Source organism: Denticeps clupeoides, chromosome 1 (genome assembly GCF_900700375.1).
Source record: "Denticeps clupeoides chromosome 1, fDenClu1.1, whole genome shotgun sequence".
Classification (NCBI taxonomy): Eukaryota; Metazoa; Chordata; class Actinopteri; order Clupeiformes; family Denticipitidae; genus Denticeps; species Denticeps clupeoides.
In genome coordinates this window covers 11,107,722-11,681,342 of record NC_041707.1, presented here as the reverse complement: position 1 = coordinate 11,681,342, position 573,621 = coordinate 11,107,722, and the positions used below count along the sequence as shown (strand labels likewise).

Genomic DNA, 573,621 nt, shown 5'->3' with positions numbered 1-573,621 from the left:
GAAGTCTGGAAAATAATCTGGAACAAAGATACCTGTCACTTGCAAAGAGGCAGCTCTGTTCGCTGGTGCATTCTTAAATGATGCTATGGCCAGATTTGGATTGTGCTATAAATGCCATAGTGCATCATATACCATCATGTCACATGCTCATAACATGACATGCTCACTGTCAACATACACCACTAACCCAGTCTCGTCTGTAGTCATCTCAGGACAGATCCAACAATATGACGCTATGCCTCTGTTACTTGTGCTCATAGTTGCTGATTGGCTACTAATTTGTAGTAGAGATAGATTAGAAAAGAAAAAGAAAGTGAAGTGATTGTGAAGCACCACGAAATGTGTCACCATCACCCTTGGTGAGCAGTGGGCACCCGGGGAGCAGTGTGTGGGAACAGTGCTTTGCTCAGTGGCACCTTGGTGGTTCAGGGTTTGAACAATCAAGCTTCTGATTACAGGTCCACTTCCTTATCCACTTGGCCACCACTGTCAGAATGGCAGGATTCTTTGTATGCTGCTGAAAATCAATAATTAAGGTAACGTTAAACAGTTTGGTTAACAATAATGCCATTACAGTGTGTCATTTGCATAGTGGATGTTTGTATAATGCACACTCATCTGTTGGCTAAGTTGAAGTTTTGAGTGTGTGCCTTCTATTCTACCCCTCTCCACATTTACTTATTTATTTATTTTATCAGGGAATAATGTTTTAAAGCAAGGTCATTTGTTCTTCTGTTTCAATGAGCCTTAATAAAATATTCATTCATTCAGCTATGGTTTCTCTGTCAGTGTTTTGAGGGGATGCAGCATAGAGACAAAAGCAGAATTTCCAATTATACCAGCTTATGTAGTTTCAAAGACACGAGACACGATGATTCTGCAAGGTTAAATACCCACCTCATCATCAGAGAATTTGATTTGAGCTAGACTTCATGTTTCAATTTGAGACCAAATACGAACTTCAGTCAATTCATGCAGTAATCATTCTAATAAGATTAAGAAAATCTGTAAAGCCGGGTGAGATAAGGAACAATGAGGTGACAAATTCTTGTTGTTAACTCTTGTTAAGGACGATAATGTGATAATTATCTTTCCCTGCCCTGATGTCTACAGTAATCATGTGTGATTGGTGCTAGGTATAGAATACATATAACAATATAGAGATTTTTTTAGCATATTAAATATATGATTCTCTCAGTATCTATGGTTTAAAAATACTATTGTGATCATGTGTTTCCATGATTTAATGTTTATTTATTCTAGCAGATATATTATTTCCATAAACATTACACAGTTAACTGATATATACACACACACACACACACACATATACAATACAGGCAAAAAGTTTGGACACACCTTCTCATTCAATGTATTTTCTTTATTTTCTTCACCATTTACATTGGTAGATTCTGACTGAAGGCATCAAAACTATGAATGAACATGTGGAGTGTTGTACTTAACAAAAGGTGGAGACCTGGCCTCCACAGTCACCAGACCTGAACCCAATCGAGATGGTTTGGGGTGATCTGGACCCCAGAGTGAAGGCAAAGGGGTCAACAAGTGCTAAACACCTCTGGGAACTCCTTCAAGACTGTTGGAAAACCATTTCAGGTATCAACCTCTTGAAGCTCATCGAGAGAATGCCAAGAGTGTGAAAAGCAGTAATCAGAGCAAAGGGTGGATATTTTAAAGAAACTAGAATACAAAACATGTTTTCAGTTATTTCACCTTTTTTTGTTAAGTACATAACTCCACATGTGTTCATTCATAGTTTTGATGCCTTCAGTGAGAATCTACCAATGTAAATGGTGATAAAAATAAAGAAAACACATTGAATGAGAGGGCATGTCCAAATTATATATATAATTCAAAACTAAGATGCATTTGTGAAATTATACATGATACTCTGTGGATGCATTATTTAAAAGGTAAATTATATATTTGTCTTAAAATTGCTGGCACATTACAGGGAGTGCAGAATTAATAGCCAAGTTGTATTTTTGAGGAATAATTTTATTATTGAACAACAACCATGTTCTCAATGAACCCAAAAAACTCATTAATATCAAAGCTAAATGTTTTTGGAAGTAGTTTTTAGTTATTTTAGGGGGATATCTGTGTGTGCAGGTGACTATTACTGTGCATAATTATTAGGCAACTTAACAAAAAACAAATATATACCCATTTAAATTATTTATTTTTACCAGTGAAACCAACATAACATCTCCACATTCACAAATATAAATTTTTGACATTCAAAAACAAAACAAAAACAAATCAGCGACCAATATAGCCACCTTTCTTTGCAAGGACACTCAAAAGCCTGCCATCCATGGATTCTGTCAGTGTTTTGATCTGTTCACCATCAACATTGCGTGCAGCAGCAACCAAAGCCTCCCAGACACTGTTCAGAGAGGTGTACTGTTTTACCTCCTTGTAAATCTCACATTTGATGATGGACCACAGGTTCTCAATGGGGTTCAGATCAGGTGAACAAGGAGGCCATGTCATTAGTTTTTCTTCTTTTATACCCTTTCTTGCCAGCCACACTGTGGAGTACTTGGACGCATGTGATGGAGCATTGTCCTGCATGAAAATCATGTTTTTCTTGAAGGATGCAGACTTCTTCCTGTACCACTGCTTGAAGAAAGTGTCTTCCAGAAACTGGCAGTAGGACTGGGAGTTCAGCTGGACTCCATCCTCAACCCAAAAAGGCCCAAACCAGTACTCCACCTCCACCTTGCTGGCGTCTGAGTCGGACTGGAGCTCTCTGCCCATTACCAATCCAGCCACGGGCCCATCCATCTGGCCCATCAAGACTCACTCTCATTTCATCAGTCCATAAAACCTTAGAAAAATCAGTCTTGAGATATTTCTTGGCCCAGTCTTGACGTTTCAGCTTGGGTGTCTTGTTCAGTGGTGGTCGTCTTTCAGCCTTTCTTACCTTGGCCATGTCTCTGAGTATTGCACACCTTGTGCTTTTGGCCACTCCAGTGATGTTGCAGCTCTGAAATATGGCCAAACTGGTGGCAAGTGGCATCTTGGCAGCTGCACGCTTGACTTTTCTCAGTTCATGGGCAGTTATTCTGCACCTTGGTTTTTCCACACGCTTCTTGCGACCCTGTTGACTATTTTGAATGAAACGCTTGATTGTTCGATGATCACGCTTCAGAAGCTTTGCAATTTTAAGAGTGCTGCATCCCTCTGCAAGATATCTCACTATTTTTTACTTTTCTGAGCCTATCAAATCCTTCTTTTGACCCATTTTGCCAAAGAAAAGGAAGTTGCCTAATAATTATGCACACCTGATATAGGGTGTTGATGTCATTAGACCACACCCCTTCTCATTACAGAGATGCACATCACCTAATATGTAGGCTTTCGAGCCTATACAGCTTGGAGTAAGACAACATGCATGAAGAGGATGATGTGGACAAAATACTCATTTGCCTAATAATTCTGCACTCCCTGTAAAACTGTGAGCGAAAACACTAACTGTGTATGATGCAATCAACCGGCAACAAGTTTAACCACAAGATCAAGGCTTCATAAATCTCTTCCTTTTTAATGTGTCACAGTGTCACGGCTCATGCATCTTTCCTCCTTGAGAAGCTGGAGCAACAATTCAATTTATGAGTCTTCCCACTTTAGCCTTTCAATTTACCACTTTCAAATAAATGCAAATATTATGTGTTCTGCCATTAAAATATTGCTTGATTCAGCAAGTATCTGAAAGAGCTTCAACACAATGAATCCAGAGTTGGGATTAGCACATGAATGATTAGATTGAAAGCGAGGCGTGGGTTATGGAGGAAGGAGCGCGGCTGCACAGCTTGCCTCCTTTCTCTCCTGCCCAGGTGAGATTCTCCCGTACAATAGAAGAGACTCAAGCCTGCAGCACGGATACGCACATAAAGCGCGACTGTGCACAAGCCTTAAGCATCTTGAACTATGCTCATGAAAGAAATGCGTTACTGCTGACATTAAACCTCTCTTGGTCTGCTACGCACTACAATGCATGTGGCCTCAGAAGTGTGAAGCTCAGTTGTGTGATGCTGAAAAAAAGGATTGAAAGGAGAAATGAGTTGAGGTGAGCTTTATTGTCATTTCAGCTACATACATGTTAAACAGTACATAGTGAAACAAAGCGTTTCTCCAGAACCTGTAACACCTGTGACACATGTAACATTTAAGCAATTTAACAAAAACACCTTTCGGCACCTTTTTCCGGATGGTCAGAGGGTGAAGAGTGCATGTGAGGGCTGTGCAGAGTCCTTCACAATGCTGGTGGCTCTCTGGATGCAGCGTGTGTGGTAAATGTCAGTTATGGAGGGAAGAGATGATTTTCTCAGTTGTCCTCAGTACCCGCTCTAGGGTCTCGTGGTCCGATGCGGTGCAGTTCCCAAACCAGGCAGTGATGCAGCTGGTTAGAATGCTCTCAGTGGTTCCTCTATAGAAGATGGTGAGGATGGGTGGTAGGAGATGGGCTTTCCTCAGACTCCGCAGGAAGTAGAGACGCTGCTGGGCTTCCTTGGCTGTTGAGCTTGTGTTGAGACCCCAGGAGAGCTTCTCCTTGAGATGAACACAGAGGAACTTTGTGTCCTTGACAATCTCCACACAAGATCCATCAGTGTTCAGTAGGGAGTGTTCCCTCTGTTCTCTTCTGAAGTCAATAATCGTGTTTTTTGTCGATTTTCCATCTTGAAAGTGAAGTGATTGTCATTGTGAAACACTGCAGCACAGCACACGGTGACACAAGGAAAAATGTCCTCTGCTTTTTACCACCACGGTTGTGTCATTAGTAAATTTGATGATGCGTTTGGAGCTGTGCATCTCTGGACAGTCATGGGTCAGCATGGTGAACAGCATTGCACTGCTCAGTGGCGCTGGATCCGGACAGACTGAAGACTCTATGTCAGGAAGTCCAAGATCCTGTTGCAGAGGAGGTGTTCAGGTCCAGCAGGCTCAGCTTCTTGACCAGATGCTGAATGCTGAACTGAAGTCTATGAACAGCATTTGTGGGTGGTAGTAGCCTAGTGGGTAACACACTCGCCTATGAACCAGAAGACCCAGGTTCGAATCCCACTTACTACCATTGTGTCCCTGAGCAAGACACTTAACCCTAAATTGCTCCAGGGAGACTGTCCCTGTAACTACTGATTGTAAGTCGCTCTGGATAAGGGCGTCTGATAAATAATGGAAATGTAAATTTGTGCGTATGTGTCCTTATTGTGCAGGTGGGTGAGGGTCAGATGCAGATTGGTGGTGATGGCATCATCCGTGGGGTGGTTCGGATGATTGCAGTGGGTCCATGGTGGAGGGCTGCAGGGTCTTCATATGTTCCATGACCAGGCTGTCAAAACACTTCACCATGATGGGCGTAAGTGAAATGGGATGGTAGTCATTGAGACACGACACTGAAGACTTCTTTGGCACAGGCACAATGGTGGTGACCTTGACACACATTGGAACAACGGCAGTGCTCAGTGAGATGTTGAAGATGTACATATCTGTGAGAACATTTGCCAGCTGGTCTGGACATTCTCTGAGCATCTTCTGGGGATGTTGTGAGGTCCAGCAGCCTTTCGTGAGTTAACTAGACGCAGCACGTGATCACTGGGAGGAGGGTTGGATTTCCTCACACTCACGTTGTTCTGTGTGTTGAATCGTGCATAGAAGTTATTCAGCGCATCCAGTAAATGTGGGGCAGTGGTGGCCTAGCAGTTAAGGAAGCGGCCCCTTAATCAGAAGGTTACCGGTTCGAATCCCGATCTGCCATGGTGCCACTGAGGTGCCACTGAGCAAAGCACCGTCCCCACATACTGCTCCCCAGGCGCCTGTCATGGCTGCCCACTGCTCACTCAGGGTGATGGGTTAAATGCAGAGGACAAATTTCACTGTGTGCTGTGCTGCGGTGTATCACAAGTGACAATCACTTCACAAATGAGACATTTTGGCAAAAGTACTAAATCAAGTACTAAATCAGTGCAAGTTAACGTTGTTTGTAAGGGTCATACAGACAAAATGTCAGCCTAGGCAATATCATCAAAACAATGCATAAATAAAACTACAATACATGATTCCAAGTAAGTCAAATAATGGCACAGGATGGAGCCCACCTGGGCATTTCACCAGGCCATCCGTTCACTGCATATAATATACGAAAGTCACATTATAATTAACCATATTTAAGTTGGAGCAGCAAGTCCCTCCTTATATGTTTTCCAGTGATCTTTCTCCGTGTTCTTGTCCCCTCATGCCCGTGGAGCAATTAATATGGAAAGGCATCATGCTCCACAAATTCCTGTGAGATAGACCTGCTGGAGCTGTTAAACCCAAGTAGGCGAATTAGTATTCATGCCGGTTTTCCTGTTACAAGTCCCTTTTCCCAGTGGGACTTGGGCTAGATTGGGCAGACAGACAACGTTCATCCTTGATTATGTGAGCAGAATGCCACTGTACCAAAAGAGTGGTAGAGAAATGAAGGAAAATAACGATGCTACATATTCCTTAGACAGCAAATCAATTTCTGTGCTAAATGGAAGAGAGTACATCAGGATTCAGTAACCCTACGCATCAGTACATGAAAATGCAACGATTACGACCTATTATATAGATACGTGGCTTCTGTATCAGTTAATAACCATTTACAGCAAAATTATTCACTATGATACAGCTGCAATGAACAATTGCTTTAATGCACTGGTCATATCTTTATTCTGCCAATTAGCATGATCTCCGAAAAAAGCACCTATTATTCAAAATGTAAATGGCCAGATAAAGAGTTTTTTTTTTTCGCTTTTAGATGCAAAAACATTGCAATGTAAATTGTGAATTGTAAATATTCCGGATTATAATAGCTCCAGTGAATGGCTGTAATTGGGAAGGCCACTGATATGCTGTTACCGATACGATGTACTCAGTGCATGCCTTGGCCCTTCATTTATGGTGGCTTCGTGTTTTGATTTATGCAAGCACTCGCTTTACAGCTTTTATTGGGCTCTGAACCCTTTCCCGGGAATTTATAAAAATAAATCCCAAACAACAATGTTCAGAGTGACATAAAAAAACAGAATATGCTTAAGAAGCAGATCATGCACTACACAATCAATAAGCATGGGGTAAAATAGGAGTTCATGCAGCATGGAGTTCTCTTGTCCCCTCTCCCTGCACACATTAAAACACAGAATGCATCCATGGTTAAACATGGCCACTTGTGAAGAAGCCTAGATCACGAGCTTTCACTTCCTATGGTGTAATTAGTGCTCTCTCCTCTCTTCTCAGTCCCTGGGCCTTATTGCAGCCAGCTCAGCAATCTGATGGGAGGTAATTCACTGCTCAGCACATGCAGGGCACAGAACCGACACCTTATGTTCCATGATTGAAGGCAATCTCCAAGGATGTGCTGAATTTATTCATCATGGCGAGCCGCGGCCGGAGGACAACGCGCCTCTCCGGCTGCCGCACGTCCGCAGATTTGCTGCCGCGCATCTCAGACTGAATGCACAAACAAGAGCAAGCGACACAACCCCCCCCCCCCCCCCCCCCCCCCCCCCCCCCCCCTTGCCCCCCATTCTCCTTTTATTTTCTGGCAGAAGAAGGAAACTCTGTGTTGTTGTTGACCAAAAATGGATCCACAAGCTTTTTGGTCTTCACCCAGACTCCACCTTCACAGCCCCTTCAGTCACCCCTCGCTACTGTAAATAGCCCCTGTTTTACCCTCATTATGTCCGGGTGACATTAACGTTTGTATATTGGGTGGGTGTTGATTCCATCTGGTCAGTGAGAAGTCGCATTACAGTAATCTCTGCATGGATTACGTCTGTTGTTCATGGCCTTGTTAACAAAGGTGATAAAACAAGATTAGCCAAGACGCACAGCATGAGGATTGTAGCGCTCACCCTTATTAGTATGTACTGTGCACTAGAGAGTAGAGTGGGCTCAGTTCTCCTCACAGGGGGGAAAGGTTTCAGCCATTAGCATGAATGGAAAATGCTAATGCAAGGCTTGGGGCACCTGCTCTAGATTATCGTTGATGTGGTTGGTTCAGGCAGAGGCGTCCTCAATGCATCGATCTAATATTTGGCCAAGTGTTATTTGGAACTGCCAAGCGTGGGTGGGGAACGTGAGCGGCTAATTCTTTTCAATAATTAATGTTTGTTAGCCCCAAATACAAAATGAATTGCATTAATCAATTGTAATTGTATTAAAAGAGTTTCCTGACCAAGGATAAAAACAAAAGTAGTAAATAATAGGGTAAGTATAACTAATTATGCTAATTAACCAATCACACGACCAATAAGAAATTAAACATAATTACTGACTGAAGTCATTAGTGTGGATGTTTCCCTTCCGAGTGTAAAATTCTACAATTCATCTATCCCATAACATGTTTCATGCTCAGCCACTGAGGATGTAATTACTGCAAATACTATACTTACTTTAATACTATACTATAAATCTAAAAAAGGTTATAGTTTACTATTTGGTGCAATATAATGTAATCAATTTGCATGAAAATGCTAATATTCTAACATAAGCATTCAAATATTGTGTTAAATCAGCTTCTTACAATTTATAGCAAGGTCTTAATTGAATAAAAACTTTCCTCATGATTTTTTTAAAAGTCCGACATTAAAACATAACCACCATCATTTACACGATTTAAATGGCTGCTCTGCTCTTGGAACACTTGAAAATTCAACAGGCTGAACAACATCGATTCTGGTTCAGAATTTTTGATGTGTTTATTGCCACAAAGAAAACTTTCTATCATTCTTTGACATAAATCTAGTCCTCTTTATCAATTCCACTTTAAAAAAAATTAACTATGGAACATGGTTTGAAACAATCATTTTAGGACTTCTTTAATTATTTCTCTATTTTTTTATATAATTGAATGTCAGAGATCCTCAGTCATGACTACCACTCTTTGTATGCTTATATTTTCATTACGTATTAATGCAGCCTTTCATAAGCTAGTAAGGCTTAATGAGAATAAAACAAGACATCGTGATTTGCAGCTTCTCCATTAGACGTCGCGAATCCAGTACAATGTGAGACTGAATCCTTTTAAACCTTGAAGTCTTGCTTATGCTCTGTCTCTATGCATGTTGTTATTTTAAAAACAGGTTTGAACTCGGTTCATTCGTTATTTATGAAAGGCCCTGCTCTTCTTCCCTTTCTTGCAAAGTATTTATTTAACCCTTTCACCTCAGAGAGAAATTGGCATGCATAAGTTTCCATGTCTAGAGACAGAGATTTATTGCCTTTTAAATCAAATTAAATGTGAACTGCACTCTGAGCTGCTCCCCCTCAGTTGACCAAGTGACTGCATTTTCCCGATCTTACATGGAAAAAAGATTAAAAGCACAAATATTAAATAGGCTATTTCTTTTTCCTTGCTTCTACATGTATTGGGTGGATTCTGGCATGTTGTGGATGGCAGAGTTCTCCAGCATTTGAAGTTGAAGAGTGAGGGATTGAATTCAGTACTTGATAAAAGGGATTGAATTCACTTCTGGATAAAAACAGCCCTGACCCGTCAAGGTGTCAGCTCCACTAGATCTCTGAATGTGTTCTGTTGTATCTGGCACCAAGCTCTCAGTAACAGATCCTTTAAATCCTTTACGTTGTAAGGAGGTGCCTCCATAGATTGAGAACATCCCACAGATCTGGTGACTTTGCAGGCTGAATCAACACCATAAACCTGTTGGTGCTTTTCTCAACTTAGTCTTCAGTGTGGAAGAGTGCATGCACTACCATGAAGGCATACCTTGTCCATGAGTGTGTCACATATTCAATAACAATGTTTCAGTAGGTGGTGCATGACATCCACATGAATGCAGCACCATGCAAAACAGACCGCAATGGTTTGTGTTTGAACACCTTTCTGTCAGAAGCAGCATTAACCATTTAACAGTGGCTCAACGTATAAATATAACATATAAGTTGTCAACATTGACTTAATCTAACTTCCTAGGAGCCACTGCCATCACCAGAACACTGTTAAACTCAACAACATTAAACTTCCAGCCATATGCACCTGATTTTTTTAAATCTCTGCTTTTTTTTTTTGCACATTCCTACACATTTTGCACATGTTATTCTTGTCTACATGATGTTGTCCAGTTATGTCCCGTCCGACCTGTTCATTGTACAGAAAAGGTCTACTTTTCTCTTATAGAGAAATAAATCTGTACAGAATTTAAGCTTTAGTTTAGTTTAGTGTGTATATACATATATATTTTTCTTTTGTAATTGCACACGATCTGTGTGAAACATTATTTCAATACACGGTATGCTGCGTATACTGTTGTACTGACAATAAATCAACCTTCAATCTTGAATTATGAATACTGTAATGCAAATCAATAGTGAATAAGTACATGTCAGTTTTTCAATGTTTTATCAACTCATTCACAGTTTAGAAATTAGACATTTTCTTTCAAAAATGGTTACAGGCAATCTCTAATCACAGAACAATACAACGATTCTGTTCAAGGCTTCTATTGTCAATATTAAATTAAATAACATTTGTAATTGTAAACAATTTGACATGAGAACTGTACACTGTAAATGTAAATGTAGCTGAAAATGTACACTGTGTGGACGCTTTGATTTGCTACAATGAGCAGAAAAACGCTCTGTGTTCAGTCTGCGCTCCCTTGACGCCACAAACACCAGAAAAATGCCTGGATCAGACGTCCTTGGCATCAAGTGAGCGCGGACTGAACACAGACTTTTCTGCTTATTGTAGAACGTAGCGGTCAGCGGGTTCAGCACGAATAAAGTATGCGTGTTTTTCGAAACACATACTGTTGTTGAGATGTCTCCCTGAGCAGTGAACAGATCTGAAAATAAACACTTTTCACAAATATTCATATCAATAAATGCAAAATAAATAGTTCTTACATCCATATTTATGTTAAATTAAATTGTCTATTGTTACACGATACAAGAAAGTTGTTTTATGAGGTGCATTATGCTCTGTCACTGAGAATATTGGGTATGTTGTAGCATAGCAAGAATGCTAGTAGTATAACGCTCTTTTTAAAAAGTTGTTAAGAAAGGGCATTATTTATGTACTTTATTTTCTCAACAACGTCCCTGTAAGTCAGTCAGACATGTTTTTTTTTTCTTTTACCCATTTTTGTTACTTTACTACTGCCTGAGTGATGAAAGTACATTAGCAGTTATGTACATTACCAGTAACCAGTAAGGGCACTAATGTTCACTTCCCAAAGGTACCATTTTTCTGCAGTTAAAAAAAAGAAAGGTTGTAAATTAGCCAGAATTGTGTGTACAGTACAGGGCAAAGGTTTGGACACATCTTGTGTTTTCTTTATTTTCATGACCATTTACATTGGTAGATTCTCACTGAAGGCATCAAAACATCAAAATTATGAATGAACACATGTGGAGTTATGTACTTAACAAAAAAAGGTGAAATAATTAAAAACATGTTTTATATTCTAGTTTCGTCAAAATATCCACCATTTGCTCTGATTACTGCTTTGCACACTCTTGGCATTCTCTCGATGAGCTTCAAGAGGTCGTCACCTGAAATGGTTTTCCAACAGTCTTGAAGGAGTTCCCAGAGGTGTTTAGCACTTGTTGGCCCCTTTGCCTTCACTCTGCGGTCCAGCTCACCCTAAAACCATCTCGATTGGGTTCAGGTCCGGTGACTGTGGAGGCCAGGTCTCCACTTTTTGTTAAGTACATAACTCCACATGTGTTCATTCATAGTTTTGATGCCTTCAGTAAAAATCATCCAATGTATATGAATATCTGAAAAACTTTTAAATTTGTACAAAAAATAAAATCCTGAGATTTTGTTTATTACAAAAATCACAAGCACTTGAGTCCCTACTCATCTTGAATGCTTTGGGTGAAATTAATTTGTCCATAACTGTTTAAACTGACTTTTCATTAGAAATATATTCAACACTCTTGCAAATGCAAAAAAAAAAAATGTCGTTCTGTGCCTGGAAATACACACACACAAAAAGAAAAAAAATCCATAATCTTCCCTGTTGCAGAAGTTGCAGTCCCTGCAACGTTCTATTCATAAGGTTCCTTTCATGTAAATGGTAATGTTCCTTTCATGAAAATAAGAAAACACGTTGAATGAGAAGGTGTGTCCAAACTTTTTGCACTGTACTGTATAAGAGAATTGGGCTTAGCTTCATGTTTAGGGATTTGTTGCTTAACATTTGTCAGGTGGTCAGAAGGTACTGCAAAATTAGCTCTGGTAATATGGACAGAAGAATCAGGAAGGGCAACGCGGTCAATCAAAGGCTACCTTCCGCCTCTCAGCCACGGTGTGGGGTTTTCTTGGTGGTAATTCTCTGATTTGACTTTGATGTGCCAATTTGTGGCTGATGAATAATTGTCTGGTTTGCTGATAACTTGTGGGAGTCAAGTGCGTTCTGGTTGTACTCAATGCAAATGGGGATATTTTGATTCAGCAAATCATGACAGTGTCTCCTGCACGTCTGCCTGCCGTTTCTGAGGATAAACTCAACAATTAGCTGCATTTGAAGAAGCCATTTTTGATTAGCGCAATCAGTAAACAGAATGGCCTCTTCATGATTGTCGCCGTGATTAGATGAGTTGTCACTTGAGAAGTTGTTGGAGATTTTAATTTATGGCCTCATAGTCCTGAAAAGTACAGTAATTACCCGATCCATTTTTCTACAGTTCAACACTCGGATTCAAATTCAATTGCATTGCAAAAGTCTGACCGCCTAATTCTTCTCCCCTGGAGCACCTAAGTAGCATCATTTCTTTCTGCAGAGTGAATGGATGCTTTATGCAGATAGTCAGGGGAGAATATTGATCTGCACAATGCAGACAACTCTGACATTAATGGATAAAATTGAAAAAAATTGCGGTGTGCTGTCAGCTGAAGGTGGACATGAATAATGTGAACATGTGAATGATGATTTGCATAAGAAACATACTTAGATGAGTTTGTATCCTTTTGTCCCACCTTTTATTCATTATTAAGGCTTATAAAATGGGCTTTTTGTTACAAAGTACAGGCCCTCATCTGAATGATCACTTCAGAGCAATTTGTGCAACTAAGCTGCATCGTTTTTGTTCAGTGCGGATTGTGAGCGTCGGTGCAGCACCAATTAACACTCGGGTTGGTATTAATGACGAAGGGAAGCAAGGGAAGACGTATAAAAAAAACCTTTGTTTGAATTTATGTCGACATTTTTGAGTACCACCATTACATACCAAATTTGAACTGGTTGCTATTTTGTTTTTAATTTTCAAAAACAACTTTGCACTTATTTGCATAAATCACTAGATGATATATATCCATTAATATTATATGTAGAACAGAAAATCTATATGGCAATGTAATGTAATTCTCTTTTTGGTGGTACATTGTCAGTGCTATTGCCTCATGTGCAGTGTCGGTATTTAAACCTGCGTGAAGAACCGAAGGCAGTTTTCTCCAGACATACAGTATAGTTATCTATACAGTTATCTTAATTGGAACCGGGTTGTGCACATGCACATGATCTACATATCTGTCATATTTTATACTATGAGGGGATTCCCTGTGATTCTATCTCGTAATACTGACTCCATATCTATAAACAAATCATCCAGTAGTTTCAAATGCAAAGCAATACATCCTTTAAATAACTGAAACTGGTCGATAATATAAAAATACATGCCATTGTTACAATGTGAGCATTTTGCATTTTCTTTATTTACCCCAAAAGTTTGACAAAGTGATCAGATGTCCTTAATGAAATTGTTTATTTAAAATCCATCCATGCAGGAGCTGTAGTCTGTGTGTGCAGTTGTGACTATGGGAGGCAGACAGTGGGATTACACCTGATTAGGGCAGTTTTAATATGCTGTGTTGATTGGGAGCGGGTTTTAGAGGAGGCTGAGAGTCTGGTTGGTAATTAGTAAGTGTGGCTGGACTGGAGATTTTGTTTTGCCGCAACTCATACATGCTCCCTTACGACCCCAGCCTGTCCGGACAAAAGGTTCCGGGGAGGTCATTTTTATTGGATGCCAGACTTAAGGAGCAGGGAATTAGGAGTGAGTTAAGTTTGCCTTTCAGCGTGTCACCACCCCCCATCGGGAGCAGTGAATGTGTCTTTTCCACACAACCAGCTGCTTACATCAGGTCAAGCTAACACTCCATCCAGAAAGTTCTGCGAAATGTGTCCGCCGCCTGTAACCTTTGTCCTATATATGGTTCCCGGTTTCATCATGTTCATCCGTGAAGTGCTTTCATATTTTTACGTGTTCTGATGAGAGTGGCCACTATTAATTAACCCTAATTACACACAGCTTAGAGTGTTTACAGCTTGATGATAGATATATAGAGGGCTGTGCAAAAGTTAGGCCAATACGGTGAAAGCCTGTTTATCTGAAGTGAGCAGATTTTCACAGAATTAAAAAAATGATTTAGAAAAAATTAGCTTTACTCTAGATATTAACTTTGTTTCTGTGAAGACAATTCATTATTATTAAATTATGAACAATCATTTATATGTTTATCCTCATTTTTTTGTAGTGATTAATGACTAAAATATCTGTGGGTTCCGTGCCATGGTAAAGCAAAAAAGAAAGCATTTGACACAACAAACTTACGCTTTATTTTCTTATAGTGATCACCTCTCGTCCGACAGCAGTGTCTCTCGTGCGGCGGTGGAGGGAACGTGGGATTTGGCCTGTAATCCTGTTTGTCCTCTGGTACCGGGCTATTGATTTGAACTTACAGTCTGGAAGTTTATTAAGGAGAACAACAGGCATCTAATTGTAATGCCCCCTTTGAAGTGCAGTGTCCACTGCTGAATGGTGAAGAGGAGACAGGTTGCTGCTGGATGATAATTGGAAAGAAAGTGGGTGGTCCTACCCCTGCTCTCCAGAAGGAAGGCTGCCGCGAGGAGAGATGCTGCAAATGTCAGTTTTTGCTGGAACGCCTTCAGCATCCTTGCTTAATGTTTCCGAAGATTGAAATGTTTTTAATCATTGAAATGGTCTCTTGAGAGTTGTCTTTTTGAGGAGAGCCTTTGTGTGTGTACTGCCTGTCATCTGACAATGGAGGATAAATTTAATACACTGAAAGAGCTGCAAGAATACACAGCATACGGTTCTCCTCAAAGGCTCCACTTGAGTCCACACACACACACACACACACACACACGCACACTCACACATCTCCCTGCCTTTATTTCCACCACTTACTCAGCTGCATAAACCAGCACCGAACACAAACAGGTACATATTTCCTTGGAATTTTTTGCAGATTTTTCAATGCATGTAATACACAGACACACACACACACACACACAGACAGACAGATACACATACATGTATTTTATAGATGTATAATCGGGAAAACGTGATGACACAGGGCTGCTGTCGTTGGTGAGAACTATTAAAAATTTGTTTCTGCGAGGACCATGGAATATCTGAAAAACTTGAAAACTTTTTACATTTAGACATTTGTAAAAAAAAAAAAAAAATGTAGACATTTAAATCCCGAGATGTTTATTACAAAAACCACAAGCACTTGAGTCCCTTCTCATCTTGAATGCTTTGGGTAAAATGAATTCATCCATAACTGTTTAAAGGACTTTTCCTTAGAAATATATTCAAGACTCTTGCTAACGCTGAAAAAAAAAATGCCGTTCTGTGCCTGGAAATACACACACGCACAAATACAAAAAAAAAAAAAAAAAAATCCACAATCTTCCCCATCATTAGACCTCTTCTTTCTTTTTAAAAACATCCCCTGCAACTTCCCATTCATAAGGCTCCTTCCCTGGAACCTTATGGCCGAACCATCCAGGCACACATTTAAAACCGCATTAGATTTTCTTGCCCGGGCTAAACAAATTTCACTTCAATGGTGTTTGCAGAACTTAATGAGGCATAACTAATTGTGCTCTGCCAGTGCAGTGTGTGTGCGCGCCGGCGCTGGCGTGGCAGGACAGGCCCGCCATTGATTCTTGCTTCAGACCTCTTGAGGTACTAATCAGTTTCTTTGGTTCACTATTTCAGGTCCGGCAAAGCCATTGTGGGCCTGTGTCACTCCAGGTCAGTAGTTATTAGCGGCGACTGAACACAGTTTCTTTAACTGCTTGCGAGCGGCCTGAATAAGACGCGTTGGGAAGTTGGAGGGGGGGATTAGCGGCCGGAATGTGACATGGTTCCATAATAAGGGATGCCGTGCTGCACACTACCTGCCTTTCTTCCTTCGGCGGAGGAGAGCCCAACTAACCCAAACTGGTTTGTTCTGGCTCCTATATATATGTTCACGCACTTGCACTCGTACACACGGTTGTGCCGCGGTAAAAGCCGGGGTTTTTACTTTGTTTTATGGAAATCTATTGAAATGAGACTTGCTCTCAGAGTCCCCTGACCTCCTCGAAATGTTTTTGATCTGCCGGAGGAGGGTTGTATGCTTGCACAGTTCCCCGTATCAGTGGGCAGAACGAGACGTGTGTTCGTTTTTCTTCCTAAGCCGGGCGCTACAGCAGTAACACCCCAAAACTCCGGCCGCGTGTACGTCACGTTGGGAAAAGGCTGCGCCGCAGTCGCCCCGAAGGGCCGGGGTATTACACTAATTAAAATCTTTCTCAGCACTTGTCAATTCAAAGCGTCCTTTGCCTGTCCTCTGAAAAGCAGCTCTCTTCCCCCAATCGTGGCGCTCAGGGTGAAACCCTGGAAAAAAAGGGGGGATCGCTGGGAGGAGGGAACCTACCAGGAACGAAAAGTAGTTCTCATTTTTCTTTGTGTGGAATACTTGGGTTCTTTATGAAGCGGAGGGGCAGCGTTGGCCCCCGCAGGACGGTTCTGAGCGTACGAGACGTGCTGGATTGTGTCTCCGAGTAAGTTTTTCATTTCAGGGCAGAACTGCACTGCGGCCGCCATACGTGTTATTTCATCCCACAAGGGCCACATTCGGGCTCCCGCGGAAACTGTACGTTCGACGTCCGTCGGCCATATGCCAATTAGTACCCGCCGGGTTGCTAGGTCACCGTGGTCAATTGAAAGACACATCAATGGAACCTGAAAAGGTTTTTCTGCGATCAGACCTTCTGACATATTAGGCGGAATAATGGGAAGGAGGGGGGGGGGGGGGTGTTCAGGCAAGGCCCTGGCCTGGAATCAAATTACTCGGTGGCAGTAAGAATTCATTTTAAAACCTCAGAGAAATCTTCCCTGTGAATGAAACGTGAAAAATTGTGCTTTTTGAAACCAGTGTTTTTATTCCAAAAAAAAAAAAATACATTAAATAAAAAAAAAGAATACATTTCATTCTGAATTGTGCAACAGATAAGCGTGGGTTTTCTGCGAAAGTTCCTGACGTCCCCTACAAAACAACAGCAAGAAGATGAATGTTTCACTGAGGTGCAACCGATGACATGCTGCCGCCACTAAATGACGGCTGTGAGTAGACCAGTTAAACTGGCTGATGTAGATGTGGAGTCCACTGGCAGAACTTGTCAGGAGTGGCTGCTCCGTGTCCCCAGCAGGGATTCAACGTCGTGGCCAGAGACGGGGGGGGGGGGGGGGGATGTCCTCAGCGCCTGGAGAGGCCATGTTCCGCCATGTTCCGCCATGGCGACCCCAGAATGCTGATGTCCTTTCGTTTGAACACGGACGCTTCCTCTCAACCGAGCTATTTTGACGCAATTTGACAAAAAAATTTTTTTTTAAATAAAATAAAAAAAAAAAAATAATAATAATACATTCGTGTGGCCCAGGCTGGCGGTGTGAAATTACCGGTTGAGCTGAGGGTTCAGATGTCATGCTGGTCATCACCGTCCTCAGACGGCAGCTCGCTCGTAATTACTATGTAACCTTTACTAAAAGCAGCTGAAGAACACTTTTGCCATGTTTGTTCTTGGAGACGTTCAGCCTTGAAGGAACTTGCATGCCCTCTGAGAGCGACTGGGGAATTAATTCTGTAGGCGCCATCGCTCCATTGCTCAGTTCTTTAAGGTGACCTCTAATAAACTGCTCTGAGGAGAGGTCACTCTATTCATTTGATACAGGAGGAACCTTTGCAGGTGGCTGGGCTTCTCAGATGTCTTCAAATGATGGGAAACCCAGAATTCTCATTGTATTCATATTCTGGGGCCTCCAGAAGGAGACCAAGCGTTCACACTGTAAACCTGATTCACACTTCCTTTACTCTCCCTGCTGAACAACTTTTTGGCACGTCATACATTTTGGGGAAAGATAGGAAAACGGAGCAGAAACGTTAGATTTCACGCTCATTCTGTCAAAAACCTGCGATTTTACTCATCTGTAAGTGAATTTAATGTAAACATTAGTTTTTAGGGCGAAATATTGAATTAATTAATTAAAAAATAAAGCAGCTGCATTACATCATAATTTAACGCATGTGTTGTACTTCATATTATCGGAAAAAGTTGCATGACATTTTGTAAAGTATTATTCGCCTACTTTTTTTTCAACTTTCCTATACTGTGATTGATTCATTATCATAAATCTACTGATTAACTGAATCGACTGATCCAAATATTTCTTTATTTCCCGAGAACTGGGCGCAATTTTCGGATCTTGAAAAAGTCAAATGAAAGCTCTCAACATTTAAATAAGACTTATCAAAAATGGAAAAATGCTGAACGGGCAAACACAATTTTTAAGGATCAAACTCGGTACTGAAATAAATCTACTTCTCATTTCAGAAATAATGATTATAGTTCTCAAGGAGCCGCCATATTTACGTTATTCGGTTTAATATACTTCACATGTCAGCAGAGTTCATATTCCTTAATATGTGTACTTTTGTTTTTTTTATTCGATTATCGGTTATTAATTGATGATTAGCTGCCTGCTTCCTTGCCTCGTTGTTGGTGTATTTTTGGTTAGTAATAATAATGATAATAATAACAATAATTCGTGAATAAAATGATTAGTGGCTCCAAAAACGCCCCCCGCCCCCCGCCAGGTGTGTGAGACCCCGTCCTGGGCGAATCGGCGCGCAATGAATCGCCGGAAAAAACCTTCAAGCGCTCCAAGTCGTTTATTGTTAACCGTCAGTGGATTTCGAAACATATACAGCAGCCAGCATTTCCGTATTAACTTACCAAAAAAATGAAGCTGAGCAAGAAAAAAATACCAAAGTAAAACGAAAAAAACAAAAGAAACATTTATATTACAAGTAAATCCCACCTTGTGTGTTAGCCAAATATACAGTTCCTACATTTTCTGTTCTTTCTTTTTTTTTTTTTTTCTTGAGATCTAATTTGAATACATTAGTTTACAATATCCATAAAAAAGAAGTTCGTACCTGATCTCCCACCCAGACCCCCCGGGTGGGCAGCAGCGTTCGATTCTACGTTTTTTTTTTTTTTTTTCGTTTTTTTTTTTCAGGTGAAAACGTCCTTTTTTTTTTTAAACCTGCACTCTGGCGCCTTGTCCGTGGAGGAAAGATTTCGCCCGTGGCCTTTATCCGCATCTCACGGCGCGAGAAGTGTCATTCATAGGCAATATTAGAAATAATAATTTTTCGTTTTTTTTTTTTAAACGAATCTTGCCAGCGGTCCTACCAGGTCCTGCCGTACAGCAGGTTGGACGTGACCATGCTGTTGGTGTAGTCGACCGCCGACGCGTCTATTTGGGCCATGCTGCTGATTTGGCTGTGGAGGGAGGGGGGGCTCGGGGACATGTCCTCCATCTCCTGCGCCTGGACCATGGCGTTCACCTGTGGATTCTGGTGCTGGTGGATGAGGGCGACGCCGGAGCCGTTCTGCTGCTGCTGCTGCTGCTGCTGCTGCTGGCTGGGCGTGGGGGTGCTGGAGCCGTTCTGGCACGGCTTCCCGTCCTTGACCAGAACCGGCACGGCCACGCGTCTCGGGGACTGCTGCTGCTGCTGCTGCTGTGGACAGAGGCCGTTGTTCTCCTGCTGCAGCTGCTGCGTGGCTTTGTCCTTGGCCTGGCGCTTCATTTTGTACCGGTGGTTCTGGAACCAGATCTTGACCTGGGTGGGCGTGAGGTGGATCATGCTGGCCAGGTGCTCCCGTTCGGGCGCCGAGAGGTATTTCTGCTGCTTGAACCTCCGCTCCAGTTCGTACACCTGAGCCTGGGAGAAGAGCACCCTGCGCTTCCGTCGGGGCGCCGCGTGCAGGGCTGGCATGGATTTGGTGGCGTCCGCCATGCCCGTCAGCGTCCCCATCCCGGTCATGTTCATACCTGTGGAAGGTCCCATGAATCTAGAAACTTAAAAATATACATACAGATACGCGCCAATTCAATAGGTGCACTGGGATGGACTGGGTAACTCCTGGACCCATGTAACTACACACACACACACACACACACACACACACACCAAACTACACAATAACAAAACTAATCAATTAAAATTGACCGTTTAGAGGTATATTATGGAAGAAGTGCATTGGGCCGATGTCCGTCGGCGTCTGCGCGCACGTGGAAAGGAACTTTGGCCACGTCGCGCAAGCTTTACGCACGAGCTGTCCACTTTGGAGAGGTGCGGGGTGAGCGGTGTAAAAAAGAAAAAAAAAACACGCGACTTACTTGTCGAGTATCTGGGGTCGGGGTTGGCGCCGTACCAGCCCGTGGCCGCCGCGCTGTTGCGCATAGTCTCTTGGTAGGACGGGAGGTCCCCCATGTTGCCGATGGCGCCGTTGCAGTATCCCCCCATGGCGCCGTGCGGGAACTGGGACACGCCGTGGGGCATGTGGTAGGTGGTGGCCACGGCGGCGTTGTGGCCCATGGAGTGCTGCTGCATGCCGGGCTGCGCCATCTGCGGCTGGCGGTACGCTCCCAGTGGAGAGGCGAGGTTCCCCGCGCTCTCCATGGCGCCGAACTTCTTGTAGGTCTCCTCGATCGGGCTGAGAATGTCGGTGACGGAGAACGGCGTCGTGTGCTTGGGGCTCAACGACATGGTTCGGCGCGCGGGCGGCGTCGGCGCTGCGGATCGGCCGCGTCGTCTCGCGGATGTCGACGTGGGCGAGTGTTCGTGGTGACGCCCGAGATCCGATTGATCGCCTTCGAGGAGGAGGCGAGCCCTGGACGCTCTTATCTCGGGTTTGTTGTAGCCAAGCGCTGGGTTTACGACAAACACCGGGGGCGGAGCAACGTCCCAAACGAGCAAACAATGATCGTTGACATTCGCGCGAGATAATTACGCAAAAAATGTAGTTAGTTTCACATTAAGGCGAGCGTCGATTCACTTTTCCCTGTTGGTGACGTTTTTTTCCTCTCGATCTGATTAGTTAAGATATTGAAATTCCAACATGTGTGTGTGTGTGTGTGTGTGTGTGTGTGTGTGTGTGTGTGTGTGTGTGTGTGTGTTTCACTGTCTACTCAACACAAGGTTTTCGCCAGAGGAAGCTGCTGCTCTCCCTCAATAAGGGAATTCCATACTTTGTCCGAAGTTGGAGAGCACTTTGACGAGACATAAGCGCCTCTGAGCATCGCGACGGGGACAATGAAGGTCCCTCTCTATTGTATGACCTAATTTATTCGTCTTAAGCATCATTTCGCTCCTCCGCCAGAGAGGGGCTCTTCCAAATTATCTCAAGGTAATAAAATCCAGAAAAAGAAGAAAAGGAGGAAGAAAAAAAAACCCAGAAAGATGGCAGCGGGAGAGCACCTTTAAAACGCCGCACCGCGCAGGGAGGCAGAAGGCAGAGCGCGAAGTACACATCCGATACAATAAACCAGCCAATCAGGGCGCATATTACATAGTGTATTAGTGGCGAGTGCGAAACGTTACGTGAAAGGTTCAGGTTGGAATTTACAAAAAAAAAGTCAAATTTTCATCAAACAGGTAAGGAATTGACATTGGACGACATTTAGTATTTTTTTTCTGGGCGATGAAACAAATCGATAGTTTTCCCCTGTTAGCTGCGTTGGTTGTGGGTGATCAGCGTCTGTTGTATTTTTTTTGTAAGTAACCGACTAGAATTCTCACCCGAATGCCCCCTTTCCCCCACGGAATTTACGCGCCAGCGCTTTTTATTCTGCGCCCTGTCCGAATTAACGGTAACACGTTTAAAGTCCACAACGAGACCTCGAGTGTCGGTTTTTGCCGTCAGACTGGACTCAGAAAAAAAGGAGATATTCAAAAAGTTGTGTTCGTGTGAGAGCAAAGCGTAAAGATGAAGGACGGTTTTGTCGTATGTATATATATATGTGTGTGTGTGTGTGTGTGTGTGTGTGTTTGTGTATATATAATTTGATCAATAATATTTTCCGAGATAAGCTAGAAAACTGCGAGAAGTCCTAAAACCGACAAACAGGCCAAGATTCAACATTCGTCATATTTTTGTCTATTATATCAGTAGTATAACTGTAGTACACAGTGCAGACACAGAAAGTGTTTGAATATCAGTTGAATTTGAACGAGAAATTTCTGCATGTTTGCTTTTTTGTATAATTTTTTGTATAGTTTTTTTTTTGTAAATACGACCGGGAAGATCTTCAAAAGTTCTGAGAGGAGAAGATCGTTTCTCCATCGTTTCTCTCGAGCTGGAGGTGACCCCCCACCCCTACCCCACCCCCCCCTTTTTGAAAAAATCCCATAATAACCCGGAGATCGGTCCCATTTTCTCCACGAAGACGCGCGCTCGCGAGCCCCGCGCTCCCGGTTCCGCGCCCGTTCTGGGCCGCGGTTCCCGCGCCGCGTCCATTAGGTAAATGAGCCCCGCCACTCAACCCCGCCGAATATTAAGGCGGGGAGCGCGACCGAGGGCCAGCAGAGACCCCGCTCGGCGGCGCGCCGCGCGCTCCGGGACCCGCCACCGAGTGCCGGAACCGAGTCGGAGGTAAAGTTGGTGTAAAGATCTCAGGTGAAGAGAGTGTTTATGGTGTCTGTGTGTGTGTGTGTGTTTTTTTTTAATCATATTGGCGACCAAATATCCTCTCAGGACATCGGGTCCCCCAGAATGCGGATTTACACCATGTAATAATTAAAATTATTTCCAAGAGTATGCTTGTTAGGCCGTATCTCTTTTGTTTTGTGCCTACTCTGGTTTAGTCCTGCACAGAGGGACTTTTATAGTTCTATGCAATCACAACAGCCAAGACCCAAGAAGGGTCCAAATCAACGGTGTGTGAATGGAAAGGAGGGGATTAAGGGATTTGTTTTATTAAAAAATGAACGTTTCCTTCGCCGCAGTGCTTGATGGCAATTTCAGATACTTTACTGCAGATGATAAATTAGTTTACTGTACGTGTTCTTTTCCCCAAAACCACTATAGTGGGAATGGACGCGCCGACAGTGTAATAACTGGAGATTTTCAGACTGTCCTGACCTCACTGTGGCTCTCAGACGGAGAGATATGTTCTCCACCACACGCCAGACTTCGCTTCAAGGCCAGAAGAGCGAACCTGTTGAATGCGCTTTGTTCGTCCTCAAGTGCGTTTTTTTTATTAGTCTCCACTGCGTAATTGCGCGCAGCTCAGGCGAGTAATTTTTTTTTACTACGCGCTTTCTGTCTTTTCTATTATAATTATTATTATTTCTTGATGTATTGTGGCGAACCTCAGTCTCGGGGAAAGGACCCGTCCGAAGGTTGAGAAGAACCGAAGAGTGGCCGAAACCGGAGCGCGACGCGGAGATTCTCCAGACCCCGCAGCTCGCCTCATCGCGTCCTCTGGGCCGCCCGATCGTGGACGCCTGCCCGTAATTCTCCTCGTTAGAGACGCGCTCCCCCGGAACGCTCGGGTCCTGATGGGAGGACCTTGTTTTAGGGGTAACTCTCCAGCGCGTCGACGCACCCTTTGTTTCGCCCCAAAGGTCATTCGGAGAGGAGCAAGTATCCGGCAGGCCTCTCGAAGACCCCCATTCTTCAGCCGGAGATTTCATTCAGCCAAAATTAATGAAGCTCGATTGGACGTAATGACGCTAATAGATTTGCAGAGGAGCGCGCAGGAGACACGGGCCACGGAGCCGCTGCTAACGAAGTAGATTTTTTTTTCACAATTTCTTCACCAGTGTGAGTCGATTGACATCGACTGCACTTTTTATGACTCTAAATACCCGATTAGAATTCCTGATTCCCGATGCCCCACTTGCACCGAGCGACTGTTGCCAGAATATGCCAGAAAGTTTGGCAGTATTTTATTAAATAATCATACCCCTCCACGTTGCCTGCTTCAGCAAACTCGCCAATGTTAATAAAGTTCAGGCTGAATCGCATGGGGACTAAAACATCAAAAATGACGATACACATGTAATTTATCCATTTTAAAAAGCTCATTGTGACTTTTAACATTTAACTGTCCTCCAACTGAAAATGTAGTTTTTTTACACGCTGGTGCTGCAAACTTGCTGCAAAAGTGCAGAACCATCTACGGCACCCTTACTGAACAACCATCCAGAAGCAGGGATCCCCTAAACAACATTTTCAAACCCTGTAAGCCTGTTTGCATCTTTATGAACTCTAGGTGGGGTCAAGAGGGTCATGGGACTATGACTTCCAACAATACCTTGCATTTGGAAACTAAAATGCTAAAATCAAATATGCTCCATATAAATTACCATTGTTTTTCTTTTTCTTCATGATAACGCTTGATAATTATGTTATTTGAAGTGACTGACATGTCTTAGAACATAGAAAGGGAATTCATGTTGTGGAAATGAACTGTGCAATACCATGTAAATAATTATATATGTTGAAATGTAATATAAAATCACATTAAATTGTCATATGTTTTTTTTTTACTAGAGGTAATTATTGTGGCAATGCAGTAATGTACTTAAAGCAAGACAGAAAAAAAGAAACAGACAGATAACATTGTCACCATCCCAACAAATCTGCAAATCTGATTTAACTGCAGCTCTTTTTCTTTTTTTTTCCTTCCCAGTTGTGCTGGGTGTCTACCCAGAGATGGGCTGTGTTGTTCCAGACAGTCTGAAAAAGTCATCTTCAGTAATTTGGTCATCGTTTGCACATTGTGGACATTCATAAACGTCTAATCATCAGAAATTGGTAACAAGTACGATTCAAGTTGATTTTAATTTTAAGAAACTGCAGCAAACGATGTGTTAATGCAAGTTAAAGTTAATGAGGGCTGTTTGACTGAATTAATTTTTAATTAATTTAATTTTCATTTCATGAAAAATAATAACTTTTGAAATGTGTTTCTGTTATGTTTTAATGTAAATGATCCCTTTGTGGTGAGTAATTTAGCTGAAGATCTGTTTGGTGTTATGGTCGTTCATTTGTTTTATGTTTGAATAAGAATAAGACAAAAAATTGTCAAGCATTGGTTTGTTTTAATGCACGATTTATGAGTCAATGTTAGATAGTACATCACATGCAGCAATTATGGCAAATGTGTGTTTTATAAGTGATTAATTAATTGTTACAATTATTTTTAGAATTTCCAGAATGATGTTCAATGTTCAATGAAAAAAATTCAATCACCGAATGTTTCTGATAGAAAGCATCATTTCTATACAAAATCAGACTGTGCATTATGCAAAACCATTACCATGATTATGCTATGATTATGATAATTAGCCACCATATGTTGGATCTAAACAAGGACAGGATCACTTGAAGCCTAGAGGACGAGTGGATTTATAAATTCTGCCTGTTGTCATCAGTGAAGCACCTATAACAAATGCATGACAATTACCGAGGCTGTACCATTAACAGATGAAACCTATCAATATGAATATAGCAGATCATGCCATTTTTTAAAATCCTGATTCAGTAAAAAACATTTTTAATTCCGTCCAATCAAAACTGGCAATCATGACCGGACATGGTGAGAAGATGCTGTGGTCATGAGGTTGCCTCAAGAATTAAAATTTTATCTTATTTGTCTCTGACATTAGTAACCCCAATGCACCCCATCACCCTTAGCATTATTGTATAATGCAATGTTACATGATACAAAGGGAAGTGGAGGTGTTACCGCCTACAACAATAGGTGAGTAACACAATGCCCCCCAAAACCATTTGTTTCTAAAGAACAAAACATTTTTGCTTAAAAACAAAATATGTATATACACTGTAGTTTATTTTTTACTAATTTGGCCTTTAGCAAGATGTATTTTCACTACAATGCAACTTGATTAATGAACATGAAAAGATCAGAGGAAAATTGAACACAAAAAAAGTTGTTTGTGGCACAAAATTGAAGCAACATACCAGAAATTAGAATGCACAAGTGTGTGCACTGGTGGTATGTTGGTGAGCATCGCTGCATTTGATGCAACTTGATTAATTAAAGCAGTTGACCTGGCTTCGATTCCTGACCAATGCAATCCAACTTGGATTTGGGCAGTGGTGGCCTAGTGGTTAATGAAACGGGCCCGTTATCAGAAGTTGCCACCGAGCAAAGCACCGTCCCCCACACACTGCTCCCCGGGCACCTGTCATGGCTGCCCACTGCTCACCAAGGGTGATGGGTTAAAAGCAGAGGACACATTTCATTGTGTCAGCAAATATTGTTATGTGGACAATATTTGTACAGTTTAACACAGATTATAATATGTTGCTATAGCATAATGCTGTAGCATCTCATGCTATAATCTGCTATAATCAACCTTCCGATAATGGGCTTGTTTCCTTAGCTGTGTATCTAACTGATCTGGTATTAGTTAATAATGACATCACAACAAGCTTGACATAAATGATTTATGTATAAACTAGAACTACACAATTATAGATTATTATTTAGATTTTGTGTCCGCTCCATTTTGCATATCTCCAGCTGAAATAGAAGAGCTGAGAATGAGGCACCAACAGTATATTACTATGTTAAATGAAAAAGTGAGCTTTCATTTAAGTGTGGCCATGTCATCAAATAATCCTGGTCAGGGCTTGGCAGTGCTGTGGAGTCAGAATCGTTTCCATGGGATGTTCTCTGTGTGATTCTACATTAGTTGGTGAGACCCGCAGGCCAAAAACATCAGAAGAAGGTTAAGGTGCTGCCCTTACAGCATTTTCAGGTCATTTAAGCTCCTCCTTGAGGGTGATTTCCAGGGAACTAAATCTCATGACCCTCTCTATGCACTGTACTTCAGACAAAAAAGTTTTTATCAGAAAATCTGAAAAAAGGTCCAATTGAGCAAAATAATAATGATTGTGAACAATAACTAATTTGATCTAAATGCTTAACTCAAACAATTACTTATAATTAATTGTTATGTCAAGCTTGCCAGTCCTAGCTCCAGTATTGGTTCTCAGGAGTGGGTGCAGTTTGGTCCTAAGACAAAGGTGGACAAATCTCAAGGATATGCTCAGAAACCTGTCCAGGACTGACTAAGAATATACTCCATAGGATATGAAGTTTAGGGACAACCACGCAGAGAGGAACCTTCTGTCCATCTATCATCATTTTTATGGTTTCCTTTGGCTTTCACCATGATTGCTGATAAATTATTGTGACTCGGCTCGGTGCCGTGGTGGCCTATCGGGTAAGGAAGTGGACTCAAAATCAAAGGGTTGTGGGTTCAAATCCTGAAATGTCAAGGTGCCACTGAGGTCCCCTTGAACAAGGTACCATCCCCACACACTGCTCCCTGGGTGCTTTATATGGCTGCCCACTGCTCACTATGGGTCATGGGTTAAATGCAGAAGACACATTTCATTGTGTGAACCATGTGCTGTGCATTGTAAAGACAATCTCTTCACTTAAACTTATGAGTATGTATATGATGAAGTGACATTTTGTTATGTTATAGCCTTATTCCAAAAGGGATTAACTAAATTTTTCCCTTCAGAATTCTGCACAAAACATCCCATACACACAACATCATGTGATAAAAGATAACCTGAGGTTTTGGACTTTGTTTATGCACCTTTGGCACCTCCAATTTTTTGAATATGATGCCACAAGCTTGGCAGACCTATACTTGGCCAGTTTGGCCCAATCCTCTCTGCAGCACCTCTCTCCCATTGGTGGGAAGCATCGGTGCACAGTCATTTTAAGATCTCTCCAGAGACATTCAATCGTATTCAAGTCTGGGCTCTGGCTGCACCACTCAAGGACATTCACAGAGTTGTTCTGAAGCCACTCCTTTGATAGCTTGGCTGTGAACTTGGGGTCGTTGTCCTGCTGAAAGATGAACCGTGGCCCCGTTCTGAGTTTGAGAGCACTCTGGAGCAGGTATATTGCTGCAGTCATTTTTTCCTCTATCCTGACTATAAGGGAAATAGTATGCTTCACTGTAGATGGTATTGACCTGGTGATAAGCGGTGCCTGGTTTCCTCCAATCGTGATGCCTGGCATTCACACAAAACAGTTCAATCTCTGTCTCATCAGAACAGAGACTTTAGTTTCTCATTTCGGATACATTTTTGACAAATTCCAGGCGGGTTGACATGTGGAGTGGCATCCGTGTGGCCACTCTACCATACAGGCCTGATAGGAGGATTGATGCAGAGATGGTTGTTCTGCTAGAAGGCTCTCCTCTGTCCACACAGGACCTCTGGAGCTCTTACAGAGTGACCATCAGGTTCTGGGTCACCACCCTGACTAAGGTCCTTCTCCCCTGATCTCTCAGTTCAGGTGGCCAGCCAGCTCCAGGAAGTGTCCACACCAACATTATCAGTAGTGCACACCAATACAGAGTGCGTAAAAGCGGCAGCACTGACCAGCTCTGCACATGCTAGAAGAGTCTCTGTGGGGCTTTGTGTGATGTTTCCAGCTGCAATGTACTGTTCCTCTGCCTGGGCATTTTTAAGAAATGTTATAACATTTGAGTAACTTTAAGCGGAATAAGGGGCTCTGGAAAGTGAGTGAGTGAGGACCATTCTCGGTTCCTGTCCTATTTCCTCTTCCTGTTCTATCATTTTCACTCACTCTCTCTCACATTCCAGAACCACCTCTTGGGACACTGGGTGCAGGGTGGGAACTCACACTGGGTGACACACACACACACACACACACACACACACACAAGCCTTGAAGCTCTGTTTTAATAAGATTTTAATATATTTCAATTGTTTACACAACTTGCAGTTGTGTAAACAATAATTATATATACTCTATAATAAACATTTGGACTTGAATAGCAGGTAAAAACATCCATCAGGAACTGCCTCCAGAAGAGGGGTACTGCGGCTCCGTGATTCAGACTCGAGTTTCGTATTGTCTGTTGTAGTCCTTATTACCCTGATGTTTTGTATGTATAAAAGTTTGCCTTCTGTGCCACGTCCTCCTCTGGTCCTTTACCTGTATGTCTTGTTTTGGTGTGTGCTCGTGTTCTGTGGAATAAACCCCCATTTGTGGCATGCCGTGCAAATGTGTCCATCATTCAACCACATCACTGTGACAACAATATTTAAATTTATAGCATATATCAGACGCCCCTATCCAGAGTGACTTATAATCAGTAGTTACAGGGACAGGCCCCCTGGAGACACTCAGGGTTAAGTGTCTCGCTAAGGAACACAATGGTAGTAAGAGGGGTTTGAACCTGTGATTTTGTGGTCTTCTGGTCAATAAGCGAGTGTGTTACCAACTAGGCTACTACCACCATTGGACAACACTTTACTTGAGTGGTGAACCAAAATGTAAAAAAAAAATAGCTATCAACAGTAACCAGTGTCACAGCCATTAGGCATAGCAAGGCAGGTGATCTGAGATGATGACAATTAAGAAGGACGCATTCGCACGACGTCAAGAGACAGGGGTTTAATCTGTGATGAACAGGACAGGGGAGACATACGGTAACAGGTGAACAGGTAACATGTAACAATGACCCAAGGGTGAACAAACACATACAGGGCAGCTTTATACGATCAGAAACAGGTGAACACGATTGAGGAGACATTAGGAAACAATACACAGGACTAACGTGAAACTCTGGTCCGGATCCCGGACCGGAGTAACCCCTTCCGGACCGGATCCTGACAGTACCCTCTCTCCTAGGCATGACACCCGGCATGCCAGCCAAAGCAGTCCAAGAAAGAGGGAAGGAAGTCCATACACTGAGTCTTTTTGAACATGAGTGGATGATGAGGAGAGATTAGATGAGATGAATGGCTGAAATGAATGGAAAATGACTGATGACTGATCCAGGATTCACGATGGAGGAGCGGTGGTAGTCCTGCTCAGACGTCTTCAGGCCAGTGTGGTACCGGCACCTTGTCCACCATCCGCAGACGCCCGCCATTCAATCTCGAGTTTACCCCGCTGAATGGCCGCTTCTCACCTTCAACACCACCAGACATGGGACTGTGGGGCAGGGTCCTCGACCGTCCGGAAAACTCATCGGGACCCAACTTTGGCCAGGGACAAGGGGGCTGGCGGTGTCCTCCCGGCGAGTCGCTCCTTGGATCTCAGCGGGGCTGCGTCGGATGCATCCAAATGCGGTCGGGTCATTCTGTCACGGCCGTTTGGCATGGCGATGCAGGTGATCTGATATGAGGACAAGACTTGACGATGAAGAAGGACGCATTTGCAGGAGGTCACGGGACAAGGGTTTAATCTGTGATGAACAGGACAGGGGAAACATCCGGTGAACAGGTAATTTTTCACTAGGAAAACTAATTTACTGAATATCCAAAACCCACTTTACTTTTACACTGGATCACCTCACCAAGTACAATTTTCAGTTGGCAGTTTTCCCTTATTACATAGGTTCTGTGTTCTCAGTTCAGATTTCCTAAGCCTCTGGCATAGCATGTTACTTGTACATAGACCAAGCTTCACTTTTTATATGGCTGGGCAGAATGTTAAGGAGAACAGGCTCAGTAGCTGGCATGAAGTTCCAGACCACCCTTCATCCGCCGGCTCTCCAGCAGCATCATGGACCCCGGCACTTTACACATTTACACACCTTCACCCTACCTGTTACACATATTTTATGTTTAAAATACAAAATGGTACTATTTATAAATATGTTTGCAATGTTTGCATATTCTACTTTAATACTTGCAATATTTGCAATATTGAGGTCTATGGCAGTCGCAACAGCATTTCACTGCATATCATACCATGTATGACTGTGTACGTGACAATTAAAATTTGTTCACCTATCCCAGGGCTTGTTTTTCCTTCCACCAGCAGGTAAGGAACAGCGCATGCGCTCAGTGTGCGTATTGTGAAAATCATGTTTAACACACCTTTTATAATTACTATTTGTTATTTGCAGTGTTGTACTGACTGTATTTTTTGGTGTCAGTCTCAAGCATGGGAAAATGTGGAGGGTTATGGCGAACGCTTACAGGAGCCGCCAAAGTAAAGAGGAAGAGGGGGGAAATGTTATTTCTCTCTTAATTGAATGAAAGTGTATGGATACATGTGTTCTGTGTTCTGGATACATGCATGGAAAAGTAAGCATTGAGAAATTGATAATCATCTTGTATATGCGTCCTCCTGATTTGTTTGCCTTAAATGTTGCTATTGCATTGCACTTTATGGAGCCTGGTTTGTCTGTGTCATTCACATGCACTTTATTTCAGTATGTACCTTTGTTTAAATGTAGCTTCTGGTTCTAGAGAAATGTTTTGTACAGTCCAAAATATATGGAGCTAAAATAAAGCTCACATGAACTTTATCTTGGCCACTGGTCCTGCTATTGGTTATACTGTACTACAGATTAATAAGATTTTCTCGTGCATATTACTGCAATTGCCTTTGGACAGAATCTGTAGGTATATGTAATTCATATTTCATTGTGATGTATTTAGTTTACCACTGAAGAGGAATTCAAAGATAAAATCATTGCATTCAGCTCTCATTTACCAGTTTGTAATTTACCAGTTTGTATTTAGTGGTACATTTGTGTCCAGTGTTCTTACATCATTTAGCATCGTGGCCTCACACATCCAAGATCCTGTGTGGAGTTCTTCAAGGAGAGTGAGAATGGAGCAGTGCCGGCCTAGCGGGTAAAGAAGCAGACTCAAAACCGTAGGGTTGCAGGTTCAAATCCTGATTGTATCACTTCACTTTCACAGCAAGACACCTCACTTCCAAGACCACTGTTTCTCAGTAGTACACACAGAGAAATGGAAGTACAACTGTGTACCTATATGGGTACAAATGCTTGTCGCCGGGGAAGTACCTTTCTGAAGACCTGACCTATCCTCGCAGGTACGTTTTGCCACCCTAGTCATCTGTTCCAGTCATGACTGAAATGGACCTAAATACACCATGACCATGCTGGTCTTAGGTACTAATATGTCCTTTTAAGGTACAATCTCAGAACATTTAAGGTGGTACAACTGAAACACATGAACAAACAACAGGTATCTTTAAATATTTTCTTACATTAAATAATCCAGAAACATAAATTCATACATAATCCATAGTGAAGTGAAATGATTGTCATTGTGAAGCACAGCACACAGTTCACACAATGAAATGTGTCCTCTGTATTTAACCCATCGCCCTTGGTGAGCAGAAGGCAGCCATAAAAGGTGCCCGGTGAGCAGTCTGTGGAGAGGTGGCTCCTTGGCAGCTCTGGATTCGAATCAGCAACCTTCCTATTACGGCTCCGCTTCCTTGCCCTTGCCCTCTATGCCAATCAGTGCTCCGTGGTGAACGGAGTTATTAAAAATGCTAGGTTACTCACCAATGTGTAATCATTTTTTGCCTTCCAAAACAGTGTTATCAGCGGGATAAGTTCATCCTTAATGAGCGTGGCTAGGGACATCTTTCAAGTTGGTTCACATTGTCTCACACTGTCCGTGTCAGGCTGTTGCGTTTGCTTGCATGACTGTATGGCCGATTTGGACAGTAACTGCCACCAGCAGCAAGTTCAGACAGCTTAAAATAACCCTCACTGATCAAACCCTGTCACATGGGGAAGGAAACGCAGAGGCAGGACATACTGGGAAACAATGATTTATTTACAGTACAAATGAAAAGGTCCCAGGTGTGTCTCCAGGTGCAGCCAATCCTGACAAAGCCATTAAAATGACATGGAACAGAGAAAAGACATGGACAACAATACTTTCATATTGCATTTTTTAAATGCTGAACCCACTGAGCTACATGCTGCTGTCCTGTACTTTTTGAAGTACAATCAATTGAATGACAGAGTTTAGTTGTTAGGGCAGTGGTGGACTTGCAGTTAATGAAGCGGTCCCGTAATCAGAAGGTTGTGGGTTCCAATCCCGGGCTGCTAAGGTGCCACCAAAGGGGTCTTTCATGGCTGCCGACAACATTTCGTTGTGTCACCGTGTGCTGTTTCACAATGACAATCACTTCACTTTCACTTAATATTATACCGTGTTTGTACCTGTGTGTAATACAAAGAGCAAGAGTAAAGTAATATGACATAGTTACAGGTAAATAAAGAAGAGATGTCTACAGTGCTGAGTGTAGAAGGTTAAGAGCCTAATAGGGGTACGTAAAAAGAATTACTGCACTATTGAAATGGCAGGTGATAAGCAATGCAGATTTTGAAAATGCTCCTTGAGCAGATAATCAGTGTCGAACAGGTCCTTCCAACATGGGTCTCTGGCAGGTGAGTCAAGACTCCTTCACAGCATTCAGAGAACACTTAAAAACCTGTGTGGTGAATGTGCAAGTGTTCACCATTTAAATGGTCTTGCCCTAGTGTATGTGCATAGGATTGTGGAAGTCTTAGCAAAACAGATGTCCCTGAAAAAAAAATTCTGAATGAGGTACCCAGAAGTCTTTGGATCAACTTGCCATTTGCCATTTTTATGTTTTTACTTGATCTAGTGTAACTCGACTTATCATGGTGATGACTGGGGACCACGGAAAAGGAAGAAAAACAGCCAAAAGTCGAAGTTTCACATTCCTTTTTGCTACACGAGGTAAATAAATAAGGCTAGCTTTGGGGTAACACTGGATAAGAATAGAGAGTCACTCCACACCCCAGGATTCACCACTGAACATTTATTCTTTATGTCTCATTTACTATGTTCTATAGTTGCATATATTGTGTTATATTAACGTATTGATTTCAATCTCAAAATCATTCAAAATCAATAAGAAGACTAATCTTAGGGTCATATGGTGGCCCGGCGGTTAGCGGCATGGCCTCACAGGTGTTCGATACCTCTGTGGTGTTTGACAAAGAGCAGCTGATCCAATGGGTACCTCATTCAGAAAATCTTTTTCATGGAATTCTGTTTTGCTACGACTCCCACAATCCTATGGGGCAGAGGTGGCCTAGCGGTCAGAAGGCTTGTAATTCCCGATCCACCAAGGTGCCACTGAGGTGCCACTGAGCAAAGTACCGTCCCCACACACTGCTTCCCGGGCACCTGTAATGACTGCCCATGGCTGCCCATGGCTGCTTAAAAGCAGAGGACACATTTTGTTGTGTACACCGTGTGCTATGCTGTGTATCACAATGACAGTCACTTCACTTTCACTTCACTCATCTCCAAAGTTGTGAGTCCTGGAGTTTGCATGCTCTCTCTGTGTTGGCACCCATTTCCTCAGGGTTCTCCGGTTTCCTCCTTCCGTTCAAAGGCATGCATGCTTTTTTGTTTGTCATCTTCCTCAACTACTCGGCTACCAGCGCTCCAAATGGTTTTACTAAGCATTACAAATCATTACAAGTTGTAAAAGTGTGTGAAACTGTATGTGATATGGTTTAATGATATGGGATTCAGCAGTCTGTACTCATGTAGCAGCTGAATCCAGGACAGAGGGGCTATATACCCAGATCCAGTCTTCTTTTCAGTTCATCCTGGTTCGCAATTATGCCAGAGAATTCTAAAGGAAATCATTAGGACATCTGTCAATGACCTGAACATCAACAGATATTTAATCATGCATCAAAACAACAACATAAAAACACAATTTTACCAAAGAATGGTTAAATAAGCATGTTTTATGTGTTATGTTGGGATATGTCATAAAAGTTAAAGTCTTGAGCTTAATCAAATTTGACCAGAATCGGACAGTTTAAAACCAGATTAAAAACCAAGCAACATTGCAGAATTTTCCTCCAGGCCTATGTGCGGGAAGTGAAGTGATTGGCCAGCACAGCACACAGATGCATTTAACCCACCATTTAACCCATTTAACTGAGCAGAAGGCGCCCCTGGGAGCAGTGTGTGGGGATTCGGGATTCCAACCAGCAACCTTCCGATTATGGGTGCACTTCCTTAACCGCTAGGACTCCACTGGGACTCAACATTTACTGGTCAGACATAGTTCATACTGGTTCAGGTCCTCCCCCATGCTTGATAATAAGAGATGGTGGCACCCTATTTTCTCCAAAATGCATCAGGCTTGTTTAGAAGGGTTGGCAGCGAAGGTTTTCCTCTGCTGGCTCTTCCATGAACGTCATGTTTGTCCAGGTTCTGGGGCACAGGAGTACAGGACACCACCTCCTCAGGTACGTCTGCATCCTCTTGATAGTCTTTTTGCATTCAAATCCATGTTAATATTTGCTTTTTTCTCACAATCCAACAGGCAGCTCTGTCTGAAGGTTTTCTTGCTCGTTGCTGACTCCACAATTCCTGTTAATTGCCATTTCTGAATAACATTAAGAACATTCGGAAATAGCTGATTCTGCTGTATTATTGTATCCCTCTGTTGTTTTGCTAATTTTTCAGTGTGATAAGCAATTGCTTGGAGGAGCCCGAGTCAGAATTTGTATGGCTTTGAAATCTGAATTGCCGGACCTTTCCTAAACTTGCTTGTGAACCAGTGACAGCTCATTAAGTGAACTGAGGTCTTGAACCTCTGGCAAAGTGACAAGTGTCCAAAACAAATATTGCATTAAATTCCAAAAGGAAATGTGCCATTTTCATCCTTATGCCTTTTTACATGAATTTTAGCATGCCACTGATCTGCAGGTGTAGCATTACCAACCCTGCACATAGCCCAAATAAACCTCTCAATAGCATTTTTATGAATTCCATACAGAAGAATAAAAATTTGAGAGAATATCATTACCACAGCATGACAATGCACAGTGGTTTCTCCTGAACATTATTTTTTCTTTTGAATGTCATCTCATGCCGCATTGTAACTATGTAGTACGCAGTATGCAGGGAACCCTGGGTAATGTAGTTTAAATAGGGTCATTGAGAACCAGAGGGTCATTAGAAAAAAGCGGCCTGTGAGACGTTCCAGTATTGAAGAAGAAGTGTGGTTGAGTACCATCCAAGTCCAAGCACCAGCGCGATGTCATGTGATTACCTTTGGGTCCCCCTACTGGACACCCTTAACCATGTCTGGTCATTATCTTGTTTCCCAAGATGTAGATGGCTAAATTTATCCAATGTCTTCCATGTCTTTCTCTTGTGGTTACTCTGAACATTAGACCTTTAGGCATATCAGTCCTATCATAGAAGATACAAAAACACACCATTAATAGGTTTAGCCTAATGTCCTAATTTTTTATATTAAGCAATTGTTTGGTGCATTAAAAAGACATCAAATGGGTCAAAACTCCAGTCCAGACATTGTTCATGTTGTACGTGACTCTGGTTACTAGAAATATCTGTGAATGATGGAGTATCTGCATACATGTTGAGAGGAACAATCAGCAAAAACTTGTCTTGGGTTCTGATGGAATGCTGTGTTCATTAACCTATCAATTTAAAAGATTATTAGAAAGCTGTTTTTCAATAATTGCACAGTTTAAAGAAGCAAAAAAAACTCACATAAGTACAGTATGTATCAGCAAATGTGGGTTCAATGACATAATTATTTCAACCTCTGCCAATGATTTTTTATTGTTCTTTTTGTACCTTTGTCTATTTAAACCTTTTTCATGTTTCTTTTCAATTTCTGAATGATCTTCAACTTTTGAACAGTTGTGTAAATTAAATAGTGACTTTCCACAAAAATTCATAGACAATATGAGCTGTTTTGAGGGTTTAAAATAAACATAAAAAAAATACAAAAAGAGTAGTGTATGGTGTCATGCTGTGATTGTCATTCACCTGTGTAGCTGCTGGTTTGCTTTCCTAGTGCTATAGTGCTGGCACATTTGTCAGTTCACTCATCATCAGTGGAATTATGGATGCCATAGCATCAGCACTGAAGCACCTGTCACCATGCCAACTGCATACCCAAACACACTGATGAAAATGATTGGAAAAAGAGCATTGCACATAGTTCATAATTTGCTGTCAGGAATGTAAACTACTGTCAATGTGGCAATAATTCTCAGCTACAGTCTGTGGTCTGACCTTGATGCCATACTGTTCAGTGTGAAATATGGAGACTGGTCATGTGATGTCTTACGATATTTTGAACATCAACTGTGTCAACCAGCACTTTATGTGCAACCTTTTAGTGGAAAACCCGTTGGATGTCCATTAACCATTTAATTAGCGTATTATTCCACCACTGGCTTAAAATTAAACTGAATGTGGACTGACCAGGAAGGTCATCATCATCATCATCATATATCTGCATGAACGTCTGTCATTTTTCGAGTGGGTTTATTTACCAGGAATCTGTTCTCTCTCATTTGTAAGTGGATACACAATCATCAGCATGAATTCTGTTGTCTGTCTCTGTCGTTGGCGAATGGCGGCGAACCAAAAGAATACCCAGAAACTTCCTGTGAATTTCTACAATGGTATCCATTGTACATTAAATACACAAGGCTTAGTGAAGTGGGTGTTGACCTTCGGAAACGATGGCGCCTGGCAGCCATGTAGATGCTGGTTTGTTTAAAACAGTGTAAAAATGTCACAATAATGGATAATGGCAGTAAAAAGCAAGATTGTGCCAATTTAACTGTAAGCTGCTTCCATGATTAGTGATTAGACGAATGTGCGGAATCCTCTCCTAGGAAACCGTAGACCCTGAGCTCAACACCATTTTTTCAGACGAAGGACATCCAACAGGGCTGAAGATACGCCACTGCTGACCCCGTCTGCTGCAGTTCATTTTCATTATTTTCAACGTGGACCATTCACGCCGAACCAAGAACCCCATTCATCTGGTCTGTGTTCACCATCTTCTGGTCCGTTTCTTCCTATAGTATTTAATTACGCTCATTTCCAGTACGAGTACTGTACTGCACAGCATTCAGCATGTGAGACGTGAAAACAAACTGCCAACGCCCTTACATTAATGTCACATCTTTGGGGTTAGTGACAGATTTTTGGTGATTTTTATTTGCCTGTGTCTTTTGCCCAAACCCCCCCACACTGCTACTGTACCAATGCAGAGGTTTACAGACGAGTCAAGCGTTCCTGTTTGTCCGCCAGTAGTCCTTCTGCGGGCAAAGTGCGCCACCCTGCGGATCTACTGCGCCGAGGGCCGTTCGAAACGTCAACCAAGGCTCATTTTCCTAAAAATTCTACCTCTAGCGTTTCGCACTGCGATCATTATTACGTGATATTTCTAAGCCAAATGTCATCTAACTACATTTTGTCGTAGTTTTTTTTTAATACAGCGTTAAAATAGTAATACAATTTGTAATTAATGTAAATGTAGTGCTTTGCTGCAGAGATCTTTGCATTGTTTTATTTGGCTCTTCCTTTTGAAAGACTCTGCTGCCACCATGTGGCAAAAGGCACCCGCACCCCCGTACCGCGTCTCACAAGCGCCCAGAATCTAATCTCGATCTTACATAAGGCAATAAAAAAAGAGAGATGAGGAGGGGGGGGGGAACTGATTGCTTCCTTTAAATGAAAGTCCCGCGCTGAGATCCTTCGTTTATTTGGAGATGTGCGTGATACGCGGCGATTTATGTCCGGGTTCAAATGGTCACGATTGCAGCGATCCGTGGGACTTTTCCTGAAACGTTCCATTTTCAGGTATGAAATATGATTGTCCACGGGGCTACAGCAGGTGCAATTTGTTGGAACACCCCATCAGAAAAGAAAGCGCCCTGTTTATCGAAATTTGGACCACAGTCACCTCGTCGTCGCATAAAAAAAGTTGCGTTATTTTAATCGAAAACCCGAGGGAAACTGATGTTTCTGTGATTAATATTATCACCCAATTTCTGTACTAGATTTCTACAGATTTCTGCAGATTTATACATCTATTTTCGAAAAAATATATACATTTTCGAAAAAATATATATATATTTATAAGTAAATACATCTAACCAGACAATGTTGTTCACATCATAGGACGTGTTAATTACATTATTTACTCCTTCCATGCAGAAAACGGGATGGTAAATTTAAACTTTTTTTACCGGCTCAGAATAAACGAATGAACAATAATTTTTGAGAAACGAAATTGTCACACAGGATCTTGTCCATTTTTATTTATTGTTTTTTTTTTTTTTTTTACAGATTTTACCCTCGGCGTGAGTTAGACAAAGGTAATGGGGGGTTGGGGGGGGGGGGGGGGGGGTGTTAGAAGGAGCGACTTTCTGCTGAATGGCCCCGCTTCTTCCCGGGACCAGATACCGCGCGAGACTCCGCACCCCGTTTCTCTTCCCGCGAGACAACAATGCGCCGTTTGAGAGGCGGACACAATTCGGGTTTTGTGCGTGGATCCCCTTTCTCTCCGCGCGGGCCCAGCTGCCCATACGGACGACAACATGTACGACAAGGGCCACAATGGCACCAAGTGACAGGCGCAGCGACAATAAAACCAAATCCCGAGGAGGAACGTCTCGGGGACTCGGGGATGCGCTGGAGCAGATAAAGGAGATAACACACACACACACACACACACACACACACACTCATCTCGGATTAAAATGCACGCCTCTAACATCCACAAACAGAGGCCCGACTTTTTCCGTGTCTCGTCCTGTCGTGTCGTGTTGTTTTTTTGCCTGTAAATTATGTCACGATTGACTCAGAGGACATAACAAACTGCAAAAGCTGGACCGTGGGGCGAATGTGGATTTTTCCTGCTGGTTTGGGTCGAGAGCAAAAAAAAAAAAAAAAAAACTTTCTGCTCGACACCCGACGTTTCAAACAACCTTTTAACAACAATTTAACAACCATGGGGGGTTGGAGGGATGAAGGCATGGATGGAGAGATATAGAGATGGATGGAGGGATGGAAAGTTGGATGGAGAGATGGGTGGAAAGATGGATGGAGAGATGGATGAATGGAGGGGTGGATGGTCTCCTGTAAATAATTGGCAGCGCGTGCGAGCCGCCAGGTTTACTCAGCGATAGCGGCCGCGGCTCCAGCATCTGCTCTTTATTAGAAATTAAACTAATACGCACCTTGTTATTAATAACGGCGCGCGTGGCCCTACCGGGTTGCGCCATTAGAAGGTCTCGAGAACCCGGGACCCTGAAAAGAACCTCTCCCCGCCCTCCCCCGATGAAAAAAGTGAAAAGCTGCTAAGCTGCACAAGCCCCCTTATATTAAGTGAGTGGACTTCTTTTTTTTATTGAAGGTAAATTGTATTTTCCCCTCCTCGAAAATAAAGACGTTATTAGACCAAAAAAAGAATGAAAAGGGGGGGGGGGGGGGGGGGGGGGGGGGGCGCCAATAACCTGCCGCCTTTTGCACCGCGATGTTCACTTTAAAGCCGAAAATATTTCTGGAGAGCGATGAAGATTTAAAAAAAGAAATTTCGTGAAAGTGAAATAGTTCAATAAAAAGTGAAATAGTTCAAACCTATTTCGTCAGCATGACACACGCCAAAAACGAAGCGTCGTTTCTGAAACACATTTTTATTAAAATCTTTTATAAAAACGTGGGATTCGGCCCAGCAGTGCGCGCTTTTAGCTGCTATTCACAGGTCGGTGAGGGAGGAACACTGACGTTATTATAATCATCATCATCATCATCATTATTACTATTCATTGTTGGAATATCGGGGGATGTTACGCCCTGAAATGCCAGGTCACCACCAAATATTTACAAAGAACAGAAAACCAGGGAGATGATTTTTAAAAAAAATCCCGTAAAAAACAAAATCCGCCAGTTTTCTTTTTTTTTTCTTTTTTAATTATTATTATTATTATTATTCGTGGCCATAAATATTCCGGTCCATGTAAAAGCTTGAAATAAATCTTTCTTTCTTTCTTTCTTTTTATCTATAATTATAAAGTGTTTTGCACGTGCTTAAAATACGAGGGACAAAACACACAACACACAAACATAGTTTACAAAAATAAAAAAAATTAAAATATAAAATAAGCACAAGAGCATCGACATTGTCAGGGAGGGAGGGGGGAGTTCGGACACGGACGCGGGGCCGAAGCGCGAAAGTCCTCTTTTTCGTGATTTTTTTTTTTTTTTTTTTGCTTCTTTCTTTCTTTCTTTCTTTCTCGGCTCCCCACGCCACGCCTCTCACCACGTCCACTGCTGCGTCTGCACCAGGTGGTGCGCCGCGGGGAAGTGCGCGCCGGCCGCCGCCGCCGCCGCGGCCGCCGCCGCCGCCGCCGCCGCCGCGCCGTAGTGCGCGTTGTACTGCGCGTGCTGCAGCGACTGCGCGCCGTACGCCGAGAACGGGATCCCGGCCGGAAACGTGGCCGCCGCCAGGTCCTGCGCCTTGAGCGCGTGGCACGGCTTGCCGTCCCGCACCAGCACCGGCACGGCCACGCGCCGCGGCGACGGCAGGTGCGCCACGTCCATACCTTTCTCGGCGCGCGCGCGCTTCATCTTGTACCGGTGGTTCTGGAACCAGATCTTGACCTGCGTGGGCGTGAGGCGGATGAGGCTGGCGAGGTGCTCGCGCTCCGGGGCGGAGAGGTAGCGCTGCTGCCGGAAGCGGCGCTCCAGCTCGTACGTCTGCGCCTTGGAGAAGAGGACGCGCCGCTTGCGCTTCTTGCCCGAGTCGCTGCCGGTGCTGGACGTCTCCTTGTCGTTGTCCGGCGACTCGTCGGCGGAGGGTTCGGGCGACTTGGCGGAGGAGTCGTGCGAGTTGGCGGAGAGTCCGTGGACTGGGAGGGGAAGAGGGAGCTCGTTTTTAACATTTCAGATCTAGCTGTACTATTAAGCAATTTCTTCCGGGATTTTAATAAAGTTTTCTTAACCGGGCCAAAGTTCCAAAGTGGATTTAAATAAATCCGATAAGAAGAAAAAAAAAAAAAAAAAAAACTCACGCGAGTACTGGATCCCGTCCGTGGCCGCCAGCCACCGCGTGTACGGGTTGTCGCCGGCGTCGTAGAACGGGCTCTTCAGGGCCAGAGCCGGGACGCCGTCCATCGGACCCTGAGCCGCCGCCGCCGCCGCCGGCGTGTTGGCGGCGTCCGGCCCGTCCGCGTCCTCCTCGGCGCCCGTGATAGATCCGTCCTCGTCGTTCGTGTCCGGCAGGTCCAGAATGTCCTTCACCGAGAAGCCCGTCTTCGTGTTGGTCAGCGACATGTTCTGGTCGAACAACACAAAAAAAAAACCGAAACTTTTTTCTTCTTCTTTTTCTTCTTCTTTCTTCGTTTTCGGAAATCCGCAAGTATATACACACACACACACACACACACACACACACCCGCACACGCACTCACACACACTCGCGCCCTCTCGGCCGGTCGAGACGGTTTTTCGGCGCCGCACCGCTGGCGAGGAGGATCACGGGACTCGGGCGGCGAGCACCGCGCCAGCCGCGGGTTCGGGGAGTCCGGGGTGCGCAGCCGCCGGATGCTGGAGGGAAATAAGCCATTAACCGGCCCGCGCGGCCCATATAAGGTCGGACTCGGCACATGAACCTGCGGCGGGAGGAGAGAGGAGGAAAAAAAAAAAAAAAAAAAAAACACGCGCGTTAAAATAAGCGCGGAAAGGTTGGCCACGCGTGGGCGGGTCCTGGGAGTCAAGTGGATGAAGACAGTGTTTGCAGACGCGAAATTGTGGGTTTTGGGGAGATCCGAGCCTCTACCATTGGTGCTTCAGAGCATGATGAGTGGTGTAACGTGTCAATTAATTACAAAGACGGGGAGGGCCCTTTTTTTTTTTTTTTACTCCCGATTTACATACAAAGGAGGTCCAAGTAGCTTTCTACTCCGCGCACTCGAAAGCGCCTTCCTCTCCTTCCTTCTTCTTCTTTTTTTTTAAAAACGAATTGCTCGGAGAAAAAAAAACGCTTTTGCTCCAAAAATATATATTTTTTAAAGAAACGCGTCGTTTTACGATTTTTTTCCCTCTCGGACGGAGCGGAGCTGCGCGCCGCGACACTCGGACTAATTGATGTAAACCAATATTTTCATTTCAGATTAAGAACGAGGGATCGCGCTGGAAATGAAGACGCGTCACATGGAAGTGATCCGGTTTTTTTTTTTTTTTTACCGATTTGATTGCACGTTTAACCAAAATAATACGAACGTGCGTTATTACTATTAATAATAATTTATTAATGTCATTACATATCATTAGTTTTACTTTAGCATGTTAATAATGGTCGAAGTAGCAATAAAGAGTATTAGAATATTTTCGAAATGAAACACGTTATTTTATGATCTATGATAACGATATGACGCATGGTTGTATACTTTATGATACAGATGTCATAAAAAGTCTGTAAAGTTCGTATATTTAAAAAAATGATCGGACATGAGCTTTTTTATAGCGCGTTCTCGCAGAGTTATCATTCTTCATCTTCATCTCTTTTTCGAAATTTCCTCAGCTTCCCTCTTTCCCGCTCCCTCGCCACCATTCTCCTCTCCTCTCTCCTCGACTCGAATCTTGTATGTGACGTGGGTGACAATGTGTTTTTTTTTTTTTTTTTTGGCTTGGTCCTCTGCTCATCCTGGGTGGTCGGACCCGGGCAAACACAAATACAAACCGATTGCTAAGCTGCAGACAATGGGGGGAAATGTAGACAAATGTCCGGCTCCCGTTGGAAGCCTTTGTCCGCGCGCAGTTTTTGCATTTATTTCAGGCCCCCCGAATAATGGATGATTGACGCGCGCGCACAATGCGCCCTAACTGTTCGGAATAAATCCGAGCTTGTTCCGAGTTGTCATGGCATTCAGCCGCGCTCAATGGACTATCTCTTTATTCATTTCTCCAGGCCGTCCACGATATTAAGGAAAAGTCCTTCATCTTCCCTCTCTCTCTCTCTCTCTCTCTCTCTCTCTCTCACACACACACACACACACCCTCGTGCTCGAGAGCACCGTGTCGCGCGTCTTATCTGGTCCCTTGACGGGACACCGCGGCCAGGGCTGTTGCTAGAAACTTTCACCCCGCGACGAAGACGAGCGGGACCTTTATTACCGGGGACGTTGCGTTATTATCGACCGGCGAGCGTCGTTTTTCGTGCAAGATTCTGTTTTTTTTTTTCCCACGCGCCCGTGGCGCTAATAAATGACCAGGGAGGTAAATTCTTTACCAGGCCGCTATTTGCTGAATATTAATCACGCGGTGACAGCAGCAAGGTTACAACCGGACCTGCCCACTCTTCGACAGGAACGCCTCAGATAATGATAGTAATAATAATTCTAATAAAGGTGACGACAAAAAATGAAATATCTGGCAACAGGTTCGACGGGAGGCGTGTTTGCTCGCACTTATATGTGTGTGTGTGTGTGTGTATATATATATTTTTCTGTAACATGAGGCCTGTGGTGAGGGCGTGGTGGTGTGGTTGTGTGAGGATGGGTGGATGGATGGATGGATGGATGGAGGAGGAGAAGGTAAAATGTGTTCAGTAGAAGTGGCCGCACTTCACTTGAAGAGCTTCTCTGGTGTTTACCTGCTTTACCCACGCAGCCCCCCCCCTCCCCTCATTCACCTGACTTCCATAATAATAATTAATATAACAACACTAAAAACACTAAAGTACATACGACCAGTTATCAGTTATCTATGTTAATTATTACCAACATTATATACCAACAGTACATTATAAAGTTAACGGGTGATGTGAATACAGGGGACCCCCCCCCCCCCTAATGGAGCACGGATTAACACAACCAAGGTCTTGTTATTTAATAAGGATAAGGACTAAATATAATAAAATTCCGGTTAACAAACGTGCGCAAAATCTGCGTAAATAATCGCGTCGACTTTATCCGACCTATTTAAAAAAAAAAAAAAAAAAGTGCATCAGCCCGCCAAACACGATTAACACCGGTCGCCATTATTACTCGCATTATTATTATTTGATAAAAGGAATAATCCGAGCGGCCGTTTGATAGCACGCGCCTTTAATCGCCGAGTTTCAGCGTGTTGCTGCGCCCGCGGCCGCCGGTTAATCCTCGACAGAATACGGACGCATTAAATGACATGAATCGGCGTTTTGCCGCGGGGCGCGTTATAACGCGTGCGTGATTAAAAGCTGTACATCGGGTTAAGACCCCCCCGAGGCCACCAGCTTTATTCGCCGGACGCCGGTCGGGGTGCAGCGGCGACGCTCCGCGACGTTTTTTTTTTTTTTTTATCGTCCCGCCGCGGGCGACGCTCCTCTCCGCGACTCGCCCACCGCGATGAAAGCGAAGAAAGTCGTTAATCAGGCACTCGCCGTCCGGCGTTTAAACGACTTATCGGCCGGAACGAGGCGAAGCGGGGTCCCCGGAGGGTCCCCGGCGGGTCCCCGCGTCCCGATGGCGGCGCTCTAGCGAACTCTGCCGACACGAGCTGAGAAGTGACGAGCTGACTTGCCGCAAAACTTCCCGTCAGGAACCGCTCACCGGCCGGGAAAATATTCCATAATAATAATCATTATAATTATTATAATAAACACATTAACAACTCTCTGAAGTCGTCGCTTTTATATCTGGACGGGAGGGGAGGACGTCTATTCACGTCATGTCGTAGTTGTTAATGTGTGGTCGGGCGAGCTACGTACTGTTCTGGTCGGGAATATGAATCGATCGATCGTTTTAAAAGCGACTGAACGTGAAGAAGAGAAAACGACGCGTCGTCTCGCACACGCACACGCACACGCACACGCACACGCACTGCGCGTCCTGTCGGCTGCATCCCGTTCGGTACGAGGAAAGGCGTCGCGCTCACCTGGAGGAGGAGGAGGATGAGGATGAGGACGAGGAGGAAGAGGGGGGCGCTACGGGGTCTCCCCGGACGCTTAATGAAACATCCTCCACGCGGACGCGGCGAGTGCGCGCGTCGATAAGCCCGGTCCGCGCTTTATATACCCGGAGGGCAAGTGCTCCTCTCCTGATAGCGGCCAAGTGCGTTTGCATAGGCGGCCAAGTGGCTCCGCGCCGCGGCCGCCGCGCGATGTTTGTCCCCAACCCCCCCCCCCCCCCCCCCTCCTCCTCCTCCTCCTCCTCGCGCTATGACGTGTGACGAAATATTGGCCATATGTTCGTCGGCAATAAAAATTGGTCCCGAGAACAAACACCGGCCGCCGGCCGCGCCCTCGGCCCTGTTCCGCCGCGGCTTCTCTCGCCGTTTCCACGTCGGCCGGACAGGATCTGAGGAGGAGAACTCGCTCTTCCTCTCACAGAAACCAAAAAAAGAAAAAAGAAAAAGGAGGATAAGGGAGGGGGTGGGGGGGTCGTCTAATAAATTGCCTGGTAACCACGGGGCCGCGATGCCAGGATGGCAGATGTGACATGTTACGCGGTCGAGCGCACGGTTTACTCAAGATATCCCCTGAAACGGCCCTCACAGGCAAGTGGTCTCTCACCAGGCCAGGGGCATAAATCGAATTACTTACTGGAACGAAACGTCCACAGTCTTCCAATGCGTTTCATTAAATGACATTTATTACGGATGAAGAACAAATGAGGATGGACACAAATCCCAGATAAAAATCTGTGCTTTACATGCACCTCGTTTTTAATACAGAATTCTGTCGCCCTTGAACATAGTGGGCCATAATGGACAAGGTTTTTCTGTTTTTTGGAAAATGTTTCACAAGTTGGAATTATCATTATTATTATTAGTGTTAATTCTTAAATAATATCCATTCGTTTTGTTGCCTTTGAGAATGAAATGAAACTTTGGGGGAAGCGGTGGGAACGCCGCGGGCAGAATTTGTAATGCTAGCGGGGGCAAACGAGGCCCGGGCCCGTTGTGTCGTGAAAAATGTCTGCCCCGCCATTATGGCAACTTGAATCAAGGCACGAGGATTTTTATTGTGCGTGGCTCAGAGTCCTGGCGTGATAATGGTGCCGTTGCCAAGTACTGCGGGAGCGGCCATCAATCAATGGGGAATACATTAGCGGTGGGCTCTGCGGCCCGCCACTTTGCGGATAAAAGACGGAGATTAGCCCCATGCTATCGGGGTGTTCAAGTGCATTGCTGATACGTGGCGAATACAAATAAACAAATTGGCCTCATCGTGGCGTTCGGATTCCACATTAACCTAAAGTAGTCCGGCGGAGTTCCAGCGTATTCATGCGGCTTTCCACTCATCCCCCTTGTGCGAGTCCCCTTGATGAGGACACCGAGGCGCTACGGAATGACCTTCCGGGCGCGGGCGGCGAAGATGGGGCCTGCTGGTCAAGCCATTATCAACGTCCTGGCCTGATGACTGAGACACTTCAGATGAAGCCGACCGCCGCACAAAGACCCCCCCGCCGGCGCCGAATCAATCAGTTCAAGTTTTAACGTATCGGCCACTCGAGGACGGCTGCCCCGAAGAAGCGCCCACAAACGCCAGCTCACTTTTCTCCCGTCCCAAAAGTTCAATTAACTCGCGGTGAGACCTCTCGTGACAATCGGCGATGCCTACGCCCCCCCGTCCCCCCAACCCCCACCCAAAGGACTGGGGGGGCAACACAAAAGGAGGAGGTGGCCCACAACCCCGAGGACACTTAGAGACGCATGGGAACGCTGTCTTTCCACTACGAGTGGGCTTCCGCCGCGTCTCCTTTTCAAATTTGCGCATCGTAGACCCGGCGCATGGACGCGCACCGAGGCCTCGAGGCCCACTCTAGGCCTCGGCGCCGCGCCTCTGCGACCCCGTTCACCTCGCCGAACGTCCTTCTGCTTCCTCCACGCCGCGCGGGCAGGTATCAGTGGTAACCGGCGCGCGACCTCGCCGGGGTCTCGGCCCTCTGCCCGCGGAGACGCAACGCGCGGCGAGACACGCCGTGTACTCTATTATGCCGCTTTCCCCATCTCTTTGTGCGCGACGCTTTTTCCTTCGGTTTGGTTTGCCGGTTCGGGTTACCGCGCTCTTGTTTCCGTTGCGAAGAAAGGAAAGGGAATGATTGGAGCCTCGGAACGGCGTCAGACCTTGAGATTTTAAATGGGTAAATAACCTCTTAACACAAGGCTTCACTGTCACCGGAGCAACAAAAGAATAAAGCGCCATTTTATTTTTTTTTTCCCCAGCACGTCACCTGAGAGAGACAAAAGATGCACGTTCTTTTCCATCAATGGGGCGGAGAACAAAAATGTTCCTTCAGACCTCAGCACAGAACCTTTCTGTCGTCCTGTGGAGGTTCTCGGACGGCATTAAGAGTAAAGCACTTCCACGCCTGGAGTCTGCGGTCTTCTGACCTACGCGCTCCTGTGCCTGTGCGTTTGCTGACAGCGATGAGCAAAAAACAGATCAGAATCCCAAAATACACTAGAAGAGGCGGCAGTCACACCGACTACATGGCAAGTCCATTAAAAGTCCATTAAAAACCGTAACTGACCAGTCGCATGTTTTGCAATGAATTCATTGTGATTTATTATGGAGGTTAGCGGGGGGACGAGGGGGAGATGGCACCTTGCAGACTCTGGCCATAAACAAAATAAGTTAAAGCGAAGTGATTGTCACATGTGATACACAGCAGCACAGCACACGGTGCACACAGTGAAATGTGTCCTCTGCATTTAACCCATCACCCTGAGTGAGCAGTGGGCAGCCATGACCGGCGCCCGGGGAGCAGTGTGTCTGGATGGTTCTTTGCTCAGTGCCACCTCAGTGGCACCTTGGCGGATCGGGATTCAAACCGGCCACCTTCTGATTACGGGGCCGCTTCCTTAACCGCTAGGCCACCCACTGCCCCTAAAATATGCCAGCTGAAAAAAAGACGTGTCTAGATGCGGGCACATCACAGACGCCCCACAAGAGCTTTCTCACATACTCGAGCACCACAGCAGCGGTGTGTCTCTGTTTGAAACCAATGAAATTGGCCCGGAAAGCCCCATTGCTGTCTGTCTGCAACTTTATGTGGGGATCGTCTCTCGCCAGGATTCTGCATCGGTGTCACGGGTCACCACAAGCAAACACATCAGACCTCAGTGTGTCATTAACAGATTAATGACAGCAATTAACTTATACCATAGGTTTACACCTCAGGCACGTACATAAGTAAGCTGGTAGCTGTAGTGTCTTGCTCAGGGACACAATGGTAGTAAGTGGGATTTGAACCTGGGTCTTCTGTTTCATGGGCGAGTGTGTTACCCACTAGGCTACTGGCACCTTGCAAACTCTGACCATAGACAAAATGGACATTTTTATGTACATTTCCTTGGAAATCAATGAGATCTGTCACAATGCAGTAAGCTATGCTGTCCCCAAGTTACCTTCAAGAGATAGTGAGAAAGTACCAAATACTATCCAGAAATTTAAACCGTCAACCCCCCAACCTGCCCGTCCAAACTGCCTAAAGGCATGTGTTATTTTCCCTGGGTAATCATATTTCATATTACAGGGGTCTCTGTAAAGGACACAAGCTCACTTGAAAGCCTCGCCCGAGACCTTCATGGGAGGTGGCCCTCTTCTGTCTAACAGGTTATATTTTAGTTTATTTTTAGGTTCTCTTGATGTTTGCATTTGCTCATGACATATAGTGCCTATATGAAATTTTAGTGATGGTATTAACTGCAGGTTGTAGAAATTATAATAGTATTAGTAATACTGGTAGAAGAGTGACTTCCCTAAGTCAAATGCAAGTGTAACTTGTGAAGCCGTAGTCCACAAAGCCACTGAGTTATTCAAACTTGCAAATACGGGAGCTTTCTATTCAAACAGACTGGTCATGAAAGCTATTTCGATGGGAATTGAGGAAAGTTATATTACATTTTTGTAGCCATAAAATGAAAAGCACATACATTCATCACTTGCACGGCTAGCAACCAAACCAAACATGCTGCGTCAGCATAAGAGAAAGGATACATGTACGTGCGTGTCTAAATGGAATCCAGTCGCACACTCCATTGTTCTATGATGTGGCTCCAACAAAAACAACGCAGATGCTCTTTCCTAAGAACACCCACATTAATGGTTTTCATTCAAGACCAGCGTCCCGAAACTCTGAGCATCCCAGCTGTGGTTCTCCCCACTTCAGTTACCATCTCAGTGTCCCAGTGTCCTTGGTGCTAGAACCATACATAGCTTGCAAAGGACTCTGCACAAGGGCTTGCATTAAGATCTGGTTGGTTTCAAAAGATGGGACTCCCTGGTGCTCGTCCAGCATTTGATGCGGTGAGCCTTCGGAAACCTTTCTTGTGTTTGCCATGTAAATCTCATTGGATTCCAACTACTCCATGTTGTTACTGCAAAAAAAAAAAGTGTAATGGCCCACGGCGAGATGGAGGCGCAAACACTCAACATGTTCAATGTGAAGTTTAATGTACAGAAAAACAAAGACGCGGACGCGGAACAGGATGACACGTTTCCTATATAATGAGATGCTCAGTCACTCTATGTTTCATGGACTTTGACTCATCTCTCATCGGCCGATCCCTCTTACCTGCCTTCCCTGCTCCTGATTGTGGTTCTCTGTCAGTTCTCCATGGTGTTGCAGCAACAAAGAGCTGAAACGTTCGTCCATCAAACCTCAATTTCCCTCAATTGGCTTATACGTCCCTGCCAACATTCTCTCTTTCATCTCGTCTCCGCGTCCAAGCATGACACTAAAGGCACTGTTTATGTATCAGTACCAAGCGGCACACTAAATTGATGATGCTTGTCTGACACATTTGCTGATTGTCTTCACGTCAGAATTCCACTAGTTCTAATTATGTTGTCCTATTCGGAGTCATGGCTGCAACTGTGTCCCACTTTATAATCACTGTTCATTGTGTCTCTGTGAAAACACTTTCTCTTTCAGAGCATGGAATCCTCTGTAATTCTGTGGAGTTTGCACCACCCTGTGGAATGGAATGCGTTGTGAAGAATGTAGATGATTCTGTGGTTGATGTCCTTGACCCTTCTAGCATTGCATACATTAATGGAAGCATTTGGATCACCTCACTCCTTGTGCCATCCTTGACAATATCAAAGCATGGCTTCCACACCACTTGTGTTGGCGGGGGGGAGAAGAAGGCTTGCCTTGCATCCGCATCAAGATCCCTCACAACCCCCCTGATAGAATCAAATCAAGCAAGATGTTTTGTTAAGGGAGACTTCAATGAATATTGAAGGGTGTAGCTTAATTAAGTAAATTGACACATGATGGGGTTGTTACTTAGCTTTTCGGGATGATTCAAACGTTCTGAACTGGGTCATATAACAGCAGTCTCATGCTGGTTGAGACATTGATCCACACCAATGTATCTGTAGACCTAATGAGTGATGCTAATGCTAATGCAAATGTCTGTACATATTGTTTTTCCATAAAATAATAATTTATGGAAAATATTTTCCATAACTAGTTCTATGGAACTAGTGGTAGTCTTCCGAACAATCATTTACATGATCCCTCAAAATCCATATAACTGTCCTCAAATAAAATCAATTGCATCCTGCAGATTATAACAACAAGAGCCGTCTCGTTCTAAGAATGTGCTTTATCTTTAAGCAGCAGAATTATACCTGCAAGTTGGAAGTAAAGTTCGTTGAACTGATCCAAGCCATCACATTGCTGCAGATAGCAAGTTTGCAAACCCAAAGCTATTTCCAAAAAGCCTTTTCCCTCCCGTACCTTTCAGAGGCTCAGTAAAAACACGTACGCAGTTGCTTAGAAAACGTTTCTGGGTGTATAAGCTGGTTAAAACTCCCAACAGTCCACGAAGATGTAGTTACTGCACAAATAAAATAGCTCTCTACAGTTGGACAGAAGTGTGCTCCTTTACAGTAGCAGCAAATGATTTCTTACAGATGTATTTGATCCTGTTGTCATGTCTTGGCTGAGTGTAAATAAAACATGCTTTAGGTCATGTAATTCTAATTGAATATATGTGCATAGTCATGTAAATTAAAGAAGCAAAGCATGCGTTGGATTCTTTGATCAAAACCGGTCCTTAAGTGTCCTGAATGATAATGATAAGCCTAGTTGTTCATATTTTGACCGTGTGACCTGTTCAGTTCATAATAGTATTCATACAAAAAAATAATATTTTGTTGAGAGGTACCACCATGTCTTCTATATTTTAAGTTTATTAAGTTTTTTTTTTTTTTTTTACCAGTGTCAGTCTGTGATTTATTTGATATCCCACCATTTACTGAGCCTGCTCCTCCATGTCAAGGTTGGAGGCTATTAGAGAACATTCTTAAACTTAATGATCTACCTTCTGCACTGGTGTGTTCACTCATGAAAATTAGTCATGTAGCCCATTTGAAATCATCACGCAGCGCTGCAGACGCCCAATGGCACAGGTTAAGTTGGCTTCTTATTGCTTTTCATGCCTTTACGTTTCATACAATATATATATATATATATATATATATTGCCAAAGCTATAATAAAATGATTACACATATAGGCAGGCTTGAGTCCAAGTGGGGATGCCATTTTAATTGAGCAGACAGGTTTTTTGAAATTGAAAGATAATGCTCATGATGAGGAAAGCACTCTTATAAAGTCTTTTCTTTTATCAATTCACCAATTTTCATACCCAGAATATGATTGGCAGTTTGCTTTGCTTTTGCACTGTGCTTCTGGTGCATAGGGGCAGCGGTGGCCTAATGGTTAAGGAAGCAGCCCCATAATCAGAAGGTTGCCGGTTCGAGCCTCAAGCTGCCATTGAGGTGCCACTGAGCAAAGTCCTCACACACTGATCCCCGGGCAAATGCCATGGCTGCCAACTTCTCACCAAGGGTGATGTGTCACAGTGTGCTGTGCTGGATTTCACAATGACAATCACTTCACTTTCACTAATGTGCGACTACTTGCATGTGTTTAAAGATGCAAATGCCACCGACCTTGTCTGTGTCTTTCCCAGAGACGAAATGCCAGTCTTTGGACCTTTTATCCTTTTAATGAGAATTTGATTGAGAATTAATTGATATTTTTTTCCGATCAGAAAAAAGCTAAATTGTCCAACATCAACAAACATTCACACTTACCCAACTTAGCCCGACCTAATGAAAAGCAAATAACTTTATGGGTCAGCGTAGGTTAAGAAGGAGTGTTGTTACGTAGCGAGAGTTACACGATAATAATGCACATGATAAATATTTATTACTATAGTCCTTACAATGGACTAAAAGCAAACCCATGTGTTTGTATGTGTGTTTGTGTGTGTAAATGAGAGAGAGAGAGACAGAGAGACAGTGAGAGAGAGAGAGAGAGAGAGAGAGCAAGAGAGAGGTTTAACTGAAAGGCCCGTTTTAAAAGGTGATGGGGTAAAGTGTTCATCTTGAGTTTATCAGTCGGTGGCATGCTCAAATCTTTCCCTACCATCCCTCTCTCCCGAGATGAGCCTACCCATCACCTCTGAAGGCCCAGAGAAAGGCTGTGGGTGAGGTTTGTATAGACTAGATTGTATAGACTGACTAGAAAAGCCCAGAGGTGCCGATTCAAATAATGGGCAGAAAACACAGACTAAAAGCTGTGTACATGGAGAAGGGCTGCAGTGGGATTTGAACAATAAATAGGGCAGGGCCATAGTATTCATACAAAATACTAATATTTTGTTGAAAGGTGCCACCATGTCTTCTATATAAGTTTCTTCTATTGCCAGCGTCAGTCTGTGATTCATTTGGTGTCCCATCATTTACTGAACCTGCCCCTCCATGTCAAGGTTGCAGGTTATTAGAGAACATTCTTAAAACATTACAAATGTAGTTAAAATAGAAAACAAATAACCTCTATTTTGAAAATGGTTCATAGAGACCATGTTACAGTTAACAAGAATTACATGCTGTGCAACTCGCCCAAAGGCTTAAAGACCAGTGCGTGTGCATCTGTCAGATTCAGACAGAAGGCCCTCTTCCTTGTTTACTGAGTGGTGAGAAAGCGCAGATCTGCTGCAGGTAGAATGGCTATACAATAGAAGTTGACAGGAGGTAATGAGAGGAATGGAGGGCTTACCTTGAACCCCAACTGCAGACAAGAGTTACCCATCTGCACATTGCTAAGGCCATTTAATTAACAACACATCCAAAATAAAGGGAGAAAGGGGAAGGCAATCACAATTTTAAAATCTCAATGCGTCTTCTACAGATGGGCAGCCAAATATCGAAACAATTCATCAGCAAATATAGTCTTTATGTCTTCAATTAGCCTGTTTCGTGGGAAGGTGGAAAGTTTTCTCAAAGGCAGTCAAGATGACAATTTGAAATGAGGAGGTAATGAAATTTGCTCTCTATTCTTCAGTATTGAAAGGGTGCTTTTACCAGGTGGTATCAATTGAAGAATAAAGTGCCAAGGGCAAGCAGGGAACCCTTCTCAGGCAACCTTAATTGGCCGTCTTTAAGATGGCCATAAATACAATCCCTCATTGACGGTACAAATCCAGTCCGAACCTCCAATTTACAGCAATACAAGGATTTCTTTTAATTGTAGTAAAATGATTGTATTGGTTGCATTGCTGAAGTGCTGATGACAGTCCAGGGGACCTGCTTATAGGTTTTGTATGTGATCTAATGACTCATTAAAGTTCATAAGCTCATGCGACGTAGGATTCTGCAGCACTGCACGCAATAACCACTCATGTACTCTGTGAAATTCATGTACTCTGTGAAAACTTTCAAAGCTAAACAACTCTTCATCTGTAATCAGGACAAGTTATGTTTTATGAAATATAAGACCAAAGTAGTAATAACACCAATGCCATCCTTTAAATTCTGTGCGACGCTGTCCACTGGGGACCTGGCGACCTCTCTGTCGCCATCTAGTGGCTGCAGCCCCGGTCAACCGGCCTTGGAGCTCAGGAGAGCCACAGAAATCACAGCAAGCTCTTCTGTCCTCTCAGATAATTATTTCTTTTATCCCGAGGACACAAACAGCTATATTTCCCAATGGATAAACCCTCCCTATCCCTAATGGGGCCATTATTTAAATAAATGGGGGTAACAGCATTGGGGCTGGTGACCCACCTCCCCCCGCCTGAGCGACGGGCCTCTCCATTTCGGCACACCTGCCGAGACAAGGTAACGTTTATAACTGACACCTTCACAGGCAGGGAGATGGGGAAAAACAAAATGGCTGGTGAGGTCAGGGCTGGAGGGGCACATTGGGTTTGTTACACCCTAAACATATCCATTTGCTAAAGCGTTGCTCTTGTGGTTGCCAGGCTACCAACTAATAAAGGTGACGAAGCATGGTATCAGGAGAACAGAAGTAAGATGTTGACTTTGAGATAAGTACCTCTTGAAATTAAACAGAGCCATCACATCACATTCAAAATAACATTTCCAGAGGTGAACTTTAAATACCCCGTCGCTTCTGGGTAGGGGGGTCTGCAACTCTCGAAATCACTGAATTTGCATAGCAGTTAGGTTAGTTAGGAGCAATTAATTATTAATGTTTTAATTGCTGCATTTGGAGAGGATAACATTGTATTTTGCGGCCTGTGTTTTTTTTCCCCCCGAGACACTTTCGGCGCGGTTCTATTGCCGGAACACTCGGATGTCTCCTTATTACAGTAAACAAAAAGATAATTATGCAGTTCTCCTGTCCAAACATTGGTATAATGTGACCTGGGCAGTCATTGCTGAACTGAGCACAGGGGAGGGTGAGGCTCTCAGAGGCTAATGTGATCTACCTCCTGCACTGATGTGTTCGCTCCGATGGTTAACCCTCACAGTTCTGTCTTTTTCTACATGTGGCCAAAGGTCGTGAAAATTTGTCACGCAGCCCGTTTGAAATCGAATCAATAAGAGTCACGCAGCGCAGCAGATGCCCAATGGCTCAGGTTAAAGTATGGATTTGACGGAGCTGCAAGTGGAGCTCTTTGGCTGGCTTCTCATTGCTTTTCATGCCTTTACGTTTCATACAAAAAAATATACTTATTTTTTGCCACTGCTATAATAAAATGATTTCGCATGTAGACAGACATGACCCCAAGTGGTGATGATATTTTAACTGACAGGACGCATTTCTTGAAATTGATCATGTTCATGCTTATGAAGAGGAAGCACTCTTATAAAGTCTATTCTTTCATCAAATTCACCTATTTTCTTTTTTTTTTTTATGCATTCATAACCAAAAAGATATGATTGGCAGTTTGCTTTGCTTTTGCACTGTGTTTCTGGTGCATAATGCGAGACCACTTGCATGTGTTTAAACATGCAAACGCCAACCAACCTTGTGTGTGCCTTTCTCAGAGACGAAATGCCAGTCTATGGACCTTTTATCTTTTTAATGTGTCCATTTTTTTGTAATTGAGAATTTTTTCCAATCAGACAGAAGCAAGATTGTCCAACATTAACAAAATGTCACGCTTTCCCAACTTAGCCCAACTTAGTGAGTAGCAAATGTCATTTCGATTTTAAAAAATATGAATAATAGAGAAGATGTTCCTTCGGTTAGTTATAATAACTTTAGGGGTCAGGTTAGGTCAAAGAGGAGTATTATTACTAAGAGAGTGTTACACTATAATTATGCACATAATAAATATTTATTACTAAGGTCTTTACAATGGAGTAAAAGCAAACCCATGTGTTTGTATGTGTGTGTGTGTGTGTGTGTGTGTGTGTGTAGATGAGAGCGAGAAAGAGCGACTGATAGGAACTTGCCTGAGAGGCCAGTTTTAAAAGGTGATGGGGTAAAGTGTTCATCTTGAGTTCATCAGTCGGTGGCATGCTCAAATCTTTCCCACCATCCCTCTCTCCCGAGATGAGCCTACCCATCACCTCTGAAGGCCCAGAGAAAGGCTGTGGGTGATGTCACTAGATTGTATACATTGACTAGAAAGGCTCAGAGGTGCCGATGCAATTAAGGGCCAGAAAACACACAGAGTAAAAGCTGTGTACATAAAGAAGGGCTGCAGTGGGATTTGAACAATAAACAGGGCAGGGCCTCATTCAGGTCCCTGCTCCTTAAGCGCTGTCCCCGGCCTCTTATCCAAGGGCCAAGGACCCAGGATGGGAGATGGAGAGCTTGCTGGGGGAGGGGGTGGGATTTTTGATGACCAGGCAAGAGGACACTGGGTGTTGCTAGGATGTGACAGAGTGGCTTAAGAGTGGCGAGCCCTCATTGTTCGCCACAATCAAGGTGTTGGGTAATTACAGGCAACCGCATCTCAAGGGCTGCTAGTTAGAGTAACAATGTTGGCCCAATCTGACAGCTAAAACCTACGAAGGGGAAGATTAAGCACAGCAATGGCAAGTCCATTCAGGCTGAGAACAAATCAGCAAATTTATTACGGGTCCCTTTAATGTTCGTGTGCAGCCTTATCCATATTAGGTGAATGCATGCACATGCGCCGCTGCACAGAGCGAGCTATTTCCAGAATAAACGCACTTTCGCAGAATTCTGACGGCTGACATGTGAACCATGGACTAATGTGCTGAGGTTGGTTCAGTGTCGTTACAATCTGCGGGCTTCTCACTGCATCTCTAGATCGGCTCTCTTTCAAAGTCTGAAATCAGCGTGATGCTTCTTGCACCACACTTTTGAACCAACAACAATTGCATGCGCCTCCTGTATGTTGCTTTCAGGATCCCAGTGTGATTAGACATAGCCCCGATGTCAGTCTAATCACACTAGCGGCCCGCTGCAAAGCATTCGAATGCAAGCAGGTCAATCCAACTCCGCTGGCTGTGCTACCAAACCGTGCGCGGTTAACCTTCGGCAAGCCACAATTTCCACCATCTTCGGGGCCACTCAAAAGTCCCCTTCACGTCAGGTGGGGTCACATGCCCCGAAGGTTCCGTCAAACCTTGCTTCAGAGAGCCCGGCGCCGGCACACAATGATACAGCGCTCATCTGAAGCCCAGGTGTCGTGCTAAAAGTGGCTCTCCTCTTGTTTCTTCATCGAATGCCGTCTCATTAGCATTTTCTCATTAGCCCTGACACCTTTATCATTTAAATTGCAGCATTATCGCAGCATCCCTCCACGTATTCAGGTTGCCCTCGACAACAAAGTGGAGGGAAGAGGCATGGTGAAGATGGGCTACAACGCTAGATTCTATAGACATCACGTGGACATCTACCTCAACGTACAAAAGCACTACAGGACTCTTGCATTACTCCTCTGACTGACATTGTCTGCTTCAGCTTGTAGGTCCCAGAAATGCAATTTAAAGTGTCTAAATGCCCAGCCAAAAATGAGTTCATGGCAACAGCTCGTAAGGACCACGTTCAAAGACCTTCTGCGGTTTATGTAATTTCCTTTTAAGCATAGCGTGTTGATATTGGTGTGTTCTTTACATATTACTTGATGGAACCGGGTGGGGTCATCAAATGCACTACAGTTTAATCCCTTAGAAACTATGGTAAATTTGCTCTGTAATGCTTTTCATCTAAATTTTTATTCATCATATTAAACAAGGCAAATGGAAACCGGAAAAGGAAACATCGCCACGATCTGACTCTTGATGAAATTAAGAATCGCACAATTAAAAAATAATACTGGACCTGTTGTTTACGCCTACGTGAACACAAACGGTGCATTTAAAAAAAAAAACGCGGGCTATATTTTATATATTGCTCATTTATTAACCGGCAATAATCACTTCAGAACGAATAGCACATTATTAAGCCTTCTAGTGGCTCTTACGGCGTTTTATCAGAAGTTTGTATCAGCGTGCAATCCATCTCCAGCCATTCTTCACGCTGAATATGTTTTATATGAGGTCCCATTTATCATCGCCTGTCAGCTCTCAAACGCGGCATTATTCGGTGTAGAGTTATAAATTGGAATCATTAAGCAGTTTTTCATTTAATCTGATGCAATAACGTCCCCCCCCCCCCTCCTCTTTATTGGGCTTGTGAAAGAAAATAGTAAATACAATTGTCTGTCAAGATGGGGATAGATAAGGGTCTCTCTCTCTCTCTCTCTCTCTCCTGAAAAGGAGGGCCGACGCGCCGCGGATCGGTGTCACGAGATTCCTCCGCGAATTCCTCAAAGTGGGGTCGAGCGGAAGAAAAGTAGAACCCTTTGAACCCTTCCGCGAGCCCCCCACAGCCCCCGTCCTCTTCCATCTTCTGAGTTACATAAATCACCGGCGTCCTTTCAAATCTCGCAGCCGGATTCCGCGCGCAATTTTACCCCAAAAAAAAAAAAAAAACGTGACACCGGTGAACTCAATTAGACGTTTCCATTTCCTTCCTTCCTTCATCCTCCTCCTCCTCCTCCTCCGAGACTCGCTATTCACGGCGGAGAGCTCGCCTGTAAGTTGCGCCGGAGGTGAAAGGGCGAGGGCTCGTTCTCGGTCAGCCCGGCTCGGTGCGAGCTGTACCGAGTCACCTGTTCCCGAGACGCCCCGCGGTTGGGGGGACCGCTTCACCCCTGTGACCGTCGGGCGCTACTTTCAGACCGGAGCTGCGCGCAAAAAACGCGGGCGCCGGTTGGCAAGGAGCGGCAAGAACGAACAGATAAAAACGCGGAAGAAAAGTGTAAGTAATCCAGAATGGGGATTACTGTTTATTAAAACCAATAATTAAATACCGTGTTCTGGGTTAGACGCCAACAAAATTGTACTTTTAGGGTCTTATTTCTTCAAGAGAGAAACGGCTACCGCCAGTTCCTTCTGGTTTTATCTGCTTATTAAAACCACTAGGATGCCTTTTGGAAGCAGTGCTCATCGTGTCGCTCCCTCTTTCACTTGACATGGTGGAATAAAAATGAGTAAATGAAATTTACCGTTATAGCTATTTGCGTTTTTTTTTTTTTATGTAATATAGTCATCGGTCAGTCGCATGCGTGTCCTTGTGCTTCTGCTTAAATGAATGCTTGGATTTTCTTACCTTGTCAGGCTTCGTGCTGGGCCAATTTTTCTGTTGCAGGACATGGGCAGAGACTGCCACCCTCTGGTACTTCATACCCATCCTCTTTATTCAGGCCTGGAGCATGCAAGAATAGCCCTTTAAGCTCATTTAATACGGCCAATACAAAACAACAGCAGCAATAACAATAATAATATCAATAATCATCACCACATCATTGTTTTTCTTGCTCTTGTGGTAGTTCGGGCACAATAATGGAGCATAATCAGTAGATTCCAGGGGGGGCAGGGCCAATATTTTATACTGTACATTTGCTATACATTTTCCATAAAAACTATATATATATAGTTTTTTTATAGTTTTTATATATATATGCGTTCCCTATATTATCGCTACAAATTGCAGTGTTGTACAGCCTACGAGTTGCAACACTAGAAAAAAAAAGAAGAAAACATTGCTGGCTTTGTAACTGTTGTGTAACTGTCACAGACGGACATGTTTTCCATGACCTTCAGGCATGAATACATTTGTTTGGTGCTTCTTCTGGTCCAATGCTGCTGACTTGTTTCCATGTCAGCCTTTCAGCATTGAATGGTTAACTTTACCCAGGAGCTCTCTACACTAGGCGCACCTCAGATACCATGGCCTTTGTAAACGCTCATTGAGAGAGAGAGAGCATCCCATTTAGTTGCCATCCACCAAGCGGCTTGAAAGTGAAGAACTCAATTACACGTATGGAGTACGGTGTGAAGGTCAGTCAAAGATCAGCAGCTGCATTGAACATCTCTATCAATGTGCTTATCACGAAACAGCCCTCAGACGTCTGGCATGTCCACGCTTTAGCCAACACTGACATCTACTGGCAAGTGGGACAAGTGACGATGGCTGGAAATTAGTGTGACCTTCCGAAATGAGCTCCAGCAGTGCTATTTTCAGCTCAAAGCTGTTCTCACAAATCAGATCTGAAGTGCACAGGTCTTAGAGAATGGATGATGTTGTGCCTTTTAAATGTTTGAGCTTGGATATCTGCTCTTTAGTTTGGACAAATAGCCACCATCTTAAAACAGACACTGTTTTAACTACTAATTTTACAAACCACTTACACATGAAGAGCATTTTTGTTAAAGGCTGATGTAATGGTTGTTGAGTTCATTTTTATGTCAAGACTAAAAACTGAACTACACAGTAAAAAATTAAGTACTGTAAATAAAATATGTTTCATGTCATGTCACACAGGGTTATCAAGTAGAAGTAGAAGAATTTGAGCATTTCATTCAATAAATGAATTCATTTTAATCTATTATGTGAATATAATATGTAGAGTCTAAATAATATATGAGTCTACATATACGTACAGTAGAGGCAAAATATTTGGACACACCTTCTCATTCAATGTGTTTTCTTTATTTTCATGACCATTTACGTTGGTAGATTCTCACTGAAGGCATCTAAACTATGAATGAACACATGTGGAGTTATGTACTTAACAAAAAGTGGAGACCTGGCCTCCACAGTCACAAGACCAGAACTCAATCGAGATGGTTTGGGGTGAGCTGGACCGCAGAGTGAAGTTAAAGGGGCCAACAAGTGCTAAACACCTCTGGGAACTCCTTCAAGACTGTTGGAAAACCATGTCAGGTGACTCTTGAAGCTCATCAAGAGAATGGCAAGAGTGTGCAAAGCAGTAATCAGAGCAAATGGCGGCTATTTTGAAGAAACTAGAATATAAAACATGTTTGCAGTTATTTCACCTTTTTTTGTTAAGTACATAACTCCACATGAGTCCATTCAACTTTTGGCCTGTACTGTATATACATACAATACATCTTCATTGTATTGTGTGGGTGCATGCTTATATTGAGGTACCATGACGCTCCAGAAGGTGGCAGATTTGTTCAAGTTTATTGGACAACTCAGCTTTGTGCTTTAAGGTGAAGATACCAGGTGACCTGGACTCCTGGTCAGTTGTTAAAAGAAGATTATAATCAATTTATCTAATGATGTGACCTCATTTATCGCCATTCAAAATTCCACTGTGGATTGAGTATTGCACAATCAATGAATACTCATTATTTAGATTCTTATGTCCATATGATTATTTTAGATATCATATCATACTCATTTTCTGTTTTTAAACCATGTGTGAAATTAGACAAATTGGTGAAAATAAAGAGTTACTGGAATAAAGGGTCATTGCCTTGACTCAGACTAATGCCTAAGGCAGCTGTCAGGTTCATGTACCAAAAATGCACATTCTGCTAGAAGCCCATTTTTCCACCCATGGTGTGGTTATATTGTTGCCCTTTGTTCTAACAACAAAAAGGTTTTGTGATGCCTTTTTGGAAAATGTAACGCAGCGACTGGTCTCCAGAATATGGACATGAGCAGTAGAGGTTTTTTTTTAATTGCCTACACTGAATTCCAAAAGCCAGAATAAGGAATTCACATGATAGCAATGAGGAGCTATAAATATTGCTCTCATGGTAATACACAAATTGAATTATATAGCACTACAGATGCAGCCTCTGAATTGCATTTACATGCATACATGCTCTGCAAATATTATATGAATGTTTTATTAGTGTTAACATTTTCTTTACTTGCACAGACTAGAAATAATAATTCACCTTGTTCACACGCTGCTGAATTTTGCTTAGTCATATTGCATTATCCACATTTCACATATAAATAGCAATGCCGATATCATGCACGTGTTTATTCCGTATGAATCGCAACGTGAAGACAGGCCTGGCCAATGTTTTTATTGTTTTTTTTTAATCATCAGCTTAAGTTTTCCACCATCAGGCTTGAACAAGCCAGCCCACTGCATGCTACCTGTGAGGCGGCGGCTGAGCCTTTCTCAGACGCCAGGTGACCTTTTTGTGAAAGACGAATCGTCACTCACCCGTGTCCTGCGCCTCGTTTAAGAGCTGATTCTGCAGTCATGTCATCACTTCGCACCGCCTTATCGACAGCATCTCAACTATCTGGATTCTATCCGAGAACTTGATATGTCCTAGAGGGAGGTGTGGGGCCGAGGGGGATGTGTGGTAAGTGGAGGGTGAGACAGGTTGTGGGTTTCGTCGCAGCGGGGCCCAGTTCAAAGGCCTCAAGTCCGTGCCACCCATCCCTCCGTAGATGCACCAGGGCCTGTAAAAGCCGGGAACTGCTGGGACTTTTTAATAGTGCTTCTGCACCCGGAGACCTTTAAAAAGACAGGCACAGATGAAAGCCAAATGAATTCAGTCACTGCTGCATTCCAACAACTGCCTTTCTTTATTACCACATCCTCTAATGAAAGAAATAAATGACGTGACCGACAAATGGTGCAGCCTTTTGTTTTGTTCCCTGAGCGTGCAAAAAACAGTTAAAGTGAACTGATCTGATGTTGTTCCCTCCTGGGCCTGCTTGTGCATGCTGAGACTGCAGTTCAGAAAATAAAGGGCCATGATTGAATGAATCCTCCCCCAGATGCAGAGACAGTGACAAATCCAGTTCTAGCTTCAACTGAAACATTTTAGCTCCAGAATGCTAATAATGTCATGCCTGGTTTGGTTCTAGGGGCCCCTTAAGATGCTGTGTATCGCTTCAAACCTGTTCAGCCGGTTCTTAACAATGTCCCAATGTTTTACAGCCTAATATGTTTTGAATCTGAATCTAAATGATCATGTTTTGGGTTAGGGTTAATATAGGGGCAATATTATTGCATTCTCAATATTTTTTGAGTTAGAAATCAAAAGTATTAAGGGTTAAAACTCTTAATACACATATTTTTGGTATTGTGACATTATTGTTTGGTTTTGACGATACCCATGCAAGGTCGTTGCGCATTTCCACACTGCTCAAAAAAAAAATAAAGGGATCACAAAAATCTGAATGAAGTAAATATTTTGAGCAGACACACGAGCATTTGTGGTTTGCTGGAGGTTATTTTGTTCCTCCTTGCACAAAGGTGGAGGTAGCGGTCCTGCTGCTGGGTTGTTGGGCCTCCTACGTCCTCCTCCACGTCTCCTGATGTACTGGCCTGTCTCCTGGTAGCGCCTCCATGGCTCTGGACACTACGCTGACGGACACAGCAAACCTTCTTGCCACAGCTCGCATTGATGTGACATCCTGGATGAGCTGCACTACCTGAACCACTTGTGCGGGTTGTAGACTCCGTCTCATGTTACCACTAGTGTGAAATCACCGCCAGCATTTGAAAGTGATCAAAACATCAGCCAGAAAGCATAGGAACTGAGAAGTGGTCTGTGTCACCACCTGCAGAACCACGCCTTTATTGGGGACGTCTTGCTAATTGCCTATTATGGCCACATGTTGTCGATTCCATTTGCACAGCAGCATGTGGACAGTTTGATTGACTTTGAGTTACATTGTGATGTTTGAGTGTTCCCTTTACTCTTAAAGCAGTGTATATTTACCTGTCACCTGACCTTGTAGTGAAGGGTTCCACACGTTCCTGTAGGGCTGTGAAGAACAAGAAACAATTGCAATGTTACCTTTGTTAAACCATCAAATTCATTCAAATAGTTTTTTGGGGGGCTGACATAAAATGGACTAAAATGGATTTCCTTTTCATCCTCATGTCATGAGAATTCAAGAGCTTACAGTTTGACCCAAATAGGAATCTGGGTGGTCTGGAGATTCCAAACAATCTCTGCTGCAAAGCCACAATATAGATGTTGTCTTTGAATCACTGTGAAAATGTTCAGGGAGGATTGGACCTTTAACATCTGAGGAATCCAGGGGTTGATTGAGGTTAAAATGTTGACACCACAGTGATATTGATTTTAGCCCATACACCCTAAATGTGTTGAGATTAATTACAATTACATTTTGTATTTAATTAAGTTTTTGGGAGCCGTGACTTCATTTATGTACAGAAAGCGGCAGTTAGTTGATGCTTATGACTATTTTACCTGCAAGAGGCATCTTTCATTTGTGAATATTAATAAACAGTTGGAATACAATTACAAAATACAAATTCTGGGGGAGGTGTGAAGCTGTACTTTTGCCAGATTAAGGTGTTTTGAAATCCCATCATTATCACAAGTGCCTTAATTATGGAAAGTGTACCCCTACTTCAGGGCTGGTTGGTGTTTGGGGAGACCACAATCTTGTTTTTTTCAGAGGTGGTTGAGATTAATGTGCTCTGTCTGGTATAATTTTTACTTTTAATTTTTAACGCATGGTAGACCACTGCTGAATGAGGGTCAACTATCTCAAAGTATGAAATAATAAATGTGGACACCACATTATTCTCCACATTATGTGTTGGCTATAGATGTAACCATTACGGCACAATTCAGACGTATTGAAAATAGGACTTTAATTCCCTGGGTGGAGAACAGATCAGGTGAGGCCCTTCCCCCATCCTCACATCCTGTGAGTAGTGAATTTAGGCCTGAATGGAAACACTTTATATTGCAGCATATTAGTCATATCTGGGCTTTGGTTAGCAGTGGGAGTAAAAGATTCAAGGGTTGAGGTGAGCTACACTTCTGGATTCACGAAAATAATAATATAATATCGCTTCAAAATGCATATGGTTGATATGCATCTATGGTATTTGGGGTCGAGATTACAAACAGTTGGGGCACATTTGAAATGGTATAGAAATTGATTTCAATGAATGAAGCATGATAGATAAAACAATATTCAAAAATATTGACATTTTTGTGTGGGTTGCTCGGGGAGCTGTTTTGTTGTCTACTGTCAATTTTATATGATTACCAGATCCTGGAGATCCCTGAAAGGACATTTTTGAAGATTTTTGCTTTTTTCATGTCTTGTTTGCTCTGGTCTGGTTTGCTTCAGCACAGCAACATGTGTGACGTCTTTTACCACAGAATTCACTTGATTTACCCATTTTCCAGCACCATGGAAACAAATTCACTTACTTCTTTTCATTGTTACAAAGTCTGTGATTTCTTTTTTTTTTTCTAGTTTCACTCTGACCACCCAAAGAAGATTAAACTCAGGCCAGCAAGTCCAGACTGGCCTTCTTCCAAGTCAACGCCGATTCAGTAGAGACCTGCTAAACTCCAGCAGCAGCGCTCAGGTTTACTCAGTCCAAACGTGGCCATTTGTCATTGCGACTGTGGAAATCCCCCCACAGACAAGCCCCGCCTCCCAAACATAGAGGTACTGGGGAAAATCACATGACTTATATTTAATCTGTGCACTTTTTTTTTTTTTTTACTTAAACTCTTTTACTTAAACTTTACTTGCTTTTAGCTAAAAAATATTCAAATTGAAAATCACATCTGAAAACACAAATACATATGAGATTATGTACATGCATATGAATTTTCATGAATACATAAAAAATACTTGTTTCTTGCTTTACTTTATAGATTTATAGATATGCATGCATAGATAAAGATAATTTATAGACTAATTTATTGATTTTGTTGCCAGCTGAAGAGACAAGAGTGAAGTTTGAGGAATCAACGTGTGTCTGCAAACACACGCACACAAACCCACACACACACACGCTCTATCATTATGCAGAAATGCGGCTAAACTTATGCAGCTTTCAACAAATTGTTGGAATGACAGATGACCAGCGGCGTGTGTTTGCATGCATGTCAGGAAGTCTGTGGTCATCTGATGCGCAACAGTCAAGTGAAGCTCTTGCGCGGGGAGCACCCCAAAACAAACCCAATTCTTAGCCCAACCGGCACCTAAACCAGAGCAAAAATAAGGGGTCGTATTTATAAGCATCTGGCATGTCTGGTTGTAGAATGAAGAGAGAGGACTGGACTGCCTGTTAGCATTTCACTTACTTTTGACTGGTTTGATTGGTTTTGAGATATTAAAAAAAAAACCTCCATACTGCCATCTCATGGGTAATTGCCCAGTAACTGGATCTCCACCAAGCTTTCCTAACCTTTACTGTAACCCATTGACTCGTTTGTTCTATTAGATTATTTCCTAAATCCTATAAACATTTTCTAAAACATGGAAGACGCCTTAATTGCATAAAGTGTTGAGAGTTTCTGTTTAATTTCATGGCAGGACAAAACGCTTTTTCGCTAAGGCTTTTGCTGTTAGATAGGTTCTCTGTGACCTCTTTGAAGGCTGTACGTACTTGCGTGGGAAAAAAATGGCTTTTTCTAGCATCCATAATAAGAAACAAAGCCAAGATGGCACTCATAAACAAAGACAAAAAGAAGGAGGGAGACTGAGACGTTTCTGCTGTGTTTTGACATCAATGCTCGCTCTGTCTTTCGGATTCCAGCGTCAGTGCTGTGTTGTTATGCTGGTAACTCTGACGGATATCGAGTTTGGCTTTTGGCGGAAGACAGAAGGTTTTCATAAAGCCATTAATCTTGAAAGGAGCAACTGTCAAAAGCATACACTACCCCTATTCCTGACATAAAAAAGACACGTCCAAGGCCTTGATTTTTGCTTTGGTGGAAAACGATATCACACTGCCGCTTGATAGCAGTCCTTGAGATTCCCAGAGCACCGTCCAGATTCCTGCACCCACCTCCCTCCTAATATATTCCTAATACAGTGTGCATAAAAGGAGAGCAGAACTATGGTATCTACACTTGACACAGTCCTACGCAAAGCAACTCAATGTTGTTCTGAAAGTCATGCAGTAATTAATTAACCAGTTCATTAATCAATCAGAAACAAATCCTTCCACAGATATATTGTTGGCAAACTGTTGGTGTTATAGCACCAGCAGTAGAATTGCTACATAATCCTTGGAATAGATGTTATTCCATAAGACAGGAGGTTAAATTTACTATATGCTGGTCAGAGTGTGGTCTGAATTCAGATCTCTAGCTTATTCCGAAGTTTATTTTTCCTTATAGTTATTGCACACACTGCACTTTGTCTTGGTTGGGATGCAAAAGTTTGGTGATAATGTGGTAGTTTGTTAGACCTTTCATGAAACCGTATGCATCTTAATTTTGAATGTTGCTGTGCAGAACCTCCTATGATGCATGCAAGCATGTGACCGGGTCACCATGCCTATGGTGTCATATGGCTTATCTGCTGGGCATCTGCTGTAGTGTTTGCTATTTTTTGCTACCAATGTGTTATGTTTAGTGTAGTCTGTGTAAAAAAAAAAATAAACAATTGATTTGATATTCTGATTCTGATGGATTTACCACAAATGAGCATATAGAGCATATAGATGTTTTTTTCTGATCCAATAATATCAGAAGATTTATTGCAACCAGGGAACAGTTGGTATTTTGAAATGATGTGCACCATGCTGCGCTCTCAGCCAATGTTTCCTTAACTGGCTGTTGGCTTTTCTTTCATTGGAGGTCGCTGCTTCCATTCAGTCCAGATTTCTGACTGAGCTCTGAGCTATTAAAAGGCCAAACTTTCTCTGGCCAGCGTCGTAATTGCCTATATCCCAGTATGTCCCACCAGGATTTGTGCTTGTGTTAGAGTGCTTTGACACAGTCGCCATGGAGACCGGGATTGCCCCTCCCTCAGCCAACTACCAGAAATCAACAGGAGCCCTGCCAGCAGACCTGTGAGTGGAGGCGTTTCCAAAGCTCTGAGCACACAGCCTTTGATCCCATCTTGATCTGAAGTTACACTGTGTCTATAACACAAACTGTCGAAAGGTGCTGAACCTTACAGGACAGGATTACTGGCAGGAACTGAGAGCAGCTCAGAGCCATCACAGAGGGATGCGCTTTTTCTTAGTACATCTGAAATTCATCTCCCAGTAGGCAAACAGTGCCGTCACAAAAAAGGATATCATGTAAAAACCCGAGGGAGGACCAAAACAAGCAAATTCACCCAAAAAAAAAGTCAAAAGATTTGCCAACTGAAAGGTCTGGAACAAACAAGCAGTGAGGATTTTCTGAACGTCTCTGCTGTACTGATTTCAATCTCTTGGTGACTATTTTTGTCCATCTGGGAAGAGCTTATCATGTTTTTTACATACAGGGTGCTGGTTCCAAACTGGCGCTACACTCTGAGAGTTGGGCTTGTTGGCCAATGCAAGGTCAAAGGCGCCCTCAGGATTTGCGTAAATAAATAGATAAATAAATTGACTCAGTCCTCAGTTTGAAAATACTTCCCATATCCGGTAAATGGAAAATTTATATGTTACGATTGTGTCCAAAATGCCACAATGATCAGCAATAGAATTGTGCATTTGGTGAATCTGTTTTTTTTTTTTGTCGTCATCATAAGATGCATCATCATAAGATGCTTCATAAGATGCTCATTAACCTGAGTGAATCGTAAGAATGTGTTCAGCATAAGTCTTCAGGACTGTTGTCTGTGTGTGTGTGTGTGTGTGTGTGTGTGTGTGTGGATGTGTATCATAATCACATTTTTTTTATTTGCTCAGCATCCATTTGATGACAAAATGACCTTTTGAAGGAGAGCACTTTTGGGTTTTATGTGCGCTTTGCAGCTGCCCCATGCAGGTTTTCCTACATTTCTGCGAGTCTGAGTCTGCAGCAGGCTTTCGTAGACCCTCTGTGCTGCACGCTGACTCGGAGGATACCTCTTGAAAGGGAAAATAGCTCCGCTCAGACACTCTACGATTTTCCTAAATGCCCTTCGCTCAGATAATGAAAGTCAGTCACGGCTGTTTGGCGAAAAACGTCTGAGTTTCAAGGACGGCCTACACTACAATAGCTACAATGTGTGCAGGTACGTCACGCGCAGAGCTAAGATGGGACACTGAATGCAGCGGAGGTATAAAATCAGGTGCTGTTTTATCATTTGAAAACGCGCAAGTCTTGCTTTGGAAAGTTTTTTTTTTCTGTGATTAATGCAGAAAAACACTTTCATGTGTCAGCACAGTTCATGCTGAATGATTCAGAGACACTTTCAACACTCCTGTTTGCTTTTGTCCACGGGGGATAGTCTACTCTGTCTCGCTTGCCTGACAATAGGATGATGAAGTCTTGTGCTGTCACATTTCGCAAGATTAGCAAGAAATGCAACATTTATTTAACATTGACAGCAACTGGCGGCGAGCAAAATCCCGCTGCGTTCCGGCGGAGGCAGGAGCTGCAGGTTCATTTCTGTCATGCCGCACATCCCAACATTTGGTCCTAATTCACCAAGTTTAACAAGTCGACTCTAAACGTGTGCTGCGAGCAGCTCTGCTCATCATTAAACGAGAATATGGAAATGATCATTTGTGATGAAACATCCCCACCAGACCTGCTTTTGGCAAAGTGAGAGGCCTGCTACAAACGTAGCGTGAGAATTCAGGAGGCTGGTCTTGGTGAAAGCGCATTAAAAAAAAAAGTTAGGGAAAAAGAGGTTTTAAAAATGACTGATCAACAAAAAACAGATATTAAGATATATTTAGCCTGTTGATGCTAAAGTTGATGCTAACGTTCATGCAATTGATAACAGGACACCTACTTGCTAGCTTGGTTTTGGTCTGGTCTCGAAATGCTCACCAATGAGCCTACAAGCTGAACCAAAATTTGGACTCGAGACAAACACCATTACCAAACCATTCATAGTTGAACGTATGTATCACCAGGATATCACCGAGATGGTCAGCCCTGACCCCTCCATACCATACCACACCATACCTACACCCAATGCACTTCACCCCATGTTGAGCCCAGATGACTGAACGCATTCGAGCCAGGTCTAATAATTTACATACTAGAGATCACAAAACATGAAATCATTAAAAACGGGGCTATAGATAGATAGATAGATAGATAGATAGATAGATAGATAGATAGATAGATAGATAGATAGATAGATAGATAGATAGATAGATAGATAGATAGATAGATAGACATGATGTGGGGTGTCACATGACCCATTTACATTTACATTTACAGCATTTATCAGACGCCCTTATCCAGAGCCCTTATCAGTAGTTACAGGGACAGTCTCCCTGGAGCAACTTAGGGTTAAGTGTCTTGCTCAGGGACACAATGGTAGTAAGCGGGATTTGAACCCGGGTCTTCTGGTTCATAGGCGAGTGTGTTACCCACTAGGCTACTACCACCCTTATGACCCCTCAATGAAACTGTCTGAAGGAGACAGGACTGGGTAGAAGGGAAGGAGAAATACTTTTCCCAGTCACCACTAAATCATTGATATTCGAAACAACAAATGCAGAGACCATGAAACTATCATATAAATTTCATTGTATGTAGATATACACAAACACATACAAAAGATGTTATTCGTCACATTTACAACAGCATGATTATTATTGTTGTTGTTGTTAGTATTATTACTATCATTCATATTAATATAATACGTGTTGTTTCATATTTATTAAACCATCAGGCCTTTCCAAAGTAAATCAATCTACAAAATCGAATGGTTAATCGCAGGTTTATGCCCCATTATCCACGTGGTTTTAATGCGTCCTGTGGGATCGACCCAAATTGACACATTTATTTAAGAATTATGAGAAGGGAATGGGGCTCGAGTGGAGTCCGAAAAATTCAAAAACTGAGCACAAGGTCCTCTTTTTTTTTATATTCTATATATTCTATATATTTAGAAAATCGTATAGATCTTACGTAATTCTTATAGATAAGAATTACGTAAGAAATTATTTTAGTAGTACATTCCTATTTGAGAAAATATTTCGAATCGTGCAAACGAATTTATATATTTTCTGTTAAATTCCCAGGGGGGTGGTTTTCACGATAAATCTGACACGAGAATCGGGTCGATCGTGTGCCGATTTAAAGCATGATTTTTTTGTCTAGCCCACCTACCGCAGTGACTAGAATAAAAAAAATGCCTCCATGTGTTGGAAATATTAAAAAGTCGTTTCCGTGAGTTCCACGCAGCATAAAAAAAAAGCTCAGCTACGTGATTCGTGGATAAATCAGCATTGAAAATAAATTTTCATGTTGTACCCCACTTATATAAAAATACTGACGGTGTGAAGCGGAAAGGCCGCGGCTGAGCTGCGTTTTAAAAGTCGCATCGTGCTGCCGATTCGTTGCACCATACCGGCTGGAAGGTAGCAGTACGTTTACCAGTAATGGTAAAATATATAGATATATATTAAAAACACACACACGGGTCAGAAATCGTGATAAGTAGTCGGCCAAGACGTCGAAAAACGCACACATATGATTTCAGACCGTGAATTCCTCGTCCTCGACGGTGTGTGCTATTACGCGCGCTTGTGTGTGTGTGTGTGTGTGTGTGTGTGTGTGTGTGTGTGTGTGTGTGTGTGTCCTACCGTCACATGTTCGTAAATGAACGTCGCCGGTCTCCCGCTATTCCGCGGTCACGCAGACGTGACGTCTGCGTACGATAAAAAAAATGGGAAAAAACTAATATTTCATAGGTTTGTACCTGTCGGTCCGTTGTGTTCGGTTGGGTCCGGTCGCGCTCCCAGACTGAAGTGCCGTGATATTTCCCTCCAGAAGGGGGCGTTGGAGGGTCCTGTGAGGGTCCCGGGGACGAGATGAGGGGATTTTCGGCGCGCACCCGACCCCAAAAACCAAATGAATATGAATAATTAGTGAGGGGCTGCCGGACACACCCGTGATGTTTTCCACGTGCCGTGATCTGTGCTGTGGGATGGGGACAGGGGGACAGGGACTCTGCTCCTCGTTACTGTCGGGTCGCCAGTTAAAGTTTCACAAGCGACAGTTTGCAGGCCAGTAAACGGGGGGAAGCGCCGGGTTTTCGGGGGTCCCTTTCAAGTCTGACCTGGAAGACCCTCGGAGACCCCCACCATGCAACCTGCCACCGCAACCTGCGCGCGTAGTAAATCCAAAGTAAACTTTACCACCAAGCACCCCAAACGAGGACAGAAAATCGGCCCACGAAGCGATCCTGCACATTTAATGTTTAATCACGGCGTTCATAGTCAGAGAACATTTATATAAAATATACATTTTTTACAAACTCCACGTTCACGCGCAGAAGGAACCTCAGACGCCAGCTTTTTTTTTTACGATTAACGCATGAACTAGGCTAGTGGTGTGTGTGTGTGTGTGTGTGTGTGTGTGTGTGTGTGTTTCTCCATCTTTGTGCTTAGAGAGGCTATTTTAAAGCTATAAAGCGACACGGGGCAATAAAAGAAATAAACAGTGTTGTGGTTATAATAAATTATTTTGCCCATAAATCAGATCTCGTTTTTTACGCACCTTCCCACCAATTCATCAGTCGATAGCTTCAAGGCTATTGGACGCGCAGTCATCAGTTTGCAAAGTCCACGTGTGCATGTCCAATGACGCGTTTTAACGCTGAAACGAACCGCTGGAGCTGGTATCGATCATCTGACCGAAATGTGTTCATCTCGCGCTGGTCAATATTCACTTGTATTTAGTGTAGTCTTTGATTTTTGTGACATCATATATCGGTCTTAGAAATGAAAACGTATTTACGATTTTTGTCCGTAATATGTAAATGAATGTGATGATTATTGGATATTGGTGTATTGGATTGGATGATTATTGGATATTGGTGTTTGGGAATGTGACGTCTGGGGCCACCGGTCGCTCCCGGTTTGAAGGCTGGGCGTCGCGTACCGGATGGTGACGTGCGGGTCCAGCCTCTCCGGAGACGCGCGGACCAATGAGAGCGCAGCAGCCGCCCGCGGCACATCCCGCGACCCTGACGTGGAGGAATGAATCTCGGCGAAGTCCACGCCGCGCGAGCGACACGCGTGCGTCCTTTAACGCGCGCGGTGGCACCGGAGCGGGAGAGATCGTACACGGGACCGAGTCCCCCGCCTCAGTCGGGGTCCCCGTGTCGAAGGTTCGAGGAGCCGCGGAGAAATGGGTGAGCAGAGATGAAAAAACAAAAACGTAGTTTCGGGAGGCGCGTTGTTTTATTAGAATAAAAAAACGCGTCGGTCGGTCGGTCGGTCGGTCGGTAACGCGGCTCATCGCCATTTTCCGGGGAGCTCGTCGCGAAAACTCACCTTTCTTCTCTCCCCACGCAACCCCGCCACCAGAGCAGACCTACGGGGAGGTGAACCAGCTCGGCGGGGTCTTCGTCAACGGACGCCCCCTGCCCAACGCCATCCGCCTCCGGATCGTGGAGCTGGCCCAGCTGGGCATCCGGCCGTGCGACATCAGCCGCCAGCTCCGCGTCTCCCACGGCTGCGTCAGCAAGATCCTGGCGCGCTACAACGAGACCGGCTCCATCTTGCCCGGCGCGATCGGCGGCAGCAAGCCGCGCGTCACCACGCCGAACGTGGTGAAGAACATTCGGGAATACAAAAAGGGCGACCCGGGCATCTTCGCGTGGGAGATCCGCGACCGGCTGCTCGCGGACGGCGTGTGCGACAAGTACAACGTGCCGTCGGTCAGCTCCATCAGCCGGATTTTACGCAACAAGATCGGGAGCCTGTCCCAGCCGGGCCACTACGAGGGCGGGGGCAAGCAGAACCCGGCGCAGGCCGGCCTGCCCTACAACCCCATCTACCCGTACCCGTACCCGAACGCGGCGTCGCCCGGCGGGACGAAGATGGGCGGCCCGCCGGGCGTGAGCCTGTCGCGGGCCTGGCCGTCCGCGCACACCGTCAGCAACATCCTGGGAATACGGGCCTTCATGGACCCCGCAGGTTCGTGGGCTTCCATAATTATAATAAAGAGAATATTTCGATATCACGTGAGGAAATATTTCTGAATACTTTCGAGATCGGATAGAAAACGTTTTTTTTTTTCTGCGTGTGACCATGTGTACTGTGAACGGAGCGCATTTTGGGGGCGTTTTACTCCGCGCGTAACGTCTCTCTGTCCCCACCCACGCAGCCATCGCCAGCGCGGAGGGGTATCCGCCGAAAATGGAGGACTGGGGCGGCGTGAACCGAGCTCCGTTCCCCACCGGGACGGACAAACCGGGCCTCGACGCGGACCTGAAATACTCGCAGGTAAAAAAATACCCGCTTATACACGTAAAAATACCCACTTACACGGACAAATAGACGCTTACACTGACAAATACCCGCTTACACGTAAAAATACCCACTTACACGGACAAATACCCACTTACACGTAAAAATACCCACTTACACGTAAAAATACCCACTTACACGTAAAAATACCCACTTACACGGACAAATACCCACTTACACGTAGAAATACCCACTTACACGTAGAAATACCCACTTACACAGAAGAATACCTGCTTACACGTAAAAACTCCCACTTACACGGACAAATACCCGATTACACGTAAAAAATACCCACTTACATGGACAAATACCCGCTTACACGTAAAAATACCCACTTACACGACAAATACCCACTTACACGTAAAAATACACGCTTACAATTAAAAGAAATTACCCCTTACACACAAAAATACAGCGCGCGTGCTGCTGGGATAGCATATTTAAGGAATAGAAAAATAATAATAGTGTTTTTCTTTTTGATTAGATAAACAGAGTTTTCAACGTGTGTGTGTGTGTGTGTGTGTGTTCGCAGCAGTCCTCCACGCTTTCCACGTACGCGTGCGCGTACTCCCCCTCCAACCAGTACGGCGTGTACGGCGGCCCGGCGGGCGGCTACGTGACCCCCGGGCACCACTGGCAGACCCAAGGCACCACCCTGCCCCACCCGGGCAACGGCGTGGCGGTGCACGCGGGCGACCTCCACCCTTCCGTGGCGTTCAAGCACGCAGCGCGAGACGGTACGGCGGCGGTGTTCGACGCGGCGATGAAACAGAAAATCGCTGACTGTTTTACCCAGATTTCACTTTAATCACCCACGTACTGCGCCGTTATTACCATTATTATTGTTAATTATACTGCTGTTCTTGTGCTTTTCCACGGTGTTCAATATCAATACACAATAATAACGCATTAGTGCATTTCTCTTACGATACACATTAGTATTTATTACTAATAATATTTTGTTAAGAGACCAAGATGATAAATGTCCTCGTGAAATGACGCGCATTAATATCCACGGTCGCTCGGTCCCCAACGTCGCCTGTAGCTTTAATCGATCACCACGCACATACATACAGTTGGCAGGCAGCAATACCGACTCTGCACAGTTCTACTTCCAATTAATTTTATTCTGCAATTAATCAGTTACTTTTTACATGGCAAAATATAATAAATTCAGTTCAACCGTTGAGGCCAGCACAATGCGACCGAAATGTGATCTATTGCTAATTTTCCGTAATACACACATATAGACAGACAGATAAACAGGCTTTTTAGAAAAAATATGAATTGCGGAAATTTAGTAATAGAAAATATTTTTGTGGTATTGTGTGTGTATATATGTGTGTATGTGTGTGTATATGTATTTTTCACACACACACGCACGCACGCACGCATATATATTGCATGTTATTATATATATATATATATATATATATATATATATATATATATATATATATATATATATATATATATATATATATATATATATATATATATATATAAACACACACACACACACACACACACACACACACACACACACACACACACACACACACACACACATATATATATATATATATATATATATATATATATATATATATATATATATATATAATAACAACACGACAATAATAACGAGCAATAATTAAAATGTATATTGAATAGATTAATAATATCGTGTTTTAAAAAATGTAAAATTCAGTGAAATCCATTTCCCGGCGCCGTGTTCCGCTGAAGGAGAGAATTACGGTTTATTTGCTCTCTAAACACCATCCCCTGTGTGTCCCTCCTCCCAGAAGACCGAAAGCCCCTCAGCCCCCTGAGCAAGCAGCAGCACGCGGCGCTGAGCAGCATCCACGGGCTGGGCCTGCCTACCTCATCCTCGTAACCGCACCGAAATCCACGCACGAATGTAAATCTCGCGTGGGTGTTACTGTAGCGTCTTCCCTCTCTCTCTCTCTCTCTCTCTCCATTCTTCATATTAGATCGTTTCTGTACAATTCTGCACCCGTGGCACCGACAGGATTTTCGTCTTTCTTGGTCAGGAGTCATTTGTAATTTTTTTTTTATGGACTCGGTAGAGATTGTGGCTCAGTGATGTGAACAAAGTGATTCTATTTGTACATGTAAAATATGTGTATAGGCATTAATTATATCTATTTTTATAAATATGTAAATATATGCTTAACTGTTTTTTTTTATAATAATAAAAGTTAAAACCTGCTCAGCTCGCTGTGTCTCGTTGGGGAGATTTTTAAAAAGGCAGAAACTTTTTTTTCGATGCAGAATTTAGACCTGGGTGGAGGTTATTGTGCGCGATAAGAGACCGCCCTCCCTCTCTCCACACGCACACACACACACACACACACACCTCCTTGTCGCTCTCGTTTCTGCTAATGGTGCATCGCTGCTGTTGGCGCCTGGCGTGATGTTATCTCTGTTGATGTTGGACAGACGCCCTCTCTGTGCAGAGCGTCATCTGCATTTAATTCCAAAAAAAAGAAAAAAAAGAAGGAAGGAATGAATGAAAGAAAGAAAGAAAACTCGCCAAGCACCTTGTGTTCTAGCACGAGGCCATAAATGTTCTCCCACCTCCTTGACGAACACACCAACAAACAAACAAAACTTCAAATATTTCAGTTCGACGCTCTTTATAAAAATATTATAAAAAGCTTTTGTCGCAGTTTTATTGGACAGGTCCCGTGTCAGGGCCCCCGAGGGACATTATTTTGCGTGGTATCGTGGCTTGCTCGGGAGAGATATTAATATGGCCATGAGCGTCCATGTGTTTGAACCGATTAATCGATTCATTTGAATTATTTGGCAGTATTTTAAAATTGCAGATATTCCGCGATTACATTCATTTAAAATGAGGATGACGATAATTGCACGAGTTATGCGCGCGCTCATCAGCACGACACGTGACGCGCGGTTTACGCGCCTTTGGCTGCGACACTAAAGCCATGAAGGGACTTGAGCCTGCAGGCCGCTGAATTGGAATTCTGGGAAGTGAACACAGCGTCACACACACTTCTGTCTCGGCCGTGAAACATCGCGACGACTCTCGAACCCTTAGTCTGGCCTGCGGTGGACGTCCAACAATCAGGCCTGCGGGGGTACAGCCACTCCGTACCCCCGTTTCTGACTGCGCGCGCCCTGGCGGCGTTTCATTTCGTTGATATCAAAGTTCCTTCGTGAAGAGTAAAGTAGATTCATGAATATTTTCTGAGATGTAATGACAGAGGAAGGGACAGCAGGTTAAGGGACGATGGCCTGTCACTGTCCATGTGACCCGATAAACCGGCCGCTGCGAGCGTAAAATGGAGACGTTCTCTGGTCCTCTGGCGATCGCCAAACTTCAAATAATACCGAAAAAGAGAAAAGGAATTTATCCTCATGTGCTTGATGTAACAAGCCCATGTTCAGGCCTGTTTTTTTTTTTTTTTTTTTTTTATGAATGTATGTGTGTGTGATATGAAAAAAAATATATAGAAAGGACACGCGACTCGGGGAAATGGTGCTAAAATTGCAAAAGAAATGAAATAAATTGCATAATTGGCTTGAACTTGAACGTGAATTAATGGGCCTGTTAAACATTTATGGTTTTATTTCACTCGGAAATGAATTAATGAAAATGTGCACAAAGACAAAACTTATTTACTTGTTTAATAGTCTTAATATTTAAATGTTGAGCCAAATAATATGGTTCAAATATCTGTTCAGGCCTACAAATATAAATTAACGTTTGGCTATTATTAAATAGAAATCTATGGGAAATTACAGAAAAAAAAGATTGCGTCGTTAATGGCCAATTTCAGACTAATATTAAGAAACAAGAGCAGATCAAGCGAAATCGATGATAATTCAATATGAGCAATATCGGCAGTAAAAAGCGACATTTTTGCATTCGTTTGTTTTTCACGCAGAGCCTGGCGCAGCCATCGTTCATAATTTACGAATTCGCGCAAACTTCAGACGTGTTCTGCGCGCGCTCGCGGCCCGACGTGCGCGCTCCCCGGCCTGCGTCAAAAGAGCGCGAGTGCGCGGGCCAGTCACAATATCATAAGAATTAACGGGCCACAGCTGGTTTGCAGTGGAAATTGGAGTGGAAGTGAAGCTCATTACTTTTTTTTTTTTTTGGTATTATTATCTTTTTTTTTTTTATACCTATAACTGTAATGTGCTGGCAGCGAAACATGAACTAATTGGCCACAGCGTAGAATTGATTTAATTATTATTGTTTGATTGATTTTCAGTTAGCTACTTGTTAATTGTTGTTTGCTTCAAAATATTCACTTATGTCTATGTCTGGTAACAAGGGCCAGCATTTTTTTTTTTTTTAAGAGTTCAATGCCCAGTGGTGCAGAGACTTTTCATCTCTCGTTCCTCTTGTGGTTTGACTAATATCTTGGGTAAAACTATATTATTAAAACATTCTAAAAATACTACCACTAATAATAATAATAACAATATGAACAATATTATTATTGTGTTTCATGTACTTTGTTTCTTGTGGGTGTAGATAAGCCTCCAGGATGTCTTCCTATCACCAGGTAGACTGGTTGTGTGATACCCACTGTCACGCGATGTTTACCCACTGAAGGATTGTGTCAAATGTAAATGACAGATGTCTAATTTGAGTAAGTGGCAATACTCCTGTTTGGCGAATTATGGATAAACTGGAAGTAACGTTGGCGATGCAGTGCAGTGCAACCGTGCAGTGAACTATAGTAAAGCGGTGATTGTACATTAGGCCAGTTTTTGTTTGCAGTTTTTGTTAAACGCTGTCCTTGTGGAACGCTGCCCAGGGTCCAAGCCACCACCGCATTTTGGCATTCTGTATTTTAAGGGTATTTTTGTTGTCCAGTGATTTGTGCGGCAAACAGAATGGCAGTTATTGTCAGTTTGTCTTGTTGTTACAAAGCTACTGAAAATAACAATGGTTAGGAGACGGAAATGTACACCTACTTATAGTCTGTTAGAGTCTATACACAAACTACAATTAAAAGTGATTGTCTTGTGTTATAGTTACCATTTCTTAATATTACATAGTCTAATTCATAGCCCAAAAAAATTATATACAGTCCAGGCCAAAAGTTTGGACACACCTCAATGTGTTTTCTTTATTTTCATAACCATTTACAACCATTTATCACCATTTATATATATATATATATAAACACACACACACACACACACCACAAGGGAAAAGTCAGACTTACGAGTTGCTGCTCAGCTCAATGTAAATTGCTTTTCAGCCATGGACAGAGTTGCGACATGCTCGTTGACGCTATGCCCCCCTTCCCATTGGACGGTTTTGCCACTGCCTTCACAGTGGAATAGCTGCAAGCGCCATTTATTCTCCAGCGCATGTGACCTTTTGTGGAAGGAAGTTTTTTTTCCCTGTTCCTTGGTACATTATCTGCCTTCAAACCACACTGCAGTGGGCCTGTATTGATGTGTAAGGACGTGTGTAACCTCCATCGTTCAAAAAAATGCTCTTTGGATTTGGGGCTCGCCATTGCTGTTTAATATTTGTACAAAAGTGCAACAGCCTAAAAGGGAGGCTGCAAGCATTCCTCCAAAGTGCCGTCATGGTAAGGAATTGCTTATAAAATTATGAATTGGACAGATTTTGTATTCCAAAGTTCCTTTCCTACAAAGCTGCCAAAGGGGTTCATCATTCATCTGAGGCGTTCCTGTGCCACAGGGGGCGCATGCTGCCAAAATATTTATTTTCCTTAATAGTTAGATTTGCACCGGCATGCAAAGAAAAGCCTAACTCCAATAAACATAATCTGCACATTTGTGTCCCTGCAAACGTCTACTTCTTACTAATTACAGGACTTAATCAATTGCAGCCAATGCATATTTTGTTGTGTGATAAATATGTTTAATCACAATAAGATTTAGGGATAAGGTTGTAAGGCAGATTTCTAATTTCTAACATCCTTATTTGGGCAGTGATGCCAACGATGACTGAGATTATGAGGAAGCTACTGCATCAGGTACAACATTGCATTGCATCTTCCAACAAGGTCAAGTTAAGGATGCTGTGAATTCATATGTGACTGAATCTAAAATGGCTATGAGGATGTGGAAGCCATGCAAGACCAGACATAATTAACGCATATCATTAAAAGTCTGACCTGAGACCTTAGAAAGCTTGTTTAGCAACGTCGCATGAACGCTTCGGAATGAGTGGCGATGTCACCAACTTCCAGTCTTACTTGGTATTACAAACTTCATGACAGGTCTTCAATAGGGGCACTGGTGGCCTATAGCAGGTAAGGAGGCGGACCCGTAATCAAAAGGTTGCCGGTTCGAATCCCGATCCGCCAAGGTGCACTTGAGCAAAGCACCGTCCCCACACACTGTTCCTCGGGCACCTGTCATGGCTGCCGGCTGCTCATTCAGGGTGATGGTTAATAGCAGAGGGCACGTTTTGTTGTCCTGTTCTTCACAATGGCAATCATTTTACTTTCAATATTTAGATTTAGATATGATCAGGAGGAACTGATTAACACTGAGATCAACAAAAGAAATCATGGGTACGTTCACGCGCCTCACCGTCAAAGCTCCTCTGCAGCTTGCTTAAATGGAGGGACGATTATGACGTGAAGCTCTTCTGGTAAGAGAAACAGTGGTGTAAAAGACACCTTAACCGAGCTGCAGCCGCGCACCGAGCCTCGTTTCTCCCGAGGTCGGAACCATCTGTCACTGTCTTGACTGTGTATGCTGGGATCAGACGGGCTTTGTGCAGATAAGAAGCCGGGGCACGCTTGTACCTCCTTGCCGGTAGTGGTGGAGAGCTTTTCATATTAGCTAGGCGTTTTGTAGCAACACCACTCCTGGCCGGGAGAGAAAAGAAGCCATTTTATCCATTTCAGAACAGAGAGAAAAAACTTGGCTTCCCGCTGGTGGCACCTGAGGTCAAGTCCCATGTTACATTAGATAGCCTTTCAAACACTTACTGCGTTTCAGCGTGGAGTACTCCAGACTGTACATGAATTATCCACCCAAGTTCCGAGAAGGCCAGACTGAAAAGATAAATGTTACTGAAAGGAAAGTTTGAAGCGTCGGCCTTAGTCCTTCTGTGTCTGTCACGTGGAATGCTGAGCTACTTGTCTGCTAACGTCGCTTATGCAATATGTGGGGATTTGTCACTTCTTTTAATCGGCCTTCTTTTCAGAGCCATCGCATCTGTCCCCTGACCGACTGTGCAGTGAGTTGTATTGTCCATCATGCGGTGGTGTGACGTGTTCTGTAGAGCGACTCTGCATGGTCGGCCTTCCCTGCAGGGTTGCATGCGACCGCCCCGGTGGGGCAGAGGCCAATAAAACCGCTCCCTCCCGTGTTTAAACTTGCCGTGGCAGTTCACCAGGCCGACCAGACGCTGAAAGCCGGAGCGCGCAGACAATGGCGTCGCATTTGTCTTGCGCGAGCGAAACAGCCTTCCACAAACTGCCGCGCTAATCCTTCCGGACTCAACGTCCCGAAGAGAACACGCCGGTTTTGGATGTTGGAGGTGGTCCTGAACCGCTCCTCGTCACTGACACCATAACTGAGTGCATGTGAATACATTCAGACGCTCTTTTACCGCAGACGTGGGGGAGACGGGAGTTCCTTTTTCTAAACGCGTGAAAATGTCGGACCCAGCGAAGCTCTGTCTCTGCTGAAGAGAAGACGTATCCGGGCGGAGAGAGGGAGACACCGCGTGACTGGCTGGGTTCCCCTCTAATTTGTGGAGGCCTGTGGAACAATGTTCTGCGTGAGCGCCCATCTGTGACTTATTTCCGTCCGCCGAAAAAATGCACACCGCGCATTATTCTGCCACATACGCATCTGACGCTACCAGCGAGCCGTGTGGCATTTGGACCTTGGAGAACTTTTACTCCTGGCCCGCGTTCTTATGAGGTGATAATAGGAGGACGATGTCCCTCCGAAAAATGCCTGTGTGGTCAGCCGCCATGTTGCGTGCTGGCGCTCGGTACAAAAAAAAAGACGTGCAGCGTAAATCTGAATCAGCGGGAGGCCAGGGAGACAAAGTTAGGTTGCACAAGACTGGTTAAGAACATTTTCAAGTAGGCAAAATGGTGCAAAGGTTGTGTATGCAGTATAATGAACGACAGATACAGTAGCAACATACTATCACAACTAAATGTTCATAGCATATCAAGCAGGGTTCCATTACAGTCGAAAGCAGGACATGGTCCAATGTCAACAGGAGCCCTGCTGTGAGGTGCAGCACCAGATGGGGGGACATGCATAGTTTCTCAAACATGTCTAATGTTATTTTAAAATTGCACCATGCGATCAGATGCTGCCTTGCTTAGGAATGAGCAGCGACGGACAGCGATTGATTAAAGTACATAATCTAGATCATAATCGAGCCTGATCCAAGCTTCATATGAAATGTGTATCCCACTGCACATATATAGTCAGATACAGTCACAATATACACTGTATACCAACCTAATCATCAGTCATATATACAAATATTTGTGTGCAGTCTTGTTCCGTGTATAAAGTGAATTTGCAGTAAAGTGATTTTATTAAAAAAAAAAATCATATTCTTCAGTGTACAATTCATTCAAATACACAGGCACCTTTCATGAAATGGAGATTCAGTGTATGTGGCGCAACACTGACAATGTTTTCTGGAGAGACTCTGGGCTGAAGAACAATAAAATTCCTCGCCAAGCACATCTTACATGTAATTAAAGAGGAGAATTCAAACCACTCATTTGTGGACTGACAAAGATAATGACATTGTACAATTTCAGAATGGATGAGTGTGTACAGGCAAATTTCTATTTGTGATGAAGACCTGGCCATTTCTGACCGTTTTAAAATTAAATTAACGTCAAGAAGTGGCTCTAAGTGACATTCGGCTGCTTCTGGAGTTTGTTGAATCTGGCCTATAAATATCACAGTTGCTAGCACGATGCAAAGTAGCACAAGGCAATGTTTATTCCTCTTAATTTGAGAGTTTAGCAATCATGCGTGTGTGCCGCTATATAGATTTGCAAAAACTGATGAGGGGTGTTGTAATAATTGTGGTACTTTTCATGCCTAGCGGGTAAGGAAATGCACCTGTTACCAGAAGGTTGACAGTTCGAATCCTGCAACGTGCCACTGAGGTGCCACTGAGCAAAGCTCTGTCCCATGGCTGCCCACTGCTCACCAAGGGTGATGTTAAAAGCAGGGGACACATTTCATTGTGGCATCGTGCGCTGTGCTGCAGTGTAACACAATGACAATCACTTCACTTTCACTAATCTTGAAGTATTATTGATGTCATGTGGTGCTACAGGTCTTATGAGCATTCAAGGCTCAGCAGCACCATGAAGGCACTGCAGATGGGTTCTGCTCAATGGTTTTAAGAACTTGGTCATGTCCATTGGACAGCGAGAATTCCCTTTCTCTGTTCTACAAGCCCCAGCAAATGAGGCCGGTGCGCATTGTCTCTGACCTCCAGAGGTCAGTCTGTAAGATCTTTCTCCTGCTCTTTTGTTCTCACACTTCTATGGGACGCACCTGTTTCTTGCCATATTACATATTTCAGTACATCCCACAAAAACAAGTGTTTCTTGTTCAGCCACACTGGCCCATGCTTTAAGCTGTATTTTGAAAGATGTGGTGAAACCCATATTCATTTGGTTAAATGTGTAGAAATGAGGAGGTATCTCCAGCATCTCACATGACATCACTACCTTAAGTGTGTGTTCATGAGAATTATACCACAGTTTACTCATTAAATATTTTTTAAACTTCTCCTGAAAGCCATACATGTAAATGTTACCTTGTTAGCAAGATTTTTACATTTTTGGAGTGTGTTTATCTGGTATTGCTTAATAATCGAAATCCACTGCAAACAGAATCTAATTCTGCTAAAATCATCATCACAACACTTCAGCTTTTATGAAGAAAAAGTGGAAGTTCAACTTCACATTCGATCTTTTCCTCACCAGACCCTGATGGTTCTGCTGACAGCGTGATGAGAAGTTCAAGCAGATTAAAGGGCAAAGTTAACAAATGACGGTCTTGCTTTTCTAGAATGTCTAGACAGGCAGGGGCTTATGGGTTATCACATTGTGCACTGACAATGGTAACGTCGAGACAAAAAAGGAAGGATTCATTGGGTACAGGTGAAAATGCAAAGGGGATTATGCAATGATGACATGCCTACTATTTCCAAAACAAATAGATGCTGCCGAAGCCTCAGAAACGAAGGCATTAGGGACTATAAGCAAGGGATTTGCAGGTGGTATGACCGTCAGACGTGGGACATGATTGAGCCTTCAGCTTCGGTCATTTGTATTAAAAAAAAAAAAAAGGTAGCATTTGGTGCCGCGATCACCTGGTTGAACCCAGGAAGGAAGTTCTGTAGTGCTGCTGTCTCAGGTAGCACTGTTTGAGATATGCGGAAGTGCCCTCCGTGTCAACCATCGTGATGACATAGCGACTGAACAATGGTCCCCGGAATGAACTCGGCCGCTGTGGAGTCACTTTGACAGACGGAGCAATAAAGGGCCCAAGGCAAATAAAAACAGAGGATCATTAGTCATTTTTTGACAGTAGCCCAGTGCACCAGCATGTGTGATGTGACAGGAGCTCAGCAATAACAGGAAAACCTCCAGCCATTATTTGTTACCTTTTATTACCTCTATAATCATGCGGTGCGAGATAAAGGCTATAAAATGGCATGATGTTTTGTGTTGTAAGTGTGTAAATGTTGATGCATTGATGCCGATGATGAGGGGCTTTTCTCATGAGCTTTTCCAATGAAAATTACGTGACATTATTACATGAAATTAACGCCATATTCCTTTGCACATGTTTTTTTTTAAGTGTCCATCTTTTACCAATGCTTACAAAATAGTATGTCCCCTCCTCCTGCTGGCCTTCGAGAGACTAAGTGAAGTGCTATTTGAGCCGAGAGCAAACACCTCTATTTGCAAAGGCTCATGATCACTTGGACCGGAGCCTTTTTTCGCTCCGTCCCCTCGCCAGAATGTTGGCTTCTTTTTTAAAGTTTGCAGGATTTCATTCTCATTTGATTGACTGGGTGGTTTTGGTGCCAGATAATTTATTTAAAGGGATGCATGGATGATCTGATGCTATACATGGTATTTCACATCTTTACTCATATGCTCATAACAATCATGTCTTCATAACATTTACATTTCCTATATTAACTTAATTGGTAAAAAAAAAGTCTGTGCATGTCTACATGTATGTTCAATTAAATAATATTCTAATAAATGAAGAACATTACAAATGCACACAATCTCTTGTTCACAGCCATTTTCAACACATTATGAGGCCAGGTGTCCAGTGACACTGTTTCACCTTAAACCTTCAACTTCATGGGAAATGCAAATGAGGGAGAGCAGAGCCACTTTTATCTCTGCCTGGGCCGACTCTCTCTCATCCCTTCTCAGGTGAGGACAAAAGCCGATTGTCGGATGTGTTAGGAAAAGCCTCTCACCTCTTCCTGCTCCCCCTGTCACAGATATCTGTCCTTCTTCCATTTCCTGATGAAAAGGTTTCCGATCCTCGGAGCAAATTCAAAGGCTGCTCCCAACTACCCTGAGCACAAAAGCAAATAAACAGAGGGATAAGTCCTGCTCGCTGTTCTACAGTGGCATTGGGTGACCTTAGAAGTAGCTTAAGTGGCTCTTTTATTAAACTAACAAAGTATGCAAGGGTGCCTGTTGATTTCCATTAACAAACAGGCAAATATGATTGAAGACGATGCAGCAAAAGGAATGCAGAGAGGGAATTCTTGAATGAAACTGGCACAAGGCAATTTTTCTCTCAGTTAGCCCAAAATGCAAGGACCTCCAGAGATCTTCGCTCATCTTGAAACCGCGGCTTCTCGTCCTCTCGCCCTCTCCCTCTCTCTCTTGACAGTGGCCTCTTCATTTTCATCACATAAAAGTAATAGAGAGGTCAAGTAAATACTCCCTCTGGTGGGTGTTGATGGCGGGGTTTGCAGGAAGATGGATGTGTCTGCTGTCAACATCGCAGGTGTTTGCTTTTATGACCAGACGCGCTCCACAAGCAGTTTCTCATTTCCCGCTGGAGGAGCCGAAGACTCTCCCACATTTGTACAATGCTCCGACAACTGTGTAATTTAGGAAACTAATTTTAGGGGCGGGCAATTGAGATTTTATTCGAAGCAGACCTGATTCAAACGGAGATTCACCGCACTGCGGTGGAGCTCCAAACCCAACTCGTCATTTGCTCTTTTCATGTCCCGAGTGCTTCAAATCTCTCTGCCACAGAGCATTCCAACAACACTTGACTTAGTTTTTTTTTTTTTTTTTTCCACCTATCAAGCTGTCAAAAATTTTCATGCGTCATTCTGTTAAAAATTTGCAGCAACTAAGTATGCACTCGAGAGCACTGGTTGTTTTAATAATACGAGAATTTTTTAAAATAAAATATTCCAGATATATTTCAGTTTTGGTGCTCGTGACTGCAGTTTTGTAGGCTTTTGCCACAAACTAATCTAAATGCATGCTCACTGTACATCTAAGATAGAAAACCACAGCTGCAGGCCACAGGCCAGTCCTCTCCAGCCAAGATTATGGTTCAGTTTCAGCCTGCAAAGGACTTTTTGATGCATGGGTCTTGACAACAGCCATTGTGTGCTGCACCGAAGGCTGATCCTATAACCACTACGTTTAACCTTAAATATTCCCAGATATCGTATTTATAGACCATGCGAACATAACAATGTGGCGTTTGAATTATTATAGTGTGCGCAGTGCATTTTAAGTTAATTGATGCATTTCACATGGGTCGAGCCGAGATGAATGCTGGGGTGAATTTGATATGTGAAGATCAGAGTGATTTGTTGTGCAGGATTCCACTCTTGTTGTCGGCAGTGCTGGATTGGCTGATTGAAGACGGGGCGGGGCGGTCTGCTGCGTCTCCATCATGGTAAATATTGCCCTGTGCAGAGAGTTGTAAGTGATCTTGAGGATTCAGTGTCAGATGTTTCTTTGCAGAGCCATTGTTTGCCTGTCCCTCTTATTGTCTCTTCAAACAAGACATCAGTGGCTGGTTAAAGCTGCAGGACAATCTACTTTAGCATGTTGACCCAGGAAGTTCTCCTTTAATGCTGTTAATCTCCAATTTCTTTATGAACAATTGACTTAATATTCATTGAGTGTATTATTGGGCATCTTATAAGCAACCATTAAAATGTTCAGCATAATATATCATATTACAGTTAACAATAATACATTTTTCACTCTCTTAGTTGCTGAGAAATATCATCAAAATCTACAACACTTACTGGAATGACACAAGATAAAAATGATTTATTTAAGTGAATCTTGATGTAGATGTTTAATTAGGTCGCCCTAGTCCTTGAAAACATCCTTTTTAAATATAACACATATTTAAAATAAGACACAGCTGCTGAATTCTACCCAGAGAATAAAATATTAAATATTAATAAGTCCCAGAGGAGCACACAATTCCAGAGCTGTCAAAGGCAAGTTGAAACTATATCAGGCAGTCATGGCAAGCAGGCTGCTTTTGTAGAAAAAGTGGCCTTGTGTCAGTTCAGAGTTATCCTGGCTGTCATGAATATTTTCTGCTTACCACAGCTGCTACATTGGTGTCAGAAGTGGGATGCAAGATGGCGGCTGCTTTGGAGGAGATAGGGGAACCGGGGCAGTGGTGGATACGGAAGCGGACTGGTAACCGAAGGGTCGCGGGTTCAAACCCTAAACCATCACGGTGCCACTGGGGTCCCCTTGAGCAAGGTACCATCCCAACACACGGCGACTTTCATGGCTGCTCACAAAAACATCGTTTTTTTGTTTGTGCCTTGAATGCTCTTGTTATTTTTGTGTTCATGTTCTATGAAGCTGTGACCAATAAAAAAAATTGCACAATGACGGTTCAGCACTCGAGCACATTTGACCGCACGTCAGTAGTTTTGCTTCTGATTAATTGAAAAGACTGAATTCATGACCTTACATTTTACATTTGTGTCCTTGGGAGTTTTTCCTTGCAACGATACTCTTTCTATGGCAAATATTTTTACAAACAGTAGTTAAAGGGACAGTCCCCCTGGAGCATCTGAGGCTTAGAAGTGTCTTGCTCTGGGACACAACGCTTTGTGTAAGTGGGATGGGAACCTGTGACTTTGCGGTCGTCTGGTCCATAGGCGAGTGTGTTACAAACATCACCTCGCAGACGGTTTTTGGTGTACGAAGTAACTGCAATTGTGTCAAAACGAGTTGAGGAACAGAGTAGTTTGGAAATTCTACCTGTTGATCTCTCTTCGCCTGCTGCCTCTGAAAACCCCGTCTCACCCCCCACCCACACTTTTTAATCGTTTCTCATGAACGATCTTGAGCTGGAGCGTCGGCCAATAGTAATCACGTGAAAGAGAGCAGGGTTCCTATCTCAAAAACAAATCAGGGCATTCCGTCTTAACCATCTGGATATCTTCCACAATGCCACACACTGTGCGATTGCCCTGTAGTGGACCTACTCCAAAATAAAACTTGGCACCACCCAGGCATTCTTGACTTACTCGCCTCTCTCCTGAACGCGATGCCAGTTGAGCCGCTTTTGTTTGCCGTGTTCTGATCTCAGGTGGCGATAGTGAAAGGAGATTACTTCAGAAAAAGCAGAAAAAGACGAGTTTGGCAAGCGTTGGCACAATTCTCCCAGTGCGAGCAACAAAAACGCACATTTCCAGCAGGCGGTTGAGCCCTTTTGCCACCTCCTGGGAACACCTTATCAGCAGAAAGGGCAAAAAACTGGGGGCAATTAGCAAAATTATCTGCTGATAGCGTAAATGACACTTAATAACTGTGTGTGTAGCTTTTGTGTTACTAAGTCACTGATGCGAACCTCGCCGTCTGCGGCGGAGCTGCAAAAGGCTGACACTTTCCTGGGTCTCTCACCTCTCACACTGGAGGCTTGACAAATTATGTCTGTCATGTCACAGTAATTGTACACCGAGAACAAAGAAAGGATTTATTTCTTGTTGCCGAGGGCATTGAAGAGCCTGTCACAAGCTACTGATGACTGTCAGTGTTTCTGTAGAGATGTTGTGACAAATTAACATGTAGGACATAAACTGTAACTGTAATTACTGCCATTTGTTTTATTGGAGGTGACGTTTTTATTGTGCGGTTGCGTCCATTTAAAAAATGTCACTCGTAAAAAAATTGACGTTTAAAATGCAGGCATGAAATGTGGTTAACAGAATTTATTTAGACAGAGGGATTACCACACACACACATATATATATATGTTATTGTATATCATGACAGAGAACTGAATCTATGGAATGAAGAGCTGAATATATGGGATAAAACATATATATATATATTATATATATTATATATATATAATTTATTTCCTGTTTGTCAAGTGCTAATATACACACACACACACATACTCTCAAATAGAATCCAAGATTAGGAGGGTTTGGTTAAATGTTTGGTTCATACATGTGTGTCCATCGTCTAGACTAAGCATTAGCTGCCATAACACTTAACTAAGTTTAAGGGTTTGGAAGCAATGTGCTGACCTTTAACAAAGAGCACATCAAATGAATGGTGTTGGATAAAGACCAAAGAGGCTTTTAAATTGAATTGGGAACTGTAACAGGAATATGACGACTCTGCCAGGCAGGGTCTAGCTGCAGAAGACGTCCTTAAATGCTCCCTATCTTAAACTAAACTTTGTCTGAGGGCCTCTTGATACTCTATATCTCATTTGTTTACCAAGGGTTAGGATATCACACGACTTGTACTATAGGCACACTGCTCTTCTAAAAGTAATTTTAGTTCCATTTCCCCTGGAGTTTTAGCCAAAACCAGCTTGTCACACAGTCAGTGCCACTGGCGTGAGAATAAGCATAAAGTAGATAAGGAATTCACCAAACTGGAAACATGAGAGGTCAGTCTGTGCTCTAGATTAGCTAAAGGGTTTATTTTTGTAATTTTATAGTTACTTTCTTGAAGTCATTAGTTACACTACTTTACACACAATAGCTCCAAAATAAATGCAGACGTTGTGAAAAACTGTTAAATTGTTGTTTTTCACTAATAAAGCATACTGTACATGACGTATGCATTTTGGGGTGAAAATTAATTCGAATTTACGGACAAATTACAGAAATAGTACATATATATACATGCATTGCATATGAAGTGTAAACATCCACCACAGTGGTTACCCTTTAGTCAGAACAATGCATAAAACTGTCACGGCTAGATGTTCCTGGCCGCTCAGTCTGCACCAATCAGCCTAAGCATCCGTGATTAGGGCCCTGTAATGAGATGGCAGCAGGACTGGGCTGCTGCATTAACGTGGACCTGTACTTTCCTGGAGTTTGTTTTGTGACAGTTGTCACGTGCCTTTGGGTCAGTTTGTGTTCCTTTATTTTTGTTACCTTTTCTGGCCCTCGTGCCTATTTCCTTTATTATTAAAAAATAAATTATTCTTATGACGTACTGCCTCTGCACCTCATTCCTCCTTCAACCCAGAGGCAAATCAAAGAAAATCCAAATAAATGACAAAAACAAAGAAAATCAATATTTCTAAAAGATCTTTAAAAATGTTAGACGTAGTTTGACTGGTAACAGATATAAAGTGGGGCAGCCACCATTTGTGCAAGTTGAGGTCTGAGAGGTCTGTAATTTTCATCACTTCTATGATGAACTGTTAACGCTTGAAATCCAGGATATCGTGATGTTTTAAAGAATATGGTTTTTAAATAATTTATTTTTTGCCCAGCTGTATTTGAATTTTGCATAAAATAAACTGAATCAATATTTCAGCATAACACTGTTAAGAATTTATGAAATTAACTGCCTCAACAAAATGATTGGTTGAGTTCATACAAGATACATTCGCACACTGGTTACAGTAATTTGTAGACGGTCCCTTACTCTGTAGGACTAACAAATAGAGAAACTCTGCTGGTGGGTGTGCTCCACCTTAATCGTGATCCTATCCAAAATATGATGCATGGTTTACTAAAGATTAGTGGCTGTGGTGTAAGTATATAATCAGCCCATCTTGGGCCCCTAAGCCACTTCCTGCTTTGCTTGCCTGGTGGCAATAGCCTAGTACCTTGCACACTGAAACCAATCTAGGATAGATTGCAGTGCTCTCTAGTGTGCACAATATGCACTTGATTCCAAATGTATGCATCTATAAAAACAGAACCTTAACACATGAAATATGTAGTGTGACAGAAATCCATTTTTAGCAGCCATAGTTGAATGTTCTGATGAACTAGAATATTTCATCCTATAGAATGCTGGTGAGCAAAGTGCTGAGTTCTAGAATGCTCTAGATCAGATAATCAGATAATCAGAGAGCCGACCAGTCAAGAAATAAATGTTTTAAACACAGTCACAATATAAAGCACTTTCCATAATCATCTGCTGTGCATTCAAAACACTACCTGAGAAAGATTGTGTAAATTATACCCGACATGTAATCATCGTTTGTACAGCTGCCATGTCATTCCTTGCTCCACAATGTCTGCAAACTGTTTACTTGGTTCAGAAACTGATATATGGATGCAGGGGTGGCATATGTGCACCATAACAGTGACCAGAGAGTGTGAATGGTGGGAAGTATCTTGTCTTAAAATTCTGTTGCAATCTGTATTTTCTGTTAATATGAAGGATAATCTCACTGATTTAGAGATATTACGAAACGGAGATGATGTGGAGCACCCTACAAACTGTTTCCTACCTAAAAATGCTTTTTTGAAACATGCATGGACAGGCATACTGGAATTTATTTTCTTTTAACAATTAAAATCTGTTTGAGGAGGAACGTTTTGTAAGACTCCCAGTTTATCATGTAGGGTTCATTACTCTGAAGGACACAATTACATATGACATCTCATACATCGTATGTTTCTCATCTTCATTGAACACTCATTAAACAATGAGCACATACCAGCCAAAGCCTCACCTTAACCGTAGCCTTTAAACTTAATGCACATTCCAAGGACATTCCCAGCCATGACAGGCGCCCGGGGAGCAGTGTGTGGGGACGGTGCTTTGCTCAGTGGCACCTCAGTGGCACCTTGGCAGGTCGGGATTCGAACCGGCAACCTTCTGAGGACAGGGGTTTAACACAGAATGCACACAACAAGGGAACATCACCAGACAATGACCTGACCGCGAACGTACATGAACAGGATAGCTTTATACAATTATATAAATATACAACAGGTGAACACGATCAGGGAACATTTACACAAGACTAACATGAAACTCCGTTCCGAACTCCGGATCCGGAGTAACCCCTGCCGGACCGGATCATGACAGCCACATTATATTTCATAACTCATGAATATTATAATCCTGCAAATTGGTATTAATTGTAAATTACTAAAATGTATATTGAAACATAAGTTTGGTACATACAGCTGCTTGGAACCTACAAAAACTAAAAATATCAGCATGTTTCATTTTCAAATCAGCCTGATGTCATTTCAACAGATGTATAATATTCTCATTTTAAGATAAGTACTTAGTCAGTACTGGAGAATACATAGATTTCCATATATTTATTCTCCAGTTCACAACTATTTATCAAGCTATTTCTTAATATTTGTTCTTTTCCCTCCTCTTAACTTACCCAGATTGCCCTGATGGTGGTGCTCTGGCAAACAAGTCTGACAGGTCAGGTCAGGCTCCTAAAAATGTGGAAGAGCTCTTTCTGCTCTCACTCATCTTCCATGAAATCCCCCAGGTTTGAATATGCACGAATGGCTTCAAACATCTTTCAGCTGCTGTGCGCTTTTGCTTATCTGAACCTTCATTAGGTGTTGTTACAGCAACTTTACTTTTTGTTACGTCCAAGCAACAAAAACTGGCAGCACGGAATGAGTTTGATTTTCCAATAACATAGAAAATGAATATTTCACCATATGAAATGACAACAACACCCGTTAAACAATACAACAGGCACTTCTTGTTTCTGATGTATTTGAAACTGGGTCAATGGGCAAATGTAATGGTGTGTTACCAAAAGTTAAGATGCATGTGGAGAGTGATGGCTAACCCTATATGCCTAATACTTACTTAATTACTTAATTCTATGATTATTAATAAGGTTAAATGAATCCTATATATGCAACTCAGAATAAAAAAATAGATTAAAAAAAATTCTAAATCCAATGTTTTTCTTATTTGAAAGAATTTACCACCTGTGGCCATTTTATTTTTGTTTTATCTGAAAGTTGTCCAATTCTGCACGCATCATGACATTCGGTGCCATTACTCATCTTGAAAACATTAAATATACACACCTTTAACAAACTAGACCCTCCTTTTAAAAATATATTAAAAAATTTATGAATTATGGGCCTCCCCCTCATTTCATCTACACAGCTTCTCCAATTATACATGTCTGAGAAGGAATTTGTTGTCCTGGGATTCTTATACTAGCCTTGTGAGGAGTTCCTTGGACGCTAGCAGTAGGACTTGTGTGTGCTTCAGCTGGGTATTCTAGCAGATGGATACTCCTTATGAATCAGAGCTAAGTCTTAGCCCAGGCGTGAATGTGTGTGTTGGACTGGACCACACATTTTTGGAGACCACACAAGTTCCAGCAGAATGTCCAAGTCTCCCTGCTGCCCTCCATCTTAGTCTCAACATGTCTCCATGGAGATGAGGTCACAAGTTCAATACCAGTAGGGAACCTGACGCACGTCCAACAAACCCAGAAGGGCTCTGTGCCGATTTCTGAGCGAAAGAGTAAAACGGCTTCTGTGCATTTGTTGCCTTTTTCTGATATGAAAAACACGAGAAGCAGGTGGTGCTTATGGTCTATCGACTGTTTTTTAAAAATTAATGTGTTTTCACAGCTAGTTTCCATCTGTAATCTCTGCTGATGATTGAGAATATGGATGACACGGATCCTTAGTCACTTGTTTCCACTGTAGGACGAGGCTTTGCCACATCGCGTATCCTGTTCAGCAACATGTGCTCCCGCCTTATATTATCTCAAGGCGGTTTTCAGCTGCGGCAGCAGACCTCTGGTCGTGTGTGAAATGACCCCTGCCCTCTTGGCCTCCCAGAGGAGGCCTGATGAGGCTCCCTGGCCTGCTGTATTCCGTACATACAGATAAACAGATGATTTCACTACCTCTGCAGCAGCTGCTGGGGCCAGGACGGGCGAGGGCGCAGGAGAAGGGAGGAAGGCCATGGTGATCTCACCCGACATTCTGAAGCTTCGGCATTATAAATGAGTTTGTTATGCCACCATGGTCGGTCATAAATGACCTCACCAGACGTGGTGCACTAGTAAACTAAACTAATAAGAATGTGCAGGAAGAAAAACAGTGCCTGTGGCGAGCTAGGCTTCGTAGGCAAAGGGACCGGCTGGCAACAGGCACGAACCTCGAGCTGATAAATCTCTGTCGCCCCGACATACGTGGTGACCGGTGGCAGTGCGGGAAAGGCTGGAGACCGCTGCTGTACATGCATGGGTGCGCAGGAGCTGTGTGTGGAAGTGAACGTGGGGGGTTGTCCTCAAAACCAGGACATCCGCAGCCATGAAGGACAGCCCCCTGTGCTGTGAATAGAGACTTCCATATGTACTTGTACTTTCTGCGGCCTTCTAAACCAGAACAGATGTCCACAGTAAATGGCACTGACCCACAAAGGCTTTCCAGTGTGTGACTGAAGACGTTTTTTTTTTGTTGTTGTTTTTTTGGGGGGTAGGGGGTTGTGGCGTGCATGATGTTGCATGGATGAGACCCTTGGCTGGTCAACACCTGACCAAACTGCGAGGTCTAAATAAAGTTCACGCTGCACCAGACAGTGGTTGGTCAGAATCAGCAATCCATTAAGGCCTAATTGGGAAAGGCAACAGCCCTGCTAGCATGTAAGCTGCGAGCTCCCCTGGGATCACACTGTGAGCTGTTACAGGCCGACTCCTGTTACCGTGTCTGGTGCCGGGTTAAGACCTATCAACTTGCTCTAATAATCTCCCTAAGGCGTTTAAAAGAAGACATTTCCTTTTATTTTACAGGCCCATCTCTTTTTCCATCTGGAATTTTTGCAGCCTGTGTTGATTCAGGCATCCCTTTTCACGACGGGCAAGACGGGTAAGGATGTGTTTCATCCAAAAGTAAATATATGACAAGTGTACAAGTGCACATGCATATTTGCATTTGCAATTTGGTAAACAAGAGAACATTTCTTTGAGGGATTGTTTAAATTGGGTCTCGTCCCCCGGTACTTGATAAAGGCCAGTGTCTGATGAACAATTAAAGAAAACAGCCATCACAAATGGTGCATTACAGAGGGAGACAAACAGTCGGAGCCATTGGCGAGCAGAGGGGTGGTCTCCGCAAATCAGCCGTACAAGCAGGGGCAACGGCTTGTTCACATGCTATTAAAAAATATACAGGACAGATAAGTATGTTAATTTACCCAGTATGTAAAATGTTTGTTTTCTAGGGGAAGCTCAAACATGCTAAACCAATATTTGCAGAGCAACTGGAGCCAAACAGCCAGCCTGGTTCCCAGAAACTGTAGCAAATGCCGTTTGTATGTGTGCAAGAGGGGAAAAAACTGTCCACCTTGGCTTGGTGTGTCATATTTGGTGACTAGTTTAATTAAGAAGCTGAAGTTTTACTTTGGTTTCAGGTAGCCACATCAACAGAACATGCGTTGTTGATGGATGTAGGAAATATTGTCACTGTAAATGTCCATAGGAAGACATTCCAGTGCAACGTTACCATTTTGAGCTTTTATCACGTGTCGACGTGCCGCACAGGGAATACAGGGTGCATCAGAAGCCTAGGTGGTCTCATTGTTGGTTACTATTAAATCGCATTATTTTTCTTCCCCTTGACCCCTGGCAACGTCTAGCACGGCAAGATGCCCTCTCCTGGAAGTAGCAGCTGCTCATAGTTAGGCGTGCAGGAAACAGCTGTCAGGGGCAATCTCAGTGCGAGACCCGAACGATGACTCCTGTGTGCGCTTCCTATGTTTGTTTGAAGAGCATGCGTGATAGTAGCTCAGCCATTCCGTAGTCAATGGGCTGGACGAGAACATTGGTCTACCAGCAGATGCTCTGTTATCTCGGGGTGCACTTGAATTCACTTCTGCAGATGATCTTTAAGATTTACAATATTATTTATTATAATAAGAAGTGGATTGTGGGCCTATGAACTGTGCAGAATCATAATTTACAAACATTTAACTAAATGTATTAGTTTAAATTAAAGAATGATGTGAAATAACTTGCATCTTGTACTGACTATATTGTTTAGCAATAATCACAAAAGCTAGATGGAACAAATTTTTAAAAAATAAGGAGCATGCCTAATTTATATATTTATTTAGTATAATTATTATAAATATTGTTTTTAAACTTTATTGTAATGCTAATGATGCAACATTATTAGCCATAATGAAATTGTTATTTCATCACATTTAAAGTGGAATTGCACAGACATAAAATTTAATTTTAAACTAGAAAAATTGTAACATAAATACATACAAAAAAAGAGTGTTCAAAAGAGTGCAATGTGTGTATACAAATATATACATATACACCCTGACACTATATATATATAATTTTTTCATTTTTTGTGTCAGGGTTGCAGCAAACACAGGGTGCACACACGCTTAAACACACACACACATACCATTCACTCACATACTCACACCTATGGTCAATTTAAATCGAGTTGTCAGTTGTACATTCCTTTGAACAGGGGGAGGAAACCAGAGAACCCTGAATAAACCTGCACCAACACAGGGAGAGCATGCAAACTCCAAACACAGGTCCGAGCTGGGACATGTTGATAACCAACAACGTTTTGCCATAATGGGAAACCTAAGAGTGAAAAATGAAACTATTCACTCTAGGTGCAATGCTTTTTCATTTGTAGAATATAGTATTCAATGTATAATAAACAGACAAATAAACATATGTGTCATCACCAATATGCTTATTGAAATTACTCCAGAATTAATGTAACTGTGATACATCCATGATACTGTCCTTAAGATGGGATTTTCACATGGAAACCCCTGAACAATAAAATTCCAGTAGCAGTATTTGAAAACTGTAACAATGTCTTTTAAGGCCGAGTTATTTTCGTGAAGGTTGAAAAAACATATTTGCAGTATAACTTAAAGGTGGCGGCTATGTAGCTAGAGCTAACTAGCTAAATATCACTGGTAAACACACAGCTCCCTCCCATGCTAAAGCTGGCCAAGGAGCTAACTAACCATCCTAATTAACAAATCCCAGGAGATGTACTTTAGCAACCTAATGATAGTACCATTAGTACCGTAGTACCTTTAATAAACTTTGTGATCACTACAAAAGTTTTGTATAGATATATATTTTCTAAAAATTGAAGTATATTAGATTGCAAATTACATATGCACAACACTAATGAAAACGTGATTAATGTGGTAAAATTTAAATAATTTGTTGTGGTTTGTCAACTATATGTATATTCATATATATTTTATTTTCACAAATTCCACAAAACATAGCTGATTAGAAGACTGGCTTCTGGTTGCTGGAAATGTCTTTATTTGCCCTGCAGAGTTCTTAATGAGCACCTACAATCAAGCCACTCTGTAACTGGACACTGTACTGTACACACTAAAGATTCCACCACTGCCCAGCCACCAAGGTCTTCATTACCTGATCAAAAGATGGCGGAGGGTCATAAAAATTCCTTCTCCTACAGTTAAATTTATAGAGGCCCTCATTAGTATAAATAAAACAGATTAATGTAAGTGCAATTAAATATGACCTACAAGTTCAGTCATCAAGTGGACTCTTTTTAAGCATGTCACTCTCATTCATTCTGCCCATATTAAACAATTTGATGAAGCCCCATTTTGATGAAGCCCCATGCCAAAAATGTCATGAAATGACATGTGCATTTATTTGTTTGCCTCAAAGCAATGAAACCTACATCTAATATGAGTATATCATATATACATATATAATGCCAACAAAAGAACATAACAAAATACAGTACATCTTTATTCACAAATGTTAATTAGTTACATATAAAATTATTATTACATGGTGTATGTAAACTGTTCTGTACAGGAAGGTGGTATTAAGCACATGGACTCTTTTAATTGACATAAATTCAGTGAGGTAAGTATTGTAAATACATTTACAGTTTAACACGATATTCATAGCTTTGTGGTTTCCGTCACTTAATTATGTGGTTAATGATGGGAGAGAGTATTTGTATTTCAATGCTCACTGTACCCGTCATCCAGGATCACAGTGATTTTTGGAGCAAAGGAAACAACAGCCTTATTATAGGGCTAATTTTAGTTTCAGGAAAAGACATTTAGGGCGTCCTGGCTCAGGGCCCGAGTGCTGGAGTGCCATTCCCTATTCCCAGTTGTGAAACAGGAGTCATTTGTGTCCTTGACTTAACTCAAAAGAAACGATTTGCAATGTATACAGCACAACTTCAAAAGTGTCTAATCTCCCCAGGCATTAAACATGAGTGATTCCACATGAAATAGCAGCTTAGTATTTACCATAATTAGGGAAATAATTTTTCCATTTGTATTGTATAAATAAATAAAAATGGCCTGAGTCGCAGGGCAGTCATCCAGCCCTTCCATTTCTCCTTCTGACCATAAGTGGCAGTAATAGGAAATATTACTGTAAACAATTTAACATTAAAATGCATAAATTATTGTGGTGCAAATTTTTGTTAACAATAAATTATTCGTTTGGAAAGATTTTTCACAGTCTCCTATTATACAGCAATTTTCTGTTTTTCACAACCTTTTCATCATGCACAAAACATACTCTTAGTTCATTTTAATGTAAGCAGACATTCTGCAACATCACATGTCCTTATACTTCACCAGTGTCTGTCTGTTGGCGGCTGGCAGTTCTGCAAAAAGCAAATGGAATTAAAACCCCGATAACTGCTGAGGGTGAGAACTCTTAAAAATCCGCCGCCGACACAGTGCTCACCATAAACCTGGCAGGAACAGTGGGAGGGAGCAGGGGTAAACCTAGTAAACGTGTATTAAACATGATGGCTGATTGATCTCAGATGAGACAAGTGAAAAGGACACTTAGGCTGAGGGGTAACATGCAAAAGGATCAGAAAGAATTCTCAGGATGTGGCGCCGTGGCTCCTATAAAACTCTGGGGCATTTCTAAAGTCCCGACTAGTGAAAAAAGTATCATGGTATTGCTGGCGACATCCTGCAGGTGGAAGGAAGAAAATGGGATAATGAAAAGATAGAATGTATGTTTAGTTATAGTGACAGGTCACAAGGTAATGCAAAGATTAATATAATCAATGGTAATTTAAAAGCACATTATACAATACAGACTATTAATACAATAGCAATTGCTGTAAAATAAAATAAATAACAATATTGCATACTCCTTGAATAAATAGAGATATTCAGAGTGAATGATTTACATTTTGATTATTTTGATTGAAGCAAACAAACGGTTCCTAAAATAGGAGCGTGAAAGGGAATCTGTGGGAAACTTCCCAAACTGACCTGCAATTTAGACCGATTGAAAAAAGCAACACCAGTTTGTGACCTCATCAGTTAGTTCATTGAAAGGGTGGAGAGGAAAGTGTTTATTGCTCTTTCGTATCATGACGTGTACAGTGCAGCACACATTACATACTGTACACCATAATATATGCCCCCGTGAGTGCTCTGGACCACCCAGTCGTGTCGTGTTGAAACGCAGTCTGCCACAGGCCATTAAACTGTTTCCCCAGGTCACTCGAATCAGACTTGTTAAAACTGTGAGCGGCCGGGCAAATGAGAGAGAGGGAGAGGGAGAGACTCTGGAAGCCCTCCAGAAATTCTCACCCTCACCAGACAAACACTGATTGATACTATTTCTGTTTGGCTGAACTACAGAGACCCCCAGACCCGAGCTCCATCATTCTCTCATCTAGCCAGTGTTGTGATGTTTCTGTTCTGTCTGTGCGATGCGTGTTTGCGTTTTTCCGGAGCATGTGCACATTTCGGATGAGGGTGTCAAACAGAGTGGGTCTTAATAGAAATGAATAGTGGCAGACCTGACATTAATGTGCTCTGGACAAATGGACCCCAGGGAGGAAAAGCTTCACTATTAGGTAACATAAATACATCTATGTCTCCTCCTACCCCACCCACCCGCTGAGACAGAATGCTTCTTTCACCAAGTGCTCTGCTTTTATTTATTTATTTATCACAAAAATTGTGATATTACAAGAATTGAAAAAAAGATGTAGTATTTACATTAAGACGTTCATGCACTGGACTGTTTTCGCATCTGTAATCTCAGAAAGCCCTGCTTTTCCCTTTAAACAAATGTTGCCTTACTGTGCGTCCCATCTGCTTTTCGCCCAAAGGATAAGAGATTTATGCCGCCGCATAATGTATCGTGTAGCACTTTTGGCTCCCCCACCTTCACTCATCTGGTTTACAGTCCCAAGTCCAGACCTGAGGTTCACAGAGAGACTGGTCAAGTTCAGCTCCCATAAATCTTTCTTGCTAAACAGTCTTGTGACTTACAGCGGTTGAGGGAGATATCGCTGCTGGAAGGAAATATTCCAAAATACACTTTATAGCAGAGGTCTGTGTCCGCGGCAAGAGCCAACTGGTCTCTCGGATCGCCGGAGCCAAAAACAGACCCTGACAAACACTGCTTACACATCTGCTAATTTTAAACAAACTGTGGTCCTATTTGGACCTCGATGTTCTCAAAGGTAGGATTTCCACTCCCGGACCCTGCATGTGCAGGGGATTTGTCCTCATTGTTTTGACTGTTGCTGAATTCTGAGCTTGACTAATAGAAATCATTCAGACTACTTGAATGATTCTCACACTGATAGTGAGGGATTGTTTTCATACCAGCGCCCTGCCGTGCCCGTCCACAGGCAGCAGCAGATCCCACAGGTGAGGAGCTCATGACGTCAGGCGATGAGATCTCCGTGCAGGCACACCTAGACGCCAATCTACGTGTGCACACACGTGACAAAGCAATCATATGCTGCACAGCATACACACTTTCTGATTCCCGCAAATCTTCGGGGGGGAAAAGGGACAGTTGAACGGAGTGTTACTATTAAAATGTGTTTGTCCAGGCTCTGTGACTTCCCCTTCAATTGTGTGTGAAATCGGTCGCAAGCCTGTTGACTTTTGTTCCAGCACACACATACTGAGAAAACCACAGAAAACAACTTTTTCACCATGGCACAAACAGAACAGAAAAAACGTACAAAACGTGATGCCCAGCCTTTTAAAATATTACAGAGGCTGGTCTGTGGGTAATAAATAAATAAAGTCATCTTAGAACTGTAACCAAATGTGGAGAAAGTGTTGTTCATACTGGTGCTGAAATGTAAATATTTTGTGATACATAAGACCTCAAAAATGTTTTTTTCAGAGTTAGAATAATCATAGATTTTCAGGGGTGGTTTTGAATAGCAGAAAAACATTGAGGTCGATCAAAATTCAATATAATACAATTTAACATGGCCTAACTGATCTATTCTGTTTACGGTTCTATAAATCATATAAAATAGTCATATTTGCAAAAAAAATCATGTGACATGCATATTGCATAATTTACACACCAGCCTCTGAGCATACAGTATACAGACAACAACAGAATATAGTCTGGTGATCATGCACTGATGTACTTGCCGATTATGAGTTTTTGATCAAAAATGATGCAGGACAGCACAGAAATGACACACATTAAAAAACAAAACAATTGTTTTCTTTTTAGCACATCTATGTTTTATTCAGCCCAGTCTTTCTGGTCTTACTTGGTTGTTTCTGATGTCATCATAGGAACAAGATGAATTGTATTGCATTGCATTCTGAGCTTTGAGTTGGCAGTAGCCTAATCCTTAAATAGGTGACGGTTGCTGTTTGGCTCCTCTCTGTTGGGTAAAATTTGTGGGTGGCTTTGAGGAGCTTCTTTCATTTAAAGCAGCAAAAAAAAAAAAAAAAAACATTTTGGAACAAAACCTCATGTGGTTGCGTTTTTGGTTTCTCCTTTCATTTATAAAAGTGCAGGTTTGCTCTCTCCCTTTTGAAAACCCTTCTTGATATTTTTCAGTTCTATTTATGATAAACATGTGTAGGCTCGGCCGCCTTGTAAGCGTTTAGGCAGCCTGACAAAAACATGGCCAGAATTACTTGATGGTTTTCTTGGTTGTTGTCTTCTTTGATATTTTGATAATGTTAACTTGTATTCACTCAGAAATGTCCTTCAGTGGAATTGAATTAGTTTGTGGAATGTCGCATAAATGTTAGCTTTTAATTATGAAGTCTGGAAAAAAAAATAGCAATGGCCACAACTGGCAACACAATGCAAGCACGTTTGTTTCTTATCCTTTCTTCTGTTTAACTCTTTATTACTTTCCTTGCATTAGTTTATTTCTAATTATCGGTATAGATTTTAGATATATATATGTCAGTGTATGTAATGTATGTAAGTGTGTGCGTGTGTGTGTGTGTGTATATATGCGTGATGCTTGTATTTTAAGTATGTGATTAGTTTTAACAGATCACAGTTTATGCAACCCCTGGAGACGCAAGGTCTAGAAAATATTATCTTAATGTCCAGACATTTTTTGTGTAAAATAAAAAATAAGAGTTGGACTTTACAAATAAGAGATATGGCACCATGTCAGAGAATTTTATGCAATTATGCTGCAAGCTGGAATTTTCATGCGCACAAATTCATAACACAGTATGTATTTCGCAGACTGGCTAGAATATTTAATTTTTGTATCACAGTTATTAATGATGCTAAATATTTAACATTATCAGTAGGATTTTTTTTTCTATATGGTTGGGAAAGATGGAAATCCCCTAAACCCCACAGAACCTCCAAAGAAAACTAGCAGTGTGAAAAAAGACCACAGTGGCTTCTTCATAAATTCCTCAGCTGCCACGTCAATGTTCATCCATATAGGCAAAGAAAATAAAATAAATTCTCTGCCATGGCATCAAGACACAACCCGTAGTGTGGGTCAGTGATAGAGCATCTTCTCTTAGTCTGAGGTGTGAGAAACTGCTACCAGCATTTTGCTCATGTTTGTAAGCTGAGTTCTTGAAGGAGATAGTGAGGCTATGGAGGCTGAGGGCTGATATAAATTGCTTGTCGATGCAAATGATAAACCATGTCAAAACAAATGCCTACTGGCACTGGCCAGAACCTGATATTCTGCCATCTTTGCCAGAGGGGCTTTGTCACATTCACCATCTGGACGTGGCTGACTTGCAGGCAGGAGGAGTCGTGGACATGCTGCACATATTCATTGTGTACCAGTGACAACACTGCATGTAGGGAGGAGCAGCTGCTCACACACTGCAACTATCAAGTTAAACATCTGACTGCCTCTCTAAGTGAGGATCTCACTCGGATCTGCTTGGGACAATGTATGGCTACGCTGGAACAGCAAAAATAGCAACAGTGAAATCTTGGAGTGCCTAGTGTGCATTTTTAAACCAAAACCACTTCTAACTGTGACTTTTTGTTTTTACAGAAAGAAAGAAATATTTTTTTCATAAATGGTTCAGTTATTGTTTCAATGCTCTTTTGTAGCAACATCAGTATATTTTTGATAATTAAAAATGGCACAAAATTGCACTGTATATCGATGTAGATCAATTTTTCTTTAATGTTCCTTTCAGATAATCTTAGATGAATTTAAGAATTATTATATGAAAATACAGCTATTTAAAAACCATTTTTTTTTAAAAATGCAGTTTACACACACTGTCACAGCTGCCATTCCACCACCAGACCCCCAGGGGGTGCATAACCACACCCAGATCCGCCAACCCAAAAGAAAATCGAACCCAGGTCAGGTTGTTGTAAGTCGTTTTTCCTGACTGACCATGACCTGATACCAACTGCCTGTTTCCCAACCTCTCTCTTTCGATTGTCCTACATGTTCTCAATTTTCTCCCAATTACCTCGACCCCTGGCCCATACCATGACTCTCCGATCGTTCAAGTCTCTGATGCTTCTCCTGCTCCCGGCATTGACTGTTTCCACCAGATGCCTCTCCAGCCAGCGACCGTCCATTAAACCAGCTCTGTGGTTATCCTGCTTCCTCTCGTTCTGTCTTCCATCCATCCGTGGACTGATCCAGGAAGTACCAGCACACTGCTGAGCACAGTCACTCACGCTCTCCTTTCCTGCAGTCCGGACGATATCACCGCTAGTGCACTGCCAATCCAGCCTTGTGACAGAATGAGTTTGCCACCACCCGGCACAGCAGTCATGTCACTCATGCAGGAGCCCCTTAATCAGATCCAGTCTCTACTACGCCAGCAGCAGGACACCCAGCAGCACCAACAGCAGACACTCCTACACCACCCAGGAACAAGTGCTGCAGAACCCCTTGGTACCTCACCCCGCACTCGGCGTCACCCCAACTCTGGCAACTCAGAGCAACTCTGAGCTTAACCTCAGGATATTACCCTGAATCCAATGGCCAGACAGAATGTATAAATCAAGAGACTGATATTGTCCATTAAAGTGAAGTGATTGTCATTGTGATACACTGCAGTACAGAACACGGTGCACAAAATAAAATGTGTCCTCTGCTTTTAACCATCACCCTTGGTGAGCAGTGGGCAGCCATGACAGGCACCCGGGGAGTAGTGTGTGGGGACGGTGCTTTGCTCAGTAGCACCTCAGTGATACCTTGGCGGCTCGGGATTCGAATTGGCAATCTTGTGATTACGGGGCAGCTTCTTTAACCGCTAGGCCACCACTGCCCCGTACTGCAGTGACCATGAAGAGACAGGCCGTCCGAAATTAGTGACCAGCCCTTCTGTACCATTCAGGAGATTGAGTGTGGGGCTAAGAAGTTAAGGCTAAGAGGCTAAGAAGTTAAAGCATCAGTACATTAGGCTCTTCTGGGTCCAATGGTGCATCAGCCCTGTGGCTTATCAACTGTATTTTCCTCGGTCCCTCCGAGTGAATCCTCGCCTAGTGGACTGCTGCCAGCAAGGACGCGGCTTCGAATACTTTGTCGACTGGGAGGGGTAAGGTCTTGAAGAGCAGTCCTGGGTTCCGTGTCAGGACATCCTGGATCTGGCCCTCCTGCAGGAGTTCCAGGATGCCCATCTGTTGGCTCCTGGCCTGTCTGGAGTCGGTTTTGGGGGAAGTGCTGTCATGGCTGCTGTTCTCACAACCACACCCAGAACTGCCTACCCAGAAGAAGACCAAACAAGGTCAACAGTGAGTATAAAAAGGTGCTACGAATCTGCTAATAAAACATGCTAAGAATCTGCAAACTCATTGTTGATTAATTTCACCTTGTTGTAAGCCATTTTTCCTGATTGAACAAGACCTGATACCAACAGCCGCCCGACGCCTCTACAGCCAAAGACCTTCCATTACACCAGCCCTATGGTGATCCCACTTCCTCACATTCTGGCTTTCAATCCCTTCTGCCATGGAGTGATCTGGAAAGTTGGTGGCTCGTGCTCACCTTTCCTGCCCCAATCGTCACTGCAGCCTGGGCGACACCGCACCGTAAGTCCCAGTACTTCTTCCCCAACGTCCCACACCGCAGCTAGTTCACCACCAATCCAGCCTTGTGACAAACAAACACATGAAAGGCTAATTTACTCCACATCAGTCATTTCCCAAAACATTTCTTTTAGCATAGCCAGACAGTTAACCACCTAATGACTTTGATAAGAGTGTTTTATCAGGCAAGAGAGAAAGCTTTGAGGATAAGGCTGAACATGGATGCTAATTTAGAAGATACAGTCTGTCAGAGCTTGGAAAGAGAGAGAGAGCGACTTCAAGTTTAATTGCTTAAATCAACCTGATAAGATGGTCTTTTAAATGTCTGTCCCCGCCTGACCAAGCTCCTTGAATGATGAAAAGACATTCCCTGTTTACTTATTTTCCAGCAAACCCTCCATTTAAAATATCAAATTAAGCACAAACATGATCATGAATGGTGAAGATGAATGCATGAGTATGTGATCCAACAGTATGGGATCCACCAGCTTAGCTTATCTATTAGCCTTATTGTAACCTCTTTCCTGTACAGTCTGTTTTGGCAGAAAATTAAGCAAACAGAGTAATCAAATTACCAGGTTTTATTGGATCTTATCTGTACTAAAATGGTATGACCAACTAAACCATTAAAATTGAAAAGCTGGTTGTTTTATGCCTTAATGGTGGTAGCAGGTTTTTCTCATTTGTTTTTCAAATGTACCATTTATAGTGATGCTACTTGAAATGTTATACATGAATATAAACATCATATGGGCTTTTTTGCACCATACCAATCTGCAGCGTTTACCCTTTCCCAGAAAAAAAAGACTGATCAGCCACTGAGGTTGTTTGGGAATGCAGTTTGCATCGATTTATGCAGCCTGAATTGGGGGCATTTTTGCTTTGTGACTGTGTGCTATGAGGTTTGGGAAAGAATAATAATTATTATTATTATATTATTTGTTTTATAAAAAAAAATTTGTAATGCACATTACATTTTAAAGTGCATAGCGACAATACAAATAACATTAGGATAAACTGGGAGTAGTAAAACATTAACACATTTTCTTAAAACATTTCCACATCCTATGGCGCACTCAAATGTGGAGGCAGGACGTTGCACGGTCATGGGGCCATGCTGGAAAATGCTGCAGTGGTGCAGGAGCGGGTCTTAGGAAGGTGTAGAAGGTGGGTGTTGGTAGAACAAAGAGTGCATGAGTGACATTGGAGGGTCAGTATGACACCGCATTACCATGCAGACATTTCAATGTAAGCAGGGAGATTTTGGAAGTGATCCTGGCAGATACTGGCCAGTGTAATGAGCGGAGCACGGGGGTGATGGGCTCATATTTCCTCACTCTCATCAGAATACTGGCCACACTGTTCTGAACATATTGAAGTTCAGTATCATACGCGCAGCAGTGGAATGATACACCATAGCTGCTGATAGTGCCCCCAAATTGTACCATTCATAGATTAAAAAGAAGGGGGTCCAAAACTGATCCCTGAGGGACACCACAGAACAGGATGACTCAGTGATTTAGCATGTCCAATAGCGGCATACTCAGATTAGTCAGTGAGGTATGACTTGAATCAATCCAGTGCGGTGCCATTAAACCCTGCAATGTGTTTTCGGCAGTGGAGGAGGCACATGACCAGACTGGAGAGATTGATTAATAATGACAGTAATAAGGAAGGTCATATGTGCCTTGACAAAGTGGTGGGAAAGGGTCAAGTGGCACCAGTGGTGAGTGTAGTAAGGGCAATAGAGAGAGTAGCAAGTGATGATTAAATTGTCCGGATCTTATTTAAAAAAAAAAAAAAAGATGAATATATTGCAGAGGTCATTAGTGGGGTCAGTGATTGATTTGTCTGCTGAAGGAGATGGAGAAAGGAGAAGTTACCTGGTTATCGGAGATTATGGATTAATAGAAATGTTAATGTGGTTCTTTAAAGGCACTTGCATACAATTTGCAGTGGTCCTGGTAGGCTAGCTTTCCTTTCAAATACACCAAATTTTATTAGCTTTAGTGGAACCCAATACATTTCAGAATTCAATAATGTATTTAGTTTGTGTACAGTTTTACTGTACATTTCAGACCTATTGCTGAAATGTACAGCATGGGACAGAGCAACGTGCATCCATAGGCCTTATACTAATCAAAATTGCCCACTTAATAGAGCAGCTCCAGGCCAGCCTGTATCTCGAAATCATTACCATTACTGATGAAAGTCAAAAGGCCCATTTTGGCTGAATGATAATATCTCTCCTCACCCCCTCAATAACTGCCACATTAAATAATCTAACAATCAGAAACAATCATGGAAAACATTTGATGCCGTTATTATACCAAATCATCTAACTACATCTCAGGCATAAATATGCTTTGGGGCTATTGTGCAAGGCGCCAGACCGCCAACTCTCAGACCAGGGGGTGAGTCCACATCACACACTAGGATACTTCCCCACCCACTGAGAAAGCCTCAAAGGCACCCAGACAGTGTTAGGTTGTTAAAGAATAAAGAAAGTGTATTGTTTTCTAGAAAACAAAATGTGACTGTGTTACAATAGCATTTGATTTATGGGCTCCTTGCAACCACGGTTCAATTATTTAGTGTATGCTGCTTTTCATGTCACAGTAGATAAAAAAATCTAGATCTGTCCTTGATTGTGGTGAAGTTATCTGCAAAAAAAGCAACACACCCAAGTCTAAAACCTTTCACCTAGGTGCTGTATTCCACATTCTGTAATTCTGTTATGTTGAAGTTTCCAGCAGCCGACCTGATACACTCCGATTGCCCCTTCACATAACGGCAGCAGATATTTCTTCAGTTGGTAGAAATTAAAGGAAAAAATAAACAGCGCAACAATTGTCCCATCTAAGATCAACAATGTGCAGGAGTTGAACCGATCTCACTGCTTACCGCAGCCTAATTGAGGGTGAGTAGTTTGCAGGAAATGAGACAGCAGATATTTGGAGCTAGTCTGAGAGAGATATTTCAGCCTTTTGATCGAGGAACAAAGCTTTTTGCTAATCATCCAATCAAGTTGTGACAAGTCCCTTGTTGTTAATGACTGAGCATGCAAACTCTGCTTTAGCTACAACTTTACTAGTTCTAGTTTACTACTTGACATGCCTTTAGATATTATAGGGACAATCCCTCCTTGTAGCAGCGGGAGTTGGGTTTGAATGTAAGACTTTAGTGGTCAGCTGGTTGAGAGTTAAGATAAGCTAACAGGAACAACGTGCATTGTTACCATAAAATACGGACACGATTCTTAACCAGCTAGAGTTGTATAGTACAGGCGTTCCTTGTTGGGTTTTTCATATGGATGGTAGCCCAATAAAAATGCATAATATCCCCTCAAACTGCGCATTGCAGTCGCTTGTGTCATGACCGTTTTGTCTTGGTGCTGGTCCAAAGGCCAGGTATATGGGGAGGGTTGTGTCAGGAAGGGCGTCCATACATAATCAATTGGCTAATCAGTTATGCGGACAACCAGATCAGTTGATCCTCTGTGGCGACCCCTAATGGCAGCAGCCAAAGGGAAACAACAAATATATTTACATAGATTGTTTGCTTGTGCACTATAGGGATTTATGATCCAAATTCAAACAAAGTATTCATTGTGGGTATTAATGTGTATACAGAAATAATAATAAAACAAAAGTATTAACCTTTTAAAAAAAAAGATCCGATTTACCAAGGAACAGTGAGGTGATTCTGAATGCCCTTCTAGCTCTGGCCAGGTCAGGAAGTACACCAGAAGTGTGAAGGAAGTACATGGAACTGCCCTCAGGACTCTTGCAGCCTACTTAACCACAAACAGACCGTACCGGCTCGCTCACAACAGGTCTTGGTAAAGCCAATAGTCGGCGTGAACAGAACGTCTAGCTTAAGTTACCTGAAATGAGAACGTGCTGTAAGAAACCTTTCAAGTTCCCAGTTCAAACACCCGGACTTGCACTTACTGGTGATAGCCGTGAAAACCTGTTTTTCTGATGATGTCATTGCAGTGTAATCTGATTGTTCTCTATGCCACAGGGCACACCCTTTATGACACACAGTTTAACACCACACATATCATAACATCTTCTCAGATATAAATATAAAAATATAAACATATTTTGATCAAATTTCCTTGTGTTTTGCTTTCTTGACGTTAAGAAATTGGTGATTGGCGCTTTATAACGGCCGTGGAAACCACAGGCCTTTAAAACAGAGGGGAGATGAGCAATGACAGGCCTAGTCTCTGCTGACAGCTGAGCCAAGTGAAGCTCTGTCACTGAACCATGCTCACACGTCTTTACAGAGAACTGTTCATCAAGACTATTTTCCATTACTCATTTCAACTCGTTTTGTATGGTGCACGTTTGCCTTGATATTTCTACACAGTTCTACATAGCATTTCAAAACACAAAATAAAATTAAAGGGGTCCAAAGAAATCCTCGGCAAACATTACTGGGTAAATAGAATTTCCATAGAAGCTCATTTAAATGGTTTGATCTTTGCAATTGATTTACTATTTGTATTGATTCACTCTGGTACCACAGTTCCTCCAATTTCACAAATCTGTACTCAGTATAAAGCATATCCTGTGCTAAGGTCATGGTTCCTATTTAAACCAAGTGAAATATACTACATGCAGAAAGGTACAGAGCATTCGGCCCCTGGGTATCCACGCACACCTCTTCCTGTTTAATGCTGAACAGCTTCCTGTGACACGACCTTATGGCATACAGTTGGTCTTCATAATTGTAATTATTTCAGTGATTATTTACATATCATTCTTTTCCCTCTCTCTCTCCATGGGTTGCATTACCCTCTTGGGTGCTTCCTTCCTATTGGAGAACAAAGCGTTTCTCTCTGCCTGTGACAGTCTGAGAGGTCATTTCTGAATTTGCACTGCTTTAAGGCTGAAAATCACATTACAGCTCTGGAGGGGAACGATTGGGATGGATGTTTGTTGTTTGGACCCTGTTCTAAGCTTTTGTGGCAGAAGTGTAACCTAATCTTTCATCTGTAATGAGGGCATATTTCATGGTAAATGCCTGACAACCTAAACAGTTCACCTCGACTTTACTCAAATCACATTTTCCTGACTTGGACAACCGATACCCTTTAGAAATGAACTGCGAGGTTTTGAAGGCCAACAGCTTAACATGATCTATTGCACAAAAAGACAGAAAAAGTTCAGAAAGTCTATCCATTTCTGAGGCGTTGTTTGCAACAGGCCAACGTGATGTGACCATATGGAAATCTTTACAAGCCTGCAGTCCTTCCCTCCACATGCTAACAAGGTGCGACGGTGGCAAAAATGTACATAATAATTTCTGTATCTATGAGCAGTGCTTGAAAGAGAGGAGAAACTGTCCCGGCTTGCGCCAAGCGCACGATCTGGCATTCATTTTGAACATGATACGAGCGGCCAGGCTGGTTTTCATTTACTCAGTGTGTGCACGCCGGTCAGAGTTGGCTTGTTTTATTGGGAACCTTGTTCCTATATTCCCGCCTGGCCCCTTTTGACCTGTGCTGCATCCCAAAGGACTAATGGATAAGTGGAGGAGGCTCGGTAGGACGTGTGCCCTGCCAGAAAGGTGACTCTGCCCAACGCAGTGTTAAATTGCTGGGACGGAGCACGCCCAGATCCTTCCAAAGTTTCGCCGATGCGAAACGAGATTAAGCCTAAACAGAGAAGCACATGCCTGCTATCTCTCGGCTGATCGGAAACCAGCAGTGCCTGCTGGGTTTGACACCAGACAAGGTGCATTGGTTAAATGCATATTGTGCGTGTGCATTATTCAAAGCTGCCTTGCTTTTGATCTTCCGTCACCCAGTATCAGATACAATTCAAGAGGTCAGAGTTTTTACCTTTTTTTTTCACAGATAGGCACACATGCTCTTAGCTGTGCAAGTGTTTAAATGATCTGAAGTTCTAACAAGTCGTCAGGTTAACCTGAAGGAGGTTACCTTAGAGGAAATGTCTGACATTCAGGTGAATGGCTTTGAGCAATTGTGCATGTTGGTATTATATTTTCCAAGGGAAGGAAATCAGATCCCTGACCACTGGTGATGTGATCCACAGACAAGGCTTACAGTCTGGAGGTTATTTTGGCTCTTAATCATAACACATGATTTGAAATAGAGGTCGCTGTCGGGAACAAATAAATTGAGAAATAAAAAACACTTACAGTCAAGTGATTGAAGTGCTACCAGTGCCAAAAGCTCAATAAATAGAAAAAAATATATATTCTGAATTGGCTTTACAAAAAGATAAAGTTGATAAAGAGGAGGTTTTCAAAACAGCCATGTTTTCTTTGGAAAGAGGGCTTTTTAAAAAAGCACAAATTTCAAATCAAAAATTGAAAAAACAGCTTACACAGGAAATAAATATCCCTTTACACATGAGCACTAGTCACATTTTTTTGGTAAATAAAATACATATAAATAATCATAACAGTGATGTATACATGTTGCATGCATTCAAGGTCAATTAATAATCACATAAAAAAAATTTTTTTAATTCTACTGCCCATTTCAGGATTAGCCCATATCAGTATTAATAATAAATAACTTTGTCAGACTTAAGACAGGATAGGCCGAGGTATTACAACTTTGTCGTCTTTAAAACAAGAAGGTCCTTTTCCTTGACATTCTCTAATATTCAGATAAAAGCCAGCATTCTGTTTTGATTTAGGGTAATAATTTTTTTCATCTGGCATCAGCGACTGTCTGGGAAGACCAAAGGAACAGGGTGAGCTTTAAAAAAGAACCTGATATTTCTGGGCCTAATCAGTTTAAGATGAACCTCTTCTTTGTAATAAGCACTGTTCTGTCTGACGAAACATCTCTGCAGCACAGCCATTAATGTGGATATAATCATAGGCTTCCTCAAGAAGATTCCACCCCTTGTGGGAATGCCTCCCTGGCAAAAGCTTGGCCACCCCCTTTAAAGTCCAAGTGTGACTTACAAATTGCTGTCAAATAGTGAGTGACAGATGATTTGAGAGGTGGCCACCATGTCCTCAGTGTGCGCAGCTGTGGAGAGAACATGTACATGGAAATATAACACGATTTAATGAACGGAAATGCAGAGACATCAAAAGAAGATTTTTTTTTTTTTTTTTTACTGAAGCTGCAAATAAACTGGAACCACTTGGACTGGAAGAATTCACAGCAAATCTGCCATCTTGCAAACTGTTCGTGTCTTCCCAGATTCCCTGCAGCGCTTGTTATGCTCTAGTCAGCATCAGGCACCACAAAGTGGGACTTTCAGGACATTTGTGTGAAACCAAGTGCACCTCAGATCAGTGCCAGAGCAAGTTCAGAGTTGCCTGCGGGGGAAAAACACACACACACACACGCGCACACACAATAATGCAACAGCTAATGGGGATCATTTAAACGCTCGGCTGCCTGTCAATGGCTACATTTGCTCTTCTGAGCCCTGAAGATCTGCTCTCCATACCGGCGCCTCACATATTGAGTAACATCAATACAGTCGGGCCAATTAAATGTGTGTCTGTGTGTGTTTGTATGCATATATATTGTGCATTCATTAAAAAATGGCCAAAAAAAAGAATTGAAATGAGCAAACAGTGAAACATTCCTGAAATTATCGGGAATATCAGGATTTTTACAGATGCAGGGGGGCAGCTACCAGCAGATACTCCGTTGACGTGTGCGTGCTGGCTGCTGCCCTGCACGTGCGTTGCGTGGCACGCGTGTATTTGCAAGTGTGTCCACGGACGGGGCCTTCCTCGGCCCCTTGGATACCACAGCGGATAGGTGGCGCTGGGTCCGAATTATCCAGCTTGGTGTGACAGCACTTGCTGAAAGCAGACGGCAAAAAAGAAGATCTGCTGTTCCTGTGCATGGAGCAGGATCGGGTCGTGCCTGGGCCAGGCTTCCCAGGAATGAAAACAAGGCTCCCCAACACTGACACAACGCATTGCTGAACCAGTGTGTGTGCAACAGCTCAAGCAGGATCCTCAGAAGACATGCAAAGCACAAACGCGCACAAAGGCAAGTCTGTTTTTCACAAGACAAGAGTTATCACAAAAGGAATTATACAGGAGCACACGCATAAGTCACAGTCATACAGTAAGAGCACAACCGCGGGTCATGGGCAGTCTCGGCTATGCACAGCTCCAGATTATGATGCTGTGGAATGCGTCCTCTAGATGGTGCCACTCTTAATTGATGTTGTCTTTTCCTCATTGATTTGGAGCTTTGGAGATCTAATGGGGCCACGGAGCTCGCCGTGACCACGGGTCAATTTAACCCCAGTGACCGTCTCTCTCACCTCGCTGCACTTAAATATAAAAGCATGTCAGACATTATAAAATCTTTCCAAATGCATTTTAACTTAAAATAGAAGGTTTATAGTTTATTGAGGAAAACTTTTTTTGTCTGTAGTCTCATTAAAAAATATATATATTAATTATACAATTATTATAATCATACAACTTAAGCTGTTAGCTGCTAGTTTAGTAGTTTTGTTTAATCTATTTTATTTTTTAGAGAAAACACTAAAATACTAAAAAATATATATTGAATTAAATGTACATTTGAAACTCGATTCAAACTTTTGCTTTTTTTTTTTACATTCTTCAGACAGGATGTTATCCTTTTAGCTATTCTTTGACTGTTTTATTTATTTAACTGTAAATGAACCATTTAAATTCACTCAATTGTTTCCAGTTGTGTCTCAGTACAAGTCATTATGTTTGTGATTACAGTAATGACTTGAAAGAAAAAGATCTAGACCTCACGGCACAAGTCGTTTGAACATCAGAAGAAGATGATCTGTTTAAGGACAGCATTTCCTGAGTTACAGTCTCAGATCGTATTTTTTATTGACACCGACTCATGTGTCGCTTCTAAGTTTCACTTCAGTTCGTTTTCTAGCCTGAAGGAAGGCATAGTACTGCAGTTGTGTCAGACAAACTTTCAACAGAGCCACAAAACTGTTAAAATGGACACTATGCAGAGGTGCACACAAAGCCAGAGGACGTTCACGAGTAGCCAATCCAACAGCAACATTGCCACCTACTGGCAGGAGTCTTTTCATCTTGTACAGTAACCTTTGGCAGGTTTTAGGACTTGAATGTGTTAAGATAAGGATTGATCTATACAAGTGTAGACTTTATATATATATATACCATAAACAATGATATCTTGCTTATGGATACAGGACGTTAATGTCACTTTTGTTGCTGACTTGTTGAAATATGATGGTCTTTTTATGCATTTTGAGGCCACCCGATGGAAAGTCATTTGCCATATTTCAGGCATGTCAGAGTGGTGATTTCTTCAGCAGGCTGGAAGATGCAGCCTCTTTGGGTCCAGCATTCTTAAAATACTCATTCCTACCTTTGGACATTATTGCACATTACAGTATAATAATCAGAAATATTAAAGATGCAATGCAATGTAGAGTTAGTACATTTTCTTCTTTGAAAGGTGAACAGACAGACAATAATCTACTGGTGGTAGAAATGGATTTGGAGCAAAGTCCAAAGGCAAATTCTACCATTCAGCCTAAAGCAGATGGTCCCCAAAGAGAACAGCTCACGCCGTCAGCCTGAGCCACTGCACCCCAGTTATCTGCTCAGGTTAGCAACGGCTACCACGGTTACCACGGTGATGGCTGAACGGTGGCCGGAAATAACCCATTTACATTTACAGCATTTATCAGACGCCCTTATCCAGAGCGACTTACAATCAGTAGTTACAGGGACAGTCTCCCTGGAGCAACTTAGGGTTAAGTGTCAGGGACACAATGGCAGTAAGTGGGATTCGAACCCGGGTCTTCTGGTTCATAGGCGAGTGTGTTACCCACTAGGCTACTACCACCCTACCACCCTAACCCGAAAGTAAAGGAGCTTTATTAGATTCTAGTCCATTTCCTAAGGACCACCACTCGTGAGGCTAAACAGCTAGCGGGACACAGGCAGAAGAAGAGGACCAGGCGTAAGTCCATGTTACGTCCGGTCAGACTTTTAATCAGCACACATATCTCCAGCTGTTGGTACACTGTCTGGATTTTGTGGAATGTTTCCCATGCCGTGATCACCAGCAGGAAAGGGAATTCTGTGTAGAAACAAAAGCTCAGGTCAGGTGTATTGTGTTAACATAATGTTCCTGCAAGGCATCTATGCATTTCACAGCACTCCGAAGGGAAGTTATGTTAACAAATGACCTGCGGACGAGGAACAAAAGCACTGAACGTCTTGTGGGGTCTGAACTCGCTCACCAAAGCCTGGGGAGGGACGCAGGGGGAGGGCTGTAAAAATAGATCCAGAAGAAGTACCTGCTTGGCTCTTCCATTTATCCAGATGGACAGGCAGATGCAGATGAACTGGACTAAAATGTTTTACGGCTGGCGATGCTTGAAGTCTCGGTTTGGGTTTTTACGGTCCACATTCGAAATGCCCCAGGATCAGACATAAGCAAAGCAAATGAAATCATCATTTTTTTACTTCTTTTCTTTTTCTGCTCACGCTTTGGTTTGTCGACAGTGTCTCACTTTTTTAAATTCAGATTCCAGCGGTGAGGTTTCTGGATTTGCAGCATAAATAAATAAATAAATAAATACGAATGGGCCGGCTGAGTCTTTGCACAGAAACCAGATGTGGCAACATCCCCTTTCCTGGAGCAGAATGTCGGCTTAGTATGAAATCTCGCTGGTTCACTGAGATGAGAGGACAGGTCTTGGATGGAGACCAGTACATGGGGAACCTCACAAATGCATCTATGGAAATGCGTCCCTCTACCTCAAAGAACTACTCATCCTGCATACTACGCTCCACTCACTCAAACCAGCTCAAACTCGGAAACCAAATCTTTTTGTACTTTGCTAACTTTTTTGAAAACTCTAACTGTATGTAGCCATAAATTTTTTTTCTTTTCTGATTTTCAAACCATCTACCGAGCAGGCAGCTATGTTGCCCCGCTGCAGTTGTAGCCACCATCAGCACCCCAATGAGAGCACTCCGGTCCCCTCGGAGGTCAGCATCAGCACGGCGAGCGTTTACGTAGACAGCATGCATGCCCATGGTGACTTCAAGCAGGCGGCGCACAGCGAGCCTTATTTCCCTGACCCTGCGAATGAAGGGTACAGAGATGCGCTGACATCATTCATACAAAAATACAGGAACCTCCCATTGTATATTTGATTTGGCCGCTGCTGCCGAGAGCTGGGGCCCGTCCAGCACGTCACATGTCCACGGGTACAGCTATTTAATGTAGGAACTCCAAAACTCACAAACGCCTGATGACCAAATGTTCCAGAGACGTACCCATATGCTAAACAGACAACGTGTTGTCTAATGGCTCCGCCCTCTCACCCCTTCTGTCCAAACAGAAATGGGGTTTTCAATTGTTTGATAAATTTGACCCGGGTTTTCCAGCGGGCCTTATTGGAGCTCCTACTGTTTTTCTGCCTGTTGGTGGCCTGGGCCCTAATCACCCACATCTCCCAGGGAGGTCATAAATTACTCAGATGAGATGGCGCTTTGTGTTCCTACTGCTGGGGCGCAGGGGCGAATTCACAGCGGCGTATTTTCACAAGCTGGACCCTAAATCAATGTTTTATGACAGCCGGGAAAACTTCTGCACGTTCACAGCACTGATTTATGTTCATTTGGGTCTGGAGGACACTATAATTTGCAAGTAATGTGAAAACAGATGGATAGGAAGATACCAAAGGGCAGACTGACCTTTACGTTCTCACCGCTGCTAACAAATGGCAGCCATATGCTGCCGGCCGCCATCCAGTAACATCTCCATCTCTCTCTTTCCCTTCCATTACTGTCATTCACTCCGCTGCAGTCCCATACAAATGTGTAGCCTACACTTAAATTTCAATAGAGGTACAACTTCAGTAGTTCAGAAAAATCACAGTGCTGCATGATCAGTTTATGGAAAACTGTGTGTGTGTGTGTGTGTGTGTGTGTATATGTGTTGAACTATTCACAAAATATTGTTAACTATTAATGCATTGCCTATACATTCACACTAGAACAGGTCTTACTGCAAATATGAGAGGGAAAAACACAAAAAAGTTAAATATTAATGAGTGTGGAAAGAAATAACAATAACAAATAATGAAAAGTTCTAACATCCATATGAAAGATTGAAGTAAAAATTAGCATGTATGACTTGAATATTTGAATATTGGCTTGAATTTCAATTTAATTAGCTGGGTGGTAGTAGCCTAGTGGATAACACACTTGCCTATGAACCAGAAGACCCGGGTTCAAATCTGCTTACTACCATTGTGTGTCTGAGCAAGACACTTAACCCTAAATTGCTCCGCGGGGACTGTCCCTGTAATTACTGATTGTAAGTCGCTCTGGATAAGGGTGTCTGATAAATGCCATAAATGTAAATGTAAATGTAAATTTACTGGAGATTAGTACTGGAGGTATTAGTACAGTACTCACTCACTCGAGTCAATGCCCCAGCAGCTGCCCATCCTGGTACAAAGCAGTAGTGACACAGAAGATAAAAGGTATTAATTATACACTAGATATTAGAACATGTAGGTATTAGTCATATTCATATTTCAACCTGGTTTGTGGTCTATGCCACATACATTCCATCACCAATACGTACATTATACATTCCATCCTATGTGAAATGTGGAGAGTGACACATCAGTAATATTCTATTTTAATATGCCTCCAAAAATTTCATTCAAAAACTTGTTTGAGTTTTTGACAGGTTGGTTATGTCATTAAGCCTAAACTCTGTTTTGTTTTTTCTCTTTAAAAATAAGTAGACTGTTCAAACAAGGCAATCAGCAAAATGAACAGCACAAATTGTCTGTTTGCAGGTAGATTTTGTCCCTGAATTTTTTTTAAAAATGTGGACAAATCTCAAAATGGCAAAAATATGAATCACAAAGTATTATAAGTTCTTTAGAGCATGCATTATGTCTTGTCAAACCTAAAATAAAAGTACCTACTTGATGTAGAGAGAAATAAAGGCAGGTGTATGTCAGGTGTGTGTGTGTGTGTTTGTGTGTGTGTGTTTGTCTGACTTGTCTGAAACAGCTGAACCACCTGTTCAAAAGACCAGTCACCATATGAGACCTATTTGAACAGTGTCCAAAAGCAGTCTAGTTGGACTGTTTCTTTCAGATTTATGAAAGAAAGATAAATTACTATCTTAAACCTGAACTCGGCACCAAACTCTCTTTATGAACATGGCAGACCCCCTGAGCCACCTTTTTTGTGTTTCCTTTAGACTTTTAATGAGACATATGCCAAACGTCTGAAAAAAGGGCAGGCTACATAATGTAAGACCACAATTGAGTCTTTCTAATGGGAACAGATCATTTCCATGTGATGACATGAAGTTCGAACGATCACCAACTGAACAATCAGTTAATCATTTCTTCATCTGAAGCCTCAGGCAAAGGTTCCTGTCTCCAGGTGCAGAATCCTTTACCATCCCACCAAATGTTACCAGATTAAAGACAAATACTTTATGATTTGGGCAGTTCCCGCACTTTCATTGGACTTCTGGCAAAAAGAAAAAATCAACATCCTCCGCCCTGACAGTTACTGACAGGTATATGAGGGAGCTCCGTTCTAAGAAATGTGTTTTATTGGCCTTAGATGGTTGTATCTTCCACCCTGACTTCTGCTTTCCAAATGATTTACAGCAGCTTAGTGAGATGAGCTCAGTGAATATGTGTGGTTGGCTGCCAGTGGACCTTTTCTCCCCATTGCTTTTGGACTTTGCAGCTCTGGAGAAGTCTGAAATGTTATAAAGCCATTTAAGTTAAGGCCAAGTAGTATAAAGCTGGAACAAAGCCTGATATCGCTCTAAATACAGCGCCTGTTTCCAAAAATAAGAAAATTTGTGCACGTGTAAGGTTTTAACTTTCACCAGCAGTTTTAACTGCAATGTCCTCAATAGATCAATATCATGTATATCATTATTAGGCATTAGTCACTAATATTTTAATTGCTGTTTTATTTTATGGACATTTTCTCACAACCTTTATATGTTGTTCTAACCAACAGTTACTATTACCAGGATATGCTACTGTATGATAATATTGGGAAAGAAAACATGTGCATTAAATGCCATATGCAAACGAAGGAGTATTTTGCCTTGTATAGGGGCATACTGCCCAATGATTTATCATCACCACAAAATTTTAACATCAAGTGTATGCGATGTGCATCAGAAATGATGAAACAATGTGCAAACAGGTTGCAGTCCAAAGGATCAAGTCATCAGCACAATTAAAAAAAGGAAATGGGAAATTGTTATAGCAAAAGGCATATTCAGTACCTTTGGAAAGATCTTCTTGGTTTGATTTTAGGAGCAGACACACATCTATGACTCTCTGCGGAGAACTATGCTCCTTTCATTTAGCTGATGGGTGTGCTGCTGTTTTTCTATGCAGGGAGAGAGGTTAAGACTTCTAGAGTTCCTCTGGGAACACTGCGCTGATCTGAGACCTGTTGTTCTGGAGCAGCAGTCAGGTCTGTAGAGCATTTGCAGGCATTGAAGATGTAAAAAAAAAAGAAAAGATAACTCACCTTTGGACAACAAGGATCTTTTTTTTTTTATTCTTTGCCTTTAAACATGAGGTTACTGGAGGTGGTTTTTAGAATTTCTTGTGTGTTTTTCTGCCCTCTAGTGGTCCATCTAGGTCTTACATATTCAGTGACTTAGGCCATAAGGAACTTATTACTCTCCACCTGTGGTCAGATCCACCACTGCGACCAAATGTGCACAAGGGGCACAAGGTGAAAGATCTGTGGCAGTGATTCAACTCGTAATTAAATGGGATCCCTCTAAGAGTCTGCATGACCGGCAGCGGGTGATGAGTTGCGTTTGGCATGAAGAGTGCACAGTATACAACAGTGAAGGGGTACGTGACCACAAAGGATTTTATTCCCCATATTCAGGGGGACAAATGCATTCAGACTTAATTGCACAGAGACTTACATTTTTGGAAAGTGCATAGCAGCATTAAAATAGCCTATGAATTAAATTGCAATACTACTAGCCTTTGGTTATAGATAAACAGGTTAATGTGTTTTTGTTTTAACAGAATTACATGTTATGGTTAATTTGCTGCAGTGTTGCATTGGGGGTTTAGTTTGACCGAAAGAAAATAAAAAGGACTCCTGCTGGACCAACAATTTTAGAAGCAAAGTTGTTAGCACTGGGTCAGTCAGTCAAACACAGTGGTGTTCGTCAATGTTTTTGCTGGCCACCCTCTGCCTCTGCGCCGTTATGTCATCTATAATTTTATCTTTCATCAGGAACTCGCCAGATTTTATCCTGCCACCCAGCTCTCTGGACAACAGAACAGATAGCAGTCACATCATGTAAAGCCATTTTGTATCTAGACTTTGTGTTGGTGGCCACCCATGTTTAACTGGGGCCCAGGCCTAACTCCCAATAATGAGTTTTCCAAACTCTCGTCATTGGCTGGCAGGCAGAGCTGAGCTCCACTGTTGGCCCACAAGGCTCAGTCAGCCACCCCACGTGCTTCTTTTTTTTTTTTTTTTTTTAACCCAGTGTTCATGTTTGTTCTTCCTCACCTTAATTCCTGTAAGAGTCAGCCATGTGATGTGTAGGTCAAATGGAAAGGAAATGGCAATCCCAGCTGACAGGGGACATAGCCAGCTAACATTTTCATGTGTGGGAGTTAAAGAATGGAGCCCACTGTAAGTCCTTCCTCTTTCTGGGAGACTGGATTCATCTCCAAAGGCAACAAGGACTGACGGACAGACGAGGCTAGTTGAGAATGCAGGAATTTTTTTTAACCCTGTTAGTAAACTGTGATGCTGGTTATGATGTAATAATCAGAGAATTTTGACTAGAGACTGTATAAAAAAATCTCACAATAGTTATTTAAAATGTCTAAATTATTATGAATAAGTATATATTAGGGAGGTGGTAGTATCCTAGTGGGTGTAACATTTGCCTATGAACCAGAAGACCACAAAGTCACAGGTTCCAATCCCACTTACTACCATTGCGTCCCTGAGCAAGACACTTAACCCTGAATGACATCAGGGGGGACTGTCACTGTAACTACTGATTAAAAAATTGCTCTGGATAAGGGTGTCTGATAATTGTTGTAAATGTTAATTATTTTGCATGCATTATGAACTGTGCTAGTGAGAGGCTAATGAAGCAGCATTTCGAACTGGATACACACTGAGGATTTATGACTATTTAGACAAGTGGCCAGCAGAAAAGCTAGAAGAAATGGAATTTCCGCCTCCATATGAAACGCAGAGCAGTCGTCACATGGTGCCCACTTAATCTGTTGGCAGATGCGCTGAAAGATGAACAGTCATTCCATCGCCAACCACAAGCACGGATATGCAGAGAAGAGTGGAACAAAGACGGTCAAGCTGTTTATTATTAGAGCTGCATAATATGTATTTTTTAAGAGACAGGGTGGTTTCCTAATGAAACTCAGATTATGCACGTACAAAGTATTTGAGCAAAATTAGTTTGGATGAATTTACTAAAACGTACTTCTGGTCGAATGAATTTAAATCAGAAATAATGTGGCATGTACACCAATGTAATGTTGCTAATCATTCAGAGACAAGATTCACCACTATCACTGCCTCTGCTGTCCTCTCTCTGACTCTGACCAGGGGTCAGACAGACGTGGGCATGAATTCTTCAACGCCATACTTTCTCAAAGTAAATAATCAGACTGAGCATCCCCAGTGGCAGACAGCGGCTTATAAATCTTGTGGTGAAAAATAAATATACACAGCAAGTCAAATTGTGCTTTACTGGGAAATGTAAATCATTTAGCTATATATCCACAGGATGATGTGTGTGCTAACAAAATACTGCCGACATGTCACCGCACAGCATGCGTGTAGCACTACATCATTTTGATTGTCATTATAAGTGTTTGTTCATAAAAAAATGAATGTTGTACATAGTGGTGGGCCGTTATCGGTGTTAACGTGCTGCGTTAACGTGAGACTCTTTTCGGGCGATAAAATAAATATCGCCGTTAATGTATTCACAAAGTTGGGTTGGGAGCTGGGTCTATACTACGCAAGCTATTGTGCCGGAGTTAAATGGTTACACTAGATTTATAAGTATATTTCTTCTTTCTTGTGTCTTTTATTTTCTTATTTTCTAAAGACTTTTATTTTGTTTTTGAGACCCGGTTCAGGTCTCTTGGACACATGGCGTGAGTTGTGAGAGGTGCGTGGGGTTTGTGTGCAAAAAGTTATTTGTTTCATTTTAATTTATGTACATATTAGGAATATTTTGCATGTGTGTTATTTTGTGGATATTTTTTTTATGTTCTTTTAATACTGTATATTGTAGAGAGAGGTGCAGAAAGACACGATGTGTGACGCGATGTTCTGACGCGACCTAGCTTTTTGTACAGGAATGCAGTATTGTAAATTATGAATGCTTTATGTTAATGTTCAGTTCTCTTGGACACATGGCGTGAGTTGTGAGAGAGAGAGAGGTGCAGAAAGATGCGATGTGTGACGCAATGTTCTGACGCGACCTTGCTTTTTGTACAGAATACACTTTGCACAGAAAATCTCTTGGGTGTCAGCTCATCATGGTGTCAGCTCATGACGTGGTAACATGGATGCAGCTATTTAACTGAATAAACAGTTGGTAAACACAAGTACATCTTATTGAACATAATTTATTTTCATTAATTAATCTAGATTAATTCCAAGATTACAGTGAAAATTAATCTATACCCACCTCTAGTTGTACAACACACAGATCAATTCTTGGTCCATGTTATGAGCATGTTGTAAATGTAAACAGAAAAGCTGTTTATCTTCTGTATTACTGCATGATTGGGCTAAGATGCTAGACAATTTTAGCTAAAATTGGTCTAAAACCAATGGACACTGCATATGGTGACTGCCTATGTTATACAGGTCCTTAGTGGTATGTTTAAAAGTGTCTTTTACAATGAAAAGTGTATTCAGTATAAAAATGTGTCACGCCATTGAAAGTGAAGTGATTGTCATTGTGAAATACTGCAGCCCATTACACGGCAACACAACAAAATGTGTCCTCTGCTTTTAACCATCACCCTTGGTGAGCAAAGGGCAGTCATGACAGGCGCCTGGGGAGCAGTGTGGGGACAGTGCTTTTGCTCAGTGGCACCTCAGAGGCACCTTGGTATCTTGAGATTCGATCCTGCAACCTTCTGATTATGGGGCCGCCTCCTTATACACCATTGCCCACCGCTGTCTTAAAGTGACTTAAAGGGGACATTAGTTACAGGGTCATTCCCCCTGGAGCAACTTAGGGTTAAGTGTCTTGCTCAGGGACACAATGGTAGTACAAGGGATTTTGGGTCTTCTGGGTTATAGGCGAGTGTCTTACCCACTAGGCTACTACCACCCCAGGATGATAATGGAGATAATGGAGGATGATAATTTGGGTCTTACCATGAAATTGAAAAGTGAAAGTGAAAAGTGACTGTCATTGTGTGATACACAGCACAGCACACGGTACCACAACAAAATGTGTCCTCTGCTTTTTGTCAAGTGAAGGATGAATGGTGTTCAGTCTAGGATCTGGTAGGTAGAGTGACAGACAGCAGTGACCTTTAAACCACAGTTGAATCTGTACAGGAGCACTTCCCATGGCAAAATATTTTTGTGCTTCAGTCACCAAAACTGCATGCAAACAGTTTGTCAGCAAAGTGCGCACTGCATCATGGGATTTGCAGCTCGATCTATATAATTTATAGGAACACTGCAATCTGATTCTCTAATATTTGTTATGTCTAAATAGCAATTATTATGTGTATTATTGTTATGTTTATATACATAAACACTGAAGCAGACATTCAGAAAATCAGGGCTATGTGGGACAAACACAAAAATACGTTTTAGAACATGGATATGGAGCACCACAAAGACACTTAACCACAAGTGTCTCCAGCGCGGTCTGTCACTGTAACAACTGATTGCTGTAGATAAGTGAAAGTGAAGTGATTGTTATTGTGATACACAGCACAGCACACGGTGCACACAATGAAATGTGTCCTCTGCGTTTAGACCATTTAACGGCTGCAGTGGGCAGCCTTGCAGACGCCCGGGGAGCATTGTGTGGGGACGGTGCTTTATTCGGTTGCACCTCAGTGTCACCTTGGTGGATCAGGATTTGAACCAGCAATCTTCTGATTACGAGGCCGCTTCCTTAACCACTAGGCCACCCCTGCCACTGCCAGGCCGTCTGCTAAACATAAATGTTAAAATGTTCAATGCAAACAAAATGAATTTCCTTCTTGGGAAACCTTATGATAATTATAATTATAAGAGTAAAATTATCATAATGCCAGAACAAAATGTATTGGAAAAAAATTAACTGTGCAATGTCTATGCAATACTAATGAGGAATATGTCTGATTTGAAATGCAAAACGGGTTATTAGTGAGCTACTCTGCGCTGGGCCAGCACTGAGGTGCTGGAGCACCTGCCTTTCTTTAATCTTTAATAAGTCTCCTCTCTCGTCTTCTCTACTGACTTTTATTTACTCCCTTTTAAATGATTTCAGTCCTTAGTTGACAAAGATAAATGGGAGGATTAATATATATTGGACTAATCTGTGAGAAGTCTGGGAGAGCATGGAAAAGCTGGATAGCATTTCCCATAGGTAACCAAATGCAGGCTTCCTGGATTAAGGCTCATTTGCCACAAGGCTTAACTGTGATCAGAAGTCATTGTGCAGAACATGTTTTTTTTAGAGCATAAAATAGCAAAAAAGAGGAAAATGTTACTGCCGGCTGCATATTAATCTTCAAAATTGGTCTCCTACTTCTGTTCAACATTATAAATATATATAAAGTATAAAGTCTTTAAAATAGTGTTTGCATAAAGTAAACATATATGCCCCCCACTAAACATTTGGAACTTTAAATGCCATGCTTATATGCACTTTTTTCTGTCTCTAAGCCTGTAAATCTGTAAATATCTCATTCTTCTGGTGAGTATATTTCATAGTCTTTGCTTACACCAACCATAGTCATGGTCTTGCACCAACAAATCCACACTTAAATATCAATATGTGAATTTTAGATATTTAGCCACAACATTAAAACTACATTTTAGTATGGTATAGGTCACTCTTATACTGTCAAAACTGTATATGCATGGACTTCTAGCATAAGAACCCTGAGCATTTTTTCTGAATTCAGCAGTGCCAACTGCACAAAGAAGCTACCAGGCTATCAGAGTGGCCTCCTTCAATAAATGTTAGCTGCCATGGTCCAGCTATGATGCTCATTTAACCTTTGGAGCAGGTTAAAAGAAAATTTAAACCAGTCAAAAAGTTGGGGCAGGGTCATGTTTTGATGTTTAAATTTTCTGGAATCAGAGATCATTCTGCCAGACAAATGTGCAATTAAGCAATTCAGATATAGTCCTTGTAACACTGTTTCCTTCCTCACACTATCAAAACCAGCCCCTGTGATAATTGTGAAATATTCAGAGACACTTTTCCTTTCTGTACTCACATAATTAATGGCGTATTTACAACTTTGTGAAAATAATTCAGTTAAACAATCTATTAAAACCGTAAATGTGAAACTTTTTATTCATTTGTGTGTGTTTTTGTTGTCGTTGTTGTTTTTTACTTTTCATTTAAAGTAAACTCTCATCAGAGGGATGTATCTGTGGCTCATACTAAAAAACAACTGTGAACCTATAGAATGTTCCGCAGCATTTATCCAGAGCAAGTTACAATCAGTAGTTACAGGGACACAATGGTAGTAATTTGGGGATTGAACCTGGGTCTTCTGGTTTATTGGTGGGTGTGTTACCCACTAGGCTACTATCAGACAAGAAAAACAAGAAACAAAGATACTCCACAGTATCTATCTAGCAATATTAAGTGCAATTCTGTTTACTCTGATTTTATAATCTTGAGTGAATGCTCACTCACTCACTATCCATAACCGCTTATTCCTAATCTGTGGCATAGCAGGGCATATTACATATTTATCACAGTTAGGACACATGCATAACACTTGCACTAAAATACACATAAAGCATGGAACAAAATTAAATAATGCTACAATGGTCATTTACCACAAGTCATAATGATGTTTATGACTTGTACAATGTTTAGACACCAGGTGGTGGTATAGATGCATTTGAGTAAGTAGGATGCATTTTGTCTACTGTCTGGGAAAAACACAGTTCCTTTCTGCCCCTGCATATGTTCATGTGTTTAAAATGAATATAAACTTAATATGTAAATTTGTCGAAACTTGTTGAGCACATGAAAAACATAAATGTGGCTACGACCGTGTGGTCAATAATAGTTGAACGTGATAGTGATTGCCATGGTGACACACTTCCTTATCCACTAGGCCACCACTGTTACATGTTGTGGCTTAATATGGCTAAGGTCCTGTGTTCAATAAGACTTGAAAGTAAAAGTGAAAGTGAAGTAATTGTCATTGTTTAACATTGCAGCACAGGACTCGGTCCACACCACGAAATGTGTCCTATGCATTTAACCTATGACTCTTAGTGAGCAGTGAGCAGCCATAAAAGGCGCTCGGGGAGCAGTGTGTGGAAATGGTATCTTGCTCAAGGGGACCTAATTGGCACCTTGGTGGTTTACGGTTACGAGTCCGCTTCCTTACTGGCTAGGTCACCACTGCCCCTGTCAAGCTCATGTAACTAAAAAAATGCAATACTGACAAAATCTAAAATAGAAGTAGCTTCAGACATACAGTGAGTATGAGAAGTATTCAGACCCCCACCCCCCACTTTGTTTCCACTCTTTGTTATATTGCAGCCATTTACTAAAATCACTTAAGTTAATTTTCTTTCCTCATTAATGTACACACAGCACCCCATGTTGGGATAAAAAAACACAGAATTGTTGACATGGTTGAAAATGTATTAAAAACTGAAATATCCTAAGGATTCAGACCCTTTGCTGTAACACTCATATATTTATCTCAGGTGCTGTCCATTTTATCTGATCATCCTTGAGATGATAGGAATGGCAGAGGATTCCAAAATCCAGCTGTGAAAACCTTGTTGCATCTTTCACAAAAAGACTCATGGCTGTATTAGATCAAAATGGACTCACTGTCTGAATAGGTAGGACCATGTGGTATTTCAGTTTTTACTGTCAATATGGGGTGCTGTGGGTACATTAATGAGGACAAATTAACTTAAAGTATTTTGGCAAATGTCTGTAGTATAAAAACAAGTGAAAAATTTTAGGAGGTCTGAATACTTTGCGTACCCACTGTATGCAGCAGAAGGTGGAGAACAGTTTGAAGTCCAGGATTCCTAGTAGAGGATGCACACATTGTTTCCAGTAATTAAACAATGCAATTCCAGCACTAGATGGCGATAGAACACCAAATGAGCCAGTAGTGTCCTCTCCGGTTTACATCAGCTTGTGCTGACATGAGTTGTTTACCAAGGCTGAAAATATATATGTGTAGCATTACTAAAGCAATGATACATTTACAATAAATTGCAAGGACCTTTGTCTATTTGTTCATGTATTAAAATTTAATGCTGATGTCTTGACATGCATTCAAACAGCATGAACCTGCAACAGGTCCCTTGGCTTGTTTTTTTCTGTGCTTCTTGACAGTAAATTTTAGGTATGGTGGCTACCAGGGCACTGCTCAAAGCCTGAACATGATGCATAACTGGTAGATGTTTATTTGAAAGATCTCTGATTCACCACTTTAGATAAAGGGTCTGTCCCTGCATAATATGCATAATGCTGAATCATAATGGCAATTTTTTATATTTACCATGATGGAAACCGATTGAAAAATTATTCAAATAAAATGGAACAATGTATTGGCAAATCGCACTTCTTAAAGGAGCTTTATGATCTTATAAATTGAATTTGAATAAAAGTTAATTATTTCCCATTATTACTGCTGCTAAGAATTACCCTCTTTAAAGCTTACCCTTCAAAATTGCCCATCATCACTTTACATATCTTGGTGTCTGTATCACCACTAAATTTTAGGATCTTTTAAAGGTTCATTTTGTTTCCTTGCTGTCTAAGGTTCCCTGAGGATTGTGAACGGTCGTCTAATCTGTCCCTGACTGCACGTGTTAATAAGGTGAAAATGAATATTCTACCATGTTTTTCTTACTTATTTCAATACATACCAATATTTCTGCCTTAGTCATTTTTTTCAGAATGTTAACTCTGTAATCTCTGAGTTTATCTAGAACAAGAAGGTTCCAAGACTACGCAGACTGTCAGGATTGCCTACAGCTGGGCTCCACACCTGAATCCAATCCTGACGCCCCATAAATGCCGGAAGTTTCCGCCCGTTCTGGGTCTCTGGCATTTTCGTGAACTCTCTGCACGAACTTGACCTGGTTTAGTTTTATGTGTTTTGAGTTCTGGCAATCGCCACATGCCTACGGGTTTGTTTCAGTTCTTTATTTACGTTAAACTGTTTTCGGCCACCGCGCCATTGTTTCTTTGTATTTCGTTATTGTTTGTTATAATTAAACCCCCTTCCCAGTATGTCAAACCTCTGCGCTTCCTTCCCTCGTAAGTCCGTAGTCGTGACACAGACAGTACTTACAAAGACCAAGAAAACTTGGTGGGTTAGCTTTACCACATTTTAGGTTTTTTTATTGGGCATCTAATATTAGAATCCTCAAATACTGGCTTCAGTCTGAAGCATCAGATGCTCAAATGAATTGGTTGGCAATAGAAGCAAATTCGGACAAAAACCGTACCTCTGAAAGCTTTAGTCTCCTATTCTGTCTATTCTTATACCAAGAATCGGATTGTTAAAACTTCTCTCAGAATTTGGGCTCAGTTTAAACATTACTTTGGTTTACAAACTTCTTCCACCTATGCCCCGCTGGCTGCAAATCACCAGTTCCCTCCATCTTTGGTTGATGATCTGTTCACTATGGGGTCAAAAGCTGGCATTCACTGTTTTAAAGGCCTATACATAGACAATATTCGCCTCTTTCTCACAACTGCTTCATAAATATTATCTTCCTCAGTGTGTGTGTGTGTTTTTCTTTTTTTTTGCTTTTTTTTTTTAGATTGGGAATTGTTTGAGCTGTTTTCCTTTGTAACCATTTAAGAGTATTGTTATTGCTCATGCTCTAATTCCAATAAACAAAGTAATTAATAATAATAATTAAGAAGCAGGATGCTCTTTATACATTTTCTTTTATACATCACATTTGTAAAATTCACGTTTATTATTAAAAAGAACTTAATAGTTTTCCTGCAATACCTTTATCACTGAGGGACTTTCTGCATCAACCCATGCCTCACGTGTATTTTTTTTCTATGCCAGTGCGTCTTTTTGAGCACTAGGTGGCGTTGTAGCATCAGTTCTTTCACCACACATGCCACTTTCCAGCAAAATGAAGCCCTTATCATGTCAGAACAAGCATTTTCCCAGTGCGGACAAACAAATCTACCATCTTATTCTAAATAAAAACACACACTCATACACACACACAAACTTTACTACAAACACACACTCACAGAATCAATATTGATGAATAGTCTTGTGATCCACTCTCATATGAGAAAGTGAAGTGATTGTCACTGCGCACGGTGCACACAACAAAATGTGTCCTCTCACCCTTGGTGAGCAGTGGGTAGCCATGACAGGCACCCGGGGAGCAGTGTGTGGGAGTGGTGCTTTGCTCACCCTGGCGGTTCGGGATTTGAACCGACAACATTACGATTACTGGTCCGTTTCCTTACTCGCTAGGCAGTGTTTTTTTTTTTAGGAGGACAAACCTCAACATTAAAAGAATCTTAAGTAAGGTCTGTTATGGTGCAATTGTATTAATGCTTATAATGCTGCACAATAGCTGCACTGAAAATATTTTTTATTGTATTTTGTATGGGAGTTAAGATAAGATTTTATTGAGCAGGGAAAGTCTGACATTCTGTTGAAAGTCCCCTCATGAAAGCAATAAAGTTTTATGTTAGTCGAAATATGCAAATAGCTACAAGAATAACACACACAAACACACCTCACTTCATTGCCTAAATGCACAGTATAAATAAATGTAATATAATTTACATCAAGCTTGGCAGGAAACTGACTTCTTGTGTCTGTGCACCATCGTGTTTAAGAGGGAAGACTGAGGACCAGTGAGCCTTGCCAGAATGAGTGTCAGAGAGAGAGAGAGGAGGGGGCGGGGCCGGGAGCGGACCATAAAATGCTCACCGTGGGATGTTACGGAAAAGAGTAGCAGGTGTGGTGCCTGCTTCCTAACGTCTCCCTGATAGGGGCTCTGAATTATGGCTTTATTGTTACCCTTATACTGCACCAGGCAGCTGACAGCACCTGCCATCGTGACTATATTGGATGAGTGGTTATATTTTCCACGTGGACCGGAATGAAGCCAACAATAACATGTAATAGAATAATTGCTGTATATATTTGCTCCATGTATGTTTTAATCACTTTTGGCACTTTCTATTGTCGTAATGATGCGTGCGCTTGGTTTGAATTAGAAAGACACCTCTGAGAGTCTTCTAGTGCTCATGTTCAGTATTCAATAAGTCTGAAGATCCTTGCGCAAATAGTGTTTTTATGGCAGGGCAAGACTGACGGCTTGAAGCCTCTCTGTCTGGGCTCAACGTAGCTGTTGGCACTGACTTTGTAATGATCCTATTTGCACTAGTAGTGGTTGTAGGTAAAGCAGTCTACCCGTCATAAAGTGTAGTAATGGGTTTGCAAAGCTTGGTTAATACTTCATTTGGGTACCTATTGTCATCATTTTTAAATGTCCTGTCCCCTGAGGGGCCTATTCTGCGCACCTCAGCCACTAATATGCAGTTAAACTTCACACGTTAAGAAACCGAGGACATGGCTGCTCCATCCTCATACCCAGTGCACATAATCTGCACTGTAAATCCCTTCGCTCATTTCTCCATTTTGTCATGCATGTTTGAAATCACACTGCCCACAGGATGCATTGCAACTTTCAGTGATTCAGTCGTTTTGTTCTTTCAAAAATCTTGTTAGAAGGACAATGAAATTCATTGATGATCCTGTTTCTGTAATCGATGGAACAATGCATTTTAGAGAATGTATTTAGGAAGAGCCTTCTGAGTAAGAATTGTGCATTTCTTCTTCAAATTCAAGCAAGCTGATCTTGTGTGTACAGCCAGTCTGCAGGATTGTCTTCTTCTTATCTGTCAGTTGCAGAATTCAGTCAGGGTGTTTCAGTGTCCTATATCTGAAATACTCAAATAGTAGTACATACTTAAAACCCATGATTAATACAGAAATATTTTGTCAAATACTTGTATTTGCCTGTAAAGGCCTTTTTTTGGAATTCTTTCTGGAAGTGATGAATTCCAGAACAGAACTAAAAACATTGCATGAAGATAATGAGTGAATGCTTTAAATACCAACATGATCAAAAGTTTAGAATAATTGGCAAATTAACCAACCTACACTATTTTATGGCTTTGCAAAGTACACTTGGCTTGATAATAGATCTTTGTTGCATGTGTATTATATAATATCAGCCTCCATATTCAATAGATTTGCATCTAAAAAGGCTTTTTTTTTTTTAGAGCAACTGTTTATGTACATCTTCTTGAAGGTGTGAAAAGGGTGACAATCCAGTTCAGCGGTGTTTAATTCTGCATGCCTTGGCAAATAGCTTGACTAGTGATGTGTTTGTGTAAAATCGGGCTCACCTGCCTGACCAAACATGTTAGGTTAGTTGCCTCGCGAGGTGGTGGTGGTGGTAGACGGAGCGGTTCATTGTGTGCTGAAGCTGTGAGTAAGCGTCGAGGCCGTTTCTTTTTTTCCTCTGCAGCGTTCTCAGAAGTAGCTCATTAATCAGCAGATGGGCCCTTTTCAGGGCCTGACACTCGGAGCATTAAGACACTACTGTGTGTTTATTGAGAGGGAGGTGCTAGCTTTAACGCCGAGGCTTTGGTGCCTTTCAGTACTTGGCACGAGCTCCGCTGGCTGCGTCCTCCATCGGCTTTAACTGCACATCCCACCTGTGAAGCACAAAGGAGCGGCATGCTGTTTTCACCAACTGCTCACCTGGACTTATGGCACTTTCACTTGTGTGTTTATCACCCTGAAGACCAGAATTTATTTCTTGATAAGAAATCTGAATAGTTGAAAACCCTCTTATTCAAAAAGTATTTCAGACAAATCTAACACTCACACACGCACATAAAACATTTTTTTTTTTTTTTTGTGCAGTGTGGATGCATGTGCGTGTGTGTGTGTGTCTGTGTATATATATATATATATATATATATGTGTGTGTGTGTGTGTGTGTGTGTGTGTGTGTATATATAATTTTTCTTCATCTAGCACTTACCAATCTCCGAGCATGCTCTTTGCTGACAAGTTAGGCCTTATCAGGGCTCTTAGTTTTTGTAAACTCAATCGAATGAGAATTGCTGGTGTCTTCCTCCTGTGAGTCGCTTTGGATAAAAGCGTCTGCAAAATAAAGTAAGGTAAAGTAAAGTTGACAGCGTGCAAAAATCAATTAGCAGTTAAAGGCAATTAGAGGCACTAGAAAGGTGAAACTACTAAACAAAGGCAAGAACTATACTGAACCAATAATGTAGACCCAAGACACAGTTCACCTGTTTAATTTACTAAATACGTCAATGTATATGTAGGCCAAGCTCAGATGTTTGTCTTTTTTCAAAGCGTATAAATGTATACATCAGCTCTTTTAGCAGAACGTAAGCTCATATTTATCAGAGATATTCTGAAGGTGCATCATGCAACAAAGTAAATTGATCAATGTTAAATTGTACTGTAAAATAATGACATTACATACCACCTAATAGTAAATTTTATTAAACTGAGTTCAATTTCCCACAACCCCCAGCATTTGGAAACCTTTTTTTACTCTTGTTTTTTAGAGAAATTGTCTATTCTCTTTAGCATACAAAAGTGCTTTTTCCTTAAAGAAAAACGAATGTAAGAAGTTGCCTAACAATATAATAATAACAACAATAATACTTACATGCATAGGTTTACTGTGCTGCTTCTTGTCACAGTATTGATGACATCACCATCATTATTCCTCACATCATACCAGCACTCTGAAACAAATTGGAGAAATCAGAAGCTTACAATGAACTACACAAAATGAAATGGAAATACGCAATATGTTTATGGCAGTAGCATTCGAAAAATCTGTGTAGCCTCTGTCAGTGACATCTACGGCTGTGTGGTACGTCTCTACAGAGGCAAGAGAGGAGCTGGAAATGGGATGGAAAACTGGGTTATAGGCCTATTATTATAGTTTTTTTGTGTGTGTGGGCAGGGTGAATGCATGTGTCCCACAATGAGTCTGAATTGCTGTGAATTTGCTGTGTTTTCCTGAATGTTCATTGTAACTTCAAAGTTTACTACATCTTTACAGAATGAACCCTTTGTCCTGTTTGGTTGTGTATATATATATATGTTTATGTGTGTGTGTGTGTGTGTGGGTGTGTGTGTGGGTGTGTAAGGTTGTGTCATGATTGCGAACCAGTAGAAATCCGTGCTGGTGTTTGTGGTTAATTTTTTTGTCTTCTCAGCCAATCAAGGCCTGAGTTTGCTGCTCAAATTAGAGCCATGGCCTGTTGACATTAAATGGACATAAACGGACGTTTTCTTGCTGCCATAAACACTGGTCAAACAAATTAGCAGTCAAATAAGCCTCAACATCTGTGTAATACGTTAACGTAAAATTTTTTTCAAATACCAATTTAGAAAAGATGTAAATGTCATCTTTTCAGTTTCTTTTTTATTAAAAACAGTTTTACTATAATCATGCCCATTGTGACTAAATAGGAAAATAGCATTCAGGAAATCATTATCTATTTCCATATGACATGACAGTAATAATACATGTTTAAGCCATCGCAGATGGTACGGCAGGAAGAGGCAGTTAATGGAGCTTCTCTGCTGAGAACTCATCGAAACAGAAGTAAATCCATTATATATAGGCAAGCTGTTGCCTGCACTAGAGAAATAAAAGCTGCAATTCTCATTAATTCATCAGATAATATTTGAGAAGTGCTCACTAACTATTCACATTGGCAATAACTGCGCACTGAGCATGCGAGTGAATCCTAACTGAGGGGCTCACTGTGAGATTTTAACTTTCCCTTGCATCTGCTGTTTGGAAGTCACATAACAGATGATGGCCCAACGGAATAAAACCACATATGCAACTCTATAGTATTTAAACACACAATCTTTTTTCAGTCTTTGAAGTCGACCTGTCAGGTCTAAAAATTTCAGTGATAATTAAAGTGCTTATTTCTCTACTTTCTGTAAAGATAATTAAATTTTTCAGGAATCTGGCAAATGAGGAAGCAGCCCCGTAATCAGAAGGTTTATAGGTTTTGATGGGTTAAATGCAGAAGACACATTTCGTTGTGTGGCACCGTGTGCTGTGCTGCAGTGTATCACAATGACAATCTTTTCACTTTTTTTTTTCATAGAATCAAGGTAAGTACAGTTGAATAAAGTGCACGAGAAATGTTATATTGTCATTACAGGTATTCATTGGGATGCATTTATGAATTCAGCCTGGGCATTAAAATTCAAACTGTGCTACAGTCTCAGGGGCACACGGTGGCAAATTTACATACTATATTTTTTGTAATGTAAATCCAGTTTCCTATTATGTCAGTGGCACATTACAGGATTGTCAGTTAGTTCTCCGTTGAACAACCATCAAAGGCTCTGTAATCTTCTCAAGCTCTAGCCTGTATTATTCCGTCAGACTTAAAACTGTCTACCAGCTGCAGGACCGCGGCTCGGTTCAGATGTGGTTTCTGTCCTGCAGTTTCCATGGGATGTCACGTTAATTGTGATTTAGCCTTGGAAGTGGCTGACCTTTTGTTGCAGCTAATGTTCTCCTACACAACAGATATATTGGATGCCAGTTTGTTACTTGCTTATTGAGCGAGGCGAATGGCTGAAGAAAGGAAGAATTACGCCACTGAGGTGCATTGCCCAGCAGATGTTCAGGAGTTTGCAAAAGTGCATTAGTCGTCTTTCTTAGGCTGAAGGCATAATGAGGCTTGAATGTGGTCTGAGCCTTTGTATGAGACAGAGACGGTGTAAGAACACCTGGAAACGTCCAGAATCAAGGATTTGGGGGGATTAAACAAACACGCCCGCTTTGGAAATCGACGACATGCAACCCTAACCAAACGTAATAAAACATAATCACATAGTCTCCTCAGAAAAATCACTTTGGGGTTGGACACTTCCTTTCATGCACAGAGGCGAGTTATGATGTGTGATGTGCTATTTGCACCCAGACCCATTGCCCAGATCTATTACGAATAGAGCAAAGCGGTTTTGAGGCATTGTGGGATTGCACATGTTTTTTTTTTGTTTTTTTTGTGAATGCTTGTGAACAAATACACATGACGTGAAATAGTTGAATAATATTGCTTTGCTTTTAATTATTTACCTTTCTGAATCAAGCTGCTTACTCTCAGCCAATGTAGTGCTCACGAGGTTGTGACAAGTAATAAAACGTTTGAAAGAAGAGCTCTGAGGGCTGAGGCGTGCTGAATCCAGGCTGGGTGGAGTCTCCATGTCCTCTGCGTGTCTGTGCATGTTCCCTCCAGGTGCTCTGCTTTTCTCACATGGTCTAAAGCCAGGCCATGCAGTTGAATGGTTAGGAGCTGTGTTCTGTGTTCTAGGGTTCTCCCTGCCCCGTCCGGGGCTAGCAGCTGGCCCACTGTGACCTTCATCCAGATATGTAGTTAAATGAATATGGGGGTGGTGGAGAGATGTGGTTGAAGTCAAAGTGAAATGTAAATTGTAAAGGTAGCGAGTACGTCTGCTGCCTTTGATGAGTGTGAGAACGTTCTGAGTTCCTTTCTGTGAAAGACCGTGGCATGTATGGGTGTGAACAATGCACACCAAGCTATGTGCACTGAAAATGAACTTAAAATAACTTTATTTTGTGCATTTGTGTGTATGTGTGAAACGATGGGGTCAAGGGGAAAACTGAATGAGTGTCTGCTGAGTGAAAAATTAAAAAGCCACTGAAAGGCATGCCATTCATCTGAATCCATTCCGTTTGAGGTTGGGCCGTTAGACATTTCAGAAATGAACTCTTCCTCCTAAAATCTTGATTTGGGATGAAATTCAATTTAGATTTAATTTAGTCACACTGTCATTCTTGAAAGTCCAAAAAAATACAAAATAAAATGGAAAATGACACACCATAAGTGTATTACATTAATTGTGCAGAAAATTGATTAGTGTCTCTCAAGTGAACTTTTTTGGGGGGGGGTCATTTTTTGCAACGACCTGTGGAAGGTCACGTTAAAATGGCATAATCTGAGGAGGAGCAGCCCTGAGAAAGGAATTGAGTGTTCTCCTATTAGCACCGCAGACCTCTTGACAGGACGCTGACAGGCACACAATAGACAAACCTGCAGAGGGCACAGTGAGCCGGGGAAAAAAGTGCATCACTTTAACATGTTAGTCACCAAGATAGTTTGCTTTGATAACTATTGGCATATTGTTGGACTTAATCTATATAGAGGCATGTTTGCAAAGCAAAGAGTCGCAAAGAATGCTTTATTTGCTTATTTCTTACAGTCTGTTTAAATAAATTCATTACATAAACTCTTTCTGAATTTGTTGGTAAACACTGTGGAGAAATTATGCACTAAGCAAATTGACTTTTTAAGCGTGGTCGGAGCCTCGGCTCATTTGAGGACGCGGTGGCGCGGCTTTTGTTAAAGGCCAGTCAGATGGGGCTCATTTATTCATGCGTACTGTGGTTACTTTTTATACTGTGGCTGCGACAAATATTTATATTGTACTTATGATCCAATTAAAAGTAACCGTGTTCTTCTGTAAATAGATTTCGGCTTTCTTTCTATACAGCATACGTGCCCACACGCTCACAAACGCACACACACACACCTGATAAATATGGCCTACAGAAATAAAGCAAATGCAGAAACGTAGTGTTGATGTGGATCATTTTCTGCTTTGGATCTGGTCGGGGTTCGAAACTTTGCCAATTTTGTTTGTTAGTGCTTTGGGGTAAAAGTAAACACGTCATTGTCATTAATAGAAAATTGAAGCAACCAATTAAGTCTTTTCCTAGTTTGAAAATTACATGTATTTACTCTGATGGCCCTACACAAATAACATGCAGGGCCTAGTGGTTAAGGAAATGGCCCCCGTAAGCAGAAGGTTGGCGGTTCAAATCCCGAGCCGCCAAGGTGCCACTGAGGTGCCACTGAGCAAAGCACCGTCTGTCATGGCTGCCCGCTGCTCACCAAGGGTGATGGTTAAAAGCAGAGGACACATTTTGATGTGTGCACATGTGTTTCACAGTTATCACTTTTCACTTTCATTCTTAGAATGGCGGTGCTCGTGTTTGAAAGCAGGAACTCGTGTCACGTCTATGATCATAGGCAGCCTATGATTTTTGGTTTACCTGATTATTTCGCATACAAGAAATAACATGTGCACAGCGCTCAGTGGATTCGCAGTGTTTGTGAAGAGCGGAACATGCGTGGCCTAAAAGAAAGCTACAGTACATCATGCCAGCGGCAGCAGGTCGCCGCCATTGCCAGCCATTCTGGAGACGTGGATTACGAAGCAGCTATCCGTCACTCACTCCTCTGATTGAGCGTGCCACCAAAACCGAGTGGCAGACGGGACAGATCGTAGCTTATCACCGCTAAAGCTGGGGGGTGATCCCAAGTGGGACCAGCATGTCAAGACAGACGAGCAGCCTGGAATGGGATAAAGCTCTTACCCAAGGCTGAGGCTTCCACGAGGCCCGTTGACATCTGCCATCTGACTGTGTCTCAGCCAACATGCCAACCTGGAGTGGGGAGTGCAAGTCACAGCCCTCTCTTTTACTCATTCTCCTTTGTTCTCCACCGTATTTACCTCACCGTTTATTTTCTCCTCAAGTCATGGTGAAGTTGACAATTCAAACCTTTGGAAGCTTTGTGGCACATGATTCATTTCATTTACGGAAATTATTAGAGGCTGTGTCCTTACTGGTGCTTTATGTGACATGCTTGTGATTGAAACAATGTTGATATCAATAGTAATGCAGACATTACATTATGCCAGATTGTTGCTTGGGAAGAAGGCAAAGTTTCCAGTCTTCTAGAAACCTGCCGATACTTTTTGTATCGAACTTTTTTTTTGTTCACGTTGTTATGAAGTTGTATAAATAACCTTAAGCCATTACGTTTAATTGGAAACGAGGATAGTTACAGCATGGATGTCATGTTGAACGACGCTTCATTCGAAGAAGATGTTCGATGTTGGAGTTTGAAGGACAATAAGAATGTAGCACTGCAATTGTGTAAGCTAATGTGTTCTTCGTGACCCAAAACCGACACAAGGGCTTAATGGAAACAAGTGCGTTGAGTGAAAAGGTTTGAGTGAAATGATTGATTGTTTCATGCTAAGAAGAAGTGCTCTCGCTTTCTCACGGGTGGTCTGAGCGTGTCAGTCACGGAAGTTCATGAACTTGTCTATTCAACTGAAGAGTCGGGTGAAGCTGAAATCATGAAGTATTTCACCTGTCACTGCATATGTATATACAACCTTTTTAATACATGCTACACTTTTCTACTCTACATTTTTAGCACTGTCTGCAAAAAAATATCCACAAACTGGATATTTTGTGCTGTGGTGAGATGATGCTTGTATGATTGGAACACGGTAATTGTGGGTTCAGGGGCTTTGGTGCTGTGGGGGTCTGGATAAGAGAAGGAGCTGGCAGCATTGTGCCAAGTGTGGCCATAGATGGCAGTGTTTTGCTTTTTCAGAGGGAGGCGCGAGTGAACAACTCTTCATCTTGTCAGAACCCATTCTCACTTAAGCAGGAAGCATAAATATACCAGATAACATAAATACAGGAGTAGCCCAGTGTATTATTTACCCAACGTATTTTATTAGAATCCTATTTAATATGAAACCATATGGCTATTGAATATTGTAACCCCTTAATAATATATTATATTAATTGTGCTAATCGTATATTCCATTTGATCATACAACACACAAGTGCATTTGTTTAAGCTATATATATTTAAGTAAATTGTAATTTTTAATTAAGATGAACTTGTGTTGTGCGTTTATCTCTTAAAACCAAATTAAACCAATGAAATTTCAATAAAAAATAAAACAATAATAATAAAATGTGTTCTACCAAAAGGCAGCTATATATTCTTTCTGTTTCTTTGCTAAAAACTATTCAGCAATGTGATTAAATATTTCGAACTAAATGCAATTAAAATTTTCCCCACTTCTGTTTGCATGTAAAAATACCCAATAGCAGTAAAATGAGTGAGCGTGGCTTGTGACTCACTGATGCATTTCCATTTGAACAAATTGCTTCCCTTGCCTATTTGTAGGGATATAGAAGAGTTGTTGACAATTTCTACTTGAACAAATTGTGTTTAGACAACAGTACATTTCACACACATCTTTTGCTGTGCCTGGGGCCAAGGTCAGTTTTATATTCTACTGAAATCATAAAATAGCACTCGAGATAAACAGAATGTTTACACGGCCCATGTGAGCCGAGGCTGATATGTAAATTTAGCCTTATTCTTTCATCAAATTTGCATTTGCCCTCTTAACCAAACACTATAGGGCTCCAATTCAAACAACTTTAATGATGGCCGCCCCTTTATGACCGATTGCCGTATCAGAGAAAATAGGAAGAGCAATTTAGATGGGGATGAAAGGAGGAAAGCAGAGAAGCTATTGCCTACTACCTGACAATAATTGGATCAACTTTTCCAAAAATTGGCCGGTTTTTCTGTGCTTAGGTGCAGTGATTGGCCCAAATTTCTTTTATAATTTTTTTTGCCTATTTTTGCCACTTATCAACACCCTTTTATCTTCCCCTAGCAGACCTTACCACGGCCTCCATTCCAGGCCCCACTAATCAAACAACTTTTTAATAAGACTTAAACGACAGCTCCACAGCCTGGGTATGATGGCATGAATATCAATTAAGGGTCCGCCCTCAAAACACATTCAGTCACATACATTTACTTCAACACATTTCAACACGTCTCACTGCACCAGAATGTACCACCCACATATTTAGTCATTTTAGAATTTACACATTTAGTTGGACCCAGAAATGTACTTTAGATCCAATTTCCTGATTTTTTTTTTTTTTTAAATTAGTAAAAAAAAAAGTTATTTTTTACTGATTGCAGTTTTCTTTGTAACTATCATAATATTTTATAGCAGCTTTGTTTATTTAAAATATAATAAATGTGGCGGCACTAATTCCAAGTCTATTTCCAACGAGGAAAATTAATGCTTACTGGGTCTATACGAACTGGGCAGCTGGAAGCATCCTGCCAGCCACTCAGAAATTTGCAAGTTTAAAATGCAAAGGGATGTCACCAAAGGGAGGAGGGCGGGTGCGAGGGGAAGGACTAAAAGTCTGACTTTTTAGTGAGCATCTCTCTCACTTTTTCCTTTCTCCTCCTCTCTCTATCTTTCCTGCCCTAGGTTCATGAAAAAGGAGATCTTGGTGTGGGCCTTGCTAGGTAACTGAAGGTCTGTTGTTGGGAATGCGCACCCCTCCCCTGCCCATTTGATGAATCCGGGCCTCCTGTTTAAAGTCTTGTCCCATATTTTTTTTTTTTACTACATGTATTATCTTTTTTCTGCGTTTCGTATCTCTGGTTTAAAAACTGCACATTTTTAAACTCGATTTCTTGAAGCGGCCGCCTCAGACTTTTCTGTGCGCCTGTCAAATTGCTATCTAATTGTAGCTGGGCAGCGGTGGGGGCGGATATCTGGCTTTCTCTCGCGCTGGCTGCCGGCGGCCCTGCCATTCACAAAGCCCGGGGATGCCACACACATTCTGTTTGTTCTACATGAGCAAACAGATTGTAAACTGGCTGATAATTTTTGTACTGACAATGTCATTTACGGCTGTCAGGCCTTTGTCTGCTCTGTTTGTTTTATTCAAATATGAACCTAGTGGACCTCCCCTCCGCTCCTCTCTTCTGCATTAAAATCACATCAATTCACTTCCATTTCGTCTTATCTGAAATTCATTGGAGGCAATCACTTGGTTGAATGCGCTGGCGTTTCCATGGAGACCAAAGGTCCCGTGTGGACTTCAGAAGGATTAGGAACTTGTAAGATCTAAGTCTTGAAGTACACAGTTTTTTTTGTTGCGTCTCCCTTTGATATCAAGCTGGGAAAATTTGCTTTAAAAAAAAAAAAAAAAAAACACTTAGATTCACATTGGGGGGGAGGGGGGGTGTTTATGCATTCGTATTTGCGAGAAGGATTTATAAATATTCAGCCGCACGCACATATTTGACTTTTTTTTTTTTTTTTTGCACACTGTGCCTACCTATTTAAGACACTATTGCATGTATTAGTCTGACCCTGATTTACATTCATGTGGTGTGTAAAAATTTATGTTTCGTTCCAGCGTGGCAGCTCTGTATTTGTAAGCGTCCATCTTTGTGTCGAAACTATGACAGTCCGGGTGGCATGTGGTGCCTGGGTGCCCTGGTGGCACCTCTTTTTCTCCACCCAAAGCACGGACAATAAATCCCGTTCTCCCGGCCCGCTCCACGGCCGCCTCCAGGGGAGTCCCGCTCTCCCTGCCGAGGCATCTCCCCTTTGTTACCCCCCACCCCATTTGGGGTCAGGGCAACCGAGTGTTATTCACATCCAACTGTCTGTCTGGAAGCGGCTGCAGATGTTACTGTTCTTTCCTTTCATTTCTCCTTTTCCTCTTTCTCTTTCTCTCCTCCTCTTTCGTGGTGCTGCCAGGGCATTTGTCGCGTGAGTTTTTTTTAAAGCGATGAAAGAACGCGGCCTGTGAAAAAAAGCCGCTGGGCTCTGCCTCCTGCTACTGAATTGAGACTCTTTTCTCTTTTCCAGCCAAAAGTACAAAGTAAACATTTGGAAGTAAATGGATTAATTTTTAGTTGCAGCCAGACATTTGTGTGCGGTCGTGAGCCCCTTCTCTTTGTCCCCTTTGCCATCAGCGCTAACATCTATTATCCTTCTTTGTTGGAAGTGACAAGCATTGCTAAGACTTTAATGTTTTGAAATGTTTTCATACAAAGCAGACATATTTTAAACTGTTAATGAACAGATGTGAATTCTATATGAAGCTAGTTGTCTAAATTACACGAGGATGCATGTATTTCTTTCAATATCGTTCACAGAAAATGTAGAGAAATGTTATTATTGTTATTTTACATCCAGGTCAATTAAAAATAATATAGTTAATCTCAGACCCTCAATATGCATTCAGAAGTATTGCCTATATGACAATTCTTTTCTATTGTCTAGAATATTTTTTATTATTATCATTTTATTTGTTGTTATTATTGTAGATTTTTTTTATTTTAAGTACTGGAATGTTCTTAGAAAGGACTCGCAGCTGCTCTGTTTGCAGAGGGTTTATTTTCAGCTCGGGCAGCTCATCAATGTCTCAACCTTTTTTAATGCACCCTCAACATTTTCTGAAATTTGAAGAGTAAACAGCAGTCGCCTCCACTGACGTGCTGCCACCAGGAGCATCTAAACAATCAATGAACATTTGCAACTTGGTATTTACCATAGTGTTTACCAAAAACTGCCACCTTTTGGGTCGTTGCATGATTTCAGATGGCCGATGGCTACGTGGATGAATGGATGGAGTAATATCAACAGTAAAATGCATAAGAATATACATATTTGAATATATATAATTCTTCAGAGATCACAATTAAGGGCCTAATCAGACACTGGGCCAGAACTTATTGCTTTTTATGTGTTTTATATGACAGTGGCCTTAAGTTCCATTCCTCTGGACCCATGTTCAGCTTTTTCTTATGCTGACCTTCTTTCATCTAACCTGTGGTATTTTTTTTATAGGGTGGTAGTGGCCTAGTGGGTAACACACTCGCCAATGAACTAGAAGACCCTGGATCAAATCCCACTTACTACCATTGTGTCCCTGGGACTGTTTCTGTAACTACTGATTGTAAGTCGCTCTGGATAAGGGCGTCTGATAAATGCTGTAAATGTTTTAGGTCTTGAGAAAAGCATGGATGAAGAATAAGTGCACAAGGTAAATTATGTAGTTGTAATGAAAATTTTAATAGAAAGCTTGGAAAATGTTCAAATCTAAAGCTGAGTAGGTTTGAAGTACCGTTACAAATCTTGGTTCCACACTTGCACAGATGATCAAGACTTTTAATCCTGTGTTTCTCCACGGTAGATAGTCCATGCACTTGGCTAAATGTTAGTTACATAGGATCAGAGCAGAAGCTAAAAATAAATACATGTATTTGGGTGTCTGGACTCCTGGTACTTCTTTTAAATTCAGCATGATGTCTAACTGAATTCATGCTAAACTATTAAAAATCCTCCAGTGCTTCAGCACAGAAATGGTTCAGCCGTGAACGTGGCACAGCTCATAAACACTGTGGGAGCTTGGAATGGATCCTGCCCATGCCTGTTGAGACGATATTCTCTTTATGGGAAGAGGATTATTCTGAAATACCGATGCCTGGTTTAACAAAGGCACCTTATGATGGCAAATTAGACCTGGGCCAGTGTGCTGGAGATACAAGACAAAAAATAAGGAGACTTTGCAGACCTGGTGGTCACAAGTTTACAAAAATGGTTTATTCTGTTGTATTCTTGTGGTTAAAATGTCATATCTAAGTGTATGAAGTTGAGGTTGTCTAACATATGCATTTCAGTTCAACAGATTGCTGGAAATATTAGCTCTGTACTCAAGTTGGATTTTACTCTTTAGACCAAGTTAAAACACAAGACAAAAATTTACATGGTCAGTTTCATGTTTTTTTTGTTGTTGTGATATGCTGGTATCCAGTAGCATTTGTCAAATGGTATAACAGAAGGCAATTTTCACAAACAGCAGCTGTCCATCGGTCCCTCTCACTTTCTGGACTTAATAAGACAATTTAGGTCTTTCTTGTCTTTGGCTTGTTCTATGGTGCAGCATAAAGGTGCAGATTTGGAGTAGTAGTAACATCTGTAGTGGTGAGGTTCCAGGCTTGCGGTGAAACCTTCAGTGGACATCAGATGCCAGTAGCATTAGCTTGGTGGTCACTTTAAAACCATAACCTTACATCACTCTGGGGTTTAGGAAACACTAGTGTAATACTATTATAACAGCCGTTATTTTGAGTAGATCTCTTTGATATTCTGGTTTCCGGTATCATTTGTCAAAGGGCCTAACAGAAGGCAATTTCAGAAACAGCAGATGTCCATCAGTCCTGCTCACTTTGAAGGCTATTTGCTAAAATGTGTCTGCAGCATGTTAAAATTGGGTCTCTGGGTAATCTAAAACTTATTAAATTACACTAAATACACATATTTATATGTAAACATAATGTGTCAGAACTGGTAAGGCTGTATCACTTCGCATCAGATAAGTGTCTGACATGAGCAAAACAAGATAATATCAGTGTTATTTAAAAAGATGTCAGGCTGTCAGGTGAATGTGACTCATGCATGTTTCACGTCAGGGTCTGATCTGTGAAGACAGCTGCAGATGAACTACGCTGCTGTTGGTTTTACATCACATACCTGACAGACGAAACCTTCAGGTCCCAAAGCTGTTCTTCCCCCCACCCTCAAGGTATTAAATTATACAATCTCCTCCTATGTAATTAATTGTATGGCATTGCAAGCATTAGTAATTTTTCACATTCACATTCCTCTACACGGTGCACGTTGGAAATAAATACGTATATAACCCTATTGAGCTCAACAGAACGCCATGCACTGTGAAAGAGCAGCTTGTAGTCGAGCGACACCGACACCATCATGCTGTGTTTGAGGATGGGGGAAGGGAGTGAATAAGTAGCAGGATGGAGCCGGCCATTGGTTAGTCAAGAGTCAAAGTGGAATTTTCACAACAATGGAGCTTCCCTTATTGGCAACCACAGAGTCACATTTCTTCTTACTTCAACACACTGCATTTAGGATTGCTGATTTACTCTGTGACACCATGAGAGGACATTATGTATTTCTTCAATTATGCTAAGCTTGTATGTGTTAAAAAAAAAGGGAAATTTTATTGCCATGTTCGTAGCTGCTAAGCTAATTTTGTTAAGGAATGATCTGAAATGGAAGTATGACATGTGGCACGGTCTGTCATCACTTTCTCTTTTCAGGAGAGTCTGCGTGTATCCGCACGGGGTTTGTTAGCACATCTGGACTTTGTTTTGGTAGCTAAAGAGTATCTGAAGGGGAATGAGCGTGTTATTTTTAGGCCTGCGAAGGGCGGCCTGGAGACTCTGGCACATGTAAGGTCATCACTCACTACCCTCAGTGCCTGACACGTCTCCATCATTAGCTAGCGCTTTCTTTGATTTAGATGGAAAAGGTGGTGCGTTGTGATAGGATTAGCTGTAGCCAGGAGCCATGTCTTAGCAGATTTGCTTTACAAAAACCCACGGCGCATTGTGTGTTGCAGAGGAGAGAGTTAGAGGAAGCTGTGACCACCCAGGTGTTAAGATACGCCAAGTTGCTCCACAACTAGAAAGGAAATTGTCACGCCCTGTACAGAATCTTGCATACACAAATGAGTCAGCACTCTTTAATCAGGCCTATGCTGTTTTTCTGAGCACTGCATTGACAGTTGTCATGCCAAATGAAACCAGAAGTATGTCATGAGCACTCCATATATAAAGGGATCAGGGATCACTCACATCGAGCATTGCCTCTCATACCCGAGTCTTATGCCAGGCCTGCTTGTCTGAGCAAGTGTCGGGAAGGACACAGTGCAATGACATCATACCCACAGCAATAATTCTAAATAAAAATAAAAAAAGGGTAGCACTTTAATCCACCTTTGACCCTTGTTTGTCTCTAAAAATCCAGCTAAATCCTCTTTTGCTCGACAGGCTCAGGATAGCAACACAGTGAAGCCCCTCAAAGGCCATGGGTGTCAAGCCAGGTCAGTGAACAACACACCGTGAAGTGGAAACATCAATGTACATGTACATCATGTGGAAGGATCATTCGGTGCATCCATCCAGCCATCCTTAAATCCAGATCTTTCTGTCAATTAATTATTTGATGTAGTTTCACAGTAATGATGTCCCTTTACATTTTTATTTGTATCATATTTAGATAATTATTATTATCTTTGTATTTTTTGTAATTTTTATTAGTGATGTCAAATGATTAAAAAATAAACGAATTAATCACACAATTTGACATTATCTAATCACAATTAATCCTGAAGTCTGAAGAAAAGTGTGTGAAAGAGTCTAAGATGAGGAGTGACAGGGAGATGATCTGGTCTTTCTTTAGTTATTAATTCCCCTGCAGACTCTGAGCTAAATAATTTGATTTCTCAATAATTCAGTTAGACAAATTTTTACTGAAAAATATTCCTGCTAAAGGTTAAGCAGATGACATGGCCAAAACATTGTGAACATCCTGTCATGTGGTAATCTGTGCAAATGAGACAGTATCTGAACTGGCCAAAAAATACGTTTTTATGAAGGGATTGTCTCTGTCTAGGATTAATTTTGCATCCATGCCATATGCCAGTCCCCCCACAAGAAGTGATCAATTCCTAGCTACATTGACTGCATTTTAACATGTAACTGACATATATTAATCATGAACACAATTCAGTAGTGTAGTTTAGTAAGTGTAGTTAACTAAATAGGGATTTGATGTTTTGACCTGATTTTTTTTCAATCTGTAAAAATGTATTATGAATTAATTACAGTGATCAACAAATCCTTATTATTATTGTTGTTGTTATTGTTGTTAATATTATTATTATCGTTATTATTATTAGTAGTATTATTCAATGTGAATACTATCCTAAGATGCAATCACCCATGTTCTATTTTGTCAAGCCTGATAACAAATTACTAAGTGTGGTCCATTAGATTAGGATGTTGATATTTTGACCTGATTAGTGTTGAATGCAGTCTTAACAGATAGCTGAGATGGTGTGTCCCTGGCTTGACAGCCTCATTGTATTGCAGAGCTTTATCTGCAAATGGAAAAGACTAGACATGGAGTCATAATTCTTTTGTATGCACTAGTGGGTCCCTTATCTATCCGGGCTGTAGCTAGCAACAGGAGGGCACGTAGAATCAGCCCTGAGAGACAGGGCATCCTGCTGGGCGGGGCTGTCCCCACTCGGCCACCTTCTTTTTACGCGGCCCAGGCAACATACCGGGGGCCCCAAGCCTGTTTGCTCAAAGAACAATTGCTAATTTGGGAGTTATAGCGGCTATCCCTCTCTGTGATGAATGGAGTCACGCGGGGTTGGGTATCCATAAGGATAACTTGGACTGCGACTGATCTGCAGGGTCTTCGCACAGCGCAGCCCCCTGTGGTGCTGGATGAAGACGGATGAGTTGAAACCCAGAATATCATGAGATTAGAATATGGACCCTGCTGCTTCCGCAGGGATCATCCAATGGAGCTTTTGGAGTTTGGGAATGTGAGATTATGATGTTTGAGCTATTTGAACAAGTTGTTCTCTTTGTCGCATTCATAAGCCCAGTCTGGGAAAAAATGTTTTCGCCCTATTGGCATTGTAATCCAAGTGTCTGAAGACAAAACTGGAAATATTCGTAACTATTGTGTTCTCTTGTATTACCGGGGTGCAGCGTGATGCTGGGACATGACCACCAGCTTTGCTAAAGGCACACAGGCCTGATAATTCCTAGGGTCACAGTTTTATCCCCGCAGGAAATTTCTAATACACGGGTGACACTGGAATGTCAGAATTGACCCATAAATAATTGAAGAGTTATTAGTCCCATTTAAAATGAATCAGAAGCAACAGATATATGGAGAGGAAGAATATGGGTTTTTAAAAAGTATTTTGAAGGCAGAATATTTAGATATATAGTTTCTTTTCACATTGTATATAAACATGACATATCACAGTATTTTTAGACACATTATCTTCTTTTAAAAAAAATATTTAAACTAACTGAAAAATGCATCAGATACAATCAGTTCTTTTTCTGAATCAGTAATTAATATCTTACTCCCCATAAACAATCCTTAAGCATTGGCTTGAAGCTGCAACCAGCATACCAGTGGGAACCCATGCTGTAATCAGAGCTCCCTTTTTTTTTTTGTTCAATCAATATTTTGTGCAAGACTCATAGCCATCATTGTTTGCCCAAGCTGCCTCACAAACTGAGGCCTGGCTGTCTGTTTGACTATGTGACTGTGTAATAAAGGCAGGTAGGAGAGCTAATAGCAACTGCAATATCAGCAGCTTGACCCCATGTTACTGGCACTAATTGGTCTATAGATCAGCATCGGCAGTCCCGCAGTCCCCCATTAGGGGTTGACCTGTCCAGTCAGTCAGCCCAGCTCTATGAAAACCCCTCAGCTAGGAAATGCACTTAATATGTGAACCAAAAAAAAAAGCATTAAAACCATATTATGCTGTCAGAAATAGTCTGTTTAAATTAATAGTGCATTATTGATAAATTCTACCTAATTTCTTTTTTCAAAGATGTTCACATATATCTAATCTGTTTCGGATGACCATAGACATTCATGACAAAACTGTGGAAAACAATTTAAATGTTTGATATCATTATTCACACTTTCACATAGCATTAATGCTAAGTTGATGTCCAGTCAGCTAAAATTGGGCCCAATATGACCCAATGCGCACTGCAGTCTTCTCCTCCATTCCGAGCCTATATGTACACTCCGTGGGGCTATGTAAACTTCCAACATCTCTGTCCTATTTGCTGTTGGCTTTATTGGGTCACGATTAGCTACCCAAGCAAATTTAGAGCAAAAGACAACATTGCTTGGACGTGTAGTACAACAAACCATGCCACAGCATGGCACAGCGTATTTACATGGATCTGGGATTGTTTTACTACAGCTGAAGGTGATGCTTGAGGAAGAGCCTTATGTCTACTGCTTATTTTATTTCAGCAAAAGAGAGGAAAGAAAGATTTCTAGTATGCCTTTTATAGTCCATTCAGTGTTATCAGTGGTATCAGGCTATCTATTGTTAGACAAATATTTCAGTTGGTATTGGCTTACATATGGAGACAAATTTACTTAAGTCAGATGAGTTCTTTGGAAACAGTTTATTTAATTGATGTCATGCTGGTAAGTGCTAAAGAATATAAAAATTAATTTAATGTTTAGGAGCATTGAGGATCATTTGATTTGAGCCAGTGAAGTCTGTCAAAGTCTAATCAAATGGTAACAATTTTACCACATGACTAAAAAATTAATAAAAATACACTGCAGTGAGACACAGATCTAATTCCAATATTCAGTTTTTTGGGGTTTAGTAACTGTGTATTATCCTTGGACATTTTAGCAAATAAAAAAAATTAGAAGTGGAATACAGATTAACCAAACTATGGCACTAATTGTTTTTCTTATTTGATATGATTTTTTAAAAAAAGAATTCAACAGGCTCCTGGGTATGAATATGTTAAGAATCTTTAGGGAATAATACATCCATTGTTTTCAAAATCTAATTTCACAGATTCTGGATTTAGTTTCTGATAATAATTTATTACAAATTGCATGTAGTCCTTCAACAATTCACAATACAACCAAATTCTCTTCTCTTGCATCTTCTGTAGCTGCAATTTGGCCATGTTGCACCCTGCTGTCATAGAAACTGAAGAAGCTTCTGGGCCCGCTGCAATAACGCAGCCGCGATCATCCGGGATTCCTGTATTGACCACACCAGAACAGATTAAACGCCTGTGACATTTCCTAAAGAGAATTTGCAATTTCCACAAATATAGGGGCGGCCGGCACGCGGCATGACAGCACATAAAATCAATACAAATAACCTGAATCCCTAATACCTTGATCCCTGTTAGTAGAGGGATGAATTACAACTAAGACACTGGCAGTGGGAGCAACAGCCCCGGAGCCGATCCCTGATTCCTATCGACTGTCTCCAGGCCAAACACTGCCGCAATAACAATTAGGTGGACAAGTTTGCCAGTTTTCTCCTCCTCCTCATACCCCAGCTCACACCTAGCTGACGGGTTCAAGCACCTTCATACAAATGCCCTCATGTCGCCTTAATGCCCTTTATTTCTTTCCTCATTTTTAAATCAAAATTGGAGCATGACATATTAAGGCCTGAGTGTTGTTCTATCCTAAACGAATGTAATATCAGTCACATTATATCTTGCTGGAATAATTTGGATAAATACACATGATAAATATAATGGAAGAAAACAGGAGCAGAAATGCAATGCCCAAACATATACAACATTTATATATATTTTTAGATGTTATTATTTTGGAGCCAGGTTTGTGTGGTTTACATTTTTTTTGTCATATACTCACTGAAAACTATCTAAATGTTTTAACTTGATTTGCCACTTTAATGTAAAACCTTTCAAAAGTATTATGAACATGAGATTAAAACACAGTACAGGATCTTACACATTCTGAGCATTTCCATGCACACAATAAACCTATTTTATTGCCACTTCTGTGTTTCGTTATAATCAAGACACATAGAATCCCTTTACTTCGCTCCTCACCGATCGTGTGGGTGTGTATGGAGGTTCACGTATACATATTTGATGTTTTCCTTTCTTGCCTTTCTTCACCAAGGGGAAAGGAATCACTGATTGAAATGGGAAATTCTGTCCATCACTAAAGCCTTTCTGTCAAGAGGAATTACAGGGAGGGAGGAGAGTTGGAATGCGAGGGGCCTGATATCCTAATCTGCCTCTTTCAGGTAGAGGAACCTGATGGAGTGGCCAGTATAGCTCTGAGTATGGAGGTGACCCGTGACGCTCTCTCTCTCTCTCTCTCTCTCTCTCTCTCTCTCTGTCTCTCTGTGAGTTTGGTTTTTTTAAAGCCGGGTTTTTAAAGTCGCCATCATCATTACTCTGAGAGGCTGATCTGTACCTGGGTAATGAGTGTGTCCAGTTCCTCGCTCTGTTTGTAGGACCCTCACCAGAAGTGTGCGACCTGTTGACTTCCTCCATATAATATTGTTAGAATTTTTCCTCCAGGGCCCTTTTTGTTTCCAGATTGTTTGTACATTCCTTTGTGCAAGGCGTGTGCTTGTGTGCGTTCCCGTCGGCTCTATGTGTGTTCTCTGCACTTGTACTTTTTACCTCCAACTTTAGAGTGTCATTTTTCCTCAATTTTTCCTCGTCCCTCCCTTTTTGTGTGTGTGTGTGTGGGGGGGGGGGGGGGGGGGGGGGGGGGGGGGGGTTAGGGTCGAAGGTCTTTAGCGGCTGTCCGTCGCCGACCCCCACCTCACCATCTCCATTGGCACCTATTGTGCCGGAGACCCCGACGTGGCCTTGAATACAGGTCACCACAGTTTACTGACAAAGGCCTGTGAAAGGGAGGGGCATTGTGTGTGTCTGAAAGGGGTGATGCGCACCGTTAAAAATCATCCCCCTCCCCAGCCCCGTCGCCACCACTACCCGCGCTCACGTCGCATCGGCGGCCATTAAAAACAGCTGGCCCAGACTCTGCCTCCTTTCACACACGTGAAAGTTGGTTTTTGCCCTTTGTCACCGCAGTGCACTGCTTTGTCGTGGTGTCAGCGCCGGTGTCGTAAAAATTAGTTCATTTTGGATTCACTTCCCTTCAAGCTTTGTGTCGATGTCCATAAATCAGTTCCTGCTCATCACCACACGTGTGTTAGTCACAGCGACAATCAGACAAACAGATTTCTACATCATCACAGCAATTCAATGGGTTATGCAACATGTGCATTTACATCTACCTGGTTGTATGTACGTATATAATACACACATATAATACATGTCATACATGAAAAAGAATCCTGACACTTAATTAAACTATGCCACAAAAAACACAGAAAATTCTCAAAAATTCTCCAGCAAATCTAAAGTGTTGAATGACAAAAACAGACGTGTAGAAGTATTAGATATTGTTCCAGCTAATTGTTCAGAGAAGAGAAATGTAGAACTGCATAAAATACAAAAATTTAAAAATGAAATAAATATATCACAGTAAAAGTAAGAACGTTTTATTCTGTTTTCAGAAACATTGATGAACCGACATGGAAATGGGCATAATTGGTTATAATGGGTATGTCAAACCACTGAAAAATTACACAAATAAAAGTTTTACTTTTTAAAGCCACCAGTGTCCTTACTGCATTAGGAGGCAAAATAACCTTCCAGGTGAGTTTATAAGTGTGTATATATGTACATATCTATATAAACATTTTTCTGTGGCCGTCCCGACACCCTGGACCACCCTGGGTTAGGAACTCCCTGAGATTAATGGGAGGTGGTCAGTCAAATTGTCTCCATAGCACAGCCCACTCTGTTCTCCTCGGATGTTTCCGGAAGCAATTCTTTAGTACGCTTGTTGCCTTTCCTCCTCCTCCCATTGTTCTGTCCTCTCTAGGGCCCCCTTGTGCTTTATCTGGGGCCAATCCCAAGCACGCCCCATCTGAATGTCCTCCTATACGGCTGTTTTATCTTATCGTCAGTGTCATCTCTTTATCGTCTCCATCCCGTCCCCGACCTCTCATTTAACTGCTGCCACCGTTCAAGGCTGCTTGCTTCCATGATTCCCACTCAGTACAGATCTCTAATTCTTCAGTCGTGGCGTTTGCACTGCCATCCCAGTGCGAGGAACAGCTGTAATAAGTGTGGTTAGACAGGCGAGGGGCGCGCCCTTCGCTGCCGGGTAGCTGTACTTTTGTTCCGGCCTGGTCGCGAGAAGCCCCCCCGGGTGTTCCGCTGCACGATTGCTGATGGACTGAGTTGGCTCGCGCACGCCCATCTACACAGCAGGTGATCCTGTTCAGCCGCCACCCGCCCGCCGCTGCCTGCTTCAGACACAGGGACACGGGGACACAGGGACAGGCTCGCTCGCATTTGCGTTACCGCACGCGGACTTGCTGGTATTTGAATCGGGTATTTATTTCCACTAATGATAAGGCACTAATGTTTACGCAGTCCGTTGATTCATTTTTGTGGTGGTATTTTTTTTTTAAGAGCAGCTGTGTGTATGTGTATGTGTGTGTGTGTGTGTGTGAGTGTGTGTGTGAGAGTGTGTGCTTGTGTGAGGCACGCACCCATCATTCACTGGATTTGAAGTGTGTCGATTGAATCAGAGAGGTCGTCTGTCAGCAGCCACAACAAGCCCATTCCCGCCCCCACCCACCCCTCTCCATTTTCAACGGCAGGCGCCCTTTGTCTTAATGCTGTGTGGAAAATGAATGCGCTCTAATGGGCTGCACGCCTTCCTACCACAAGCAGCTGACAGACACGCCGAGGGGAGGAGGGATGGAGGGGCGGGATGATGCACTCACCTCCACCTGCCAGCTTCCTGGATGGAAAGAAAATCAAATGCAGATGGGTACGGGTTGCTGTACGGTGGTACCTTCCGCCATTCATACCGTTACTTTATGAACGACATTTTTTGTAGATTTTACACTTGCAGAGCGTTGGTTCTTTTGCCAGGACACATGCCGCCAGTGTTAAATGTCATGGGTGGAGCACAGTTTAAGGCCCCATCCACACAAGAACGTGAGTACGGAGCACGTGTACCGCAGAGAAGATTTCTTGTAGTTGCTGTATGACACATTTGGGGTTATAGGTCAGCTTGGAGGTTGGGCTAATATGGCAGCGTGTTCACCCAAAACATGCTTTGCGGTCCACATGGATATGCGGAAATAGAAATTCACTCTGGGACCCATTTCAAAAAGCCACCATACTGGGTCCCCTGAAACACCGTCTCTATGTAGATGGCATCTCCAGATAGAAATCCATCAAGAAGACTGTCTTCCCCTATAATGGTCAGGTTGATGGCCAGTCTTTTTTTTTGTATGGTACTTGTGACCAGTAACATGGTGTATTGCAACAGCAATAAAGGGTTTAAGTACAGATCTGAATGGTCTGACCGAATTGCCTAAAAAATTGCCGTAAAGAAAAAAAAAAGCTCTTCGTGGACAGTTACAGCTCTTTCCAGACACGTCGACTGCAGTCAAACTTATCTTCTTAATCTTGACATCTGTCATGAAAGGCAATTTCCATGTCTTTTGAGTATGACTTCACTGTAATTGTGTGTGGGGTCCCAACAAAGGAGCAAAGTTGAATGTGTAGGCAACTTCAGTCAGTATTAATGCCCCACCTCATCACTGGAGACTTTTTTTTGATTGGCTGGGTTTTGCACCACAATGGATGAGACATCTTTTATGGCAGCACAATGGGGCTGGAGGTAAGACCGTTGTCCCAAATCCTCTTGACAACGTTCAACCTTTGCATCATAGTGCTTAGAGGCCAAGCAAAGGCTCACTGGTCGCATCATTGTTTGGTGAAAAATTCCATGTTTCACAAGGATGTATTCCATTAGAGTATGTAAAAAAATAATATATTCTGAATGCTTTTAGAATACCTTTGAGATCATTTTTTTCAAATCCAAAGTGTAACGCGTCTGTGCCGTTATTTGTTTCGGTTGGTGAATTTGTCCATTTCTTCTTGCATATCAGCATCAACTGCCTGTCATGGACCTCCACAGTTTTTGTTTTAAATATTTGTATTCAGAAAGTTATTTTTTCTGTGGTGAATAGATTTTGTCGAGGCATCCCAACCTATCTATGTTTAAGTTATGAATGCAATGACGTCAGGATTTTCTATATTTGTCTGGGTTCAGCACACATTTTGTGTTGAATTTTTAATTAAACTGACCAGCGTGGGACAAGTACAACATTTACACAGTAGTGCCTTTTTTTCCATGTTGCTTATATTTGTCTTTGTCACTCTATCATTTCCTTTCCTGCTGTTATGCATTTGCTGTAAAATTCTTTCTATCATCCTTCAGTTTACTGGGCCTATTAAACCACGGACTGCAGACTGTAGCAACCATGGAACACAAACATTCATATTTGACTAATATGAAGTGTGACCCATGGAGAAAATGAAAAAGCAAACGAACTGTTCCCATAATGAAGGTGTTTGCTGGAAAGGGGGGTAGGGGACGGCTCATATTGGCCCTTTTGTTACCGTTATCACTCCATTCATTTGGGGGCGAACTACGGAAAGAACATGCTGCGATAGTGTATTCATATCTACGGATCCTTTGATTACATTATCACGTCTGAGGCGGGGAGTTAAGCAGAAAGGTTAAGTGCCACTCAGGCTTTGCTTCCTATGACGTTTTGTTTCACAATCTGTGTTGCTCGATCAAAGTAATCTGATCTGTTAATCACATAACTCAAGTAAAATGTGCAAAAATTGGACATTATTAATTTAAACTAATAGGTGGTAACTATAACTGCCAAACGCTCACAGACAGGCTTATGTAAAATGTTGTTGGCCTCAGTGACAGGACGGGGGGGGGGTGGTATTCTGCTGCACTTGAGACGGGGGTCTATCTGCAGGAAACCGGCACGGCGGCAGGGGCGGGATCTCGTTTAGCCAGGCATTGCTGTCCGTGTTTGCGGTTGTCCCTGACAGCATCAGTGACTCCAGTCCAAACACGGCACCTGTGTTTGCTCTCCTGCTTTCACCCCAAAGCGCTGCAGGGAAGGGAGGGAAGAATAAAAAAAAAAAAAAAAAAAACCTCTGAGCTTGTCACATGGCAGCCAGATAGCCCGTGCGCCATGGGAATACAAAAGCTGGGGCTTTTAGAGCGGTTGATCATTAACGGCAGCCTTCCTTTTGTCCCCTCGCTCTGCGTAGCGGATGGGAGTGTTATCTCACTGGCAGCAGAGTCGGGCACGGCCGTGGGCAGGTACAGGTGAGATTTTTTATGCGGAGGGAGCCAGGCGTCTGTGGGGGGGCGAGGTCAGCCCATCCTGTTCACATCTGCAGATGAGAGTGAAAATGTATTTTTCAGGATTAACTCGTATCATTATATAACTGTCATCATCATATCATATTATTATTATCTTCAGCAGTGTCTTATTTATTACATGCTTATAAAATAAACAGGTATATTATTCCCATTTAGTGTGCATTGTGCCTCTTGTCAGGTGAATAGAGTAATACATGACTATTGGTTGAGGAGCAGACAGAAAGCTGCACAGCATTAATGCTGATGAGGAGGAACATCCACGTTGCCTCTTGATTTTCAAAGGTCAGAGAACAGAGGTTTTTTTTTAACTGGATGTTCTTTTCTGTCCCCAGCTCCTCACAAACATGTGTATGGATGTTCTCAGATATCTAATCTATTGAATTATTTTGAATGCCAAGTGACAAGCAAAAATGTCCCTGATATTGTGTTTGTCTTAAAGTGCTTAAGAACTGAAGGTCAATCATTAATGAGAGTCCCAAACAGGTAAAAAAAATAAGTAAAAGTTCAGACGTTTGGTTTGGTTTGGTTTGGTTTGGCAATATGGTTTTGAGGAAAAACACAACTTCAGTTTAAACTAACTCCTGATATGGGGAGTAATTTTCAAATGACATTGAGCCCATCTGCACAATCTGGAACTCTAAATAATTCCATATGTAATTTTATATTAAAATGCAGCAATAAAAGTCACAGATGACCATAATAAAAAAATATTAGTAAATTCATCTTAATGAAAGCGTCTCGTGATAATTAATTTAAGTGTATAGCAAATAGGATAATATTTAATAAAGGTTTATGTTCTACTTTATCAATTTTCAGTGGTATTTCTTAATTCTGTACATTTTGGTAAAAGATTCAATTAAATAAACATTTAATGTTCTTTAGAGTAAAATCCTATTGCAAACATGATGTAAACACTATAAACCATGTTCACTATAAACAACCTATAGTTTGAAAACACCAAGATATATAGCTTTATTTACCTTGCACATGTTTGTTCACTCTGTTGTGTAATGATAAGGACCATTAGAATCACAGGAGTGTAAATCAGAACTCAATTCTGGCATTATGTACCCCATCCCCATGGGCTGCACCCCCACAAAGCGTGATGCATTACCACACTCAGTGTTCAAGAAATAAAAAAGTGGAATTAAGTGGAACCGTAAATCCTTGGCCAATGGGGAAATAAATGGGCTCAAACAGTGGAGTGAGAGGAAGCCTCTAACAACGACACGGTTCAAACAAAGGTTCCTGCTAGCGAAGGGGCAGGTAGAAGATGGATGGCTGGTTAAACATTGCAGGCATACCTGGCCGGTGCCATGAGCCGGTCACAGTGGCAGACAGTGGAGACGCTGTATAGCCAACAGGTCCTCCCCTGCCCCTTCTTAGATGCTGGTCAACAATATGTGTCTGTCAGTGCTTTCCTTTTTATTTAATTTCACAACACTATTTCCTGTCTTTTACAACTCAGTTTTTTTCTGTTTTTTTTTTTTTTTTTTTTTTGAGTCAAACAACATTGAATCAGAATATGGGACAAATATAATTCTTTAATATGTACCTTCAAGATAATACATATTGTGTATGATGTATTAATAGTGTATGTGTGTATAATATGTATGTGTACATAATACTAATTGTTTGTGTGTTTGTATAATATTTATATGTGTATTTATACAGTGCAATTATACAGATATTTCTGGCCAAAATCATCATACATATTTGAATGATTTAGTAAAAGGTCTTTTGGAATATAAAGCCTAATGGAACCTGATGGAAACAAGGAAATGTCTTGAATGCAATGTCTAATGGCCAGTGACTCATTCCAGCGTTCGGTTTAATCACATTTCAGCTGCTGGGTGTCTTAAGCTTGGTCTTTCATCTATAGAGATTTTTGTACATCAGTTTACAGTACATTAAAAAACTAGATGTCAAAAAAATTTCTGGATGCAAAACTGTGTACATTTATTAAAATCAAAAATTTTAACTTAACTAAATGTTTTATTAAATGTTGCAGTTAATTCACATGTTTGTTTGTTTTTTGTTATTCTTTTTTTACATATTAATTTTGATCTATTTTAAATTTAATTTTTTCAACCAGTACTGATTATGTATTTGAGCACATTAAATTCTATGTGTTTACCTTATAATAATGAAGAGTGATATTAAGAAAATGAAATAATTTTATTTATTTTTATTATTATTTGTTGTATTATTTTACATTAATTCAACCTTTTCACAAACTGAAATTGAAACTATTTACAACTATTTGAAATATTTTCAGAAATGCAAAAGAAGGATAATAAGAATAATAAATGTGCCTTAATATGTGCATGTTTACATTCTTAATGGAGCAAAATTCATTGTTAATGAAGCATCAAAACATAAGTGTGTGCAGCAATGCAAGCAGCACAAAAGAATCCACGGATGCTCAACACTATACACAGTTCTCCCTTTATATCCACAGTAATCATGGGGTTCCGTTGGCTTCAGCTCATATGACTCAGGCAGTCTCATTCATGTTAAAGCCCTCAGAGTGTTGATCCTGACTGCAGCATTCATAAATTACACGGCGGTGGCAACTCAAAGAAGCGCAGAAACGCCGTGAGCGGCGCTTTGCTTTAGCATCAATGAAGCGTGAGGCAGCACCACCCCACACACACAGAGGCCAAGAGGAGACAGCGGTGCCCACCCATACTTGACAGCACATCATTCCCAAACATGCAAATACTAAAGCTGCCGATGACAGTCAGCTAGATGCTGTAGCTGAAGGAAAATTACAGCTAAATGCTCATAAATGTGCCTTTTTTTTACTGGATACATGTTTTTGTTTCTGATATACTTAAAAAGGTTTTAGATAATAAGATTCCAAATGAACCCAGTTTCATTTTGTTTATCTATTTTGCACATATTGCTGGTGTCCATGGGTAAAATTGTCTAAACGGTGTAATTTTAAAAATTGTGTCTAATTTTGACGTTCATTACAATGAAGTATTAAATGTTTTCATTTTTAAAAAATTCTGGTATCTTTGTCTCTGTTAACCATTAATCCCACATTCCTTTAACTTCCCTGGCACTGATAGTTCTCTGGTGGCATTTTTTTTTCTGATGCAACCAGATGTTTAGTCTTTAAGGAAAATGCATCTTGAAACAAGGATTTCATACTGACTAAGGATATCGATGTTAAAAGTCATTGTTCTGTGATGTTCTCATTAGAATCTGTATCTATGGAAATGAAGCCCTCATTGATAAGGGGCTGGTGATCCTCCTGTGATCCCGCGCTTTAAAGCTCACTGTGCGCCGAGGCCTTATCCCAGCTCTTTGAAACGTGATACGGTTGTAATGGACCATTCTTACACTCGGCTAATCAGACCGACCCATTGTTTCCTAAAACCTGACTTTAATCACTCTGGCCAAGCCAATTAATTTATGTGGGCAGAGTGTGAATGACCACAGGGCTCGTGGGGGTGCAAGGGGGTGGTTGACAGAACCCCCCCTAATTAGGGTTTGATCCAGAGGTTAGGTTCTAAAAATATGTGATAGATACTAGATAAAACATTTTCTACCAATAAATATACTTTGTTAATCTGCACAATAAACGCTGTTTTTCCTGACAAATTATTTATGTCTGGTCATTAAACACTAATTGTTTTAACTTCACTAGCTGACCGTAATCATTTTCCTTGAGCGTCTATGAAATGACTCTTGTAAACCTTGCACAGTCATCAGAGCCTGTTTGGAGCCGGTTTCTAAATGTCGTTCGTGTATTAAGAGAACGGCACCAGTTCTCTGCTGGTCTGCTGGCAGGGGCTGGGGCAGAGAAAACATGAAATTTGGTGTCCACCACAAAAAAAAGAGCTAAAGTACATGTGTAAAGAGTATTTTTGTTGCGCTGGGTGCTAGCATTACTGGGAAACACGATAATTAAGTAGTACAGGAGTAGTGCTACACCTCAAGACATGATCCAGCGGTTCATGAGCAACATCATTCAGGCAGCAGCCGGTCAGCCGGCTCTTTGACCATGAACAGTGCTCCATGGGACAATGAGATGATTTCTCCCAGCCAACCAAAAGCCTAGAAGACAACTCACTGTAGTGTAGGCAGATGTTTACAGTGTTGCAGATGTTTGGCGGTTCTCAGGTCCATGGTAAAGTTTTTCATAAAAGTAAACGAAGCACCTAGACAGCGTATGGTCCATGTCAACATACTGGCCAGAGTGTCAGTAGTTACTGCTGCCATGGCATTTGTGGCTAGATTTTCTCTTTAATTGTATTTTTTTTTTTTTTTTTTTATTTGTCCATGTCATTTGTCAATAATTACATCCTGTTATCATATTCCTTAACTGGTTCAGCTGGTAAACCCGCTGCCAGCACTTTTTTTTATCTGGAATGAACCACCATGACCTGTGCGAATTCAAATATGAATATTTTACAGACATTTTACAGCATGTTAATTTGCATAGTGCTACTAAGACGTTGATGTGATTTTTATACCTGTTTTCCATACACACACACATATAGATAGATAGATAGATAGATAGATAGATAGATAGATAGATAGATAGATAGATAGATAGATAGATAGATAGATAGATAGATAGATAGATAGATAGATAGATAGATAGATAGATAGATAGATAGATAGATAGATAGATAGATAGATAGATATAAAACAGGTATAAAAATCACAACGACTAATCGAAATGTAGCCTAGAATTGTTAAACAACACTTACTCCTAATGTCGGTGCATTATTCATGCACAATGCATAATTCATAATAAATATTGATATATGCTGTATTTTGAATTGTTTTTAAAAAGCATTTAAACGTGTAGAGATACAGCCATTTATGTTGCCCATGTAGACTGTAGACTGGGGCAGTACTGGATCACAAACAGAGACATGCAGGTTGGATAGGTTTTCATTATTCATTCATGAGTTTTTGTTAACCCATCAGAATGGAATATGCATTGTTGAAAGAAAGTCGGGTCAAGGGTGAGAACTACACCCCCTCGCCCGCACATATGGGCACCCTCACCCTCCCGGACATAGAAGAGGCTGCTCCGGAGCAGTCGACGTGAAGGCAAATGAAAACCGAGCAGCACAAAGGAGCACATGGGTACCGCTCGCAGTGCTGCGTGCCTTTTCACTTTATTTGCACTCTCTCTCTAACTCGTTAGACTGTTGGAGTGGTAAATCACCAGCTTGCTTGTTCACAGCATTCAACCACAGGCCATCAAACGCATCTTTGTTAACATTTCAGGCCGACTTGAATGACTAAATGAACACTTAATGCACAAATGAATGGTAAGGGACGCTCTTGCTCTTACTAATCAGAGTGCCTGGTCTCAGTGTCAGAAAAAGTTGTTTTATGCGCGATGCTGAGGGCTGGAGGCAACAAAAGATGCAACGAAGAGTGAAGAGTTTCTTCAAATTGGCATTTAAAAAACGAAATTGCACTGTCGGAATAAAAGGCAGCCATTATCAGGCTTTATCTGAGCCGAACTCATCGCCCCCCCTCTCCAAGCTCCAGAGAGGTCAGGTACTGATCCCCCACTTGATTTTCTGAATGAGGGATGGCCGCCCTAAACGAGCTCACATGCAAAGGTGAACGCCGGCCACCGCAGATACGAGTGCGATACGTTACACGGGTTTCGGGCGGACAGAATTGTGACACGCCGCGTCCCAGCAGATAAATGAGCATACAGTACCGAGCACAATGGGAATTAAACGCGTAGGGCAGCTGGGTCCTTATCTGGCCCGAGGAAGAAACTGGGCAACAAAGGGAAGCCAAGACTAAGAGGCTTGATGCATGGGAAAGCCATCGGCCGGCCATTGTGGCTGCCCTTCTCCTGAGCAAATAGTCCAAACTGTTCATTCCCCGTCTCCCATTCTCCTGCCGGCACATTGTTTGTGTCCTTGCATTTCATTCGGCGAGGAAGATTGCTCTCAGGGCCAGTGAGCAAACAGTCCAGAAAGGATCTCGCTATCTTCTGCTGTTCCCAGGAGAACTAGCATTTTTATTTCGTCTCCAAGCTGTCAAAGGATTGGAGAGTGGATGTCAGGAGCCTGAATTAATTGCTTTAAGCCGGGGAGGGGAGACGGCCGCGTTTACCACCAAATGTTCACTAAAATGTTGCTTAGCAATCACGTCCAGCTCGAGGGTGCGGACGCGTTCGCTGGTTTTACTTCTTTAGTTTTTAATCTACACGAGATCCAAATGAAGAATTTTTTTATGAATGAAATTAAAGAGATAAAATTCTTGGTCGCGCTTAAAAACTGTTGAGGGAAAGGGAGAGGCGAGAGATTTAAATGAGGGCCGGTAGAGGATAAAAAAACGTAAGCCTCGGTAAATGCAGATATTAAAAGCTCGTGTTGAGGGTTTGATGCCGAATTTGTTCGGAACAGACAGATTCACGTCACACTAACATACGCGGCCATGTCTATTCACGACATAGACATGCTGGCAAACCCAAAATAGCAAATAAACATTTTGTGAGCGTTTTATCCAAAGTGGCCGATCAATTATGAGTTATTGTCCCTTTTTTTTTTTTTTTTTTTTGCACGCCATCCCAGTTACAGAAACGGACACTGGCCCATTTGCATTTTTAAAGCATTTGCAACGTTTTGCCGTGACACACAAGGTTGTGGCATTCGTGCAGATTACCTCTTTAGAAATTGCCTTTCATAAGCACATCCCAAGGCGTCATCAATCTTTCCAGAGGCGGCCGTGAACGATGCGTCCTGCGCAGGCAGGCCGCGGCCAATGCCGCGTTTTGCATGTAAAGATGACTCCCCTGATCATTTGCATTGGTGTAGCGACACAACGGTCCCGTGGAATATTGGCCTTTCCGCAGCTCCTCCTCGGCACACGCTGACACGCACGTCTATTGATCATCACTGAGGCACAGTAGAACGTTACTGGAAGGTCTCATCAGGGAAAGTTGTCCTGCTGCATGACACTGCGCATTTTATGAGCCGTACTAACTGATAGGGTTTGGATTTTTTTTTTTTTTATGATCCGCTTATGCAGTAATTCAGTGGTGTAGAACCTTATTAGAAGGTTCTATTAGGCCCAAACGAGTAGTACTTGTCATCCGTTGAGCCACTGGGGAGTCTTCCGTCGTACAGAAAACGAGTGGAATCCCATCACGACCAGTAAATTTCGCCGCGACCGCCGGCTACTTAATCTGACGGAAGATTCAATTACCCTGACCGCCATGCCGCTGTGTGGCGAACACATGCGGTGTGTTAAATGGCGTGCGCCAGGGGAGCACTTGTGCCGGGAGAGTAATCTGCCGCACCGCGCCCCGTCTTTTTCCAGGGGACACTCTGGGCGTAATAAATGGCATTTATATGGGATTATATTGGGGATTAATTTAATTCGAGTCAGGTTAGGAGAATTCATTTAGAGTCTAAGAAAGGCTGCCCTACATGAAGGGATTTTGGTTTCCAATCCCTCTGAGGACCTTTCAGGACGAGTGTGTCGAGGGGAGGGTGAACACCTTATCGCCTTTTTTTTTTTCTCCTGGGGAGATCACAAATCTGTTAAGTGTCAGTCAAGTAATAAGAAACATCGTCACGACAACGGATAAAATGGATGAATATTTTATTGTGGCATGTGAACAACTCTCACATGCATTTTGCTCACAGTGACCCTTCAGGCGAGAGCTCCTCGCAAATGTTCTGTTATCTTCTAAATACGCTCTCCGGCAGAAGAGAAATTGGGAGCCTCACCCCTGCACAACACAACAAATTGGACAAGGCCCCCCTTCCCCCGGATAACCTTTCGCTTCGGAACGCTTCCCGCAGTGGGAACACATGCCGGACAGAATATTATGCGCTTTTGTCCCTTCCGGGAGCCACGTTGCAGGGCATCTGGGTTTGTTTGTGCTCATGCTGGACGAGGAGATTGGTTTCAGGTCTAAATGAATCGGCCTTTATTAACTTTTAATGAGTTGCGTGTCCTTGTTCGCCGATGGCCTCCGTCGTTCAGTTATGTTCCTGAGCCAGGCCGCATACATTCATCCAGACGGAAATGGGGGGGTGAAAAAGCGGCGATCTCCAATGCCGGAGACCTTCGCAAATGTGAGTTGCTTGTGTTTTCTGAAGACAAAGACAAAAGGACATCCATCACTGCGGAGGATTAGCCGAGTCATGCCGCTGAATTGCTTAGTTTGGGAAATAGCGGAATTTGATGTCGAAGTGCTCAATCATTTCACAGGCCAGCCCACACACACATACACACATATATGGTCTTTCACAACTTTCAGCTATGTTAATGCCTTAATTCTTGCGTTTGGGTTCCAGGGATCACTGTTGCTTTCCCAGACGAAGTAATCTGCCTTAGTCTCGCTCCGAAAGGCCGTCTTCAAAACCTGCGTCTTACAAAACGTGTTTTTCAACCTTGAAAAGAACGGTGGCGAGGGACTGGATCTCGGAACCGATCCCAGATGGGTCACGCCGCTCGACGGCAGCGGTTATTGCCCGGGCTGGAATTTTTCCCATCATGCACTGTGGGCGCCCAGGGCTGACCTTGACCACGATCTCGACACTTTCACTTTTTCCCTGCCTTGTTGTCGCTGGATGTAGCGCTCTAAAATGCTCGTTTATATGCACATATTTAATGTCACAAGGCAAGGAACAGATATGGATTTGAAAGTGGCTCTCTGGTGATGAGCCAGGGCTTCTGACCTTCCTGCGGCTGAGCAAATGACGGCTGCGTCACAGAAAACAGCGAAAGAAAAGTTTTAACAAGCAGGCCGTCTCCCCTTCTGTCACTGTACTTCTCATTCAAATTACAAATATATTTCATAATATATATGAAATTCATATTGTTTATATAACATAAACAATAGAATTATGAATTTTACCAATTTATTTAATCTATAAACGTATGACATGTATTATAGTTTGGAATATGTTTTGAATGTATTTTTTTGTGCAGAGATTATGGAAACTGATTTACAAATTTGATTCAAATCTAAAAAATATATATTAGCCCTTCAAGCCCTTCAAATCCACACAGGGGGAAATAAAATGACCTGAGATCGAAGAAAGATGAAAAGACAGAGATATCTGAGAAAAATTAATAACTGGCTAAAAAATTGGACATTTTTTCAGACCTTATTTTGATTTTATTTATTTAATGTGCTCAAAGCCGTTGTAGCACCGGACCACGCGAAATAAAATTTGAGATGCATTTCAAACCAAGAAAACAATGCAATGCAAATATTTGCATTTTCATCGTTGTCAAACGCTTTTCCACCGATCGCTTCGATGAAAAAATAACTCGATGACAATTAACGAACAAAGTCGCAACAGTTTCCGTGATTCTTGAAAGGAACACGTATTTTCTACTAATATTTCCGCGCTGAATTTGGCTGGTCGTCACGAATTAAAAGGTAATTGTTAAACTGACGTTCTAGCTGAAGAAAAAGATCATCTTATTGAAATAAATCCCGTCCGGGTCTCTTCTTTTTAAGCATTTAAACGCGGGGCGCATCTGGCCGCCCTGGGATGGAGAGGCTTTAATATAGTGCTCGCCGCCGGGATTAGGAGTTTAAATCGGGATGGTCGCGGACGGTCCCACCCCTGCAGCAGGGCTGAAGCGGAATTACAGCTTGTAGGATCGGGATCCCGCGGTCACCCGGGAGACCGCGCGTCTTGGGTGTTCCGGACGCGTCCGACCGGGAACGTTCCCGCAATGTTCCCGGTTGCGCCGGTGAAGTGGAGTTCGTTTTCATCCCGTTAATTCCTCCGCTTCGCATCTGGACCCTCCTCGAGTCTCCATCCTCAGACTCCAGCTCCTCCGGTGATCGATCGATCTATCTATCTATCTATCTATCTATCTATCTATCTATCTGTCTGTCTGTCTGTCTGTCTGTCCAGGATACATTATAAAACCCCATTTACATCCTCGCGTCGTTGAAAAGTTCACTTGATCACCTTCAGATTTAATTTCTCACACCCACGAGCTGCTACAGGTTGCTGCCATATCACGACCGTGGCCATTAATTCTAATAACTGGAACACAATGTATTTTTTTTTGCGTGCCAATATTTAATATTTGTATTAATTGTGTTATAATCATCATTGTGTGTTGGTAATATTGTTAAAACGCATGTAATAATGTAATAAAAATGTCTGATTTTCCAGTGTCAAAATGCCAAAATCTGGACTGAGCTACAGATGTCGTCGGCATATTTATGACATCTACATATACAACAGTCATATGTTATAATGCCTCGGCACCCGACTTCGACGATAATAATTCGTTCGATCTGAGTTTTGTAAAAAAAAATTCAGGGGCCCACGAGCCCGTGGGTGCGACAAAGTGTGGCACCCCGTGGGTGCCCCACAGAAGCCCCCCGAACCCCGAGAAGAAGGGATCCTTACCTCGCCTGCGGCAGGTGTGGCGCCCTGGAGCCTTTCTGCGGCGCGCTGGCGACATTGCGCCATTTATTTGCGCGCAAACTCCGCCGCTGTTGACTTTAGCGCAAAGCAAAGATTTCGCTAGTTAAAAAAAAAAAAAAACGAGATGATTATTTTAACCGAGATATCGATCGGCGCGCTGTAAAAATTCAGCCTATAGCGTTATGTCTAAAACGCCGAGAGCCGAATTTAATATCTGTGCAAATTTGCCGAGTTGTGACGCGCCGCTATTCAAAGTTTACTCTCCCGCAACGCGGCCGCGCAGGTATTAATAGCGCCATTTCCCCGTTTTTACCCCCAGATTCCCGCCATTCCGAGCCAGAGGAGGGACAGGGAGGTTGTGCGTAAAGGCTCATGGGAAGTGTGGCATAAAGTTTTTTAATCAAGAGTAATTATTCGTCATAAAGTGATTGAGTAATAAATAATCCGGGCTCCTGACGGGTGACACTATTGCTGATGATTATAATTATAATGATGATAATACCAGTAATGATTCATGTAATAAGGGTATTTGTATTGTTGCTTTTCGAGCTCGTGACTGGTATTTTCTCATATTCTTCCTGTATAATAACTTTTCTACAGGTGATTACTGTTTGTTATTCGCCTTGTTAATATTATTCTAATTATTTGTATTGGTTCGTGTGGAGTGATTTAAGCTGCGCAATAGGACGAAAATTGGGTTTTCATTGTGAAAATAAATTGAAAATAAATTGAAAATATACCAACGTCCGAATTCTGTGTTTGTGTGTGTGTGCGTCTCTTTCACTGTGTCTGAACCAGAGATTTAATATAAATTCATTTCTGTATATTAAAAAAATCCATGATAAGAATTAATTAATATGTATTGTTTTTTATATTATGAATGTCTGCAGCGTATATAATAATATATAATAATGTCTGGGCTGTATATAATAATAAATAGCCATAATTATAATCATTCATGTTTTGGGTTTTTTTTGTTATTATTATTATATTTGCTGCTTTTAAGTGCTGTCATCTGTTAATTGGTATATATAGAAGTATGTGTTTGCAATAACGCATTAATAAGTAGTAAATGTGTTTTATTATTATTATTATTATTATTATTACCAGCTTTAAGCAGGAGGTTCATTCTCAAAATAAAATTGCACCTTTGACCTCACTGCTACCCCTTAAACACTGAAGGCACCACAACGTGAGAAAAAAATACCAAATACATACACATTTATTTTGAGAAAAACATTGGGAAAGAAAAAAAATTCAAATAACACTTTAATATAGATTCTGTTCTTGTCGCCAAACTACAAGAATACACATTTACAAGCCATAAATAAGGGAGTTTACACGAACGCTGCGGCCGCCGTCGCTTAGGAGGAGTTCATGATGGGTCTGGAGTACACACCTTGGTAGTAAGACGTGTCTGGCGCTAACGGAGAGGAGTCCAAGCCCGTTTTGGCCGCCACGGAGCCCACGGAGAGCGCGCCGGCCATGGGCGAGCCGTAGCCGGTGTAGTGCATCACCTGCTCGTAGGTCTTTAGGTCCATTTTGTGGTGCTGGTGGTGCTGGTGGTGGCTGTGGTGGTGGCTGTGGTGGTGGTTGTGGTGGTGGTGCTGCTGCTCGGAGGACATGAGGTTGTTGATGGAGAACGGGTGGTTGAAGGAGTAGTGGTGCTCCGGCTTCAGGTGCGCGTCGTGCGCCAGGACCGGGTGGTGCTGCGCCATGAGGTGCTGCGTCTGCGACGCGGGCGACGCCGCGTCCCCCGGGCTCGGGCCCTGGCCCGGCTTCGGGTCCGACAGCGGCCTTTTGAGCTCGCCGGGGGACGGGTCGGGGTGGGGGGACTCGTTCCCGGCGCAGCTCTCCGAGCTGCTGTTGGAGCCGCCTTCCGACGTCTTCCTGCCGGACTCCTTGGCGACCTTCCTGTCGACCTTGAAGCGCTTCTGGCGCCGCAGGTAGCAGCCGTTCTCGAACATGTTCCCCGAGTCCGGGTGGAGGGTCCAGAACGAGCCCTTGCCGGGCTTGTCCGGGGACCGGGGCACTTTGAGGAAGCAGTCGTTGAACGACAGCGAGTGGCGGATGGAGTTCTGCCAGCGCTGCTGGTTCTGCCGGTAAAACGGGAAGAGGTCCATGATCCACTGGTAGATCTCGCTGAGGGTCAGCATCTTGCTGGGCGACTGCTGGATGGCCATGGTGATGAGGGAGATGTACGAGTAGGGGGGCTTGGCGTGCGTGTAGCTCCGCCGGTACGTCTTGGGGTCCCGGGAGCGGCCGATGCCGGGCTGGCCGTACATCGGGCTCATGGCGCTGACGTTGGAGTAGGAGGACAGCGGGTTCATGGACGACGACTGCGCCGCCATGGGGCTCATGGCGGGGCTCAGCGCCGCGCCCATGCCCGCCATGCCCGCGCCCATGCCCGCGCCCATGGGGCCCGCGCCCGGGGACATGCCGGTCATGGTGGGGCTCATGCCCGTGTTGACGTAGGACATGTTCATGGTGTTGGCCGTCATGTTGGCCGTGGTGCTCATGCCGGACATGCTCATGTAGGTGTTCATGGAGTTCATTCCCAGTCCCGCGTTCATGTTGCCGACCGAGGTGTAACACTGAAAAAAAGAAGAAGAGGAAAATTAGAAAATTACTATTATTGATTGTTTAATTTTCTTATGGATGTACTATTCGAAATTTGCAAAAAAAATAAAAAATAAAGTATCCGATAAAAATGTCCAATATTTCCCCTTTTCACCTCGGCGAAAAATGGATAAAAGTCCGGACGTGGAGATGGGGGAGGATTTGGAGGCGCAGCAAGTCAATATTTGATCGCAAAGTTAATATTATCTCAGGGCTAATATTGAGTTGTATAGAGGGGGGAAAAACAGATAGGCGAGAGAGAAAGAAAAAAAGAAAGAAAAGAAAAGAACAGAAAAACGCGCCCAGACGCATAGATACGTTAAAGGTGCGAACCTCCGGCTCTCCGTAGTAAGCGCTCCACTCTGCGTGCTCGTGTCCTTCCATCTTGACCGCACCGAGCATCGTGGAGGCGCCGACTGCTCCCCGCGAGAAAAAGAGGCGTCCGGCTCCGTGGCGTGGCGTGGCGTGGCGTGCCCACAGGCGCCGCGAGCTCGAGTGACGTTGCGCGCCGCCTGCGGACGCGGTGATATAGCCTCCGTGCGCCGGGCGAGCCTCCAATCCCCAACTCCTTGGCGTGGCCCCCTATTTGAATAATCTGCTCGCACCTAGGCGCGACTCTCCTCGACTTGGCCCCCTATTGTACACCTGCGCAGCCTGAAAGGAGCGGGCGCGTTTCAAAAGGCGACGTCGTCTTCATCACCACCACCACCATCATCATCATCTTAAAAACACGCATCGAATCCCAAGTTATATTTAATCGTCCCAGAATCCACCAGAGCGCCACGTGCACGTGGACCGTTGTCTTAATTAAAAGCGCATCCGATTTATGGCGCAATTGGCGTAACGCATGTATAGCTTTATATGGTGAAAACTGGCCAACATTTATTCATCTTTATTATTGTTGATGTTATTAATGCGAATGGTTTGCCTGAGCGTGTGAAATAATGGCCCTTGTTTCGTTTGGTGTTGGGAACTCGAGCCCTTGGTCACCAGCGCATTGAATATTATTATTATTGTTGTTGTCGTTTCGTTCCTATTACTGGTGACGGTAAACACTGCGTCTGCTGACCGACTGGAAAATGGCGAGGAGACGTTATTCATCCCGACAAATCGGTAAAAGTTTCGTCTCGTCCCAACACGTCAACGACGAATCGAACGGCCTCGACTCCGGCGGAAGGTTATTGGTTCGAGGGCGCCCCCTTTCGGTTACGAACGGGATCTGCCGAAATCGCGCTAATTCGAGCTCATTAAGAAGGGTATTGGTCTTGCTGGACGGTGTGGACAGGTAGGTGTCCGCCAGGCGCAGGCGCGACAGGAGCGTGACGGGAGAGTGACAGACGTGGCACCAATATTCTTTATTTATTGTCCTGTGATGATTTCCTACACGAACGTTTTTTCATGGGGGAATGAAGGCCCTCGTTGCAGAGGATTTCCGAGAATAAAAGTAGCAACAAAAATTTTTTAAAAACTGTTCTTCATGTTCTTCTTCTGCAATAAGTTGAAGAACGTAAAAATGTGCATTTGCTGCGCAGCACCGTGTTCCAAAAAACTATTTTGCTTCTGGCTAATCATCGACAGCGTTTCCCGTGATTGCAAATGTCCGCTGCCATGAAGGTCACCGTTTTGCATTTGATTAAAGCCCAAAATGACGCCGTCCTTCTGCAAACAGCCTGGGAGCCGTGAGCGTGTTTCCCCTGCCGTTGTCTGCGACGAGACCGAATCACTGTTCCGGTTGCGCGTGGAACTATATTTCATGTAAATCGTGTTATTATCGTCTCGTAATGATTCTTGCTCCTGCCTGTAATTCATTGAACCGGTATTCTGCGCTGGCATCTGCACACAAAACACGCCACCCGGGACGTTGCAAAGAAATTAACGCAAATCCAGTCAACCTCTGTGAAATTTGCATGTCTTTCGAAGTCTATCCTGACTTTCAACAAACATAGCAGACAACAGCATCTGTCACTACCGCCGATCAGACGAAATAACAAAAAAAATTAATTTAAAAAAAAATTTATTTTTTTTTAAATGCGCATGCGCACTAGTGCACAATGACGGATAGTTCGGGAGTTGTAGTTCATTTTCCACTTCCTTTGGCAGAATTTCTTATGGAAATATCCAACTAAGAGATTTTAGATGTTTTATAATGAATTCCAGTGTAGCCTTAATGTTTTATCCACTCTCTGGACATCAGTATACAAGGCACACATGTATCACAGACGCCAAACGCTCTCATTTATCAACAAAAGTGACACATTTATTCTCATTCCAACAACTGCAACAAGTTGTTTCAAAATTATGTCAAACCAGGGAGGGGTTATCTGTTCTCAGTTTTTACTTAAAGTTATACTTTCTCGCTTAATTTCACTACAAGAATACAGTGCAAATTTGTTGTACATAATTTGCAGCAAAATTGGCCATTAAAGTCCCAGAAGTACTAAAAGAATATATACTAAGTTAAGCATACAAAAATTATGTACTAGTAGATCTTTATTGAAACTAAAGAGAAAAATGCAAGAGAATCATCCTCTAATGAAATGAAGCCATTGTTAAGTGCATTTTACTGTATGCAATGGTACCCTTTTTTTGACAGATGTTAAGTTAATTGGATCTGGGCTCTTTACATGACTCAAGTAACACTGCTGCTGGGAATGTGTAACACTGAGCACATTTTTTTCCAACGGCGACCATTCCCCTTACCTAACTACCAACCCGGAAGGCCAAGAGGTTAAGCTTGTGTTTTGTCAGAAATAAAATTCATAACACCCGTCTCTTTCTTCCTAAAAGTTGTGGTAAATGTTTGTGGCAGGCCCGCTTGTTGTGACAGTAAACATTCCAGAGCGAGGAGTGAGTTTGGCTGGACCATTATCCTCCACAGCTGCGACAACGCCTGTTGGCTGCAGGTCTGCGGCCAGCCACAGTGTGTTTACCTGGAAATGAATCTGAAAAGTGATGCGTCAGCGAGGGCACACAAACCAGGATAAATAAAAACCCAAAAAAAAAAAAAAAAAAAGGAGGTGGGGTGCAGGAGATATTATATATAACCCCATTAGGTCTGGGTGTAAATACTGCTGTAAACAGGCTAAGGATTTCCTCAAATACGCACCTTCCAGGAATGCCTTGCCATGGGTTTGGTATGTTCTGTTTCTAGGGACAGGTTTCTTTTGGCAGTACAACTCCCTTGTCATGCAAAGAACACAGACATGCTAGCCTTGTTGACCCCAAATGAGATGGCAATCCACATCAGTGCTGTGACCCCCCTGACACAGGACAAGCCTTCTCAGCCAATTGTGTTTTAAAAAATTACATTCATTATATTGCAAGTCAGATTGACTCTCATTTACATTTACATTTACATCTAAGGCATTTGGCAGACGCCCTTATCCAGAGCGACTTACAACCTGCTTCCATGTTACAATCAATGATGTGATAAATTCTGGTTCACCAGGACCCCCAACTATGAATGCAATCTTTGATTCACTCTGTTGTAGATTCTATACATATGAAAGACAATAAGAAGTTTATAAGTTAATCGAAATATTCTATAAAGAGGAAGGTCTTGATCTGCCGTTTGAAAATACTCAGTGACTGAGCCGTTCCGAGCTCGAGGGCAAGTTCATTCCACCACCGAGGGGCCAAGACGGAGAAGAGTCTAGATTAATGTCTTCCTTTTACCTTCAGGGATGGAGGGACCAGGCGAGCTGTACTGGAGGCTCGGAGTAAACGAGGTGCAGTGCGAGGTGTAATAAGGGCTGTGAGGTAGGATGGTGCTACTCCATGTTTGGCTTTGTAGGCCAGCATCAGTATTCTGAATCTGATGCGTGCAGCTCCTGGGAACCAGTGGCGGGAACGTAGTAGTTGGGTGGTGTGGGAGAATTTGGGAAGGTTGAAGATCAGTCGTGCTGCTGCATTTTGTATTAGTTGTGGAGGTCGGATGGTGCATAGAGGTAGACCAGCTAGAAGGGAGTTACAGTAATCCAGTCGTGAGATTACTAAGGATTACTAAGGACTTTCACATTTTAAACACTGAACACTGAACAAAACTGAGCAAGAAACAAATAAAAACCTCTGAATATAGCATAGATATTTAGACCATAGATACAATAGATATTTGCATGCTTTTAAACGTTTTACACCGGTATTGCATCTTGGTTTTTTTGGTGTGTTTTTGTTCTGTGTTTGTACCCTAGACACTGTATGCCCTTTTTTACACAACCCTCCCCATTTACGGGACGGACGGACACCAAGAATTATACTGTCATGTCCATCCCCAGTGGCAAGGTTATAATGTGTTGAAATTCTCAATATATATCTAAAATGTGTGTATGTGTGTGTGTTTGTGTGGGTGTGTGTGTATCTGATGTGTGAGGGGGCCACTTTTTACAATGAAACACTAAACTGAAAAAGGGTCAGATTGACTCACAACAAAATTGATTAAATTGATATTAATTCTGTGGATAAATTGATTATCATGCACCGCCAGCCTCGTCAAGTGATAACAACTGACAAAAGAGAAATGATTTTAAAAGCTGTTATTTTAATCCACCACGTTTAATGCGGAAAAAAAAAAAAAAAGATTTAATATATTCCAACGGGCCATTGTTATTCATCGGCGGGCGCACGGCAAAGTCAATACACTTTTCAATCAAAAGAGCAAAAGCAATTAAACACGAGGGCTGCACTAATTAAACAGGGGCGCTCTCGTGGGAAGAGCAGTTTATAAATATCACCGCAATCAATCCGGGCCACGAAGCTGGATCTACAACCGTTCACACTCACCTGCCACATTTTTTTTACCCCGCAGCTGTCCTGTCAAAAGGCAACGTGGGGCCGTTCCGGTGGAATTCATTGACAGTGGCCCTTTGGCTACTAACTCTGGGAACATTTGCATTTTACTAAATGTTGATTGGACTGCTTTGATCATGTGGTTTTCCCTCACCTGCGTCGAAGCTGGGATTCCCTGGGAACAGAAATCTTTGGACCGGAGCCCTTTTAAGCCTTTTTTTTTTTAGTATGTTGGGTGGCCTTGTCGGCATTCTGCGGCGAGAAGGAATGGGATTACTGCTGCCACTGCGACTGCTGACCTGCGTCCACCTCACACGTGGTCCTTCAGTCTTCTGCAACTTGCCCCAACACCATCTTCAGATGCTGCGGTCTTGCTTTATATTATAAGGTACCTTTAGTCCTGGCAAGAACTGAAAATAACATTTACATTTACATTTATGGCATTTATCAGACGCCCTTATCCAGAGCGACTTACAATCAGTAGTTACAGGGGACAGTCCCCCCTGGAGCAACTTAGGGTTAAGTGTCTTGCTCAGGGACACAATGGTAGTAAGTGGGATTTGAACCTGGGTCTTCTGGTTCATAGGCGTGTGTGTTACCCTGTAGGCTACTACCACCCTAATTCAGAATTTCTAGTCAGAAAAATTTTGATACAGAATTTCTCTCAATATGCATTAACGACAGCATGCATTTGAGGCCGAAAAAGAAATATTAAAGATATTTTAAGGTTTTCTTTTTATTTGTCACATGCATAGTTATAGCAGTATAGCAGTTATAGCACACAGTGAAATGAATACTGAAGTGCTCTGTTTTTGACTGTGCATAGTTTAAGATACAACGTTATGTAATAGAATAGGGGGTTAAGCAATAAAAAAGTAAGCAAGCTAAAACAGAAGCTAATATTTATGTTCAAAGAGACCATAAGTGCTCCCAGCAGGATTTGAAAATGTTCCAAAGAACGATGCTGTGGGGTTGCTGTTTCTGTCAGTCTGTCAAAAAGGTTACAGGATGTTTCCAAAAGGATGCTAACCTCACTCCAGAATTTTTAAATAAGTGGATAGAGCCCACACAACCCTCGTCTGTAAATGACTTTGGATAAGATGTAATGCAAGGAAATGTGAGGTGATGTAATGTAACGTGAAATAATGTCATCATGTCGTCATACAATGTAATGAAATGTGATGAAATATCCTGCACCGGGTTCCATTCCAGAAAAAGAAGGACCCAAGACATGAATGTTCGGAATCTTCTTCACGTATCTTCCCCTATAATGCAACTGTACTGAAGGCCAAAACGTGACGTTCGGACCTACGCGGTGACTCACACTGCGGGCATTTCCTTCCTGATTTACCTGCGAGCCCATCCATATGCAGACAGCTCATTTGTTCTGTTTGCTGAGAGGTGGTATGGGTGGGGAGGGGGAATGAAAGCAGCTCAAAGGGAGCTCTATAGCATCAGCTCTTCAACATCTCCTTGCAGGCTGCAATGACAGCATAAGTGTCCAATCTGTGTTTGCTTACCCGTGAAACACCCCTGGCGCAAATCTGGGGAGGGAGCTCATAAACCCAGCCCCCTTTAACAGGTCCCTTTGGCTAATAGGCCAGGGTTGCTAGAAAGGGGGCTCCCGTGACGCGGCCGCTCAACAGATTAGCGCCTCATCAGCCTCCCGTGGCTACGGACAAATATAGCCTCGGCTCACATAAAACACAATGGGGCCCGTCGCCGATGAACAGCCCCCCCCCGGCGGGGAGTCCACGCCCTCTCCCCCTCCACCGCCCTGCAAAACTTCCTGGCCTTTCCCCTCTCCCTGCCCCACAGCTGCAGCAGCGCAGCCCCGGCCCACAATTGCAGAGCTGTGTGTATTTCAGGTGAGCAAATATTGCCACTTGCCTGAGAGTTCAATGGACGCTGCCTTTCAGGGCTTGTGTATTGCGCCTGCTCTCAGGAAGGACGTGCGAGGCCACGGGAGCGCGGCCGTCCAATCAACCCAAACGGTCGCTGCAATTTGGAATTTAAAAAAAAAAATTTTTTTTTTGGCCTTCTCAGCCGCTCCCGCCTGTCTTACCACAAGGTCTGGATTTTTCTTTACAGGCAACGTGCAGCCGCCGTGTTCTTCAAACCCCCTCACAGGCCTGCCTGGGCGTAATCATTAAGCTTTTGACGCGAATCGTGTGGGAAGTGTAACATCTCAATCAGTGGCCCGGAATGTGTAATGGAAAATTGTCCTTGTCACCCACTTGCCATTTCTTTCACTCCTTTGTCTGCAATACACATTCATTTTGATGCAAACAGACCATCAAGGCATTACAGTCTCACCTGACCTTTAATGCCGAGGCAGAAATGGGAAAACAAATACAGGTTTTATTCCACAGGACTTTATTCCAGATTAACTTCGGCAGATCAACTTCACATCAACTCACTGAGCCAAAATCAAGTGCGTCAGAACAGTTTGAAGAGGAGGTTAATATTGTGCGTTGTACCATATCTCTTATAAAACCTACAATGTGTTACTGTCATGAGGATTCCATGCAGGAAATAAGGTATATGATGTGCTTGTAGGCTAGTAGGTAACACACTGGCCTATGAACCAGAGTACCACAAAGTCACAGGTTCAAACCCCACTTACTACCATTGTGTCCCTGAGCAAGACACTTAACCCTGAGTGACTCCAGGGGGGGACTGTCCCTGTAACTACTGAGTGTAACTCTGGATAAGAGTGTAACTCTGGATAAGTGCTGTACATGTAAACGGATCACAGGAACTTGTGGACAAAAGTACAGCAGGTGTAAAATCTTCAATAAATATTAAATAATATATTAAGAAATATTTTTTGTCCTCCAAAAGAACACACATGACAGTTGTTGCTGCAGTATTACTACTACTGAGATTTTTAAAAAAGATCATTTCTACTGTTCTCTCCGTAATAAGTACGCTTGTAGTGGTTTATTTTATGCGAAGTGAAAGTGAAATGATTGTCATTGTGATACACTGCAGCACAGCACACGGTGACACAATAAAATGTCCTCTGCATTTAACCCATCACCCTTGGTGAGCAGTGGGCAGCCATGACAGGCGCCCGGGGAGCAGTGTGTGGGGATGGTGCTTTGGTCAGTGGCACCTCAGTGGCACCTTGGCGGATCGGGATACGAACCGGCATTCTTCTGTTTATGGGGCCGCTTCCTTAACCGCTGGGCCACCACTGCCCAAAAAGAGAAAGGGATGGTAAGAGAGGCAGGGATCACTGTTGGGGAATTGCAAAGCCAAGAAAATCCTGGGATTACCAAGCCTCCAGAGCCACCGTCAGATGGCACCTCCACGTGGTCTGTTTTTTGGAAGGTGTACCCCAAAGAGGTACACCAAAAAGGTTATCCACAAATGTGAGCACTTGCCATTCGTAAAACTTTACTACAACTTTCACTAGAACCATACAGAAAAAAATATATGGTAGACGTTCTGTATATGTATGTGAAATGGTTTGAAATGCACATTCAAATTCAACCCTGCATTGGTTAACTGACCACAAAAGCAAAGTTCTGACATGATCATCTCAATCCCTGACAGAATCCAGTTCAGCATCAGTGTTTTGGAGAGATTCTTGAAAGAAGAATGGTTTCAGACGCCTTGCTCGGCACCATCCAGCCTTATAAATGTTTACAAGAAAAGACTGTGTGCTGTTGCCTTGCCAGGGAGGGAGGTGGAAAAACGCTTTGAATGCAGGGAAGCCAACAACTGTGGCCCTCCTCTTGTGGGCGTGTACTTATTTATTTATGCACCCTTACCACAAGCCAATTAAAAATGGGTTATATGCAAATGATTTCAGTATTTTGCTCATGGATATTGTTTCATTGTGTGGATTCTGGTTGTGTCTGTAAACATTGTGTGCAAAAATGTTTCACGTTTATGGGGTGGTAGTAGCCTAGCGGTTAACACACTCGCCTGTGAACCAGAAGACCCGGGTTCAAATCCCACTTACTACCATCGTGTCCCTGAGCAAGACACTTAACCCTAAGTTGCTCCAGGAGAGGACTGTCCCCTGTAACTACTGATTGTAAGTCGCTCTGGATAAGGGCGTCTGGTAAATGCTGTAAATGTACATCCAGGAATGATGGTGTATAGAGTTTACTGTAGTCCAGTTATGTATTATATAAGGGTGGTAGTAGCCTAGTGGGTAACACACTCGCCTATGAACCAGAAGACCCAGGTTCGAATCCCACTTACTACCAGTCTGTCCTTGAGCAAGACACTTAACCCTGAGTTGCTCCAGGGGGGACTGTCCCCTGTAACTACTGATTGTAAGTCGCTCTGGATAAGGGCGTCTGATAAATGCTGTAAATGTGATGCTACAGTCCAGTTCAACCTCTAATAATAATAAATATAACCATTAGGTGAAAGGTTGTGTGGATTCTGTGGATTCAGTGGCACCTTGGCGGATCGGGATACGAACCGGCATTCTTCTGTTTATGGGGCCGCTTCCTTAACCGCTGGGCCACCACTGCCCAAAAAGAGAAAGGGATGGTAAGAGAGGCAGGGATCACTGTTGGGGAATTGCAAAGCCAAGAAAATCCTGGGATTACCAAGCCTCCAGAGCCACCGTCAGATGGCACCTCCACGTGGTCTGTTTTTTGGAAGGTGTACCCCAAAGAGGTACACCAAAAAGGTTATCCACAAATGTGAGCACTTGCCATTCGTAAAACTTTACTACAACTTTCACTAGAACCATACAGAAAAAAATATATGGTAGACGTTCTGTATATGTATGTGAAATGGTTTGAAATGCACATTCAAATTCAACCCTGCATTGGTTAACTGACCACAAAAGCAAAGTTCTGACATGATCATCTCAATCCCTGACAGAATCCAGTTCAGCATCAGTGTTTTGGAGAGATTCTTGAAAGAAGAATGGTTTCAGACGCCTTGCTCGGCACCATCCAGCCTTATAAATGTTTACAAGAAAAGACTGTGTGCTGTTGCCTTGCCAGGGAGGGAGGTGGAAAAACGCTTTGAATGCAGGGAAGCCAACAACTGTGGCCCTCCTCTTGTGGGCGTGTACTTATTTATTTATGCACCCTTACCACAAGCCAATTAAAAATGGGTTATATGCAAATGATTTCAGTATTTTGCTCATGGATATTGTTTCATTGTGTGGATTCTGGTTGTGTCTGTAAACATTGTGTGCAAAAATGTTTCACGTTTATGGGGTGGTAGTAGCCTAGCGGTTAACACACTCGCCTGTGAACCAGAAGACCCGGGTTCAAATCCCACTTACTACCATCGTGTCCCTGAGCAAGACACTTAACCCTAAGTTGCTCCAGGAGAGGACTGTCCCCTGTAACTACTGATTGTAAGTCGCTCTGGATAAGGGCGTCTGGTAAATGCTGTAAATGTACATCCAGGAATGATGGTGTATAGAGTTTACTGTAGTCCAGTTATGTATTATATAAGGGTGGTAGTAGCCTAGTGGGTAACACACTCGCCTATGAACCAGAAGACCCAGGTTCGAATCCCACTTACTACCAGTCTGTCCTTGAGCAAGACACTTAACCCTGAGTTGCTCCAGGGGGGACTGTCCCCTGTAACTACTGATTGTAAGTCGCTCTGGATAAGGGCGTCTGATAAATGCTGTAAATGTGATGCTACAGTCCAGTTCAACCTCTAATAATAATAAATATAACCATTAGGTGAAAGGTCGTGGTGAGTGTGAAATACAAAAAAAAAAGAACAATAATTTTATGGTGACTTAATAACTAGAGTTTTAACTGTAGAGTCCTGGTCTTGGTGAACGACGCTGTAGTTTTACTTCATGAGCACAGCAGCATCTGCTGTCCACACTGCTGCATTGCACATGTCCAGTATCATTTTAATGTGCTTGTGGTAGGAGTTAACATCGTTGTTTTCAATATCTGTTGGATGCCCTCTGTAGTTCGCATTTTCAGTCAAACAATGAATGCAATATTTGTAACATGCAACAAATCAGTATGCAACATGCAACAAATACACAACATGGAAAAAGGTTACATTACCTAACAAAGACCAAAAGAGGGCGCTCATCCACCTATACATCAATCTATATATCTATCTATCTATTAAAGAATGAAGGCGAAATTGAGTCTGATGGCAGTACCTCCAAACTTCAGTATAATGAAGCATAAATAATGAAGTAGCCAAAAAGATAAACTGATAAAGATGTCCATAAAATATGCTAGCTCTTCGCTGGAGTCACAACACTACATCTTGTGCAGGTCTTTATGTCCTTGAGAATACCCAGCAGCCTCCCGAAGGCTTTTTCCACTGCAGCGCAGATGACATTGAGGCAACATCTGGTGTCCATTACACATATTTACACAATATGTGCATTATTAACCTGTTTGATCTTGGCTTTCACTCCAATCTCCCAAATCTTTAATGGACTGCCAAACCTTCACAGATCCCAGATAGGGCTGGATTTGTAGTTATAAATCTTGGATGGAGACCACAGCTTGAGAGACCCATTTTCTGCCTATCCATGGCTGTGGGGTTTACAAAGCCCACTTTTAGTGCGCTCAAGGTCAATAAACATCATCTGAAGCGTTCCCAATTTCTGAGTGGTGGCTAGAAATGCGAAAGGTTGCCATAATCATCATGCTTTCAAAACACAAGCACGGTTACAGCGGTCTTGTGAGAAATCTGTTAGATAAAGCCCTCACTGATGGGAAGAGGAAGGATTTGTCCCTTTAGATGAATTAATAACCACAAGGGTTCATTTCAGTCCCATTCCAGCCCCTCGAATACTCAGGAATTATGAAAAATGACCACAGTGTGTGTGAACTCATCGTTCTTTCATTCACCAGCCAGTAAGCCTAGTCAAAGGCCAAAGATTTACCTCAGTATGCTCTCTGGTGGACTTTGTGGATCCCCAGAACAAAGAAGTTATTATTATGAGTAGGTAATGATTAATGAATACCTATACGAGTGGATGATTGGAAGGGTTTGAAATTGGCACTGCTCCTTCCACAAAGATAAATGCTATACTTTTAATACATTTCCAAGAAAAGAATCCACTCTGAAAGAAACGTTCTATAAAGGGAGGTGGGGGGTTCTGGTGAGGTTGCAGAATTCTTGGTTTATCTTAAAGTATTACGATCTGAAACCTGTTTATTAGACATACTCCTCCATACTGAGCAGAAACAGACCTGTAATCAGAAGGTTGCCGGTTCAAATCCGCCACGGTGCCACTGAGGTGCCACTGAGCAAAGCACCGTCCCCTCACACTGCTCCCCGGGCGCCTGTCATGGCTGCCCACTGCTCACCAAGGGTGATGGACACATTTCGTTGTGTCACCGTGTGCTGTGCCTCAGTGTATCACAATGACAATCACTTCACTTTCACTTTCAAATACACTGACTATGGCTTAACATTAACAAAACACAGCATTTGTGGGGGGAAAAACTCTTTGTAAGCCTGTAAGCGGTCTGATTCCGTTTGTTGAACTCTACTGGTTGGAACATCTAGTAAGCAGGGATCTGATGCGATCTGGTTCTGCTGCTGTACAGTGTCTGGAGGGTGGAAAGATTACATCTGATTTTTCTGCTGCAGTCTCCTCTTTCCTCATTCAGCTGCTGAACCGAACCACATGGGGATGGAGGAAGTGAGAATGGCATCAACCTCGTAGATTGTGGGAGATCTTTTACTGCCTCCAAAAGTAAAGCTCTTGGCTTTGGGTGTGTTTGTAAAGCTCAGACTGTTGTCCCCAACAGCCATTTCGCCACTGAAACTTTTTTTCTGAGCTTTGATGTTATAATGGCAACTATATGCAGACACATCATTCTACTTAAGTATTCTATAGTTTGAAAAAGTAGTAATCATTAGTATATACCGAGAAGAGCAAAGTGGATGGGCCGTGCTACTGAAGGATGTTTGCCAGAGCCACTGCACAAAGGCCTGTTAAAGTTCAACTACAGCTTGTCCATTAACTTGTCCCGAAACGATAAGTAGCTATGGTGAATTATTTCTTTTGTACACATGATTTATTTTTTGAAACCTCCCCCCGCCATGCTCAGGGCGCGGCGGCCATGGAACGACATCCAGCTGCTGCCAATTGGATTTGACATGTGGTACCGCTATTATACCGTGGTTAAGCTGGCCAACACACACCCCCCCTCTCACTCCAGCACACACTTGTTCAGACAAGCACTAACACATGCTAGCACACTCCACACACGCAAACGTCCTCCTGTATACCCCGCCCAGCGGCATTTGGGGCAGGGAATGCCTTTAGTCACAGCATTCAGCTGCACATATCTACTAAGTCCACATTTCATTTTACTTAGACAAGACGGTTTAATTAAGGTGGCACAAAAACAAACGAGGAGTGATGTAATTATCATTCAATTGATACGTCCAAAAATATATAAATCACCTTGCAGTCCAGTGGCAACAGAGGCTATACGACATAATTGCCTTTAAGATCCCAAACTGCAAGTACACCATTGCAAATAATCATAAACTTAAGTCACGCCAACATGAACATACATTGTTTTTTGAGTTATAGGAATGGTATTGAGATACCCCAACACAACAACAGCATCTGGAGTCACAACAGGTTTTCATAAACACCCAACTGCCACCCACGGGGGGAGTGGAGTCCTGGCGGTTAAGGAAGCGGCCCCGTAATCAGAGGGTTGTCGATTTGAATACTGAGCCGCCAAGGTGCCACTGAGGTGCCACTGAGCAAAGCACCATCCCCACGCACTGCTCCCTGGGCGCCTGTCATGGCTGCCCACTGCTCACCAAGAGTGATGGTTAAAAGCAGAGGACAAATTTTATTGTGTCACCATCTGCTGTGCTGTTTCACAATGACAATCACTTCACTTTCAAGGGATGTGATGTGTTGTTCTAATATGATGACTAATATGATCATTGTGGAGTGCAACGTAGGAAAATAAGTTAGATAAGTAGGCTATGGTGGTAGTAAATTATTATAATGACATTCAAGAGTATGTGGTTCATGTTTGTATTTTTTTATATCATTAAGGGAATTCCTGAATTGAACAGATGATAGTTTCTTACTAAATTGTTAATACTATATCAGTGCTCTGTAACTGCTATTTTAATTTGCACTGAACTATTGAACTTAATATAGAATTAATGTTTTAATAAATGCGCTAAAGGTTAAAAGGTATACTCTTGTACCTGATGAAATCAGTTTCCACATAGTTTTCACGTTTTTTTTGTACATTTTGCATATGGACCATGGACATTGAACATTGTAGCTTTAAATGATTTTGCTGCAAATCTTTCCAGGCCCCAGTGAAAGCAACACTATTATTTAGCTGGTGCTGCTATAAATTTCACTAACTGTGCTCCATACAATCCCCACACATTCACCAGCACATGGTTTGTAGAGGTTGATATGTCCCATAAGAGAAATTTGGAATCTGTCTGGAATGGATTAAAGAATAACAAACTTGTGTGACTACACAAGAATGGGACTACATTAAACTATTCAGAATCAGACAGGCACACGGAGAAAGGTGATAAGCCTTCTTAGGGACGAAAAAAGGCCCATCAGGGCTGCATGACATTTGGAAAATCTGGCATCAGAAACCATAGGTTTGTAAGCATCTCTATATATCTCTATAATACTTAGTAGTTCTGGGGATGTAGTTCTTCTGCAGATCAGTCAAAGTGAAAATCTTTGGGATTTTCTCTCATGGTTTCTGTATTTCTGTGTCTGTCAGTCTGCTCTTCCTAGAAGGAAACATTACTATGCAAATCAACCTTTTTTCAAAGAAGGTTTATTAAGACATCTATTGAATCAACATCTAATTGTCCTGAAAATGGGCACTGAATACAGAGCCTCACAAAGCTATACTTTATAGTGACCTTACTCAGTACGAATTAAGTGACTGACCTCAGGTCAGGAGTCCCATTCTGAGATGATGTGAAATGACTGAGTTGGCCTAGATTTGAAGGTCAGAACTTCACATTTTGAGTGCTGTAGTACAAATACTACATCTTTAATTAAAACAAGGTTCACATTTTCTTGGTATCAGACAAAATATACAAAACTGCAGAACTCTGACTCTGATGTAAAGTTACTCCACACAACACATAACAGTCATAAGCTCTTTTATCACAACATTTATTGCTTCAGCAATGCTAAGGTTTTGAAGTGCCTTTGGTCCTTCATAAAAGAAAGCATTTAAGATATCAGCAACCTGGTGTTCCAGTTATAACTCCAAAACTGTCTTTTAAAACTGTCTTTCGAATCAATCCTGCAACAGACATTTTCATGTTAAATTGAAATACACACAACCCACTTTAGCCTATTTCAAACACAATAGCAGGCATTGTTATTATTATTCTTATAATTAGTAGCAGTAATTGTAGTATTGTTTCATATCTGCACTTACCTGCTGTAAAGTAAAAAATTGGTTTAAACAAGCTAGTAAAGAAGCCTGTTAACTCATCCAAACATTTAAAACAGGGAACAAAGGAGTGTCTTTGTGTGAAATGCTACAGATATACCTCGCCAAAAGGGATTTTGTCTACACAAGACATGGTTAAACCTGGCGGTGCACACGGCTGTGTGCTGTAAACGGTGTGGTTCCATCACACGCTTCCCTCAGTGTTACATTCTGCTTTCATCCTCCCCGTCGGCCTCGTCCACCAGTGGGAGGTTCCTCGTAAGGTCCCAAGAAGAGCAGGCCACTGCTTTCACAAAGCTGAGTCCTCTGTGCTGTTAGGGGTCCTCATCCATGTCATCTAAATTGGGGGCCATGATGAAGTGTTTTGGATAGACTAAATTGTGCTCCTCAGCGTACTCCTCCCAGCGAGCATCATCGCTCTCATGGGTGATGTAGCGTTCTCCTCTCCGCGTCTCAAACTCCCTCAGATCCAGCCAGGTCTGGTAGTCCTGAGGAGGGAAGAGCACAAAATAAAAAGAGAAAAAATAAAACACACACACAAAAAATACAAATTGTCAAAATCTTGGAAGAAAAGATGCCAACCTGCAGCCATGGGTGACTGAGGGATTTGTCCACACTGTAGCGCTTCCTCATCTTCACTTGAAGGAGATTGTTGATCAGATCTGTAGCTGTTGTTTAAGGAAATATTAAATGAGTTATAGGGAAGATACTGAAGAGAATTTGGCTGAGGTCCCTCAATTATGTTCCCACAATGATAGCACAACATGAAATAAGTGTAAATAAGTGGAATTGTTCCAAAAAGGAAAATATACATCAGCAGAAATAGTAATCTTTAATGTTAAAAACTAAAAATGGGTTTTAGGTGTAGAAGTCTTGTTAAATAAAGGGAACTACATATTACATGTGTAAGAATGTGTGAACACGGGACTAATGGTTTGGTTTGCAATGAAGGGCAGATCTGAGAGAGACTGTTGTTTTGCTGAAGGTCACAACGAATATTTTTTCATCAAGTATGTGGGTGGGCAGCACCGTCTGAGTCTAACCAACCTTCAGGGTCTGACTATGAGGGAAATCATAAGTATAGTGCAAAAGCCATCTGGGAACAGTGATCAACTGACTTATGAAAAATGAATGAAAGCAGCATTAAACGTGTTACTGTGCTGCCAGAACAGGTTCAGGGCTCAAAAAGTCATCACAGACATCACTCAAAAATCTCCCACAGGGCTGAGATCTGGTAACTAAAGGTAATCTCATATGAACTCATCGACCATTCAGTACTCAGTAAACAGCGAATACTTAAAATATACCTAATAAAAACACACATTTTTGGAGAAAGAAAAAGGGGTTTTATGTTTTTATATATTAGGTGACATGAAATGGTGACATATTTCACAAATCTAAAATCCAAAGTGCCATGAAGTGACCTCATAAAATAAATGGTGAGGGACGGAGTCCGTCTGGAAGGAGAAGGAGTGACATCTTTTTTTGTAACATAACACGCTTTACAGATGTTTCAAAATAGCTTTGAAATATGTAATAAATTTGCATCTAAAAATGCAGTGACACTAGTGTCCTGTGAATGAGGCCAGCTTTATTAGAAGGAGCGTTTAACTCATTTCCTGCTAGTCAAAATGTCTTCTTGGCTTTGAATGTGTGCTGGGTTGTGCAGTGGTCCATTCTGACTCCTACCTTCGGCAGAGATTTCCTTCCAGGGTGCTGGAGGGTACATGAAGGCCGCATTCTGAATCTGGTCATTGATGTCCTCGTCCTCATTGAAGGGGAACGTGCCGCTCAGGCTCACGTACACGATGACTCCCACCGACCACATGTCTAGGGAGCGGTTGTAACCTTTACTTCTCAGGACCTCGGGGGCAAGGTATGCTGGTGTGCCCACCACAGACCGCCGAAAAGACTTCTCACCAATGATCCGGGCAAAACCAAAATCACAGAGCTTCACCTACGGGAATTCATAAACAGGTTTCCTTAACAAGCTGAACCTAGCTTTTCATAGAGCTCTGCTTTTTCAAATCTACGAACGACATGGCTACCTGAGGAAAAGGCTCTGCCGAGGCCAGGAGGACGTTCTCTGGCTTCAAATCACAATGAACTATGTTCTTAAAATGAAGATGCCTCAGGGCCACCAAGATCTGCGATGAAAAAGGTATTTAAACATGCTATTTTCAACAGCCAAGTGCCTGCACACTGACAATTACATACAGATAATACATGCAAAAATGCACAGATTACAATCATCCTCTCGTTGACAGAATAGCCTATTGTTAACTCGTCGATATGGATCTATGATCATATATCTTCAGTAAGCCACATGCGAGCACTTTCTGGAGCCACTAATTGTACACTGTAGATCGATGCATAATGGATGAACTTCTGTTTCCCCCCTTAGGTCCTCTTTAATGGGTCAAAATTAGAGGATGATGGGTGGGGTCTAATCAGCCCACAAAGCCTGCCATTCAGTCAGGGGTCCTAATTCAGTGGGAGGGGCCAAACCATGATAGGATCCAGACTACCGTCTTGTAAACGGAATCCCCTCTCCACAGACCACAAGATAAATGTGCACGTCTGTGACCAGTGACCAGCACGGCATAAATAAAGCGTAAATAAAATATCTGGCCAACAATGATGTGTTTGAAAATGAGATGAACTGGGTGACCCAGCTGGGTTCATGTAGCAGAATAAAAGCAATAACTAGTCTAGAAATGTGAGGAATAGAGAGACACACCTGTGTGACCAAGAACTTGGTGATGCGTTCTGGGAGTTTGCTTTTTTCACTAGACAAAATCATCTCCAGCATGTCACCGTGAAGCTTCTCCATGACAACAAAGACTCTCTCTGGGGTCTCAAACATGCACTCCATGTTGACAATGCCAGGATGATGCAGGTTCTAAAGGGAAGGGGCAACCAGCCATTATCCAAATTTTGCTTTTTGTTACAGCAGTATCATGAGGTTCATTTCATGTTTACCACCCAGATGGGCTGTACCTCCTCCGTACACTTAATTACCTGCAAAATGGCCACCTCGTTTCTCAGCTGGCTTTCTTGCTTGGTGGGAAACCTCATTTTGTCAATGATTTTGATGGCCACATCTCTGCCTGATTTTCTATGTTTCCCTTAAAAAAAAGAGAGATGTAATTTCTTCTTTTAGCTGCGTATAATAACAATTACAATATTAGTGAGTAAATCCGACTTACCCCCATATACAATACCAAACTGCCCAGATCCCAGCACTTCATCAGCAAAGATTTGGTACACTGAACTGATGTCCTGATCATATGGAATGTTTAATACATAAATGTATTTAATATGAAACAGTGGTGTACTGGTACTTTATTTATTAGATGGACAAAAATGCTGTCCATAAAAAAATGGCTGAAGACTCACCACATTCTCCTGGATTTGACTGTTTGACACAGATATGCTGATGGAGAGCTCTTCTGGAGAGAAACACAACATAGAATAGCTTTTAATTATTATAACTGTAATACTTAATTAATTTGTTAACATGTCCCACTATTGGGGTATGGACTCAGACATGTTACAGATATCAGATTTTTTTTTTATAAGATGGTGTGTGGTAGTTTGGATTAAATTTTTTTATCAAGCATATAGCCAGTTTTATAGCCATGTGTTACTAAGTGGAGGAAACGTCTTATTAGATGATGATTAATGATGATGACACATCATGATTAACACATCTTATTCTGAAAAAGTGATCATTTACCCCCCCTATAATAATATAATATCTGTATTATACAAAATATATCAAACAACATTCCCTAAATAATGCAAATCCCTCAGCATCTTATTACTTAACGGCAGTATATTTAAAACACAAAACAAGTCCAAGTACACAGACCAAGCAAACAACAGATCAATACTGAAACTCAAGGCATGATGATTACACAATGAGTTGGGTCTTTACCTATTCTCAGCAGAACATGATGCCTGGACTAGTTTATTTGCTGTTAAGACCTCTGTTCAGATAAAATTCAGTCCGCAATGATTATTTATAAAGCAACAAAAATTCACTATGAAACAACAAGTACGTACTGTGGTCCTTGCCCTGCCCAGCGGTGCTCCCAAGACTCGGCTGAGGTGTGACCGGCATCAGGGCCTGCCGGATGGCTTTCTCCCAACCTTGGGCCACCTCTAGGCCCACGCCAGACGCTGCAAGCGCTGTGTTGTGGAGATGGTGCCCCACTGTGTTCTCCCCTACGTAGTAGACCATGGTGGCGGTGATGATCTCAAAGCAGTGTGGATTCCCTCCCTGGGCCAGGCTGCTGAAGTCCTTGCCTGCTTCCACTTGCAGTATCTCTGAGAGCGGGATCTCCTGCGGGCCGGCAGTGGAGGTCCAGGCAGAGAGAGTTTAGTCAGTCGGGTGGTAAAATCACCTCAGCACCAGAGCAGCGACAGCAGCTGAGTTGTAGTGAAACTGTCTCTGAGTAAGATGACAAAAGTGCTGAGCAGTAAACGGTGCTTCCCAATCATTAAAATTAACTCCCGATCCCATCCACAGTCAGGGTGAAGTATCTCAGAACCTACCAATGATGAGCACCTCTCAAAGTCCTCATAAATTCATTTAAACTCGCAGCTTTCTCTCGTAGAGAGCAGGGATACGCTGTCCTACGCTCCTCCTTACAAACAACAGAGTAAAGCCATCGGAGGAGCCTTTTAAAAGTCCGCCTTCTGCCCCAACCTCAAAAAGTCACAAACCGACAGAGGGAGAAAATGAGAGTTGGCTTTGACCAATGGGAGCCTGTGTACAGCCTGTGGTCTGAGCTGAGTATCAGATGAAGTGCTTGTGGTTAGCCGATGGCACCACGTGACTTAACTCACTGAAGAGCACCATGATTACAAGGCAGCACACCAAAGCCCTAATGCCTGCAAGTCAGTGTGTGTGTGTGTGTGTGTGTGTGTGTGTGTGTGTCACAGCGTGCATGCATGCGCGTGCAGCCTAGCATTTGCCACAGAGACAGTGTGACTGCAGCACTGGGGGTGACCACTTGACAATGAGCGGGTGGGCGGGACAGGAGTCGTTAGCTGGAGACAGACCAGGAGCCCCCCAGCCCCATCAGAGAGAACGCAAAACCACAAGTAGAGGGGTTTCTTTTTCAAACGAGTAAAAATATATATATATATATATATATACACACACACACACACACACACACACACACACACACACACACACACACACACACACACATATATATATATGACTTCCACGTGTATGAGATTGAAGCCATGCGTCGCCATGCCCCTGTCACACGACCGCCAATATAAGTATGTCGGTCAGGGCTATAGCAAAACGAAAGGGAAGAATCTCAGAGACAGCGCGATGCTGCGGAGGTATAGAAAAGCTGGAGATCATAACACACTCCGCTGAAAGCTATCTGGCATGAGGGAAACAGTTCCTCATGAGGTAATGGTAGAAATCTGACACTAGTAATAAAAGATTCAGTGCAGCTACAATTCATAGACTGATAATAAAAAGCCACGGAAATGAAAATATTATATATATATAGTGAGTGTTAATGTGCAGCCTGGTCATGCTACAATATACACTTTCATTGGGAATGCTAGAATTTCACAACGAACGACAAAAAAAAAAAAAAAAGAAAAATCCCAATTTCAAGAAACCCATGATGTCCTAAACCAGGTCCTATTTTGACATTGCTGTAATTACTTGCCCTCACTGCTGATGGTCTAACAAGGAAACCGGCACACAAAAAAAACATATCCGTATAAAGACAAACACTGTATGTATGACCTTTTGTCCCACTATTGTGGAGAAATCTGAAAAATTTTTGGCTTCCCAAAATTTGGTCTAATAAAGCTTTAGCAAGAAAAATAATGGGTCATCAAAGGACTCAAAAGAAAGGATTAAAAGCAAAGCCCGTACACACAAAAAGTAATAAGCTCAAAAACAGTCTATAGTATGTAATTGTGACAAAAATAATATATAAAATAGTTTTAGTTCTGCTCTATAACATGCACTATAGAGGCCTTCAGATGCATAATGTAGTGCAGTTTCCCAAGCAAAATTAGTAGCTACGTCCAAATAAAAATCCATATAAAATATCCCTCAAACACACCCTGAAATGGCACCCAAGAAGCATGTAAAATGAGGGGTTTCCTTGCCTTCTTTTATGGTTTGGAAAATGAAGGGTGTGTCATAGCACAGCCATAAGAACGGATATCCCTAACATACCAGCATTGGGGGGTGGGGGTAGGGGCTACATTTGAAAAAAAAATTGATTTCATAAGATAAGGTTTGTTTTATGTCACATTTTCTGTCAGCAGCTATGTTTCTGTGGTTAATTTCCATAATTGTGCATCATATTCATCATATTTTGGTACTGAATTGTACAGGTTTAGGTATTAGAGTGTTGACATTTCCATAACCCGCATTAAAACACCAATTTCTATTTTTGCAAGAATAGTGTCCTGTTCTGGTGACTTGTGGTTCATCCAATGTTGTCCTTAGTTACTGCTTATTCATCATATCTTGGTAGGTGGCCTAGCGGGTAAGGAAACAGACCCGTAATCAGGAGGTTGCCGGTTTGAGTCCCGAACCGCTAAGGTGCCCCTGAGGTGCCACTAAGCAAAGCACCGTCCCCACACACTGCTCCCCGGGCGCCTGTCATGACTGCCCACTGCTCACCAAGGGTTGAACGTTATGTCACCGTGTGCTGTGCTGCAGTGTTTCACAATGCCAATCACTTCACTTTCACTTATCATCAGTTATCATCTGGCCGACAACCCCTGGCAATATACATAGTGAGAAATAATGTTCTTTTTTTATTTGGTAAAGCGCTATGTGTAACATCCTTAAAAACACTACGAACACACGCTGTACTTTTACGATTATTCTGTACTTAAGATGAAGCAATTAAAGAATGTGAGGGGGGCTTTGACACTTCTGCTTCTTTACATTACATGTACACATGCAACAGCCCACACTGTAATTTCCAAATATCTCCACCAGCTCATGACCCATTTATGGTGGCCCGTCCTGTAACACCATGAATTTGCATGGTTACTTAGTCAGACCACACACACACGGGGGCAGCATGTAAATGTCCTTTTCGTCTCAGTGAGGGGATTTCAGCACCAGTGTCACTAACCACACACAGAACAGCCCCATTCTCTGAAATCATATGAGACTTGAGATGTCTTGCAATGATAACCTTAAATGCCTGGCATGACCTTAAAGCTTAAATTGCAAAACATTTTGAGCTTTTGGAAAGGGTGCAGTTATAGTATATTTCAAATGGAAATCTGAACCTCACTGTGGTTTTTGGGTGTATGTCTTTAAACAGTTGCAATTCATGCATGTTAACACTGATATTTAAAAGTGTAACAATAGTTAAATGCAGTATTTAGGGTGAATTGGGGATGGAGAAGTTGATCATTTGCTATTGCCACCACTGGACCAAACGTCTGGCACAGCCCACGCCGTCTCGTACCTTGTAGAATTTGGCTCCTGACTCATTCTGAAACAAGGCCAGGCTCTTGCTGTCCAGCCTCCAGTAGTGCCTTTTCCTCTGAAAAAGAAGAGGTACTGGTTTGTATGCTGGTTTGCACTGGAGTCCCCAGATGCTGGGTGTGCTCTCACCAGGTTGTCTCTGCTGGTGTAGTGAACCATCCACCCTTCTTTCACCATGGTGGAGCTCCTCCTCTTTGTGTGCTTGATGGACTGCACCACTCGCATCAGAGGGATGTTGGTGCTGGTGGACGGGCTGAGAGACAAACAGATTATAATCAAATGTGCTGATGTGCTGATGTCTTCTGCTTTTCTGAAAAGTTGACAGTTTCAAAAGGTGGTCAGAACTAAAGGAGTTGTTAGTCTGTGGAGTCCTGTTAGTCTCTATAGTATGTATTGTCCAATTTTAGTTTATTTCGATGTCGGTTTGTTGCTATCAAAACTGGTTTAAAAGAAAATTATCAGTTTTGTCATGTATTTGAGAGTCGTCCTCAATAGAGCCTTCAAACACCTTCTTTGAATATAATAACCACCACAACCACTTATACAGGTAATATTACTCCCAAATGGTTGGATTTTCAGACTATCATGATAACAAGACAGTCATAACAAATAAGCGTTACTAAAAGCGTTATAAGCAAATGTTATTACATGAATACTTATCAGAACGTTTTTTTGGGGAATTTTTTTATTTGGTGTTGAAGCAATCAGTTATCTGGCAACACAACATTCACTAGGTACATGCTACATGTTGACAGCCCCAGGCTCAAATTGTACAGAAGGAGGAACTAGCGTGAGTGACAGCTGTCAATAATCGGCATGGCCTTCTACCATTTTAAACTCATAAAACTCATAAGATCATAATTTCACCTTAACAAAAAGTTTGGTTAGATTGTCTTTTCAAGATACAGATAACGAGCAAGCCATTCTTTCTTGTTTTCATAAAAAATATTTAATTTATACAATTCCTGAGGACACCTTTGACCTTACATCAGATTTACAGCATTTGGCAGACACTCTTATCCAGAGTGATTTACATAAGTGATTTACAATGTCCATTATTGAAATCCCTCATTTGGTTCTGTAAAAGCCATTATCTTAATAACTCAGAATCCAGCATTTATTTGTTTATTAAATTATAACAAATAATCTAATCTAATCTTCCAAAAAAGGAAGATCTTAGTTGACTCAGCTGTTTGAACATCTAGTTCATTCCACCACCTAGGAGCCAAGAAAGAGAAGCATCTAAATGAATGCTTTCCTAGTACATTGAGAGACGATGGTACCAGGATCACAGTACCGGAGCAAACAAGCTTCATATAAAATGTCTTGTTCTTCAAAATGACACCCATTTGACAGGTGATACACAGCATACCTGATTGTCTTCACTTGATCGTCATCTTTCTCACGGTCCAGGTCTGGTGAATCGATGAAGAAGATCTTGTCCTCTGGAGTAGTGGGCTCCTCTTCATCCAGCCCCCGGCTGCTGTCACTATTCACATCACTGCTGTCAACCTCCATAGTGACGTCTGATTCTGGACCTGGGCTGGCCGGCTCTGAGAGGTATGAAGGACCTAATCGGGTTACTAATAAAGAAACCTGAACCCAACCAAAGACAAGCACAGATGGTGAAAAACGAAATACGATCATCTTCAGTACCTCCATTGAAGACAACCTCACCCAGGCAGTCTTTTGGTACCTTTGATGCACATCGCTTGTGGCAATTAAATTTACAATCTGAAAAGGACAATTCATTAAACCCACTGACCACAAACAAACTCAAACAAATATGGAACACTTTCAAAATCTTAATCTTTACCTTTGCACTGCATGCCCTGTCGAAAGAGACCCTTGAGCAGTCGTTTGCAGTACTGACAGATAGTGGGCCGGGTGTAGTTGTGGATGACAAAGGTGTGCGGTACTTTGACCCGACCCAGCACCATCTTCTCCATCCAGATGGGTCGACCGCTCCACGACGGTATGCGCTTCCCTGCCTCCTGGTGCGAACGCTGCTGCAGGTTGACCGCACCCAGAACGTACGTACAAATCATTTCATCACGACTCACTGGCAAGGCTGCAACTACCACTGGTCCCGTGGGTTTTTAGTCAACTTTCACTAAACAGTGGCTCAATTAAAACACTGCAAGTTAAACTGCAAACACACAAGCGTTTTTTTTTTTAATAATCACCTATGGTTTGTGAATGGTTTGTGTCAGAAGAGTAAATCTGTGAAGGACACCCTACCTCTTCCAAGGGCACCGTAGCATGCTCAACTGATGGCACTCTGGGGATGGACAGAGAAGGTCCAGGCAGGGACACATTGGACAACCGCCTCTTCCTCACTCCACTACAGTTATTTGGTATTTTAAAAGCACACCGCTTGTGATAGTTCAGTCCACAACCTGTGGACACACATGTAACATCATTTGTTTGAATGAAAATGCATGTAATTACCCCGATCCCCACCAGGGGTCTCCAAAAGAAACAAAAAGGCACTGATTTGAGCCCTGACACTCACAAACGAGAGAAAAAAAGTCATTTAACTTGTTTCCTTTGTGATGATAGAAATATCAGCACTGCACTGCAAATGCACCTCTTAGTGTGTTTAAAGAAGGGAAGCGAGTTCCAGGCAAAAATCTGCAGGTCATTTCCCCAAAAGAGACTCTGAGATCCTTAAGCCTTCCTCTGCCTCTGAACCAGGCCTATCTGTCAGTGCCGCCTTTGAAGATCCAGTCCAACGCTTGGCATCAGTACACTGAGCCTCATTCAAAAAGTCTGAGATTTTGCAGCTTCAAAGCTGCCCTTTCCCAACAGAAGGAAGTGAACAAAAGAAGGACATGGAGACATCCTGCTGCTCAACGTCTGCCGCAGTCCGCCCCGCGGCCAGGGCTCCACGAACAGCCTGTTCAGTTTGTTTTTCGGTGCAGGATCTGCTAAACATTCGCCACCTAGGTTTCGTCTTTTCAGACTCTTCTGACCTTGATGTCAGAATGAGTCAAACATGTGCCCCGCTGAGTCAAGCCCCGGCTCAGCTGAGTTGTGTGTGTGGGTGTATTTGCCCCGGCTCAGCTGAGTTGTGTGTGTGGGTGTATTTGCCCCAACCCAGCTGAGTTGTGTGTGTGGGTGTATTTGCCCCAACCCAGCTGAGTTGTGTGTGTGGGTGTATTTGCCCCAACCCAGCTGAGTTGTGTGTGTGGGTGTATTTGCCCCAACCCAGCTGAGTTGTGTGTGTGGGTGTATTTGCCCCAACCCAGCTGAGTTGTGTGTGTGGGTGTATTTGCCCCAACTCAGCTGAGTTGTGTGTGTGGGTGTATTTGCCCCAACTCAGCTGAGTTGTGTGTGTGGGTGTATTTGCCCCGGCTCAGCTGAGTTGTGTGTGTGGGTGTATTTGCCCCAACCCAGCTGAGTTGTGTGTGTGGGTGTATTTGCCCCGGCTCAGCTGAGTTGTGTGTGTGGGTGTATTTGCCCCAACCCAGCTGAGTTGTGTGTGTGGGTGTATTTGCCCCAACCCAGCTGGGTTGTGTGTGTGGGTGTATTTGCCCCAACTCAGCTGAGTTGTGTGTGTGGGTGTATTTGCCCCAACTCAGCTGAGTTGTGTGTGTGGGTGTATTTGCCCCAACTCAGCTGAGTTGTGTGTGTGGGTGTATTTGCCCCGGCTCAGCTGAGTTGTGTGTGGGTGTATTTGCCCCAACTCAGCCGAGTTGTGTGGGTGAATTTGCCACAACTCAGCTGAGTTGTGTCGGTGCATTTGTGCTTATTTGACCAAATGCTTATTAGCATTTTTTTTTTTTTTACTCCCATCAATGCTTGTGTGTGCCTGTGTACAGAACTGGCGTACCTTCACACTTGAGACCCTGGCGGACGAGACCCCAAAGCATCTCTCCGCAGTAGTCACAGAAGGTTGGGGCCTTGTATGAGTGCACGTAGAGGGCATGCGGCCGGATCTGGAAATCCTCCACTGTAGCTAAGGCTGCAAACCAGACGCAACATAAAAACACAACTCAACAAAAAGGAGAAATCAACAGAAGAAAAGCGACAAAAAGAAACAAGACAAAGGAAAGACGAGGTTCACTTTAAATAAGTATTTCGTAATACACAATCTCATAATTGTAAGTATCATTCATTTATATGTTAAATGACCAAACAAATGCAATATTGCAAAACATAATAGTTATTATTTTAGTACCCAGTTACTGCCAACAAATGAGACAAAGTTCTTTTTACTCAGTGATGTAGTGACTTGATACTTTCACAAGGTGGTGTAATTACAATGGATTTATATCATCCACCCACCCACACACACACACACACACACACTTGCTGCATATGACTTGTTTCTTTGAGTGTCCCGCCCGTTGCCCCGTTCATGAGGGAGAGAGCTGAGGGCAAGGGCCCAGAAAACACAAGCTTCTCCTTATTCCAAACGCAGAGAAAGACACGATTACTCTTGTGACTCAAGATACAGTACAGATAAGCAGTCCAGAGTAGAAAGGATCGTTTGTCGATTCTGAACATTAAAACGAACAGTACCGAACAATACTGCAGGTAAATAATAAATGAACTAAAAATTAAAAAAGAAAATTACATATGCCAGATGATACAGTATGGTCTGATGTCATGATGACGCCCAGCAACAATGTAGCATTTATCCATTTAATTACTGGATGAATTATGAATGCATCTGGTCATACATACAACTTTACTGTAGACCAGGCAAACATGAGATGACCAGTGACATTCAATACATCTTCACCCATCCATCCATCCATCCAGTTTCTAATCACACTTTTACAGGTCAGGCTCCAGAAAGTGGCTCCTGTTTCTGCTATTTTTTTTTTAAAAGAGGTAAAAACCTGTCAATTCAGCACCATTAAAAAAAATTAGGGGGGAAGTCTGGACTGGTAGAGGACATTGGGATGTTTGATGGAAGCACTAATCTGGAGCTAAACGTGTGGGATTTGTGCTAGTGCTCAGGATTTACAAAGGTACATGGCGGTTATCTGTATCTTAAGAGAAGTGAAACTGTTCAACTGCCCTTTTTGTCGATGTGATGTTATTTCTATCACCCAGAACAATTAAGTTAATGATATTATTAATGTTTTAAAATTGATGGAGCCATACTTCCTTATTCTGGATTAATTAAGACCATGCCCATCAATACATAACACAACTATATTTCCACGTGACATCTGGCTTTTGATGTCTGGACCAACACATATCCAACGTATGAGGAAATGAGGACCATTTGACAGGTGGTTTTCACGTGAAACTTCAGTCTCCTTGAACACCGATAAAAGCCCTTCAGATTCTTCACCGTAGAAGACGAATCTAGACAGGACTGCACTCAATATCACTGTGTTCAGCGGTTACTAACTGTACGTGTAAGGCACAGATCTCAGCTGAGAAAAGAGCCTGTGAGAACATCAAAGGGATGAAGTGGAACACTCCAACTGCCAGTGAGTCACATGGCAGCGAGCTGCACACAACAATCTGGCACAAATGCACAAAAGAGGCATTCAGCAAAGTGTTCAAAACACATCTACTCATGGTTATGGCTGAAATTTCATTGCATAAAACAAGCGAAGACACTTATTTCAGCCCACTTTAAGTGTTATCTAAAAAGAATCAACATTCTTCAGTGTTGTGATCCATACCCTGCACGAGGCATAAGTGATCTAAGCATCCACAAGTACCTCACTCCAGCAAGGGGCCCCCAAAAGCACTGGAAATGTCACACGATGAATGTATGTCTTGAGTGAGTCTGATATAGAAGCAGTAAACAAATGACAATGTACGACTTGTTTAATCTAATCTTTTACATTGCTTTTTAACTTGTGGAGAATCCACTATTTAAACAGAAAAAAAGTTCACCACCACGATCCTCAACAAGTCGGACGGGTTGAGTTAAACTGAGTTAAACTGCATCATCATAATTAGATGCTGCTCTGTGGTAGATGCTTTATATCATTTCATTTAATGATTTTTTTTTTTTTAAACGTTACATCGACTTTCGTGTGATTCACCCAAATTAAGCTGACTTCCACTCATCGAGATTCCCGAGCCCACCCCAGATGAAGGGCTCCCAGTGAACCATGCACGACTCAAGCCTTTCAAGAGCCACTCTTCACAATGCTTCCTCCCTGATGCTCACTACATCTAATGACTGCAATGAAAACAAGCCCTGTACTTTGACATGATGCCAACAAAGATCACATTTACCTTGATCATTCCCTCAAAAATTCAAATACGGCAAATATTTAGTATTGTACATTTCTTTAATGTTGGGCTTTTGGTAGTCACTCAGCAATTAGCACTGGGTAATCATGCCTTTCATCCATTAACAACATCCATAAGTCATCCCAGTATAGCTGGTCTAAGTGACCGCTGAGCCGCTGAGGTCAAATGTGACTGTGCATTTCTTGGTGCTGGTCCCAATCCCAGGTAAATGTGGAGGGTTGCGTCAGTCAGGGCATCCAAATCAGTTGTGTGAACAACCAGACCAATTGATCCACTGTGGTGACCCCTAATGGGGGCAGCCGAATGCCGACCACAACTACAAGTCTGAGTGTGCCTGCCATCAAGGGTTATAATAATAAAGACCCTTTATTTAAAAAAAAAGTAGAATTATTTTATTATAAATAAAATCTTGGCAAATTGGGGCTGGGCAATATCCTCTAAGAAAGATGATATTCACGAAACATTCCACTCCATTTATCTTTGATTCAGTTTCCAGAAAGATCTCCAAAAGTAATGTTGACAGCAGAGAATGGGATGTACAGGACTTCACTCTGACCTTGATATTTGACCAGCCAAATTTGTTTTACTAAGCATCATGGAGCACAACAGTGAGTACATATTCAGATGTTATAAGACAGTAAGACCACTGTTTAAACTATGTTGTGATATTTAAATCAATGGCTATCAGATTTTTTTATAAAGACGACAATACAAAATTTCATGGAAATATGACGCAGCACTACGGTAAAATAACCAGACACAAAAACCACAAAAACAAGAGTAAATCAGCCACAAGGGGGATTAAGGAGCAACATGTGCATTGACCCAGAATGGCAGCCACTGACCCACTGTGCCCTCCGCAGAGTGGGGAGGATGTGAGATGCAGGTGTGGTGAAATACTCCCTCCCCCGCGGAGACGGAGTGGAGAGGAAGCTTGCGCCTGATGCAGCTGCAGACTGAACACTGAACAGGATGCAAAAGCCATTCAAGGCAGGAACAAAAGCGGGGTGCAAAACACCTGTAAATTTTAAAGCCTGCGATAAAAGCATTCCACAAAACAGGGGTATGTCACACTTTTATTAGAAAATAAAAAATATACTCATAACCTATATCTCTTTCAATGCCAATTTGATACAAGTAGTACAAGGTGAATATACACTGCAGGAATACCAGATATTTGTATATAAAAATGAATCAAATCCCATAATCCCAGCGAGTCTGACTACATTTGGAAAAAAAACACTACAGCTACTTGTTCATTTCTTGAGACGATGAACTGCTAAAACAGTTGAACAGTTTGTTCAGGGTTAAAAACAGAACTCACCAGAGAGAACAACCTCAATCAGATCCCCCTCATGGATCTCTTCGGCCGAAGTGAGCCGCTGGAGGATGTTCTCTGAATTCAAGTCATGACGAAAGAGCATGATCTTGTCATACAGGCCAAAGAATCCGCACTCTGGGAACTGGAGAGAGCAGAGGAGAAGGTTACTGCATGTGTTAAATTGACCCTTGAAAACAATAAAGATTCAAGTTGTACATATTTCCATATGTTTTGACGGCTGTGCTTGACCCCCACACCATTTTTAAAGCAATACCTGCTGGAAAGAACCAGTCCTGTGACATAATTTTTTATTTTTTTTTGCTTTTATATCGGTCCCCTAATACTGTATCTGAAGTCTCTTTTCTGAAATTCAACCACTTTCAGCCAGACAATGAGATTTTGCCAGGATGCACCGTTTCGGTGTCGGTAGCTTTAAATGCTAATGAGGATGAGAGAGGCGGGACGAGGAGGAGAGCGGTCTATAGAAGTGAGCTGGCATTCGCGGAAGTGACGTCATCAGCACCATTCTCCAACCACAATGTCTGGCGTAGACAGAGTCGTGTCAGCATTTTTCCATAAAAAATATAATGAACCCACTGGTTCTTCAGAGTCTCGCATGACAGAACTAAAAATCATTTTAACATCCAATCGCATGGGAGGGACGGACAAAGCATGAGAAACGTGATGTAACCTTTATCCTTATGATGACATAAGGGGACAAATTCCAGATCCAACCATCTGAGCTGCTGCTCTCTGAACGGTGAAGCAGAATGACCAAAGCACCCTTTACACCGATCGCCATTTCTAGCCACTGCAAGATGAGAGACAGGCAAGGAAATTAATGTTAAATAGTCTCACAATGTGAAATTTTCATTATAGTGGACCTTGATTTAGGTGATAAACAAAAAGACAGGATGTGCAACACACAGCTAATTTGGAATAAACCCTGACCCTGAGCGTCAGCCAAAAGAAAGGAGGGACTAAAAAATTATCATCTTAAATCAACCAGCCATGATAAATGACCCACCACTTCCTTGAAGTTATTTTTTCATTTTGCACTCAATTTCCTATTTAAATGCAATTTAACTGAGAACCATGACAGTTTTGACTTAATATGGAAGTACATGCACGGCATTGCCTCCTGTCCCTCAAAAAGTGATCAAGATCCCTTGATTTGCATTAAAACTGAGAATGACCTGTGTTGAGGCGCTGAGGGATTTTCCAACGTTATCTCCAAGTAGTCGGGGGGGGGAGGGGTCACTCTGAAGGTCCTTTCCAGTAGCACTAAGGTGACAGGGATTACTGGGCCATGTTCCATGTGTGCAGTGTGCGCTGCTAAGGTAATGAGCCAACAGGCAGCCTGAGAGCAAGAGATGAGAGTAAACATCCTGAGAGAGAATCTCAAATCTGCAGTTGGGCTTACCATGTGAAGGGTGACTCACTTCCCCTTCTTTCTGGAATGATAATAAAGCCTCTCTGCGGTCTATAGAGATACTAAGTTTCATCATGAAATGCTGAAAATCACGCTAATTGGGAACAAAATCACACGTACAATTACGTAGGATTAATGTTGCTTCCTTCATCTAGAAATTGATGTCTAAATAAGGTTAGATGGTTCTAAAGTACGTCTTTACGCAATGACAAACTGATTAGTCTAAAGCAGCAGAAATTCTTGGCTGTTCTTTGATCTTTGGTATTTATGGAAAAAAAAAAAAACATAAACATGTTCCATTGTTGCTTTTTTGCCGTTTTTTAAATCATTCATTTTCTGCAGAATATGTATTAAAAAACAATCTGTATCTAATTGGGGCAGTGGTGGCCTAGCGGTTAAGGAAGCGGCCCCGTTATCAGAAGGTTGCCGGTTCGAATCCCGATCCGCAAAGGTGCCACTGAGCACCGTCCCCACACACTGCTCCCCGGGCGCCTGTCATGGCTGCCCACTGCTCACTCAGGGTGATGGGTTAAATGCAGAGGACAAATTTCACTGTGTGCATCGTGTGCTGTGCTCTTGTGTATCACATGTGACAATCACTTCACTTTATCACTTTATCACTTAATTAGTAGTTCAAGTTTATTATCGCCATTTGAAATCAACAGTTGGTTTACATATTTACAGCACAAGAAACATGCATTAGAAATGCATTAGAAATGGTGCCTTCCCAGACAGTATCAGTCTCATGCCAGGTCTTGGCATGAGGGAGCACATTTTCTCCTAAATCCCACTGTAAACATTCGCTTGTAAGCTCCAATGCCATTCGGACTGGCCGCTTGGCCTAATACGTTGTTGGTCCACGTCAGCCTCACCAACCAACTGGAAATCAGGCCTCAAGCCTGCCATGAAAATCATACCACTTATTTTAGGGCGTGCTGCGCTACCTTTCTTCGCTATGCTGAGTGCAGAGGACACGCGCTCCCCTAAACCTCAGATCGCCTGCCAAATGTAAAGCTGTTTTTCTTGACTTATGAATGACATCAGTAGCGAGAGCTGAAGGTGGAAGAGAGAGGCCTGGGTGGACGAAGGGAGTGGGGATCAAAAGGCTGGCCTCCTTTCACACGGAAAAGCAACTCGGGTCGCCACCCTGTGTGTCTGGAAAGTCTATCAGCTATGGCTGTGTCCCCGATGGACCCTGGCACACAATGCGAACAAGAATAACGTCAGCCACAATGCCAGGGCCAATGACACTCACGGGCACTAAGGCTGGCATCATCTCCTCTGCACCTGCAGCCCCCACAACCCCCGTGGCAAAACCTTTCATTGTCCTGCTATAGCTGGGTGCTGACATCAGACAAGGCCACTCATCTGAGGACTGTGCCAGGACAAAGGCCCCACCACATCATGGCTGTAGATGAAGGAGGAAATATGAAGGCATTCTTGTGTGGCAAGAAAGGACAGGAAATATTTACCTACTGACAGTATGAAAGATCATATAAATACTAATATAAAGTCTAATACTAATATATAATAAGTCTAGGCTGTCTTCCTGTTAGGGTGGACCATGCATAGCAAAGACAGACAGATCACCACTGAGATCCTGCTTTTGAGGATCTCAGATTACTCTCCTTAGACTAAAGTTTGTTGGAGGAAAAAGCCCCATTAGGGTGCTTTGTTTTTCTAAATCAAGCTTGCATTTTCACGCTTCACCATCATGGAGCACCAAGAGCTCCAACAGCCTTCTATCTCGCTGAGCATTTCAGGACTAAATTGGTCCCTTTTCACACTGCAGGTCCTGCCATGAATCTGTAAAACAGACCCCTTACACAGACAAACCTGCTGAGTACAAATGCCCTCTTTTATCTTTAAATATCCCCAAAACATGAAAGGCCTGGTATTATCCATCTCCCGTGTATCACAGCTGGTCCATATCTGTAATCTGGATGATGACTATGCATCTCCTACTGGGTGAGAATACCACCTGAGCACAGCAGACCATCTGAGAATGCTCTGAAGGCAAGGGGGCAAACCAACAATAACCACACTGTGAGGATCTTTTGAGGCCCATGCTTTCATCTCACTAAGATTGGCCCAGGGTCTTTTGAGAACATCACTTTTTCAGGCAAATTGGAAACCAATTCCACTCTGAAATAACCAGAAATAGGTGTGTTCTGTTAAAAAAAAATATACAAGCAGACATCGCTTGTATAGTGCAGTCTGAATATTTCTGAATAGCTTAAGCTTAACGCTGATGCACAAGACAAGGGCATGTTTCTACAAAACTAAAAATATGAACATGTAAACATGCTGTCTCACTGGTAGGTCAGGTTTAGGGATGGTTTTCATCTAAATGAGGTCTATATATAAAGTGAGCCAATGTTAAATACACAGGACCAATATCTTAGCTTTCTAATTCATTGACCTTCCATTTTATACATTGTGGACCACAAGTCGGCAATAAAAAATTCACAGTTTCATATGTCAGCTAGGAATGACATCACACAGAGCTCAACTAGTGTTGAGACAGTTTTCAAGATCATAAAAAAAATGTACAGAACAATTTGTACTGTATTTACATGTAAAGACTATAGCCATTAGACATTCAACCTCTCTATCCAAATATCAGTGTTCCAGATGGAATTTCCAAAAACTATTAATTAACTATTGATTAATGTCTATTTATTTATAAATACTTATTCATTAGCTTTGGTCATAACATACCAAAATAGAGTAGAGAAAAATAAGTGCAAAATCAGTGCTGGGGAGTGCCCTGTAATTGTGTCACTTCCAATTTGAAGACTTGCACATATTCTGGTTATGACATCAAGCAGAGGAATGCAACATCCTTCCTGAGCGAGCTGTCATCATGTGGCTTTCCTCTCTTTCCATCCCATACCTTAATCACATGACTTAGCCCATGTGGAGCTCCAGTTTTCCTGCTTCCCAAATGGCAAACTAAACATTCCACTCGTTTCCCTATTCCTGTACAGAAACAGCTGCTAGCTGGTCTCAGCCAGCTCACTGCCAAAAAACACAACCAAGAGGCTGGAGGTGAGGGACCTTAATAGCTATAAGGTAGCATTATAGAATCTATGTAATTCTGATAAGAGGCGTGGAGGCAGGGAAATTATTAAGTTATGAAAAAGTAGAATTATGTATCACTGGGGACCGGAAGAATTCCATACTCTCTGGAATGTTGGGAGTAATGGCCAAAAGCAAAACAGTCTGCCACCAGGATCATGGTTGTATGTAATGAAGGCGAGAAGTGTTGACTTGAATTGCAACTTGTTTTTCATACTAGGTAAGCCTTCAAGATTAGACAGGGCGATTGATAAACCAAATGGTCTCCACTTTGAATGTCTGGACAGGAAGCTAATGGTTTAGTATATTTTTTCACTCTAGCGCACCATTTAGTTTTATATGGAAGAAAACATGTTCCATCTGATTTAGAAATTTTCTTAGTCTTTGAAAGGCCAGAGCGTAACTGGCTGGATGCTGAGTGGAGATGATCGCTGATCAATTGCTTATGCTAAGTTTGCTGGATGATTAAGCAGAATTTCTGACCCTGAATTTCCCAAGCTGAATAATATTCCATGAAAATTTTGTGCTTGAATCTTTTACTGTAAATTTAGTGGCAGTGAAAAATTATGAAATTATTTACAGCAAAATTGTAGAGGAAAAATATTGAGACATTTTGAAATTTGAAATTCAGAGGCAAAAAAAATTTACAAATCAGATGGAAGGGGTTTTCTTCCATAGGTTTAATATACCTGTAGTCAGTGTAACCACTGTGGCTCGAGAATGCCAACCTTCCAGTGATCTCTAGACAAGTAATGTTTAATATAAATAATAATAATTTATTACATGTTTTAAAAAAACAGTGCACGTGACCTGTATTGCATAACAGAGTACATAACATAAACCTTTTTAAAATGCAGATATACCTTGGAGCAGTTATCATAACATATTATTACTTGCAGGTTATTACTCACATTTTATCCTAGTTTTTCTGATAGAGTGATAGTGATATTTGAGCTGCCCACAGCAAGGCTCATCAAAGCAAAGTCTCTGCCTTTGGACGGATGCAACATCACAGATCTCAACTCCTCACAAATCAGTGCGTCAGTAGTGAAATGTCTGATGTTGAAAAGAAAACTGCAGGCATAAGATGGATTAAAGCATGTTTATTACGTGGGCAGGCCATGTGTATCTGGTAAGGCACTGGGGTTAGATGCCAGTGCATCAGTAATATGGATGTATTGCATGATAGGTGTCAATGAAGATTCTGCCAAAAGGGAAGGTGAAAGTAAACCAGAACATTTTCAACCGGGACATTCCAGTGACGGGATGATGATATCGGTGATGAGGAAGATCCTCCCAGAAGTCACTAGTTTATCCTTATTTACAGCATTTGTCAGACGCCCTTATACAAAGCGAATTACAATCAGGAGAGGAGGCGAGTCGGTCTCCTGAGGAGAGTCTGTCTGTGCCCCTGGTTGATTCTCGCTGGTTTGAATACAGATCATCTTGTTAGACGTTCTGACATTTTGTCTAATTAAAAAAAGGATCATTGGTAGGTTCTCACTGAAGGCATCAAAACTATGAATAAACACATGTGGAGTTATGTACTTAACAAAAACATGTTTTATATTCTAGTTCCTTGAAGGAGTTCCCAGAGGTGTTTAGCACTTGTTGGCCCCTTTGCCTTCACTCTGTGGTCCAGCTCACCCCAAACCATCTCGATTGGGTTCAGGTCTGGTGACTGTGGAGGCCAGGTCTCCACTTTTTGTTAAGTACATAACTCCACATGTGTTCATTCAGTTTTGATGCCTTCAGTGAGAATCTACCAATGTAAATGGTCATGAAAATATAGAAAACACATTGAATGAGAAGGCGTGTTCAAACTTTTGGCCTGAACATATGTTATATGACGTCACTGATCATTCACAATGCAAAAGGCATGCATAGGGCAATAATGTGCAGATTGTCTAGGAATAATCAGTCCATTCAAACAATAGCAATTAAACATTACCTCAGCAAAGAAGAGGCTCATAAACTGCAACAAATGACCTGTCCCCCATTCCACTTCTTATGGCATGCAGTCCTGGTTTCAACACCTCAGCTTGATAAACATTACATCTGATTAGGCCAAAAGTTTTTTTGTGTTTGAAGAACAACTTCCACATATTCAGTCATGCTCTCTGAAAACAGTTGATTTGCACAATTTCTGAAGCGTATCTCAAAACAAACAATCAGTTCATTTAGCTTCCGTCATACATGCCTGTGTATGTGTATTTATATTGTAATCATCATTACATTGAAAAGAAAGAAAAGGATGTGCTCCAACATACGGATTTAGCACCAAGGACGAGCAGATCATGCCACTACAATCACGACGCCTGTGTAATCTGAAATGAGAACAGCAATAAGTTTGCATCAGCACTTCACAATGAATTATACCAACACACCCCGAAATAGCAGACAGCCTGAGCACACAAATGAAAATCGTGATTTCATTGTATTTGCTGATGTTTTGTGCTTTGAGAGAAACCTTTTCAACCGACATTAAGTCCCTACAATCAAGGATTTTTGCTATCTGAGTGCTTTTCAGAACTGTTTGTGAATGAGAATGCCATATGTAATATGCCTAGGTATCAATCTCATGAAGATGAAAGGTATATTCATACATTTACCCAGCACCCATCAGACTTTCCGCTCTATGAGTGTAATGTACCTTTCATACTTTTTAAATCCACTGTTAAATTGTGTGACAAGGTAGAAAACCTACTAATAATTATTTTAAAAGGTTTTCAGGTATCCTGAGATGTCACCAAACATCTGAAAACATCTTTTAAACTTTTAAACAATGTTCAGCATATTGGATTATTTTATATGTAGAATAAGCCACTCATATAAAACAGCCTCAATATAAATCATACAGAGACTTTTAGTCTATTCCACTATTTTACGTGTTTTTTTTTTTGCCTCAAGACAGTTTTTGGCGATATAAGAAAGAGGTTTCTGTTATCTTCCACGAGGGCTTACTACTTGTTTAAATGGTGGGTATTGTATTACTCTAAGTTGCCTGAAACTTTTACACACACACACACACACACACACACACACACACACACACACACACAAATGCATGCTTGGGTGAAATGTATGTAAAATGTACATATGTGCTGCATTTACCCAGAACTTAAATATACAGCTTTCCATTAAACACCACCTTCAAACACATCAATGCCAGAAAAGAGTGTGCTGCCATAATGCAATCCTGTAATCTCAGCATGGCCCAGTAACAGCATAACATGTGGCTCATGCCCGGAGGCAAAACACTGACCCCTGTCTCTGCAGTGCATTACATAAAACTATTTGCTCTCCATTCGCAGGCCAGAGCCAAGTCAAACACATCTAAGAGCAAAGCAGCAAGCAGCCAACTGTGCAGCTTCCCTACGGTTCACATTTCATTGGTCCAGAACATCTCGCCAGAGGTTCTCTCTTATTAATAATTTTATTAGTTTATAGTAATTTTTCCATAACAATACAGCTGATGTTGGATATGAAATTCCACTTTAATACCCCAAGGTTATATATACCTTGCTTATGAATGTCATCAGCGAAATGTTAAAGCATATCATAAAAATGAAGCAATAATTTTGTGTTAAACAATATTATATATTGTATAGCCAATACACTGGTGCTTTTTATCTGAGACATATCTTAAGAGGATCTCTTAATGCTTGACAACATCTCAGTTTAGCTTGTAGCAGAGCACATTCATCATTATGTTTAGAATCATACTTTGTCGTAATGACGCGAATGGGAACAGGATCCCAGCTTAATTGATAATGGCTCCAGCTCCAGTGGAGTCTTACACGAAAAAAAATAAAGTAGCTTAGATGTTTTCAACTATTAAATAAATGACAGCTTTCCAATAAATGATAAGGCTTGGGTACAGCCCTTAAATAAAAAAAAAAAAAAGTTAAACATGATAATTCAAGGCTCTGTACTCAACTCAAAATGACGAATCTAAATAAAGTTACTAAGTGAACAATATGGGAAGTATAACTTGATAAAACACTGAACTAAAAAAAATTAAAGTAATTTAGTTTAGGTCAATTTGGTTTAGTTTTCCCAAAACACGTCAACTGATAACATTAGTTGTGCTGAGGAAGGGAACGCGGCAGGCGTTCCATGTGGCTTTCATTGTGTGAACCTGCTGCTATTAACATAATTGGAGGAAATCTCTCCATTTTTTTGAACAGTAACAGGCACTGTATTGTTGTGTCTCTCTGACATCTGGACATTTTGACCACCCTCTTGCTGAAAGAGTTTATGTCATTCAGTTTAAACGGTAAAGAGACACAAAATATAACCCAAGACTGAACTTTTGACTTGTCCATTCCGCACGGGACAATAATGGGTGCAAAAAGCCAAGCATCTGTGCATGGCGTCATGGATTAAATCCTTTAGGTATGGTGTTCAAACCCATCTGCGATTTTACAGCAGGAGGAACTTGAGAACAAGTAGCTGTGTATGTGGGAATGTTGACTGCAAGAGTCAATTGAATTGGGCAGGTTAATCTTTTCCATCTTTAATTCCATGGATGTACTAGATCATAGAGTCAATGGATCATAAAAATCCCTAATGAGCGAGGCAAGCCCTACAAGTACAAATACCTGTTTGGATGTGCAGTTGTACAAATTCTGTCACACTGAATTCCAAACTGACACATGCAGGGTCTTGCACAAGCATCGGATCAGTTTCTTCACACACTCAGTCTGGCTACAGTTCACAACCTAGGGAGTAATCATCTCACTCCTGCATCAAAAATTATGGACTGGACATTGTGAATGTTCTGCCATGTTTTCTATTCGATTGGCAGAATTAAAAAAAAAAAATGTTTTTGAGGCTGTCCCTACTTTTAATCTGTAGTAATATCTAGAAATATGTTAGAAGTATTATTGACTGTACTGTTTGATAAAATAAAGAAATATGTCTGACCAAAATAAAATGGAAAACGCTGCTGAGTGAAAAAATACTGACACAGATGGTAGTAATGGCATTTTAAAAATCAGAAGTAATTAAGTACAATATATAAAGTTTATTAAATGTCGCTTTCAAGTCATCTGCCATTCATTAAACTGAATAAGTAAACCAGAATTTTGGGTAACTGCATATCACTCATGTATGCCACACTGGAGCAATGACTTCCAAAGCAATTTTATGGGTCCAAAGGCACTACAGGAGTTGTTGGAACAGCAAATCCTGGACTATATGAACATAAGGGCACATGAACCCAGGAGTTAAAAGAAAAGTGATTGCAACCATGGTTTTGTCGCCCTTTAAATGTATATTCATCTCTGTAGTCTTTCCACTAAGGCTAGCACTTTGCATGCTGCTAGACTTCCTTAATGGCTTGTCACTGCAGGCCAGCCTGGTGCCGTCTTTGGGTCTGTTTACTCAGGGATCCAGGGCATCGAGGAGAGAGCCTGTTTGGCGGCCTGCTCCCACTTTCCAGCCCTGCCACTCAGGACCACTTACGGCCAGAAAAACCTCCAGGGAATGAGAGAAAGTTCTCTTTCATTCAAGTCCAGCACGAATTTGCATGGAGGGTCCAGGGGACCTGGGGAAATTAGCCAGCAGTTTTCCACTTTGCCTTGCCTGAACTGTGATGTGACAAAGTGGCCTGACTACTTTTCAAGTATCATAATGGGCCTACTTTGATCTGCCAGCAAGAAGCAGAACAAAAAAAAAATTTCACTTTGCACCCCAACACCGACTGAATATGCCAGAGAAGGAGGCACCCACATTCACCCTTTTGTCCCAAATACAGTTGTGGCCACTGCCTTAAACACACTCCCAGTTGCTTTCCACCAAGCAAACCACAGAAAGTCACAGTGCAGATGGTTGATCTTCGGCTCTTCTCTTAACAACAAAAAGACTTGGCAACATGTATCTAGGCATCAGAACTGGGCTCAATCTTTTTTCACACCCCAAAACTGATGTACTAGTATATATATTTCAGATTCAAAAGCCACTGGAGCTAACTGAATTTCTAAAACCTTTACTTTATGGAATCTGGTGATATGATGCATATTACAGCATAAGAGTTATGGTTCAGCATATTAGCACTTTTATTCATTGTGGTTTTTTTTTTAATTCTAGACATACTATGACAGTATAAAGAACACCCCACCATATGCATACAGATTTACAGCACTATTTCCAAACTGGCACTAAGCCCAGGGCTACACGCTAAGCATAGGGCTTGTTTGCTTTTGTTAGGTAGGATTCTCAGGATTTACATAAATAGATAAAACAGGAATCTCTCTATCTCGAACAATAGAAACTTTTCTAATTATTTCAATCAGCCAGAGCACAAAATTTAATTATGTGTTTAATAAAACACCCCTAAAAAATAGGAGGAGCCTGATGACTGATATATCATCTCATTCTGGATGATAAAAACCCACAACCATCTATACATCATAAAAGACTACGTGCATCTGTAAAGTTCTCACAGCGTATCACTTTTTCCATATTTTGTTATGTTACAACCTTATTCCAAAATGGATTAAATTGCTCAGGTGCCTCTTGCTTCCCCTGATCATCCTTGAGATGTTGCTGCACCTGGAAAGGCACACACCAGTCTGTTTAAGGTCCCACAGTTACATTTCATGTCAGCACAAGCCTAGCATGAAGTCAAAGGAATTGTCTGTTGACTGAATAGACAGGATAGTCTTGAGGCACAAATGTTTGGGAAGGTTACAGAAAAATATCTGTTGCTTTGAAGGTCCCAATGAACACAGTAGCCTCCATTATCCATAAATGGAAGAAGTTCAAAACCACAGAGACTCTTCCTAGAGCTGGCAGGCCACCTGAACTGAGCACTCAGGGAAAAAATGGAACTCTTTGGTGTGAACGCCAGGTGTCACATTTGGAGGAAACCAGGCGCTGCTTGACACCAGGCCAATACCATCCCTACAGTGAAGCATGGTGGTGGCAGCATCATGCTGTGATGTTTTTCAGCTGCAGGAACTGTGAACTAGTCAGGACAGAGGGAAAGATGACTGCAGCAATGTACAGAGAAAAAGTGATGTGAATACTGTATGGACTGTATATATGTAAATCCTGCAGATGATTTTGACCTTATATTAGCAAATAAACTTTGCACACAGTGCTGCATTTACTGCCTGTTTGAAAATAGTGGCCTTACTGAAAATGTCATTTAAAAAATTGTATTTATTTGTCAATCCTGTACAAATTTAACATTCATATAGTGATTTGGAAAATAAATACATCATCATTTTTTTCTTACACCCCTAGCTATTGCTATGTTTACAAGAACTAGTAGTGGGATGGCTGCAGGGAGAAACTCCTTGAAATTGCAAGGTTCCTTCAGCAATGCATAATTCTTGAGAGAAAAGAAGCAATCTGGTGTCCTAACAGACGGTTGTCCTCGCAACACAGTTGTAGAGTTGCTGGGTGTTTGGGTTAAAAAGTAATGTGTATTTTCAGGATCATGTGTCATACCCTTAATCTAATAAGGAACAAAAAGTCCCTGGACTTCTGGGATCTCACTAGTGAAAGTGAAGTGATGGTCATTATGATACACAGCAAGCACTGCACACGGTGACCACAGCAAAATGTCCACTGTATTTAACCAGTCAACCTTAGTGAGCAGCGGAAAGCCATGAAAGGGGACCTATGTGGCACCTTGGCGGTTTTAACCTGCAACCTTTCAGTTATATGTCTGCTTCCTTACCTGCTAGGCCACCTGTGCTTCTCTTAGTGCCTATAGTAGAAAAAGTATTTAAAAAGTACTTTGCTTAGAAGAATCTGCTTAATGTCTCTAAGGGTGGCAGGGAATTTTTTTTCCTGTACATTTGGCCAATTGAAACACATCTCACCCCAAATTCCATCTGCTCTTGCCTCCTCAATACTCCTTGACAGTTATTACCATAGTAACCTGTTAGATTTGAGAACCAGCTATCTAACCCCATGAACCCAAAAGAGAATAACGATAAAGTAAAGACCAGTCACAGAGACAATCTGTCCTTTGTTTTGCCTTTTTTTCTGTAGCTGTCAGTGCGTGATAAATCTCTGAGAGGAATTTCCATAGAAATTCAAACGTGAAAGGGTTCATTAATGCTATTAACATGGAGCTTAAAACCCCTCACCACAAGCAAGACATTTGGCCGAGAGCTGGAAAGAATGTTTCCATGGGAGGAGAACACACGTGTTCCTGCTGCAGACCTAAAACGCTGATACCATTTAAAAACAGCCACCTCTTTATATTACAGATGGCTGCTGGCTGAATGCTCAATTCACTACATTGATCAAATAGAACTCAACTGAGTGTATATTCATTATACATTATTTTTGAGCTCATATTGTTTATATTCTCATTATTGAGCTCATTATTGTTTAACAAAATGCTGAAACCATTTTAAATGTCATTATTGAGCTCATTATTGTTTATTGTAAAGACAATATGCTGAAACAGCTTTAAGTGTCATTATTGGGAACACGCCACTGTTACCTACTTGACTAAATACAATGCTCAAAAAAGTAAAAGGGAACACTTTAACAACACAACGTAACTCCAAGTCAATCCAATCCAAGTAATCGAAATCAAACTGTCCACTTAGGAATCAACACTCATTGACAATCAATTTCACTTGCTGCTGTGCAAATGGAATAGACAACATGTGGGAATTATAGGCAATTAGCAGGATGTCCCCAATAAAGGTGTGTTTCTGCAGGTGGTGACACAGACCATTTCTCAGTTCCTATGCTTTCAGGCAGATGTTTTGGTCACTTTTGAACACTGGTGGTGCTTTCACTTCCGTGGTAGCATAAGACGCAGTCTACAACCCACACAAGTGGCTCAGTTAGTGCAGCTCATCCAGGATGGCACACAAATGCGAGCTGTGGCAAGAATGTTTGCTGTGTCTGTCAGCGTAGAGTCCAGAGCCTGGAAGCGCTACCAGGAGACAGGCCAGTACATCAGGAGACGTGGAGGAGGACGTAGGAGGGCAACAACCCAACAACAAGTGCCAGAGCCCTGCAAAATGACATCCAGCAGGCCACATACATGCATGTGTCTGCTCAAACGGTCAGAAACATATTCCATGAGATTCCCGACGTCCATAGGTAGGGGTTATGCTTACAGCCCAACACATTTACATCATTAACATTTACAGCATTTATCAGACGCCCTTATCCAGAACGACTTACAATCGGTAGTTACAGGGACAGTCCCCCCTGGAGGGGGGGGGGTTTCATAGGCGAGTGTGTTAACCACTAGGCTACTACCACCCCATGTCTCGCTCCATCCACCAATGCCACGTTGCACCACAGTCTGTCCAGGAGTTGGCGAATGCTTTAGTCCAGGTCTGGGAGGAGATCCCTCATCACCCTTATCAGACCTCATAACCTCATCAGGAGAATGCTCAGGTCATACAGGTCACAGACACTAACGAGCCTCATTTTGACTTGTTTTAAGGACATTACATCAAAGTTGAGTGTGACTGCAAATCCAGACCTCCACGATATTTTTTTTGTGATTTTGTTGTCAGCCCATTCATCTATGTAAAGAACAAAGTATTTAATTAGAATATTAAATTCATTCAAATTAAGGATGTCTTATTTTTGCGTTTCCTTTAGTTCATATATTTCCCAAAAACAGGGAGTAGCTGCCCTCAGTAGACTGCCTGCTTTGCCACATTTGGCCATGCACATGCACAGCTTCCAGCAGCTGGAATATTCCCCTGAACCATCACGAAGGTAAAATATTCATAAATCTGCCTTTAGAGGGGAAAAAAATGTTTTTTTCCACAGCATTTGCCAAAAAGACTGCAAATTTCCTTCCTCTGCTCTATCTTTATCATCACGACTGACAGCGAGAAAGCGCTGTGAGCACAGAGCTCAAGCTACACTACAGACCTGCTGTTCGCTCTTTCTCAAAGACGTCACCATCTAAAAATGCCTGATTGAGAAATGCCGATTGCATGTCATGAACTTCTGTCCTGAGATTACTCCCTCTAGGCCACATGAGAGGCCAGAGGCAGCACTAAAACAGGAAGTGCTACACTACTGGTGTTTATTCCTCCCTTTATAACGCCCGGGGCCCATCAAACACAATGGCAGGTGTCAGTCATCAGGTTAATTAAAGTGAAGTGATTGTCACAGCAGCACAGCACACAGTGCACACAGTGAAATGTGTCCTCTGCATTTTACCATCACCCTGAGTGAGAAGTAGGCAGCCATGACAGGGGAGCAGTGTGTGGGGACGGTGCTTGGCTCAGTGGCACCTCGGCGGATTGGGATTCGAACCTGCAACCTTCTGATTACAGGGCCGCTTCCTTAACCGCTACGCCACCACTGCCCCCACTAGGACACCACTGCCACCACTTAGTAAAGCTAGACATAACAAATATTCTGAGCAATTTAAGAACATCCATCTTTGTTACTGCTTCTATTGATCTAGGGTCCAGATTTATTTGGCTAGGGTGGTAGTAGTCTAGTGGGTAAGACACTCGCCTATGAACCAGAAGACCCACTTACTACCATTGTGTCCCTGAGCAAGACACTTAACCCTAAATTGCTCCAGGGGGGACTGTCCCTGTAACTACTGATTGTAAGTCGCTCTGGATAAAGGCGTCTGATAACTGCTGCAAATGTAAAGGTAAATGCTAATCCAAAGCATGATACACTATCCGCTGCACAATACGTTTTTTTCTTTTTTTTCTTCCATTTTTTCAGTTGCACACAACAAAAACAATACACAAATCTTGCATAAAATGCCTAAATGTGTAAATGCCTTTTGCTGAATTCACACATATTTAGCATTATGCTTAAACTTTTGCATGCCACTGTCACTGGCCTATTTAAACTGGCCTATAGCACTATGGTGACCAAAGAACTTATGATGCAGGGTAATTTAGCCAAAGCACTTGGCTGCTGGAAAAAGAGGACCGAGGGGCTGAGTGTGCGGAACCGTAGCCAAGTCATGTGGTTTTTACATTCAGCTGTGAAATAAATGGGTCTTATGTGGTGAGCACATTGGTCTCGCATTGTAAATCATTTCAAATTCAGCCATAGGTCGAGCTCTGAACTGAGGTCATTCAGAGCCTTGCGAGAAAAATAAATTAAATGGCAGGAAAGACTCAGTGAAATGCAAAGTAAAATGCATGTGATCTTTAATTACAATAGGCTTTGAACAGTGTTTTGAAAAGGCATGTTGAAAAGATCTGAAATAGACTGTGACCGTGAGATATTTTTCAAAAGTGTCAAGATATAATAATAAAAAAAAAAGAGCCAACTGCATTGAAATCCATGCTACTTCATGCTGACTTTGCTGCTTTGTCAGCACGATTTAAGAAGCACAAAGTAGGATAAGTAGACATTTGTCCAAAATAACGATAAAAAAAACGTAAATGTAACAATGTTACTTTGCAATGGAGTAAAAAAAATATGCCTTAATATTCCACTGAGAAGACACATGTATTTATTGCCAATAGCATGTTTATTCAGCTGAAACAACATGCTCAGCACATTTAAAGGTCTGAGATGTGTGTGTGTGTGTGTGTGTGTGTGTGCCCACACTTCCAATATACCTGGTGAATTGCTTAACGCACGACACTGTTCTCCAAGCCCAGGAAGCGATGGCCCTGGAGGGGAGTAAAGCATACCTAATGAGATATCAGTGCATAAAACACTTTTCCTGTCTGCTCCCTCCTGACTCGGAAGCTGCGGCTTTCGCTGAGCGATGGAATTCGCGCCCTGTGTCCCAAAGCCCCCCCGACGAGAAAGCTGAGCATGCAAAGAGACCTCGGTGGAGATGAGCGAACTATCCTGAGCGCAGCTGTACTCCTTAGCAAACATGCACACAAGGTGACCAGGAGAGCAAGTCATAGTTTCCACCAGATATCAAAGCCACATGTAGCAGCAGGCTCGGCTGCAGCCGGGCTGGGCTGCAGCCGGTGTGGCTTTCGGCTCCTCGCGGTCTGTGCTCCGCACAAGGAGAACATGATTTCTGAAGGTTTTCAAATTCGAACGGCAGCACAGACCTTGCAGGGCCGCATACTGTTTACACTGAAAATGATGCAGAAGAAGAAGGACACCCGTGTCCTCTGCATTTAACCCATCACCTTGTGGGCGGTCACATACAAGGCGTCACTTGTAAAGTCCTTGCCAAAAGTTTTGAGAATTGACACGAACGCTGGTTTTCACAAAGTTTGCTGCTTCCGCGTGTTTAGATTTTTTTTTGCCAGTTGTTTCTGTGGTGTATTGAAGCATAATTACAAAGCCTTTTATTGACAATTACATCAAGTTTATGCAATATTTGCAGTGTTTCCCCCTTTTTTTCCCCCAAGACCTCTGGCATGCTGTCAATCACCCTGGCATGCTGTCAATCAACTTCAGGGCAAAATCCCGACTGTTGTCGACCCATTCCTTCATAATCAGTGCTTGTCCACCCACCTTTTGAGGATTGACCACAAGTTCTCTATTGGATTAAGGTCCGGGGAGTTTCCTGGCCATGGACCCAAAATGTCAATGTTTTGTTCCCCGAGCCACTTAGTTATCACTCTGGCCTTATGGCACGATGCTCCATCATGCTCTAAAAGTCCTTGTTCTTCACCAAACTGTTCTTGGATGGTTGGGAGACGTTGCTGTTGGAGGATGTTTTGGTACCATTTTTTATTCATGGCTGTGTTCTAAGGCAAAATTGTGAGTGAGCCCACTCCCTTGGATGAGAAACAGCCCCACACATGAATGATCTCAGGATGCTTCACTGTTTGCATGAAACAGGACTGATGGTAGCTCTCACCCTTTCTTTTCCGGACAATCGTTTTTTTTTTACAGATGCCAAAAACAATCTGAAAGCAGCTTCATCAGAGAAAATGACGTTACCCCAGTCCTCAGAAGTCCAATCCCTGCACTTTTTGCAGAATATCAGTCTGTCCTTGATGTTGTTCTTGGAGAGAAGTGGCTCTTTTGCTGCCCTTCTTGACACCAGGCCATCCTCCAAAAATCTTCACCTCACTGTACATGCAGATGCACTCACACCTGCCTGCTGCCATTCCTGAGCAAGCACTGCACGGGTGGAACACGTGATTCCTTGCAGGTAACCATGGTTAACAGAGGAAGAACAATGATTTCAAGCATCACCCTCCTCTTAAAGCATCCAGTCTGCTATTCTAACTCGGTCAGCATGACAGAATGATCTCCAGCCTTGTGCCCATCAACACTCACACTTGGGTTAATGAGAGGATCACTGAAATGATCTCAGCAGGTCCTTTAGTGGCAGTATCGAGATGCAGTGGAAATGGTTTTTTGGGGATTAAGCCAATTTTCACGGCAAAGAGGATTTACTTTGAACTTGCAACCCTTCGATTACTAGCCTGCTTCCTTACCCACCACGCCACCACTTCCAAGATTTGACCAAGGTACAAAATAAGGTTTGGAAAATAATGGAATTTTTTATATTGATTGCCATGCATGTGCTTCAATTATTAACTGGATGTGTAAAATAAATATGATGTCGCTTTGACAAAATGAGACCATGCATGTGACTGGATTTAGCAATCAAGCATATCTATTCTGCCACTCAACACTTAAACATACTAATCTCTGATCTCCTTCATCCTCCTTTCTTAGATTCATGTTTTTTTTTTTTGCTCTTTCTGTCACACTAAAACCTTGTGTCCATACCAATGTATTACAAGACCCGAGCAAATATCAATAGCAAATTGGATTTTCCACTCCAGCAAAGCTCCCAGATAGCTAGTTAGAGAGCATCAGCTGACCTCATAAAGAACACAGCATTACGCTGGCCTGGAGGAATGAGGACTTGGCCTTAACTGCACCTAAATAAGTCGGCGTGTTATTAATATAATCTGCTCGGCTGGGTTACAGTCTGGAGCACTCTGGAAGAACGCTTATCAGGCCTGTCAGTTCACAGCCACAAAACAACATTGTCTCTCTAAAGACAATGGTCCATGTAGCTGAGAGGTTTCTTTTTTTTTTTTTTATCCCGCACTCCCCCAACTGCTGCCAAACTGCTTCGCTGTGCTTAAAACACTAAACTATTACCGTTTTTTATTGTAGTTGTTAATATGGCAGTGTTTTAGATTGTCCTAAGTTTGCACTATTCCCTATCTGCACAGTGGGACTGAAACGTAACCCCCGCACACCTGAATCATTCATGGTTTTACATGGAATAATGTAAAATGTTTTTTAATCATTAGAAAACACTCCAGGTCACTCATCCTTTCAGAACGGGCACAAAAAAAAATTGATTTGCCTCATCTATTACATAAGTTAATAATACTGAAAGCAACGTGAACACGGCAGCACTTCATTTACCTGCATTTCTGGGCATTAGATAAGGGGGCCAGAGAGAGCGCGGTTCTGTGTGCGCACACACTGTGTCATCCGCAGCATTAAAACCACCTGCCCGGCGCTGATTCTCCAGCACGGGTGCTCGGCCGACGCCACGAACTGCTTTTTTTTTGCAGTGTAGACCTGGCCGGATGTGGCCTGCAACAAACTTTATGTGGGTAGCGGGTGTCAAAGTAATTCAGGGGCGCAGAACCCAAGTCTTCTCAGTCGGTGGCTGGAGCCACAAAGAAAATAAGCGCCATCTTATTTAGCCGGCTAGTCCTCCTCATTTGTAAGCTATTCTAGATAAGACAGCAATGGAAATGCAAATTCCGTTTCCATAGAAATCTGACAGATAAGAATCCGCTTGCCCTCATCACTCTAAGGCTGCTGGGAATCCTGAAGCAGTGATCAGTGGGGCCGGACAAATTCTTACGCATTCAAAATAATAGCAGTTTCATGAAAAGAAGCTCAGTGAGCTGGTCAAGCTAAATGAGGGGGCATAATATCAAATGATCAATTAATAATCTATTAAATCAATTCGCACATTGTGAATGAGAACCGAATTGTTCCGATTGTCTATTGTAACGGTGCTAATATAAACTTAATCACATGCATGTAATATACAGATTGATAAGTAAAAAAACTCTCCTTGACCTCAAACTGTGCTTTACAGAGTGCTCTGCTGGCCGAGGATTTGCTTTGCACGCCCAGAGCCATCCAGTGGAAGTCATAATAAATAAAACAAATCCCAGTGCAAATAAGCCTCAAGACACAATCAAACAGGCATTACAGCAAAGCAAAAGCAGACTCCGACTCTGACAATGGAGGCACTCAAACCAGTCCAGTCCGGAGCGACCTAAACAACAACTTGCATTTGTGCTCATAAATACCGGCAACTCAGGACAAAAAAAAAAAAAATCAGGCAAGTCTACATATCCCAGAATGCACAAAGAGGGGGTACGGTTATCAGTCGTCCTACTGTAGCCCTGAATAAGACACAATGACAATGTGTCATTATGTCTTATGTTAGTAGCCTAGTGGGTAACAAACTCGCCTATGAACCAGAAGACCCAGGTTCAAACCACGCTTACTACCATTGTGTCCCGAGCAAGACACTTAACCCTACGTTGCTCCAGGGGGACTGTCCCTGTAACTACTGATTTGTAAGTCACTCGGAATAAGGGCGTCTGATAAAATGCTGTAAATGTGACATGTGGACTAAAATCCTTCTTATAAAGCCTTCTGACACCCACAAGTGTCACAGAATGTGGTTATATGTTGATCTTGTGTTGTGTCATAATGCCACAGACTTACATACATTGAATGAAAAGTGGTTCATGTGAAGGTCTCACGAGTCTAGCAGTGGACAAAGGTGAATTGCTGGATCTCTGATGGCAAGTGTTACTTACCACGTGGCACGTTCTGTATGAGCTGACGATGACATATTTACAGATACGATTTACCTGCAGGAAACTGCATTTATATAATGGGTCAGCTCTGGATTTCATTACCTTTTGGTCGACTATGGAACAGACCAGGTCCTTCACAGCAGCCAGGGACAGGTCATGCGCCTCCAGATTAATTGCTTCCCTGGTCAGTCCGATCTGCAGGAGGAACGATACCCCGTGGAAGGAGTTGGTGGTGCTGGAGGCGCTGGCACTGCCGTTCGACAGGCGGCTGTAGAGCAGTGCCGGGGGGCTGGGGGACGGAGAGGGCGACGGCGGCGTGGCTGGATGCTGGAGATGGAGGAAGGACTTGGGGGGGAAGGTGGAGCTGCTGCAGGCAGACATCGGGCAGCCTCCAGTCACTGAGATGATCGGTGGATTGGGGAAAAAAAAAAAAAAAAAAAAAAAAAAAAACGCTGACCTTAGGTCTTAAGTGGATAGCGCATGGAGTCCTCAAGGAAAAGTCACAACTTTTGTGAACAGTCATGAAAAAAAGTCTGCGGCCGCATCTTCCATCTCCCTCCGCTGCTTTTCTACATGCTGCAAGCTTGCAGTGGGAGGCAGAGACGTCTGGGGTTTAGGACCTCTGATGGAAAAAAAAAAAAAATCATAAATCTTTTTTTTTTTTTTTTTTATATTTATATTTTTAAATGTTTTTTAAAATGAAGCAAACGAGTTAAAAACTTAATTTTACACTTTTCTGCTCAATAAGAGGATTTATTTCACTAAAACAAAAAAATCTATTAGATGTTTGTCAGCGACAGTGGTTAGTAATCCTCTGGTGAGCATTTCTAAGATCACGTGAGTCAATATTTTCACTGTAATTCTGACTTGTTTATCTATGCCTGGTCGTCCTGTAGAAGCAACATCTGGAAGCCGGGCTCCCCAAACATCTGGACCCTCCCACTCCCCACTGGATCGCTGGCAGGGAGCCGCACAAGTTCACAAGCGCCAGCCAAACAGGCATTCGGTACGAAAATGCACTGCAAAAAGCAGCTGATCGTTGTGAGTGTTCTTCACCCTTTTTTTTTTTAACTTTTTATCCTAAGTCGGGGACCTCGGCGAGGTGATCCTTTACCTCCGTGCTTTTGTTCGGGCGAAATTCGCGGACTCGCCTCGGCAAGTGGACGGCGGGGACGAGCTCATCGTCGGGAAGGCGGTGATGTTGTTCGCGGGGAAAGTTGACCATCAGCGCTCACATGCACTTGGAAAACCAGGAACGAAAGAAAGGGGGGGGAAAAAGGAAAGAAAAAGTCCCCCCACCGAGTCCTGTTTCGCCGCCGGACAGCCACTTCGTGCGCATCTCGTTGCCCCGCCAGGTGCGCCGGGTTCGGTCGGCGTTCCGTAAAACTCCGGGCGAACTACAATCCCACAGACGCTACGGGGTTTCGGAGGTCCACCCCCCCCGCCACCCTTCATCTTCTCGTCCGAAGTGCGCATGTCTGTTCCGTTATCCGGAGGCGCGTCGGTGCGAAGCGTGTGCGCGCGCGCCCCCTGGCGACGCCTTCCGGTGTGACGCGGCCACGACACTGAGGTCGCGCCTAAAACTTTACTTTACTTTACTTTACTTTACTTAGCAGACGCTTTTATCCAAAGGGAAGGGACTTGCAAGAGGAAGACACCAGCAATTCTCATTCGGTTTCTATGGATTTTGAGTTACAAAAGTAAGAGCCCTGAATTACGGACCGGGCCCTTGGGGTGCAGGGGGCCCGTGGGGCCCCTAGCCCAAAACAATTTGCGACGCAAACAGTTTTTTTTTCCCATTGGAGAACTTGCAATGCGTAAATCATGGGGAAGAGACCCATCTTTTCCCGTGGTAATAACCAGGCTGCTGAATAGAAATGGGGTGATTAGCAAAAGTGCTTTGATTTAGAGCATGAATTGGATGACATTCAAATAATGTTTGTTACGGTACGATCTGGTGGTGCTACGTTGCTACCTGTCTCTTTAAACAGAGACGGGTAACCTGGTGCTAACATTAACGTGAGGTAATGGCATTAGGCTGTACTGATTATGATTTGAGATCCAACTTACTGTATCAATTTAAGCCCCCTTCTTTTCACTTTTTCCGAGGTAAAAAGCAGCAAAAGATTTTGTCAACATCATTCTGCTTTTACAACACGGTACACCGCACCAGTTTGGACCCACAAGTGGCATGGTGACGTAGCGACTAGCCATCCCAGACAATCCTGGCGTTTTTTTTTTTGTTTCGTTTTTTTTTGGGGGGGGGACCCATAATCCATCCCTGGTTGAGTGGCCAAAGATTATTTTAATTATTCTAAATGAGCAGAAAAGACAAACCAGTGTCTCGTTTCACAAATCTTACAATGAAACATGTTTTAAATATTTTTGGTATTTTATTTCATCTTTCTTTCCTGTTTTTTATGACATACATAACACATCATGTGTTGTTGATTATAAAAGGTTTAATAATGAAAAAAAAACTGCACAATGTATTGCATCAGTACTTTGGAAAGGAGGAATCGATCTTCTGAGCCCAGGCCATTAAACCTCCACAGATGTCCTTCACAGTAATGCAGTCCACTTCGGCACCAGACATTGTTTCCAAAACTTGCACCGCCTTCTGGGAATCATTGCCCAATTTACAAACCACATACACTACGAGACAAAAACCGACGCCAAGCTTCTTAATTTCAGGGAAAGGTCACCGTCGCCCTCATGTGAGAATGAGAACCGCTGAGCATACCTGGCACCTGAGATTCAATCTTTGTCTGCTGCTTGAGTTCGCTGACCCTCTCCCTCAGGAGAGCAACATGTTCAGTGTTGCTCGTCTCTAGGCTAGAAAGGGGAATGTCTAGCGCTGATGTAGGAAAATTCGGTTGCACAACATCATAATTTAAAAAAAAAAAAAAAAAAACACAAAAAAAGCAAATTTATAGAGAAGCAGTTAAAAAGATACAAATTATTAAAAAGATACTGAGGGAAAATGGCAGGCTGCAAATATCTATTTCCACTTGAGGGCGAACATCGAGAAGAAGGTGAGGGATTTCCTTATCTACAATACTTTTATATTCCTTAAAAAAAAAAACACAGTTATTGCATTATAAAGGACACCAGTGTTAACCATGACTATATAGTACTATATGAGTGAGTGTGTTAAACAGAATTCCTCCATGTTGGATGTTTTTGAAGGATTTCTGCTAAAATTCTGCATGGTTCAACAGCTACAACAGTGAAATAACAGTATTATCATGGTACAAATACTGTTAACTTAAAATGCCGTACCTCTACAGAAATCCTCTGTTCTTTGTGCAGAAGGTTAAGTCTTCGACACTAACAAACACAGGACAAAATAAGTCTCTACTGCATAAAAAGAGTAAAATTTTTCAAAAAGGGAGAAACATTTTGCACATTTAAGCTTAAACGCTGACCTTGTCCGTAGCAGCAGACCCACAGAAGGACTCGTAGTCCCCTAGCTGAGTCACGGTTGGACTCTCCCCACAAACCGCACAACTGGCCTGTTTGGGTCGCAGCCGAATGCAACGAAAGCGACAGTCCTGAGCATCAAACACCAACAGCTGCTGGCCACAAGAGGCTGCCAGACATGGTTAAGCAAACACTGTATTCTCTTCCTTTTTACAACAGACGGGACAGGACAGGACAAGAAGTTGAAGGATACGTCCTCGACCAGAAGCTATCTTCAGGACCTCTAAGGCTTGAAGGCATCCAATAATCCCGGGCACTAATGAAAGTTAAAGGTTTAAAATGTTATTTTATCGTGTATCATGGGTCTGTAATAATTTACAGCAAGGATCACATTCCTGGCACACTGGTAATAACAACTATAACAACTGGTAATAACATCCCGAACGAGCCCATCACAAACACAAAATTGTGCCATGCTTTTTAGGGGCAGTGGTGGCCTAGCGGTTAAGGAAGCGGCCCCGTAATGTGAAGGTCACTAAGGGTGATGGGTTAAAAGCAGAGGACACATTTCATTGTGTGCACCGTGTGCTGTGCTGCAGTGTTTCACAATGACAAACACTTTACTTTCACTTCGGCTACATTCAGCAATAAATCTAAATCATTAGACACCAAGCTCAAAGGTGAAGGGTGGGGGCAAGGCAGTGGGGTGACACTGAAATATTGTCTGCGTCATTCAACTACAACATAGCCAAAGGCTCCTATGTCATTCTGATAAACCAAGAAAAGATCTCGGAAGCCGGATCCTCACCCACTCCCAGTACGCCGCCATCTGAGCAGTTCGTGACGGTCTCAGGGGGTGGAGGAACCGGGAATAAGCACCTGTAACAGGGACTGCCGTTGTAGTTGTAGACGGTGAGCTGTGTGTGAGAGATGAGATGAACTGGCTCATTAAATTTTTTGTACGTTTAAAAAAAATAAATAAATGAAACACAGGTTCACCTGTCCCTCCATCCGCAATGCGCTGGCAGACACTAATGGCCTGCCAGTCAATACACAGGCATCGTTTACCAGGTACCGGGTTGGAACATTGTCTGAGCAGTCAGCCACAATGTCATACATGAGGCGTGGTGTTAAGGAATTTAATAGAGGGATCTCTATGTCCCCTGACATGAAAATTGCTTTTTTTATATGTCTTAGTGATGCCCTAATACCATATCTTAAGTCTCTTTCTGAAATTCAGCCGTGGTGCAGAATTACAGCCACTTTTAGCCAGTCCCTCAATGACATTTCACCAGGACGCGCCATTTCAGTGTCTGTAGCTTTAATGTGGAGAAGAGGAGGAGAGCGGCCTATAGAAGTGAGCGGGCATTCACGGAAATGATGCCATCAACACCATTCACCAACAACAAGGTTTGGCCGGGACCAAAAAAACAAAAGCAAAAAACATTTTCTGAACAGGGGACCTTTAACTGATCAGCAAGTACGTTTACATTTTTATCGATCAATTTCAATTTAAATCCACTGTTACAGTATACTTGTCTATACTCGATCTGATTAAACATGATGGGCCTTGTATATTGTGATAAAGCAGTAAATGGCAAAAATCAGTCACCTGGCCTTATCACAGAATCATTCATATTCTTTTAAAGTTTAGGGTCATACGTCCTCGTTTTTGATTGGATATATTACAATTGCATTAAATGTGTCAAAACATTCCAGACATGTGGTGGAAAATCTTTATCAGCAACAATTAGCCTTGAGGTCCAGCAGAGCAATTAATACATTATTATAAATCCCTCTTCCATAATTAAGTACAGCTACAAAAAGTTGCACTGAATAATGAAGCAATAAAACTGGCCAAATCCCCACTAGTACATCATCACCGCATCATTATTTCAAACTTAGGAGATGAAAGCGCCATTTTAGGCCTGACTGTAAAAGAGGATACTGCTGAACGAGATGCAGGGCATTCTGGGGTGACAGCTGCATGTAGTAGGGAACGCACTGGACTGAAGAGTTGAGCCTGTTAAAACAAAAGCAAACGTCCGGAGACTGTGCGGCGATGCGACGAGCACGCAGACGCAACGGAGGCCTGTACACCCACCTTTTGATCGCCTGAGCTGCGGACTGAGCTTTGGGCTGGCCCAGGGTCTGTTCCGAGTGAAGGACCTGTCGGTGCAGATTATTCAGCTCCACCTCGTCGTAATCCAGCAGACCAAGACGCCCTGAGGAGTAAAGGGAGGGGTGCAAACGAGTGTGCAGAATGGACGCCGCGAACGCCGGCATGGCCGGGCCTACCTATTCCTGCCGCAGCCAGGTACTGCGCCAGCGGACACCCCAGCCCACCGCAGCCCACCACTAGAACCGAGGTCTTGGAAAAGCCCAGCTGACCTGCAAGCGAAAGAGCCCATCAAGACCTCCAAAAGACCAGCAATAACAGGCATAATTTTCCTCCAGCGGAACAGCAGCCGGGTATCACCTTGCACACCCAGTTCCGGGAGAAGGAGCTGGCGGCTGTAGCGCGCGATGTCTTCCTTGGACAGGGACCTTCCTGCCACGAGGGGCGGGACTTCGGCCACTTCCTTCAGCAGCTCCGGTACGGAACGTTTACTGACTGACAACTGGCCAGCGAGGAAAAGAAACGTGAGGCGGTGGTAGTGGCCTAGTGGGTGTCACACTTGCATATGAACCAGAAGAGCACAGTCACAGGTTCAAAGCCACACACTTAACCCTGAGTGTTGGACTGTCCCTGTAACTACTGTTTGTAAGTCGATCTGGTTGTGAAGAGAAAGTGAAAGCGATTGTCATTGTGAAACACTGCAGCACACCACAAGGTGACACAAACGAAATGTGTCCTCTGCTTTTAACCATCACCCTTGGTGAGCAGTGGGCAGCCATGACAGAAGCCCGGGGAGCAGTGTGTGGGGACGGTGCTTTGCTCAGTGGCACCTCAATTGTACCTTGGCGGATCGGGATTCGAACCGGCAACCTTCTGATTACGGGGGCGCTTCCTTAACCACTAGGCCCCAACCACGTCTGATAAACGCCGAAATGTGAGGTATTTTCAAGTCTCGGCGTGTACCTGCTCGAGCTCGGCAAGTCGCGCCTTCAGCGCGTTCAACTCTCGGTCCTTTTCCTTCAGTCGCTCCTTCAAGCGCGAAACCTCCTCCATCTCCGTCGCCGCGACTCCGCGCACTTCCGGGTTCCGCCGCCGGGACCCACGTGGAACGCGCGTGCAGGGACCCACGTGACCGAAGGACGTCCATTCAGGCATTTTTACTTTAATTGGTTAACCTTCCGGTCGGTTTTACTAATTTGCAATAATTTGAATGGTGGCATGTATTATTATTCGTTTCGTCTGTTTAGTTTTTTTGTAACATTTTACAAAGCGGTCGCCCAAAATGTCTTTTGTTTAGAGATGATGACAGTGCGCATACAGTACAGACCAAAAATTTTGAACACACCTTCTCATTCAATGTGTTTATTTTCATGACCATTTACGTTGGTAGATTCTCACTGAAGGCATCAAAACTATGAATGAACACATGTGGAGTTATGTACTTAACAAAAAAAGGTGAAATAACTGAAAACATGTTTTATATTCTAGTTTCGTCAAAATATCCACCCTTTGCTCTGATTACTGCTTTGCACACTCTTGGCATTCTCTCGATGAGCTTCAAGAGGTCATCACCTGAAATGGTTTTCCAACAGTCTTGAAGGAGTTCCCAGAGGTGTTTAGCACTTGTTGGCCCCTTTGCCTTCACTCTGCGGTCCAGCTCACCCCAAACCATCTCGATTGGGTTCAGGTCCAGTGACTGTGGAGGCCAGGTCTCCAATTTTTGTTAAGTATATAACTCCACATGTGTTCATTCATAGTTTTGATGCCTTCAGTGAGAATCTACCAATGTAAATGTCATGAAAATAAAAAATAAACACATTGAATGAGAAGGTGTGTCCAAACTTTTGGCCTGTACTGTACATAAAATTCAATATTCTTTATTTGTCACATACACCGTTATAAATGTGTGCAATTATTAGGTCAAGTTAGAGAACGTAAACGAGAAAAAAATCAATAATATAAACAAGATTTGTAATTTCAGATAAAATAATTTTTGCTAAATGAGAACTGTTTTTTTTTTTTGCGAACTGTTGTTACTGTCCATAATAAAAACAACCAGCTATTATCAGTGTGATGACTTTTGGGAGCTTTTCTTCTGCAGGGTGGGGGCGGCGGTCTGCGCCCCACGTGACCGCCAGGCTGCCAGGCGAGGAGATCGCCGGAGCCCGTCGAGTCGAGCTGGAAGCATGCAGACTGGTGCCGTGCGAGTGATCGGCGCGTACCTGACGCTCGCCGGCCTCGTCGGCGCCCAGGACGGGTTGGTGCCGTGGACCCAGCTCAAGGTACCCGACCAGACTTATTCTCCCTCGCCTGGGAGCGTGGAAGCGCGCCGCGCTGTCGAGTTGGACTCGTGGTGACTCGTGGATTCTACACGCGTTGTTACGTTATAATAAACGCGTTGGTATTCAGTGCAATTGTACTTTAGCAAAGGCAATATGTGTTTGTTTGTTTCCATTATATTAACAATGTTATAGAATGGTCTATGACTTTTGGAATGTAATGTAATTATAATGATCATTTACTAATGCAGACACTGTAGTGATACCTATAGTGATACAGTACCTACAGATTCATAGAATTACTCATTCTTGGGAGGCCGTGCCACATTTCTCAATCCAGGCAGTTCCCTCGTGACACGGGTAGGAATAATACATAAAAGAGGGTTTTGAAAGAGGATTTCCATAACCTCCGGGGGCCATTTGGGGCTACACAGTAATTACGTCTTAACCGGGTTGCTGTTTGGACGTGCCTGGCCCAGTGCTCCTGTTGTTCGGGTCCTTCTCTTTGCCTTGTTGCTATGATACCGCACTCATCATCATTGATCCACCAATTGTGGATCTTGATATTTATAGATCCAGCGGTTGGCCCTTTAACTCTTTCCCTGTTCAGCAAGAGTTCCGGTATTTGCGGGGAATGTTCTAAGATCAAGCGTAAAAGACTTTCAAAACCCTCTTTTATCTCTCATACGCATCTGCCTTCACAGCACATTATTTAATCAGACAGGACTAATTCATTTCATTTAAAGGAGCATATGGTGGCTCCCTGTTCGGTGTACGTGGGGCATACAGATTAGCATATTTAAACACTATCGACCCATCCAGCCACCCCCGAACTGCATACAAACACTGGAATCATGCATCTGTGTGAGGAGTGGACGGACTTTGAGATCAGACCAAATGTGTATGGGAAATAGTAAACAATTGTTTTACCTTTAACCCCTACATTTCATATTTCCATGCAGAGAGACAATATAAAACATATTTATATATTAATCCTAAAAATCAAGGCAAAATCCTAGAGATGGTACATATATTCTGCTCTGCATATTCACTTTTTATTTTCTTCTTTTTGGGAGAACTGACTCCATGTGTTTGTAATTTCCTGCTGGAATGAGAGGTCTGATATCTGGCAAGGTTTCGCCAGCACTGTTTGGCAACACATGCATGACCGTCTGGAAAATGCAGTTGGCGTGTTCACGTCATGTCTGAGGTGCTCATTAGGGGTCTTTTTTTTTTTTGTATCGTGCTTCTCACTCCAGTGAACCACGGCCACTGATGAGACCAATACGTTATCATCTGGAAAGGCTTCTTAATTGTGGCTTGTTTTCTTTGGCTCATCGAAGATGAGATATTGTCATGGTTCTGCTAGTAAAGAGACCGAGTTGTCCACCTGGCATATGTAGAAATGCCTGACAAGAAGGAAATAGTTTGGATGAGGAGGAATAAAGCACTGTAATATAGTGAGTTTGAGTAGCAAAACACGCTCCTCACTGTGGGTAGTTTCCAACTCTGTGGTTTGTGGGATCAGGGAATGTATAAATATGTTGAAGAAAATCCTTTCCGCCCAGCAAATGTTATGTTCTGTACAAGCAGATGGAAGTTTTATGTGCGCTTGTAAGAGTACATAGTCATTTTCACATTCCTTTTCAGACCATGTCTCATGTTTTTTAAAAAAAACATTAGTCTACTATAAAGTGCATGTTTTAAAAAATGTAATGGAAATTTTTTTTTTGTTTACAGGAGTTGTGTCTTCAAGGGACCGTATTAATGATTAAGGCACCGTGTTAATGATTAAGGGACCATGTACAAACTACTGCAAGCTGTGCACAGTTTACAGAGAACAAGACACATATGATTATCTTCTTCATACACCCAACTAATTAACTGCATCTCAGAAAGACAGAAATACAGAAATATATACTGATACAAAATATTGATTTTGTTAGTTTTCATGCAAAATGTCTGCTGCTAAATAATTCAAATGAATCTAGTCTTCTCTGCCATGACATTTTGTGATGTCAAACCGAGCCTCATATGCCTATATTAATTTCATGCACATTTAAATCAACTAATGTCTTCAATTGCAGTGGTGTCAAGGTAACTACACACAAATAAATATTCCTCAAATAGTAAATCATGGAGCCATGCCTGGTTGGCCTTCAAGGTTTTGTCAGGGCCCCCAAAATGCCTTGAAATGGTCCTGGCTATAACAAAAATACCATATCTTACCTTTCTCTATTTCCACTGGCCTGCACACACACAATGACATATTAATTCAGTGACAATTGTCATACCTTTGAGTAATTGCAAAATGAAATGTATAATACTCACATTTACTTCTTCGTTTACTTTATTTGTCCTCAAAGGGGTCACTGAACACAATTTACCTTAAAAAATGAGTATAATGGAAATAGATGAAAATATATTAACTATTAATGTAAATGTACATTCGGCCATACCTGCGGTTTTGTTTATATGTACAATGTCTCACATCTGTCCTGTCTGTCAGGTCTACCACAAGGCAAGCACTCTGAGCCCCGATGACCTGACCAGGGTGCTGTCTCACACCGATCTGACACGCATGTGGCAGAAGGACCTGAGGCCCCTGCTGGTCACGCGCTACCCTGGCTCAGCTGGCAGTGTGGCAGTGCAGCAGGTTAGTGCTACAATCTCACACAATACAACACAGTACACTCCTATCTCCATCAAATCACTCTCAACCTGTGGCTGATTAACTTCTTTATAAGAGAATTATACATTTGTTGGGTGTCCATACTGCCAGTATCTCATAAACACTTCCTATTTTTGCTTAATTGTGCAATGTGCCTAGAATGGAGACCATTCTGGTAACATGTGACGTTTCATTTCACAATGGAGTTTTCAGCAATGGTGTAAAGAAATATGCGTCATATGTTGGTCACGAGCTGTTTTTTAAGACACGTCTTTCTTGGTTTTCAGGTCATGCGATGATGGTTGATGTGCTTGCAGTGAATCAGTCATGAATCATAAACGCACCACTGTTACTCACAATGGCCTGTTGCTATGAGAGACACAAGCTAGTTGTTGTTTCATTGTTCCAAAGTAGGAACTATAGAATTTAACTTTATTAGCTTTTACGTAAACATACAATAACATGAGATTAACCAAAATATCGTTTGTGTTTACCTCCAGCACATCAAATCCACTTTGGGTGGTCTTAAGGCAGGCTGGGACATAACTGAAGATCAGTTCTCTGAACAGACACCTTACGGGCAAATGCCCTTCAACAACATTATTGCCACTCTCTACCCATCTGCCCGGCGTCACCTAGTACTGGCGTGCCATTTCGACTCCAAGTACTACCCCCCGCAGTGGCACGGTGTGGAGTTTCAGGGAGCCACAGACTCAGCCGTGCCCTGTGCTATGCTACTGGAGCTGGCCCGTGCCCTAGACCCAGAGCTGAAGGTTCTGAAGGTGAGTTTGTTCTCTCAGGTAACAAAATGCAATTGCATTTGGAAGAATCTAACACCATCCTATTTAGGTAGGGATTTTAGAAAGTTGATACATTTTTGAATCAACTTTCAATCATTTTTTTTCGGAGGAAAAGCTGCACTTCAGTTTTTAGATTCCCATGCTTTGGAATCATAGCTGACACTGCAGTAAGCCACACACCCTATTATACATGCAGCTTCTTTAGCCATGTTGAATTCCTTAGGGAGGTTCTGTGATTGGCAGAGGGCACCCTGATGCCAAGTAGGAGGATGTTTGTTTGGCAGGACTGTCGCTGAGGTACACACTAAAGACTGAACACAACACTGAGACACACACAAATGTTCAGAATTGTTTTTTTATTCAGTGCAGATTAACTCCTGTAACTTTATTAATAATTATTTATTTTGGATACATTTTCATGTAATTAATTTTGTGTGATCCTCGACCACCAGAGGGCACTGTTGTATAATTATCGGAAAGTTGCCGGTTCGAATCCCAAGCATCTCACTGAGATGCCACTGAGCAAAGCACCATCCCCACACACTGCTCCCCGGGTGCAGTGGACAGAGGACACATTTTGTTCTGTGCACATGTGCTGTGCTGCAGTGTATCACAATGAAAATCACTTCACTTCAGTTAATAATGACACATGATACATAATGATGAACACAGAACCTGGTGATAGGAATAGGAATAGTGGACTAAAAACATACAGGAACATTTATAACATTATACAGGTGTCACCAAGTCAAAGAGATTAGGCACACAAAAGGAAACCTGGCCTGGAGTGCCAGGTGATGTCCGTATCATGAAAAATACTTATTTGAAAAGCATAACTAGAAAAGGGAAGTTTCTGAACAAACTAATTTTGGCTTGGAAAGCAGTAGAAAGGTAAAAAGATTAGAGGAAGAAAAGATAAAGGGGAAAAGTGAAATCATTAGATTAATTGAAATTGCATAAATGCATGGGGCAGTGGTGGCCTAGCACTTAAGGAAGTGGTGGCCTAGCAGTTAATCAGAAGGTTGCTGGTTCGAATCCTGATCCGCCAAGGTGCCACTGAGCAAAGCACCGTCCCCACACACTGCTCCCCGGGTGCCTGTCATGGCTGCCCACTGCTCACCAAAGGTGATGGGTTAAAAGCAGAGGACACATTTCATTGTGTGCACTGTGTGCTGTGCTGTGTATCACAATGACAATCACTTCACTTTGACTTCACTTCATATCAGCAAAAATGCATATTAGCATTTTAATGCCAGCAGGCAAACATAAAAAATGCTAATGAGTCTGGCCACGATGCGTCACGATAAATTTGGTGACGTTTTGGGACATGTCAATTGAAAATGTGATTATTGTTGCTCTGTTAAAGGAATGGGCTTCAATGGAACGATGGAGGGAAGTAAAGAAGGAGCGGAGGATTGGGGATGAGTTGAAGGGAAAATGTGGTTGAATTGGTTGAATTTGTGAATATGTGAAATATGTGGTGGTTGGAGGTCTGAAAGTGTTATTACTGTTGCCCTGTAAAATGCATGTGTGTGAATGGGAGGATGAAGTGATAAGAAATGATAAAGGAGAAGAGGGGGTGAAAAGGGAAAGAGAAAATTAAGTTGGCTTATGATGAAGAGGTATATCAAGTTTCATATCAATATGTTGCAGCATGAGGAACTGGGCATGGGTTCACATCCCATGTCCAGTCAATGGGGAAAAAAAGAAGAAATGAAAAATTTGTGTCATTTGGAAATACAGTGAATGAGCTCAAAGAGGGGATCATGGAGATGTGGTATAGTGCAATTCAGGTGTCAACAATAAAATTGTCATGATGGGCTGTCGAAAAGTGGTCCCATGTTAAGTCAATGACCATGTATTGTTTAGAAAAGCTTTAACTATAGGCCGGATAAACACGTGAAGTTTGGAGGTTGTCTGATGAAAACTGGAGGAGGAGATGCATTTAGAAAAATGACTGGAGATGAAAAATAATAAGTTGAAGAAGTGGAAGGACAAGATTTTGGCTTTCTAAACCTAAATAATAATCAAGAATCTCTAAATTTCCAGAACCTTAAGCTAATGTCAGTTTTAAATTAACATCAATCAAATTACATTTGTTTACTAAATGAAAAATGAAAATATGGTTTGTAAGTATAGATCTTAAATATATTATGAAGTAAACAGTCTGACATGGAGCCCTCTTTCCGTCTGTTTTGGCTCTCTGTCTTTCTATCAGGAATCCAATCCAGACCTGTCCCTGCAGTTGATCTTCTTTGACGGTGAGGAAGCGCTGTATCAGTGGAGCTCCACAGACTCTCTGTATGGCTCCCGCCACCTGTCCAAGAAAATGGAGGAGACCCCCCATCCACCTGGATCCATGAACTCCAACCAGCTGCACGCTATTGTGCGTTACACAGCAGAGTCCCTCACTCATTCCCAAGTCACATTACTGTGCAGGCTACTGTGACCTACAGATTATTATTTAATATCTCCCAAAAACCAGCACATAATCCAAATCCACACCACCGAGCCGAATTCACAATCAAAGTATTATGTTATCCATAATTACATTAACTCTTTCACTCATTTTATAATAACATTTGCTTTATCGAATAAAAACATTCACTTTCTTCTGAGGACCACGGGAAAGTGAGGAATAAGTGTTTTATCTGATGCCCCTGGATTTCCTTTTCCTGTCTTCAAGGATCTGTTTGTGCTTCTGGACCTGATAGGAGCACCTACTCCTCGCTTTGGGAATCAGTTCCCAAACACGGCCAGGTGGCTTTCCAGGCTGAAGAACATTGGTGAGCTGGCTCTTCTCCTTCTGTTGTTTCATCTGTTCAGTGTCATCTCTGAGGCTGCTAGAGCAGGTTGCTGCGGGTTCTAATCACCTCGTGTTCTCATCTTCCCAGAGCGGCGGCTGCACATAATGGGCCAGCTGGAAGATCACCCCAGTGAAGTCCAGTACTTCTGGCCTGGTCTACCTGTGGGTCCAATCGAGGATGACCACATACCGTTTCTAAATCGAGGTGACTGTTTTATGCACAATCATTATCTCAATGTTTGAGGCATGTACAATAAAATGTATTTGGCACATAAGTGTAAAGAAATGTGTTATTGTTCTGACTGAGTAGTAAATAATACATGGCTGCAGTTGCACAGGGAGATTTGTACTTCTCTGACAGAATTCGTTCCAATTTAGAATTCAAATCAATCGGTTCATAAAAACTAGAGGTGGTCATAGATTAATTTTCTTAATCTAGATTAATCTCACTGTAATCTTGGAATTAATCTAGATTAATCTAGAGTAAGCAAAATTAATCATTTGAATTCTGCTGAAGGCATTCAGAATATGTGTGCTACCCAAATAATGACTAAAAGTAAGTCTTTGAGAACGGGTTTCTCAAACCAGGTGGCGCATTAGACCAGGGGCTCATCTCGTTTGATGTGGTAATTTCACAGTTCGAAGCCTCGTTCTCGCCCCCTACAGTGCAGTTCGGCTAGTTATACATCCGCGCTAAAATATCAAGGTGAAAGTCATCATAGTGTAGCGGTTCTTCTTCTGCATTGTGTAACTTTTTGATTTCGTTTCTTGAACCACAAATGATGAGCTGACACCCAAGAGATTTTCTGTGCAAAGTGTATTCTGTACAAAAAGCAAGGTTGCGTCAGAACATCGCATCTTTCTGCACCTCTCTCTACAATATACAGTATTAAAAGAACATAAAAAATATCCACAAAATAACACACATGCAAAATATTCCTAATATGTACATAAATTAAAATGAAACAAATAACTTTTTGCACACAAACCCCACGCATCTCTCACAACTCACGCCATGTGTTCAAGAGACCTGAACCGGGTCTCAAAAACAAAATAAAAGTCTTAAGGAAATAAGAAACTAAAAGACACAAGAAAGAAGAAATATACTTATAAATCTAGTGTAACCATTTAACTCCGGCACAATAGCTTGCGTAGTATAGACCCAGCTCCCAACCCAACTTTGTGAATAGATAAACGGCGATATTTTTTTTATCGCCCGATAAGAGTCTCACGTTAACGCAGCACGTTAACGCCGATAACGGCCCACCACTAATAAAAACACAAACTCATGTGATGATTGCCAGAACTCAAAAACGACACTCCAGAACAGTTGCAAGGTCCAGAAAAGATTGTCAGGTTCACAAAAATGTCGCAGCCGCTGATTGGCGGAACCACTGGCTAAAAGTGGCTGTAACTTTGTACCACGGCTGAATTTCGGAAAAGAGACTTTGCCTAATGCTTTTAGTATTAGGGGACCACTAAGACATATATATAAAAATAAAAAATATAGTATATATTATATAATATATATTAATAATAGATTATTAGTGTGCAAGCCAACATAGCCACTTCTTCACTTCCCTTCTTTACTTGCTTGTCCTCTAGAGGTCACTAAAGCATTATCTTACCTTCTTATCTTCTTTTTGGTGACAGGGGTGCGAATCCTTCATCTCATCCCCACGCCGTTCCCCTCTGTTTGGCACACGTTTGAAGACAATGAGCAAAACCTGGACCGGGCCACCATCCATAATCTGAACAAGATCATGCAGGTCTTTGTTCTGGAGTATCTCAACATGTAAAAGCAGATGTAACCCCGCCTTCCATCCTTTTACTCCATCCAGATGTCACAGGGTCCCAATGCATCGTTAACTACATAAAGAACTGTCCTAGACTTAGTTCATATGTTATCTATGAAAAGCCAAAAAAAAACTCTCATACTGGCCCTCCAGGACCTGGACAGGGTGCTGTTAGTATACAGGGTCCTCTCTGTGTTTGCTTCAACAGTGCTCTCTTTATGTCCCCACATCCTCTCTCTCCTACAGAGGCATCTTTATGCCAGGAAATCACATGGGAAAATGTGACTCTACAATATTCTACAATTTTGTGCCATTTTCTATATGTTTTTACTATATATATGCATAACCAGGCGTTTGTTGAATTATTGCTGCTTGCTAATCTTGTTAAATACAGTATTTACTGTATATATGTGCTTGTATATACATATTCTTTCATCCTTTTTAAATTATATTTTACTGAATGTTTTATGGTCAACACCTGTTTTATCATTGCTGAACAAGTTACCAATTTAGGTCATGCATCTCAGCAGTGTAAAAATAAACGTTTCATTAAAAATAGCGTGTCACAAAGTCTATTGGCATGCATTGTTTCCCTTGCGAGGGCTGTGTGTTTTTGCTCTGGTCCCACACTGGAATGTCAGGGAGAGTCGGAGGGGAAAGACGTCAACATTGTCTTGCGCGGTGGACTTTTTGGACGCGAGCAAGCAACAGCATTGAGATCCTGCGAGTAAACAGGAAGCAGCGAAAGGGCCATTCTCTGCGTCGTGGCACGCTGCTGAGATAAGCCCTGTGTGAATTGGGTGTTCCCGTTGCACGCAGACACAAACGCATGCCCTGATAGGACCCCAGGACCTTTGACCTTCCTGTAGCCCGTGTAATAACATTCCCATAGATCACCAGGGCTGTGAGGGCCAGGCATTTCAAATCCCAGTGATGCACCAGTGACTGTATTCACATGGATCAGATCATGGTGAGGTACATGCAGCTACCCAGCAGTTGTGCGGTCCACTCTAACCAGTCAAAAAAAGCTGCTCGGATGTCTCAGATATGAAAATATATTGTGCTTTTATTCATAATCTATTGTGAATTAGTAATGTATATCACAAAAAGAAGCACAGACATATAGCATAGGCTTATTTAAGCCATGTTATGTGCAGCACTAACATTGATATTTAATGTATTACGGTATCAATGCCAGTGCCAGCACTATTTTGCACAAAAGAATTTACACATTAGTAAGGGAATTATAGTTGAGGGGTAACAACTGCATTTTCGTAACAATGGGAAGTGCATAGTAAGCGTGTAAGTTAGTAAGTAGTCAGGGTTAAGGTTACACACATTCTTCAAGTCCCTCATCACACTGTGTCATAATCAGCGCCGCCTCGTCGTGCAGGTGCAGATCAGTGTTTACGTCTCTCCCCCCTTTTATCCAACTCCATCTGACTGCTGTCTGCAGCAGACCTTCCCAAAACACAGGTTCAGCAGGGTTTTTAAAACCCTGACCAGCGTTTTCCCAGGCTTTATTATTTCTCGCATTTTAATGGATTTAATTCTTTAATTCATTTAACAATTAACAATAAAATAATAAGGGTCGTGAATGACACCATTGTGCTCTTAACCGGTTTGTTGTAGAACATTTGATCTCAACAGAAACCTTATATGCACAATCCCCCACAAAAAAAAACACAGTGCAGAGGCAGCCCTTCACCTACAGAAATGCAGAAAAAGTGGCACGTTGGAAAGTGCAGTGCAGGACACGAGCAAGAATGTCTTCATATTCTGACACATTATCTTTTCATACCATGTCATTATCTTCCTAATAGTGGATTCATGGTTCCACATCCCTTAGCGCGAATTAGCTTCAAATGAACAACCAACTCCACTGTGTTATTTAGCCCCTATTATTCCTTAAAACATCAGGAACTGGCAACATATGCATTTAGTTATTATATTATTGTTATATTCAGTTATTATCTGGTAACTACATTTTGTAAATGGAGTAACTGCAGCACACAGAAAGACAGAGTATAGTTTTAGTATAGTTTTCTAGATTAATGGATGATTTTCTATGGCTCTTTATCAGTGTGGCAAATATTCCATCAACAAAGGGGAAATGTACAACATTGGGCAACAGGGACGATCAGGTCATCTGCGGGTTAGTGGGGGCGCGGCAAAAAGCAGAAGTGCACGCTGTGCGTCTGTTTCCGGTGTTTTATTGCCCAAATGGATGCGTGCGGAGGGGGTAATAATTGCAGGTGGGTGCCAATTGCACCTCCATCTGTGAAATATGTGTGGCGGGGGGGGTGAACGGTACTGAGCGAGGTGCGTTTCTTCGTGGGTGGAGAGGACGGGTGCGGCCTTTTGTTCCCGAGGCCACCTGTTGTGTGAATGTGTACAGTAGCCCCACCCCCCAGCATAACGGCAAAGCATCTGTACCTGTCCGTACAAGGGCTGACCACACAACCCTTAAACAGCAGCAGCACAGAGCAAAACCACAGGATGGGTGGAGATATTTGCATACTGTCGTTTACCTAGAATCACTTGTTTTCCGGCTTTTTTCCCTATGCAGTTACTAAGACACTAAAAAAAGACATTTCGGCCTGGATTGGGGTCACCAGCATTACTTGACTTGCGGATCACACTGGAGGGCGAGGTCGGACCAAACTCCAAAACACTCTTTTCATCCTCCCCTGGGAAAGTTTGGAAGAGTTATAAAAAGAGATTTGTCTGGCAACACCCAAAACATGAACATGAGCAAAGGGGAGACTGATTCACTGATTATAGCTGTCGCACACGAAAACAATCCGAAAATATTTTGTGAATAGTTTTATCATTCCATCTGACTTTCTGACAGTGCTCATCGTTTATGGACCTCACAGAGCTGGATTACTGTCAGGGCCCTGGAATCTCATTAGGACTTCAGGCCCATGGTCCCTGGACAGGGGTCTGGACTTTCTCCCACAGCGTTGTTTCCTGATTTCCCTGAGAATTTTTCCTGTGTGAAGCTTTATTCAAGTCTCCCCTTGGTGTCCTTCTCTGTGCACCGTCAGCTTTATGCCTGTCTGTGTGACTTTGGCAGTGTGAGTTCTGTGCATTTGAAAATTTGCAATACTATGTCTGTTACAATTGTGTCAATTCAGGTTCCTCCATTGTTTTGCCTGCACAGGACCATTGCAGGGTGGCAGACCCCAATGAAGAGTTAGCTAAAACAGAAGTAAACACAGTAGAAAGAATTACAGACAACAGGGCCAGACATTTGCTCCAAAGTTTTTTTTTCTGGTTTTAGTTATACATTGGTTAATATGTTTATTATATCAATGATACAAGTTTACCATTGATGCCATTATATGTTAGATGTCTCAACATATACTGGGTTCAAATACTATACTATACAATAAATACTACACGTATAAAGTCTATATAGTCGAGTTGTCTTTAACTGAGTGGGTAATTGGCTACTGAGTAGGAAGGTTGGGAATCACTTGACATTATATCGCTCGCCGACAGGGGGCGCCACAGGTGATTTTATTGTTTTCAATCTTGCAAAGTTCATAAATGCTAAGGATTCTTCGCTTGTTCAAAATCAATATATCAAAACCAGGCTTACTTTCTATATATGCGTGTAAAACATAATGTTTACGCAAATAAAACGCGTGTAAAAAAAAAAAATCTTCTGCCTTTCATCAAGGAAAGTGCCATAACTGCGTCCAACGGCAACATTGCGCCAGACCCCCGCGCTGACTGTGTGTGTGTGTGTGTGTGTGTGTGTGTGTGCCGGATCCGGTCGGACGTGTGTGGAGCGCTCGCTCCTCCCCCCGGAACCCGTGCACGGCGGCGGCAACCCGATCCGCCGCCGAGGCGCGGGCGCATGAAAGCGGGCGCGACGGAGCCGAGGGGCCGCCGGGAGTCGCGGCTCGGGCGTGACAGGCGGCGCGAGTATGAGCGCGGCGAGCCTCCTCCACCACCTCTCCCCGCTGGATCCGGAGCTCGAATGAGCCGGAGTATGTTTGTGATGGAGCCGATAACGAAGTGGGCGCCGAAGCAAGTTGTGGACTGGATGAGAGGTGAGTTTCGCGGAAAGTGTGCGGAGCCGTCGGCGCTTCGATCATCCAGCACAGCAGCGGCGTGGCAATCAACGTTATTCTCACGATTTCCCGTCTCGTTGTGTCTCGTTGTATTCAGTAGGTTTTCGCGTCAAAAGGATCGCAGTATTTAAAAGATATCATATGGAGAACAAACTGACATGTGGCTTAAGGTTTATTGATATATATAAGTTTGGACACACCTTCTCATTTTGTGTTTTCTTTATTTTCATGACCATTTACGTTGGTAGATTCTCACTGAAGGCATCAAAACTATGAATGAACACATGTGGAGTTATGTACTTAACAAAAAGTGGAGACCTGGCCTCCACAGTCACCAGACCTGAACCCAATCGAGATGGTTTGGGGTGAGCTGGACCAACAAGTGCTAAACACCTCTGGGAACTCCTTCAAGACTGTTGGAAAACCATTTCAGGTGACGACCTCTTGAAGCTCATCGAGAGAATACCAAGAGTGTACAAAGCAGTAATCTGAGGAAAGGGTGGATATTTTGAAGAAACTAGAATATAAAACATGTTCAGTTATTTCACCTTTTTTTGTTAAGTACATAACTCCACATGTGCTCATTCATAGTTTTGATGCCTTCAGTGAGAATCTACCAACGTAAATGGTCATGAAAATGTAATTGTTTTACAGTATGTGTAAGTTTAAGAGGACCACGGGGCAGTGCTGAAATTGATGAGAATATGATTGTTCACAGTCGTTCTAAATCTGCTGATTTTTTGTAGACGGCAGATCAATATGAACGGTGCGTAATGGAATACTGGAATGTACGGTATTAGGGGGCAGATCAGTCGTGTGAAACGTTGATTTGTTAGTTTTGAATTCCCAGTAACTGAGGTTAGACATTCTTTGTACTTGAATAAACACCAAAGTGTAGCTTCTATGCCGGAGTGTATTGATCGCTGTTACTTTGTAGTTACTCAGTTAGAGCATCTAATAAACATCCATGTGACCTGCTGAACACAACTTGCTCACCAGAGGGCTTAAACTGACCTGAAAACCGCCTTCAGTGCCTGAATGTGAGGAGGATTAGCAAGGTACACAGGCGCTCCGCCTCTTGTGCTGCTGAATCAGCGGAATCAGGAAGAAAATGGGGGTCTTGATCCGGGGTTTTCGGGGGACTCCAAGCAGTGAGCCGGCTCAGAGTGGCATGCGGGCTGTGCAGAAGCGAACCCAGAACAGTTGAATGCCTTAGGCCATTGGGCCAATGGCTGATTGTGAGCAGACACTCTTACAGGAGCCTAAAAAATGACCAATTACATCATTGTCTCTATGTGTGTGTGTGTACGATTTTATACGGGGGGTAAGTTGCTGTATTATGTAATGAAATGTATCTGTATTATTGATTTTTCACATACGTACGCACACACACACTTGCCGTAGGAGCGGAACACCGTTGAGTCATTTTCCAAATATAGTTTCCGGAACCCACGTCTGATATTCCTCTCAGTCGATCCTCTGTGCTATTCGGGGAATGTTTCTAGTTGAAAATCCGGATGAATAGTTTCGCACTTGCAAAAAGTTTCCCCGCTCCCTACGCGTCCGACTCCCACTCGTTCATGAAAGTCGGAAGTGCCTGGCGTGCCTTTCCAAGCCAGCTGGAGTGTTTCGAGCATGCGTACCCATACGGCGGTGTGATGGGAAAGTCTGAGGTGCCCCTGTGAACCGAACCCTTGACTTCCTTCCTTTAATTCCCAAGTGTCTTTCCGCATGAGCAGACATTTGACTCCCGGAGGCCTCGGTCGTAGTGCTTTTGACGGGCGTGAGAAGTTTTGCTCGTGGGTTATTTTTTGAGTGGCGGCTCGTGATCAGAGTGCCGAGCGGGTCATCGGTATTAAACGATCTGAAATAAAGGCCGCGGGTGTGTGTTTGGTCTGCGTGTGCTCCTCTTGGGCCGTCCGGCCAGGGTTTCAGGGTCGAGGAACGGGATGTTACGCCGTCTGCTGCTTTTTCGGGGTGTGTATATGTGCATTGGCTCGAAGAGACACCAGAAACTGTTCAAAGGAGTCGTTTCATTAAGAGGACGTTGACATTTCACTTCCTGTCCCAACAAAGTACCTCATTATTGTACAGTTTGGCCGGATTAATGCGCTTGTGGGGGTGTTGTGTAATAATTGGACAGTGAGCGGGTGAATGAACATCAGTACACAAATTCGGGGTTTTTTTTCTCGGTCATATTTCCCTGCAGGGAAAGGAACCAGTTATGTCATCGAAGGAATCTGTTATGTCATCTAAGTTTTGGATATTTTTTTGATCGAATTCTGATCTCCCTTTAAACAGACTCAAAAATACACGAAATCAGAAAGATTATAAGTCACATAATTTATTTATGTCAAATATATGTTTTATAAAAGGTAGGGGCCTCAATCTTTGTGAGGACCTACTGCACCTACTGACGTGGTGGCAATGTTCTCACGCAGGTCTACGTACGAGTTTTGTTGTGGTAGGCTACAGTTACACATGCATTTACCCTCCCTGTTTGATGGGTGGAATTGTTCAGTTGTGCTCAGTATTATATAGTAAAAAGTCCATTTTTCCCACCGCCTCGGTTCAATTTATCCCTAAGCTCGGCAAGTTGAGCCATTGGACCAGTTTTGGAGAAGTCACATTTGCATTGCCCGTTGTCAAAGATTTACTTTAATGCGGCCCATTGACAGGGGACATCCTGAACTCAAGGTTAATGCTTTAATTTTTACTTTTGTGTCATTTTTCCTTGTCTAGAGGACAGCAAATGTAAAAAAAAAAGGTCTCTTCCCACCGTGTTGGAGCCAGTTGTCGTGCGCGCTCATAAATCAGTGGTTCCTTTTGGGATAGACCGGCGAGGTGAAAAGAGGACAACTGTCAGGCAGCCAATGTGAGCCCGGCATGCTGATGCTCCATTCAGGCCCTCTCCATATCCATTGCAGATCTGGCAGATCATCTGAGCTTAGCGAGGGCGGCGTTGGGGCCCCTGTGTGTTCCCGGACCGCTGGCCATTACAAAAACCCCGAGCTCAGTGCGATGCGGCGGGGGAAAAAGTGCCACCTCAGGTAGTGCGGCGCCTGGGGGTCAGTTCGCGTCCGTGACGGCCTTAATCCTCGGCATGCTCTATAGACGCGCACAAGCGAGGCGTGGCGTGTCTTGCTAATGCTGGTAATGCTAGTCATTGTCGCCGAGGCATCTTATTGGAGGGGAGGGCGCTATCGAAGCCGCATGGACTCGGCACCGTTCACGCGGCCGCCGACTATGACAGGAATGCTGCCTGCTACCAAAGAAAAGCGCTTGCCTCGATGAATCGGGAAGAAGAAAGACATTTGCGGGTGTCCTTCCATGCACTTGTCGCCGCTCGGCCCTCCGTGCAGCTTTCCGAGGGCCTCGAATCGTTGCATGGGCCGCTGCGTGTGATTTAAATGTACTTGTAGCAGAAGACGTGTCCATTGTGGGCTGACAGACGTGTTCGGACATGTCTTTTGCAGGAGATGAAATTGCCTCATGTGCGGTGTGGTGTGTTTTGCGCTGGAATTAAATCCCTCATGTTTTGTGGAATATGATATATGACAAAATATCCTAAAATAGTTTCATGTGTCAATATGTGCTTTTATGTTTCTTTGGTTGATATATACAATACATTAAATACGATAATTGAATATTATTAATGGTGCATATACTGTAAAATGCATTTACATGCGTGCATTCACACTTGAATGTATTGATGTTTCGTTACAACAGCACGTTTATTTTTGTTTCTGTGATGCAGACCGAATTGCAGGGGGACAAAAGGTCCTCTATTGTATGCAAAAGGTCAAAACGTAATGCTTCCTCATCCAGCAGCAACTTGACAAAACAGGGTATGGTGTTACAGCACAAGTACAAAGGGATAGAAACTGGGGAGGGCATTGTTGGACCTCAGTTCTGTTCCTCTTCTTCTTCTCCTAAACAATCAGCATCAATAATATCATAACAATCGATAGGTTTGCTGTTGTGACCCCCCTCTGTCCATTATATCCTGTCTTTGACTGATAAAGACTGTATTAATCCAGCGTCTGAAGTACTCGCGTTGAGAAAAAAATGCAATAGCAACGAATTTTTCTACATTTTGTTGAAGCCATGTGTCCATTTTTCCATGCATTTATGTGTCCATTCATGGGATGCCAGGGTGCAAAAAAATAAAAAGTCAAATACACTTGCAGTTCATTTCACAGGGCACAGGCAATTGTCACTGTGGTACACTGCAGCACAGCACACTGTGCACAGAACAAAATGTGTCCTCTGCTTTTAACCCATCACCCTTGGTGAGCAGTGGTCAGCCATGACAGGCGCCCGGGAAGCCGTGTGCGGGGACGGCGCAAGATTCAAGCGCTGGGCCACGCGGTTGGAAGGTGATGATCGTGTCCCCCGGATGAGCACCCAGCGTTACAACGACAAAGTGACTCAGTTCTTCCCTGTAGCTGTCAGATCTGGTAGTCATGCCACCGCTCATAAATATCAGGATGATTAATGTGATGCATCAGTCATGTTCACAGGCCCCTCAGAACCATCCGTCTTTGCTCGTAAAGCAGTGATTTGCATGAGTCCTGTTGCATCGCTGTTGTGTTAAAATGCAAGTGTAACCGTTAACACCCTTCATTCAACAATTACTAATGTTTTGCTGCGCATTTATGGAATTTTTGCTGTCCTGATCGGATGGGTTTGATGCTCTTGAGTCCCCCGAATTCCCTGGACGGGTCCGAGTGACGGTTCCCTGTCAGTCTGTTTGCCTCTTTTGTCCTCCCTGCGCTTCATCCCACGAAATCTGTAGCCGTAGCTACGAGACTTAGTTGGTTTCTTCCCACTGGAATTTGATCAGAGCTTCTGTGTTGGTCCCCAGGTCTGGCACAAAGCAAAGGGTTTACCGTTAATGCCAGATTTAGCTTAGTAAATGGCATCTGCCAGATAAACAGCCACATCGCCAGATCGTGTGGAGACTGGCAGAAGAACGCTGGATTTAACGTCGGATTGGAGCGAGGAAATCTGCCCACTCATTTTTCAGTCAGAGAAAGCTCATTGTTAATTACTTCTGTCATGTCGGTGTAGACTGCCATTGTATGTCAGGATGAAAAAGTTTTTTCTGTAATTTTCTGTAGCCTACAGAATCATGTCTCTACACATTCCGTTTTTTCTTTTCAGCCACACAGGAGCAAACGCATCCTGCTCTTGTTAATATTTCCCTTTAGAACCTTTTTGCTTAGGGAAACGATATTTTTTTTCAGCTGCTCATGTAATATTTAAGCATTTCCATAGGTTTTTGAGGACATGCCCTGCAGTGCACCCGGTGTAGGCTTGGTTACCATGAGGGTCCCATAGAGATGCAGTATATTTTCTTAATGAGGAACGTATACTTCCAATGTGTGTGTTGTGATGTGGGTTTTACCGGCTTTCATTAACGTTCCGTAACGTTCCTTCTAATGACTCTGTGGGCCATCAAGATCACATAAGACTTTCCATAAGAAACTCAAAGGCATTATTATGAGGTTTTTTTTTTTTATTCTTTATTGTGCAAGGTTTGCCCTAAGCAGTCTATGACAAGGCAGGTGTTCCCACACTCTCTCCTGTATGAAACGTGGGAGTTTCTGTCTCTGAGAATGACTTGTTCCCCTCTGGGAAAAGGGCACTGACTCATGAGTGGTCGATTGGGTGACGTGCAGACAATAGTGAGTCTTCCCTGAAGACGGCTAAAGCTACAGGGATCCTAAAATGGACCCGTAGCATTATAACGAACACGCAATGTACACAGTTACACTGGACTAAAACCTACTCTGCACTGTCCAGTACCCCCAAACATGGACAGATGCTTTTTACTGCACTTTGGACTTTTTCTCCACTACAACTGTAGGACTTCTTCTTGGACAAATCATCACCAACCCTGCGCTGACCCCAATTACAGGCTCCCTCTACCCTGGAAGGGCATCCCTCTCCTTCTCAAGGTTTCATCCTTACTTTTTTCTCTCCTAGAGCTTTTCCCTTGTGTGCAGAAGGGTCAAGTTTTGGGGTGTCAACTGTAAGGCCTGTCAAAGGCCATTGAGATATACTGTGTGTGATTATGGGCTATATAAAAAATAAATGTTGTTGTAATATTTCATTCTGAGATTTAGTTTGATAGAGGATAAAAAAAAATCTTCTTCTTCATGTGACGTTAGAGTTGCTAATTTCATGCTTGTTTATCTGCGTGGCAATGACCAGCAAGTCCAGCCTAGTAGTTGGTAATGAGTGTTTATATGAGGAATTCCATAAACAGTAATGTTACACAATCATAGACTCACTCAGATCTCACAGAAAAAGTCCTACTGGCCTAGAAGCAACGGCCCAGATGGAGAAGGCAAGCTGGATTCCCTAATGAAGGTGTGGGGTGAAAGTGATCCTGGGTGAACCGGTAAGAGAGGTTTCAGCCTCCCTGGGGGTCATCTTTAACATTCCATTCACTGGCCGTTTGAAATTGCCTAATCAGTCACCTTGTGTAAGAGTCTAGATCTGCAACTCACTCTAAGTCGTTGGCGTGCTCTGGTTTTGGTGAGAAGGAGCAAGTGAACTTTCCGGTTGTTCAGCTCTATACGGTGAACTCTGACCCAGTAACCACCCGAGTCCTGCAGTCCTTACGCCACTTCCAGTACATGCTCTGTTCAGTTTCAACTTCAGACATAAATGACATTTTGTTATTTGTATATTATTTTAATAAAGCCTTAAATAAAATTGGAGGAGTCTTGGATATAACATTTCATGTCAAAATTATATAGGCCTATCACAGACAACAACATTTGCATATTCAGATTCAGGAAATTCCATCTAGTGGTGCTTCCTTATATGATTATGATGTAAGCTTTCAAAAAGCCTTTGCAGAGTTAGGGTTTTATGCATTTTTAATGCTTTTATTCAATACAACACATACAGGTAGTTATTAGGCTAAAAGTCACTGTACAGAATTTTATTTATATATCCCCATCCCTGTTGTCTAACTTAAGGTGATTGAGAGAATTAGTATATAAATTAGTATATTCACACTAAAATCTGTAAAACCAAATGATTGTCCCTGTTACACCAATTGGGACGACCAACAACGCTCCTGTTTTCACATTCTGTGCATGTGCCATTACTGAGTCAATGATAAAGCTGTTTAATAATGAATGGGACTGCCCACCCTCACATGGGACATCACTGAGCTCTTGCATAAGTGACCCCTTTATATGTGCCTGCATGGGCTTTGTTTTGCTCTGTGATGTCATCAGTGGAGGGAGAGCTGCGCTCATTCAGAAAAGGCTTTTTTTTTAATTAGAACTTCGAGAAGCGGCTGTCTGTCCAGAAAATGCCATTGTGGACTATTGTCATTTCCACAAGGGATGGTTTCAGGGAACAATGGACATTCCTTCCATCCCCACAGGTTTGCTGGAAGTCTAAATAAAACAGCGTGAGGGAGTTACAGTTGCACCGCTATTGTATACACCGGTTTTCCCACTGCCTGCTCGTGGAGGGGCCAGCCGAGCCCCGGAGGGGGGAAGATGGGCCAGGCATCCCACTGGGAGGCTTGTCTGCTTTTTGTGGGAGATGAAGAAGCTTTCTCATGTAACCAAACCCTGAGAACTTAAGCTTCCCCCACGCTATACATGGCACTTAATTGTGCATTTGATCCTGGCATAAGGAGGTAAAGTGGGGGAAGAAGGGGGCAGGGGGAGGGCATAGTGCCTTTATCCAGATTGTCCAAGGGGGGGGTGCATCAAGGTGCTTCCTGTTAGAACATATGTGCAAGTTGCACCGAAGAAAAAACATCTGAAGGATCTCTCAGTCTCTTGTGAGGAAAAGCTGCTGGGTCATTTATTAGGTTTTTGTTGGGTTTAATGAGGCCATGAGGAACTTGCATTCTATATTAGCGTCTATTTGAATGGTAAGAGGTGAGCATTGTTTTTATATATTTAGGAAGTTTTCAGGAAGTTTTTGCTCATGGTTGGGTTAGATCACAAAAGCTGTTCTGGATGATGAAGACTACTATGGGTCAAGAAGCGAGGATTAGCAGCTTTTGCAAAATAATCACTCTCATCATTCCTTCTGATTGAGTTATTCTGTTATATTTCACTTGTCTTTTTCCACATATCGGTGTTGTATGCAGCAAATAATTTTTTTGCACAGTTAATGTATGTTACAGATCAAACCTTATAAACAACAGCAGGTGTTAGCTAAAACCTTTCCACCCTGTGGGTTTTTGGTCATTCTAGGATTGTTAATTATAGGGTGATGGTAGGCAGGAGGAACAACCTTCCACCATGCAGCAAAAATCAATGGTGCTTTAAAATGGAACTTAGCTTCTCCAGTTCCAGCACAAACACCCAGAGCTGTATGAACATCATTTCTGTCTTTTGTATGTTTTTTTTTTTTTTGGCCTTGGACTGATTGTGTTGCCTGTGGTTAGTAATAGCTGGACTTTCCAAGTCAGGAGCATAAGCAAACAGCTCCATAGGCTGCTGAGGAACTTTGAACACTGCCTCTTGGCTTGAGTGAAGAACAGATTATCAATGAGAATCAAAACATTTGAGAAGGAGCTCACTCCTTCTCAAGTGGTAGATGTTAATCCATATTCCGGGCGAATGATGAATATTAATAAAGCTACGTTTTAAGCCAGTTGGCACATAAATGCAATTCTAAAAAATACTGGTTGCCACTTGAGAAGTTTCATGATAAAAAGTTGCTACAAAATGGAGTTCATGGCAGTGTTAAAGGTAACAAGGTCTTTTGAATGGATTTTCTCATGTGTTGAATAGATCGCTTCTTTGTTTAATTCACACTTACCTGACACTCAATCTTGCAACCATTGTGTTTACTTCTCCATTTGAAACTGATACTCTCTTCACACACACCCTTCAGCCATTGATCTTATTTGGTACAGCGTTGTGAAACGCTGCATCAGGCCTCTGTGGGAAGGTCTTTGCAATGTGATAAAGTGTCGTGTTAACATATTTCCATCAGCATTGAGTGATCAGTTAGTATAGGGGCAGTGGCGGCCTGGCGGTTAAGGAATCAGAAGGTTGCCGGTTCGAATCCCGATCCGCCAAGGTGCCACTGAGCAAAGCACCGTCCCCACACACTGCTCCCCGGGCGGCTGTCATGGCTGCCCACTGCCCGCCAAGGGGGATGGTTAAAGGAAGAGGACACATATCCTTGTGTCACCGCGTGCTGCAGTGTTTCACAATGACAATCACTTCGCTTCTTACCTCTGCATCCCTGCCACATCAACACCATCTGAACAGTTGTTCTCTGCAGCAGGCAACGTGGTTCAAAGAGCGAGCCTGAGCCAGGAGCATGCGGACGTGCTCACATTTTTGCATTGCAATGCAAAGTGTCTGAACAAAGGGAGTGACAGAGAGTAAGTGTGTGTCTGTGTGTGTTTGTCAGTGTGTGCATGTGCGAGTAAGTGCATCTGCAGTGTAGTGTAGAGAACCAGTTGAGACATTCAGACAAATCCTGTTAAATTTTCAAATTTTTATTGTTCTTTATTTTTTAATTATTTATTGTTCTGGCATCTCAGGTGGCACTTAACTTAAAAAAAAAAAGTATTTATATGGCAGATGTAAAGCATACATGTGTTAGTCCATTTTTATTTTATTTTATTATTATTATTATTATAACAGCTCAAGGAGCAACATGTCTGTGCACTTTCTAAAGATTTTAGTTCTGTGTTTGGATAAAGGCATGAATGCTTTTCTTGTTTTAACATTTTCCATATGGCAATGGAATCTTATGGATCTCACAAAATGTCTCATAATAAGGTGTGTATATAACTACACAACTTATAGAGATATGAAAGAGCCATAACTTCGCATTGTTAACATGAATTAAATATATTTGCTTACCCTACTGGTCATTGATGATATATTGATGTTGCCCCATATGTCACCCCAAATGTCTCACTCACTCACTCACTCACTTACTATCCTTAACCGCTTAGTCCTTCTATGCAAGGTCACGGCTGCCAAAGCCCTTTCTGTGTCACTGGGTGCAGGGTGGGGATCACCAAGGCTTGGGCTCCAGAACCCACACATATCATTAAAAAAAAAAGTATCTATAAATTTTGTGTCAGATCAATATCATGGAAAATTCCATAGACTGACATGTTGGACAGGTGCAGCAACAGTTTCCAAGGAGGCAGGAGTTAGCAAATGATCGGTTAAATCCATTAACGCTGCTTGGAGGAAAACGTTTTGAACCCTCCCACTTTTCGAACATCCCATTTATCCGCAGGCTCATCGGGTTGGAGCCGGGGTAAACCTAAAGTTCCAAAGTTTTAATTAAGAGGACTTGGATAAGGGGAGAGGAACACATCAACAGTCAAAACAGCATTTTGTATCGTTGTACAAAGGAGGGAGCCAAAGAAACTCAGAGATGCCCTGCTTGTGCCATGAGCTGCAGTCGTGGTGAAGGGTTCTCATTATCATGCTTAGTGAGATGTTAATTTCAGTGTTGCAGAGCGACATTTTGTGCTGTAATGATGGAAAACCACAAGGAAAGAGCTTGCATGAGCCCTGTAATCACTCACGCGCATTCCGGCTCCCCTCTTCCTGCTCTTTTACCGTCTCCCCCCCAACAACCCCCTTCCAAAGACATAATCTGTAGAAGAATGACACTGTTCCCCTGGAAAGGCCTGCTAGCATCACCAGGCTAAATATGAAAGGAGATACGTTCCTTCCCGTCATTTCCATCTATTTGGGAAACCCAGTGTAGGTCAGATCTTGAGCATTCTGTTTTTCTTGGGCTCCTTTCATTTTTGGTTTTGGGCCTCTCTCACACTTGTGGCGAGACCTCGAAGTGAATTCCACTTGCACTAAACTTCTTCATGCACGGAAAAATCCTCCAAATTTAAACAGGAATTCTTATTAAAACTGATAGAAGGTGGTCCACTAATGAAAAATTGACTGTGTGAGCATGAGTGTGTGTGTTTGTGTGTGTGTATGTCTGCACACACGTGTCTGCTGCACTAGCAGTATATACACAAGGAGCCAAATGCAGGAAAATAGGACTTTGTTTGTAACAGATAAGGCAAGTATTTTCAAAGTTAGCGGGACCTTACCTAGCATCGGTTTGAAAATAGTGAAAGTGATACACAGCAAGTAGCCTAGCGGGTGACACACTCGCCTATGAACCAGAAGACCCAGGTTGAAATCCCACTTACTACCATTGTATCCCTGAGCAAGACACAAGACACTTACAGGGGACTGTCCCTGTAACTACTGATGGTAAGTCGCTCTGGATAAGGGCGTCTGATTAATGCTGTAAATGTAAATGTGTCCTCTGCATGCAACCCATCACCATGTGAGCAGTGGGCAGCCATGAAAGGTGCCCAGGGAGCAGTGTGTGGGGACGCTACCTTGGTCAAAGAGACCTTAGTGTCACCTTGGTGCTTCGGGATTTGAACCCGCGACCCTTTGGTTACGAGTCCGCCTCCTTACCCCGCTAGGCCACCACTGCCCTAATAATGTCCAAAGTGATTATTTTAGATGTGTTTTACAGTATGAAAGCTTCAGTTGTTCCCATCGTCAGGTTGGAAATGGCAATACTGGGGAATTGTTGCGCTGCTCTGAGATCTGTAATCCATACTGAGCCAGCCATTCATGCTGCCCTCCCACAGCCTCTGTCACAGGAGTAGCTCATGGGCATGAAGACGAGGCGCTATGAGCAACACACCTCGCTGGCACGAGCTCGTGGAAGCAGACTGCGCAGCCATTTATTTTTCCCCCCCTGGCGTTATGAGGCGGGAGCCGCCGCTCTCGTCTGGTCGTTGTCTGCACGGGGAGACGGATGGGGCCAGTTAGCAGGGAGCGCCATGGTCCTGCCTCGGCTGACAAGGCGATACACAAGGCTGGGGCGCTGGGCCAGGCCTGCACAGCTGCCCCCTCTCAGTGCTGCCTTTGAACGGGGGGGGGAGACGGCACCCACCCCCACCCACCCCCACCGGGTCATTCTTCACTCCCCTGTCACATCAGAGACGGTCGGGCCCGAATGAGAGGGAGGCTTTGTTTTGCTGTGTGTGTGTCTGTGTGTGTTCTGGGGGATCAGATTTGAGTTCCTGTGTGAGCTGAGCTGAACTTTTCTTATTCATGCCTTTTGTCCTCATTTGCATCGGTTAAAAGGGTAGAGGATGCATGTGCATTACATAACAACCAAGTCGTGATTCTGGGAATGCACAAAAGGTGTCCCTTTCCCGTATTTTACCATCCTCCTTTCTGTAATTAGATTTTAAAAGACTTTTATTATTTGTTAAAGTGGGGTTTTATGTCAGTTCACATTACAGTTGTAATAAGTTAAAGTATCTCGTGTTTCCTTTTGTGTGCATGCTTTAAATAATGGTGACCCTGTGTTTTGGACCCTCTCGGTTTACAGCTTTTAAAAAAAAAGATGCCCGTATTGTTTAAAGAAAAGTTACAAACAGGGCCAGGTGATGGTGCAGCCGTGTTTATGGTGTGGGGTGGTGCCTTCCACACCTGCTGCCTCTGAACAAGGACACTCCACGCTTTCGAATGGAATTCATCCTTGTAGTCCAAGAATGGAGGAAAAGTTATCAGCTGTAAATTAACAAAGCAAATGATTAAAAGTTTAGACTACCATTCAAAAGTTTCGGGTAAATGTCTTTATTAAAATATTGTAACTGTATTAAATAAATATGGTAGCTATTAATAAATGGAATACATGCATAAATGTAGAAAGGCCCATTATGTAATGGATCAGCAACAAATAGTCTCCAATGACAATTCCAATCAAATGCAGCGTTCATTAATGCAAGTCAGTGACTTTTTAGGTTAATTGTTTATTAACATTATCTTAACAAACTGACATCTAGAATGTGAAAAGTCTGCTTTCCGTAAAATAAATTCTTGCAAACTTTGTTGGTGACTGTTTCTGATTAATTTTGTGAGAACAAAATGAACATGGTTTTTATAGAAATCAAGGTAATTTCTAAATGACCCTAACTCTTTGAACAATAGTGCATGTTTCCAAGCATGCACCAGGTAAAAGCAGTCACAGTTCATCAGAGGACTAAAAGATGATTAGAAGATGATTGTAAATTATTTACATTTGTTGACTTAATACGTTGAAAATATGTAGATATTTGTGCAGTTTTGTAAATACTCTCCATTTTCCATAGGCTTGGACGACAGCCTCCAGCAGTATGTCCATAACTTTGAGCGGGAGAAGATCAGTGGAGAGCAGCTGCTGAAGATCTCTCACCAGGACCTTGAAGAGCTTGGGGTCACACGCATCGGACATCAGGAGCTGGTTTTGGAGGCAGTAGACCTGCTTTGTGCTCTGGTTGGTATCACACAGGTCCATTAAAAAAAGTGTTATTGATCATTATCTGTAAACTGTTTTTTATGGTATGTGTATATGCTCTCTCTTTCTTACCCACTCACATACATAAAAGCACAAAAGGACGAGAAGTAGCAATGTTCTCACCGTACTCCTGGTTTCTGGCCATACTCTTTCCCAGAACCTCATGGGGAGAGCCTCCTGATGGTGTGCTAGAATCTGAATGGCTCTCCTACCGTAAAAAAAAAACGGATTTATAGCCAAACTACAGAGCGAGGGAACGAGGCGACAGTTTGAGAAAGAGAATCTGTCCTATCAAGCTGTGTTCTCAAATGTTAACCTCTTCCAGCTCAAGAAAATTCAGACTTTTGAAACATGGAGTGGTAACGTGCAATTAATAAGTAACCGTTATTAATATTATTAATAAAAAAACAGTCTTTGCTTCATTGTCACCTCCATTGCATTTCTTTACAGTAATTTACATTTACATTTACAGCATTTATCAGACGCCCTTATCCAGAGCGACTTACAATCAGTTGTTACAGGGACAGTCCCCCTGGAGCAACTTAGGGTTAAGTGTCTTGCTCAGGGACACAATGGTAGTAAGTGGGATTTGAACCTGGGTCTCCTGGTTCACAGGCGAGTGTGTTACCCACTAGGCTACTACCACGTAATTGTGCAACTGGTTAACTTCCAGCTGGTTTGTCAGGTGGACATGTGTGTGTGGGGTAGACAGCTGAACACACATACAATTGTGTGAGTGTAAGCAGAGCCAATAGTGGGATTTAAGATGATTATACACAAACATACGGCATGATCAGTGACTTTACATTCACCCAGTGGCGTCTGCAAGAGAAGCTAAAGCCTTCTGTATACAACCACAACCCCCGTCCCGGTGTTTTAGAGCCTAGAGCACTATCAATACTGGGAATCTTTTGGAAGTGCTCTGTTCTCAGCCCAGAATATGTTCTGTGGAAGAGATAATTTGCAGGGAGGGAACAAAGGTAAACGGACACATGGAAAAGCTTAAAGAGGGCTTGCTGAATGCATTAGAATATCTGCAATTCATAGCTTAAGAACCATAAAATACACGTGAGAGACCTGATCAGATTTACAGCTGATATGAAAAGTATCATATAAACCCTGATTTAAAGCATTCGGTTTTTAAGAAAAAGATGAAACTAAGATCATGCTTACTTACATCTATTCCTTTGGCAAAGGCTTTTATACCTGATTACAGGATAGATGGATTTACATTCATGAAATTGCACTTACAATGTATGCTGTTACATTAGTCTGTTATTTAATTTACTACAATTATTTAAGTAATGCCCTATAGTGCCCGAGTAAATTCTATTTTATTAGCACAGATTCTGAATTACGTCATCCTAGACCAGACTCTGAGACTAAATGAAATTTCACTTTGAGACCCTTAAGAACACTTGAACTTGAGTTGAGAGCAGGGTTTGTTCTGCGATCCCACAGGACAGGTATGATCTGTTAAATATAATGAGAGAGCTCCTCTAAAGGAGGTCTTTTAAACTGGTGCCTTGTCTTAAAACTTTAAAGGTCCCTTTCTCACCGAAGTGGCCATTAAAGGCGAATAAATGTGGGTTTGCCATTTGGTTTCCTCTGGCTTTTAAAGCAATGGCATTTCAGCTCTGCTTTCCAGACCCGGTAGTTACTCCTAATGTCTAATGCATGACCGATTAGATTAATTATGCTCAAGGTAATGAGATTACAGTGTACAGTGAATATCAAAAGAACAGTGGAAAAACAGCTTTGGTGGGATTGCTTCCGTTTTAAACTGCATCCCCTAAACAGTCCAGAATTTTTTTTTATGAATTGTGTGGAGTTCATAACCCATAATGACTTATGCAGAATCTGTTCCGAAATCCAACACCTCTGTGTTTCCCTTCATAGTCCCTTGTTCCTTTCTAAGGAGAGAAATCTCCATTGTCCAGGAGCCCTGGAATAGACATTGTTGTTGCCATGGATGAGCTGGGACATGGAAAGCTGCAGTGGGATGTGTGTTGCCAGCGCTCCAGAGCTCTCCCGAGACGGAAATGTGGTCCTGTAGTCAATCTGGTGGAGAACAGAAAACAGATGCAGTCTCCCACCTGTCCGAGCGACAAAGATACTGTTCGGCCTGCAGAGCAGGGAAGCCAGTTCCAGTGTGATTCCCGACTGCTTTTCTCTTCAAACTTTCCGACTACCTGTCTTTTGGAATTCCTGCGGTGTTCCTGTGTAGAATATAAAAGGCCCTGCTGCAGCCTGCTTTGTGTCTATTATCTGCGAGGAAGTGTCTGCTGGTCTGCGAGCAATTAGAGAAGCTCTCTAATGAAAATGCCTATAAAAGTGTGTGCGTGTTAGACTTGAACCACATGGTATGGCTCAAAATAAGCTTCAAGGCACAAGCAAGGAATACGTGTCCCGATTTCTGCCCATCCCCCTTATGATGACATGTATCATGAAGATCGCAACAACTACTTTAACAGCTACAATTTAGCGCGCTGATATTCTCAAAGATCTGATATTTGCTTGAACAAGTAGCCCCCTGCAGGTCCAGTGCTCTTGCTCAAACACATTCTTTCCGTGATATTATAAAAGCAGATTGCGCTTGCCAGCTTTCGCATCTAAATTAGGCATCAGGCATTTTGGCCAGCAGTTTCCTTTGGTGCCGCTAAATAGTAACTGCAATAGTGGATCAAGGCAGAATTCCAGCAGAGTCAACCCTGGACATGTCTGTAGTTCTAAACTTCAACACTTTTTCACATGTGGCTTCAGGAGCACCATATATTAGAGTGCATAGCGCTGTAGTGGGAATTTTTCACCATTTCAACCACAAAACAGAATGGTGACAAATGACTTACATTTACATTTATGCCATTTTGTCAGACACCCTTAGGCAGAGCACCTTACAATAAGTAGTTACAGGTCTTGCTCAGGGACATAATGGGGGGGCTTGATCCTAGGACTTTGTGGTCTTCTGGTTCGTAGGCGAGTGTCTTGCCCACTAGACTACTACCACCCCTAGGCTACCATCGCTTACTTACTTACTCACTCACTATTCATTACCGCTTAATCCATCAATGGTTAATGGGTAATGGAGACCATCCCGAGAACATTGGGCTTAGCATGGAGACTCACCCAGGGTGGGGCGCAAGCCCAACGAGTGCTTAACACACCAATCATTCACACACTCACACCCATGCCTGATTTAGAGTTACCGGTTCACCTAATGCGCCATCGTGTAGGCATGGTTTTGGTTTAAATGTTCACTAAGCAGGGTTGGTTAATGTGAGTGGTCAACTTCATCCTATGATGAGACTTGTATTGTCCTGTTGGGAGGGTTATCTTCCAGGATGATACTCCCATCAACAGAAGATAAAATGACCCTCATTCACCATATCGCAACCCAGCCAAACATCTACGGGAATACTAAGTGAGGGAACGGTGTCTTATAGTACGTTAACATAAACGGGAGAATATGGAACAGGAACGCTGTAATTTGTCACCCAAGTGAGCCAGGCAGAGATGCCTCTGTGACTGAAGTTTCGGTGACTGAAGGAATGCATAAGCAGGAAGCGTCCTAAGTGAACAATGTAAACTTGACTGCTTCATGGGAGTCAGGTGATGGCTCACGCATACTTTACTGTTGGAACCGGGCCAGAGGAATGCAGGGGAAATCTTGTCCCTAGACTAGGCGCCAGGCACATTCTCTTTATACTGTGCTCAACTTCATCCGAGACATGGCACACTTTCCATCACTCTACTGGAGGGAGACGCCCATGAGTTTTTAACTCTTTCAGAACTCTTTCCCCCCCTCACTTTTCAGAACTATGGAGTGGAGACAGACAACCTGAAGAATTTGGTTGTGCAGATGAGGGCGGCATCGAACAATCTTCACATGGGGACCGCAGAGCGCCGCAGAGGCCCAGCATACGATGGCAGCAGCTCCCGCAAGCCTCCCAATGAGTTCCTCACCTCTGTGGTGGAGCTCATCGGGGTAGCGAAGAGCCTTTTGGCTTGGCTGGACAGGTACTCTACCGATAATCACTTTACATACTGACAGTGGCCATTGCTGTGGCGGAAAGGGGCATTATCATGACCTGGGGAGGATCGTGTTCTAGATGTCAAAATTGCCGCATGCAGTTGTGAGATGTCAACTTTATCTGAACTCTCAGTCTAAAGGGAAAATGGCAGTTTCTAGAAAATTAGTTCTAAATAAATTATGGCCTTGCTGACTATGCAACAAAACACAAACTCCTAATGACTCAACACAAGGCCAAGCAGAATTTTTCCCTCAGAAGAGTTCAAGGATGGATACGTGTAATCAGATATCCAGCCTGGTCTGTTCCCTCAGCCATGTTCAGTCTGGTCAATGTCCACCACTTCCCATATTAAGCCGAAGCGTCACTCAACCGAAATTTCTGCTCAATAGATTATGTTGAAGTCGTCTCCGTATTTTCTGGAGTGTTTCCATGGTTGTAGGAGTGTCTGACTTGTGCTTGAGTAGGATTGTTGACACATTTCTTAAATGCTGTAATATTTTTATAAAAATTATAACACAAGAGGTTCTCCCACAAGGACGTGAAGCGTGGTTAGCTGCAGGAAGGAATGATGGTGTTTTGGTGGGAGACAGAGTCTTGTGGGAGGTTGCCGTGGAAACTCCTCCACTTTTAACTCTGAATGACCACATACCCCCAGACGCTTTTTTTGGGCTGGGGCCTCCGCTGGTTTTTGGCCTGATGTCACTCGTTCTGTGATTGATGACCCATTGACTGCTGTGATTCCTCACTGCGTGCAGTTAGCATGCAACGCGACGTCTAACTTTATGGGGAAGATAAAAGTAAAAACACACACATTTCTTCCTTCACTGCCTCCTTCAAACTGCTTCCTGCTCTCGTTTTTTTTTTTTTTTTTCAACTTTGTCTTCCTTCCACAGGACACCCCTGACTGGGATCAGTGACTTTACAGCCACTAAGAACAAGATAATCCAGCTGTGCTTGGAGCTCACTACTACAGTTCAACAGGTCAGTTCTCCATCACAGCCAATTCATCAGCCGCTCCTGTGGCGAGTCGGTGACCTTGCACTGCGCCTTTAGGACCTGTGGTCCTTGAGATTGCTTATCTGCAGCACATGTAGGAGCATGCACGTGCTGTATTGGGGTATGAGTCTTCTTTTTTGCTTTGCTAATGGGGCCAACCCTCTTTCTCAGCAAGTTCACCATTTCTTTTTGTCTCTAAAAGCCTCTGGCTGGTCTTTAAAAGTGTCTTGCCAAAATACCTCGCCATCCCCACCACACCAAGAGATGCTCAACAGGAGGTTGGCTTCATGCTGCTTTCATTGCATGAAATGAAACACAAAGGTGGTCTTCAGCTTTACTGTGGCTATAGCAGATGTGCGTTTTCATCTCACCAAGAATAATAAATTCAAGCTCCATGACCTAATGAAAAAATACATTTTAATCCTAAAATATATACTATATGACAGTATGACAATTGAGCATATATAATGTTTACAATAATAATTAAGGAATTATTATAATATTGTATTTTACATTTACAGTGAAATAGAGAAATGTTAGAGAAAACAGCGTGGTTCCCAAACACAGTTTTGAGTAATTATTAGCAGAATTTTAAAGAAATCTGATCAGCTCAGAGAACCCACTCAAAAGAAATTTTAGAGATGAAAAAAAAAAATGGGGAAATGAAAGAAAAAAATGTTCCGGAGGCTATTTGGAGATTTACGTTACATTTCCTTGCCTTTTGTGCTTACTGCTTAGACCAGAAGGCGTTTGCTGTCTAGGATACCCTCAGTAAATTCAAGGCAAAAGGGAAAACACCTGCTCTGGCTGCTGAGATTAGACAAACGTCCTCCGGTTACTCAACCAGCTGGAATTCCAGTATGGCGGAGCCTTACTGAGCTGGGTAGTTCAGTGACTTGGTGAAGGGTGGAGACAGGTCGGCTTGTTCATTTACCACTGTGGCTTATGAAGTCGAAATACTGTCTGGGGATTCAGGCCTTGAACTTGGGCTTGTCAATGCTTAAGATGTAGGTTATTACACATTTATATATACTTTTGAGGTAGTCTGTCCTAGCCAGCATTTACAGAAGATGAATGGGTTTAATTCAGTGGATTACAGCTTGTCCCCTTGTTCATCAAAAAACTGCCCTCAGGCAGTCAGTCACTCCAGAGACTGATGGGACTTCTGTCCTTTCCAACAATAAGGGTCAGGGGTTGATAAGTGTTAAACCACTGTCTGCTGTGAATCCACCCCAGATTTCAAATGTTTGTGGCCTGCGCGAACCCCATGAGCTTTCACAGCCAGTTAATAAAGAATGAGGGTTGGGCGTGACCAATCAGCTTGTGTTCCAGCCATGAATCAGGCTTGTGTGGACCAAGCACATTCAGCAGGCCAGTTTAACCCAAAGGCTGAAGTCTTTTTCATGCATGTGGCTGGTCATTGGGTCCCTCAGAAATAAATGGCGCTGTAGTCAAGACACACGGATGGCTCCTCTGTAGAATTTTGATTTGTGATGGGAATACAGAGTGGCCTTGTCTCATTCGCCTCACCCCCACCCCAGCTGGACCAATTGTTGCAATGGTTAAGTTATTGTGCCAGCAGCTTTCTCTCTTGCTGTTTGTCTGCCACTTCATCGCTTGGCAGGACAAATTGTCTCTGGTTGCAAATCGAAGATGGCAATCTGCTGCATCATCTGATCTCAATCAGCTTGTGCATAAAACGCTTTCTTTAATGTGTCTTTATTTAGGCAGATAAATGCTTTATTTATTTCCTATTTGTCTATTACTATTATTGATATGTTCAAGTTAAGTAAAAGTGGTGGACTTCGAATATTTACTTTTAAATATGTTTAACCAAAAGTGATATTGTTAACAAGGGAAAACATTGCATTTTAAATGTACCACTGATCAGAATACAGACGACTGTTTGTATTGTGTGGATAAGCCTGAATGTGGCCACTTTTTCATGCCATTTAATTTCATTATGTTAGTCTGACTGATGAGATGGCTGACTGTGTTGTGATTTCATACCGGATGAAAGGCGTGAGTGCAGGCCTCTAGCTGTGTCCCTTCAGCTGTAAGTGATCTGTGCCCCCTGTAACTAGTCGGGGGGGCTTGATATGGGTGTGTGTGTTTATAGCGTTCCTTGTCTGGACATTCAATTCCCAGGTGCAGCTGTCTTCCAGTCACACTAATTCCAGCACAGCCAAACCAACGTCAGCTCATCATTACACTAAAGATATTTTATTCATTTATTATTATACACTGGGGCGTTCAAAGATTTTGCTGGTCTGCTGACCTGAAATATGGTGGCTTCTTCCTACTAAATCTCACATTCTGAGTTCAAGCCTTGTTTACTCCTCTGGCCATGTAGTTTTGCATGAACCCACATGGTATTATGCAATTATCTTATCCTGCTGTTGACATGGAGATGTAATTCAAATTAGAAAAACCACTCAGCTATATCTGGATGCCTAATTACACCATATTTACCTGACCATAATATTTTAAAGTTATCACTTTTAAAATTGTAGTAAAGATTTCAGAGAATACTATTCTCAACACCCCCTCTGCATTCCTTTGCAGGACTGCACAGTCTATGATATGGAAGAGAAGATTCTTGAAGTTGTAAGTAAACATTTGTTAATTTATGCAAACATTGTGTCTGTATCGGGGTCTATCAATATGTCTTTATACCAATATACAAAGTATTAATAATATGTGAGATTTTTTACAAAATGAACATATGTTTAATTGCTTTAATGCTTTAACACGTAATAACATTTCTGTTGTGAATAAGGCAGTTTTTCAACCAGTGCCCCATTTTAGTGTAAAGGTATGTAGTGTAGTGTAAAACTGTTACCCAAAATATCACCTGAAATATCTTCAGAAATGTCATGATTGAACATAATCTAGGGTCTGGAGTTTCAGCTGAGAAAAAGCGCCAGAATCCAGTAATGCAGTGGAAGGTCAGAATGGTCGCTCTCTCTCTCTCTGCATTAAATAGTTTGGACGGGACTTGGACGCCAGTCAAACAAGCAGCCGACTCGCACCCTGTAAGCCTTTTAAGTTTTGTGTCTGTGAAATTCACCAGACCCCTGTGCCATGACAGCAGACTTCCTCTTTCCCAGACACACTCGTGAACTCATGACAGGGCCCTCCCCCTCGTTTTTTTTTTTTTTTTTTTTTTTTGTCAGCGTGTCACACAGTGTGACAAATTAAGTTAAATTCTGACTCTGTATTCTACAAAAATAAATAAGTCCTGTATTAGTTCATATTTCCTTGGACATGTTTTTGCGATGATGAAAATATTATGTCTACACTCATCTTCCACAACATGAAAACTACTGACCTGTGAAGTGAATAACATTGATTATCAGGTCACAATGGTGCCTGTCAAGGGATGGATTATATTAAACATCAAGAACATTCAGTAGGAAAAAAATTGGGCAAGAGTGAGGATGTGACTGACTCCAGACCGGATCTTCTGAATGTTTTTCAAAATGAATTAACATGTGTTTTTTAACAGGTATTTCTTAAAAGACATTATCAGGTTGTCCTGTTGTGCTCTACTTTATATGTCTTGCTCATTACATCATCCCTTCTGTTTCATTTGCAGTCAAAGGTGCTGAATGGCATCTGTGACCAGACTGTGAGGACGACCTCTGACCCTCTAATGAGCCAATCGGCTTGCTTGGAGGAGGTGCAACTGACCAATATCAAGCCTGGAGAGGGACTGGTAAGAGATGTCTCACACAAGCTGAGCAAAAAGTTACATAAAGTCTGTCTTGGGTAATGGTATATATAGGCATCTTGCATCACTTCTGTTCAATCACACATGCATCATTGTAAAGCTGTTGTTTTCGTCTTTCTAACGGAGGTTAAACTGAAACACCCAGAAACTTACACCCATCTGCTCTCCTCCTTCAGGGTATGTACATCAAGTCCACCTACGACGGTCTCCACGTCATCACCGGCACCACAGAGCACGTAAGTAAGGCGGCCAGACAGGCAAAGAGGCCCTGAATCACCACCCAGCATCTGCCTCTAAGCCTCCTTTGCAGGGATAAATTTAACCAGAGTGGAGGCACTGTTGTCAAAACGTAGCACACTGAATAATACGAAGAACCACATATACTTTTTTTTTTTAATTGGGAGATTTATTTTTTCATATCTTATGTGAAGTTCTGCATGATGGGTTAAAACACAAAAATCAAAGTATCGTTGTTAAATTCCATTGGCTGATATTTGAATTTTAGCACTTTTGGTTTAAAATTTACAGGAACACTTTGTAAACTTGCAACAAAGATACAGTTCAACAAAAGCAGTCTTAAGTCTTTCGCTTGTCACATTGTGGTAACCCAGTCTAGAAAAACTGCTTTTATGCCATTTAGCAGACACTCTTGTCCAGAACATGCTTTGTACTCCATATCTGATCTGAGACGATCAGCTAAGTTACATATGTTCTACTGTCAGCCTGTAAAGCATCACATTCACACATTTATTTATTTATTCATTCATTTATTCTGCGTGGTCAATTGTAAAGATAGCACCATTTGAAGCATCAACCAAAAACTTAAAAGGTTGGTATCTCAGTTGGAGCCAATAAAGGGTTGTTTTTCCCTCATTGGGAACCACAACATGAATCATCTCCTTTCATCAGCAAAAAATCTGGGGCTTAGCAAATATCATAAAAATAAAATATTGTAGGATTTATCCACAGGGTTTATATAAATATTATTCTTCATTATCTTTAAGGCTATGATAAAATACACATCACTGTGTTCAAGGCATAACTTGTGGTGGTTGTGATAACAGTGGGATGGGTTTTGGCGAGAGTGGAATCATTAGGGTCACTCTCTACATATTTTACTACAGGCAACTTGTGTGACATTTTTTCTGTTTCTCATCATCATCACGGCAAGACCAATGTTGATCGTAAACGTGCAAAGTCTATGAGTGAGAAGAAATACAGCCAGGAAGAGACGGACAGCGATTGGCTCTGCACGTTACGTTCATTTAAGACTGCCAACATAAATGCCTCATATCATCAATAAATTGAAAAAAAATCATAATAATTCACATTTACCAAAGACAAAAAAGTAGGGAAGTTTCCCATGTCTCCAGTCTGGGATTCTTATCAAGTCTGTGACTTAAGACTAATCACTGCAGATTAATCCTGCTGATGTTCAACTGTTCAACATTCTTTCCTTTTCCTTTTATCCTCCATTGCTCCACCCATGGTATTGTTTTGCAGGTTTTCATATAAGAACTGAAAGACAAGCTTGGGTGTGCTTGACTGGTAGCTATTGGTAGCGTGTGGGTCATTTTCCAGTACAAACACAACACAGTGATGGTGACCAGTGGTCACCTCAGCTCGTGTCTTGTCAGAAGTCATGTAAAAAGTATGTAAATGTCAAGTACATGTACTGTAAGTATATTTGTGGCGGAAATTAGGTTCTCTGAAATGGACCCGTGTGCTGATGAGTGAACTGCCCTGTATGCTCTCCTCACTTCACAGTCGCCAGCTGATATGACCCGCAAGATCCATGCAGGAGATGAGGTGGTTCAGGTCAACCAGCAGACAGTGGTAGGAGTTCCTGTGCATCAACACAGCTGTGATAGGTCCACGTATTATTTATTCCCCTGGTCTGGTGTATTTCATTAAATGTTCTCACTGTTCTGATCCAGGTGGGCTGGCAGTTAAAGAACCTGGTAGCTAAGCTGAGGGAGGACCCCAAGGGTGTGTCACTGGTGCTGAAAAAGAGACCAACAGGAAGTTCAGGGTTCACCCCGGCCCCCTTGAAGAACATGCGATGGAAACCTCCTGTGGCTCAGGTATGTCCCTATTTTATTCACACATTTTCACAATTCACCATTAAACAATTCTTTACAGACATTTTAACATACATGGATACACATTTTTACACTAAATATGTAAGCCACATATTATTGGTGGATTTTCATGGTCTGTGCTACATAGTTAAGGTACTTTTTACATGTAAAGGACTTATTCAGAAAAATTCCGTGTCTAGTGATTCATACCCACCCAACTGCTCTGGAAGTGACAGAAACTGTCCTTCCAGAGCAGCCATTCACATGTTCTGGAATTTGTTTAATAGTAATCCTAATCAGAAGCCATGTTTATTGGAGAAATCAAGTGTTCAAAACTGGCTCCTAAATGGGATCCATCATGAACAAAAAGCCCCTGTAATCAAGCAGCACCCTCTGGCACGCAGCCGAGCGTGGTTTCTCGGGTACATGTGTAAACCCTGGGAAGGCAGAATCAGATGGAGCGATCTCAGTAAGCGTTCCAAACAAAGACGCCTCCTATTACAAGGCGACCATTCTCAACTCATCAGCCTGACAGAGTGAATATGGTGTCCGGAGATCAAGGTGCCAAATCTCAGATTCATGTTAAGATGGGTTTTTTTCATAAATAAAAGCAGGAGGCGTCTAGCGCACACTGAGTCATACCAGTGTCTCTGGATGGGGTTTTTCACAGCCTGAAAAGTGGCACAGTGGCATTGTCTGATCACGTACTCATGTCAGTACGTCGGTACCTTGGGATTATTCAAAGTTTAATATACCATATTGACCCAAATATAAGATGTCTGAAAAAAGTGACGTTAACACAATACTGTAACACAATACTGGTAGATGTCACCAAATACAATATTTTGTCATGTTTTAAAAGGGCCTCGAAATAATATGGTTTGTCTTACATTTGGGCCAGTATGATATTTTTTTTTTAGTCTGTTGTCATTATTTAAATGGCCAACACTGATGGTTCCACAATATGGCTCACTTCATGCAAATTTACAGTGAAATATTTGCTGGACATCTCTATAATCTCTCCCAGAGCACACAATCTCCTACCAAAGCACAGTCTCCAGGCAACACATCAGAGCCCAGCAGCAGGAAGGACAAGCCAGCCATCTTGGACTTCTACATCCCTCCACCCCCGTCGGTGCCCTACACGCCACGGTGAGAAAGACCCAGTACATTCCAGCCCAGCTTTGAAGCTTGCTAAATAAGCCTGATCTTCTCTGCTTCTCTTTTCCATTCCCCCATCCTAACATGCCATGGCGCATTCTGTTCCACCTCTTTGCCCTGTCCGAGATACACCGGTTATGCAATATTCCATTTGTTTTGTCTGTGGGAATGCCTTTGTCTCTGAGCTCATTCACTTGGTTACCCTCGGCCTCTCTATTTGAGCTCCTAGCTCTTTAATTCCTTGTTGATAGTTTTCTACGAATGATGGCATGTCGTAGGTTGGAAGATGAAAAAAGAGTTTTTCTAACCCATATCAAGAAGAACCAGGGACGAGAACATTTGCTATCTTAGATGTAATGTATTCCTTAAGAATAATAATATGAAAGTGAGTGAAAGCGAAGTGATTGTCATTGTGAAGCACAGCACAAGGTGACACAACGAAACGTGTCCTCTGCTTATAACCATCACCCTTGGTGAGCAGTGTGTAGCCTTGAAAGGCACCCGGGGAGCAGTTTGTGGGGCCGGTGCTTTGCTCAGTGGGACCTCAGTGGCACGTTGGCGACTCAGGGTTCAACCCGGCAACCTTCCGATTACGGGTCCTGCTAGGCCACCACGGCCCCAAAAAATGACTGCCCCTGTTAGTGACATAAATTAAAGCTACGAATTCTATTCTGTGTAGAAATGGGAGGACAGGTTCGTACACCAGCATCAGCAAGAGACCGCCAGGGTCAGAGTCGCCCAACTCATTCCTGGACCTGGAGAGCCGGCGCCGTTTCACCATTGCAGACTACGATAAGCTGGCCGTCTACCCCGTGGAGGCCAATGTCGTGCAGCCTCGCCTAAGAGAGCGCACCTCCTCATGCAGTGAGTACACCCGACACGCTCTTCCACAAAATTCCTGTATTATTCCCACATATTTTATTTATAAGGGTTGTGTTTTCTACTCAGATAAGCCACGCCCACTTTCCATGCCAGTGGATACCTGCCTAGGTGTGAAGGATCCATATGTCAGGCCCTGGACACAAGACAAAAAAGGTACCAAGCTGGAAAAGAAAGTGCTGGTTTGAAGAAAGTTATTTAATTATATATACTTTTAATTGTACATTTTTGGGTGCCTCCAGGTGACCTCTTATACAGATACCTCAGCAATGAGCAAATTCCCACAATCGCAGAGGAGACACCAGCCAGTGGGTTGTCATACAGATCCACAGGAAATCGGCAGCTGGTTCGTGAGGTTGACCAGGTCCGGAACAACCATTTCCTTGTTAGTGTTGATCTCCACAACAGCGCCACCATGCCTTACCAGGTCCCTATGTCGTCCACCCCAAAACGGCCCCCCGCTGAGCCTTCACTACTGGTCAGTTGGATTACACGGCTAAAGCTACTGACTCACTGATGTCCGTTTCCGTGTCCAAGGCTCCCTGTCTGTTCCCTCAGTGCCTTTGTCTGGCTGTTTGCAGTGTTCTTTAAATCTGTTGCTGTGGGTCATTTCAGATCTCGGGCCTAGATACTTCTCTAAGAAACAAGGATCATTATCCTCATCTAAGATGTACTCTTGTGATCGGTTCACACGAGATGGACGTGTTGGTCTGCTTGATTGTCAAGTTTAGTAGGTCTCCCCTCCCCCAAAAAACAAGACTTAGTTCCTCAGTAGCTTGCTTGACCTTTATTCACAGTCCAAATGTCTGTTTTCCCTCACTTTAACTCTGCCGTGTGTACAAAATGAGGAGAAGTATCTAAAGACCGATCTGAAATCACCTTCTCTGTATTGCTCCCTCTGTCAGCAAATTGTACTGTGCCCCCCTCACAGTCCTCTAACTCTCTAACTTCAATGCCTTTCTTAGACATTTCAAAGTGAAATGGACATATGCACCATGTTCGGTGCCTCACCAGCATGAACTCTTATCACCTTTATGTACACCTTTGGTGCCAGAAGAAGGTGTCAGGTATTTTATAGATTCATGATCCAGGACATTAATAGACTGGCCTCTCTGCAACACACTCTGTATTGATTATTTGTTAAGTTATTTTGTTATGTGTCTTTGATTTTCACTTGCCAAAGTGTACTTTCATGGTATGCGCATTCCTTGTTACCTCAGTAAATAATCAAAAACCTGTGTACGACCTCCACATGCTTTTATTTGAATCATCAATTTGTTGTTATCATACTTTTGCGGAAGTTCAGCTGGGCTTTAAACTCAACCCACTACTTGCACCCCATCTAAAAAAAAGCTATGCATTCAGGAAATGGTTGGTGTGGCCAATAGATGTGGAAGTAACATAAGCTGTAAATGAAATAGGTCACAGTGTGACAAACGTATTTGCTCTGAATTTGAAATAATTTTGCACTGTCCTCGTTGTACTATGTGGCTTTATGTATGGATCCAGGAAACAGCCTCTTGATCTATAATGGCCGCTTACATGCTTGCTCATTATCATAAGGTGTTATCTTGAAGAATCTCATACTTTGCTACTCTTGCAGTCTGAAATCCTGAAAGCTTTTTTAGAGCCATGCTTGTTTCTGCCTGTGCTAGGAGTCCGATAGTAGGAGTTATTATGCACAGTATTAAATACTACGTGTCATTTTTAATAGTCCATTGTACTTTGTCTGCATTTTTTGTAACACTTCAGTAGTTCATTATTAAAAGTGCAGTTCATTCCAATGCTTTACTTGTATTGTCTTTTTTCATTATCATATAATAATCAATAACGTATGCACACTTTCACTTATGATCTATGTGCAGAATTTTTTGATTTCATAAAATTCTAAAAACATATAACTAATATTAACAAATATACTAATAACAGTTTATTGTGAAGCCTACTTACAGACATACCATGTGGTCAAATAAATGATAAATCACATTAAGAATCACTCGATATACAACAGAAACACATAATAGAACTTTGGCCAGATGATAATCATATTTCAGAAATTCCATATTCATACTTAATCTCATGAAAACATATGTTGTATATTTACTTTTTTGGCATCAAATTGGCTGAATATAAGCTCAGCATGATGCACGACATAATGAGTGAACCTTTAACAATGTGTCTGCTGCTTTCTCCAAACTTCTTTTCAACTGTCACTCCTTTCAATGCCCTTTCTGTTCATCGTGCCTCAGCCTGCCTTTACAGGATGTCTAATCGGCACATGCTTTCTGGTTTAATGAACCGAGTGCCTCGTATCTTGTATGCTTTTCCTGTTCTCACTTACAAATGCCAGAGCTGTGTCTGTCTGTCTGTATTTTTTAATGAATGACAGGACGTTTTCAGATTTCCAAGGCTTCATCTGTCACTAACGGTGATTATCAAACTACTAATACAAAAAGTACACCTATAGCATGTACTTGGCTGCCAATATATGTTTTTGTTTTTTTTTGTACATGCATTTTGTACATGCAACTAGGAGGGCTGAAATGTCACCAGGATCATAAATACTACAAATGCTTATCATTATATAAATGCAATGAGTTATAGAAATATTGATTTGAAAGAATGCTGTCTTGATCAACTAATAGATCAGTATAAAGCAATTCACATATATAAAAACATATATAACCTTATTATAGAACATGAAGCTTAAAGATGAACACGGGTTCCCTTGTGTGAGTACTGACTGAGTGCATGTGTAGATGAACACAAGCTATTCTGCTGCTATCTGGGAATATTCTGTTGAGCAGGAATCATCGTACGCCAGAGTGTTGGGAATGTTAACACTTGTTTATGCTCCACCATAGGTGTCTGACTGGAAAGCCAGTGGTGGTTTCATTGAGAGGTGGGTTGACGACTCATGCAGTCCATAAACACACCCAATCACTCCCCCTGTCCGTCACACTCCTCATGGAAGGGAAGATGCAATCCGTAATGTAATTGACAGTGTCACATGCCAGGAATGTGGTGGCTTCCCTAAGCATGGCAGTAGGAGGATGGATGGTTTGGCTTTTCTTTCTGGATTTTATAATAGTCAGAGAAGCTCTGACATCAAGGCACAAGAGCCACAGATGGAATTCCAGCAGCATACTTTGCATGAACGCTAGGTTGGGGGTTTAGGCCTTATCTATGGTTTTGTGTTCCAGTGGGAGCGGCGAAATATCATCCTCCCAAATCACATGCCCCGTATGGCATATCACAAATCACAACCAGCATGTCTCGGTGGTATTTGTCTATCTCTGCCAAACTTGAATTTCATGCAGTGTCTGTGCTGCTCCATTCATCAATAAAGCTCAGCTCTCTGTGTCTGTGATCCTGTCCCTTGGCCTAAGCAGTGTGACTGGCTTCACTGGCCAGACTCACTCCAAATGTGTGCACAGCATACTGTTAACTAACTCGATTTCTAATTGAACGTTGTCGAAGTACATATATTAATTTCCTAGCACTAACCTGCCAACTGTTTGTAGATCCCTGTTTAGTGTCAAGCGTATAATTTATAGCACTACACCATTATGTTGACTTGATGTTAAGTTTATGTATTAGATTAAGAGACTTTAGATTTTTTTTTTGTTGCACAAAACACCTTTAACACCTTTAACACTTTTAAACCCACCTCACAAAAAGCCTCAGACCATAAAGAGGTAAAAACAGAGAAAATCCATCAGTGTATATTTTAGGCCTAGACTGTGTTTGCCCAATTTATCATTACTTAAGACCAAAAACTAAAAAAAGAACTAATATATTAAAGCCCACAAACCCTTTGTATTTTTAGTGTTCCGTGTATAAGCACTGTAAAGGCTCTTATGGGTATATTTCTTTCAAAAAATCCTGCTGTCAAAGCCAATTGATCAAATAAAAAAAAAAAACAAGGCTGCTTCATTCATTGCTTCTATAATATATGCATCATATATAATTATATTTTTTTCTGTTTTCTTTCACAGATATGATCGTCGGTCCTGGTCATTTTCTCAAGCAGTGAGCACTTTTTTCATTATTTGATTTATGTTTAGTAAATATGATATCAATAAGGATTGGATAATAAAAAAAATTGTCATGTAGTCAAAAGGTTGGACATACCCACTCATTTATGGTTCTTGCGTTGTTGATTATAGAAAAAAATGAATATGTGAGGATATGTAATAAAAACAAGAAATAGCAAACATCTCGAGCAACCTTATTTATACTGTCCAGTGTTTTATGATGTTATCAATATTAAACTGTGCCTAAATTAGACCGGTAAGGGATATGTAAACAGCATCAAATGTATGCAAACCTCAAATTTGATTTACCTGTAGAGGTCCATACCTGGCATCAATGCATTTTATCGAGTACAGAGCAAATAAGCAGTCCTCTGACCAATATAGTGAACTGAGAGTCTCCATAAGAATGCAGGGATTTCACAGGGACCCCCCGTCTCATTCACACAAGCCAATCTGTTATTTTCTCTGTGAGTTATGTTTGTGGCTTTATTGGCTCCTCGCTTGCTATAAACCTCTTGCGTGTAGATAAAGGTCCACTGAGCACAGTGCTTCATGAGTAGTGTCACTTTACCCAGCAGTATAAGAGACTTGCAGGCACGTTGTGCCAGATGAAGGGATTGAGTTACCTGACCTCCAGCTGGACGCGGTGCACATGAGCTGCATTGGATCATTTTCCCACAACCCTTCATCTGCAGCCTTGCCCTCACTTGCCAGAGAGCATGAGTTAATGTCGGACCTTGAACAGCGTACATGTAGTGTTTACACATCCAGTATGCCACTCCAAAATGATACGGCCACTACCTCCTCTCACATGAAAGCAGTTGGCACAAATACATATAAATACTTCAGATGTGTTAGTAAGGTGTTGGGCCACAATGAGCCACCAGGAGTGCTTTAGTGAAACGTGGCACAGATTCACCAGTCTCTATTCCTGTACTGGTGGAATAGACACCATAATCCTCTGATGGTGGTGTTGAGCTCGATGCAGGACACAAGTAAAAATCTCATGTACCTGTTGACTTGGGTTGATGTCTGAACACCATATTCACATCATGTCCCCTTTTCAACCATTCAGTGATAGAATTGATATGATCTAAAGTAACCGTAACCAATGGAACCAACAGACATAAATCATCATTCAATCTCTTTCTGAAACCGGTTAGTAATACTCCAGCTGCTGGAGCCCATCCCAGGACACTGGGCACAGGGTGGAGACTCACCCAGGGCGGGGTGCCAGCCCATCACAGGACACACACTCATGGCTACAGGAAAATTTGCCAATCCACATAGTGTGCATGCCTTTGAACAGTGGGAGGAACCCAGAGGGAACACGTTGAAATGGGGGGAGTGCATGCAAACTCCACATAGGTTTAAGACGGAATTCAAACTCACAGCCTTGGGGTGTGAGTCCTCATTGCTAACTGTCATAAACCATGGCAGCAATGTCCCCCTAGAAATTAATTTCTCCTATCATCTTTTCAGATTGTTACATTTACATTTATGGCATTATCCAGAGCGACTTACAATCAGTGGTAGTTACAGGGACAGGGACAGTCATCCTGGAGACACTGTGTCTTGCTCAGGAACACAATGATAGTAGGTGGGGTTTGAACCATAGTGTGTTACCCACTAAGCTACTACCACCCCATTTGCTTATTTGTACATGAGTGTGGGTGATAGGGCTAATCATCTGTAATTTTCCAATATGGTGTGGAGCTGTAGAACTTGACACCATCTCTGGCAAGAATTGGAAGAATGGGCATTTTTATGTCTGAAAGATCCAGAGCTAAGCTCTAGGGGGTTTTTGGTTAAATGGTGTGACAGTTCCCAGCATGGAACACGAAGGGGGATTTAGTCCACAGTGGTCCGATCCGTCAAATTCCCACGGAGCCTGGAGTGGAACAATGTAGTCCCGGTGTTTCATTTCCACAGAGCACTTTTATATGGAACACATGTTCTACTTTTGCATTAGCCAGATTGACATCCTTCAGAAAACCAGAATCTTTTTAATTCAGGAAAACTGCATCGAACTTTAGCCTAAACAGCACTAAATATGGCTTACATCGCGTGCACATATAGGACCACTCACATGGAGTGTGTGAAGGTATGCTGACTATGTTGTGCCTACAGCTGCCTACAGTCCGGGGCAAGAAACCTTTTTTTTTTTTTATTATTATTACCATGCATCATTTAGGACATGTTGGCCAAGAGTCAGTTTTTCCCCTTCCCATCCCCGAATTTAACTTTTTTTTTTTTTTTTTACCCTGGAATTCTGAATTTGGCTTTTTATGTAGCGCAGCTATTCCAACTCTACAAGCTTTTTTTCCCCTGTGATATAATGTTAATGTTTTTTTATTTACTTTTGCCCATTATTCCTGCTTCCACAAATTCAACTTCACTTGCTGCATAACACACATAGTATTATTCTCCATAACAGGCACCAGAGTAAATGGAAAATACACCCTGTTCTTAACCCTGTTGTGGACTTTCTAACCCAAGCGCGCCACCCAGTGGTCACAGCAGGCACCGTCGTTCGCTGCGTTTCCAACTTACTGTTACGGTCTTTTCATTTAGTTCTTACGCGAGCAGTGGTTTTAAACGATTGACCTGCGCCACACTGTGTGGCCTACTAAATGGATCAGAGCGTTGTCATCGGCGTACTACGATTAAACTGCAGAATAAAAGATTGGGGTGGTATGAACCAGAAGACCCAGGTTCAAACCCCACTTACTACCATTGTGTCCCTGAGCAAGACACTTCACCCTGAGTGTCTCCAGGGGGACTGTCCCTGTAACTACTGACTGTAAATCGCTCTGGATAAGGGCGTCTTGTAAATGTAAATGTAAATGTAAATGTAAGGGTTGTCCGCTGCCATCCACGTGCCCGTGAAACCTGTAACTCATAAAGTCTCCACTCCAAGACAGGAAGTACTCGTACGAGGTCCGTAAGGCCACGATTCTGCATGTAGCGATGCTCTCCACGTTTTTGGCGAAGACCCGGGCCTTCTTTGCTCACCACCGGAGCGTTTTGCGCCTCAAAGTGCGCTCCCTGAAGTCATGGTGGCGGGTAAGAGCAAGCGAGTTGCGTGCGTTGTGCTGGGATGCGCGCCGAGGGGTTTGGCTCAAGCCTTTGCTCCGTTTAGATGTAGGTTGTAGTTTTTTTTTGTGAAACTAAGGTGGGATCCGGCGACGGGCCTATTGTGTTCCACGGAGGCTGCGTTTCATTGCACCTGTGCCTGGCTGTGTTGCCAGATCCGCTCCCTCTAAACGTCATAGAGTGTCTGCTTTTCACAGGTGGTTTGTGTTTAGCAGAGCAACAAAAAAGTCATTGTGTACTGCGAGCAATACAGAAAGTTGTGTTTTTGCCTTTTTGTCTGCGTTGTTTCCCATCGGTGCAGAAAATGTCGCCTTGTTTTAGTGGGATTTTGATGAACCGGCGGACGTTTTCGTGTGCTGCGTGTTTCTATCGCCCGATCTGGCAACACGTTTGTCGGCAATTTAGTGTCCAATTTGGTGTCGTTTCCGCACGCTGTTGGTTTTGAGCCTCGGGCTGGGATGTGGAGATGTCCTCGTCTGCAAAAACGAGCGGAAGCTTGACTCAGACCCTGCTTGTGCAACACGTAAGGAGAAGTTGAGCGTAGTGCGATTCAGAGGCGCTGCCCGGAGTCGCTGTCATTAGCGGGATGATCTTGAAAAGCGAGACGTAGGATCTGGTCCTGGCCGGGTTCACCGGTTTAGCAGGTGCGTTGCGGGACCTTTTTTTTTTTTTGGGGGGGGGGGTTGTATATATAAAACACGTTTTCAGTTATTTCACTATTTTCACTGTTGGTTAAGGACATAACTCCACATGTGTTCATTCATAGTTTTGATGCCTTCAGTGAGAAGTGCTTTAGAAATGCTAAATGTCTGGAGGTAGTGGGCATGGTTTTACAGGATTTTTTTTTTAGATGTGTGGATCAGTGTACAGCTGCTTTTATGAAGCATTCTCCCCAGAAAGGAGGAAATGAATTCAGCTGAGGATATGGGGCAATCACTGCCTTCTAATGTATTAGTTAAAAGTTACAGTTGAAAGTTGAATGCATCTTTTATACTCAGTAAGCATCAAATATTTCATGCTTCAATCAATTTAGTTTAGTAACAATGACCTCTTTAACAGTCATTATTCACAGTGCGACCCAGAGCCTTGCGACCACCCCGTCACATGTTATCTTAAATCTAAAACCAGCCAAAAGCAGTAAACGCAGCCTCTGATCATCTCTGATTGCATGGTGGGTTCACACAGAAGCACATTACAGTAGTTTACGGCCAGTTTTTTTTGGACTGGGCTTTTTTCTTGTGGATACATTAACACGCGCAGACGCGCACACAACAAGGATAGTTATTATTACACGGGTGTCATCACGCGAAATGCTGCCAGTCTCATCAAGCCCGAATGGCCCCGTCAACATGTCAGTTTCATTTCCACATCCCCATCAGCCATGCAGCTGTTTGTTTCTGAGCAAAGCTCATTTATGGGAAATTATTTTTAGTAATGTTGGAGCAAAGTCAGCCCCCTTTTTCCCCCCACCTCATTGGTGTCACTTCCGTCAAATGATCTGTGGTAAGAGTGTTTTTACTTGCAGTTTTGGCTCAGTTTGCGGTTTGCTTTCTAGGCCTCTTTCCCCATCTCTCTGGCACCTCCCATGGCGGCAGATGAATACAATCCTGTAAGTGCTGCAATTCTTTCATTTATAGTCAGAATTCAGATTTGTATGCGTAATTGTTGAACCGGTGGCATGTAACTGCTTTGTGATTAGGAATCAAGTTGCTTCATCTGTCAATTCATGAAAGATTGATCTTCCCTCCTTCTTTACCACCAGGTGTCTCTTAGACCAAAGTCAAAGAGGAAAAGTCGAGGAGGTAGGTTTTTCAGATGCAGATAATCATGACATGTAATTTAGCGCTACTTTAATATAGTGATATTTGGGAAGATAACGGAAACATAATCCACCATGAGCTTTATTTATTCTGAATATTTATATATTCATGTATGTCTGTAGGCAATGTAACCATGAGCAGCAGGAGGAGGGTTTCGGTGAAAGAACTGGGCCAGGCTGACCACCAGGGCTGGCTGTACAGAAAAAAGGAGGGGAAGGGCTTCCTCAGCATTAAGTGGAAGAAGTACTGGTTTGTGCTGAAGAAGACTTCTTTGTACTGGTACACCAATGAAGGGGTGAGTCATCCTAACTGATAAGTAATTTTTTCGGGTTCTAATCCGATCCCCCCTCAGCACTCCTGAGGGTCATGTGCACGTAAAAATTTTGGGTTTACATTTACAAAAAAACATATTTATGAATGCAATGCAAAATTGCAGTGCAATTTGTTTCAGGCTGAGAAGGCAGAAGGATATATAAACTTGAAAGACTTCATGATTGACCGGGCATTGGAGTGCAAGAAAAAATTGTAAGAAAGATTTTACAAGCTTTTATTCTTTTTTTTTTTTTTTTTTTCAAGAAATAAATTAGTGTTAATGTTGTTTCATAGAAAATTATATGAATCTTTTTTATATATACATATTAATCCTGCAGTGCATTCAAAGCGTGTCACCCAACAGTGAGGATGTTCTACTTTGCAGCCGAGAGCAATGAAGAAATGAACAGGTGGAAAAACCCACTCACAAATTTGTTCAGCAATATTTGTACAATTTTAAGTAATAGTCATATAATAAAATATTTTTTGCTTTGATTTTGTATTGCAGGTGGTTAAATAAACTTGGATTAGCCTCAATTGAATACGAGCCTACAGAGGGACATGCAGCAGGTGAGATTTTTGGTCTTTTCACAACAAAACGAGTGTTGCACATTTTTGTGCCACTGCTCACACTTAGTATGCTACGTGTTAATATACATATCATCTACAGTGTTTTAGAATCACACAGAGTAGCGATACAGCAGCTATGTTCCGCCATGAGGGCGAACGTATGCACAGACCACAGGCCTAAACCACAACAAAGCACAAAACAATGTTTTGGATGTTTTTCACGAACCGTGTATTTTTGGAGTGAATTGGTAATGAAAAGAGATAACATTGTTTCACTACCTGTATGATTTATAGAAGTTAACAGAACCATGTCATTAAATGAGGTCCCTGTGGTCATGCTGTTTATGGCTGCTCAAAAAATGCCACAGACAGCATTGCAAACCGTACGTGGCTGTACCAATATATATGTGGCTGTACCGATATATATGCATATAAACAAGATTTGTATGCATTTATTTTCAGGCAATAACTGCAACTTTTTGCATCCTAAGATTAGTTTGGCCTACAGCAATTGTCCGGGTAAGCCCTGATTTGCTTCGTGTGTGTTGTTGGAGCCAGAATGTTACAGTGAGGCAAGCGACCATGAAGAGCTGGAGACCACAGAGCTGCCACCACCACCGTACTCTGAGCAGATGACTCTGAACTGTCCACGGCTGGATGGACCACCTGACAGTGGACCACAGGTCAGATTCCAGGAAGATGTTTTCATATTTCACACAGTTATTAATAAATAATGCTGATGATCGGATTAAATAGTCATGAAAATATCATTTTAATTAAAAAAAATATCATTTTAACATAATGATTCCTCAAGGTGGGGAAAAAATGACAATAAAAACACTAATTATCTATATAACTATTTTTACCTTTTAATACGCAATGAAGCCATTTTATAACTGTGACTGTTATTTATCCTTAAAATATTGATGTTAGCGATTTTTATCTTATGACATTAAGGTATGCAGATAACCATCCTTGTTGTTAAACAGGGGACTCTACCACCTCCATATTCATCAGCTCCTCCCAGTGAAGCCACAGGCTCCCTTTCTTCACCTGTTAGTACGATGACGTCACATGGTTCCGTGTCTTTCCTCTCCAAGCACCGCCAGTCCTGGCTGGACCTGGTGTCGCAGACATGCCCCCCAGCCAAAGAGACGTTGATCTGCTCAGCACAGGTCCATGCACAGGATCTACCTGCGGAGGCCTTCTCAAACCCCAGCCAGGACCTTGTTCCCCCTCAGGTTCCTATTACCCTGGCAGACCATGTGGAGCTTTTTACAGAGTCGGTGCTGGAGGAGTCACATGAACATGTATCCAGTGCTGCAGGTGAGGATGTTGATGTAGCATATTCAGTAAGAAAAATAATGAAAATATGTTTGTTTGTTTTTTTTTTGTGAAGTTGATTTCTGTGTGTGGTGAGCCATGTCCTTCATGGCAGTGGTGGCCTAGAGGTTAAGGAAGTGGCCCTATAATCGGAAGGTTGTCACCCAGCAAGGTGTCACTGAGGTGCCACTGAGCAAAGCACCGTCCCCACGCACTGCTTCACTTTCACATTGCTGGATCTTTTTTAAGCAGGTGGAAAATACAGAATATTCATAAATGTATTACATGGAAAAACATTAACTCTAATGAGTTGTTCTGACACTCACAAAACGGATGACCTTTATTAAAAGTGTAGTGAAAAAAGCTGATGCAGATGTGAAATGTAAGAAATAAAGATTGACTGAATGCTGCAGGACGTTATGTAACCCTTCTCAGCCTTGTGATACATTAGATTTATACTGTGTCACCAATTGACTGACTTCTGAAAAAATTCAGTACCTTTGAAAAATGTGTGAAATTGTAGAGCACTTTGTCAGGTTATACAATACATTTTGGTCCCACGGTATGTAACATAGTGGTCCAGCAATGATCTATAATGGCTTGAATTCTGATCTTGCACATGAAGATTGCTATAGGCCAATACACCACTAACCTACATAACTGCATTTAAGAGAAAAAATCTAGAGGCACCTTCATTGTCTAAAGGAATCTGTCATTTTATATATTTTGTCCATGAAAAAGAAACCCAGAATAAACTGAATACATATGGTTTACCTTTACAGCATGTGCAGATGACATTGCTGATGAAATGGAGAGACTCTACGTTCATCTCAAGGAAGCAAGCCTTTCTCCAATAGGTGAACGCAAACCGTCTACCAAAAAAGAGTTCCGAGCATCATTCATCAAACGCTGTAAAAACCCAAAGATCAATGAGAAGTTGCATCTCATCAGAACTCTCAATAGTACTCTGAAGGTGGGTACGCATTAAAATTTCACTTTTCATCATTTATCATCAGTACAAATAAAATAAAGGGAACAGCTAGTTTGCCCAGGGTTGGATAATCAAGGGACAGATGGAAAGGTTCCAAATAATTTGGTCTGCTGAGCAGAAATCTGAGTGGGCTACTCAGAAGATTGAATGGTGATCATTCTTCTCTACTTTGATTAGGCTAAGGAGGCAGACCTGCATAAACTGGACGAGGTGCTTTCTGATGTAACACTTTCAGCCAGTAAATTCAGGGAATGGAAAGAAGCAAATGCAACACTCCTGCAAGACGTTTGTTTGCATCACAACAAACCAGTGGAGACTCAGGATCCTTCGGCTGGGGAACCAGCAGAAGAAGCAGCCACTCCTGAGCCCTTCTCAGAGACCAGCGTATAGACCTGGACTTCTTTCTAAACGGACTCCTTTTTTAAAAATGATTTTACACTTGTTGAACTGTTGTGTATATACTGTTGTTAGATTTTGTGGATGGTGTAGTGTTTTGGAAGACACATTCATCACCCCGTGTTTCAGTTTTGCTACAAAATGATACTGACTAAATTCTGTTTTAGTCACCCCAATATCATTTTAACATAATTGATTTGAGATCTGTTTTGTAATCTGCTATTTTGGATATTTTTAATTTAACATCGCAGGAACTGTGATAAAGTACCTTTTTAAGTATTTATCGCCTAGAAATTATTTTAGCAGGTTAAATATGTTTGATTGTAAATGTGTACATTTGTGTTACATACAATTATGTTTTTAGTTCTTTTCTTATTTGTCTGGAGGTTCTTAATAAACATTTAGTGTTTTAAACTTCATTCTGCTGCTGTGATGCTGTGGGTTCGACACGCCTTGGCGCCCTTGAACAGCGGTCGCGTCTGCCGGCGTAGTACCGACCTGTACCGCACGGGGCCGCTGCCCGGTGCCCAAGAACCGAATTTCGACGAGGCTTCTCGGCGCCCGCCATATTGGCGCTCTCCTCCATCTCGCCGACCGACTCCAGAGCATGCATTCCCCGAGCCGGCGCTACAGCTCGGCCAGAGACGTTTCGACTGAACGGCGCGCTTGAGAGACACCGCCATGGAGGCTGTTAAAGCGTTTAACGGCGAGGTTTGTATATTCGACGCCGAAACAGCCCCGCGGCCTTTGGTTTTTTTGTGTGCTGCTTTTTGTGAACAGAGATTCGTCTGTTTAGTGGAGCTAGCCGGCTAACGCTAGCTGCCGAAGGCCCCTCAGGCCTGGCTTTAATGTGCGGCTGCGGGACGCCTCGATTGTCCCAACTTCTCCGAATTCGCCCGGCGTCGGACACGAGCGAACCGAGAGCGACGCGCACGGCAGCTGAACGCCGCGGCGTCCCGTGTGGCTGGCCGCGGTGGCTCCGGTCTGTTCTCCGGCGTTTAGCCACACTGCGGACGCCGCCAGGCCGGTGCCAGGCCATCTGTCAACCGTCCGCGGCGGCAGCGCAGTTCAGGCTTCGAATTAAAATGCTCCGTAATGAAAAGCAAACGATAAAAACAAACATATTTATTAAGGTGAACCAATGGCTCACCGTGTTTTTATTACGGTGAACCAATGTCTCCGCAATGTCTCCGTTTCGGCCGTCTCGCGCAAAAATAATGAATAGAAAAGCACGCATTTTAAGACGTTTAAGTATTGGTAATTTCGGTAATAATCCATTTAATTGCCAGTGGAGTTGACTAATCGTCTGGATCGTAAACAGGTTTCAGATTCGCAGGGAGCAGCTACGTTTTTAGCAGGTGCCCGATTTAGTGCTGTAGTAAGGCAGTGATGTACACATTGAACAGAAATAAAGAAATGGTTGCAATAATATTTCCAGCATGAGTGGCAATACATAAAATTAACAATGCATAAAATTATCACCAAGGTTTCCTTAAAGTTAAAGGGAAACTAAGTAATCTGGGCACATATTTTAATGATATTGATGATAAGTAGTAGAAAATAAGCATGTTTTTTTGGTTGATGAGGTGGAATTTTTCAACGTGAATATTTTGTGACCTGCTTATCTATTTTAATAAATGTATTTTGTTTTTAATAAATTGAATAAGTAATGTGTGCATATTAACGAAAAGTTAATCCCAAGATAATATTAAAATAACCTTTCCACCATGCACAATTTATTGGTTGAGATGATTCCTGTCAGGGTTCCTTTTTTATACTAAACCTCTATTGTTGTGTTGCGTCTTTCATTTTGTGATATATATTTTTTTCTTTCAGTTGTACTCGCTAAATGAATACAAGCCTCCCATCTCCAAGGCCAAGATGACCCAGATTACAAAGTCTGCCATTAAAGCTATAAAGGTAAATATATGGATCACAATGAGGAAATACAGATACAGTCTACAGATACAGTCTACAGTCTCAGATACAGGCCAATCTTACTTTCTTTCTTTTTTCAGATTCAGATTTTATTTAGTCACAAAAACATACAACATGCAGTGAAATGCTTTTTGCAACATCTAATTAAAAACTTAAATAAAAAGTAAATGGCTCAGTATAATGGTTCTCAAACAATTTCTCAGTCTCAATGTTTTGCTGTGTTCCCTTTACCAATTTTAGACATTTACCGCATTTATCAGGCGCCCTTATTCAGTGCGACTTAGAATCAGTAGTTACAGGGACAGTCCCCCTGGAGACACTCAGGGTTAAGTGTCTTTGCTCAGGGACACAATGGTAATAAATGGGGTTTGAACCTGATTCTTCTGCTTCTTAGTAGAGCGTATTATCCACTAGGCTATCCAGAGGATTGGATTGGGAGTTGTGATTTTTCCCTATTCAGGCCTCAGAACACGTCAGCCAGTAGATAGCTAGCTTCCACTGAGAGGGACTGATAATAATGTTTACTACATCATGAGAAATGCAGAAAAAACAAAACTGGCAAATCTGTCAAAGCATCACAGTTTTGTGACTAGCAACTTCTCTGTCTTGAGAATTGGTTATTCCCAAATATCATCACAGTGTAAATACCAATAAGCCATTCTGTGGGTTTAATGTGACTCACATTATGTAATTCATCCAGGGTGTTGGGCGATTAGTTTAGAATCTAAATCTACATTTACAGCATTTATCAGACTTACAATCAGTAGTTACAGGGACAGTCCCCCTGAGAGACACTCAAGGTTAAGTGTCTTGCTCAGGGACACAATGGTAGTAAGTGGGATTTGAACCTGGGTCTTCTGGATCATAGGCGAGTGTGTTACCCACTGGGCTACTACCACCCTAAATCTAGCATCATGGTAAATCGCAAAGCCCAGACTTGGCCAAGGCCATGCACAAACCAGTCAGTACTCAGATGTACATATTTCATCAGTCACTGAGTCTTGGGTCATATGCTTCTGATGACAGTGTGATCACATTTTTGCAGCCTCCTTTTTTTTGTCAAAAAGATACTTTTTTAAATTTATTTTTTATTTTTTTAAGATGTCACGTTTATCTTCTAAAGGAAATCTATTTGCTCAAAACCTTTTTTTGTTCTTGATTTGACCAGTTAAGACTGTATGCCCATTCATACAGTGGCAGTGGTTTTCATCGTGGTCATTCGAATCAATAGTGTTCTAAAATGCAGCAAAATTTCACTAGATGTCTTCATATATTCCATGAAATATAAAGGCTGAAGGATTACATCCAAATCAAGCTTTTCGATCTCATTGAAGTTACCTATGTACATGCTTAACCTTACAAATGCACAAAACATCAAAAGGTATTTTGCGGCATTTGGAACACAAATTAAATTAAATTTGTGTTCTGATAATTTCACATACAATTGAGTTTAAGGGCCATTAATTAGCCAGAAAGAACATTCAATTATTTTGTGCTCTCACACCTACATTAGTCTGAATGAGAGAAAAGAGCTGCCATTCTGCTTTTCTCTTTCTATTAATAAACCATAAAGGCGTCTCAGATTCCTTCCTCAACAGTAGATAGGGGCAGTGGATGATTGTTTGAGTCTTGTTGAAACTGATAACTTTTTTGGGAATGGAGAAGTAGGGACTTTGCATTTCTTGTGTGAATGCTGTTTCCATAATGTCTCTCCCTTTTAACCACGGGGACATTTGAAAAACATGCAATCCACTATTTCCTTGATTAACAGCCATTCTGTTCTTTGCAAGGAAGTTTGTGTGTCCTGTAGGATATTGAAATCTGTCACATTGCAAGAAATTTCAGCCGAAGTGTTTGGCAATGGAGGCAGCATTTCTCCTCAGTTCTCCTCCGCGGCAAATTAACTGTGTGCTTGGTGATGCTTTACCTTTTGTACAGTGATCTGTGTTGACTTCGAATAACGCCTCTTTCCCCTTCCCTCAGCAGCTCTCCCAGCTCCCCCAAAGCACTGAATGTGAAGCAGGAGGATGGGGCATGAGAGAGTATCAGAGATTTAAGGGAACCGCTTACCAGATTAGGTAGGAGATGGGCTGTTTCAAAAGGAAGGTGGAAGAGGCCACTTGACACTTGACAAGTGCTCGTGTGTACAGAACTGAGGTTCCCCCAAAACCTACATGAAGTGGCTTCATTAATTCCTCAGTGGCTTTTAGAATCGAGTTGCTTTAAATTGTCTGAGTAGCATGGGTGGTTAGTCTTCGTTTTGTTCAGTGTAGATTACTATTATGCTGTACTGTCAGTGCTTCATGTTTGGCATAGACCCCACACTCCTGATCTTTTAATGATTCTTACAACGGCCAGTAATATATTAATGCTAATACTATCTTAAGGCAATTGCAGCATTATTTTTTCTTAGGATGCATATCAACACATAATGACTTAATAATTACTTTCTCTAAACCTTTTTTCACTTTATGTGAGTTATTTCAGTTATGTGCATTCTACGTGGAACAGGCCGCTACCTCAATGCATATGTAATGTATGCATATGTAATTTAATATGTAATAATGTATGGTGTAGTAATGTCTGGAGAAGTACTTGAACTATTTTTTAGAGACCTAAGCACTTCTACACAGCTGGCTTGCCTGATGCTGCAGTGGAATTTTCAAGTCATCTAAAGCTGTTGCTTAAGTTGTTTATTAAGATGCTAGTTACTTATATTTGCTCCATGTCTGACCCCCATTTCAGTGAAGACTTGATATGTCTATGAAGGACATCTCCCATCTCTGTCTAGCATTTAGAACACTAATGGCATATTTATTCAGTGTGTATAGTCAACACTGGCGAACTAGGTGTTGTAGGGTACAGATTATATGGTGAACAAGGCTTTATCACATTTCTCTTGAGAGGCGTAGATTATTATCCTTATTCTTGCTGCTAGATATAAGACGTACACAGTGCACACAACAAAATCTGTCCTATTTTTTTAACCATCACTTGGTGAGCAGTGGGCAGCCATGACAAGCGCCCGGGGAGCAGTGTATGGGGACGGTGCTTTGCTCAGTGGCACCTTGGCAGATTGGGATTCGGACCGGCAACCTTCTGATTACGGGGCCACTTCCTGCTAGGCAACCACTGCCACTTGTAATGCTGGATTATCAGGGCATATCACATCCACTACTAAATAAAGCATGCACTTCTTTCGTCAGAATGTGTTCAATTTAAGCTTTTTGATTAGTGAACCAGTGAATGCGATATTAGTTAACACCATGCATTGTGTTTTGTGCCTCTAAGCCTCCAAACAGCTTTGCCGTGTGGCCTGTGTCCTCATTAACAAAATGTCTCTGCATAATTGATTGTCCATATGATGTTCTATACTTTTTACAGTCTTGGAAGGTTATTGTGTGGTATACATCTAATCTGACTTGAGACAATTCTCCAAATTTAGACACCAGGTGACTTCCCAGGTGTCTTCCCAGGTGTCTTGAGGAGGGAGGGATTTAATGAAAAGTCAGAAAATACATAAAAAAATTGTCAGTATATAGATTTCTGTGCACACATTTAGACTTCGCTGCTGAATTTTTGTGTGGGAGGAAGCCTCTTAGCTTTTCTGTGGAGATCTGATGGCATGGTGCAAACAAAAATGGGTTTATGTTGGGCATGGAGCACCTTTTCTTTGCACAGTTCTGAATTGGTTCATTTTCCAGTAACTCTTGGAAGTGTTTGTTCAGTATGAGTGTATCCTTTGAGACGTTCTTCATACATTTCAGAGAATTTTAGCAAATAGTGGAGAATGTGTTAATCATGTGCATGTGTGTGTGTGTGTGTGTGTTTTATCCACACGGAGATGCAGAGAACAGCCTGAAATCTGTTTCATGTCTACTACTCCTCCAGCCTTGTCTTTTCATTAGACATTTGCATTGTAGAGGAGATTTCTTGTCGTTTCTTTATAAGGTTCTGCACTCGTTGCAGCACAACCATGAAGGGGTTATCTGCTATGGTCATATGTATGACGCGCTTGGGGTTATAGGTCAGGTTTGTGATTGGGCTATAATGTCAGAGATGCAAGGCGGAGCTTACATGGAATAAAAATTTTGCGAAATGGGGTGAACCCAAGAGAGCGAGTGAGTTTTGCGTTTTAACCTGTGAACGCGGGGCAGCAGTAAGTGAACGCGCATGTTAACGCGCAGTTCGCTAGGGTGACATGAAGCAGAGTAGGGAAAAGGGGCGAAGTCGATCGGTCGAACTTTATATATCTTATATGGGTCGAGTTGAGCCTGTGTTGATTTGAATTCAATGACTGAGCGGCGAATCATTGCCTGGCTCTGATTTTATGTTGTGGGAATCCTCTGCTTCCTCCTCCTTCCTCCTTCCCCTGATGAGACACTAATATGACAGTGTTTTCACACAAGAAAAATTGTTTGGTTTGGTAGATGGTAGTAGCCTAGTGGGTAACACACTTGCCTATGAAACAGAAGACCCAGGTTCAAATCCCACTTACTTCCATTCTGTCCCTGAGCAAGACACTTAACCCTGAGTGTGTCTAGGGGGACTGTCCCTGTAACTACTGTTTGTAAGTCGCTCTGGATAAGGGCGTCTGATAAATGTCGTAAATATAAATGATTGTTATTGAACATTTCCTTTAGTAATGTAAGAAATCAAAACGACCAGCAATTAATTACAACTGATTTAACAATGGCTTAATCCAATTGTAGTCATTGTCCTAATGCAGGGGTGCAGGACAGGAGTGGGCAAAAGTTTTGGATTGTTTCTCAATGGATTTACCTTTTGTTTCTCTTTTATTGTGTTTTTTGAAAACTGAACAAAAACTGGCTTTCCACAAATCTGCTTCCCCACTTGTGGTTTCTTACATTTAAAATGGTTTGATTTGTTGTCTAGTTATTATGAGTTTTTCCATTTTGAGGCATTTATCTAATACATTTTTTGACTTTTTACATTCCTGTTCATGGTGCATCCCACAGCACATGGTTCATTTCTGTTTACAATCGTTTTTGTGGACATTATAAGATAAGATGATCCTTTATTAGTCCCACAAGTGGGAAATTTACAATATCATATAAAATGCACTGTTTTCTTTGTTTTCCTGGTGCTGTTCATGCTGGTACCTGTTCAACAATCCAAACAAAGAAAATAATTTTGAATGGGTTTATCTGCACTTTTCACGATGTGCTCCACAAATTGAAGTTGTTACATCAGAGAAATGCACTGTGGCCCATAATCTTTTATTTTTTAATTTTACACCTTTTAGGAAAAGTAACTGCCTAAATACGTTTTTGGTTTCACATTTCTCCTCCTGTTTGGTGTTTCATACGTATAAAGCTAAAATACAGAAACAGATATGCTGAAGGGGGTTTTGTATTAGAGGTTTTGTGACTTAAACATTGGTCGATGCACATATAATGTATAAATATAAATGCTTACTCATCTTAAATAGTCATGCATAGTGAGATGTCCCACGGTCATTTATTTATTTATTGGCTAGAATATTTTCAGTACAACCCAGACTTTTTTCACCTAACAGTTGTTATTAAACTGCAAATCATGATCTGAGCCTGAATTAAGGTGCGGTTGAAATTAAGGATGGAGAACCAGTGTTCTTGGAGGGGGTAAAAGTGCTATAATTGTGGTACAGTTGTGAAAGAAATTAGGCCTAATAGGCATCTCCACACATCATTACACCGATCCTGCATTTTGGTGATCATTGACTCTCAAGACGAACACCAACAAATTTATTCTGGGGTGGTCGTGGGTAGCACATTCGCCTGTGAACCAGAAGACCCAGGTTCAAATCCCACTTACTACCATTGTGTCCCTGCAAGTGCAAGACACTTAACCCTGAGTGTCTTCAGGGGGACTTTCCCTGTAACTACTGATTGTAAGTCGCTCTGGATTGTTAACACTGAAGATGTTGTATGAATGTGTGAATGGAGTGACATGATTCAGTCTACATATGTTCCACTATTTGGAGCAGCATGCAACATCACTCATAGTATCAAACAACCTGTAAGAATATCCTGGAGATATGTGTGTAGGGTTTGTGTGAACACTGCTCAGTCTTTCCTCAACCGCACCGTTGATGGTGGAGAGGATCTGTACTATGTGTTTCATGAACTCATACATCAGTGCCTTGGTCTTCACGACACTTAAGCGTGCAGGGCATTGACCTCCCTTCATTTTTGGTGATGATGCCAACATTGACATCAGTCCATAGTGATGTTGAGGACCAAGAAACCAAGCAGTTGGAGGGTGTAGCATGAGTGCAGGAGAGGGGCCCAAACACACCCCATGGGGCTGACTATGTTGTGCCTACAGCTGCCTACAGTCCGGGGCAAGAAACCTTTTTTTTTTTTATTATTATTACCATGCATCATTTAGGACATGTTGGCCAAGAGTCAGTTTTTCCCCTTCCCATCCCCGAATTTAACTTTTTTTTTTTTTTTTTACCCTGGAATTCTGAATTTGGCTTTTTATGTAGCGCAGCTATTCCAACTCTACAAGCTTTTTTTCCCCTGTGATATAATGTTAATGTTTTTTTATTTACTTTTGCCCATTATTCCTGCTTCCACAAATTCAACTTCACTTGCTGCATAACACACATAGTATTATTCTCCATAACAGGCACCAGAGTAAATGGAAAATACACCCTGTTCTTAACCCTGTTGTGGACTTTCTAACCCAAGCGCGCCACCCAGTGGTCACAGCAGGCACCGTCGTTCGCTGCGTTTCCAACTTACTGTTACGGTCTTTTCATTTAGTTCTTACGCGAGCAGTGGTTTTAAACGATTGACCTGCGCCACACTGTGTGGCCTACTAAATGGATCAGAGCGTTGTCATCGGCGTACTACGATTAAACTGCAGAATAAAAGATTGGGGTGGTATGAACCAGAAGACCCAGGTTCAAACCCCACTTACTACCATTGTGTCCCTGAGCAAGACACTTCACCCTGAGTGTCTCCAGGGGGACTGTCCCTGTAACTACTGACTGTAAATCGCTCTGGATAAGGGCGTCTTGTAAATGTAAATGTAAATGTAAATGTAAGGGTTGTCCGCTGCCATCCACGTGCCCGTGAAACCTGTAACTCATAAAGTCTCCACTCCAAGACAGGAAGTACTCGTACGAGGTCCGTAAGGCCACGATTCTGCATGTAGCGATGCTCTCCACGTTTTTGGCGAAGACCCGGGCCTTCTTTGCTCACCACCGGAGCGTTTTGCGCCTCAAAGTGCGCTCCCTGAAGTCATGGTGGCGGGTAAGAGCAAGCGAGTTGCGTGCGTTGTGCTGGGATGCGCGCCGAGGGGTTTGGCTCAAGCCTTTGCTCCGTTTAGATGTAGGTTGTAGTTTTTTTTTGTGAAACTAAGGTGGGATCCGGCGACGGGCCTATTGTGTTCCACGGAGGCTGCGTTTCATTGCACCTGTGCCTGGCTGTGTTGCCAGATCCGCTCCCTCTAAACGTCATAGAGTGTCTGCTTTTCACAGGTGGTTTGTGTTTAGCAGAGCAACAAAAAAGTCATTGTGTACTGCGAGCAATACAGAAAGTTGTGTTTTTGCCTTTTTGTCTGCGTTGTTTCCCATCGGTGCAGAAAATGTCGCCTTGTTTTAGTGGGATTTTGATGAACCGGCGGACGTTTTCGTGTGCTGCGTGTTTCTATCGCCCGATCTGGCAACACGTTTGTCGGCAATTTAGTGTCCAATTTGGTGTCGTTTCCGCACGCTGTTGGTTTTGAGCCTCGGGCTGGGATGTGGAGATGTCCTCGTCTGCAAAAACGAGCGGAAGCTTGACTCAGACCCTGCTTGTGCAACACGTAAGGAGAAGTTGAGCGTAGTGCGATTCAGAGGCGCTGCCCGGAGTCGCTGTCATTAGCGGGATGATCTTGAAAAGCGAGACGTAGGATCTGGTCCTGGCCGGGTTCACCGGTTTAGCAGGTGCGTTGCGGGACCTTTTTTTTTTTTTGGGGGGGGGGGGTTGTATATATAAAACACGTTTTCAGTTATTTCACTATTTTCACTGTTGGTTAAGGACATAACTCCACATGTGTTCATTCATAGTTTTGATGCCTTCAGTGAGAAGTGCTTTAGAAATGCTAAATGTCTGGAGGTAGTGGGCATGGTTTTACAGGATTTTTTTTTAGATGTGTGGATCAGTGTACAGCTGCTTTTATGAAGCATTCTCCCCAGAAAGGAGGAAATGAATTCAGCTGAGGATATGGGGCAATCACTGCCTTCTAATGTATTAGTTAAAAGTTACAGTTGAAAGTTGAATGCATCTTTTATACTCAGTAAGCATCAAATATTTCATGCTTCAATCAATTTAGTTTAGTAACAATGACCTCTTTAACAGTCATTATTCACAGTGCGACCCAGAGCCTTGCGACCACCCCGTCACATGTTATCTTAAATCTAAAACCAGCCAAAAGCAGTAAACGCAGCCTCTGATCATCTCTGATTGCATGGTGGGTTCACACAGAAGCACATTACAGTAGTTTACGGCCAGTTTTTTTTGGACTGGGCTTTTTTCTTGTGGATACATTAACACGCGCAGACGCGCACACAACAAGGATAGTTATTATTACACGGGTGTCATCACGCGAAATGCTGCCAGTCTCATCAAGCCCGAATGGCCCCGTCAACATGTCAGTTTCATTTCCACATCCCCATCAGCCATGCAGCTGTTTGTTTCTGAGCAAAGCTCATTTATGGGAAATTATTTTTAGTAATGTTGGAGCAAAGTCAGCCCCCTTTTTCCCCCCACCTCATTGGTGTCACTTCCGTCAAATGATCTGTGGTAAGAGTGTTTTTACTTGCAGTTTTGGCTCAGTTTGCGGTTTGCTTTCTAGGCCTCTTTCCCCATCTCTCTGGCACCTCCCATGGCGGCAGATGAATACAATCCTGTAAGTGCTGCAATTCTTTCATTTATAGTCAGAATTCAGATTTGTATGCGTAATTGTTGAACCGGTGGCATGTAACTGCTTTGTGATTAGGAATCAAGTTGCTTCATCTGTCAATTCATGAAAGATTGATCTTCCCTCCTTCTTTACCACCAGGTGTCTCTTAGACCAAAGTCAAAGAGGAAAAGTCGAGGAGGTAGGTTTTTCAGATGCAGATAATCATGACATGTAATTTAGCGCTACTTTAATATAGTGATATTTGGGAAGATAACGGAAACATAATCCACCATGAGCTTTATTTATTCTGAATATTTATATATTCATGTATGTCTGTAGGCAATGTAACCATGAGCAGCAGGAGGAGGGTTTCGGTGAAAGAACTGGGCCAGGCTGACCACCAGGGCTGGCTGTACAGAAAAAAGGAGGGGAAGGGCTTCCTCAGCATTAAGTGGAAGAAGTACTGGTTTGTGCTGAAGAAGACTTCTTTGTACTGGTACACCAATGAAGGGGTGAGTCATCCTAACTGATAAGTAATTTTTTCGGGTTCTAATCCGATCCCCCCTCAGCACTCCTGAGGGTCATGTGCACGTAAAAATTTTGGGTTTACATTTACAAAAAAACATATTTATGAATGCAATGCAAAATTGCAGTGCAATTTGTTTCAGGCTGAGAAGGCAGAAGGATATATAAACTTGAAAGACTTCATGATTGACCGGGCATTGGAGTGCAAGAAAAAATTGTAAGAAAGATTTTACAAGCTTTTATTCTTTTTTTTTTTTTTTTTTTTCAAGAAATAAATTAGTGTTAATGTTGTTTCATAGAAAATTATATGAATCTTTTTTATATATACATATTAATCCTGCAGTGCATTCAAAGCGTGTCACCCAACAGTGAGGATGTTCTACTTTGCAGCCGAGAGCAATGAAGAAATGAACAGGTGGAAAAACCCACTCACAAATTTGTTCAGCAATATTTGTACAATTTTAAGTAATAGTCATATAATAAAATATTTTTTGCTTTGATTTTGTATTGCAGGTGGTTAAATAAACTTGGATTAGCCTCAATTGAATACGAGCCTACAGAGGGACATGCAGCAGGTGAGATTTTTGGTCTTTTCACAACAAAACGAGTGTTGCACATTTTTGTGCCACTGCTCACACTTAGTATGCTACGTGTTAATATACATATCATCTACAGTGTTTTAGAATCACACAGAGTAGCGATACAGCAGCTATGTTCCGCCATGAGGGCGAACGTATGCACAGACCACAGGCCTAAACCACAACAAAGCACAAAACAATGTTTTGGATGTTTTTCACGAACCGTGTATTTTTGGAGTGAATTGGTAATGAAAAGAGATAACATTGTTTCACTACCTGTATGATTTATAGAAGTTAACAGAACCATGTCATTAAATGAGGTCCCTGTGGTCATGCTGTTTATGGCTGCTCAAAAAATGCCACAGACAGCATTGCAAACCGTACGTGGCTGTACCAATATATATGTGGCTGTACCGATATATATGCATATAAACAAGATTTGTATGCATTTATTTTCAGGCAATAACTGCAACTTTTTGCATCCTAAGATTAGTTTGGCCTACAGCAATTGTCCGGGTAAGCCCTGATTTGCTTCGTGTGTGTTGTTGGAGCCAGAATGTTACAGTGAGGCAAGCGACCATGAAGAGCTGGAGACCACAGAGCTGCCACCACCACCGTACTCTGAGCAGATGACTCTGAACTGTCCACGGCTGGATGGACCACCTGACAGTGGACCACAGGTCAGATTCCAGGAAGATGTTTTCATATTTCACACAGTTATTAATAAATAATGCTGATGATCGGATTAAATAGTCATGAAAATATCATTTTAATTAAAAAAATATCATTTTAACATAATGATTCCTCAAGGTGGGGAAAAAATGACAATAAAAACACTAATTATCTATATAACTATTTTTACCTTTTAATACGCAATGAAGCCATTTTATAACTGTGACTGTTATTTATCCTTAAAATATTGATGTTAGCGATTTTTATCTTATGACATTAAGGTATGCAGATAACCATCCTTGTTGTTAAACAGGGGACTCTACCACCTCCATATTCATCAGCTCCTCCCAGTGAAGCCACAGGCTCCCTTTCTTCACCTGTTAGTACGATGACGTCACATGGTTCCGTGTCTTTCCTCTCCAAGCACCGCCAGTCCTGGCTGGACCTGGTGTCGCAGACATGCCCCCCAGCCAAAGAGACGTTGATCTGCTCAGCACAGGTCCATGCACAGGATCTACCTGCGGAGGCCTTCTCAAACCCCAGCCAGGACCTTGTTCCCCCTCAGGTTCCTATTACCCTGGCAGACCATGTGGAGCTTTTTACAGAGTCGGTGCTGGAGGAGTCACATGAACATGTATCCAGTGCTGCAGGTGAGGATGTTGATGTAGCATATTCAGTAAGAAAAATAATGAAAATATGTTTGTTTGTTTTTTTTTTGTGAAGTTGATTTCTGTGTGTGGTGAGCCATGTCCTTCATGGCAGTGGTGGCCTAGAGGTTAAGGAAGTGGCCCTATAATCGGAAGGTTGTCACCCAGCAAGGTGTCACTGAGGTGCCACTGAGCAAAGCACCGTCCCCACGCACTGCTTCACTTTCACATTGCTGGATCTTTTTTAAGCAGGTGGAAAATACAGAATATTCATAAATGTATTACATGGAAAAACATTAACTCTAATGAGTTGTTCTGACACTCACAAAACGGATGACCTTTATTAAAAGTGTAGTGAAAAAAGCTGATGCAGATGTGAAATGTAAGAAATAAAGATTGACTGAATGCTGCAGGACGTTATGTAACCCTTCTCAGCCTTGTGATACATTAGATTTATACTGTGTCACCAATTGACTGACTTCTGAAAAAATTCAGTACCTTTGAAAAATGTGTGAAATTGTAGAGCACTTTGTCAGGTTATACAATACATTTTGGTCCCACGGTATGTAACATAGTGGTCCAGCAATGATCTATAATGGCTTGAATTCTGATCTTGCACATGAAGATTGCTATAGGCCAATACACCACTAACCTACATAACTGCATTTAAGAGAAAAAATCTAGAGGCACCTTCATTGTCTAAAGGAATCTGTCATTTTATATATTTTGTCCATGAAAAAAGAAACCCAGAATAAACTGAATACATATGGTTTACCTTTACAGCATGTGCAGATGACATTGCTGATGAAATGGAGAGACTCTACGTTCATCTCAAGGAAGCAAGCCTTTCTCCAATAGGTGAACGCAAACCGTCTACCAAAAAAGAGTTCCGAGCATCATTCATCAAACGCTGTAAAAACCCAAAGATCAATGAGAAGTTGCATCTCATCAGAACTCTCAATAGTACTCTGAAGGTGGGTACGCATTAAAATTTCACTTTTCATCATTTATCATCAGTACAAATAAAATAAAGGGAACAGCTAGTTTGCCCAGGGTTGGATAATCAAGGGACAGATGGAAAGGTTCCAAATAATTTGGTCTGCTGAGCAGAAATCTGAGTGGGCTACTCAGAAGATTGAATGGTGATCATTCTTCTCTACTTTGATTAGGCTAAGGAGGCAGACCTGCATAAACTGGACGAGGTGCTTTCTGATGTAACACTTTCAGCCAGTAAATTCAGGGAATGGAAAGAAGCAAATGCAACACTCCTGCAAGACGTTTGTTTGCATCACAACAAACCAGTGGAGACTCAGGATCCTTCGGCTGGGGAACCAGCAGAAGAAGCAGCCACTCCTGAGCCCTTCTCAGAGACCAGCGTATAGACCTGGACTTCTTTCTAAACGGACTCCTTTTTTAAAAATGATTTTACACTTGTTGAACTGTTGTGTATATACTGTTGTTAGATTTTGTGGATGGTGTAGTGTTTTGGAAGACACATTCATCACCCCGTGTTTCAGTTTTGCTACAAAATGATACTGACTAAATTCTGTTTTAGTCACCCCAATATCATTTTAACATAATTGATTTGAGATCTGTTTTGTAATCTGCTATTTTGGATATTTTTAATTTAACATCGCAGGAACTGTGATAAAGTACCTTTTTAAGTATTTATCGCCTAGAAATTATTTTAGCAGGTTAAATATGTTTGATTGTAAATGTGTACATTTGTGTTACATACAATTATGTTTTTAGTTCTTTTCTTATTTGTCTGGAGGTTCTTAATAAACATTTAGTGTTTTAAACTTCATTCTGCTGCTGTGATGCTGTGGGTTCGACACGCCTTGGCGCCCTTGAACAGCGGTCGCGTCTGCCGGCGTAGTACCGACCTGTACCGCACGGGGCCGCTGCCCGGTGCCCAAGAACCGAATTTCGACGAGGCTTCTCGGCGCCCGCCATATTGGCGCTCTCCTCCATCTCGCCGACCGACTCCAGAGCATGCATTCCCCGAGCCGGCGCTACAGCTCGGCCAGAGACGTTTCGACTGAACGGCGCGCTTGAGAGACACCGCCATGGAGGCTGTTAAAGCGTTTAACGGCGAGGTTTGTATATTCGACGCCGAAACAGCCCCGCGGCCTTTGGTTTTTTTGTGTGCTGCTTTTTGTGAACAGAGATTCGTCTGTTTAGTGGAGCTAGCCGGCTAACGCTAGCTGCCGAAGGCCCCTCAGGCCTGGCTTTAATGTGCGGCTGCGGGACGCCTCGATTGTCCCAACTTCTCCGAATTCGCCCGGCGTCGGACACGAGCGAACCGAGAGCGACGCGCACGGCAGCTGAACGCCGCGGCGTCCCGTGTGGCTGGCCGCGGTGGCTCCGGTCTGTTCTCCGGCGTTTAGCCACACTGCGGACGCCGCCAGGCCGGTGCCAGGCCATCTGTCAACCGTCCGCGGCGGCAGCGCAGTTCAGGCTTCGAATTAAAATGCTCCGTAATGAAAAGCAAACGATAAAAACAAACATATTTATTAAGGTGAACCAATGGCTCACCGTGTTTTTATTACGGTGAACCAATGTCTCCGCAATGTCTCCGTTTCGGCCGTCTCGCGCAAAAATAATGAATAGAAAAGCACGCATTTTAAGACGTTTAAGTATTGGTAATTTCGGTAATAATCCATTTAATTGCCAGTGGAGTTGACTAATCGTCTGGATCGTAAACAGGTTTCAGATTCGCAGGGAGCAGCTACGTTTTTAGCAGGTGCCCGATTTAGTGCTGTAGTAAGGCAGTGATGTACACATTGAACAGAAATAAAGAAATGGTTGCAATAATATTTCCAGCATGAGTGGCAATACATAAAATTAACAATGCATAAAATTATCACCAAGGTTTCCTTAAAGTTAAAGGGAAACTAAGTAATCTGGGCACATATTTTAATGATATTGATGATAAGTAGTAGAAAATAAGCATGTTTTTTTGGTTGATGAGGTGGAATTTTTCAACGTGAATATTTTGTGACCTGCTTATCTATTTTAATAAATGTATTTTGTTTTTAATAAATTGAATAAGTAATGTGTGCATATTAACGAAAAGTTAATCCCAAGATAATATTAAAATAACCTTTCCACCATGCACAATTTATTGGTTGAGATGATTCCTGTCAGGGTTCCTTTTTTATACTAAACCTCTATTGTTGTGTTGCGTCTTTCATTTTGTGATATATATTTTTTTCTTTCAGTTGTACTCGCTAAATGAATACAAGCCTCCCATCTCCAAGGCCAAGATGACCCAGATTACAAAGTCTGCCATTAAAGCTATAAAGGTAAATATATGGATCACAATGAGGAAATACAGATACAGTCTACAGATACAGTCTACAGTCTCAGATACAGGCCAATCTTACTTTCTTTCTTTTTTCAGATTCAGATTTTATTTAGTCACAAAAACATACAACATGCAGTGAAATGCTTTTTGCAACATCTAATTAAAAACTTAAATAAAAAGTAAATGGCTCAGTATAATGGTTCTCAAACAATTTCTCAGTCTCAATGTTTTGCTGTGTTCCCTTTACCAATTTTAGACATTTACCGCATTTATCAGGCGCCCTTATTCAGTGCGACTTAGAATCAGTAGTTACAGGGACAGTCCCCCTGGAGACACTCAGGGTTAAGTGTCTTTGCTCAGGGACACAATGGTAATAAATGGGGTTTGAACCTGATTCTTCTGCTTCTTAGTAGAGCGTATTATCCACTAGGCTATCCAGAGGATTGGATTGGGAGTTGTGATTTTTCCCTATTCAGGCCTCAGAACACGTCAGCCAGTAGATAGCTAGCTTCCACTGAGAGGGACTGATAATAATGTTTACTACATCATGAGAAATGCAGAAAAACAAAACTGGCAAATCTGTCAAAGCATCACAGTTTTGTGACTAGCAACTTCTCTGTCTTGAGAATTGGTTATTCCCAAATATCATCACAGTGTAAATACCAATAAGCCATTCTGTGGGTTTAATGTGACTCACATTATGTAATTCATCCAGGGTGTTGGGCGATTAGTTTAGAATCTAAATCTACATTTACAGCATTTATCAGACTTACAATCAGTAGTTACAGGGACAGTCCCCCTGAGAGACACTCAAGGTTAAGTGTCTTGCTCAGGGACACAATGGTAGTAAGTGGGATTTGAACCTGGGTCTTCTGGATCATAGGCGAGTGTGTTACCCACTGGGCTACTACCACCCTAAATCTAGCATCATGGTAAATCGCAAAGCCCAGACTTGGCCAAGGCCATGCACAAACCAGTCAGTACTCAGATGTACATATTTCATCAGTCACTGAGTCTTGGGTCATATGCTTCTGATGACAGTGTGATCACATTTTTGCAGCCTCCTTTTTTTTGTCAAAAAGATACTTTTTTTAAATTTATTTTTTATTTTTTTAAGATGTCACGTTTATCTTCTAAAGGAAATCTATTTGCTCAAAACCTTTTTTTGTTCTTGATTTGACCAGTTAAGACTGTATGCCCATTCATACAGTGGCAGTGGTTTTCATCGTGGTCATTCGAATCAATAGTGTTCTAAAATGCAGCAAAATTTCACTAGATGTCTTCATATATTCCATGAAATATAAAGGCTGAAGGATTACATCCAAATCAAGCTTTTCGATCTCATTGAAGTTACCTATGTACATGCTTAACCTTACAAATGCACAAAACATCAAAAGGTATTTTGCGGCATTTGGAACACAAATTAAATTAAATTTGTGTTCTGATAATTTCACATACAATTGAGTTTAAGGGCCATTAATTAGCCAGAAAGAACATTCAATTATTTTGTGCTCTCACACCTACATTAGTCTGAATGAGAGAAAAGAGCTGCCATTCTGCTTTTCTCTTTCTATTAATAAACCATAAAGGCGTCTCAGATTCCTTCCTCAACAGTAGATAGGGGCAGTGGATGATTGTTTGAGTCTTGTTGAAACTGATAACTTTTTTGGGAATGGAGAAGTAGGGACTTTGCATTTCTTGTGTGAATGCTGTTTCCATAATGTCTCTCCCTTTTAACCACGGGGACATTTGAAAAACATGCAATCCACTATTTCCTTGATTAACAGCCATTCTGTTCTTTGCAAGGAAGTTTGTGTGTCCTGTAGGATATTGAAATCTGTCACATTGCAAGAAATTTCAGCCGAAGTGTTTGGCAATGGAGGCAGCATTTCTCCTCAGTTCTCCTCCGCGGCAAATTAACTGTGTGCTTGGTGATGCTTTACCTTTTGTACAGTGATCTGTGTTGACTTCGAATAACGCCTCTTTCCCCTTCCCTCAGCAGCTCTCCCAGCTCCCCCAAAGCACTGAATGTGAAGCAGGAGGATGGGGCATGAGAGAGTATCAGAGATTTAAGGGAACCGCTTACCAGATTAGGTAGGAGATGGGCTGTTTCAAAAGGAAGGTGGAAGAGGCCACTTGACACTTGACAAGTGCTCGTGTGTACAGAACTGAGGTTCCCCCAAAACCTACATGAAGTGGCTTCATTAATTCCTCAGTGGCTTTTAGAATCGAGTTGCTTTAAATTGTCTGAGTAGCATGGGTGGTTAGTCTTCGTTTTGTTCAGTGTAGATTACTATTATGCTGTACTGTCAGTGCTTCATGTTTGGCATAGACCCCACACTCCTGATCTTTTAATGATTCTTACAACGGCCAGTAATATATTAATGCTAATACTATCTTAAGGCAATTGCAGCATTATTTTTTCTTAGGATGCATATCAACACATAATGACTTAATAATTACTTTCTCTAAACCTTTTTTCACTTTATGTGAGTTATTTCAGTTATGTGCATTCTACGTGGAACAGGCCGCTACCTCAATGCATATGTAATGTATGCATATGTAATTTAATATGTAATAATGTATGGTGTAGTAATGTCTGGAGAAGTACTTGAACTATTTTTTAGAGACCTAAGCACTTCTACACAGCTGGCTTGCCTGATGCTGCAGTGGAATTTTCAAGTCATCTAAAGCTGTTGCTTAAGTTGTTTATTAAGATGCTAGTTACTTATATTTGCTCCATGTCTGACCCCCATTTCAGTGAAGACTTGATATGTCTATGAAGGACATCTCCCATCTCTGTCTAGCATTTAGAACACTAATGGCATATTTATTCAGTGTGTATAGTCAACACTGGCGAACTAGGTGTTGTAGGGTACAGATTATATGGTGAACAAGGCTTTATCACATTTCTCTTGAGAGGCGTAGATTATTATCCTTATTCTTGCTGCTAGATATAAGACGTACACAGTGCACACAACAAAATCTGTCCTATTTTTTTAACCATCACTTGGTGAGCAGTGGGCAGCCATGACAAGCGCCCGGGGAGCAGTGTATGGGGACGGTGCTTTGCTCAGTGGCACCTTGGCAGATTGGGATTCGGACCGGCAACCTTCTGATTACGGGGCCACTTCCTGCTAGGCAACCACTGCCACTTGTAATGCTGGATTATCAGGGCATATCACATCCACTACTAAATAAAGCATGCACTTCTTTCGTCAGAATGTGTTCAATTTAAGCTTTTTGATTAGTGAACCAGTGAATGCGATATTAGTTAACACCATGCATTGTGTTTTGTGCCTCTAAGCCTCCAAACAGCTTTGCCGTGTGGCCTGTGTCCTCATTAACAAAATGTCTCTGCATAATTGATTGTCCATATGATGTTCTATACTTTTTACAGTCTTGGAAGGTTATTGTGTGGTATACATCTAATCTGACTTGAGACAATTCTCCAAATTTAGACACCAGGTGACTTCCCAGGTGTCTTCCCAGGTGTCTTGAGGAGGGAGGGATTTAATGAAAAGTCAGAAAATACATAAAAAAATTGTCAGTATATAGATTTCTGTGCACACATTTAGACTTCGCTGCTGAATTTTTGTGTGGGAGGAAGCCTCTTAGCTTTTCTGTGGAGATCTGATGGCATGGTGCAAACAAAAATGGGTTTATGTTGGGCATGGAGCACCTTTTCTTTGCACAGTTCTGAATTGGTTCATTTTCCAGTAACTCTTGGAAGTGTTTGTTCAGTATGAGTGTATCCTTTGAGACGTTCTTCATACATTTCAGAGAATTTTAGCAAATAGTGGAGAATGTGTTAATCATGTGCATGTGTGTGTGTGTGTGTGTGTTTTATCCACACGGAGATGCAGAGAACAGCCTGAAATCTGTTTCATGTCTACTACTCCTCCAGCCTTGTCTTTTCATTAGACATTTGCATTGTAGAGGAGATTTCTTGTCGTTTCTTTATAAGGTTCTGCACTCGTTGCAGCACAACCATGAAGGGGTTATCTGCTATGGTCATATGTATGACGCGCTTGGGGTTATAGGTCAGGTTTGTGATTGGGCTATAATGTCAGAGATGCAAGGCGGAGCTTACATGGAATAAAAATTTTGCGAAATGGGGTGAACCCAAGAGAGCGAGTGAGTTTTGCGTTTTAACCTGTGAACGCGGGGCAGCAGTAAGTGAACGCGCATGTTAACGCGCAGTTCGCTAGGGTGACATGAAGCAGAGTAGGGAAAAGGGGCGAAGTCGATCGGTCGAACTTTATATATCTTATATGGGTCGAGTTGAGCCTGTGTTGATTTGAATTCAATGACTGAGCGGCGAATCATTGCCTGGCTCTGATTTTATGTTGTGGGAATCCTCTGCTTCCTCCTCCTTCCTCCTTCCCCTGATGAGACACTAATATGACAGTGTTTTCACACAAGAAAATTGTTTGGTTTGGTAGATGGTAGTAGCCTAGTGGGTAACACACTTGCCTATGAAACAGAAGACCCAGGTTCAAATCCCACTTACTTCCATTCTGTCCCTGAGCAAGACACTTAACCCTGAGTGTGTCTAGGGGGACTGTCCCTGTAACTACTGTTTGTAAGTCGCTCTGGATAAGGGCGTCTGATAAATGTCGTAAATATAAATGATTGTTATTGAACATTTCCTTTAGTAATGTAAGAAATCAAAACGACCAGCAATTAATTACAACTGATTTAACAATGGCTTAATCCAATTGTAGTCATTGTCCTAATGCAGGGGTGCAGGACAGGAGTGGGCAAAAGTTTTGGATTGTTTCTCAATGGATTTACCTTTTGTTTCTCTTTTATTGTGTTTTTTGAAAACTGAACAAAAACTGGCTTTCCACAAATCTGCTTCCCCACTTGTGGTTTCTTACATTTAAAATGGTTTGATTTGTTGTCTAGTTATTATGAGTTTTTCCATTTTGAGGCATTTATCTAATACATTTTTTGACTTTTTACATTCCTGTTCATGGTGCATCCCACAGCACATGGTTCATTTCTGTTTACAATCGTTTTTGTGGACATTATAAGATAAGATGATCCTTTATTAGTCCCACAAGTGGGAAATTTACAATATCATATAAAATGCACTGTTTTCTTTGTTTTCCTGGTGCTGTTCATGCTGGTACCTGTTCAACAATCCAAACAAAGAAAATAATTTTGAATGGGTTTATCTGCACTTTTCACGATGTGCTCCACAAATTGAAGTTGTTACATCAGAGAAATGCACTGTGGCCCATAATCTTTTATTTTTTAATTTTACACCTTTTAGGAAAAGTAACTGCCTAAATACGTTTTTGGTTTCACATTTCTCCTCCTGTTTGGTGTTTCATACGTATAAAGCTAAAATACAGAAACAGATATGCTGAAGGGGGTTTTGTATTAGAGGTTTTGTGACTTAAACATTGGTCGATGCACATATAATGTATAAATATAAATGCTTACTCATCTTAAATAGTCATGCATAGTGAGATGTCCCACGGTCATTTATTTATTTATTGGCTAGAATATTTTCAGTACAACCCAGACTTTTTTCACCTAACAGTTGTTATTAAACTGCAAATCATGATCTGAGCCTGAATTAAGGTGCGGTTGAAATTAAGGATGGAGAACCAGTGTTCTTGGAGGGGGTAAAAGTGCTATAATTGTGGTACAGTTGTGAAAGAAATTAGGCCTAATAGGCATCTCCACACATCATTACACCGATCCTGCATTTTGGTGATCATTGACTCTCAAGACGAACACCAACAAATTTATTCTGGGGTGGTCGTGGGTAGCACATTCGCCTGTGAACCAGAAGACCCAGGTTCAAATCCCACTTACTACCATTGTGTCCCTGCAAGTGCAAGACACTTAACCCTGAGTGTCTTCAGGGGGACTTTCCCTGTAACTACTGATTGTAAGTCGCTCTGGATTGTTAACACTGAAGATGTTGTATGAATGTGTGAATGGAGTGACATGATTCAGTCTACATATGTTCCACTATTTGGAGCAGCATGCAACATCACTCATAGTATCAAACAACCTGTAAGAATATCCTGGAGATATGTGTGTAGGGTTTGTGTGAACACTGCTCAGTCTTTCCTCAACCGCACCGTTGATGGTGGAGAGGATCTGTACTATGTGTTTCATGAACTCATACATCAGTGCCTTGGTCTTCACGACACTTAAGCGTGCAGGGCATTGACCTCCCTTCATTTTTGGTGATGATGCCAACATTGACATCAGTCCATAGTGATGTTGAGGACCAAGAAACCAAGCAGTTGGAGGGTGTAGCATGAGTGCAGGAGAGGGGCCCAAACACACCCCATGGGGCATCAGTGTCCTAAAGTGGAATGCACAGGAAGACATGCATAACTTCAATCTGTGCATCAAAAAATTATTTATGCATCTATGCAAAAACATTATACAAAATAGGTAAACATTAAGTCTATGGTAGCATACCAAACACTTTTTGCCATGCAAACATTTTGTTTGCATGGTAAACATACGCTGTGCTGCTAAGACCATTGCTTTATTTTATTGATAAGTAATTGGTAATTGATCGCAGTGTCATTAAGATAAGATGATCCTTTATTAGTCCCACAAGTGGGGAATTTACATTATCATAGCCGAAAGTGGACCGTACATAAACTGAATGAGAGTAGTAAAAATATCTGTATATACAGAAATATATTTGTGAATATCTGTGTACATAGAATATATGTAAGTGTACATGTGTTCAGAGTGGATACATGAACACATATTGCCTCATATTATTTAATGTTTATTATTTTAAAGCCGTGCGTATTTTGTGTCAAAGCACTACAGTTATACAGGGTGGGCCATTTATATGGATACACCTTAATAAAATGGGAATGGTTGGTGATATTAACATCCTGTTTGTGGCACATTAGTATTTGTGAGGGGGCAAACTTTTTAAGATTGGTGGTTTCCATAGTGGCCATTTTGAAGTCGGTCATCTTGGATCCAACTTTTGTTTTTTCAATAGGAAGAGGGCCGTGTGACATCAAATTTATTGTTAATTTCACACAAAATAACTTTCTTTCATGAGTAATTTACAAGTTTCTGACCACTTATAAAATGTGTTCAATGTCACCAACCATTCCCATTTTATTAAGGAGTATCCATATAAATGGCCCACCCTGTATTTCGACTACAATGCAATTTGACCATTATATTTATTTATGGCTAAAAAATTTGGATTTCTCTTCATGTATAGAAAATGTGGATTCATTTTGAATGAAAATTACAGCTCTGTAGCCCTGATTGTAGAATATTGAGCTGCCTTTAATATTACATAAAAGCTGAGGTCCATATTTCTATAGTAGAGATTATGATATTCAGTGTAATAGTGTATTTTTAATTGTGGCACACAGTAGTTACCTGTACCTCACTAACACATGGTTTGGACATGCTTTGTATTGTAATTATGCTGTAATTATATTTTCAAGCCTCAGTCCATTTATTTTTAAAAGGATTCTCTTCAGGCTAGAGGAAGTGACAGCTAAAAAAAAGCAGACGTGATTTTTTTTTATGATGACAAATGTCTCTTCTCTCTGTGTATTACATAATGTATGAAAATATTGCTTTTTTTAATTTGCACTTGTAAGAACTCTGAAACTTCATTATTTATTTTGAATCGTTCCCTTTCAACTCCCAATGACTTTGCTCTTGTGTTTCCTAAATGATTGTCAGGATTTTGCAAAGTTTCAGTGTATTTACAGCTACAATGACTGATACATTTTTTTTTACCTTTTTGTTTTTCAGTTTTACAAGCACGTTGTACAGAGTGTTGAGAAATTTATTCAGAAGGTCAGTTTTTCCTCTTTATTCTCTTCATCGCTGTTTCTTTTTTCTGTTAATTGCTTATATTATTTGCCTTATAATTAGCAATTGTTCTTATATTCTTGTCACTAATGCCAGCAAGTTGTACCCCTACCTCATCTTGAATTGTTAAATATTCAACATGCCACATTTTCCCTTTCTGTTCCTCCAGTGCAAGCCTGAGTACAAGGTCCCGGGATTATATGTCATTGACTCGATTGTTCGGCAGTCGCGTCATCAGTTCGGTCAGGAGAAAGATGTGTTTGCACCTCGTTTCAGCAAAAACATCATCACAACTTTCCAGAACCTCTATCGCTGTCCATCTGATGATAAAGTAGGTTTTTTTTTTTTTTTTTTTTTTTTTACCTTTGTTCTGCTTAAATGAGTCGTTTGTGTCATAGACCATGTCTCATCAGAACATGGTCTCATCAGGCTTTCTTAGCTGCCATTAGACTGAATTAATGTTTTGTGGTCTTGGTTTGGATGCACTGTAAATGGTTTATTTCATTACTTGTTTTTGTTTCTGTGTAGAGTAAGATAGTCAGGGTTCTCAACCTGTGGCAAAAAAACAATGTCTTCAAAAGTGACATCATCCAACCTCTGCTGGACATGGCTGCTGGTCTCCCACCACCCAGTGTCACACCAGTGTCCACCAGCAGTGCTGCCCCAGTTAACAACACTACTCCAGGTAATGCATTTATAAACTTGGTATCACACTCTTGCCTAATCCTGAATGTTTTAAATGTTCAACTTGTCATGACACTGGCTCAGATTGTTCTTAATCATTTGTCCTCTTAAAATTCATACATGGTGTGTAACTGTTGACTTTTAACTGAGCACATGGTGGTTTCACAGCGCCATCTTGTGGCTAAGAACTGAATTGTTCCCGTTGTTAAATTCTATTGTTTTAAAGGTGCTGTGACACTTGCATCTCTTTTTAGGTACTCCTGCCACTCCCGCCACCCCAGCCAACATAGTTAATAGTTTACCCGACTGGGCAGCTCAGATCTCCAACACTGACACTGTGGCTGCTGTGGCTCAGATCTTACAGAGCCCACAAGGCCAGCAGGTAGTGATGCAGTTATGCGTAGCAACGAATTTTCGTCATACAAATACGTGTGTATATTTTTGTGCGTTTACATATTTGTTTGTATGTACAGTTGCAGCAGTTGGTACAGAGCCTGCAGATGCAACAGCAGAAGCCACAGCCTTCCCTGCTGCAGGCCCTGGATGCCGGCCTGGTGGTGCAGCTACAGGCCCTCACAGCTCAGCTCACTGCTGCTGCCGCAGCAAACACCCTCAACCCACTGGAGCAGAGGGTTTCATCCTTCAACAAGGTGTGCAGGAGGAACAGGGTGTTTCGTTCATGTTCTGCCTTCTGTTAACGATGGACCTGATTTTATAATGCTTTATCCCTTTTCCAATAGGGCAATGCATTTAGTTTCAACCATAATATTTTCATTTGTCAAGCCAACATATCAACGTCTTGTTTCCCCATTCTAGAAGCTTTTGGGACAGTTTGATTTTGGGAGTGAAAGTGAACGGCAAGAGGACACCAAGAAAGAGCCCACACAAGCGCAGTTGTGAGTGGCAGTTCCCATTTTCCCATTATCCTGCCAGTAAGTAAATATCCTAGTTAACCGCTGCAGTGCCATTGACTGGCTCTTGACCTTGTCTTTAGGCCCATGGTGTCCGAGTCCATCAACAGCTCCATCTTCCATCAGTTGGCAGAGCAGCTGCAGCAGCAGAACCTGGAGCAGTTCCACAAACAGCTGCTGGAGCATCAACAGCATCAGCAGAAGGTGGTAGTGATAAGCTGCTGCATCAATACTGTTTCCCAATTGCACATGGATTCATCTCAGATTTATTTGGTCTTTATTTTCTTTTTTTCAAACAGACACTGACTATCGAGGGGCAGGAGGCCATCTTTGGCACGGAGAACTCCTCAACTCCTACACAGAGCAACAGCCAGGCACTGATTCAGGAGGCTGACACTAAGATGGATGACTCTATTGACAACCAGCAGCAGGCAAGTGATGAGGTTTATGTTTATGACGTTTTACAAAAAATGGGAGTTAGTAACAAAGTCTTTTTACTACCACAGGACATGGAGTTAGATGAAGGGCAGGACACAGTGGACGAAGATATCTTTGAGACAGAGGAGAAGAAAACCAGCGGCTCACGGTCACGTTCTAGATCTCGCTCTAGGTAAGAACAAGTGTACTGGTCATCACTGTCATAGCGTGTCAGTATTTATTTTTTTTATTTATTTTGAATCGTGGGTTGCCTGTGATTTGCTTTCTGCAAATGTCACTCTTTGAACTCTTCTTGATCCAGTGCACTGCTTATCTTTATAACTGCCCAGATCTCCCAGGAAGAGAAGATCACGCTCACGCTCTGGGTCTCGCAAGCGCAAACACCGGAAGCGCTCACGCTCACGTTCCAGAGACCGCAAGAGGAAATCCTCGCGCTCGTACTCCAGCGAGCGTCGTGCTCGTGAACACGAGAAAGAGCGACAGAAAAAAGGATTACCTCCCATTCGTTCCAAAACACTCAGTGGTAAGGACTGCCTTCTGACACTTTACATTCATGTAGTTTTCAATGATCATCTTGACTTGGCCAGCTTTGTTTATTACCACAGGGCCTCTTATTATGCTTTTTGTCAGGTTTTGCCTCCATTCTTTTGCTTTGTGCATCATTTTTCTTTTTTTTTCTTTTTTTTTTTATGTCCCTCCAGTGTGCAGCACTACTCTCTGGGTGGGGCAAGTGGACAAGAAGGCCACCCAGCAAGATCTCACCAACCTGTTTGAGGAGTTTGGCCAAATAGAATCCATCAATGTAAGTTCCTTAGCTCAACCTTTACCCATGGAGCTAAAAGGTTTTTCTGTTTTATTGTAGTACATATTCTCCATCTCCTCTTTGTTTCTCATAGTTTTTCTTCTTCTTTTTTCTTTTTCAGATGATTCCTCCTAGAGGCTGTGCCTACATCTGCATGGTACACAGGCAGGATGCCTACCGGGCCAGACAGAAGCTCAGCACTGGCTCATACAAAATTGGCTCCAAGGTCATCAAGGTAAACGGAACTGATAGCGTCACATCCATCTTACTGAAATCGGGTTATCTAATTGTTGGGGTAACTCTCAGTCTCTGAGGTGCACTGCTCTGAATATTAACAGCCTTTCACCTACTGCTGTCTCTTCTGTGTGACACATGTTTCTTCCATATCATTTCTTTTTCAGATTGCATGGGCCTTGAATAAGGGAGTTAAACAGGAATATAAGCAGTTCTGGGATGTGGACCTGGGAGTCACCTACATTCCTTGGGAGAAGGTTAAACTTGATGACCTAGATGGGTTTGCTGAAGGAGGCATGATTGACCAAGAGACGGTCAATAGTGGTGGGTGTTCACCAAATCAGTATAGCCAAATGAATATGTTTTGATGGGGGGAGTGATGTTTTTTCAAATTGTTTCTGTAGACTGGGACGCCCAGAAAAACGCTGAAGCAGCCAAAGAGACCCAGAGTCAGGCAGTGTCAGTGGAAACCCCTGCCGTTAGCAGCACTCCGAGTGAGGCCTTCACCCCATCTGTCACTATGATGCCAATGCAGGTGTGTGTTTTCCCTTCTGACACTTCTGTGTTGCACTAATTGCTTTTCATGTTCTTTTTCCCATGACGCCAAACTCTCTGTTTCCTGTGCTTAAATATTTGGCAATGGTGCAAAACCCAACAATTGAGATGACATCCTGTCATTAACATCTATTACTGTGCCTAGAGCTTTAGCTAGCTGCTGCATGCGCTTCTCAACAAGAGCAGGAAGTTGTTCTGAGGCCAGTAGGGTGTGTGTGAGTAGCTGCATGTGTAAAACCCCCTGAGAACAGACGCTCATTCACACCTACCCCTGCTGCTGAAGCATCAGTTCTCATTACCCAGCGTCGAAAACAAGCAGCTCCGTCTCAGCGTTTCAGTTTGTTTGTTTCTCTGCTGGTGATTATGCTAATCAAATTAGGTTACCTGCTTTGTATGTCTGTTTAGTGTCCCCCTCTGTTGCATAAATTCTTTTGATCTGATTCCCTGCTGGATGAATGTCATAGAAGAAATTAGGCAATGAAACAGGTAAAGCAAGCTGACTGCTTTGTTCTGTATGTTTCAGATCCCTGTGGCTCAGAGTTCGGTCCCTGCGGTGGGTTTAGTCCCACCCTCATTCCCAGTTACCATGGCAATGCCTCCCCCAGGTTTTGGGCCACCTCCGCCCTTCCTCAGGGCAGGATTTAATGCCTCCCAGCCTCCCCCAGGTAAAGGGAGATTATTTGGTACACTGAAGGAGGGCTTTATTTTGTCTGTCCCACCATGAAGGCCACCATGATTGCCTTATTTTTACGCAGGTTTTATGCCTCCTGGTGTTGCTCAGTCCGCAGTAGGATCTGGCCTCCCCTCTGCACCAACATGTATGTTTACCTCCACACCGCATTACTGTGATTTACTTGTAATTAAAAGTAGGATAATAACAGAAGAATTTGATGGTATTGGGAAAAGCTTTCTCTTACATAAAAAAATGCAAAGTAAATTGATGTCAGATATAACTACATGCAGTAATAACTTGAATAATATTAGATAAATAACCTAAAATATCTGTAGCAGTAGATTGTTATTTAGCTCTTTTGTAGTTTTCCCTTTATTTTTCTAACAATTTTTTTAATATATTACACCGTACCACAATATGAAATTTTCCTACTGTGTAATCCTGACCTTAAGTTAAACAGTTGCTCTTGGAAATGTTTCAGGTGGCAGTGACCAGTGCAAATACATGTGCATGTTTTTTTTTTTTTTATTATTGCATTTTCTTCCCATGCAGCTCTGGTACAGCCCTCCATGTCAACCACCCAGGACAACGGTAAGGACTCTTCCTTCGGGTCCATGGTCCCTCAGGCCAGCACTATTCCCAGCAGCTTCATGCCTCAGGCTGTGCCAGGGGCCGGAGTCTTCAATCCAGTGGGAATGCAGCCTCAGCAGAGTGCTGGAGACAAAACTCCTCAGCCTGGAGATAGCATGGACACATCACCTGCTGAGATTACACTGCAAGGTGAGGGAAACAAATATATAAGTTAAATGTGAGTTTAATGGTCTAAAACTGCTCTAGGACATGTCATGTTTAGTGAAAAACTGATATAATGTATTTTTTATTTATTTTTTGTCTCTTTGGTCCTGTAGGGATGCAGAACGCTGTGCGCAGTGGTATGGGTTTATTAGGCATGCACCCATCTGCGTCCCTCGGTCACCCCCTGTCTGGCCAGAGGATGCCGGGCCTGCTGCCTCTGGAACTGCGGCCCAGCCTCTTGCAAGGCCCCAACGCTCGTTTCCCGCTCCTTGTGCAGCAAGGCCTTTCCCACCCGGTCAACAGCCTGCTGGACTCGTCACTGCAGGCCCGTGCGCGAGCCCCCTTCCATCAGCTGGAGCATTTCAACAGAGCCTCCAACCCACCAGCCGCCAGCGTGGCAGGGAAGGCCGAGGAGGAGTCGTCGCACAGAGCCGAAGCAGCACCCCAGCAAGAGGGAGATCAGGACTACCGCTTCCCGCCGCCAAGTAAAAAGCAGAGCACTGGTCTGTTGAGAACGCCTCCTCCAGAGCTTAGAGAGCCCAGCGTTAGGCCTCCGCTCCTGGAGAGACCACCTCGACCATCACTGCTGGGGGATGGGAGGAAGGAGCCCATGGCTGGAGGGTTCAGGGCTGAGAGCCGCTGGGGACCAGCCAGGGGAGATTTTGATGAGCGAGATGTGAGGGGGATGTCAGTGGGAGCTGCTAAAGGCTTCCAGGATGAGCGGGCCTTGCCCAACTTTCCGAACCGCTTTGAGATGCGGAGTGGTGGAGGTCCGGGTGGGGGGCCTGTCTGGAATAGAGGAGGTGGTGCCTTTAATGCAGACTCGCATCAGGACTTTGATGACCGTCGTCGTCCTTGGGAGAGACAGAGGGACCGCGATGACCGGGACTTTGACTTCCGCAGAGAGATGAACGGGAACCGGCACAGCCGGGAGAGGGAGCGGGAAAGGGAACGCGAAAGGGACAGAGATCGTGGACGGGATCGCAACCGCGAGCGAGACAGAGAGCGTGAGGCTGACCGTGAGAAGGAGCGAGATCGCAGCGGCACATGGGCGCCCCTCGCTCCTCAGTCCCAACCTCAGCCCGAACCCTTACTCCAACCCGAACCCCAGCCTGAAGCCCAGCCTCAGGCGCCCAGCATCCCTGATGAGACTGCTGCAGGTCAGGAGCCTGAGAAATCGCCCTGGCTGAACGGGAAGGACAGTGGCGCTCCTGAAGAACCGTCGCTGGGCCCTGTGGACCAGCCTCCTGACAGTCCCACAACCGTTCCCACCCCGATCATGGACGAGCCCCTAGTCCAGCCTGACTCCCCTGCAAAGCTCACCCCTCCTGTGGACCTAGAAAGTGAGCAGAGTGGGCCGAAGGAGGACGCTGAGAGTCAGCCAGTGCTAGAGAAAACAGACACTGAGGGGACATAATCATCACTCAGTAGGTAAAGATCATTTTGTAAAGTTGTCATCTCTGTACTTAATTTCAGTGGCCACACAGGACATTCGCTAGTCACTCACATACTGTCTGACACCCTAACAAAATGATTTTATTTCACTATACCAGTGTACGTTATAGATGGCTCACAGTAGAGGATTAAATGGTAGGTAAGAGATTTTTTTTTTTGGTTTGTTTTTAGTTCTCGATGCAACCCCACAATTTTAAGAAAATACTTTTTTTTTTTTCTTGAAACTTGCTTGCCAAAATGTTATAGCCTAATTGTAAATGGAGGAAAAAAAAAAACGAGCTTTGACCTTCCTATGGAAGAGTGTGGGGATCCTGAGGACGGGGATACTTGAAAACAGCAGTTGTTGGTCTGTTTCATCATTACTTTTGGAGGGGGAAAAAAAGAAAAGAACAATGCTGCTGCAAAGTTTTTATGAATGCCTTTGTGGTGTCCTATGCTTCTTGTCTCTTAAGCAGAATATACAAACCGCAATTCAGTACGAACAGTGCAAAGTTTTAGTTGCTTTCAAAAACAACCTTAAAAAAAAAAAAAAAGATTAAAATGTAATCCCCATATTAAATGTCTGTGATTTTTATTCAACATAACTGCAGTGATTCAACCACCGTTAATCCAGAAAACGTGGATGTTGGGTGCATTCTGTTTTAGTTTTCAATAAACATGCTATTTGTTAAGAATGCTTTTAGGCCTGTATTTTCTAGAAAGGAGCGACTCCCCATTCGTACTGATGGCTCAAACAATGTATGAAGAGGGCCATTTTTTTGTAGTTTCTATTCATTACTGAATCCGGGTTGTCAGCACCATGTTTGCTCAAGGGCAAGTGGGGTTTGTTTTTGCTGATAAGGGTTCACTGATTTTTTTTTGGCAGTTTCCCTGACTGCTCTGTCTCTTGATACACATTTTATACTTGTGCTCCACCTTCTTAGGCCATAGTCTTTCAAAAATAACAACACACACACACACACACACACACACACACACACACACACACACACGCTTTGTAGCAGGTTTTGATGAAGTAATACTGCAAAGATGGCTGCATGTCAAGTGTGGATATACTAAATTAGTCATATACTGGAACATGAGCTCACAAAGACCATTCAATTTGCGTCCACTTTTGTCTAGAATGCCTACATTTCAGTTGGCCTGTGTTTTATAGGTGCTTCTATTATGCACCACATAAATCTTAGTAATTTTAAGACTTGCAAATGGTCAGTCTCTTCTAGCTATTTAGTTGGCTTTTTCAGCATAACTGAACGTTTTTTTTCTGCCATTTCAGGACATTTCATTGTACAGAAACAAATTATTTTAGTTCTGAGAACAGAGCTATTAAACCACCTGTAATGGGCGCGCTGTACTGAAAGGAATGATTGCATGCTACTTTTACTGTTCTGTGCACCCCAACTTTACCATTTCTATATTATGTATGCTAAAGTCTGTCCCATGCATGACCGTTTCAACCAAAGAACTTCCAGACTTTTTAAGGTGAGTTTCTGTCCCTCGAAATAGCATAGAGGGGCTTTAGGAAGTGCTGAGGATTTCAGATAATTTTCACATAGCCATTTGCCCTATAAGTCAAAAGTAAACATTTAAAAAGGCTAAACCCCTCAGGCAATATCAAAAGTTATAGTGTGTGAACATCATGGGTCTTCAGACCCACTTGACCCACTTCAAATAAAACACTTTTTCCACGCTCGTGTAGATCGGGCATATTGAAGGCAAATCTGAGGATACTAGTCATGGGCCATCTGCCAGTGAACAATGGCCAGGCTGATGCCCGACAGGGTTGGGGTGCCGTCATGCTGTGTGCGTGTTCTGCCAAGGGAGTGCTGAGGATTCGGAAGTGCTGAATAAGCATTATCTTTGGTTAGAAAAGCACAATGCTGACTGAGCCGTTTGACCAGCCCAGTGCTTGGCTACGGCTTCAGCATATGCCATCCACAATCCCGCATACGTGCCCTTTAATTAATGCCTGGAACAGGAGAGGAAAACGCAGAGCCATCACCGCTCTGCATTTTAGACCCGAAACATGTCTGGACTGCAGTGTGTCCATTGGAAGTCAGGCTGTTTTTTTTTTTTTTTTTTTTTTTTTTTTTACGCCACTAAATGTCAGCACTGGCAAAACTGACCTCATGCAATATTCAGGAGGAGCGAATGAAGAACGTGTGTCTCTGGCGGAAAGTAATAGATTCAGACATTGTAGTGAAAGACATGAAGTTGCTCAGTGTAGTGGTGGCCTAGCGGGTAAGGAAGCGGCCCCGTAATCAGAAGGTTGCTGGTTCAAATCCCGATCCGCCGAGGTGCCACTGAGCAAAGCACCGTCCCCACACACTGCTCCCCGGGCGCCTGTCATGGCTGCCCGCTGCTCACTCAGGGTGATGGGTTAAATGCAGAGGACAAATTTCACTGTATGCACCGTGTGCTGTGCTGCTGTGTATCACAAGTGACAATCACTTCACTTTCTTCTACAAACTAGACAAATCAGGAACACAGAAAAATGAGAATGCAGATTAGATAATTATCAAAAAAAACACATGGGCATCAGTTTTTTGGAAAATATTACTACACACTCTCTGCATTTTATTATTTTGAGCGGCTGAGAGGAATACCTGGGAGAATGGCGCTCTACAGAACCTGGCTGATGACAACATGTAGGGAAAATTATTTTGCCCCATTGTGAGATGCTTAACCACTATCTCCAGTGTGGACTCTCTCTTTTGAGAGCATCTGTAACCAAACACGAACACTTCAAGCCCTCAAGGCCCTGGCATCACTCCCACATACCATCATCTTACGGCCTCTGTGGCCAGGTCGGGCTCTTTAGTTGTTGTGCATCAACATTTAAAGAGTCGAGGCCACAAAGATCGCGGCGAAGGTTTAACCACCGCGTAACGAGCTTCTACCCCGAGGCACCATCATTAAATCTTCATTCAGCCTGCTTTCATTTGAATACAGCCCCTGGCAAGAATGATGTCAGCACCACAGGCACATAGATGTTCACCCATCTCATTTTTAACTTTGTAGCAAATAAACAAATTGCAGCTGAACTGACGAAACGAACACTCGGGCTATTTGAATCACGCTTAAGTCCATGAAGCAACCTTAATTAAAATACATTTTTTGCTTCTGTGTCTGGATAGACATAGATTTGATGTAAAAGTAGCATTTTATATTTAATAATAACACAATTTATACCATACACTTCCTGAGGAGTAAACAAATCTAGCAACATGCATTATAATCCAAACACTTGTCCTTTGGCTGGTCATTGGCCATCTGTTCTGGCCCTTTATTCAAGATGCAACCCCTGTTAGAGTTAGCATGCCACCATGTTCATTATTTAGGACTGATAACTGAATTTAGATTTTGTCCTGTTATCACTGTTAGATAATAATGGCCACTTTTTGGGGGCATTTGTTAATCATATTATCATAATCATATTATCATAATCATATTATTTCAGCCGGTCTTTCACGGTTGTCACAGTTCTGTTACTTTAAATTTGTTTCGTCAGGGATTTCTGTTTTCAAGGCATTGAACCCTTCTATGGTCTGTGATTGGGAACAATGAACATCTCACAATATGTATTGTTTCCCGCCTGAAGGAGTTGTAAATTCCTGTTCATTGTCTTTGTATACATCTTTTAGCCAGGGGTTGTATGTGTGATTTATTTTCATGCATCGGTGTAATTTCATATGACTGCATAAGTACTGCAGTTGGCCAGTAGAGGGCACCCTCCCACTGCTGCTGGGTTAAATCTGTGCCGCTGCGTCAGAATGATGGGTGGGGTTTATTAGCTTTCTCTTCACGAGGTGCATCCATGCACTACAGTGCCTGAAATGAGCAGCGCTCGCCCCGGCCGGCATTTAACACTCACTTAGTCTCCAAAGTAACCCGAACACAAACCTGCTGTTGATGGAAGGGCGGCTTTCAGTCAGAGGTGTTCATCATGCCACCTTCTACCAGTGGAAGGAAGCGGTTCTGCTTCAGCTGGGATTACAGTGAAGGGGTATAATCTTTGCAGCAGGGCACGATGCAGTGTACAGATGCAGTGGGGAGGCCTGACCAGAGGACTCCTTTATCAGGCAGGGCAGGCTCTCGTGGGCTTCTTCTGCAGATACTCGAACCTGTCATGATTGATTACGCATTAGGATGGCTTGGTTGAAGCTCACTCTTAAAAACCCTGCCGCCGCCATTGTGTGTCTGAGAAACACTCATAGCCCTTTGTTGTGGAGCTGAACTAGGGCTGTATGGTGTAATATATGGTATTCTATCGAGGTTTAGTGATTAAGGATATGTTACGACCATTCCAAAACACGTTATATATGAAGGGGGCAAAATGAAATACTGGTGTAGGAAGCAGTAACACACATTATACAATAAGTAACATTATAAAAATCCTCTATAAAACTGACTATATATATATATGTGTGTGTGTGTGTGTGTGTGTGTGTGTGTGTATATAAAATTAAGTAAATATATAATTAACATATAACAGCATGGTGGTATCATGGAAAAGTACTTTATTAAGGTATTGGGTTTGTCAATCGCAGTCAATTTATCTTTATTCCAATAACTGTTTGCATATCAATTAGCCATCACAATCAAGTTCAATACAATATACACATTGTGCTATTTTCTACACACGCAGTCTGTCATCGGTCTCTTTTATTTATTTCAAGGACGTGCACATGCTAGAAACTGCTGCAATTTTACACCGAGCGCTCGTATTTAATGAAGCTTGGCAGGTGTGCAAAATGGGCAGATCACACGCCGCCGCCTTTTATCCTCTGAAGCCCTTGCTCGTGTCACGGCATCGTGCCTTTTGTCTAACGCGCGGGGGGAGGAATGGAGGTCAGAGTTCATGTTCTGCCGTTTTGAGTGGGGCAGGGTGTTCCTGGGAGGGGTGTTTTTTGTAGGACTGGTGCCTTTGTGGGGAATGACGATGCGTCCGCTCATGGCGGCACATGCTGACTAACAAGCTGCCCGAGGACATGACAGCTGGTTTAACATCAACGTCAAGGAAAACACTTTCATTGTTTCCACTGGGAAATGGCTGCTCGTCCCACTCAGGAACATCCCCTTTCCACTATGCTTGTTTAAAACAGGTGTAGGCTCCATCCTCTTAGCCCTCTGGACCGCCTGTTTGAGTCGCAGCTCATTAAAATGATGACCCACTGCACACGCAGTTAAAGTCTCAAGGCCGGGGAGGTGTGTGTCGCCACCGAAGGCTTCAATCACCTGCAATTTTGGAAAATGTCCTCACATGATATCGCTCAGGATATGGTCCCATGTGTTTCAACAATTCTTTCAAAGCCAAAGGGTACAAATAGGTTAAATTCAATTCTTTCTTTTTAAAGAAAGGCATGAATATAAAATTGGTCGGTATGATTGGTCAATATTTTACAATGTTATGTTACAATGTTAATTTTTTTTTTTTTTTTAACATAATAATGCAATAATTACAATAATTAAACAAAATTGTTCATTAGAAAACGTTTTTTACCCTACTTTATGTATATTTGATATTAGTGTGCTATCTTAAAGATATTATTAAATATATTACTTTAATATATCAGAAGTATATTCAGTTTACCTTCATTTACTTTTCACTCAGTAAATATGCAAGTGTTACAACAACTATAGTTTATATAATCCAGCCCAAATCTGTATTAAATAATGTATTAGCACTACTTTAGTACATGAAATATACTGATAAAATATACTATAAAAAAGCCTGACAAAAGTAAATATGTGGTCTCAGTGTGTCTGCTTTTCACAAGGGTCATTCTGTTCAAATTCTAAGTTCCATCTGTTCAAGTTCCATTTGATTCACATCAATATAGTGTGAATTAAATGGAACTAGTAGGGGGAAAGTTGGCAGCTCAGGCATTCACACACCCATCATTTAGGGTGACACCTGTGAGCCTGAGTAAACATCTGAGCACCCGTCCTGTCTGTGACTTACAACCCCACTGCACAGCTTCAATCATCCCAGCTCCACCCCCCCGCGGCTCGCTCAATCTGCTCGATGCGCTTCATGTATATTCGTCCACTTATGCCGATCAATTATTCATGATCATGTTTATTAATGACATCGGGCATCTGTATTCCCCGGTGGCCCCCCTCCTTCTCTCTCTCCAGATCAGCTCCATGTCTCCAACTTAAAGCCTGGAAGTGATCGGTATCACTGCTTAACAAGGCCAAGGTTCTGGATGTGTTCATGCGTTAAATAAGAAAATGAGGTCTTTTTCCTGGCCAAACCCCCTCCTAGCTCAGAGGCAAACGCCTCACGGGGGCAAAATCATTACAAACCCCCCCAGTTCTGACATCTGTGACCACGTATCTGCTCCTGTGGCCACAGAAGGATGGCCATTTGGCACACTGTTCATGGCTGCAAAAACAAAGAACAAGAAGTCATACAAGAAATGAATGAACATGTTCTTTAGTAATCATGTGCATAAGCGGAGATCATTTCTCCGGTTTTCCTTACACCTCTGTTTCCTGTGAGTTTCGCCTCCCTCTCTATGCCTTTAGAGAATGTGGCACTCCGGCACATGAGAATAAAATGAGAAATGACTTGTCACGTGAGCGCTGAGGCAGCATAGCTCTCCCGTCTTCATGCGGGCCCTCGCACTGCAATGCACTGTTTATGGACCGATGCGTTGGGTAGGCCACACGACCGGGCACCCTCACAAACCTCCTTATTTATCGATCAGGATGGGAGGAGGCCAGATAGCTCATGCATGAATCAACAAGGCTGTGGTGTGTGTGTGTGTGTGTGTGTGTGTGTGACACACACACATTGCCTGTCCCTGGAGAATGCTGGTGAAAATGAGAAACATGAGAATTCACAGAAATCGTCTCCAGTAAGGCCAAGTGGTGTCTGGGGTTCGCACACATTTGTCAAGCTGCCAGAGACGGCACTGCTGCAGCAAAATGCTCCGTGGCAGTAGGAGGAGGGGACCAAAAAAAACAAACTTTAAATGTGCATCTCTCAGATTCAGACATTTACATTTACAGCATTTATCAGACGCCCTTATCCAAAGCGACTTGCAATCAGTAGTTACAGGGACAGTCCCCCCTGGAGCAACTTAAGGTTAAGTGTCTTGCTCAGGGACACAATGGTAGTGAGCGGGATTTGAACCTGGGTCTTCTGGTTCATAGGCGAGTGTGTTACCCAATAGGCTACTACCACCCTGTCGGCCATAAAATTGGTATATGTGACCTCCCTCTTTTTTTTTTTTTTAGATCCATATTCTGCATCTTCAAAGTCAAAGAAAACGTTATTGTCATCTCAGCTCTGTGCGTTATATGGTGGGACAAGACACAAAGAAAAAGATTTATTATTGGCTTAAATAAAAAAAAATCATTAGGGTCCCTAGCCTGTGTGGTCCTGCAGTTGCTAGAAATTGCGATTGGTGTAAAGAGAGCTTTGGTCACAGAGCCACAGCTCAGAATGTTGGATCTGGAATTTGGCCCCTTCTGATGTCATATGGGGAAAGGTTACCTCCTCTTTCTCGTGCTTTACCTGACCAGAGAATTTCACACCCTAAAAAATGAGCTCCACTTAAAGCTAACACCGATTAGCTCCATTAGTGCAGGGTACCTAGGCTGTAAGCCGGCCACCCCCCACCTCGCCCCGCCTCTCCTCCTCACCATTTAAAGCTACAGACAGAAATGGTGCGTCGGGGAAATCTCATTGTGTGACTGGCTGTGACTAGCTGTATTCTGCACCGAGGCTCAACTTCGGAAAAGGAACTTCAGATACATTATTAGGGGACCACTAAGACCAATACCGGGGCAGTGGTGGCCTAGTGGTTAAGGGTTCGAATCCCGATCCGCCGAGGTGCCACTGAGCAAGGCGCTTGTCACGGCTTGTCAGAGGACAAATTTCAATGTGTGCTGTGCTGACAATCACTTCACTTTATTCAATATAAAAGCTTACAATATCAGCATGTCATGGGACTTTTAAAGAGCTTAAATGAATAACCTTCCGCAGTGGTCTGGGATGTAATATAAACACTAATGTGTTTATGGCATGGACACAAAAGTATAATATGTCACCAGTACATGGTGGGTGTAAAAGTGCAGAACAAGAAGCAGTGATAGTCTCTACATACACATCAGTTCTGGAGGCATTTCTGTTTTCTTAGATAACCCTTGCAAAACAAATGTGGCGGGATATTGCCTGCAAAAATCTCAACACCAGAGATCCGCTGGAGACACATGAAGGTGTCAACGGTGGTGCATCTACTCTGAAGCCCCTGGATGTATTCTAAAGCAACCATAAACAGGAATGCGTTTATAGCAAACTATGATTACAGACAATACCAACACCGTTTATCCTCATTTGAGAGCTAAATTCCGGCTAAATGGTACCCTTCCAGCATCCCAGAGCAGAACGTCTCAGTCTGGTGAAAGGCTGCGCATTGTGCAGCGCATTCATAACTGATGACAATAGAACACTTTTATTCTAGAAGGCAAAGTGAGCTAAATTTACACCAAATCACTATTTGCTTTGTTTGGTGGAAAGGGATATTTACACATGGACCTTTTCACTCCATCCATTCAGAAATCTTCCTTTTTTCTGTTTGCTTCTAGTTGGCAACTGTGGCACTCACAGCATAGCAGAAATCCTTCCGGCCACTTCCACATAAAAGTGTGTTGTGCTTTGAATAGACAGGCCAGATCTGAACCAAACTGGTTCTGACTTTATAAGCAGGCTTGTTCTAGAGTCTCCCTGCATGTGTGGGCCTGTCTGGTGTTAAAGACCTCAGCCAAATGTGCCAAAATATCAATATCGGTTAAAATGGGTAATTCATTTTTAGAGACTGCCCCATCACTACACCACTCTTTCATACGTTGGCCCTACTGAAAAGCTCGTCCTTGTCTCGCGTTGCCTCTTTGTTAGCATTTAGCATGTTAGTCCTCTATAAACACCGTTGCCATGGCCACATTCAGCCGGCCCTATAAATATGGAGACATGTCAGAATGCGACAGTGCTGTTATAGAGCTTCAGGCCTTTCCTCCCGCCCGCCCTCCATCTTTCTGTCTCCCTCCCTCTCTCTCAAAATTAGATGTAGCGTGTCTACGAGTCTCAGGGCTTTGGGGGCTGAGCCATTTATTACTCATTGTTTCGCACCAGCAAGAGGCCTCATTTTCTCCTAATTTCAGATGTTTCCCCTTTTTTCCGGGATATAATGTGGTGTCTGGCATTAATTAGGAAAGCCAAATTAGCAGGGTTACAGTCTATTAGTTTAATAAAGCAACATAACAGGTCCCTGATTTACACACAGAGTATCAGTGGGATTCCTGCAGAATTCATAGTTAAACAAAAATTCTAATTTATTTATTTATTTAAAAATCTATTCTACAAGGGTATTTACTGACATGTTTCTTATGGCAGGACAGGAAATTGGGCCCTGACATGCATTAAAAGTGGCCTTAGATTAATACAGATAAATACAGCATGTTGAATAAACATAAACATTTTCCTTCGGGATTAATATTTTTGGTTTTTCTGATTTATATTTAAATATACATGTACATTTCATCATCCTGTAGAGGACTGTTATGGATATGTTCAGGTTTTTGGAGGCAGTAATCTTCTAATCTTCTAGTCTCTTCAGTGCAAAACTGCTTGTAAATACAGCATTTGCTCTCATGCTTTTTGCATCTCTCTGTTACTAGGCAACTCTAAACAATCATAAGGCTACCCACCATAGCTGACAAGAATTTAGAGCCATGTAGAAATGTTCTGGGCGGGTCAACTAACGCCAATGAAGTATAAAGCAACCCATTTTAACTATTTCTTCTATAGCCTCACTGAAAACACATCAGCATGTAGGCTTCAGTGGGTTCTCATCTCTTGTCATCAGTTAATTTGCAGCAGTAGCTTCCTCTGTCACCATGCCAACAAAAGGCCTTTGTAGCAAATCCTACTTTTGAAAGGCCACCAATTGACTTTCAACTTTACGTCTGACTTCTTCACCATACATTAAGTAGAGGTGCTTCAACATTTTTCATGCTTTCCTTTGCCATTTTTGGGAATGTCTATCCTGCTTATGGTACGCCAGGCCAACATGGACTGATGGAAAGATAAATAGCACACTCCCAACTGGCAAACTTTAAGATGGTCAGTGGTTGGGTCCTCACTCTAATGGACAGTTTAAAAATGTTTTTATAAAGGTGCCGTCCAAAACGTGGTCACCTAAATATAATATCTATAATATTCTTTATTTAACCTGATGTGCCATTATCTGACGTAAATCACAAGTATACATCATTTAAAATGTTGTCCCTTCTTATACGCTTCATCAGCATAGTGTGTCCTTACATGTGTGTGGCTTTCCTAGTATTTATTCAAAATCGTCCTTTAATCCTCGGCTGGCTGCCAAAGGACAAGTCACACTGTCTTTGTAATCCTTGGCAAGAGACGCTGACAGTGGGGACTGTCACTCACTTCTCCAACAATCAACCACAACCCCAGCGCACTTCCCTCCAGCCCCATTTACATGCATGTACTCCCTGCAGACCTGTTATAATGAGGTGAATCCTGCTTTTCCAATTGATTTCTTATTGGCAGTGTCTGTCAAATGCCATGTACGGGACACAAAGGTTGTCCTTTGAAATTATGTGTGATTGCTCTGTAGCTTTACTGTGTCCAAAAGCTGCCATGCTTTTGGGATCCTAGAACCACAGTACCGTTACCATATTTCTATTGAACTGAGCGATTCATTATTATTATAATGCAGCAGCAGTGAAAGGACCCCCATCATGCACGCACAAAAACACACTTTGCCTCAGCACCATCGCTGCACCACTAAAAGCTCTGTCATCTCTCAGCCACCTCTATTCTAACACCACATGATAAATTACCATGGTAATTACCAAGTCTGAAAGACCTCTTCTCGCGGAGAGCAGAGAACAGAGGAGGGTAATAATAGCTGGATCATACTGTTCAATAGCCGCCCATGAGTATTGGGGGGAAGAATCACTTACCAGGGTTTTTCGCTACTTCACAATTACCGTGTCGACCCTATTACTGTATCTCGTTACGCCAGATTAATCCTGTGACGTTGTAGCGGGTATGCTCAGAACAGAGTGAACTATGGGTAGTTTTTCCTCAAAGAAAAGCAAGGTGAGGACAATAAATGTCAGTGATAAGATGGGATAAGGTGTAATGGCCAGCGTGGACATGCCTGGTCTTAACCTACCCAGCCCAGGGTTGTATTGTTTTGGGAAGAACGTTGATGGGGGTGACAGGATGTCAGTCAAAGACAATTATAGATAATTGGATAGTGGCTGGCCGACTTCCCCGGGAGCCGCCAGACAGGAGCTTTCAGAGGCAGCTTAATGACAGTGGCCATACAAGTGTTTTCATTTTGACGTTACCCTTCCATTTAATTAATCAGAAAAGCCATGTACTTGTACATATGTTACAAGGCCGAGAACAACTCCTGCGCCTCTTAATAACCCAAAAGGCTGATTGGATAATAACATTAGCAGTGGAGTTGCTTGTATTGACAATGATATGGAAACAGCGTAGACAACAATAACAATAATGTTAATACAGTACAGGCCAAAAGTTTGGACACAGCTTCTCGTTCAATGTGTTTTCTTTATTTTCATGACCATTTACGTTGGTAGATTCTCACTGAAGGCATCAAAACTATGAATGAACACATGTGGAGTTATGTACTTAAAAAAAAAAAAAGGTGAAATAACTGAACATGTTTTATATTCTAGCTTCTTCAAAATAGCCGCCATTTGCTCTGATTACTGCTTTGCACACTCTTGGCATTCTCTTGAAGAGCTTCAAGAGGTCGTCACCAGAAATGTTTTTCCAACAGTCTTGAAGGAGTTCCCAGAGGTGTTTAGCACTTGTTGGCCCCTTTGCCTTCACTCTGCGGTCCAGCTCACCCCAAACCATCTGGATTGGGTTCAGGTCCGGTGACTGTGGAGTCCAGGTCTCCACTTGTTGTTAAGTACATAACTCCACATGTGTTCATTCATAGTTTTGATGCCTTCAGTGAGAATCTACCAACGTAAATGGTCATGAAAATAAAGAAAACACATTGAATGAGAAGGTCTGTACTGTATATTTTAATAATCCAATGTTTCGTGTTGAGGTACAGCGACCGGCGCGTCTGGGGGGGTGACCACGCCCTGTGGGCGGGGTCCGGGTGTGGCCATACCATGTGGGCGTGGTCTGGCCGGAGCGAGCGGGATTGAGAATCCTGCAGCGGCGACTGTGGCGTTTTTCTACTTGTGTAGAAGCAGCACGTGTTTTCTAGCCTCAGCTTTTCAAAAAGACAGAAAAACAAACAAACAAACCAAAAAACCGCGTTGACGGGCTGCTGTCTCCAGCAGGACGAGGAAAGCAAAAGAACACGCGACGTGATGTGACAAGATTGCTGTTTGTGGTCCGGTAAGTTAAAACGCTTCGAGTCCAAATGAAACGATTTTAAGTTTTAATTCGTTTCTTGTCGGACTGGTTGGTTTTATGGGCTAAAATCCGCGATGCATGCGAGTTTTTTTTTTTTTACTCTCTCCTCTCAGTCGGCACTACGCTGGTAAACTTGAAACGCGCCTGTTGCCCCGAGTTGTACTTTGCACGGCACGCCGTCGCTCGCACGTTTATTAAAAGAAACCCCAAAAAGCAGGAATCCTTCTGTGTTCGGTAATAAGCGGGTTTACTTCACGTGTTTCTGCTCTAATTCGCGTGGAACCTCTCGAGTTTCCCTTAACCCCTCTCTTGTTACGCAGACGCGCTGGTAAGTCGCCACATGCGCCTTTTATAAATGTCACCTTCAATATTAAACAGTTGCCAATTTGGACTTTACCGCGTTGCTTCTGTCCCCAGACTGTCGTTTTATACTCTCCGGTGACACTGACCCGAAGTGCAGCTGGTTGCGTGGCTGGTCTTCATGCATCCCCAGGATTTAATGGACGTTTCGGGTGGGAGGACGTGGGCCGCTTTACTTGCCAGTGAAGGAAATTCAAGTGGCCAGTCTCTGTAGAGGGGATTTGGTCCTGGCCATTGTTGAGGAACAGCCACGTGTTGGGCTGTTGGGGAGGGCAGCTATAACAAAAGGCTTAAACGCTCCCTGATTGCCGGTGGAGGGGCCGGGCGTGCCGTTTGTTAAAAAGACCCCTCTGTTGTGGTCGCTCAACAATGTCTTGGCACCAACCCGGAAAGGCTCTCTGACTCTGAATAAACTACTAGGTCATCTCACTTAGAAACAAAAGCACAGCGCGCATTAATGGTTAACCGTGGAGGGATGAGTGCACGGGCCTGAAATCGCAGTCCTTTAACCAATAATTTTGGTTGAAGGCCCTGCGTTTTGTTTTGACCTGGGTTTTGTTATGGTCCCATGAACATGCCCCGACAGTTGCCAGTAGAAATCATAGGGTTCAAAACGGACCTGAATTCTTCTGAAAAGTCCGCAGGGAACTTTATGGTCCTGTTTGCTCTTCCTTTTTTCCGTTTTCTGGCAGTGCGTGTACGGACTTCGTCAAGTGGTCCCATCCAGTCCTGCAAAACCCATAATGGTGCATGCTTTCCCCAGAACAACCTCGGAAGAATGTGATGAGTTCATGGTGTTATTACGCTTTCGTACCGCATATTGTCGATTAGGCAGCGACAAAGGCAAAAACCACGATCGTCACTCATAGTGTTGGCGAGCAGATATTCACGCCATTTGTTCTGGCTGCTTATCATTACAACATGGGTTAAAATATGGTGCACAAACACATTCTATTGAGGTTTGGTGTGGCTTATGGAGTGTATCTCAGTTATGGGCAGAATATGCTTATTATTTCCATAATTAAAATTTTAATGTGGATTTTTTTTCCCCCCTAGTACATAGGAATTTATGACAATTTATTATTATCTCAGATGTTTGAATACCCAGTTCTCCTTAGCCCCCCTTGTGTCTCTGTGTAGTACTATCTGTCCTTTCTGCACATGTAGAAACTACCAATCAGGCATTACATATTTATATCCACTGTCTGCATTTTCTCCCATACTAGGACATATCTGAGGCATTCAACACCAGAGCCGTCAATCTGGGTTTGACTCCATTGTGAGGACTGTCAGCGTCCTGTTAGTCCGAGTTGCCAGGCAGTGTGCAGACGGCTCTGACCACAGGCCGGCCAGTGATTCACCGTCTCAGCCTCACCATAGAAAAGCGGGTGGAACATCATGGGTGGCTTATTCCTGATTTCGTTCTTGAATTTCCACCTTGAACACACTGGCCCAGCCATCTGTAATGTGTGTGTTCTCCGCTGTATTCCTACATGAAAAGTCTTGACCTCATTAGAGTAAGTGAGCGGATTGGACTCCGTGCTTTATTTGTGTTCGGATTGACACCCTAATTGGCGACAAATTGAAGTCCCCAAAGAGATTAATGCCATAACTCAGACTGAATGATCTCCCTATTCAATATCACATCTGCAGGTTTATCCATGTTGGAAAGAAAATTAAGATTAAACGTGGGCGATGTGTTAAATGAGCTACCGGATTAAAGGTTATTGTGATGAATATGGAACACCGCGAGAACAGACAGTGTGTCTGCATTAATGTAGATTTTATCAATAAAAATGTTTTCATCAGCTCTGGTAACCATAGCGATTTGTCTTTATTCACACATAATCAGCAGATATTTGTGGATGCTGTATAAAACCATGCGACTGTTCCACTACATATGTCATGTAGAATGTATAACTACCATGATGGTTTACACTGGCAAAGCGGCAATATCGATAAAGATTCCAGTCAGTGAATCAGAGCCTGGAGGCAAGCATATACTTTATCATATTTTTTTATGTTTGTGGCATTAATCAGTCGAGCGCATTAATTATAATTCTTATGGACATCTAATATGCATTAGACACATTCACAATACATATTCAACTAACAAACCTTCGTAAGAATATTAACCAGTAACAATGACAACATCGTCAAACTCCGTTAGCGTAGTCCTTGCGCTATGCGGAATTTCAGTGCCAAGCAGGAGGGTGTTGTCAACAGCAGGGGACATCAAAGATATCAAAAAGCTACAGCAAAGACACTCTACACTCTCCCCAGAAAATCTAGGTATCCTCATCATTTTGGAAAATGGTCACATTTGATTTGCTTTTTTTCTTTTTTGATGATATGGACATAAGTTTATATTTCATTCTCCATGTTCAAAGAAAGAAGCAAAGGTTTTGATTGTGTCCATATTAAAGGAAATATTTTATATTGAACCTTAAATATATATACTTAAATAATAAATAAAGTTAAATTAGTTCTGTCCTCATTCTTTTTTTGCTGATCCAAACTGTCACCTTAAAAAGGGGTGTCATTTATCAGCCAACCAAACCAGGGGAGCAGTGTCAGAACCACAAGTTCCTGCAGGTGGAACAATGGTCAGGGGGCAGTGCTTTGTTTTCCTCTCTTAAGTCCATGGATTCGGGTCAGTTCCAGACAGGATTGTTGCCTGGTGAAAGCGGAAGGGAATGGCAGCTGTGCCTCCCTGCATCTCATTTCTGCTCCTTCACCGGAGTGCTACGCTATAACTAATTGAGATTGATTTGACCAGTTTGTGCACAGATACCATGTGGCTGGAGCAGATATCCTTCTGGCATGGGACTGGTGCAGGAAGTGTAAACACAGCTGGCAACGAAGTCTGAGATGGTTAGAAATAGTCGCTCTCGAAGGCAGAATGCAGTGGTTGTAGATATATGTGAAATGTGATCCACAGTAAATAGGAATATGATCATTGCTTACAGAAAGTCTGCACTTGTTATTCATTATTGCTTTTCTGCTTTTTTTTAAGATTGTGATCCACTATCTTACATATGCAGTTTACTTCTGCAGTGCAATGACACGATTCACTATTCAAAGCTGGGGACGAATGCAAGCATTGGCATTGCACATCATAGAAATCCTGCCTGAGAGTAAAATGTCAGATGAGAGAACCAATTTGAGTTTTTACTGAAATGTTGCCCATTTGGCACATGCTTTTCACCTGGAGTGTGCCATGTTAGTTTTTGGCCTATTTGGTGAATTTTCTACCTCATTACCAATCTCCTATTTCCTCTCTTCTATCCAGCACAGAAAATGGCTGATGCCAGTTTAAGATAAGCACTCCGCTTTATTTATGCATGCTCATTCTTTGCATTGCATTTGCATTTCATCTTCTGAAGGAACACAAGGGCGCTGTGGGCTGTTTGTGGAACAAGCGTCAACAAAGTTGTCAAATTTCTTACTGCTGGGACGGCTAAAAAATATATATAAAGGGAACACTTAAACAACACAATGAAACTCCAAGTCTATCAAACTGTCCACTCCTGAGGCAGCACTGATTGACAATCAATTTCACATGCTGCTGTGCACATGGAATAGACAACGGGTGGAATTTATAGGCAATTAGCAAGACGTCCCCAATAAAGGATCCCTCAGGTGCCCATCCGCCAACCTTATCAGGAGCATGTCCAGGTGTTGTAGGCATGTGGAGGCCACACACATTACGTAGCCTCATTTTGACTTATTTTAAGGACATTACATCAAAGATGGATGTGTCTAGTGTGGTTTTCCACTTTAATTTTGACTGTGACTCCAAATCCAGACCTCCATGGGTTGATTAATTTGATTTCCATTGATAATTCTTGTGTTATTTTGTTGTCAGCACATTCAACTATGTATTTAATAAGAATATTTCATTCAGATCTAGGATGTCTTATTTTTCTGTTCCCTTTTTTTCAGCATTGTATATATACATACACACATTTTTTTTCTGCTTTTCAGACTGAGTGTTTACCCACTTCCTGTAGCTTGAGAAAAGCCAATAACCTCTCAACAGGGTCTGGACTTTAGTCCTTTAATAAGTGTAAGGTTTATCAACAGCGATCGACAGGGGTGTGGTGGCCATCCACTTCACACCAGTTATCTTAGGTTCCACCTGTGTTTGTTTTACAACTAGATTACGGACAGTGGCTGAAGAGCGTCCTTCTCATTTTTCACCCAGGCTTAGATGAGTTGAGGAAAGGTGTGTGTGTGTGTGTGTGTGTGTGTGTGTGTGTGTGTGTGTGTGGTGGTTCTGTTTGATTAGACGTGGGCAATTACTTGTGTATCACAAATTCCTGTGCTCTGTCCTCATTTAACGGGGACATGTTTGTGTAGCTAAGATGATTTTTATCTGAAATCTATGAAGTCAGGAAGACTGCTAAGGAGCCATACCTTTAGACCAAATGGCCTGGAGAAATATTGTGGTTGGCAGTCTGTCACATCCTTAGCTACTGCTCGGCAGGGCGCTCTTGTTTTTGGACTTTTGCTCCACTTTGGACAACCATCTAGAGTGTCTTTGGAAGGTTTGTTTTACACCAGGGGGGTAGACCAGCATCCAGAATGTGTACCACTACTGAGCGGATGAGATGCCCAATTAGCATTTGCATTCCATTCTAATCATTTGAAAGCATGAGGCATTAGTTTTATGCCAGACTACACAGCAGGGTTTCTGTGATTCTTAAAAATTCTTTAGTTGGAGTTTCCAAAACACAAGGCCATATATAGCATTAAAAATGACTAGTAATCCTTAAATCTATAATACTACAGACCAAATAAATAATATACTACAATCCTGCAATCTGTCAGTAATCCACCAGTCGCTGCCCACTTCCAAGTGCAACACGTGTGCCAGTGTCCAATCTGAACCACAGCAGGCACGGAACCGATTGGGCAAGTGTTACCTATTGGGTACTAACACAGCACATGGAAATGGAAAAAAAAAGTCATTATGATTTTAAAAATCACATTGGAACCCTGAAGGGACTTCATAATAAAATATGTTATTTAAATATTGTCTGACAATATTTCAATGAAAACTGTACAGAAAATCCAAAAATTGTATATAATCACACAAATACCTGGTGTTTCACTGGCCTTTCAGTAGAAATGCACAGGTATTGTTTTATCGGGTATCCAGTTATGCTATATGTTGATGTATCTGTAAAATGTTTAGTACTTCGTGCTGCAGTGCTTTTGTTATGGACAAAAAACAGTTTTAAAAACAGACAAATTTATATTTACTTATCAAATTATATACCTCAATATATACAGTCTGCCGTCTATGGTTAATGTTATATTGCAATATGAATTTTATGCCATTATGCACAGCCCTAGTATAGATAGTCTCACAGTCAGTCAAAAGTGGATGCAACTACCTTGTTTCTTCTGCTGCTTACATCATCCAATGCTTGGAATTGCAAGTCACTGAGAGAACCTGCTAGGACCAAACAAGACCTGAAGAACAATGCAAACCTATTTAACTCGAACGAGACTGTAGCCAAATGACGCTGTTCATAGCCAGGAACATTATTGATTACAGTAAATAAATATCTGAGTGACAGGAAGGTTTTGACATCTTGGAATCATGCCCAGTGAAGTAGTCTATTCTTGGATGCTGACATTCAGCAGTCATCTGAGAAGCTTTCTCCTAAGCTGTCCAAGCTCTGACTTAATGGTCTTAAAGCTACAAGGGATATAAGTGAGGAGTCCATTTTCAGCCTGAAGACTGCAAGCTATGCATTTTAAATGGAAAATTATTATGATGGATGCATGCCCACCATTGGGCGGTGTGTGAGTCTTTGCTACAAACTATTCCAAGCTGTTCACAATGTTTACAGAAAAGGAATAGCACAAGGCTTTAAAAAATATTTTTTACTGCCTAAGAAGTCAAATAATTCTATTAATCTCTTCAAACATGTAATCAGCTGATGACAGCTATAATACACACAAATGAATCTCCCTTAAATAGCAAGATATATTTCCAGACACGTTTTCGATTGATGTAAGGTCCTCCAGGTCTCTTATGCTTGGTGCCCCCAGTTTAGAGGTAACGTCTGGTTGGGTCCACTGGGCTTTCTGTGTCTGCTTTACCTCCAAGGATTAGTAGTTATGGGTCAGTTGTCTACAATCATGATTTCCTTCAAACTCAAGAGGCCCTTTGTGGGCATCTCCAGATGGGCCACCACAGATGGAACTGAGGGGGGTTGATTCTTCACTTCAGGCCATCTCTCATGGGGAGGAATTTTTGAGTCATGTAATCCGTGGGCGGCGAGACCGACTACTACTGATCTGTGTGTGTGTGTGTGTGTGTGTGTGTGTGTTTCCCCTGATGCCATCTCAAATGGCTATATGATGTTGAACCTGTGCACATCGTACAATAATATTTAAAATTCTAAACTATGAACGACCCAAATAACCCAAATAAGTAATTTGCTGAGTAATAACTCAGACAATTAGTTTGATATGCTGAAATGCAATAAATCTTAAATAGCTTTTGGAAAACGTTTTGTGCCATTTTTTTTTGAACTGCTTCATTTTATTTAGCATGCACCACATCAATCATTATTTCAAAATAGTATCTATGAATGGCCATCTTTTCCTTATTTTTTTTGCAACACGTCATTAAGTATACACTGTATGATTCATTAAATTGCTGTGGAAAAAACCAAGAGTGACTCTAATGTCCCATGCAGTCTGACCAGGAATAGTCCCCTTTTCTGCATGAAGACAGCACATCTGGTGGTCATGAATGAAGTCCAATGTGCCAGTGGAATCAAAACTACCACAGAGGTGGCCCAAATGCAAAGACTCATCATCATGTGTAATTAACATTACCAGCTAATTAATTTAAATATGATATTTCCCATTTTATAAAACAAATTTTCATGATTTGTGAATTAATAGTAAAGTCTGACCATTTAATTCCTTGGATTTCTGAGTGTATTGCTGCAAATAAACGAAAGCTGTGAATGTTTTAGGTACACTGTAGCACAGCCAGAAGCTAAACTCGAACAGCGGGCCACCCTGGTCCAACCAGTCTGTAATAAAGTCGAGGGGTTACCCGCCGGTGTGCGGATGTGCATTTTACGTCTGACGCTAGCTGAGGTAATTGGGCTAACGCGCCGCAAGTATTTCTCACGGAGATCCCCACTCAGGTAATGAAGGCTTTAACTGGCATCCCACCCCACCTCTGTGCCCGCGAGCTGTGTCTCAACTGCCGGCTCAATGTGGGACCGTCCGCAAACAAAAGGTCTGCGTTCAATTACGAAGCATTACACTTCTGTACAGACACACCAACAACACTGAGATGCACACCCCCTGACAGCCAGCAAATGATCTACCCACGCTGCCCCACAACCACACGCAGCTGCCGTGAGTTCCCCAGACTCCCCAGCCATGTGCACTGCTGAGCTGGCGACGTTTTTCTATAACATTTATTTGGCAGTGTTTTCCCCGCCTTTTACTGGCCCACCGTCCCCCTCCTCTGACTTGGTGGCGGAGTGCTGACTCGATAGCAGGACGTGCGGATTTGGAGACAAAGGGTCTGATAGCAGCTCACCGCCAAGGCTCGGCAGCGCCCGCTCCCGGTTATTCTCCTCCACCCCCAGGATCTCTGTGTGGGCGGAGTCCAGCTGCCACCATTCAGACATCGCCGCGACAAACAGAGGCGGTTTTGTGTCCGTCTCACTGTTGCCCCGCAGGCCTGAGTAGAAAGTTGCGTTTCCTCTAGATTTCTCTGCTCTGGTTAAGAATGAGGGAAGTTGAGCACCCCCATCAGTTCTTTTTTTTCTTCAAAAGAGGAGTTTCACCTCCCCCCAACCTCCGTGAAGTGGAGCATCTGTTTGTCCTGTTTCCCATTTTTTCAGGCTTGGGGGAGACTGACAGCCTCAGCAGTCGTCTGTCCCACATTGGAAACCTGATCTCCATGACGCTTTTCAAAGGACCTTATATTGTCAGGAAGCAGCTTTGTCGCCTCTGTAACATCACCAATTTTCTGGATGTGTTTATCTTTTTTTCTTCTTCTTCTACTTCTTAAATGACGTCCCGTGGTGTGGCCCCAGGCCCCCCTGTTCGCCACTGACATTCCCATTCACATTCCTGTGGTTTCTAGGTTGTCTTTGTTAATAAACGTGCTGCGCTTTCCAACATGGTAGCGGCTGGTTGCATCAGTAAGGCTTACTTCTAAACACGGATGAAGTGTCTATCTGTCACTCATTCACATGTGGTTTCCTGAATCAGTAGTCAAATTACCGTGTAGATCTGAGATGCACTATTGCTGCTAATATTTCTATAGCCCAATAAAATAAGTGGTTTTCTAGATTCCAAATTGGCCTGGTACAATCAGATTTTGGCTCTCAGATTCTGCACCATCAAAACATTCACATCAATGGTATTTTTGTATACACCCTTATCCGTCACATTATGCTCTTTGGCTAGTTGGTTTACAGCTGATCTCTGCAGTTGCCACTTATCTCAACGTTAAATCCAGCGCTGAAGTGATATGTGTGTTTGTCTTCATCAGTCGCTTATTCAACTCTGTAAACAGACCCTTGCCAGTCAACCTGGGATACCGGAGATATATCCTAGTAGTTGTGTATTGAGCCAACTGGAAGAACATTGTGGACTAAGTGATGAAAAGGGAAAAAACAACTGATTGTGCCTATTTGTTTTAACGGGGCTCGAGGATTTATTAGAATGACGATTTTATGTCTTTTGGATAGAATATTGTTGCTTGGGTTTTATTGCCAGCATACGGACGTTTACTGGTTTTAGGGCGAGGAACATCTAAACAATCAATAATGTTAATGGTGCTGTTGTGTCATGGGCCTTTTCAGTGATTGATGAACACTATGGGACTATGGCAAATCTCCTCACTCTCACCACAAGGGAGAGTTTGATTTGGTGCTTGGCTGACACCTTGGCAACAGACGGTTGAGTGTGTATTTTAATTAAATAAGCAAGAACAAGTGCACTCGTGATCATCTTTTTTTTTTTCTGTGCTTAGGATGCTCTAGCTCCTGGGGTTTCATTACGTACCACCCAGCAATTTGCTCCTCATGATGGAGGAGATGTTAGGACACATCCTCAAATGCAGGAAAAAACTAGGTATTTCTGTCTAAAAATGTTTAGGGTCACTTTTAAGATGTAAACCTTTGCCATCTGTTAAAGTACACACCTTTGATTTATTAAGGTAATGCATATTAATAGTGTCTTAAAACCTCTTTATTTTAGTACCATGCATTCTTTCTAATCCCAATTTAGTAGTCATAATGGTTTCTTAATCAATCCTGTCTCAATTTGACCTTTCCCCACTGACTCCGTCTGACCCGCTTTGTTCCACTCTGGTCAATTTCTCTGATGGATTAGCACGCAGCCCCCCTAATTTACAGACCCCCCCGCCCCTCCACCATCAGTCTGTAGCGGCTGTATGGCAGCATGTGAGTTCAGCACTTATTTTATTTAATCGCGGTGCTCGCCCTGTGGAAGTGACTGATTGCCCGGCTCCGGGATCAGGGCAGGACGAGTCAAGCTTATTCGATTTTAGAGCACCAAACACCATTTTGTGTAACCCACGTTTGACACTGCTTAATGGATCCAAGAGAGTGGGGGTAGTCAGTCAAACTGTGCTGGAAGATGTGCTCTAGTGTAAGCGCATAGAAATGTTTTTTTAAGAAATGGATGAACGGCCACAGAAGTGCGATAATAAAGGTTATAACAGGAGTGGCAGATATGTGGCCACCATATGAGGAAAGTCTTACTTTTATTTGTCTGTGGTGGTTCGGTCGCCTGCTGTGTTGTCATAATAGATCTTCCCTTCCCTTCAGCTCCTCATAAAATAAAGTGTTAATATTTAACATGGAGAAGTAACTGAGGAATGGGTCATCAGTTGTCCTGTCACCTTATCAACTTCGCAGGGCCTGTTTGTTTGTGTGGCTGTTGTACACCCTGTCTGTGACGGCAGTTTTCACATTCTCAGCATGAAAAGAGCAATAAAATTGAGAGTGACACCCAATAAAATGGGGACTGACATTCCAGAAAGGATTACAGAGAGAGCCTTTAGCAGGACATGACATTGACGTACTTCTTTTCCTTCTTTCCTTTGTCAGAGGAGGTGAAGAGGCTTTTGGGTCATTCCTGGCAGTCCCACTGCTGCTGAAATATCGTGCAGAGTTTCTATCTGACTGGTCCCAAGGAAATTGTCAGAAGCTGTTGATGACCATGTCAGTCTTCACTATGGGTGTAATTCAAATCTGGACCTTAAGAATAAATAGTCTCTCTTGGTGCTACATCGACATCTTTGTGTTGCCTGATAGGAGAAGTGGGCGGGGGATTCAGTGCGGAGAGCCGTGAACGGTGACCCCTGAATTCCAGGATCTCATTGTGGCTGAATTCCACAGGTCTCTTTTTATTATTGTGGCAGTGGGGGCCTAGATAAGGAAGCGACCTGTAATGGGACGTGGGGCTGTGCTATATGGCATAAAATTCGTATTGTAATACAATTTGAACCATAGACGGTAGACGGTCTGCAAGTAGGCGTGGTTTCGAGCAGGAGATGCGATTTAGTGAGTGAATATTTCTGCAGTAGGCCGGTATAATCAACCTTTCCCATTGGCCAAATTTATATTGCATACCGTTTGTACCATGCAGCTCTAATCGGAAGGTTTCACGTTAAAATCCCAAACCTACTTTTTGTACTAGCCTTATACTGCTTTTATTCTATACCCCCCCCCCCTTATTCTGTTTTATTTACTTTAAAACTTAATTCTTTAACTATGCACAGCAAAAACAGCGGTTCAGTATGCATTTCACTGCATGTTGTACTGATGTTACTATGCATGTGAAGTAAAATAAAGAAAATCTTAAAATCAATGTTTCTCGATGTGGTTCACCCCCCACCACCAGACTGTGTACATTCCAATCCACACTGTTTACAATATGCCACGTTTATCATTAACCCCTTATTGATCACCCGAGACTGATTTAAGACTGGGTTCAAATGAACATCGAATAGACAATAGAATTTGAAATCATTGTAGTTGTTGCCAGTTCAGGTGACTTCTGTTGAATATATATTCCTTGTGTATGTGTGTCTATTTGTGTATATAAACATAACGGCCGTTTTAATAAGAAAACAAAGACGCTTGTGTGGCACGATTCAGTCTGCTTGTTGGTGGCTAGTTTTTCTGTTTCCTAAATTGACCGGTTTGAATGAATTTTCTGTTTGGCCTCAAAAGGGGTCGCATTAACAATTGTCTGGTTGCCCTTGGCAACTAGATTTGGGCAGCCGGCAACTACATCAGGCTTCCCAATATGGTACGTTTTGTGTTTTGAAAAAGGATAATTAAAAAAATGGAATAGTTCTACTTCCAACTATATTTGAAATGGGCATTTTTTTTCTGGTTTTAAGATGTACTTGTGGATTTGACTTCCAACCTTTTCCCTTTATCCCTTAATACAATTTCAAGTGGTGGCTTGGGACTGCCCTTTCCTTAGTTAACCCAGCCACGCCTATGCCCCTCCTCCACTCTCTCTCCCTCCTCTGAGGACCAGCCCGGGTGTTCAGTGTGGGGGTGACCAGCGGTATGCACGGTCACACAGAGCCCCACTCATACTGGAGTATTCCCTTCTGCCGCTCGGGCGTTTCTACGCCATCCTGTCTGCCCCTGCTGCCAGCCACAAACGCCCATGGAAAACCACACTGGGCTGAGTCTGGAGTGACGGGGGGGGAAGTTGAGACTCGCGACCTGCCACATGGCCAACGGAAAACGAGGGACAGAGGGGAAAAAGCAAGACGGTAAAACGAGCAAACAAATAGGAGGCTCTGACACACGTCTTCATTTTCCCCTACGTGTGTGTGTGTGTGTGTGTGTGTTCCGTCTCTGTCCGGCTAGCTGGAGGATTAGGAGCCTCGGTGCCGGGGAGGGAGTTTCCACGTGTGCCTGGATGCGCGTCAGTCAGTGTGTGCGCGCGCGAGCACTCACGCCGCTTTAAGAGAACAAGCTCAACTCGCACACTCCACTTTTTAGATCAGAGAACGCTGGATTTCTCCCTCTTTTTCCCCCCCCCCTCTCTCCCCTCTGCTCTTCAAAGAGACCTTAGATTAAAGCTTACGGTGGAGGTAAGAGATTACTCTTTTTGTCTTCCGGTTTTCCTGCTTCTTTGTTGCATCCATTAACAAGATTGGAGGACTCGACAAAGCAGTTTTATTTCGAGCTGCAGGTGTAGAGGCACAGCCAGAATAGCTGTGGTCTGCTTTCTTCACCAACTTTACATGGCATTGTGTCTCCGGCTGCTAAAGTTCTATCCGAACCTCATCCGTAAAGGCAGCGTTGAGCCGCTGCGCTGGCTATGCTGTGTACTTTTCAGCAGCTTGTTTCAGTTCTTCTGCTGGGGACCCGCATTCATCCGCTCTTTTGTTCGATATGTTGAAGGCGTGCTGTTCATATCCGCTTGTATTGTCCATGTGTGCTCGGAATCATTGACTTCGCCTTTCCATTCGGTCCAAGCTGTCACTGTTGGAAATGAACAGGGATTTTGGCATGAAATAAAGTGCCGTGGCAGGATAAAGGCAACGTTTTGAATGCTGCGCTTGCCTTGCGACGAAAAAAGAACTTTGACTTTGATTTGTGTGATTTTTAAAAAAAACGGCAATAAATACAAATTGGCTGTCTAAGTTTATTATTTTTTTAATTTTATGTGGCAGTCCGTAGTGCCTAACTGAAACCATTTGTGAACAGTTTCTCAGACTGGCAGGGTTTGACTCACTCCACTTCACAAAGACTGCCTGCCACCCTTTCTTTCATTCATTCATTCATTCTGTCATCGCCTTCGGGCTTTTCCTGATTTGTGGGTGTGTTTTTCTGGCCGAGAAATCCGCAGATGCTATGAACCAGAGAGCACTGATAAGGGTCAGATTCACAGCCTGGGATTTAACAGAGGAAACTTAGACTGCGGGAGCACCGGGGAGCTAATAATATCAAACTGCGTCATGAGTTTAGGAGTTTAAGTGCGTGGGTCCTGCAAACACAGAGCTGGTTTATAATGTTTTCTACAAGCTTGTTTTGATTATTTATTTAATGCTTAATTTGGGTAAAATGGAAATGCCTAGGCTAAGATTTTGATCGATCTTTCTTTTGCATCCTACAGCAGAGTACATTTTACCTTTAGTCCCATGATTGTTGACTTTGTTCAGTATTGTACTAAACATGTGCATTCATGGTCCTCTGCAAAGGCTTTAAGGCACCAAGTTTATGTTCAAGGGCAGGCACCTCCCCCATGGCTATTCTGTTGCAGCGCTGGGTCTTTGTGTAACCTGAGAAGGTGCGTGGGACAGGGGCATCCTCTGACCAGGATAATGTGCATGGCCCATTCACGCCTGTATACCTGCACATGGGCCCTGGTTTTAACAGAAACACATGAGAGATTCTGGACCCTGTAAAGGATTGTCATTCCGACTTGGAGCATGTGACAACATTCCCGGGTGGATGTGCTAAAATTAACTTTAAAGTTTCAGACCTAATGTCACATATGAGGCCTTAACATGGGTAGGAGTACCTAGAGTAGAGATGTAGTGGGCGGTATGGGGGTTAGCCTAGGGTGGTAGTAGCCTAGTGGGTAACACACTCGCCTATGAACCAGAAGACCCGGGTTCAAATCCCACTTACTACCATTGTGTCCCTGAGCAAGACACTTAACCCTAAGTTGCTCCAGGGGACTGTCCCTTTAACTACTGATTGTAAGTCGCTCTGGATAAGGGCGTATGATAAGTGCTGTAAATGTAAATGTAGCCTCCTGTGAAGCAGGTGGTTGGTATAGAATGGCATGCTCTGCTCCTTTTTCCTTACATTGGCCACATTGACCAGGCACAGTCTGGATTTGCCTCTCTGTAAACTGCCTACTCTTGAGGGTGTGTGAACAGATGTAAATAGGCTCTTCTACAAATAAAGATGGTTCTGCGATTGACGAGGTTATCCTCAGAAAGGTGCCACAATGCGAGTGTTCGGCCCCTGGCAGACGGTGAACATCTGGTGCCCGTGAGGATGTGAGCTTGTCTGTGCCTCTGATTCCTTTCACGGCTGCAGACATCCCCACCCTGAATGGACCCACTGTGCGAGGGCTCTGGTTGCGTCTTAAGCTGCATTGTGCTGATCTTCATAAGGCGACTGTGGCGCCAGCCTCATTCCTCTATAGGTTTTTCCCCCTCCCGTCCTGCTCTGATGCGTGTGAATGGCTGAAGGTTTTCCATCGTTCTGCCACTAATCGGTCCTGATGCTAATCAGAGTCAGGAGGTCAGCCGGGGGAGATGCAGAATAGCGGAAGGGCGGCAGATGTTCCGCAAATCCCACCCCTTCGTTTTCTTATCCCCCACAGCTGAAGGCGGCAGGGAGAGCAAGCGAGTTGCTGGTACTCTGGTGGAGCAGTTTGCCATGGTCATGCGTGCACTTTCTGGGAAAGTGGCCTTAGGCTGGGAACTATTAGTGTATGATGGCTCTTATTTTTTCCCCTGTCGTATATGTTTCTCGTTTTGTCATACTGTCCATGCAGCAAGCGCAATCTACACTGTCACACACAAATTATGTGTTAGTCTTCCCGTCATATCTTATCGCACAGTATTAACTGGAAGCACGTAAATGTCACATGATATTTTTTTTTTTTGAGGCTGTAGAACATGCGTTCATTTGCTGAAAGCTGCCATTTTGTTTGCTCTGACTGAGATCCCTGTGTGCCCTAGTAACGGATGGGTGCTTGTGCCGTTTCCAGAAAGTGAAAGAAAGGTCTGTGCCGGTAGTTGTGGCAATGCTTTTTTAAAAAAAAATTTATTTGAGGGAGGGCATTGCCACCCTGGCTGAGGCTTGATTTTGGTTACTGCTCCAGAGCTGACTTGGCAGTGCAGACCAAAATGAAAGGAGGGGAAAAACAAAAAAAAAAAAGTTCCCAAGAATTCCACTGTTTAAAAATAAACTGCGGCCGAACTGAAGTGTGCTTTTAAAAAATGCTTCAGCCATTTGAACGAGACGTCACCAAGTCGGAAGAATGCAAGTAATGTTTATATTACATTAGGAAATAGTGGTTTTGGTTTTGAAAAGTACATTTTGAATCTGCAGTTGTACAGTCAGACTGGAAGAGCACAAACTGAACTGTTGACCGGGGGTGATTCATTCGATTAGAATGTGAATTCTTAACTATCACAATAAATGTGACTCTTTGCCTTTTATTTCTTGAATATTGTCTTAAAGATTTTAAATTGGTGTTAGACATCATATGGAACTAAAATAACCTAATAATCTATCCCATAACAATTAATTAACATGATGGGGAATTTATTGTCTTGCTAATGGAATGGTTGCCCTGTATTTCGCAGATGAGTGTGACAGAGTGTGATCTGCGATTGCGAAAAGAGAAGAGGACCATGCAAGCCGAACAGATTTAGGCAGCTAAGAAGGGAGACACAAACCAAGTGAGTTCACTGTAACGTCCCCAGTGTTCAGTTTCATTGGGCATGTATGTGGCATTTGTGTGTCATTCTGTTTATGTAAGTTTCAGCTGACGCTTTTGATCATCTTAGGGTTCCATTAGTCTTTGGAATTAGTTTCACTAGAGTGGATATGATGGTTGTCAAGCCGTCCTCACCAGTCTGTGAAAGGATGTCATGTTTAAATTAGCTATTTTGTCAAACACCATGACTGACAAATGATTCCCCGGTGTTTGGAATTTAAACTCCATCCACTGAATTATTCAGTTGGAACATAAACTGAAACTAGTGGAAGATCAAAGCAATGTCATTTTGAAGGGTTTGGAATGCCACTCAGCACACACATGCTGTGATTATCACATTTCTCCTGTCCTTTCCAGGGAGGTCATGGGAAACTCTGAGAGCCAGTATAGCATCCAGAGGCCGAGAGGCACCAGCATCATCTTTCCTGGGAAGCAAAAGCCATTCCTAAAGTTCCACTCGACCAAAGAAGAAACAGTTTCACCTTATGGCTTGTGGAAAGGCAGACCAGGGGCCTCAGTATACAAGTCTAGAGTTGCAAGTCGTGGTGATCTCTCTCAGCAACGAACTATACAGCCTTATGCCTCCCATCACTGTGATTACATCATGCAAGGACCAAATAGTGTTGGTAGTGAAGTGTTATGGAATAGTTCTTCTGGCTGCATGACATCAGGAGCCCACTTGCCCTCAGAAAATGGATACCAGCATGAAGACTCACTGGGAAATGGAAGGATGACTGCTGGCGATGGGTACAAAGAGAATGTGCACAGGACACCAAGGCGAAACACTGCCTTACAGTCCCTGGAAGAGCAAAGCAGTCCAAGGGTGGTCATCAAAAAAGATGGCAGCTTGCGCGTTGAATTTACAAACACGTCCAATACGCTTCTTCTTCTGGACGAGTGTGCCGGGCCTGTTCAGCTGCTGAAGTTCTCCCCGACTTTGGAATCCACAAACAGCCTGTCAGGAGTAACCCACAGATATGAACATCATCTCAGACCTCCGTTGGCCAACAGCTCCACAGCCCAGACCAGTAAGGAGAGCTCGCTGAGCTCCGAGGGCTCTTGGTATGATTCGCCGTGGGGGACTGGTACCGAACTGAACAATACAGACAGCCCCTCCTCCAGTAAAGAACCAGATAACTTAACCGTAAGCCAATTGGGCGAATATGACCAACCAACCGACTCCTTTCCCCAAGTTTACCGTGACCCGGCCATTGCAGTCACATTCAATACCACCAAGGACTTGCCTTTACGTTTTGCTGACAAGATGCCAATTCAGCACCGAGACTCAATTGTTTCTGAACTGGAGGTACCAACTGAGGAAGACTGTCCAGAACCTAGGCAGTACTCGTCCTTCACCCTGCCCTGTCGTAAACCTAGACCAGTCGCAGAGAGCGCCGAAAAGAAGGATTCCATCAGGTTCCGCATGAGACGCCTCAGTGACTGGACAGGCAGCCTGACCCGCAAGAAGAGGAAACTACAGGTAGGCTAGAGCCAGATGGCTCACCTAGACATGGATTGGATGAACTGTTTTGAATATACTATGTCTAAGTTTTTTAGGTTGCTGTACCACTTAGTTATTATGGTGCTTTCACACCTACATGCTTTCGAACCAAAACAGGATCAGAAGAGATCACATGATTTGAGAGCAGGGAATTATGGTTATATTATGCCGTTTAACTTTTTTTTTTTCACAAATCACCTTCAGTGACTCCGCATATTGTTTGAAAGAAATTTTCAAAATGTATGTTTGCTTTAAGTTGTAGATGCATGTAATATAATATAAAATTGCCAGGCCAATAGCCAGCCCGCGTTCCGTCCACAAAAGCAGATTGGCTTCCAGTTTTTACTTTAGTTGTTCCTGCGGGCGACACATCTGACCAGTCAGAAGGTCATCAAAAATGATGCCAGCTTGCGCATTGAATTTACAAACACGCCCAATACGCTTCTTCTTCTGTGCTGGGCCTGTTCAGCTGCTGAAGTTCTCCCCGACTTCTTCTCGCCGTGGGGGACCGGTACCGAACTGAAAAATACAGACAGCCCCTCCTCCAGTAAAGAACGAGATAACTTAACCGTAAGCCAATCGGGCAAATATGACCAACCAAACGACTCCTTTCCGCAGATTTACCGTGACCCGGCCATTGCAGTCACATTCAATACCCCAAAGGACTTGCCTTTACGTTTTTCTGACAAGATGCCAATTCAGCACCGAGACTCAATTGTGGCCAAAGTTGTCTCAGTATTTGAAGTGACGCATTTTGGGTTGCTTTCCTTGTGTGAAAAGGACTGATTTGTACCATAGAAAACAAACTAGGGTGTGAAAGCGTCCTTAATTAGTAGTGCAGAATTGTTAAGTGTACAAATTTGAGCTTAGCCCTTAGAAATGTTGACTTCCACTTTTCTTGGGCCACAGGGTGGCCGTAGGCTATTCTCATACGTGTAAGTGGTCATTAACTTGTCTGAGAGTTGAATTCCGGACTCAGGCAAGGCAACAGCCTCCCACTCCGTGTCTGCAGGGCTTGTTACGGACAGCTTTCGCTCCACGGGGGAAGTTGCAGCCTCATTTCCATGCTCGTTAGGGAGGGTACGTGATACGAGCAACCACCTGACAGAAGCTTGGCCGTCTGCTTTACCTGGGCGACATGCCATTGTGGTCAGTGTAGCCTTGTCAGGAGCGGAACACCGTCCCAGCAATATTTGAAGCTGTGGGCACAAGCTGTCACGGAGAAGGAAATCGCAGGGAAAATCATGACAAGCCGTTCCCAAAAGGGAGGCAGCAAGCAGACTGGGACAATGCTCTGAGTGTTGAGGCGTGGAGGTATAATGAGAAGCGGTTTGGTTTGCTGAAGGCCTGTTGGGATCACTATGGTCAGCACCCTCTTTTTGGCAAAATGGATTTTCTGCACTCTGCAGGATGGAGGTGGAGTTCCAGCCAGCTGGAGATGGTGGTATGTACCATATAGTCACAGTTTTACTTTGCAGAGGGAGTGTTGTAGTGGTGGGAGGTTCGTCGAGTCTCCTTTTCTACAGTGCAAGGTAGTGTTGTTTTTTTTCTTCACACGGAGCAGTACATGTACAGTTCTCTGTCAGTCTGGGGGGTGTTTTTAGGGTTATTGGAGGTTATAAAGTTAGGGTGTGGTCTAATGCCAGTCACTCCATTCCAGTTAGTGATGTGACTGACAGGAGGGGCCGGTGCTTGTTGCACTTTGTCTCAGGGGTATTGGTTCAACACTAGCCGGTTTTAAAGCAGCATGAATAAGCATTGCTTGCTCTTTCCTTGAACTCCTTGTGCCATTGCCATAGCTGGTTATTTATCTCATCTAGCACCAACGATCCTAATGAGGCTGTAATCGGATTATTTTGTTATGCAACAATATGACCATGATCGTATATTTATCATAAGCCTTGTAATCCCTCTATGTCCTAGGTTCCCTTGGCAAAATAAGGCACCACTACACCTGCATTTGGGCATGGTGTGTCATTTCCATTTGTGCATTCAGTGATGCGGGTGCTCTGCAGCGGTCCGTGATTCTGCTGAAAATGGCAGTGATGACTCTGTGTTTATTTATTTATTTTGGGCCATGGTGACCTAGCGGGTAAGGAAGCGGACCCATGATCGGAAGGTTGCATGTTTGCCAAGTTGCCACTGAGCAAAGTAATGTCCCCACACGCTGCTCCTCGGGTGCCCGCTGCAGGCCATAAGGATGCTGAATGAAGACCATCACCAGGACCATTGAATGTTGCTTGCGTTAGAGCTTGCCTACTGTTTTACAAAATTTTACTAGCCATTCCCCCATATTCTATTGAATTTTCTCCTTTATTTTATTTAATTCTATAACTTTTACTTAACTATGCACAGTTTTATACAGTGGTTTAGGATGCATTTCACTGTATGTTGTACTGCTATAAAGGGTGGTAGTAGCCTAGTGGGTAACACACTCGCCTATGAACCAGAAGACCCGGGTTCAAATCCCACTTACTACCATTGTGTCCCTGAGCAAGACACTTAACCCTAAGATGCTCCAGGGAAACTGTCCCTGTAACTATTGATTCTAAGTCGCTCTGGATAAGGGCGTCTGATAAATGCTGTAAAATGTAAATGTAAATGCTATAACTGTGCAAATAAATTCTTGAATCTGGCTCACCAAGGTGATTGGTTAACCTGTTCAGCCCTGGGCCCTTTTTTTAATGGACGTACCCAAAATTAAACATTGAATAGGTTTTTGAAAATATTACATTCCCCATATATGTAAAATATATGTTCCCCATTCAAAAGAAAATGTAAAATAAATAGGAAAATAAAAAGAACAGTATTTATTCATTAGAAATTGCAAAATGAAAAAATATAGCTGTTATGTAAAAATAAACTATGTACAATTCAAACAGTCAATGGAATAAATGAACTATATCTACATCATTGTGTATTATTGCTTGAATCAGTAATGCACAATTGGCACCTGGCACTTTCTGCAGTGCATGTGCATTTTCACCTTATGGATACTAGCACTATTGTCTCCCTTAAATTCTTCTGCGCACAGGAGAAGTTCTGTTGATTCTTCATATGATGACAAACTGCTGTCCTGCACCAGAATATCCTGCACCTTTTTTTTTTAGTTCGGCCTTCTTTCAGAATCTACAGAAACAGTGACGTCTGTCGCATTTAGATTTTTGTGTACCGTTAGTCAATTTTCTCCACGTTCAAACAATATGCAATATGTATGAATTAATACATGTTTATGGGTGTTAGTATTGTGCGCACTGTGCTCCCCCTGGGATGGGGCCTTCATTTTGAATTGGTTAAAAGCAGAGGACACATTTTGTTGTGTGCACTGTGTGCTGTGCTGCGCTGCACTGTTTCCACAATGACAATCACTTTACTTTTTTCACTATTCTGTTGGTCACTGTATTTCCAAGTGGACCACGTGGGTGACCTCTGACTGACCTACAAGGCGTTTGGTTTATCAACAGGTGCACCTTGTTTTTTCAGTTGTGGTTTTGCGGGAGGTGGATTCCACTGAAGTGTCAGTTTGAATAAGCTCTCTTTATCTGTTGTAACTGGGTTCATGTTCCCATACCTATCTGCACAGAAGGGTTAGAAGGGGAATCTTGTTTAAACTACTGAGAAATGACAGGAACAAAGCTTTTGGCAAACATTGTGGCCAAATGATCCGCAACAATGATCAGCAGCTTGGCTTTTTTTCACACCACCAAACTATGTTAATAAATGCATACGTTATGGAATAATGGCTCACATGTGCTCTGTGGTGAAGTACTGCTGAATCACAATATCGAGTTCTTTATGTAACAGTGCAACGTTGTATTTACATGTTGGCTAAACCATTTAGCTTTTAAGTTCTATAGTATTGAATATTAAAATGAATACATTGTACATCTCTATGCAATAAACAGAGTCTTAGTGACTGATTGTTCAATGTGTCAATTAAACCGTGCCCAATGAAGACAAGCATATGGTTACAATCAACACTACCTCTTAGTTCAACACAAAAAAACGATTTGTGTCCAAGGGTGAAAGTGTCCAGCAGCGATATTTCAATGGCTGGTCTCTCCTGCTTAATTCTGAATGATTTAATGGAGGCTGTTTTATGTCCACTTGGGGGCTTTTTGCAATATATGACCCCACAAAACCTGTACCTGTTGGTGCAAGGCTCAGGGCTTTGCCATGTGCAGTTTTCACCGGCCTCTGCACTCCTTGGTTATGGTGTCATTCCTGGGTTGGCTATATATCAGTTTAAAACTCTGGCCTGTTAGGGATAAAATACGCCTTTCAGTTCAGCCCCTGTTGCCTTCCAGCTGGTCTCCAGACCCCATCTATTCCCTCAGAGGTCACTAGGGTCTCTCCGCTGGGGAAGGCCGTACCGTGCCCATTAATAAAAGGCAGCTGTTGGTGCAGCAGACTGATGTAGGGTTTCTGCGAGAGGGCACTTGCGCTCAGTGTGAGATTTTGGAGTGCACTTGTCCGTATGAGCAATGGAGGATCAGCGGTCTAAATTATTATATCACAGGTAGGTAGGCTCTCATTGCTCATAAAGGAGCGCAGTCTCTTGATGTCTCCTGTTGAGCGTTGAAACCGAGTGTCCTCATGAATCGAATGAAATTGGTTCAAGCCCTATTCTAAAGTAGAGAGGTATGTATCTCAGATGAATTGCAACCAAGGATACAATAAACCACTCTATTTTTGATTGTGTATAGATAGATTTGCAAGTTAGAAAATAAATACAATAAATGAAAAAGGGAACAAGTACTAGTTAAAAAATTAAGCATGCTAAATATGAGATTGAATATTTATGTTCAAAGAGAGCAGACGACCCAGACATCACTGGTTGGGGCTGTTGATACAGCACTGACACAGTGTGTTGCTGAATATGAATGTTAAGTAAATATCCAATACAATGTGGGTTACAGTGTAGAGATTGCAACTAAAGTCTCAAGTGGTACAGGCGCTGTTTTTATAATATAATAAAAAATATAAGCTAAATATATTTCCACTTCCTTGAACACTCTCACAGGAGCCAAAATATAAGGACACGAGTGAGGGTTTTGACAGTGGAGTAGATGGCCTCACAGCCGAGACCAGTTCACCCTCCCAGGTTTCCAGCCTCCTGTGGTACCCTAGAGGCTCATCTCAGGCCCGACCCCGATCCCAGGTTCTCTGCTCCCGGAGCGGGTCTGCCGGTGCCTTGCACGTAGGCGCTGACACGCTGCAGCAGGACATTTACGAGAACTTCATGCTTGAGCTGGAAGCAGGCTGCAGTGGAGAAAGGGGGGGTGCCAGAGATAATTGTCGAGAGCCATCCACAGAGGGCACGGACGAGAGCAGCAGCGAGGAGATGCTGGGCTCCCTGGATCAGCTGGACCTGCTTTTCGAGAAAGAACAGGGCGTGGTGCGACGGGCTGGCTGGCTGTCGTTCAAACCTCTGCTCACCCTGCATAAGGACAGGAAGCTGGAGCTGGTGGGCCGCCGCAAGTGGAAACACTACTGGGTTACACTCAAAGGTAAAGTTCCTCTGTTAGTTTCAATATGGCTGTAGATTTTTGGCATGTACGACTATCCTCTTGAATAGTTTTAAATGATTCGTTTGGTGAATATATCAGTGTAGGCCATGTCATAGAAAAAGATGGCAACTGTTGGTGGTGTTTGCTTTAAGTTAACGTTCTGCACTATTTTTTTATTACAGATCTTTGAGAACAGATTTGAACCCAAAGGGTGTAATTTCTCAGATGTTTATTTTATTTAAAAAAAAAAAAAACCCTGTTGAACCCCTGTCTAGGTTGCACACTCCTGTTCTATGAGACCTATGGGAAAAGCTGCCCCGAGCAGGACATGTCTCCATGCTATGCACTGTTGGCTGAAGACAGCATCGTACAGGCTGTGCCTGAACATCCGAAGAGAGAGAATGTGTTTTGTCTCAGCAATACCTACGGGGATGTCTACCTCTTCCAGGTGTGTGTACTTTGTCACTACTAAAGAAGAATTAACTATGGCTAGGCAGTATAAAAATATCAGGATTGTCCATATTTTTCAAAAACCCTTACTCTGTATTTCTGTAGTATTAATCCATTTCTTTTTTTTTTGTGCGTGTATTGTACAAGTTAGAATTGTATTTTATCACCCTGTCCTTCAATGAACCAGAAGTAAACCAGACTATTTTATGTATTTATTTTGGTTTACTTTGTCATACCTCATTCATTATTAGTGTTTGTTGGTCTCTCTGCACATATCATGACGCTATCGCTGTCATACCAAGGAGTATTTATAAACCAGCCCAGAGCCGAGGAGGAGAAGTAGTTACACAATGAGGAATTTTTCTCCCAGGTGCAAAAGATGCTGTGTTTATGCACTCGGCACTCATTTGCTCTGCTACATTTTTTCCCATCTTATTCAGCTATGTGACTTCTGGTTATGTCAAGAACCCTCTAAAACAGATAAAAGCAAGTGGGTGGAGATTTCTCCAGTTCCTTAAGGATAATAGCCTTAGAATTTTCACACAGTTTTTGATAGTGGATTTGCTCGGTGGTACTTTATTTTTCCGAGACATATACCACAGTAGCAATATAAAATGTGAGATTAAATGACTTTTTACTGCTTTGTATGTAGGCCACCAACCAGACAGACCTGGAGAACTGGGTGACAGCCATCCATTCAGCCAGTGCCTCACTGTTTGCTAAACGCCATGGAAAAGAAGACACACTTCGACTGCTGCGGGGTCAGATCCGGGGGTTGCTGCAGAAGATTGACATGGACAGCAAGATGAGGAAGATGGCCGAACTACAGCTATCCATTGTGAACGATCCCAAGAACAGGAAGGCCATCGAAAACCAGGTGACCACTCTTTGTTATGGCAACCTCAGTTGTCTGCACAGCACTATGTTTGAAAAGTATTTTTAAAAGTCATTAGTTTAGCGATATAGTGAGTCACCATGATCTCATTTGTCTATCTATCTGTGTTTGAATATGAGTGAGTATTTGATTTCACACTTAGGATTGTTTGCATGCAAATGTTTGTGTGTTATCTGTCATTAAGACTCTCTCATGTCTGATATATTTTTGGCAATTCCTGGTTGTTATCTTGTGAAATATGAAAGCAACACTAATTGCTTTAGGAGCCATCCACATTATTTACTTGTTTACATCTTCCAACTTAATTCTATTATAGAAATGAGGTGGTCCATTACTTCATTACAGATACTGTAGTTTGATATATTCACATACAGATGCTGACACTTCTGATCAAATCTCTGCCTCAACCTCTCATTCCAAAATAGTTAATAAAGTTGGGTTTATATTAAGATAGAGGATTAAGGTTTCCCACAGAAACCATGCCTTATTCCCTTGGAATGCAAACATTACATGCTCTGACTGGGCTATATATCTAAGGAGCCTTGTTATTATAAGCAGCACCCATTCCCCCAATTTCATGACATGAAGGCTTATCTGTCACATAAATCACTATTATTAAACTAAACGTCATATCCATCTCAGTGCTACCTGTCAAAAGTCAAAATATTACAATGGTGCATATCATGATTAAACGCTCTTTTGGGGAATGAGGCTAGTTGCATATGGTGCGTATATATTAAGCATTCTAATATAAATGAAAGATGACTCACAACTGTTTTGATTTAGCTTTATTCTGACAAATTAAAAAGATTACCTGTGCTACAAGAACTGAAGAACATTATGCAGTCAAAGAAGAAACATTGAAAATGTTGCATGAGTAGTGTCTTTGAGCTGTCCGTGGCATTTTAGCGAGTTCAGCTCATCAGAATGACTGCTGTACACTGTACTGTAAACCTACTGACATTTGACAGCCGACATCCTGCTGTTTTCTTTTAAAAGCCATTCCCGTTGGCCACGGTGCCTGGAGCCGTAGTTGAGGTCAGGGTGGGTGGAAGGACAGGGTTAAATGAATGAGGCACCACGAGACTATAGTCATGCCAGGCGGCTGAGGGTTTAAAACAAGGGACTTTAGATGTTGAGGGGGATGTCAGCTCCTCCTCTTAAACCTTGACTACTTTGATGTCCTTCACTCTGAAATGAGTGCCAGCCAGCCATTTAGAACGTCTCTGTTTTCCCCTGAAGGGAGTAACCATTGTGTCGCAGTTATACATCTGTCCTTTTTAAATGGATTGCAGATGTCTGAACTACACATGAATGGAATGAGATATCGGAAAGCAATAGGCACGTTCCTGAAATGTGACTAAGTAGCTGAATGTTGATTAACATTCAGTACACTATGCATGACCCGGTGCTTAACTGTGCTAACAGCATTGTGTATGTATGTATTTTTTATTTTATTTTTTTCTTCCCCCTCCACCATTGCAGTGGTCTTCTCTAAAACTTTCAGCGTTGGTATTTTTCTGTTGAACTATATTACACATTTCACTTTGCATGCATCTTTGGCAATCAATTATTATCCATTATTTTTCCTCTTTGGCGGTTTCTCATTTTTCAGAACATATTGTGGCACTCAAGGGATGCTTAGCATCGAAGGGCAAATATGGCAGTGCAGCCTTTAATTGTCTGCAGCTAATCAAACTTAATCCTTCGCCCCTTCAGGAGCGAATGGATCCGCCTGTCTGACGCCTTAATGCCAGGCGTCTGATAAAGAACCACTGTCTTCTGGCCTCCCGAAGGAAAGGCCTTTTGTTGAGGTTGCGGAGCTTGACCCATTGTGATGTGCAGGTTCGCTTATTGGATTTAACGCCACACATGGGCTCAGTAAGATCCTTAATGAGGTCCGCACTGGTTCCTGTCAGCTATTTTGCCCTTAGCATGCAGGAGTACAGCTTAATCAATCTAATAACGTATCCGACCATGAATAAGGCTTCAGACATTTGCTGTTTGAGGTTAAGTGAGGAATGTTGCAGTAATTACATTGTTTTTATATGGTCTGAAAACTGCTGTGAGTTTGTGACTTTACAAGATTGAGTCGTGCTGTTTTAGATGACTTTTTAAAAGAAAATTTGAGAAAACTATTCCAAAATTAGGGAACTAATTAAGTATTCTCTCATTAGTTTAACCCTATATAACCCCGCTACCATGTGTACTGATGAGCTGGGGAGTTGGTATGTTACTCATCAATGCCCATAGAGACTTTTATTGCTTGTGATGACTGTGGGGATTAGTTTTTACCCCCAGCCCTTAAATCTCAGGAACTCTTGCATGCCGTCTTATTCCTCTTCCTGCACATCCCCCATGCTGCCCCATCATGCCCTTTTTACATCTTAAAGCAATTATGCCTCTAAGGAATGTGTTGCAGACCCCCCAACCCCCATTACATTGTTGTAAGCTTTTGCAGACACATGCATAAGACCATCATGCTTTATGTGTTGAACAGAATATTACAATTCCAATATTAGAAATAAAACCCATGTATGTTCATTTTGTTCTCCATCAGATCCAGCAATGGGAGCAGAACCTTGAGAGGTTTAACATGGAACTGTTCCGCATGCGCTGCTACTTGGCCAGTCTGCAGGGTGGTGAGTTGCCCAACCCCAAGAGCCTCCTGGCCACAGCCAGCCGCCCATCCAAATCAGCCCTGGGCCGTCTGGGCATCTTCTCTGTGTCCTCCTTCCATGCACTGGTGAGTCAGCTGAACCAAACCTCTGTTCTAAAGGTTCTGGAGGTGTCTTGCTCTAATTCAGACCGTTTCTTCTCTGCAGATCTGCTCGAGGGACGAAGCTACGTTACGAAAACGGTCCCTGTCCCTGTCACAGCGAGGGCGCAGTAAACGCAGCCTGTTCTCTTCACTCAAAGGCCTAGACAACCTGACCAAACGTGGGCGTGAGAAGAGGCCTGCTGCTTCCCAGGTACACAAGCACCTGCCTTTATTTCCTGATACAAACTAAGCCAAATATCACACTCTTCAAACGGGACTGCAAATGGTTATGGTTATTATCGAAGTGTTGGTCAAATTAAAGCTTGGCGTCACCCCACACTTAATAAAGTGCAGAAAAAATTATCTCTGGAGTTCACAGGAAAATTCCAAACGCAGGTGCAAATAACAGGCCTTTTGTGTATCCTCTCCTGCCTGGTAATTACTGCCTTCAGCAAGTCGTTATTTATTTATGTCTCACTCAGCCCCTCTAGTTGGCTTCCACGTATATGCGCACACCATGGGAAAGAAGATATCCTCTGTTTACAGATATACAAAGTGCCTGGTGCCTATGTTCAAAATCCTGGGTCTGCGATGCAATGCATGAGATGCATGCATCTTGGCCTTTCAGTCTTACTGGTCTTTGCATATGGGTGTTAAATGGAAACAGTTCATTGCATCATTAGGGAGTCGACCTGTTCTTGCCTTGAATTGAGTCATTGTGTCCCGTTGAAACAAGCTCATTGTTTGCTTTATGAAAAAGACGTGATGTCTCTGAGTCGGTGAGTTTGTAATGCCACATGCTGTCCCCACCCACCCCCCAACTCAGGTGATAATGTGCCAAACCGTTTCATGTGGCTCCTAACACGGCTCCTGTGAAAACATCTCTTGTCGCGGTGCTTTGTTGACTGCTGTGAGTTTTCAGGCCCTGTGCATTGACCTGTTGCTAACACCAAAAATCCTTTATTTTTTTTGCCCACCAGAGCAACACGTTCTACCCCCATGTTGCCCTGCCCTTAACCAAGACCATATGGCCCTGATGTCCCCACACCCCCCATTGTAGGCTTGCTGCCCCATCTTGGCATGTCACATCATCTGAAATGCAGCCAGATCACCTAACGAGTCCCAATTTCATTTCTCACTCGCTGAGGCCGAGGTGTGGAAGGATAGAAGGGAGTGGAGTGAACACAAGTGCCCTATGAATTATTAAAAGCCATATGTGGTAGATTGCGGTCTGCTGCAGCCTGCCCCGCAGCGACAAACAGATGGTTTGTGTAAGGACCTGCACTAGCTGCTAGATATCAAACGGCCTTTTTTCTTCCCTCTGTCAAAAAAACAACAACAAAAGAACATTTAGGTGCCTTCAGCAGGTATCACATCCCATTGATATTGTGCAATTTTGTTGAATTGGCAATAGAACATAGACCCAAAACCTTGATTGGATGACCATGCCGTCTTGAGCATCTCCTGTCTCCAGCGGTTGCTCAGCACACTGATGACAAGGAATTAACATTTATTTGGTTGCGCTTTGTCCACAGTAATATGAAATACCATTTGCAGCAGATGTTTCAACTAATATAGACAATTATAGACTAAATAGGATATTTTTTGGGGGGGGGTCAGTCAGATTCAGAGCTGTTCTGCACTGCAGGACCTGAGTGAGTCACTTGCATGTGGCTCTGAATGCATTAGCTTTATTAGTGCCCCCCCCACTCTTAGTTACTTAGAGAGTGTTATAGAGCCGGTGGGTAAAAGAGCCGCCACAACAGTCTAGGGTGGAATGAGGGAGGGAGGCAGGGAAACGTTGAAGCCACCTCTCCACCCTCAGCTCTCCCTTTCATCTGAAATTCGGCCTCGCCACACTGCTTATTATTGTCAACGGAGCCTCAAAGCATTGGCTGGGGATGGAAATAGTTTCAAAGCAAGAGACGCGCACACCCAGGTTTTAAATGAATTATAACCTAGCCATTCTGTCAGCCGCCGATGTTTGCCTTCGGTCATTTTCGAGCAGGTGACTAAGGGCTTTATGAGACTGACTGGCTGACTGCGTTCATGTACTTGTTTAGTTAATTAATTATTTATTCATTTCAGATTTTTGAGAGCAACACTGAAGCACACGCCAGCTTCCCCCCTCCCCGTAGCTCTGAGGTAAGTGACATTGAAAGAGCACCTTAAATCACCATATTCTAAACCTGCTAACAAACACAAAGCGCCCCTCTGTATCTCTGTCAAGGTACGAAGGGAAACTAGGCAGAATCACTGCGAACACTTACTGCTTTCTTTTGACTTCAGGCCACTGAATATTTTAGCTTGTTGAGCCAAACCATATTTTTAAAAACTACACTGGAAAACTAGCTTGTTCATCCTTCATTATTCAGGCAGTAGCTGGTCATGTGATGCTGCAACCTTAGACAGCCAAATGAGGTGAAATGATTTTGAAACAGATGCTTCAGAAATAGAGAAGGTCTAATAAACATGTACAGAAAGTGTTCTTACTTATCACAGATAAGCATAGCATTATTCGTAGGAACAGGAAGTCTGTCCTGAAATTTCTCTGTCCTTTCTTTGTTCTCTGTGCTGCTTCTGTCCTTTCACTGCAGTCTGCAGCCTACATTTCACAACACAAATTGTCTTCATTGTATTAAAAGTGGGACAGATAGAACAAAACATAACTTTCTAATTTCTTGTCTAAGTGCTGACAGCACTTCTGGAAGTCATTGGACATTTTGGCAACGTGACTGTACCAATGTATTATCAAGCATAACGTCCTACGCAAATAAGATGCGGGTCGGCCTATCCTGCGTGTCCCACATACAGCTCATACACTGGGCAGTCCTGTTCATCCTCAACCCCTGAGTGTGATTTCAGTTCTGTTATTCAGTTTTTGTGATTAATGATTCGTTTTACTGTATTTTTTGCCTTATTTCCAAATTTACATTAACAACATTTATCAGACGCCTTTATCCAGAGCGATTTAGAATCAGTAGTTACTGATTTTAAGTGCATTAAATTCTGATTGAGCATTCATTCATTCACTAGGTGTTGTATAGTTCAGGAACATTTTCCTCAGTGAGAGGAAAATACGAAATATATGATTTAGTTTTGAGACCGTGTTGCACATTCACTGTATCACACACACACACACGCTCACACAGCAGAGCTCTACAGGCAGCCTTGGCCGCACACGTGGAAAGTAGGGCCGTTAAAACCCTGCGGTCGAATGAATGGCTGCACAGTTGCTCTGCTACTGAAAGCCGTTGGATGGAAGGATTTTTTTTTTTTATTCCCCCTTGCACTTGACTTCATTTCTCTGTACAGGAAATGATGTAATTTTGAATGTTCCCGCTGGAACACAGTTTTTTTTTTTTTTTTCTAAGTGTCACCATGTAATGCAGCCTCAGATGACTGGACATACTGTGGTCATAAGAAAGCATCCTCTGTTCTGTGTTCTCTAAATAGAACACTAGAGTTCTATATTTTAGCACATTATTTTTATTCCCCAGTAAACAAGAATGGGGATTTTTGCCTAAAGTTTTCCACCCACCTTTGTCAAATTTCTAATCTTTTAACACACAACTGAAAGCATCTCTATGTCTTTCAAAGCCTCTCTCTACTTCAACATTAATTTGTTTGTGCACCACGTTGCTTTAACATATTTTTATTGGATACTCAACACCGATTTGGAAATGCATTCAGGCGCTGCTTGCTGTGCCAGGCGCCTGTTAACATAATGAAAAGTTACATCTGTGCAGATGTCCCTCAATACAAACAGGAGCCAATTGCTGTTCAGTCATTATCTGCCTTATATGATCATTATTACCGGCTCAAATAACGTCTCACTGGCCAGCAGTGTGACAACATGTACTACCGGCTGAGGCACTGCCAAGTTTTGCAATTGGGTAATGGATTTTTGCCTCATTTATTTTCTCTCCCGTCAGAGATTGGACGGCCTGGCAAATCTTTACTCCACAGCACCACCTGAAGGAGGCGGTTGGCAGAACAGTGAGGAAATTCAGACAAACGTCCTCATGCCAGACAGCCAGATTGTCTCTGTGCTTTTGAGACGAGATCACATGGTTGCAGACGTCCTGTCTTTAGCCTGCAAGGTATGGTAATGTCATTAAAATGCAATCTGTTTTGATGACCCTCAAACAATGTGTCCCAGTTAACTGATATATAAAAGCAGACAGCAGTCTCAGCATTAAAAGGTGGTAGTCATCTTTAAGGAACAAAGGTATTTAGGTACTGTAGTTTATTGTGTTTTAATGTTCCACCACAGAACCATCTCATAATTGTTTCATACAAACAAAACACTAGAGACCTTCAGAATCATCCTTTTATCTTCTTGTATCACCTTCGGGTAACACAATACTTCAACATGTACACCAAACAATATTGGATCAGAGAACAGCCGGTAGGCCGTGGGTCACTCTGTTTCATTGTGTGTTTGAACATAGACTGCAGGTGGCCTTGACTGACATTTCACTTGTCTCACAGGCAAAACACCTGGAGCCAAGTCGGCATGTTCTGCGTCTGCATAGGTGCATGGGTCAGAGTGTGGAGGTCCACACGCCTTCTCCAGAACAGCTCTTACAGGACCTGGTGAGCGATGCTTTCATGTTATCACCAATTAAGCACCAACCCATCTTCAAGCGTCATAAAACGTAACATGGCATCAGGCTCATTTCTGTGTCAGCTTTTTGCACTGAGATCCCAGGAATATTTTTTACTATACCCATGACATCAATTATGCATGCGTAGATGACATGCAACCCAACATTCAGATTGACTTCTGTTGTGATGCTGTGCTGCATGTTTGTGTTCTGTTATTGGATATTCACTGCATATCACTTTTCTACACAGTCATTTAATGATCTGGAGGTGTGCAATCTCAATATCTTCACTTTGCAGATGACCAGGCCCAGTAGCACTGGAGATTTTGGTGAGTGACCTTTGTTAATGCCCAACCAAACCCAAAATGGCTAGATTTTACAGATAGCAAATGTCTCTTAATTGGTGTTTTGTTTGTGTAATGCATTGAATGTTACAGCTCCAATGCTTTTGCATTTTTGGATACTGATTACAGCTGAAAATAAACCCTTGGTTATAATCTATTTATAACTAGTTTTCTGAATTTTGTTAAAATTGCAACAACAAAGGTGTATGTACTTAGTCTCTGAATTCAAAGTCACCCTCAACAGTGGTGCATCCTTTTATAGATAAATTCCATTATCATGATGTGCCTTATTATTCACTTTACCTTTTTATGCCAGGCTTTGCAGTCACAGGACACATTGATGCTGTGGGGAACAGTCGCATCTTTGTCACTGAAGTCCTGCCAGATGGACCAGCATTTAGTGAAGGTATCATTCAATTTCCTCATTTAACCTTAAATGTCATAGTTCCCCATGTATATGGAATAATGAAATTTCAGTGAATAGTCATCTGCATGTCGTGTCATATTTTTGTGCCCTTTCTGCTCTACGTGTTTGTATGTGCGGTCAGGATTAAGACCCGGAGATGAAATTCTAATTCTGAATGGCCAGAACGTTCTTTCGCTGGACCTGGGCCTGATTCAGAAACTCTTTGGAGAGAAGACGCTCCACCTGACACTCAGACGAGATGCTCCATTTCACACCCGCCTCTCTGACTCGGCACCAAAAGTGTCTCACTTTTTGCAGCGTCCTCACAGAGCGAAGTCATCCTCAGGTTAGCGTGCAGAACACTGCAGAACATTTCCCCATCCTACATGATCCTAGCTCCCATAATGATTTATATTATGGAATTTAGCAGAGTGACTTACAATTAGTAGTTACAGGGACAGTCCCCCTGGAGACACTCAGGATTAAGTGTCTTGCTCAGGTACACAATGGTAGTAAGTCGGGTTTGAACCTGTGACTTTGTGGTCTTCTGTGTGTTGCCCACTAGGCTACTACCACCCTTTTAATCATCTGATGCATGCTCACATTTAATTTTTTGGCGTAATGTGAAGTTTGTGTAAATTTGTGTTGCTTGTCTTTATCCTTAAGTGGGGCTTGTGTACACAAATTAGGACCAGTAAAAGTGGCAGTTTTTTAAAAAAGCACACCCCGTTGACAGCTTATTCTGAGCATTTTACCACAAACTTCCTCTTAGACATGACTGTGGGCTAAAAAGTGTTTGCAAGCTCATCACGGGACCAGAAGAGCGGAAATGAAGTGAGCCAGTGAGGGTTTATTGGTAGCTGTGGATGATGCACACAAACCCAGGGAGATTGGTTTCAGTCTTATGAATTTTTCCCTGCTGGTGGTGTATGAGTTTTGTGATTTTGGATACGTTGTTCAAGATGTACAGAGCAGTCACGGTAGGTACTGGGATCAAAGTGTGATGCCTTATAAGCCTTTTCGATTAAGGTTATGTGACTGCACAGTTCTAAAGGAAATTGTAGACTTGCATGGTATTGTTGGATGAATTATAAAGCTTAGCAAAATAAGCCTAAATACATTCTCTGTGTGACTTTATATTAGATGCCTTTTGAATAGTTGCACAGCATTAATCGCATGGCTGCACCAACAGATGTTCTCTTTGCTTTAAGAACTCTCAAACATGTTTATGGAACTTCGAGATAGCGGCTAGTAGGCAGGGCAGAAACTGCTTCTAATGCACTGGTATAAATTGACTGGTCTGACTACTAGAGGAATTTATCAGACACCCTTATCCAGAGTGACTTACAATCAGTAGTAACAGGGACAGTCTCCCTGGAACAACTCTGGGTCATGTGTCTTGTTCTGGGACACAAAGGTAGCAAATGGGGTTTGAACCTGTGACTTTGTGGACTTTTTTGGCAAATCTTTCCAATTAACGACTACCACCCAGACAACACTGTACTAGCCATGCTGACTTGATTTCTTGCTGCAAGAACATTAAAACCTTTCTAATTTGATCCTGGATTATTAATGCCTTTAATGCTAATTGATGATGTCACTGGTTACTGTATTACTGAGTTACATGCATTCCAAAAAATTGGGTTACATTTTTTGTATTCATCTGCTTATCTGTGTAAAACAAAATTGGTCATTTTTTAACTTTCTAGACATGTTGCAAAAACCTCAAGAGGTAATATGGTGTAAAATATCTGTAGGACTGCTACTGCATGGCTAATTGTAGTAATTTATTCTCCTCTACCTGTCAGTCCTGTCATTGCTTAAGTGCATTTTGGAAAAGTGCCACATAAAAGCCCTGCATATATTCAGCTGCACTGCTTCATCTTTTTAAAAGCACTGTGACGACTGTGACGCCCCTCTGCCTCTAGAGGGTGCCGTGTCAAAGCCCTGCTACAGATTGGCGCTGTTTGGGAGAGGCTCGGGCCCAGTGATCCATGGGGCTGCCAGACTCATTCTCCATGCTGACTCTCCAGCTTGGCTCGGCTGGCAAGCGGCAGCTCTAGCTAATGAAATCACTCCCGCTGCGGGCTCACATTAGCTACAAAAGAATGTGTGATGTGTTCAAAAAGAGCTCCCCTGGGACCGCTCTATTTGTACTATGCTTCCAAAAACATTTTACTTGCTGGTCGGTGCCTTGTGATGGCGTTGTCTACTAGCTGGCTCTTGAGTTTTGGTGGCACTTGAATAACTCTTGTTGTCACCTTAGGAACTACGTTTGGAGACAGAGATACTGTAGCATCTGATTAATTGCCACTTTTTCATCCACTCTGGCCATAAGTCATAATGTAATAAGCTACAGCGCTCCCTACAGCGTAGAACAGTTTAAGAACTGCATAAGGCAAATCGAATGTTCAGTGTTACTTGATGCCTTTTGCTCGATTCCCTGGTGCATGCCTGAATGCCACTGACTTGAATTAAATGGATTCGTATGCAGCCCATGATGTTCATTTAAAAAATGTTTTACCTGGTCAAACCTCACGCTGCATGATTTAATCAGTCTCACATTGTGTTTCCTGATTTATTTTTTGTCTAAAAATGGCACTGACCTGTAAAAGACAGGTTCTCTCATGTCAGCAGTTTGCATTCATCGTAATCCTTTGTGTCTCCCTCTCCTCAGATGTGTCTGCTGGGGTGGATGTTCCTACAGAGGCAGCAGAACCTATTCTAGAGAATGGTCTGCAGCATCATCGGCACAGCCACAGAGCAGTACAGCACAGTAAGGTAAGAAGAAGGCAGGCATCACATGTAAACTCTGGATTGACAGAGGTGTCCGTACAAAATGCTGAAATCTAAAGTGAAATCCTGCTGTGCTTTTAGTCGTTTATTTCCTGTCCAAGTAAAAAAAAAAATGAAATTGGTTGGGACAGAATGCAGGGTAGGATGAAGGGTGATCTTTACACCTCCTGTTCAGATCCTGTTATTGGGAATGAAAGGCTGAGAAAAAGTCCAAATATAGACCAGCAGATCTCAGCCATGTTTCTGGAAACCTGCCATCCTGAATTTTCCCCATTCCAAGCTTCTATGCTTCCAACCTGCCATCTTTATAATCACACTACTAACAATCACTGAATCTGAATTATATAGCCTGGAATGAAACCAGGACAGTATAAAAATGGAAACTCTCATCTAAATAATCAATTTCAAGTTTAAGAGTAATTCAGAGTATTAAAGATTTTCATAGGTTCCCATTTTGTTTTCACATTCATCATTTCTAAATCTAGTCAAAAGGCTTGTCAAAATGAGCTTTATGCTGTCGAAAGCAACGCAAGACTTTTCCAAATTCTGACACAGAAGAATACGTAACAAATAACAGCAAGCTTGTCTGAACATTTATGAGCTATGCAGAAATGTGGTTGATGTGTTATGCCTTTATGCCAGTTCAGTGCGATCAGTTTTAACCTTGTAATCTTTAACACTATCCAAGCTGCACAAAAGTACAAACTGATGCTGTCGAGATTAAAGCTTGAAGTAAATGTTGTCAAGGTTTTGATTTGGGAACTGCTGATCACTCTTAAGAGATTTTGTTTCATGTTGAGTCAGAAGGGGTTTGGAGCAAATCTTTTCCACAGAGTATTCTGTTGCAGCTGGAGGGTGAAAGAAGGCAGGACGGACGAATGGACGGGTGTTTATCTCGCTTGCATAGTTATTAGCCTCCCCGTCTCTCTGAAGTCCTCACCAAGGCTGCTTATTACTGCCACAGAACGTGGAGCATGTAGTCGTTGCGAAGGGCAAACACACCCTGGCACCATGCAGGCTCCTCAGCGCAGCAGCAGTAATCACGCAGATGTGGCTGCCTGGTGGGCACGACTGAAATTGGCGGCTGTTCGTGTGTTTAGGAGGGACACCCCATCCCTAATGGCCAGCAGTGTAACACCGACCTTCCCTGCATCAGAGACCAGACAGACTTACTCTCATCTTACATTTTTTGGTTTGTACATATTTTATTTTGATGTGGGCACCCATCCATTTGGATGGGTAGCTTAATTTTGGATCGGTGTTGGTGTCGTTTTTGTACTTTGCCAAGGACAATATCTGGAGAGCTGCCTGGGTTCTTCTCACTCTGTAGGCGCCCTAATTCCGTCACAGTGAGTATAAGCCAGTCATCCCTTCTGTGCATTGTGATTGCAGGAAGGACTTTCTTCTGAATCCGCCCCTCCCTTCCCTCCTGTAGACTTTTGTGCAGGGACTTTTGATGTGTAAATGGATTAATTAAAGTCGTCCATTTGGATATGGGCCTCACATAGCGACAAGCCATTATCTCATGAAATATATAATGCAGATGAGTCGTCTTTGGGAATTAAGTCCTGTGTTTAGCATTTAGCATGTAGAAGGCACTGATATTGCCTTCCTGGACATTAAACCGCTTAATGCACAATACAAGGAAAAATGTGTGCAAATTACATGCTTTGGAAATCATTTGAAGCAATTTGTTTTATTTAATGCACTTCTCACACGAATACTTTATGTTAGCTCAATGCTGGGTGATAACAAGCATTATTAATAGCATTGTTACCCAAAATTCACATTATAATTTTATAGCCTAAACACTTGCTTTATTGTATAATTATCAGCTATACACGCACTTTGTCTTGCTGAAAAAGCTACAGTCTCCTGGTGACCATTTGATGTGTGTGGCTGTGGATTAGACAGAACAGACTTCAGTCTTTCTATCTGTTTGCCCAGTGACTCCCTCAGCTCTGTTGGCCATGCTGCCCCGTCCCCCATCGCCTCCCGTCTGTTTGCGACATTGCTCGTGATTCACTGGGAGAGAGTGCTGCATGTCTGTGTAAATGGGTGTTTGATATTCAGGGAAGGCAGTACACTCGTCATACTTGCACGTTGCCTTTCAGCACAGCTCCTGGGGAACTGACTTATTTTAGCCATCTCATCTCGGCATGTAATCACTTTTACAGATTTCCTGGTCTGCTACACCCCAATTCATTCACATTACTCCAATGAATGCCATATATTCTCAAAACCAGTGACTAGTTAAGAGCTGGATTGCAGCTAAAATTGTGTAATTAAGCCATTTGCCACAGTCTGGCATGATGGGGCCTGAGGAGGGCATCATGGCCAGCCTTGTGCCCCTCACTTCTTTCTTTGTCTCGCTGTTTCTATAAAGAGGGCCCATTTTCAGCAAGGCTCCATTATCTCATGGGGATTCGGTCTAAATGAGGCTGGAGCTCATTTGTAATGCAAACTATTTGTGAGCTAATCACCTGTGACACAGAAATTGTTGGGGAAGCCTAAAGCCTGCTCGCATATTTTAATTGCTGGCTCCATACTGCTCTCATTTTGTGTTCTTTCTGGGGGAAGAATTACAAATGTTATTTAATTTGGATGGCAAGGGTGCAGGCTGTGGCTTAATTAATTGCATGTGTACATACTAGCTTTGGTCGCACTCTTTTGACCAAAAAGATCAATAATGTACTTGTAGTAAACGAAAGCGTATTGACAGGGTGACTTATCACATTTTCCCCTGGTGACCATGCCATATTAGATATTATGACAGAATAGTATTGTATGACAAGAATCTATATTAAAAATGAATTTTTGTCTTGATCCAATCCAGATGTCAAAGACAACAAGTATTATATACATCCACTGTCCCGGTTTAGCAGACTTCTCATGGGTTTCCACTATAAGATATTGACCAAATGGTGGAACAGATTAAGCTACTTTAGTGCTTCTAAACCTTAACTAATAGCATTTAAAAGGATTTTAAGGCGAACGGTAACCACATCCAACCAGTGGCCACAACTGAAGAGTAATGCTATTTATTTATCTTGTTTTTTAGTCATTGATTCTCTCCTCCTTACTAATTTCACAGACCATTAGTTTTTCATATTTTTAAATTTGCAATTCAGTGCAAAAACATAATGCATATTAAAAACCAGGCAGTGCACTTTATATAATAAAGCGCACCCCCCCTCCCTACAGGTATTTTTCTTGCAAATAGGAGCAGATTTAGCATGCATGTATTTATTTACTTTTTTTGCCTATTCATTAAAAATTGTGGTAATTTTGAGCGCTCACTTAAGTGCTGAGCAACATTTGATCAATGGCTTGTAATGCTTTCGTGATCTACTTCCAGCATCTTTGTTGCCAGTTTACTCCCAGTATCTCATTACTCATCTCTTGCGTAGGTAAAACGATGTTTTTGTCGTACTAGAACACGGGCCAGACGTCTGCTTGTGTGCCAAGAGGGGGGTGGGGAAATGACTAAATCCATCAGTCAGCATATGGTCATGACCACTCTAATAATCTGGGCTAATGCCTTTGGTGCGCGCAAGGCTGCATAGGTAGGGCTGAGCTGTGAAGGGGAACGGTAGAACGTGTACGGGGCGCCAGCCATGGAACCTGTCTGCAGCGATCGCTGAGAGGGGCTCGCCGCTGGCCATGTCCTGGTTCTGGTCCAAGCGCGTGAGGGACGAGAAAGACATTTTTTTGGGCTCGAACCCCACCGTCCTGCGTCTACTGAGAGACAAGTTGGCCTGTCTTCTTGACTACATGGCTGTCTGCGCAGTGCGCGAGAAGGTAGCTGTCTCATTTCTCCGGTAGGCCCGGCTCACTGCCGATTGGACCTGCTGAGATTTTCTTGCTCAAAGAAACGTAGAAGTGTTGTGCCGTGCTGTAGAAGCAGATCTCACCCCACCCTGGGGACAGCTTAGAATGGGTTTTCTAACCCAAGATGTCTTCATTACTTATGCATGGACTTCAAGCTCCACCGAGATCCAGAAGAATAATATTTGTTTTAAAAGTGCACCAAAGAATGTATTGGGAATAGTGCAGACGCTCCAGTGTTGTACTGGTGTTGATTTATGGGTGCACATCTTTATTTATTGAGCTTTGAAAAGAAGATGGCATGGTGGCACAATGGCCCTAACCTGAGGGATGAATCACGTCCCGTCAGCGGTTTACTACAGCATGACAAGACATTTTCCAGTGAGGAATGGGCACAGCACCCTCGAGGGATGTGCCATATTTTACCTGGGCCTCTCGATACAGTTTTCTTTGTATATTTTGAGGTAACAGTAGATTAGATTGTAGTTGTTTAACCTCTGGTGACTTTTTCAATATACATGCACCCACACATAAACACAAATCTTCTAATGTGCTGTTTTTGTGCAATATGGGGGTGCTAATGGAAAATGACATAGGAGCTAGGAGGATAATCTCTATTCTTGGTACAGATGTCAGAGCCGTAAGCCCTTTGCCACCTACGCATTCTCTGGTGACCTCAGACGTTTCACTGCGCCCTCATTTTAAATCAGCTGTATAGTGATGCGGAAAAAGTGGCATTTTGGGAACTGGATGTGGTCTAATGTGTGATAGCGGTAACAGCCAAATCCACTTTAGATTTCAATGTGGGTACTTCTCTTTGGCTCAATAGAAACTGGGAAACTGATTGCATGGATGAAAATTTGTTCTTAAAGTGGTAGGGTACAGTGACAAAAGCCCCTTTTGTACAGAATGTTTTGGTCTGGAATTCTGCAGTACCCATTTGTCTGCATTGAAAGCAGTAACATTGTCACTGGCTGTGTATAAAGGGCAATCTCTGGGACAGAGGATGCCTCTCTTGCAACGTTTATGTCTGTGCCCGACTGCGGGAATGTGATTTATGTGCACGCATCCTCTCAATGCCTGCCTCCCTTGGATACTGCTTCTCGTGGAGCGTCAATTCATCACGAATTTTAGAGGACTGTGTATTGTAGATTTCCGTTGGATGGTCTGAATAGTCTACTCACATATTGATGCACTGACATGTTCATTTATAAGGCTGTTTTACCGTGTATATATAATATAATACCGTATCTCCATACTTACCTCTATCAAAAAAGTTCAGAAAAAAGTTCAGAAAAAAGTTCAGGGCAGTGGTGGCCTAGCGGTTAAGGAAGCGGCCCCGTAATCAGAAGGTTGCCGGTTCGAATCCCGATCCGCCAAGGTACCACTGAGGTGCCACTGAGCAAAGCACCGTCCCCACACACTGCTCCCCGGGCGCCGGTCATGGCTGCCCACTGCTCACTCAGGGTGATGGGTTAAATGCAGAGGACAAATTTCACTGTGTGCACCGTGTGCTGTGCTGCTGTGTATCACATGTGACAATCACTTCACTTTACTTTATGTAATCTTTTGTCCCAGGATATCCTCTTGGTTTTTGTGCAGAAGATCCACACGAGGGTGGGGGAAAACAGTGTTAAAAAACATTAGATTTGTCAAAAATCTTACTAACTTAACCGTAACTGTTATATACTGTATATAAATAAACGCGATTGCATTAGCATAGATAATATCGGAAGTCACATCTCAGGTAGTGTCAGTGGCCTTGGGTCCAGGAGTGTTGTGGAAGGGTGTGTTTGCAGCGTGTGGGACCAGGCGACCTGGCTTTGGAACAGTAAACTGCTTTGTTCCACATGTCCTGTGACCCGGTCACGCTGCACACGACAGGTTAAGGATATTTACTTCGGATGTGCTGGTGAGGTCTTTGTTTTTGTATGCCCATGCTTTGAGGGGACAGAAAAACCGGGTACTGAGTGTTTCAACTAATTTGATTTGAACACCTTCTGGCACCGGTGACACCGCCTGCTGTTGTCCAGGTCCCCTTTTGTCCTTTTCCCTGTTTTAATCCACGGTCTGAATTGCGGCAGAATCCCCCGCCGCGTTGGTGGGTGGCAGCGGGACGAGTGTGACCAGAAGCGTCGTTATTGTAGCGAGTGAAAGGCCGGGCGTTCGGCAGCGCTCGACGCGTCCGGCCCCCGTCATTCATCTCGCTCTGGAATCTGTGGCAGGTCATGTGAGGCAGGGTCAGCTCCCGTTACGCCCCATGTCCCCCCTCCCAGGATGAGCGGCTCTTTTAGTCCGGCCTGATTGATATGCAGATTTTGGTGGGAAGCAGCAGTTTTCTTTTGCCCAGTGCCTACGTGTACAGAAGCGGCCCGGCAATCGATGTGTACATTCAAACGGTCCCCCGGAGGCAGAGCTCCGGCTCCTGAAGGATTCCTGACCGCAGAACACGGTGGCAGCGCAGGAGGACGGAGTATTTGTAGAGAGGAGGGCAGGAGGCCGGAACAGGAGGCATGCCGGCGTCCGGGCCGGGCCGGCTGCGTAGAAAAGGCCGCTCGCTGGCCCATCGGACCCAGAGACACGCCACTGCAGCATGGAGGCTCCTATACAGGCTGCTCTTCATGGTGAGGGCCAGCTGACGGCTCGGAAACGCGAGGCGTTACACAAGCGACCGCGACTCTGTGATGTAACTCGGAGAAGGAAGTTCTGTTTATCTGCTGCTTCACAGTGCATGTACGGCTAGAAAGCCACATCAGTAGAACTGTTCTAGATAAGGAAGATAAGGAGGGGGGAGGGGGGGGGTTTACTCACCTCTCTATCACCCCCTGCTTCTCTCTCTTCTCGTCTGTTCATTTTCTGTCTGGGTTACCTGTTGCGTGTATGTATATATTCGATGTGTAGGCGTAGTAACCCGTGTGTTGCAGGATGCTCCCTCACGTCACACGTCTGCTGTGGCAAAGCTAATCCGAGAGGTTTAACACTAGCGCGGCGCGTGCTCGGAGAATCCTCGTTGTTGCCCGTCCCGAGAGAGACTCGTGCATTTGCTCGCAGCATTTGAACTCATGCGTGTATGACTGCCAGAGTTGGCAAATTCACGGGCAGAGCCGCCAAGAGAGCACGACGCAGGCCCACTCGCGAGCGAAGCTTTTCCGGCAACTTCAGCGGGTCTCTCCTTCACTCCGCACTGCAGTGCTTCGCTTTTCTAATTATACCAGACGAAGCTGCATGTGCGGTGCTTTTTATACAGAATATTCCCCACTGAGGAATATTGCCGGTTTATACTTGTTTTTTTTTTGTGATTACCGTGCCTGGGATTGGTCGGTCCCCTTGGTACCACAGCAGGTCACATTCACTAATTCACCTGGCACTGGGGACAGAAGCGCTCTGCATGCGCGTATCGCCTCTCTCAGCTTGTGTGGTGCCGTGAGCTCAGCGCTTTTCATGGCGGGCGGTTTGAAGGTGGAATGATGCAGCGGACGGCTGGTTTTCAGCAATGCCCGCTGGCTGAGTGGAAAGCAGTAGTTTTGGCATAAGCCTGCTGTGAAATGTTTTCTGTTATAATAAGTTGTGGGTGGCGTAACACAGACGACTGCAGTGCGAAAATCTTTTCAGCAACTCAGCGGTGCAACGTCACATTATCCTGCAGGTTCTATCACGTCGCCTCTGTTATTTTCACTTGTGTAAGAATGACGTGCTCTCTCTGGTAATGGCCTGTGAACCAGAAGACCACAGAGTCACAAGTTCAAACCCCACTTACTACCATTGTGTCCCTCTGCAAGACACTTAACCCTGAGTGTCTCCAAGGGGGACTGTCCCTGGAACTACTGATCTGGATAACATTTACATTTACAGCATTTATCAGACGCCCTTATCCAGAGCGACTTACAATCAGTAGTTACAGGGACAGTCCCCCCCTGGAGACACCGTGTCTTGCTCAGGGACACAATGGTATTAAGTGGGATTTGAACCTGGGTCTTCTGGTTCAAAGGCGAGTGTGTTACCCACTAGGCTACTTCCACCCTGGATAAGGGCGTCTGAGGAAAATATGCTGTTAATCGGTCTTCGTTGCTTTGGTGCGATGTTCCTTTGCTAAAATACAGACCCACTCCTTGTAGACTGTTGATCACATGAATGAATGAAATGTTTTGTCTGTGATTGCAGAGTGTGGACACGGTGTGCACGCTGTATCACTCCTTCCAGGACGGCTCCAGCGGTCTGATGGAGGGGCAGAAGGAAGCCCCTGGGCCGGAGACCACCCTGCTGAGACCCTGCCCCCGCCACATGTCCGCAACAGAGAGGCTGCGCAAGGTCATCCAGGAGCTGGTGGACACAGAGAAATCTTACGTCAAGGTCGGGGGCTTTTCTTCACATGCTGTCACCACTGGCAATCAAATGTTTCCTCTGTAACTTCATTCTTTTGGAAGAATCAGACATGTAGGGCATTCGCTGTTGAAAACGCAGATATGCTTGATGGATGGGTGGATGCTCTGCTGAAGCTCAAGGGGGTAATTAATTATCTCATCTGCTGAGTGAAAGGAACAGAAATCCATTCACTCTATTCATCAGCAACCTTCCGCGGTTAAGCGATAACTGTTCAGGGTTAAAAAAGGAATTTGAGTTTAACCAGCATCATTCTTTCATTGCCTCATGCAGTTTCATGTTAGTGAGGAACCTGAGGAAAAAACACTGTAGACGTCAAGTGGTGATCTCTTAATCCAGTTTTAATGTACACGTGAATAAATGACTGATCCACATGTCATATAATGATGTGTGTGTGCGTGTTGATGGTTATGGAGTGTGTGTCTCGGCCTTTCGCGTCTTCCTCTCCTGCACCAGAAGTCATTTTTCTGCAGTGTGCTGTGCATGCATACTTGTTGGGCACCCATAAATCAGGCTAATGAGAACGTCCACTCTGATGCCCCCAGCAGACTGTGTTACAGCACAGTGACTGAGCGTGGTTGGTTGTGTGTCCCGGCGGGCTCTCTCAGTGTGTGGTCTGTGGTCTGGTCCACCACATTTTATTCAAACCCACCCATATGTGGGAAAAAAATGCCTGGAAACTGACTGCGTGTTTTATTTCCTGATGCTTAGGACCTGAGCTGCCTGTTTGAGATCTACTTGAAGCCCCTGCAGAAGGAGACCTTCCTCACAATGGACGAGGTAACGCTAAACGCTAAAGAACAGGCCGTAGCCAGCGCCTGTGCTGTAGGGCGGACCGATTCGGCAGCAGTAACTCCCGGCAAAAAGGATTTTTTCCGCTCATTACCCTCGGTGGGACTTAGCGAGCACGTGCCAGCTCTTCTCCACCAGCTTATGAGGCTCTCCAGCGGCCAGCGAGGTTGCACGGCGTTCCCGCGCACCGGTCCCGCCGAACTGGCTCTGACCTCTACGCGGCTCAGGACGCCGCTGAGCAGAGATCAGTCAATACCAGCTAAGCGGCGAGGCAAATTAAAGCGCCATTAGGTGCCATTAAGATGTGGGTTCGCGCTGAGCAGACATGCTGTTTAAACGTTTCAAGATCAAACGACACTACACATTACGTGCAGCGTCCAACTCGCTGTTGTTCAGTAGTCCCACGGCCTCACTCCCCTGGTCTACTTGTCTCCAGATGGAGAGTCTCTTCGGGAGTTTGCCGGAGATGCTGGAGTTCCAGAAGGTGTTTCTGCAGACCCTTGAGGAAAGGATCGCCTCCTCTCCCAATTTCAGTACCCTGGAGACCCCGGTACAATTCAAGGTAGGGCGTCCACGTCCTTTTATGTTATGTTATAAAAGCATGAACGATGCATTTCATTTAAACCATCTACTGCTCCGGCCTGGGCGTCAACACGTCTTGTCTTCTGGTTACAGAAACTGCTCTTCTCCCTCGGTGGCTCCTTTCTCTACTATGCAGATCACTTTAAGCTCTACAGTGGCTTTTGTGCCAACCACATCAAAGTCCAAAAGGTTCTGGAGCGAGGTACTTCCTGCCGCCCCCCCGGCTTCCTCGTTCCCCTCTCCCGTTGCACCCTCATTGCATCACCGTGTGCTCTGGGGCTAATCAGACTATTGTTTGCATCTCCCACTTAGTTATGAATGTGTAATATGGTTCACGTAACGCCACCGTGGTACGGTAGCATTAGAATTTGCTTCAACTGTAGCCCATCTGGGGCCATTGCTGGCCTGTCAGCCGACATGGGAAAAAAGTCTGGTTTGTAAACAGGGGGGGGGGGTCATTAAAAGCATACAGTGCGGGCTAATCATTACGAGACTTTCAGTATATGCCCGAATATAAACGTTGCAGTGAATTTATGCCTGCAACATTGGCCTGATTTCGTGCATTGGGCAGGCTGCCCAGCTCAAAGTGAATGAAAATGACCGGGTGCTCCGCCTGCAAACACGGGCCGAGATTGAACCCCCGCGCCTCTTTAATTTCTGGCATTACAAGGTCCAAGCAACGTTTCTGGAAGTAGGAATTACGTTTTAATGGCAGCGGGGAGGGAGGAAGGAACGCTGGCACGCAGCTCTGGTCGTTCTGCAGGGGGATTTGTGTGTGTTCGTGTGAAAGGGAGTTGACCCGGGGCTTAGGTTGAGATGGCGAGCAGCGTGCGTGTGTCAGCAGTCCTCCCATAATTACACATCCTCGCGTTGCGTTTTACAGTGCCAAATTTCTCAGCTCGTGCTGTGATGGGGACCCCCCCCCCCCCCCCCCCCCCTTCCTCTATGTTTATGTGTTAATTGCTCGTCAATTACTGTGAAGTAATACTCTAGACTACTGAAGTGTCAAAGCGCCTGCCCATCGGCGCCTTCAAGCGCCTCATCTTTAGCCCTAATGGTGGTTCTTGATCTTTTTGATGCAAATGTGGCTGTCTGCGCTGACTCAGTCAGTTGTGTATGGGTGGGAAGACGAGTAGACGCGTGTGGGACGGGTTGGCAGCTGTATCTGCAGCGGGTCCGTTTTGCTGCAGTGGTCATAAAAGGACGTGTGTAGCGCATACTGCCCCCATGTGGACATGTAAAAATGCAGATTCATCGCCTTAGCCCCCCTTCCCTCCTCCATACCTGCAGTCCGCCTGTGGTCCTTGGGGACTCTCTCCATCTGTAGTGAAGCTGAGAGAACAGTGCAACGCAGAAAGATGCTTCATGTGTGTTTGGCCTCTGTCTCAATGTGCGTCTGTATATTATGAAATTAGGGGTAAATCGTTATACGAGTAGATCATCACACGAACAATCATGGCTCAGGTCAGTAAAACAGGTACTCTACTCATTAATGAAATGAAGTAATCTTGCTGAGGAGTTGCCCGATAAATGCTGCATTGCAGCACACAAAAACAAAGGGCTGTAGAAAGTTCCCCTGCAGATCAGCTTGTGTGTGTGCATTCAGGCTGTGCTGTTGTCTCTGTGTTGCCAGATTGTTACCCATCACTACTATTAAGTTTGGTCTTAAGTAATCATGACTGTTAAATTACTGAATTAAATTGTTTTTGTGCATGACACAATCAGCTATATCAGGGTTTTTTCCCTTTAAGGATTATGGCATTTTTTCTGTCCTATCATTTATGGAACAATTATGGAGTAATAATTTGAAATTGCTTATCAACATCATATTTTAAACGATAATCTTGGTGAAGTTTTTCTTGCAGTGTGACTTGCACATCTGCTGCATAGACATCATGTCCTAATGCCTGTGTGTGGTCATCCTTTGTCCCAGCCAAGACAGACTGGGCCTTCAAGGAGTTCCTTGATGCGAGGAACCCAACCAAACAACACTCGACAACCCTGGAGTCTTATCTGATCAAACCGGTGCAGCGAGTGCTCAAGTACCCACTGCTGCTGCGAGAGCTGGTGTCGCTTACTGACACGGACAGTGAAGAGCACTACCACCTAACAGGTACCAACACATCGCCCTGCTTAATAAATGTATGCGGTAATGTTGAAATGTCTGATGCGTATCGCATCTGCTGAAGCCTTCCTCCTTATTAAAATGTGGTATGTTTTACGAACACGATTAGGTTGATATTGAACTTTATGAATGATATCAGCGTAGAGATGAACAGTATTCTGATGGTTTTGTCTCTGCCCACAGAGGCACTGAAGGCCATGGAGATGGTGGCAAGTCACATCAACGAGATGCAGAAGATCTATGAGGACTATGGCAGTGTGTTTGACCAGCTAGTGGCTGAACAAAGTGGCACAGAGAAGGAGGTGCTACAGCACACCGAGCCTTCACAATATTTTACTGTTAACGTGGATCCCTGAAGATCCGGCGGATTGGGTTTAACGCACCTCCCTCTTTCACTGCCTCTCAGGTCACAGAGATTTCTATGGGAGAATTTCAGATGCATTCCACGGTCATCTGGCTCAACCCCTTCCCCTCGCTAGGTCGCATGAGAAAGGACCCGGAGCTGACCGTATTTGGTGAGTGCCGAGCTGAGACGTGACTGTCATATCCCAGAATACTTTTCAGTCCCTTGGGCTGATGTGAAATGCCATGTCCTTACTTCAGGCAGCATGTTATATGTGATATTCTCCAGAAAGGGTGCTAAAATATTCCAGTGTGTAGATACATTACATGAAACTATTAGATGCAGTAGAGGAAAAAAAAAAACTTTCATTAAATATTTCGTTATGCTAACATAATGGTCTTTTCTGCCTTTAGTGTTTAAGAAAGCGGTCATTCTCGTCTGCCGTGAGAACAAACCAAAGAAGAAAATGGTGAGTCTTTCAGACAGAATTCACTCGCCAACCCTGGTCTCATATCAAAACTGAGTCTGTACAAGATATTTGCCACCACCTAGTAGTTTTAACACACTTGCATATGTGTCCCTGAGCAAGACACCCTGAGTGTCTCTGGGCGGACTGTCCCTGTAACTACTGATCATAAGTCGCTCTGGACAAGGGCGCCTGCTAAATGCCGTAACTGATATTGATATCAGCTTTAATGTACTTTTCTCATGAGCAGCGGCGATATGAAACCAGAGGGCTTAGAATGTCGGAGTGTACACTCATGAATAAAAACACAAAGGCTTCCTAACTCATGCGCCATTGCTGTTTCATCGCTTTTTTTCCCCTCTTGTAATGTTAGAGAACGTGAAGAGCGATGCATGATCTGTATAATGTGGAGGCAGGGTCTGAATTTTAGTTGTCTGAAGCACTGTTTATGGTTCAAATGCAGAATGCCCCACGTCCTGGTAACTCCCATGCAGACCTGGACCCCTTTAAGTTCCGCTGGCTCGTTCCATTATCCCAGGTTCGACTGGGGAATTCTGCCGGTGAGATGCTTCGAACTATTAAAACATTCCCCAACAACTGAAAGGGGAACGAAATGGGACATTCCTAAACAGATCTTTTCCCTCCCAGGCACAGAGACAAACTGCATCTGGGAACTCGTTCACACCAAATCTGAAACAGAGGGACGGCCGGAGACGATCTTCCAGCTCTGCAGCAGGTAAATGGAACTTCCTGTAGAGCTGGATGATGACGTGGGTGTTGATGGAGTCCCATCCTTAATGAAAGATCCCTTCTCATGCAGTGTGCCTGAGTCCAAAGTCAAAATCATCAAAACCATCCGCTCCATCGTGAGGGAGAACGTGAGGAAGAACATGCGCAGTGATCTCCCAACTGAGAGAGTTGGCCAGGAACAGCTCGCACCACTCCGCAGAACCCTGCCTTCCTCTGCGCGGATTGGTCAGTTCTTTAATCCGTTACTGCTTTATATGCATCATTACCCGTCTGAATGAATTTAGGGGATGGTTTACTCTGCTTTGTAGTTTATTATGACATGTCAGTACTCATTCTGCAACTGTATTTGCACTCTTATGTTCTTACTTTGAGCTTGAACATGGTCTTCAAGAAGACTCCCCCTGAACTATGGAAGAATTTTTTTTTTATTAAAGACTGGAGTATTGGAGAAAATAATTTAGCTCCAGGGTCTGTGCATCACTTGCTGCTTTGTTTTCTGTCTCAGCATTAAAACCCCTTTACTAAAACCTGAAATTTTGGAAATTTGAAGCAATCAAGGATAATGGCTAATGAAGAATGTTCTCGTCTGCTGCAGGTTCCTCAAGGGCATCCTGGCTCTGTAAACGAGAGTCCCTGGCCGTCCCCCACACTGACGCGCTGAGACCACGACAGTCTGATTCAGACGAGGCCAGTCTGAGCAGTGGGACGCCCAGCAGTGGCTGCCCACCCACAGAGAGCCCCCTGCAGGAGCTCCCAGCTCCAGGCAGGGTGACCATCGTCTGGCAGAGGAGCGCCAACCTCAACAGCCCTGCTGGTCCAGCGAAAGAGTCCGACATTCTGAGCGATGAGGATGAAGAGTTCGGTGATCGTGACTCTTCTCTCAGCACCGTTGAGGATCAGCTCAAACAGTTGAGTCTGACTGAGGGGGAGGTGAACGAGGACGCGCCGGAATGGGCGTCGGCCCCCCGCGTACAGCCCGAGGGAGCCGAGGAGGAGGGTGACACACGCACATCCGAGAAGCAGCCTGCCCGGCTCCAACGCAATTTCAGCGCCGTGAAGAGGAAAAGTCGTGGAGGGAGTCTCCGTCGCAGCCAGGTGGCGCTGCTGAGCGCGAGGGAGTACAGTCACTCTCTGGACGGCCAGTCTGAGATGGCGGCCTCGGCAGTCGCTGACCTCAACTCGCTTCTGGAACGGGAGTTCAGTGTGCAAAGCTTGACCTCCGTCGTCAACGAGGACTGCTTCTACGAAACAGCCGAAAGTGGCGACAGTAGCACGGCGACAACCTCCTCGTAGCGTCGGACGGGCACCACAAGCGCCACCTCCCGGTGCTGTTAAATGGCATGAAGGAATGGCCTCGTTCACAAACCCAGAAGGCGTCCAAATCTGTTAAGGAAGTGCTGCGATGCACCGACCATCCAAGACCAGAATGTGCCGTGCCTCAGTTCTCAGGAACGGTACAACTCTTCTGATTGATAAATGTTAAGATCAGTTTGCCTTCGTTCTTTCACCGGGACAAATGAAACAACTTCTCGTTCAGCCCTGAGCACCTGATGCACAGTCAAATCCAGCACAACCAGACACACACAGACACCCCCGGTGTGGGTAGGAGTTGCAGAGCTGTGAGTCCTAATGGGACTCCGAGGTCCAGCTGAGAAGGAAAACTTTCAGGACTCTGCCTTGCTGTAATATGTGCACTACGTACACAACTTGCCTACATTTTGAAGCATTGTTTTTATTTTTTATCTGTACATCATGGACTTGTTGGGTTTTATAAAACACCTTTTTTTATTTATTGACGAGTTTTTATTTTTTTTATATATATATAGGAAGGCAAAACTTTGGGTTATGGCTTGAATTTTTGAGTTCAAATTGATAAAAAAAAAAAAAAAGCTGAAGACTGAAAACGTTGCATTATAATCTAATTTTATTTAATTACAGAGTTTTTTCATGTCCTGGAAAAGAAACCTGTTCTGCAAACTAATTTGAAATTTCTATTCACAAGTTTTAAAAAGGGTGAATTGTAATAAACAGTCTGACAAGACAACTGTGTGGGATCATTTTTGTGTGTTTCTTTCTTTACAATATGGCCTTAATCTATCAACTACGTACCTAACACGCTTCAAACCAGCATCGTGAATAAATGTGACTGTTCAGGTCAAAAAACAAGGATGTCTCTCACGCTTAGGCTAAGCCTGCCTGTGTTGTCAAGACCCGAAGACACAGATGGGGCCCAATTGGTTGGTTTTATTTACAGCTACTGCCGGGCAAAACAACCATCCTGTTATTAAAAATAAATAAATAAAAAAACTGGAACAATGAAAAATATCTTCTGACAAATAACCACATGACAGCATCTTCATAGCGCAGTCGGTTTATTCAAATCCTTAAAAGAACATAATTATTTGTTTTAGACAGACGATGCAAAGAGACCCGGAATTAGAAATGTTCTGTGGATGACTCGAAATCACCAGGGGAATTGTGATGTTTTTTTAATGCGAGGTAGCGTCTATTTTCGTTCTTTCCGTCCGCTTTGATGTCTTTGGCATAACAGAAACGCTTCTCGCTGTGATGCGACTAAAGTGTTTCTACGGACGCTTTAAAAACCTTGACAGCTTTCCTCCGTGTCTTCGGGTCCCAAGCGAGCGATACGGAGAGGGAGAAAGAAACGACCTGAATGTTGCCTTTATTTATTTACTCATCCGTTACCACGGCGCCTGTGTGGCGTGAGTTCTCGCTCGCCCATGTTAACACCGTTCCGTGCGCGTCTCTTGCGGGTCATTTAAAACGCGTGCCCCCTGAAGGTGCCAACTGCTGTTACGCTGAGCCGCGATGCGTCTGAACTCGCCCGGGGCCCCAAACATTTCAAATGTCACCCCTGTCTTGTCTCCCAAACAAAAAAAGCATTAAAGTCCCCGGTGTTGCGGCACCTCGCCGCCGCCGTGATGCCTCCTGCCCCTGCGCTTCTCCTTCAGCTCCTCTCGGAAGTCGTAGGCGATGAGCCCCTGGTTCTCCGCGCACAGCTGGCTGTAGGCGTCGGCCAGGGCCCGGAAATGCGGGATGGTGAGCTCGGCGGGCCTGAGGGTGGGGTCCACGTCTGCCCGGCACAGCAGCTCCTCGGTCATCTCCAGGCGCCCCGTCGCCGGGAAGAGCATCCTTGAAGGGAGACGCGACATTCGCAGGCTATTAGCCACCGGAGGACGGCGCCGATGTTCCAGCAGCGGTTAAAGCGGCTCCTCACCGCCATGACTCATAATTGCTACTCGCTTTGTTATCTGGGCCCACGTTGAGTCACGGCGGGATTATGACAGCGACAGGCTGGAAAACGGAATTTACCCAACATGCCACGGGGAGCCTGAGGAGGAGGCGGGAAAAAGCGGTTTAAAGAGCGTCTTACTCGATGCCCCTGCAGCAGCGCTTCCTCCGGAACTGGAAGACGTTCCTGACCAGCTTCTCCACCAGCTTGAAGGGCTGCTGGATCTGGGGCCGGGCCAGCGGGGTGAAGTGCACCACCCCCACGTCCACCTACACACGGAGCAGAGCGAGAAGATGGGAAAGTGGCGCAGCGTGCGGTGCGCCGGTTCCGGTTGCCACAGTAACACCTGTGTGAAGGACCATCGAAAGCGAGCCTCTCGGCATGGGAGGCCCGGGGAGCGCGGCGAAGTGGAGACGGGACGCGGGGTCGCGACATGCGCCTCCATCCCTCCTCCAGCGCCTGCCTGGCCAGTCCCCCCATCAGCGCTAAGCCGATATGACAAACTGTTGAAGTAATGGTGCCGCCCGGCGGAGCCCGGTTCCTCCTCGGATCGCTCTCTCTCTCTCGCTCTCTCCATCCTCCCTCTCTCTCGCTCGCTCTCTTGCGCCCTCCCTTTCGCGCTTGTTTGCTCCGTCTCTCCATCACTCTGCCTCCCTCGCTGGTCCTCTCCGCTTGGGGACGGCGGTCTTTTCTATTCGGAACCGTGCCGCCGTTTCAGGGAAAGCACCCCCCCCCCTCCTCCCTCCTCTCCCCCCCTCCTATCTCTCTCTCTCTCTCGATCGGAGAGCTTGCGGAGCCGGAGCGAGTCTCTCGGCTGAGCCGCCGCAGGAGGTCTGGACCGATGGAGAGCCCCGGGGGCCACGGAGACGTGGCGGGCTCGGCCTTCCCTACGTACATGTCTCTCGTCTGACCGTCCGCGGACCGGCTCTGCGTCACACAGGTATGTCGGGGCTTCTCTCTGGGGCTCGAGGGGGGGGGGGGGGTGACGGCTAATTTATTTAAATGAGCAGGAAGCAGGTGAACTATGCCGTGGCTCCTGCAAACTTTTCCCGCCCGGTGGCCAGCGCGTCCCCGGGTCCCGCCCTCCTGACAGGGGGCCACGGGGACTCTGTGGTCGGGGGGGATGAACTGCCGCATGGCGCCCGAGACGGCAGCCATCAGACAGCATCGCCCACATTTCATCACCTGTCACTTGGACGTGCGGGACGGTGGGGACGCGGCTTTTAAAATGTCCTTTCAGAAATATGGAGCAGCGGAGAGGCGGCCGCCTTTAATTCCGCTCTCCTGGAGTAATTAGACCATCTATATTCCACCACGCTTCATGATGTAAGAGGACGGCGGGCGGGAGTCGATATTGCTCCGTACGGGCAGCGGCGGTTCTGCCGTCGGGTTGTCCCAGTCACTTTGCCCCGTGATTTATGGAACGGCGGCTACACGGTTTCGCCACTCGCCGCAATCAATCGCGAAGCTCGCCATTAATCCTGCTCTGATAACCTTGGCATACATGAAACTCTCGTCTTAAATCACGACATGGGCCTGCGTCCTCAACGCCACCGTCTCCGCCACGTGGCGTCCGGGGGTGGAGCTACCGGGAGCTTGTGATAGTCCAACGGGGAATTCGCTTGATCTGCATGCGCTGCACATGCCTTTTAAGTAGCGAGGACCAGGAAATTACCAGCACTAATGACCTCGGCAGAAATTCCACCGTCTAATTGGCTTGTTACGTAAGGATCTATACGGAGAACTTCAGATGTACTATTTGCATGCAGAATAAAATAAAAGGGTCAAACAAGCGGGAATTCTTTTGTTCTCTACTTCAAACTAGAATTCAAAAAGGCAACGTTCTCGTCTGTGCAATGTTCACATGGCTGTCCTTGCACCGTGTACCAGGAAGACCTACATCACATAACCTTCACGCCACACAAGGGGAACTCCATTAAACCCCGCCACCCTCCAAATTTACACCTCTCCCCCGACCCAAAGGAGACGCGCCTAGAATTTGTCTCTTCTGCCAAAAGAACGAGCAGGTGAACGTGCCGCTCCTTCTGGGCTTTAGCACCTGAGAGGCAGTAACGCCTCTCCCCACGCCGACGGCGCAGAACAATGGAAAAAGACAATGGGATTTGCACAGCTGGGGAATACGGTACGCTGTAAACTGCGGGCCAGGCTGAGCGGGAAGAATCGGGAAAGCCTCGGTAGAAGGAGAGCTGCATTAATCATGACAACGGCTTCCAGGGGACATCCTGCACTAGTTCAGCTCCAGAGCAGAGGAGCTTGAAAATGTCCCACTGAAGACAGGGATGCTTATGATGGGAGTGGGGAGGTTTCTGTTGTACGGGTAAAGCTTTCCGGACTCCTGGAAAAGCCCAAGGCAGAATTCTCCAGCCCAATGGGAGTCAGGAAGTCAGAAATGTACCAGTGCAGGTCTATGAGGGCCAGTGTACGAAGATTTCCACTGACGGTAAAGTGGTGATCAGTGTCATATCAGAATACACAATTAGATAGAGTCTTCCTTCATGTGAGAGTGAAGCGAGTTGTCGTGAGTTTCATTTCATTCACAAGGCCTTTTGGTTGTATACCGCCCCCCTGTGGTCTCCAAAACACAATTCAACATAAGACCAAAAATGAAAATTTCAATTGTGACCAGTATTACTATATTCTCTAGGCACTGATTAATCCATACAATAGAGTGACCAATAACTGATATATTGTTATGTTAAGACGTCTCTAGTATTTTGTATGCCATCATGTAACTAGTCAGTTACTAGTTTAGTAGAGATTGATTAATAGGTCATCTTTACTGAGAATCTTGTCGTCACTCTATTAGAGATGCTCATCTCAATTGCACTTATGATTATGTTGAATGGTTGATGTAAAAAAATATAATGGTTTTAATATAAATAAGTGGTGGCACTTTCAAAAGGATTTTAAAAGAGCCAACTAACCAGCTACAATACACCACACGCAGGGACATCAGACAATGCTTTCACAAGATCCAAGGCATAAAATATTGCCTCCTACCCAGGATCCCAATTATTCTAAGGCAATAAAGAATATGCAAATGGTACATAAAATATCTCATATACCAGAAGGATGATCTCCAGTCATGGCTTCAGAAATGGGCCCCATGCTTCTAATAATTCCCCCACATCTTCCAGCTCCCAGCTCACATGGTTGCCCTCCCTGCACGCATGGTAACTGCGTCCTTTATTTATTTTTTATTTCCACCAGTAGGACACCAGTTCCAGCTCTGCACGTCTCCTCTGTGATCTTCCCAACAAAGAAACGCACAGACACGTAAAGACACATTTCCCTCCATTTGCCAATTCTCAAAAGCAATACAAAAATTGATTCATTGATCCTGTGAGTTACACAGAATCCATGTCTTTGGCTGACCTAAATCAGGTCAGGACGCAGGCAGAGGTCATCCAGCTGGCAGAAAAAGTGCCTATGAGTGAAGGTGATCATAATGATGGCAGAACAAAACATTGCATTTATCTTATTTTTGTCCTTGTATTCCTTCCCCCCCCGCATCTTTGTCATCTTGCCACTCCCTCCCCCTGGCCACTGCAGAGGTGGGGGTCGAGGGGTGGGGGTAAGCAGCTGTGAGTTTAGCCTCCCGCGGTGCGACTGCTGATGTTGGGACGCTCTTTGCCTGGGGAGGGTCAGTTTATATGTGGCACGGTGTTTATGTTTCTTCAGCCAGTCCTGATGGATCACCCTGTCGATGACAAAGGAGGAGGAACGACTGCCACCAAATGAAATTTTCACTACAGCCCTGCACTAGGTTCCATCTTGTGCCCAATTTAAAGGGGTGGGGTGGGGCGGTGAAGTGATTGCCCAGTCCATGTCCGTTATTTGTTCAATCTGTTGGCTTTCACCTCCGACAACACACCATCTTCGACATGAGATGCAGAGTAGATGACAGTCATATTGGCGCTTTCCTGCAGTCTCACCCAAACATGGAGAGTCCAGTTTCATCCTGTTTTGGCTGTCGAAGTTATAATAATTATTATAAAATGTAATAGCATGTAAGCTGGTTTAATTTGTTGTGTAGGAAGATTATGGTATTTTGATGACAATTGGATATTCATTCTAGTAGATTATTGAAGAATAACAATATACAAAATATTTAACAATATTAATATAAGTATAAATTAAAAAAATGTTACTGTGGTCTCTAACTTGTTTGACTATGTCACGCAATTTACTGTGATTGCGATAAATAAAAAAAAAAGGAATAAATAATATGTCGTTGCTTCTGGATTAAACTGACGCAACGTGGCTCGCGAAAACATTACAAAAAACAAACAAATAAAAACATTTCTTTTCGTTGACGAATAATCGAAGCGTCCGTCAGGCCGACAGTTTCCGTCCCCGCGAACTTCCCGTGCGTCGCCGCCGCCGCCGCCGGCGTGACGTCACGCCGGGTCTCTTCTGCGCCTCCGCGCCGGGGGAGACGCGACCTCTCCGCACATGTGCGGCTGGGACGCGCACTAATCTACTGTTGCTAAGGAAATTCATGAGATGAATGGATACGCCCCCTCATCCTCGCGTGTGTGTGTGTGTGTGTGTGTGCGTGTGTGTGTGTGTGTGGCGGGCAACCTGACGCGTCAAAGCCCCCTCTGCACCAGTCGAGGTAAGATCAACATTCCGCGCACTCCCGCGTTCCGAACAAATCGCTTTAGCTGCGTCCTTGAACTCGTGCCAGAGACCCGCGACTGTATTACATTAGCGCGATCGAAGGCCATTGTGTTCTGATTCAATTCCAGCTTTTTAGGTTCGGATAAAAACACTACGGCGTATTAAAAGTTCCGCAGAGATGGAGCGCGGAATTGTCATCGTCGTCAGACGTTAGACTCACCTTTTCGTTTCCGTTTGACGTCAAAAGTCACTGTGGCAACATGCCGACTTTCTGGCGTTGGAGGAGCAGCAGGGACATCCGTCCTGTTCGGCAGCTGCTCCAGGCTTCTCAGCAGGGACCCGCTGGCATCCCTCCTCCTTTTGTTCCCCGCCAGAGAACACGCGTGTGGCGTGGGGGGGAGGAGACTCACTTCCATCTCTCATTCCTTCACCCAGGAGCAGCGGCGGGTGCTGAGCGGCTGAGGCGCCGGTCGCCGGGTCCTGCGCCAGGGGCAGCCGTCCGGTGAATGGTTGCCGCGGGGCGCGGCGCGGCGATGGCGTCCCCGGGAATGCAGATCTTCGCCTTCGTGCTGGCGCTGCTGGGCATTATGGGAGCCACGCTGGCCACCCTGCTGCCCAACTGGAAGGTGAGCGCGGACGTGGGCTCCAACATCATCTCCGCCATCACGCAGATGCAGGGGCTGTGGATGGACTGCACCTGGTACAGCACCGGCATGTTCAGCTGCACGCTCAAGTACTCGGTGCTGGCGCTGCCGGCGTACCTGCAGACGGCGCGCACCACCATGGTCCTGTCCTGCGTCCTGGCCACCCTGGGCCTCTGCCTGGCCTCGCTGGGGCTCAAGTGCACGCGCTGGGGGGGGGGCCGGCGCTCCAAGCGACACTCGGCCATCGCCAGCGGCGCCTGCTTCATCGCCGCCGGCCTCCTCTGCCTGGTGCCCGCGTGCTGGTTCACCGACGAGGTCATCCGCAGCTTCCTGGACTCCAACGTGCCGCCCAACAACAAGTTCGAGCCGGGCGGCGCCCTGTACGTGGCCTTCGTCTCGGCCGGCTTCCTCCTGCTCGGCGGCTCCATCCTCTGCACCTCCTGCTCGGGCAAGCGGCACGGCCCCCAGGACCTGGTCCTGCTGCCGCCCGACAAGCTGCTGCTGCAGCAGCGGCTCCTCCAGCAGCAGCAGCAGCAGCAGCAGCAGCAGGAGCTGCAGCACCAGTACTGCTCCCTGTCCCCGCTGGACAACAAGACCGGGTACAGCCTGCAGGACTACGTCTAGGGCGCCCGCCGCATGCACTCGCGCCATGAGTCGGAGGGGCGAGGGGGGGGCCGGGGAATTTATGGCCGTAACCACCATCCTCCCCCTTTTTTGTTGTTCCGCAAGCACAAGCGGTGGAGGTATTCCCGGAACGGCGGAGACTCGTCTCGACACTCATCCAGCATCTTAAACAGGAGTTCCTTCGCGAGGCGCGGTGGCCACACGTGGAATCCTCCAATAGTCGTGCTTGCCAAAGGTCCGGTTGGGATTTAAAAAGCACCTCGGATGAACGCGAGTCAGCAATACGAGCAGGAAAAGTACGCCCCCCCCCCCTCCCATTTATCCTCATCCCTCGCTTTCGCCTTTCTTGCCAGCATTTGGCACTTCCGGTATATAGCCCTGTTCTTTGGTAGCCTGTAGATGGCTGGATATTCTGCGTGAAGCATGCTGCACCCATAGCGCAGTGGAATGCCTGGTTAGAGTACGTAGCCACAATGCCTGTGCCTGAAACCCGTTTTATACCGAAAGTGATCCCGAAAGTCGCGAGGCGGCCAGACGTGGCCCGGAGCCCCGCGGTAGGGCGAGAGTAATAACAACACGTCCCCTCCCCGCACCGGTCGTGGCGGCTGGGGCCACGGTCCACATTTTGTAGGAGTGTGCGCGCATACGCAAACAGCAAGCCGCATGCATGCTTTTCACTCCCGCCACCGTCACTGCCATGGTAACGGAATCCTGCACCCAAATATCTTTATTGTCTGGGGGGGTGGATTGGCAGGGGGGGGCTCTGTCTGTGCCTTTTTTTTTTTTTTCTCCCTCTCCTTTTTTGTGGGAGGGCTGTCGCTTGGTTCTCCTCCTCCCATTTCCCGCTCTCTCTCCCCATCAATCTCTCCTTCGGTTTTCCCCCCTCTCTCTCTCGCTCGCTCGCTCGCTCGCTCCCTGCACCTCTGTCTGCTGTGATTGGCCCTGGCCATCTGTGAGAGGGGATCAATGTCTCGAGACAAAGCCCTCTGCAGCACCTTCTCGCAGGCATAGATCCGTTTGCCCTTCCCTCGCCTCACCCTCCAAGTTCCCGGCGGGCGGTTCTAAGGTTCCGTCTGAAGGGTGGGGGGGTGGCGTGCTTTATGAAGCTGTATCTATTTAAGAAAATATGCATGGTTTTAAGAGTGGCCTTCCTGCTGGATGCTTATAATGTCTATTAACAGGCCTGGCGATGTTTCGTTGTTGTCGTCCATCCAGTGTTACCTTCTTTCTGTGCTGTGGAATTGCATCAGCACCAACGTGCACTGGGCTCCTGCTGTTCTATGCCTGCCTGTGCTTGGGGTTCCACCATGTTCCACCCTTCCTTCTTTCCGCTGTTACCACAGTCTATCTGTTCCTCTCTCTCGGAGCACATATGGAGAACCCTTACGATGGCGAGAACAGTTGCTGTGGACAGCAGCTTGGGAAGCAACACGCCAACAGCCATTCCCGCTCAACACCCACACACACGTCCCCAACGTGGGAAGGGGGCGATTGCACTTGGGGATGAGGTGGAGTGGGAGAAGGGATAGGGGGAGGACGCCTCTCCGAACTGAAGCTGCCACCCTGGAGACGGAAGGTTGGCAGTGATGCACGACGCGGTGCATTCCTCTCCTTTCCGAGTGCCCGTTCCCACCGGCGAGCAGATGGCAGAGCCCAGCCCGCCACCTGCAGGCAGCGCAGTGCACACTGGGAGGGCATCGCCGGGGACCTGGCTGCCCTTCTGGGACGGATTACAGTCTCCGCAGCAGGCGCGTAGGGCACCTGGACAATAAAAAAAAAAAAAAAAAAAAAGCCCAGGCGCCGCTACCCAAATGCAATAACTGACACTGAATGTGCTCTCCTGAACAAACAAGGGGACATTTTGGGCCCAAGAATGTGCCAAACCTTCTCCTGACACGTTTGCCAATGTATGTACAGTACAAAGTTCTAGATGCCAATATAATTACCATAGAGAAACTGGGGGTGAAAGGGAAATATATTCCAAATGGTTTGAATGACCAATAGCCTGACAGCCTAAACCTTCACTGAAATGAAGTTTGTTTACAACATCCATACATGCAGTTGTATTATTCCGTGTAGTTCAATGTATTTATTTTTGACTGTTCCTCACTTTCAAAGCACAATCATTTCCATACAGAATTGGTCTCATTAGGACTGTCTTGAAGCCTCTTCAAAATATTTTTTTTTTTTTTTTATTCCTTAAAAAAAAAAAAAAAAAAAAGGTATAAATTATGCTGTTGAGATTTGTATTCATTGTATTCCAGCCAAATGATGATTTCTAAATATTCATTATTCCTTTTGTTTGCTGTGGGAACATGACATTCAAGCCCCATATTAGCATCTGAGCATACTCATATAGCAAAATCTTCTTTATAAGAAGAATGAAAGGAGGGGGGGCACAATTACACGTGACCCTGTGTGGTTCCTTGCAGATGCTCACACTAACTTGTTTTAATGTACACGATGCTAAAAGTGTTAACTGACTCCCCACACCCTTTTGTCTGGTAAAATTTAGCAGGCAAAAACTAGGCCAGAGGTAATCTTTTTGGTGTGCCAGCTTGTTTATTAGCTTCAAATGGCCCATGCATCCGTATGGCTCATACAGTTTGAGGAGAAAGATTGATTTAAAAAAACAAAAAAAGCTGCTTTTTTGTGGATGCTTAAAGCACTACTTCATTTTGCAAAGGGTCACAGTTCCAAATGTTCCGGTACAGTTGTCTCAGTGTGCTTGTGCAAGTAGTTCTATTTTTTACTAATAAAACTATTTTGTGGAAGCAGAACATTTTCATATGAACTTGTTCCTTCTCATGCGTATGTGTGTTTGGTGTTGGAGGTAGTTTGTTGGCGCCTGCCAAAAGCACAGATTTTTGGACTAAGCAAGCTGTGCAGCACGTAGGCTGTTTTTCGCTTCACAATGTTCATCTATTTGCTCTATATATGTGGCAATATTCAAAAAATGAGGCCATATAAGATATAAAAGGATTTTTGTAACCATCACCATACCATAGAAACAAGACATTTTATAACTCAGCAATAAGCCATATATATTGTATATATTGAGAAAGGGGTTCCAAATCCTGTTCTTGGAGCCTGTCCTACAGAGAGTTCTGATTCCATTCAATGCTTAATTAGGATCAGGCGATTGTTAACAACTTAATTATGTATGTGGCATGCTGAAAGCACAGAAGGCTGGAATTAAATCCAGGAATATGGGGAGCTGCTGCTTTGACATATTGGCACTGTTCTCAATAATCAAAGCCAATATATCATGATATAATTCAACCTTAAATGTATTATACCAGAACATGATCATGCCAGAGTTTACCTACTAATATGTGGGTATTAATACAGATATTGCAATAATACAAAAATAATTGAACGTCATTAAGGCAGCATATAATTGAAATAATTTCTTTTTGATATGGTACGATCTCAGACAAAATTCCAGGTCAGAGCTAATTGTGGTACAATAAGTAGTACACTTCTGCAGGGCTTATTACAAGTCTTTTTGCGGGGACAATTCCACCGCGCTCAAGCCCAATGAATATTCTCTGAAATGGAAGGCAATAGTGAACTTGGCTGTAACGGTGCGGCTAAGCCAACTCGTCCTCAGTGGGTAGACAGGATGATGAAACTGGCTCACGTCCTACAAAGGGGAGTGCCTAGTCACACAGACACGCTATCTGGCGTGAGCCCTGCCATTCTGCATTCATTTAATCCACATCTGCCTATAGGCTTCTTAGCCGCCATCCGAGTTCCCCCATTTGTGTAAGCATCTTCAAACGAGTCACTTCTGTACTTTTTAAATGTTTGCTTGACATTTTTGGGGTACCTTTCATTATGGTCAATTAATGTACCTCTACCTAATTCAAAGGCTGTAGTCTTGGTTGTGAAACTGTCAAGATAAAAAAAAATATAGAACCTCATGGGTAAGGGCTAAGATTCTCTCCTCTTGTGAGGTTAACCTACATTTGGCTTCAAAGAGTTTAGCCTTTTAGCAGTCATGACACATCATCTTGGATCGTTTGAAATTCCCCTGTGCCCTCGATATTGGGTGAGTTCACCTCCCCTTTTCAAACAAGCTGATTTGCATGGGCTCCGCTCTTGCCAACTCAAACCTTGTGCCGCGAAGAGTAACGACGGAGAACCGATCGTGATGTATGGATGCAGGTCGTTACGTGTCCATTATTGGGCTTGTAAGCCAAAGCCGCCCCAGCCACTTTTGACAGGTTACACAGGGGGTGTGAGTGATATGGGGCAGCTGTGCAGAAAGCCATCAGTCTTTTTTCCCTTCATAGGCAGCATTTCTAATACTAAGCAGACAACAATCAGTCAAGAGCTTACATAATGGGAAGGTAATTCTGCCCTTATAAGGACAAACATATAGTAGACATAATACACTTGTCAGCTTGAGACTGAGGATGACCTTGCCCTGGCTCAGGACCTCCCCATCCTCCCCATTTCCCAAGGACACCACAAAGCCTGCCAGAATAATGATGTTGCCCGCTGGTGGTTCGCGAATTGCTGATACGAGCAATATGGAGTCCTCAATGACAGAATGACCATTCAGGAGCACGATAGAATCTGGCAATTTGTAGATACTGATGTCCAATAATCTAATTACATATTGTAAACGTGTTTATGGCTGCATTTTGCACTGATTGCTGAAACCACATTACCCCACAGATCTATTCAAGGTTAGGCATAGTGCTGTATGCAGTGGACAGACATAAGGACGATTTAACACACCATTTAGCTCTTATACCCTTGAAAACGACTTAACAACCACCAACGTACTCTGAATGGTGACGTTTGATACCTCCATTATATCAGTAAAGACATGGTTTGACTACCATTAGAAAAGGTTCATTTATCACTTGTGCACAGTTGTTTTCTTTTATGCAAATAAGTTCCAAGGGTATAGTTAACTTGCAATACCCTGAAATCTGAGTCTGAGACACTTTAAATTAATGTGTCAAGATTTTTAATGCAAGCTGAAAATATTCATTGGTTCTAAAGACTTAAATGGGCATGCTAGCCACTATATGCTGGCTAAGTACAGTCACTGGATTATTTATGAACTATATCTGCACATATACAATATGCAAACGCTCTCCCAACTCTCCCCTTAAACCACTTCAAAAAGAAAAGATAAAAAGCCCTCTCTCCACAGTTCTTTTTTGGAAAATTTACTCTAAATATAGGCTCCTAATTCAGCAAAAACACAAATATTGACACTCAGCAAAAATCTCTAAAGAGGCTCACTCATTTTTCTTCTGGACAATTTTATCTCCACAACAGAAGGGCCAAGCAAAATATCAGAGAAAACATCATTCAAACATGTTTATGTAAATCAGGGGGGGCAAATGCATGATTATTTATTCTAAATATTTTTTACATTTTACATGCAATAGTAACATTTTTTTTCTTAATCCTGCAAATCTAAACCACAGCATTATAGTACAAGTCACATGGCCAAAAAATAAGTCAATTTCCCTCACATTCTCGCAAACATGAAATTAGCAATGTTTCAGCAGAATTTCTTCAAATTTGCTACACACACTCACATGGTTTGGATGAGCTAATTGGATGTTCGGTGAAGGATGCTGATGAAGAAATTACAATGTAAATGTGTAACTACTCTTGAATTCTTGTCATTGTGATACACAGCAGCACAGCACACGGTGCACACAGTGAAATTTGTCCTCTGCATTTAACCCATCACCCTTAGTGTTTTTTTTTTACTCTTATTAGTCATCCATATTCTGTATTGCACCCTCTCATACCACTCGTGGACAAAAAATGTACATGCACAAACTCCTCACAAAATCCTCATTTTTTCTGATTTTTTTTTCAGTAAGCATTTGTCAGTAAATGAAACATGTATATTGAACAACAAATGTACATATTTTAATGATATTGTATTATTATCATTACTTTTGCTTAGAGGTGGTTTAGAGGTGGGTTTCCTAACAAAGAAGTGTGTGTCCATAGAGTAGTGATTTGGATATGTGTGGGTGGGTATGGTTGGAGAGATGACAGAACAATATTATGTGTTGATATTTTCACTGTACCTTTCAGCAAATGGATCTCATGTGGCAAATCCTGGTCCCAATAAGACATTAGTGAGCCATTTCCAGATATGCTTTTAGCTGGTCTAATTAGTTCGTAACACAGCAAAAAAAAAAAAAAATGCATTACTGTCAAAGACAATCCAGTGCTTTCTATCTGAAGATAAATCTCTTGAATTGTTGATAGGCTGTACCTGTCACAGGAATTTACTTTAAAAGACGTCCCTGTATTTTTAGCTTTTACCTTGGGACCATGCAGCACTGAGACTGAGCCTTCAGGCGTGCAGCAAGTCATTGAAATAACTTTGCTCTACCCCTTGATACCTCATTTGACCCCATTTATCAGAATAGAATAAAGCACTTTGCGGCACATCAGGCTATACCTCATGTGGCCACAGAACGGAGAACTACAGTCTAAAACTTAAGCTGCAGCTGAAATGACATTTGCAATGATAGTAGCCCATAGGTAATAACCATGAACCACAAAACCCCCAGTAACTAACATTGTGTCCCTTGAGCAAGACACAAAGTTGTTCTAATTGTGACAATCATTCGGGACGAGAAGATCAGATAAGCATTCAGCTACATTCACTCAGTTATGAGGGTTATCCTAATCTGATTATGATAGTTTAGCTGATTTAAATTCACGCTCTCAGCAACGCAATGATGAAGCAATACTAATTGTCAAAATCAAACGGCCCTCAATTTTGGCACGCTTGTCAAATTTACCCAGTGTTTGGCCTGCTTATGACAGACAAATGTTGCATGACAATCAGCAAATTGCTGTGTGGCATCTGCAAGGTAAATTCAATTCATCATGGCCAGTTTTCCAACCAAGTCACAGCAGCTCCTGATGCCACTTAGCTTGCCAAATCTGACACTCTGACCATCGTGAAGTAGTGCAATAGTAGTATTCTGCCTTATATAAAAATGTGGAGTTCCCCTGACCTATGGTCTCGCAGGGAGTACAGCAGACACGAAAAACATCTGTATCTGCCTCGCCTTCGGAGGCCTGCGTGAGGTGTGCTGATGCAGTAGTTACTCAGGACAGCTAGAAAACCATCTGCTCGAGGTGCGCTTCACTCTCCCTTCAGATCGATCTCTGTCATGAATCTATCTTCAGGCTCTTCTGACTCCCCTCCCTCCACATCTCCCCCCAGTCTCCTCCTTTCCCCTCTCTCAACGTTTTTTTCCTGCAAGGTACCACCGCGGCACCGTTTTCAACGCGCTCCTTTTCCGCAACGCAACAGTCTATAATAGAGATCTATCGAGCGACTCTTGAGGCGGTCGATGACCAAGGTGGGTTAATCACACCCTGCTAACCCAGCCACAGGGCTACTGTCACACTGAGCCGGCCTCCTTTGACCCTCCACCACAGTCCAGAGCTAACACCAGGACCGTAAACAGCCCATTCATTCCCTGCGGATACCACGTATGTAGATTAACATGTCAGAGTGCAGTATATCAAATTATTATTCAGCCGAGGTCATCAGGAATCCATGATCTGTGCTGTGCTTCAGAGCTTTTGGCACTTCCTAATTGGCGATGCTTCCAACGCACCGTAATTAGCATCTGCTTTTGCTGGCGGCCGTCTTAGCAATGCGACAAAAAGCAGGTAGGGGACATCTGTGCTATCGGAGACACGGCGGCTGTAGGAGAAGCTAGCCTGAGGCACACGACAAGCAGCCAATCACCATGGAATGAAACCTTCAAGGACGGTCAGTCACTCAATGTGACAGAACCAGCTGCCCCACGGGCCGAGACGGGAATAAAAAAAAAAACACCCAAAACAAAATCCCACCATCACAACACGTCAATACTCGTCAGCCTCTGATTAGGAAACCGCATCATTTAGCTTGGATCTCAAACATCACTATGGATTCCGTCTGACCTTCCAAGAGGGTTCGATGGGAAAATTAAGCTCCCTGCCTTTTTGGAAGGAAACCAAACTGGAAATCAAATGGCACGCTGCAAATTAGGCGAAGCCACGCTACGCCTAATTGCTGGCTTTTCTGATCCATTTAGCTGAGAGTTGAGGCATCTGCTGATGCTCCTGGGGAGGGCAATCTGAGAACTGCTGACGGCATAATTGCCCAACACCCCCTGCAAACACTGTAATGCACCAATTCCATGTGAGGGGGGGCACTTAAATCTACTGAAAAGTTCTTTAATTTTGACTGACTGGTTGGATGGTTGCCTCAATTCATATGTGGAAAAATGGGGAGAACACTGAAGGCAACATCTCGACCTGGGAAATGAAAAGATTCTGAAGGACCATCTCAGTTGGCACAGCCTTGTCAGGCTGCCTACATCACATGTGTTCTCCAAAGGATTCAGCCTGTGAATTAAGAGATACAACTAGACTTCATTCAGCACACAATAGGAAGTCAGAGCTTAACTATTTCTTTTTATATGAAGTGATGTCACTGTTTACATTTACGGCATTTATTAGACGCCCTTGTCCAGAGCGACTTACAATCAGTAGTTACAGGGACAGTCCCCCTGGAAAAACACTCAGGGTTAAGTCTCTTGCTCACGGACACAATGGTAGTAAGTGGGGTTTGAACCTGTGACTTTTCTGTCTGCTGGTTCAGAGTGTCTTCCACTAGGCTAATAACAGCACCTTGTTGTGGTCAGCCAACAGGGTACAGAGTAAGAAAAGCACAGGGCGGGGTATCCAAAATCATTACATTTCTCAATATTCTCAGTACATTTGTCAGCAACAACCATAATGAATTTCACTATAAAACTATATTGCTTCTTATATTCCCATCAGAGGGTACAACAAACACAATGTCTCTATGTATTTTAAATTACCCATCCTGTCAATCCATCTCTGGAGAAAAACACAGAGCAGACAGTCCAGTAAGACCATTATGACCATAACCTCTGTTTAAAAAAATATCTCAATAAATTTAAACTCAGATATTAAGAACTCAACATGTCCCTGGCTGCCATTGCAGTTCAAGCTATGCATCGTGCACTTTCAAGTCGCAGCTTTTTGCAACTGCACTCTGACGAAAACGTACTGTTCTATAATCCAGCGCAGCTATATGATGTCAGTTCTTGATGTTAAAATGAGGCTCTTTTCAAAGAGCGGGCGGCGGCTCTGTGGTATGTTAATGTGATTGGTGTTTACCACTTATTCAGAGCGGACATCAGAGGGCTGCCCGACTCAAGTGATCTCGGTTGGATGTTGATATTTTTACATTGCAGAGAAACACACACATTTGAATATATTCAAATACTAAGCCTGGACGGTCCCAAAAACCAGCAGCCTCAACCTAAAGTTTTCCACCACCGAAATAAGACAGTCTAAAATGTACTTTTTATGACATTAGCTTTCCAAAGTGCCCCTCTTTGCTTCGGCTCATGCTGAAATGCCTTCTGCTGACACACTCTCACACACACCAGTGCAAAAAGCCCTGGTGTGTGATGAAATAATCATCCGGAGCCATTTCTTCAGAGAGAATGAACTATCAGACCCGACTGCATTGCTCTGGCACTCTGCGTGGATTAAATATTTACATGTGTGGGATTTTCCAGGACCTCTCTCCAGAAAAGGGGAACCCTGTTTTGTGCAAGTCAATCTAAACCGCTGCAGAGGTTAAACACACAATCTCTCGATCACCTGCAAAATACCAAAACAATACAAAGGGGGGATGTTAATTGAAACTGTGAACCTTCTGGCAGAACTCTTGTTACCTCACAGCGTGCCAGCGCTGCAGCACACTGGAAAGCCCAGCAGGCATCATTATGCATGACATGTCAGCGATCTGACGCCACATCTAAGACTGCATTGATTTTACTAGTCCCTAATGAGCCTCCATGGTGGAACCACGAGGCAAAAACTGAACTGAAAGCAGTGCACGAGGAGGAGAACAAGATAGCAGGGGGCAGAAAGAGGACGGGACCCTTACGTCAGGTTTGGGAACGAATGCCCGGCCAGGGATGGTAAAGCAGTTCTTGACCGTGCAGAGGTACTGTGCCATGATGGACAGGCGGCTGCGCTGTCTGCTCCCTGTGCTCGCAGTCAGCCTCTGTGGGAGATGAGAGATCAACATATACATTTTTTACACCTACATACACACACACACAAAAAAAAAAAACAGTTTAAGACTGAACAATCACTGCATGCCTCTGTTAAAGGGATATTATAGTGAATAACAGAATTTGATGATTGTTTAAGAGGGTGATTTAGACAAATAACTTCTGCACACAAACTTCAACAAACAAGAAATTTGGGGGCTAATTATCTGGAATTATGCACAATGGGCTCCTCCCATTAAAAAGCATCATAAAACCTTGAGCTTGTGTGATTCAGAAATAATGACAGCCAACCAACAATGGCTGGTGGGTAGTTAATTTCTCCTCTACAAGATACAGATAAATAGCAAGAATCCTTTCTTTCAACGTATTTCTGTAAAACCGATGTGAAATCAGCTTACTGTAAACATCAACACTGAATTTTATAATTTTTAGGAAATATTGCTCGGCCAAATTAAAACGAACCGCACATACTTCATGCTCAGATAGAAAAGCCACTGACGGGCTCACTGTGTCTCAGGCGTAGCTGAGAATGAAGTATTATAATAATAAGCAGCACTGGTTGCAGTGGTCCCGGCTTCCTCTCTCAGCATGCAATGTGTCAGCGTCTCCAGCAATAATTCCCATGACAGATGGAGGGAAATGTGTTTCGAAGTGTTTGTGGGACGGTTTTGCTTCTTGTACGGGCTGATGGAATTCTCCATGCTGTTTTTCTGCCCTCCAGTGACAGACAGGCATGCAATAAAAAAAAAAAAGCCATATTTTACTCAGAATTGCAGTGTAAGGTTAACATACTGTCTGCTTGATCAAAATTTCTAATGAAGGCGGGAGGCAGCATTTATGGAAAAACTGATGAAAGTGCAATCCAGATGGACCTGCAATTCGGAACCCTGGGGGAATTTCTCACTGTCTGAATTGAATAATGAACCACCTTCACTGGACGGAGAGGAAACCGCCTCACCTCAGCAACTTCCTTCTGGAAAGTGAGCGTGAGTCGCGTGCGCCCAAAAACAAACGGGCCACTTCTGTTAGCCATGCTCTCCAGCCATTTGATGATGAGTGGGGTGGAAACACTGAAGGGAAGGTTCCCAATGACGTGCAGGTCAGGTGGTCCTAGGCAGACGTGTTAACATGTTAACATAGACCCCCCACAAAACACAACAGGCCCCATCAAATCAGGAGCATAACATTCCGCAATGCGGCTAGATAAAATACGGATTTGATCGTGTTACTTAATCCTCAACATCCCACCCACTGTCGGTGTTCCAGAGACACTGTGTGGGACGTGCACCACGGTAACAGTCCTACCAAATTAAACATCAATGTTGTCAGTGCGCTCATGTCGTGTATTTGTGGATATTTGAAAAGTATGACACAAAACCGGCCCTAGTGAGGGGGTGCAGGCTCCCCGCGTTATGAAACAAACGGCTACTTGCTAGTTCACCGTGGAGTGGGGAGTGCTGGGACTGCTTTCTGCAAACATCACAGATGTCAGGTCTTTCCTAACGAGATGCTGTTGAGTATGCCTCCTAAACTATGACGGCACTGCAATACAGCCCTAATTTGCAGTCCTGCTTAGACAGGAAAAACCACCGGTGAGGACGGGTTTGACACTCTCTAATGGCTAGGCTTGGGATCAATGCCTTTTTCATTTATACATCAATAAATAAAACGCAATAAATAGCTAAACCCTTAAATCATCCCCCATCAGTATGAAGGTTTATTGATATTCTGTCATATAAGGAATGACCACTAGATGGAGAACTAGATGTGAACGTTTAAATCAAGTTGTCAGGTAAACGTGGTAATAAGGCCTCTGGATTTTATATTGTCTCCTTGTGGTCTCCAGAAACGAATTACTTCAGACTTCATTAACCTTCCTATCATGTTGGGTGGGGGGGATACATCCATTTCGATGAGGGTCAGATTGACCTGAACATATGAAACACAGCCAAAACTAGACTATAATCAAACAAAACATTTTTTTTCTTTTGAAATGTGCATCATATAAAAGAAACACCACTGTTTAAAAATACAATTAGATGTAACATTCTGGCAATGGTGTTCAGGTAAAGTGGAAATTGGTCATTTGTAAGTTGTCAAGATAATTAAAACTCTGCCTTTACAGTTTAAACAGACATATGTTAAATGTGGCACTTCCAACTTCATTTTAATCTTTTTTTCCAGTTTTATTGTCTTGTTGAGGTGAACAGACATGTCATCCTTAGCATGAAGCTTCCTCTGGCAGGGTATTTTTTTTCCAGAACATTACAAATCAATAGAAATGTGATGCTCTTATTCATTGTTATTTAAAAACAATGTGTTCATAATTTAAATAGGTTTGAGTCTAATAGGTTTTTTATTTCTGTATTTTACACAGAGGTGATATTTCTAAAACTCACATTCACTGTTTTTTTTTTTCCCTCTATTTATTTGAATATTGAACTTTTTAATATATCTCGCACTGTCCACTTTCTGCCAAGACAATGTAAATTTTCCCCACTGCGCTGGGTCTAATAAAGGGTCATCTTATCCTATCTACAGAAATAAAGGGGGAGCTCTTTAAAATATTGCGCAATTGGACTACATTATTTAACCGAGAATGAAAGAAGTCTTTTGAGGTTTGCCAAATATTAAGATATGTGTGGGAAGCCAAACCCAAAAATATGTGTTGCTACCCAGGCAGCTAGCGTGAAAGAAACTCACCATCCACCCATGTCTTAGCAATGTGGGAAGGGAAGCCTTGATCCATTCTGTACGTGAGAATATCACCGTGAACTATTCTGACTCTGCCAGGGGCTGCTTCAGACAGGAGCTGCAAACACGAAAGCAGCCGGGTTTTACATTTCACGACAGACAACAAAATGCTCCAGACAACATTCAGAAAACAAGTGATCGTGCAGAACAATCCCTCAAGCAAATAACCTGTGATTTCCTATGACCTCCAATCCCTCAGATGACTTCTCAATTTAGACCTGCCAACTATCTTTGGCTCACAGGAATCATCTTCAACAGCGTGCCGACTCAAGAAGACAAGCGTGCAACCCTTTCAATGAGTGCGTCAGACAGAAGCCCATGTGCTAGAGACGTGCTAGCGGTGCACTTTCTGCCCGATTCTGTCAGCAGCCGTAGGGACTCTCTTGACAGGAAGTGTGAAAAAGAGACAAAATAAACCAGTGCATCATCTTTAAAAGGTCCTAAAAGATACTATCATCCGTCAATTGTCGCAGGGGGAGGCTGAACACGTAAAACAAATGCCGGCGCCAGAAATCTGATAGCTCGAATTGATCTCCAGGCGGTTTCATTATTGCCTGGATGAATAACCACAGTGGAACAGGGGTTCAAAGGCCTGTCCATCAGTTTTTACAGTGTTAAACCCTTCTACACCAGTGATCAGCATCATAGATAGCTTATCTTCAGAATTTATAATCAAGTAATTACATTTATTTGAAACACTGAACATATCCGCTGACCAACAGTTCTCCGGGATCCAATTAACGTTCTGATACTGGCGACCAAAGCCGGTCAATATTCCAATTTACCCAGGGAAACAAGACTGCTGGAGTCGGGAAAAACATGCCATCCTACCTTTAAGCCAGGGATGAACCTTGTGTCCTTCTCCACCACCAGAAGGTCTGCAGCTCCAGCGTTCAGAATGGACCGAGTCAGGCCACCTGGTCCGGGCCCGACCTCACACACATGAGCGTTCCTCAGACTCCCAGCCTGTCGCACTATTTTATCTGTAATGCCAAGGAGCACGTCTTATCATTTGAAGATGCGGTAAATGTTCAGATGCTGAATTATTCAGCTACCTGTGAGCCTCATGTCCAGTAGGAAGTTCTGGGAGAGTTGCTTCTCTGCTCGGAGGTTATACAGTTTAATTATCTCCCCTATTGTGGGGAGAGGGGGCAGCCTGAAAGATGATAGTTTGGTTGACATGGCCATTTTACTGCAAAAGAAAAAAAAATCTTTTAATAAATTGTTTATAAATTCATGGCAAATGGTTAAATTGCACTAGAAAACCCAGGGACTGTTCTACAACATACCGCACTGCTTATGTTACAGCAAAACCCACACTGGAACCTTCATGTGAAAAATGGAAAAGGATGATTGCGCCATCCGGTGGACACTTACACGAACTTCTTATTCTCCAACTTCACTGCCTACGTCACCAAGCGCGACCTCGCGTTCCCCGTCCCACCGAATCACAGTGAATAAACACGAGCCGGCCGACCGCGACAGGCCACTTGGCGTCCCCGAGAAACACACACTTCACCCAGACACGGAACAACAGGGCCTGTAACCAGCCAGGCGCCGTGAGATACACGTCACGTAATTAAATGTACTGTGTAGTATTTTCGGGAAGTCGACTAGCTACAGGCTACATGGAGCTAAAGAAAACCGGAGCACTCCAGGTGCAACGAGCCATCTTTTAAGGACGTGCGTTTAACGGATGACACATTCTCTTTGCCTTTCGAACGCAGAAAAAAAAACACAGAAACGATTTAAAAACTCCACCACACGGCACGTTTCTCACCTGAATGTTCTTCCCGTGGAAGCGTCTGTTACTTGCCTCCTCAGGATGTCGCATCCAATGAGATCGCGAGCTGTGCAGCTTCCACCAATCACCGGGCCCGGCGCTGGACCGCTGTCGCCCTTCAGCGCGCAGCAGGCCAATCAGCAGCAACTTTACTTCCGGGATCTTTTTTCCGTCGACGCACACGTGTCAAAATAAATCGCCTGATAACTTACCCGCGGTGTTATAGAAGCGTAAAATATGTATTGACGGAGATCAAAATACAAAGAATGGTCATATCCATTTTAATCTTTAATAATTTACTCCTAAAATGAATATATTTTCTAGTTAAAAACCCTCATTGTGTATAGTAGTAAGTGAAGTGATTGTCACTTGTGATACACAGCAGCACAGCACACGGTGCACACAGTGAAAATTGTCCTCTGCATTTAACCCCTCAAACTGAGTGAGCAGGGGGCAGCCATGACAGGCTACCGGGGAGCAGTATGTGGGGACAGTACTTTGCTCAATGGCACCTCAGTGGCATCTTGGCGGATCAGGATTCGAACCAGCAGAAGGAAGGCACTTCCTTAACCGCTCGGCCACCACTGACCCTATCGCAAGGCTGAATAAGAGTTCAGGTTGTGCATCTTATTATTTGACCGAAATGTGTTGACGTGATTTAATTTTTAAAAGGAACAATTTTGACGTTTATTAGGATAATTTCCCTTCTCATAAGGAAGTCGTTTATTTGTATGTGAGCAGACTTCTGCAATGTACAAGGAATGGAGCATGATACATTCGAGGTTTGATTACATGTTGATGACACAAGCTGTAATGAGGCATTAAGGCATTTAATGTATATCAAATAGCAATATTGTTCATAATATATTTATTATCAATGTCAACACTTACAATGTGTCATGATGAGAATATGTAATTATCAACAAGATGCTCCATCCATATCAACATAATTCACATTATGATTCGAGATGTATGGCAGAGGGTGTCACATGAGTCATCCACACTTTCCCTAGCACAGGTCATAAGAAGGAGACCTTACTTCCCACCATTGTCATAAATGCCACTGGCATGGGGAGAGGTTGAGGACTCTAAATTTAGAGTGGAATAACTGCAGTGACACAGCCCTCCACCTCGCCTCTTGCCAGTATGGAATTGGTGAGTCATGGATGTTACCGGTTGCTCTTAGATTTGCAATGTGATCTGTCTGATATTAATCGTATGAAATGAATTGTCATTCATATAAACAAAAAAAAATAATAGCATTTTCAAATATTTTGCAGGCTTTATCAGATGAACAAAGTAATACAGTTTTTGCATACAGCGAAGTTAAAAGTACAGTCATCATATCGACTAGACGCGATATAGAGTGCAAGGAAATCATGTGATTACCCATCATCAGTTTGCTGACAGATGATCTTATCAATCACACATGAGGTTCATTACACTCCTAATAAAGGCACTGCAGTATGTGGCGGCAGTAAGATAGGTGATATGGGAACTTTGCCTCAGAGCTCCTCCCTTCATCTCAGCTATTTTTAGGCTTGACTCTGACAGTGAGAACATGCACCACCAGACAGCTGGCCGCTGGGTCCAAATCAAAACAACACAGCGCCACAGGCACTTGTTGCCGCTCCTTACACCATAACCACACGGTAACCGGGAGAACACGTGTGCAAAGGAAGGGGCGACGGCAAGGAAACGGGGAGAAACAGTGTATTCCTAGGGTCTCCTAGGTCTACGCCTGTTTTTGTTTCGAGGGAGTGACCGGTGCAAAGGACAGGAGACATACATACAGTGAAAGTGACCTGATCTGAAAATGACAGACCCTAATGACGAGGATAAAGACCCTGATATTGAACTTTTTGTCAAGGTAAGAATGCACACATTTCATATAAGATCTATATTGACAGATTCTATGGAGGAGACCGTTCAAACCTTTTGCATAGCAATGATGTTTTGCGCTGTATCTTTCCCCCCTTTATAAAAGACTCCTGTAATACAATATAGTTACTTGAGTTACCACAGGGCATTATTGAGCTGAGGTTATCTGGCCAGTGTGATGCCAGGGATACAGGGCAGGCTGGTGTTTACTGTGGCTGTCAGTCACGCCAGACCCGGCTGTGGGCAGACTCACCACTGAATAATTTCTGATACACTTTCAACACCGGGTTAGGCGCTGGATTCCACAGTGGTGAGCATCGCTGATACTGTCAGTGGTCTGCTGTACAACGGAATATCATTGCTAAAAGGCTAATGGGTGATGTTTGGGTCATTTCAATTAACTTCTTTGACGATACCTTGACTTTATTGAGCCTCTAATAATATTGTTTTGAATATATTTTTTGATATTACATTCTGCATTTCACTGTCAAATGTTGTTTGCAGTTGTGGAATGCTGATTCAGTTCACAGTTCCATGTAATTAATAACAAAATATCTCAAATAAAATGATGAGAATGCATCATTGATAGATTGTAAAATTGTAATTATACATGAACTGTCAGGCATACTTATCCAAGTACCGTATGTACAGTTTGCTTAGACATCATATTCATAGTTAAAATAAATATAACTATTTGGAAATTAAATCAATTCAATTAGCCATAAAAAAGGAAAAAACAAACTCTAATAAAAGCAAAAGTGATTTACCGTCACCATTGATATACCCACTCAATTCCCTAAACACTCCATGCATAACACATGACACTGACTGTAAACTGACAATCACAGGGTCTGTGACTATGTTTTTTTCCCAAACCAAAATGGCCCAGTTAGTGAAATACAATATTGACCATAATCTAGATATAGCTAGGCTTTCAGGAAATCATTGGTTGGGAAAAGGGAAGGAAGTGAAGTGGGCACGTGTGAATGTTCTCAATCGGAAACTCTGATAAGTCGCTCACACTGGCTCAACGCGCTGCTTGCAATCGGAAACTCGGTCACCCAATACACCTCGCTACAGCAAGCCAACGGTAACTCTAGAAAGGGGGATCTTGACCTTGGAGGCCTTAAACTGTTATGGTCAGGAGGTAACATGACAATAGCTTCGGAGAGCAAGATATTGTCTTGACTAAAAGGCTCAGGTGCCATTTTGCTTGTGTTCATAAATGTCTGGGGCATGCAAAGGCAGACCCAAACTCCCTCGGTTCAGGACTAATGAACCAAGTAATGGAATATCCATTCATTATTCAAGGCACCCGCAGATCCTCTGACGCGATCAGATTACTGCGTCAAGTTTATATTGCACTTGGGTTATGTAAACAGCCTTTTTCAAAAATTTCCTTTAATAGCTCAGTTATTATTCGTCTGTGTAACAATGGCTTTCATTTGCTTTTCCTTATCTGTGGTTTACCTGCTCAAAGCACTCCGCCTTAAGTTTTGCCACATTGACTTTCCTCTGTTTGCCCCCTAACTGGTCTCTGTGTTGTTCAGGCAGGCAGTGATGGTGAGAGCATTGGGAACTGTCCTTTCTCGCAAAGGCTCTTCATGATCCTGTGGCTAAAAGGAGTGGTTTTCAACGTAACAACCGTAGACCTGAAAAGGTAGTTTAATACATTTGCATTCGCAGCATTTATCAGACGCCCTTACCCAGAGCGACTTACAATCAGTAGTTACAGGGACAGTCCCCCCCTGGGCTAATACCACCCTTTCAATTGGGCCTATAAAAGCAGCAGAAACAAATGTTTACAAAGGCTTTTTTGAAAGAAACTTTAAAACCGATCCCACTGGTCTTATCGACAGCTACCACGCTACCAGCTACCAACAAGGTCTCGGTCACTTCCTACACTTCCCTCCTGGTACACAGGGGCATCAGCAGACATCACCAGCACAATCTGCTGTTGTCATCTTGAGGCAACAGATGCCCCATAACTGAACATTTAGAAAGATAATCAGTTCTTTAATTCAAGAACTGTGATCGGTGAAGCAGCCCCATTAGTGAACACTGGAAAACATTCCCCCTTGAATGAAAGCACAAAGCATTCTAATAATAGTCATCAAAACAGCAGGCCATTAGCAACATGAAGTGATAAAATGTGACCAGCAGGAAACCCTGCTTTGTCAGCACATAATCTACCCTTTGGCCTCACCTGTGATGACAGGAAGCCAGCTGATCTTCACAACCTGGCCCCAGGGACACACCCACCCTTCCTCACATTCAATGGAGAAGTGAGGACTGATGTCAACAAGATCGAAGAGTTCCTGGAGGAAATGCTGGCTCCTCCAAAGTATGTGAGTTTGCACGTCCCTACTTACTTGTGGACTAAACGATTGAACTTCAGTGGAAGCGCATTAGATGCATTGTAACATGTTGCTCATGTCGATTAAGATATCCAAAGCTGGCTGCAAAGAACAGGGAGTCCAACACAGCAGGAAATAACATCTTCGCCAAGTTTTCAGCCTATATCAAAAACACACAACCAGAAGCGAATGCAAGTAAGTTGTGATTGTGGCCTTGTGTGGTTTCTCATGCGCGTTATGAAGAGTTTCTACAACTTTAGAAAAACCTTCTCACCTTGGTACTTCCTTCAGGTCTGGAGAAGGGATTGGTGAAAGCCCTTAAAAAACTGGACGATTTCCTGAACACGCCTCTTCCAGATGAGATTGACGCAGACAGCATGGAGGAGGAGAAGTACTCCAGTCGCAAGTATCTGGATGGAAATGAACTGACCCTGTCTGACTGCAACCTCCTGCCAAAGCTCCACGTTGTTAAAGTAAGCAACCACAGTGCTACCACATGACAACCTGCAGGGTTTAACGTGGATATTTGTCATTTGTCAGTAACATGTAACATGTAATCATTACCCCAGTTGCAAGATAAATCGACTGTACAGAGAACTTATATAATATATAGAGGTAGAAGATGAAATGATCCACACCAAAACAAGATAACCAACAAAGAAGAACAAACGCAAAAGTGATAGTGAAAATTATGTTTGTTTTTTTTGTGATTGTGATGCACAGAACTGCGCACAGTACACACAACGAAATGTGTCCTCTGCCATGCATTGTGATAGTGACATCTTGGTTATGAAGTCCTTAAGGCCACCTCTATCAATTGTGTCTCGTACATGACTTAGTAATTTGGCAAATAAATATGGATAAAGTATTAGCACCACCCTCCATTTTGTTATCACCTTGTGAGCTGATTGGTAAGTCACCTTTAAATATATACATTGCAATTGAAAATGTGATGAACTCCTGGATTCATTTTGAATCTAGAAAACAGAGATGTAGAGCTGTAAATCTCAATTTCTCAATCAAAATCTCAATCATTGTAGTCGATCTTGGGTCTAGTTGAGCTTGTGCAGTAAATGATCGGTCAGCAAACACAGTCTTTGGGCTGATTCGCTGCTTATTTTTCGGTGATTGGTAAAAGTGTTTCAAATGTTTCGTATTGAATGTACATTTTTTTATGAAATATTAATTGGTTTTGTATTTCTCGGCCACAGTCATCAGGTTATGCCTTTTAATTATCATGAAAATGGATGATGAGAAGGTGAAACAGAGGCTGGTGTTTCCTGTCCCTCTTAGTCTAGTGCCCGCAAAGAAAGGCACGCTTTTAAAAAGCTTTATTTTTTCAGGTCGGGTCATATTCTGTTGGGTTTGGTTCAGTCTTGGGCCAAATCCTGTTGAGCTTGGGCCAGGTCAGGCCTAACTTTTCAGGCTCGGTTACAGGTCTACGGTAAAGCAAACTTTTAAACAGAACTAGCTCATTATTATCTGATAACCCAATACAGTATACAAGACACAACTCAACATCGGACACTTAGACACTAGCAGAGTGAAGAATACACTCTGCTACGGAATACACAATGTCATATTTCATGATTAGTGCTAATTTAGATCTGGTTATGCTGGTGTCCAAGTAAGTGTGTTCTGCTTTTCAAAAAGAAATTGTTGTTTGTTCACATATGGAAGCTGGTGTTGGACAGAAATCACAGCAAAACATCCAACAAGCAGGTCTGAACCACCTTAAACTGCTAGATGGTGACAAAATAGCTAAAGGCAATGAGTAAAGGGACAAGTGCTCTGGAAGTATGCGGGGTGGTTGGGAATAATCCACCTGAAGGAGGATTATTATAAGACGCTTTAACATGCCGACTCTCCTGTTTTATGTTTTCAGGTTGTTTCTAAGAAGTATCGCAAGTTTGACATACCATCAGAACTGACTGGAGTGTGGCGCTACCTACAAAATGCATATGGACGAGATGAGTTCACCAACACCTGTCCTGCTGACAAGGAGATCGAACTTGTCTACCAGGACGTGGCGAAGAGACTTGCCAAGTAGGACAACGTCAGAGATGTTTAGAGAAATGGACTGTTGACCTTGGTCTGACATGAAGTGTCGGAGAAGATGGGGCAGGAGTTTACCTTTTCATTAACCAATGGCTGTACAATCTCACTTTATGTTGCTTCACTGAAACTGTGTACACTGTCATGCTGTTGCCATTTTCTTATGTGAATGCAAGTGAAATAGTCTAAACACGCCTCTCTTTTTGTGTTAAATGTGCCACTGAATTTATCTTCAAATCTCAAGCCTTACTTGACCCCAGTATCTTCTAATACTTTTTTTATGGCTTTGTTCCCTGAAATTATAACCATTGTTCTGGGTTATAAATGTTAATCTCTATGCTATCATTTCAATGCTTTTTTCTATTGTTGTTAGAATTAATGTCAAAGGGTATGTTTGTTCTAAAATAAAGAAAAATGTGCAGGAACATGAACTAGCCCACTGGGAAGAACATGTTCTTATACTATTATCTAGTGATTTAACTCTGAAATATTGCTTTAAAGAACAAAGTATTTGGGTCGTTCTGTGCATACATACTTGATACATACTATATTTGGAATATAAAATAGTCTGTGCAGTTTACAGAACATACAAGGGCAATAGTATTCGATATAATATGGCTGAAAGTTTTTATTATGATTTCCAACTATTTATTCCAGTTCTCTGAAACATATGAGCACTGGTAGATATCATTCAACGCTTTATAAATCTCTCAGGAAAGCTTACCCCCACATTAATTTCAAACATTATACTTCTGAAATTGTGAATATAACTGTGTTGTAATAACCGATTTGCTACTGCTTATATAAAATAAAGGTCTATTTTCTCATTTGTGTGGTCTTCTAACCATGTTGAATACACTCACTCATATACCCGCTTAGTCCTACACTGGGTCATGGTTGCAGGAGCCCATGCCGGGCCACCGCGTGCGGGGTGTGGACTCAGCCAGGGTGGGACAGACAACGTCCCACAACGACCTGGAGGGAGAGAATGCAAACTAGATAAACACAAGCTGGTCCAAGCTGGGATTCAAACGCATAACTACCTTGCCACCATGCAACCTGGGTTGAATACAGTAATAAATTAAAAAAATCTCATCCTGCTCTTACTATAACTAAATTCTACACTTCACACATGTATTTCAACAATACGCACTGAAATGTGATTAGGCCTATTTTTTGTTAATTTAAACAATTTGAGAAGAGACTTGATCATGTTCCATGCTTTGTTGTTGAGTGCCTGAGTTACAGATGTAAAGCGAGCACCTGTGCATTTACTTACAGAGAGGTCGTCCGGAACAAATCAACAGATAAGCACCGCCTCTTTTGATGCTTGTTAGATGTTGAGCACGTAGTATAAATGGTAATTGCATTTAGGATGCAAATTGCAGAGTTGCAATCAGTAAGATTGGAGATTCCAGGATTTATCATGTGTTAATCTCCAAGATGTTGCCACCCCTTTACCAACAAGAACTGTCACCAGGTGGCCAAAAAAGCAACAAATGGCCTGAAGTGCCAAGATGGGAGAGTATTGTGGGGGGTGGATAATCATTGTATTCTTCTATCAGGGGTTCTCTCTGGACACAGCAAAACATCAAATGACAATCTGATTGGTCTGATTGACAATCTGAGTCTGCCCTAGCTTCTGAGCCCTTCTATCTCTTTATTCCCTTCTTATTTGATGAACAGATTCCCTCTCTGGTGTTTGGCTCCTTGCTCATTCTCTTTTTTACCCAGTCTATTGCTTTCTCACTTTTCTTTCATTTGGATCTTTCTGTAATGTTGGTTTTATATACAATATTTCCATGTAAATGCAATTTGTGACAATAAATCAGAACTGTCCATTCCTCTAACTTCTATTGTGCCATGCATCTGTATGTCTAGGTAATATCAGATGAGTTCAAATTAATTACTAGTAATTAATGGAGAGAGATAAGCAACATCAACTCTGATGTCCACCCTTCACCACAAAGCTGGCTTTTGTTTTGGGCAGACAGGCAGTTTTTTTACAGATCGAATACATTTTTGTTTTTTAAAGTAAAATTATTGTCCTTATTGTCTTTGTTTTGTAAGGCCTTTTATTGCACTTATATTGCAATAATGTATCACCCCCTGCCCTCTTTGTGGGCCCTGAATGCACCAACATAATAAATCTGATGTTTGTTCACTGGACAAGAACAATCTGAATCAGTGAGTGAGCAGAGTGTTGAAGTATTTTGACAGGAGACATTTGGACATGGTGTTTAAAGACTTACCATATGTTAAAATATAGTGTTGCTGAGACAGCAGTGTTATATTCATGAAGCTTAAATTGGCAAAAATAATCAAAGTTAAATTGATGTAAAGGGAAGCTTTCTCCATGGTACTGACATGTAGTTAAATATTATGGAATTTTTGTTTTATTTCTTGCCACATGTTTCTTGCAACTGTAATCCAGTAATCACAGTTCTAATAAAATATATCAAGAAACCTTCTGAGTGGATCTGAGACTAATTCTATGACCAATTGTCAGGACAAGAAAATTTCTTTGAATGTACCACAGAGCACAGTGTGTTCAATAAGTTCAATGGTTCAACAAAATTGAATGAAATAAAAACAAATTTGCCCAGACATCCAAAACGAGATGTAACCATGATAAAGGATGTCAATCTAAATAAGAAAAATGAAACATTTAATGGTGGATAATATTTGTCTGCATAGACTAGGCACATGCATATATGAACCAGTCACAAAAACATTGTCAATATTTTTAGCGAAGTTCCATCAAGTAGTGCAAAGTAAAAGTTATGCTTTTAATGAAAGGTGTGAGTTGTGAAGTGTTCTGCAGGAAGTCAGTTAATTTCTCTGTTGAAAAATTCTCTCACCGCCTCAGCAATGCCATCCAGCCTTTAATCAAAAAATCAGATTACCGGGACGTTTGATTTATCGCCGCCATGTTCGTTAGACTGGAGAATAATATTTCAGCACTATTATGTGAGTTAGGAGATGGCGTTGGCAGCGTTTGTGAGGAAACACGAGAGGCCTTCTTCAGCTGCAGACTCCTCGCTCAGGGCCCTACGTCCTCATGGGTCTTAATTACTGGAGTTCCTGCGGAGGAAGCCCTTTCAGCAGCTCCCTCCGTTCCAACACATTTCTTTCAATGGAAAGTCAAACCATCTGCATTCATGTCTGCAGTCGCATTTTGGCAGAGGTGGGAGGATCGGGGGGCATTGGGGTGCTGTCAAACAAACACTTGGCTCCCTCCTTGATTGCTGAAGCAACTTTTGTACCACTCAGGACGATAAAATACCAGGCCCGGAGCGCACCCGGTGCCCAGTCAAGTCATTCCACACATCAGCGGGATTCTCCACAGGTCCCATGAGCAACAGGCATCTGTGGTAAAATGGCATCAGGCATCTTGTTGTTTTACACGAAAATGGAAGTCAAACATACATTTTAAATTATGGAAGGAATCAAAAAGAGGATATTTTTACTATTACAGCTGGTTTTCAGTTTTAACAGCCTCCAATCGGTCAAACATTCCAGATTAGCTGAGGTCTATGATAGCCATTCTAATTTCTAATTTCCTAATATCCAGACACAAAACTTTAAAATAATAAATGACAGACATAAGAAATCACCTTCCAGAGGGAATTTTATTAAAGTTCATTGTATACTGAAATTAATACTTAAAACTCAGTACTTTTTATGTAATTTGTTTTATGTGGTGACAGATTTGCATTGCAGCCGTGTGGCAGTACAGTATATTTGTTGCATGTTTCAGGGGCATGCTTGTACTAAATGTGCGCTTGTGACACAAAATATTTGATTGTCTGAATAAAATATTGGAATTTGTACCATACGTTGATGCCTGCTGAACAGTGCAAGAACAGAAGGTTGGGCTGAAAGGAAACAAATGAGTGAAGACCAATTGAGCTAGAACACAGCCACAACGCGAATATTAAGAAAAAGCGCATTACATTCACAGAAAAACCTGCTATGATGTGTAATCGATTGAGGACAGAAGTTTCTATGGGAGATCTTGGACCCTGACCAACACTAGCACCTAAAAAAAAAAAAAAAAAAAATGTCAAGTAAGCACCATCTTACTTGACATGTCAATGCAGGCATATTTAAGAAATCTTTAAAAAGGATTTTAAAACAGTAGACAGTTGGTGAGACAAATGTATGTGCTTGTAGTTTTTTTTTTACCAATGCAATAGAATTGTCCTTTACAATCAATATGGTATTTGTAACAATTATTTTTTTCATTATGCTTCTTTGGAGGTACAACCTGTCCTTCAACCTGTTGAGTGAAAGTCTGGCATCTTCAGTTCAAATTCTGATAGCATTTTTTTGCTTCAGAGGAAAATGGAATCAGATCTGCCAAATGCATAATAAAGATGGAGCATTAAGTCTCATGCTCCTTCTCACCCATTCCATCTGCCGTCTGTCATTCGTGTTCCTTCACAAAGGGCCACCCCAGTCTACTCCTTTCAATGGTGGAACAAGTCACCCGTCACCAGAGAGTGGCGTCCCACTCTATTTTTAAAAGAAATCTCTTCTGAGAGCAACTACTATCCTAAACTGAACACTTCCTTATGTGCACTCGATGGATATGTGCTATTGAAATTGAATTGCAAATCCGGTTGTTCCAAATCAATGTAACTGAATTGATGCCATGGGGTCTGTTACAAACAGCCTGTTCTGTAGCCATTATTCGCCTCAGCAGGTACATTATTGGCTATATGCAATATGTGCTTCAGCGATTATCCACCAGATGACAGCATTTCTTAACCGCAGGACTAGAGAACAGTATCCGGTTCTTGTTTTGGCTTGTTCACAGTATTATGTGGAATGAACATAACAGAAATGATCCCTAGCTGTCTTTGTGTGCTTGTTAAAGGCTTCGGGACCTGTGCAGCAAGGTGTCTTGTCCGTGTCAAAATGGACATTCGGTGGAATTTTTGTGTGTGATGTCACTAAAACAGCGTTTCATGAAGACCAGTAGGCGTGTGTGTGTGTGTGTGTGTGTGTGTAGGTGTGCACCTATTTCACCCTCTCCGCCTTCTCCTCCACGTTAACCTCATCTCCACTCCACTGCTCCACTGTGTTGCAAGTGTTTAGTGACTGGCGCGGCCGCCGCCTCCTCTGCCCCACGAGATTCACACTTCATTTGTCCCAATCGCTCCCAGCGGCAGCAAATATTTCACCAGCGTCGGCCATCGGCCGGCGAGCATAAATCAAGGACCTTGGGAGCCCGTCTGTAGCATTCAGACAGCCAGGGGACACCGAGGGGTCTCTGTTTTCAGATGTCCCTCCGTAAAACGCCCGGCCTGCCGGCTTTGGTTGCAGCCTCTGTGAAGGGCCGAGGGCATTGTCCTTGGCTCGTTTCCAGCGGGGCAGGGACCAGAGCTGCCTGTGAAGTAATTTCAAGAACCCCCCCCCAAAAAAAAAAAAAACGGGGGGCTTTAACCATGAGTAACGACTGAAGCTCTCTTCGCACGGTGAAACCTTAGACCACATATTTCAAGGGGCAAGAATTATGGGGAAATTATGTGTAAATCAATGTACCTAACACAAACATGGAGAGGCGTATTAAAAATTAGAATAATAATCCTGGTGATTTGGACGTTTTGACAGTTCATGCGATGTTTTTACTTTACATCACGCCAAATTGAGGCATTTTTCTGTGAAAGGACACAAGTTATTTTCTTTTCTCCACAGACCTAGAGGCCTGACTTGGTCGTCCACTTATTAAAAGCTCCTGACTGAGCGCTCTCCACACGATAAGGCTCTCGGTAAAACGTAAGATGTGTATCTTACTCCTGAATTGTCATTGTTTCCGCTCTGGCTAATTTTCAGGTCTGGGTAGCCCACTATTAGTAGATCTAAATGGCCCCATTGAGCGCTTTCCTGCTCCGAGTGGTCCAAAGCAAACACTGATCCAAACCCAACTCGGGATGTTTGCCTTCCTCGTTGATATGGTTGTTTCAAGCGCCCTGGGTGCTGGTCTGGACAAACACCGCTACAGCATCTTGTGGCATTAACCAATCAGTGTCATTTTACAAACTGCTGTTCATGAATCATTACGTGATTTTTTTTTGTTTTGTTTTACATTTTCACAGATGCAGATGAAATCAATGATTTTAGTTATGAATACATTACTACATCTGGAAACATTCATCAGTTCATTAGGAACCCTTGCTAAGAATGCCACCCAACTATTTTCTGCACTTTGCTAAGCATCTAGCTGAACAGTTAGAAAAACCTGTTAATCCGAGGGTGAACACACATACACACACACATGCAAATAGGATTAGGGTAAATTAAGCATGCCCAATTGATTTAGCCAATAGTTAGCATTAGGGAAAGATTTGTCTAGTTTAACTATGTTCTCTTTAACTGTGTGATTGTCTCCAAAAGCACTTAATGTTGTTACAGAAAAACCCTGCCAATGTTTCCCTTCTCTGTGGGAAGTCAGAATTCCCAAGCCTGGAAATGGAGTTGCATGGAATACCTTTAGTGTTACAATACAACATAATTCATTTCAGTGTAAATGACTCATGTGCACAATATGCATATGATCTAGATTTCAATGCAGATATAAATATGTATGTATGTGTGTGTATATATACCATTACCATTGTATGATTTTCAAATAACCTTTGCATTGCATTCATCTAATTATATTTGTTGTAGTGCAGGTTACAGGGAGCTTCCTTTCCTCATAAGTATCTGTTTCAAAGGTCAGTAAGGAAGGAAGTGTTTGATATGTCACAATTTATCTTGTATTGTTTTACAATAACATACAGACAAGCTGAGACTTTTTTTATCACAAAACATTTATTCTAAAAGACCAAATTATACAATCATTAGAAATGACGGACAATCAACCAAATCAATCGATCTGTTGTCCCCGACAGTGGGGAAGTAAAATAAGCCGTTTTTTTACTAACAGAGCTGAGCAGAAGAGCATTAACAGTCTCTTTTAAAAAAGCTGTACAATATGTGCATGGAAAACTATGACGATGCTTGAAAAAGTTCATTTCATTCAAGGAAAGGGTCATCATTTGGTCATCTTAACTGCAGATCATGGACTGAAGACCCCAGTGCAGAAACATTTGTCCTCAATGATCAATGACATTAGAAAAGTAAAAAAAAAGTTTGCATGAACTTGACAAATAAAGGTCACTCATGGGGTCAGATTAAGAATTATATATTCAACCTGAACTGTCTCAGTTTTAGTACTTTTTATACAACTTCACATTTTGTAATCTGTGAATCATTTTCCAACTGCCCAAAAAATGAATAAAATGACTCGAAATAACAGGAACTGATATTGGAAACATGTGCCGACCAACACGAGCTGCAGAGACGACGAGAGATGCCCACCGCACCAATAAGCCTCACGCCACCTCGACAAGCATGGTCTAAAACCCTGAAACAGGAAAACCAAAAGTAGGGCAAGCCCATGACAGCCAAGGGTTAGATCAGGTAAGATACGAAATTTGTCAAGCAGGGACGTTTCTCAATCATGAGGCAGAATAAAATATCACCAGGTACAAAAACAGTGCTTCAACCCTTTAACTCTCCAGCAGCTCTTTATCATTTAGAATTACACGGAATAAATACATGGAATGGGTGCCTGGGAGCTTAAAAGATTTTAATTGCAGTTACATGCAGTTACATTTGTAACTGCATGTTTGTAGTTTTACAAAGACTGTGTAAAATTTTTTAACTAAAATGTTGCATTTTTCCACCTGTAAGTTGGATATTGTAACTATTACTAACACAGGAGCCCATTCTTGACCGTTCAAATGCAAACAGTTAAAACTACACAGAACCGTAATGACCATATTTATGTCCTGATTTTACTTTGGTTTAAAGCGTTTTTTTTTCTTTAATAAGAGACTGAAATGGGCTGGTCGCTGACCTCTAGTGCTATTACTGTAGCCACCTAACATGCTGTTGACCTCTGACCCAGCATGCGTGGTGTTGAGTGCTACAAGATTCCCTTTCCCTATAGAGTTAGGCTTCATTCAGATTCACAGAACAAATGAAAATAATAAAAAGGAGAGGAAAAAAAAACACTCATACACAAAAGTGCTTGACAGAAAAATAAAAACACTGTAAAAAAAAGTTTTCCCAGGTTGCTGCCTGCAGCCTTTTAAATTACAATTTCTTTTCAGCGAACATTTCATAAAGAACCACTTGTCTTGTGATTACAAAAAAAAACAAAACAACAATATACATATTCAAAGCCTTTTTTCTACAAAGCAGAACAATTTCTATAATTGTTTATTTTTATTGCCAATAGAGCGCCTGACCTTGTTTTCTGAAGCTGCCGACATTATGTCAGCTCATGCTGCTGATACGATTTGTACAAATAAATTAATTCCCACCAACAACTAAAGCTAAAAACATGACATAATATGATTTTCTATTAAATAATGCACATTTTTGTACGGCAGACATTGCTGTTTTCTTTTTCTAAAATGACTCGACCTGAATTCCATCTGGGAAATAGAAGAGATTTCCAATCTACCCTGGATGTAGTGGTATTGCTGTAGACACTCACAGGAGATGCCTCATAAATTTAACTTCTCTTATTGTGTAAAAAGAAGCAGCCGGAAAGAAGTTCTGGAATATTATGATTGTCGTTAAGCACAAAACATTTATAATTTAATGCTCATCTATCAGCATAATACCACATGCATAAAATAAATGATACCAAATAAGTGAGCACTGTCTCAACATGGGAACAATTCAGAAAATGCACATGAACTAAATTCATTTCGGAAGACAATTGAACATCTATATTGTCGACAAAATAAAATTGGACCAAGGCCCATTGGCTCTGACCAGCACAAATGCCCTCAGTTTAATTGTTTCAGCAATGTCCACTGCAGTTTGGCCCACTGTCACAACAGAATTTTTTTTTATTACATTAAGATACGCTTAAGGAATCACGGGAAATGTCCGAACTGAAAAACCTGTATATGCTTCGGCTTGTGCTTAAAATGAGCAATCGGAGCGCAAGTTGTTGTGTGTCCTCTGTGGTTTCTGTCCAGGCTTCCTGCAGGTTCGGTCAACTACCCAAGCCCATATTTATGAAACACCAGGGCTCCTGTTGTTCCAAGTTCCGTTTCTCTAAAGTCCACTGTGGAAGACCGTGGGCCCTGAAGTGTTGAAATGATTTCCTCTTTCAAAGACAGTTATCACGTTGCTTCGTACTCTCTCCAGTTTTCAGGATGAACCTTTTGTTAAGAAACCAGTAGCTGTCAGGGTAAAAAATACACACATTTCACTCTTGTCATACTGTAGCTTCAGAGTTTCATGAAATTACAGTTTGAACAATTTTGCTGCAAGACATGAAGCATTAATTAAAGCCACTTTGATTTCATAGTGTTTCATGATTCAGTGCTCCAGTTTCAGAACCGGGAGGTCAATTGGGCATCAGGAAAACGAGCTATTCGAATTATTTAAAACTGTGTGTATTTGAAAGGTTTAATGTACCAACACTTTAGATTATTACATTACATATCATACTCAGATGCATTCATATTTACACAAGACATTTCTGACATGTTTACCAGTATATAAAAAGCTGGAGGTAACAGCAAGTGAATCATTTTTGGTCTCGGTTTATAGTCACTTACGGACAAAGAAAAAAAGATACAAAATAAATTAATTTGACAGACAGAATGAATAACAAAATCTGACACAAACAGGGAGCAGACTACGTCGACTCCCTTTACAAATTTGCATATATTATTTTCTCACATCTAGTTTTGGTAACTTTTTTTCCATGGTCTCAATAGCATGGCTACATGATGCATTGCCCCATTTATAACATAATGCCATCGGAATACCATTATCAGAAACAAGAATGTTTGGTGAGTGTATTTTCTGCAGACTTCATAAATAAAATATCCACATCTCGGACCTTCATTTCTAAAGTACCTCAGTTTTAAAATAAACATTTAAAATAATGGTTTACTACAAAAAAATGTTATGGCTTATCTCGCTTCTTGTGCTCTACCTGGTTTGCTACCATGTAATTTAAAAAAGTTAAATTAAAATAAACGCAGAGCACGAACATCTTTGCTCAATGCTGGTTCTGTTAAATACAGCGTATCTGCTCTCACTTGTATAAATATTAAACAGGCATTCAGTGTTCTTTTAAAATGCTAAATAAATTTAGTTAGTACAAAAAATATACTCAGCCAATAGTCAAATAAAAAAATTATATTCCATGTATTCAACGTCATTTATGCCAGTTCGTAAACTCTGCGAATGTGCAGCCATCACTGATTAAGCAGTGGAATGCTGGGTATATTTATGCAATGCCTTGAATAACTCCCTTCATGCGCCCTTCCTCTCCCCGGTGGATGCATCATGAGCGAGTACCACTCTAGGTACATCAATGAAACCAAACGGTCAGTGTAGTAGAAAAATCACACACCCGTCCTGCTATGCAGAGTATTTTGTCACAATTGTGCTTAAGACACTTTAAAGCCAAACTTCAAGAAAGGAGAAACAGTGCTGTGTTCAGGTCTAGTCAGTTTTTGCTCCCCAATCCCCCCTCAATACGGCCGCCACACCGATTCATCCATCCTGCCGCTGGAGTTGAGTACAGTTGGTGAGCTGCTGTGGCTTCCATCAGCTTCGCCTCCATCTGTCTGGTTGGGGAGGTTGGGGTTGATGAGGGAGCTGCCAGTAGAGGCACTGGTACATGGTGGGAGCATCCTGGATGGGGAGCGGTCCCCCCCTGGGACCATTGAGAACTGGTACGACCCAGACGAGGCTCCATAGTACAGATAGGGTGTGCTACTGGTCTGGAAAGGCCCGCTTTGGTTCTGCGTGGAGCCGGGGTAGGGCGGAGGCAAATAGGTGTGATAGTGGGTAGTGGTAGACATGCCGAGGGACATACCAGAAGTCACAGGCGTGGGTGTGTACGTGAAGGTGGCTGGGTAATGCATCCTTGGGCTGGAGAAGCGGCTCTCCGTGAGGGTGGGGAGGCAGGAAAACTGACGTTCAAACTGGCGATGGTCAGCGGAGAAGGGGCTCAGCTCGGACGTTCCTGATGTAAAGAAGGATCTGCCATTAGACCAGAGATTCACTGATGTCATCACAATGCTTTAAAGCCTATAGGAGTGGTTACCAACGCTGCCCTGAAGGAACCATAACTTGAAGGCTTTTGGATTGAACCCTAATTTACGCTACTTGTTACCACACACAAGCAGAGGACACATTTTGTAGTGTGCACCATGTGCTGTGCTGTGTTTCACAATGACAATCACTTCACTTTCATTTTATTGAGTTGAATCAGGTGTGGAACAGATCTAAGATCAAGGGCTGGTGTCCTCCAGAACCAGGCTTGGCGATCACTGGCCTATAGTCTATAAAAGCTAAATAATTAACATTAGTTAGTTTGATTATTTAATAATGACTTAATGAATTTGTTTATTTATTAATTCATTCACTCATTCATTCCAGTATAAAAAATTACCCCAAAATCAGTGACCGAAGTTGTTATTGAGTAAAAGATGCTGTATTATACTTTTATTGTAACTCTACTGTATTATTTCACTACATAAATAAAAAAAGAAGCCAACAATATTTCCTAGGATGGTTTATCATCATCGAAACCCTTAAACCTCACTAGCAAGGATACGTGCCTCCGGTTTAGACCTGCACCTCTCAGTTCCGTCCGTTCCCTAGCCGCGGCATATTCCCGCCAATCTCGTCTAATCCCTTCCAGCAATCACCGCGGAATGAAAGAATGGAACATGGATTGTTGTATGGGGATTCTGAAGACCCCAGTTCAGCGACAGGGGTTTAGGGTCGCCATTAGAGGGCGCTGCTGGGACAGTTTACCCGAAAGGAATTCACCAGTTGGATTTAGATAAATACAAAAATAATCGGGAACACGGTGACTCTCATACTGGAATTACTCACACAGCCCGGGGAGGTAATGATACCCTGTCAGGTTTTTTATTTATGCTGCATAACACTAGGGTTCCTGTGAATTAATTGTCATTTAAAAATAGTTGAGTTATTGCCCTCGCCTGTGAGGGAGCACAAATGTAATCCTGAACACTATAATTACTTAGTTCTGAAGGTCTGGAAGGGATTGGCCATAGAGAGATGGAAACAAAACACCGTAATTCTTACTATTTTAAAGTAAACAGTGTCAGGCTGCAGCAGACTTGTGTTGCATACTGTGAAAAAGTAGCATGAGTGTAGAATTAAAGAGTGAAATTAGCATCTGTTATCTTGGTAGAGGTCTGGAAAGCACCAGGCCTTCACTGCTAATGCAAAGTTAATGCAAAGGGAAACAGTTTCAGCTACGTTACCCACACGCTCCATGAAAACTAAGCAAACGGCTATAGGTGGAAAGGATTGTGAATTTGCTTAACTTCCCCAAGTAGTTAGCGGTGTTAAATCAAACGTTCTGATGACACAAAAGGCCTAAAATACGGCCGTAGAATAGCCGAAATGTGTCAATTTAAACGTTGCAGAATAGAAAGAAGATTGCGCTGCTGTTTACAATGTCACCTGGCTTCAAAGTGTGGAAAAGAATACCAAACCAAACAAAAGAGCCTCAGCGGGCAAACTATCTACAATGACGTACACCGCTGGCCAAAACAAAAATATGCAGCCATAATGACAATGCGTGGCGTAGATAAAGGCGACCTGGTGTTTTATATACAGAGGAAGATTGAGACGACACACTCACTGTATCAGCCTCTATGAGGACATACGTACATCTGAGTCAAGACACTAAATGGACAGTAGAACTACGCAAAATAATACATTTTGCACAAACTGTGTGACAGCAGAGTGATAACCAATTTTCTACCATTGCTCATTTATTTTAGCACTGTAAAGCACAGGCGCGGAATCTTTTAATCAAATTTTATCAAATGTGTGCGTATTTATGAATGATTTTTTTTTTTTTAAATCTTGAGGTCAAATCGGATCACATATGGAAACACTTTGAGTGAAGAAAAAAAAAGAAGTTTCCACGGGATGCATAATGACCAGCTCAGATGTGGTTGCATGTCTCCGATTAGCCAGAAAAAGGGGGCAGATATGTGCTTTCAGGCCTTCTGTTAGGTTTTTTAAAAATTAGAAACCACTAATGGGCTGTGGCTACCAGAAGATTGGGTTAAAAAAAAGTGAGAATAAGCAAAAAAAAAAAGTCCTGTGTGTGCTGTAAACGGCACATCACTCTATTGCTCACCAGCCCTTGTTACTCATGAATAAACTGTCCTTCCTCCCTACTGCATATCACCATCAGCTGATCAGGGGTCATCTCAGGCTTTGATCGTTCTTCTCTCATTGCTCGATAAGTGAACTCCTCTTATCACAACTCGAGAGGCTTCCTCTTCTGTAAGTCAGCATATCTGCTGGAGACACGCCCAGCCTCCAAATGACCTGCAATGTTTATAGACCTCATATGTGGTCAATTATGAGTCATGTTTCTTCATATTGTCACATGCCTGTCCTCTAATATGGAACTCAAAACTCTGCAACTTCTTCCTGTATCTAACACATACATTTGCCATGCTGCTCTGTTTTTTATTTTGTACAATAATCTGTGCAATAACTCTGTCTAGTCAGTGGACTTCATTTATTTATCATCATCCTTATTGATCTACCTCCTCAGCCCCATGGGCAATATCTGTCTTGACGATATCTTGACACTTTATTCTTTGACGGAACATATTTTCTTCTGTGTTTATATATATTTTTTTATCACAATTATTCTAATTCTCTGGTTTAGACTTTATTATGCATTCAGAGCAGCTCCTTGCTGGGTGTGTAAATACAGTTCAGGTCAAAAGTTAGGACACACCTTCAATGTGTTTTCTTTATTTTCATGACCATTTACATTGGTAGATTCTCTCTCTTCCAAAAGGCATCAAAAATATGAATGAACACATGTGGAGTTATGTACTTAACAAAAAGTGGAGACCTGGCCTCCACAGTCACCAGACCTGAACCCAATCGAGATGGTTTGGGGTGAACTGGACCGCAGAGTGAAGGCAAAGGGGCCAACAAGTGCTAAACACCTCTGGGAACTCCTTCAAGACTGTTGGAAAACCATTTCAGGTGACGACCTCTTGAAGCTCATCGAGAGAATGCCAAGAGTGTGCAAAGCAGTAATCAGAGCAAAGGGCGGCAATTTTGAAGAAACTAAAATATAAAACATATTTTCAGTTATTTTGTTAAGTACATAACTCCACATGTGTTAATTCATAGTTTTGATGTCTTCAGTGAGAATCTATCAATCTAAATGGTCATGAAAATAAAGAAAACACATTGAATGAGAAGGTGTGTCCAAACTTTTGGCCTGTCATGGCTGCCCACTGCTCACCAAACGTGATGGTTAAAAGCAGAGGACACATTTAGTTGTGTGCACCATGTGCTGTGCTGCAGTGTTTCACAATGACAACTTCTATTCAAATCTGTTGTACTGTAGTTATAATGTTTTACTTTACAATAACTGATTGTTTGCTCCAAACGCTCTGACAGTAAACCCTGGAGTTATCTGTAGTTTGCATGAGTGAAGACCTTAAGGCCAAACACAATGACCTGAATATTCAGTCTGTTGCTGCACGTTTGTCCCTTCTACACCGTGGCACACCAGAACGTCATTTGTATGCTTTATGCTTTTAATAATTAATTGCACAAACCCACTAAAAGCATGACAGTGTGTCAGACATGTTATTACTTAGTGGAGTGAAGGGGCTCCGGCTACAACAGCCCTGAGCTGAAGCAGGCAGGCGAAAGCTGAGCTAAACAGCACGGCATCTGCTGCAACAGGATGCCCGTCCAAGCAGCGTTAACAAGCATTCAAGTTTAAGAATAGGGGGCATTAGGACCAAGAGGTGCGTGTGTCTCTTTGAGGGGAGAACAAAGGCTGACATCTCCGAGATGAAAGCGGGATGAAATCTAAACTAATCAAACCCAACAAGGCAGCTGGCCGTGGTTCAAAAAGCAGCCCGATGAGCAGCCACACCAAGAAGTAATTTAAACTTTCACACTCGCTCCAGGCTCAAAGAAAACAGTTAGGGTGGGGAGCAGTGGGGAGGGGGGGGGGACAGAAAAAGAAAAAGTAAAAAAAAAAAGCGACCTGGCAGCAAGTCAAACAGGTGTATTGAAAGGAAACTCATCTGTGTGTTTGTTTCGAGCGAGCCCAGGCGGGGGAGGCAGTGGGGGGTGGGGAGTTGGCGAGGGCACTTATTTATTCAGAAAAGCTGTAGCTGTGAAGCCCTTTCGGATGCTTTTGGAACCGGTGTCACGGTGCCATAGATCTTTCGGAGCCTGTGACTCAGAAACCCAATTCGGTTTTATTGTTCTTTTTTTTTTTTAAATGCCCCTTTCAAAGACGGCTTTCCTCCCCAAGTTCAAAGGCCTGGGATGAGGGGGCAGAGGAGAGGAAAGATATTCTCTCAGATTCTCTCTCTTCTCTCTGTCTTTTTTTATAGGTGCGATTTGTTTGAAGACATTTGCCGTTGGGCAGGTTCCCTGCACAACAATCGCTAATGGAGCAGGAGGCGCTTTTAATCCCGACTTCAATCCCAATAGGAAAGAATGGATGAAAAAGTATCACTATGTGCTATAACGTTCAATAATCACTCTTTGGTTAGTAGAGCCGGTCTCCTCAAAGCTTAATACCTGATTTTTTTTTCTCAGTACAGACACACACACACACACACACACACACACTCAGGCGGCCAAAACAGGAGCTTTTGAACATGTTATCAGGGCTCAGACCAGCATGTGGATCCCACTTCAGACTGGGTGTTATTTACCTGAGAGCCGTCTTGGCACCTCACTGATGGCGGGCAGGCCTGTGGCTCGGGTGGAGGACAGTGGCGTGGTGGAGTGGATGGAGGGCGAGGTCATTTGGCTAAGGTAGGGCGTGTAGGGCTGCTCATAAGACCAGGGGGGAGAAGACTGGGACTGCCGGGGGTCTGAGGGGACAACACAGCCACAACCCGTCACTGCCTAGGAAGTCATTCTTGAACAGATCCACGTATTATAATTATAATCAGGCATCAGTTGCCCACCATAATTGACATAAAAAAAAATTATGAACAATGCTTGATGGGCCTTTTACAAAGGCCCTCAGAGTCACTTTAAAGGGCTCTGAGACAGGAGACAGGAGGCAAGTCTGATTCAGTCAACAAGGTGTCTGAACCAACAGGCTCCTCACTGGAACCTGCCCCGCAGAACGCCAGATCACTCTATACCCATCAAAGAGATCTGGAGCACTTTCATGTGTAATGCTGGACAGAGTGTAACAAATGGGCTGATTAGCACGCAGACTGTGAAAGGAAGATAAACAGACTGCACGTTGCATTCAGTTTCCATGGTTTTTTTTTTCCAGATCAAAGATTGCTGTAAGAGATGGCATGCATTAAAATAGATAAAGAGATATTAGGCCAGAATGACAAGTCATTTGTGGTTGCAAAGCAAGCAGGCTTATTTAACCAACGCACCACTGTCACAATGAATTCATATCTAGTAATCAAATACTACCCACATAATAAGAGGACAAATTAAGGTGTGATGGCAGTCATTTATGGTTAAAGCCTGAGAGAGCAGGCCATGATGCCAGAATACTTTTTCTGCACTTCAACCAACGGTGTGACTGTGAAAAAAATGTAAAGGAAAAAAACATTCGAACCTTCAGAAGTTCCTTAATCTCAGTATCCTTTCTTATCACAATGAGGAATGTTTACTGATATAAGACACTGTTAGCATAACCTGGTCTTTACACTCGGCATACTCAGTGTGAAACAGTTAAACTCCACAGTTATTTTTCTCCGCGCCGTGGAATGAATGGCAACGATTTATTGGCCGAGCCAGGCGCTGATACCTCTCCAAAAGAGAACAGGGAAAACAGGGGCGGATAAAAAAGAAAATGTGCTTTGACGTTTTGGACTCCCTCACCTGAGATTTGAGACTGCCCCTGCGGGTTGAACGAATTGGCTGTGGTGTTGAGCGACGGCCGGGGGCTCTGCGTTGGCACGGCAACTCTCATGGAGGTGTGTCGGAGGCGTTCCAGTTCGCTGAGGCGCTCCGAGAACAGGCCGGGCTTCGGCGGGTCGTCCAGCTTCTGCCTGTGTCCTGGTGAAGGGAAACCACACCCGGCCGTGAGCCTCATTCCTGCATCTCATCTGCCTTTATTTAATAAAAACCACCCTCCCCCCCGGGTACAGAGTCATCACTCAGCAGTGACGCGTGTAATCTGAATCTCAAAGTTTGGCACGATCAACTCGACATATCGATAAGCCAATAACTACTTAAACTACAGCGATCAGTCATCAGAACATCTTGTCTGACCCCAGAAGCCGGATTAAGAGATTAATAACAGGTCTGAGTGCTCAAAGCAACATGATGCAATACAAAGCGGCATTATTATGAAGAGCCAAAATTATTTTTGCCCATGCTTCAGCTCTATAATATGAACGCAAATCATCCACATAGCAAACATCTGCCTTTGTTGACTGCGGCATACTTGCGCTTCTATCAAGACACGACCTCCTAAAAGACAATCAAAACTACAGTCTTCTAATCCTGGTTCCTGGCATCCAACGCTTTTCACAAGTTACGAAATGTTTGCAGCACAACAAGTTTCTTCTCAAGCAGGATGGCTGAGGCAAGTCACACCATGGCCAGATCTCTCCAGACTCCAGAGACCGGGCTGGCGGAGTCTCCTTCTGAAGTCCAGGCCATGAAGGGAACTCTAAGCACCTAATAAAGTGCCATGGAGGCACGCACTCGCTCCGACGAAATGTTTGTGTCAATACTGGAGAAGAATGGGAGTTAAAGAGGGACTTTGTAAGCTGAGTCCCTCTTTTATTCCCCCCTCTCTCCTGACTCAGAGCGTGCCTGTCTGTCTAGCCGTAGTTGGCTGCCTTGAATGGCTGTAAAGTAAATATCAAACAGAAGAAAAGAGAAACTCCTGCTGAAGTTTGGCAGGCCTCCAGCTGGCAGACGGCGCTCCAGCTACCTCCTATCTTGCAGAACCTGATTGTGCTTGGGGACTAAAGCCGGGCAAATAACACTTTTGTGCCGAGTCCTCATTAAAAAGGTGAACTTGCGCTTCCTCAATGTCGGCCAGTGAATTCTGTGCTGGGGTAATCCTCCACACGCATGTCAGCAGAGGTGACTAAATGGTAAAAATACACTCCTCCATTCCTGGTCACCCCAACCTTTGCCACTTTTGATGTTGAAAAGCGGAACCAATTTAGCCTCATTTAATTTGCCTTAATGTGCCTGTCAAATGCAAAATTCTATCATGCTCATCATTAGGCTAAATAGCCTGGCTGCGCAGTGGCCTGCCACTTACTGCGGGAAATTAAAAGCATCTGGTATACCCAGCATGTGTGGAAGAAAGAGATCTCATAGGCATATAGAGATTGATTCAGTATTGTCAAAAATCTATCTAGCCACTGAGATTACTACATGTGTTAGTGTACAGTACAGGCCAAACGTTTGGACACACCTTCTCATTCAATGTGTTTTCTTTATTTTCATGACCATTTACATTGGTAGATTCTCACTGAAGGCAAACCTATGAATGAACACATGTGGAGTTATGTACTTAACAAAAAAAGGTGAAATAACTGAAAACATGTTTTATATTCTAGTTTCTTCAAAATATCCACCCTTTGCTCTGATTACTGCTTTGCACACTCTTGGCATTCTCTCGATGAGCTTCAAGAGGTCGTCACCTGAAATGGTTTTCCAACAGTCTTGAAGGAGTTCCCAGAGGTGTTTAGCACTTGTTGGCCCCTTTGCCTTCACTCTGCGGTCCAGTTCACCCCAAACCATCTCGATTGGGTTCAGGTCCGGTGACTGTGGAGGCTAGGTCTCCACTTTTTGTTAAGTACATAACTCCACATGTGTTCATTCATAGTTTTGATGCCTTTTGGAAGAGAGAGAATCTACCAATGTAAATGGTCATGAAAATAAAGAAAACACATTTAATGAGAAGGTGTGTCCAAACTTTTGGCCTGTACAATTCCCAATGGAGAGGGTTGTGTCAAGGGCATCTGGTGTAAAACCTTTGCTAGGTTTTTGCAGTGGCGACCCCTAACAGGAGCAGGCGAAGGAAGGAGAAGATTGTTAACATATAGTTCAGCACAATCTTCTTTGGCACAACATACTTTGTAGCTAAAAACGTGCATCACCAGTGATGTATTGAAAAAAATCTTATTTGAGTTGGTTTTCTAAAACAGGTTTTGGGGTGGTCACTCCAAAAATATCGGTCAGGCTATTTTTGTGAGTATGGAATATTATACAGACTTGATTTAAGTTATATGCATGTGAGTATGTTATTGTATTTTCACAAATCCTTGCATGGAAGTTTAGCACAGAACATCGCAATATTGCAACATTCAGAAAGTGTGAAAACCTCTGAAACTGTAACCGACACAAGTGCCAACTTGAGTACCTACACAGTGACTGATCAGAGCTGTCTAATGAAGCTCCAAGCAGAAACACGACACGTAGTGTGTCATGCTTCATGCACAAAGCGCATTTCTCAGACAAAGCCGTGGTCCTGGGGAGCATGACTTTCATCTTCTGTTAGATTTTCCACTCAGTGTCCAGGGGGCATAACAGGAGTAAGCTGTTAACCTGCATGATTCACTCTAACAATGGAAAGTCCCTAACACTCATGCTCTCCACGTCGCGAAGGCCTGAAAACCCCACACAGCTATTGAACGATCAAGAACGCACGAGGAAACGACAAAAGGGGTTTCAGTCCGAGATGGGCAGGGCTATTTTCACTTTTTTTTTTTTTCAGACATAGAAGTAGACCGAATAGAAGAAGCCTTTTCTCAGACACTGGGTTGAGAGTAAATAAAAAATATATACAACATGTGCATTGAGGCTATTTAAAAAAAAAAAAAAAAAAAAAAAAAAAAACGCACTGTGTAAGCTTTGTCTTTCTCATGCAAATGCAGGGCCACAGACAGTAAATAACCCAGGCAGGCGGAGCGGCTGGCGTAGCTCCCGAGCCATCTGATAGCATTATGACCTGCAGTAACACCCTCCACTCGTTTAACACTAGCGCGCTTTCAACATCAAATATCATTGCCGGCCGTCAGTGTGCATCAATCATCTCGCGGCGACTCAGGAAATCAAAACGCACGGCAGAAGAAAAAGAAAACATGCATCCGTCTAGATTTGGTTTCTTTAATTGCTGTGGTGCGAGGAGTGCCGACTTACAAGGAACAAAACAATGGATTATTTCATATGCCAGCTATGAACTAGCGGCGAGTGGGGGAGAGAAGAAAACGATGATTTAAGAACTTCATATTACCTGGACAATCATTGAAAAAGGCTTCAATTATTCATTTAATGACAGAGAAATGACTGGAAAGTGAACTGGAGAATGGAGGCATAAAAATATGCACAATGACAGATTCTATTATGAAAAAGTTGTATCCAGTTGTGTATTCCAGGATGATGATGGAAATGGACACAATAATCAGGGCCGGTTCTAGACTGCATCTACTGGGTGAAAAGTAAGAGATGTTTGGTGATTCAGCTGCAATGTGGCTTCGTCCATGCTTAGAAACCGGACTAATGACATTTGATGAATTGACTGAAAATTATACAACATCTATCATTTTTGGGATGTGTCTTGCAGACTGGATGCATGGCAGATAAAAGTTCAATAAGTTGTTTGTACAATTATTAACTCTATAAAAGTAGCAAATACTGGTCACAAGTGGAAAAGTCCCCACCTCTCATTGGTTGGTAGTAGCCTAGTGGGTTAGACATTTGCCTGTGAACCAGAAAACCACAAAGTCACAGGTTCAAACCCCACTTACTACCATTGTGTCCCTGAGCAAGACACTCAGTGTCTCCAGGGGGACTGTCCCTGTAACTACTGACTGTAAGTAAATGCTGTAAATATAAATATATATATATAGCTTCTCTTACAGTTTAGTGCTACATCGTCTCCACAACCAAAATGAAGGACTGTCATTTGAAGGAATGGTTGCTTGCTTTGTTGTTTTTGACCAGAGCAAACAGGGCCCATCTACTGTCCGACTATGAGAGGTGGATGCATGAAGAGGAGGTATGAGCGTGAGTGAGTGAAGGGGTGAGAATGAGAGGCAAGGACAGAGACGCAGCCAGCCAAGCTGCACTGGCCTGCGGCCAGGAGCCTGTGTGGTCTGTGTGTTCCAGGCCTCAGGAAGCGGCGCAGGCCAAGAAAGGGCACACACGCCAGCAGGGCCCTTTTCAAAGCAAGGCTCTGTCTCCCAGCATCAGACATAATGCTGCATCACTACACACACGGCGAAGAAACAAGGTCCTGGCCACACGAGCCCAGGTGCATCGCTCCTGTAACACCATTCCACGTTCAGTCCGCAGGAAAATGGAAAGAAATATGTCGTATTCTGACAAACTGGCAATCAGCAAATTACCAAAAAGCATGTCAAAGGTTTGATGGACTTTGTGACTGTCCCTTAAGGTATTTCTACTTACAGTACACACATACCTTGAATAGTTTTGTTTCGAAAGCCCTAGGAGTGGACAATGTTTTCTTTTCAAAAGCCATTCTAGTCCTGCAGATCATTTTAAAGCCAGGGATCTTTCTCTTGGGTCATCCCACATGCACTTTAGCATCTACTGTCAGATACATTCTGCTGAGCTGCTAAATGCTATACCTTTCCTGCACGGTAAAAAAAGAAAAAAAAAAAGAAAAAGAAATGTCAGAGGATATATGAATATAAATATGCAGTTCACAATACGCACACGGAAGAAGTCCAGGGTATTCACAGGGGGCAACACACTGCAGCCTTGTATGAGGAACGACAAGGTGTATTTTACCCTACTGTACAGCTCTGTCCAAGCTGTCAGCCTACTGTCGTTGATACAAAGCTCACAGTTTCGCCGCTGCCAAGAGCAACATCGCTCTGCTTAAAACCCAGCCTCTTGCTTGAGAGGGAAAAAAAACACAGCCAGATATTTCTTGCAGTATTAAAAAAAAATCTTTTTTATTTTTTTTTGGTCCGTGGACTGCGCTTTCCTTTGTCTGGGCGTCAAGACCTTGTGTGCGCCTACCTGTCAGGACTTGCTTTTAAGTTCTCAAAGCCCAAAGTACGTCCTGAAAATGATTCTCAAAATCAGCGTTAATATTCCTCTGTTACACACCACTGTTGCGTGTGTTTTCTGGCATGTAGAGGCTTCATATGTTTGAGATATGCTAAAAACATAGAAGCCCAATGCCTTAACCAACTTTCTTGAGTGTCCTAGCTCACTGATCAAAGATAAATGTCCATCATTGGCAAATATTTGACAGTATTTGACGTATTACTGAGACTTAACCTGGTTTGGGACGAAAAAAAACACAGGCTGTAAAGCAACTTCATATGAAAATGTCCCAAAACGGAAAAACATTTGGAATTGGTGCAACCCATCATGAAGTCTCAAGAAATAAAGGAAAAACTAAATAAACTAAAAAAAACAGAACAAGCAGACACCCACTGATGTTATTCACCAGCCTCTTTAAACTGGCAAATGCAGAGGTGAAACTTTGAAGACTGTCTGGCTACTGCTTTATAGGAACCTTCTGTGAGACAATAGCACTTTTCCAGCAGTCAAAACAGACTCAGGAGTAAGCTCGGAAAATGAAGCGCAATTCAGAGGGAGAGAGAGAAAGAGAGAGAGACAGACAGACAGAGAAAAGACCTTGTGTGTTTTCCATCCGTCGGCATAACGTAACTTGCCACTAATCCTCGCTGGCAGACTCTGCTTGGTGCGAGTCAAATGACGTCACTGCCCTATATCTTTGAAGACGTTGGAACATGGCGGCCTAATATTGACAAACCTGGTAATTACAGGGATTTGGACTACTGCTGCACTGCATGGGATGCCAATTCTGCAAAGATCGTGCTATGGATTGCTCTTCCGCCTTAGGAAGGGATAACGCTTGCTTCAGACGACGTTTTGACAGGCCAATGCATCAGATCGCTTCTGTAAATGAAGATGCTGCAGAGGATCCAAACGTTGTCTTCTTCCAAACCATTCTGATGGGATTCTGTGTTACACCAAGCCCCCCACATTGATAAAACATCGATTTTACACTGTACTAGGCATCAAACCGTGGAGTGTCTTGGTCATGAACTGAATAGGCCGAGCCAGCCAACATTCCATAAACAGTTTTGGAATTAGCTCCATATGCTTCATCATTTGTACTGCAGCCGAGCGACATTAGCGAACAATATTTCTTTCTCCTGGCAATAAAAAGGCCACATTTCATTTGCAAATCCCTTATAATTAAAGGATTCCATTTCCTATGACATTTATAAAAACATCTGCAATTATTGTCCTTGGGGTGCTGGGACTGGGAATCGTGCTCTTATTTGACATCCACATTTTTCCCAAACAGCAAGGGTGGTGCTGAGCAGCTCTGAAAATGCATTTACTAGACCAAAAAAAAAAGAAAAAAGAAAAGTTTTTTTAATGTTGGGGTTGTGATGGCGCAGGATTTTAGTCCTCTATAAATGGTCTAATGGTCTAACCGCCCCTACCCAGCCTATTAGTGAAAATGACTTTTAATAACCACAGCTAGACCTCCTCTAAGCCAGTCTCACCAGATAATTACACCACTCTGTAGTTCACACCCATGACGCCAGGTACTGGGTGTAGTGGCGCACCACACAGTAACCACCCAAGGACCGCTGTCTGGGCGCACAATGGAAATTCCAAAGAAACCAATCACTGGAGAAAGCCTGTCAAACTGGGAACATGGGAGCCACAGGGAGGACTTGCTTTCTGTTCGCCAAGGAAATCAGTTCCATCTGGCTATTAGCTTTATACCAGACACTGGTGCCTAGAAAGCAGCGGTCAAGCATTAAGGTTGAGTCCTGGAAAAAGTCATTCCCATTATGCATAGCTGTCTGGACGAATTGTGGATCACCATCCTTGCTCCAAATTACAGATTTAGCCTAATATTAGGGAACAGTAATGCTTTATAGCTGAGACCACCATATTAGAAAGCTGGTGTGTGCTTGGAATGAGCCAGGATTTGTGAAGACTTCTTCAATTTCCAACCAACTAGCAATCCTGCCCTGCTTTTGAATACATATTTGTTTTTACTTCCATTGTCCCAATTCTGATTTATCATGGTCCTAGCGCCTTCAGGGTGGTAGTAGCCTAGTGGGTAACACACTCGCCTATGAACCAGGAGACCCGGGTTCGAATCCCACTTACTACCATTGTGTCCCTGAGCAAGACACTTAACCCTAAATTGCTCCAGGGAGACTGTCCCTGTAACTACTGGTTGTAAGTCGCTCTGGATCAGGGCGTCTGATAAATGCTGTAAATGTAAATGTTCAGTGCCTTTTAAAATTCCTCTTTGTGTGTTAATGGATGTTAAGCAATTACACACTCATACCCTGTCCACTTTTGTGTTACAATAAATACAAACTGCTTCCGGAACCCTAATTGCTTTGGCCTTTAAATGAGATTGGGAATTTCTTACCAACAAAGCTCATCTTTGTACATCATTCAAAACGCATCTGTCTTTTCCAGTCACAAATCTACATGGCACATTAATTTATATATATATATATATATAAAAAAGAATTTTATTATAAAATGCTACAATAGCCCCCAGCTGCCAAAGCAGTGAGTAAATTAGACTTGATAAGAAGACAAACTAGATTCTAAATCTTACTTTGATCTACTTTTTTCACAACATAGTTACATAGAACAATGAGGCACTGTTTAGGATTTTGAATGATCCAGACATTTTATGTCTGTCTGTCTCCATGTCTGACGCTCTTCTTCCTCACTCTCTCTCTCTCTCTCTCTCTCTCAGCTCTGATTTCCAGAGCAGAGGAATGCGTAAACAGGCAGGCAGAGGCAGCTTCGCATCAGACTAACAGGAGGTTGCACAATGCGAGATGCCTCTGCATGTGTCATTTCCTGCTTGGCCACCTGCCTGCCTCCTAGCAACTGCATGTTTGAGAACGAGGGGAGGGGGAGACAGACATCGAGAGAGAGAGAGAGAGGGAGAGAGAGAGAGTGTGTAAAAGATGAAAATAGAACTGTCACACTGGTCTCGCCAGAACAAGTACATCAGTGCAGAGATCATACTGTCAGAATTGTTCACACTAACAGTGGCTGAACTACAGTCAAATGCTTGGTTAAAGACAAACAATGAGTTCTGCACACTCACACCTCTCCCGCAAAAACCTAGAATTAACGGGTAAATTAACAAAATGTAAATGTTGTGGATGTTATAGATGCCACAGGCTACTTGAGGTCTGATGTGCTGATGCACTGATGAGAGGGGGTATGGAGGGGAATGGATTGGCTATGAAGAGGCTCTCTGAGCAAGACACCTAACCCTAAATTGCTCCAGGGTGACTGTCCCTGTAACTACTGAATTTAAGTTGCTCTGGATAATGTAAAACGTAAATGTAAAAATGTAAATAAGTATGAAAAAATCAATGTTATAAAGTAAAAAACTTTTGCATAGAGCACCATGGTCAATATAACACATCAGCCATGGCCGCCCTGTATTCACTACAAGCATGGTTCTTAAGCTCAAAAAATACTTTTCTTTTTCTTTTTTTTTAAAACATGTACCTCACACATTGAGAATAGTTGTAAGCAGTGACTGCTGAGTGATTCTTAAAATAGCAAACTACTTAGAAACCATTAAGCATATCCGAGGCACGACAAGACGCTGCTCCTGTGTGATTCTCAGTATTGTACATAAGACTACAACCAAAGTTCATGGAACCAGACCTTTGTTAAATCATGACCTGAGGTATATTCATACAGTACAGGCCAAAGGTATATAACTCCACATGTGTTCATTCATAGTTTTGATGCCTTAAGTGAGAATTTACCTATGTAAATGGTCATGAAAAAAAAGAAAACACGTTGAATGAGAAGGTGTGTCCAAACTTTTGGCCTGTACTGTGCATAAAGTGTTACGTTTGTGGCCATAATAAAAATTCATAGACATATCTGCCTAGATATCCAGGAATCCCCAATGCTTAGTGTACTAGGGGAATTAGTTGCTTGTAAAGCTATATTCATATCAAATGAAGATGTGTTTCTTTTTGATTACTGATACATTTTTCCATATCAACATTTTAAAATATTTTCTGATGGAACATGAACACATAAAGAAAGCGATCATAATTTTAGGGCTGTGATCCACACATGATAAAGTCAACTTGGTACATGTGAGAATTAAAGAGTGAAGCATTATTTTTTAAGTGAAGTGATTGTCACATGTGATACACAGCAGCACATCACACGATGCACACAGTGAAATTTGTCCTCTGCATTTAACCCATCACCCTGAGTGAGCAGTGGGCAGCCATGACAAGCGCCCAGGGAGCAGTGTGTGGGGACGGTGCTTTGCTCAGTGGCACCTCAGTGGCACCTTGGCGGATCGGGAATCGAACCGGCAACCTTCTGATTACAGGGCCGCTTCCTTAACCGCTAGGCCACCACTGCCCCGTTTACTGGAATCGTGGCAGTCCGCAGAGCACTGGAGGGGTCAAAGCTCTTGCCTAATGAGATATTGTCATTAATCAAGATGCTTTGTCAAGGGAATTCACATTCAGTATGGCTAGCTGGTTTATATCCAGCTTCATTGACCACCCCCTGATTTGATACAGGAATGGTCCCATTTTGCGAGCCTGGCAATAAATCATGGTAAGGGTCCAGTTACAACTGCTTCAGGAAAAAAAAAATACATTTTTAGGACTGAAACTCTAGTCAGATGCAGAGCAGTTTCATCAATGCAAAATGTTCTTCCACAAGGGCTGTGATTTTGGTGATCTGTGCCATAATAGTTTAGAACATAAACACAGAATAAGAGCTTTTCATAGTTGTCTGGTCTTTGATCTTTTCAGTGTACAAGGCCAGTGGAAGTCAGAGGATTAATTGTGACGACAGCCTACACTTCATAATTATAGGTTCAATTTGCCATCTAATATTTCTTGTAGAGCAAAAATAAGCAAAGTTTTCCATATGTTAATCATAGGAAAGTTCTGTGCTTAGCAGGTTTTACACTAATAAGGGAGTAGGAAGACAGTTTAATTCACAGCACTGCTTTTGCTCCCTTAGACCATCCATTAATTTGGCATCACGTTGCAACATGAATGGGCATTTGTCATGCTAACCTTGGACTTCTTGCTGAGATAGGATGCTACTGTGTTTTTACAAGCTTGAGAGGGAACTTCCAAAGAGCTCGGCCTGGCGTCACAGGTCCGAGGGCCTGGCATAGTGGTCAACACGTAACACTCACCAAAGAATAAAGACAGAGGCGCCAACACAGTAAACATTTTTGCAGGCCGAGCAACTCTGGGCTTCTGGCTTAAAATGCCGGTTTGGATATAAAAGGCAGCTTTGTGCATTCAGGCATACTGAATCCATCTTTAAAGAGGGACACTAACACAATCCATGTGCCCATTCATCCATCATCTTCCGTCCCCACGCTGTGGTGTTATCTCTTCAGCCCACCTCTGGATTGAGACAGGGGCATAACGCCAGAGAGGAACATTCAACATTCATCTCTCAGACGACATTTAGACTGGTGCAGCTCTTTGTGATGGATAATCATTGTCACATGATGTTTCTTTTATTTTTTTTGGGGGGGGGGGGTAGTGGCTACTCACTTCTTGGCTCCCTTGGTCCATCCACTGTGACCTTTATGGCTCGGTGGTAAGTAGCCACTTGGGGTGGGTTTGTGAATACTGTGATTGTCAGAGTGAAGCTTTTGCCTGCAAAACACAAAAAAGGTTCAAGCCCCATTAGTCCTCCACACAATGTGCCACATTCAGCATTGGCCACCCATTTGCATTCTGCCTGGTGGTGATGATGGTGACTGTGGGATTTTAACTGCCTTTTCTGTTATAAGACATGAAACAATAGTCGATTGTGATTATAGCTGCAAAAAATGACACACAGTTAACACTGTATAATAATCACACAGTGCATGCATGTGTGCGTATTGTCATGCATATTAAGGTTCAAGAACTTTATGATTTTCATTCATTTTTATGCAGTGAGCAACAGACCAGTGAAGGTGCCTCATTTGCAAAAGGAAGTGAGAGACTAGGACAAAAAATGTAAAAAAAAAAAAAAGTTGCAATTCTAATATAAATCAAAATTTTAAAGTGAGATATTTTGATAATTAGTGCCAGACTGAAGTTTCCAAACTTACTGAAATGCTTCGTGCCCAGTGTATACTAAGACAGGCTTCAGTATTCTGACCTTTTCTGAGTCAGGAGGGAGAAGACACATACTCATATTGATAATTTATGCTGGGGGGGGGTGCGTGGTATGGAATCATTTTGAGAAGCCTACGTAGTCCATGAAGTCAGGTCAGATAAGTTGCCAGAGCTGCTAAGACAGGAAGAAGTGGGTGGAAATGGGTGATTCAATCGACTAGCCACTCATATGCACTCTGATGGTCTTCAGCTGCTTCTTGCAGTACATGACAGTGAACAGATATTAACAAATACTGTATGATGAACATAATTAACAGTACCACACAAGTTCTGTTCTGGGATCTTTAATGTTCATTTATTCAAAGATACTCTGACATTCAAAATTTGCCATTCTGTACCAGTTCTTTCCAATCCAATTGAATGCTACTGAACATAATTTAAAACAATTGCTTAAACGAATATTTCATTATCTAATGCATGAAATGACCATGTTGTCTATTCGGTATGTTTTTATCAGCGCAGTGCCAGCTTTGCCTCTTATTTGTTTACTTCAATAATTTATATCTTTGTCTAATCTCCCACACTGCATGCAGTATCATTTCCTATGCCTAATTTCCGTATGCTCTGCTATCTCCTCTGCGACTTCCTCCCCCAGATCTCATGACACAGATAGGAGAAACTCAAGCCTGCTGAGGTGTGGGTCTCCATGCGGGTCTAAAGATCTCCTCTCTGTGACAGCTGTGAGAAGATAAGGTGGACACACACACACACACAGACACACACAAACAGCATACAGTAGTCTGTGTGTGTGTGTGGGCGTGTGTGTGTGTGTGTATGTCTGCCTTATGTGTCAGGAATGTGCTGAGGCCAGTCATTGGAAGCTGGCTGGATGTCTGTCAGTGCCACCAAAGCTAACACTGAGAATACTCAAGGCATTGTGCAAAGGTCTCAACTGCATCACATGTACACTCAAGGGGTGACACATTCCCCTAGAACCTTTTCAAGTTCAAGTTCAAGTTTTTTTTTTTTTAAACAGCTGAACCTGAACAAAAGGGTAGGCCATGAAGAAAATTGTTTTCAAAAACACGCCAAACACAAAATCCGTGAAACACTTCAAAAGATCGGCCCTGAAACGCAGCGAGGAATGAAGGAACACTGGCGGGTCATTCATCCGAACAGCGAGGGAACCTGGGAGGCAAGGAGGTGCTAGACCATTTGAGGATTGTAAAGTGATGCCAGAATGGACGCGACGTGCTTTTTTATTATTGAGGATGACAGTAAGACGACAAAAGGCCAATGCGCCATGAATCATGGCGACCAGAGGTCAACATCTTATGTTTATTTAATTTTAATTTTAGTTGTAATGTTTATTTTAGTTGTAAAAAAAAATAAAAAAATGAAGACAATCTAAAATGCACCAAAGGGGGCATTTGCAAAACAATTGAGAGAATCACTAAGCTTTTTAAAGAGCGGTATTAACTGTAAGAACACTAAATCCTCGCGATAATGATGCAATTCTAGGCCTTATCCTAATCTGGGCAAATTGTACAAGCACCTTCCATTGTTTATCTCCGTGAAAAGGCCCAGGATCTCGGTGCACTCCACCGCGCGCGTCTTTGAGGCTCCACGCGGGACAGGGGGACAAGTCTAGACTGCACGCGCTTGGCCTGCCCTGCCGCTAGCATCAGGCTGCCTGCGCCTCTGATCTGCTTGGCTGTCCTCTTCAAAGGCCTGCATCTTCAATGGGGCTCTTCCGACGGGATCACAAGGCCGGCGTAGATGCATTTCTTTTTCTTTTTCTTTTTTTTTTTCCCGGGCGTAATTGCTCCCATATCAAAAGCAGCATTCATTCACACATGACCGGCCCGCGAGAGCTGTACAGTGTGTGCGATCCAGGCCTGCGCACAAACAACGCGGAGCGCGCCATCCAATGTGGCACTCGCTATTTTCAAAGTTGTGCGGTGTTAGGGGCCGTGCTTGGATTTAAACATGTGCACACACAAAAAAACAAACATTTGAAAGCAAAGTCAAAGAGACCCCTTGTTTTTTTTTTTTTCACACATTCATCTACGCTCACGCACCCTTCCTTCCTTCCACATAAAAAAAAAAAAACTGGTGTCGCAGAAGAACTGTTGTTCACAGGCATTTTGTCCATTTTTTTTGTCAATCAGGAAACGTACACATTACCCCATTCCACCTAACTTAATCTGTGGCTCGCGACCTGACAGCCACGCTACCCATCTTTATTCAGTGGTTTGGTATCCATGCAGATCACCTACCACTTGCCGAACAACTGCACTCCCTTTCTTTCCTTCTTTCTTTGTAAACATGCCGTGCCGGGTGCGGTTGGATCACGTGAACCCATGTGTTTATGGTGTGTCATGCGCGCTCGGAACGAGCAAATGAGCAGAGAACTGACCTCGTCCACTCCGGCCCACGAACCTCAAGTCATTAAAGCGGGCTACTTGGTTCTTCATGACAGCCGAGGCATTGCGCAGCTCTGCCGAGTAGTTCTCGTCATTCCCTGCCATCACCGTGACCACCGTGCCGTCAGGAACGTCCCCCAGCGCGACCACCTAAACAGCCCGGAGTGAAAGCATGAGCGGACAGGCTGCGGTGTGAAAAAGTTTCCCTCTTCATTAAATGTACCTTACACAGACAATCTACAGAACATTTCAATCCAAACATTTCTTGAAATTATGCCTAGAAATGAACCAACACGTTATATTTAGTAAAATATCAATAAATTAATTCATTTAAAAAGTGCAATTTACAGAACGTAAATTGTGAAATGTGCTAAATTCTGTCCCAGCCTTTAAATATTGCAACTGATGGCATCAGAATTCTTTACAATTCATGTTAAAGAAGGGGAGGGTCGTTCAACATTTAACTAAAGCGTTTAGATTTTTTTTTTAATTGAAATAATTTGGTGGTTGTCATATTTACAACCCCCTTCCCCCTTCTCTTCACAAGTGCCCTCGAACTTCATATTTTTATTTCTCGCGACCATCTAGGAACGTTAGATTTCCGAATGTGTGTGTTATTGTGTTATATTCTGAGCTTTATGCGACGTTTGAAAGTTGTTGGGTTACTTGTTTCCGCGAGTGTCCGGGAAAAGAATCGAATCCTGATTAAAGAGGGACCGAGTCGGTGTCCGTCGCTCGCGGTCACGTGCGCGCGATTAAACATGCGTGCGTGCGTGCGTGCGCGCGTCGCCACGAATGGACGCGCGCGCCTCTCTCCGGTTTCGCCGGGGCCGCGCGCCGGTTCTATTTTTAAAACGCGGGCACGAGCGGCGGGTCAGAGTTCGTAACCCGCATCAACGTGGGGTTCGGAATGGGGTCTAGGGCTCTTAAAAAGAGAGAAAGAAAGAAAGAAACACACACACGCAACGCGACACGGTGACGCCAAGTTGCAGCCCCGAAAGGCAACGTCTCTGTCCCCGCACCCTGAAAGTGTCACGACGAACCGCGATCAATCGTTCCAAAGACGAAAAAAAAAACATTTCAAAAACGAAACCCAGGTGCGTCTCTCCAGACCACGAAACGCAATTAATGTACGTGTACTTTTTTTTGTTGGCAGTAGCGGAGCCATAAGTTCATGAAATGTGTCAGAAATATGAAATATAGGAGAGGCAGAAAACAAGAACTACAACAAACACAACTTACCTTAAACGCCACTGGCAAAGTTTTATTGCATCTCCAGTGAGACGGCAGCACGGAGCAGAGGAAGTTGGGGCTGTCCGTCCGGACCAGCTCGGCGGGGTGGTCGGCGATGATCTCCACCATCGTCCGGTTGTCGTGCGGACGGAGTCTCGGCACCGCCGCGGCCGCGGCGGCTTCTTGCTGCGCGCCGACGGGGCTCACGTCGTTCATTTTGCCGGGGACGGCCTGGAGACTGCTGGACGGCGGGCTGAACCTCCGGCTGGTGCTCGGGTCTACGGGAATGCGCATCACAACAGCCACGTTCAGTTCAGCGAGCGGTAAAGCGGCGCTTGAATGAAATGATTTAAAAAAAAAAAAAAAAAAAAGTTCCCCCAAAACGTTGCGCGCCCCCCCCAAAGAAAAAACGTGCGCTTTTCCGGAGAACCGTATTCCTTCACGGTGCCATGGAATAATACCAAAAAAAAAAAAAAAAAAAAGAGTTGCGCAGACGGCTTCAGTTTCCTTCGCGGAGTTTTTCTACAAGTCTTGTGCAAGTCGGGAAAAAGAGGAGCAAAAAAAAAAAAAAAAAAAAAAAAACGAGGCTTCGTTAAACTTGCGCTGGAAGGTGCGTTGCGCGCACGCACGCACGCACGCACGCACGCACGCTCGCGCGCTCGCCGAGCCGTCAAAAACCACGCGCGCCGCGAACCATCCTCGATCGTGTCAGATCGCGTCTATTTTCTAATACAGGAAGGAAAAATGCCAAGAAAAAAAAAAAAAGTTAAATCCAGAAAGTCGCTTCGCGGTCGCCGGAGCGCTTCCGCGGAACTGCGAGCGCAGAACAGAAACCGTCCAAAAAAAAAACAAAAAAACCCAAATAATACTAATAATTCACGCCAGCCGCTCTTTTTTTTAAAGAAATGTATGTAAGATCGACCTACGCGTTCCCCACCCTCGCATAGCCTGACCAGGGCGCCGGCTGTGAAGGGTTAAAAAGGTGATCGTCCCACAAGTTGCGGTCAGACGGATGAAGGCGACGCGAAGCCGCGTTTTTTTTTTTTTTTTTGGTCTCTCTGTGTGGTTTGCGTCGGGAGGCAGGGACTTCTCCGGCTCAGGTTTTTTTTGTGGTTTATATATAAGCGGTAGCCGACCGGGACGATTATTATGCTGATGAGAGCAGAGCACGTGGTTGTCTGAGGCCGGCCATCGGATTGCATCAAAATAATGGAAAGACACAAGTTTTTGCGCGTCGGATACGCAAAACGATTCAAAACGGGCGTTTTGCGATGTAATCGACTAATTCTTATTTTCTTGACCCCACTATCATCATGAAATGACTATGTTACACTATTTGCGAATTAATCAGAATTTGTGTTGATCCATTCTTGTTATTTGTGCATAAACCAGTTGCGAAACTGGATGAGATAAATGAACGAAAAGACAACGAGGAATTTAGTCGCTTCCTTTTTAAAACTGTAGTTAGTTCCTTATGATGATGAGGGCATTGGGTGGGCAGGATCTATAATGTAATAAAATTAATTATAAGCTAAGTACAATAAAAGTATTATTATATTTGCTGCAATCAAACAGTTTGAAGCTAAATGGTAGGTAGATCAAAGTTTCTTCTTTTAGAACATTTAAATTGAGGCTTCACGTCAAAGCTGGCGCGCTCATGGACTGCTCGTCCCAATAAGCCTCCTTAGGTGGCGCTCGTCGGCGAGTGACACTCGGTTGCGTCTTAAACGTGCGCCACAGGGGGAAAAAAACTACAACGTTTGCAGCTTGGCGCGTCGCGGGCGCGTTATATAACCGCCGCGAACTACAGGTCCCAGAATGCACTGCGCGTCGGGACCCGCCGACGCCGAAAACAAGCTGCCGGCTGCGCGCTGTTTGTGTGGGAATGGGGCAGAAGCGAACAAGTGAATAGTAACGAGTAGGAACGTCAGATGCGAGGACGACAGTAACGAGGTAAACGCGCAACTCTGGCGAATGCGATAATGTACTTATTAATGACATGTCAAGCGTGCCTCAACAAAGCAAGAAAAAAATGTTTCCTCGTGCTATTCTGCAGTAGCAATTCAAGCTTTTTTTTTTTGCAGCAGCATCAAAATTCCTGCTTTTGCAGGGATATTCGGGAAGGCTGGAAATTTACACCAAGTGATTTCCAGCCATGTTAGTAGGACATTCAGAAAAGTTTTGGGTGTTTTATCGTACTCTCTGGCAGCTCTTTAACGCAGGTCCTGTTTCATGCTCCTACCCCTGATTACCGACTTGACCCGTGCTCAGTACACGGTGCTTTACAGATTCATCTGGAACGTTTGGACATAACCATAGTGAGTTAAAAAAAAAGGAAGCCATATCAGTATTTTGCACTGAAAGGGCAATCAGCTAGGGTGACACGATTTATATGGACTGTCCTATTATTGCAGCTGAAGATGATTTGGTCCAGGTTGGCTGCCCAGAATACATTTTGAAACACGATCTGTAATACAATGCTCCAGTTGTTAAAAAGTCAACAAGACATTTACACATTCAGTTATTCAAGTCGTCTCATTTCGTAATAAGTCAAAGCGCTTTTATCGATGCATTTCACACACTCACAAATGATTATATTTTACTGGCATCGGTGATAGCCTTTTAACAAGTAATCTACACAGTGATTTCTTGGTTTCATATATTCAAAAAGATTGTCTGAAGTCATTTTTGCTGACTCACTTATTGAGAGAACAAATGCATTCATGAATTTTGTAACGCGTGCTTTCGAACAAGACTTTAAAGCAACACAAACACACTGCCACATACAATGATTATGTGTATGTATATACACACACACAGTTTTTTAAGACAACACCCGCCATGCGCCTGTGAGTGACATCTGTCTTTGCTTTAAGCCCTCAGCCCCCCGTCAGCTTTACTACAGAAAGGTTTGTTTGAAAGGAATTCAGACGTGAGATGAGAAAGGAGGAGAGGAGGCAGAGTTGACGCGCCCTCAGGATTTATGGTCTGAATCTGCAGGAGGCGATGCAATGCGCGGCAGAGATTCTAATATGTTCGCTTGTTTCACTGGGGGGGGGTTTAACCAGCGCACTTCCTTTTCTCATCCATGTTCAAGAGGCTTTTAATCCTCTTTTTTTTTTGGATATGGAAATTGATTTTGCATGATTCCACTTATGCAAATGGAGACTTTAGGCATGAGGGGGGGTATACTTCATTTTGGTGACAGGCAATGGATGTGGAGTAAAATAAGAGTTTTTAAAAGGTTCTATCTTGCATTTGCCATGTCATACTAAAATGAACAATCCACAATTGTTTAACACAATTGCATATATATTAAAGTAAGTTATGTTCATTTGAGATCTTCCGAAATTAGGCCATGCTTATTTTGGATTACAGGCAATCAAAATAATTAAAATGATAATTTTCTCACTTATTTATTCAGCATCAAGTTGTCCTTGTCTTTAAACGTATTCCACATATATAGAATCACCCTAATTCTTTTCCTTTGTTCCGGCAGACAAAACATTATCCGACTCGGCTACTAGACTCCACGTTTTTTTTTTTTTTTTTTTGGGCCAAAATTAAATCCGTAAATGAGCTAGGCGTGCATAGAAAAGAGAAGTTTAGAAGCAAGAGGCAACATAAAAGTCTATTTAATTACAGGGAGGAAAATGCAATAAATAGAATAGGATCCCCTGTTTGACTCACTCGACTTGAGCACTGTTTTAGCCCTGTGCATGTTGAAGTAATCTGGATTTATTTGGCACATCTGAATTCGTTTTGCCTAGTATGGCGGCCATCTGCCTTCACAACTCAAAGCAAAGGCTGCCGCTTTCATCCAGCACAGGGGGTGAAAAGCAGAAGGATTTAAATGTTAAAAAAAAAAAAAAACGTATTTATTGGAGAAAATGTCTGCACTCCTGCCTTTTGTGAGACATTTCAGAGTTTTTTGTTTTAGGTCTGTACAAATGGAAACATAATTTGCACAATTGTCTGTGATATCTTTGAGATATCAGGTATCTGAACCATGAAACAAACCAAACAAAAAAGGAACTTTGATGTGAGGGATTCATTTTTTTTTTTTTTTTACACCCGTATAAAACAGGACATCCACCTGTGAGATTTGATAGTCTTATTATTTGGTTTACCGTAGGAAGACTGTGGTTTTGGCTCGCAGCTAGGCTCCAGGTAATTTTGTCCAATAAATTTCACGGAGCGTAAAAACTCACCTGGTCTCACTTCCACATGTAAAGCTCAGGTTACAGAAGCGTGCCTGCAAAATTTGACTGTCCATTTTGGGTTTTTTTTGTTGCGTAAATCCTGTTCATTTGTTTTCTCATGCACAGATCAAGCTCCTCACAAGCTTAAAGGTCATTGTGGCCATATTGTACTAGAAAAAAATGCACCATGTTTTGTGTGGCTTTCCTAATGACCTGGGGCTATTCAAAACTAATTTTGCCTGCTGGATATGCATCAGTATGCTTGAAAGAGATAGCGATTGCTCTGATGCCTGTCTACATAATTCCTTAATCCCAAGACTTCTTGTTCCTATCTAAACTGCGTACGGAGTTTTAGTTATGGCTAAAAACCACGATTAAGCCCAGAAATTACGTACACAGTAGGATTGTGACACACTCCTACATGAAGATTTATTTCCAGATTTGAATCTCTACCCGTGGTGCAGATCTGTGGTAAAACAGCTTGAATTCAATTCCATTTGCATCAAAGATGCATTCGTTACATTCATGTAGAATTAGGGATATTGTTGCTGTTTTTATAAGGTCTGTTTAGGTTGGATAAGTTTGTTTATTTCATATTTTTAAAATTTGCCACATTTGCTTTGTGAAGAGCCTTGATAATTGCGTACACTTTAATTGATTAATATGTAGATGAAAGGCCCTGCGCTTTGTGTGTAACAGATGAGCAACAGCGCTGCTAGCCCGATGGCAGGCGGGGCCAGCATGGCAGCAAGAGGATGCGGAAGGGCCACCAGCTTTGTCCCCGAGCTGCAGAGCATGATGTAAGTAAACCGCAACTCTCCCACCTCAGTCTATCTCTGCACTCATCTTCACAGAAATACCTCCTCTCCCAGAGATGTGAACAAGCACGCACGCGCACACACACACACACACACACACACACACACACACACACACAGATGTATGTCTATTTATGCATGTTTACCCCGGTGTCAGTAGTCATCGGTGTGAGTGGGCCCTTCAAAGCCGGAGATCTGTTCTCATGGGGGTGTGTGCCCTGGCCACACGATTGGGAGAAGCATTTTCACACACCTCCCGGAGACGTGTGCACACATTTCCAACCCCTTCGGCCTCATCAGAACAAGGCTGGATTTCTGCTGCTGTGATCAGCAGGGTGCATTTTAGGTGCAGGTATATAGGTCCAAGATTCAATATGTCTATTTATACCCTTCTGGTACATGACAATGACCAATCTGAAAAACATTCCTAAAACCATACACTCATCAAACTGCTCTGGAAGGCAAGAAAGTTTCATCGTAGGCTGATTGTGTGGCAGTTGGATCAAAACCCATTCATGCTTCACATATTGACTTGGTCCTCCTTATTCGCTTCAAAGTGAGCACTGGTTTAAAGCAATAATGTAAACTGGCAACAATTTCCCTCCCTTTTTTTTTCGAGTTCAAATAAGGATAGTCATGAAAAAAATATGTTTTTAAGGAGCTGAAGAAGACTTATACTAAGTTTTTTTTTTTTTTTTTTTTTTTTTTGCAAGCGAGATTATGTGACAAATGCCACAAACACTTTTCTAGTCCTCCCCCCAATGTTCTCTTTGTTGAAAAGCACATAAACAGGAGTCTCCGGAAAAGGGCTCCATTCGGCAGTCCTATATTTTGCAAATTACAGGTCTCAGCGAGGAGCGTTTTTTTTTTAAAAAAAAATTTTATATTGAGTTTAAATACCGTCCAATTGAGGAGATTACATTCCACCCTTGGCAGGGTCTGTGGCATGGGATTGCGATATGGAATAATTATATTCCTCACTTCACGCTGAGGACCTAGAGCTTGTCTGTTTACCTTTCTGCTGTTTATTGGTATAGGTCTATGTGGGCTTGTTTTTTAACACCCCCAAGGTTCTCATATGTAAGTAGACAGTTTTTAACAAAAAAAAAAATAATTAAAGCTTATTTCTCCCCCCATCCCACATGTGATAAAACCAGTGACAGTTACGACAATAAAGAATATAACAGTGACACTTTTATTTAGCCCAAACTGAAAAAAGGCAGTGTTCTGCATATGTGCTTTTGATGATGTGTGCTCTGGGCACGACGAGCCTGTGTGGAAAAGCGGGGAGGAAAATGTAAAGACAGTTTCCTCTGGCTCCCATTGCCCTGACTGTCTGCCTCCATGCCTTCAAGGAGGTCCCTAATTGAGATCACTTGTACTTATAACTGGCAGGAAGTTCTGTGGTTCATGGGAAAAGAAATGGAACTGTAGAAATACGCCTTTTAAAATGAAAGGGAGAGAGGGGAAGGGGTTGGTGGGGGGGGGGGGGGCGTACGCTACTGTTTAACTTTCCTAATGATCTAATTGGGAATCCTTCAAACATAATTTTTTTTTTGTGTGCGTGTTTGGTTTTCCATCGCACAGTGTTAAAACCTTTGCTCAGCAGTTATTACAGAACTCGCTCCGAAGAACCCCAATAATAACCCAGCGTCTCTGCGGTGAGCAGCCACGAAAGCTCATCAGTAAGATGAAGACTACAGGGGAACCGAATAGGTGCTTATTAAATGACAACAGAGCCAAATGGAGTTTTTTTTTTTTTTTTTTTTTTTTCCCCCTCTTCTCCTCTCCCTTCTCCCCTTTTCTCAACAAACGTCCCACTGTCTGCCTCAAATAGCCACCATAATGACAACAGTGGTGGATTAGGCCCTACGGCGGCGTGCTAATTTGACACAAAAACGGCCGGAAAAGCACAGCGGTGCTTGGCTGTGTTCGCTCAGGCCCGCTGCCAAGCGATTGCCTCTGTCACCCGCGTATGAAATTACTTTTAAGCTGTCAGGTATCTCTGACTGCACGACGGGACTAATATGTCAACCCGACGTTGCTAAGCTCGAGCCCCAGAGAGTGGCACGCGTCATTCGATACCCTGTCCTTTTGAGAACAGTGAAAAATGATGTTTTAAAAAAAAATAATAATAAGTTGGTCTCCTCCCGACGCCTGATATGTAATCTTGCCATGCGCTGTGAAGAGTGCTTACTTTGGAACGGGGAGCCCTGTAGAGCACGTAGAAGGTGCTAAGGATAATGCAGACTTCCTGACAAGGCCAACATTCCGCTTCGTCTTCCTCTGTGGATTTGACTAGCCTACATCCTTTCTCTGACTGACTCGCTGAATTTAGAAAATATACATATGGCCAATATGTGGCCCATGAGGCATTGAAGGGTGCTGGTGTGGGGATATTTTTTTTTTGGGGTGGGCTTGTCTAGTTTGATCACTTTCTCCTCATGGCTCTTGTGGCTCGGCAGTCAGTTTGTCACAGAGAAGCGGCTGATGCATGGAAATGAATGCATACCTCCGTCTTATTCGGGCCGAGCCTCTTCCCATTGGAGGCCTCCGTCTGCTCAGACATAACAGGAGCGTGGCTCACTTTTCCACATCATCTTCCCTCTGTCCGCAGTGTAATCTACGGCCCTCGCACTCTTTCTGTATGCTCGGTATTTTCAAAATTGTTCTTTATTTATTTATTTATGTATTTATTTATTTATTTATTTATTTATTTATTTTTTGAACTTGAATTCTGAACTTGTTGTCTTGGTGCAGAGCAATTGGAGTGTATGGGATGTTATGGTAAAGTGATGGGCTTAAAAGTTTGGAACGTGAGAACATACGTGTGCACCAGGTTGGTGCATGAAGGTTAAACTGTCTTTCCACAGGAAGAAAAAAACATATCATTAAGTCGTTATCAGCGCTTCAATTGGAACATGACAACATCCTGCCCAAATTTCACATGAATTTGATGAACCGTATCGAACCGCACGATATGGAAAACAAAAAGCTCAGGCTTTCTGCGAAAACTTGGTGGCGCTATACAAAACTGCCAATATTTTTACATTGGTGTGACTAGGGCGTCACCCTGAATATGCCTGTGAAATATGAGGATGTCTGGTTACTGTTAACTGCACAAAAGTTTTTTTGTTTTTTTTTTATTCACAGACAAATGATATATTTATTTCATATGCCAGGAAAGGTGCGACTTTGGTCTTAATTTTCATTTAAAATGAAAATAAATAACTATTAAAACCTACTGATTATGCAATGTAGATTTGTGGTGTGGTGTTATACTGTGGAATTTTTGTGACCTTTTCTGACTTCTGTGCAATCTTCAGCTGCAACACGTCTACCTCAAAATACTGGATCTGCTCGTAATACGTACAAAAAGTGACATTTATCTCAACATTGACAGTTGCACTGGTGGTGTTGGCCTTAGATAGTGCACCATTGTTTATGGTATGTATAGTACAGTAGTTTATTCAAATGTATTCGTTTTCAAATCACGTGTTTTCAGATTTAGACTAGCAGAGGTGAGGTGGGACTATACTGTCCCCAAAGTATTGGCCAGGCCCAATGCGATCAGTCTTGCAGCAGATTATTGTGATGACTGTCCTCTCGTTTGTGGACACCATATGGGACTTCTGGCCGTGCCGTAACCAAACAGACTTGCGCAGCACCATCTGTAATTAGTGGTGGAGGGTCAGCACAGCAGCAGCAGCAGCTGCCTCTACAGCCACGGGCTGTTTGGAAAGCCCGTCTGACCAAGGCCCGCACGGCTCAGCCCCTCCCTGCCTCTGCAGATGTTTTCAGGATGGTTGTGACATCCTTAACCACACTCATTGTTTTTCCTTATTATGTCAGAGACACACACAATTGTTTTTTTTTTTTTTTTTTAGGGAATAGGGAATAGGCGAAGGAGCTTCTGGTTGTGCTTCGCGGTATGTGTTGTTTTGGGCCTGCAGTCCTGCTATTGACACAAGGTGCTAAATCTTCTAAAGCCGGCCTTTAAATTCTGGCACAACACTGTCTCCTACTCGCATGCATCAGGCGGTTCGAAGCTTTTTCTTTTGTGTATTTTGATCCAAGATTAAATGTGGGATGCCTGAGTCCGTTGTATTTGCTTTTGTAAGATGGACCCTGATGTAAAATATGTGTCTGAAAGAGAAAGAGTGGCTTCCATTTTCAAAATGAACCCTTTTTTTTTCTGTGCCTAAGGACTGTGTTAAATTTGGGGAACGTGGTTCTAATGTCCTTGTGTCATTTCTCCGACGGTAGAGCTACAAATATCCCCACGCTCATATGCCACCCACACCACCCAGCATGGATTTGCCTGATACCGTAGCGATGTGTCTCTCTTATGGGCTACTGTCTTTGCGACAGAAGCCTTTTACGGAAAATTTTTTAAGGCCCCCTCTGTGTTTTTGTTAAGGTGGGGGGGTTGAGTTGGACTGAGACGAGTCCCGTTTGGAGGCAAACAGTCCTAATGAGCTGGCGCGCAGCCCCTTTGGTTAACCAGACTGTAATTTGGGGACTGAAAAGAACCTCTCATCACTTCTAAGTATTTGTTTACCACTGTGAAACTCCAGTGTTTCTGCTGAGAACGCACGGTGCCATGCGCAGCCCGCTTAACCCTTATAATTCGCAGGATTTAACCCCCTTCGTGCGTCATACTTTCTGTCTCGGCCATTTTTTTTTGCATATTTATGCAAGTAATTTGAGTTATAAATAAATACATGATATGCTCTAAAATGCCATTACAGCAAATCATGAAGTGTTACTGACTGTTTTTTGATATGTTATTGACATCAGGTTGCTGGGAGGTTTTGGACATGTTATTTCCAAAAAAATTTGGGAAATAATGCAGTGAATCTGCTGTAATAAATGGTGTGGGGGGGGGGTGGACTAGTTTGATTAAACTCTTAACACTTATTATTATAATCAACACCTCCATGAAACTGGATTTACAGCATAAATTATGTCATAATTCAAAGCCAGTCACGTTTGGTTTAAATATTGTTCTCCCATAATAAGACTTTTGAAAGAGCCTTGAGTAGATTGTTATTTTAATAAATCCAAGAGTGGGTCCATACTTTTTTTTTTTTTTTTTTTTTTTTTTTTTTTTTTCAAGGATCTAGATGGTACATAGACAGACAAAGCTGCATACAAGCCCCTCTGTATTTATATTGAATGGAAAACCATATAAATGCTGTTGGTTGAGAAGCTGTGAGTGCAAGACTGAACACCGTACTTCTTGCATAACGCGAACACGCTCGCGCTATTTTGCAAGAACACACGCGGGCCCGCTTGCTTTCATTAGAAACATGCCTGGAGGATCGGTTTTCAGGCGGGAGAATGCCAGGGATTCGACTGACGTTGCAGGTTGTTCCGTGTTGTTCCTGTGTAAATCAGAAGGCGGCTCGGGGCTCTCGTACAATGCCTGTTGTTTCCCTGGGACAGGCTTTCATCAATATTTTAAAAAGCCCCCCGCCCCCCGCTTCCCCTGTCAGTAAATGGTTTTTATCCGTATCCCACGAACTGTTTTCCTTTTCTATTTCCTCTGCTCAATTGTTCATTGCCCTGCTAATTTATTATTCTGTTACATGATGTTTCCGGGCATGTTTATTAGCAGGGGTTTATGGAGGGTAAGTGAGTCCATTTCATTTTGTCAGCGAAACGGAGGTTACCGTACTTTTCATCCGACTCCCCCCTTTTTTCTTTTTTTTCCACCTCACCTGTCTTTTGACAGACCGGTTTTAAAGCCACCCAGGAAAGTTTTAATAGGCAGCAGCCATCTCCTGTGGGATGACACCTCATTAATTCTGCATTAGGCCGCTCATTTTCAACACCGCTGCGGCGCTGGCGTCTTCTGAAGGCCCCATGTCGAGATCCAGAGACGCCTTCATGAGGTGACTACACACTCAGGTGGAGCGAAACGGGAACCAGAGGGAGGCGCGGTTACCGTAGCACCCGCTCGCGTGGCGTCAGAGGATGAGTCAACTGCCGTGTGAACTAGAGGAGCGGTGTTACTTACAGAAGACTCGGTAACTCCTGACACTGGCGGTGGCCGCTTTCTGCTGCAGAAAGTCGCTGAAAACTTCCCCGTATCGCATTTTTATGCTGCTATGCGCTGTTAGGTTTCATATGTGGATGTGGTTACAGACGAAAAGTGGGATCCTGCAGAGAAGAGTAAATCAGGAGTGTCCTTTTAAACCAGCTAAAACCAACTGGTATCTGCGCTTAAAGTAGGAATAAAGTCACCACTGCAGATTGTATGAAGGTAATTTCTGATAAAAAGGTCAAATTGTGCAAAAGCGGTTAGTGTCTTAAAGCAAAGAAGTGTTGAAACAGGCGGCAAGTAGCCTAGTTGGTAAGACACTCACCACAAAGTCACAAGTTCAAACCCCACTTACTCCCATTGTGTCCCTGAGCAAGACACTTAACCCTGATTGTCTCCAGGGGGACGGTCCCTTCTACTGGTTATAAGTCGCTCTGGATAAGAGTGTCTTATAAATGCTGTACATATAAATGCAAAAGTTTGGCATTGTGGCCTACTTGCGTTGTTTCTCTGTTCTGAAGGCATCGTATTGTGTTGCATGACTCTTCAGATGTTAAGTGTTTTTGGATCCACGGGATCTAAACCCCATATGGGACCCTGAGATGCGGTTTTCGTAAATTAAATCCTTTAGAAGTTGCAATGGACTAAGTGTGTAAAATCTAAATCTTCACCTTGGATCCCGCGCTCTTATCATGCTTCATATTATATTTATTGTACGTATATAGATGGTGAAACATGTGCTATTGATTGGTGTATGACTGTATAACAGGAGACAAGGGCCAGAAGTGCCCGTCCTTCATCCAATTTTGCCGATATATACTTTTCCACCAAGTTCACGCGTCACACGCCAGGATTTCTTTATTTATTTATCTATTTTCAGCTAAGGTAACCAATCTGCCAGATCTGGTCAGGTTACCAGGACATGCTATCTGTGGAGCGGCCCTCTCTCGCCCGAGGTTGGAGGTGGGACAGAGTCGCGCTGCAGGAGGCTAATCTTTGAATCAATGGATTTCGGTTCTGTGATTGACAGGGTTTTTCGTCAGGGTGGAGGCGTGGTGGGTGCTGTGTGTGGAGGTGTGGTTTATGGTTGGTGTGTCGTGTAACTTTTAAAAGGGGGAAAAAAGCTTGAACTTGACTAGTTTTAAAACATGCAGCACCACAGAACATTCTCAGAATTTTTTTTACTACATACAGCCCATGTGTGTATCATATTATAAATATTTTAATGTAATGCCCTGCTCCAGGAATATTCAGCATTCCAGTCTAGGTTAAATCAATAACGGGAGAGAGCATTTTGGCTATGGGTCTGTGTCGGGCAGAACAGGTAAAGCTTTGTTAAGAGCACCGCCTCTCCCCTCTCGGAATCACTTCATTATGGTGGAATCAAAACAGCCACCCCACTTTATCTTAGCGCAAAATATTTCTCCTTAAAATGCCCCCAAGCTGCCGGCCTGCTAACAGCGTGATAGAATTTCCTGATAAATTAAACATTATCCAGGCTGCGCTTAAACTGGACAGACAGTACTATTCTGTAGGTTGTTTTTTTTTTTTCCTGTATGTATGCACCCAGTCTACTAAGTGGTAGAAAAAAAAAAATGAAAAGGTAGGTCATTTCTTTATTGACTCTATTTATTAAATGAACTCTTCTCATCCGCGATATCCTGCCTAATTGGTGCTGTTTAGCAGCCTCCCTGCATTTAGAATTCCTGTCCCTGCCCTGTCCATGTCTCTCTTTCAGTTTAGGACCAGCGATGGTTTCTTGATGAAATATTTTAGAAGACCTCTGGTGACCAGGAGTAAACTGTTCTTCACTGTATTGCTCTTTTCATTGGCAAAATCTTTAAAAATCAAGTTAATTTCTTATTCAGAATTCTGTTTCTATACAATGTTTAGATGACATCATGTCAGCCTGCTCTGTTCCAGGCAGTGATGATGATATTTTTAACGGATCACTTTGTAGTTAATGAAATCTGGTACTGTTGCGGTTAAAATGTTTAAAATCCCAGGCTTGCATAGTAGCCTCAGACCCAACTCTATGAATTTTTCTGTTTTAGTGCAGAAATGTGATAGTTGTTCAGGGGGAAAATTTCAATAGTACTTTTTTTGTATTGGAATCTCAAAACCGAGTGCGGCTTTTAAATGCATACATTTAACACTCCTAATTACTTTATTTAGCACAAACTGGCCCAAGGAGGCTTCAAAGCAATGTTTTTTTCCACTGTCTTTTTTATTTTATTTTATTTCAATGTTTTTATTTAACATTTTATTTTTCATATTTATTTTGGAACAGCTCCTTTGGGTTTTGCGTTTCAGAAGCTCTGCTGCATTGCGTAATTTGACAATTTATTGTTCCTCTCTGTGTTTGTATTTGGCCCAGCTTGCTTTTTTTAAATTTATTTATTTAAAGCACCCTCTTATTAAAAAAATAAATCAGCTGGATAGTTAAAATAATTTTTAATTCCTTCTGCATCACCTTCACAATGAAGTTTAAGACCCAGAGGAATACGGTTGCAAATCAATCTGAAAATGAACGTCACCCATACTGCAGTAGCCATCAGCTAACTCCCTCTCATAAATTTGAACCCAAGAACCACAACCAGCTTTGCTGGGTTACAAGCCATTCTTAAAAGCTTATTATCGGTCTTATTAAAATAATAGAATGAACATTCCATATCAGTTAGATTTTTTTTTTTTATAATTTTTTTTGTTTGTTTCTGAGGAGATTCAGGCAGCAGTAAGAACACAAACTTACACCGGCACGGTGTCTTCAGTATCCTGTCACCCTCAGGTTCTTTTGAAGGCTTTTGGGTAATTTTCTCTCGCGTCTCCGCATTCACCGTGCGGTCTGTGTGTGCGGTCTCATTACGCCCGACTCTCTGTTCCGCTCCCAATTACCACTGATTTAGATTTTTCCTGACATGCCTAATTGTTCAGAAATGATTTGGTGCTCGCAGACAGCAAAGCGAGGCATGTCCGTTTCCCCGTTCTCGTACGACAAACCCGGGACGCGAGGGAGGGAGATTGACGTTGTGATCCTGCCAGCAACACATGGGGAATATTATTCCAGGCGCTCGCCGCTGCCAATACGCAGACTTATAGAAACGTATCCAGGCAGCTGCCTTTCTTGATGTCCGCGCCAAAGTACACCCAATCTGATGAAGTATTTGTCCACACCGCTCCAAATTAACATTTGCTTATATAAAGCATATTAAATGATGTCGTCTCATACACACACGGCAACCGATATTTTCCCCTCCTGTGAAAACAGTTAGTGGAGCATCGAGAAGATGCTGCCAGCGCTCTGGATGGACCACCAGGTACCTGTTGCTGATGAAACTCCGTACCGCAGCAGTGATGGCCGCTCCTGCTTGAAATGTATCACGTTTCTCCGGCCCTCTCCACCTCGCTCCTGAGAGCATCTGAGGCCGAGCAGCGCGGGGGTCACTCTCCCCCACGTTAATGTTGTTTTCCTTTGGCCGGGCCGAGTTGTGATAAGCAATTAGTTGAATTAACCCGCACCGTTCGGGTCCGCCTTCCCGGCCCGAGCCGCCAAACGAGAAGCACATGGCGCCCCGGAGCCCTGCGACGGCCTTTTCTAATTGATTAGCGATGCCTGGCGAAGTTTGTTTAACATCTGCCACAGTCTGGGCGATGGAGTCGCCCCCGCGGCCGTTACCGACCGCCCGTCCCGTCCCGTCCAGCACCTCTGTGAGCGCGCGTTAGCCCGTCCTGTTTTGGGTACAGAGCGACAGAACCGGTGACTTGCGGATGTGTACGAGGATCATTGTCGGTGGGATCTCCTCGGCCAGGGACTCAGTTGAGGTGGATCTGTGATAATCGGTGTTTTCAAGCTTGTACTAAGATTAGCTTTGCTGTTGAAGGATGAACGAGCGAATGTGTCAGAATGGTGTTGATCTCCTTATCCTGGGGGGGGTGGGTCCATGTTCCTGTGAGAGCTTCACTCGTCTTTCGAAGCCCCCCCCCCAACCCCCACCCCCCACCCGGACGGCTTTCATTATTATTTTTGAACAAAAGCAAGTTGCCTTGTTCGCCCCGGCTCCCAGTCAACGTTCCGGACTGGGACAGGCAGAGGGGGTCTCTCTCACCTCCCTCCGGCCGAGCATTTCAGAGGGCAAAAATAACCCCACGCCCCTTCTCATTTGATAAAAAGCCCCCATTCAAATGAAATTTTATTTCCGATGCCCGCTTCCTGGTCTTGTTTGCAAAAGCCGAAATAAAAACTTCTCGCCAGAGGAGAGAGAGGAGGAAAAAAAAACACGCAGTGATGTATTTTTTTTTTTTTTTTTTTACTCTCCCCCCCCCCCCTCTCCGGAGAGCTCTACTCGTGTGCCACAAGGCCACTGCTCTCACGTGAAGTAATCGATGTACATTAAGAGGTATTAAGTAAACTCGGCCAATCAGCTGCAGCTAAAAATCGTGCACATAAAATGAACCCCCCCCCCCCCCCCCCCATTCCCCTCTTCTTTCCACCCCTGCACATCTTGTTTTAATGCAGCTTTGTAAATTGAAACAGAGTGAATGTTTATTCATCCCGAATCCCCTGCTTTTTTGCCGTTTTTTTTTTTTTTTTTCTCGTGGCCTCCCAATTCCGCAAAATGTAGTTTTGAAGTTATACAAACATGTCAGCTTCTTAGCATGTTTGCAGACGTAAACACGGCAACTATTGGCGTTGGTGAAGCGGGCTTTCAGATACAATCACATGCGGGTGACTGGCTTTTGACCCCGAGCCGGTGCCGGCACAGGGGCTGCTTCGAAAAAAGTGACCGTAGCCTGAACCGCAACGCGGCGAAATGAAAATAATTTTTCAGGGCACTTACCCCAGAAGAAGTTCTGCTGACATGGAGTCACCGAGCTGAAAAGGCTGTTGGACGCCATGGCGGCCCTCGCTTAAGGTCCTCGAAGGATATTTCTCCCTTTTTACCCTTGTAATCCTAAACTGACAGCGCCGACCATGTCAGAGGGTATGATTGAATATTAAAAAGAAGAAGGAGGGGGGAAAAAAAAGTTGTTAAAGCGAATTGTGAGGTCATTTCACGTAGTCTCAGACAGCCTTAGAACGAATAAATAAATAAATAAATAAAACAAGCAAATAAATAAATAACGACAAATAGCTGACGCCGATATTGGAAGCGCAGGAATTTGCAGCATATACGAGTGTGGTTAGAGAGTACTTACAGGCTTGTTGGGTCTCTGTGACTGGGGTTGACCCACACTCATTAACCATTTAGGCCCCGGCGGCTCCCTCCTGTCGTCCCAGGGAAAAATCTTGCACCGCACTTGTGGTTCTGTGGTTGTTTGTGAGGGGAATGAAACATTTCTCACAATCCAAAAACGTGTAAGCTTTAAAACTCGCTTTTTCCCCCCACGCGCGTTGTTACTGGAGAGGCTGGGTCATGTGTTTAGTGACATCAGAGCACAAAAGTTAAATGGGACAGCCTATCGTCTTCCCGTCTCCCTCCCTCTCCCTCTCTCTCTCTCTCTCTCTCTCTCTCTCTCTCTCTCTCCCCCCCCCCTCTCCAGACAGTGTGGTACAGCACTTCTTCCTGACATGCAGAGGGATGCAGCTCCAGCGCTGTGAGTCAGAGGGAGGGACAACACTTAAAGTGCTCTAAAGCTCCAGTTCATTGGCAGTCCGTGCAGATGGAAAGCAGACTTTTTTTTTTTTTCTCTCTCTACCCCCCCTTCTCTCTCTCTCTCTCTCTCTCTCTCTTTCTGTATCTGTATCAGTTTCTCTCCACACATCTCTCTGACTCTGTTCTCTCCCTGTCTTTCTCTGCTTTGTAACTCACATTATCATATTATTGACACATATCAAGGGAATACATCTGTACTAAAATTAACTCCATGAGCACAATATATGGTTATAAACCATTAAACATCCCCAGTCATCTTTAAGTAAAAATAACCCCCCTGCTATCATTTGACAGTGAGTTTTTATTTATTTATTTATTTATTTATTTAATCTAATATGGTCCAGACGTTGTGGCCCTCACCAATTGCATGTGAAGGGCCAGCTTCTCTGTAGCCGGTCCCCGCCACACATGCTCACCCCTGTGGGAAACGAAGACTGGTGACTCGTCACGTCGTTTCTCACACCTCACAGAATCGGGTTCTGGCAGCGTGTCAGGGCGGGTCGCTCAGCGCCGGCCTCAGGTGTTTGGATTAACCGGGGTCATGCGCAGAGATCAGCTCCATGGCAGCCCGTCGGTATTTCACTGTACTGGGCGGGGTCATGGACTTTGTTGGATCAGGGCTTTGGCCCCTTTTCTGACATCTGTAAGGAAGCGTATTCACAGGCGTTTAATAACATAGGAGGCTTTATAAATGGTTTGAAGAATATGTTCAGAAAAAAAACGAAAATTATTTTTCAGAATCTGAAGAGATTATTCTGAAATATTTTGAGGAAATATTATTTTAATACTTCATAAAGCCTACCAAAAACTAAGGCTTTCCCTTTTTTTTTTTTCTTTTTTAATAAAATGAAGATTGATATGTAAACCATGGAAACTCAGTGGCAGTCAAGGATGTGGCTAGACTAAAACAGGAAACTCATACCCACAATGCAATGTTCTATGACCTGCCCCTCAGTAAAGTTGGTTTGTAATTTTAGGCTGCAGAACAGTCCGGAACAGTTCTGAATGTGGGAACATGATATGGGGACATTGTGCACATTTGAGTCTTTCCTTCAGACTCTGTAGTTCATCAGAGTTTTTTTTTTTTTTTTCTAATTTATTTTAAATAAATAGCACTCTAGGTGCATGACACTTTTTGTTTCTGAACGTTCATTTTTATATTTTTGGTAAACATTTAAAATGTGGAGGCATTTCATTGGACAAGTCTGATTTGTGACACAATGAAAGATGTCTTCGGATACCGGAGTGTTTATCCTGCGATTTTTGTGTCCCGTTTACAGCCTGAGAGGCCGATAGTGACCCAACGCAGACTTAAATGGCGGCGATGAAAGCCCCATTTCTGTTATTTATCCAGTGTGCCCATGGCAGAGCTTAATAGCTCTCTGCGCTCCGGTACTTTCTGCTCTTGATTATTTGTCTATGGCTGTTGAAAATGGGCGAATCTGGCGGCGGCTAGCCGAGGGGCTGCAGCCGCGGTTGCGGGTACAGCTGCGATGCAGCCGGCTGCGCCTGCGCTCAGTCAGGTGGTCCATGTCGGGGGCCTTCGAGGCGTTCCCTCGGCCGGTGTGAAATGGGAAGCATGGGGACGTGTGTGTGTGTGTGTGTGTGTGTGTGTGTGTGTATACCCCTGTACAGGCCTGGCTTTAGTTTGGCCCGTTTCGGCACGGACCACACAGGCGTCAGCAGGGCATTAGAAGTTAAAACATTATTCCTGGCTTCTGTCTCCGTGTACATTAACGCAGCTCGGAGACACAATTCCCCCATGTGAATCCATAAAGGCCCACGTACCGGCAAAATTAACAACTGCGCTCCATGTTATTGTTGATGTACGGTTGTGGTGAAAATGAAGACATGTCTTTAAGTATGTTTAAACGTTCGTACTTTACATTGTGCTGTGTGTAAAGTTTCATCCCTTGGCTGCGGTCCTGAAACTGTACATATTCATGACATTCTCCATTATTTAGGAATGTGAGCCCGTGCATGTTGCAAAGCAAAACAATCCAGCATGAATTACATTAATCATATCTGTAAGCCCGGCCTGTGTTCTGTATTATCATTGAGATCCAAATATGTCACTGGTTTTACGACTGGTTTGGTGTGTGTGTGTTTGTGTTTTTTTTTTTTTTTTTTTTTGTGGCGCTCGGACCACGTTCTCAGCTTTTTTTGGAATTGCAGCTTTGTGGAAAAATAATACCGAACTTTCATAGTGAGGGAAATGTTTAATACCAAATGGCGCCTCTACAAGTCAAATACACATTAAAATAGGCCCTGAAATGTGAAATTGCATATTGCAAAATCGTATTATTTGACCAGGGCTACAGTGTCTATTTACTTAGAAAATATGCTCGGTCATTGGTGGCTGGCCGGTTTCAAACAAGCGTAATTTCTTGTTATTTTTTCGCTGTCATAATTAAGAACACCATCCAGCTTAAACAAGTCATGTCGCCCACTGCAATTTCGACACATTTCGTAAAGGGGCATCCCCTGCTAAGCTAAAAGGACATGTACAGTCCACCTTGGCTCCCCTTTCCTGAAATAGGAGGTGCTGCAGAGACCACCTGCATCAGGACGAAGCCAGCCGTGGAGGACTTGCAGACCTTCCAGCCCGGTGACGTATTTCGGCGCGGTGACTTTAGCTCGGCTGCCTCATTACCGGTCACATATGCTCGGTCATGCTTGGCGCTCGTTATCCTTGGTGGCTTTAGCTTGTGGTGTGGGCCACGTCATGAGAACGTCAATTAAAGCAGGGCAGCCTGTCATTTGTGACAATTATCATGACTCTGCCCTGCTCTTTTAGCCGACCCTGGTGCTCTGGCGATGTGAGAAATCCGAGGGGGTCATGACGCGTCATTGTCATATTTTGCCCCCGCCACCCCTCAGCCGCCTTAGATGTTAAACGGGGTGAAGAAAGTCACCCTAACACCGTTAAACATGAGGTTCCTCAAAGGGGGTAGCATGTTTTTATTTATGTCGATTTTGTGGGGTGAGAACCATATGGGCATAAGTGCCATTTTACCAACTTATTATTTTTGTGTTTTAATAACTTTAAATTTTATTAGAAATTAAGAATATCTTTCCTATCTATTTGCCAATAGGAGGAGCTGATCAAGAGCTTTCATGAGCATGTCAATTAATTCCAGAATGTCATTTAAGCCCACATGTTATTTATTTTTGAATGTGCTTATGTGGAACTTCTCATAAACTTAACAATTTAAATAAACCAGGCATAGGCTGAAACGGACTGTCTGACAGTCTGTCCCTTTAAGATCCTTTTCAGGGCACCCCTACCTGAATGAACTTCATGATATCCATATTGTTCTTGAATACATGAAAGAGCCGGGAGCAGCCATTTGCCACGAACAATAGAGCGTACACTGTTGACTTTGTCTGTCTCCGTTTGTGGATTTTTTTTTTTATTTTTTATTTTTTTCTTCTTTTTCTCAAACGCTTTAATGTCAGGCCATCGGCCTGCTCAGATGACTCTTCAAAAAGCCGTGGAGTTCAGTCGCTCGAAATTCACTTCTGCTTTGAAGAAGTAAATTTGAAATTATAGGATTTCAAAAATGTGTTTAGCCACCAACATGTGGCGCATAGACAAAACAGCTCCAGTCGTTTTCTGTGACTTCTTGTCCTTCCCTATAGCATCTCCGTCTGTTTTACCACTAAATGCTATTAACTCAGGGAGGATTCATCAGCAAAATGGGCCACACAGACAATCCTGTGTGAAATATAATTTCAGATTTTAGGAACGTAATTATCATAACAAAGGTTGCTGTTGTGGAGATTTGAGATTGTACGCCGAAAGTAGGATGTGGAATAAAGAAATGAAATACAAATCTATGGCAGTGGTACTTAGAGGCTCTGAAAATTTGAATTTTATGGAAGCCTATGCAAACTTGTGCTTAACAACACTCTAAATAATAATGTAATTGATTTTAGATAATACTTTTCTAACTGGATCACATATGTGACTCCTAAAAGAAGCCACATGTAATCAAACTGGAAGGTCATGTGTTGACTAATGTGTTCAGCTTTCTGCAAAATATATCAGCTTTACATAATCGTAAGAGTAGCAGCAAGACCGAAAGTTCGTATGCAACCTGCGAACGGGTATCAACATTTTCAGACCTTTGAAATTCCAGACCTTTTGGCACAGCGTATTGGGTTTAACACTTCGCCCTGGCATTCCTCCGCTTGGTTTCCAGCTGCGCTCCATCTTCTTGCCAGAGGAACCCCTATGAGCGCAATTGGTTTAGAATTTCTCAGGTGCACAGAGTCAGTCATGGTCTCCACCTTCATTTAATTGTTAATATATGAATTTGAAAATGTACTGAGCCTTTTTAAAATTAGAATCTGAGTACTAACAAGTGCATGAGCTGCTTTTTATTTCTGTCAATTGCCATTAGTGTCAAATTTGGTGAATGAAGCTTATGTCTGTATTGTAAGGAAGGGTTGGACTGAACGTATCTCGACTGGAGTCGCTTTTCGTGAAATTGCCCATCTATGGTGCATTTAGCAGCAGCAGCAGCAGCAGGAGAGTTCGGATGGCCTGTCATTTACCCTGATTAAATCTTGGCTGAGACGGCTTAGAGACACGGGAACGCTCCAGCGTGCTGTCAGCGTGGGATATTAAATCAGGACTGTGAAATCGGATTTTGGAGGCAGCGGTTCTACGAACGCGGGTTCCTCGCACATCCTGCAGTCCTCAATGTAGCCCAGAAACATGATTATTTTCATGTCGAAGAAACGCCTTTTTTTTTTCTTATATTAAAAAGATTATTAGTATTGTTATTCTAGTATTGTAGACCTCATCCTGTTTACATAATCATATTTAACGCTATTTATCCTTCCATAATATTTGAGGCTCGGTAATAATCATTTCAGCTCTTCCTCTGTATTTCCATGTTTATTTGAATAAATGCAAACCGTCCCAATAATTTTGATATGCTGATGTTTTGGCCTTTTGAGTGTCTGTCTTAGCATGGCCCATAATATTTTGTTTGTGCTGGTGCAAGTAATTGTACAGTTCTCTCTGATGTTTAAAATTTAAACATGTGTGTTGTATTTTATGTGTTACATTAGCCAGACAACTTGACTGCTTAGTCGTAATTCTTAAAAAAAAAAAAAAAAAAAAAGCCATTTCGCTTTTTGTTTCTATCATTATTTAAACACCCGTCATGTTTTTTTTTTTTTTTTTTTTTTTTTTTTTTTTTATATATATATATAATATAATATATTTTCACGCATCCCTTCCAAAATGTTTTCACCAAGGTCATGCCGTGACCAGATGACCAGATGATGCAACTCGGGCTCCTGCTTCAGTTTTTTCTTCTCCTTTTCTTTTCAGATTAAATCCTCTCTTTCAAGTGTCATAAAAAGTGGGACGGTACAGAAGCCACACACACTAATGACCCACTCAGAGTTGCAAATTGATACCCCCTTACTTTCCTATTTATTTTCACCCTGATGCGCTCCCACCCCTCAGCCCCAATTATAAGGAAAGTGAAACTAGTCTCAGTACATCTCCCTTTTAAGTGACAGCTTTATCTTACAAATATGTAGACATGTTTATTGGCGACCATTTGAACGGCGGATGACTAGTCTGAGGTCAGGTGCTGTCTAGAGCTCTGGCTGCTCGGGATCTGTCGACACTGGAGTTTCTCCAAGGTGTTTATTATGACAGAACCTTTTTTTTCTGTTTTCAGACAATTGGGTGTCAAACCCTAGCTGGAGGTTGGCGTGACTCTTCGTCTTCATGTTTGTTTTGCTGTCGTTTAAGAGGTTGGTGCGCATGTATGCCTGAAGTTAAGCGCAGCGTACCGCATGCCAATTACAGCTGTCCAGGTCAACGTTAACGCATTTCCAAATCTATAATATATTCACGATACATCTCCAACTTTCACAAGGCTTTGTTGCGCTTCTGTGGTGGTCAGTTTTTTATTTGGTAGGTCATTGGTGTGTGTGTAAGTTGTATAGTACATATGTGTGTGTTATATATTTAATTAACCATTTAAACATATTTTCTGCCAAGTTTGCACATTTTAGTCATGGAATTAATTGTAAATAATTGAACACTTATGTCTGGATGGGGGTGGGGTGCTATAGCATAGCTGAAGAGTAACACGTATTGGGGTCCATCACAAATTCAGTCACGAAATATTATTATGGAATGTGTGATCTGGGCTGGTGTAGGAAGCCTATATATTACAGTGATCCACGCGCCACGTTATGGTGGTGGTGGTGGTTGGTCTAATGTGATGCAGAGGCCTGTGTTAACATGTGGTAGTGTTCAGGGGGAGCACGCTGCAGTGTAATTCAGGTCTCCCTTTCTCCTTACTGCTAGGTCTGGGAGCACTTGGAGGTTTTGGCAGGTCTCTCATCATTTTTCAGAAGCTGGGGTTCTGGCAGCCCTTCTGAACACACCATGCCAAAAACGTTCACTCTTAATGAAAGTGGATAGCGCCTTGTAAATACAGGCAGCCGTAACGACCAGGTACAGTAAGAGATCTGATGTTAGAAGCTGTTTACTGTGTTTGATGTTCACTCTCAGCACCTTCAACATTTTGAATGCAGAGCTTTTTAGTCAGAGTATTTTAAGGGGGTGTAAATGTGTTATTTTTTACATAAAGAAAATATGTAAAAGTGTTTAATTAATGAGTGAATTCATACCTGTCAGCTTTGCCTTAGCTGTTTGTGTAAAATCTGAAAACTTTGGGTGGTAAATAAGTGATTTGCCATATGATAACATCTTCATATTAACGGTCTTGTGTGCATTTTTGTCATACCAAAGTCAATTAACTATCGTTTATGCATGTTGTATTTTTCATTATTATTATTAATGTTATCGTTTGTTTGTTTATTGTTCTTATTGCATAATGTGGATATCTGTAATTGCATTATGTTGTGCCTGAAATTTCTATTTTCCAGGAATAAGATGTATACATTTGCGTTATTTATTCTGACAAAAGAAAACTGACTAAACTATAGAGTCTTACTCCTTTGGCAAACCCTACTGTACCTTCAAAAGTCTAAGAGTCCACTGGCCTTTTACTGAACTCCAGGTTGGTCTGGATCATTTTACAACGGGGTGGTAGTAGCCTAGTGGGTAACACACTCGCCTATGAGCCAGAAGACCCAGGTTCAAATCCCAGTGTCTTGTGTCCCTGAGCAAGACACTTCCCTGTCCCTGACTGTCCCTGTTACTACTGATTGTAAGTCGCTCTGGATAAGGGCGTCTGATAAATGCTGTAAATGTAAAGATTAACAATGCCTGCAGTCGGTTAACCTGTGTACTGTGCAGCATTTTTTTTACTTTTTATACATTACAGGTTAAAGCACTGGTGCGGGCTGTCTGGAATTTACAGTCTACCACAGAATTAGGAGGTCTCAGCATGCTCCACATTTTGTAAATAACTACTAGCATTTTATGTGGGTTTTGTATGTTTTCTAGAAAAATAAGTTTTTCAAGATGACCAGTCAGAAGACATAAAATGACTAAAAAAATAGGCAAACACTCTCTGTATTGTTATGTTTCAAGGCAAATTGTGAGGAAGTTGCATGATAAAATAGTCCAAATCTGACAGAAATAATTTGAAACAGTATTTGTCATCTGAATGGAAGGTGTTATATTGGAGGCAATGGTTCATAAAAGAGAGACATCAGTTTTATTTCTTCCGCATACGCAAATGTGTCGTGTAAAGTATACGTCTTTATTTGGCAGCCTTTGCTTAGACATGGGGCCGATGGCCAGTCCTTAATGTTTTTAATACTGACGTTTGGTGAAAGAAGCAGACAGTAACACCTCTGGGATAGTTTGAGAGTTGGCAGACAAAAAATGATATATCATTTGATTTATAATTTTACTTTTTTTTTTTTTTTTTTTTACAATCCACAATAAAACCAATCATATAAATCCCCTCCTTTTAAGTTTTTACAAGGCTGTAGTGCTGGCTTGTGGAAGCATATTTACTACAGCGGTTGCCTGAAGCCTGTCGGGAGTCTGAACTTCACACACGTGGGTGCCGGAAGCTCTTCAGATTATTTTGGAACTGATAGCGTGGAGCACGCATACAGCACATTCTCTATCAGCTGAAGACCGAGTACTTGATGCAACAGAACAACGTCAATATGCTTTTTGATATGTTTCGCGGACTGTGTGCCAATAAGCCCTCATGCATTTTCTGCCCACCTTTTTCTTCCCCAAATATACTGCAAGAGGTGCCTTTATGTTGTTCTTGATGTATAAATACTTGGCAGAATGATTGCATTTATTATTAATAAAGTCTGCTATTTCCTTTTAATTTGCCATGTTTATAAATACGCTCTTGTCTCAATCCACCTAATTTTTTGGATTTTCATTAAACTACTTACTTCAGAGACAGTAATATTTCTAACGGCCTTTGGCAAACAGATTTTACTGAAGTAGTGTGCTGCAGCAGTCCAAATCTCAAAACATCATCATTAAAAATCTACAGGGAAACATGGCGGTGATTTTTTTTTTTTTAATGAAAATCAGATGAATTTTTTTTTTTTTTTTTTTTTTTTTTTTTACATCAGCTTAAATCCACCCAGACATTTTGACGACAGAATGTTGTACCCGCCGTCACATCACTTTTGAAGTGATATTAATAATTGCCCCCATCATCATACTGTGCCTGTGTGTGGTAATGATTAAACAAACCAAGTCCAAAAGCAGAGTGTGGCATGGTGCTCTGAACCAACATGCAATCCAAGTGCAATAAACAAGTGCCACTCATGTCACATTTTTCTTCCCCTACTATATTGACTATTTGGCAAGCTAAGAATAATAATTGCTGTCAGAATATGAGCTTTGTCGTGTATTTTCAGATTGCCTGAGATAATGAAGGGAGCCAAATAAACTTCTTTTTTTTTTTTTTTTCTAAACACTCAATTCACTAGGTCACACGCCTGTTTTCCAAAAGTCAAATGTTGGCTACTTGTTGAATTGTATTATTGTATTATTACTGAATAATACTGAATTGTATTATTTCTGTAGGTGAACCAAGGTCACCTAAAGACAATCGCCTTAACGGGAATCCTATTTCAAGTTCTTGAAATGCGCTCTCCAATTTCTGTGTTCTGAAATCTACACAAAGGTTTCCTCTCAAATAAATGGCGGTTGCGTTTGATTCTTAGAAATCAGTGCGGTATCACCACCTTCAGGCTTCTCAAAGGCTTTTATTAGGGAGGGTGTGTTTAAGGGATTTAAGTTCAGGAATTATGTTATGTCTTTTAAAAAAAGGCCTGAAACCTGAGCTCATTGTCAGCATGACTGAGTGAGACACTCGACCCCGCCATTAGTTGAACCTCCCCGTACACAGTGTCAGGGCTTCTAGGCTGACGTAGTTGTGACGCTGTGTTTGGCTGATAATTATGAGGTGTTTGATATGAGCACACCAGACACCAACCAAGCTCCTGGCCTGACCCAGATGAATCATGCTGGTCTCTTAACGTTATCAACGTCACAATCCTGCAGTAATGGTTAAACAGGCAGATTACCCGCCATGGTATGATTCCGGGAACTTGATTGGGGTGAAAATAGTTTGCATGTGAATTTTTTTTTTTTTTTTAATTGGATGAGGCAGATCCATTTAAAATTTCATGAAGAAACAGAACCTTCCGTGGCAAATCAGCGTCCGCTAATTAAACAATTAGCATCCAGTTTTATCCAGCATCATATCTGAAGTTCTGTGGTAGCATAAAAACATCTGCCCTGAACAAATCATTTACATTTTTACATTTACAGCATTTATCAGACGCCCTTATCCAGAGCGACTTTCAATCAGTAGTTACAGGGACAGTTTCCCTGGAGCAATTTAGGGTTAAGTGTCTTGCTCAGGGACACAATGGTAGTAAGTGGGATTCGAACCCAGGTCTTCTGGTTCATAGGCGAGTGTGTTACCCACTAGGCTACTACCACCCATACAGATTTTTTGTACAGAATATGCATATGCATGATATGGTTTCATGATGTAATTAGCACCCCTGCACGAGAAACATCCCAGTTAAGGGACTCACTTTGAAGATGGAGTAAGAGTCAATGTTAGATTTTGGGTGTCATACTAGTTTCTTTCTGGGTGTTTTTTTCTCACTAAAATGTGCTGAAGAATAAGAATATGTTACCATAGTTATGTTCTTATGTCCAGCATCAGAAGCATGGTTTAGTATGGTTTTGAAATGATTGAGCTCTGTAGCTTCAATCATTGGAACCTTTCTTTGTGCTTAGCAACACCGTAGATGAAATTTGCTGTATCTTGTTGTAGTTGAATCCAAGGGGAGAAAAAAACCTGTAGGCCTCTGGTGTGTCTGAAGAGGCAGTAGAAGAGATGATGCCTGACTCGTGGTGTTCAGCTCTCCTTCTCCACATTTGGTTTCATGTTCGGATGATGACAAGCTGCTCCTGAGAGGTGCTGCCCAAACCCTGGACTGGTGAAAAGAGTGATATAATCGTAAAAGTCGAAAGACATTGGCCCCTCCTGTTAATGGGCCCTGGAGGGTGCTGGGATAAGGGGAGGGTGGTGGTTCGTGGAGCTATTAGATTTGCTATCTCTTCGGGGCTTGCGGTTTTGTCTGGTCTTTCTTTACCACTCATACCATCGGCCACTTAGCTGCCACATTACCCTCAGACCCTCTGCCTACCATCAACAGCTCACCCGATCCCTTTAGTCCTACACTATGGAGGGACAAATTTGAAACTGCTAAGTGAATAACATTAACAAGATGCAGGACATTGATTTAAATGTTAGGGCTGTCAGATTTTACGTGTTAATCACTGGTGTTCATTTGTAAATTTTTAACATATCAATATATAGGTTAAATGTAATATATATGGACCCCAATAAGTAAATGAATGCATAACAACAGTTCAGAGTTTTTGAATTAATTATTATAAATCAGCCCTTAGGTCGAATATTTAAAAATGTAAATATGCCTGGCTGAACTATTCAGAGAACCACTAAGTTGAATTTGAAGCATTTTATTTAAAAGCCTCTAAAATGTTTTTTTTTCTTAGTGGTCCCCTAGAAAAGTTAAAGTGAAAAAAGTGAGGTGATTGTCATTTTGAAACACAACACAGCACACGGTGCACACAACGAAATGTTTCCTCTGCTTTTCACCCATCACTTTGGTGACCAGTGGGCAGCCACGAAAGGGGCCCCGGGAGCAGTGCTTTGCTCAGTGGCACCTTGGCAGCTTGGGATCAGCAACCTTCTGATTACGGTTCCATTTCCTTACCTGCTGCGTTTCGGGTTCTGTAGCTTTAAATGCAAGTGAGAGGTATCAACACCATTCACCAAACACAATATTTGGCGCAGACAGGAAGTCGTGTCCTGCGTTTTTGCATGTGTAGAAGCCATGATGGTCAGTGGAGTTCTTTGGCTGGACAAAGCTGGTAACCTTGCCCCTTAGGATGACAAAATGTTTTTTTTTTTTTTTTTTTTTAAATGGAATCACAGCCCTTATCAACATATTATATAATAAGTTGGCTGGACACCATTTTTTTAACAGTTAACACCGAGCTCTGTAAGTTTACCCATAATTGGATGCATTATATAATATTATATACAAAATGTAAAATAATCTAACAATATTGTGGAACGGCTTTTTATTTATTTATTTATTTTGCAGCTTTTTGCCAAGACTGAGACCAAATAGTTCTGCTACTCAATCAAGAACTATGCAGTGGGGAAAAAAACAAGGTTATAGATCAAAGTTGTGTATTTCTCTGTTCAAGAAATGCGCTTTACTGGAAAATATAGTTCATGTGGACATCTTCTGGACATTAATGTTCATCCATTCGCCTCTGGTCTTTATTTTTTTCTGTCTGTGTCCATGTTCTGGTAAAACTGCTGAAGTGTGCATTTGCTATTTACATTTGCCATATTCTGAGTACATTTACTATTTGTGGTCTAAGAAATTGGAAGCAACCAAACATTGTTGCTATGGACTTGAGAATAAATGTCTTACAGCTGTGCACCAGTATTTTTAGATATCCTGGTGGGCATTTAGACACACTTTTTTTCGTCTAACTCACTTCCATGTCGTAAAGGTACTTTTCCCTTCTACATTTCACATTGTATTCTTAGAGTTTAAACATACATCATTTTATGTATTATGTAAATACATGCTGGGCAGGTTTGTCCTCAGTTTTGCTTCACAAAAGCCCTTTCTATTGATGATAAATCCCCCCATTATCACTCTGCGCTCTGTATTATTTGCAATGGTTGTTTTTCAGGTCATCCGCTTCAGTTTGCCGTCTGATGGGAAGTGTAATGTTACCATGGGATTTCTCAGTCATTACTGCGGGGCCGACAGAAGCCATGGTGCTCAGACCTCTGATTGGGGTGGATCATGAGGGCTAAGTCGCCAAGGGCTTCTCGCATATGGAATCACTCTGAGGAAACACAGGAACTGGCTGCTTGGGCTCTGGTGGCTGTCTGAGAGGAGATGTGCCCGTATCGCAGTGCCAGTATGTTTGCCATTGTAATTACTGTGAGGGGAAAACACCCATGGTTTGCTCTGTGTGACGCAGCAGCATTAATTACCTCAATTACACTTTAATTACTTTATAGCTGTGAAAGGAGCTGAGGTTGTTATGCAATATTTGTATGGCAAGCTTGAAGGCATATGTGTTTGTGCTGTTTTTCCAACTTTCTGAAATAAATTTGATTTATATTAGTTTCTCTGTCTCCTTAAAAGGTGTATAATTAATTAAAAAAAAAAAATTATTAAAAAGATTATGACATTTACTCGTGTATTGTATTTTAAGAAAACCGCACTGTATCGGTCACACCACGACAAAATAATATTTACACACTATTAAGCTTGGTTAAAAAGGCTTTAGAGCAAGTACGTATCAGTGTGGTTTATCATAGAATCTGCCCTCATCAAAAAAACCAAAAAAACCAATGTGTGTCTATGTACTGGTGCAGAGGCGCACGCGCTTGTAAAATAAGGGATGCCTTTATTATCTTCAGCCTACAAGCAGATACCAGCACCCCACCATGTACTTTGCTTCTCTGTCCTCCGTTTTTGTTAGGTAAAATTCCGTAGCCAAATAAAAAGGATATGACCCCGCTGATCCGTGGACCTGCCCACACGGAGCGGGGCGGCGAGCAGGTGTTTGTGTTTGCGGCTCAGGATGTGGCTTTACTCGGGACCAGTTGCTGTAGACAAGAGAAACAGACCATCCGTGCAGTAGGAAGCATGCCTTATTCGTCCATCGCAGGAGCGCAATGACTGCAGTCTTCCTCTCCAACTGAGCAAATCTGAGTGCCCTTTGTTTAAGTCAATAGTGTGGGTTGCATGGATTAATAGCCTTTCAACGGTCTGCATAGGATTTGTGTGTTCATTTTGGTTTGTAAGAATGCATGTGCACTTGCATATGCGTATGTTTTAGTTTTATGCCATAAAAAATGCATTAATTAGTATAACCAGAAAGAAAAGAAAGATTAACTTTAAAATCAATACAGATACGACTGTCAATACTTCTGCCACATCAAACGTAATAACATTGGTCACCAGTCCTCATACATGGAATACAATAAAATAATAAAGTATTTGAGGCTGGAAGCCTCCATTATAATTTTCCCACGGAAAGTGCCAGTGGGTGTCGAATGCAGAAGTACAGAATTAGCGCTGTACACCATGCCCTGCAGCTGGCGACGTACCCCTTGTCTCAGTCTGGGTGTGGTTGCATGGCAGTAATTTTTAATTCACCCATTAAACTCCCAAATGACTGAGTTGTTTAGAGCTCCTGATCCTTTGTCTCTCTAGTGGCACTTCAGCATGAAAGTGCTTTTAAAAAGCACCCGGCCTCTCATTTATAACACCGATTCATTTACCTAAGCACATTCCTCACATTTACAAGGACAGTTTTAGAAAACCAACATTCATAACAGGAAAATATATAGTAAAACAAGGAGGGGGGAAGAAAAAAAAATCCTGCAAAGTCCCAGAGAACTGGGCGGTGGAGGCTTTTTACTAACAGAAGCTGTGGTTGATTTTAAGTGCTGTTTGTGCGTATTTTCAACATTACCAGTACCAACCATATCCTGTTGTTGAAGCTATGGTATCTTTATTGTGCTGTGACTGATACCAGTAAAATGCTCTGATATTCCTTTTCTCGGATTTGGCTCCTGACACGTCATTTAGGCTCACCGAGCAGCCAATGGACAACTGTCACCTTATTAGTGGTATCGCTTTTTGACATAGTGGTCTTGTGGGTGTGACTTGCACCCTAATTTTACCATTTGCTGTGGTCTTGTGTTGGTGTAACTCTGCTTATGGGATGGTTTTGGAATTTGCAGAACTATGTATGTGTTTGAACACTGCCATTTTATTATTTTATTTTTGCCGCAAGCATCACACAAACCAACCATACCCAGATGGTCTGACTGTGTAAAACATGCGGGAACCTTTTTTGGAAGGGCAAAGATATCCTCAGGATTTGCATAAATAAATAGATCAGCTATAAAATATAACAATAAGCATGACTCTTTAATGATATTTGTGCATGTGACATATTGACTGGCATGTGTTTCAAATAATCCAGAATGAGGAAGTTGTGTGTGCAAGTGTGTGAGCTGTCAATCATCAGGATCCTCCCACTTAAATCTCTGTTTATAAAAACATCATTTATGATTGTGTTCTTAGCTTGTAGCACGGCTGTCTCAGGCTGCTGTCTGGCTTTGGACCAAATTGCCGTTTCGCCATATCACTATTTTCATCTAAACTGAGGTCCGAGTCCAGCATTTTCTTTCTTCTCAGACAGCCGGTGTGTGAGGACTACCAAATTAGTAGGTATACCGGACCTGGATTCTCATTTTTCTACTTAGTTGTCTTCCGAACTACAACACATGGCTAAGGAATTGGACTAAAGGCAGTTAGTCGAAAAATGTCCAATTCATCCAAACATGCTTTGATGTAGTACGGTGTTTGCTTCATTGGTATGGTATCTTTGTCAGGATGTCCTGAAGATCTTTTTTTTTTTAAAGCCTTATCGGTTCAGTCCATCTCCCTCAAAAGAAACGTGAATGCTGGACACACGCACCTATACCTACATTTTGCTCGGCTCGATGGGGAAGGATAAAACCTTACACATACCAGGCTTTCTTCTATAGTCTCTATCTCTTTCAGAAAACACATGAACCTTTAATGTGATTAGACTGGAGGGGGGAAGCACACATCAATAATCACCTACTTCATTGTTCAGGGTAGCGAGAGCAGCAGCAACCTCACTGGCAACATGTGTTTGTTATAAATGAATTCTCTGGGGCTGCGGGAGAAGTGGAGTCGGGGTCACATGTTGGGGACCACTCAGGTCCAGCTGCTTCTCTGCAGTTTTCATTGAAAATGAAAGTTTCCCGCGCGAAGCAGTTGTTAGTGCTTGGTTTGGTAACGTATGAACTGTGTCCTCAGGCCAGGCCACATCTAGTCCTTCTTGTGGGTAGCAAATGAACGTCCTTCACAATGGTTAATAAAATGGGGAAATGCCCCTGCTTTACATTTTTTGTAATAAGACACCTGATATCAGTTTCACATGATGTTTTGATGCCAAGTGCACATGCAAATTAAAACAGTTTGCACGATCATCCTTCTCCTAGAGGCCATAAAGTCAAACTGCTAAGGATTTAAGGTAAGTGATATGGGCAAGCCAGAGCAACTGTACTTGCCCTCTAGAATGTTAAGTCTAATGCCAAGTCATGTATATACGGAGCTGATATTCCTGGATCTGGTTACCATAGTATTTTCAGTTTTTGCATGCAACTGCTTCTTTGGACCAGACATAGTCAAATAATCGGTTCATAAGAAGTGCTGAAGGTCCCAGTGTTGCCTGCCAATGCATTGAGCAAAATAACAAACTTTGCCTTCAGTTATGACTGGGGCTGCTGCACATGTTTATTTTCACAGTCAGTCTCTGCCAATGACATTACAGGTTTTTAAACAGACAGGTTTGAGGAAATTATATACTTTAGCGGGAGACGGATCCTTGCATTTTTTACATACAGAAATTATATCGGCATTGTTAATCAAATGCGGAGGTTCTTTTTTTTTTTTCTTTTCTTTATTATTACTTTACCTGGTCAGTCAGGGACTGTACATTTAAATTCACTTCACTTGCTTCTGGATTTCTGAATCCTTTTTCACATTTCAGTGCTCGCTTTGAGATCCCTATATCAAAATTCAAGACTGTTTTGCCTTCTGCAGGCAAGCACCCCACAGTCCTGAAATAGACCCAGGCCAGCCTAACCCAACTCCACCCTATCACTATAAACGCCTTTTAGCCAGAAAAAGTCCATGGCATGAGTAGTCAGAGGCACACATTGTAAATGCATTTCAAAGTGGAAAAATCTTGGATGAGTATTAAACCCTGTTCTCAATGTTTATTTCTTTTTGAACCCTCAGTTTAGGACCAGGAAATATGATTCTTCCGGTTAGTTCAGTAGTCAGCCACCTTCCGCTTCTTCCTATAGGAGTTTATTTAATAATTTTATTTGATCAGTCAGGCTGCTAATTGTAAGATAATTCCTATTTTGTATTGTGTGTGTATGTGTGTAATGATCAGTTCTTGCAACTGATGTGTTTTCCATGGAAGAAGTTGGGGGATCCATCTGCTCTGATGCACTTTGGGAAGAAGACAAGCCATCAGAGGCACTGTGATTCTCGAGGCAGTTTTCTGTCAAGGATCTATAGCTCCTGCATTGACGTTGATGTTAGTAATGATTGTTGCAGAACACCTACACCCATTCATGGTAATGCTGTTGTACTTCCTGCCACTGCCACACTGCAGTGGCATTGCCTTGTATGGCTGTACTGGTATTCTGCAGGAATTATTTTGAAGAACCTGACCGAGTTCAAGGTGTTTACTTAGCGTCTAGAATTCCCACATCTCTATCTGATAGCGCATCTGTGGGACGTACTGGAAAAACAAGTCCAATCCGTGGATGCCCCAGCTCACAACTTTCAGGTTTTAAAGGATCTGCTGCTAACATCTTGGTGCCAGATACCACAGGACACCTTCAGAGGTGCTGTTTTGGCAGCACTGTTTTGGCGTCACCTGGTTTTAATGCACGAAGATCTCCTCTGGCATTAGAAATTGCCCAAATCTAATTCTTTGGCATCACCTTCTCCTTTCTTTGACGTGAGAGAGCAGGTGAAAGGACCAGACTGCGTGACTGTTCAGGGACACGTTGTCTCCAAATCCGTACCAGCCCCTCTCTCAGCGGAGACCTGGCTAGTGCAGCTTGCAGTTTTTCACGCTAACTCGCCGAGATGCCCGCAGCACAAACAGCCTTTGTTCTTTTGCAGTTTTTTTTGGGTGTGAAACTGCCCAATGCACTAGTTTCATTGCTTACCTTTAGGATTAATTCAGTCGCTCACAGAATTGCCTGGACCTGTTCTCTCTCTCGGGCCCAAACCAACAAATGATTGTTTTAATATTTCACACACAGAAACAATTTAATCTCAGGGTTTAGACTGTAATTACGAGGGAAAAAAAAAGACTCATGAACGTTCGGAAATATACAAATGAAATGCCATCTGTTAAAGCAGTTGATTCTTCCATTGTGTAATCTTAACAACAGGGCTGTGTCTGGAAGTCTGCTCAATAAATTGAATCATAATTTCATTTTGGTTAACCCGCGGACCATTCTCTTTGGGTACTGGTTTCTTTTTAAAATTAAGCGTCATTAGAGCATCCCAGTTACTTCCACCATACAGTAAGTACCAAGCCAAGTAGCTGTTTGCCTTTATTAACCTTTTCTTTCTATAGTTTCTCTTATGAAAAGGGCTGTGGTAAATTAAGAGAATTTTATTCTACTTTCTGTTTTCTTTCTGTGTAAATTGATTTGATTTGGGCCTGATGACCATAAATCATGGGGGGGTGGGGGGGTGAAGACATTTTGGCTGATGTTCCTCCAGGACCAGGGTTGGGAGACACCTGAATGAAAAAAACTAATTCTGATTTAACCCCAAAAATTCAGCTGTTCTGGTAGGAATCTCCAGACATTTGCTCATTTGCTACAGTCAAAGGGATCAGGAGTCAGGAGGAGTAATTCAGTGTGACATGACAGAATTCATACGATAATTTAGCAATTGATGTAACCTTTCATTTCCTTTCTCTTGAGTCACAGTGGTAGGTGGTCATGGTCTTAACTTCTGATCATCCGGAACATTAAAACTGATCATTTGTAGGCTATCCATTATGCCACCAAAATGAAAGGTTATGGTTGTTAACCCCCGGTTCTCTGAGGGAGATAAGTGAGACATCTCACTATGGTACACACCCTTGTGTGGCTAATTCGCTATTCAATCACGCATTCAGGCTTGGGGGCCGCCTCCCTTTAATAAAGCCCCCCCTGCTCCCATTCGGTCCTCATTCCAGAAACCACTCTTCCTCGTCGAATGCAAACGGGGCATTCTGGTGAGGTGTCTTACTCATCTCCCTCAGAGAACCGGGGTAACAACCATAACCTTTCATTCTCTTCCGGTCGATTCGCTCGACATCTCACTATGGGATATAGAAAGCGCCTCGATTGCTAGGCCAGTAACGGGAAGGGCCTAAGGCACACATGTCAAAGTCAAGGAGAGGGGTTTTTCTGGCCCCCGGGATTATATACATTTATTATTAGAACTGGCCCGCAGGTCACTGCACGCCAGCAGCATCCAGGTACTTTACACGCACCAACGCACTACATTTCCCACAATTCAACGGTGGCGCTCCGAGCGGGAGGCCACTTCCTTTCATTATTCATCAGCGGGCATTAGCATCACTTCAAAAGTCAACTTTCAGAAAGCCTACCCTTAAAAAAAAAAGCAAAACGGAAGGTGGACACTGAGAACCGGACTTTTAAAACACGGTGGGAGTCGGAGTACATGTTCACAGAGGTAGCTGGAAAACCTGTGTGTCTTTTGTGTGGAGAAAGTGTGGCGGTGATGAAAGAGTTTAATCTGAGACGGCATCATGAGACAAAACACACGGACAAAGCCAAGGAAATGGACATGGAACAGAGGCTACAGAAGCTTTTGTCCCTGTTGAAAATTAAAATTTACTGACAGAGCCATAAGAAACTATTTATTTATTTATTTGATCATAGAGTAATATATTTTTAGGTTTTCAGACTGTTTAATGGGGATCACTAGACTATATGCGGTCATTTAATTTTTTTTCAATGAACATTGATCAGTCCAAGCCCTTGGCTTGTTCCAGGGGTGTCCATTTGACTTTGACACCCCTGGCCTAAGGTACTTCACGAAGGCACACCCAGGACTGCAGGTGCCAGCGTAGGAGCAGTCACATCTAGGCGATAGAACCTAGTAAAGGTGTCAGTGCTTGCCCAACTAGCTGGGGAACACACATAAGCCACAGACAAACTCCATAGGGGCACAACTGGCCTGGTGATCGGACGCAGACATTTGACCCCCGTCATAAAGCGCCACTCAAGGGGATGAGACCCCACTGATGCCGCCCCCAAACCTACAGTATGTGGCATGCAGAAATTGCTGCCAAATGCACCTTAATAGTAGAAAAAGCCTTGCCCTGTAAGAAGGAGAGCAGTGGTGAAACAGGACTCGGATAGGACGCAAGCTGACATCCGACACACCACTTCTCAAACACTCTCCACTTCATGTCATACAGTGACCTAGTGGACGGTGCCCTGGCACTCTGAATAGGTGTTGCATAAAACAGCAGGGCTATCTCCGCCAACCATGGGCAACCTGGCCAGCGTGGCGCTGTCAGAATCAGTGTGAGGCCCCCCCGACCTCACCCTGTCCAGTGTGGGCAGGGAAAAGCATACAGCAGCACCTGCACCTGCGGCTACGGATGTGACCGAACATCCACACTTAGAGGTGCACTGAACGTGGTCAGAGAATCGATGACACTGCGTGTTTTCTGGCGATGCGAAGAGAGCTACTGCATCCCTGCCATACCTAATGTGGGTGACCTCTGGACAGCAGATCTGCGCCCTAGAGGATTCTAGTAGAGGCTTCTGATTCAGGACCCCCGAGCCAGTGCTGGCAGGCAAATAAACATGCAGTGTCCACCGCATGGTATGAATGTGAAGCCAGATCTCAATTGTACTGTTCATTTTAGTATAGCATTTGTGCTGCTGCTGTGTGTGTATCTTGCATGGCTGGGTTTGAGGCTCTGGGTAAACAGAGTCTGGATGCCAGAAGCCCAATCACAGTGATGTTCTTCACTTCTGCAATGCTGGCGACTCCTGTATGTAAAACCAGTGTCATGGTAGCTCAGAAATCAGAGAAAAGCTGAAGAGAGCACATGTTTTGGGATGCATGTTCACAATTACATTTTATTGTTTGCACTGTTTATTACTCCATATTTTACATCTTCAAAGCGGTCTTTATAGCCTTCCAACACTTCTTATTTGTGTTTTTATCAAAGTCTTGTGATTCTGCTCATAAACAGAAGTTTGTCCAATCCCATAAACTTCACTTTATTTTGGATGGCTGTTTGAGACAACAAAGACATTTTCTTGTTTTGCAGAAAGACAAACGATTGATCATTGTCCAGTCTGGAGACTCGTAGTAGGTCTTTTGTCTCGATAGTTTCCTGGTATGAACTGAAGCTGCTTTGTGACTAAACAAGTGGAATAAATTATGCAACTGGAGCAAATTACCGATTTTCCTCTGGAAGTCATTTGGATTAAAAATGTATTTATGTGAAGAAAAGAAATGAAACAGGGATGTAATAAAAGTTAATTGACAGGGTTATGGTTGAGACTCAATATCCAGATGTATGCCGACATCCAGTGTAGGTGATTCTGTAGGATTGGTCCAGTTTTTTATCCTGAAGAATTACTGAAAAATAGGAAGGCAAAAAATTAAGAGATGTTGATCTCGTTTTTCTTCTGGTGTGTTTGGTGGCACCCTGCTAATCTCCTGCTTGTAAAATGTCCTTGTCTGTGCCTTCTAACAGAATCCTATCACACGATCAGAACGAACTGGCATGGTTTGGTTTGAACCTTATTTAGCACTCAATAAATATCACTGAATGTGCAGCTTCAGGATTTGTAAACAGGTCTTTGGAAAAGCGACTTTTCTTTCCATCATCTTTTTGAGAAAGGGATTTAATAGCATCTGGAAAGTCTTTGCTAACATCCATGGAAACAAACCACTGTAACACCTGGAGAAGCACAGAAGCTTGTCCCATTTCGACACAAGCACAATTTAATTCTCATACACACGTATAAAAAAAATGTAGGTTTCAATTTTATGCTGAAATTGTCTTCTAGACATTTAATTCATTAATACATAATACACTCCTATGAAATGCATAGTCATCAAAATGCTTCAGAGGCCAGTAAACGTATTACTGGTTTCTAAAAATGGCATTTATAAAGTCAAGTGATTGTTGTGACTGGTTAAGGTGGTTAAGGAAGCGGCCCCGTAAGGTTGCCGGTTCGAATCTCGAGCCACCAAGGTACTGAGGTGCCACTGAGCAACACACTGCTCCCCACACACTGCTCCCCGGGCACCTGTCATGGCTGCCCACTGCTCACCAAGGGTGATGGTTAAAAGCGGAGGACACATTTCGTTGTGTCCCCATGTGCTGTGCTGTGTGTCACAATGACAACCACTTCACTTTCACTTTCCGATTACGGGGCCGCTTCCTTACCCACTAGGCCACCACTCTGTATTATGTTGTATTGCGTTGCAGTAATACTACAGTGGAGCAATACTTGTGAAAAAACAATCATATTAAATGATTGGACAGATTATATTGTATTCATATACAGAAAAATGAGGATGAGTGTACCTTCAGCTGAATAAAGTAATCAATGAATTAGTTAATAAATAAATATTTCATTACAAAGTACTTTGAACTTTATGACCTTGTGTTGGGCACTCCATCTGTTTGGTGTATTTTTTATTTTTTTCCCCCATTGCTCCTTCCTTTGCATGGTGGATTGCTTCCTGATACAGAGACCCGGGGGTGGTCTGCCATTCACTGTGCCAGTGCCAAAATTACACCGGCTGCACGACTGTGCCTGTAGATGAAAAAAGAGAATAAAGGGCAGGAATTTGCCAAGACATTCAGCATATGACACAAATTTTATGAATTAAATACACTGCAGTCAAAATCAAAATTAGTTCAAGGGTTTTGAGTCCAATATTGTTTTTGTGTGGGGAAACTTTTTTTGCACACCCTGATCTGTGTAGTCATATCCATGTTGAGCAAGAATAAGTTGATGTGTCACTTCTAAAGATCCCTGTTTGTGTATTAATCTGATTTTAACTAAACTAAACTAAAGAGAAACACACGCACACACACTTCCCCTCCTCTTTTTATTAAGCCACTTGCAGATTAGACATTAAGATTCCCATGGCCATTTCTCATAGCAGTCGCCGTCTTTCCCGGCCTTTAAAAGAGGGTGTGTGGCCGCTTGGCGGTTTTTCATTTCTGTTGGATGAAACCGCCGTGTCGATATTAGGCGCTGTGAACGTGGGGACATTTGCCAACGCCAGTGTGGGAAAAACCGAACGTGCGGCTCCAGTATTTGTAAACATATATTTTAAAGCCCACCCCCCTCCTTTCCATCTTCCATCCCATACTCAGAAAGGGTGAAAAACACAAGAGTTATAGACGGGCCGGTGTGTTGCTTTTGTTGGGGAACAGTCTTGAGAAAGTGATTTAATGACGTCTGGAAATGTTTCGCTCACGCACGTTGCCAAAACCAATCCAGTTGCACAGTAGCTCGGAACACTTTCATTTAGGGACACACACACGGATTCCCCACTCCTTTCCATTACACTAAAGGAGTAAACAAGAAAAAGTTCTCCGTATCAGTCATGCTGTTGTGTGATTGTAATTAACCTCACTGCTTGACTTGATTAAAGCACTCTGTGTGTGGCGCTTTTATGTCCCTACTTTTTTTTTTTTTTTCCTAGGTTTTTGTTGTATCAGTTCTTTTTATTCCCCTTTTTTCTTTTCCTCTTCCAGGTTCGCCCTGGGCGACTCTCGCAGGCCCCTCCACGAAACGGCGGCTTTGGTGGAGGACATCGTGCACACCCAGCTCATCAACATGGTGAGACATCTCAACAAGGTCACGCTCTGCCGGCGCCCGGGGAGCTGCAGTCTCCTAGAATCGGAACTGGTGAACAGATCTTCATCTCGACAAAGCGCCGCTGCTGCATGGACGAGATGAAACAAAAGCTCCAGACGTTCGCCACATCTGCAGAACAGTTTAGGGTCGATCTTATTAAACAGAAACAGAACAATCACAGCCACCCTTGTTTAGTCACGTTACTGCATTGTTTCCCACAAGTTGCCGGCTGGTTCCCTACCAAATCTAATGCTTAAAGTACATAAATAAGCACTTGTATAAACTTAACTCCATAGGATGAACATAGTAGTTCATTTCAGACTCTTCTTAAAATAAGTCACTTGTGTCATTCTCATGAGGCAAGTTGTTTGAAATTAAAACCTTGACTGCACCAAACTATAAATATTGTCAAGGTCCCAACCAAATATAATGATCGGTAAATTCCAATAATATTTTATGATAAAAATATGTATTCCAACAAGTGATGCTTTTAAGAGACACATAAGAAGATAACATGTTATTGTTCATTTGTCTTACAAATACATTACTGGCTGTCGAGGGTATTTGTATCAGTTTTTAATATAAATCAATGATTAATTTCACTCACTGTTGGCCCATTTACAGTCAGTATTACGTTTATTTCCGTGGCCAAACATCTTCCTCTCCTTTCGGCTTGTCGATTTGGAGGAGACATCACGTGTGAAGCAGCATCTGCCACTGGAGCCTTGTATAGCTGCTGCTGTTTTTCCTCTGTTGCACAGTGGGAGAAGGATGTGTGGCGGGTCAGATAGCAGCCTGTGACACACAGTGCTGTTTTAACCTCTGACCTCACAGCACTACGCCGCCCTCATCCACAACGAGGGGAAAAGTGTCTCTTTAAATTCATTGTTTTGACCTTTAGCCCTGGGCGTCTGGACCTCCTAAATCAGGCGGTCAAGTGGTTGTGTCTGTTCTGGGAGTGCTGCCGGGACTCCCGCCACTCCTCTGCAATTTTACTGTGCCTACAGCCAGGGGCCAAAGTGTAAGAAAAGAGTTTCTCCTGGGGCTGGTTCTGGACTGAATCAGCATTTGTCAGCTTGCATTCCTGATGTACTCACATAACCTGGGACCCGTGGCCTCACTGAACTAAACTATTGACAGGTGAATGGAGGCAGTCAAGACAGACGTTTCCTGCCCCCGCCAATTTCAGACAAATTGGCACATAAAAATGTAATTTGAACCTAAGCATCCTATTTTGTAAGCCGTTCTCATTTTTAGAAAACGAACAAGTAGCTATCTATGTAAATTTTTCTTTAAAAGCTTTCCTTCACTCTTTCCACCTCCAATGCAGGTCATACACTATGATAAAAGCCAATGAAATAATGTGATTTTGGTGATTTTTGATTAATGTGTAACATAATGTGATTTTGGTTTTCCGTCATGAAGTCTGTGAGCATGTCACATTTTGTTGAAGGTGGCAAAACTGATCTCGAACTTTTCAGCCATCTACACTTGCACTGTTTTTAGAGCTGCACTATGACTGAATCATCCTAAGTACAAACTGGTTTTGAAGTATAATGTAACAATGTAAACTGGAAGTCCAAAGTAGTGGGTATGAGAGCATCAAAATATAATGCTCTCATCACAGCAGCATCCTTTCCAGCGGTAAAACACACACAGCGAGTCTTGTTAAACAACCAGTGGTTGACTTGACACAGTAGTTCACCTGTAATAGGGTGGTAATAGCCTAGTGGGTAACACACTCACCTATGAACCAGAAGACCCAGGTTCAAATCCCACATACTACAATTGTGTCCCCGAGCAAGACACTTAACCCTAAGCTGCTCCAGGGGGACTGTCCCTGTAACTACTGATTATAAGTCGCTCTGTAAAAGGGCACCTGATAAATGCCTTAAACGTAAATGTAAATGTAATAATTACACTTTGTGGCTATTTAATGTGTTTCCACAGACTATAGACTATTGGAATTCAGGCAGATTCATTTGTTTTGAATGTTCTATTTTGAGAAAAGCTGTGCATTGATTTTATTTGTATTTTTTAATCCAACGGTGGGCACAAATTTGTGATCAGTAATGCCCCTGTTGTGTACCATATGTGCAGTTCTTGAAAATGATAGAAGCTGGCCTCTGTTTTTTGGCAAAGCCAGCAGTGCTACATTACAGCACCACAACGCTCCTTATTTTGCTTGATGTATCTATTGTTACTCACAACGGGGATGGTAGTAATTCTAGTTAATCTATTAAAAGACATGCATGTTCTGTATCAGAGCTGGACCACTGTGAGTGGGCCTGCGTGTCTTCATTCCCATTTCCATGCAGTATTTTATTCCAGAGATCAATGGAACTCGTTTTAAGTTCTGAAGCGCTGCCTTTCAATTGGGCCTGCACATGTTCTGCAGGGTCCGCAGCTGCCGTGCAGGCCGAGGGACGAAACTCCTTTCCCTGCCTCAAACCCGGAAGCGGACCATTACGTCTTGTTCGCTTAATGCATTTGTGTTAAATGTCATCTGCACTCCCCATATTTTCTGACAGTGGCCAGTTCCGGGCAGATTTATAGAAGCCTTTGGCATCCAATCAGATGCGCAAGAGGCACAGCGCATTATAAATCCCTGCACTAAAAACTATTGTGGAGCCCACTTGCCAAACTTAAAAAGCCCAGACAGCCTAAAGCAATTTACTGACTGCTCCCAGAGGATGTGTAACTCTGTTCTGTAGGTCCAAGACCATATATAATACAGCATGCTCCAAGGGGACCACAGTGGATGTCTAGCATGTAAGATTGCTCTCTAAATCTGTTTCATGTAAAGCTGGACGTTACATTTTTGGGCCTGTGAGGTGGGTAAGGATAAAAAGTTACGGTGGCATAAAATATACAGATTTTTTTAATCATGGTGTCAAGTGCCTTCTCTCGTGGTTTTCTTATTTTGTAAAACAGTTGTGAAAGCCTTTTATTGAATGCAGCACATTTGATTAATGATAATTGATTCACTAGCAAATATTGCTTGGCAGCAACTGCCTGGCAACAGGCCAGCAAATGTAACACATAACCAGTGTGAAACACACAAAAAATAATTGTTTTTTATCCCTGGGCTAAACCATATTCCAAAACCAAAACTTATCACCCCTCGGCGTGGTTACACAAATATGCAGTGAATAGTTTAATTGGGGAATTATAATCAATCTAAACGGTTCTTCTGCAACCCGATCATGCATCTCGGTGTATTAATACTGGCTTTCAGCTGATTGTCAGTCACAGGTGTGCCTTTATATAATATTTTACAATGGCTTTGAAGGTGGCTCAGATATTCAAACCAGAGCTATTTTTATAATAAAATCCTCCTGCGTGGTAGAAGAATGGCCATTCTCTTGCACCGGCGCTGGCTTCATAAATTCACTCTTTAGTTTAATGAGAAATATGTCTGATTCTGCAAAACTAAAAAGTTTATAATTACTTGCATATGAGGTTGTTAAGCAACATCCTTTGCATGGACGTTCTGAAGGTCTTTTTCAGATATTTGCATCTTCCTTTAATGGAAAACAAATGCTCACCTCAGAGTCCCTCATCGCCTGTGGCACTATCTGCACATCTTTAACTCGTCTCGTCTTACAGCGTTCAGATACCCTCTCAGGAACGACTGTCCATTTATTATCATAAAACCTGTAATGCCACCCTACTGACTATTTATTTTTACACCGACATAAATATCCCGGCGGTCCAAGCAAGTAAGCATTAAACAGCCCAGGATGGTGATAACCCTGAATTAATCCCCAGCTTCCTTTCTCCTGAATTTATTATTCTTAGGAGAGGCCAGGTGTAGTCCACCGGAGTGGACCGTAATTGTGAGCGCGCTACTTAGCAGAAGACCGCAGCAGTAATAAACCAAATTACATAATAAATTCTTCCCAGATGACCTGCAAACAATTCTCACTCCTTTTTTTTTTTTTTTTTTCTTTCTTTCTTTCTCAGTGAAATACACAGTGTGTGTTCCCCGTGTACAGTGTCTAGCCCCCTTTAGCCCCTCTCCAACACACACACACACACACACACACACGTCCATATATACATCCATACATCCACGTCGTGACACGCTCTCACACTGAGTGGAGTTTTAAATGTTTGCTTAGCTGAAAGATTGTTTCCATGCTGCTAATCATTAGGCCTTGCAGCCATACCTCCACTTCCTCTCCATCAGCACACTTACAAACTGTATTAGTCTGTCTGTTTTGGTAACCTCTTAATTGATGGCTGCCATTTAAAGCTATTTGGTGGCTGTCTAAAAACAAAAGGCCTTTTTTTTAAATGGGAAGAGCTGTGCCTCAATCATACAATGTGTTTAATTCTTCACTTATTCTTTTTAATTGCAAATAGTTGCTCATAGATATATAGGAATGTGATGTTTGTAGTTCAGAGTCATGCTGTGGTAATATTTGGACAGTACAGAGAGAGAAAAATGGCAGGAAAAAAGCAGCACCCCAGAGACTACACACACTGTGCTGTGAGAGCGAGTGTCTGAGACGACTGCCCCCTCCAGTAAATGGGTTTTGGGTTTCACGCTCCCTGGCCCGTCTGCTAGACTCCTTGGTTTTATATCCTGTTAACATACTACCAGTGCGGTGCTGAGTGTGTCCGTTATTGTTATTTTTATTATTGTTGTTATTATTAACATAATCATCGGTCATATCTGAGATGTCTTTGTCAAAAGATCTCGCTGTAGTTTTTTTTTTCTTTCTTTTTACCCCCAGCTTCTCACCCCTTAAATAAAGTCATTGGATCCTTTCTGGGCTTCGCTGACCAAATGGTGAACAATGGAATAATTAAAAAGCAAAAAAGCCTTGTGACAAAAGCTGCGTGCTGGTTGCAGTGAGTCAGACAGCGTCATATCCAGTTTATCTCTCTTTTGTTGTTTATTTCCCCCTCTATCAGCATTTAGGAGGGATTCAATCCGCAAACAAGGACGCTTAGTCTATTCCAACCTTGAACACATCCTGGGACCGCCCCCCCTGCCCCCCACCACACCCCTCTTTTTCCGTCAACACTGACTCACACAGGCCTATACACTTTGTTCCTTACTCACAAAGACGGAGTGTGTAAGACACACACACACACACACACACACACACACACACACACACACACAGAGTTCAGTTCATCAAGAAGTCAGCTGGCATTCATATGAAGAGCGAGCCCTGGAGTGACAGCTGGAGAGGATGATGTTATGGAGAACATGCTCTTCAGCCGAGTCCTGGAGTGACTGTACGCTGAACAGTGCACATGACGTTAAATGGTTCAAACTGCTTGTGCTTCTGGAAACACAAAGGACAGGATGTTCTAACTGTTCTTTTTTTGCTTGTTCCTGCGTTGTCTGGAGTGTTCTGCATACTGGGTGCTTGTATATTTCAGTATTTCATTAGATTTAAGGAATTTCTCCTTCTATGCAGATCATAATGACCCCATTCCTGTCGAGAAAACTCGTTCTTTTCCCCATTGTGGATAAAGATTAGAAAAGCTTCAGTCTTTGTATATTTGTAACAGACCTGACAAGTCTTCAATACCAACATTAATTAAGCATTAATACATGAAGGAGAGAGAGTGTATCACTGATGCATTGTATTTTCCTGATATACACTGAAAATTATTGTAATTGCACCACAATTTACCTTTTAAATAATTTAAAACTTGCTACAAAGCAAGTTTCTACAAAGCATTCAAAGCACTTAGGCCTTGTCTCCACAAGCAAAGTTCCATCTCTGAACTTGGCAATGTGAATCAACTTTAATTAGACAGAATGATATTTGAAGTGATAAATCATAGTGATGATATTGTGAAATATTGTCTCTTCAAGGGTTTTTCTCAGCCAGTTAAAATGCCAGGTTTGAACCAATCAAGTCATAATGTACTAGGTGAGTGGAGATGAATTCAGTCTTCAGTTTAGCCATGTTTAAAAAGCAATCCAAAGCACAATTTCACGAGCTAATGCAATTAATGAGCTTATAATTTGGCCCCCTTGCATGGTGCATTCAATTAAAGACGCCCATTTAATGGCCAAGAATGGGACTCGCTGTTAAGCTTTTGTAATCTGTGCAGTAAAAGGCTGTAAAGGTGGGCAGTCTTTTGACTGACTGGCTGTATGGCCCGGGTCACTGATGTCTGTTTTACTTACGAACCCAAACAGTGCCATGAAAAGCCATCATGCTCGCCTGACACGGTGGACGTGAATCAGGGTTCAGTTGTCCGCTTCCTGCAACGCCAGGTGCAAAAGTTGGCAGCTCTGCTCCTGCGGCTCCAACACTCCCCTGGACTTTCTCTGATTCCAGTCTTTGTTTTAAAACTGCAATTTCTTTATACGATGGCTTGGGTGCAGGCCACGGTTGTAAATTTGATTAGTGCGTGAGAAACTTTCTCCTGTCTGTGCCCATAATGCATTTATTTATGATTCAATTGCACATTACAATTTAATTAACAGTAGCCAGACGGTGAAGTTCAGCGCAAGGTTAGAAATGTTTCAGTGGTCGTCTACAGTTGTGTTGGCATGTATGCTGGGAAAATGTTGATATAAAAGCATCTTCACCTTAATACTCATAATTTGTTTGTGCTCATATCTACGAATGCATGTGAGGATAATTATTCCCACAGTTTGTTGTCGGATTTTATACTAAAATCTGTTCTGCTTCCCTAAAATCAATTTTTCTCCAAATTGCTCAAATATCGCTGAAGATATTGTGATACCAGTGATGGGCGATAATCGCCCAGAGACCTAACCCATCCCCAGCAACAACTGCCAGACTGCGTCTTCTGCAACATCTAAATGGAACGCTATGCGGTTGTTATTGCAGGCATCGCTAAATTCTTTAATCAGATGTTTTCCACACGGCAACCAATCTGTTTGTCTTGATTTAAAAGACTCCTACCTGACCATGACATTGACTTTTAGCACCGTAAAGTAATTTGCCAGTTGTGAAAATAATCATGGCCCCACACCGTTGCACAAACAGTGAAACGGTTACAGTCCAAGAGCCAAAGCTTTCACTCACCAAATCAGGGTCTTAAGCCCAAAAAAAAAATAACCCTCAGAAATACTCAGACGTGTTTATGTTTTCAGAAGGTGTTTGTCTGGTTGTCTTCTTCATATTTTTGTTGACTCTATTTACCTTGCGGACTTCAGGTAGTGGGTGGTCTGCCAGTGATGATCCACTTTTATTTCAAACAAGCCTTTTAGCTGTAAGGTCAAATAGCCACCATCTTTCCTATTTTCGTGTTATAAGAGCCCATTCATCCTTCTGGTCTGTGGTCGGCCAGGTTGAGAGGCTCTGGCACGTTCAGACCAAAACCTGCCCAGCCAGGGCCAAACTCAGTCCGGACCCCAACTGAGCGATGTGGGGGATGTCTGAGGCCCTCGTACTTCGGGTGCTGAAGGTATGTATGAAATTAGCATGTCAGGTCTCCTTCAGGTGTTCTCCCTGAGATATGTCAGGGGTCTCTGGGTGCCTGAGCCAATTAGCCCCCAGCTTCCTGAAGTGGGGAGGGACCAAAGTGCTGGCAGCGCTGCCCAGTCTGCTGTGAGAGCTGTGAGAACGCTGGACTACAATGCAAAATATTTGACACAATAAATGAAAATCAAAAAATGTATATTAACTTCATGTTATTTAATTACAACGCTTGTTATTTTAAAATGTGATTCTTATTGAGGAATACTGTATGATATGAATAATCAAAACTCGCAATCATACAACACACAAACACGTTATTGTAAATAGCAGGAGACAAAAAAATTGTAAATTTATAAATTTATAGTTGATGAAGTATGACGTTTTATACTAGTGATTATAGATTGTTTGATTTCTCTTCAGGTTATGTCATTGATGTTGACATGTGCAAGTCCATTTAGATGAGCATTTATTTACTGTTCAGCAAGTTCCAGGAATGGCGGTATTTATGTTTTCCGGCAGTGACATCATTACGAAGCCATTTGTGTTTTGTGATAAACATATTCATATCAGCAGGTGCGTTTGTTATGAGCTCTGCTAAAAATATGCCTCCTCGCTTGTTTTCACGAGCTGAGCTCGCTGGTTCCTGTAAAATGCTATTAGTCCCCGTCTATCGCACTGATACCGAAGCAAATGGGAAGATTCGGCTGTATTTACCCAACAGCCCTGCTTTGAGGGACTCTCCGTTTCGGAAAACATTGATAACGTCCCCCGCCAAAGATCATCATCAAACAGCAAAACTGCAGCCAAACATTCTGTCCCTGGCAAGTGCTCTCGGAATTTGCGTTCGCATTTGATATTTTTCCGTGCTTTTTTTTTTTTTTTTTTGGTTTGTGCAAGCGTTTTTGGTAAATATTCTGTTTTTCTGTTCTCTCCTCGGTATAATTTGAACGACACCCCTGGAAAAGTTCACGACGCGATAAATGCTTCATATTTGTGGTGAGCCCTGTATGTGCGCGAAAAACCCTTAATGATTTAAGGTTAGGGATTTGTCCAAAGATTAATCTATCCAATTTGCTGGTGAAATCTCCCCGGGTTTTACGGTTTTGAGGCGTCAGACCTCAACCAGCGGGCCGTTTAACCCCGGAGGCGTCCAGCGGTTGTGGAAGCGGCTTTGCTATGCCCCCGAGTGTCTTTGTTTTCCCCCTCTTTCAAAGGAAATGGTGTAATTGATCTTTACATGGAGGCTGCGACTGGAGCGCGCCCGCCGCTTCCTGTTACCTTTCCAGTGTAATCAAATAATGGATTTCATTTCAAAACGGCGCAGTAGCGGCGCAGAGGAAATTATGTCCAACAGGCCTGTTTATTTAACTTCTGCCACTCTGTGCCATGAAAGCAAGTCCTTTTTCTTCCTCCGCTGTACAGTGACATGAACCAGCTTGTCGTTGCTGATGTCCCGGGTTAAAAAAAGGAAAGGAGCAAGGCACCGGGCGGTTTTTCCTCAGCTGCAGAAAACAATCAGACGTCTAATGAGATGATGCGTGTCCTCGAGCGAGTTTCTTTTATTGCCTGATATTTCATTTCAGTCACCTGTTGAAAAGTAATCTGGTTTTCCCACTCCAAAAAAAAAACAAAAAAAAACCTGACCCTTCTGGGATGGTGATCTGGGGATAATGAGGAAGATAAAGACGAGCATGGTGTTATGATGAACTGTAGAACGAGTGTATCTTTGGTCCCGCATCGCAGTTTTGGCGTTTGCGGAAAAGTTTAAATGAAAGTGATTTGAAATGGGACTTCTTTTTTTTTTTTTTTTCCCCAGAAAAAAGGGGCAGATGACTGCAGGCATATGCCCCCCGTGTTTGTCCTTCCATCAGTGTCCCTCTTGGTCAAATTTCAGTACCACAGAAACCATAAACTAGTACATCAGAACGGCAATAAACACTACCCCCCACCCACCCCACCCCACCCCGTCTCGAGCATTCGAGAGGTGTGATAGCTCTGGCATTCCAAAAATGGTAAAACTGTCCTTCAGTGTCCAAGCCAAATGTCAACAGAGAGCGAGAGTGAGGAAATAGCCCACAGTGATCCCACTGTTCAAGCCCGGCCAGGGAGCCCCTCGCACAAAAAAAGCCGGACGGCCGGGCCGACGCGCCACGCTGGACTCCGGCCGCTCTGTTCATTTACAGCGGGGTAAAGGGCATGACTTTTAACGATTAGCGCCAGGAGATCGAATCTGCGCCGCGCCCCATGCATTTTCCGTCGATATTGCGTTCATTCTACATTTTAATCACATGCCACTTTATTTTTTCTGGCTGTGATTCAGATGTCTGACCTTGTCCGCCGTCTTGGTATTTGGCTCCACCATTTGTGATCTGGGAGGGAGACGGATGCCTTTTTTAACCACTGATGGGATGTGCAGCTCCTTTTTCACTGCTGCATTTGAGTTTGAATAAAAAAAATAGAAATATATGTAGTAAATAAGAAAAAACAGACTACAAACACACTTCTCCCTCAGTGGTATCAATCAACACAAATGCAGACTAGTCTTTTATATGGAGTTATCCTCGACCTCTTCAGCCAGATCTATATTTTGGATGAACTCCATAAATGGTTTACAAATTTTTCTTGTTTTTACCATTTGTCCTCTACCAGAACATTGCTATACTTCTTTTTGGATGTAGCAGACTGAGGTCCATCATTATCTGCTCACTATTTTTAATTGTTTTACTGCATCTTTATTAAACGTGTAATTATATGTCTATCCTGGTTCATTTTGTTGTGACCTCATTAATTGGTCCAAAAATTACCACAAAAGTGCAAAAGTTGTATTGGCAGATTAATGCCTAAAATTATAACACACATAGCGTTGCAGAAAAGAGCTCTCAAGGTCTGCCGAGGGGGATCGCACAGCCCTTCCTGCAGTTATTAAAACATCATAAAGCCTGGTTAACTTGGTTTTCCTGCCGGCTCACCACCGACAATGGCGCGCTTGTCTTTTCCCCGCCAGACCAGACCCCCCCTCTCCCTTTCCTTTTGGACTTTTGTGGAGAAATTAAAATGTGGCCCTCCAAAGAGCCGTGAGCCGACTGACTAAAGCTTCCCTGGAGAGGCATCCATGCAGCCATTTCCAAGTCTGCCTTCTTGAGAGTTGTCTCTAGTTATTTTGGTGTGAAAGCAGGTAATGAAGCAGGTAAAATGTAGTCACAGAAGAATATAGACTGCAGTTGTAGGTGTCACTGGCCCCGCCAGGTCGCGATGTGATCTGGGACAGAGGGGCTGCTAAACGGGGGGGGGGGGGGGGGGGGGGGGGGGGGGGGTCGAGGTGGACACCAAGAGGCATTTTTGTCTATTAAAAGCGGCTCCTCTCTGAACTGAGGGACGGGCATGGCAGCTGGCTTGTCTGCTTTGGGGAGACGCCAGACCAGAGGGATCTAAATTAAGCGGTTCCAAGCCGCGCACCTTTCAAAATGCTCCTCCTATGTGGGGCCTGCGTGCGGCATGCTGGGATAGACGCTCGCAAGCAAACATATTTATGACCGACAAATGTTTACAGAGCCCTAAAATTACTTATGTGCAGTTTGTTAGTTGACTGTATGTAAACAATTTTTTTTTTTCTAGCTTGGCCAGCAAAGTATTTTAGATGTTTAATTAATGAAACGTTTCAGCCTTAATTTGGCCAAATGCATTAATAAACTTTGAGACTTGTTTGTTGGGTTTCTGGTGACGTGAAGGAAAGGACCCTGGAAGCAATCGTGTGTTTTTAAAGAGACTTTAGTCACTGATCTGGTTTGGGCCGAGCCCCTTTTCTCCCCTCTCTGTGTGATGGCGGGGCTGGGTTGAACGTACCAGAAAGTTGACACTGTGATCTTTCCATACAGGAAAAGGCTCCTTTTAATTCCAAGGCTTCATTTTTATTTGCTGATTTACATGTAGACAGCTATCATTTTGTGAGGAAGGTGACAGTGATAGATGAGGTGTTTTGGCTCTTGGGTAATAAAACAAAATTATAGCGCTTTACTGAATGGGCATTCGTCATCTCTCGCTCTCTCAATCCCTCTCTCTACTGAAGATTGTTTCCATATGATTGCAGCATGGCTATTTCCACTTGTTTTGTTCTCTAATCTAATATTTTCTTATATATGTATATATTTGTTCAAATGTTTGCAGCTGCACCTCCAGAATTAAATAATTGTGTTAGTAGGCGACCGGCATATATGTAGACCCGACCTTGTTCCATGTACTCATGGTTTATTAAAGACTGACGTACTCGTTTGGAGAATAAATAGCCTCAACAAGATGACTTACATGTAATTTTCTCCCCTTAATCTAGTGACTAACTGATTCTAGTGTATAAAAGAGAACTCTAGCAGGCCAAAACAATCACTGGTGTTCTTTAAAAATTGATCTGACACTAATTGGCCCAGATATTTTCTCTGAGATTTGCATGAGTGAAAGTGAAGTGATTGTCATTGTGATAAACTGCAGCACAGCACATGTGCACACAACGCGTGAACCGGGATTTGAACCGGCAACCTTCTGATTACGGGCCACCTCTGCCCCAATATCTCTAGCTAACTAGAGATATTGATCTGGATATATAGAAGTTTAACTTTAGGGTCGCACAGAAAATTCTCGAAAGAAATCGTAACACTTTGTTCTGTCTGGTGGAGAATCAACCTGCATTTCTTTGTGGAAACATTGGGCAAGCATCCCAAAATATGAATGTGAAGCTCTCATTCGCATTAGTTTACTATATTTCCACCGCAAGTTAGTAATAACCCAAAACAACAACTCCTGTGAAAAGGTTCTTTTGTTCATTATATGCATGTACATAGATAGATAGATAGATAGATAGATAGATACTTTATTCATCCCAGAGGGAAATTCACAATACCTGTATTCATTAAAAATTATGCATATGGCTCACATCTAGATCCAAGTTAGTGGATTATTTATATCTGTTTTTGACTTTTTGAAATGTTATGTTAGCCCTTCATTCACAGGGTCTTGTGGTCAGACTTTGGCATCCAGTTGGACCTTGAAGCTTTTGCAGCGATTCTTAGTTTTGAAGCAGCAGGTCATTTTTGTGGCCTGTGCTCTGTGCACCCATTCCAAAAAAATGTTGTTTGCTATCTATCACCCTGTTCAAGGTTTCAAAACAAAGCCGGGCTAAATTTTCGCCCGTCCTGCACAAACACTGGAGTTAGTGAATAGAGTTGCTGATGGCTGCCTTAAAACGACAAGATCCCCAGTAATGCATCTCCCCCCACACCCTCCCCTGCTGTCCAGCTCCACCAGGCCGCTGAAGTTTCGCTGTTAAGAGGGGCGCGACTGATAACTGCTGAGGATATTTTGTTCCTGATGAGGAAAGACAAGGTAAGCATTAACCCACGTGAGCTTCTAGTTCACCAGTTCACATAACTGGTTTAGTTTTCATTTTAGCTCTTTATTTGAAGATTTTAGTTTGGTTTGGTTTGTTTGGACTGATTTTGCCACGCATTTTTTAATTTTTTTTTTTATTTACTTCAATTTTGTAATATTAAACGGTTTGTTTTTATCACCCACACCTAGTTATAAAGGACCGTTTCTCTCACATGCATCAAATTACACTGTCTTTTTGACGCCTCTCATTATTCCTCTTAGAAAAAAGTGCGAAGACTCCTCAAGTATATGCAGTTCAGAGACTACAAATCCAAGCTTCTAAAAATGGTCGATGATGAGGACCCTGTAGATTCAGGTACAGCTCTTCGCATTTCACTTTTTTCTATTATTCCCCCCCCCCCCCCCCCCCCCCCCCCCCCCCCCCCCCCCCCCCCCCCCCCCCCCCCATGTACACTGTTCACAGATGACACGCAGCCATTTACTGATGTTCAGATACATCCTTTTGACGACAAAGTTTAGGAGCCACTGAATTAAATTTCACCATCTCGTGCCTCCTGTCAGTAATGAAGGCTGACAGGAGGAGGCCCGTCTGTGGAGGTAATTCTGTACACCGCAGTCAATCAGCGTATGTCATTGCCGCTCTGTTCTGCCTGGTGTTCCGCCCGGAGAATCCCCGACAAAACCTGAACGAGGTTTTCATGTCGTTATGAGAATCGTTGGGTTTTTACCCCTCATCCGCAATGTAACCCAAGATGTAGAATAAGAAGTTAACTCAGTGTTCCGAAAACAGTTGGAACAGGGTCTGCGTGTGTGTTTGGAATGTTTTGGGATATTTTGTTTTGCTCATACAGTGTATATTGCAAGCATGAACATTCTAAATCCAGTGTGGGAATAACATTTTTTTTTTTTTCCCGGGTTGATTTAAACATATGTCGTACTCAGCTGTACTTGCTAAATATGCAGGCTTTAACCAGACTTTCAGATGATGCACATGTCTAGGTGCACTAAGCTCTAATGTCTGGTTGTATTAAAGCTCTGTGTCTGGTTGTGTGCTAAATAGCCGTGATGAGGGAGACACTGAAGTGATTCATTAGAAAACAGCGTCTGGTCTCATCTTCTCTCTCTTGTCCTGTTGGTTCTGACACCGTTGTGGTCTGAAAATGGCCCTCCCATCGCTCCATGAGCTGAAACCACTGCAGAAGCACCAGTAGTGTGTGTGGTCTCATGTGGTTGGTCCACCCCACCACTCCACGGCCATGAAAACTAAGCAACTGAGCAAAAATAAAAAAGAAGGGCCTATGTAGGACCAATATTCTACTGGAGGAATGCCCAACGTGGGTTCTCATGAAATATTAGGGCAGTTCATCTGAAAGTGTAGAACATTTAACCATTGTACATTCCGTTACTTGTCTCTTTGGAGCATTTGGTGTCTGTCGCCCATTGTCATTCGATCAAACGTCGCCATGTTTCCTCTGTTTATTTTGTCAGATTCGAACGCCGTGTTTGATCACTGCAGATTAGCCTTGTTTACTATTCCTCCAAACCAACATTTTCCAAGCTCTTTTATTCACGTAAACATCCCACTGCAACAACTGGCACATTTAGAGCACATTAAAGCCAAAAATATAGGACTAATTATGTGCATCAACATATTTGTGCAGTTTGAAAGCAAGTTTACACAAAATGGCTCTTTTAACATTTTGAGTGAATTGCCAGGTTTATTTAGGAAGTCCACAATTGCAGTTCTGTACAAGGTTAAGCTGTGACAGCTCCAGCTGACATGGAGAGATGCGTAGCTGAGCTTTTTCATTAAGGCCTTACATATTCAGCCTGAATAAACAATTCCCACCGGCTCAGATCTCATCTCATCCCAAAATATTTCATTCTGATTTTCTTTGATTTTGTTTTGTTTGACTCGTTTTATTTTCAAGAAGGCAAAGTCTTGAAGCAGAAGCTGAATATAGGAAAAAAGAATCCTAATTCATTAGAGATTAATATGTTTGGAAGGTCAGCCATAATGGCACCTTTTCTTTTTTAACACTTACAAGGTTATGGAGTAAAACCTTAAAAAGTACAAAACTTTTGACTTGTCTCAGCCATCTTTATGTATACATTGGGAATAGTTTTCTCGCATTTCTGAAAGCATTCTTATGATGATACTTATGTATGCTTTTCCTTCACTCATGTTAACATCGATCACATTGATCAGATTTCCCGAGAACATATCATTCATTTAAATGAAAAAAAATGATTCATGCTTTAGGTTCTTCAAAAATAGCCTCCATAGAGAATGTTTGCCCAAATGTTTGACTGGAGGTGTATATAAAACACGGATATCACAGGGGTTTAAGTTTAAGCTAAATTCTCTTTTGAGTATCCAGAATGTCATTTTATGTCATAAACCAGTAAGTGTTGGATGGAGGAGCACAACCCCACAGCACTATATCCTGTTGGAGTGAAGTGGGCTAAATTAGGACAGAACAATGCATGGAAGAGTGACATTCACCGTCCCCCCATCCCACCACAAGCTTCAGGTGTAAACATCTCCAGCTGCTCAACAGATGTGCACAAAGTGAGCAAATGTCGCCAGCTGCCCCCCCCCCTATGCACATACACACACCTTCCACCCCTCTCTGTGCCCACTTACAGACAAATACAGCAGCGGCACTGTCAACAAAAGGAAGAAGCTCTTTCAGGACTTCCTCGGCTCCATCGACCAGACCGGGGAGTTCTTGTCTGTGCTGGAGGAGGATGACGTGGATGAAGTCAAGCAGGAGCGGATGGAGGTGAGTGGGAGGAAGAGCGCTGACAGGCCTAAAGCCCAGTACTTACTACCCCTCACACATACACGTCACCGACGCGCCTTCCTAAAATGGCTGAGGTCAGCATTAGAGCTGTGCAGATTCTGTACTGATGTGGCATGACAGTGAAAGGGTGAGATGGTCGTATCTGTAATGTGTCAATTTTTGACTTTTTAACATTTTTGACTGCACACATCTGTTAGCCACGTTACTGACTGCATGTCAAGATGCAGAAAATAATTCATACATATATGCATGGCCAATACATTAAAAACACTGGCAGGTGAAGTGAATAACATTGATTATCTGGTTACAGAGACTCCTCTCCACAGGTGGGAATGCCAGTTTATGGCGCCATATATCAGAATGCGATGGTTAGTACCTACTAAAAGTGCTTCAACAAAGGACCAGTGAACTTGACAGGGTTACAGTGGTGCAGGTTTCATCGATGGCTACTCAGTCCGGTCTGATCCCAAAGAAGAGATACTAGAACAACTGCTCAGAAGAAACCGCTTAATGCTGGTATTGATCAGGGACACAATGGGTCTTCTGGTTCATAGGCAAGTGTGTTACCCACTAGGCTACTACCACAAGTGAATGTGGACCAGTTAACACTGGAATCCTTGGTTATTTTTATTACAAAAATAAATATATAAAAACCCTTCATGGTTACTGTTGTCCCTGATTGCAATGGTCTCTTGAACGGATGGTTTCCTAACTGGAAAATAGGCAGAATCATGTCAGGTCTGGAGATGCCCACTGAAAAATATCTATCAGAATATGCCATTTTTTAGTTATTAAATTAATATTATGAAATATTATGAAATTTCCAGGCCTATGGCCAGTTTAGTGGTTTGGCAGAAAAGTAAGAAAAAAAATATATATCTAATGAACATTTTGGATGCCTTTTCTCCTCTTTCATGGTGCATCTGTAGACATATGTGATTATCCTGTCTAGTTTGGAAAGTGTTTTCTAAAAAGTGTTTTGAAAGCCAGAGCAGAATTGCCATAGAGAGCTTTTAACAGTAACAGCGGAGGACGGTGGGCAGAGTCAGGAGTTACTACCCCTAAGAGTTTATATGTCCCGTTTCAATTAAAACCAAGACCCAGTAAATCTGGACGCAGCCCAGAAGACTAGTGGTTTTCCCCAAAACTTTGTTCCTCACAAGGATTTTAATGGGTATGTTTTAGCTATCAGGACAATCTTTTGGTGGGGGGTGGTGGTATTACGGAACTGGGTTCTCCTGGGCCTCCCACTTTGCTGCGCTCGTGAACCTCTTCGGGGTGGTTTAAATGGCCGCTCCCAGTGTACAGCGTTACTTTGTCTAGTGCCCTTCTGTGTCTGCGTGACCCAGGGCGGATCATTTTTCTTGTGAACTATTGCAGCAAAAAGTGCCTCCTAACGGTTCTAATAGGAACCTTTGTCTGCATGTTACTTGTCTGCATGTTACCTTTAAAATGGCCACAAAATTAGCTCCAGGAGAGCCTTTTCAGGGGCCATTTTATGATCCGCCCATTGAACAGTTTTCAAAATAATTATTTCTTCTCTCTAATTATTTTTGGAAGCATATGGTGTCATCCCCATCTTGTATTTTTTAAAAATATCTCACTTGCTGATGCAAATTTATTTAAGCAGTCTTGTGTAAATACCATAGGCATTATTCGCCTGGATATCCAAACCCACAACCTTTGGTCAAGTATTCGGTCAACGTTCCATTTCCCAAAATACATATGTGCACAGCCAAAGCAGTCAAGCATCTAGGTCAGGCTGAGGTATAATTTAGATCCTCACTCTTGCTGGTGATCAGATGGAGGATGGCTTTGCTTTTGTCAGCGGTGTGGATTGTATTTCCCCAGGCAGACCATCAATCATCTCAAGGGCCCTCTAAGATCTCCTGACAATCTGTTATTTTCTCCGCCACGTTCAGATGGGAATGCTTAAAAGTCTCTTTGTCATGATGGGTGGGATCCTCAGTTGTTTTTGCGTTTTAATGCCACGGTGACAGCAGTCTTCAGAACTTGCTATTTTGGGACATTTGGGGTTGTGTGCTTCTCAAACTCTTACAAAATGTCTTAAAAGCGCCAGTCTTTTCTCTTGTTTTTTCTTTTTCTGTTTAAATTGGAGGACTACTTTGGTAAGGCCAAGGCTGGTTAGAAGGGTTTAAATAAGTTCAATCATGGCCTCATTGTGGCGTATTTGAGTCTTATCATCAGTGGATGTGCATCAGGACAAACTCTGAGAAATCACTATTGGGCATGTTTAAAGACAGCCCTCTTTCATTCTGTTGCATTTCCCCCCACTTTGCAGGTAAGATTTAAAAAAAAAAAAAAAAAAAAAAACTACAACATGGGGAAATTTCATATGTCACTATCATTTCACTATCACTTTAATCTGTTTAGAAAGGGCTTTCGGCCTCTCCCTCCCTCTCTCTGGTGTGCATTGAAGGGGGACTTGAGGATATTATTTTGTGGTCGAGTCCCGGCTGTAAGTAGCATCAGGTGTCTTGTTGAATCCTTCACTCTTTAATGTGTTTTGTTAAGGCTCATTAAGAACAGCCCAAGTGATTCACAAGACCGACATCCCAGCTCCTCTTCCAGTCCTTTTCTCGACCCAATCAAACTTCACGATGCAATGCAAGTGTTTTAATATGCATATATAAATAAATTATATAAACCAAAAAAAAAAAAAAAAAGACCTCTTGGAAGAAAATAGTTCTTAAACCGATTTCAAACTCTATATTATCTGAGTACAGAAACTGCTGTATCAGTGATCCAGCACTGCGGTCATAGCAGCTCATTTCCACACCATGCAGACACACCATACGACAAAACGCTTTCTAAAACAATCATATAAACATAATTCTATACAATTAGTTAATTGTTGAAGACTAGGTTCTGTTACACATGGTTAAAAAATGGTGTTTAATGGCTGGGTAGTACAAATTGATATTCCCTGACTTCAGACCTCAGTAACATTAAGTTTAAAGCTAAAGTTTAAAATCAGTTATTAGCAGGTGGGTCAAGTTTTCATTTTAATCAAGCGTCCCCTTCCTCCTTCCCTGAAAATAACATTTACATCTCAAACCTTCCACTTCTCTGTTCAGTCAGCAAGCCACAGTCAAAACATTTCTCCTGTCTCTGGCTGACCGGCTGACAAGAGTTATTTCAGTTCAGTGGCTCCAGCCCCGTATCACTCGCAGCCCAATTTGGACCAGAACCCAGACACCAAGGCTGCTGTGAATTCCCCCTCCGCGCACCGAACTAGACCTCCGCTTCGCTCTTAACGACGCTAATAGAAATCACAGTTCCTGGGGAGGTATAGTAAGCAGTCGGGAGTGCTGGGTTTAGGCTTCATTAATATGTATTTTCAAAGATGGAATTTCCAGCGACTGCCAGCTAACTAAATAAAAGGGTCTCCGCTTGGTTTGGGTGGCCTGAAAGCGATTCCGCAAGCCTCACGTTTGGGCAAGGCGACCGCCCTTGTTGTCAGACCGTCCCGGGTCCCATGGAGCAGAATGAGCCCAACGCCTGCCGACCTGAAACTTGGAGACGTATCACCCACGAGGCCAATAAAGGGCGTTAGCGGCTTCCCATTTAAAAAATGAGTGAAGGGCCGAGAGAAGAAGGGGGAAAAAGTTATAAACTTTAAGCGGCTTTTAACAATGTGTGCCCCACTGGAGACCCTGAATTTATTGTTTTCCAAACTCTGCTAAGGTACGAAGTGGTCCAAGCAGAGGAAACGTCTAATTACAGGTTCTGACCTGTGACTTAACACTGTATGTTATAAATCCAGCCCGGTTTTAACCTCTCTGGCTGTGTTGGAGGGTTAATAATGTGTCACTGCCTCCTGTCAATGTTTACTTGCCATGGGATTGGCTCAGTGACTGAAAACCACAATTGCTGAGGTTATTGTAGAACTATCAAGGAATTCAATTAATACGACTGGTTGTTACTGGAGTCGACATGTTTTGCCGTTTGTTTCACTGGAATTTTTATATATATATATTTCAATCCTCCAGTGATTCCTACACTTTTCATTCTTGTAAAAACACTCCAGCTTACCGGCAGTGTTTTCTTTCTTATGCCGGCAGACATAACAAAGCGCTGTCTAGCATGAGATGAGATGGCTGTTTAGCAGGGCCTGATAGGAGCCGTGTCACTCCCCCAAGGACTCATGGGGGGGATTCCCTGCACAGGGATTCTCGGCAGCCAGCGCTGCGAGCGAGCGAGCGAGTGAGCGAGCAGACGCTCCATTCAGCAGATTTACAAGTTCGCGTTATGCAAGTGCAGGGCTTTGGTTTCCGAAGCAGGGTGAGTCATGGCTGTCCACAGGCAGCATGGTGCTGCTCTGTAAGGATGTTCTGACTTGAAAGAGGGTTCAGACTCAGCGTTCTTTTGGTCTAGGGGATTATTTATTATTCTTACTTTGGCACAAACCTCAGTATAGTAACTCAAATATTTATGTATTGCCTCTTTATATGAATATGCTCAGTCCATATTTGTTTTTTTATGTTCAGATCAGCATAAAGGGAGAGAAACGTAACTTGCATACACTGTTGTTCTCCTCTTTGAGCAGGGATGGGCAACTCTTCGCTCGAGGGGCCACACAGAAATGAAAGATGAAACACATTGTGATGTTACATTAAATGCAATGAATGCGATATGCATGACAGATTACTCTTCGGCCTATTTGCCAGCCAGTGGGGTGTGGTCTGTGGTTACAGTAAAAATAATAGTTTCAGCACACATTCCACTTAATTGCAGATGATTCCGATAACTGGGATCTGGGTCACGACACAGGTGTTTATTACACATGCAGGTCTCAAGTTTTATGTTCATACACAGATGAAAATGCAACGTCATTCCCCAAAAGTAAAATATTTATGTTCTTAGATCCACCTCAGAAATCCCAAGAAACACAGGGAAGACAGAAACAGCAGCATTATTAATATAATCATTTAAAAATAAAGAGCACAATAGCCAACAATACTCACAAAATATAAATGCGCGATTAATGTAAAAAAAAAAAAAAAAGTTTCGGGAGCCTATTAACAGTCTTGACCACGTAATAGTAATACTGTCAATACGGGAACTTTTTAAATCGCAGGCTTGTTTAATATCTTGCAGCAACAGCTTCAAGGCGCTCAGCAGGACAATGCAGCACACAAGCCTTTAATAATGTCCTTTATTTGACAGAGACTTGAAAAACAGACAAGAGCCATGGATGCCACGCAGTACAGTGACTTCTGCGAGAGCCGTCAGCTCAGCTTCTGTAAGTACTTAAGACGCCTTTTGCTTCGTAAAACCACAGACTAGACTTTGTTTGGTTCTATCTTTCTGTCAGATAAATCAGCTCAAAGCGCCCGGCTGCATTGTCCGTGCTCAACGTGTTCGTGCCCACAGTCCCGTGTCTGTTTTAATCAGATAAATTAATTCAAGAAGTGCGGCTGTTGTTCTCCGGGGGACGGCGTCCCCAGCACAGTCGGAAGACGAAACACGTACAACGGAACCTCGCGCTCGGTTTCCACGCGCAGTGTGGGATAATGGTGGCGGTGGTGTGTGCAGTCAAACTCCCACCACGGGCACCCAGGGAGGTTTTTAAGAGCTCAGCTGCGGGATGTGAACTCAGCAGCGCTGGTTTACTGGAAGGCCACGTTCCTGCGCTAATAACATGGTGACAGGATTTAAGCTCTAGCAGCACCCAGGCCCACTCATCGGCAGGTTGTGACAATAACAGCCAGTAAATTAACGGATTTTACCCAGCCGCAGCATCCACCGGCACCCTCAGAGACTTGGCCTCTGTTGCTCAGCGCTGACAAGCTCCTATAAGTTCACCAGCTGTGGCAGACGTGGACCGTAAATGGGCGTGAGGTTCATGTAAATTGGGCAAGTTGACGACAAGACCATAATCTTGCTGCAGAGATTCATTTTAATGTCAGGCTCATTCTGACTCGATGAATGAAGCAGCGATTCACTGGGAAAACCCAGAAGCAATTGAATTTGTACACTAGTACGCTAGTACAAATAACTAGTACAGATCACTTTTGGTTATAAAGGTTATTTGAATAATTTTTAATTATTTTAAAAATGTCATAATTTTCACCAGTCAGACAGCAAATGGATAATAGATGTTTTTTGTGTGTACTGTGCACATGGTGGTGCGGTGTGGTCAACCTTCAAGGTTATGAAATTACCTTTGTGATCCTGGATCATTCTCTCCCTGGATCTCCGGTTTTCTCCCACCCAAAGGCATGTACATAAGTTGGATCGGCTACTCTCACATCATATTTTGTCATTCATTGGTAGATTCTCACTGAAGGCATCAAAACTATGAATGAACACATGTGGAGTTATGTACTTAATAAAAAAGGTGAAATAACTAAAAACATTTTATATTCTAGTTTCATTCATTTCAAAATATCCACCCTTTGCTCTGATTATGGCTTTGCACACTCTTGGCATTCTCTCAATGAGCTTCAAGAGGTCGTCACCTGAAATGGTTTTCCAACAGTCTTGAAGGAGTTCCCAGAGGTGTTTAGCACTTGTTGGCCCCTTTGCCTTCACTCTGCGGTCCAGCTCACCCCAAACCATCTCGATTGGGTTCAGGTCCGGTGACTGTGGAGGTCAGGTCTCCACTTTGTGTTAAGTACATAACTCCACGTGTTCATTCATAGTTTTGATGCCTTCAGTGAGAATCTACCAATTTAAATGGTCATGTCAAATAAAGAAAACAAATTGAATGAGAAGGTGGGTCCAAACTTTTGGCCTGTACTGTATGTGCGTGCACCCTGCGGTTCGCTGGCCCCCATTTTGGGTGAGTCCCTGCTGAGCACCCAGTGTTCTGGCAGCATCGACACTGAAAGAAATTAAGTCGTCATGGATAGTGAGTCATATTCAAATTTTGAAAATGTCCCGTTCTCCTTAACCTGTGACCCTGTGAGCTTAAAATTGCATTTCTCACTTCCTGCAGCTAAAAAGGCTTCTAAGTTTCGCGAATGGCTAGACTGCAGTACCCTGGATGTTAAGCCCAATGCCGTTTCAATGGAGATCCTGTCGTACTTGGCATATGAGACAGTGGCCCAGGTGAGTCCCAGGTTTAACTTCTTATTATTAGAAAACGTCAGAGAACTACAGGTGCCAGTCTCTTATGTTTTGTGTTGTAATACTTTCTTTCTCTTTCTTTCTCCCTCCAAACAGATTGTTGACCTGGCCTTGCTGGTCAAACAGGACATGACTCCAAAAAACGGTGACCCTTTCAGCCATGCCATTTCAGCTTCATTTATGCAGTACCACAATTCCGCTGCTGAGGTATATTTTATACCTTTGGAGGTTTAGTGCCCCTGCTGGTTGACTTTGATCAGGCATTGTGAACATGAACCTGAACAGTTAATTTTGCATTATAAAACAGGTTTTAGAATATTGGTTTTATAAACATTCTTAATATTGACTGTTAGTCTCTTTTCAGGAAGCTCCACATTTTGACTTCTTTAAACTGAAAGACTTTCATTTGACTTCAATACATTAAAAGGCAATAATTTTTGGCCTTCTGAGTTAAATGCATCACTACAAACCACACGGCTATGTTATGTATATTTTAGATGCTTTTACTTTTTAGCCACTTGTCATTAATTGTCGTCATTTCACCCCAGTTTGTGTTGCGTGACCTCCAGTATGGAGGGTATTTTTTTGTAATCCTCCCAGCCTGTGGTCAAGGAAAGACCACTGGGGCTTAGGAGCTTTGTTGGGTATGGGTGAAATCTTAGTATGTTTTCACCCATAGGTCAATGGATGATTTGTTTTTGTAGATAATTTTGCAAACTAGAGGCTGGTGGATGTGAGAATTAATTCACTCCTTATCACCTTGTAATCACATGCATTTTTTGGCAACCTTTTTGTGCCATGGGCAAATTGGGTTAACTGCAAGTGATTAAGATGACTGCATTGAATTTGCTGTACTGCTGTATTAATGGAAACTAAAACAGCTCACCACAGAATGACTTCTATACCCTGACAGTGACACCCACATTGTAATAACCAGCCTACATTTAATAAATTGAAATAATTCTGCAGTGGCTTTGCTTCTTATGAAATATGCAATTTTTAGATGTCAGTGTTCCTGTGTTATTAACTGTTAATTAACTTTTTGTGCAGGCCTATTCTGCCTCAATGAAGAAAGACCCTGACTCTCCAGAGAACACACCTCCCTCCACACCCAGTGGTCCTCTGACTGCTGGTCACCAGGCCAAATTGCACTCCATGGTCCAGGGCAATGGGGGTCTGGTTCATGACCTCAGCAGCAAGGCCAAGCAGCGAAAACGAAAGAAGGTCAGAGATGGTCACTCTGTTGGAAATGCCATGTTGCTGTTTAACTATTTATTTTAACATAGTTGGTAGGATTGGGATGGTTTTTCTGTGAATAAGATATGTAGATTGTAGGAAACTATATTTATAGTTCTTATAAGAACCAGCTACTAACACTGTAATCGTTATTAAAACAGTCTTGTGATTATTTTCTCAAAACTATTTTCTGTGATTTAATTATAACAATAAGTGTTATAAAGTTGCATTTCCAGTCATAGACCAGTCTGGAATCAGTAATCATTTTAGAACAAGTTTAAGGTAGGAACCCACTGCTGTGTTTGTCCCAGTCAGAAGGAAGACCCAGTTCCTGTGTACTGAATCCCAGTGGAAATGTTGGCAGAGGAGCTTATATAATATTAGTTCTTCCCTGGTGTTCTGCCATGTCAGTTTTACTGGAGCCAGTTGACTGAAGAGCGAATCTGTTTTTCACTATACCCCATCCTCCCCCATCACCACCCAAGCCCCCCTCAGTGAGATTTAGTCAAATTGTTCCTTTCCGTCGCAAGCCAAATGCATTTGGTGACAGCGCGCAATTATTGTAGATCACATATGGCAGCGAGTAGTTAGCGATCATTTACTGTTAGACCACCGCATATCAAATGAAGCCCCTGCAGCTCCTGGTTTGGAAGTTCACTGCACATAATGCCTAGACTATCTGCGTAGGTGCAGGCTGCTGCGGGCCATATGTTTCTTGTCTTGCGTCCTTGACTTCGTCGTTGGCCCATTTTAATTCAGAGTAGATCACAAAACCTATTCACTGTTGTGTTTGGAGCATGGGCTTCCTTTAAAGGGGCTCTCACACTGTTTTTGATTTAGTTATAATATTGGCTCTGTGTTTTTTCTCTCCACCTCCCTCCTCTCCCTGCCCCGTCCTCCTCTGTCTCTCTCTCTCTCTTTCTCTTGTCTCTGCACCCCCCCGTCCCCGATGCAGTGTGCAGCAGCCTGTGGCGCAGAGACTCAGAGCAGTGCCATCCAGCCCGCCCACATCAGAGAGGCCATCAGGCGCTACAGCCACAAGATTGGCCCACTCTCCCCCTTCTCAGTGCGTAATAACAGAGCTGTAAAAGAGTTATATTTATAATCTCCAAGCAACCTCATTTTAAAGTGGTAAAGCTCAGAAGTATTGGAATTGTTGAGAGCAATTTGTGGTCAGTGTAATTTTCCTCATAAAAAAGAAAAAGCAGCATAACTCTACTGGTGATTTAAACGGCGCAATTTCGATCCATCCTGGAAATGCAAAGCGTTAATTTTTTGTTTTTGTTTGCTGCCTGTTTCCGTGACTTATCTGTTTATTTCGCATGCTGAGGCACCTTTGCTTAGCGAGCTGCTTCTCCCCGGCCATGTGGGCATCACAAGTGCCCGCTTGCGCTTGAGAAATGACTTTAGGAGTGAACGCTGACATGTCCCTGCCAGTCTCCAGGCTTTGGCTATTGCGGTCAATCAGTAATTCAAAGGTAATGAGCAATTTACAGACGAGTCACTCGACGCCAGAAATTGATGGATGGTGGTTGGTCAGTACATATCAATATACTCTTCTGGCAATTTGTATAAAAAAAAAAACTATTCCTTCCTATTCCTTTTTTTTTTTTAACCATTCATGCAGTTTCAAACCAAACCATAAACCAAAGGCCGTCTATTTATGAACATGTTTCATGGAAAATAAGTCAAGCACAGTTAGACCAGTGCCCCATGTTAAGAGATGGCATTGCAGAGGGCATGACTGAATAGTATGACATCTCTGCGGCCACCTTGGGTACTGCCCAGTCAACACAAATAGGAAACGATTACACTCATTGAAATGGCTTAATATAAAGGCTTTCAAGGCTTAATATAAAAAACAGGTGCTGTATGGTTTTTCTAACCTATGATGATAAGTGAAGACTTCCAGATGTTTTGACTTTGACACTTTTTCAGCTTTTGACTACTGGCAATTAATTTAGTGTGTGTATGTATGAGTATGTGTTTTAGAGAAAGAAATCAATGTCCAATATTTTTCCCCCCTTTTGGAATAGTTAAATATTCTATTTAGAATCTGCTTCTACTTTAAAATATTTAAACGTAATTCTCTGCATTTTTATATACGTAACTGGACTTTGTTTAGGTGCGTGCAACAGATCTCCACTGTAAGTGAACCGCAGACTCGATTTTTGAGCTGACACCATGTTGAAAGTATAACCCTCCTGTCCCAAAATGCTGCATTATTTACGGAGGCGATCTGGAAATACTTTGGTTGCAGGCAGAGATTAAACTCAGGTTACAAAGACCGTTTTGCCTTGAGGGCTACATGACACTGTAATTTAAATGTCTGCCCCTCTGATTGGTCAACGTCGGAGGCTTTATCTGCCTCATATTACAACAATCAAGTCAACGAGAGATTACAGTATTGACTTTGAAACTGAAAACAAGGCAGTAATGCAAGAGTTTCAGCAATTCAAGGCTAATTTGATTATATTCCAATGGAGCAGTCAACCCCTTCGCTCTGTTGGGCTACTGTTGTGAAAGCCAAATACGACTCATTGGGCTGAAAACTGTAGGTTGCATTAGACTTAATAGTTAATTTTATTCTGGTGTAAACAAAATTAAGGAATGATCCGAAACAAAACTATTCTCAGGACCCGAAAGTTCTGATGTGAGACCACTGGGAACCCCAGAATTCCTGTGTACTCAGTAGTTGTAGGAATAGGTTTGATTTAAAAAATGTCTGCTTGTTTTTTATTGGTTTGCCTTTTACAATTTTAAAAATATATCTATAATTTTCAATAAATGCTTCTGCTGTGAACATTGTTAGTTTTTAGTGCAAAAAGTGTTTGCATTTTTTATGCTACTAATTTTATACCTGGTGCTTGGGAATATACCAATAGCAGAATCCGTAAGGTCTAGAACTTATTGATACTGATGTTGATAATGATATTGTATTCTTTAGGTCAAACATATTATATCCTGCTCCTTGAGGTTCATGCCTTGCTCGAGAACTTATAATTGTCAGAAATCCAAGTTTCTCCTCGAGAATGGTTGAACCAGACTGTATTCTGAGAGTACTGATACTCAGTTTTTCTCATGAAAAAGAAGACTACAGTTTAGAAGTGTAGAACATTTCCTGTAACTCTATATTTTTTTTCTTGTTTTAGGTTTGTTGATTATATACATTTAAAACCAAGTATTTGTAATATGTATGTATGTATTGACGCAAGTCATTGTCAAATAAGGAAATTTGAATTGAAACTTGAATATATAATTCTCCTTTGTTTCTCCTTTAAAAGTCCGTGGTAGAAATTTTAAACCTTTGTTGGCAGTTTTTTCATATTTAGAAGTTGCCGTGGCTGCAGTATTTGGTGCTCCACTCTTGATTTCATCTAGTCTCGCTTCTGCACGCCGTCTTGTGCCAACGACAACAGGCGTAGGAGTGATGAGCCTCGGCTTTTGTTTATTGCCCCACCGTCTCTGTATCTCGGCGTGAGGACAGACGTCTCGTGCTGCGCTGCTGACATCCACTGTTTTCTGTAAGGCCTTGCCCTTCTCAATGCCTCATAAATGCTCTGCTAAATGGCCCATTGAACCTGTTTTTATGCTTTTGACATTCTGGTTCCTATTCAGCCGGGCCATGGCATGGCAACCCAGACCCCGTTTTATATCTGTGTCAAGCCGCATAAAACCATCCCGGCGTCTGTTCTGTTTTCTTTCTTTCTTTCCCCCCCTTTTTTATTTTTACAAGTGGAGACACCTCAACTCGCGCTTTGGAATACCTCTTCTTTTAAGGCCCGGTTGTGTCTTTTTGGATCCTCTGTCAAGTATTCTGACAGTCGGCTCTAAACGCTGTCAGAAAGGGGCTGATGGAAAAGCGGGAAGCCGGTCCAACTTCAAGCAATTGTCCAACTAGGCAGAGTTTTATCAAAAGGATTTCCAAAATGTCAGCATTTCAGGACATATCAGAAAAGGCCGCGCTTAAGGGGATATAACAGATTAGATTCTGAATGTTATTTTGGATAGACATGTGATTTTGGCGAGAAGACTGAGAAGTGCTAAAACTGCTGAAGTCAAGATATAAGAATGCTTTATAAAAAGGTTTTAAAATTGGTGCAACTGGAATGAAAATTTTGACGTTTTTTTTCTTCTTCTTCAATTTATGGAAGCAGCCATATTTTTCTGCATGTGTTCTGTCATGCTGCATATGGAAGTATTTATTACTGTGCCATGCAATCCATCTTTCGGTGCAGTTAACAGAGTAGCCATTATTTTTGCGTGAAGCCTCAGCATGGATGCGCCGCGTCCTCCCTGCATGCGTGTGTCCTTAGCCGGCGAGATTGTCCCGCTTTCCCCCCGCATGCTGACCCCCGGCTCCCACTTCACAGCGAGGTGGTGTACAGTACGGCCCATTGCACTACTGTTCCCCCGCTGGACTGCTGGAGCCCCCCGTCTTTGGGCTCCCAAAGAAAACGGGGCTCAGCAGCGCAATAACAACTCTAATCCTTTGCACAGAAATCTCGGAAGGGGCTGCTTCGCTCTAAATCACCTCCGCCCAGCGCTGCCTGTCCATGGCGCAGCTCATGACGGCTGAATGAAGACGTTTTTACTGGAGGATTAGGTTTCTGTTTTCAGATAGATAGATACATACATAAAGACGTACACACACAAAGATAAAACCTTGCCTGTCATGTGCATGTGTGGGCGCTCACAAGATATATAACGGGGGGAAAAAAAAGATCTGCAGCTTGGTAATATATTGCTAAAACATCATCAGGAACATACGAACCTTGTTTTATATAGATATAGCAGTGACGCTCATTTTTGAATGAAGTGAAAGCTATTACAACTTATTACTACCAGCCTGTTTATAGATTTGTCATTTTTAAATTATTGAAACATTGACTTATAAGACGAATATAATGTTAGCTTGTTAACAAACTGAACACATTAGACACTGTGGGATTCGCTTACTTGATTTTGTGATGTGATTTGATGTTTGTCAACTTTTTGATTATTTGTATATGGGCCTTTTGAACCAAATTTGAAATTAATTTACCAGCATTGGGTCCCCTGAATTGCTCTGACTGTAATGAAGAGTTTTTAGGCCATAGTGCTCAGACGTGTTAAGATTTAGACAATTAGTGATTATTGGATCTCCAAAAGTTTTACATTTGGATATGATTTATTATGTATTAATATAAGTAGTAAATTCTGCAGTCAAACACCACAAGTAAGGATTTTAAACACTCTGAATATTAACAATAATTTCAGGTTACAACTGAAGGGAGTCTTGAGTACCATCAATACTGTAGTACAGTTTGAGAAGTCTCTCTACTAAGATTGGTAGTGGCCTAGTGGGTAGCACACCCAGGTTAAAACCCCACTTACTACCATTGTGTCCATGAGCAAGACACTTAACTCTGAGAGGACGTTCCTTGTAACTCTGTAACTAAGTCTGGATAAGCTCGTCTGGTAAATTCCGTATATGATCTATTGATTTGATTTTATTTTTTTTATTTTTTTATTTTTTAAACTTTTTTTCTGTGCGTTGGTGTGTGTTTCATTTTTATGATGCGTTATTAATAAGTTCCAGTGTAACCTGGCCTTTGCCATTAGATTCTTGTTTTGTGCAGTGTGGGGAGGAACTTTTCACTCGACGGCACACTGCAAACCACAGAGTGCTTTTACTGCCTGTTCTGCGGGTGTGAAAACCTTCAGCCTGTCATATTCTGGTACACCAGTATGACCCCGTAAATCTGAGTGAAATGGGGAGAGACAACGATCTCGTGAGACAGTGAAGAGGGTCCAGAACGAGTCGCGGCCTTTTATCAGAAATCAGTGCGTGTAATGAGGCAGCGTCGCAGTCGCCGCACGGCAGTGGCCTGCAGGGATTTGCCCATGTCTCCACTCGTGTGTCCGTCCCCAGTTTCAAATGGTGGCTTTGAAACTTGGGGGCGCCAACATGCACCCCTCCTCTTGTGACCCATGTCTCCTTCTCTGTTTCTCTCTTTGTCATGTGCACATCTGGAGCCCCTGCCCATTAATATGGATGAGTCGGAATCGTGTTTATCGCTGCATCTCATTGCGGCTGCGGAGCTGTGTGTATACTAAGGCCAGCTCCTACTATCTAGTCTCTGTTTAGCATTTAGGCTTGTCACTAACATTGTTCAGTTTTTATCATTAATTTTCTTCTCTCCTGGCCCGCCCCCGTCCAGACACACGGCTCTTTGTCTGCCCACGCTCGCTGTATATACTTGGTTTATATACAACGGTTTTCATGTATTCAGGCCCGCTGGTTTTCTCATGCTGTGTACTTTGGCCATGTCCATTTGTGCAGGACAGACAAAAATTAGTCTGTATGAAGGTGCGAGACGGAGCACTGAACATTTTTATGGAGCGTTAAAGGAAGTTTATGCTGCTGTTAGGAAAGTACTCAAACATCCATCTGTCCAAGATTGTATTTTAAAAAGAAAAAAATAGGGGGTTATAGCGCCACACATAGACAAGGTAGACTTTGCACGGCCCACATCGTTTATTACAACAAAGAAATAAATGGCTAATAGTTCCCAATTTATCGGGCATGAAAAAATAACACCCAGGAGGAACAGAGAGAGAGAGAGAGAGAGAGAAGGAGAGATTTGCTGTAATGCGTTACATGTGTGAGTTCCCCCCGGCACGAGTCGGGTAATTGGAGTGTCATCTCTCTGTGAAGAGGAGACAGTTTGTCTCTCACGTTCACCCCGACTGCCTCGGCGGTGGGAGCCAACCAGGGGACACAACAGTCCTGATCAAAGACCAGCATCTTCTCAATGGGAGCTCTCCATCTTTGCTCTCACGTTTTATTTTCCTTTTTTGGCAGAGATGTGTCTTCTGTATCAGGAAAGTGGGAGCCTGATCATCTTACTCCTCACAGGAAAAATCTAACCTCCAGAGACTGCCTCAGTTTTATCTGTCTGTCTGATTGGCTGATATGGTGATCTCAGGGGGCAGTGGGGGCCTAGCGGTTAAGGAAGCGGACCCGTAATCAGAAGGTTGCCGGTTCAAATCCCGATCCGCCAAGGTGCCACTGAGGTGCCACTGAGCAAAAGCACTGTCCACACACACTGCTCCCCGATTTCACTGAGTGCATTGCTGTGCTGCTGTGTATCACGTGACAATCACTTCACTTTGACTTCAGTGTTCCAGTCTAAACAGAATCAAGTAAAACGACAATCGAACGCAGCTACATGGCGCAGCAAAGGGGTGTTCAGAGCATTCATTTCAGTGACTTATTTGAAAGCATAATGTGAAGTAAAAATTGATCAGATGCATCAATATTCAATGCATCAGTTAAGGTATGTATGAAAATGCATCAACCTTTAGCTCTCGGTCTGTAAAGAGTAGAAATGGGCATGTCAGCATTTAAATATTTAAGTGTTAAATATTTACATTAAAATCTATCAATATCTATCAATATCAAAATATTGATATTCAGTTACAGTCCACTGCAAACACATGCTTGAGGCAGCATGATTTGTGATAGTGTGAAGGTTCACAAAAAAAAAAAAAAGAATCGGTCCTGAGACTCATTTTCTGTCCCCATCTGTATGATTGATTAAAAAAAAAACATTGTCACATGACCAACCCTAACTACCCCTAACTAGTTTTATTTGGTCTCAGTCAGGGTTTACACTGTCTGCTCTGTATTTATCCTTCATGCTGGTTTGATTATGCGAGACCATCGTGCCCTTCCTTTCATATATAAAAAATGAAAACAATAGCAAAAATTGAATCATGGCTGCCTTGTGCTCCAAGTCTCCAAATCAGTGTACAGTCCCTTGCCTGTGACAGTCTGTGATGATAACCACCAACATGTGGTGACCAAACCCTGCTGTGGTGTGGAAGCGGAGGGGCAGGAACGCAGCCAGGAACTTCCTCGGGCCTGCTGGTCATCACGCTCGTCCACCCACCACGCGTTCCTCATGCCTACAGCTATCTCTGCTCTGCTTATATTATATATACAGCCATTAAACTCAGCGAAGGTCAGTTACTGGGCTACTGGAGGGTTTTCTTTTTTTAAAGCACCGCGGCGAATGAACAGGGGCTTTCAAACCACACAGCCTCTTCCTCCTTGTCCTGTCAGCAGGCGGTATTTCATCAGAGCAGCTCTGCATTTTTTTTTTTTTTCTTCTTCGTCTTCTTTTCTCCACAGATGCCGTATTCTCTTGGCTGTTTTTCTTGGAGCTCACAGATGCTGTTAGCCTCTGCATAGCTGTGGAGGGCAGCAGACCCCTGCACCACTCCTGCCAAGGCCAGGGCCCAGCGTAGGTGTGTGTGGGGCCAGGTCTGGCTGGTCTGAAATTGAGGACCTCCTTGGAGTGTTTCTCTAAAGGGGGAGAGAACACCTTACTTAGCAGTATTTAGCAGTGGAGTGGAGATTTATGAATGGTGGAGAGGAAGCCCTTGAGTTCTGTAATTTGCTGTGTGTGTTTGCTATATTGACAGTCTATCTCAAAGGACTAATAATTGAGAAGTTTATTTTATTTATTTTTTTTAAATCTGTGTGTTCTGCTGATGGCATGGTTGACACAGCTGAAAATTTACCGATTGCATGGACAAAAATCTGAATTTCACTGTATAAACTGCCTTTCTGACACGTCTGTAATAAAATTAAATTACAAGCTATGAAATGAAACTCATTTTGAATCGGTTAGTCTTTCTTCCTTTTTTTTCATATTTGTAAAAAAACTCCCATCCTAGAGTTTGCGTTAAGTTGGTTGATTTTGCGTAAGGCTTTCAGTAGCACCAAACATGTATAGATACATGCATATGTACGGCAGGCTTTAGAAACCGCAGTTTTTTTTTTTTTCCTTTTCCCCACTCTTCTCTCTTCATTCTGTCAAATATCAGAAGCTGATTGGGGCCACGTCTGTTTTTGTGCCAGCAGCGCCATTTGGCTGTCTGGCACCACGGACTTGAAAAGCCCTGTCCTCAGACACACATGTGCAGTACACTGTGCTTCAACAATGATTTTCTTACCCCTCCTTCCCTCACAGAGTATAAATAATTAACCCAGAAGAGGATCATGGGAAGGGGTGGCATTATCAGTCCCAGAACTGTTAATGTGACTCCACGACCAAATGAAAATATATTTCCATCCAGGAAGGAGCTCTTCCTGAGCCGTGTCTCAGCGGCTTCCATTTGGATCTCCCCCATATTATACATATATCAGAGGGGGAGGCCTCATGTTTATTTATGTTCCTTGTCCTACCGAGCCACGCTCCCCGCCAGCTTCCTCTAAGGTGTGTGCTCAGAGTGTTTAAAGAGGAAAAGTCAGGAGCGGTTAGATGATTTTTCATGATATCTGGCCAGAAAATAGACCATATGGATTTTGTGCTAGAGCGCTTATTTGAGTGTCTGTTCTTGTTGCGTGGATTGTAAAAGTGATCTCCCAGCATGACTACTTTGTTTTGACACCAGCTACGGATTTATTGAAGCTGCTCATAAGCTGTCCAGTTTTAGGAGCTGCCTTGACCACTGCATTAATCATCTGTGAGATTAAAACTTGAGCTTTAGCACAATTGGTGGGGTACGACACATTATTTTTTATTACACTGAAAGCCCACACAAGCTCTTAACCCATCTAGCGGCTGTATAGGACCGAACACTTAACTTCCTAACTTGGCCATATGTACAAGACATTTCAAATGTCCTTTCAAAGTCCAACACATCCTGACATTACAAAATTGCATTAAAAACTAATCCTCAGTTGCTTTAATTAAATCTGATACGTTGTACCAGCATTTTCTTTTTGCATTAGTCAATTTGTTACATCAAATTTTTTTAAACACCTATAATGAAACTGCTTTTGCGACTGTGTGCTGTGCTCCACTTGTTTGTTAGTTTTAAATATTAGTGATGACAAAATACATCTCGTGATTATTAGTTAATAATTAACTTTATTAGCTTTATTTGTCTATGCTGCAATGCCCATACAAACCATGCAGGCACATAAGCTAGGGATGTACAATAGTGAGTTAATACCAAGGAAATAAATCATGGCATTCAGTTGCCTTGCATATAAATATTATTAATTCATTACCAGATGCTGTCCACACTAAATGCCTCTTTTCCACCCTGTAAAGGGATTCGTGCATCAGGCCTACAGGCTTTTGTCCTTATAGTCATTACTGCTTTTCCTGAAATTGATGGAAAAGTTAAAACCATGTGGAATCTACAACAGAGCCTTTGATCCTTGATGAATGATGAGTAATCACTTCATCCCTTGATTAAAGACGTCTTCTAGGCATCCAGTGATTGGGCTGCCATGAAGCTCACAGCTCTACTCTGAAGTATCAGCTGAATTAAGGTTTTGCAGTGGCAGCAGACTGCTTTTTAACCCCCTTCCATCCAACAACAATCCAAACAGGAAGTTGACAGAAATCGAGGAAATAATAAAAAAAAAAAAGGAGAAGATAAGAGGCTGTAAGAAAAACCCTGTCGCTGCACGTTGATGAGTAGCCAGGGCCGATAAGCAGAAACAGAGGTCATTGCTGGTGAGCCTGCGACTGAAATTGATACAGGTCCGGAGCTTAAGGACAAGAGACACTTCAGAGATCCGTCCGTATATTCCACCATCCATCTGATTCCCTACTGGCCTGCTGATTGGAGCTCTGCAGATCCTGTAATTTGGTACACTGATAATGACAGTGTGAAACAGAAGTCCGTGGCAAATCAAGGGGAGACCCCAAGGATTCACAGCATTATGAGTTCCAGCCTAGACTGGGACAGAATGGAAATGTTAACGTTCTCTGCCCTGCTGTAACTAGGAGCTTTTACATGGGAGGAAATATTACACATATCCTAGAACTACTGGTAAAAAATCTTTGTTATGAATGTGTCCTCCTGGAAATGCCTCTTTTGGGGAACATATTTTATTTCTTATGCCAGTGTAAAGTCTAAACCACTTCAATAAGCACTCCCAGTGCTCACACCTGCCATTTTTAAAAGACTGTGTCGCTACAGGGAAACTGTGAAATTATTTGCCATTGTCATACACACCGTGCTCCCATCCTGGTCAGTGTGTAGGGACTATACCTGGCTCAAGGGTAGCTTTTGTGGCACCTTGATTGTTGGTGGATTCAAACCCATGAACCTTTCAGTCAAAAGCTTTCTTGCTTAGTCCCTAGGCCACCACTGGCCTCACATTATATTAATGCTTGAATCCAAACGAGAAAGCGTCAGTTTTGCTTATATTTCCGAGTTGATTAACACCTCCCCTCTCTACTCAGTCTTATGCTGAGCAGCCTGTTCACTTTGCAGCCCATTGCTCTCTTTGTGTGTGTATCCTGGCTGGCATCTTTATTTAAATATCGGCCAAAATCGGCACCGGTTCAGGAGTTTGAAATGAGGCTTGAGCTGCACTCCTTATGCTGTTAAGTTTCACATTTGCCATTAAATTTCTTAGATGTCCTCTTGCCCAAGTAAATTAGGTATTCATTTCTTACCCACCGTGTCAGGGGAGTTCACAACAGTTTCTTTCATTCAGGTGTAGATATATTTTTTTCCAAAAGCAAGCCATTCCATTCATAAGGAGCTGTAATTCCACAAATGAGTGCTTGATTTTTAGGAAAAGCACTTGGTATCTGCAGTTCACATTTGGAGACATTTTTCCTTTTAAAGTAGCTTTTTTTTTTTTTTTTTTTTTAAGTGCCTTTTTGGATGTAATGAGGCCTGGTGTTGAAGGTATGCAGACAGAATTGCTGACACAAAATGACTTCCACATACATCTATTTTAACCCTTCTGAGCGTGCATCCCGTCTCTCCTAACAATACCCACACCCTTATTAAAATGTGGAAACTTCATGCTTCCAAGGGCCCACGGCTTTCCTTAAATAGATGTACAAACCACTTGTTAACCACACCGAAGGTCTCTCTCTCTCTCTTTTTCTTGGTTGCTTTTTCCAAAAGACATGCACGGTTGCTTATAACCCCCACAAGCAGAAATGCTTAGATTAAACATAAAAGAAGAAAAAAAAAATCTGACATTCCAGCCGGAGTTGTCTACAAAACCGGAAAACAAGGCCCTGCCTCTTGCCTCTGTGGAGCTGGAGTGCTAATTCATAGCAGATTTTCATCCCTCCCTCTCTTTCTCTTTTTCTCTTTCTCTCCCCACCCACCTCATCCCTCCCTCTCTTCCAGAGTGCCTACCGCAGGAACGGAATGACTTTCCTGGCCTGCTGAATGTGAAGGAAGAGAAACAGAAGCGACAGATGACGGCCCCCCCTTCCCCGCCATCCTCTTTTTTTTTTTTTTTTAAGGACTCAAGGAAGCTCTTTTTTTATTTTGTAATTAAATCTGTCATTTCCAGTTGGACCTGTTTACAAGAGTTTAATTGTTAATTTAGGCAGGAAGTGTTTGTCTGTTTGAGTAGGATGACAAGAATGCCGAGACACTCTGTGCTCTCGAGTCAACGTAATCTTCCAAGTTTTTTTATACCTTTAATTTGCTTACCTCTTGTGCCGTTGAGTGTGTATCTGGGTGAAACTTTTTACTTTGTCATTAAACTTAATTTGACTTAATTTGACTTGCATACTCTTGTTGTGACATTATTATAATGGCACAAAATTCTCCCAGGTACTTTGCTTTTAGCCAGCATTCAGCCCATTTTCCAGTTTCGAGGCCAAATAGCTGATGGCCACGGGCAGAATGAGCGAGAAGAAGCTGTCTGCATACCGATCAAGCATATCTCGTTAACTAAAGCCCCCCCAACAAAGCCTCTGTACTCACAGAGAGGCCTGGCTCCACTGAGACGCCAATCGTCGGGCCCCTGCTTTAATGAAAGCTGCCTCACACGGTGATAATGAAGTGGCGAGGCTGAGCGGCCCCTCAACGTGCTGGGACCGGTGCCGATGTGAAGAATAGCCTACAGATGGCACTGAACGTCAGCCGTGCTGCTCTCTGTCGCCCTCCCCTTCTGCCATGCCGCCATGGAGGATCTGCTCTGATGACACGGACATGGATCCCGATCTGTCCCCACAGGACCAGACAGCACCCATCGTAAACTGTGTAACCAGTAACCTTCCAGGTCGCAACAGTACAGAGTTGAACGTGATTTGCTTAAATGTGCAGGAGAAGGTGACCACAGTATAAACAAACCCATGAAATTGTATGCGCCGCACTACCACATTTTCCACAATTACTTTTTCGCCGGGACTCCCGGCGCACGGCGGAGCAGCTTTGAGGTTTACCAGCCGTAGGTATCAAATAAACGTTGGGAATCCCGTTTCTTAACTGGCGTTAGTGGCCATGATGCTAATATCCATGTTCGGGTTTTGTGGAGCACGCCTCACGCCTGTCTTGTTCAGGTAGAGGGGTCGAGGGCTCCCAACTCTACGACCTGTGGGGTCCAAATCCCAGTGCTGCCATTGTGCTGTTAAAAAGTGTGTAGTGTAGAGTTTTCTATTAAGACTGAGGAGGAATGTCGCTCCTCTATATGACTGTCACACACACAGCGAGGCAGTTTATTGTTCAGTGACGTGGGCACGGCTGAGAGTGTGAACTTCACAGATTTGATCATAATGCCCCATGGGGTGTATCCCATGTCGTGTCCACGACCTTCCTTCCATTCATCGCTGCACCGCACAATTCAGAATGATTTTCCTATCCTAACAGTCAGGACCCCTCAGAGCTGATTTGATGTATGGTGCTCATGTTCTGCCAGCGTGCCCTAAAGCTGTGGTTTCTCTCAAGGAAAACACGTCTCCTTGAATAATGTCTAGGAAATTGCAGGGTTGAGTGGTCTTTTTTTTTTTTTTTAAATAAACTTTTGTGTTTGTGTACTTTTGGGTCAGGGCGAAATGTGTTAATAGTTTTTTTTTCGTCCGTTGTATTATGCAATCCATCTACAAAGGACATCAACATGTCAGAGATGCAATTATTTTACCACAGAATGATCCAATGATTTCACAATATCTTTTATATTTGGAACCATTCTCTCACAATCTTTCTTTCCATAATCACTTAGTTAGCATCGCAGCTGCTTGAGCCCATACTGGGTCACTGGGTGCAAAGCGAGGTGCCAGCCCACTGCAGTGGACACACATATGTCCTTACGGACAATTTAGTCACCAATTCACCTAGTGTACATGCCTTTGGACAAAGGACACCCGAGTCAAGCCAGGGAGAGCATGCAAACAAGGTCCAAGCTGGGATTCAGGCTCACAACCTTGGAGAAGTGAGACCTCGTTGCTAACCACCACACCCCCATGATCTCTATCTTTCTGCCTCTTTATGTTTCTAATCATTTGTATTTATAGCATACATCAGACGCCCATATCCAGAGTGACTAACAATCAGTGACTAACAATTATTCAAGTGTATAATTTGAGGTACACATTTTAATTGGGTGGCGTTTCATTGTTTCATTATTCCCCTTTTAAATACTGACCTTTGCAGCTCACTCCCCGAGCGTATCTTTTGGGTTTTAGGGTCTTTGCTGATAGTAGGCGGTGCTCCAAAGGGCACTTTCTGATCTGACCGAGCTGTAAAGCTGCTGTATGGCCGCATGGACACTCGTAAATTACCGTGGGCGGCGCTCCCGCTCGTCCCTCATGAGGAAATGAGGGGAGATTTATGTGGCTAAAAGTGATCTGACAGCCAGGTTTTTATATCCCTTTATTACAACCCCCGCCCCCCTCTCCACTCATCCATTCACTCCTCATCCCTGCTCTCTCACTTAGAGTCCTTCCACTTGACCCCGGTCCTGCAGAGGAAGCCATAGCTTCATTGGGGACCCATGAAGGTGGATGACATTTGGATGGGCCATTTGTCCTGCTCTTATGCAATATTTAAGATAAGGAAGTACACTGAGCATTGTCTGCTTAAAGAGTTATTCTCAGTGATGCTTGTGGTTATGTTTTTAGGTCAGTAAAATGCAATATATCAATTCTGACAGCACTCCAGTAGTTTCTGGTAACTAGTACAGTAGCCGTGCACCTTCGGAAGACCTGCAGTTCATGTTTGAGTACGATGCCTGTGTAGGCTGTTCAACAAGAGACCGTGCTGAGTGGCCTTAGTGGGCGTTTCAAGTCACATTGGATCGGTGGGTTTAAGTCTGAAGCCTTTCCAAACATGAGCAAAATTGAGTACGACAATAATAATGTGTTTAAAAAATGAGTACCAAATGGCCACATGGCTCAGGTAAGGTTTTGGTGCTGCCAGCTGATCACATGACCACAGACTGACAAGCCATTATGACCCGTAGCCGGGGGAGGCATCATGGGAACACACCTTGTCATAGCCAATGAGCTTTCATGGCTGGGATGCCGGGCTCGTCATGCTCTTGAGTTATTGCTCGCCGCTGTTGGCAGGAAAGCGGATCTGCGCGCATGAAAAAGCACCGCACGTCGCCCCTGATTCTCATTCCAGATTACCGCCAAAGAAATACAATGCAGTGAGCTCTGCCGCTTCCCCCGAATTTTCCTGCGTGCTCAGCAGGTACCTACCAGTCTTTCAGCAGACATTAATACTTTCCTTTGGGTTTCCTTTGTCACTATACAAGGAAAGCACTTTGTGATCACAAAAACTATTAATATTACATTTCAGTGTTTTAAACACTGCAGCAAGTTACACAAGTTCGATCATGCTTTTAATTAGTTTAATTTTAGGGCAAATTTCTACGATACATTTTTCTATACTGTATAAAGAAGAAAGTATACACATATCCACGTCCACAAGACATGGATATCACTGAATTGTCAATATAATTGTTCATATAGACCCCACTAAATGCTTTTGTATTTTGTATTTCACTGCCACCGAAACCCCAAACAAAATACTATTTTCTCAGACTTGTGACTGAAAAGTTGCGTGTTCAAGTCCTGAGCCGTCGAGGTTCCACTGAGGTTCCCTTGAGCAAGGTACGGTCCTCACGCACTGCTCAGTCAGTCACAACAAAATGTATCGCAATGACCAAAACAATCACTGTTAAGAACATAAAATGAACAGAATTGTGAGAATCTGCTCCAAGGCCCGAAATAACACACATGAGGTTATGGTTATTTATTTCTTTTTAATAAACTGTTGCTGTGATGACAGCATTTCACAGTCTTGGCTTCTCTCAAGCACATTCAGTTACAGATTGGGGAAGAGTTCCTATGTTGAGAATCCCTTGGATGATGTTTGCTCCGTCAGGTTAATTAAATCGCACAAGATGATAATGGAATATGGCATATAATGCAACCAAATGTGTCCAAAGTAGTCATGAAGGTGAAGAGAGGCTAAAGAAGAATCTTATTCATGAAACATTGTTTTTTTTCTTCTGTACTTCATAGCCTAGTGTCTTCACAGCTTCCACATAGTAGGTTTGTCCAATACTTGGAGCGAATCGGTATGTAGTATTAATATTAAAATCATAATCGCTAGTATTCTTCACAAGGCAATTGTGCAAAATGCTAACATATAATGCACCAAGAAAGGTTAATGCACTCCAGTTCTTGGCGAAGGATTTATTACACCTCAGACTTGGGGAGGGGAGAAATGGTTCCGCATTTGACTGCTTGCGGGAAGAAACTGCATTTTAATTGGCTTGTTTTGGTTCTGATTGATATGTATCTACACCCAGAGGGAAGGGGGAAAAGCATGTGATGTCCAGGGTGATTAGGGGTCCTATTTTGGGGGGGGGCAGTGTAAATGTGGGGACATTTACCCCCAGAGCCACAATCCAAAATCCACTCACAGTGCACTGGTGAGTGAGGTATTGTGCTTGTTTATGAAAATTCAATTGTAAAAACCTGCTTCATATCAAATCGCCTCAATTATTTGCAGTCTCTAAACCCCTCACCCCTGCCAACTAGAAAAGCCATGCTCCTAAACCTGAAACATTTACAGGTCGACCGCAAGTAGTGCCCAGGGTCCGGGGGTCTTCTGCTCACTCGTGTATGTTTACAATGTGGTGTGAATTAAACAAATGTTGTTGTTTATTTATTTATTTATTTATTTATTTATTTATTATTTCCTGAAGGTTTTCCCCCTCAAAACGTCCATGTTCTGCAGGGAGAATTATGGGTACCCAGTCACTCTAGACAACTCTGTTTTATTTTTGTCTGTGTCAAGGCCGTCAGCGTTTTTCGTTTAGCAACCACAGCGCTGAAAATCCCCCGATATGTAAAAATCCCTGTTTTGCAGGAGGCCCTATCTCAGTCCTCACTGCAGCCGGAGCTGCTGAGAAAGCAGGAAGTGACTGCCACCAGCTCCCAGTGGCCTTGGGTGTGAGGCCACGATGACAAGGGCTGCGGCTTAATGTGGGCTGACAGTTGTGAGCAAGCGCAACAGAACGGACCCGTTGCAGAGGACCTGTGAAAATAAACAGCCGTAACCGAGAGAACTGGCCAAGCCTCCAGTAGATTTGGGGGCTTTTAATCTTATTAAGTTCACATGTGGTTCTGCCAGGAAAAGGTTCTGTTTCTTTCTGTGTTCTTTGGTCAAAGTCAGAATGTTTAGGAATATCTGGCTAATTTGTCAAAAGAGTAAAGTTACACATTAAAATCAGGAGTCTGATATAGGTTTTCATCTGAGCCAAATACGCATTAAGGGAAGTAATAATTCTCAAGTGCATTCAGTATAATTTCACAGGATATGTATGCATTTGACATCAATTTGTATGCTCACACACTCACACTTTATTATATAGTCACCAATTCAGCTACTGTGCCTTTCCATGGTGGAAAGAAACCGGAGAACTTGGGGGGAAAACCTGAATCATCGAGGGGAGACCAAGCAAACTATTCAGAAACAAAGCAAGAGCCTAGATTCAGCCTTTTTTTTTTTAGCCTTTCAGATAGTCTATTACTGTTAAGTTTCTAAAAATTCACACTGGTCTACGTATAAAAAGTGAAGTGATTGTGATACGCAGCACATGGTGAACACAACAAAATGTGTCTTCTGCTTTTAACCCATCAATGGGCATCTGGGAAGCCTGCTTGGGGAGCAGCGTGTGGGGACGATGCTTTGCTCAGTGGCACCATGGCCCTTCGGATTTGAACCTGCGACCTTCTGATTACGGGTCCGCTTCCTTTCCCGCTAAACCACCTCTGCCACAAGACTTTTAGATTTCCCTCAAGATTTCCCTCAAAATTTGTCTAAAAAGTGATGGAATCTTGCATTAGTGGTAATCACAAAAAAATGCAACATAAATGCTATACTTTGTTTGAGTATGGTAGAATCCAATTTAGCTGGAAACTGAGGTCAGAACAACGCCTCTCATCAGCGTGTGCTAAGAAGGAGGATTCAAGGTTGTGTCCAAAGTAGTCATGAAGGTGAAGAGAGGCTAAAGAAGAATCTTATTCATGAAACATTGTTTCAACGTGTGCTAAGAAGGAGGATTCAAGGTTGTGCATGTCATAATTCTCGAGCAAATCAGCTGAGCATTGCACAGCCTAAACCAGAGGCCCACCAAAAATGGCTGCAAAATCGAATTGCACGAGATTGGAAACAAGTGACAGGAAGCTGTGATTTGCGATTCTCTGGTTTATTCCACTCGCAACATGCAAAAGGAAGGGGCTGGTTTTAAATCACTGTTTGGGGACACCCCTGTCTCTTCTTCTGGTCTATGATTTATTGACAAAGAAGGATTTTGGAAGAATGTCCCGTTGTGTGCAAGAAGTCACGCAAGCATCGCATGCTTCTCTCTGAGCAGCTCCAAGAAGCGTCTTCACTGTCATCGTTTAGAAATGCATGGACTGCTCTAAACTGCTCTAAACAAGCCTGGCATTAATTGGCCATAAAGGGCCAACTGAAGACATTTCAATGTGCGTGCTATGAAACAACGTCTTGGTCTTTCTATGTCTTAAGATGCACTTTAATCCTGTGTCTAGGGTCAAGTGCTAATGTGCATGCTGGTGATTTTTTTTTTTTCAATTACAACGCCTGTTTTTGTTTAACAATTTGTTTAACGTCAAAAAAAAAAAAAAGGAGATCTCAGCTTTTGGCCCGAATTCACCCGGGGCACATGAGTAATCATGGAGTAATGAGCTGAGGGCTTCCTGCAAAAGACCTTATTAGTCTCTGCTGAAGTGCATTGTGGCGTGGGCTCCGAGATTCTCAGGTTCCTGACTGCAGCAGATAAGGGCATGGCAGTGTGCTTTCATGATTTATAGTGCTTTGGAGGGGTTTCTGTTATTCCTGTACCACAACTTGTCTAGAATGCAGCAGCGTGTACCTTGACTGACACTTAAATGCATGAGCACATCACTCCTCTCCTGGCCTCTATTCAATGGCTCCCCATTCATCATAGTGTTCAGTACGAAAGCAGTAAATGGCCTGGTCTCATCCTACATCTCAGTCCTTCTCCCTCCTCATTCAGCTCCCAGGTCTCTGAGAGCATCAAATTAGCAGCACTTGCATGTGCCATGGACATGTCGAAACTGCACTTTTTCTGTCATTGCTTCACAGATTTGTAAAGTTTTCTTTGGGAACCGTATTTAGATTGCCTCCAAAAGCAGTGATACACACTAAGCATGTACTAGTGTAAAAAGTCAAGAATGTCCTCAGGATTTCATGAATAAACAGAGGAAAAAAGAAAGAAACATGATCTATAATGTGCTTGTGACATACTGACTGGCATGGGTTTAAATCATCCAGAATGAAGAAGCAGTGTGTTTGAGAGCGGTCAGTCATTGGGCTCCTTCCATTTTTAAACACTGTACATAAAACGTTATTCAAGATGGGGTTCTGAGCAATAATTACACATCAAGAAAGACCTATCCTGGAGCACTGGGTGCAGGGTGGGGACTCAGGGCACAAACACACACACACACACGGTGTACATGCCTTTGGACGTCTGGAGGAAACCGGAGAACGCAGAGGAAACCCAGCACCAACACAGGGCGAGCTTGCAAACATCACACACACACAAGGTCCAAGTGGGGATTCGAACTCACACACTTGCAGGTTCGAGGTCATGTCACTAACAGCCTCACAACCGTACGACTCCACTGAACCACGGACCCGATTTAACTTGCAATGCGTTGCATGTAAAGCTATTTAACAGTGAAAAATGGAAATAAATGTGATTCACTTCATTACTGTTTGTCTTCTAGTGCTCGTATGGCCCTCACTGTAAACTGCTGAAGGTGTTGTGCTCAGGTACAACTCAGGTGGCAGAAATGTATGTTTGGCCCTGCCATCAATACAGCCCCTTGTCTGTAGGTTTACATACAGTCTTCACTGTGCTCAGCCCTGTGCCTCAGCAGTGAGCGAGGTCTGAAGTCCTCGGCAGATCTGTACAGCTGAGCTATAAATCAGGCCGGGGTATTGACTAAAATGAACTCTCGGAAGAGGGAATAGGCGGCTTGGGAAAAGCAGCCCCGGCATTAATTACGAGCCTGTAAAATGTGTGACTGCTTGGACAGGAGCAGACTTCCCTCCGTCTCGAGCCTCTCAGCAGACGTCTTGTTCTGCACAAATGCCTGTGCCAATCACTCTTCGCAACGTGGGTGTGAATTCCCAAAAGCGAGTCACACAGACGAACATAGCAACCTTCCTGGAGAGTCCCGGAGACTCTCTTCACACCCCCGTGACTAAATCAACTGCAGGCCGCGACCGGTGCTGGGCGAGTGCGGGTGGGGCTGGAGGTTGACTGGGCAGGTGTCTGCGTTTTTCGCACGTCCAGCTCCATGTGACCCCACCGGCTCCATAACCATCAGCCCGCGCTGCAGGATGACAGCCCGGCCAGACACGAACCCTGGCTCTGTTACTGTACGTCTCCTTTCGGGCTGAGTCAGGATATCACCTAGCGTCATAAAAACGCGTGATGGAAACGGAGCAGTGTGTGCAGGCTGTGCAAGGCCGTCCTTTAGGTCTGGCCCTGTAACTGGGGCACACAGGACAGGACAGAACTGCCTGTTTCCAATAGTTCAAGGAAAAGTGAAGCATTATAACTCATGAATTTCTGTATTGTTATGCCTAAAGTAAAAATATATTTAGAAATGAGGAAGTCCTTACTTCTAATCATAATTACTAATTTTCAATAACCCTTTATTCCTATGCAGAGTGGGCAGGGTGCCAGCCCACAATGGTGTGTGCACAGTGACACACACACACACACCTTTGGACAATTTGTAGTTGTAGAGTTATCAACACCTTTTTTGCATGATCTATTTCTTTATTTAGTGGTATTTATAACATTTCTCACTGTTTTCATGATGGTAGGTGCTATGTATAACAATTTAATTTATAATAAGCATTATAGAAATAAGAAGCATAATGGCATAGGTCACTTTATTTAGCCAAATCTTATGAGAAGATCTGATGTATTAATTGGAATGCCACGGCGGGCTGAAGTAGAGCTGCACACGCTGATATCGGCCTTGTTAATTATAAACAAAAGAAATAAAGGCTCATAACAAGCTCACCTCACACATTAATAATGTCCTCATTACTGAACACTAAGGAACGATGTGGCAGTGGTGGCCTAGCTGTTAAGGAAGCTTCCCCGTAATCAGAAGGTCACTGAGGTGCCACCACGTCCCCACACACTGCTCCCCGGGCGCCTGTCATGGCTGCCCACTGCTCACCTAGGGTGATGGTTAAAAGCAGAGGACACATTTCGTTGTGTCACCATGTGTTATTGTTTCACAATGACAATCAATTCACTTTCACAACCAGGCGAAGGGACACCAGCTGAATAAGCCCAGCAGCACCTAGGCATCACATTAATACTTAATCAAAGCTCTTTTGCTGTTTCAAATGACATATTTCAATAGACATATTTCCAATAGCTATTGTTATTGTTATTATTGTTATTATTACAAATGACGATTCTCACCCCCCAGGAGCAGGTATAACATCTGAAAGAAGCCCGGATCTGAAGGCTTGGGATTCACTTATTCAGTTGTTTAGCAGTCCTGCCCGTCAAAACAGGGTTGTTGCCTTTTTGCTCTCTGCTGCTTTGAATTCACTTTTCTCAGGCTTGTGCACTCCAGCTTGAAACAACATGCTGATTGGACAGATTTGGAGGTGCTGCATGTATTATGAATCCAGATGTCTGTGAAGGGGGTAAACGGTGCTCTTACAGGAAGACGCTGGTCGAGTTCTGTCGCGTTTTGAGTCAGGCTTTGTTTGGCGTTGCTTAAAAATGTTCTCGACATCTCGGTCCTCGCATGCCCTCAATTACCAGTCGCTTCCTGTGAGATAACCGGGGGAAGAGCACCAGGCTTAGACGTGGCAGCCTTTGTGGAAGGAGAGAGATAGAAATTTGATCCCTAGAGGTTTCGTCCTAGAAGCGAGAAGGTCGGACTTCAGAACAATTGGTCTAATTAATGGCTAATATTGTGAATGGAGGGCAGGTTATTTTTTAAATGCAATTTTTGCCTGTGATTTTTTTTTATTGTAATATATTTAATAATAGATAACTATTAAACACAAAAGAGTTGAGGTGTTCCAGATAAGTTAAAAGAATACTAAAGACAGTGAAAGGGCTATGTGAGCTGTGTAGTTGGCAAAATCATATATATTCATACAAGGAGAGGCTTTGCATAATGAACAGCACTTTATTCTACATTTTAGTGAAGTTCTCTGCTGGCATCCTGGAGAGCCATGATCCTACCCGCCTGTTTCACTTCACTACTGGTTCGGTACGGTCAGTGGCTACTGTTATTATGGATGATAATGTTTGACTGCTTCTGTTTGACACGGCACACCTATAAGGTAGGTGTTTAACTCAAATTACGACATAACATCTTCCCACTTTCCTCATTCCCCGGTTGTTTAAATTTGCTCATAGTACCACTTGAATCTCTTGAATCGTCTCAGTATCACATCGGCTACTAAACCATTTTCAGTGCTTTTATTCTAGAAATATCACTGGCGAACGAATAAATCAGATGTGCTAGATTTTATAAAATACAAAATGTGAAAATGATTGTCATTGTGATACACTGCACAGCACGTGATGCACCTCTGCATTTAACCCATCACCCTTAATTAATGAGCAGTAGGCAGCCATGAAAGGTGCCTGGGGAGCTCAAGAGCACCTCAGTCGCACCTTGATGGCTCGGGATTTGAAATCCATTTCCTTAACCACTAGGCCACCATTGCCCCCAGATGTAAATGTGGACCTCGGGAAGGCCCTAAAATACTTATTTAAGAGGAGAAAGTAATCAGTTCATGCATAATTTGACATGTCATTTTTTGGAGGAAATGAACTGTACTAGCAGGGTCTGCTGCAGGTAGTCATGGTTAAAAAGTAAACGCAGTAAAATGATCAGTGGACTCATTTCAGAAAGAGTAGAGGTAGTGATGATTACAGGCTTCGTCACCACGGCGCTTGAACACAGTCGAGTCTCTTCTGAAGGGTAGAGATGATCCCAAGATGATTGGTTTTTGTATTTTTTTTTTTTTCCTTCCCTGATGCATAAAATGTTACTTTATGAGAAATTAATGGCTTTCACATGTGGAACACGAGGACGTAGCTGAGCGCAAATGAAAGGCAGAGCGCTGCAGATACCCAGGATATAATGAGCGCATGCTGCAGTCGGTCGGGGCTCCCAAAACATGCGCTGCTGCAGAGAGTATCTAATTATATGAAAATAACAGCCAAGATTGAACAAAATTCCTTTTCTTCAAGAAGGACATGGGAGGGTTTTTTCTTTTTCGTTTTTTTTGCTTAGCTTGGCATTTGAAACAGGTTTTCGATATTTGACACCTCTTCGAAGTACTTTGGCAAACAGAGCCGTAGCCGGGCCTCCGAGGCCTTAAGCACAAATACACCAGTGAGCACCTGGGTGCCTCAGTGCTTGACAAGAACCAGGCCACCGGGAAAAAAAAAGAAAGAAAGAAAGAGGAGGAGGAGGAGGACAGAAAGAGAGAGCGGCAACACTCTGTCTTTTAACAGGTGGTCCTGCAGAACACAGGGTGGGGGTAACGTAGGGGCACCGCGCCGGGACCCGTGGGCTGATAAAGGTGTCTGCAGTGGACCTGGCCCGTGAGCAAACTTCACACTGCTGGGCTAGTTAACCAATTTACACGTTTTCTTGGAAACGGCTTGTATAAACATCGAATATCTAAATATAAATTTAATATAAAGTGAAGTGATTGTCACATGTGATACACAGCAGCACAGCACATGATGCACACAGTGAAATTTGTCCTCTGCATTTAACCCATCACCCTGAGTGAGCAGTGGGCAGCCATGACAAGCGCCCGGGGAGCAGTGTGTGCTTTGCTCAGTGGCACCTCAGTGGCACCTTGGCGGATCGGGAATTGAACCGGCAACCTTCTGATTACAGGGCCGCTTCCTTAACCGCTAGGCTGCCACTGCCCCACTAACTCCAAATACAGTTACATTTCTGCATTTTTTTTTTTTGGTTGCTTCATTGTTGTCACAAATTCAGTCTGTCTGTATATTGACATACATTGGTGGGAGGATGCTTTATAACATAAGGAAAATTGCAGGATGCTACAGTTATGCAAATAAATGTCCGCTATAAGGCACCATGTCAATAGTAATTAACTAGCTCTAATATTGCCGATAATTAATTTATAGAAGAACATTAATGTGTATACATGTGGTCGGGTGGTAGTACTCTAGTTGTTAAGACACGCGTCAATGAACTAGAAGACCACAAAGTCACTTGTTCAAACCCCACTTACTACCACTGTGTCCCTGAGCAAGACACTTAACCCTGAGTGTCTCCAGGGGGACTGTCCCTGTAACTACTGACTGTAAGTCGCTCTGGATAAGGGCGCCTGATAAATGCTGTAAATGCACCTGGTTCATTCATCGATTTCAGTAAAAATTCTACAAAAAACAAGGAATTTACTGCATTCATAATTGCTTTATCATCTAATAATATGCTAACCAAATTAATATTCTGCAGTTTTAGATACATTTTAAAAGTCATGCATCATCCCGATCAATATAATAACTGCTTTACAGCAATAATGAAACAGATAAATGAAACATCTCACAGATAAACAATTTCCAATTTGTGTCTTCAGAAGCGCCATGCCAAGGAATCAGCAAAGATTTCATTGTCCTTCCGCCATAAACTGTATAATGAAGCGCAAAGTGTCTTTTCTAAAATAAATCTCCAGGAACATAAGCAAAGAGGGGCTGAAATAGTTCAAGATAAATATATCGTCTGGAATTCGGTAGTCTTCTTTTAAAGAAATTAAAAAACATTTTGGGCTGAGAGGGCCTGCTGAGAGAAATGATACTGTTTGACTTTCATGAAGGCCTGGCTCTTCTCCACTTTATACACTCTATAAATACGCACACACACGCGCACACACACACACACACACACACACACACACACAAATCTAAATACACAATTCTAGGTCTGAAGCGATGCATATACCTGCCCCCTCACTCCTCTCTTGTGTAAGGAATCATTCACAGAAATATTGTAACTTTTAGCCTCATTTGCGCGTGTGACCGGCTCTCGTTTTGAAAGTGACTGTGGTGACGACCTGGCCTTGGCCTGAAGACCCTGAGCGATCCATGCGGTCTCCCACCATCCAGCCCAGGCCTCCGGGGGCTTCCAGCTCAAGACGATTCTCTGATGCAGTCTTTAGCGCTCACGCACTGCAGACTGGGCGGTAAAGGCCGAGGGAACGGCGCGACCGCAGCATTAATATAATGCTCTGGGGTGCCTGCGCCGTTCAAGAGCAGCAGAGTGTGGCAGTTATGTCACCACGTGCATCGTTAGCGGAGTACGGCACAGACTCCAGGTCTCCACTCTGCACATGGGCTGTGAAAACGTTCGTTCGGAACAATAAACACGGCCGAGCGCCACTCGCTTCCGTCACCAGACGTTGCTGCTCGGAGAAATCAAAGTGTGGACTGGCATTGATTGTTGTACAGTGGACCCTTTGTTTTATACGTTTTTTTTTTTTTTTTTGTTCGAATTCCTCCCTGGTTTCAAAGTGGCGGGTTAAACTTTATACTCTGTCAGCAGAATGGAGATGATTTAAACCAAGGTGGTCCTTGCCTGTTTTGCTAAGCGCATTTTAACCTGATGTATTTCATGTGATGGGGGAAAAAGCCATAGCAAACAATATAAAAAATATGTAAAACCAACGCGCCATGTTTCATAAGGTAGACGTTGAAAATGTTATCTGTCATTGAATGTCGCTGATATGATGTCACTTTCATGTCGGTGTGTCCACATCAGAACTAGGTGCCTCGTCCAAAACGGCACACAGATGAATGCCTTGACGTTCCGGGTAAGTTATACACACACAAATATACATAAAAACTTGTGTATTTATATTTGTGTGTATATGTGAACACACACACACACACTTGAGATACTTTTGAAAGCAAAATTTCCCATTTAGCACGACATGGGACGGCTCCAACGTCATTTGGTTTTTTCAGTAATAGCAACTATAGGTAATGGAATTATGGGAGAAAGTCATCTTGCATTTGAGATTGTTGGGATCACTGCACGTTTCCTTAACATGTTAATGTCAGATGTACGCTTCAAATTCTTCAACACTAGCTAACGTCTCAGGGGCATTCAGCCTGGAGAGGAAGGGGCTTTTAGATGAATATGTGCATACGTAAACAGTCACACGCGTTTTCCCCCCACGCGTGTATGTGCGTAAGTCAAATGCGACATTCTGGCCCTGTACTACAGGTGAACACATTGTGGATGCATTAGAGAGGCACAAACATGCTTTCAGATTTTCAAATCAGGGGCCCGCGGTCGGAGGGGTGATTTACATGATGGCGCCTGGTAAATCTGCCACAGGCCGGCCGCGTAGGAAGCTCCCGCAGACAGCCTGAAATCTATGCGTCTAACAGCGCAGAGGGTCTCCCCTCCTCTCCGGGCTGATTGGCCCCTGAGACGTGCCCTTCACGGCCGCTCCACACGGAGTGCGGTTTATTGCCGCCTCTCGCCGCCTTGCCACAGGCCCTTGAAGAAACCCAAGTGTTGCGCTGGATGCATGTCGGCGGGCGGCAGACCACACATGCCCTCACTCGCTGAATATGTAATTCAGGGTCTTTAGGCAGGAAATTTGAGGCTAACACTTCCCTTGAGTTTTTGTAGGGGTATTTTACAATGCTTTGCTTTTTTTCCGCTGGAATTAATATTTTGGCAGCACCTTCAGGATGCAAGTTGTTTAGCTTTCTTTTTTTTTTTTGTAAGGTCCTGTAGGCCTAAATGATGGATATGTGTTTATTTTACTAGGTAATGCATGCAAAGCTGCACTGGACTTTCATGTACTTTTTATAGCATACAGCAGCATTCAACATGATATCATGCTATATTTCATGCATACACATTGCACACATTTTATACTTTTCACAATTTTTCTATGTTCCATAGCAGCAAAAAAACAAACAAGAACCAGACCAGATTGTGTGACACATATTTTCTGTGACTTTTTTTAGTCAAAGGCCCAATGTGATATATACTGTACATTACAGCATTATTTTACAGACTTTTTTTACATTTATAATTTGAACTTTGGTGAACTTTTTTAACTTTGTTCTCTCTCTCTCTCATGTGCCATCCAGGACAACATCCATTTTTAAAATGATTCTATGGAAGCACCAACTCACATGTTGTCACGTGATTTTACCAGGGCATTCGACATGCTACTTTGGGACTTTATGTGTTGAAATTGTGTGATAAAGCTGTGTGAAGATCTTTGCAGAACATTCAGTGTTTGTTAAATCAGCTTGTTTGTTAAAGTAATGTGGAATAAAATCCATTCAAGACAAGTGATTGAAATTTCAATATGGCAAAGCTGAACTTCAACTGTGAATCTGTTTTGTGAAGACGTGTATGTGCAGCTGATAGAAAAACTTTTTGTGAGACGAATTCTGTTGTGGACAGTGTTTGGGGACAGGCCTGGGCACATTGGAACAACATCGCCACCTTCTGGAAGAGGGTTGGAAAACGCACGGTAATAGGACCTGAATATGGCTGGATAGGATAATTGGGTACAATTACACCATACTGCACATACTTTGTGTCAATTAATTATATGGTATATGGATTTTATATTATTAATTTGGCTTGGAAATCTTGTTCTTTTATAGAACAAGATCCTTTCATCTTCTCATCTTTTAACCTTTCACTGCTTTCCAGGCCAAAATTGAAGTTTGTTCACAAACATCCCTTTTCTTTTTTTGTATTTTACTAATAACATAGTGTATATCCCAATAATTGGTTAAACAATAGGTCACTTCGTATATAAAACAGAAAATTATGTATTTTTTCCCCTGTTGTTTTAGTCAGTGTAGCCCAAGTGGTGCTCAGGGGACTGTCAGCACCCAGCACCGGTGGCTGCGGTGGCGGGGGCCGTGGAGGAAGGTGAGGCTCTTGTTGGTGGTTGTTTTCAGCCACTTGGTGAAAGGTACGAGTGGCCCGGCAGGATTTCTTCTGCCCGCCGCACTGACCACAAATGAGAGGAGGCTGGGAGTCATCAGAGGGTCGGTCCTACTACACCACCCTGACCTGCCGAGCCCCCATGCTGCACGCCTTCGTTACCCCGCCAAGCCGGGCCCGGGTTGCCGGGCCCGGGTTGCAGGGTTCACACTCATTCCACCTGGGCCATAATTTACACTCACACTGATGATTAGTGGAGATTTGAATTAGGTTGTATATAGAACAGTAAATAAAATGATCTCCCAGCACGTTCATTCATTTTCCGTTTTTTAAAACACGTGACAGACGTGTCATGTACTGCAAAAACACTGCATTTAAAATGTTAAGTAAATGGAGTTTTTTGTGCAAAATGAAGTCAAGGTCGATTTTTTTTCAGCGTTTCCCATTTTCACTGTCCACTTAAATGCAAACAGGTTGCGTGGTATAATATTCACTGAAAGGCCCCTGCCTTGTCGTGCATGCCTTGAATATCCCCCTTTCAGAAAAATAAAGACAAATCATCCTGTAATTTAAGCACACGAGAGCAAAGCGACATCGAGTCCCGCATTAGGCATGTGTAGCGTTTAGATCTGATAAAGACTTTTTGCCTGCGGGTTGCCACGTAGCAGTCTGAGGAGTGGGCCTGCCAGTGGTAGCTCTCTGGTTGTTACTAGTTTTTCACTCAGCTGTGACATATTTAAAAAATCTTGGACGCGAAGCAGCAGAAAGGGACTTTACATCCCATTCTGCTGTAAATTTCTACCCTGCATTTTTAATTTCCTCCCCACGCGCAATCTTATTCACTGGAGTCCAAGCCAAACATAGGCGAGGCCAGTCTAGCAGCTGGGGAGAACAAACTGTCCCTTAAAATGCTCTCTATATGTTAAGAAAACCAACATCATAAATGTAGCTCAACAGCAACAGGGTACCAACAGAGATTGGAAGTTACACTTAAATATGGCGTTTCTGTGTATTTACTTGACTTTATTTTTGTTCTGACTTTTTACTTTTAATACATACAAACAATACACACCCATTAATATCCTTAAATTTTTTCTACTTACATTTCAAAACAGACTTGTTGTTTTCAGTTCATTTGAATTAACTGAAACATCAAGAACAATTTTAGCCTAATTGGATGGGGTATACGCTGCCTTCACAAGCACCACGTAAAGATTCCTCACACTGAACACATTCATTTAAAACAGAATTAATAGCTGCGGTTAGGTTGGATTTGTCAGTAACGGTTGTTCACCGTGTATACTTTAGGCCTTGTGCCCTATGACCCCGGATAGGCTCTAGGATGGATCCAGCAGTAACTGAACGTGAGTGTGTGAGACTTGTTTCAGGGACCCTAGTTTTCCCAATTTAAGTCGAGTAAAAATGATGTACTTCAGCTTTTATCCACAGTACGTACACTTCTGCATGAGTAAAGAACCTTGACAAGTTTCGGTATTTTGTCATCAGTACCAGTAGGGTTTGGGAACTAGATGCTCATTTCCCCAGCTGTAGGGAGAAAAAGTTAATAAACATATGATATGTATGATTTCTGTTGTCATTTGTTCATAAAATAACTATTGTATAACCATTCTCTCAAATTATTAAACCGCACAGACATCCTTGCTGAAAACAACGTTTTTTTTTTCTTTCCTAACTATCTTATTTACTTCAGTTTGGATGAACTCCTTTTTGTACGGGCCTTCGCGGAGAGGTCATTTTAGGTGAATAAAATACCGAAATCATTAAAAACATCTCACATAAATCACTGTGACTCCGTTTGCAATTACCAGCGCTCAGATTCCAGTCCAAGAACCGGTCTTGAATTTGACAAAAAAGATTTTCATCCACTGCTTTCTAAGCTGCATATGAAATGGGACTCGCGTTTGATTTGTAACAGAATCTGCGCGCCCCTGGGGGTTCGCAATTTCGTCTGTAATAATAGGCCAGCGTGCCAGAGACCTCGTTCTGCCCCTTCTGCCTTTCCCCCATCATACCATCATTTACGCTGCAGTACGGGGGTCAGGGGTTGATCTGTGAAACGCACACATGCACAAACGTTGAACAAAAGACGCAAAGAAAAGCCACTTTGATGTTGGGAGTCCAAAAGACGTTCTGAGGTGACGGCTTGTTGGTGGCACGGTGTCTAGTCTGGTTAAATTTAGATGGTCAGGAGGGCCCTTATTTATGATTTCACCGCAGAAACCCATATTGGTATATGTTATTATGCCGCGATGCTTGGGATTCGATTTCATAGAACAATGATGACCTTTAGTTTGTAGTCGGTTCCACAAGGGAGAACATGTTCATCCCGTGGAGCCAGACTTGGCCAGACTGCTCGAGCCCTCGACAAATGAAAACCAGTCTACTCTTCCCATTCTATTCTTCTGTCCTGTTATGGTCCTTCAAACACGAAAAGGAAACATGCCTAATTCGGTGTCAGCCTACATAACGCTCACAGTGCCATTACTCTGGCAGCGGCTGCTCATTGTCTCCTCTGCCCCCCCCCTCAATCCCCCTCCGTTGTTCTTGTTTCTCATTTGTTTGATGTTGGCCTTTGTTTCTTGGGTCTTCAGCTTGAGAGCTTCTCCTCTGTTGCTCTGTGGAGCCAACGAGGGAATTTGGATGAATTCGAGCATCCCCGTGACATCCGCAGTTCGAAGAACTCCCATACAGTCCCCATTAAAAGCCGTACGTTATAGGCCTGTAATTGCATGTGGCTCCTCGACTTGTTAAGGCTGTGCGCGAGGTAGGAGTCGCCGGGACCGATTCTTAAGGCACTGTCACCCCCCCCACCACCACCTCGCAGACCCCAATTTATTGCTGGGGATTTTCGTCAGGCAGGTCCCAGGCGGCCTTACAGCTAACTACCGCCATACTGAGTCACTTGTTTACGCATCATTGCTGTTAAGATCCATCCTGTTTATGTTATGTAAATTGCCTCAAATTGTGTGTGTGTGTGTGTGTGTGTGTGTGTGTGTGTGTGTGCATGTGTGTTACTGTACTTGTGGCAATGTATCGGAAATATAATAATCATTTGACAAAATGTTTTGTCAAATTAGTGATAAACTCAAATTTGGCCACGAGAAATTGGCAAGAAAGTTAGATAACGTGCTGTGGATGTAATTTCTGAACCTTCATTCATGCTCATGTTCTTAAACTAAATTAACCTCATTTGCAGAATCATGAGCAGCTGGCTTGCCAGCAAGTCACTGAAGTTTTCAGTGACTTTAGCCAAGTGTTTTGGAGAGGTCGTCTGTTTTCCTGCTTTAGCCCTTCAATGCATGATAAGACATAATTACACTTTGTAAAACTGGGAAGTGGGATCTTATGATGAGCATAAAGTAGCATAAGGATGGCAGATAACATCTCGAAGACCTTCTGTTGGAACCCGTTGTGATTTGTCAAACCAGTAGAGAAGAAACATTGATTTCTGGGACCTAGAAAGGGTGTGTGTGTAAGTACGGTTCGCCGACATCCATTAAATCATCCATTACATTGCCTAGGGTTGGCCAGATTATTGATATTATTGATATTTACTTCCCGCAACATTGATGAAATGCAAGATTGTTGTGTCACCTTCGGATGCCGTGACCCACACATGAAACCAAGCTGTTACCTCGGTACATGTGAGAACAGAAGGGCGGTGGGTTGACTGCGCAGCGCATGGTCTACTGAGGTGACGCTAATTAGATATCATCTACAAGCAGCATATTTTACGGGGAAAGAAACAAGACGGAAAAGTCCAAGATCACCATCAGTCATCTGTGGTTGAGTTGGAGCGCCCAGAGCCCCCCGAAACCAGTTCTTAACCCCCATTGTTCTGCCACATTTATCAGCCCCTATAGAACCGACCCATCTGATAGTATAGTGGAACGGCATTGAGGTTGAGCCGGTCCCTGAATGTACAATGTCTGGAATACGCGGGCCTTTATTTTCATACACATGGTACCAGTAAACTTTAAATAACAATTTCACTCTTGGACAATGTAATCATATTTCCCTCCTCCTCCTGCTCTGCTATGGCTGGAATTCACACTGCGAAGCCTTTGTTTCGATCCCTTTCATGTGGGCAGCGGAGTTTACATTATAATTCTACCCCACAGTTTCCAAATCATCTTCAAACGGTTTACTGTCAGATGGGGGACACTTGCCAGAATCTCAGACTTCCTCCTCGTTTGAATAAACAATTAGCATTTCATTAAAAAGGGGGGAGGTTGATCACTTGGAACGAACATGCAGGAAATAATTTAACATATTTCACAAGTCGCAGAAGTTGAGCTGTAATTCACCCGTGTTTTTCTTATGATGGACATGACTAGATGTTAGGAGACATCAAGAGTCAGATTCTTCATTGGCTGACTCATTTGAAGAATATATGAATTCAATTTTGAAACTGGTAAATAAGGTTTTTTCCATGAAACCCTGAAAGCAGCATCTGTGTGTGCAGAGCTTGCATGCTCTCCCCATGTTGGCATGGGTTTCCTCCTGGTTCTCCGGTTTCCTGAATTGCCTGTAGGTGTGTGTGTGTGTGTGTGTGTACGTCCTGTGCCCAGTTATAATCGTCCTGTGCCCAGTTATAAAATATAAGGACGTGTGTTTGAATCCTAAAGGCATGTACACTGATGGATCAGGGCGGGGCAGGGCCCAATCCAGATCTGTATTAAGCAGTTATGGAGACTATTTATACAATAATAGTCCAAAAACTATTTAATCTAACTCAGACGCCCTTCTCTAGAGCGACTTACAATTAGAACTTACAGGGACAGTCCCCCCCTGGAGACACTCAGGGTTAAGTGTCTTGCTCAGGGACACAATGGTAGTAAGAGGGATTTGAACCTGGGTTTTTGGTTCACAGGCGAGTGTGTTACCCACTAGGCTACTACCTCCCTTTTCTTTAAATGTTGGGTTTGTAGATACATTACACATCCTATCTGAGGCATAATTTAATGTATTAACGTATACATACTCTCACGCACGAGCCGCAGCAGCTGAGTGACCCCGCGTGAGAGGAGAACCAGGACATCGGCTTGGTTCCGCTGGCGGCGATTCAGCGGGTTTGGAATAACATCTTCCTACTCTGCAACTGGCAGACAGCTTACAACATCAGACGCTGGCCTCTGCTGCCACAAAACCATATGAAACAGTCTGAGCGTTCAGCGAGGAGCATTAATGGTTTGGCAGCTCGAAGTGTGACCATCTCGTAGACCACCACCGTTCCCGTTAACATCCCGATAACGCTGCTGCCCAACTGGTCCCCCACTGATGCAAGTCCCAGATAATGTGACCGACTACATTTTACACTGAAATTTTACTGTTTCCGAAATGACGTTTCAGGCCAAAGCAAGTCTTCCCCCCTGCCAAATTACATTCAAGACGCTTCAGTCCATTTGAAGGCAAAATCACAAAAGTAAAAATGTTATTAATTACCGATGCGGAAGTTATGGCTCCAGAACCTTCTGTTATATAAAAAAGCAGAAAGCCCCTCCACACAGTTGTTAAAGTAGGTTGGCCTAGTGGGTAAGGAAGCAGAAGGTTGACTGTTCGAATCCCGAACGGCCAAGGTACCACAGAGCAAAGTGTCTGCCCATTGCTCACTAAGGTGACGGCTAAATAGAGGAGACACGTTTCGTTGTGTTTACCGTGTGCTGTGTAGTATAATGACAATCACTTTCGCTTTTGATCTGAGCAATAGAGGTGGGAGAAGCAAAAGACAGTAAACTGATGGTATCCAATACAATAATACCACAACTTATTGCCATTAAGCATTATTATTAAGCATTATGACATGTCTATAACTGAAGAGAAGCTACCTCAAAGTACATTTTCAAAATGCCACTACCAGAATTTTTATCGTTTTGGGTTTTACACAAGTTTTAAACTTAAAGATCATTTCGATGATTTATCGCTAAAGGAAGGGTCACAGTATGGATGTCTGCCACATCCAATACCGAGAACTACAGATAAAGAGTTGATGTTGGACCCACAATATACTTAAATATAGACAGTATAGACAAGAAAATTTACATTTTTGTTTTTGAAAAATGTGGGGCACCAGACCAGAGGTATCTTCAGCTTGTGGAAATGCCACGCCCATGGAATCAACGTTTCGTAGCATATTATTATTCGTTTTATGGCACTGCCTTGCTTTCAATCATCTTTACGGATGTAGAGAGCCGCTCACCTTGTTTGATCCACATCGTCTGTAGCTCATCTAGAGACTCAGCAGATCGTTGCTAACGTTATCGTGGGTCTCACACGTTTCTATCTCCACCATTTCTTCTGCATAGATCTTTACCTGCGGTTTATGCAGCCAATGTTCAGAGCCCCTGTGGGACCCCAGTCACTAGTGTTTATGGAGCACTGAATTAGAACTGAAATAAAGGCCAGATAAAGTTACTCGCTGGAGGTACAGTTTTTTAACTGTAAAAACACCACAGCAGTTAAAACAGCCCGCCTCCAAAGTTCAAGCAAAAGGACGTAAAAAATGTCAGTTTGTCTCAGGACAAGCCTTCCACATCTCCATCTGCTTATCCTGGCAAGAACAAAAATGGAAGAAAAAATAAAAAAAATACATGCAGCCTGTAATTTCATGCATGATGCAGATAAAGCAGAGAGTCATTCATTAGCAGGAATATTTTTTTATTTTTGGAATTGTTACTGTTACAGTAGCCCGCGGGGTCTGGATGTGGGTCTCCTGTTCTGCTCTGATGTGACAGTGGGACACAATTTAAATCGGATTGGATCTGAGGAAATCGCAATGCTGAGTGACATGAAGCACCAAACACTTAAAAACCTCAGGATATATTTTGAAAAACAAGTATTAACTGCCTATATAAAGCCTGTTCCACTAAATCATAAAAAAATGTGCTTGATACAGGAAGCCACATCCAACAGAAATGCAAAATGGAGCAATAATCTGCAAATTACCAAAAAAAAAAAAACATCCAGAGACCATATGTACACCAAGATTTAAGAAAAAACATTAAAACAACAACAAATATCACGGAGAAGGATGTAATGTTCATCTCCAGGTCTACGCTGAATCCTGCGTGAAGCTTGTTGTGTTTACGGCAGCGGTTTGGTTACAGAAACATGCCGGACGGGGGAAGGAGGCTCTGATGTACGTTGGATTTGGGTCCAATTTTAAAACTTCTGGGACACAACACTCTCCTTTTCCAGAAGCAGATCTCTGAAGCGTTGCTGGAGCTCCTTCTCTCGCTCCTGCTGCCTCTGCACGTCCTCTCGTAGGGCCTTTAAAGAATAAACATATAACAGGATTGCTTATGATTCTACCATGGATGGTGAAAATATTACCACACTATGTTAAAATTTATTGTAAAATTGTATGTCACATTTTCAAAATTCTAGAATTCAGATTTTTAACTGTTGAAATTGTATGTCTGAAGAAGTTTTTGTGAATGACTCCCTTCCGCCAACAAAGGTGGTGAGATAGACCTTTTAATAACACGTAATTAATATTGCACAACAGCGAGTAGCATGTTACAGAAATCTGGGGGAAAAACCCCATTGGTCATCATGCTCACCTCCTGCCGGCGTGGAATGGCCAGGTCCTCCTGCTTCTTCAGCTCCTGAAAGGTGCGCAGCTCCACGTTGGCCTGCTCCACCTGGTCCCACAGGTCACTAAGCTGCTTCATCAGGCCCAGTGCGCGGGACTGGTACCCGCCAAGCAAGATCTTCATCTTCTTCTCCATCTTGGCTGCCCGCTTCGCCTCCGTCGTCATGTGACCTCTGTTAACCTGTGATTGACATCAGAAAGAAGTACTGACATTTACCCGAAACTCCCATCCAATGCCACAGTCCCTACTCTGGGTCAGTCCCCTGGAGGAACACATGAGGAACAACCTGAGAGCATTCGCCAATTTTAACACAGTTAATACTCATTTACGTCCGTCAGGACTTCTATAGTTTATGATGAAACATAATCCCACTATAAACAACACAGATGCAGCGTCACACCCAGGATTTCTGTCATCCAATCACATATATATATATAGAGAGAGAGATATTATACAATAAATAAATAAATAAATAAATAAATAAATAAAAGTAGAAAAACCAAATCTCAAATACTTCTGAACTTTTTTTCCAGCTCAAAACTCTAGTTTTGCACAGAGAGCTGGAAAACGGACTCGCTGGTTATGTTTTCCGAGACAGGCCACCCAAAAAGCTCAACACAAACGCTCACAGAGGGGTTAGCATTACAATTACCTGTGACTTGCAAAAGAACAGCCAGTGCTTAAAAACAGAGGGGAAAACACACCACGGAACGTCCAACGTCAACACGTTCCATGGCAACACACTGCATCTCCCGACCACACAGTCATGACCCTCCAAAAGCGGATCGGCTTTCAGACTACAACTCCTCACCTATTTAATGGTCAGTCTCAGGTCAATAGGACTACTGGAGCCCGTGGAGAAGCCCTGACTGGGCACCTCAAAGCCTTTGCGTCCGGGCGGCGGCCGGCCAGAGGAGTAGAAAAGGAAAGAAAACAAAAAAGCCCTGACGGTAAACGGCTGCTGCCTTCCAGTAAGGGCGCCTCGCAAAACCCACAAACGCGGACTATCTCCAGCGGCCCGGACCAAAGAGGCGACAGCTTGTGAACTTGGTGGCCCTGTTTACTCTCTGCGGTCAAAGCGCCGCGCGGGGGGGTGGAGGCCCCGGCAAGGAAGGAGGCTGCCGTTTTTACGACCCCAACAAACAGACCGAACCCCCCCCCCCCCCCACCGATGGCTGATAAATGTGGTATGCAGCTGTCAGTGCGAGAAAACACCAAAACGCCTGAGAGGGAGAGCGAGAGAGCTGCCTGGGTGAACAGAGTGCAAGTTTCCGCCCAGAGCGCAGTGCCAAGAAATATGAAACAATTCCACCCTTTGTGAGGCGGCTTCAGCCTGATTAGCCGAAACTTAGCACATATGCTCCTCCGAAACCCGAAGCTCTGCCGGTGTCCTTAAGGCCAGCGGTTATTTTGAAATGTGCGAAGAAAGGGGAGGGGGCGGGGGGACGTGCACAGACTTATAACTGCACCACAGGGAATCTGAATTAGGCTGAAGATTGACCCCATTAACCTTTGCCGCCCCCCCCCCCCCTCCATTCATCAGTTGATAAGTAAAGAAATGCGAATAAGTGGAGGGGGTTGTGGACAACATAATAAAAAAAATAAAAATTCACGTATCAGTTGTTTTCACGTAGCCTGTTTTCTTCCCTGGACCAGCTAGACCTTATGTGTAATGTGAATTTCCCACCATAAATCACGTTATAATTGAAGAGTAAATTGCCCTGCAATTTGGGGTCTTTGAGGGGGGGGGGCGCTTTTTTGGAATGATGATTTAAAATGATACGGGGGCGGAGGGTTGTTTTTGACACTTAAGAAATGATTTCATTTTTTTTTTTTTTTTAAATAAAGTTCACCCAAGGCTGCACATCACCTCCACCTACTGGACGATAGGAAAAGTGCAGGCTGATAGTAGCCTAGTGGCTAACACACTCGCCTATGAACCAGAAGACCCAGGTTCAAATCCCACTAACTACTATTGTGTCCCTGAGCAAGATGCTTCAGGGGGGGGCTGTCCCTGTAACAACTGATTGTAAGCCGATTTGGATAAAGGCGTCTGATAAATTCTGTAAATGTAATTGCAACCCGAGACCAAAGAAAACCCACCTCCAGCCTTTTCTCCAGGGACTCGATGCGGTCCTTCTTGCTGGCCAGGTTGGCTCTGGTGTAGCGGTTCTGGGTGGGCAGGTAGAGCACCTGGCTGTAGCACTCCTCCCAGACCTGGTTGTAGGCATCCAGGGACAGGTCTCCATGACCCATGCCGTGCTTCACCACCTCCATCTCCTGAGTAAGAAGCTCACTGGCCTGAAAAGCCAGTCACACAGAATTGAAAGTGAAATTGATTGTCATTGTGATACACTGCAGCACAGCACACGGTGCACACGACAAAATGTGTCCTCTGCTTTTAACTCATCACCCATAGTGAGCAGTGGGCAGCCATGACAGGGGAAGCACGAGCCAGCCAGGAGAATTGTTCATATGCAGCAGCAAGTTCATTAGAAACATACATTACCCCCTTTCCACTGAAACTGGAACTGAAAAATCTTGGTGCCGGTGGCCAAAAACAAGCTTTGAGGGTCTCATAGTGAGAATCCGCGACATAACTAGCGCTGGGCGGAGAGATCAGCAGCTTTAGATGAGAAAATGGTGGAGAGCTAAAGTCTGGTAACGTGGAGCACTGAAGAAATTAAAGGTCTTATAGCAGTATGGACGCCCGATAAAATTCTACAAAAACCACAAAGTACGCTAGAAGAACGTGTATGAAGAAATAATTAAAGACCTTAAAAAGTCGTAGGCTTCACACGAACTGAACTGTCAATAAGCTTAAAAAAGGCAGAAGAAAGACAAAAAGAAGGGGCTGTGTAAAAGTGGCAGTGGTGGATATCCAAAATATGTCTATTCCGATGTAAGGGATTCGGTGCCGGGATTTCTGTGTAGTCAGCAAGACCTGTGACGTATTATCAGACCTGTGACGTATTATCGCGTTTACACTAGAGCTCCTGTCTAGTGTAAACGCGCACCGGTTCTCGGTTGGTTCCCAGTTCGGAACCGGCACCAGTGTAGTGGAAATGAGGTACAAGTTACAGGCTACATTGAATAATACATCAAAACACTGAGCAGTCATTACAAAGCATGTGTGAGGATCCATGATTTGAGATATTACGTGCATACAGGCTTTTGGGATAAGATGTAATTTTAGCCGATAATAAAGGCTGCGTTACTATTTTTTTTAGATTCAGAGGACATCCCGAAAACTTACTTTTTTCTGTAGAGATAGCCTTTAGTAGACACCGGGAGTGTCTCCAGACGGGACTGTCCCTGTAACTACTGATTGCAAGTCACTCTGGATAAGGGCATTTGCTAAATGGCCAAACGTATTTAGTGTCTTCTTAATCAAAAGCATTTTAATAATTCTCATGCAAACACCCCTTTGTTTGTTGAGCAAATAAATAGTAGTGACCATTTACAGACCTTCTGAAGTTCTTCTTCAGAGATCTTCTGATAGGGTGTTTTGTCCAGGTAGGCCATGTGCTCAGTGTTGGTGGAGCTTGATGTTACACCTTTCACCTTCTTGGACAGGGCCTGGGTGAAGGGGTGGTTGAGACAGTCGAAATGAACCATAGTGATCATCTCCTTCTTGATGAGCTCCTCGGCCTGCTGCAGCTCTGTCAGTGGGGGCTCCACGTTCTGTGGCCTCAAGATGGTCTCATTCACCTGCAACAGTCCCCACACACAGCTCAATATTAGTTACACTGCAGATTTAAACCCCATTAAAAAATTATCCAAAGTCACATCCCAATTCAATTAAATTATGAGGCTACATACTGATTACTGTCTATATAGGGCCCTTTGAAATCAGTTTTATTTTTTCTTAAATTCTGCTTTTTCTATTGTACATATATTTAGTCACCTAAAAACTGTGTGATTATGGAGTGGGTGGGGAAAAATATGAAACCTCCATTATGACAAATCACATTTAATCAATATTCAACAAAGCTATATATTTACTCTTTGTTCTGTAAACCATTTACTTGTAAATAATATGTGCCTTTCATGCAAAGAACTATTTCACAATATCACACATTCTTCCTTTTGTAAAATAAAAGTGCTTCACCTTTGACCTCATCATAAAACAATTTGCATATAAATAAACATTCGGTAGACCTGGAGCAACAAAAGTTGTATCCACTTGCATAATAAACTGGAACTATGATAATAAAACCACATGCGTATGCACACGCATGCGTGAAACCGATCGGGAAAGTAGGCCGGATTAGACACTGACATCCTCTTTGCCATCGCTGACCACACGTTTTAAGTCCCGCCTCAACCTCAACATGTGTAGTGGGTGCAAATTATACACAATTCTACATTCAATAGCGAATTCCGTTTTATTTGTTGGATTCCACGATGCAGCCCGGGTTTTCTGCTAAGCGGGAGTCATAGGGCCCTATCTTTATCCCACTAAATGAACCTCTGGCTTCATGCAGAACTAAACCAGTTATGATTGTGGGCAGACAAGAGGGAATCTGACCTCGGATGGGCGGGGCAGGTCCCTCTGCACGGCCGTGTGTCTCTGCTTCAGCTCCTTCTCGTGCTCGGCATCTCTGACAGCCTGTGGGTCATGCAGAAAGTTCCACATGAGGATTCTATCAGGGGCTAATATCATTCATCCCTCACTCCACAATGCAGCCAGACAGAACAACAGAGCCCTGAAATCAATGTTGCTTGGCAGAAACATCCACACCAAGTGTGTGCGCCTGAGAAGCTTCGGGCGAACTTCAGGGGAGCCCCAGTATAACATTCAGATTTCTCAGATGGGCCAGAGTTGACGTTTACTTAGTCACAGTACAAGACTATATGGGCTATGACTGAGTGCAGGGGTCTAGCTCCAGGTCAGCTATCCTGATCAACCTGTTTCCGCAGCTCGATCTCAGCGGCGTCCTCCACGAAGCTCTCATCCACCTCCGGCTCCTCCAGCTCTTTCTCTGCGTTCTCTGGCAGCACGATCTCAAAGTCGTTTTTGGGTACTGGCAGAGACATCAGCCCCATCTTCAGCTGCTCACGAGACTCTCTGAGCTGAAAAAGATTTTTTTGTTTACACAATTATTTCAGAAAAAGGGGTAGAATATGCAGGTTCGATAGAAAGATGATTATGAATTGCATGGTTCAGTTCTGCTCACCAGGTGTTTGGAGAAGGACGGGTCTGTGTAGTCGACCACTCCATCCTCCGTGTTGATGTTGAGTTTGTCACGTAGTGGAGTCCGGTTAGGGGTCACACCAACTGAAGGTCTGGGGGTCATGCCGCTGTGAGGGGTCAGACCCTCTGGGCCATGACTGGGGGTCCTGCACATTTCCATTTGTTAGACAGTAAGGTCTTAGGTATATAGTTTATTTGGAATAAAAGATATACAAAAGTATTCTGCACAATTTGCTTTCAAAACAAAATATAAACCCCATTTAATCAAGCAATTAAGAGTTAATATGAATGGTAAATTACAGAAATATATAAAGTTTTGTACAAAATGTTAATAGTAAAACAAGTAGAATGCACCAAATAACATTTCAAGATTGCTTTAGAGTTAAATGGGTAAATTGAAAAAAATAAAAGAATGATATGCAGAATTGTGTTTACTTTTCCATTCTGAGCCATGCTTAAGCTTGTTAATCATTAGTAAAGGCCAGACGATGGTGATTTAAAATCTGTTAAAATTCTGACTCGTAAAACTTGTTCATAATAAAGAGCCATGGGTTCCTTCAGGAGGTTTGGGCAGAGTGATGATGCAGGAAAAAAACAACACTTATAACATTTGAGTGTCACCACTGAACAAACAAATAGACTTTGAGTCCATGAATTATGGGGAATTATCTACCACAATTATCTATCCTACAATCAAAGAGACAAAGAAAAATAATTTACATACATACATGCATACGTACATAAAATGTGAAAATTACTTCACTGAACAGAATTCTGTGCATTTCGTATTCCAGCCATCCAGCCGAGTCAGCAGCTAAGAACAGACGTCCTCTGCAAGCCTCAGGCAGCCTCTAGAGCAATTATCTTTGCTAGTGGAACTTCAGCCAAGGCTGCTTTTCAAGGGAAAATTATTGCTGCGCATAAGCTGATGATGCAGACGCTGAAGTGGACAATTCATTGATGGGAATTTCTTTATTTCAGGACATAAATCCTCCCAATTGTTGGAATATAAACAGAAGTTGCTGTAAACTGTGGGGTAAGGCTCCCAAAGCACAAACAGAATAACTGCTGCCGCTGGCTAAACTGGAGAGAGAGGGAACTTGTTCTATATGTTGCAGCAAACCATGTCATCTTGAATACTTCCAAAACTATGTCCGTTTTTGCATAGTAAGACAAGGATGTTAAAGTGCTTTTATACATAAATACTAGAAGGTATATACAGAATTAAACATGTCTAGTGTCACTATAAGGTCTTTCCTGAAGACATTCACATCAGTAATAAGAGCTTAAAAAATGTGTAAAAGTGGACAAATCAGAACATATGTAATACATCTAATAAGTGACTTAAGATAACCTAGAGCTTCCAATATCACAAAGCCCAAAGAGACACTGTGTTCCAGATGCACACCAATGTAAACCGAATGAGTCAATCTCTGCAATTTCTGCTCAACCAAAAAATGTGATTAGTACCAATTAATTTTCTTTAAGTTAAGAAAGGATAAACAAATCTACAAATCAAACTAACATACAACGTAAGTCACAAATTGTGACTCAACTCCAACATACTGAGGACTGATGAAGAATTCAACTTGCCCATACCTGAAGGGCGTGGCAAGCACGGTGTTGGGCGTCTGCACCACCTGTCTCTGCGGGGTCACTCCAGAGAAGTCGCTCTCGTGCAGAGGGGTGTTCAGGCCTCCTTTAAGAGGGGTGTCCACATTAGTGAGAGCCATAAGATTCTGTGCTTCCTGTTTAGGTCAAAGAAAATAAAAAATTAAGGGATAAAAATTCTACGTTAACAATCAAGATCTTAACAGGCACCATCTGACCTATTTTGGATGTGTGATAAAATATTTTTCAAGGAATCCTTCAAGATCATATTCCTATGAATAAATGATAATATAAGGCCATCAGGGCAGGTACTGGCCTGGAGGATCTTGTCCTGGGCTGCGGGGGTTTTGGGTGTGCGCAGTGCCATCGTGTTGTTGGTGACGTTGTACTCTGACAGCAGGGCGCTTGAGGCAGAGTTGGTGATTCCAGACTCCTCTGCTGTCTGACGGGCGATTTCACTGGCCTGTCCCATCTTCACCACCTCCTCCAGCTCTGCATCAGAAATCTGGGAGGAGGAAGAGTGGAAAAAGCAAAAGGTAAAAAAAAAAAAAAAAAAAACCACACACACACCCCACCCACAAATCACTGTAGAACAGAAAACCCTTATTCATCATTTTCTGCAGCCTTGAGCAGCTTTCCTACCTGTGGTGCTGGAAGGACCAGCTTGCTCCTTTTCTTAGTGAACTCTGAAACTCCACTGGTTTGCAGAATGGCTGATGGAAGGTCAGACTCCTTCTTCTTCTTGATTTTCTGTTTGTCTCTTTTACGGTCCCTGTCTTCCTTTTCACTAAAAGAGAAAAATACCAAATACATGAATGACAATGCTGAGAAAAACACATAATTATGTATTTCATCTATCTATCTATCTATCTATCTAAAGGGGGAAAAAATAAAAGACTAACTTCCTCAGCTCCCCGTCCAGATGCTGCTGGCGCAGGCGTTTGAAGTCGGGCTCCAGGGCATCATAGTTCTCCATGGACGTGTCATAGAAACCCTGCGCAGGCTTCTTTTCAAAGGGGATCTCAGAATTATAGTCCACTCCTCTCTTTTTCTTCCTCTTCTTCTGGATGTCGATGCCTGCAGCACGCAGCTCTCTGCGCTTCTGAAGGGCTGCCAGTCGCCTAAGTAACGCACAACCCAAAGGTCCATTTGTTAGAAGAAAATTTTTTATTTGGCAAAAAATGTAAAATAAAAAATCTAAATCACATATTCACCTGGCCTCCTCCAGCTGCTTCTCTCTGGCCTTCCTCTTGGCCTTTTTGCCCTGAGTGTTGGCGAGACGAGCTCTGGCCTCCGACAGCATCTCCAGCTCATCTGGAAAACACACAAGTGCATGTTGGAAACAATGCTGTACGCAAGACACCCTACTGATATTAATTTTCTACAGGAGAGTCAGTGGTAACAGACCTTCGTCCATGTCCACGGGGTCTGGCCGAGCTGGTTTGGTCTCCGGGTTGGGATCAATCTCCCCTGGCTTAAGCTTGCGAGGATCATCGGTTGTATCTTCTTCGTTGTCTCTCTGGGCCGCCTTATCTCTGGAGAGGCAACCTTTCATCAGTTAAACCTCATGGAGCAGATGAAAACTTTAGAATAGGGATGGGCATATTGAGCTTTTCCACTTATGAAGTTTGGAAATTGGCTGATCACAATGAATAATGAAATACTGGTATTTTGTAATTCTGTTACTTTTAAGGAAACACGAGAGCTAAAATTCACTTAAATACTGTTTACTGTACTTTAAAGACAATATACCAATTACACAAACATATGTATACACTTCTTAAATACACAATTTTAGCAAACCTGTTTTTGGTTACAAGTCCAAAAATGAACAGAATAGAATAAAGATCAGGAATCAAAATGTACTATGTAAATGACAAATACAAATCACAAACTACAGTAAACAAACAAACACACTTTATGCAAATATAAACAAAAACTAAACCAAAGGCATACAGCATCCACCATTTTCCTTGCGACTGAATTAAATAGCTACAACCACATATGCATACTGGATCAGTGCATGATATGCTGCTGATAAGGGGCTTCTCTACCTCATGCATTCACTTGGACAAAGCAATTGTTTTCAAAACTGAGGCCATTTCTAAATGACCATTGAACAGTAGTGTAAATAAAAATATGAATTAAAATTAAATAGTGAACATTTGCAGTGCACTCACAGGAGGTACTCGTAGTGCTCCAGACATTGGGCAGCTGTCCGGCCGATTATGGGGGCTATTGTTCTCCACTGGGTGGGCATCAGCTTGGCAAGATGAAGCAGCTTCTCCTCCTCCTCTCTGGACCATTCTGTCTTCTTAATGCTGGGATCCAGCCACTCGTACCTGGCCCCCAAAACAACATGTGAGCATGCGGACCTGAAGCGTTTACGGGGCATTAGCAATTGGCGATGGCCACCTTACCATCTAGCCTTGCACTGTTTTGCTGACTTCCTGTGCAGCAGGGAGGCGATTCGAGACCACTGGTTCTTCCCATATTTCATCACAGCTGCTTTGAGAATTTCATCCTAACACACAAAACATCACCAAACCAGTGAGTCCAACTTGGCAGCAGACAGATATGAAAGAACGATTTGGTTGAAAAAAACTAAACTGAACGTCGAAGCACCACACACTCACTCGCCTCTCGGCCCGAAGACCACAAATTCACGTGCTGTGCAATGATGGTGCACAGGTTGATGCGTTCAAAATAAAATTTCAATTCATCTATACATTATTCATTTTAAAAGTTTGGAGAAAATATTTGGTGGACGGTGGTAAAATGTAACAGTTTGAATTTTTGGCTGCTAAAAAACAAAAAACATGCATCTTAATAGACAGGGTGGTAATAGCCTAGTGGGCAAGTGAGCCAGGTTCAAATCCCACTTCCCACCATTGTGTCCCTGAGCAAGACACTTAACCCTGAGTGTCTCCAGGGGGTGACTGTCCCTGTAACTACTGACTAAGTAAGTAGCTCTGGATAAAGGCGTCTGGTAAATGTAAACGCTGGAAATTATAATATGCAAGTACTGGAAACTCATATTTACTTCAAGCAGAAATATAAAGAATTATCAGTGTTTTCCTGAGATGATGCCATTTTGACAGTTTCCATCCTTCACCATCGTAATTACATAAAGAACGAATGACAGCCACTTTAATCATTTTAAGTGACAGTAAATTACATGAATACAAAATAACATGTTTTAACAAAAATACCAATATTCCTTGGAGCGAAGGGATAAAGAACACTGTAATGAATACTTTCCACAGGATTACGTGTCATAAGAGACATTAACTGTGCCTTACGATGAGAGCAAACATTAATAGTAATAATAATAAAACGGCGTTTTATTACAGCACGTGTGCAAAACTTCTATCTGAATGTGAAGACAATCATGCCTGTCGAGGGATCCTTCCAACATTTTTATTTCATATCATCTCTTACATTATACTTTATAGAAATGTTCACCCGTCGGAAAGATAAAGAGAAATCGCGCAACTGGTGGTAGTAGCCTAGTGGGAACCAGAAGACCCAGGTTCAATTCCCACCTACCATCATTGTGTCCCTGGGCAAGACACTTAACCCTGAATGTCTCCAGAGGGACGGTCCCTGTAACTACTGACTGTAAGTCGCTCTGGATAAGGGCGTCTGATAAATGCTGTAAATGTTATTCCGACAACTATTTAAAATGGGCTAGCTGCATAAGCTCGCAAGCTAGTTGTGTGAACCTACCTCGGTGTTTCGCCAAACGCCGCCCTTTATCATAATGCGCGGCATCTTGGCAGTGAAACGAAGAGTCGCCTTCTCGACAAAAAAAAAGTAATAAATCCCGCGAAGGACAAAAAACCCGACAATTACACAGCACGCAACTGCAACGCGTCGCGATTTCAGCGCTTCGCCGTAAGCGATCCAAGATGGCGTCTACCGGAAGTACTGCCTCGCAGTTTCCGGTTCAGGCTGCGCCACTTTGTTCACATTCTGCCGTCTAGGGTCGCGGAGAGATACCGCACAGACTATTTACAATGGTCAAGAATCTGCTTGTCAAAGTCGGGCGACACATGTGCAGAGTATGCCAACAACATAGTTTGATCATTAAGTATTACATGGCTGCTAAACAAGGGTGATGGCAAACAGCAGAGGACACATTTTGTTGTTTCACCGTTTGTGCTGCAGTGTTTCACAATGACAATCACTTTGCTTTCACTTCAATAAAAGTGTGCAAAAATGGCTAACAATTCTAATAATATTATGCATTCTTATATGATGTGCTTATCTTGAATATGAAGGACACAGTTGGGATTTTGCCTACAGCATCATCAAAAAATATGAGGCGTGGTAGAATTTGTGCAGTCTGCAGAAATAAAGATGACACCCCGGGCACCAGTGAATGGTGAACACAGTAGGATTCTAACAGAAAGGATGGAATGGCGTCAAAAAACAGGCACTGTGTCGAAGGCCAGACCCCCTAAACCACCTTGGTCTGTTTAGAGGCGTGACTTACTGTGTGCTTATCACATGACTTATTGAGTGCGTTATGAACGACAGAGAGTCACTTCAAGTGGATGTGTGGGTAATGATGTTAGCAAAAGGAAATCCCATTATACAGAACGTGGCACAGCTGGGCAGGGGGAAAAATTGCTCCAAATTGAAGCCAGCATTCTCAGTGTGTGTCCCGGCTGATACTATCCATTTGGAAATGGAAATGAAGTGCATGGAGACTTACTGATCCCCTTTATCATTGCCGAGGCAGCTGTGTGGAAGAGCGCTCGTGGACCAGAGGAAGCCAGTCGTGCTGTTTGAGGGGAGGCTGCTCTTCAGCCGGTTAGCTGTGGAGATGATGGTGGCGGGTCTTCGGCACTGCGGTCTTGAGTGTTATTTACATCATCATTTTGCCCTGGCGAATTCATCAACTCAAGCGATTATATGTTAACTTCAAAGGGAAAAGGAACCCGCAGTCCTCCCAGTCTGTCATGTTGCATGCACATTAGTGTAGGATGTTGCCGGCTATTTTAACATCTAGTGTCAGAGGGGTGGATATATTAGACAGCAAGTGAACAGGTCGTTCTCAAAGATGGTGCATTAGAAGCAGGAAAAATGGCTGAGTGACTTTGACAAGAACCAAACTGTGGTGTTAAATGTCAGAGCCCCTCCAAAATGGCAGGTCTTGTGGGGTGTTCCCCAGTGAGCAGTGACAAAAAGTCCTCCAAGGAAGGAAAACTGGTGACAGGGTCATGACCTGTAAGGTAGGCCTGTCAAGAGCACCCACGCTGACCTCTGCCTGACCTCCCATAGGCATAACGAGTATCAGAACTGGACCATGGAGCAACGTCTGACTTTCTGTAACAGAATACACTGCATGGCACTCTGGACAATGTTCTGCTGATGAAATCAGGCACAGGGACAGAAAGCTCAGTGTTCTGACTGCGTTGCACCCTGCACAGTTCTGTTTTTTATGTGAAAGGATGATCGTTCGCAGATAACAAAAAATAAAACCTTGAATTAAAGCACAGTTAAATTGGGGTCCGGCTGCGTACGGCAAAGCTCCATGTCTGATTCAGTTTGCTTTGTGGGAACAAACCGTGGTGGGCGGGGACGCGGAGCAGAGATTAGAGAGAGAAGATGGGATTTGGAGCTTTAAGACCTAATCAGCTTATAGTTATATTGTGACATTGGGCTTCCTCAGATCGAATAGCCAGAACCTATTAAACCAATTAAACTTTACAAAGCTTTAAGTGGAATGAAGTGACCCACAGGAAGACGTAAGTGTTTATGTCGAATCCAAAACACTAATGTGCTCTATTAAAGAAAATAAAGTGTATTTGCACATCTTATTATATCAATGTGAAGCACTGATATGCAGGTCATGAAATCAAATGACTTGAAATCATGTGATACCACATGTTTTAGCTCTGAGGGCCTTCACGGGAAAGGCCTCTAGGTCAAGGAAGCAAGAGTGGTACGAAACCACAGACTATGCTAAATGGAGAGGGTTCTATTATCGTTGATCATTTTTTATAGATATACAGTACAGGTTAAACGTTTGAAACAAATGTGTTTTCTTTATTTTCATGACCATTTACATAACTCCACATGTAAATACACCATTGATACATAAATAGATAGTTTATATAGATAGTTTTATAAGATGTATAGACATTTTTCATATTTTTATTTGCATATCCTTCTTTTGGACATTTGTTCTCAACTTGTTCAGCCACACTATTCTGGATGTTCTGTATCATGAAAGGACAACTCTCCAGTGCTCCGCTCAGAATATAGGACACGGCACTGTTGTCAGTATGAAATATCAGGATAAATGTAGGCCGTAACAGGTTTCAGAAAAAGACAAATATGTGTATTACATAGCAGTGACATTATAGTAATGAGAAAAAAGGTGGATCCAGCTATGAACTTGAGGACTTTGCTGAAGTAACACTGGAACTTATTACATGCACACAACATACATGCATTATGTTCCCATCTTTTATGATGGCATTTTAATGTCATTTTTCATGTGCCTAGTTAAAGGCCAGTATAACATATGTGTCTTGTACAGAAGACACATTGGTGTTTTACACTGACTTTTTACAAAGCAAGAAACCCGAAGGGGCTTAGCAAGTTGTTACAGCACCTCAAATAAAAATGCAAACATGAAAAAGAACAAAAAATACAAAGTTTTGAATAACCCTGTTAAGATTAACCGGCAGGCAACACATCAAACAGGCTCCATGTTCTTTTTTTAAAATTCATAAAAATTTTTAGTTTAAATTATGGCTGAACAATCCTGTTAAGATCAACCGGTAACACATTAAACAGGCTCCATGTTGAGGCTGTTGGTTTTTTTAAATTTCATTAAAAAAAAAAATTGTTTAAGGATTTGGCTGAACAACCCTGTTAAGATCAACCGGCAACACATGAAACAGGCTCCATGTTGAGGCAGAACATGTTAAGCATCCTCCCTGTGCATGCTGAGCATGTTGTCATTAGAGGAGAAAATGCATGCTGGAGACCTCCTTCCACCACGGCCCGTATTGATTGCAGTCAGAAACAGTTAAGTTGACATTGGATTTCAGGAAAAATTGCCTTTTGCTCAGGAATATGCACAGCCCATAACTAAACCGTGTACGTCCAACACACGACTTTTCGACACATTGACCAGACATTTATATGCGTGTGTTTATATATACATCCCATTTCTGTCTCTTATGGCTTTAAAAATCACCGTAATAAGGCTGAGTTTTGACTCAGCAAAGGTTGTAGTTGTTGGCAGAAAAGTGGAAAAACAAAAGGGATGTAATTGCCATGTGAAGCTGCCAGCTTGTGATGGCGAGCTGGGGCCGTGATCAATAGCTCTTCGTCTAGTCCGGTGCCCACGGATCTTGGTGGAGGTCAACTGGCTGGAGGCAGGCCCATTGATCAGAGCGGAAACAACACTACTCCATCCTGCGAGCAGGTGTACATCCTTTAAGGGGCAAAGAACAGGCATCCTTAAAGAAAATCCTCAACAGGAACCACACTGATCCGGAAGTCGCTAAGCAGATTACGCCTCAAACCAGGAGCATGCATCGATTCATCCTGTTTGCATCAAATTAAAAGCAATGATTGTTAATAAGGAGATGGGAATTCAGATCTTTCACAGCATGCTTACTGTGAGTTGCTCCAGTTCCCTTCCAAAGTCCAAAGACATGTAGGACAGGTTAATTGATGGTAGTAAATTTACCCTGGTGTGTGTGTGTGTGTGTGTGTGTGTGTGTGTTTTCATCCTGAGATGGTCTGGGGTCCAGTCAGGGTCTAGTTCTTGCACTGGACCCTGGAGGTTCCTGGGAAAAGCTCCAGTTTCCTTGCAACTGTGACCTGGATAAACAGGACTAGCAAATGGATGGATGAAGGATCAGTTTGATGAAAAAGGCTGTTAAGAGAAATGTCATACAATTGTTTCTTTTAAATTATACACCATTATAAGCTATTGCTTATAATATTTCAAATAATACATTACACAGTAAAAAAAACTGTCAATTTAATTGAAGTAGTGTTTAGCAAAATTTTACATGGGAGGAGTAAATGAAGGTGACTGACACTCATCACATGAGCAAGTGTACAATTAAGTTGTAATATTATTTGTTCATCTCCAATGTCTGAAACATGACCTCTGTTGTTTTTGCTCCCAAACCAAACTTGCAGACAGTTTAACAGTCATTTAATTCTTCTAGTGACTGTGACATTTGCGAACACTCCCCATGCTCTACATTCTGGATATCACCGGGAAAACATCCCTTTTATACCTCAATGCAATATAATTTTGATAACATTTTAATGAATTCACAGTGAAGCAACAATATTAATTTATTCAACTAAATGATTCTTTTATTTTACGCTATTACATTTTAATGTTATTATTATGCTATTATATTTTATGACTTTGGCATTTGTTTTTGTCATGTGTTGCTTCAGAAAATGTTACTAGGACATCTATTCTGGAAACATCAGCCTAAAAATGAAGCCCTTTCTATGTTTTGAAAGGTAGGACACATTTCTATGTAGTGGCAGACATATTTCCCTCAGGATGGGTAAAGGCGCCCCCTTTCAGTAACTCATTTTGCCGCCAATTGCAAAAAATAAAATGTCAGTTTGTAAACTCTTCCAGTCAGTGCTTTTTCATATGTAATATTGAAGTTCGGTGTCCAGAAATCTCTCCAGCCAATGCCTAAACTTGCTTATCCAGGTCAAGGGGAAGTTGGAGCCCATCCCAAAAATCTTTAGACAAATGGCGAGATCAAGCAGGGGTTAAACTGGTATCCGTTTAGTGAGGCGGGCTTGTGCTCCTTCGCTCAACTGCCACCCATCCCACACAAACTAGAAAACCTCGTAAAGACTGACAGCTTACCATCACTTCTGAAGAGTATCAGACTGATTTACATTAATAATTATATAATTTGTCTTCTCATCTATTAAATATGTCACTTTCTGACCTATTTTTCATCCTCCGTTGCCATCCACCTATCACTCTGCCATCTGTGCTGCCTGTCTGATTGACTGATTGACTTTTGACTGAGCTAGCTGTTGACGTTTAAGGAATCCCTTTCAAAAAAGGGTAAAAAGCGAGACGCTCTGAGTGTTCCGATGTTCACACGTTCTTACATCACCTCATTAATGTTCTCTGGCAGCTACGGAGAAAAAATTTCTCAGTCATTGTTTGAATTTATGTGAAGTGTAAGAATATAGAGTGTGGATCTGTGTGCCAGGGCTGAACCCAGGGAACCCCTGGGAACAGACTGCAGGAAACATGGACACTGTGGCTCCGTTGCCTTCTGTTCTATAGAAATGAAGCCAAATCCCCAGCCTTGTTTGGAGCCAGATTCTGTGCAGTAGAGACGAGAGTCAATGTCAGGTGAACTTCTTCTTTCAGTGGCCCTGCCCCACGATGCAGGCTCTACAGCCAATCTCTTTCAGAAAATCACAAAGGTAGCAGAATAACATCTGAAACACTCATTTAGAATGGTTTAAATTAAGACACAGTACATTTCACATGTGAGAATTGACATATAATGAAGGTTATTTTGTCATTGAAATGCAAGCAGATGCAAGCAGGCAGGGGCAATAAATCTGTGGTCTTGCGCTCAAAGATGTAACACTTCTGGCGCTAAACACTCGCTAAAGTCATTTCAAGTGTGTCCTTAGACTTTAAACAAGAATAAATGTTGAAAATGGAAGAAGTCCATTGACAGTTCTAATGCACCCTACTTCCTCATTCTAACATTCTCATAGGTAGAGACAAATTGTGTGTTTACAGTGACAAAGTCCAAATCTGGCAACACCTGAAGTGACGTGAAAGTGATTTGTCATTGTGAAACACTGCAGCACAGCACACGGTGCACACAACAAAACGTGTCCTCTGCTTTCAACCCATCACCCTTAGTGAGCAGTGGGATGAACAGCCTTGAAAGGCAGCCCTGGGAAGCAGTGAGTGGGAATGGTGCTTTGCTCAGTGGCACCTCGGGATTCGAACCGGCAACCTTCTGATTACAGGGCCGCTTCTTTGTTCTATTTGATTGTAATATAATTTTTCCAAGGTGCCACCAGCAATCTCTAATATAATCATCATGAGACCAAGTCTGCTACCAGACATGCAGACTGTCATGTGACTCCGGTCACTTACCTTATGTTCTCATTCCCACTAACACGCACTCTCCGCGTCAGAACCGGGACACAGACAGACGATCAATGCTTTTCTGAATATTCACTAAACACTCCCTACATGCTACAAAACACCCACTGTTGTCTTCGTCATGTTGAAGATGCAAAGCAGAGTCTGTTTAAGGCCTCCAGTTTCAAGTTCAAGTGAGCTTTACATGGTGAAACGAAACAAGGTTTCTCCGGAACCACGTGCTACATGTAACATTTAAACAAAGTTCCGTACTGACGAAGTTTACTAAACCTGCACATCTTTTGATTGTGAGAGAGACCCAACATGAACCAGGGGAGAGCGTAAAAAACATAACAATACTTCCACCTTCTGCTTAATGTGACAGGTCATCTCACACATTGAACAACTTTCAGCCCATCATCTGATAATCATCTTTGCATTTGCCAGGAAACTATTCATCTTCATTATTGTCCTAATAGCTGCACATTCAAAGCATTGTTCGCTCCGAAAGGAGAGAACATTTTCAGGGCAGGAGTGTCACACTTGTCCTATGTAGTCATGGGAACAGAAAGTTCCACTCTGCCTCCCTACCATGCTGATTGTTTCATCAAGATCAGAATACTCACTCCGACTCATTCACAATCAACGAGGCACAGATGAGGAAAAAATCCATCAAACTAACACAACGAAATGATCCCGCCGTTAAGCACAGCCGCGGAGTCCTTTGTGATGCTCTGAATGGATTTTTGCAGATCTTCAAGTGACTCAAAAACCAACTGGTGAAGATTAAAAAAGGGGGACTAGGAGGAGAGAAAGTGTAAACACCAGGGGGATGGGAGAGCAGCATGAAACCGCTTTGGCCGCGTGTAATTGAATACGCCGAAGGGGCAGGCGATGAATATAAAAGAACGTCAGCCACCAATAGCTTCAATGTGAAGTGAAACACTGTGCCGCGCCCGAGGATGGTGGAAAAAAGTGATGAGACTGAAGCCAAGGGTCTTCGATGACCGAAATGCTCTCAACCTGAAGTCCTGTTGACGAACGCAGTAACGGGAAGCGTTGGACACAGTTATTGTGGGGACGAACATCCCCATGCAGCATCTCTGGCCCGGACAGAGTCTCCACCGAACCACCGAGGGTCTCTGTCTCTCCATTTCATGAAGACGTGCCACGCTCTGCTGAGTGCTTGGCAGAACCTCCGCTGAGAGACAGGGAGAGGAAGCGCGAGAAAGAGACAGCGGGAGCCCCAGCCGCAGGCCTATCAGACATCGTGACAGCTGCCAGTCACCTGAATCATTCCAGCCTTTTAAGGGATCACAGCGGCAGCATGCCGGGGCTCTCTCGCTGAGCGGGATTGCGCCGAGATCAGGCTCAAGGTTTCGGGGCAGCGCTGTGGGCCAGCACGCTCCAAACGCTGAACGAGAGCTGTGGAGTCAGCAAGCCGCCGCTGCTTTGGAAGTTGCGTTGCCATTCCAGCCTTCAGGCAAACCTGCTGTCAGCCTGCCGCCACCCGTGATGCAGGAGAAGCGGAGGCAAGGTGCATCAGCTGCACATGCAAGTCCTCTCTCAGACTCTGTTCTCCAGTCCAACTGAGACAAACCCAGCCCTTGCCAACAGGCAAGGAAAAAACATAAAGTTACAATGACATGCGACAAACACAAAGGAGATGGACAGATTTTCAGGAAAAAGTAGGTAAAAATGAACCCTCTGAGGGTCGGGTGGCCAAGGGACTATGCCATATACAGGCCAAAAATTTGAACACACCTTCTCATTCAATGTGTTTTCTTTATTTTCATGACCATTTACATTGGTAGATTCTCACTGTAGGCATCAAAACTATGAATGAACACATGTGGAGTTATGTACTTAACAAAAAGTGGAGACCTGTCCTCCACAGTCACTGGACCTGAACCCAATCAAGATGGTTTGGGGTGAGCTGGACCACAGAGTGAAGGCAAAGGGGCCAACAAGTGCTAAACACCTCTGGGAACTCCTTCAAGACTGTTGGAAAACCATTTCAGGTGATGACCTCTTGAAGCTCATGGAGAGAATGCCAAGAGTGTGAAAAGCAGTAATCAGAGCAAAGGGTGGATATTTTGAAGAAACTAGAATATAAAACATGTTTTCAGTTATTTCACCTTTTTTTGTTAAGTACATAACTCCACATGTGCTCATTCATAGTTTTGATGCCTTCAGTTAGAATCTACCAACGTAAATGTTCATGAAAATAAAGAAAACACATTGAATGAGAGAGTGTGAGCAAATTTTTGGCCTGTACTGTATATCTGAGATTCTGCTGTATGAAAATTGCTTTAATTAGCAATTTAAATACAGAGTAAACAATGGTTTTGCCTAAAGAGTTTTTTTTTATTAAAAATCAGCTGTTTGAAAATTTTTTAATTTAATTTACCTTCTGAGAAAATTTGGCCCAATAGATCCGTTGTTATCTGGACCGGAAACCCCTGGGGCATCTAATGCAGGTTGTATACTCCACCCCTGTCAACTGTTTTTTTTTTTGGCCAAATTGGGAAACATATTAAGCCAATTCTGTTTGAGCAGTGGGTGTTGTGAAACCTTATAAACAAATTTATATAGACGATTCACTGTTAGCCAGTGGGGTCTGGTGGTGAAAAAGCTACTGTTAAGAGAAAGGTGCTTACAACTGGCTGAAATTGCCGTTAGAACACTCCATTCAGTTATCTACAAATTAACACTATTTTCTAATATAATGACTATTGTGACAGTGTTGCCCTTCCTGAGAAAAAGAGTTCAAATAGTACCTGTCTGGTACATAAATCCACAGTAGACGGTAGAATTGGTGTGCAAAGTGCTCTCAGCACTGCTCCCCTTTTTCCATATTCAAGTCACTAGTCGACTGAATAATGATTTTCTGTCAGATATAAACAGACCCTGTATGTCTCCGCTAAAGCTTTGCGGAATATGGTGGGGAAAACAGTTCCATTCCACAGATATTGACCAATGCACCTCAGTAGCATTAATGTGGACTGCGCTTCACAGTACCACCTTGAAGGGTTCCAGACGACGGCAGTCAGGAGGGAACAAAGTGCAGCGTCTCCTCTTACACCTCGCAAGTTCTTGTTAGTATCAGGAGTGTGGCACGTCCTTACACTGCATGTGAATGTCAATGTACTATTGATTTTCAGACGAAAATCACTGATCCTACAAATCGCGTTAGGTTAGGTACACAGGCTTCTGTTGGCAGTGATAAAGTGTGGTGGCCCTTGCCCATGGCCACAAACATCAAGCAGTATAGATTCCTTCGCCGTACCGATTTCTAAGTGCAGAGCCAGTGGGAGGGGGGAAAAAAAGGGTAGCGTGATTGAAAATGAACTCGACAAAACTGAGGGCGAATTGCAGCGAATCCAGAAAGGGTGCAAAAGCTGAGGGGATCTCTGCCGGTAACGGTGACATTGACTCTCATGTCACGGACAGACCATCTATGCAGCCAAAGGTGGAGTTCAATCAACTGAAACATCAGGCACCGCTAAACAAAGCAAGCAGGCGAAAGGCAGAGAAGGAAAAAGTCCAATTTTATTCTGGTTCCAGTGGCATCAACGCCCTCACCGACTCCATCTCCTACAGTTTAGTCATGCAGAGGAGTTGAAATGGCTGGAGCTACTGCAGGTCTGCTTGCCAATAACGATAAAGGTGCATTTTGGCTGCTAAAAATAGTGTCCGCCGCAGAAGATATTGATGTCATGACCCACGAACATTATCATATCTTAAGGCAGAGCGCCGTCAAATAAAATGTACGATCTGGATGAGATCTGACTGGAATGGAGAGTACATCTTTATAACTAGGCAAGCAAACGTGAACTCTGGATGGGATATGGGAGGGGTACTACATTCCCAATGCGGTTTCTATGTTCAGGGGACTGTCTGTTTTTTCAGAAGAGATTATTATATGCTTGTTTTCACAAATCCAGGCGTCCAAAATGAAACTCAAAATAAATTTACTGTCGTGAGGGAAAATAAGCAAGTGCACAGTTTCGTCAATGGAACTGAATGAGCAAACATTTGATCCTCTTTGAGACAGTGGTTATTAATAAACTGGCACACAAAATTAACATTTTGCTGTCATTTTTATAATTTATTTAAACAACAACAAATGGAAAAATTTGCATAAAATTATAACTTTACAAGTTGATTAGGCGTCATTTAGTAGAACCTCATGCATGTGGAAGTCCATCTAGCATATGATTATTATGTTTTCTTTTTATATTTTTTTAAGTGTCATCATTCCCAGAACAAAAGAGCTCTTCTGTGTGAGTGAAGTAGATGTTCATGAGTGATTTAAAAGGATAAGGATATGTAAGGATCATATACAAGATTTCAAAGGTCTGTCGATTTATCCAGTCTAAGAGTAGACTTCGTTTGATGATAAAAATAATTCTCCAAGAATTTAATCTGCAGGATCTGCAAGAAACTCTTGCAGCTGTAGGTGTGAAATTGTAGACATCTATGATCAGGAAGAAATCAGACTTTGCAATAGAGCAAAACCCTAATTTCTGAACAAGAACTTAATCTTTTACTTCATCAAGGCATGATTCGAAATGAAAGACTGGTTTGAAAATCATCAAATACTGATGGACAGTCGTGTATGTCATGTATGAAGGTCCTTATATATACACATACACAATATACATATACACAAGGTCATATTTAAGGATTTCTTAATGCATAAAAGGCACAAGCCTGCATGTTTACTCTCCAGTATGTCCTTCATGTGAACTTTGCCATTGCAGTTCACTTAACACTGTGACATTACGCAGCCACAGCACTTCCTATTGATTGGACGTGGAGGTCTTTTATGTGAGGAAAGATGGTGTAAATTGTCCTCCTCTTCCCTTAGCATCCTAATAAATCTTTTGCATGTCATCAAGCATTGTATGTGATAAAGCAAACATTATTCCAGCCACCGGGAGCTTTTAAGTTCATACCCTGCACTCCCCTAGCATCGCAGAAATGACTCCACTGGCTTCCATTATTCTTCGCCGTATCTTCCCCAGTAAATCTCTATTCACGCACCTCTATGCTGTCAATGACAATAACCGGATCAGTGTAGCAGCCTGCTGTCAGGCATATTGAGTCTTCCATCTGACTGATATAGCTACTGAGGGCTGGGGGTGGCTGGAAGGCTACTGGGCAGCTAGTATCAGGACTTCAGAGCTGGAGCTGTGCTTGTGAGGCATATGATCACAACTTCAGAGTAAGAGTGACTCAAGAGGCATAGTGTAAATCAGACAACACTTAGCATCTATGTGACTGCTGTCTAAAAATTAGAGTGTAAAGATCTTACATCAGTGGTAACATTACTACACATAGACATGTAAATAGTGTGAAATATATGAATGGACAATGCATAAATAAAAAAAGAAAATCACAGTTTGATCTGGTGCAGAGACAAACAAATATATGCAAGAATATGTTTCAAATGAGCTATCAATAATTCTGAATTGTGATTAATGTAGTTCACGAACAAATGCCTCAGCCTGGCCAGTATTCAAAATTTTGCTATAGCTGTGAGCTTACTGACCCTTTTTTTACATGGCTTTCAATGTAACCAACAGTAAAGTCTATACTGGTTACGTTACTGCTGTAAGCACAAGCTTGATGGCAGAGTTCAATAGGTCACAGCAACAGGTCATATGTGTCAATGCCACATAAACTACGTAATGATGCAAAATGCCAATAAGGCTTGCTATTTTGACCCACATGATTCCTCTCAACCAATCAAATTGCCAGGTCAACTGCCATTTTAAACCATTAACGGAGGCAAACAGAATAGCATTCGATCTAGCTGCTTTAGATTTTTTAGAGACACAGTTCTCACTTCCATATATACAGTGCATCTGGAAATTATTCATGTTACAGCCTTTTTCTAAAATTGTTTAATTTCATTTGTTTCCTCTGAATTCTACAAACAACACCCCGTAATGGAAACGTGAAAAAGGTTTACTTGAGGTTTTGAGAACCACCAGGACTCCACCTGTAGATGGCCGGCCATCCAAACTGAGCGATCAGGGAAGAAGGGCCTTAGTTAGGGATCCTACCTGAAGAACACTCTCAGACCATGAGAAATAATATTCTCTGGTCTGATGAGACAAAGATTGTACTCTTTGGTGTGAATGCCAGGTTTCACATTTGGAGGAATCGCCAAGCCAGTACCATACCTACAGTGAAGCGTGGTGGTGGCAGCATCATGCTGTGGGGATGATTCTCAGCTGCAGGAACTGGGAGACTAGTCAGGATAGAGGGAAAGATGACTGCAGCAATGTACAGAGACATCCTGGATAAAAAAACCTGAACGGGGAACGGGGTGACGATTCATCTTTCAGCAGGACAACAACCCTATGCACGCAGCTAAGATATCAAAGGAGTGGCTTCAGCCGCCCCTTGACTTGACCATCTCTGGAGAGATCTTAAAATGGCTGTGCACCGACGCTTCCCATCCAACCTGATACCGCTTGAGCTGTTCTGCAAAGAAGAATGGACAAAACTGGCCAAGGATGGGTGTACAAAGCTTGTGGCATCATGTTCAAAAACACTTGAGGAGAAATACATTTCTATTTTTTTTTCATAAATTTTTCATAATTTTTTTTTACATTGTCATTGGGGTGTTGTGTGTAGGATTCTGAGGGGGGAAAAGGATTTAATCTATTTTTGGAAAATGCAGAAAAAGTTATGCGCTGTGAATACTTTACCAAAATGGTGGCAGGTTATTGCTACGACCCCTAAATAGAACATCTTCCCTGTAGGTGTGAGCTATATGCTAGTGGTGCATTTTCTCCTTTGTGAAATTACATGCCTTCACGTCTTGACAAAGCAAAGTCATCACAGTGCTGTCCCACGCATGTGGGCACGTTAACATTAGAGCCCATTAATACACACCAGATCCTCCCTGCATGCAAGCGTACATGCATTTGCACCGGCGACTAGCTGGTAGGCCACCGCTTTGCTTTGTCGTATTCCTTTTTTGCGGGCTATAATTAAAATGCCAGTCACCCCAGAATGTGGCCAAGCCAAGCATCAACGTCTTTGTTGCGATTTCATTCTCCCCAATGTCAGATCAACATAATATCTGCAACCTGCAAGACAGGCACATTTCTCAAAGAACGATGTTGCTTCAAATGAATGTTCCTCCAAGCATGTTTTTTTTGGATGTATAAAATGAATGCATGTTTTCTGAAAGGAGTGAAGGACTGATTGACTTTGCTAGAGACAGTACAGTAAAACTCTATTCCTTTTTCCAAGGCCAGTTATCCAGGCCATGGTAGCAGGGAAGCTGGAGTCTATCCCAGCCAAATCTATGGGTGCAAGGTGGGGACAGTGAGCCAATCCATCACTGGATGAAAAAAATATACATGCACCTCTAAAGCCAGTTTGGTGGCCAATTCACCCTGCTTTAAATGTGTGCAGAAAAGCCTCGGTTATTAAGCGGACAGTACTTTAGTCTTACCCCAAGGGTCTGTGTGTTTAAATATAGTTTTTATTTTTAATACCCTCAAAGGAATATAGACAATATGCTCAATTGCTTCATTGTACTGACAGAGGATGCCAGTCAATAATAAATAATATTCACACTAGGAAAATTGCCTCCAGTGCAAACTAGTTCACAAAGTAACAGGTTTTAATGTTTAGGACTGAAACGTTGGGGCATTTTGTTGGCTGTCAGTGCACTAAACGAATTTGGCTTCCAACAGCTAAACCCTAGGCTTCTTTGAACTCCTGCTTAAAGAGACATGGCTAAAGAAATTTTTCCTTATTTCAGGAAAGTGCATTTCAATTATCATGGTTGCATCCTAACACTTAAACACTTAGAGGTTTATGAATGTGTGTATATGCTACTAGGTCTTGATGCAGTTGCAACCCAAATCCTCTAATAAACAAGAGTACACCTCCAGCTTATTTAGATTTTGTTTCAAGAGGAAATTTTGGTACAGGCTTTAATTCAAACTTCTTGTTCATTATGTGTATGTGCATTTTATATATATTCATTCTCACACACACACACATGATGAAGGAATAAATACATATATAAAATATATGTTATATATAGATAAGCTATAGATACTTAAAGCAGTGTGTGTGTGTGTGTGTGAATATATACTGTAGCTAAATTGTTGGGGGCAGAGCTTTCCTGAATAGAGGGGGTGCTAGGGATTGAGAACAAATCGAGACATCACAGAATATTGCACAGTTGTCACTCAAGAAAAACGAATATAAAGCAGTGGTGCAGATAATTAGGTCTACATTCTGAAGCTACCTGTGCTTGAGTCTGAGTGGGGGTGTATAGGATGCCTGATTTTTCACACAGCTTATCTTTTGTGGCCAGGCTGGCTGGCATCACGGCATCGACACCAACTTGCATCGTGCTGCCACAGAGGACCTGACGGCCAGGTGGATGCCGGGAGGGATGGTTCTCCAGGGCAAACAAAACCCACTGCTGTCTAAAAAACAAGTTTCATTTCTTTTTTTTTCTTTTTTGTTTGCATGAAATGCATAACCTCCATGATGCCAGCATCATGGGAGGACGAGCCGTCTTTTAGTGCATTAGGCGCAGAGAAAGGAAAAGAGACAGAATGGAAAGGGAGAGCTATGGAGACAGCATGTGAAGTTCGAAATGTGTGAAATCTATTAGCAGGGACAGAGAAGAAAGAGTCTCCCTCGGTGCCGGTAGCTGTGGACTGTTGAGGAGTGATTCTCATTACACTTCCCCTCACTTTAAACAAATGAGAGCAGCTCGGGGCTGCTGCGGGATAACGAAGGGTCGGCCGCAAAAGTGCACGAGGACGGCCTGGAGCCGCCGGTGACGTCATGGCTTGTGTTGATTGGCAGAATCGAGTTTTTGTTATTGTTCCCCCTTCGGCTTCAGTCCGGATGTATATCTTTGAGTTTTGAAACATTGCTCCAGGCTAATGAGGGGCCATGTTGCTGTAGCCAAGCTTCAGTAGCCAGTCGTGACCAGACTGAAAAACAACACTCCTATAGTGTATCCAGGAGTTTATGTGTGTGTGTGTGTGTGTGTGTGTGTATATATGTTGGTCATTATTTCCAGCCATTTGAATATCCAAAACACTGAAAATGCTCAGATGTACTATTTACCTTTTTGCAGTATATTAGGTTCCACGGCTGCTTGGGTCACTTTAACCTACTTGTAAGTATAAAATAACCAGCCAGAGAGAACAACATCATTAATGATGAACTATGAAATCTGTCTTGCCTGACAACGTGTGCTTCTTTCTACGGTCACATCTCGTACAGAGGACATTATTCATTGGCTGTGTGATGGAGAAAACATTACGTATGAAAAACTTTGTCGTTTAACTCTTTATACCACCTTCTATTGATGTGCATTGATTGGGTGAAACAACGTAGGTGTACACGTTCAGTCAAAAACGTTCACAGCAAAAGGTTTGCCCAACCTGTCTCACTCCTGTGGACCTGGCACGACGGCGTCGGGTTGTGTGAGACAGCGAAGAGCGGCCTCACTGACAGGCCAGAGATAAGGGGACCATGTCAGTCCCAATTTCGGTCACTTCTGTGGCCCGGAAGGTGTGCCGGCAGGTGAATTTCACCTTCCCGCCGAACCAAACAAAAGTGAGAAAAATAATAATAATGAAAATCATGTTCATGCGCGTATGGATAATTAAATCAGCTTGTTGGCGCTCATCATTTTCACGTTCAGAATACAACTGTCCTGGTGTGAACACTGAAAGGGATTATAAAGCGGAGCCGCCACCAGATGGCGCCTGTTGAGAGGCCTGGTTCCAGCAGGGCCGCTCCGGAGAAGAGATTACTGTCACCCTCCAGGCTCGGCAGCAGACAGCCAGGTGTATTTAAGCGGCGAGATTCACGCCGGGATTATCTCGCTTCTGCCTCCCGCGACTTATCAAACCTTGTTGGGAGGTTCTCTGATTCCTTCAGCCTGCTTCAGCTTTGCTTCATGCGCACATTTCGCCTGTTCCGCTTATATTTTCTGTACGATTCAGTTATACAAGCAGTTTGGAATAAGCTTACGGTGTTTGCTTCAAGGTATACTAAACTGGTGTAGGTGTCTGCTTAGTGGTGCTTAGGTGTCTGCTTAGGGGCAGTGGTGGCCTAGCTGTTAAGCCATGTAATCCGAAGGTTGCCGGTTCGAATCCCGATCCACTGAGTGAAAGTGAAAGTGAAGTGATTGTCACAGCAGACAGCACACGGTGCACACTACAAAATGTGCCCTCTGCTTTTAACCCATCACCCTTTCATGGCTGCCCACTGCTCACCAAAGGTGATGGGTTAAAAGCAGAGGACACATTTCGTTGGGTCACCATGTGCTGTGCTGCAGTGTTTCTCAATGACAATCACTTCACTTTCACTTTTCACTTTGACATTCACTCTGCTTTTAACCCATCACCCTTTCATGGCTGCTCACTGCTCACCAAAGGTGATGGGTTAAAAGCAGAGGACACATTTCGTTGGGTCATGTGCCATGTGCTGTGCTGCAGTGTTTCACAATGACAATCACTTCACTTTCACTTTTCACTTTGACATTATGCCCCTACATCCAGGCCAAGGGTTGTTCCCCAATCATGGACGTGCCATTTGCTTAAGAATCACACTCATCAGATTGTCGGGACATTGCATTGTTTCCGTTTAATTTTTTTTTAAAGTTTTAAACGGATGCTGGCAGGCCGCAACAAATTCTCTGTTCATCATCAGCTACATTCATTTTATAATTCTCAGCAGAGCAGCCATTATCAAATAAAAGGCGCGGTTCACCGGGGCCGGTGGCTGGGGACAGGTTTAATAGCCGTACCGAACGGCTCAGGTCCCCCCTCTATAGGCAGTAAATCCTGTTGCTCGCCACAGCTTGTTCCCTTTTCTTCTCCATCTAATGAAATCCCCTTAAGCCTGACTGGGGAATGATAGTCGCAGCCTACGGCCAATCAGCTTCAAGATTAGCAGAGCTTTTTTTTTCTTGATGTGGGCTTCTAGAAATCCTAGAAATGCACTGGAGTCACGGTGATGGCAAGGATGATTATAAAAAACAAGATGGAAATGTGTTATTCAAAGGTTGCCCCAAGGTTGTTGAACGTTGCCACAGTAACCTGTGATTACGCATCCTGGTGAAATTTCACGGCTTCATCTGCGCACGTTCCACTTCGCAGAATTGCATCTTTTAAGACGTGCATGCACAGCAACACTGCGCTAATCCCAAAATGTGCCTCCAATGTCCAGCTGTCCAACCGAGGCATCCGAGAAGTTAGTAGCTCCTCGTGAACTTTTAGCCACATACTAAAATGTCCATTCCACAGAGGGCACAACACGCTATCTGCTTACTTGTGTGGTGCCGGCTTTGGTGATGCTGCCACTAATTACAGCCAGTGAAGTGTGCGGGGCGTGCTGAGGTCAGGTCCCCAGTGGCCCCTGCAGTTGCGCGCTGCAGCTTTCAGCACTCCGCTCTGCTGGCCTCCAATTTTACTCCAATAATTGGAAATCGGAGCCTCCGTCGGAAAAGTCGCCAGTGATAAGTGGTGCAGTCTCCGGTTTACAACAGCAGATATGGCGATAAAAATAGGCAATCTGACAACTATGGTGACAGGCCGGAATGGCCAGGGCTGTCTACCTGGGCCAGCGGTAAACGCTGGCTTTTAACCTGCAACTGGACTCCTCTGTTTCCTGGTAAACCTGCTGAAAGCCACAATTAGCACGCCAGACATTTCTCACACTTCACAGTTGAAACGGCACTGTTTTTTGATTTCCTAAATTTAATAAACAGCTCTAATGGGTAAATTTAATTACATTTTCTTGTAAATTTAAAATGACACTCAAGTAAGCATATCAGCTAAATGGCTTAATAAACCAGTGGATAAGCCATTAACATAAGCGTAAAATAAGGCCTAATAGGAGGTGCAGCGCCTTATCATGTACATTAGGAATAATTAAGCTGATACAAGCTGTTTTGAAGCATTTGCATGCAGTTAGGATGGGGTGGTTCAACTAATATGAACTGGTGGTATTTTTTTTGCAGACATATGTTTATGCAAATGGGTATTATATTGATGCAACCACAGTGCTGCTTTTGTGCCGAAGACTGACTGACCCATGTGGAGAGGTGAGTACACATTCAGCAGTTTAATGCATTTTTGTGGGAGGGAGGTGAATGGAAGCAGAGACCCAGGATCACATCACATTGCATAGAGAGAGAGAGCGAGAGAAAGAGAGAGAGAAAAGGAAATATGGAAAAATATGTACTTACAGTACATGAGCAACAAACCAGCCAAACCTATATTCTGTATGTGTATATGTGAACCTACCGTGAATTCTACTTTGTAATTCTATGTGACTTAATAGAAGCAAAAAAGTTTTTTTTTGCTGTACAGTCTGTATTTAGTCTTTTCACATAATTAATGTAATAACTAGTATATGACTGAGAGGTTCTACTACAAATCAGTCCTCTGTATATGCTGCAAAGTGAGTGCATGTTTTCATTCTGAATAATATATTGGATTTTTAAAAGTACACAATAATCTTAATCAATTAATAACCCAATTTTGACCCAGCAATGAAAAAAAAAAAACCTTGAGATACTGGAGATGGCTTGTTCTGAATGAATTGGCCTTGGGAGTTTCTTCATTGGAGCTTTGGGATTTCCTGGCCATGAACACCGCTTGTTAGTACCTGTGCCTAATTAAGCGTTGGCTAGTCAGGAAAAGGATGCACCCGAAGTGGGAATTTGTAAAACCTGTTGTTGATGACACAACAAAGGCCCCACTGCTCCAGTAGATTTGTGGCGGAGGCTGTGGAAAGTTCAGCAATCCCCAGTGCACCTGGACGGAATGGAGATGCACTGGATGAGATTGGGGTTTTATAAACCACGGTATAAACAAATGACAGATGGTCTATCATAAGCGAACGCTTAAATGAATATCCAGTACAACAGAACACTATCTGACCCCCCACATCTGCAGACTGGGAGATGAATGTAACTCTATTGCTGCTCACTTTTATGAGATCGTTGAGCCATAAATCACCCTACTGACTTGAGCCTTCTCAGCATCTTTAGGTTCACCAAACAATAAGATTCTCATCTTTTACCGAGGGGACTGTGTAATCTTTGTCCTATTAAAACCATGATCACTTGTCAAACTTGTTCACTTTTTAGTTAGAATAATGCTATTCCGGACAGAAAGCTTGAAACTTGTAAGGGTGTGTTCAAGTCCATTTTGCTTTTTTGACCAAACAGATCTAACTCTCCCGATTATTTATTATTTTGGGTGTAACATGCAATATACTAAACATAATGACAGAATCATCTCACATTTAATTAGAAGATGGGAGCGTGATCATGAGTCTTAATATAATATAAATACTAATATTTTGCTAGTTAAAATAATAAGCCCAGCCACCCCACACTGCAAAGGACTGCTACAATACTAGTTGTTGAATATTCATGCACAAAAGGAGTAACGTGTCGTGAGTAACGTGAAATTCGGCATAGACCTCTAATCCTGGTTAGATGTGTCTCAGATCTTTAAAACAAGGCCTGTATTCTTTTTGTGTGTTTCTATGGTTACATAGTGTGTCCTGCTATCTATGAGCCAGCATGTGAATTTAATTCCTCAATGGTTGAGGAATTGGTCAGATTTCTAAATATTAATGGAAAATAAATAAAACCAGCCATGGTTTTAAAAAAAGCTCTTTAAAAAATCTCTCTGACCTCAGTCAACAATCGGTACTAAAGAAAATGGTCCTGTGAAAATAATGAAACTGTACATCAAGTTGTCGAACCCTTACTGTTCAATTGTTTTAAAACTATTGTTTAGAGACAGACATATTGGCAGAAATAGACATATTCCCTAGCTGTATGCTACCTGAACAAATGCATATATAATATAAAAAACTGGACATAAATCTTAATACATTGAGAAGAGCATCCTGAAGGTATTTCAGTTTTAAGGTTAATGTAATCATTAAGGTACATGGATTATCAGAAAAAGGGGCGCTAGGCCTGTAAGGGACTCTAGTGGTGTCACGACTACGGACTTACGGGGGAAGGAAGCGCAGAGGTTTGACATGCTGGGAACGGGGGTTTATTAATACAAACAATAAAGAAATACAAATAAACAGCGGCGCGGTGGCCGAAAACGATTTAACTTAAATACCGATAAACTAAAACTAACCCGTAGGCGTGTGGCGATTGCCAGAACTCAAAACACATATGAATCAAAACCAGGTCAAGTTCGTGCAGAGTCCACGAAAATGCCAGCGACCCCGAACGGGCGGAAACTTCCGGCATTTATGGGGCGTCAGGATTAAAGTCAGGTGTGGAGCCCAGCTGCAGGCAATCCTGACAGAGCCCCCCCTCCAAGGGCTACGTCCTCGGAGCCCCAACAGTACCATCAGTGGAGGCGGCGGGGTGGACGGCGGCAACCACAGGGCTCCTGCCCTGCTGTATCCTCCCCTTGGAGGACCCGGTCCCTCGGGCTGGCTCCCCGGCGTGGTCAGGCGTGGCGGCCCCGGTCCCTCGGGCTGGCTCCCCGGCGTGGTCATGGCGTGGCGGCCCCGGTCCCTCGGGCTGGCTCCCCGGCGTGGTCAGGCGTGGCGGCCCCGGTCCCCTCGGGCTGGCTCCCCGGCGTGGTCAGGCGTGCGGCCCCGGTCCCTCGGGCTGGCTCCCCGGCGTGGTCCCGCTTGGCGGCCCGGACCCTCGGCCTGGCTCCCCGGCGTGGTCCCGCTTGGCGGCCCCGACCCTCGGCCTGGCTCCCCGGCGTGGTCCCGCTTGGCGGCCCCGGACCCTCGGCCTGGCTCCCCGGCGTGGTCAGGCGTGGCGGCCCCGGACCCTCGGCCTGGCTCCCCGGCGTGGTCCCGCTTGGCGGCCCCGGACCCCTCGGCCTGGCGCCCCCCGGCGTGGTCCCGCTTGGCGGCCCCGGACCCTCGGCCTGCTCCCCGGCGTGGTCCCGCTTGGCGGCCCCGGACCCTCGGCCTGGACTCCCCGGCGTGGTCCCGCTTGGCGGCCCCGGACCCTCGGCCTGCTCTCCGGCGTGGTCCCGCTTGGCGGCCCCGGACCCTCGGCCTGGCTCCCCGGCGTGGTCCCGCTTGGCGGCCCCGGACCCTCGGCCTGGCTCCCCGGCGTGGTCCCGCTTGGCGGCCCCGGACCCTCGGCCTGGCTCCCCGGCGTGGTCCCGCTTGGCGGCCCCGGACTCCCGTACCTGCACACAATAATCAGGGCCGATCCATCTGGGTACGTGTGGGCCCTGTCTCCACATGTCCCCTCTGACACATCTTGTGTCACCCCCTGCACCGCGCAGGGAGATTGTCCCAAAGCCTCCGGCGACTGTTCCAGGCACCCCAGGCTGGTGCCTTCTGGGACTATGCAGCCCCTCTCGCTGCCCGGCCCTGGTGCCAAGGGGGGGGCATTGCCAGACCATCCGGCTAGCCCCTTCTGCGTCCGTTGGGACAAGCAGGCCCTCTTCGTGCCTGTCCCAGCTGGGTCCTCATGCCTACCCGGGGGCTCTATGGCGCTCCACCCCTCTGGAGGCAGACGCAGGCCCATGCCTGCCCCGCCCTCCTCACTGGCTACCGGAGGACCCAGCTCCATCGCTTCCCCACCTCCCCTCCCCTCAGGAGGAGTCCCCAACCCGAACTGCACCCCCCCAAAAAATTCTTTGGGGGAGCACCCCCCCCGGCTGGACTTAGGGGTACCTTGGGGCTTGTCCACCTCGCCTTGGACCAGCACATTCGGGTCAGGAACCTCCTCCCTGGGGTTCGGCTCCGCGGCTGGGTCGCCATCTGGTGGACACAAAGAGGGGAAGTGGGGGCGACATACGGACACATATGCCACACAGACACACACAGACAGAGACAGACAGAAGAGAGGGTCGTCTGGCTCCCTCTCTGGGCTCTCCGGGACCTCCTCAGGGGGCACAGCCAGGATCTCGGGAGGAGCGACCTTCTCGTCGCCCACCAGTGCTGGGTCTTCTTGCCCCGGATCCTGACTGGCACTGGATGTGGTGGAGGGGCAGAGTTCGATCCCTGGCTCAGGCCGATCAAACTCCGCCCTCAGTCTCTGTTGGAAGTCCCGAAAACTCCTGTCTGTCTCTCCCTGCTGCCAGAGGGTTGTGCTCCAGCCCCATGCTGATCCAGTCAGACACGTGAGGATGGTAGTGATCTCGTCTGTGTCTGCTGCCCCACTGAAGGGTCCCGGGACAATTGGGCTGTCCCACACGGGGCTGGGCACGTCGCTGGAGATGGTGGTAGGTGTGTGGTGTGGAGGGGGGTGGACGTCTTCTCCAGCAGGTGTGGACGCTGGTGCTGCGCTGCCATTTTGCTGGGGAACGTCCGGGCAGAGGGAAGGCGGGTCGGCGACTGGAGCAGGAATGGAGGATTCCCTGCGAGGCAGTCCCGGCAGCGCAGTTGCTGGCTGGCGACCTCCCGTCGCCCTCTTCCACCAGCTTTCCTCACACTGCTGGGAGGGACGTGGGTCTCCACGGACCTCGTGACGCTCCTGGATGGGCGCGATGGGCGGAGCCATCCCGGCACCGCCTGCCCAAACGGCGTCATCCTGGTCGTCGTCCGTATCAACCTCGTACCCCCGGAAGTCACATGGGTCATCACGGACGCCGCGATGATCTCGGACGCGCACGCTGGGCGGAGCCATCCCGGCACCAACCGCCCACCGAAAATCCACGTCATCATCACTTTCGTCATCCGTGTCCTCCCACCGGTGACTCCAAGGGTCGTCCACCCTGCGGACATCCTGGGCCCATGGCGCGATAAGCTCCCATGGGCAGTACTCTGGCCATTCGGGCTGGAGGCTGCCCACCTCCTCGCTGGAGGAACGCCGCCGTTGTTGTTGCCGCTTCTCACCCCCCTGGAAGTGACGTGGGTCCCCACGGACCTTGCGACGATCGCAGACTGGTGCGATGGGCGGAGCCCAACTCTCGTCTCCCGTGCTCTCGTCGTCGTCCGTGTCGTCCCAGTCCACGGGGAGCCTTGCCAGCAGAGCGCAGAGTTCTTGGCTCGACATGGCGAAGATCGTGGGGGTCGCATCTTCTGCGCTCGCTGCCCACGTCACTTCCTCGCTGCTGCCGACGCCAACGTCCTCGCTCCGCCCACTCACCCGCCGACGTTGTCGCTTCCGGGTTTCGCGGAGTTTCCCGGGGGTGACGTCATCACGTGGCGCCGCGTACCACGGCTTCTCGGGGAGAAAACGCTCCACCAGAACGGGCGGCGCGTCTCTCCCCTGGCGTCCGCGTTCGCCGCGCCGGGCTGCGTCCTTCGCGGCGTTTCTTCTCCTCTGCTTTCCACCTCTGCGCTTTTGAGGGGGTCGCTGGCATTCTGTCACGACTACGGACTTACGGGGGAAGGAAGCGCAGAGGTTTGACATGCTGGGAACGGGGGTTTATTAATACAAACAATAAAGAAATACAAATAAACAGCGGCGCGGTGGCCGAAAACGATTTAACTTAAATACCGATAAACTAAAACTAACCCGTAGGCGTGTGGCGATTGCCAGAACTCAAAACACATATGAATCAAAACCAGGTCAAGTTCGTGCAGAGTCCACGAAAATGCCAGCGACCCCGAACGGGCGGAAACTTCCGGCATTTATGGGGCGTCAGGATTAAAGTCAGGTGTGGAGCCCAGCTGCAGGCAATCCTGACAAGTGGACTTACATTTTACCACTTCACAACCTAGTCTGACCATTTGCAGAATGGCAGAATGATTGAAGACCAATTACATGAAAAGGAACTTTTTCAGTCTATACACGTTCCCATAGAACACAACATTAGTCTCAACATGCAAGCCTTGTCTGTTAGAACAGCATGCATTTTAACAGCGTCATCTCAGTCGTTTTCTCAGTCTTACCGTTATGACAATTTCAAACATGCTACAGTCTTTAAGTCTCGGCTCATGCAAATAGTCAACAACAACAGGGGGTGCTTGACCGCAAATGTGAAACAGGAATGGTCTAGGCTGTGACTAAAAACTCTATGGCTTGTCTTTAGATGTTAGAGCATGATGTTAGAGTCTTTTATCTATTGCTAGGTGCTGCACCAATGCAGCTTTATACATTAGAAACCAGTGGGCATGGTCTCATGTGGTTCAGTTCGCTGAAACATCTCACCAATCATTTTGAGCTGCAATCCCTGCACTGGGCTCTATACCTATGGCGGTGTTTACCGTTTTTTATTCATATTGAAGAAATAGGTGACATCCTGTGACATCATGTGTGCAACCGTCTGTCATGACTGCAAAGATCAAGTCAGGGAGGACACAGTGCAGGTGCCAATAAGGTGAACTGGACAGATCTATCCAGTTTTTGCCACCATAAAAAGAGTGAGTGCTAATGGAGCATTCAATTTTACTTCTCTTCATTAACATTTTTATTGAAATATTTTATCTTTCCAGATTTCAATCATACTATGGAAATGGGCTTGTTGGATACAACCTCCTGAACTAATGGTTAAATTAAATTGAGCAGGCTTGGCTACAGCTTTGAGACTTCGAAACTGGACAGGTGCAGCACCTTGGCAACAGTACAGTCCTGTCGGATGCCTTCTCAGATAATGCTACACTGCTGCAGGCCGGCATGGATTAATGTGTTTTGGTGTGCCCTGCATCAACAGCCCCTGGAATTCTGGGATTTAAAAGAAAAATCAGGCACCTTTCCTGGGCTGATTGGATAATTGGCTGTCTGCATTGTACATTGATTGTTCTCCGCCGCATCGCGCCTTCATCACTGCGATTGCCCTTTTGAAAGGGGAACACTTGCACTCTAGTCTTTCATAAGAGGCCCTCAGAGGGAGCAGGTCTTTTTAATCAAGCAGGCATGTTTTATCCCCTCCCAGAAGCAGAGGAAACAATGCTATCTGCAGCTCCCAAATGTCCAAGTCCTGCTGCTTTTGAAATCAACCGGTGTGCTTTTGTTCTTTTTCTTCTTTTTTCACTGCACCTCACCATCATTGTCTTTCTTCCTGTCTGCAGTTGGCATTAATGACGGAATACTTCTATTCCAGATGGCTAAGTCATAAAGGCAATATCCGGATTTACGTCTCTTCCTCTGACAACAGATGAGAAAAGGGATTCTTCACGCAACACACACGGACATTTCAGCTTTTGCTTCTCAGAGTGACATGCAGATAGAGAGTCTTTCAAATGACAATCATGCTTTACTGGAGCGAACTGGACACCAGTATGAAGCAACAATCCAGTGACAGCCGCACATCATGCAATTTGTGGGCTTTAAACCGCAAATCCAACGTGATGTCAAATAAATTATCACTGCTGTCATTCATATGAATTATTCAGAGCTTTAAAGGCTCTGAAATGTTGTTTCTTGCATGTCTTACTGTGGCTGCAACATTGTTTTGTATGCAAAAAAAACATATGAAGACTGTGGTTGGCGACCTCAGGAAGTTGAGAAAGACTAATCAGCCGTAATTTAATCTTAATCGCGCACACTCACAAAAGTAACATTGTGAGCCACTTATTCACTAAAACCTCTGAACAGAACTTGTGACATTAGGCCAAGTGACCCACGATCACTCCGTCAAATAGAAGTCAGAGGTGAGGTGGACTCTGTATCAGCATTGAGAGTTTTTCAAGAAGGAAAGTGGAAGAAAATGTCTGCATTCAGCCCATAAAGTCGCCTCTGAAGGACAGTTCATCTTCCATTGTGTAGAATTTTTTTCAGACGGAGAAGCATAACACTATTTAAATATGTGATATTGCAGATGTGTCCTTGAAAATTTCTAGTGGTAAGTTTGCATATTGGAACCAACTGAATGCCCTTACCTTTCTTCTAACATAGCTGGATTAAATTGAATGTGAATGGTGCTCTGCTCTTGTCCGTTTCTGCAAATAGATCCCCCAAACTTGTACTCCTTTAACACACAAACACACTTTAAACAGCATGTTCGCTTGCCACAATATTCAAAATGCCATTTTTTTCTTTTGGTTTTATTTACAGTTACTACGCTATTATAAAAAAAGTTTTTAATCCACTCTAGACCATAATATACAGTACACATCCCTTGTAAAGTTACTGTTTCACCAAACGTTTAGTCCTATAGCAGTCATTTGTATTTTAAATAAAGTTGTCCTAATAATCCACTAACAGGCTTACCATGGGCTTACTGTGCACTCATTTACCTGATCCCCAATGCAAAGTGTCTTATTAACAGCTTTAGCTCTCAGTTCTCACTCCAAGGTCTCCCACTGTTCTGACACTGTGCTGAGTGTCATTCCTTAAACGTTTGAATAAAAAGCCTGTCCAGTCAATGTAAAGTAATGCATTTACGAAACTCAATTTCAATTGAACAACTGTGAGATTCGTGACCCTGGTTCTAAACCAGAAAGTCGTGAAGAACAGCACAACCCTTTCTGTGCAAACATCTGTCTCTCAGCTCTCTTAAGACACAGTAAAGGGAGTGAAACAATATCAGAGAGGGTTTCAGCAGCATTGCCACTTTTATCCGTTAAAAGTGACCTTAGACACAATAAAATGATTAAAAAATGATAAATCTTTGTTGGAATGTCCTCTAGTGACTTCACAGCGTTTAACATGGTCTTGAACACTGCAAGGTGACAACGCCGGGCTCTTGCCAATCAGGTTTTTATGCCTCCCCCTTAATTGCAACATTTCGGGGGAATGCCATATGACATTGCAGCGCCTTTCTGGGCATGCTTTGTTAATTTTAACAGTCCTGCGCTCACAGGCCACGGCTGAGAGGGAGCAGATGCACGCGTCCGTGGATAATGCTGTCACCCTGGCTGCTTTTTTTTCATCAGGGGGAATTAGCATTCGCCCATATGAGTATTTGCAGCATGTTGACGACATCATTTCGCTGTTTAGTGTTAATGATATCTGTGGCAAGGACTCGCTCCCCCTCGTGCTCTCTCTCTGTCTACCGTTTCCTTCATCTTGAGGTCTGTTGCAGGGGAAAGGCTAACCTTTGTACGCAAGGACGGTAGAAAATATCCAGGATCCAGGATCGGCTCGGCCCTGGTGGAACGAAAATGCACTCTGAAGAAGAGGGCATCAACAGCCTATATGAAAGAGCCAACCAATGCAACAAAACCCTCTCCACAGAAAGCATTGTAATTTCACAAGTCATTGTGTTGAGCTGTCAGTTTTATTTTGTCTGCTACTTTCCTTTCTCTAGCAGTCTTTTCCCTGCACCCCCTGAACGTGTGTGGAAGTTGTTCAATGCAGTGAGAAGATTTTTCTCTTTCCGTTTTTTGGTCCCCTCCCCCATTGTTTCCTTTGGCTGTGTGTCCCCACTGCCAACCACCATGGGCGGTAGCGTTCTGTCTGCTTGGTTTGATTAGCATCTTGACGAATGCTCTCCTGTTGGTCTTTTTTGTCGTGGGGGAGCTTGGCACCGTTGGCCCCTGTGCTCCTGTTTCCAAGAGCCCCCCCCTTTTCCTCTTTTACCGGGCCTTGCATAACCAACAACCTGAATCGCCCACTCAGTTGGTTCAGGTTGTGCTGCCCCCTTCATGCCAGCAAACAATTTGTTCCAGCACGTCACAGCAGTCACCGTAACCGTCCACCTGGGACAGAAACCGGTGTCTAGCGCCAAAGACAACAGCCCCTCAAAGGACATATTCCTGCCACCAGATACACGCGTGGAACATATTGTGTGGTATTTCTTTCGCATTTTCTTTTAAAGAGGACGGACGATGAGAGGCAGGTTACACGGTTCTTGGTGTAAACCTCGCTCGTGGTGAGCAATGGTGCTGCAAAGATCACCTGAACGATATGACTGCTTTCGTGAGGTGCTGTCGTCATTGATCTGTTCATTAAGTGTCATGGCGCATGCCGTGCAGAATGCACAGAGAAAGATTTAGGCTCCCCTTTCTTCCTTTAATACAACACGATGTGTCAAGCTGCTGCTTTCTGCAGGCAGGCAACCCAGACATGTCTCACAAATTGCACCGTCCTGTCAGAGAATAAAAACAGGGCCCAACGCCGCTCCCTGCAACAGCGCCGGATTGCCCACATCCAGGGTAGGCTTGTCTCACGCCATCTCATTTGTATCAGCCTCCCTCTCATCTGGGCTGAGAAATGTTTAAAGCCCAGCCTGTCATTGAGGGCCCCATCAAGGGACCCTTGCTCCACAGATGAGCAAATCCTGTAGGCAATGGTGAAAAGCATTGAAGCTGCAGGAATGCAGGCCGCTTGCGACAATTCTCTTTGTGTTTTATTCATGCCGGTCGCAAATCAGACCCAGCTCCCGTGATGGAAGGGAGCATTCATACCACCCCGCGGGGTGTCACTCGTCACCGTTACATCTCACTTTTTTATTTTTTACCAAAGAAGCAAAGAGCTGCAGCAGTCAGGGCTCCTTTATGTGCACCTGGTGCCCATGGGAAATGAGGGAGGGGTGGCAGGAACGCATTGGCTGACACTTGCATCCGTCTGAAAAGGGCCAAGGCCCCGGTTGGAACTGGACTCCATCCCAATGAGACATTTGGCAGAAGGCCTTTCGGCTTCGGGGGCCAAAGTGAGCCTGTGCACAAAATTTGTCACCCACAGCAACTCGTGGCCTTTGCCACTAAGTGGCTCATGCAAGTTGGCCGTATCTTTCAGAGATACTGAACAGTAGTGACAATCCCTCAAGGCAACAATGTCACAAGCGCTTCTTATTGGCGCAACCGTGGGCTTGAGCTCCTCCGGGCAGCTCGAACCAGCCGCGTGTAGCCAGTAAGTGTTCAATAGAAGGTGATCAATGCGGTATTGACAGTGCTCACTCTCTCTTGCTGTGAGCGGCCTCGTTAACACCAATACATCCTCGCGATACGAAGGGTGAGGGGGCAGCATGAACTGGCTGCTGCTGTGGAGCAGAGATAAAGCTTTTTTTGTAACACATCGCCACCGGATTGACTCATCAGCAGGCCGCCTGAAAGGTCTTGCAGAATAAGAATGGAGTGAAAACTGCAGTAAATAACGTGCTCAATGCAGGCCGGACCTTCATCTTATCAAACTAATGCCCAGCGCTGCGCATACGCCATTAATCATGCGCCGTCACCTGTCGTGAGTATTTCAGCGCTCCCGGCCCACATGCAGGAAAGAGAAATGCCACAGCCTTGCTGAGCTATCAGAACCCCCCCATGTGACGGGGCTGCCCCAAAGGCTCATAATCGCAGCCGTCGTTCAGAACTGAACGGCACCTGCGGTTCCATCCCATACACCGACAGGTACATATGCAATTTCCCCCAAGCCGTCCCCGGCCGGAGACAAATTGCCCGGGCCTGACGCCGCGTGGCCTTTGGAGAATCCGTTCACAGATGAAAAGGCCCCCTTGATCGCCGCCGAGGCTTGGAAACGGGATGTGCCGGGCCACGCAACATGACTCCTGCGGCCGTCCTTTAATCCGACTCCTTTATTCTCTCATCTCCCCAAAGACTCTGGGCATTAGCGGGGATAAATGCAGAGAAGCCAGACATTTAGGGCCCTCCAGCTCAGGACGGGAAGGGGCTTTCTTTCCCTAAAGCCTGCTCCTAATGGAACACTTAAGAGCCACACACGTCACTGTGCCTTTCAGCTGTTCGCGTAAGTATGCTTCCAACGGAGGAGCATTTCCCACTCCATTTAAGAGGATCAATGGCTTCATAATTGATCATAAAAAAAGATGAGAGAAAGTGCCTTGGATTACAGACACGCCTGTTTTTTTTCTTTTGTTTGTTTTCCCTCACACTGAATTAACTATTGATTTATTTCTTGTCGTTTACTTACTCATGCCATTTTGTGTGGATGGAGCAGAATAAAATACGTGTCAACGTACTTAATAATGATAAAAAAAAAAAGGCTGAAAACCATTCGGAGCCCCTAATCATTGTATTAACAGAGCGTTTCATTTCCCAAATGCCCCCCCATCCCCCAGTTTAGACCACAGATTACCACTGTTCTCTGCATGCTTCAACAATCTGCATGCATTATTAAGAAGCAGGCTATGACAACTAATTTCCTCCACTTCATCTCAC

General features: G+C 42.9%; 16 protein-coding genes across 38 annotated transcripts; 8 read left to right on the top strand and 8 right to left on the bottom strand.

Moving 5' to 3' along the window:
* Positions 1–19,567: 19,567 nt before the first annotated feature.
* nkx2.4a (NK2 homeobox 4a) lies at positions 19,568–21,014 on the bottom strand. The gene is made up of 2 exons (XM_028986937.1): positions 20,563–21,014; positions 19,568–20,241 (listed from the first exon to the last, which is right to left on the bottom strand). The coding sequence occupies exons 1-2, from the start codon at positions 20,930–20,932 to the stop codon at positions 19,568–19,570; spliced, it is 1,044 nt and encodes a 347-aa protein (XP_028842770.1). The 5' UTR covers positions 20,933–21,014.
* A 19,483-nt stretch (positions 21,015–40,497) lies between these two features.
* nkx2.2a (NK2 homeobox 2a) lies at positions 40,498–81,625 on the bottom strand. 3 transcript variants are annotated; one of them, XM_028997644.1, is made up of 6 exons: positions 81,523–81,625; positions 64,107–64,152; positions 62,591–62,890; positions 59,707–59,802; positions 41,891–42,155; positions 40,498–41,728 (listed from the first exon to the last, which is right to left on the bottom strand). In XM_028997644.1, exons 4-6 carry the CDS (start codon positions 59,785–59,787, stop codon positions 41,136–41,138), a joined length of 939 nt encoding a protein of 312 aa, XP_028853477.1. In that variant the 5' UTR covers positions 59,788–59,802; positions 62,591–62,890; positions 64,107–64,152; positions 81,523–81,625; the 3' UTR covers positions 40,498–41,135. The 3 variants fall into 3 exon arrangements, with proteins under 3 accessions (XP_028853477.1, XP_028853466.1, XP_028853485.1); XM_028997633.1 differs by lacking the exon at positions 81,523–81,625 and adding an exon at positions 71,983–72,004; XM_028997652.1 differs by lacking the exons at positions 59,707–59,802; positions 62,591–62,890; positions 64,107–64,152; positions 81,523–81,625 and adding an exon at positions 45,735–45,944.
* On the top strand, positions 73,256–76,766 carry pax1a (paired box 1a). The gene is made up of 5 exons (XM_028997618.1): positions 73,256–73,419; positions 73,595–74,206; positions 74,397–74,515; positions 75,072–75,276; positions 76,345–76,766. The coding sequence occupies exons 1-5, from the start codon at positions 73,416–73,418 to the stop codon at positions 76,434–76,436; spliced, it is 1,032 nt and encodes a 343-aa protein (XP_028853451.1). The 5' UTR covers positions 73,256–73,415; the 3' UTR covers positions 76,437–76,766.
* Positions 81,626–168,672: 87,047 nt separating the features above from the next.
* On the bottom strand, positions 168,673–170,414 carry foxa2 (forkhead box A2). Its single transcript, XM_028978725.1, has 2 exons — positions 170,268–170,414; positions 168,673–169,909 (listed from the first exon to the last, which is right to left on the bottom strand). The coding sequence occupies exons 1-2, from the start codon at positions 170,334–170,336 to the stop codon at positions 168,680–168,682; spliced, it is 1,299 nt and encodes a 432-aa protein (XP_028834558.1). The 5' UTR covers positions 170,337–170,414; the 3' UTR covers positions 168,673–168,679.
* Positions 170,415–184,477: 14,063 nt separating this feature from the next.
* prkd3 (protein kinase D3) lies at positions 184,478–221,875 on the bottom strand. Of its 3 annotated transcripts, none has more exons than XM_028971955.1 (19): positions 221,543–221,875; positions 220,531–220,826; positions 200,191–200,329; positions 196,468–196,599; positions 194,874–195,031; positions 194,449–194,641; positions 194,289–194,366; positions 194,005–194,203; positions 192,762–192,885; positions 192,613–192,690; positions 189,194–189,473; positions 188,525–188,577; positions 188,335–188,407; positions 188,147–188,253; positions 187,866–188,027; positions 187,174–187,272; positions 186,815–187,082; positions 185,708–185,793; positions 184,478–185,613 (listed from the first exon to the last, which is right to left on the bottom strand). In XM_028971955.1, exons 2-19 carry the CDS (start codon positions 220,807–220,809, stop codon positions 185,440–185,442), a joined length of 2,682 nt encoding a protein of 893 aa, XP_028827788.1. In that variant the 5' UTR covers positions 220,810–220,826; positions 221,543–221,875; the 3' UTR covers positions 184,478–185,439. The 3 variants fall into 3 exon arrangements, with proteins under 3 accessions (XP_028827788.1, XP_028827806.1, XP_028827797.1); XM_028971973.1 differs by having other exon boundaries at positions 194,005–194,185; XM_028971964.1 differs by having other exon boundaries at positions 194,449–194,638.
* Positions 221,876–222,801: 926 nt separating this feature from the next.
* Positions 222,802–227,059, bottom strand: mocs3 (molybdenum cofactor synthesis 3). The gene is made up of 13 exons (XM_028971985.1): positions 226,934–227,059; positions 226,331–226,472; positions 226,150–226,242; positions 225,956–226,076; positions 225,800–225,874; positions 224,851–224,968; positions 224,660–224,768; positions 224,105–224,167; positions 223,857–224,020; positions 223,711–223,758; positions 223,403–223,499; positions 223,172–223,279; positions 222,802–223,083 (listed from the first exon to the last, which is right to left on the bottom strand). Exons 1-13 carry the CDS (start codon positions 227,021–227,023, stop codon positions 222,926–222,928), a joined length of 1,386 nt encoding a protein of 461 aa, XP_028827818.1. The 5' UTR covers positions 227,024–227,059; the 3' UTR covers positions 222,802–222,925.
* Positions 227,060–228,075: 1,016 nt separating this feature from the next.
* Positions 228,076–236,880, top strand: qpct (glutaminyl-peptide cyclotransferase). Its single transcript, XM_029000629.1, has 7 exons — positions 228,076–228,252; positions 230,759–230,905; positions 231,421–231,702; positions 233,939–234,106; positions 234,407–234,506; positions 234,615–234,731; positions 236,180–236,880. Exons 1-7 carry the CDS (start codon positions 228,157–228,159, stop codon positions 236,323–236,325), a joined length of 1,056 nt encoding a protein of 351 aa, XP_028856462.1. The 5' UTR covers positions 228,076–228,156; the 3' UTR covers positions 236,326–236,880.
* Positions 236,881–240,089: 3,209 nt separating this feature from the next.
* Positions 240,090–279,596, top strand: LOC114793182 (connector enhancer of kinase suppressor of ras 3-like). 2 transcript variants are annotated; one of them, XM_028984970.1, is made up of 25 exons: positions 240,090–240,386; positions 253,567–253,730; positions 257,566–257,768; positions 258,676–258,763; positions 261,344–261,385; positions 262,377–262,496; positions 262,688–262,747; positions 264,279–264,347; positions 264,449–264,595; positions 265,620–265,744; positions 266,433–266,617; positions 266,702–266,788; positions 266,875–267,110; positions 269,497–269,534; positions 270,631–270,664; positions 275,321–275,374; positions 275,528–275,567; positions 275,708–275,880; positions 276,037–276,110; positions 276,236–276,307; positions 276,406–276,467; positions 277,026–277,150; positions 277,457–277,793; positions 278,573–278,763; positions 278,959–279,596. In XM_028984970.1, exons 1-25 carry the CDS (start codon positions 240,191–240,193, stop codon positions 279,169–279,171), a joined length of 3,135 nt encoding a protein of 1,044 aa, XP_028840803.1. In that variant the 5' UTR covers positions 240,090–240,190; the 3' UTR covers positions 279,172–279,596. The 2 variants fall into 2 exon arrangements, with proteins under 2 accessions (XP_028840803.1, XP_028840794.1); XM_028984961.1 differs by having other exon boundaries at positions 276,022–276,110.
* Positions 279,597–279,718: 122 nt separating this feature from the next.
* Positions 279,719–294,242, top strand: ipcef1 (interaction protein for cytohesin exchange factors 1). Of its 4 annotated transcripts, XM_028985353.1 has the most exons (13): positions 279,863–279,888; positions 281,014–281,097; positions 283,099–283,193; positions 289,966–290,019; positions 290,173–290,212; positions 290,353–290,525; positions 290,667–290,755; positions 290,882–290,953; positions 291,052–291,113; positions 291,672–291,796; positions 292,102–292,438; positions 293,219–293,409; positions 293,605–294,242. In XM_028985353.1, exons 4-13 carry the CDS (start codon positions 289,996–289,998, stop codon positions 293,815–293,817), a joined length of 1,326 nt encoding a protein of 441 aa, XP_028841186.1. In that variant the 5' UTR covers positions 279,863–279,888; positions 281,014–281,097; positions 283,099–283,193; positions 289,966–289,995; the 3' UTR covers positions 293,818–294,242. The 4 variants fall into 4 exon arrangements, with proteins under 4 accessions (XP_028841014.1, XP_028840927.1, XP_028841186.1 ...); XM_028985181.1 differs by lacking the exon at positions 283,099–283,193 and having other exon boundaries at positions 279,719–279,888; positions 290,682–290,755; XM_028985094.1 differs by lacking the exon at positions 283,099–283,193 and having other exon boundaries at positions 279,719–279,888.
* Positions 294,243–294,364: 122 nt separating this feature from the next.
* On the top strand, positions 294,365–310,685 carry scaf8 (SR-related CTD-associated factor 8). Of its 2 annotated transcripts, XM_028968554.1 has the most exons (21): positions 294,488–294,534; positions 295,660–295,743; positions 297,745–297,839; positions 303,525–303,569; positions 303,754–303,915; positions 304,113–304,269; positions 304,523–304,650; positions 304,742–304,918; positions 305,085–305,164; positions 305,263–305,383; positions 305,479–305,610; positions 305,686–305,789; positions 305,947–306,140; positions 306,319–306,419; positions 306,541–306,654; positions 306,821–306,977; positions 307,058–307,188; positions 307,732–307,873; positions 307,964–308,026; positions 308,434–308,661; positions 308,790–310,685. In XM_028968554.1, the coding sequence occupies exons 6-21, from the start codon at positions 304,191–304,193 to the stop codon at positions 310,091–310,093; spliced, it is 3,255 nt and encodes a 1,084-aa protein (XP_028824387.1). In that variant the 5' UTR covers positions 294,488–294,534; positions 295,660–295,743; positions 297,745–297,839; positions 303,525–303,569; positions 303,754–303,915; positions 304,113–304,190; the 3' UTR covers positions 310,094–310,685. The 2 variants fall into 2 exon arrangements, with proteins under 2 accessions (XP_028824378.1, XP_028824387.1); XM_028968545.1 differs by lacking the exon at positions 297,745–297,839 and having other exon boundaries at positions 294,365–294,534.
* Positions 310,069–373,041, top strand: tiam2a (TIAM Rac1 associated GEF 2a). Of its 6 annotated transcripts, none has more exons than XM_028968258.1 (27): positions 310,069–310,107; positions 338,328–338,423; positions 338,819–339,941; positions 344,986–345,472; positions 345,748–345,920; positions 346,575–346,799; positions 349,378–349,563; positions 349,643–349,789; positions 351,667–351,723; positions 353,514–353,681; positions 354,073–354,177; positions 354,439–354,517; positions 354,849–354,938; positions 355,081–355,284; positions 357,616–357,719; positions 365,724–365,912; positions 366,654–366,722; positions 367,171–367,296; positions 367,410–367,518; positions 369,250–369,429; positions 369,625–369,743; positions 369,848–369,956; positions 370,198–370,253; positions 370,714–370,810; positions 370,899–370,986; positions 371,071–371,225; positions 371,596–373,041. In XM_028968258.1, exons 3-27 carry the CDS (start codon positions 338,826–338,828, stop codon positions 372,291–372,293), a joined length of 5,136 nt encoding a protein of 1,711 aa, XP_028824091.1. In that variant the 5' UTR covers positions 310,069–310,107; positions 338,328–338,423; positions 338,819–338,825; the 3' UTR covers positions 372,294–373,041. The 6 variants fall into 6 exon arrangements, with proteins under 6 accessions (XP_028824091.1, XP_028824080.1, XP_028824164.1 ...); XM_028968247.1 differs by lacking the exon at positions 310,069–310,107 and adding an exon at positions 322,369–322,561; XM_028968331.1 differs by lacking the exon at positions 310,069–310,107 and adding an exon at positions 334,521–334,760.
* Positions 373,042–373,355: 314 nt separating this feature from the next.
* Positions 373,356–394,861, bottom strand: tfb1m (transcription factor B1, mitochondrial). Of its 4 annotated transcripts, none has more exons than XM_028968578.1 (8): positions 394,821–394,861; positions 394,096–394,232; positions 393,872–394,023; positions 392,990–393,098; positions 391,245–391,396; positions 390,157–390,276; positions 374,395–374,522; positions 373,356–374,153 (listed from the first exon to the last, which is right to left on the bottom strand). In XM_028968578.1, the coding sequence occupies exons 2-8, from the start codon at positions 394,226–394,228 to the stop codon at positions 373,904–373,906; spliced, it is 1,044 nt and encodes a 347-aa protein (XP_028824411.1). In that variant the 5' UTR covers positions 394,229–394,232; positions 394,821–394,861; the 3' UTR covers positions 373,356–373,903. The 4 variants fall into 4 exon arrangements, 2 of the variants coding, with proteins under 2 accessions (XP_028824411.1, XP_028824475.1); XM_028968642.1 differs by lacking the exon at positions 394,821–394,861 and adding an exon at positions 394,330–394,677; XR_003748395.1 differs by lacking the exons at positions 373,356–374,153; positions 390,157–390,276; positions 391,245–391,396; ... (2 more) ...; positions 394,096–394,232; positions 394,821–394,861 and adding exons at positions 374,600–378,244; positions 379,118–380,482 and having other exon boundaries at positions 374,467–374,522.
* A 1,493-nt stretch (positions 394,862–396,354) lies between these two features.
* On the top strand, positions 396,355–401,943 carry clic5a (chloride intracellular channel 5a). Its single transcript, XM_028968697.1, has 6 exons — positions 396,355–396,693; positions 398,255–398,364; positions 398,923–399,048; positions 399,150–399,256; positions 399,353–399,534; positions 400,947–401,943. The coding sequence occupies exons 1-6, from the start codon at positions 396,640–396,642 to the stop codon at positions 401,109–401,111; spliced, it is 744 nt and encodes a 247-aa protein (XP_028824530.1). The 5' UTR covers positions 396,355–396,639; the 3' UTR covers positions 401,112–401,943.
* Positions 401,944–407,919: 5,976 nt separating this feature from the next.
* Positions 407,920–449,407, bottom strand: runx2a (RUNX family transcription factor 2a). 5 transcript variants are annotated; one of them, XM_028998995.1, is made up of 9 exons: positions 449,264–449,407; positions 448,906–449,024; positions 433,011–433,279; positions 431,762–431,918; positions 428,788–428,892; positions 418,067–418,243; positions 416,923–417,084; positions 412,029–412,178; positions 407,920–410,373 (listed from the first exon to the last, which is right to left on the bottom strand). In XM_028998995.1, the coding sequence occupies exons 2-9, from the start codon at positions 448,961–448,963 to the stop codon at positions 410,342–410,344; spliced, it is 1,110 nt and encodes a 369-aa protein (XP_028854828.1). In that variant the 5' UTR covers positions 448,964–449,024; positions 449,264–449,407; the 3' UTR covers positions 407,920–410,341. The 5 variants fall into 5 exon arrangements, with proteins under 5 accessions (XP_028854828.1, XP_028854803.1, XP_028854810.1 ...); XM_028998970.1 differs by having other exon boundaries at positions 407,920–412,178; XM_028998977.1 differs by having other exon boundaries at positions 407,920–412,178; positions 448,906–449,019; positions 449,264–449,399.
* Positions 434,828–509,302, top strand: supt3h (SPT3 homolog, SAGA and STAGA complex component). 2 transcript variants are annotated; one of them, XM_028999015.1, is made up of 13 exons: positions 434,923–434,954; positions 437,903–438,003; positions 455,427–455,502; positions 472,703–472,787; positions 485,519–485,605; positions 485,873–485,966; positions 488,261–488,397; positions 493,609–493,684; positions 495,383–495,495; positions 495,610–495,720; positions 496,564–496,737; positions 497,705–497,815; positions 508,918–509,302. In XM_028999015.1, exons 3-13 carry the CDS (start codon positions 455,477–455,479, stop codon positions 508,957–508,959), a joined length of 1,056 nt encoding a protein of 351 aa, XP_028854848.1. In that variant the 5' UTR covers positions 434,923–434,954; positions 437,903–438,003; positions 455,427–455,476; the 3' UTR covers positions 508,960–509,302. The 2 variants fall into 2 exon arrangements, with proteins under 2 accessions (XP_028854839.1, XP_028854848.1); XM_028999006.1 differs by lacking the exon at positions 455,427–455,502 and having other exon boundaries at positions 434,828–434,954.
* A 22,421-nt stretch (positions 509,303–531,723) lies between these two features.
* Positions 531,724–543,397, bottom strand: cdc5l (CDC5 cell division cycle 5-like (S. pombe)). Its single transcript, XM_028999993.1, has 16 exons — positions 543,216–543,397; positions 541,907–542,010; positions 541,667–541,828; positions 540,894–541,021; positions 540,701–540,800; positions 540,389–540,607; positions 540,129–540,273; positions 539,803–539,991; positions 539,475–539,623; positions 537,859–538,021; positions 537,590–537,754; positions 537,210–537,290; positions 536,147–536,389; positions 534,782–534,979; positions 532,646–532,858; positions 531,724–532,352 (listed from the first exon to the last, which is right to left on the bottom strand). Exons 1-16 carry the CDS (start codon positions 543,258–543,260, stop codon positions 532,245–532,247), a joined length of 2,412 nt encoding a protein of 803 aa, XP_028855826.1. The 5' UTR covers positions 543,261–543,397; the 3' UTR covers positions 531,724–532,244.
* Between the last annotated feature and the right edge of the window lie 30,224 nt (positions 543,398–573,621).

Coding starts and splice junctions, on each gene's coding strand:
- nkx2.2a (XM_028997644.1), bottom strand. CDS start 59,787: ATGGGTATGAAGTACCAGAGGGTGGCAGTCTCTGCCCATGTCCTGCAA. Junction 42,156..59,706: donor CCAGCACGAAGCCTGACAAG/GTAAGAAAATCC, acceptor TTGTTCGACCAG/AACATGTCGCTGACCAACAC. Junction 41,729..41,890: donor GGACGGGATCCAGTACTCGC/GTGAGTTTTTTT, acceptor TTCCCCTCCCAG/TCCACGGACTCTCCGCCAAC.
- ipcef1 (XM_028985094.1), top strand. CDS start 279,859: ATGGAGGCTGTTAAAGCGTTTAACGGCGAG. Junction 290,020..290,172: donor CGGCAGATGAATACAATCCT/GTAAGTGCTGCA, acceptor CTTTACCACCAG/GTGTCTCTTAGACCAAAGTC. Junction 292,439..293,218: donor ACATGTATCCAGTGCTGCAG/GTGAGGATGTTG, acceptor TTACCTTTACAG/CATGTGCAGATGACATTGCT.
- clic5a (XM_028968697.1), top strand. CDS start 396,640: ATGACAGACCCTAATGACGAGGATAAAGACCCTGATATTGAACTTTTT. Junction 398,365..398,922: donor ACAACCGTAGACCTGAAAAG/GTAGTTTAATAC, acceptor CTGTGATGACAG/GAAGCCAGCTGATCTTCACA. Junction 399,257..399,352: donor ACAACCAGAAGCGAATGCAA/GTAAGTTGTGAT, acceptor TACTTCCTTCAG/GTCTGGAGAAGGGATTGGTG.
- tfb1m (XM_028968578.1), bottom strand. CDS start 394,228: ATGGCCATGTCAACCAAACTATCATCTTTCAGGCTGCCCCCTCTCCCC. Junction 394,024..394,095: donor ACTGGACATGAGGCTCACAG/GTAGCTGAATAA, acceptor TTGGCATTACAG/ATAAAATAGTGCGACAGGCT. Junction 374,154..374,394: donor CGCTGCTGCAGGGGCATCGA/GTAAGACGCTCT, acceptor TCTCCCTTCAAG/GATGCTCTTCCCGGCGACGG.
- cdc5l (XM_028999993.1), bottom strand. CDS start 543,260: ATGCCGCGCATTATGATAAAGGGCGGCGTTTGGCGAAACACCGAG. Junction 541,829..541,906: donor AAACAGTGCAAGGCTAGATG/GTAAGGTGGCCA, acceptor TTTGGGGGCCAG/GTACGAGTGGCTGGATCCCA. Junction 540,608..540,700: donor AAGCAGCTGGAGGAGGCCAG/GTGAATATGTGA, acceptor TGCGTTACTTAG/GCGACTGGCAGCCCTTCAGA.
- mocs3 (XM_028971985.1), bottom strand. CDS start 227,023: ATGGAGGAGGTTTCGCGCTTGAAGGAGCGACTGAAGGAAAAGGACCGA. Junction 224,969..225,799: donor GCCCTGCATCTCGTTCAGCA/GTATCCTCTTTT, acceptor ACCACGCCTCAT/GTATGACATTGTGGCTGACT. Junction 223,500..223,710: donor AACAGAGGATTTCTGTAGAG/GTACGGCATTTT, acceptor TTTTTTTTTAAG/GAATATAAAAGTATTGTAGA.
- prkd3 (XM_028971955.1), bottom strand. CDS start 220,809: ATGTCTGCCTGCAGCAGCTCCACCTTCCCCCCCAAGTCCTTCCTCCAT. Junction 195,032..196,467: donor CCAGGGTCTCAAGTGTGAAG/GTACGCCAGTTC, acceptor GTGTGTCCACAG/GTTGTGGACTGAACTATCAC. Junction 187,083..187,173: donor CGGCAGAGCCTTTTCCTCAG/GTAGCCATGTCG, acceptor GAATTCCCGTAG/GTGAAGCTCTGTGATTTTGG.
- foxa2 (XM_028978725.1), bottom strand. CDS start 170,336: ATGCTCGGTGCGGTCAAGATGGAAGGACACGAGCACGCAGAGTGGAGC. Junction 169,910..170,267: donor CTTACTACGGAGAGCCGGAG/GTTCGCACCTTT, acceptor TCTTTTTTTCAG/TGTTACACCTCGGTCGGCAA.
- LOC114793182 (XM_028984961.1), top strand. CDS start 240,191: ATGAAAGCGGGCGCGACGGAGCCGAGGGGCCGCCGGGAGTCGCGGCTC. Junction 267,111..269,496: donor CCGCTGAGCCTTCACTACTG/GTCAGTTGGATT, acceptor GCTCCACCATAG/GTGTCTGACTGGAAAGCCAG. Junction 270,665..275,320: donor CCTGGTCATTTTCTCAAGCA/GTGAGCACTTTT, acceptor TTTGCTTTCTAG/GCCTCTTTCCCCATCTCTCT.
- runx2a (XM_028998970.1), bottom strand. CDS start 448,963: ATGGCGTCCAACAGCCTTTTCAGCTCGGTGACTCCATGTCAGCAGAAC. Junction 428,893..431,761: donor CGTGGGCCGGAGTGGACGAG/GTCAGTTCTCTG, acceptor TGTGTTTTGCAG/GCAAAAGCTTCACTCTGACA. Junction 412,179..416,922: donor GGTGCCAAGACGGCTCTCAG/GTAAATAACACC, acceptor TCTTTACATCAG/GAACGTCCGAGCTGAGCCCC.
- nkx2.4a (XM_028986937.1), bottom strand. CDS start 20,932: ATGTCGTTGAGCCCCAAGCACACGACGCCGTTCTCCGTCACCGACATT. Junction 20,242..20,562: donor CGACCCCAGATACTCGACAA/GTAAGTCGCGTG, acceptor TATATTTTTAAG/TTTCTAGATTCATGGGACCT.
- tiam2a (XM_028968258.1), top strand. CDS start 338,826: ATGGGAAACTCTGAGAGCCAGTATAGCATCCAGAGGCCGAGAGGCACC. Junction 345,921..346,574: donor GGGATGTCTACCTCTTCCAG/GTGTGTGTACTT, acceptor CTTTGTATGTAG/GCCACCAACCAGACAGACCT. Junction 349,790..351,666: donor AGAGGCCTGCTGCTTCCCAG/GTACACAAGCAC, acceptor TATTCATTTCAG/ATTTTTGAGAGCAACACTGA.
- qpct (XM_029000629.1), top strand. CDS start 228,157: ATGCAGACTGGTGCCGTGCGAGTGATCGGCGCGTACCTGACGCTCGCC. Junction 228,253..230,758: donor TGCCGTGGACCCAGCTCAAG/GTACCCGACCAG, acceptor CCTGTCTGTCAG/GTCTACCACAAGGCAAGCAC. Junction 234,507..234,614: donor TTCCAGGCTGAAGAACATTG/GTGAGCTGGCTC, acceptor TCATCTTCCCAG/AGCGGCGGCTGCACATAATG.
- pax1a (XM_028997618.1), top strand. Junction 74,207..74,396: donor GGCCTTCATGGACCCCGCAG/GTTCGTGGGCTT, acceptor CCACCCACGCAG/CCATCGCCAGCGCGGAGGGG. Junction 74,516..75,071: donor CGGACCTGAAATACTCGCAG/GTAAAAAAATAC, acceptor GTGTGTTCGCAG/CAGTCCTCCACGCTTTCCAC.
- scaf8 (XM_028968545.1), top strand. CDS start 294,505: ATGGAGGCTGTTAAAGCGTTTAACGGCGAG. Junction 295,744..303,524: donor CTGCCATTAAAGCTATAAAG/GTAAATATATGG, acceptor TTTGTTTTTCAG/TTTTACAAGCACGTTGTACA. Junction 307,874..307,963: donor TGCCTCCCAGCCTCCCCCAG/GTAAAGGGAGAT, acceptor ATTTTTACGCAG/GTTTTATGCCTCCTGGTGTT.
- supt3h (XM_028999006.1), top strand. CDS start 437,903: ATGAGCAACAGCGCTGCTAGCCCGATGGCAGGCGGGGCCAGCATGGCA. Junction 496,738..497,704: donor AGCAGCGAAAACGAAAGAAG/GTCAGAGATGGT, acceptor TCCCCGATGCAG/TGTGCAGCAGCCTGTGGCGC. Junction 497,816..508,917: donor GCCCACTCTCCCCCTTCTCA/GTGCGTAATAAC, acceptor CCTCTCTTCCAG/AGTGCCTACCGCAGGAACGG.